General features: G+C 38.1%; 2 protein-coding genes across 10 annotated transcripts; one reads left to right on the forward strand and one right to left on the reverse strand.

The window, feature by feature from the left end:
- Nucleotides 1-322: 322 nt before the first annotated feature.
- On the forward strand, nucleotides 323-265,163 carry LOC129464103 (UDP-glucose:glycoprotein glucosyltransferase 2). Of its 8 annotated transcripts, none has more exons than XM_055245062.2 (39): nucleotides 333-667; nucleotides 22,463-22,545; nucleotides 30,350-30,480; nucleotides 30,956-31,068; nucleotides 40,747-40,921; nucleotides 54,576-54,672; nucleotides 58,390-58,462; nucleotides 71,140-71,240; nucleotides 75,155-75,254; nucleotides 77,727-77,787; nucleotides 88,625-88,716; nucleotides 91,193-91,343; nucleotides 110,603-110,722; nucleotides 111,967-112,052; nucleotides 112,868-113,003; nucleotides 120,303-120,437; nucleotides 123,311-123,475; nucleotides 130,944-131,067; nucleotides 131,154-131,252; nucleotides 132,502-132,596; nucleotides 152,321-152,527; nucleotides 154,458-154,589; nucleotides 160,049-160,173; nucleotides 160,703-160,798; nucleotides 164,395-164,497; nucleotides 167,404-167,483; nucleotides 170,691-170,880; nucleotides 177,618-177,776; nucleotides 178,111-178,196; nucleotides 194,251-194,335; nucleotides 197,936-198,021; nucleotides 200,757-200,852; nucleotides 201,989-202,073; nucleotides 205,310-205,492; nucleotides 207,269-207,429; nucleotides 208,067-208,181; nucleotides 219,350-219,466; nucleotides 223,363-223,489; nucleotides 264,930-265,163. In XM_055245062.2, the coding sequence occupies exons 1-39, from the start codon at nucleotides 510-512 to the stop codon at nucleotides 264,950-264,952; spliced, it is 4,551 nt and encodes a 1,516-aa protein (XP_055101037.1). In that variant the 5' UTR covers nucleotides 333-509; the 3' UTR covers nucleotides 264,953-265,163. The 8 variants fall into 8 exon arrangements, 7 of the variants coding, with proteins under 7 accessions (XP_055101042.1, XP_055101041.1, XP_055101037.1 ...); XM_055245063.2 differs by lacking the exon at nucleotides 333-667 and adding an exon at nucleotides 22,151-22,282; XM_055245065.1 differs by lacking the exon at nucleotides 22,463-22,545 and having other exon boundaries at nucleotides 581-667.
- Nucleotides 265,164-271,738: 6,575 nt separating this feature from the next.
- DNAJC3 (DnaJ heat shock protein family (Hsp40) member C3) lies at nucleotides 271,739-387,721 on the reverse strand. 2 transcript variants are annotated; one of them, XM_055244471.2, is made up of 12 exons: nucleotides 387,455-387,721; nucleotides 357,593-357,703; nucleotides 343,079-343,203; nucleotides 341,189-341,263; nucleotides 315,460-315,612; nucleotides 313,023-313,204; nucleotides 312,441-312,560; nucleotides 309,499-309,604; nucleotides 309,294-309,414; nucleotides 280,562-280,694; nucleotides 279,481-279,629; nucleotides 271,739-275,839 (listed from the first exon to the last, which is right to left on the reverse strand). In XM_055244471.2, the coding sequence occupies exons 1-12, from the start codon at nucleotides 387,534-387,536 to the stop codon at nucleotides 275,682-275,684; spliced, it is 1,515 nt and encodes a 504-aa protein (XP_055100446.1). In that variant the 5' UTR covers nucleotides 387,537-387,721; the 3' UTR covers nucleotides 271,739-275,681. The 2 variants fall into 2 exon arrangements, with proteins under 2 accessions (XP_055100446.1, XP_055100447.1); XM_055244472.2 differs by lacking the exon at nucleotides 387,455-387,721 and adding an exon at nucleotides 361,256-363,100.
- Between the last annotated feature and the right edge of the window lie 26,306 nt (nucleotides 387,722-414,027).

Consider the following 414,027-nt stretch of genomic DNA (forward strand, 5'->3'; position numbering starts at 1 on the left):
TCTCCCGGGTGAGTCCAACCTGTAGTAACACTTGAGAACTGCGTGGGGTGGGGACTTCAACTTTTACAGGCCTTATTTTCCTCCTATGTAAAAGGTGGACAATATGCAAGTGATCCTGACTTTGCTTTCAGATTTTGGCCACTCCAGCCAGCCCTAGTTCGGTCTGGAGAGCCAGCTTCCCGCCCCGTGTCTCAAGGCCTCTGTCGGAGAACCCAAGGTCCGGGGAATGGACCCGCGGGAGCATCTGTGACGCCGCTCAGCAATCCGGCGCCGCCCCGGCGGCTGGGACGTGGCCCAGTGTCCGGCTGGCGAGGGCTCCCGAGGCCGCACCCACTAAACCGCTCCGGAGCGGGACACGCATGCGCCGGCCTGGACCCGGCACCCAGTAACGGACTCGAGCTCCCCGCACCGGAAGTGGGCAGCCGCGCGCCTGGAAGAGCCGGCCGAAGAGTGGCGGCCACAGACTGTGGGTACCGGGTCCGAGGGACTCGCGCGTTTCTCTCCGTGCCATGGCGCCAGCGAAAGCCACGAACGTGGTGCGGCTGCTACTAGGCTCCACGGCGCTGTGGCTTTCGCAGCTCGGCGCCGGGACGGTCGCCGCGTCCAAGTCGGTGACGGCCCACTTGGCCGCGAAGTGGCCAGAGACCCCGCTGCTGCTGGAGGCAAGGTGGGTGCGGGCCGGGCCCTCGTCCGGGCGGGTGTGGGCGCGCTGCCACCCTCAGCCGCTCTTTCTTCGTGCCGGCAGCGGGTGTCTGGCTCCCACCCGGCTTCTCCAGACGCCTTCGCTCTGGCCCTGAGCATCACCACCTCCTTCCTTCCCGACCTGGGGCGGCTTCTCGGTTCCCGTGCAGCACTCACTTGCAGTTCCTTTCCCCCTCAGTCTTACTTTACCTACAGTTTTTAAAGCTTCCCTGCTCTGCTTTAATATGTTGGGATGTGTTAGCATTTACGCGTGGCACTTAACGCAAGAGCTTGCACTAGGGTAGGCAGTTCTGTTCAGACAGTGCTTAAAGTACCTAGTTTCGTAATGATGACATCATACCATCAGCTCCTAGGCTTGCTATGGGGAGGGCAGCTTCCTGCAAGGTAATATTTTTCCTGAATCTCTTCCAGCGGAATTAGTTCATGACCTATCATTTACTCTGCAGAACAAAACTTGTAGCTATTGCATTTTGCCCCTTAGTATTCTAGTTGAGTAAAATTAGAAAGTTCTTTCTCTTAGCAAAAATGAAGATTTACACCAATGACTTAATGACTGTTCACCACAGCAACAGTGTGTGTCCCTAAAAAGAGACTCCATCACTCCACATAAGTTGCATGTATTTGATGCTAAAACAGTTAATTTTTTTTCATTTCTATAGTTTATTGGGTAACAAGTGGTGTTTGGTTATGTAAGTTCTTCAGTGGTGATTTCTGAGATTTTGGTACACCCATCACCCCATCAGTATATACACTGCACCCAATTTGTAGTCTTTTTTCCCTCACTCCCTTCCCAACCTTTCCCCCGAGTCCCCAAAGTCCATTGTGTCATTCTTATGCCTTTGCATCCTCATAGCTTAGTTCCCACATATCAGTGAGAACATACTATATTTGGTTTTCCATTCCTGACTTACTTCACTTAGAATAATAGTCTCTAATCTCATCCAGGTTGCTGTGAATGCCATTAATTGATTCCTTTTTATGGCTGAATAGTATTCTATCATATATATGCCACAGTTTATCCACTTGTTGATTGATGGGTGTTTGGATTGGTTCCACAGTTTTGCACTTGTGAATTGTGCTGCTATAAACATACATGTGCAACTATCTTTTTCATATGACTTCTTTTCCTCTGGGTAGATACCTAGTAGTGGAATTGCTGGATCAAATGGTAGACCTACTCTTAGTACTTTGAGGACTCCTCACACTGTTTTCCATAGTGGTTATACTAGTTTACATTCCCACCAGCAGTGTAAAAGTGTTCCCTGTTTGCTGCATCCATGCCAACATCGATTATTTATTTTTATTTTTTTTATTATGGCCATTCTTGCAGGAGTAAGGTGGTATCGCATTGTGGTTTTGATTTGTGTTTCCCTGATCATTAGTATGTTGAGCATTTTTTCATGTTAGCCATTTATATATCTTTTGAGAATTGTTTATTCATGTTCTTAGCCCACTTTTTGATGGGACTTTTTTTTTTTCCTGCTGATTTGAGTTCCTTGTAGATTCTGGATATTAATCCTCTGTCAGATGTATAGATTGTGAAGATTTTCTCCCATTTTGTGGGTTGTCTGTTTACTCTGCTGACTATTCCTCTTGCCGTGCAAAAGCTCTTTAGTTTAATTAAGTCCCAGCTATTTTTTTTTATTATTATACTTTAAGTTCTAGGGTACATGTACACAACGTGCAGGTACATAGATATACATGTGCCATGTTGGTGTGCTGCACCCATTAACTCATCATTTACATTAGGTGTATCTCCTAATGCTATTTCCCCCACCCCCAACCCCATGACAGGCCCTGGTGTGTGATGTTCCCCATTGTGTGTCCAAGTGTTCTCATTGTTCAGTTCCCACCTATGAGTGAGAACATGCGGTGTTTGGTTTTCTGTCCTTGCGATAGTTTGTGGAGAATGATGGTTTCCAGCTTCGTCCATGTCCCAACAAAGGACATGAACTCATCCTTTTTTATGGCTGCATAGTATTCCGTGGTGTATATGTGCCACATTTCTTAATCCAGTCTATCATTGATGGACATTTGGGTTGGTTCCAAGTCTTTGCTATTGTGAATAGTGCCACAATAAACATACATGTGCATGTGTCTTTATAGCAGCATGATTTATAATCCTTTGGGTATATACCCAGTAATGGGATGGCTGGGTCAAATGGTATTTCTAGTTCTAGATCCTTGAGGATCTAGTGTCTTCCACAATGGTTGAACTAGTTTACAGTCCCACCAACAGTGTCAAAGTGTCCCTATTTCTCCAAATGCTCTCCAGCACCTGTTGTTTCCTGACTTTTTAATGATGGCCATTCTAACTGGTGTGAGATGGTATCTCATTGTGGTTTTAATTTCCATTTCTCTGATGGCCAGTGATGATGAGAATTTTTTCATGTGTCTGTTGGTTGCATAAATGTCTTCTTTTGAGAAGTGTCTGTTCATATCCTTTGCCCACTTTTTGATGGGGTTGTTTGATTTTTTCTTGTAAATTTAAGTTCTTTGTAGATTCTGGATATTAGCCCTTTGTCAGATGGGTAGATTGCAAAAATTTTCTCCCATTCTGTAGGTTGCCTGTTCACTCTGATGGTAGTTTCTTTTGCTGTGGAGAAGCTCTTTAGTTTAATTAGATGCCATTTGTCAGTTTTGGCTTTTGTTGACATTGCTTTTGGTGATTTAGACATGAAGTCCTTGCCCATGCCTATGTCCTGAATGGTATTGCCTAGGTTTTCTTCTAGGGTTTTTATGGTTTTAGGTCTAACATTTAAGTCTAATCCATCTTGAATTAATTTTTGTATAAGGTGTAAGGAAGGGATCCAGTTTCAGCTTTCTACATATGGCTAGCCAGTTTTTCCAGCACCATTTATTAAATAGGGAATCCTTTCCCCATTTCTTGTTTTTGTCAGGTTTGTCAAAGATCAGATGGTTGTAGATGTGTGGTATTATTTCTGAGAGCTCTGTTCTGTTCCATTGGTTTATATCTCTATTTTGGTACCAGTACCATGCTGGTTTGGTTACTGTAGCCTTGTAGTATAGTTTGAAGTCAGGTAGCGTGACTGATGTCTGACTTCACGCTTTGTTCTTTTGGCTTAGGATTGTCTTGGCAATGCGGGCTCTTTTTTGGTTCCATATGAACTTTAAAGTAGTTTTTTCCAATTCTGTGAAGAAAGTCCTTGGTAGCTTGATGGGGATGGCATTGAATCTATAAATTACCTTGGGCAGTATGGCCGTTTTCACAATATTGGTTCTTCCTATCCATGAGCATGGAATGTTCTTCCATTTGTATCCTCTTTTATATCGTTTAGCAGTGGTTTGTAGTTCTCTTTGAAGAGGTCCTTCACATCCCTTGTAAGTTGGATTCCTAGGTATTTTATTCTCTTTGAAGCAATTGTAAATGGGAGTTCACTCATGATTTGGCTCTCTGTTTGTCTGTTATTGGTATAGAGGAATGCTTGTGATTTTTGCACATTGATTTTGTATCCTGAGACTTTGCTGAAGTTGCTTATCAGCTTAAGGAGATTTTGGGCTGAGATGATGGGGTTTTCTAAATATACAATCATGTCATCTGTAAACAGGGACAATTTGACTTCCTCTTTTCCTAATTGAATACCCTTTATTTCTTTCTCCTGCCTGATTGCCCTGGCCAGAACTTCCAACACTATGTTGAATAGGAGTGGTGAGAGAGGGCATCCTTGTCTTGTGCCAGTTTTCAAAGGGAATGCTTCCAGATTTTCCCCATTCAGTATGATATTGGCTGTGGGTTTGTCATAAATAGCTCTTATTATTTTGAGATACATCCCATCAATACCTAATTTGAGAGTTTTTAGCATGAAGGGCTGTTGAATTTTGTCAAAGGCCTTTTCTGCATCTATTGAGATAATCATGTGGTTTTTGTCTTTGGTTCTGTTTATATGATGGATTATGTTTATTGATTTGCATATGTTGAAACAGCCTTGCATTCCAGGGATGAAGCCCACTTGATCATGGTGCATAAGCTTTTTGAGGTGCTGCTGGATTCAGTTTGCCAGTCTTTTATTGAGGTTTTTGCATTGATGTTCATCAGGGATATTGGTCTAAAATTCCCTTTTTTTGTTGTGTCTCTGCCAGGCTTTGGTATCAGGATGAAGCTGGCCTCGTAAAATGAGTTAGGGAGGATTCCCTTTTTTTGTATTGATTGGAATAATTTCAGAAGGAATGGTACCAGCTCCTCTTTGTACCTTTGGTACAATTTGGCTGTGAATCCGTCTGGTCCTGGACTTTTTTTGGTTGGTAGGCTATTATTGCCTCAATTTCAGAGCCTGTTATTGGTATATTCAGGGATTCAAGTTCTTCCTGGTTTAGTCTTGGGCGGGTGTATGTGTACAGGAATTTATCCATTTCTTCTAGATTTTCTAGTTTATTTGCATAGAGGTGTTTATAGTATTCTCTGATTGGTTTGTATTTCTGTGGGATTGGTGGTGATATCCCTTTTATCATTTTTTATTGCATCTATTTGATTCTTCTGTCTTTTTTTCTTTATTAGTCTTGCTAGCGGTCTATCAGTTTTGTTGATCTTTTCAAAAAACCAGCTCCTGAATTCATTGATTTTTTTTTGAATGGTTTTTTGTGTCTCTATCTTCTTCAGTTCTGCTCTGATCTTAGTTATTTCTTGCCTTCTGCTAGCTTTTGAATGTGGTTGCTCCTGCTTCTGTAGTTCTTTTAATTGTGATGTTAGGGTGTCAATTTTAGATCTTTCCTGCTTTCTCTTGTGGGCATTTAGTGCTATAAATTTCCCTCTACACACTGCTTTAAATGTGTCCCAGAGATTCTGGTATGTTGTGTCTTTGTTCTTATTGGTTTCAAAGAACATCTTTATTTCTGCCTTCATTTCGTTATGTACCCAGTAGTCATTCAGGAGCAGGTTGTTCAGTTTTCATGTAGTTGATTGGTTTTGAGTGAGTTTCTTAATCTTGAGTTCTAGTTTGATTGCTGTGGTCTGAGAGACAGTTTGTTGTAATTTCTGTTCTTTTACATTTGCTGAGGAGTCCTTTACTTCCAACTATGTGGTCAATTTTGGAATAGTGCAATGTGGTGCTGAGAAGAATGTATATTCTGTTGATTTGGGGTGGAGAGTTCTGTAGATGTCTGTTAGGTCCACTTGGTGCAGAGCTGAGTTCAATTCCTGGGTATCCTTGTTAACTTTCTGTCTCGTTGATCTGTCTGCTGTTGACAGTGGGGTATTAAAGTCTCCCATTATTATTGTGTGGGAGTCTAAATCTCTTTGTAGGTCTCTAAGGACTTGCTTTACGAATCTAGGTGCTCCTGAATTGGGTGCATATGTATTTATGATAGTTAGCTCTTCTTGTTGAATTGATCCCTTTACCATTATGTAATGGCCTTCTTTGTCTCTTTTGATCTTTGTTGGTTTAAAGTCTGTTTTATCAGAGTCTAGGATTGCAACCCCTGCTTTTTTTTGTTTTCCATTTGCTTGGTAGATCTTCCTCCATCCCTTTATTTTGAGCTTATGTGTGTCTCTCACACATAGCAAGGAGCTCCGTTCCTTTGGAGGAGAAGAGGCGCTCTGATTTTTAGAATTTGCAGCTTTTCTGCTCTGGTTTCTCCCCATCTTTGTGGTTTTATCTACCTTTGGTCTTTGCTGATGGTGACGTACAGATGGGGTTATAGTGTGGCTGTCCTTTGTGTTTGTTAGTTTTCCTTCTAACAGTCAGGACCCTCAGCTGCAGGTGTGTTGGAGTTTGCTGGAGGTCCACTCCAGACCCTGGTTGCCTGGGTGTCTGCAGTGGAGGCTGCAGAACAGCAAATATTGCAGAACAGCAAATGTTGCTATCTTATTGTTCCTCTGGAAGCTTCGTCTCGGAGGGGCACCCGGCTGTATGAGGTGTCAGTCGGCCGCTACTGGGAAGTGCCTCCCCGTTAGGCTACTCGGGTGTCAGGGACCCACTTGAGGAGGCAGTCTGTCTGTTCTCAGATCTCAAACTCTGTGCTGGGAGAAGCACTACTCTCTTCAAAGCTGTCAGACAGGGACGTTTAAGTCTGCCGAAGTTTCTGCTGTGTTTTGTTCAGCTATGCCCTGCGCCCCAGAGGTGGAGTCTACAGAGGCAGGCAGGCCTCCTTGAGCTGCGGGTGGGCTCTACCCAGCTCAAGCTTCCTGACTGCTTTGTTTACCTACTCAAACCTCAGCAATGGCAGGCGCCCCTCCCCCAGCCTCACTGCTGCCTTGCAGTTTGATCTGAGACTGCTGTGCTAGCAATGAGGGAGGCTCCATGGGCGTGGGACTCTTCAAGCCAGGTGTGGGATATAATCTCCTGGTGTGCCATTTCCTAAGACCGTTGGAAAAGTGCAGTATTAGGGTAGGAGTGACCCAATTTTCCAGGTGCCATCTGTCATGGCTTCCCTTGGCTAGGAAAGGGAATTCCCCGACCCCTTGCGCTTCCTGGGTGAGGCGATGCCCTTGCCCTGCTTCGGCTCACGCTCTGTGGGCTGCACCCACTGCCCTGTACCCACTGTCCCACAAGTCCCAATGAGATGAACCTGGCATCTCAGTTGGAAATGCAGAAATCACCCTTCTTCTGCGTCGCTCATGCTAGGAGCTGTTCCTATTCAGCCATCTTGGAACTTCTCTCCTATTTATCTTTGTTTTTATTGCATTTGCTTTGGGGTTCTTGGTCATGAAATCCTTGCCTAAGCCAATGTCTAAAAGGGTTTTTCTGATGTAATTTTCTAGAATTTTTATAGTTTCAGGTCTTTCCTAAGTCCTTGATCCATCTTGAGTTGATTTTTGCATAATGCGAGAGATAAGAATCCAGTTTCATTCTTCTACATGTGGATTGCCAAGTATCCCAGCACCATTTTTTTGAATAGAGTGTCCTTTCCCCACTTTGTTTTTGTTTGCTTTCTTGAAGGTCAGTTGGCTGTAAGTATTTGGGTTTATTTCTGGATTCTCTATTACGTTCCATTGGTCTATGTGCCTGTTTTTACTCCAGTACCATGCTGTTTTGGAGACTATGGTTTTGTAGTATAGTTTAAAATCAGCTAATGAGATTCCTCCAGATTTGTTCTTTTTGCTTAATCTTGCTTTGGCTGTTTGGGCTCTTTTTTGGTTCCATGTGAGTTTTAGGATTTTTTTTCTAGTTTTGTGAAGAATGATGGTGGTATTTTAATGGGAATTGCATTGAATTTGTAGATTGCTTTTGGCAGTATGGTCATTTTCACAGTATTGATTCTACCCATCCATGAGCATGGGATATGGTTCCATTTGTTTGTGTTGTCTATGATTTCTTTCAGCAGTGTTTTGTAGTTTTCCTTGTAGAGGTCTTTCACCTCCTTTGTTAGGTATATTCCTAAGCATTTTATTTTTGTTGGAGCTATTGTAAAAGGGGTTGAGTTCTTGATTAGATTCTCAGTTTGGTTGCTGTTGGTATATAAGAGAGCTACTGATTTGTGTACATTAATTTTCTATCTGGAAACTTTGCTGAATTCTTTTATCAGTTCTTGGAGCTTTTTGGAGGAGTCTTTAGGGTTTTCTAGGTATATAATCGCATCATCAGTTAACAGCGACAGTTTGACTTCCTCTTTACTGATTTGGATGCCCTTTATTTCTTTCTCTTGTCTGATTGTTCTGACTAGGACTTCCATTACTGTGTTGAATAGAAGTGGTGAGAGTGGGCATCCTTGTGTTGTTCCAGTTCTCAGAGGGAATGCTTTAAACTTTTCCCCATTTAGTATTATGTTGGCTGTGGGTTTGTCATAGATGGCTTTTATTACATTGAGGTATGTCCCTTGTATGCCGATTTTCTTGAGCGTTTTAATCATAAAGCGGTGCTGGATTTTGTCGAATGCTTTTTCTGCGTCTATTGAGATGATCATGTAATTTTTGTTTTTCTGTTTATCTGGTGTATCACATTTATTGACTTGCCTATATTAAACCATCCCTGTTATGAAACCCACTTCATAATGGTGGATTATCTTTTTGATACGTTGTTGGATTCGGTTAGCTAGTATATTGTTAAGGATTTTTGCATCTATGTTCATCAGGGATATTGATCTGTAGTTTCCTTTTTTGGTTATGTTTTTCTCCTGGTTTTGGTATTAGGGTGATACTGGCTTCATAGAATGATTTCAGGAGGATTCCCACTTTCTCTCTCTTGTGGAATAGGGTCAATAGGATTTGTAAGAATTCTTTGAATGTCTGGTAGAATTTGGCTGTGAATATGTCTGGTCCTGGACTTTTTTATGTTGATAATTTTTTATTACAATTTTAATCTCGCTGCTTGTTATTGATCTCTTCGGGGTATCTAATTCTTCCTGATTTAAGCTAGGAGGGTTGTATCTTTCCAGGAATTTATCCATCTCTCTAGGTTTTCTAGTTTTTGCACATAAAGTTGTTCATGGTAGCCTTGAATGATCTTTTGCATTTCTGTGGTGTCAGTTGTAATAGCTCCCATTTCATTTCTAATTGAGCTTATTTGGGTTTTCTCTTTTTTCTTCTTGGTTAATCTTGCTAATGGTCTATTAATGTTATTTATCTTTTCAAAGAACCAGCTTTTTGTTTCATTTATCTTTTGTATTTTTTGTTGGTTTCAATTTCATTTAGTTCTGCTCTAATCTTGATTATTTCACTTCTTCTGCTGGGATTGGGTTTGGTTTGTTCTGTTTCTTTAGTTCCTTGAGGTGTAACCTTAGATTGTCTGTACACCTTCAGACTTTCTGATGTAGGCATTTGGGGCTATGAACTTTCCTCTTAGCAGAACCTTTGCTGTATCCCAGAGGTTTTGATAGGTTGTGTCACTGTTGTTGTTCAGTTTGAAAACATTTTTAATTTCCATCTTGATGTCATTGTTGACTTATTCAGGAGAAGGTTATTTAATTTCCATGTATTTGCATGGTTTTAAAGGTTCCTTTTGGGGTTGATTTTCAGTTTTATTCCACTGTGGTCTGAGAGAGTGTTTGATATAATGTAAGTTTTCTTAAATTTATTGAGGTTTGATTTGTGGCCTATCAGTGTTCTACCTTGGAAAAAGTTTCATGCACTGATGATGATTAGAATGTATATTCTGTGGTTGTTGGGTAGAATGTTCTGTAAATATCTGTTAAGTCCATTTTTTCCAGGGTATAGTTTCAATCCATTGTTTCTTTGTTGACTGTCTGTCTTGATGACCTGTCTAGTGCTATCAGTGGAGTATTGAAGTCCCCTACTATTATTTTGTTACTGTGTATCTCATTTCTTAAGTCTAGTAGTAATTTATAAATTTGGGAGCTCCATTGTTGCATATATATTTCAGATTGTAATATTTCCCTGTTGGACAAGGCCTTTTATCATTATATAATGTCCCTCTTTGTCTTTTTTTAACTGCTGTTGCTTTAATGTTCGTTTTATCTCATATACGAATAGCTACTCTTGTTCGCTTTTGGTGTCCATTTGCATGGAATATCTTTTTCTACCCCTTTACCTTAGGTTTATGTGAGTCCTTAGGTGATAGGTAAGTCTCTTGAAGACAGCAGATAGTTGGTTGTTGAATTCTTATCCATTCTGCAATTCTGTATCTTTTAAGTGGAGCATCTAGGCCCTTTACATTCAGTGTTAGTACTGAGATGTGAGGTACCATTCTATTCATTGTGCTATTTGTTGCCTGTATACCTTGTTTTTTTTATTGTATTTTTGTTTTATAGGTCCTGTGAGATTTATGTTTTAAAGAGGTTCTGTTTTGATTTATTCCCATGATTTGTTTCAAGATTTAGAGCTCCTTTTAGCAGTTCTTGTGGTGCTGGATTGGTAGTGGCAAATTCTGTCAGCATTTTTTTGTCTGGAAAAGACTGTATGTTTCCTTCATTTATGAAGATTAGTTTTGCTAGGTACGAAATTCTTTTTTTTTTTTTTTTTTTTTTTTTTTTGAGACAGAGTCTCGCTGTCGCCCAGGCTTGAGTGCAGTGGCGCGATCTCAGCTCACTGCAGGCTCCGCCCCCTGGGGTTCACGCCATTCTCCTGCCTCAGCCTCCTGAGTAGCTGGGACTATAGTTGCCCGCCACCTCGCCCGGCTAATTTTTTGTATTTTTAGTAGAGATGGGGTTTCACTGTGTTAGCCAGGATGGTCTCGATCTCCTGACCTCGTGATCCGCCCGCCTCGGCCTCCCAAAGTGCTGGGATTACAGGCGTGAGCCACCGTGCCTGGCCACTAGGTACGAAATTCTTGACTGATAATTGTTTTGTTTAAGAGGCAGAAGATAGGGCCCCAATCCCTTCTAGCTTGTAGGGTTTCTGCTGAGAAATCTGCTGTTAATCTGATAGGTTTTCCTTTATAGATTAGTTACCTGGTGTTTTTGCCTCACAGCTTTTAAGATTCTTTCCTTTTTCTTAACTTTGGATAACCTGATGACTATGTGCCTAGGCAATGATCTTTTTGTGTTGAATTTCCCAGGTGTTCTTTGAGCTTCTTGTATTTGGATGTCTAGGTCTCTAGAAAGGGTGGGGAAGTTTTCCTCAATTATTCCCCCAAATATGTTTTCCAAACTTTTAGATTTCTCTTCTTCCTCAGGAATACTGATTATTCTTAGGTTTGGTCATTTAACATAATCCAGATTTCTTGGAGGCTTTGTTCATGTTTTCTTATTCTTTTTTTCTTTGTCTTTGTTGTATTGGGTTAATTTGAAAACCTTGTCCTCAAGCTCTGAAGTTCTTTCTTCTGCTTATTCGATTCTATTGCTGAAACTCTATAGAGCATTTTACATTTCTATAAGTGTGTCCATTGTTTCCTGAAGTTTTGATTGTTCTTATTTATGCTATTTCACTGAAGTTTTCTCCCCTCATTTCTTGTATCTTTTTTTTTATTTCCTTAAATTGGACTTTGCCTTTCTCTGGTGCCTCCTTGATTAGCTTAATAACTGACTGTCTGAATTCTTTTCAGGTAAATCAGGCCTTTCATCTTAGTTTGGATCTATTGCTGGTGAGTGAGTGTAATTTTTTTGGGGGGTGTGAAAGAACCTTGTTTTGTCATAGTACTAGAGTTGGTTTTCTGGTTCCTTCTCATTTGGATAGGCTCTGTCAGAGGGAAGGTCTAGGGCTGAAGGCTGTTGTTCAGATTCTTTTGTCCCATGGGGTGTTCCCTTGATGTCGTACTCTCCTTTTCCTACAGATGTGGCTTCCTGAGAGCCGAGCTGTAGAGATTGTTCTCTCTCTTCTGGATCTAGCCACCTACTGGGTCTAACAGGCTCCAGGCTGGTACTAGGAATTGTTTGCACAGAGTCCTATGATCTGAACTGTCTATGGGTCTCTTAGCTGTGGATACCAGCACCTGCTCTGCTGGAGGTGGCAGGGGGGTGAAATGGACTCTCTGAGGGTCCTTACTTTTTGTTGTTTAATGCACTATTTTTGTGCTGGTTGGCATTCTGCAGGGAGGTGGCCCTTTCAAGAGAGCATCAGCTGTGGTAGTATGGGGAGGATCAGGCAGTGGGTGGGCCCTAGAACTCCCAAGAGTATATGCCCTTTGTCTTCAGCTACCGTGGTGAGTAGGGAAGGACCATCATATAGGGGCATGGCTAGGGCATGTCTGGGCTCAGACTGTCCTTGGGTGGGTCTTGTTGCGACTGCTGTGGGGGATGGGGGTGGGATTCCTAGGTCAATGGAATTATATTCCCAGGAGGATTATGGCTACCTCTGCTTTGTCATGCAGGTTATCAGGGAAGTGGGGGAAGGCCTACAGTCACAGGCCTCACCCAGCTCCCATGCAACCCAAAAGGCCAGTCTCACTCCCTCTGTGCCCCACCCAACAGCACTGAGTCTGTTTCCAGGCGGTGGGCGAGCAGGGCTGAGAACTTGCCCCAAGCTACCAGCCTCCCAGCTGCAAATGCAAATAGGGCTCTCATGCTTCCCCACCTGTGGAGTTTGCACACCAGATTCATGCCCTCTCCCAAGTTCTGGCCAGGAGATTTCTTGTTCGGTTGGAATTGTTACAAGGTTCAGCTGGAGGTTTCCTTCTCCCTGTGGCCTCTTCCCAGTACCTCTGGCAGCCCTACCGGAGGACCCCTGTGAGGCAAGGCAGAAATAGCTTCCTAGGGGACCCAGAGAGCCCACAGGGCTTTTCTCACTGCTTCCTCTACCCTTGTATTTTGCTTGGCTCTCTAAATTGACTCAGCCCCAGGTAAGGTCAGAATCTTCTCCAGTGATATACACCCAGTGAGGGTGTGTTTTCAGGGGCAGACAATCCACCTTTCCCACTCTCACAGTTTGGGTACTCAGAGTATTTGGGGTATTTCCCAGGTCCTACAGGAGCAATCCACTTCCTTCAGAGGGTCTATGGGTTCTCTTGGCTTTTCTGATTTATTCCTGCAGCAGTTTTGGAGCAAAAGTTCAGAATGCAAGACTCCACCTGCTGCTCTGTCCATTTGAGTGGGAGGCTAAAACGATTTTTATTTAATACCTGATTCTAGCTTAATTTTGATCCCCTTCCTGTATCCTTTCCCCAGCATTTAACTGTTTGCTTAGATCTGATCTCACACTTAGCTCCAAATCAGTCTAAGTTTTTCCAGCCTTAGACTGCTTGTTACAGTATCTGGCTTTACATTTGCCTCAAGAGTCTTAGAGTTGGAACTGCTGTGTGATCCTCCTTAAGGTCCTTGACAGTCTAGCCCCAGTCTGATTTACAAACCTCATCACTTGTACAAATTGTCCCCAACTTATCATGGTTCAATTTAGGATTTTTTGACTTTACTATGGGTTTACCAGGGTATTAAATGCATTTTTTACTTACAGTATTTGCAACTTAATACTTAATAAACCCAACTTAATGGGTTTATTGGGAGGTAACCCCATCTAAGTCAAGGGGCATCTGTAGTAGGTTGAATGCTGGTCTTAAAAAGATATGTCCACATCCTAACTCCCAGAACCTGTGAATGTTACCTTATTTGGAAAAATGGCTTTGTTAATGTAAGTAAGGATCTTGAGATGAGATCATCTTGGATTATCTAGATGGGCCCCAAATCCAATGTCATTTTAAGAGACAGAAGCAGAGAAGACACAGGCAAAAAGGAGAAGGCCATGTGAAGTTAGAGATTGGAGTTAGGCAGCCTCAAGCCAAGGAACAGCTGAAGCCACCAGGATGGAACAGTCTCCCTTAGAGCCTTCAGAGGGAGCACAGCCCTGCCAACACCTTGATTTTGGACTTCTGGCCTCCAGAATTGTGAGAGAATAAGTTTCTGTTTTAAGTCACCAAATTTTTCATAATTTGTTAAACAGATCTACGAAACTAACACAGATTTTGGACCAAAAAGTTGGGTGCTGCTGTAACAAATACTTCAAAATGTAGAAGTAGCTGTGGAGTTGGGCAGAGGCTAGAATAATTTTGAGAAGTTTGGTATTAAAAGCCTAGACTGCCTTGAGGAGACTGCAGAAATCTGGACATTAAGGGTGATTCTGCTGAGGGCTTAGAAGAGATTAAAGGGCATAGTTGAAAAAACTTCTCTCATCATAGAGAATATTTATATCATCCTGAAGAGAATTCCAGTAGAAATATGAACATTGAAGTCTGTTCTGGCCATGGCTTGGGAGGAAATGAGAGACACTATATTGGAATCTAGAAGAAAGGTAACCCTTGTTATGTAGTGATACGATACTGGCTGACTTGTTTTCTACAGTTTGTGGAAAACATCTTGAAAGTGGTGAACTTGGATATGAGCTGAGAAGATTTCCAAGCAGTGTTTAAAGTGCTGCTTTGTTTCTCCTCGCTGCTTATATTAAAATGAGAGAAGAAAGAGATAAATTTAAAAAGGAACAGGTAAGGAAAAAGGAACCAACACTTGATGATTTTGGAGGTTCTCAGCCTATCCAGATTGTAAAGGGTGCTACAACTAGGAAACTCAGTGTTGGGAATGTGTGCTCTGGAGAGAAAGACAGGAACCTGGCAGGACAACCTTTTGCTGAACAGGTTAAGCATGTGATTCATGGGTCCCCTCAACCATCTCCCCAGAAGCTTGGTATAAAGAAGATGGGGATATCCAGGAAGGATCTGGGGAGGATCCGTGTAATGATGTGGCTCTTGGTGAAATATACAATAGTCTTACAAAGTTTTGTGGAATGTATTAGAAACACTATCAGCTTGGACCAAAAGAGACAGACAAGACAAAACGAAAGAAGGCTGTTGGACTTGCAAAATTCTGTAGGCAGGAAATGGACTAATAGAGCTACTTGGCTGTAAACACTGTGCTGCCCTTTCAAGAAAGAAAGAATAACTCTGCAGGCAGAACCATGGCAGGCAGCACAGAGGGTGAAGCATCAGGCCACAGAGAGTTATTCTCAGGCTTTGAAACATAATGGAAATTTGCCCTGCTGCATTTTGAACTTGCCTGTGACCAGTGACCCCTTTATTCCTTCTGTTTTTTTCCTTTGGGAATTAGAGTGTCCATCCTATGCCTGTCTCACCATTGCATTTTGGAAACATAACTTGTTTTCTAGTTTCACAGGTGGACAGGGGAGAATTTTACCCCAGGATGGATCATACCCAGAGTCTCACCCATACATGATTTAGATGATAATACTTGTAAATGAAGTTGATGATATTTACATGAGATTTTGGACTTAGAATTGATGCTGTAATTGGTTGAGTTTTTGGAGGTTGTTGGCAAGGGGAAATATATTTTATGTAGGGGAGGTGGATTTTGGGGGCTTTTGGGGGCTAGAGGGTGGCTTGAATGATGCCCCCAACAAAAAAAGGGCAGCTTTTAGAATCTTTTGCATTAACTCTGCTCAAACCTTGACTTCAGACTTTTGGTCTCCAGAACTATGAGAGAATAAATTTCTCTTGCTGAATAGGTTAGACCTGTGATTCATGAATCCACTCGACTATCTCAGCAGAAGCCCAGTATAAACATGGTGTTATCCAGGAAAGATGTGTAGAGGATCCTTGGGTAGTGGTGTGGTAGCCCTAGGATAGTAATATATCGTTCTGTTACAGTCTTCCTCATTGATACCTTACTTGTGGGCATACCGTATTATTCTATCTTGTCTGATACTTTCCCATGACAAAATTAATAACTTTCTATTATTCTCTCATAACATTTGGCCAGTATTTCTGTAATAATCCTTATTGTAAGGTATCATATATGCTAATCTCTGTTGTTAAAAGGTGAGCTTCAGAGACAAAACTGTTTTTTATTCATGTTTATTTTGCCAAGGCACAGTGCACAAAAGTTAGGTACTCAATAATGCTAATTCAACAAAAGGTACTTTTTATGGGGAAAGGTATACTTTAAGCCACCATCAGAATTACCTCTACAATATACCTTACTTCTGGAAACTAATTTGTCCTTGGAAAATCCAGAGAGGATGCTCAGTGTTACCTCATGTGCCTTATTGTTTTGTTGTGAACAAATCAAAATTCTAGGAGGTCCTTTATTATATAAACTAAAATCTTTCTATACCTTTTATCTACTGATCCTCTCTTTCAGAACCAAATCTGTTTCTGTGTGTGACACATTGTGTGAGAATAGCGGGCCAAAAGCCTGTAGTTTCTTCAACCACTGCACTTCAAAAAATTCATTTTATATAGTTCATTATTCTGCTTTCCTTCAATTTGTTTATGTTTCTCTTAAAGTTGTAGGAAAATCAAAGAGATTGAGAAGAGTAAGTGTGGAAGTAGAAGAATTGAAGAGCATTGAATAGGTTGAAGGGGCTGAGCAGATAGGAACTTAAGGAAAATAATGTGGGAGCAAGTAAGGGAAATTTCTAAGAATAATGCTTTAAATCCAAAAATTGAGCTTCTCAACCAAAATCTATAAATGCATACACACACACACACACACACACACAGATATTTTTTAGTTCATCCTGGAAATTTGAGTGCATAACTTGAGTATAGTCCTATGTAGGAAACAAAGATGAATAAGGTGTGTCCCCTGTATAAAGAAATTTATAATATAGTAAAATGTGCAGCCAAGCGCAGTGGCTCAGGCCTGTAATCCCAGCACTTGGGGAGGCCGAGGCGGGCAGATCATGAGGTCAGGAATTCGAGACCAGCCTAGCCAACATGGTGAAACCCTGTCTCTACTAAAAATACAAAAAATAGCTGCGTGTGGTGGCACATGCCTATAATCCTAGCTACTCAGGAGGCTGAGGCAGGAGAATTGTTTGAACCAGGGAGGTGAAGGTTGCAGGGAGTCAAGATTGTGCCACTGCACTCCAGCCTGGGCGACAGAGGAAGACTCTGGCTAGAGGTGGTTATAGGCTGAAGAGGCTAGCATTTTACAATATGCATACCTTAATTTGTACATCTGAACTGCAGTTATTCTACTTGTGTTGATCTGACTGAAAATATTTTTGAAATTCCACTTATAATTACTGTCAAACTCTTTAGTGCGTATACAAACACCCTTTGTAGAAATAACTGTTTTCTCTGGGCAGAATTTTTTGAAGAAATACACTTATTTTGAGCCATATATTTTATAAGGCAAGTGAACAATTAGAAATGCCAGTTTGTTACCTTTACAAAAACTTTGTCCAGAAGAGTGAACTGGGCATGGTGGCATGTGCCTGTAGTCTCAGCTACTTGTGCGGCTGCAGTGGGAGGATCGCCTGAGACCTCCCAGGCTCAAGTAAGCCATGTTTGCACCACTGCACTCCAGCCAGTGTGACAAAGGGAGATGCTGTCTTAAGCAAACGAACAAAAACGTTGTTCAAAGGTAATATCTTACCTTTTACCAGGTGCAGAAGTGGTTTAGATGGTCTCAAGGATGTTTGCTCCTCAGTGATTAATAATGAGTTACCAGTAAATGGCCTCTGAGATTCCAGAAGAGTTCCAAAAGTGCTTAGAGCAGTGATGTATTGGGGGAATAACTTTAAGTGAATACTTTTTTTTTTAACTTGAACTTTTAAGTTCCAGGGTACACATGCAGGATGTGCAGGTTTGTTACATAGGTAAATGTGTGCCATGGTGGTTTGCTGCACAGATCAAACTATCACCTAGGTATGAAGGCCAGCATCCATTAACTTTCTTCTTGATGCTCTCCGTCCCCTTGCACCTTTCCAACAGACTCCAGTATGTCTCGTTACCCCCTGTGTGTCCATGTGTTCTCATCATTCAGCTCCCACTTGTAAGTGAAAACATGTGGTGTTTGGTTTTCTGTCTCTGCGTTAGTTTGCTAAGGATAATGGCTTCCAGCTCCATCCATGTTTCTGCAAAGGACATGACCTTGTTCATTTTTATGGCTGCATAGTATTCTGTAGTGTATATATACCACATTTTCTTTATTCAATTTCTCATTGATGGGGATATAGGTTGATTCCATGTCTTTGCTATTGTAAATAGTGCTGCAGTGGACATATGTGTGCATGTATGTTCATAATATGATTTATATTCCTTTGGGTATACACCCAGTAATGGGATTGCTGGGTCAAATGGTATTTCTGCCTCTAGATCTTTGAGGAATTGCCACACTGTCTTCTACAATGGTTGAACTAATTTACATTCCCACCAACAGTGTAAAAGCGTTTTTTTCTCCACAACCTTGCCAGCATCTGTTGTTTCTTGACTTCTTAATAATCACCATTCTGACTGGTGTGAGATGGTATCTCATTGTGGTTTTGATTTGCATTTCTCTAATGATCAGTGATGTGGAGCTTTTTTTCATGTTTGTTGGCCGCATGAATGTTTTATTTTGATGTGTCTGTTCATTTCCTTTGCCCACTTTTTAATGGGGTCGTTTGTTTTTTTCTTGTAAATTTGTTGAAGTTCCTTATAGACTTTGCATATGAGACCTTTGTCAGGTGGATACATTGCAGAAATTTTCTCCCATTCTGTAGGCTGTCTGTTCACTCTGGTGATAGTTTTTGTTGTGCAGAAAGTCTTTAGTTTAAATAGATCCCATTTGTCAGTTTTTGCTTTTGTTGCAATTGCTCTTGGCATTTTCGTCATGAAATCGTTGCTTGTGTCTATGTCCTGAATTGTATTGCTTAGATTTTCTTATAATTTTAGGTTTTACATTTAAGTCTCTAATTCATCTTGAGTTAATTTTTGTATAAGGTGTAAGGAAGGGGTCCAGTTTCAGTTTTCTGCATATGGCTAGCCAGTTCTCCCAGAACCATTTATTAAATAGGGAATCCTTTCATTGCTTGTTTTTGTCAGGTTTGTCAAAGATCAGATGCTTGTAGGTGTGCAGTCTTATTTCTGAGTTTTCTATTCTGTTGTATTGATCTATGTGTATGTCCTTGTACAAGTAGCATGCTATATTGGTTACTGTAACCTTGTAGTATAGTTTGAAGTTAGGTAGCATGATGCCTCCAGCTTTGTTCTTTTTGCTTCGGACTGTCTTGGCTATTTGGGCTCTTTTTCGTATTTTCTAACTCTGTGAAGAATGTCAATGGTAGTTTTGTCACAGGATAAGGATCCTGTGATAAGGGTTTTGGCTTTGCCAGTCGGAAACCTGTATGGCTGGTAGCACCTTTGCCCGAGTTTTGCTGGGGCCTGCCGTGCTCATTTTGTCCACTCGGCCTGGCAGGCTATGCTCGGCTTGTGTTACTGGCCTGGATCCCACACCTGCCAAGGGCGAGCCAGGTGCAGGGTGGCGGTGAGTGTGTGGGCAAGCACAGGGTCTGGCCACGGCGCACAGCCAAGAGTGGCAGGTGCAGTGGGGTGGGCAGCTCCGGGTACTTGCACAGGCGCCAGCTTTGTACAAGACTGTGGCTCGACCAGGCATACTGCAGGTGGCTTCCACTGCAGGCGGCTTCCACCGCAGGCACTGTGGTGGAATGCAGTGGCACCTGGAAGCTTGGAGATACCAGGAACCACACAGCCCTAAAGAGAGTGTCACAGCTCTGGCTCAGGGAGCCTGTAGGTCTGGGCTCCCCAAAGGGCTGCAGCTCTTCTGTCCTTTTCATTGCCTGCAATGTGATGAGTGGGGTACGTGTTTCAGCCCTGTTTGTGTTACAGCTCTTTCAGTCCTGCCATTTGGTGAGTTCCAAGTTCTTGTTGCATGTTCAGGAAGAATGAGGCATGTAGACAACTGGAAGGTGAGCAAGGCAAAGAGGTGCTTTATTGAGAGACGGTACAGCTCTCAGGAGAACTGAAGTTGGTAGCTCCTTTCTGCTGGCAGGTCGTCCTGATGAGTGCAGCTGTCATAGAGAGGAGACCTGGAGTGGGTAGCTCCTTTTCATAGGCAGGTCATTCTGTGGAGTCTGCAGCCCTCAGCAGAGAGGAGAAATGGAGTGGCTAGCTTCCACCTGCAGTCAGGTCATCCCGATGTCTGGGAGAGGACACCTGGAATGCGTAGTTCCTATCCACAGGCAGGTCATCTCATTATCTGCCTGAGTTTGGCTGAGTCGGGTTTTTATGGGCTTCAGATGGGGGGGGGTGGGGGTTGGGGGGTGTTGCTGATTGGTCCATGGGAGGCCCTGGATAGGCTGGGACAAAAACACCGTAAGTTCTCACTGCAGTCCGTGGAAGAGGTAGCCCAGCCCCCAGGCTTCAGGTTGTCCTTAGCTTGAAGGTGGGGCTTCACCGGGGACCCATCCCTTTTTGCCCATCTGCTCCCTGCCACCATTAACCTGCCATCTACCGTGTCCATGGCACCCAGGCTGTTTGCGTCATGGGCACCTTTCAGACCTGTGCCAAGCTGCCCCCAGGCCCCTCTCGGCCTCCCTCCCATGCCCATTGGTGCCCAAAGTCTGGAGGGGGTTGAGGTGGTAGGGGGCTGGCATGTCAGCACTACCCCAAACACATGCACACCAAGCCAGGTTGTGACAGCTTCTAGGCTCAGGTGCAACTTTGCTCTGAAATTGGAGCAGGGATTGGGAGCAGGGAGAGGCCAGGAAGCAGGAGCAGGCACTTTCAAGCCTGTGGTGGGATAGGGGGCTTTGCAGGCCCCTGAGAGTTCAGGGATGCCTTGGTCCACAGCTGCAGCTGGGTGGTTGCAGCTGCACCCAGGGAGTGCAGGGCTCCCACCCCGCCAACTCAGGAGGAAGCATGGGCTCCTACCTGCCTTCAGCCCCCAAGAGCACAGGGATGTCTAGGTCCGGACAGCTGCGCCTGGGGAGTGTGGGCCCTCCACCCTGCCAACTCAGAAGTGGGTGGGGCTTCCACCTGTTCCCTGCTCCCACCAGCTCCATGGAGTACACAACCCTGACCATGTCTCCCTTGCTGCAGCTGGTGTTTTTGCAGCGGCCACTCTAGACGGGTCACTGCTGCCATCAGTTTACTAGGAATAGCATTGAATCTATAAATTACTTTGGGCAGTATGGCCATTTTCACAGAATTGATTCTTCCTATCCATGAGCATGGAATGTTTTTCCATTTGTGTCCTCTCTGATTTCCTTGAACAGCGATTTGTAGTTCTCCTTGAAAAGGTCCTTCACTTTCCTTATTAGCTGGAACACTTTCTTAAGGCGATCACTTTGAAGGATCAGACTTAGGTAGATGTACAGATTCTGGTAGTTGGAAGAAGTCTTTTACCTGTGGTTGCACAGTATGTGAGCATGTCTATAGCTGTTTGGTCAAATCAGTTAAGTCTTGCCAAGTGTTGATTTGAAGTTACTTATTACTCTAAATTCCTATGCTTGTTGTGTTTATGTTGAATTAATCAGTCTTTCTGACTTCCTTTTTCCTTTTTAGTGGCCATGTCAGACTCACAAGAATTAGTTAGTCTGTATGTGTTGTGGATGTTCTCAATACTTTCCATTTATTTTAAGCATTAGTTTAAGTTTACCAAGCCTAGAGAGAAAGGTAAGGTGGGCAATAACAAGTAATCAGCACCATCTGTTTGGTGGCTGTTTTGTTTCTAGCTTAAATAGTTAACTTTATTATTTTTTTCTTTTTTTCTTTTTTTTTTTTTTTTTTTGAGACGGGGTCTCGCTCTATTGCCCAGGCTGGAGTGCAGTGGCGCAGTCTCGGCTCACTGCAAGCTCCGCCTCCCGGGTTCACACCATTCTCCTGCCTCAGCCTCTCCGAGTAGCTGGGACTACAGGCGCCCGCCACCACGCCCGGCTAAGTTTTTGTATTTTTTAGTAGAGACGGGGTTTCACCGTGGTCTCGATCTCCTGACCTCGTGATCTGCCCGCCTCGGCCTCCCGAAGTGCTGGGATTACAAGCGTGAGCCACCACGCCCGGCCAACTTTATTTGTTTTAGCTGTCCAGTGTTTTGTTCTGTGCAGAACTAAATCTTTCATTTATTTCATTATTTCCGAAAGGCTTTAAATGGCTTTGGCCATTTTTTCTTAAATACCATGGAAATTTCATTGGGCTTTATGGCCGAAGACATAGTGCAGTACACTGATTTCCTATTTTTAAAATTAAGATCTTTTCTGTTTTAAATAGTAAAAAAGATTTTCTACACAAGTAAAGGCAATAGATAATATAACTTCTATAAAATATTTATAGAACCAATTTTTGTTTATGAAAAACAGGTGGTCTTTTTTTTCTACTTTTTACCTTTATATAATGTTCTATCTTAATTATCATTTTTGTATTTCTCAGTGGCATTTCATATGGCAAGATAGAATAAACTATCAATTTTTTAATTATTGCTAATAACAAGGAAAAGCCAAAAGTAATTTCTCCTGAAGCCATTTCCTGACGTGATTATATGTTTATAGTTGAGAATGATATCTCAGGTAAGAATAGTCAGTGTGTGTTTTTCCAGTGTTATAATAAATGGAAATTAGTAATTTGACATTAATTTTTAGGGGTTTTTGTTTTTGCCATAGATACAATTTGGTTCTTGAGTACAGTTGATAGTGTCTAAACCATTTTAAATTCCATCTGCTAACTGATTACTTTTATTTTTTTAATAGTGAATTTATGGCAGAAGAAAGTAATGAAAAATTTTGGCAGTTTTTGGAAACCGTAAAAGAATTAGCAATTTATAAGCAAACAGGTAGGTGATGTGTAAATTTTAACTTGTAAGATTTGTATTTATGTACACACATTGTAAAGTTTATTATTTTTTAATGGTAATGGTTAAGTGTGAATGCTTCACTGGGTTAGTAAATCTGAATATTAAATTTGAAAGTATGTTTTAATAGAAACCATTCTAAGCATCTGTTTCCAAAAATATAAGGTTTTAATACTTTATTATAAGATACCTCATATAATTAGTCATGTTTGGATATTGCATTCTCATCAAGAAGAAATCAAAATTGTTAGCTGGGCATGGTGGTGTGCATCTGTAGTAGCAGCTACTTGGAAGGCCCAAGGCCAGAGGATTGATTACTTGAGCCCAGGAGTCAGAAACTAGCCTGGGCAGTATAGCAAGACCCTGTTTCTAAAAAAGAGAAATAAAAAAAAAATAAAATAAATTGGCCAGGTGTGGTGGCTGACACCTGTAATCCCAGCATTTGTGAGACTGAGGCGGAGGATCACTTGAACCCAGGAGTTTGAGCTGTGTTTGTACCACTGCACTCCAGCCGGAGTGATGGAGAGAGGCCTTGTCTCCCCCGTCACCCCCCCCCAAAATTTAGTTTTCTTTTTACCTAGATTTCTTTGAAATAATAATTTTGCATCTAGTAATAGTATATTTTTTTCTTTTTTAAAAGTAGACTTAAATTTTTAGAGTAGTTATAAGTTCATAGCAAAATTGGACACAAAGTACAGAGATTTCTCATATGCCCCCCTTCCCCTACACATAAATAGCCTCCCTTGTTATCAACATCCCTCACTAGTGTGGTACATGTATATCTGTTGATGAACCTCCCTTGACAGATCCTTATTACCCAAGGTCCATAGTTTACATTAGGGTTCAATCTTGTTGTTATACATTCTGTGTGTTTGGGCTAATGTATACTGACATGTATATTGCATTTTTATTGGCAGAATACTTTGACTCTTAAACCATTAAAGAAACTTTTAATACCTCAAAAAGTCAGGTAACTAATATGCTCTCATTTCACTATCTGTAAGATAGTAATTTCTGTTTTTATATGTATATGAGAGTATATACCTATATATACATATATCTTCCTCAGAATTAAAAAGTGTTTATTAATGTGTTTATTATTTTCCTATCTCTGCAGCGACTAGAATAGATGACGTGAGCATGGAATCCCTTAAGAGTAAAATCTTCAGCCATTTAGATATAGAGACATCTTCTTACTATTGGTGATTAAAATAGCTTATTATTTTGTTCCTGAGTGTAAATGTAAGATAAACTAAGTTTCAGATGTTTTAAATGCTCATTTACTGAAGCCTGTTTGGCTCAGGCAGCTTTGAAGTTCAGTGATTTTGTGATTTCACAAAGTAGATTTTAAAAATAAAGAGATCAGACATGCTTTTAATAACATTTTCAACTGAAATATTTCCAAAAGCAAATAATTTTTCCTTTCAAAATTTTTTCCTGAAAAAGCTTTTTAGTCGTAAGAAATGCTGGAGGTACTTTAGATGATGGGAATACAAAGATGAATAAATGTGATCTACATCCTCAGGACTTCGTGATATAATGAAGGAGACAGCAAAACAGTGATGTACACTATTAGGTGATAAGAGCTTTAATTGGGGTGTGCATAACATGAAAACACATAAAAGAGGCACCTAGTCAGTGTTCCAGAGAGAGCAAGACAGGATTTTCAGTCCTGAATGCTGGAGCTGAGTTTGAATGATGAGATTTAGCCAGGTAGTAGGGAACACAAATGAGTAGAAGAGACCGGAATGGAATGTGTGGAGGAACCTTGATCACTTAGTAATGTTTACTTTCAAATCATTAGGAAATTACTGTTTGTTGTCCTCATATTTGTCCTAGTAATTTTATTAATAGTTTTGGTAATTGAGGTAAAAATAGGCTAGATTAATATGTAAGGTTTTCATGGTTAATGTCAGGTATCCAAGATAGTTTAAAAAAACCTAACACCAAATTTCGTGTCTCTCACCTAAAATCCTCAATATATCTGTCCCATATATGTTGTTCTCAGTACATGCTTTTTGGCCTTAGTCAGTGCTATTTTTTTATTGGAGACGCAATCTTAAAAATTACTCCTGTAAATTTCAAATTCATTTTAAGTTACTTAAATATATCAGCATATTTTATACCTAAATGAAATGATATACCCGGACAATCTGGTGGCAGATCATTAACAAGTTGGAATATAAGCTCAGGAGTACCTAAACTCTACATCAATCATATATGGAAGGAGGTATTTCAAGTGTTTTGAGGGTTGAACCTAAATTGTATTAAAGTAAGAATTACTAGCGGGGCACAGTGGCTCACACCTGTAATCCCAGCACTTTGGGAGGCTGAGGTGGGCAGATCACTTGAGGCCAGGAGTTTGAGACCAGCCTGGCCAACATTGTGAGACCCCGTCTCTACTGAAAATACAAAAATTAGCTGGGCGTGGTGGTGCGGGCCTATAATCCAGCTACTCGGGAGGCTGAGGCACAAGACTCACTTGAACACTGGAGGCATAGGCTGCAGTGAGCCGAGATCACACCACTGGACTGCAGTCTGGGCAACAGAGTGAGACTCTGACTCAAAAAAAAAAAAAAGACTAACACTTAAAATATAATTCTATTGTCTTTATTTATAATGGCAGAGTCTAATGCATGTGGTGATATTATTGCTGACCTTGTTAAATGTGGAAAAGAATGGTACAAATGAGAAATATATTAATGAGCAGAGGTTCTTTTTTTTTTTTTGAGACGGTGTCTCACTATGTGGCCCAGGCTGCAGTTCAGTGGCATGATCTCGGCTAACTTGCCAGCTCCGCCTCCCGGGTTCACACCATTCTCCTGCCTAAGCCTTCCGAATAGCCGGGGCTACAGGCACCCACCACCACGCCCAGCTAATTTTTTGTATTTTTTTTTATTAGAGACGGGGTTTCACTGTGTTAGCCAGGATGGTCTCGATCTCCTGACCTCGTGATCTGCCCACCTCGACCTCCCAAAGTGCTGGGATTACAGGCTTGAGCCACCGCGCCTGGCCTAATGAGCAGATTTTACTGAATTTGTTTTCAAGACATCTTAGAGGAAACATTTAATAATCCTCTGTTACTTGTAATAATTTAGGTTGTTGAATCTCCATGAGACCTTCTAAATACTCTTTACTAAAGAATAAGTCTTAGTGATCCACCTGCCTAAAAAAATTGTAGATATTGAACATTTACCTTTTTGAATTCAAGTACTAGTTTTATACAATTTAATGCAATCACTTTATATTATATGCCAGCAAATTAAGACTTTTTAAGCAATGAATTGCCTGTTTAAAAATAATTTATATGGTTCTGCCAGACTTATGTATTTATTGATGCCTCAAGATTCAAGTGGCATATCAGTTAACCTATGTAGTTTTGTGAGGTGAGAAATGTCACCCAAGATTTATCTGATTTCAAAATCCCTGTTTATTTTTACTTCTTCACATGCTGCTCAGCATATAAGAATGTCATTTTCAAAGTCCTTGAAGATTTTAGTGGTTTTTACACAAAGCTGCTTTCGTATTTTATTAATGGAAGAAATTTTCAAAAAATGTTATGACTTTCTAACATAGTTACTTTTACCCAAGAACCAGATTTGGGGGAAGAAGGTAATTGGAATTTGGATATGCCACATTTGAAATGCTTGTGAAATATCCAAATATAAATATATCGGTAAGCTGATATATGAGTTGAGAGATCTAGATAAAAAAAATTCTAGGATAAAGGGTAGGATTTCAGAGTGATCAACATGAAAAACGGTAATTTAAGTTGTAGGGAGAAGGTACAGAATGAGAATAAAATAGTGCCCAATGGCAGAACCCTGAGAACAGCAATGTTTAAGGGAATCTGATGAGAAGAACAGCACACAATGGAGACAAGGAAGAGTACCTGTAGTGGTAGCTGAAATCCTGTAAAAGTATTAGGTCATGAAAGCCAGGAGAATATTAAGTTGTAAGTGATTGATGTTATCAAATACTGTAGACAGATCAAGTAATATGAACATTATGCACCTACTACTTTTAACAACAGAAATGATTAGTGCCTTTGGTGAGAACCATTTCACTGGTATAGTAATCAAGACTTTGGTAAGTTAAGATGTGGGTATTGTATCTCTCTGTTATTTGGTTATCTAATTTCTGAGTTTCTTGTCAAATTGTCACAATCAGCAAATAACCCCGTCTCCAACCACCCCCAAAATGTCCTTTTCCAGTAGAGCTACGTGTCACTAAGTCTTTTAAGACCTTTGACTATGAAGGGAATAAGATGAGTCAGTAGCTGGCTATGGAGGCTGCCACTTATTTTTTTTTTTTAATAAGAGTGATTTTTGAATATTAGGTGCCAGTAGTCAAAAATGGAGTAAAAGCTGAGGTTGAAGATAAAGGCAGAAAATATTGAAGGGGCATTTTTAGCAGATGGTTGGTAAGCATGGATTTAGTTATCAACAAATCAGCCAAAATAGCCCAATGCATCCATTTCATAATAGAGATGATCTTGCTAGTTATATCTAAATTATAAAAGTTTACTTTCTATAAACTCCTGAATCCTACATTCATTACTACATAAGGGACAACCTTGATGGTGACCTTGACAAAATTTGATATCTGTTGTCAGGCACTACTCACATTTCTTTTGACTTTTCTCTGCTTCCATGGGTGACCAATCCTTTGACTGATGTAGTCATATTTTAGATGTTATTTCATTAATTTTTATTATTTTCTTGCTGACCTTGTAACTATAATGTATTTTAAGAATATTATTTAAAATAACATTTATTTTCTATTTTGCTTTTACTGTTGAACACGAATCTTATTTGCATTATTTTTTGATTCTTGGAGGCAAACTCACCGTATCTCCCAAGTTCTGAGAAATCATCTATAGTTTGTTAAAGAATTAAGAGTGAAAGAGCCAATGCTTATTCTCATATGTCAACTGTTTAAAGCTGCTGGATTAGGAAAATATTGTTTAGAATAAAGAAACTTATAATATTTATTAAATATTAAAGAAATTTATTGAATGCCTATTTTGTATGCCAGGAGTGAAATGTACAGTTGAAAAACTATGATAGAAAAGATCCTTTCCTTCATGGTTTGTAGCTTAATAAGAGGCACCAAATTAAACAATTATACAAATACTTTTTGATGACTTCTTCGTGAATTGATGTAGAGATGGTATAGAGCTCACAATCAGACTTTATGCTGCAATTTCTCCAATTATTTCTTGGTTATATAAAGTTTGCTCTCTGGTTGGTGCCTCATCAATAACTCTTGGAAAAATAGCTCTTGAGTTCTTCACATACTTAATTGTTCATGTGTGAATTCTAAACTTCTGATTTTTAACTTTAGAGCCCCAGAGTTGTTTTTTGTTTGTTTGTTTTTTAAACTAGAGAAGGTTGCAATGCTGATCATTCTGTGTCTTTTTTGTTTTAGGTATGTAAGTTCATTATTCTTTTTAATTCTGGAAAGTTGTCTTGGATTATAGTTTTCTTTAATTATTCTGTTCCATTCCCTTGATTTTCTGCCTTAGGGTCTGCAAGTATGCATATATTAATCTCCTTTGCCTGACTTCTGTGTTTGTCATTTACTCTCAAGTCATTTTTCCCTTCTCTCCTTTTTATTTGTTTCATTTTTATCACTTTTCCTCTGCGTATTCTATTTCTCCTACTCTGTTTTCCACGGTGTCTGTTTACTCTTGTGCTCCTTCTAATTTAATCTGTATTTTCTAGTATTATTTTCTTTCTAGTTCTTGTTTGTATTCTTTCAGACAACTTCTCATATCTCCCTCTTTTTTTGGTCATCTCATTTCTGAGCTTTTTGTCAAGAGCTGTGAAGGGGCTGGAATTTTTACCCTGCTTGCAAGCTAAAAACTTAGCTTGCCACAGTTTCAGGAATCAGATGCACAACATAAGACTCTTGGATCAGAGCTGAAAGACTTTATAACTGACCAGAGGAAATCTCCTGAGTGATTCATAGCTTCTTTATATCAGCCAGGACCTACTGAACTAAACTCTGAGACTTTTTATTGTCATCTTTGAAAGGATCTAATATTGGCAAGATGGACCATAGGAGGAATTTAGTCATAAGGTGCCACTAAGACATTGTTTGGGAGATATTTTTGAACTTATTTCCCTTGGCCTGCAACCCTTTCTTCTTCTCTTCATTAGTAGGCAGCAAAATTAAGATGACTCATTGCCTGATTGACTGTACAGTTTTGTCAGAATATCCACTATTGCTTCTCAAGCACTCTTCTCAAATCCTATTAATTGGACCATGGGACTAGGTCTTTTATTCTCCAGAAATCCACATATCTTGTCAGCATTCCATTTTGTTGTCAGATCTGTCAAGTACTGTGAAGGGTCTGAGATGTTACCCTATTTGCAAAGATAACAGATTAGTTTCATGGATGCTGACAGATGACCCGAGACCCTTGATTCAGAGACAGAAGAAGGCTTTATTACATAGAGCAAAAGCAATAACCACAATGTCCACATATTTGCACTGGTTGCCTGAGCCTCAGTTCCCACAGGACAACTTGGAGGGCCAGATAACACCTGTACCCTGAATGGGTTGTGGTAAAGAGAGGAACTGAGGGTCAAGGGCCCAGCACTTTTGGAGCAATTAGTAAACATTGTCACAGTCAGCAAACAACCCAGTCTTCCAACCAACCCCAAAATGTCTCCTTCCAGTCAGAATATCCTTTTCCTCCTCTCAGAGAGTATCTGGTGTTGCAGTCTGGTTTAACCACATTCTTCTTGTTATCCCTTTCACATCAGATATCCACGGGGAACTGCTCTTCATCTACCTCAACTCTGTTCTTTTGTATGAGAAATTTCTATCACTTGATAACCCAGTGCCAAGATGTAGAGGAGAATAAATTACCAGAGAATGTCTAGAGGCCAGCCTCTATGGATGCCTATACCAAATGGACTCCAGAGCTGCCCTGTTATTACCTTACCATCTCTGGCTGGCCCTGGAATGGCATTACAGTTTTCTGACACAATGCAGTCAATGGTTACACCCAGGGAAGAGTAGAGAAAGGAAAAGGGCACAAACAGAAAGTTCTCCCCACCCCTGCTTATCCTTGTTAGTGCCACGAGGTCTTCTTCAGCTCTAGGCTGCACTTTTCTGCCTTCTCCCATTCAAGTGATCTCCGTCTCCCCAGGGGTGTTGGAGAATTTTTAATTAAAGTCTAGAATCCCTCCTCCTTTATGTCTTTGAGTTCTTTGAATAGGATTTATAGTAGGCAACTTGCAGCTCAGGTTAGTTTGTTCAAGTTTCAGACAAGATGACATTTAGTTTTGAAGACCTGGTTCAAATTTTGTCTCCTGAAAGTATTCTGGATACACTAATTATACTTGGCTATCGGCACTAAATCTCAGTAGAATTTATTCATACAGGTACTTTAAAATTCATTAACAATCATATTATTTAACTTTTCTGCTGTTGTTAATTTCTACCTTGTAGGTAGGACTTACATCTTATCCTTGTAATATAACCCCATAACTTTGGAGTAAGTTGGTCTGAAATGTTGGTGTTTCCAAATAGATTTTAATGGCAAGATTATTTTCACCTGATCTCATGTTGATTACTTGGACATTACTGTGGAAGATCCAAAATGAAGTTGATTATAGAACTGAGATCTTGATTTTTCCATTTTTCTCTAGCATTATCCATAACCAAACTTCAGATATGATTATATGACATTAAGTTAGCCTTACGATGGAAGATGTGCCAGTGTACAGTGTATAAAATGCTAACATTATTTTCTTTTGACTTCTTTTTACAGAATCAGATTATTCTTATTACAACTTAATCCTGAAGAAAGCTGGACAGTTTCTAGACAATTTACACATCAACCTCTTAAAGTTTGCTTTCTCTATAAGGGCATACTCCCCAGCTATTCAGATGTTTCAGCAGGTGTGTAAAAATACCCAGTCTGTATTTGACAAAGAGGCACGCTAGCAATGGACATAGGGCTCTTTAATATGAACATCTTTAGTTCAAAATGATCTGAAGTTTATAGTTGGTTCCATAGCCTATCATCGATTATATTATTATTGTTGTCATTTATTATAATGTAATTGAATATATTCTGTAGTTTTTATAGTTATTTGGGATAAGGAAATTATGAGGACAAATCATTGAAATGAAGTATCATAAAATTTTAATATAATTTTTTCAATAACTATGAAGCATGTCTTTCCTGGGATAAAGTTGATTTTATTAAAATATGTGTTAGATTCTGCCTACATATAGATGTTTTTTTACTTTAATTAGAGCAATAACTTAATAGTAGTTGATGAGTTATTTTAATCAAAGTAATGTATAAGAGTTTTAAAATCATACTGTAATTATGAACTACTGTAGCTAAATATAATCTTTGAAATCTTAGATTGCAGCTGATGAGCCACCACCAGATGGTTGTAACGCATTTGTGGTTATTCATAAGAAGCACACCTGTAAAATTAATGAGATTAAAAAGCTGCTGAAGAAAGCTGCTTCAAGGTAAATTAATAATAGCCTATAATGAAAGAAGTGGTTATAGAGGGGAGAGTTCAATAGCAGAAACTTCTTACAATAAAAAAGTTTAATATTCTAAGACATTGTATATTCAAGAATGTGATTTGTATTGAAAACCTTAATATATCTGAGAATGTTTTGTCTTGATTAGCTTTTGATTTTAGCATATAAATTGTGCCAAAATAACATAAAATATATGAAATGTTTCGTATAAGCATAACTTGTTTTTTGAAATAAACATGCAAAACTATGAATTTATTTGGCCTATAGCTCTTTAAATATAAACTGAATATATAAACTGAATAACAAAGTAATCAAAACAATAGATGAGGTTGCTTCCTATATTCAAAACTATTTTTTTTTGCTTTTTTGCAAGTATTAAAAAATGGCAAATCAGAAGTAAATTATTTATTAGTGATTTTTTAGAGTAATACTACCAGTATATTTTTATTGCCTGATTATTTATACTTTAAAAAATAATAAAGTAGTTTTTTAATTTTGAAAGAGCTCTATTAAACAGTAATATATATTTATGCATATTAATACTTAACTCACTTGTTAACAAACCATTTCTAACATTTTCTTATACTTGTATTGAATTTAATATACAAAAGTCTTTTATTTTTATGTAGCCAAATTTTCCTGTGTATGTGACTTTTATATTGTTTTTATACTAACAGTTTTTCCCAAACCTGATTGGGAGATTTTACTAATTCTTTCTGTAGCTTTCTAAAAGTTTTTCCCTTTATTTTACATTAAACTTTTAATCTATCTGTAATTTATTTTCATCAAAAGGTAAGAATCCAACCAGAGTTTTTTCCTCAGGTAGCTAGTCAATTGTATTCATTATATTTATATTATGGTCTATTTCATAGCTCTTTGTTCTGCTCCATTTTCTATTTCTTATAGTAGTGCCATACTGTTTTAATATTTATTGCTTTATTATCCAGTTTCTGACAGGAGGATTTCTTCTTCATTGTTGCTCTTTTTTCCTCCAGATTGCCTTAGCTCCTTGTATTTGTTGATGCTTTTAAGTTAACATTAGAATCCTTTTCCTCCCCAAGCTCCCCTTCCCCAAAAACCTTGTTAGGGTTTAATTAGAATTATGTTAAAAGTGTTGGTTAATGTAGGAAAAATTTACATGTGTGTTGTATTGAATCCCTTATCAGATAACATGGTATGTTTCTCTGTTCACACCTGCTTTTAAAACTTAAAGGCAGAAATAATTGCTTTATCTTATCAATTATCTTTTCATCTATTGAGATGGATACAAGGTTTTTCTCATTGGACATACTAATGTATTACAAAATACTTTGAAATATTATACCTTCTTTTCAATTCTGAGGAAAACTACTGATTATTAATGGTGTGGGATTATCTTAATTTGCTTTTGAATTAAGATTGCTTTCATTTTGTTTTCATGTTTCTGAATAAATGAATAGCTGTACATTTATTGAAATTATTTGACATCTTTAATTTTTATCAGTCATTCTGCTTTCATAAAGTGAATTAGGCAGCCATATTATTCTTATTCTGGATGAGTTAATATAGGAATTATCTATTCCTTTATGGCATTATTTGACTCACTATAAAATTGTTAGCACTAGTGTATATTTTTTCCTTTCCTAGTGCATCTTTTAAAGGAAATTTTGTAATGTTTAAAATTTATTGGCATTGGTTTCTGATGTCAACTTTTATAATCGTAGAAACTAATGTATCTTGAAGATTACAAAAAAATTAACATCAAACTATTAGGAAAGTCCATCTGCCATGGGCCCTGTGAATCCTTGCATGTTCTTTCTTGGTCTGACCAGCAAAAAATGCTTTACCTGGGCCATTTCTCAGGGTTGTGTTTGGAGTGAGCAATCTTGAGGAATGAGGTAATGTTTGTTTTTGGGATTGGGGACAGGGAGCAAGCAAGTTTTATTGCTTACTATAAAACAGTGCTTCCCCAAGCCCAGTGTTCCTTAACGGAAACATATGCCAACTCTGTAGGATCCATCTAAGTCCATATTTTTTCACCCCATATGGGACTTTGGGGGCAAGCATAATAATGCTTATACTGCTTGCTCTATGTCATAACCAGTAAAGTCATTTGTCTTTGACCCAGGAGTCTTATGTCTTCTATCAGAATCCATAAAAGAATAAAAGGCTAACTTACTAGTTTGTAAGTCAGGTAAAATCACACCTTAGACTTTTACAGTTCTTGATAGTTTTGGAGACTGTCATGGGTGGGATGTTGACTGACACATAGCTTCTGGAAGAGGAAGTTCCTAAGGGCCCATGGGTCTAGAAGAAAAAAGGTCAATACTTACATTTCTTCCCACTGCCCACCTCTTTCTCCCTGTACTCTTGGTGGGTGATAGCAGTCTCCTGATTACTGTGTTGTAGTCTCACCCATGTTCCTTGATCTGGGCTCCTAAGGAAAAGGCACTCAAACTTGACTCATTTAATGGTTTATTGTTTCAGCTCTGATTATATAACTGGTATTGGTATTTTACATGCTTACACTGTGAATGCTGTCAATGTTTGTGAAGCCCAGAGGGAAACTGTCATTCAGAGACTACCACACATAGACACCCCCAGGTGGTGCAGCAGAAACAACAAAGAATCAATCCCAGGAGGAGAAAGGACAATTACAACTTTATATAGACTTCATAGCTGCTGGACTACCCCGAGAGACTGTTTCCAAGTATAATAGTGCCACCTGCCTGACTCAGCCACTTAGTACACCCCTTTTTAAAATGAGCGGTTCTTAAGCTGCTGCTAAGCTCTTGTTGAAACTGAACGCCTGACCCATGGAGGCCTTGTGACTCTACCACATGACATTTACATTTTCACGTAGTTCCACTAGGAGTCAGTGTCTGGCAAGGTAAAAAGAACCCAACAAGCCTCCCTGCTCAAATGGAAATTATATCTCCAAAAGCCCAGCTTCTGAGCCCTAGCATGGTATCAGGTATATGTGAAAAAGTGGCAGCTACTCTTTTGGGAATGAACTAAATAACCCATTTCACTACCTGAAGTAAGGTCGCTGGCTCAAAAGGGCCCTCAGTTCACAGCGGTTTCCCTAAATGTGTGGGCCAGGCTGCTGGGATGTTTAGCTAAGTTAACAGCTGGTGGGATCTTTGAGCTGCCTCTGCTACCATTCCACCAGGCATAAGCCTTGTAAAACCAAAAGCTGAAGTGGTCACTCTGCTCCGTGGGCAGAACTCAAGGCCGTCATCCTCTCTCTCAACAAAATCTGACCCCTTGGTGAAATATAATACATTTATACTGACTCTTGTGCTGTTGCCAATGGCCTACCTGTCTGGTCTGCCACTTGGAAGACTACAGATGGGCAGCTTAAAAAATACCACTCCTTGGGGCTTGCACACCGTGAAAGTAATTTGCACTTGCCCATCTGACAGTCTGGTTTACTCCTATAGATGTACATATTATAGACCCATTCCCTGATAAGTATGAATAGAGACAAAATGACTATGCCAAGACCGTGTGAGGCCCTGACTGCTCTTTACCATGGCCTTTTCTCAGGGTGTTTTCAGTGAGTGACTTTGAGGGATAAGTTAATGTTTCTTCCTGGGACAAAGGGCAGCTTACTTACTGCTTATTATTAAAAGATGGGTTTCCCACACTGAGTGTTCTTTAGATGTGATCCATACCCACTGCCTGTGTAGAATTCTTGTGGGTCCATCATACTTCTCCCTATGGAATATGGGGCCATGGGGAACCCATGTAAACATACTAATGTTCATGTTGCTTGCTGTGCCACAAGTAATCAAGCTCTTTGTTTCTGACTCAGAAGTCTCTGTCTTTTGCCAGAATCCATGAAACAATGAAAAGCTAACGTATTAGCTTGTAAGTAGGGTAAAACAATTCTGCAGCCTGACAGAAACATTCTCCCCCTCTCTGTCTGTAAAGAGCAAAGTTAATAATTTTGTTTTCCTTTTGTGAACTTTAGGCATATACTCTTGGGTTTGTGACACCTTATCAATATTGGTCAATGTTTTTTTCTTATTTAAGCATATAATTTATGTTTTTACATAGGTTATTTATAGTAATATGAATATTTTAATTTTTTCCTCTCTGTAGATATGTTTCTCCTTCCTAGATTTTCTTTAGTTTTCATTTTCTTTCAGTTTTTCCAGATTAGGTTTTTATCTTTTTTAAAGAAATGACTGACAAATTTTTTCTGCTTTTTTATTCTAATCTAATACGTTTTGCATTTATATATTTTCTTCTGTCTGTGGTTGACCTAAACACTTGGTTTGGTTTTTTTTTTCTCAATTATAACATATTTAGGTCATCAATGTTGCCTTTCTTTACTATGTGGTATTCTCATTGTCCCAATTTCTTAAAATTCTTCTTAACAGTAGTTTTATTTACATGTTGGAAAGTAGAGTGACCACTGGGAGAAAGATATACTCATTTAGGATGGTAATGATTGCTGTCACTTTCCCCCAGATATATAACTCATATTTTATTTTGTTTTATTTATTTATTTTTTTGAGATAAGGTCTCGCTCTAGTGCCCAGGCTAGAGGGCAGTGATGCAGTCTTGGCTCACTGCAACCTCTGCTTCCCAGGCTCAAGTTGCACTTCTGCCTCAGCCTGAGTAGATGGGACTACAGGTGCAAACCACCATGCTCAGCTAATTTTTGTATTTTTTGTAGAGACGGGGTCTTGCTGTGTTGCCCAGGCCAGACTCAAATTCCTGAGCTCAAGCAATCTGCCTGCCTCAGCCTCCCAGAGTGCTGGGATTACAGACATGAGCTACCACACCTGGCCTTCATTCACATTTTAATATTATGTCTATAAAGTTTTGGGGTAGTTCCAGACCATAGATTTTTGAACCAGGGAATAGGAAATAGGGAGAGATGAAGAATCAGTTTACTCTTCTTTTTTTACTGGCATGTTCTTGTTTTAAGTGGTAAGGTTGACTGTCAGTTATGATTCTAAGTTGAACAGCATAGGTTTTATAGTTAGTAGACTTTACTCCCAATTTATGATATAAAGTTATTATTAGTTTGCAACTTCATTAAGAATTTTTGTCTCTGAGTCTTTGCAAATATTTTTGGAGATACTGTAAAATTTAGTGTCAGGGACTGCTCTCCAAATGCCACTTCAAATCAATATGACCGTCTTTTTTGTGGCTTTAAACTTTTGTCCCAAATGGAAAGCTGTATGTTTAAAATTAAAAAAAAATCCTATATGGTCATTCTAAAAGAATTCAAATACTTTAGAAAAATGCAAAGTAGAAAGGGAAAATGGCCCATAATTCTGCTAACAGTTTAATATATGTTCTTTTTTAATGCATATATTCATATACAGGTATACTTAAAAAAAATTTATTGTACTATAAACGGTATCTTAGATCCTTCTCCCATAAAGTTATGTGTTCTTACATGTAAATAAATAAACTTACTGGTATGTACCAATTTTATGTGTTAGGCTGTTTTTGTGTTACTATAAAGAAATACCCGAGGCTGGATAATTTATAAGTAAAAGAGGTTTAGTTGGATTATGGTTCTGCAAGCGATACAAACATGCCATTAACATCTGCTTGGCTTCTGGTGAGAGCCTCAGGAACCTTACAGCCATGACAGAAGGCGAAGCTGGAACAGGCACGTCACATAGTGAGAGCAGGAGCAAGAGAGAAAGGGGGGCCCCTGGGAATTGCATTTCAACATGCGATTTGGAGGGGACAAATACCCAAACCATATCATTCTTTTCCTAGCCCCCAAAATCTCATGTCCTTCTCACGTTGCAAATTACAGTAATTTCTTCCCCATGTCTTAACTCATTCCAATATCAAGTCCAATGTCCTAAGTGCCATCTGAGACTCATCTGCTTCCACTTATGAGGCTGTAAAATCAAAACAAATTATTTACTTCCAAGGTACAGAGATGGTGCAGGCATTGGGTAAACATTCCCGTTACCAAAGGGAGAAATCGGCCAAAAGAAAAGAGTAACAGGCCCCATGCAAGTCTGAAACACAGTAGGCAGGCACTAAATCTTAAAGCTGTCATGTAATCCTTGACTCCATGTCCCATATCCTGATGTACATCCTGATGGGCTCCCTAGGCCTTGGGCAGCTCCAGCGCTCTAACTTTGCAGGATATAACACACGTGGCTGCTGTCATGGGCTGGGGTTGAGTACCTCTGGGTTTTCCAGGCACAAGATGCAAGCTGCTGGTGAGTCTACCATCCTTGGGTCTGAAGGGTTGCAGCCCTCCCCTCCACTATCTCCGCTAGGCAGTATCCAGGTAGGGACTCTGTGTGGGGGTTCCAACCCCACATTTCCTCTATGCACTGCCCTAGTAGAATATCTGTGGGGGCCTTGCCTGTGTGGCAGGCTCCTGCCTGGGCACCAGGCTTTTCCGTACATCCTCTGAAATCTAGATAGAGGCCTCCTTCATGCTTGTCTCCTGAGCATCTCCAGACATGAGACCATGTATAAACTGCTAGGGCTTATGGCTTGTGCCCTCTGGAGCTGTGACCTGAGCTTTACCTGTGCCCCTTTGAGCCGAGGCTGGAAGTGGAGCAGCTGGATGCAAGTTGCAGCCTGCTGGCATGGCACAGGGCAGTGAGCATTCTTTCCTTTTAGGCCTCAGAGTGTATGATGAGAGGGGCTGCCTTATATATCTCTGAAATACTTTCCAGGCCTTTTCTTCATTGTCTTGGCTGTCAGCTCCTTGGCTCCCTTTTAGTCATGCAAATCTCTCTAGCAAGTGGTTGCCCAATAGCCCACTTAGATTCTTCCCCTTGAAAATGGGCTTTTTCTTTTCTGGCTAGGGCTGCAAATTTTTCAAACTTTTACATTCTGCTCCCCTCTTAAATATGAATTCCAACTTAAAGCCATTTCTTTGCTCCCGCATCTGAACGTATGTTGTTAGAAGCAGCCAGGCCACTTCTTGAAATACTTTGCTGCTTCAAAATTTCTTCCACCAAACATCTTAAGTCATCCCTCTTAAGTTCAAACTTCCACAGATCCCTAGGGCATAAGCACAATGCAGCCAAGTTATTTGCTAAGGCATAACGAGGGTGACCTTTACTCCAGTTGCTAAAAAGTTCACCTGCCATGTAGTAGATGCTGAAAAATATTGAGTGAATGATACTATAATGAAATGAATAAATAGGTTTCATTATTCCACTCCTTGTGGTAGATATGTATGTAGTTTACAGTAAACAATATCTAATGGAACTTCCTTGTACATATATCTTTGCATAGTTACCTTGGTTATTTTCTTAAATTTCTAGAACTAAAATCTCTAGGTAAGTACATGTATATTAAAATGTATACTCCAAAATTGTCTTCAGAAAGCTGAAGTTTTACACTCTACTTCTAAAATTTTTACCAATGCTAATTTGTATTAATTCTCTATAACACCTTAGTCAGTTAAGTAAATTGCTACTTTTAAATATAATTATTGAATTTTTAAAGGTTGCCTTCCTCTTATCCAGCCATCCTCTATAGGTATAATTTTTCTACGTATGATATATCCAAGCAGTTCCTGAATTAATCATAAAAGCAAATTTTGAAAGTTATGTGTCTATAGGTACAGGAAGGAAGGTACTGTCAATTACAGACTCAGCAAATGGTAGAGAGCCCTTACCTTTGTGTGTAAAGTCTGTTCCATTTCCTCTAATTTTTCCTTTTATATTCAACCTCAATATTTATCTGCTAGGATAGTTTTATTGGCAGCCTTTCTAGTTTTCTTTTGAGACGGAGTCTCACTCTGTTGCCCAGACTGGAGTGCAGTGATGCGATCTCGGCTCACTGCAAGCTCCGCCTCCTGGGTCCACGCCATTCTCCCGCCTCAGCCTCCCGAGTAGCTGGGAGTACAGGCGCCTGCCACCATGCCTGGCTAATTTTTTGTATTTTTAGTAGAGACGGGGTTTCACCATGTTAGCCGGGATGGTCTCGATCTCCTGACCTCATGATCTGCCCGCCTTGGCCTCCGAAAGTGCTGGGATTACAGGCATGAGCCACGGCGCCCAGCTGCCTTTCTAGTTTTCAACAGTAGTAAATTCTTTGAAGGAAGAATTTCTCAGACTTACATTAAAATTTAAGATTCCTTATATAAATTACTAGATGTACTTCTATGATACTGATAAAAAATGATAATCCAGCTGCTATGTAAGTGACATTTGAGTTCCAAGATTTCAGTAAAAATTTATGAGAATAATTTTAATAGTTTCATGCAAGAATCTTTCACTTCTTTTCAAATGTGAAGTATGATTTTGTATCCTTTAGCATTTATTAATAGCATCTCACAAAGAAAAACAGCAAATTCAATGTCTCTTATTTTGCACATTCATGTCTCTTCATCTGTTATGAAGTAAAATTCTATTTGGGGCTAAGATTCTATTTATTTTATGCTTCAGCTATCCAAGCATTGACAGTAGTATTTTAAAAATCACATCATGAATACCAGTAATCAAATTAAAGTGGATAAATGTGTGATGATTTTATACTTGAATGAAAAGTTTATTTAAAAAGTGGAAGGGTATACATACTGTACATCTTCTCCTAGTGCATTTCTGTAAACTAAGGATGCTTGAATGTTATAATTTTACAGACTTTTAATAAACACATTTCTATATTGCTGTTGAGTAATGTCACAAATTCTAAGCCAAATAACTGTGGAAATCTCTCAAATTATTCTGTTAGTCAATAAGATTGAATGCTTGAATGATTTTGATTTAGAATATGTTGAGTCAGTAAGTAGTTAAGCCAGAATTGAATCCAATTCTGCGTGATTTCAAAACCCACCTTCTTTTCACGAACATGCTGTAGGAATGTTACTCATACCCGTTTTTCTTCTGTCCTTAACATTTGTTATCCAAAGGTAGTAATTGACTGAGTGATTGTAGACATCAGAATTCACTAAATAAAAGGTTATTTTTCAACATCCTTGTTACTGTGAACTTCCTTATCTCTTGGTTTGCTTTCTACCTGTATAAATTGCCAAAACATATGGGCTTTGGAATTCCATAAACATGAGTTGAAATTCTGGCTTTCCATTTGATCTTTTCCTGAATAGTTAACTTATCTGAACCTCAGAAACTTAAAAGTTTCAGTGATGGTAGCTGTCGAATTTTTCTTGTGAAATAGAATTTACTAATAAGTGTAAAGAACCTAGCACAGTGCCTGGCAAATAAGTTAGTTAAAGTCTCTTACTGATGATAGTGCTAGACCATAAGAGTCCTGGTTTCTTTGCTTATACTTGGGGATTTGATGAGTACTTGTTCATACTAAGTACTGATAATCTTTGAATAAGGTAGTACTTTTGCTTTGATCCTTAAATATTTGTACCTTGTTTTCAGGAAATACGAGCTGTAATGAAAAATTATAACCTTCTAACTGAATAAAATACAAATTTTATTTCACTGAGAATTGTGCTGCCATTATGTTATTGTTTAAAGATAATAAACCTTGTTGGGAAATAAAATATTTTTAATATTAGATTTGGGTTAACCAAATTGTTTTCTTTCTTTTCTGTCATTTAGTTCAAGTTATGTGTACAAAGTCATCACATGAAATTTAAATTCCTTTTCTGTGATTATATATATTATGAATTGTTTGATAAGCAGCAATTATACAGAATTGATACGCCGTTGACTTTCAATTTTTTCAAAACTTTGTGTTTTGCTTTTATCTTAGGACTAGACCTTATCTATTTAAAGGAGATCATAAATTTCCTACAAACAAAGAGAACTTACCAGTGGTGATTCTCTATGCTGAAATGGGTACTAGAACATTTAGTGCATTTCACAAAGTATTGTCTGAAAAAGCTCAAAATGAGGAAATTCTGTATGTTCTTCGCCATTATATTCAGGTATGTGTTCAAGGTTACTTTTGGCTGTAGAAAAAAACAATTATTATGATAATTGTCTTACTAGATTTAAATATTAATTTTCGCCAGAATAGTTATCTAACTTTTTTTAACTTAACAAATGTGAATTTCATGTGGGAAAAATATATTGGGATTCTGTCTCTTCTGGGGGTATCATGTCTATAATTCTTTGCCTTATATCTGGCACAAATTTAAAACTTGGATAAAAAACAAAAACAGACTTCAATAATGTGTATAATGCTTGCTAAGAATTCGCAATTAAGAAAGCTGATTTACTCAACATACTGATAATATATACAGTATTAGATCAAAGTGCAAAGCATGGTGTTGGAATACTGTTAATTCTTTCTTTTGAGACCTGACTACTTTTCATTCAGGTATCTGGTATGTGCTGTACTGTTCCCCGTTCCTCTAGCCTGCCATTGCTATGACACTATCACATTTTTCTGTTTTAATGATTTCATAGCACTTATTACTATATCTCCTCGTTTATTTAACACTTTCAGAGCACATACGTACACACACACAAACACACACACACGTGCATGTGAATATAATGGCCATTAGAGGAAGGACTTTGCTTTGTTACTACTGTCTTCCCAACATGGAGTGCCTTAATTTGCATTTCCCAAATTATTAAGATTATATGCTAATATTTAATATAATTAAAACCTTACAAATATATTTGTAAATTGCCTGTCCATAGCCTTTGCCTATTTTTGAATTGGATTCTTTTTTTCTCATTGGTTTATAGGTATTTTTAACATATTTTGAATACTAATCTTTTCTTCCATACTTTGCAGCATCTTCTCCTAGTGCATTTCTGGTCTTCTGATATTTTCTTAAAACTTGTTTATGACATCTTTTACAAATATTACTTGTGATATAGTCAGATTTACTCAACTTTACCTTAATGATATCCTTTATGCTCTTATAAGGACATTCTCTTGTAAGAGTTGAAGTTCTATTTTTTGTTTTGGTTTTTAATCCATCTGGAATTTATTTGAATATACTACTGGGTAGAGATATAATTCTGTTTTTTCCATATGGAAAATTATTGGTCTTCCCATACTTCGTTGAACAGTCAAGTCTTTATTCTACTCCATCATATGCTAATTTTTCATATAGACATGTATATGTTTTTAGACTTTCCATTCTGTTGCAGTGATATATATGTCTATTCTACACAAATATAACATCATTTTAATTGCTGTAGCTTTAAAATATATTTTGATATCTGGTAGTATAACTCTGCTTCTTAATTTTTGTTTTTCTAAATATCTTGGCTGTTCTTGCATGATATGTAGCCATGTTAATTTTAGAATTAGTTGGCCAGGTTCCATGAAACATGTTGGGATTTCATACGGGAATGAATTGGACCTTTCTGATGAATTTTGAAGAGACTTTTTCTTCATAGATATTGAGCTTTGCCTTCTATGAAGATAATTTTATTTCACAATCTAGTCAGATGTCTTTTTGAAAAGTATCATCTGTGATGTACAATGTTGGGTTTCAACAATCACACAGAGTCATCTGTCAGTCACCTTAGTACCATCCCATTCACATACAGATTCTTGAAGGAACATATGTTTTCAATTCACTTGGATAAATGCCTGGAAGTTCTATTGTTGAGTTGTATGGTAAGTCAATGTTTAACTTCATAATAAACTATACCAAACTGTCTCTCAAAGTGGCTGTACAATTTTTCGTTCCCCTTAGCCAGGAAAGATAATTTTGCTGCTCTAAATCCTAACCACCATTTGTTAATGTCAGTTTTTTTTATTATAGCTGTTCTAGGTACACAGTGGTATTTCACTGTGGTTTTAATTTGCATTTCTCTAATGACTAATGAAGTTGTCTGGCTTTTCGTGAGTTTCTTTTTGGTGAACTTTTTTTGTTGAGTTTTCAGAGTTCTTTTTATGTCCTAGATATAAATCATTTATGAGATACATGATTTACAAACATATTCTACCAGTTTGTGAATTATGTTGTAATTCTCTTAATGTGTTTTGCAGAGGAAGAGTTTTTAATTTTGATTAAGTCCAGTTCATCATTTGTTTATAGATTATATTTTTCATAGTATATCTAAAAACTCATCACCCATCTCAAGGTCATGCAGATTTTATTCTAGGCATTTTATAGTTTTATGTTTACACATAGGTTTATGATCCATTTAAGGTTTGTGCAACTTGTGAGATAGATATTGAGATTTATTTTTCTACATATGGATACCTAGTTGTTTTAACATTTGTTTAAAAGACTATCCTTCTCCATTGAATTTCCTTTATCCACTTGTAAAATATAAATGACTGTATTTGTATGGGTCTATTTCTGGCTTTGCTTTTCTGTGTCATTGATCTATCTGTCTATCCCAACATCAGTACTACACTGCTTGATTACTCTAGCTTTATAGCCTTGAGATCAGGTTGTGTTAGTCCTCCAGCTTTGTTATTCTTTTTCAGAATTGTTTTAGCTAATCTAATTCCTTTGTCTCTTCCTGTGAACTTTAAAATCGGCTTGTCTGTATCTACAAAAAATCTTGCTGGCATTTTGATTGAGATTACATTGAACATATAAGTTAAATTTGTGAGAGAACATCTTAAAAATATTCAGTCTTCCAATTGAAAATTATGTCTCTTGATTTATTTAGACATCCTTTGATTTCTTTCATCAGTGTTTTTCTTCTTTTTCAACCTATATGCCATTTTTTTTTAACCTTATTTTAATGATTAAGACTTCTAGTCAATGTTGAATGGGGAGTGGTGACGGAAGATATCCTTGCCTTTTTCCTGATTTGGGGAGAAAGCATTTGGTCTTCCACTATTAACTATCATATTAGAGGAAGGGTTTATTTTTAATTTTTTAAGTTCTGGTGTACATGTGCGGGATGTGCAGGTTTGTTACATAGGTAAATGCGTGCCATGGTGGTTTGCTGCACCTATCAACCTATCACCTAGGAATTAAGCCCGGCATGCACTGTGTAGTATTTTGTAGTGTACATGTACCACATTTTCTTTATCCATTTTACTATTGATGGGCATTCAGGTTGATTTCCATGTTTTTGCTTTGTGAAAAGTGTTGCAGTGAACATATGCATGCGTGTGTTTTTATGGTAGGGCAATTTATATTCTTCTGGGTATATACCCAGTTATGGAATTGCTGGGTCGAATGGTAGTTCTATTTCAGATTCTTTGAGGATTGCCACACTGCTTTAAATGAACTAGTTTACAGTACCACTGGCAGTGTATGTGCATTCACTATTTTCTGCAAACTCACCAGAATCTTGTTATTTTTTGACTTTTTAATAGTAGCCATTCTGACTGATACAGGATGGTATCTCATTGTGGTTTTGATCTGCATTTCTCTAATGATTAGTAATATTGAGCATATTTTCATATGCTTTTTGGCCATATCATAGGTCTTCTTTTGAAAAGTGTTCATGTCCTTCGCTCACTTTATTTATTTATTTTAGACAGAGTCTTGCTCTATTGCCAGGCTGGAGTGCAGTGGCGCAATCTCGGCTCACTGCAACCTCCGCCTCCTGGGTTCAAACAATTCTCCTGCCTCAACCTCCCAAGTAGCTGGGATTACAGGCATCCACCAACATGCCCAGCTAATTTTTGTATTTTTAGTGGAGACAGGGTCTCAGCATGTTGGCCAGGATGGTCTTGATCTTTTGACCTCGTGATCCACCTGCCTCGGCCTCCCAAAGTGCTGGGATTACAGGCATGAGCCACTGTGCCCATTCTTTGCTCACTTTTTAATGGGGCTGTTTATTTTTTGCTTGTAAATTTAACTTCGTTGTAGATTCTGGATATTAGACCTTTGTCAGATACATAGTTTGCAAATATTTTCTCCCATTCTGTAGGTTGCGTGTTTACTCTGTTGATAGTTTCTTTTGCTGCGCAGAAGCTCTTTAGTTTAATTAGGTCCCATTCGTCAATTTTTGTTTTTGTTGCAATTGCTTTTGGTGTCTTCATCATGAAATCTTTGCCAGGGCCCATGTCCAGAATGGTATTCCCTAGGTTATCTTCTGAGGATTTTTATTTATTTATTTATTTTGGAGAAGGAGTCTCACTCTGTCACCCAGGCTGGAGTGCAGTGGCGCGATCTCGGCTCACTGCAAGCTCCGCCTCCCAGGTTCACGCCATTCTCCTGCCTCAGCCTCTCCGAGTATCTGGGACTACAGGCGCCCGCCACCACGCCTGGCTAATTTTTTGTATTTTTAGTAGAGACGGGGTTTCACCATGGTCTCGATCTCCTGACCTCGTGATCTGCCCGCCTCGGCCTCTCAAAGTGCTGGGATTACAAGCGTGAGCCACCATGGCCGGCTGAGGATTTTGATAATTTGAGGCTTTACATAAGGCTTTAATCTATTTTGAGTTGATTTTTTTTATGGCATAATGAAGGAGTCCAGTTTCAGTCTTCTGCATATGGTTAGCCAGTTTTCCCAGCACCATTTGTTGAATAGGGAGTTCTTTCCCCATTGCTTGCTTTTGTCAGCTTTGTCAAAAATCAGATGGCTGCAGGTGTGTGACGTTATTTCTGGGCTCTCTATTCTGTTCTATTGCTCTGTATGTCTGTTTTTATGCCAGTACCATGCTGTTTTGGTTACTGTAATCTTCAGCTTTGTTCTTTTTGCTTAGGATTGCCTTGACTGTTCAGGCTCTTTTGTTCCATATGAAATTTAAAATAGCTTTCTCTAATTCTGTGAAGAATGTCATTGGTAGTTTGATAGGAATAGCCTTGAATCTGTAAATTGTTTTGGCAGTGTGGCTATTTCAACAATATTGATTCTTCCAAACCTGTGAGCCTGGAATGTTTTTCCATTTGTTTGTGTCATCTCTGATTTCCTTGAGCAGTGTTTTGTATTAATAATTCTCGTTGTAGAGATTCACCTCCCTAGTTAGTTGTGGTCATTAGTATTTTATTTTTGTGGCAATTGTAAATGGGATTACATTCCTGATTTGGCTGCCAGTTTGGATGTTGTTGCTGTATAAAAATGCTAGTGATTTTTGTACATTGATTTTGTATCCTGAAACTTTGCTGAAGTTGCTTATCAGATCAAGGAGCTTTTGTGCAGAGACTATGGGATTGTCTAGATACGGAATCATGTTGTCTGCAAACAGGTATAGTTGGCTTTCTCTTTTCCTATTTGGATGCCTTTTATTTCTCTCTTGCCTGGTTGCTCTGGCCAAGACTTTCAGGACTATGTTGAATAGGAGTGGTGATAAAGGGTATGTTTAAGTTCCTTATGTATTCTGATTATTAATCCCTTGTCAGATGGGTGTTTGTCAAATATTTTCTCCCATTCTGTGGATTGGCTCTTCACTGTGTTGATTGTTTCCTTTGCTGTGTAGAAGATTTTTAGCTTGATGTTAACTCCACTTGTCTATTTTTAATTGTGTTGCCTGTGCTTTTGAAGTCTCACACAAAAAATTTTTGCCCAGACCAATGTCCTGGAGCATTTCTTCAATATTTTCCTCTAGTCATTTCATAGTTTTGGGTCTTATTATTTAAGTCTTCAATCAATTTTGATTTGATATTTGTATATGGTGAGACATAGTGGTCTAGTTAGTTTCATTCTTCTGCATTATGGTTGTTCAGTTTTCATATTGAAAGGACTGCTCTTTCCCCAGTGTATGATCTTGGCATGTTTGTCAAAGATGAGTTGGTTCCAAATGTGTAGATTTACATCTGAGTTCTCTATTCTGTTCCATTGGTGCATTTGTCTGAATATGAATTCTAATCCATGAACATGGAATATCTTTCCATTTTTTGGTGTTCTCTTCGATTCCTTTCATCAGTGTTGTAGTTTTCTTTGTATTAATATAGGTCTTTCACTTTTTTGGTTAAATTAATTCCTAGGTATTTCATATTATTTGTAACTATTGTAACGTTTTCAGAATGTTGTTTGCTGTTTGTGTATATAAATAGTACTGAATTTTGTATATTGATTTTATATCTTGTAACTTTACTGAATTCATTTATTGGTTCAAACAGTTTTTTGGTGGAGTCTTTAGGTTTTTCTAATATAAGATCATATTGTTTGCAGACAAGGGTAATTTTACTTCTTCCTTTGCAATTTGGATGCCTTTTATTTCTCTTGCCTTATTACTCAGGCTAAGGCTTCTAGTATTACGTTGAATAAAAATAGTGAAAGGGGGCATTCTTGTCTTGTTCCAGATCTTTGAGGGATGGCTTTCAATTATTCCCTGTTTCCATATGATATTAGCTGTGGACTTGTCATATATGGCCTTAATTATTTTGAGGTGTGTTCCCTCTATACCTAGTTTGTTGTGGGGGAGGGACTTGTCAGAAAGAGATGTTGAATTTAATCAAATGCCTTTTCAGCACATATTTAGACTGCCATATGGTTTTTGTGTTCTTGGTTCTTTTAATATGGTGTGTTACATTTATTGATTTGTGTATATTGAACTATCCCGTATCCCTGGGATGAATCTCACTTGATCATGGTGCATAATCTTTTTAAGTTGTTGCTGAATTCATTTTGCTAATATGTTGTTGAGGATTTTTACATCTGTGTTTCTTAGTGATATTGGCGTATAGTTTTCTTTTTTTGTTGTGTCCTTGTCTTGTTTTGGTATCAAGGTAATGCTGGCCTCCTAGAATGAATTTGGAGGTGTTCTCTCCTCTTCAAGTTACAGAGCAGAGTTAGAATTTCCAAGACTGGGGACGGCAGTCCTGCCTTTCCTCTTTGTCTTTGTCCTGAGGCATATTTCTCCCTTTAGGCACTCATGATGTTTCCCATGTGTGGTACTATCCCACAGCTCCTGAGTGTTCTGCTCAGTTTCTTGCTGTTGTTTGCTTTTTGGATTTCTTCCTTTCTTTCTCTACTACTTTTTCTTCCCAAATTCAATTTGAATAATTTCTATTGAACTGCCTTGTAGTTAACCAATTCCTTTTTTTTTTTTTTCTTGAGGCAGAGTCTCGATCTGTCCCCCAGGCTTGAGTGCAGTGGTGCGATCTCAGCTCACTGCAGCCTCCGCCTCCTGGGTTCAAGCGATTCTCCTGCCTCAGCCCCCAAGTAGCTGGGATTACAGGCACACACCACCATGCCTGGCTAGTTTTTGTATTTTTAGCTTTCCCACCTGTATTTCAGTGTTATCTTTACTCAACCCTTGTTAGACTGGCCTTGAGGTGAAGGTGAGGGGGCAGGTAAGGAAGGGGATATTCTCTGATGTTCCAATTAAGTTTCCTTTCTAGGCAGACTGTAAATTTGGGCCTCAAGGTTTCTGATCCTCTCTCAGAATGTTGGGCCTGGCAGGTATTCCTGTCCCTCCTTCAGATTAAGGCTTTCGTCTATTCCATTTCTCCCGTCTTCAGTGGGCTTCCACCAGTACACTACATAGCTGCAATTTTGTTGCCCTTGCCTCTGAAGATTAAGGCTTTGGTTCCGTAGGGGAGATAGGTCTGAAGTGGATTTCAGCAGTGATTTTTCTTTCCTCTCTGCCTGTCAGCATTAGAGTAGAAGCTTTCTCAGGACCTTCCCCAGTCTTCCCTGTGCAAGAGGGTTTCAGCCTTGCTATGTCTGGAGCTACCAGGGGCTTCACCCTCTCACGTTAACCCATGTTTAGCCTTTAGCAAGCTTTATAGATTTCTAGCTAAATATCTTTACCAGCTTCACTAGCATTTGGTGGTATCTGTCCTAGGTATTCAAATGTTCACTTTCCCACAGGTGCCTTTTTCTTCTGTTATCATTCTCGTTCCATCTGCTTTATTTTTTCTTCAGAAAATTTTCTAATACAAAAAGCCTAAAAATAATAAACATTTTTGTATATACTACCCAGAATTGACAGCTAACATTTTATCTTTTCAAGTTTATTTTTTAAGTAATAAAACTTTAAAAATAAAGTCGAAGTTTATTTTGTTTTCCATTATCAGTCTCATTCTCTACCTCAACACCAATTGGAGTGTTCTTTTAAATAATAAAGTGCTCTCACTCCTGGAGATCTTTCATTAGATCTGGCACATTGGTTGGGAATATATAGCATATGATTCTGAGGCCCTCTGATATCTGTCCACTAAAGAAAGAGAAAGATGAGACATTCTAGTTCTGAGAGAGGAGGTCATAATTAGGTGGCTCTTTAATAAGGATGTAATGCTTATAAAATTATTTTTCCTTGTTTTGAAATATACAATAAATTATTAACCATAGTCACTCGATTGTGCTGCTGAACACTAGATGTTATTCTTCCTAACTGTATTTTTATACCCATTAACCATCCCCTCTTAATCCCCACATCCCTCACGCTTGTAATCCCAGCACTTTGGGAGGCCGAGGCGGGCGGATCACGAGGTCAGGAGATCGAGACCACGGTGAAACCCCGTCTCTACTAAAAATACAAAAAATTAGCCGGGCGTGGTGGCGGGCGCCTGTAGTCCCAGCTACTCGGAGAGGCTGAGGCAGGAGAATGGCGTGAACCCGGGAGGCGGAGCTAGCAGTGAGCCGAGATTGCGCCACTGCACTCCAGCCTGGGCGACAGAGCAAGACTCTGTCTCAAAAAAAAAAAAAAAAAAAAGAAGTTTTTCCATCTTCTGGTAACTACCATCATTCTAGTCTCTGTCTCCCTGACTTCAAAAATTGGAATGTTCCTAACACAAAGAAATGATAAAATGTTTGAGGTGATAGATATCCCAAATACCCTGATTTGATCATTACATTTTGTATGTTTGCATCAAATTATAACATATACCCTATAAATATGTGCAACTTTTCTGTATCCATAATAATTAAAAATAAAAAAATCTAAAAAACAAATGTTTTTTTTTTCCTAGAGTTACTTTGATACCATAGCTTTGCTGCTTACGTGGGGAATCCAAAATTAAGTTTCTTAGTGCTAATTGAAGCTACCTTATAACTTCTCAAAGCAGTAATATATGATTGTAGAGGATGAAAAACTCTTAAGTTACTACTATTTATGAGGAAACTAGGTATTCTTTGAATTAGAAATTTGTTAGAGGAATCTGTCATCTCTTCCTTCTTTCTTTCCTCCATGCACATTTATTAGATGCTGTGTCTGTGTCTGAACTGCTTTGTAACAAATCTTCTCAAAATTTAGTGGCTTAAGGCAATATTGACTTACTGTTTCTCTTTATTCTGTGGGTTGACAGTCGGGGCACTTTTTCTGCTAGTATTGTTCATGCAGTGGGGGTCATTCAGCACTGGATTAGAGCTTGGGGATTCGAGTTATTCTGACAGACCTGTGTGGCAATTGAGGCTGTTAGCTGGAGTTTCTTGTCTTTTCTACATGGCCTTTCATCTTCCAAGAGTTAGACTATGATTCTTCACATCATGATGGCTTAGGGTCCCAAAAAGAAAAGAGTAGAACTTGCAATACCTCTTAAGCGCTATGCCCAAGAACTCATACAGTGATACTTCTGCCACCTTGTGTTAGTCAAAGCAAGTCACAAGGCCAGCCAGGTTCAAAAGAATGGAAAAATAGACTCAATTTTCTGGTGAGAAGTAGCAAGGTCACATTGCAAAGGAGTCTGGACATGGGAAGGAGTTATTCATTTGTGACCTTTATAATAATCTTCCACAAATGCCTGTAAGTTGGGCACTGTGCTTAGTACTGGTGATAGAAGATAAGTAACTTATTTCAGTATCTTAATTTTGTTTTATATATTTGATAATTTTATGATGCAAGTTCACTGTGCACTGGTATCAATCCCGGGGAGGACTGTAAACACCTTGCCAATACTGTGTACCAGTATCAATCCACTAGCATGAGTCTGGTGAGACAGAACACTCGCACAACAAGTTTAGGGAAGCAACTTTATTACTCACAGACAGGCAGCAAGGGACAATAGACACCTAAGGATTCATGGCAAGCTCATCCCCCAAAGCTTAGGATAGCCGCCCAGGATGGATGGAGTCTCACGTGCACGTCGTTCATGTTGCACCACAGCTGAGGAACTCTGAAAGCCTGCTCTGCCCTGGGTTTTATACCTAGGAGCAGCTTGATGAGCTGTGCTAAAGCATCTCAAGACATCCTGTTCTAGGAGCGATGGGAACAGAGCTTGGCTTTACTGGCAATTCCTTCATATTTCTTGCACTTCTAGCACATCATTCTACAGTTATTCTGAGATTTACAAGTGAGAAAGCGAGGAAGAGCTGGGTTGCCAAGATCTTTTGGGGACTTGCCCTACAATAACATCATATAAAATATATTTTTTTCCCTCAGTGTTCTTCACATTCTCAATTTTAATTGTTCATTGTATAATTCTGAGTGAGTTATTGCTATTTAGTAGAAGTGGAAAATCTTATTCTTGAGTGTGTTGGCATATAGATATTTGCATAATCTACATAAAGATTATCTGTAAAGTGAGATAAAGAGAAAGTGTGGGTGTGTGTACATTTTGTAAATGATTACATATTTAAGTCATTAATTTCATAAATATTTGGATGCCTCTGTGCCAGGCATTGGTTCATGTAGCAGTGAATAAGAGAGAAACATTCCTTATTCTCAGAGAACTTCAATTTTAGTGGCAAGAGATGTAAAACAGATTTATGTTAGATGGTGATGAAAGTGTTTTCAGAAAAAATAAATATAAAAGAAGAGGACAGAGTCATGGGTCTATAGTGTGCACTCAAAACATTTTATATTGTCTCATCATCTTATGCCAATAATTCTCAATTTTTCCCAACTGAGTTTGCTAGAAGGATGGATACATTCCTATCAATAACAGTAGCACCTTAAGACTATGATTCTCTATCAGGTAAGGCAGAGCTGAGAGGCAAATGAGAATAGGAATGGGAGTGGGAGATACAAGTACAGTTTACCCCTAAGCATGTGTGAGTTAGAGATACTGACCCCTCATGTTGTTAAAAAATATAACTTTGGACTCCACTAAAACTTAAGTACTAATAACCTACTGTTGACTGGATGCCTTACTGATAGCAGAAACAGTCAATTAACACATATTTTTCATGTCACATGTATTATTATATTCTGTAATTCTTACAGTAGAGTAAGCTAGATAAGTAATGTTATTAAGAAAGTCATAAGGAAGAGAAAATACATTTTTCATTAAATAGAAGTGGATCATCATAAAGGTCTTTATCCTCACAGTCATGTTGAGTAGGCTGAGGAGGAAATGGAAGAGGAGAGGCTGCACTTGCTGTTTCAGGTGGCAAGGTGGGAGAAAATCTGTAACTATCTATAAAAGTAGATGTCTATAAAATAGCTATTTCTTATAAAAATCTATAAGAAAATCTATAAGTAAACCTGTGCAATGAACCTTGTTGTTGTTAATTGTCTGTCTTTTTTAAATGTTCTCCCAAGTGGTTCTAACATGCCCCTGGGGAGCTATGCCCATCTGTTGAGAATCGGTCTCAAGTTATTATTTAGAGTTTCATGCCCGTCTGTGTAAAGAGACCACCAAACAGGCTTTGTGTGAGCAACATGGCTGTTTATTTCACCTGGGTGCAGGTGGGCTGAGTCCGAAAAGAGAGTCAGCGAAGGGAGATAGGGGTGGGGCCGTTTTATAAGATTTGGGCAGGTAAAGGAAAATTATAGTCAAAGGGGGTTTGTTCTCTGGCGGGCAGGAATGGGGGTCGCAAGGTGCTCCGTGGGGGAGCTTTTTGAGCCAGGATGAGCCAGGAAAAGGACTTTCACAAGGTAATGTCATCACTTAAGGCAAGGACCGGCCATTTACACTTCTTTTGTGGTGGAATGTCATCAGTTAGGCAGGGCAGGGTGTTTTCATTTCTTTTGTGATTCTTCAGTTACTTCAGGCCATCTGGGCATATACGTGCAAGTCACAGGGGATGTGATGGCTTGGCTTGGGCTCGGAGGCCTGACATAGAGAATGTGACCATTAAGTGTGCTTCTGTAAAATCATATTAACTATCTGGGCATTTAGTAACATCAAATTATAGCCTTATATTTAATGAATGACATCTTTTATGTTCAAAATAAGTATAATGTAAATCTAGTTAACATGTAATTCTAATAAAAATAGACATATTTATGCTACGTTTTTAACATATGCCTTTTTGTGGGGGAAAAAAGCCTTTTTGTGGGGGAAAAAGAAATAGAAAAACAAAGATTTTTTTTTAACCTGTTGATTTGGTAGTTTGGTTTGCAAATCCAAACTTACTAAACTACAAGATTACAATTCAAATTTTATATCAACACATTTCCAAATGAGGAAAGTAAGTATGAATTTAGGAAACATTTTTATTACTGAGGAGCTAATAACTTTCCAGAACTGATAATGGAAATTGGCTATGTGAAATTGCATTTCTTTTATGAACTATAACAAGATACATGGCCTTATAGTTTCGATTCACTTAGCCACCAACTGATTGGTCTTTTGACTAGATACTCAAAATGTAGTTTTAAATTGAGCTGTTATGAAATTGAAAACTCTAAAAAATTTTCATCTTTATCAGATTACTGTAATTATAAATAACCCAGTTTCTACATGCTATCTTTCATATAATGTGGGCCTGAGAAATTAGCAAATTAAATTTTAGTGTGGGCAGCAATGTTAAGTATTTGTCTGAATATCTGAAGCTAACTTTTACATATTCTTACTTGGAAATAGAACAGGCCAAAGAACAGTCACTCTGGCCATATGCATATCAATAAGGCTTGGTAGAAAGTTTAGGGAGGAAAGAAGAGAATACAAAGAATAACACACTACTAAAGTTCTCCTTCCCTCCAATCTCTACCTTTTCCTCTATCATGCAAAACTGTCCCTATGCAAACCTGAATTAAGCAAAGACACATGGCATCTTCCAGGGAGTTTGCTGAGCTCTAGGTTAAAGTGGTTTTCTAACCCCTTGAGATATGCCAAATGCTAATGGTTGCAGTACAGCCAACAAGAACTTCAGTCTGGAAGCGGGAGCAACTTTAAAACTATTATGTGTGTTCATCCGGGTTTCTTCCTTTTGAATAAAATATGGTGACTTCTCTTGCTTGATGAGGTAATCTCTAGGAGTACATTTAATATTTGCCCTTTATAGAAAGAACAAAATTAAAGGTACTAAAATTCTGATCATAAACATTTCGGACCACTCCGTTTTAGTGAACTGTAGCTCCTTACTGCAAGAACAGATGTTAATTTGTGGCATTTGGTATATTTTAATCATTGAGAAACAAAGAAAACTTTTATCGGGTATTTCACAGCACTAACTTTTTTTGTCTCCTTTGCCACTACTTTCCAGTGTTTGCTTTTGGCAGCACTCTAGTTGTCCTACATCTAGACAACCAGCAAGTGAAGAACATTTTTGGTTTAGCAAATCTTTTGGGGATCCCCAAAAAGGAAAACAGTTTTGTTGAAACTTGTCTGTATTGGATCATCTGTTAATTAACTCATCATTGAAGAAATAACAGAAAAAGATCAGATATTTTTTATTTTAGTTGTAAAAATTAAAAAGTAATTAAAACAGTAGTCATGACAAAGCTTTTACAGAGTAGTCATTAACCAAATTCTAGTTCCTTGATAGGCTAGAGACAATGTAAACAACCCCCAAATTTTTCACAGTGATTAAAAACCTTCAATATTACTAATTTACCCTTATGTCCGAATACATCGTGGTACTGACTTTAAAACAAGATGTTTGACTGTTTTCTCTTTTTATGAAATAAATGTGTTTGCACAGAAACCAAGCTCACGGAAAATGTACTTATCTGGGTATGGTGTGGAGCTAGCAATTAAGAGTACAGAATACAAAGCACTGGATGATACCCAAGTTAAAAGTAAGTTCTCTATCTCAGCACTTGAGTAGAATGAAAAGTTGGAGGTTTTTACATACTTTAGTTTTTTTAAAAATTTAATGAGTATAATCCTACATATGTTCAGTTGAGGCTAGAGATGGGGTGGACATATTCTTCATTAAAATTTGGAATTAAATTTTAAGCTGAAAGAAATGTATTTAAGATTATTGGTTATCAAAATTTCTTTAAAAATATGAAATTGTATGTTATTTTGCTTATACCCGATGGGCTCCCAACCATTTCAGCACCATATAACAATTGATAGTATATGTAAGGTACACTGTGGCAATAGATGAGGCTGATTATTGCTAGAGGTGACTGGCATAGGCATCTGGGTCTCGCCCATGTAAGGAAGTTTTGTCTGAAATATTTATTTGTAATGAAATTAGGATGGTAGTTTTTTTTTTTTCTTTCCTGGAGCAGGATGACAGAGGCCTATGAATTGTTTAGATGAGGTAGATTCATTAGATTTGTGATCTACTAACCAATATCTATCTGTATTCTATGAACTAAATGTATACTCTAGATGAAGAGACTCTGGAGACTTAAATAAACTGAACAAGTTCTCAGAACACTTACGGAAGTCTTCTATTACCTGGTTCATGTCAAATTTATTTATGCCTGATTCTTGGTTAAGAGTTTTACATTTATTCTCTTATATGCACTCAGATGAGGCTCCTGCTTCAACTTTGTTTTTTCATATAGAGGCCCTGCTTTCATCACAGACTTCTCTCTGGCTCCTCCTACTGAATGTGCTTCAAATAAAGATCTGTATTACTGTAATTTAAATATTTTTGGTTAAAGAGTTACTGAAAAAGTATAGTAAAAATAATGCTCTGATTTTATGTATTTCTGTATAGCTTGTGTATAGCTCTACAATGCTTTATAATTTACTCTCTTGTAGTCACGATAGTAATTTAAGGCATTTTTAGCTATTCTTGCGCTTATAGAATTTTCTTTAAAAAGTCAGATGGTCACATATGTATCATCTGTATTATTATGCACTGCATTCTGTCATCAGCCTTTTTTTTTTTTTTTTTTGAGACGGAGTCTTGCTCTGTTGCCTAGGCTGGAGTGCAGTGGCGCAATCTTGTCTCACTGCAAGCTCCACCTCCCGGGTTCACGCCATTCTCCTGCCTCAGCCTCTCCAAGTAGCTGGGACTACAGGCGTCCGCCACCACGCCTAGCTAATTTTTTGTATTTTTTTTAGTAGAGACGGGGTTTCACTGTGTTAGCCAGGATGGCCTCGATCTCCTGACCTCGTGATCCGCCCGCCTCGGCCTCCCAAAGTGCTGGGATTACAAGCGTGAGCCACCGCGCCCGGCCTGTCATCAGCCTTTTACGCACACTTGGAATATGTCTTCGCCTGTCAATTCTAGTTGCCACTCCTTAGTGCAGTTCTTTTTTTCTCTCTGTATACATGTATCAGACCTTTAACTAGCCATCTCTCTGATCTTAGGTCTTCAGTGCCCTCAATCTCACCACCCCTCAAAACAGATTAATCAATCTAATCTCCACAGTACTTTCCAAATGAACTTCTGATGTTGAAAATCTGACTTTGTGATTCCACTGGTTAAATCCTTTAGTGGCTCCCTATAACCTCTCTCAAAAATTCAGAACATAGCAAACAAAGCTTTTCATAATCTGATTTCTTACTGCCTTTTTACTGTCCTTCAGCCCTCTCTAATTTGTGTCCTCTTGCCTGAAACACTAAACTACTTATTATTTAGAATAAATTTCTGTTCCCTGGATGCTTTTATGCATGGGCTCCATGGGAAGTCTTTATGACCTCTCCTACATTCATCCCTTAGCATATGCTGTTCCTTCTGCCTACCGCTGTCTTCGCTTCTTTCATTTCCTCTAAAGACTTCATATCTTTTTCTTTTTTTTCCTGAGATGGAATCATTGCTCTGTCACCCAGGCTGGAGTGCAGTAGTGCAATCTCGGCTCACTGCAACCTCCGCCTCCCGGATTGAAGCAATTCTCTTGCCTCAGCCTCCTGAGTAGCTGGGATTACATGTAGCCTGCCACCATACCTGGCTAATTTTTGTATTTTTAGTAGAGACGGGGTTTCACCATGTTGGCCAGGCTGGTCTTGAACTGACCTTGTGATTCACCCGCCTCAGCCTCCCAAAGTGCTGGGATTACAGGCTTGAGCCAGCACACCTGGCCAGACTTCATATCTTTTAAGACTCAAATATATCAGTCTGTGCCTCTTAGATGGCTGCCTATCTTGCTGCTCTGTTAGAGAATGCTCTTCTCTTTTCTATATCCCATGTCTTTCTGTGCCTTCTTTTAGAAAAGTTCATGGTCTGTATCTTTTGTGTCTCTGTTGTTCTTGGTGTCTTTCCTGTCATAGACACCTCATAGTAAGCAGTCAATAAATGTTTGCTCAATGAATGAATTAACAAACAAGAGGAAAAGGATGACTAGATCAAAGTACCCAGGGTTGTTTTTACTTATAGTCCTAGAGATTCAGAGTTTCAGAAAAGTAAGAAAGGGTAAGCATAATTGCTGACCTCTGATACACTCTGATAGCCACCCCACACACTGTAAGAGGTCACAGTCTTTATGATCCTAAAGCACCCTTCACATATTCCACCAACCAGTCTGTATAGTATAATTATTTGGTATGTAAGGGAGAAGGGAAATGACTATAAAATATTATATCTTTATTCTTTGAGACCATGAGTTTTGGTGTCTTTCTAAATATTCCTTGATTATCTTTAAAGGTGTTGGAAATATGTAGGAACTTATATTTAAACTTAGGGTTTGGACTTCCTGCCTCACTTAAAAGCTAAACCCAGCATTTGTTACAGGCCTTTGGGTTATTTCTGATTATAAAATAGAACTTGACTATTAACTAATCTATAAATCACTGTATTATAGTTGCTAAGTATTTAATCAAGCATGTTCAAAAAGACAGCTCACACTTAGGAATGTTAGCCTGTACACATGCATATATATGTATTAATCTGGTCCATGAAGGAAAAACAAGGTAAAACAAATGGAATTTCATTTCATTGTGAGTTCTAATTTTTTTTTTTTTTTTTTTTAGAGACAGTCTTACTCTGTCACCCAGGCTAGAGTGCAGTGGCCTGATCTCAGTCCACTGCAACCTCCACCTCCCAGGCTCAAGCCATTCTCCTGCCTCCCACGTAGCTGAGACTGCAGGTGCATGCCACAACGCCTGGCTAATTTTTGTATTTTTTTTTTTTTTTTTGAGACAGAGTCTCGCTCTGTCACCCAGGCTGGAGTGCAGTGGCGCAATCTCGGCTCACTGCAAGCTCTGCCTCCCGGGTTCACGCCATTCTCCTGCCTCAGCCTCTCCTAGTAGCTGGGACTACAGGCGCCTGCCACCACGCCCGGCTAATTTTTTGTATTTTTAGTAGAGACGGGGTTTCACCGTGGTCTCGATCTCCTGACCTCGTGATGTGCCCGCCTCGGCCTCCCAAAGTGCTGGGATTACAAGCGTGAGCCACCGCGCCCGGCCAATTTTTGTATTTTTAGTAGAGAAGGTTTCACCGTGTTGGTCGGGCTGGTCTTGAACTCGTGAGCTCAAGTGATTCACCCACCTCGGCCTCCCAAAGTGCTGGGATTACAGGCGTGAGCTGCCACACCTGGCCAAGTTCTTCTAATTTTTGATTACATGTTCTTTTCCCAGTCTGAAAATATTTTTGTTTTATTTCCAAAATGTAGCTGTGACTAATACTACTGTAGAGGATGAGATGGAAACAAATGAAGTTCAAGGATTTCTCTTTTGGAAACTAAAGTAAGTCTGAATAGAAATGAAATTGGTATTATTATACCCATTTGTTTTTAGGGAATTAATTTGATATACTGTTTTGCCATATGTTTCACCTTTCTTTTATGTAGAAAGTACAAACACACACACACACGATTGTTTTTATTTATTACAGAAGTACCATATGGCTAATGTCAAAAAGCTATGGAAAGCAAAAAAGCACAACCTTTAAAAATAATCACTAATTTCACAATTAAAGAGATAACTCATAATATTTTGGTGTACAGTATGTTTTTCCAGTTTTTCTGTGAATATTTTTATAGCATCAAATAAATGCATACACAGCATATTGTTTTGCACGGTAGAACCATAGTGTGTACCTGTTTTTTTCACATCTTGTGGATAGTCCATCATTTATTGAAACAGTCCCATAGAACGGGACTTTAAATTCTTTCCCTACTTTTTCATTTAATTTTTTTTGTGTGTGTGTACCAGTTTGTGTGCATTGCAGACTTTCCTTAGCACAAATTTCTGGAAAATAGTTGATAAAGTATATGTACTTCTTGAAATTTTTGATTCATACTTGTAAACTACCCTCATAAAATTGTACTAACATGGACACTCACCCCAGGATGTGAAATCTGTTCATTTCCCAGAACTTTAATAACCACTCATACTATTTTTTAAACTTTTTCAGTTTAATAAATGAAATGGTGTTTCTATTTTTTTTTTTTTTAAAAAGTGTATTTAATTCACTGGACTGAACCAATTTTATAATTTGTCTCCAAGAAAGTCAACTTTTGGCAGTTTATTACTGCACGGATTAACTTTTTTTCATGTTTATTGGCCTTAGAATTTCTTCTTGTGTAAATTGCTTGTTCCTAACTTGTGCTCATTTGTTCTTGCTGTGTTTATCTTTTTTACTAATTATAACAGCTCTTTATAAAAAATTCTGAAACCTTTGCCATATATTGAATTACTTACTATTGAAGTTTATTTTCATATTAATCATAAAGATGGAAGTGTTTTCATTAGTTAGATACAACTGTTATGTTTACATTGAGAGTGGGATTTTATTTCTGAAACTCCGGTGGTATCCCTGGGATAACTAGAAAATTTGAAATTTAAGACTTTCGATACCTATGGTTGGTCGCTGTTAAATATGCATGTATTTATTTTCTCCTTTTACCCAGAATAAATTATTTGTCCCATAAATAAAGTTCATTTGTAGAATGGCTAAACCTCAAAGACATGAAACAACAAACATAAGGCAACAAATAAATTGTTAAATATTAGCCTTGTAGCATTTTTTGATCCTGTTCTTCATTTGCACTATATGGTGCTATCACCATACAAATTATGATTTCCCATATTCAAAAGTAGTAATTTTCTTTCTTCTAACACAGCTGCCATAAAAGTCAAGTAAATAATTGGTATAGTACATACTTGTTTAGGAAGTTTCTAAATTTGGAGAGAATAAATAATATAATTTAGTAATAAAGTATTTTTAACAATTCATGGCATATAATAAGCATTAATGTTGTTTGTTAAACATGAATAAAATTAATGAAAATTATAATTATTAAGTTATTATTTGTTAAAATAGTTTCACAAAATGCTGCCAAGAAAAAATACTGCCTAAATTGAATTTCTTTTGAGGAAAAAAATTAAGTAAATCATTATTTTTTAAAATAAATATTGTAGTAATAATGTTAGCTAATATTTACTATTTTTAAACTCAGTGTTATTTTTACCGTTTTTTAATTAACTTGGCAAGCTGTGGTAAATATTCTTCTTTATTATATTGGTTTCTTTATTTTTATGGAGTTCTAATACATCTAACATTCATAAAGTATGAGATACTTAAAATCACTTTTCATATGATAAATTTGACTTAGTGTGCTTAGAGAAACAGGAGTTGATAAACTTCTGACAGAAAACTAAAAACTTTATAGAATCTAGAACTTACTGATCTAATGGGTTACAAAAATCATTGATAATATTGGATCTTTAGCTTGAACAAATGTATAGCCCAAAAGAAGAGAAAACATTTATTACTCAAATTTTCTGTACTGCAGATTACCATTTCATATACACATATAAGTAACCTTTCAAAAATTAAAGTTATATCCCCCTTTTTTTTCCTGCCACGCTGATTGAAGACAAGGAATAGGATGGTGAGTCCTCTATGAATACTCACGAGTGGGGATGGCTGTAATTTCATGTACATTTTCCCTTATTTACAAGTGAAAGTTTATGATTTCTTTATCCAGGCAAAATTAATTAAAGAAATATTTTTATTAACACCTTTAGTTCTTGTTTAGTATTACAGTCATGTATGAAGACCTCTCAGGTTGGTTCTCCTGGTGATGAGTAGATAACTATATACAGTAAGGGTAAGATTTTTGGAGACTATGCTAATTTATATGGATAACTGTGTTAAATTTTTAAAGTATGTTGGCCAGGCAGTATACTCTAGTGGCCTTAAAATGTTAATACATCTTACAAAATGGATTTATTCTAAGTAAGGTATTTATTTAGCAGCTAACAATACATTTTTATTCCATTTTCAGCTATCTCAACATCTTGGAATTTATAGTTCTTTTCTCTTTTGAATATAACTTTTTATGGGATTAAATTGCATTTTCTCCAAAAGATCACGTGAAACACTGGGCTATTTTTATTTTTATTTTATTTCAGCTTCTATTTTTTTCTTTTTTTTCTTTTTTTTAAATTTTATTATTATTATACTTTAAGTTTTAGGGTACATGTGCACAATGTGCAGGTTTGTTGCATATGTATACATGTGCCATGTTGGTGTGCTGCACCCATTAACTCGTCATTTAGCATTAGGTATATCTCCTCATGCTATCCCTCCCCCCTCCCCCCACCCCACAACAATCCCCTAGTGTGATGTTCCCCTTCCTGTGTCCACGTGTTCTCTTTGTTCAATTCCTACCTATGAGTGAGAACATGTGGTGTTTGGTTTGTTGTCCTTGCGATAGTTTACTGAGAATGATGATTTCCAGCTTCATCCATGTCCCTACAAAGGACATGAACTCATCATTTTTTTATGGCTGCATAGTATTCCATGGTGTATATGTGCCACATTTTCTTAATCCAGTCTATCGTTGTTGGACATTTGGGTTGATTCCAAGTCTTTGCTATTGTGAATAGTGCCGCAATAAACATACGTGTGCATGTGTCTTTATAGCAGCATAATTTATAGCCCTGTGGGTTTATACCCAGCAATAGGATGGCTGGGTCAAATGGTATTTCTAGTTCTAGATCCCTGAGGAATCGCCACACTGACTTCCACAATGGTTGAACTAGTTTACAGTCCCACCAACAGTGTAAAAGTGTTCCTATTTCTCCACATCCTCTCCAGCACCTGTTGTTTCCTGACTTTTTAATGATGGCCATTCTAACTGATGTGAGATGGTATCTCATTGTGGTTTTGATTTGCATTTCTCTGATGGCCAGGGATGATGACCATTTTTTCATGTGTTTTTTGGCTGTATAAATGTCTTCTTTTGAGAAGTGTCTGTTCATATCCGTCGCCCACTTTTTGATGGGGTTGTTTTTTTTCTTGTAAATTTGTTTGAGTTCATTGTAGATTCTGGATATTAGCCCTTTGTCAGATGAGTAGGTTGTGAAAATTTTCTCCCATTTTGTAGGTTGCCTGTTCACTCTGATGGTAGTTTCTTTTGCTGCGCAGAAGCTCTTTAGTTTTATTAGATCCCATTTGTCAATTTTGGCTTTTGTTGCCATTGCTTTTGGTGTTTTAGACATGAAGTCCTTGCCCACGCCTATGTCCTGAATGGTATTGCCTAGGTTTTCTTCTAGGGTTTTTATGGTTTTAGGTCTAATATGTAAGTCTTTAATCCATCTTGAATTAATTTTTGTATATAGTGTAAGGAAGGGATCCAGTTTCAGCTTTCTACATATGGCTAGCCAGTTTTCCCAGCACCATTTATTAAATAGGGAATCCTTTCCCCATTGCTTGTTTTTGTCAGGTTTGTCAAAGATCAGATAGTTGTAGATATGTGGTGTCATTTCTGAGGGCTCTGTTCTGTTCCGTTGATCTATGTCTCTGTTGTGGTACCAGTACCATGCTGTTTTGGTTACTGTAGCCTTGTAGTATAGTTTGAAGTCAGGTAGTGTGATGCCTCCAGCTTTGTTCTTTTGGCTTAAGATTGACTTGGTGATGCAGGCTCTTTTTTGGTTCCATATGAACTTTGAGGTAGTTTTTTCCAGTTCTGTGCAGAAAGTCATTGGTAGCTTGATGGGGATGGCATTGAATCTATAAATTACCTTGGGCAGTGTGGCCATTTTCACGATATTGATTCTTCCTACACATGAGCATGAAATGTTCTTCCATTTGTTTGTATCCTCTTTTATTTCATTGAGCGGTAGTTTGTAGTTCTCCTTGAAGAGGTCCTTCACGTCCCTTGTAAGTTGGATTCCTAGGTATTTTATTCTCTTTGAAGCAATTGTGAATGGGAGTTGACTCATGATTTGGCTCTCTGTCTGTTATTGGTATATAAGAATCCTTGTGATTTTTGCACATTGATTTTGTATCCTGAGACTTTGCTGAAGTTGCTTATCAGCTTAAGGAGATTTTGGGCTGAGACGATTGGGTTTTCTAGATATACAATCACGTCATCTGCAAACAGGGACAATTTGACTTCCTCTTTTCCTAATTGAATACCCTTTATTTCCTTCTCCTGCCTAATTGCCCTGGCCAGAACTTCCAACACTGTGTTGAATGGGAGTGGCAAGAGAGGGCATCCCTGTCTTGTGCCAGTTTTCAAAGGGAATGCTTCCAGTTTTTGTCCATTCAGTATGATATTGGCTGTGGGTTTGTCATAGATAGCTCTTATTATTTTGAGATACGTCCCATCAATACATAATTTATTGAGAGTTTTTAGCATGAAGGGCTGTTGAATTTTGTCAAAGGCCTTTTCTGCATCTCTTGAGATAATCATGTGGTTTTTGTCTTTGGTTCTGTTTATATGCTGGATTACATTTATTGATTTGCATATGTTGAACCAGCCTTGCATCCCAGGGATGAAGCCCACTTGATCATGGTGGATAAGCTTTTTGATGTGCTGCTGGATTCGGTTTGCCAGTATTTTATTGAGGATTTTTGCATCAATGTTCATCAAGGATATTGGTCTAAAATTCTCTTTTTTGGTTGTGTCTCTGCCAGGCTTTGGTATCAGGGTGATGCTGGCCTCATAAAATGAATTAGGGAGGATTCTCTCTTTTTCTGTTGATTGGAATAGTTTCAGAAGGAATGGTACCAGTTCCTCCTCGTTCCTCTGGTGGAATTTGGCTGTGAATCCGTGTGGTCCTGGACTGTTTTTGGTTGGTAAGCTATTGATTATTACCACAATTTCAGAGCCTGTTATTGGTCTATTCAGAGATTCAACTTCTTCCTGGTTTAGTCTTGGGAGGGTGTATGTGTCGAGGAATTTATCCATTTCTTCTAGATTTTCTAGTTTATTTGCATAGAGGTGTTTGTAGTATTCTCTGATGGTAGTTTGTATTTCTGTGGGATTGGTGGTGATATCCCCTTTATCATTTTTTATTGCATCTATTTGATTCTTCTCTCTTTTCTTCTTTATTAGTCTTGCTAGCGGTCTATCAATTTTTATCTTTTCAAAAAACCAGCTCCTGGATTCATGAATTTTTTGAAGGGTTTTTTGTGTCTCTATTTCCTTCAGTTCTGCTCTGATTTTAGTTATTTCTTGCCTTCTGCTAGCTTTTGAATGTGTTTGCTCTTGCGTTTCTAGTTCTTTTAATTGTGATGTTAGGGTGTCAATTTTGGATCTTCCCTGCTTTCTCTTGTGGGCATTTAGTGCCATAAGTTTCCCTCTACACCCTGCTTTGAATGTGTCCCAGAGATTCTGGTATGTTGTGTCTTAGTTCTCGTTGGTTTCAAAGAACATCTTTATTTCTGCATTCATTTCGTTATGTACGCAGTAGTCATTCAGGAGCAGGTGGTTCAGTTTCCATGTAGTTGAGCGGTTTTGAGTGAGTTTCTTAATCTTGAGTTCTAGTTTGATTGCACTGTGGTCTGAGAGACAGTTTGTTATAATTTCTGTTCTTTTACATTTGCTAAGGAGAGCTTTACTTCCAACTATGTGGTCAATTTTGGAATACGTGTGGTATGGTGCTGAAAAAAATGTATATTCTGTTGATTTGGGGTGGAGAGTTCTGTAGATGTCTATTAGGTCCACTTTGTGCAGAGCTAAGTTCAATTCCTGGGTATCCTTGTTAACTTTCTGTCTCGTTGATCTGTCTAATGTTGACAGTGGGGTATTAAAGTCTCCCATTATTATTGTGTGGGAGTCTAAGTCTCTTTGTAGGTCACTCAGGACTTGCTTTATGAATCTGGGTGCTCCTGTGTTGGGTGCATATATATTTAGGATAGTTAGCTCTTCTTGTTGAATTGATCCCTTTACCATTATGTAATGGCCTTCTTTGTCTCTTTTGATCTTTGTTGGTTTAAAGTCTGTTTTATCAGAGACTAGGATTGCAACCCCTGCCTTTTTTTGTTTTCCATTTGCTTCGTAGATCTTCCTCCATCCTTTTATTTTGAGTCTATGTGTGTCTCTGCACATGAGATGGGTTTGCTGAATACAGCACACTGATGGGTCTTGACTCTTTATCCAATTTGCCAGTCTGTGTCTTTTAATTTGAGCATTTAGTCCATTTACATTTAAAGTTAATATTGTTATGTGTGAATTTTATCCTGTCATTATGACGTTAGCTGGTTATTTTGCTTGTTAGTTGATGCAGTTTCTTCCTAGCCTCGATGGTCTTTACAATTTGGCATGATTTTGCAGTGACTGGTACCAGTTGTTCATTTCCATGTTTAGTGCTTCCTTCAGGAGCTCTTTTAGGGCAGGCCTGGTGGTGACAAAATCTCTCAGCATTTGCTTGACTGTAAAGTATTTTATTTCTCCTTCACTTATGAAGCTTAATTTGGCTGGATCTGAAATTCTGGGTTGAAAATTCTTTTCTTTAAGAATGTTGAATATCGGCCCCCACTCTCTTCTGGCTTGTAGAGTTTCTTCTGAGAGATCAGCTGTTAGTCTGATGGGCTTCCCTTTGTGGGTAACCTGACGTTTGTCTCTGGCTGCTCTTAACATTTTTTCCTTCATTTCAACTTTGGTGAATCTGACAATTATGTGTCTTGGAGTTGCTCTTCTCGAGGAGTTTCTTTGTGGCATTCTCTGTATTTCCTGAATCTGAATGTTGGCCTGCCTTGCTAGATTGGGGAAGTTCTCCTGGATAATATCTTGCAGAGGTTTTTCCAAATTGGTTCCATTCTCACCATCACTTTCAGGTACACCAATCAGACGTAGATTTGGTCTTTTCACATAGTCCCATATTTCTTGGAGGCTTTGTTCGTTTCTTTTTATTCTTTTTTTTCTCTAAACTTCCCTTCTCGCTTCATTTCATTCATTTCATCTTCCATCACTGATACCCTTTCTTCCAGTTGATTGCATCGGCTCCTGAGGCTTCTGCATTCTTCACGTAGTTCTCGAGCCTTGGCTTTCTGCTCCATCAGCTCCTTTAAGCACTTCTCTGTATTGGTTATTCTAGTTATACATTCGTCTAAATTTTTTTCAAAGTTTTTAACTTCTTTGCCTTTGGTTTGAATTTCCTCCTGTAGCTCGGAGTAGTCTGATCGTCTAAAGCCTTCTTCTCTCAACTCGTCAAAGTCATTCTCCATCCAGCTTTGTTCCTTTGCTGGTGAGGAGCTGCGTTCCTTTGGAGGAGGAGAGGCACTCTGCTTTTTAGAATTTCCAGTTTTTCTGCTCTGTTTTCTCCCCATCTTTGTGGTTTTATCTACTTTTGGTTTTTGATGATGGTGATGTACAGATGGATTTTTGGTGTGGATGTCCTTTCTGTTTGTTAGTTTTCCTTCTACCAGACAGGACCCTCAGCTGCAGGTCTGTTGGAGTTTGCTAGAGGTCCACTCCAGACCCTGTTTGCCTGGGTCTCAGCAGCGGAGGCTGCAGAACAGCGGATTTTCGTGAACCGCAAATGCTGCTGTCTGATTGTTCCTCTGGAAGTTTTGTCTCAGAGGAGTACCCGGCCATGTGAGGTATCAGTCTGCCCCTACTTGGGGGTGCCTCCCAGTTAGGCTGCTCAGGGGTCAGGAGTCAGGGACCCACTTAAGGAGGCAGTCTGCCCATTCTCAGATCTCCGGCTGCATGCTGGGAGAACCACTACTCTCTTCAAAGCTGTCAGACAGGGACATTTAAATCTGCAGATGTTACTGCTGTCTTTTTGTTTGTCTGTGCCCTGCCCCCAGAGATGGAGCCTGCAGAGGCAGGCAGGCCTCTTTGAGCTGTGGTGGGCTCCACCCAGTTCGAGCCTCCTGGCTGCTTCGTTTACCTAAGCAAGCCTGGGCAATGGTGGGCGCCCCTACCCCAGCCTCGCTGCCACCTTGCAGTTTGATCTCAGACTGCTGTGCTAGCCATCAGCGAGACTCCGTGGGCGTAGGACCTTCCGAGCCAGGTATGGGATATAATCTCCTGGTGTGCCGTTTTCTAAGCCAGTTGGAAAAGCACAGTATTAGGGTGAGAGTGACCTGATTTTCCAGGTGCCGTCTGTCACCCCTTTCTTTGACTAGGAAAGGGATCTCCCTGACCCCTTGCGCTTCCCGGGTGAGGCAATGCCTCGGCCTGCTTCAGCTCACGCATGGTGCGCTGCACCCACTGTCCTGCGCCCACTGTCTGGCACTCCCTAGTGAGATGAACCTGGTACCTCAGATGGAAATGCAGAAATCACCCGTCTGCATCGCTCACGCTGGGACGACGAGCTGTTCCTATTTGGCCATCTTGGCTCCCTCTGCTTTTTTTTTTTTTTCAGCTTCTATTTTAGATTCAAGGCATACACATGCAGGTTTGTTACATGGATATACTATGTGATGCTGAGGTTAGGGGTATGAATGATCCTATCACCCAGGTAGTGAGCATAGTACCCAACAGGTAGTTTTTCAGCGCTTGCCATCTCCCCACTCTAATAGACCCCAGTATCTATTATTCCCATCTTCATGTCCATGTATACCCAATACTTGGTTCTCACTTATAAGTGAGAACAGAGGGTATTTGGTTTTCTGTTCCTGTGTTAATTCACTTAGGATAATGGCCTACAGCTGCATTCATGTTGCTGCAAAGGGCAGGATTTTCCATGGTGGTATATGTATCCCATTTTCTTTTTTTTTTTTATTATTATTATACTTTAGGTTTTAGGGTACATGTGCACAATGTGCAGGTTTGTTACATATGTATCCATGTGCCATGTTGATTTCCTGCACCCATTAACTCGTCATTTAGCATTAGGTATATCTCCTAATGCTGCCCCTCCCCCCTCCCCCATTGTCTTTTTCCAATTTGCCATTGATGGCATCTGGGTTGATTGCATGTCTTTGCTATTGTGAATAAGTGCTATGATGAACATATGAGTGCATGTGTCTTTTTGTCAGAATGATTTATTTTCCTTTGGGTGAATACCCAGTAATGAGATTACTGGGTTCAGTGGTAGTTTGAAGTTCTTTGAGAAATCTCTAAACTGCTTTTTGCAGTGGCTGATCTAATTTACATTTCCACCAACAGTGTATAAGCATTCCCTTTTCTCTGCAGCCTTGCCAGCATCTGTTACTTTTTGACTTTTTGATAATAGCCATTCTGACTGATGTGAGAGGGTATCTCACTGTGGTTTTGACTTGCATTTCTCTAATGATTAGTGATGTTGAGCATTTTTTCATATGTTTCTTGGCTGCGTATGTATTTTCTTGTGAGAAGTGTCTGTTCATGTCTTTTGCCTAGGAAACCCTAAAGACTCTGCCATAAGGCTCCTAAAACTGATAAACAACTTCTGTAAGTTTCAGGATACAAAATCGGTGTACAAAAATCAGTAGCATTACTAAAAGCCAATAATATTCAAGCTGAGAGCCAAAACAAGCAGGCAATCCCATTTACAATAGCCACACACCAAAAAAAGTATGTAGGAATACATTTAACCAAGGAGGTGAACCATCTCCACAAGGAGAACTACAAAACACTGCTGAAAGAAATCATAGATGACACAAACAAATGGAAAAACATTCCATGCTCATGGATTGGGAGAATGAATGTCGTTAAAATGGCCATACTGCCAATCTACAGATTCAATGCTATTCCTGTCAAACTACCAATGTCATTTTTCACAAAATTAGAAGAATCTATTCTAAAATTCATATGGCTATTCATTTGTTTTTCTTTTTTTTTTTGAGATGGAGTCTAGCTCTAGCTCGGTCACCCAGGCTGTAGTGCAGGGGAGCCATCTCGGCTCACTGCAACCTCTGCCTCCTGGGTTCAAACAATTCTCCTGCCTCAGCCTTCTGAGTAGCTGGGATTACAGGCGTCTGCCACCACTCCTGGCTAATTTTTGTATTTTTAGTAGAGACGGGGTTTCACTGTGTTAGCCAGGGTGGTCTTCATCTCCTGACCTCGTGATCCGCCTGCCTCGGCTTCCCAAGGCTATTCATTTTTAAAAGGGAATACTCAAAATTAGTCTTCCGCAGTGACTCAGTGACTGCTCATTTCAAAGCAAAAATCCTTTGAAGTACTTTCTGAATAATACATATGTTTTCTAAATTATATAAAGAATTTTAGCAGTGGAAGTTACTAAGATGATGATTAAATATGAAAATTGAGGCCGGGCGCGGTGGCTCACGCTTGTAATCCCAGCACTTTGGGAGGCCGAGGCGGGTGGATCACGAGGTCAGGAGATCGAGACCACGGTGAAACCCCGTCTCTACTAAAAATAGAAAAAAATTAGCCGGGCGTGGTGGCGGGCACCTGTAGTCCCAGCTACTCGGAGAGGCTGAGGCAGGAGAATGGCGTGAACCCAGGAGGCGGAACTTGCAATGAGCCGAGATTGCGCCACTGCACTCCAGCCTGGGCGACAGAGCGAGACTCCGTCTCAAAAAAAAAAAAAAAAAAAAAAAAAAAAAAAAGAAAATTGGTATAGTAGCTCTTATAAACTTATAATCTGATAACTTAAAAATATTAAAAAAAGGAAATGTTTAATTCATAGTGAACTTCTTTTAGAAAGAAATGCCGTTGTACTTTTATTATCATAGCAATTTTGATTTGTTATCAAAACATGATCCCACATTTTAGTAAACCTGTTAAGATATTGACACTGTACTGTATATATTTATTCATAACTATAAGATTACCATATTTATGTATATTCTGTATTTTTTATTTCACTTTTCAAAGTCTTCTTGTCTATTGACTATTGAAAATATGTGTTTTCAATGAGACACCATCTCATGCCAGTTAGAATGACAATCATTAAAAAGTCAGGAAACAACAGATGGCTGGAGAGGATGTGGAGAAACAGGAACGCTTTTACAGTGTTGGTATTTGTGTAGATGAGTTCAACCATTGTGGAAGACAGTGTGGCAATTTCTCAAGGATCTAGAACCAGAAATACCATTTGACCCAGCAATCCCATTACTAGGTGTATACCCAAAGGATTATAAATCATTCTACTATAAAGACACAGGCACACGTATGTTGATTGTAGCACCATTCACAATAGCAAAGACTTCGAACCAGCCCAAATGCCCATCAATGATAGACTGGATAAAGAAAATGTGGCACATATACACCATAGAATACTATGCATCCATAAAAAAGGATAAGTTCATGTCCTTTGTGGGGACATGGATGAAGCTGGCAACTATCATTCTCAGTAAACTAACACAAGAACAGAAAAACAAATACCACATGTTCTCACTCAAAATGGGAGTTGAACAATGAGGACACATGGACACAGGGAGGGGAACATCACACACCATGGCTTGTTGGGGGTGGGGAGCTAGGGGAGGGATAGCATTAGGAGAAATACCTAATGTAGATGACGGGTTGATGGGTGCAGCAAACCGCCACAGCACGTTTATACCTATGTAACAAACCTGCACGTTCTACACACGTATCCCAGAACTTAAAGTATAATAAAAAGAAAATATGTATTTTGTAAGTTGTGCTGATAGTAAAGTTATTTTTTTAAATTGTATCTCTCCATTTAAATCTGAAATGGCACCATGTCTTGATTTCATGAGTGATAGAGGAAAGAAGATTACAGTTTAGATTGTGTGTATAGTAAAATACCATTCTACTACATCGTTATTTGGCTTTCTCTAAAAGATGCCTAGAGATGTTTAACAATGGGTAAAATTATCTTATTTTAGTTTTTTATAAGAATCAGAGATGGAACTTTTCAGAAATAAACTCTGATTGTATGAGGCATTTTTGTCTTTCCTTATAGTTTTTATTTTCAATTATAAAAGCAAGGCTTGCAATTTATAAAATGTTAAACAAAGAGTATGTAATATGAAAACATAAGTCTGCCCTCATCCTTGCATCGCTTACAGTTGACACTAACAATTGAGAGTATATTCCTGCAGATTTTGTTTTGTTTCATATATTTAATAAAAGAGACCTGTATATCTTCCTCATTATTTTCAAGTTCTGTGAATATAGCTGTATCACAATTTATGATTATCTTAATGATGAATGATTCATTTATGTCTAATTACATGGAATATGTAATCTCAAAAATATGCTGTTTGTATAATGGTTTGTGATAGGTGATGCTACTTAACATCGCTTAATATTTTGATGCAGAGAAATATATTCAGATCTTAGAGATAATCTGACAGCATTCCAAAAATACCTGATTGAGAGTAACAAACAAATGACGCCTTTGAAAGTCTGGGAACTACAAGGTATAGTATTTTGAGATACTTTAACACAGCATTTTGGTAACTGATCTGTTTTGTTAAATAAGCTTTTATATATCACATGATATAGATTATTTTATGGACAGTATTAATGACTAGTGAAGTGAATAATATAAATTATGATTTTTTGTGGCAATACCTATTTAACAGATCATCTCTTAAGCAAGCTATGTTTTTATGTTTGCAAGACTTAAAATTATATGAAGTGAGGTTATTCGATGTTATTTCAAAAGTATATACTGATTTATAGGTTAGTCTCAAGTATTGTATCAGATTTTTGGAGACTATAACTGATGAAAAATCCTAACTCCTAGGTAAGGAGAAAATGAAACTTAATCTTGGTTTTCTTCTCTTTGGAATTTAGATCCTGTTAAGACTATTGCATGTTTCATTGATAAATTTTTAGTGGAAACATCAAATGGAGGACATGCAGTTGTACAAAGTTAGGAATAGCTTCTGCATTGAAAACCTACAAGCAGTTATTTTGTGAACAAAATTTGATTTGGTTTGAACTTTTAAGTCCTTTTCAATTTATAATTTTTCTTCTTTATTTGTAATGATTTAGTAGGTCATGGGGACATGTCATCTTTCTGCATAATCTTTTTTCATCTTTTATCAACTTTTAAAAATATAACAGCTTAATAAGCTGTTTTGTTAAATAAGCTTTTATATCTCAGATGATATAGATTATTTTATAGACATATTAGTGATGTAAATGACATTACTATAATACTATTCATACTAATACGTTCACATACTATTCAATTTGCCCTTTTAAATTCTACCATTCAATAGTTTTTAGCATATTTTTAGAATGCCGCCACTCTTTAACACAGTTGCTTTTAGAAAATTCTCATCATCCCCCAAAAAAACTAACACCCTCATTAGCAGTCACTCCTCATTTCCCAACTCCCCAGTTGTAGGCAACCACCAATCTACTTTCTGTTTTTAAAATAAGAAAGGATATTTACAGGCCACTCTCACTGGTATAACTTACTTATAACATACAAATAATATTTGATATTTCATCTGGATTATAGTTTACAGGGTCCTTTCATATAAACTATCTTATTTAAGTGCCAGTTACCACACAGCTAATAAGTGAAGATTTTGGTCCAAGTAAATAAATTCTTTATACTGTACCATATGGTATCTAGGTAAACTTTATATACACTTAACAGAATATTGAATATTACATTTTAAAATTATAGCAGAATGTGCAAGACCCAATCTATTGTTTTATAACTTCTGCTATTCTTTACCTACCTAATACAAATGTTGTATCAACTAAGCCCTGTATCATTAGAAAATAAATATATCAATAGAAAAATCATTCAGCAGAATAAGATTCAAGGCCATTGTTACGACAGATTTACTATAACGAATCTACCTCTTTGAACTGATAGAATCTATTCTCCCTGGACCCTTCTGGTGTACAGTTTCCTATTTAATGTCTCATCTAGACCTCATGCTTAGACCTCCTTTTATTATACTGCAGCCCTTCTGACTGTTCTTTCACTTGACATCATGATAACACTAAACTGAGGTAGTGTTTATTTATCACATTCATTCTCAATAAGGTTACTGAGATAATCTTTCTAAAATGAAAATCTGATTTTGGCCTTGTGTCAAATCAGCCAGGCTTTATCACTTGTACATCCCTGATCAAATAATGGCCTTACATTGGTCCCCACAGGAAAATGTTGGCACACACAAACTAAAAAAGTTTAATAAAGGGACTTTTTACAGAGACAGGCATGATTGAGGGAAACCAGCAACGAATGGATTATTCGATTCCAGTATTAGCAACTAGAGGGAAACATTTTCTACCCCTAATCTTGGGGGAGCAAGAGGAGAGAGTGGTTACCAAAACCTGGAGAGTGTGTCGAGAGAGCTGCTTGACACAGCAGTAGTACCCTGAGGGACTGCCCTCTGTGACTCAAGGAGGGATCTGGGTAGTAACTATTCCAATCCTTACTCTTTTCTTGCTTACTGATCCCATATTAGTTACTTGGATTGGCTGAATCTCACTAGAAGTCTGAGGGCAAGGGAGCTTATTGATGCAGTTCAGACAGGCCAGCCTTTTGGGGGCCCAGAGCAGGAAAGAGTGGATGCCGGGAGGGCAAACAAAGTATGCAGTCCTCTTATCTGAGAAAGTTCTGTTTTTCCAAGGCAAATACTTCTGGAGAGACTTTGAATGTAAGAAGGGGTTGATAGGACTAGCTAGCCAAGTCATTTGCATCATTAAGGACTGATTTCATGCACATCCATTAGAAGTATTAAGTTTAAACCCCTTAGCATGGTTTGTGAAGCTCTTCTCTAAGTTCTAATAGAGCTTATATTCCTAAATCCGTAATTTCAGATAATCTCTTTCTAGTATCTTCAATTATTTTTAGATCCCTTTTTATGTCTCTATTTTAGCACTTTTTAAAAATTATAATTAGGTTTTTTTTTTTTTTGAGACGGAGTCTCGCTCTGTCCCCCAGGCTGGAGTGCAATGGCGTGATCTCGACTCACTGCAAGCTCCGCCCCCTGGGTTCACGCCATTCTCCTGCCTCAGCCTCCCGAGTATCTGAGACTACAGGCGCCTGCCACAACGCCCAGCTAATTTTTTGTATATTTAGTAGAGACGAGGTTTCACCGTGTTAACCAGGATGGTCTCAATCTCCTGACCTCGTGATCCACCCGCCTCGGCCTCCCAAAGTGCTGGGATTACAGGCTTGAGCCACCATGCCTGGCCTATAATTATGTTTTAAGCCTCCTTCAAAATGTTCTCTAAGGGGCCCTTGCATAATTTAGAAAAGTATAAGTGATGGGGTGTTTTTGAAGGCCTTTAAGCAAAGAGTATGCATAGTCAGCTTAGTTCTAGTTGACTCCCTAATGTCTGTGTAAGATGTATTTGAATGGACTAAAAGCAAGAAATCTAGTTAGACACTACTGAAATAGTGGTAGAAGGCATGTAAATATTTAGAAGGTGAAAAGGAGTCAAAGATAATTCTAGGATTTCTAGCTTGAGCCTGAGTAGAGAGAATATATAAAACATGTAAGCAGGCTTTGGGGCTGAATATGGGACTCAGAAATAATGAGACTAGTGTTGAAAGGTTGATTTAAAGTCATTGTAAGATATCCAGATGATTAGGTTCAGTGGTGGGGTGAGTATCCTGTCCTTAAGCTAAAGGAGAAACAATCTGCCTCACTATTGAGGTAGGTAATGAAAGAATTTAGTTTTAAATATTTTCTGACTCTTGACAAAGTAATAATACTAAGATGAATTCTTCTGACATGTTTGAAACTAACCACAGTTAGCAACACACATTTTTCTTTTTGTAGGACTGTCGTATCAGATAAAATAATAGTAAGTTTAGGATTTTATTTAAGCACAAAAGTGAAACAATGTTGAAAGAGAAAGTGAATGTTTCTGTTTACTGAGTTAAACACAGTGGAGCTTTCTTAAAGGTCTTTTCAGAATTGGCTCTTTAAAACTCTTTTTACTCCTCTTCATTATTCTTTTGACTTTTTGTCATATGTTTCATTTAAGTGTAGAAAAAGCTTTGTGAGAGCATTTCTCTTCATATATCTCTCTCGATATTATACTGTAATTTGTGAAAATAAGAGGTATTAAATAATCATTCATTTCTCTTCATATATCTCTCTCGAAATTATACTGTAATTTGTGAAAATAAGAGGTATTAAATAATTCGTAAAAGTATAAAGCTTATATTTGGAAATAAGTGGTAACTTTACATTTAAAACTTTTTAAAAATGCAGATATAACAGTATTAACATGTTTGTATACTAATACTTGGCAAGAAGAATTGAGTCAAGTATTTCAATTTCATGGAAATGTCTATAAAGGTCTAATACTATGCTAGATTCCTTAATAATATTTTTCCTTCCAGATCTTAGTTTTCAAGCAGCTTCTCAAATAATGTCCACTCCAGTTTATGATGCCATTAAATTAATGAAAGACATTTCACAGAACTTCCCCATAAAAGCCAGGTATGTTAAAGTATAGGTTTCATTGTAGCCAGAACTCTTTCTATTAAATGAGTTTTATGAAAATAGCTGATTTCATTTAACATGAAGGTGTCAATTAATTCTAGTATATATAGCTTTTGTGAAATCAGGGCCTTTTCATGATATATATATTTTTTTGATTAGAGCAAAATATTGGCTTGTGCATACATGTGTGTATGCACTATAAGGTAGAACTCTTGTTAGAGGCAAATAGGAAAAAAATTTCCTAAAAAATTTCCTAAAATCATGCATAGTAATCTAAGGAAAAACTTGTTTAAGCAATAACTAATGAAGGAGTGTTTCTTCTTTCCCTTATGGAGGATGATAAAAAGTATTATTCTAAGTAGGAGATCTATGCCCAAAGTACTGCCAAATCATATTCTTACCCTTTCAGAGTCCAAATGATTGGTAATGTCTTAATTGCATGAATATTGTGTGGAGTACTTTTTTGCCAAGAGGATGTCTAGTTGAACTGCTTCCATGAATACTGATGTTACATTAAACATATATTCCATTTCAGTAGGAAATACATTTGCATGGCTTAAAGAGACCGGTGCATGCAATGCAAGTTACCAGGTATTATGAGAATTTACCATATGACACAACATTGATGCAATTGTATTCTGGTTAGGAATGAGAGTATAAAATTAGCAACAAGTAAAACATGAGTTAGCTTATACTAAAGAGATAAAATATGTGACAAGTCGCAGTGCATGTGCAACAATGGTGTTTTATTGAGAGGAATTGGAGAGCAGTCTACTAGCTTAGCATACCTTCCTAAGCATAGAATGATTGCTATGCCTCTTATTGTCCTAAACACTATTTTGTACATTTATTCATCGTACAAATTACAGAATCTTCAATATATGTATTCTTTAATTTTGAAAGTAAATGAATAGTACATGGTTGGCTACAAGATACCAAGAATTTTTTGGTAGTACCTTGAAATAGAGGAGTTTGTCTCCTTATTTACAGATTAAGAATGAATATATTGATATGCCTCTTTCGGTCCACTTTAAACAGTCAGGAATTTGAGAAGTCAGCATTTATATAATAAAACATGAAATATATATGGGTGTGTATAAATGTCATATATGTTTAGCCATAATACTTTTAATTAATGGTCATTATAAAAATTATTAGATCAAATACAAATAAAGTAAAATAACTTTAGTCTTGATCAGACAGTTGATTAGCTCTATTGATGTTAAGTCAGTATAACTGTTCAGAGGTTCTGATGCAAAACTCTGCTGTTAATCTGTAATTAAGAAAAAATTATAAAATATGCTAACATTGCTTAATGGCTAAATTGTAGGCTTGAGCATATCTCTAAAACCACTTTGTAGACAATCTGTAAATGTTTGTTGAAATGAGATATTTGCTAAATAAATGAAAAATTTGCCTTATTAAATTTTTAATTGTAATTTGTCACAATGTTGCCAAACTTTAGGAAATAATACATACTTATTGTGGGCTGTTTCGAGGTACACCTTTCTACTTGCTTTTTCCTTAAAGCAGAACTTTGCATTTACAGTCTTTTAATTTTTTAATTCTATTTATAAAATTGACAGATATATAGCTAGTCATGTTTAGGAATTATCAAGTTGAATACAGTTCATTGGAACTGTATTTTGGATATTTCTGCTGTCTTTAAATTATAAGTGAATTATAAACTCTTCAAGAGTGAATAGGCTGGGTGCAATGGCTCGCATCTATAATTTCAGCACTTTGGGAGGTGTCGGTAGGAGGGTCACTTGAGGCCAGGAGTTTTAGACCAACCTGGGCAACATAGCAAGACTCCATCTCTAGAAGAAAATTGAAAAATTAGCTGAATGTGGTGGTGTGTACCTGTAGTCCTAGCTAATTGAGAGGCTGAGGCGGGAGAATCACTTGAGCCCAGGAATCTGAGGCTACAGTGAGCTGTGATCATGCCACTGCAGTCCTGCTGGGTAGAAGAGTGAGACTCTGTCTCTAAAAAAATATTTTTAATAAAAAAATAGAAAAAATTGAAAGAGTGAGTAATGTAAAGCCATGATTTCAGTTTTTTAGAACATGTTTTATTCTGGTAAGTTCCCAGGTTAACTAAAATTCTTCATGTACATATATTCATGTACATATACATTAGTAATTTCATACAAAATTTCTCTATTGGACAAAACAACACAAAACAGCTTTTTTAATGAAGTGTTTTCAAAAAATAAGTCATAGTAAATGATGACAATCCATACTGCATACAGCTAGTACACATGAAATTTTGAGAGCCTCCATTCCACTTGAACCAAATACTTTTGTCAAATGAAAGCTAAATTAGGCCGTATGGAAATGTATACTTTTCAGTCACGAAGCATTTGGAGTGTTTAGCTTCTTATCCAAAGTATTAGATTACATTGGGTTATATGGATCAGTTCTAAACGTTTAAGGAAGGATCAATTATATTAGTATTCATTTTTCCAGATCTCTAACCAGAATTGCTGTAAATCAACATATGAGAGAAGAAATAAAGGAAAACCAAAAGGTTTGTTTGAATTCTTTTTTCAAAACATTTACCCAACTAATATCACTGTTCCTGACTTTGGATCTTCAATATTCATACAAAAAAGGAAATAGTAATTTGTGCTTTTTTGATTATTAAAACAGTGTGGGTTCTTCTATTTTTATATTGTCAACTATATGAGCATTTAATCAGCCAGTCTTTCCTGACATATCTTCTACTTGTTTCACAGTATATTCCAGAATTTCTTCCAAGGTAGTATGGTTTTCTTCATAGGATAAAGAATAAAGGCTGTGAGTTAATTATTCTGTTTCTTGTAATTAGTTTTGCTTAAAAGCTTGTGAAGACTGAGTCAGTGTTAGATCACTGGAACGTTAGAATCCTATAGCAGATAGAATACAATTTATCAGTGGTTTGATAAGATTCTGCCATATGGTCTCTTAAATTATCCATAGACCCCAAATAATTCTAGTTGTGTTAATATTTGTAAAGTGCTTCACCACTGCCTGGCTTTATTACGTATGACCGGTTTGGCTTTAAGTAGTGTCATACCAGACTCACAGGGCCCTAAACACTAGGAGTTCATTTTTCTCACTTCTTATCTGTATTTAAAGCCAAAAGAGGCAGGGAGGATGGTACCAACCACATTCATCCTCACTAAAGCCTTCTTGGAACATTTTAGCAGACTGGTTTCTATCTCATTGGTGAAGATTTTGCCATGTGGCCACCTTAGGCTGCGAGGGAATCTAGAAAAGCCAGTGTTTACTTTTCTAGTAACGAAGCAAAGGAGAAGTGGCCTGGGTATGGTGCTAACTTAGCCAGCCAGCAGTGCCCATCATACTGAGACAGAATGAGCTGTCAACAAATGTCAGCTGTTTTGATGATGACAACTACAATGATGGTAATGAAGAAAAAGATGCATAGTTCATTGGAGAACAGGTGTTAGGAACCGCAACACATCATTCCTACCTGGGACATTCTTTGCCTCATTGACCACCTTACAAATTCTTGTGTATCCTTCAAAATGGATTTGTGGTATTGGTCCATTCTATGATGTTCCTAATTGCTCTTAACATTCTTCATGCAGAATAGATTGTTTTCTTATGACACACAAAGGAGTGGGTTTGGGAGCGGAGGTTTAATACGCAAAAGAAAGAGAAAGGAGAACAGCTCTCTCTCTCGTGAGAGAGAGGGGCACCTGAATGGGAATTCGGGCTGGCTACAGAGTGCACTGGATTTTACAAATAGGCTTGGGGATTGTCTGATTTATATAGGGCCCACAAATTGGTTGGACCAGGTATGATGTTTTACATAATGCACGGGGAAGGCTGACCACTCCACCCTATTATGCATATGGGCTTTCCACTTGGCTTCTGCCATGTTATCTGCTTCTTACTGTACACGTGGGCTGGAAAGAAGGGAAGATGGAGCTGCCGCTTTGAACATGCCTGGTCCCAAGTAACCTGTTGCTACTGGCACAGTGCCAGCATTTACCTATGCAAGCTTCTAGCTTTCTTGCCTATGTCTGCAGCTCGATTTTACAGGCTGTTCTTTGTTAGAAAATAAAGTGATTTGGGGGCTGCTTTTCATTAAAAGGAAAACCTTACCGAGGACTCACTATCTGCCTAAATAATTTCTTCCTAACTGCTATATCAGAACCATGCTGGCAACCTGAGTATGCCAGCTTACTCAGGGCCACTATGGCCATCACCTTTTCTACTTGTCAGCCATTTGGAATTGGCAGTGAAAGAGTTTTGAAATGAGCTTTGACTGTAGAGCAAGAAATCTTGAACTTAGTAAACTAAATAATCATGACACTGCAGACAGTCTTCTTGATCACCTACTACTTCCAGAGAACACTGATATGAGAAAGACGAGGATGACAGTGTCTTTCATGTAACTAATCTAGGGTAAATGGGCATTTGGACTAGCAGTCCATGTTACCCACTGGCTCATGGGATGTGAGAGAAGTAATTAAACAAACTGAAATTCCAACCTTGGGGAAGAGGGTGGTTGTAATGAGAAGGTAAAAAAAATCTTGGACTATTCATTGCAATTGCATTGCACATGGATTGGACACGAGAAAGCCCTGGAAGTGTGTTTCTGTTACAGCATCTCATCCATACCAACCGAAAAGTACATTTCCTGCAAAACATGTAAACAAAATGTTCACCGAAAAAAGAAGTAATAATGGTCTTTTTTTTCTTCTTCTTCTCATGCTGCAGCTTATCTACGCCAGGTCAATTGCTCTGGTGTAAATTACACTTTTTAAGGATTTACTTAAGAAATTTGAAGGATTTTCCCCTGGGTCTGGGACTAAACTAAAACAACAGTGTCTTAAGCATAATTGTTCTCACTTGGGGGTACTGCAGAGCTCCTGGCTTTGCTTAAGGAGATAAAGAGGATATGACCTTCAAGTAGAGGAGATAAGAAACACTTAGTTTAAAATAAATAATTAAAAGAAACATCCTGCCCCCCAAATATAAAAGGAAACAGGAAGAATCTTTTTGAGATGGAGTCTTGCTCTGTCACCCAGGCTGGAGTGCAGTGGCGTGATCTTGGCTCACTGCAGCCTCTGCCTCCCGGGTTCCAGCAATTCTTCTGCCTCAGCCTCCTTGGGTAGCTGGGATTACAGGTGCACGCCACCACACCCGGCTAATTTTTGTATTTTTAGTCGGGACGGGGTTTCGCCATGTTGGCCAGGCTGGCCACGAACTCCTGACCTCAGGTAATTTGCCCGCCTTGGCCTCCCAAGAATCTTGATTCCAAAGCGACATCCAGCTCTGAAGAGCACACACTATGGATGCTGGGCTGCTCCATCTTCCCACTAGAGGGCGCAAAGCCTTTCGTTAAAAACCAAGCCAAACCCAAACCATCTACTTTGATCAGTTGTTTGTTTTAATTTCAGTAGGTTTTTTGGGAACAGATGGTGTTTAGTTACATCAATAAGTTATTTAGTGGTGATTTCTGAGATTTTGGTGCACCCATCACCTGAACAGTGTACCCTGTACCCAATGTGTAGTTTTTGATCCCTTGCCACCCTCTGCCCTTTCCCCTGAGTCCCCGAAGTCGAATGTATCATTCTTATGCCTTTGCATCCTCATAGCTTAGCTCCCACATATGAGTGAGAACATATGATGTTTGGTGTTCCATTCCTGAGTTACTTCACTTAGAATAATAGTCTTCGATTCCATCCAGGTTGCGCAAATGCCATTTCATTCCTTTTTATGGCTGGGTAGTATTCCCTGGTATGTATAGGGCATTTGGTCTGATTCCATATTTTTGCAATTGCATATTGTCCTGCTATAAACATGCGTGTGCAAGTATCTTTTTCATATACTGACTTTTTTTTTTTCCTCTGGGCAGATACCTAGTAGTGGGATTGCTGGATCAAATGGTAGATTTGCTTTTAGGAATCTCCACATTGTTTTCCATAGTGATTGTACTAGTTTACATTCCCACCAACATTGTAAAAGTGTTCCCTTTTCACCATATCCGTGCCAACATCTGTTACTTTTTGATTTTTTAAATTATACCCATTCTTGTAGGAGTGAGGTGGTATTGCATTGTGGTTTTGATTTGCATTTCTCTGATAATTAGTGATGTTGAGCATTTTTCCATATGCTTGTTGCCCACTTGTATGTCTTCTTTTGAGAATTGTCTCATTCATGTCCTTAGCCCACTTTTTGATGGGATTTTTTTTTTCTTGCTGATTTGAGTTCTGTGTAGATTCTGGATATTAGTCATTGTTCGGATGTGTAGATTGTGAAGATTTTCTCCCACTCTGGGCTGTCTGCTAACTCTGCTGTCCTTTTTAATTTAAGGTCTTTAAATATATAATAACAATCTTTCCTTACTCACAATAAGAAAAATACAGATCAGAATTAAACTGAGAAAGAAAGATTTCAAAAAGTTGGCAGGGCACTCTGTGAGCAAGTCTGTCTGGTTTTTTTTTTTTTTTTTTTTTTTTTGCATAAGAGACCAGGGGAAATGAGAATATATATTTACCTATTCTAGTTTTTGCATGAAGAAATGCTAGAGGATGGAAAAGAAACTTTGGGGGAAAATTTTGCCTATAAGAGCCAGGGATGAAACGGTTGAAGGGTGCCGGGATTAGCATAATTCTTCTAGTGTAGCTTTTTATATAGTTTTTGACTTGGGACTCAAGCAAAGATTATTCAAAAACTATGACCATGCTCAAGTGGTGTAACTGAATTTGAGTTTGGTTTTATTTAGGAGACAACTGCTTTAACTCCAAAGTACAGCAGATTTCCTTAGGAAGTTCATAATTGTTATTAATTTGCTGTGAGTGGCCAGAATCTGCTTTTGGTGATTTTAAATTGTCAACCCAACATGTATCTTTGTTGTTTACTGCAAGAACTGTTAAATTATAGTTCCATGACATTTTTTATTTGCTTCAAAATAAAATGAGAATATGCTCAGGTTGTCAGGTAACTTTTTTTGATTCAGCAGAGTGGAACAAATAATTTCAATTACATAATTGCTTAATGAACCAAATGCAGATACTTGAATTAACTAAAATGCAGATATTCAAATAAAGGATTACACCTTACCCAAATAAAAGTTCATGTTGCTTCTAATTATTTCTAACTACTTTGTGTGAAAATTTTACAGAGTTCTGGAGACATTACCTAGATTAGAACATCATCTCCCAAAACTACATCTGTAAATCATACTTTTTAAGTCTTATTTTGTGTTATTCCTTATTCTGAAAATGACAGCCTTTCTATTAAGATTTATATCTGATTTGACTTCAAATTTTAATCGTGAAGAATGAAACTAGACCCCCATTTCTCACCATATACAAAAATCAAAGCAATAGGGGTTAAAGACTTAAATGTGAGACCTGAAACTGTGAAACTACTAGAAGAAAACATTGGGGAAATGCTTTAGGACATTGGTCTCTGCAAAGATTTCTTGAGTAAGAACTGAAAAGCACAGGCAACCAAAGCAATTTGGACAAATGGGATCATATCAAGATAAAAATGTTCTGTGCAGAGAAGGAAGCAGTCAACAAAGTGAAGAGAAAATCTACAGAATGGGACAGAGTATTTTCAGATTATTCAACATTCAAGGGATTAATAACCAGAATATATAAGGAGCTCAAACAACAGCAAAACAATGAATAATCTAATTTTAAAATAGGCAAAAAATTTGAATAGACATTTCTCAAAAGAAGGCATAGAGATGGCCAACAGTGATGCTCACCATCACTAATCGTCAGGGAAATGCAAATCAAAACCACAATGAGATAGTGTCTCACCTGTTAAAATGGCTTTTTTCTTTTTTGTAAGTTTGCTCTTTTTTTAATTTTAATTTTACTTTAAGTTCTGGGATACATATGCAGAACATGCGGGATTATTACATAGGTAAACGTGTGCCATGGTGGTTTGCTACCCCTATCAACCCATCATCTAGGTTTTAAGCCCTGCATGCATTAGGTATTTGTCCCAATGCTCTCTCTCCTCTTGCCCCTACCCCCTGACAGGCCACATGTGTCCATGTGTTCTCATTGTTCAGCTCCCACTTATGAGTGAGAACATGCAGTGTTTCACTTTCTGTTCCTATGTTAGTTTGCTGAGAATGATGGCTTCTAGCTTCATCCATGTCCCTGCAAAGGACATGAACTCATTCTTTTCTGTGGCTGCATAGTATTCCATGGTGTACATGTGCCACATTTTCTTTATCTAGTCTATCATTGATGAGCATTTTGGTTGGTTCCAAGTCTTTGCTGTTGTAAATAGTGCTGCAATAAACATACGTGTGTGTTTGTCTTTATAGTAAAATGATTTATAATCCTTTGAGTATATACCCACTAATGGGATTGCTGGGTCAAATGGTATTTCTCATTCTAGGTTCTTGAGGAATTGACACTGTCTTCTACAATGATTGAATTAATTTAAACTCCCATCAATAGTGTAAAAGCGTTCCTGTTTCTCCACATCCTCTCCAGCATCTGTTGTTTCCTGACTTTTTAATGATCACCATTCTAACTGGCATGAGATGGTATCTCATTGTGGTTTTGATTTGCATTTCTCTAGTGATAATGAGCTTTTTTTCTTATGTTTGTTGGCTGCATAGATGTCTTCTTTTGAGAAGTGTCTGTTCATATCCTTCGCTCACTTTCTGATGGGGTTGTTTGTTTTTTCTTGTAAATTTGTTTAAGTTCCTTGTAGATTCTGGATATTAGACTTTTGTCAGATGGGCAGATTGCAAAGACTTTCTCCTATTCTGTAGGTTGCCTGTTCACTCTGATGATAGTTTCTTTTGCTGTGCAGAAGCTCTGTAGTTTGATTAGATCCCATTTGTCAATTTTGGCTTTTGCTGGAATTGCTTTTTGGTATTGTAGTCATGAAGTCTGTGCCCATGCCTGTGTCCTGAATGATATTGCCTAGGTTTTCTTCTAGGGTTTTTATGGTTTTAGGTTTTACATTTAAGTCTTTAATCTATCTTGAGTTAATTTTTGCATAAGTTGTAAGGAAGGGGTCCAGTTTCAGTTTTCTGCATATGGCTAGCCAGTTTTCCCAGCACCATTTATTAAATAGGGAATCCTTTCCTCATTGCTTATTTTTGTCAAGTTTGTCGAAGATCAGATGGTTGTAGATGTGTGGTGTTGTTTCTGAGGCCTCTGTTCTCTTCCTTTGATCTATATATCTGTTTTGGTACCAGTACCATGCTGTTTTAGTTACTGTAGACTTGTAGTATAGTTTGAAGTCAGTGTGATGCCTCCAGCTATGTTGTTTTTGCTTTGGATTGTCTTGGCCATACGGGCTGTTTTCTGGTTCCATATGAAATTTAAAGTAGTTTTTTCTAATTCTGTGAAGAAAGTTGATGGTAGCTTGATGGGAATAGCATTGAATCCATAAATTACTTTGGACAGTATGGAAAATGGCTTTTTTCTAAAACAAAAAAAAATAACAGATTCTGGCAAGGATACAGAGAAAGGGGAACCCTTATACACTGTTGGTGGGAATGTAAATTAGTAAAGCCATAATGGAAAACATATAGAGGTTCGCAAAAAAAATGAAAAATAGAATTACCATATGATCCAGGAATCCCACTGCTGGATATATACCCAAGAGTAAGGAAATTAGTATATCAAAGAGATATCTGCATTGCCATGTTTATTAAAGCTCTATTCACAATAGCTAAAATATGGAATCAATCTAGGTGTCCATTAATGGATGGGTGGATAAAGGAAATTTGGTACATAGACACAATGGAATATTATTTAGTGATAAAAAAGAAATCCTGTCATCTTTACCACCAATAGAGGACATTATGTTAAGTGAAATAAGCCATACACAGAAAGACATATACTGCAAATTATTACTCATATGTGAGAGCTAAAAACACTGATCTCATGGACATAGAGAGTAGAACGATGGTTATTGGAGGCTGGGGAAGATAAGGAGGGGTTGGTTAATGGGTACAAAAATGCAGTCAGGAATAAGATCTATTCATTAGCATAATAGGGTGATTATAGTTAACATTAATTTATTGTATATTTTAACTGGAAGAGTTGATTTGGAATGTCCCCTACATTAAAAAATGGTAAATATTTGAGATGATGGGTATCCCAACTACCCTGATATGATCATTACACATTATATGCTTCTATCAAAATATCACAAGATCTCTATAAATATGTACAACTATTATGTACCCATGAAAATTAAAAATAAAATTTTTTAGAAAAATTTAAATTTCAGAGTGTGTATCATTTCACCTTAGGAACACACAAACATGTTTGTAAACCATTTTACCATTGTAAATCTCAACCAGTCTTCTGAGATCAAATCAACTGGAATTTCTTTAGCTTCAGGTAATAGCTCAGCTCCGTTGGTTATTAAAGAGACATATTAGAATAAATGGGTTCCCTCTTCTTTAAGAAAAAATGAGCTTATATTTCTCCATTAGGATTTGCATTTATTTCTGCTCAAGCCTAAGAGGGCTACTAGTTTAATTGCACTTTAAATACAAAAATCTAAGTTTTTTGGACCACAAATATAGTATGAAATCCAGCTCCAAACCCATATGAAAATAAGCTAGAGGCCATGAATTCATTTGGGAGACTTATTCTTCCTCCACCAAGAACCAAGGTGAGATAGACAAATTTCTATGCTGTTACTGCAGAGCATTTTGTTTTCTAATTCACCTTTTCACCATAAGTGTAGCACTTTATGTGTGCATAAGGATATCTGGATGTGTGCATAAGGATATCTGGATGCGGGTCCTGAATTTAAATTTCCTGTTCTTCTGAGATTGGCCCTTAAAAACCCAAGTCTTGGGTCATCTAGGAAGCTCTAAATTTCCTCCAGGCAAGGTCTTTAGTGTTTATTTACATCTCTATATTCATATTCCTACTTCCTCTCTGTCCTTAGGTGAATACTTTCTTCAACTCTGAGCCACATTTAGGGGACATTTTTCGTATTTATTTTTTTGAGACAGTCGCTCTATCATCCAGGATGGAGTGCAGTGGTGCGATAGCTCACTGCAACCTCCACCTCCTGGGGAGAAGCGATTCTCTTGCCTCAGCCCCCCGAGTAGCTGGGACTACAGGCATGCACCACCACACCCAGCTAATTTTTCTATTTTTGATAGAAACAGGGTTTCACCATGTTGGACAGGCTGGTCTCATACTCCTGACCTCAAGTGATCCACCGGCCTCAGCCCCCCAAAGTTCTGGGATTACAGGTGTGAGCCACCGCACCCAGTCTCATTATTAATATTTTAATCTGGCATTTTGATTCTTTTAGTAAGAGAATTTTTGGATCTTTCATTTATCATGTTGCTAGAAATTGAATTCTTACTCCTCATTTCAGAAAGGCCACCTTAAATTACATACTCAAATATACACTAGTTTTTCAGGACTTAAGGCTAATTCTCTGGGGCAGAGGAAAGAGAAGAATTTGTAAGTATGAATCTCTCATAGGTAAACCTCTTCTCTCTGACAGTGTTTCAGCAAGCAGATTTGCTGAGTTCAGTCTGTTACCTGTTTTCTGAGCATTATTGTTCAAGGCACTGGGCCTGACATAAACAGTCTTGAGGGATTTAGCAATTTAGTATGGATCTGCATGGTTGGTGTACTTTCTACTTACAATTGAGCTCCACTAAAACGAATGTATGAGGTGCTGGAGAAAGCTTCAATCAGGGTGTGTGAAGTTTCGATGCCAGATTGGGGGAAAACAGCAGGAAATATAAATTCACTAGGCATCTGTAGATTTTGAAGTTGGAACATAGATTTCTTAATTAAGTAACTTTGATAGGCACATCTAAAGTAGCTAAAGACAAATAAAAATTTTACCTCTGAACCTTTTCGTATTAGGGTTTAATCTTTTGCCAGGATTCTGTATAAAACAAGTAGAAATACTTTCTGTTAAGTTCCTCCTCTCCCTTCTCTGTGTGTAGCTTATCTGTTGAGTGATAATCATAAAGAAAAATTCACCATTGTCAAGCTTTCTCTGCATCTCTTCAAGTTAGTTGCTTCCTCTGCCTTTACAGAGTAGTTCACGCAAGTCCCTATTATGTGACTTATCATATGATGTCGTTGAAATACACTGGTTGTTTTTCTTCCCAAATCTATTTGCCTATCCTCATAATAACAGCTTTCATTTGTGAGCACTTTATAGGTGACAAGACATAGATGTATATTACATTTAAACTCTAGCAAACGTGAGATAGATATAATTATTCCCATTTTATAGATGAGGAAACTGAGGATTATGAAAGTGATTTGAACTTGCCCAAATCTTAACAGCTAGTAAGTATAAAGATCAGGATTAAACCAGGCATGATCTTCACACTGTGATCTTACTGGATACTTACACTGTGATCTTGACTACTTTGCTTTAGTGACAAGAACATCCCCTTTTTTACTTTTGTTAACTGCTCTAGTGCCTGGAGATGTTTCTAGAACATAGCAGGCACTCAGGAAGTGTTTACTGAATGAAAGGCAGTGAAAATTCAAATACAGCTTTAATGGAAGCTTTCATGAATTTAGAGTGAGCTCCAAATATTTACACATAGGCCAAAGTTTTACTTTTGGCATATCATTGCCTCAAGAAATAGGAATGTGCCAACTATCAAATTGTATATGTACACATACACACACTATATGAAATGTAGATAAGTAATTATTGTAACATTAGAACTGTAATATCATGTATTATAAAATCAGAATATTCAGGTATTGAATTTTGTCTCTATCTTAAGATTTTCCCATCACTGAGATCAGGGCTGGGCAAACTGCTACCTTTAGGCCAAATATGGTCTGCCACCTATTTTTGTAAATAAAAGCTTAATTTTTATTTTTATTTATTTTTTATTATTTATTTTTTTGAGATGGAGTTTTGCTCTTGTTGCCCAGGCTGGAGTGCAATGGCCCAATCTTGGCTCACTGCAACCTCCACCTCCTAGATTCAAGTGATTCTCCTGCCTCAGCCTCCCAAGTAGCTGGGATTACAGGCATGTGCCACCACACCCGGCTAATTTTTTGTATTTAGTAGAGATGGGGTTTCACCATCTTGATCAGGCTGGTCTTGAACGCCTGACCTCAGGTGATCCACCCACCTCGGCCTCCCAAAGTTCTGGCATTACAGGCGTAAGCCATCACGCCTGACCTAAAAGCTTAATTTTTACAATAAACATTGGCATGTCCATTTGTTTACATAGTATCTAAAGATACAAAGGCAGAGATCAATAGTTGCAACAGAGACTGTATGGCCAGCCAAACCTGAAATATTTACTTTCTGACTCTTTATAGAAATAATATGGTGACCTCTAATATAGATCCCTATTGTTCTATCACTGGTTAACTTTTGCTTTGCTCTACTTCAAGGATCTTCAAGATAGATTTAAAATTCAGCCAGGCGATGCTCGTCTATTTATAAATGGGCTTCATGTTGATATGGATGTTTATGATCCTTTTAGGTAAGTATTAAATTATTGCTATAAATGAACTGTGGTTTATATAAAAGTAAACATTGTCTTGAATTTAGTATAAGTCAAAATATGAAGATCACTTTAAAGATAAATACATGTTTTTGATTGTACAAAACAGCTTTCTTCTACCAAAATGGGCAAGCCCAAAGTGTCTTAGAATATCAGAACTGGGAGAAACAGTCAAGATATTTGTTTGGATGAGGGTTAGACCTATAATTACTTTGTTATTCTAAACTGTCTTTTATTGAAAAGTAGATTGATGATTTAGCAGAGAAGTTATTTGGAACTGGACTGAACAACCAGAGACCAGACAGGAACTGAAGTCAATGTGGGGTATTTCCCCAGAAGAGAGAAATTGACAAGAGGAATTTAAAGTGCTTGTATTTGAATGCTGGATGCTATCTGGTTTCTTGTCAAAAAAAAAAAAAAATTTTTTTCAAATTTTTTTTTTGCTCAGAATTTTGAACAGGACAGAATTAGGAAGTCCTTGCTTTAACAATGGTCACTTACCCAAAATTAAAGTTGTGGGCCAAACAGAAGAGTTACTTTTATAGAGAAACAGAAAACTACACTAAAATTAATATTTGGAACATTAGATGAACTTAGGAAGCATACTTTAATTCAGAGATTCAGTTTTAATTCAATTGAATATACTTTTGTTGAAGTGAAATTATTTGAATTATTTAAATTCTTACCAGTCCGGAAATATGTTGGAAAATATATTGGAAAGACTGAGAAGTAGTTTTACCGAACATTTTTTACAGTTTTATCTCAAATGGGGTTTTTCTCTTTAGTTACTTGAATTCTTGGACCTAGTATTGTAAAAAAATAATAACCTAAGATAGATATATATAATACACATAGAAAGAGTAGAGAAGTTTTTAAATGCTAGCCTGTAAATTTCAGGGGAACAAAAATTATATATGTGCCCAGCAGCAGTGAAAACAGGTTTAAAGGAAGTAGGGAAATGGTATGGAGATTTTAGAAAGTTTTCTAAGGTAGTTTATGAGGAAATTTTTATGGCAGGAATATTTTCACGTATAATTTAGGAAGGCCGTAGGTTATTAAAAAAATAAAACTCCCCAGCTCCTACACCTGGTCATTAGTGATTTGCAGGATGTGCACTACATTTTTATTCCTCATTGATTTGATCACTAGTTAATGCTACCATGATTCTCTTAAAAGAAGAAGAGACAAAATGTGCGAATATTTGTATCATCTGACGTTTTTGAGGATAGCATAATCAAAAAAGTTCTCAGAAAAAGATCAGAGGATGTGGAATAAAATTAATGCAAAGAGGAAGATGAATGGAAGAAAATAAGGAAATGGAAGTAAAATGTCATATTACAGAGACATTATATAGAGAGAGGTTTTATGCAACCAATACTTTGGAATTGTCCATGTGGGGAAAGAACAGGAGTAAGGATTTATTTTGTGCTCCCTTCCTGTCTCCTGTCAGTCGTTGCTTTACTGGGTTGTGGAGAACCAATAACATGCCCCATACATGGCCCAGCCCTTCTTGCTCTGATCCTGAGAGTAGTGGGAGGAGCCAGAGCCTCCATGGGTTAGGATTAGATCAGCATTGGTTCTATAAAGGCCTACATCTCACCCCCAGGGAGGCTGAGACAGTAGGAACATGTGACTTTGGGGAGAAAAGCAAGTAGGACTGATAAAGTACATAAGCAGGGTCTTATATATCTACATTAAAACATTCTATTCTAGCCCATTAAAGAGTCCCGTTTATATTTTTGCCTCTGAATAGTCGCCTCAGCCACAGACTTGAAGAGTAGTTTAAACATTTAGATTCCCCAATTTGTTGTCAATGGGGTTATTGTTGGTTGTTTACAGTAATACTTTCTATTATGTTTAAGAACTATCAAATTATATGTAATAAAAAATTTAAATTTGTATTCAAACACATGTGAACTTCATGGTTTAATGGAGCTTCCTCTGTATTAGAATTTTATACTTTATGTCTTGTTCGATCTTACATTATTTTTTAGTAGGTTTGTCAAAAGAGTGACCTAATATTTTTTTTCCTCATTTTTGGCTTTCTCAGGGCTGATCATATCCTCACTACTTTGATAAAGAATACAATAGTCTTTGTTGTTTTATCTTTTATATAATAATAAGCTTTTACTACCACTAAAAAAATTACGTAAGTTTACTCTGGATAACTAATTAGAACTATTTGCCTTATTTCTTAATGAGTTTAATATATTTTTCCTGCTATTAATGAAGATACCAAAAAATCTCATTTCTAATGCTTTAAGAAGTCATGGATACATATGTAACAAACCTGCACATTGTGCACATGTACCCTAAAACCCTAAAGTATAAAAAAAAAAAAAAAAAAAAAAAAAAAAAAAAAAAAAAAAAAAAAAAAAGAAGTCCATCAAACTTTAAAAGATTTGTTTTTAATTTGGAAAATCAAAATAAAACTTTTTTTTCTTTGAATATATAGTATTTTGGATATGCTGAAATTAGAAGGAAAAATGATGAATGGCCTTCGCAATCTTGGGATCAATGGGGAACATATGAGCAAATTTTTTAAATTAAATTCACACATTTGGGAATATACTTATGTATTAGATATTCGACATTCTTCTATAATGGTAAGTGCTTATGCTATTCCTTGTTCTAAAACCTGTAGTATACTTAAGGCTTAACATAAAACAAAGTATCGACAGGCCTGATGATAAATGTCAGCATTTTGGAAAAGTTCTCAGTGAAAAGAGAAAGTAAAACTATAGACCCATCTTCTCTCCCACTTGCAGCTTCGTTCTCCTTCTTCATAGTCTCTGTTTTGTCACAGGAATACCTACTCACTCTCATTCAGTGTCCTTTCCACCTTCAGAGGTAACAACAGAATAACCACATGAACAATAACAACAAGACACCAAATACGTAGTTAAAATCTTAGATGTATAAAAGTGCTACCTTAACATGATGAAAATCCTCCCTAAACAATTTGCAGTGGCCTCCAAAGGTTCTGGTGTGTGTATTACAGCCCAAGTGATTTTTTGAGAAGAATTTCATCTTATCATCCTTTCTTGCTTAAGCAGAGAAGTGGTCTTCAGTATGGCCTATGAGGCTGCAGACGGCTGCTCTCACCTTTCATTTCTTAGACTGTGAAACGTTCTTTTCACCACTATCCTTTATCTCATGCTTAGAAAGCACTTTTTCTTTTCTTTATCCAGTTAACTCCTATTCCTTTTTCAAACTTAGGTTGAAATAGCCCTTTCTGAGAGAAACTTTCCTTAACAATCCAGATGATTTTTTAAATCTACACATTGTGTTAGAGAATCCCCAGAGACCACCCTCTGATCCAGTGATTTGCTAGAAGGACTTGCAAGACCCAGAAGTTGTTATATTCATGGTTATGGCTTAGTAGAGCAAAATGATGTGAAAAAATCAGCAGGGGTGAAGTCCAGAGTAAACCAGGTGTAAGCTTCCAAGAGTTCCCTCGTAGTGGAGTTGTAGGCTTAATGTGATATGTGACAATATGTGCAAGGTGCTCCCTACCAGGGAAGCTCACTTACTTGAGCCTGAGTTCAAGATTGTGAGAGACGATCCATCCTGTAGACATACAGTGGCTCTCTGCACCTGCCATCAGTGGCTGAAGCTCCAGACTGAGGAAAAGCAGATGTTTATTACAACCCAGATTGTTTAAACTCTCTAGACAAACTGCTGGAACTGCTGCAGCATGGCTCAGGGTTCTAACTGTGCGAAACACTCTTTTATCAATCAGAACATTCCAAGAGCTTAATTATCAGGACCCAGTCAAGAGACAGTCACGTAAACAGACCCTTCTTGGGAATATCCAAGGTGTGAGCAACCCACGCCTGTTGAGTTAACCCTTTCATACACACATGTATATGTGTATAATGTGATTCTTCATACATGTATACATGTATGGGTGTAGCAAATGTATTAGGCCATGCTTACATTGCAATAAAGAAATACCTGAGACTGGGTAATTCATAAAGAAAAGAAGTTTAATTGACTTACAGTTCTGCAGGGTTTATAGGAAGCATGGTGCCAATATCTGTTTGGCTTCTGGGGAGGCTTCAGGAAGCTTTAATTCACAGCAGGGGGCAGAGAGGGAGCAGGTATCTCATATGGCAAGAACAGGAGTGAGAGAGTGTTGGAGGGTAGGTGCCATACATTTAAACAACCGGGTCTTGCTAGAACTCACATCACAAAGACAACACCAAGACATGAGGGATCTGCCCCCATGACCCAACACGTCCTACCAGGCCCTACCTCCGGCATTGGAGATTACAATTCAACGTGAGATTTGGGTGCGGACAATTATCCAAATTATATCAGCACATATACATACATTGTATGTCAGAACTATTAATCCCTTTGTATACTTAGCACAGTTATAGTTTTACATTTATCCTGTGATGCTTTTATATCTGTTTTTTATTAGAGTATATATAAAGTTCTTGAAGGTAGAAATTTTTTTCATTTTTTCTCTTACCATTATGTCCTTGGTTTTAGTAGGTATCGATAAATATAAATATTCCCTAAATGAATAAGTAACTATCTGAAACAACAAAAAACATCATTTTTAATGATGAAACTCTGGAAGCATTACAATTACAACATGATCAATATAATTATGATTTAATATTATTATAAAAGGAGTAACTATTAGAAATGAGAAAATAAAAATGTTGTGTGACAAGATTGTATAACTGAAACTCCTCAAAGAAAGCTATAATAAAAGGCTTTTAATAAAATGGGTTTGAAGTGACATGATAAAGATCAAAAGCTTTTCATTCAAAATATATTTGGAAGATAATGATTTATTCACAATAACATAAAAATGTAAATACCCTAATAATAACCACTATGAAATAATATCTCAGTACCTATTAAAAACTAGAATTTAACTGAGGACGTGTAAATCAGCATATCCTTTTAAAAAGTTATGCCTGGCCAAGCACAGTGTCTCATGCCTATAATCCCGGCAGTTTTGGGAGGCCAAGGCGGGTGGATCACGAGGTCAGGAGATTGAGACCATCCTGGCCAGCATGGTGAAACCCCGTTTCTACTAAAAATACAAAAATTAGCCGGGTTTGGTGGCACATGCCTGTAGTCCCAGCTACTTGGGAGGCTGAGGCAGAAAAATCGCTTGAACCTGAGAGGTGGAGGTTGCAGTGAGCCAAGATCGCTCTACTTCACTCCAGCCTGAGCAACAGAGTGAGACTCCATCTCAAAAAAAAAAAAAAAAAAAAAATTATGCCTGTGGTGCCCTTATAATGATACATAGTTTATCTAGTAATTTCACTCCTGGAAACTATCATAAAAAAATAGTGGGAAATGGAAAAAAAGCTTTATGCCCGAAGATATGATTATCACTACATATTTTGAAAACAAACAAAATAGAAACTAGTTACCTAACAGAGAAGTGTTATAAATTTTACATTCACACAATCGAGTATTATTGACATGAAAATTATGTTTATAAATATGACTTAAGATAATGATTCTGTTAAGTAAAAAATATAGAATTATGTCATGTAAAAATATGGGCAGAAGATCAGAAGGAAATATATCAAAATTTAAGGCATTAATGGGTGATGTGGTTTAATGAGTAGTTTTAATTTTTTTCATCATGTTCTGTGAATTCCAAACTTTTAACCATGGGTATGTATTATTTACATGATGATAAGAAAATAGTTTTTTGTTTTTTTAATTGATACACAATATTTTACATATTTATGAGATTCATGTGATATTTTCTTATGTATGTGAAATGTGTAATGATCAAATCAGTGTATTTGGGGTATCCGTCACTAGCAGTATTTATCCTTTCTATGTGTTGGGAACATTTCAAGTCCTTTTTTCTAGCTACTTTGAATTATGTAATATATTGCTGCTAACTATAGTCACCCTACTTTGCTATTGAATAGTAGAATTTATACCTTCTATCTAACTGTATAGATAACTTTTTTTTTGTTTGTACCTATTGACTAACCTCTCCATCAACCCCTCCCACCAGCATGCCCTTCCCAGCCTCTGGTATCTATCATTCTACTCTAACTCCATGAGGTCAACATTTTTATTTCCCACTTAAGAGTGAGAACACGGTATATTGGTCTTTCTGTGTCTGACTTATTTCACTTAACACAGTGACCTCCAGTTTCATCCATGTTGCTGCAAATGACATTCCATTCTTTTCTGTGGCCAAGTAATACCCCATTGTGAATGTATACCACATATTCTTTATCCATTCATCTGTTGATAGACACTTATGTTGATTATATATGTTTGCTATTGTGAATAGTGCTATAATAAACATGCAAGTGCAGGTATCTGTTTGAGATGTTGATTTCTTGTCCTCTCAATAAATACCTCATAATGGGATTGCTGGATTGGAGAGTAGTTCAGTTTTTAGATTTTTGAGAAATCTCCATAGTGTTTTCCGTTGTGGTTATACTAGTTTACATTCCCAGCAGCTGTCTATAAGAGTTTCCTTTTTCCACATCCTCACCAACATCTGCTATTCTTTTATCTTTTTAGTGATAGCCATTCTAACTGGGGTAAAATGATATTCCATGTCACTTTTATTTACATTTATCTAATAATTAGTGATGTTGCACATTATTTATATACTTGTTTGCCATTTGTATAATTTCTTATGAGAAATTCAGATCTTTTCCCCTTTAAAAATCAGATTGTTTATTGTTGAGTTGTTCAACTTCCTTGTATATTCTTGATATTAGTCCCTGTAGGAATCGTTTGCAAATATTTTCTCCCATCGAACAGACTTGCTCTTCACTCTGTTGATTTTTTTTCCTTTGCTGTGCAGAAGATTTTTCCCATTTGTCTATTTTTACTTCTGTTGTCTATGTTTTTGAGGTCTTAGCCATAACATCTTTACCTACTAGACCAGTGTCCAAAGGTGTTTGCCTTATGTTTTCTTCTGGTAGTTTTATACTTTGGGGTATGTTTAAGTCTTTATCCATCTTGAGTTGATTTCTGTACATGGTAAGTGACGGTGGTCTAGCTTCATTATTCTGCATATGGATATCAGATTTTCCCAGTACCATGTATTCAAGAGGGTGTCCTTTCCCAAATGTATGTTCTTGGCACCTTTATCAAAAATCACTTGGCTATAAATACATGAATGTATTTCTGGATTCTCTATTCTCTTCCACTGGTCTGTGTGTCTGTCTTTATATCAGTACCATGCTGTTTTGGTTACTGTAACTATATTTTCAGATCAGGTGGTGTGATGCATCCAGTTTTGGCTTTGGATATTCAGGTTCTTTTTTGGTTCTATATGAATTTTAGGATTTTTTTCTATCTCTGTGAAAAATGACAATATCTTAATAGAGATTGCATTGAATCTATAGATTGCCTTGGGCAGTATCATCATTTTAATATTTATCTGAACCATGAGCATGGGATGTTTTTCCATTTGTTTGTGTCTTTTTCAATTTCTTTCAATCAATGTTTTGTAGTTTTTCTTGAACAGATCTTTTACCGCCTTGGTTAAATTAATTCCTAAGTATTTTTTCCAGCTATTGTAAATGGGATTACCCTTTTGATTTCTTTTTGACTATTTCATTATTGGTGGATAGAAACACTACTGATTTTTGTGTGCTGATTTTATATCCTGCAACTTTATTGAATTTATCAGTTCTGAGAATTTTCTAGTGGAGTCCTTGGTTTTTCTAGATATACAATCATATTGTGTGCAAAGAGGGACAGTTTAACTTCCTCTTTTCCAATTTGGATATGTTTATTTGTTTCTCTTGCCCGATTGCTCTGGTTAGGACTGCCAGTACCACTCTGAATAGGAGTGGTGAAAGTGGGCATCCTTGTCTTGTTGCAGTTCTTAGAACATTTCAGCTTTTCCACAGTGCGTATGATGTTAGCTCTGTGTTTGTCATTTCTGTCATTTATATTATGCTAAGGTATATTCCTTTGGTGCCTAGTTTGTTTAGAATTTTTAATCATGAATGAATGTTGAATTTAATCAAATTCTTTTTCTGCATCTATTAAGAGGATATGTTGTTTTCCTTCTATTGATTTGTGTATGTTGAACCATCCTCACATCTCTGGGGTAAATCCCACTTGATCATGGTGTATTATCTTTTTGATATGCTTTTGGATTTGGCTTGCTAGTATTTTGCTGAGAATTTGTGCGTCTGTGTTCATCAGTGATATGGTTTGGCTGTGTCCCCATCCAAAGTTCATCTTGAATTCCCACGTGTTGTGGGAAGGACCCAGTGGGAGGTAATTGAATCATGGGGGCAGGTCTTTCCATGCTGTTCTCATGATAGTGAATAAGTCTTATGAGATCTGATGGTTCTATAAGGGAGAATTTCCCTGAGCAAGCTCTCTTTTTGCTTGCTGCCATCCATATAAGATGTGACTTGCTCTTCCATGCCTCCCACCATGATTGTGAGGCCTCCCCAGTCATGTGGAACTGTAAGTCCTTTGAACCCTTTGTCCTGTGTAAATTACCCAGTCTCGGGTATGTCTTTATCAGCAGCATGAAAACAGACTAATAGAATCAGGAATATTGGCTGTGGTTTTCCTTTATTGTTGTGTCCTCGTCTGGTTTTGGTATCAGGGTAATGCTGGTTTCATAGAATGTGAGTTAGGGAGAATTCTCTCCTCTTCATTTTTTTGGGAATAATTTGAGGAAAATTCGTGTTCTTTTTTGAAAGTTTGGTAGAATTAGGCAGTAAAGCCATCTAGTCTTGGACTCTTCTTTGTTAGGAGACTTTATTACTGATTGAATCGTATTACTCATTATTGGTTTGTTCAGGTTTTCTATTTCTTCTTAATTCAGTCTTGGTGTGTTGTATGTGTCCAGGAATTTATCCATTTCCTCCAAGGTTTCCAATTTGTTAGTGTATAGTTTTCTATAATAGTCTCTGATGATCTTTTTTGTTTATATGATATCAGTGTGCTTCTTCATTTCTGACTTCTTTGGAGGTCTTCTCTGTCATGGTTAGTCTATCAAGTGGTTTATCTTTTCATAAAACAAACTTTTCATTTTGTCGATCCTTTATATTTTTTCTTTAGTATCAATTTCATTTAGTTCTGCTCTGATCTTATTTATCTTTTCTGCTAATTTGGGGTTTGTTCTTGCTTTTCTAGTTCCTTGAGATGTATCATTAAATTGTTTATTTGAATCTTTCTCCTTTTTGATATAAGAGCTTACTGCTACAAACTTCTTTAGCACTGCTTTTGCTGTGCTAAACCCACAGGTTTTAGTATGTTGTGTTTACATTTTCATGTGTTTCAAGACATTTTTTATTTCCTCCTTCATTTCTTCCTTGACCCAGTAGTTATTCAGGAGCATGTTGTTTAATTTCAATGTGTTTGTATTGCTTCCAAAGTTTCTCTTGTTATTGATTTGTAGTTTTATTCCATTGTGGTCTGAGAAAATACTTGATATGATTTCAATTTCTAAAAATTTATTGAGACTTGTTTTTGTGTCCTAACATATGGTATATCCTGGAGAATATTCCATCTGCTGGTAAGAAGAATGTGTATTTTGTAGCTATTGGATGAAATATTGGGTAAATTTCTAAAGTCCATTTCACCAAATGTACATTTTAAATCCAGTGTTCTTTTCAGTGTTCCATCTAGGTAATGCTGAGAGTAGGGTGTTGAAGGTTCCAGCTATTATTGTATTGGAGTCTCTCTCTCTCTTTAGCTGTAATAATGTTTGCTTTGTATGTGTAGGTACTCCAGTGTTGGGTGCATATATGTTTAGCAGTGTTTTACCTTCTTGAAGAATTTATCCCTTTATCATTATATAATGACCATCTTTGTCCCTTTAACTGTTTTTGACCTAAAGTTTTATCTGATAAAAGTGTAGCTATTCCTGCTTGCTTTTGGTTTCCATTTGCATGGAATATCTTTTTCCATTCCTTTACTTTCAGTTTCTATATCTCTTTACAAGTGAGATGAGTTTCTTTTAGGCAGTGTATTGATGGGTCATGTTTTTTAATGCATTCAGCCAGTCTGTATCTTCTAAGTGTAAAGTTTAATTCATTTACATTCAAGGTTATTATTGATATGTGAGGACTTATTTCTGTCATTTTATTAGTTGATTTCTGTTTATTTTGTGTGTTCTCTCTCTCTCTCTCTCTCTCTTAACAATTGTGTCTTGTTGGTTTTCTGTATTGGTAACATTTGAATCTTTTCTCTGACTTCAGTGGTTTGTTCTACCAATGGTATTTATGTTTCACGATGGTAGATACCATTCTTTCACTTCTGGTTGTAGGACTCCCTTAAGCATTTCTTGCAGGGCTGGTCTAGTGGTGAGGAATTCCCTCAGCTTGTGCCTGTCTGGGAAAGACTTTATTTCTCCTTCATTTATGAAGGATAACTTTGCTGGGTGTAGTATCCTCAACTGGCAGGCATTTTCTTACAGGACTTTAAATATATCATGCCATTTTCTCCTGGCCTGTAAGGTTTCTGTGGAGAAATCTGCTGTTATATCTGATGGGTGTTCCCGCTAGATGCTTTTCACTTGCTGTTTATAGAAATCTCTCTTTCTTTTTAACTTTTGACAGTTTGACTGTAATTTTCCATGGGCAAAACCTTTTGGAATTGTATCTATTTGGGAATCTGTGTGCCTCCTGTGTCTGGATGTCTAAATCTCATTAGACTTGGGAAGTCTTTGTCTGTTATTTCATTAAATAGGTATTCTAATACTTTTTTTTAAATCTTCTGGGACAGCAAAATTCAAATATTTGGTCACTTTATGGTGTCTCATGTGTCACGTAGGCCTTGCTTATTCTTTTTTGTGTGTATTTTTATTTGACTGGGATATTTCAAAAGTCTTGTCTTAAAATTCTGAGATTCTTGATTCTACTTGATCTAGTCCACTGTTGAAGATTTTCAATACATTTTACATTTCATTCAATGAATTTTCTATTTGGTTCTGGCAAATTTCTCACTTATTTCCTGAATTGTTTTTCTGATATTTTTGGATTGTCTTAAAGTATTCTCTTATAGCTCACTGAGCTTAATTTCAATATTTTGAATTGTTTTTCTGGGATTTAATAAATGTCTTTTAGATTGGGATCTGTTGCTGGAGAATTATTGTATTCCTTTGGAGGTTGCTTGTTTATGTTCCTCTGTCCTTATGTTGACATCTGTGCATCTGGTGTAATGGTTACTTATTCCATTTTTTTTAATTTCCATTGTCAGGGGAAGACTTTTTCCTGACCATTTATCTATGGTGTTGGTTGCATAGGACACTTTTTGGCATTGATTCTCAATGTGTGCAGTAGGGTAATCTCTGTATGATTTCTTCATCTGTAAACAGTGTCAGTGGTGTCTCTGTTTCCTAGGTGGCTTATAGCACAGTTGCTAGTGGAGGCTTTGATGAAGTTGTGCTGAAATGTGGGCCACCAGTTGGGCCAGACTTAGGGCCCTATAGGTGGCAATGGTGGGTTGAGCCTTGGCCCCCAGGGTGGTGTACACTGGCATCAGTGTTAGCAGGTGCAGGGAGGTTGATTCTTGGGCCTCTAGAGGACTTGCTTGGGTGCTGGGAATGACAGTGGTAGGTAGGTTCTTGAGTACCTGGAGCAGTGGTTGTGGCATGGGCAATGGCAGTAGCAGTGGTGGGACAATTCTGTAGGACCTAAGGGTCCATGCCGGTGTTGGCAGTAGCTGTGATGCGCTGGGTCAGCCATTGCCCAGGCCCTGAGGTGATGGTAGTGGCAGGTTGGGTAGGCATGACACTGGGAGGTGTGCTCAGATGCCAATGGTAACGGATTGAACTAGGCTATCCCCATGTCCCTGGACAGCATGCTCAGGTACTGGGGGTGATAGAACCAGGCAAGATGGTTCTTAGGCCCCATGTTGGTACATTCAGGCTCTGGCTATGGTTGGTGGGCAGCAGGGGAGTGGGATGATCCACCAGCCACAGGTGCAATGCTCAGGTAGAGGCAGCAGCAGCTGTGCTGCTGTTCTGCTACTGGGGAGGGTGAAGTCACTTTCAATAGGAGCAGTTGGAGGCAGGTGGCTGGGGCATGCTTTGCTCATCCTATGCCCCCCCACCCGAAAACACACACACACAGTTTGCAGCAAATGGAATTTGTCCTCAGGTGCATGGAAATGTGTTATTGTCCCTCTTCTGGGGAGGCAGTGTGACTGCCAGTGGCTTCTGCCTTGGCCCTAGCAGGGAATGTCAGTGGGACCCCAGAGATATGGAGATGCAGAGGCTGTTAGGCCCCAGGGCAGGACACAGTCTGGGGGAGCTGGGCTCTCAAAATGATGCCATACTGCAGTGGCTTAGGACTCGGGTTTTTGGGAGTGGGCACGAGCTCCCTCTCTGGATCAGTGGCATTGTGCAATCTCCAGGTAGCTCCCTCAGTTAGTCTCAGAGCCCATAAGGATCAAGGGTCTTTTCCATGGTTAGGATAGTAGGAGTCCATAGTGGAAATGTGGACTGCTCAGGGTCTCTCACTTACACTTTCTTGCATTGGGGAACCTGTCTAGGCTTCCAGCCAATCCCAGCCTAGCAGTCTGCCTTATTTCCCTCTCCTTTCTTGCTTTCGGTTTTTCCTGTCACTTCTCTGGTGAATTCCAGTGTTCTCCCTTAGACGACCTATTCGAAGTGTGATTATCTACTTACTATACTGGTTCCTCTCCATGGAAGAGGCAAGTAGCAGATACATCTATTCAGCCATCTTGAAGCCCCTTCTTTAAACAAAAAAAAAAAAAACAAAAAGCTTTTAAGGGGAAAAATCCTCTCTGAAATTTTTGCTAATTGTTTTATATAAAAATGTAAGGGATTCCCTCTGAAGAATCTCAGTTATTATAGTTAATTTTGTCTTACCTGAAAAAGCTTCCTGCTCATAAACCTATCTGCATTCGGCCAGGTGCGGTGGCTCATGCCTGTAATCCCAGCACTTTGGGAGGCTGAGGCGGGTGGATCACGAGGTCAGGAGCTCGAGACCATCCTGGCTAACACGGTGAAACCTCCTCTCTACTAAAAATACAAAAAATTAGCTGGGCGTGATGGCAGGCACCTGTAGTCCCAGCTACTCAGGAGGCTGAGGCAGAAGAATGGCATGAACCCGGGAGGTGGAGCTTGCAGTGAGCCGAGATTGCACCACTGCACTCCAGCCTGGGCGACAGAGCGAGAGTCTGTCTTAAAAAAAAATAATAATAATTCGTCTGCCTTCTCAGAGCCAAAGGACTATAGCAGCCCCAAAGAAACGCCACTTTCCCTGAACATCAGAAACTTCAGATTCAGGATAAATAACAAATTACTAATTAGTTATCATTTGTGTTTTCTAGAATACAAAGTGACTTGTTATAGATGTTTGTTACTGTTTTCTACCACTCTTTAGACCGTATTCTTTCATTGGCTAGATTTTACTTTTACTTTGCCTTTAATCTCAATTGCAGATGTCTTTTCTAAAAATGTTATGTCAGAAAAACAAATGACCTTGTAAGTAATCTTAATACTTGTATCTGATATTTAAGAATTTGTGCTTTTTAGCTTTTGTAGAAAAGAATGCTGAGAGAGAGTCACACAGAAAATTAGGGCAGTAATTGTCAAGGCTATTCTAGACATAGTAAACAGACCTATAAAGAAACCTTCCAATTCTCTTTGTAAAGTAATATCCTAGCTTTCTTCTAAGGTTGGCAGTGAATGACAGTCACTCTGTGTGTGAAGGAGCAGTTGGACTTTTAAGCCCTTATGTTGCTCCCATTGTCCCCACACTCTGCAGAGCCCCATTTCCCTGAGTTGTCTCTCAGATTCTGGCAAGCTTTCAGGTATCAGTCTCAGATGGTGTACCTCCTTCTCTGCCACCCTGCTGCATTCAGCAGACTATCTCTTCATAAGCACTGATAAGACTGTTAATTAGTCAAGACTACCACAGGCCCCAAACCCCAGGAATTCCAGTCCATAAGCAGTATAGCTAGTTTTGGAACCCACCCTCCATAAAGGTTGTGGTCCCAGGAGATTGTCACAAAGTAGTTTTTATTCAGGTAAGATATACATGGCATAAAATTTGCTCTTTTAACCATTCAGTGGCATTAAGTACATTCACAGTGTTGTACAACCATCACCACTATTTATTTTCAGAACTTTTTCATTATCCCAAACGAAGCTCTGTTCACATTAAACAATAAATCCCCATACCCTTCTTCCTGAAGACTCTGGTAAGCTCTATCTACTTTCTATCTTTATTAATTTGCCTATTGATATTTCATATAAGTGGAATTATACAATATTAGTTCTTTTGTGTCTGGCTAATTTCATTTAGCATAATGTTTTCAGGGTTCAGCCATGTTGTAGCATGTATCAGAATTTTGTTCCTCTTTAAGACTGAATAATATTTCATTGAATGTATATACCACAGTTTGTTTATCCATTCATCTGTTGGACATTTACACTGCTGCTAACTTTTGGCTATTGTGAATAATGCTGTGCTATGAACTTTGATGTACAAGTACCTGTATGAATCTCTGCTTTCAGTTCTCGTGGGTATATACCTAGAAGTAGAATTGCTGAATCATATGGTATTTCTGTGTCTAACTTTTTTGACAAACTGCTAAAGTTTTTCACAGCTGTTGCATCATTCGTCATTCCCACTGTCAGTTCACAAGTGTTCCCATTTCTCCACATCCTCACCAATTCTTGTTATTTTCTGGTTTTGGCATGTTTTGCTTTGTGGTAATTGCCATCCTAATGAGTGTGAACTGGTATCTCATTGTGGTTCTCATTACATTTGCTTAATAACTAGTGATGTTGAGCATTGATTCATAATACCTGTTGGCCATTTGTATATCTTCTCTAGAGGAATATCTATTCAAGTCCTTTGCCCATTTTAAACTGGGTTCTTTGTTTTTTGTTGAGTTGTAGGAGTCCTTTATATATTCTGGATATTAATTCCTTATCAGATATATGATTTGCAAATATTTCTGCCCATTCTGTAGGTTGCCTTTTGACTCTGTTAGCAGTGTCCTTTGATGTACAACAAAATTTTAATTTTTATGAATTCCACCTTTTTTTGGGTACCTTTGCTTGGCACCTTTGTCAGATATCAATTGATCATAAATGCAGATTTATTTCTGGGCTGTCTAGTCTATTCCATTGATCTGTATGTCTGTCCTTATTCTAGTACCGCATTGTTTTGATTACTGTAGCTTTATAGTCAGTTTTGAAATCAAGAGGTATGTGTTCTCCAACTTTATACTTCTTTATTAAGATTGTTTTAGCTTGTCATTAAATTTTATTTCCTGCTCTGTTTTGTGATTGCCTTTTACTAACAACAGTAGCTTAAATTTATTGAGCACTGAGTGCCAGATACTATGTTCAGCATTTAAAATGAATTATCTCATTTTATTTGCACAGCAACCCTATTAGAAAGGTATTGATAGCATCCCCATTATACAGATGAAGAAACTGAGACACTAAAAGGTTATTTGAACTCATGCTCGTAACTGTGACATCATATTACTTAGTTACATTTACGGCATCTGTTTAAACATTTCCTAAGGTTCAAAAGAAATGTCACTTTATAGAATTTATCTTAAAATGAAGAAGTGTGCACAAAAAATGAACAATAATATGCAGCAGCCCTGTTTGAGCACTTTGAAAACTGAAAGCTTAGGGAGGCTTGACCCTCTAACCAACCCCTCTAACCAACCCCTCTACTGCCCCTGTGTACCTGGTTGAGGGAAAGAGTGTGGGGCTAAACTCTGAGCACATTTCTCCTGGCCATATCCCGTGTGTGCCCTGCCTGATAAGAGGAAGGGTTACATCCTTTTATAATTTGTCCTGCAGAGAGGGAACACCTTTATTCATTTTGTATACTCAGAAGTATTACTGTTTTGCAACTAACAGAAAAGAACCGTATGAGTAGCAACAGCCTACACCCAGGTACCACCTGATTTGCATAACGATCCTATCTAGATTCTTAAGCTTGCATTTCCCACTCTCACTAGGTTTCTGTTTTGTTTCATTTTTTACCTTTTTGGCCTATTGCAACTTTTCTGGAAACTAATCTACCTATTTACCAGGTACAAGTAACTTGTAAAAAATGATTTGCAGCTGTACCATAGCCTGGTGGACACAGACTTTAGGCCGCCTGAGATCTATTCCTGTAATTCATCCTGCTTCAAGATTCATAATTTAAAATAGGAACATAGTATTTTGACTTTTTAAAACATTTTGTTGAATCTACAAATACCAATCATGGTTATTATGATAGCAGTTTGTCCTACTTGAAGGATCAGTGCTACACTGAGTAAACAAACCAAAGTAGTTCACATTTCTTAAGTAATTCAGTGATTTGTTCTTTATGCCCTCTACTTTCTTGTAAGACATCAGGCATAGACAACTGTTACACATTGCAAGTTGAGTGTCCCTTATCCAAAATGCTTGGGACCAGAAGGATTTCAGATTTCAATTTTTTGGATTTTGGAATATTTGCATATATGTGTTGATAAAGTATCAAATTCTGTAAAATATTTGAAGAGATTCATTTGGAGCCAAATATGAGTGACCAGTGGCCTGTGACACAGCCCTTAGGAGATCTTGAGAACATTTGCCTGAGGTGGTCAAACTACAACTTGGTTTTATACATTTTAGGGAGACATAAGACATCAATTGATACATGTAAGATGTACATTGGTTTGGTACATCTGGCAAAGCAGGAAAACTGGAAGCAGTTGCCTTCCAGGTTATAGGCAGATTCAAAGATTTTCTAGTTGGCAGTTGCCTGATTTGTTATCTGGAATCAATAGAAAGGATTGTCTGTTTTCAGATAAGGGGTAGTGGAGACCAAGGTTTTATCATGCAGATGAAGCCTTCAGGTGGCAGCTTCAGAAAGAATAGATGGTAAATGTTTCTAATCAGACTTAAAGCATCTGTTCTATCAGTCTTAAGATCTGCTTTAATGTTAATGCTGGTCAGCTGTGTCTGAATTCCAAAAGGAAGGAGGGAATAATGAGGCCTATCTGACTCGCCCTTCCCATCATGGCCTGAGCTAGTTTTTCAGGTTAACTTTGGAATGCCCTTGCCAAAAGGAGGAGTCCATTCAGATTGTTGTGGGGCATAGAATTTTATTTTTGGTTTACATACATAATGAGATATCTTGGAAAAGGGACCCAAGTCTAAACATGAAAGTTATTTATGTTTCATGTATACCTTATGCACATAGCCTGAAGGTAATTTTAGACAATATTTTTTAAAATTGTGTGTATGAAACTAAGTTTGTGTACTTGAGCCATCAGAAAACAAAGGTATCAGGTGTGGAATTTTCTACTTAGAGCATCATGTGAGCACTCAAAAAGTTGCAGATTTTGGAACGTTTTGGATTTTCAGATTAGGGATGCTCAACCTGTAGTATATTTGACTTATCTCTGAGACATTTCCTTTTGAGCATCATGCTTAGGGACTCTCACAAACACTAAAAGTTCTTTTTAACTATAGTAACTATTTTCTTTTAGATGCTAAAATAATCAGCACATGGCCTCTGGCAGCCTTCCCTTCAAACTGACCTCTTTATTCTTTAAACACTACCCCCTTCTGACAAGGTGTCTCATAGATCATCTTGATTCTTTTTTCTCCAAATGTGGAACTGCCTATTCACCAAGTTTTTTTCTGTAGAAAATAGTGCTAATGACCAAAATCTGGCCATTAGATGTGCACTGCATATTGTTTCATATAAAATATTCAGAGCAGAAAAGAGTGAAGACAGAGCAAGAAAAAATGTTCTTCTTTTAAAAGGGCATATATTTATGTTGGTAGTTCTAATTAACCTCTACCTTTATTTCATCTCTTTAAACTTTACAGTTTCCTCCTTTTCCATTATATGATCTTACTCAATAATGTGTTCAAATTACAATTTTGGTCCTCCCTTCTGCACTCCTGCAAAGTTAAAAGGCTCTTCTTCTTTTGTAACTCTTGGCACTAGCGCCCTGGTATTGCATTCAAAGTATGCAGGTTCTGACTGTCCCCCTTGTCAGCATCATTTGTCCTTCAGCTGTCTGAAAAGAAAAAGACATTGCAAAATTTTTCTTACAGAATACTAAAGTATATAATGCACACATAGATTTCCATAAACTTAGACGTAGCATGAAGGGAACAAAGACAGATTCAAGGTTTTCTGGATTTAACCAAAACTCTCCTTTTGCTTTGCACTTTGATGGTAACAGTGTCATTTATCTTTTATCACAGCCAGCTTTGGTGTTGAAATTTCACATATAATGTGTTCATTCACTGTTGTAGCAGTCAACTTTGTAAAAGCCGATTTAAAATGACAGAAAATATGCCCAAAGTAATGTTAAGAATCATAATCATAATAGATCTTTAAAATTTAAAAAACTTAAAGTATAATAATTTCTTTAGGTACATTTTGTCATAACATTGTCTCATTCAGTAAGAGTCACTCTATAAAAGACATCAAAACATTTGGATCATAGCATATTTTCATTATAGTTTTGATACAGTTGTCTTACATTCTTGATCAATCTCCAGAGGTTTTCTTTTCCACGAGTATAGAGAATTTAGTTAATTTAGCTGCAAAGAGTAGACTTGGTGACAATAATACAATTTTAGGGTGAATTAAAACATGTCAGTCTCCTAATCTCATAAGCTATCATTTTTATATTATCTTCATAGAAGGAAAAAAACCCACAAACTCACTTTTTCCTTGTGACTTGGTTAAATAGGTTTCAATAAGATCATGGATGTAAAAATCATTGGCCTTCCGTATCCAAGGGTTCCACATTCCTGGATTCAACTAACCATGGAATGAAAATACTAAAAAAAAAAAAAATACAAATTTTAAAACAATATAACAACTATTTACATAGCATTTACATTGTATTAGGCATTATATGTAATCTCGGATGATTTAAGGTATATGGAAGGATGTGAGTAGGTTCTATGCAAAAACTATGCCATTTTATGTTAGAGACTTGCATATTCTTAGATTTTGGTATCCTCAGGGAGTCCTGGAACCTATCCCCCTACAGATACTAGGGGATGGGTATATCTTTTGCCAGAATCTTATCAGAATGACCACAGGTAATGCTTTCATCTTGGACCCTAGCAAAACCTGGGGCCATCATATCTTTTTTTTTTTATTTCTTTTATCTTCTTTTTTTTTCCTGTGGTTTTTCAGAGATAGCCCTCACCAAGTGCTAGAGCATTACTTCTTAAACTATCCATAGTAAGAGAATAGCATTTTTTCCCTAACCCATTGCCAATAAATATGTTGTCCTACTCCTATGACTAATATGTATCTTTTTTTTTTTTTTTTGAGACAGTCTCGCTCTATTGCCCAGGCTGGAGTGTAGTGGTGCAATCTCAGCTTACCACAACCTCTGCCTCCTGGGTTCAAGTGATTCTCCTGCCTCAGCCTCCTGAGTAGTTGGCACTACAGGTGTGTGTCACCATGCCTGGCTAATTTTTGTATTTTTGGTAGAGATGGAGTTTCACTATGTTGGCCAAGCTGGTCTCAAACTCCTGACCTCATGATCCACCCGCTTCAGGCTCCCAAAGTGCTATAATATGTATTTTGTACTACATGTGGCACACCACGGGAGTCTGATGAACCCCAAGCTGGCCTATACCATGTTCAGTGAAATGAGACTGATACATGCTCAAATGTCATGGCCATGTCAAATTACTGCAAGTCGTTGAACACTTAATCTCAATTTCTGTACTTACAGGTTATTAACAGTCTTCAGACCACAAGTTTAGTTGCACTGTAGTTGAGAGTCTCATTTTGTCTGTCTAGGCACACTTGCTTTTAGTCAGGAAAAGTGGCACTGCTTGAAGGCTCTGTATGATTCTGAGCTCCATTGGGAATGGGAGTTCTGATTGCCCTTTCCAAAGAGCTGCCAAATTCTCACCCTCAGCCGCCTTTGGGTCAAGATAAGGCCTGTTTCCCCTTTGGTGCTAGTCTCCTCTGCACCTATATCGTCCTTTCTCTTTTCTTCCTCAGACTGAGTAAGCTCATTTACTTACCTTCAAATTCATTAATTCTTTCTTCTATCTGCTCAAATATGCTGTTGAGCTCCTCTCATTAATTTTTTATTTCAATTATTATACTTTTGAATTCCAAAATTTTTATTTGGTTCTTTTTATAATTTTTATGTTTATTGATTTGTCTTTATGCCTTCCTTTATTTAGACATCGTTTCTTTTAGCTATTGGAACATATACCCTAAATTCCTCTGTTTTATTCATCCATCTGTGTTTATCTCTTAATTCTGTCACCTTTTCTCTAAAGCCACTGCCTCTGACTTAGTTCGGTCCACAATAAACTCATATCTGGATTATCTGAATTACTGTAGAAACCTAATTTCTTCAAGTATTATTTGCTTCAGTCTTTCTCTCCTTTCCTCTTGGATTTTTAGTTACCTATATGCTAGATCTTTTTCATGTACTCCTAGTCTCTCTCACACTTTGTTTGGTTTGTTTTTTCTTTTCTTTGTACTTTAGTTACTATAACAGTTGATCTGTTATCACATTTACTAATCCCTGTCTCTTCTGTGTACAGTCTGCAATTAAACCCAGCCAATAAGTTCTTAGAGTTCTTAATTATAAACATTATATTTTAAAAATCTTAAATATCTCTTTGATTCTTTTTAAATAGATTTTAGTTCTGTCAAAATTTTTCTTTTTATAAATTTTTGTGCCTTTTAAAAAATATATTGATGATGGTTATTTTAAAGTCTTTGTCTTAGTAATCTTTGGGGTTTTTTTATTGTCTTTTTTTTTTTCCTGTTGGATTTCAATATTTGGTCCTTTTCTCTTTGCATGACTTTTTTTTTTTTTTTATGAGAGCCAGAAATCGATGAAAAGCTGTAGAAGCAAAGAGCTAAGGTTTGTTGTGGTAGCCTGCGTGCCAGGTGCTCACTTGCATCTGTTGAGGCTTGTTTTCAGGCTTTATGAAGGCTCTACTATTTTTGTGTCTTACTTCTAGGATCTGGCCTTACTGGGTCTCAAAGTCTACAGTGTATACAATAGTTGAACTTTGGTCTCTGTGTTCTCAATGCTGTTTTATAGCTGTGGTTTCAACCTCTCCGTTTCTCTTTCCTTCTGGCTTTTGTAGAGGTGTTATCATATATATGTGCAGGATAGGAGTCAGCAAATGAGAGGAATTTGTATGGAGATTTTTCTGGTTTCCTGCAGTTTCCTTCTCTCCTACCCTCTCACCCTGCATCCTGCCCTCAAATCTTAGCACTTTGGCAGCCTGTAATTTGACTTCTGCTTTCCAACTCAGTATTCCTCCAGGACGCAATCTGGGGACCCAGGGATGAAGTTTAGGTGAATGTGGAGCTTGCTGCTTATGCCTCCTTCTTTCAAGGACCATAACACCTCACTTCTTGATTGGTGGTTGCTTCCCCGACCACATGCCTCTAAACAGCAGTTTATATGTTTTCTCTAGCTTGTATAGTGGATTAGAACTTGATTTCTAAGATGTTGATTTTATAATTTAATTTTTATAAGCCATTTTATTTTCCTTATATCCAAGCCTTTAAATTGAGAGGGGAGGTGGAGAGGGCTTCATTTACTGCTGATAATTAAAATACATATTCATCTCTCTTAAGTGGTTTTTGGAGAGTAATTTTCATACAATTTTATGTTGGGATATGAAAAACACAAGTGAAAGGAATTAATTGTTTTTGAGAGAAGGCTTAATGTAAAAGGCTACACAAGTATAAAATTGTTGCACATAATGTATTCTTTAATTTAGAGAATATTAAACTAGCTTCTATATTTAATCAGAAATATAGGAAATTCTATGTATATTTTTATTTGTCACTTGATGTAGTAAAAATCTGGCTTTGAAAATGATTTCAGTGTTAATATATCTTTCACAAATGTCTGCGTTCTTTTCTAGTGGATTAATGACTTGGAAAATGATGATTTGTATATTACGTGGCCTACAAGTTGCCAGAAACTTCTGAAGCCAATATTTCCTGGAAGTATACCTTCCATAAGGCGCAATTTTCATAATTTGGTGAGTTTTATATTTTGATTATACATCTATATCTTATAAAGATATCAGCATTCTTTCTGGATTATCCTTCTGTCAATGAATAGGCATCTGAGTTGTAAGGAAATAAGTATTTGCCTGAAGCAGCAAGCTTAGGTGGCATGGCTGACTGGGTATCAACAACTAGCAATGTCACTGTATTAGTATGCTCTCATGCTGCTAATAAAGACATACCCGAGAACTGGGTAATTTATAAAGGAAAGAGGTGTAATTGACTCCCCAGCATGGCTGGGGAGGCCTCAGGAAACTTACAGTCATGGCAGAAGGGGAAGCAAACGTGCTTCTTCACATAGTGGCAGGAAGGAGAAGTGTGAGCAAAAGGGGAAAGCCCCTTATAAAACCATCAGATGTCCTGAGAACTCACTATCACAAGAACAGCATAGAGGCAACTGCCTCCATGATTTAATTGCCTCCTACTGGGTCCCTCCTATGGCACATGGGGATTATGAGAACTACAATTCAAGATGAGATTTGAGTGGCACACAGCCAAACCATATTAGTCACATGTTCTGCCTCTTACTCTTTAGCCCTTATGTCATTTTATAATAACCATATTAATGTTACTTTTACATTTTTTCAAAAGAATTTATGACAGAACTTTTTCTTCTTTATTAAAAAGAACTAATGATTAAAGTGTAGTAATTTTAGGAAAAGATACATAAATACCACTTTATCATCTATGCATATAATTTTATTATCCCAATAATATCTAAACATTAATATTGGAACTTAGAAAGTTGGAGAAAATACCTATGGCTGTTTTTTCACATAGGAAATGAATAAGACATTTTTTGCAGCAGTCTTGATAAAGCAGTTATGTTAATGCTATTTTTTTTGGTCAAAATTCAACCTCTATTTCCTTTTGAAAAAATTTATCATAGAAAATCTAATGAACATTTAGAATAAGGTATTTCAATTCAGGTAAAAGAAAATATACTGGGCTTCCAAAAAGAAGATGAGTAGCCCGATGTTAAATTCCATGTATAATTATATTTGGATGTGCAGCTTTTAGAAATCCTTCATAAATTGTGAAATCCTTTATGTGTGTGTGTGCGTGTGTGTGTGTGTGTATTCCTTACAATTGCTAGAATTTCTTTAAAAATTACACATTGAATTTCATACTTTCAGTCACAAAAATTAGTCTAAAGTTGAATTTCATGAAGATTCTAAGGTGTTGATATAGTGATTATATACTATCTTTCTTTTAGGTTCTGTTTATTGATCCAGCCCAAGAATATACCTTGGATTTTATAAAACTTGCTGATCTTTTCTATTCTCACGAAGTTCCTCTTAGGTAATTATCATTTTATAGCATTAAACTGTCAACTAAAGGAAATTCAATGTTATTCATATTGTGTTACACAGAGTATTAATAGGGCATTCAAAGCGATGGTTAGCTCTAGTGCCTGACATAACACAGCTGCATGTTGTGAAGTATTATATACCTTTATGTTAGACTCTGTTGATCAAATCTGTCTTGTAATGTTGTTTACTTTATTACCTTACTGAGAGAATAATCTGATCACTCTGGAAACTTATAGAAAGGTCCAGCTTCCTATGCTTGTAATCCCAGCACTTTGGGAGGCCGAATCGGGCAGATCACGAGGTCAGGGGTTCAAGACCAGCCTGGCCAATATGATGAAACCCCGTCTCTACTAAAAATTCAAAAATGAGCCAGGCATGGTGGTGCGCGCCTGTAGTCCCAGCTACCTGGGAGGCTGAGGCAGGAGAATCACTTGAACCCAGGAGGCAGAGGTTGCGGTGAGCCTAGATTGTGCCACTGCACTCCAGCCTGGGTGACAGAGCAAGACTCTGTCTCAAAAAAAAAAAAAAAAAAGAGTATATTTACCCTTTTTGTACAAAAGAGCATGGCCATTTGATAATGTTAGCACCAGAGGGAGACAGTTTGATATTTTGCTGGAATCCAGTAGCTATGTGGATTTTGGTGAATCGGCATTACATTCAAACTTTTGAAGTGATAAAATTCTCCTTTTCTCTGTCTATTAATACATTCTCTCCATCTAGATATTGTAGTCTAATAATGTTTCTAAATAATGGTTGTGATTCAAGAGGTAATTATAACAGTCCTTATTCATCTTCTTTTTCCAGAATTGGTTTTGTGTTCATTCTTAATACAGATGATGAAGTTGATGGAGCAAATGATGCTGGAGTTGCTCTTTGGCGAGCTTTCAACTATATTGCAGAAGAATTTGATAAATCAGAAGCATTTATTTCTATAGTACATGTGAGTTTATGCACTAAATGTGATTAGAATGTAAAATTTTTGCATTACTATTATGATTTCTTTAGAATGTATAATTTTTGCATTACATTTATTATTATAACATTTCAAAGTTTATAAACTATCATGGAGATTAACACAGATGATGAATTTGTTTTCTGTAACTCCTTGCTGAAGTACATATTATCCTCACATTATAAATTGGGCAACTGAGGTTCTACCAAAATATTTGAATTTACTAAGGTTTACTCAGCCAATAAAGGAATTTACATTGTATATGTGAGTTTAGAGGAAAACATATTAATAGAAAATGATTATTTAAGAAAAAATTCTTGAACTAGGCTTTGATTAAAGAGATCATTGCAGGCTGGGCACAGGGGCTCATGCCTATAATCCCAGCATTTTAGGAGCCAAGGCAGGAAGATCGCTTGAGACCAGCAGCTTGAGACCAGCGTAGGCAACACAGTGAGACCCTATCTCTACCAAAAAAAAAAAAAAAAAAATGCAGGTGCAGTGGCACATGCCTGTAGTCATAGTTACTCAGGAGGCTGATGTGGGAGGATCATTTGGGCCCAGAAGGTTGAGGCTGCAATGAGCCAAGATCGAGCCACTGCACTCCAGCCCAGGCAATGGAGAGAGCTTGTCTCATGGAAAAACAAAAAATCATTGTAGAGTTAAATATTCTGAATGACATAGCATATAGACACTTCCTAGAGAGTTTCAAAGAAGGGGGGAGTCATTTATTGACAGCAAACTGTGTGAAAGAGGTAAGATTGATACAGAGTCTGACAGAGATGGTATAACAGATGTTAGAAATTGCTAAGAACCTGATTAAGGAAGAACAAGAGATAATAAGATTATTTCATAATTGAGGTTTTGAAATTCTGTTATGGATCATTGTGGAAATATATATGTATTAAAGAGCTATATTGTTATTAAGAAAAGTCAAGTCATAGCTTATAAAATAACTTCTATCATTTTTATATTCATTGGACTTTAGCTTGTCAATCAATATTATATCAAGGAATGACTCTTCTTCCAACAGAGAAAGGAATTTCCAAAGTAGTGCAAATTTCCTACCCTACTTCTGTAACTCCCAGGAAAATCATTAAATACCTTATTAATTCACTGAGCTAGAGTACAGAAACTACACTTCAGTGATTTGGGGGGTTTGCTCTATAATATAGTGCTATGGAATATGTGTCAATATTATGTCTCAGCTTATTTGTTTTACTAACTTACTGGTGTAAGAGCTTATAAGGGACATAGTCAATTTGAGTTAGATCTTTTATTAAGATTCAACCATTTTATTGTAAAGGATCATTATGATATTCGAAACTTAGAAACCTGAAGATATTCAGAAATTATCTTTACCTAAGTTATCTTAATTATCAATATTGAATCTCTGTTTTGTAAGTGTTTTTTATCAGACATTAATTTACACATGATGGCATTAATCTACAGTGTTCAGCACAATACTATTAATATATAATCTCTTGGAAAAACAAATTATACTTGAAACCACAGGGTTTAATACAAAGCAGCATAAAAGTAAGTATTAAATTTGTGGCACAGCCTATAAGTTGTGCTAAACAATTAGAAGGAGAGAGAGAAGGGGAAATAATTTGAACAACGCGTAGTTTTTAGGAAAATACTTGAATGATAAAATCTTTTAAAAGTGTTTGCCTGTTTTCAGTGAGCTAATTACCTTATCTCGATTAAGTAATTTGAAGCTATTTAGCACTATAAAGAGAGAACAGGAATATAAGACCAAAATAATAATAAAATATATGCAAGTTATTGAAATGTGATAAATAGCAAATAATAAAGTTAATCCAACCATATCTGTGACCATATTAAGTATGAGTAAATTAAACTTTAGCATACTAGAAGAAAAGATATAAAAAGATAGAAAATTATACACAAGGTAACTATTTCACAAATGAAATCTAAGGTAGCTGGCCGGGCACGGTGGCTCATGCCTGTAATCCCAGAACTTTGGGAGGCCGAGGCGGGTGGATCACGAGGTCAGGAAATCGAGACCATCCTGGCTAACACAGTGAAACCCTGTCTCTACTAAAAATACAAAAAATTAGCTGGGTGAGGTGGCGGGTGCCTGTAGTCCCAGCTACTCGGGAGGCTGAGGCAGGAGAATGGCGTGAACCCCTGGGAGTGGAGCCTGCAGTGAGCCGAGATCGCGCCATTGCACTCCAGTCTGGGCGACAGCGAGACTCTGTCTCAAAAAAAAAAAATAAAAAAAAAGAAATCTAAGGTAGCCATAAAATATTAGGGGAAATAAACTTTAAGAAAAAGTACTAAAGTTGTATGTAGCTTCAAAATATACAATACAAAATTTGATAGCAAGGGAGGTAAATGGACAGTTTCACTATAATAGTAGTAGGTTATTTCAAGATTTATTAATAGGTGAAGCAGATTAAAAATCAGTAAAAATATATAAGATTTTAACTACACTTAAGATTAATTTTAAAGGCAAATATAAAATCCAACAATCAGAGAATGAGATAATTTTGCATTCAAAACAGAAGAGGAAAATATGTCTTTTAGTTAGAAAAGAAGGGGTTAAAAGAACTGGTTAACCATTCAGAAATGAGTAACTGATTTTTAAGAAGTAGATGGAAAGTATTAAGAATATACATTAATGAACTAGGAAATAATACAATTATGGGATCAAGAATATAAAAGTTGATATTCTGAAAAAACAAATAAAATTGACAAACTATCATAGAGGTTAGGTTCCAGATGAGCACACCAGGTAGAAACTTCCAGCCTCTTAAGGCCTGGGCTGAGATGGGTACATCATTCCTTTCAGTTTATTCCATTGTATTCTGTTTAGTCACAGATTCAGATTCATATACCCACCTCTCAATGGAAGGAGTGAAGAATTTGGAGACCATGTTTTAAAACTAGCACAGCAAATTCTACCAAATATTCAAATGTTTGAAGAAATAATAATTTCAATCTTTAAAATATCTTTTAGAGAATAGAAAAAGAGGAAATATTACCTAAATCAGTCTATGAATCTAATATAATCTGATGTCAAAGCCTGACAAAAAGAGAAAAGGAAAAATTATAGGCTCTTCTTTGTTGAGAATATATATGCCAAAGTTCTAAATAAAATGTTAACAAAAGACATCCAGCAGGTATATAAAAAGTAAACTATCATGACAGGGTGAGATTATCTAATGAATAAAAGAAAGTATTTGCAAATTCAAAGAATCTCCAAATATAATTCACCATGTTAATATATTATTCAAGAAGATGCATAAGAAACATTTGAAAAAATTCAAAGCTTTTTTATGATTAAAAAACTCAAAGAAACAAAATGTTTAGCAAACTATTATGTAAGGGAATTTTGTTAATTGATGACAGTACATCTTAGCAGTAAACTGATAGAAAGCATTGTTTTTAAAAATGGAAAAAGATAAGGTACCCACTGTCAGCACTTCAAGTATAATCCTCAAGTTCCAGTCAGTGCAATAAGATAAGTAAAGGAAATACTCATTTAAAATATTTAAAAGAAATAAATTCTTATTTAAAATTCTAGAGTTGCCTACAGAGGAGACTCGAAAGAATCCATTGATTGTGAGATTTGACACAGGAGGTTAGTAAAGTAACTGGATATGAGATCAGTATACTAATATCAGTTGCTTTTCTCTCTTGTAACAACAAATATTTATTAATTTTTTTCATCAGTTTTATTAAGTGCCTACTACATACCACACCCTGTTTTAGATGCCTGGATAAATTAATAACATATATAGCCAACAATCCTTATCCTCATGAGAGTACGTTATATAATGACTCCTACATTTACAATGACAAGAGCAAATAAAAGACACTTAGGAAACCTGGGGGCTGGGGGGAAAGGTCAGTTTTGTGGAGAAAATTTGGAATTATAGCCATTAAAGTGTACCTAAATGAATGAAAAGCTCTACCATGTTCATCAATAGAAACATTTCACTTCATAATTATATTGTTTTCTGCAAGTGATTTATAAATTCAATGCATTTCCAACCAAAGTGGAATTCTGGGGATTTTTGTGAAATGTTGTGTTTATTTTAAAATTTATATGGAAGGATGAAGACTCAAAATGGGTGAGACTTTGAAGGATAAAGTGATGGGACTTGTCATACCAGGTAATAAGATGTATAAAGTTTGTGGTATTGGTTCAAGGGAAAGACATATCTATCAAAAGAACATGGGGATCCCAAAACTTAAGAATACAGAAGTGACATTACAGTAAATGGAAGTGGACTTACAACAACTGTGGTTCAACAGTGGCTATACCAATGCAAATAAATAAGACCTCACACCTTGTGTAAAAATCATTTCAGTTAGCTTAAAAATGTAAGTGTGGAAAACAAGACTTTAAAACTTTAGAAGTTAGGACCCCAAGGTAAGGATTTCCTAGATAAAACTTAAAAAGCTCTAAGTCTGAAGGAAAATACTGATAATTTCAGCTAAATTACAAATGAAAACCAGTGCTCATTAAAATATGTCATTGAAAAATAGGGAAAAATGTTATAAGCAGAAGTATTTACAATACATATGGCCAATAAAATATTTATATTCCATGAGATGTAAAGATTTCCTACAATTCAAAAGGAAAAATACCAATGACCCAAGAGGAGAAATGCATAAAATAATTTTTAAAATAGAGGGTGCATTAATGGTAAATAAAAATATACTGAAATTATTGGTGGTAAATATTTATTACCATTAATGGTAACTAAACAAGATAATTATCTTACAAATTTGAAAAATGTAAATAAAGACTACTACCATAAGATTATTTTATACCCTGTAATTTGTCAGGAATTAAGAAAGCTGAAGGTATCATGTGTTAATGAGAATGTAGAGCAATGGAATGCCTTTATATTGCTACCCTGCCTGTGGGAATCTAAATTGGCAGAGCCACACTGAAAAACAATCTGATAATAATTCATATTTTGAAGTTAAATTTCCACACTTCCTACAGACGACATACACACACACACACACACACACACACACACCCTCACCCTAAGAGAAGCTCTTGTACCTGCACCTTAGGAGGCTATTGTTAGCAGAATCATTCAGAATAGCAACAAACTGTAATAAAAATGAAGCAAATATACATATCAGTAGCAAAATAGATAAGTAGAATTTGGCATATTAGAATGAAATATCATATGCAAGAGCATGGATGTATTAGAAACATAATGAAGTCATAGAAGACTAACACCATACCGTATACTTCTTAAAGCTCAGAAGCAAACAAAACTAAGTATGGGAATACTTATTCGCATAAAACTCTAGAATTCAAAAAGGAAAGAGAATGATAAATGCAAATTCAAAACAATGCTTGCATCTCTTGGAGCACAAGGAAATGGTATTGGGAGAGAGGTTGTACTTCGTGGTATTGGTGATGTTCCATTTCTTATGTTACGTGGTTTATTCATAAGAATTGTTTATTTTGTTATTTATGCTTCATAATGTGTATGTCATGTGTATTCCTCTTTGCTTACCAAGTTACAAAATGATTTTTAAAATTTAAAAATGTGTAAGAGGATTGAGTTGATATGTCTGAGTAACTTATTTTATAGGAGTATCTAATATTTTCAAGTGACTAGTTAGTAAAATGACTAATCTGAATGACTTTTCTTATATCTTTTGCTTTATTCAGAGTCTCATTTTTGCGATCTCCATTTATGTTTTACAAAAGATTGAACTTTTCACTTGTTTTGAGTTATGATCACATTATATTCTACTTTGATATGAGGAGAAAAGTTGCCCCTAAATTGAAAAACTCATAAAATGAAACTCTTCAGTCTAATTACATGCATGTGCTGCTGCTTAAAGGAATAGGGTACAAAGTTTACCTCCATTTATGTTTTATAGAAGATTGAACTTTTCACTTCTTTGAGTTATGATCACATTATGTTCTACTTTGATAGGAGGAGAAAACTTGCCCCTAAATTGAAAAACTCATAAAATGAAACTCTTCAGTCTAATTACATACCTGCGCTGCTTCTTAAAGGAATAGGGTACAAAGTTTACAGTGATAAAGGGAGAGCAAAGAATATTGATTTCTTACTGTGAGGAATATAACATGGGGATCATTTTAGCCACAATATGAAGATTATGTTTGGCAATAATGATTTAAGTAAATTGGGACCAAAAGCAATATTCTTAAGTGATATATCAAATGCTGCTTAATAGTGTTTGTACTTACTACTTGTTCCTTCTGATTGTAAGTTTTTTTCCCCAGAATGTCTTAATGCTAGCTCAGTGTTCATATTTATGTCTCAGCTTAGTCGTCTACTCAAGAGATGCCATCTCTCTTGGTGCAAAACCTAAAACAGCACCTGGGTCATAGAGGATCTCTAAGTACTAATTAAAGAAAGAAATGAGAAAAGATAAAAAGAATAACAGCTTACATTCTACAACTGTGTTTTGAACATTTGAGACTGGGGAAGAGTAGAGGTGCAGAGAAGGTTTAGTCAAAATACTTACTAGTAAGGCCTGGCATGGTGGCTCATGCCTGTAGTCTTAAATCTTTGGGAGGCTGAGGCAGGTGGATTGCTTGAGCCCAGGAGTTCGAGACCAGCCTGAGCAACATGGCAAGACCCCGTCTTTACAAAAAATACAAAAAAATTTAGCCAGGTATTGTGGCAAGTTCCGTAAGCCCAGCCCTTTGGGAGGCTGAAGCAGGTGGATTGCTTGAGCCCAGGAATTCAATACCAACCTGAGCAACATGGCAAGACCCCATCTTTACAAAAAATACAAAAAAATCTAGCCAGGTGTGGTGGCAAGTTCCTGTAGTTCCAGCTACCCAGGGGGCTAGGTGAGAGGATTGCTTGAACTGGGAGATTGAAGCTGCAGTGAGCCATGATCGCACCACTGCACTCCAGCCTAGTCGATGGTGAGACCCTGTTTCCAAAAAAAAAAAAAAATTACAGAAAAGCAATAAAAAATGAAAGCATTTCTGAAATGTCATATTAGAATATATTACACATACATTAAAAAAGGTAATCATTATTTTATTAAGAATAATGGTATCTGGTTTCATCAAAATAGAGTAAAACATAAATTTGTTATGATATTTTTGAAAACTATAGAATATTTTAAAACCATCTTTATTAGAGGATGATATATGGTTAAAATTATTTGTATGTGGTATGTGTGTATATGTAGTTAGTATGTTTTGAACTTACAAAATAAAAATCTGCATGCTAAGGAAAAGAAAGAAAACTAATTGCTGTAAGAAGAAAATTAATTATAATATCTAAATTTTCACAGATGTACCAAAAAGTGAAGAAGGATCAAAATATACTCACTGTGGACAATGTGAAGAGTGTTCTCCAAAATACATTTCCTCATGCTAATATTTGGGATATTTTGGGAATTCATTCTAAATATGATGAAGAAAGAAAGGTAAGTTGGGACATTATGTTAAGTGAAGTAGGCCAGGCACAGAAAGACAAATGCCACATGATCTCTACTCATGTAGAATCTTAAAAAAAAGTCAGACTCACAGAAACAGAATAAAATGGGGGTTACCAGAGGCTGGGGATGGCAGAATTGGGGAGATATTGGTCAAAGGATACAAAATTTCAGTTAGACTAGAGAAATAAGTTCAAGAGATCTATTGTACATGGTGGTGACTGTAGTTAATGACATATTTTATACTTGAAATTACTAAGTACATTTTAAAGATTCTCACCACAAAATATGAGAAGTATATGAAGTAATGCATATGATAATTAGCTTTATTAGCTATTCCACAATGTATATGAATATCAAAATATGTTGTATATCATAAACATGTATTTTTTTACTTGTCATTTTTTAAAAGGTAAACAATTAGAGGCTCAACACAGAAGATTTGGAAAGAGCCACAAAAAAAAAAAAAGGCAACAACTCAAAGAAATTTTCAGAGAAAGAGAAATAGTACAAAGAAATTCCAAAAATTAATGTATATGAGCCTTCATTAGAAGCGACTCACCAAAATATGCAACACATTGAATGAAAGAGGAATGCTCTGGGGCATGGGGATAAGGAATACTTTTCTGAAGAAGTGATATTTAAGCAGAGTCCTGAAGCAGGAGGAAAAGTTAAACAAAAGAAAACAAGGAGGTTGTAAGAGATTAACATTCCAGTCAGAGAAAAATGTTGAGGTCTGAGATGTAAAGGAATTGAGAGAAGCTGATGTTGCTACTGTGTAGATTGAAAGCATAAGTTGTTCCTTTGTTATGGGGTACAGTCGAGGAGGTAAGGCTGGAGAGGCAAGCAAGGGGTCTGAATATACAGGGTCTTGTGAACAATATTTAATGCACTCATATCAGTAGAAGCTCTTGGCAACAGTGAAAAACCTGAAAGGCATTAAGTAGTGAAGTGACAGTGACATGCATTTTTTTTTTAAAGATCATTCTCCATTGTTGAGAATGGATTGTTGGTGGGGAGGAGTAGGTATGGTGATATGTATTAGGAAATACAAGGTGAGAGATGTGAGATGGACTAGTAGGCTTTTGGAAGAAGTGGAGGTAGAGAAAATGGACATACTTGAATTATTTAGGAAGTACCATCCAGGTGCTGCTGGATTGGATAAGGTAGAGGGGAGATGAGAAATTGTCAAGGGTAACTCTCAGGGTTCAGCTGAACAACTAACTAACTGGTAGTGTCGATGCCATTGCCAAGAAGGAAAGGAGTGGAGGAGTTTATCCTTATTAAACTATAAGTTTCTTTAGGAGAGAGTTTGCATATCATTTACATGCATTCATAAACCTAATACATAGTAGGTGCCCACTAAATGTACAGATAGTATAGTACAGTGGTTAAGAGTTCAGACTCTTGGTCAGACAGATCTGGGTGCAAATTTCACTTCCAAAACATTGTAGCTGTGTAACATAAGAAGTGATTTAATCTCTCTGTATCTGTTTTATCATCTGTAAAATTGATGTAATAGTAGTACTTGGCTTCCTAGAGTATTTGTGAGAATGCTGGCTATAATAATGATAATACTTAGTATTGGATAGCAAATGAGTTATTTAGTCAATTTTTAACTCATAAGCTAAAATTCAAATGTTGAGGACCTTCATGATCTGGCCTCTGCCTACACCCCTGTCTAACTCCATATCTGACAGCTGTCCCCCATATTTCACACCCTGTAAACACTGCTGTATTAGTCCATTTTCACGCTGCTGATAAAGACATACCTGAGACTGGGCAATTTACAAAAGAAAGTGGTTTAATGGACTCACAGTTCCATGTGGCTGGGGAAAGCTCACAATCATGGCAGAAGGTGAAAGGCATGTCTCACATGATGGCAGACAAGAGAACTTGTGCAGGGAAATTCCCCCTTATAAAACCAGGAGATCTCATGAGACATATTCACTGTCACGAGAATAGCATGGGGAAGATCTGCCCTCATGATTTCATTACCTCTCACTGGGTTCCCCCACAACATGTGGGAATTGTGGGAGCTACAATTTAAGATAAGAATTGGGTGGGGACACAGCCAAACCATATCAACTGTGAATTTACCATTGCATAAGTATACTGCACTCTCACTTCCCTTGCTATATTCTCTTAACTTGGAATGTCTTTCTCTACTTTATCTCCCTGGCAAATTTTTATTAAGCCTTTAAGATTTTTAGTATGACTCCCTAAAAGAAGACCTGTATGTTCCCTTCCTCTCCATACTCCAGCTTGATTAGGTGCTTCTCCTGGGCCCCATAGAGTCTTCTACATGCCTGTGTTTTGTCTGTATGTATGTGAACCCCTTGAGAAAAGACTTTCAGCTCTATAATCACAGTATCTAGCCTAATGCAGGTGGAGGATTGAATAAGTGTTTATTGAACATATAAATACAGGGATAAATAAGTCTCTGATGCCGATAAATGTTTGGATTTTTATTAAGTAAATGTCATACTCTATACCAAGAATCAGCAAGTCCACCCACTGCTTGTTTTTGTAAATAAAGTATTTTGGGGACACAGCCATACTTGTTTATTCATATGTCATCTATGACTGCTTTTGTGCTGTAACGAGAATGGAGTCACTGTGTCAGAAACTGAGTGGCTCACAAAGCCTAAAATATTTACTCTCTGGCCCTTTACAGAAAAAGTTTTTTGACTCCTTGTAGGTAAATTACTTTCCATTAAGCAATGTTTGGAAAGGACAGATAAAGTTAGCAAAATGGATGTTTTTTCCTACGGCATATAAAAGTGTGGCAGTGTTCCATTTTCTTATGTTTATTTTTCAAACAATCATATTTTGTTTAACACTGATATTTTTTAACTGAATAGGCTGGAGCAAGGTTTTATAAGATGACTGGCCTGGGTCCTTTGCCTCAAGCTCTTTATAATGGTGAACCCTTTAAACATGAAGAGATGAATATTAAAGAACTAAAAATGGCTGTTCTTCAAAGAATGATGGATGCATCTGTATATTTACAAAGAGAAGTTTTTTTGGTAGGTAAGCATTTATAAGAAAATACATGATGAATAATATATATAAATGATATTTTTTATTAAAAACTTATTTTAATGACAGAAGTTAATTTGGTAAAAAATTTCCATTCTGATCATTTCATAGTGATTTTTAAAATGATACTTTTAGCAGCTTAAGCCACGCCACCCTCCCTGTGCAGAGACTGTGGTGCAGTGGGACCCTTTACACTCCATGCCCAGGCAGATCTTCAGGAATCTGGAACACCCACTGTCCTCGATTAGGAGTTTAGGCTACCCCGCTCCCTCTGCAGAGAACTTGGAGCCAAGGAGGTTTCCCAGCTCCATGCCTAGGCACACCTCTAGACACCTGGTGGTTGCCCACTGTATTCTCCCTCAGTGTTGGTGCTTGTGCCTACCATTGGGGTACCTGTAGGCACGCCTGCTGAATCTGGCCCTGCCCATCTTGCCCACCATGTCTGAGCAGGGAGCCCAGAACACTGTGCACACCACAGATCAGCCCATTGCCTGAGACAACAGAGAGATTATCCCAGTAACAAGGATCAAATATGTACCCTGCCATGTTGGCCTCAGCCGGCTTTTACTCATAAGGGCTATCTACTAGCTTGTAGGTCAAACCACACAGCCCAAAGTAAAATTAGCCGATAGAAATGCATAGGACTATAGAAGCATCACTTAAGGAATTTCAAAATACAATTGAAAGCTTTATCAACAGACGGGACCAAGCAGGAGAAAGAGTTTCAGAGCCTGAAAACCAGTCTTTTGAACTAACCCAGTCAGACAAAAATAACAAAAAAGAATTTAGGCCAGGCATGGTGGTTTATACCTGTAATCCCACCTCTTTGGGAGGTCAATTCAAGAGGATCACTTGAGCTGATGAGTTTGAGACCAGCCTGGGCAACACAGTGAGACCTCCTCTCTACAAAAAAACTTAAAACTTAGCCAGGTGTGGTGATGTGTGCCTCTAGTCACAGCTGCTCGAAAGGCTGAGGCAGGAGGATCACTTGAGCCTAGGAGATGGAGGCTGCAGTGAGTCATGATCATGCCACTGCACTCTAGCCTGGATGACAGAGCAAGACCCTGTCTGAAAAGAAAATGAATTTTTAAAAATGAACTAAGTGTTCAAGAAATATGGGATTATGTTAAAGGAACCAAACCTACAAATTATTGGCATTCCTGAGAGAGAAGGAGAAAAAGTAAACAACCAGGAAAACATATTTGAGGAAATAATTCAAGAAAATTTCCCTAATCTTGCTAGTGAAGTAGACATTCAGTTACAAGAAATTCAGAGAACACTGTGAGATACTATACAAAGTCAGCATCACCAAGGCTTATAGTCACCAAACTGTCCAAGGTCAGTGCTAAAGTAAAAATCTTAAAGGCAACTAGAGAAAAAAGGCAGATCACATACAAAGGGAACCCCATCAGACTAACAACAGACTTCCCAGTGGTCTATTTTCAGCATTCTTAAAGAAAAGAAATTCCAACCAAGAATTTTGTATCCTGTCAAACTAAGGTTCATAAGTGAAGGAGAAATAAAATCTTTCCCAGACAAGCAAGCACTAAAGGAATTCATTAGCACTAAACCGGCCTTACAAGAGCTCTTTAAGGGAATGGAAGAATGGTACAAAAACACACTTAAGTACATAGCCCACAGACCCTGTAAAGCATCCACATCATAGAAACTGAAAAGCAGCCAGCTAAGAACTTCACATAGGATAAAAACTTCATGTACCAATATTAACCTTGAATATAAATGGCCTAAGTGCCTCACTTAAAAGGCATAGAGTGGTAGTTGGATAAAAAACAAGACCCATCTGTCTGCTGTCTTCAGGAAACAGCTCAAAGTAAAGGGTTGGAGAAAGATTTATCATGCAAACAAAACAAAACAAAAGCAGGGATTGCTATTCTTAGATAAAACAAACTTGAAACTAACAATAGATAATTATAAAGTGTTCAACAAGAAGACTTAACTATCCCAAATATATATGCACCAACACTGGAGCACCCAGATTCGTAAAATAAATACTTCCACACCTATGAAAAATCTTAAGACAGCCAAACAATAATAGTGGGAGACTTCAAGTCACCCACTATTATTGAACTAACCCAGTCAGACAAAAATAAAGAATTTAGGCCAGGCATGGTGGTTCATGCCTATAATCCCACCACTTTGGAAGGTCAATCCAAGAGGATCGCTTGAGCTGAGGGGTTTGAGACCAGCCTGGGCAACATAGTGAAACCTCTCTACAAAAAACTTAAAACTTAGCCAGGCATCATGGTGTGTGCCTGTAGTCCCAGCTACTCAAAAGGCTGAGGAAGGAAGAAGACAGCAGACAGATGAGTCTTGTTTTTTATCCAACTTGCCACTCTGTGCTTTTTGAGTGAGGCATGTAGGCCATTTATATTCAAGGTTATTATTGGTACATAAGGTTTTGAGCCTGTCATGAAGTTCTTAGCTGGCTCCTTGCCATTTCTATTGTGTGTTAGACACTGACAGTGTTAGACAGATTATCGAGGAAGAAAACTAACAAACTCTGGACTTAAATGGACACTGACCAGTTGGACCTAATAGACATCTACAGAACATTCCACCCATCAGCCACAGAATATTTATTCTTTTCAGCTGCACACAGAGCATACTCCAAGATCAAGCACATGCTTGGCCATAAAGTAAGTCTCAATAAATTTTTTAAAGTCAAAATCATACCAGTCATACTCATGGACCACAGTAGAATAAAAACAGAAATCAGAACTCAGAGCATCTCTCAAAACTACATAATTACATAGAAATTAAACAACTTGCTTTTGAAATCACTTTTGGGTAAACAGTGAAATTAAGGCAGCAATAATAAAAATTCGAATAAATGAAAACGAACAACATACCAAGATCTCTGGCATGCAGCAAAAGCAGTTTTAAGAGTTATAGTGCTAGCCATCTATCTCAAAAATTTAGAACTATCTCAAAATAATGACTTAACATCACACCAAGAGGAATTAGGAAAAACAAGAATGAACTGACCTCAAAGCTAGCAGAAGAAAAGAAGTAACTAAAATCAGAGCAGAACTGTACAAAATTGAGACCCAAAAATTTATACAATGAATCAATGAAACCAAAGTTAGCTCTTGGAAAGGACAAACAAGATTGATAGACCACTAGCTAGATTAACAGAAAAAGAAGAAACGATCTAAATAAGCACAATCAGAAGCAACAAAGGTGACATTACAACTGATCCCATAGAAATACAGAAGATCCTCAGAAGACCTCTATGCACACAAACTGGAAAATCTAGAGGAAATGGATAAATTCCTGGTCTCCCAAGATTGAATCAGGAAGAAATTGACACCCTGAACAGACTGATATTGAGTTCCATAATTGAATCAGTAATAAAAAACCTACCAACCAGTAAAAGTCCTGGACCAGATGGATTCATAGCTGAATTCTGCCAGATGTACAAAGAAGAACTGTTACCAATCCTACTGAAACTATTCCAGAAAACCAAGGAGGAGTGATTAATGCCTCCCTAACTCATTCTGCAAAACCTGTTATCCTGATACCAAAACCTGGCAAACATGCAATGAAAAAACTACAAGCTAGTATCACTGATGAACATAGATGGAAAAATCCTCAACAAAATACTAGCAAACTGAATCCAGCAGCATACCAAAAAATTAATTCACCGTAATCAAATAGGCTTCACTCCTGGGAAAGGTTGGTTCAACATTAGCAAATCAGTAAATGTCATTCACCACATACACAGAATTTAAAACAAAAAATGTGATCATTTTGACAGATGCTGAAAAAGTATTCAATAAAATCAAACATCCCTTCATGATAAAAACCCTCAACAAACTGCATTGAAGGAACATACCTCAAAATAATAAGAGCCATCTATGTCAGACCCACAGCCAACATCATACTGAACAGGCAAAAGCTGGAAACATTCTCCTTGAGAACTGGAACAGGAGAAGGATGCCCAGTGTCACTATTCCTATTCATCATAGTACTGGAAGTCTTAGAGCAATCAGGCAAGAGCAATAAATAAAAGGCATCCAAATAGTAAAAGAAGTTCAGTATCTCTCTTCACTGATGATATGATTCTACACCTAGAAAACCCTAAAGACTCCACCAGACAACTCCTGGAACTGATCAATTACTTCAGTAAAGTTTCAGGATTCAAAATTAATGCACAACAATCAGTAGCGTTTCTGTAGACCAATAACATTCAAGCTGAGAGCCAAATCAAGAATGCAGTCCCATTTACAATAGCCATACACACACACACACACACACACACACACACACACACACACAAATAAAATGCCTAGGAATACAGCTAACTAAGGAGGTGAAAGATCTCTACAAGGATAATTACTAAACACTGCTGAAAGTAATCATATATTATACAAACAAATGGGTGACCATTCCATGCTCACAGATTGGAAGACTAAATATTGTTAACATGGCCATACTGCCCAACACAATCTACAGATTTAATGCTATTCATATCAAACTGCCAATGTCATTATTCACAGAATTGGAAAAAACTATTCTAAAATTCATATGGAACCAGAAAAGAGCCCAAATAGCCAAGGCAATTCCAAGAAAAAGGACAAATCTGAAGGCATCATATTGAGAGGTGACAACGTGCTGGTGGCCCTTGCTCACTCTCAGTGCCTCCTCACCCTGGGCGTCTGCTCTGGCCATGCTCGAGGGGCCCTTCAGCCTGCCACTGCACTGTGGGAGCCCCTCTCTGGGCTGTCAGAGGCTGGAGCCAGCTCCCTCTGCTTGCTGGGAGGTGTGGAGGGAGAGGTGAGGGCGGGAACCAGGGCTAGGCACCACGTTCACGGGCCAGCGTGAGTTCCAGGTGGGCGTGAGCTTGGCGGGCCCTGCATTGGGAGCAGCTGGGCGGCGCTGCCAACCCGGGCAGTGAGGGGCTTAGCACCCGGGCCAGCAGCTACAGAGGGTGCGCCGGGGCGGCACTGTGCTCGAATTCTCGCGGCCTCATCTGCCTCCCCCTGGGGCAGGGCTTGGGACCTGCAGCCCGCCATGCCTGAGCTTCCACCCCACCCCCACCCCGGCGCCGTGGGCTCCTGCACAGCCGGAGCCTCGCCGACGAGCGCTGCCCCCTGCTCTGCGGCGCCCAGTCCCATCGACTGCCCAAGGGCTGAGGAGTGTGGGCTCCAAGGCACGGGACTGGTGGGCAGTACCTGCCGCCCTGGTGTTGGATCCACTAGGTGAAGCCCTTGGGCTCCTGAGTCTAGTGGGGACTTGGAGAACCTTTATGTCTAGCTAAGGGATTGTGAATACACCAATCAACACCCTGTGTCTAGCTGGAGGTTTATAAATGCACCAATCAGTACTCTGTGTGTAGCTCATCTAGTGGGGACTTGGAGAACTTTGATGGCTAGCTCAGGGATTGTAAATGCACCAATCAGCACCCTGTCAAAGTGGACCAATAAGCTCTCTGTAAAACAGACCAGCTCTCTGTAAAATGGACCAATCAGCAAGATGTGGGTTGAGTCGGATAAGGGAATAAAAGCAGGCTGCCCGAGCCAGCCGTGGGAACCCGCTTGGGTCCTTTTCCGCGCTGTGGAAGCTTTGTTATTTTGCTCTTTGCAATAAATCTTGCTGCTGCTCGTTCTTTGGGTCCGTGCTGCCCTTAAGAGCTGTAACACTCACCGTGAAGGTCTGCAGCTTTACTCCTGAAGCCAGCAAGACCACCAATCCACCAGAAGGAAAAAACTCGGAACACATCCGAACATCAGAAGGAACAAACTTTGGACACACCATCTTTAAGAACTGTAACACTCACTGCGAGGGTCCCACAGCTTTATTCTTGAAGTCAGTGTGACCAAGAACCCACCAATTCCGGGCACAATATTACCCAACTTCACACAATACTACGAGGCTGCAATAACCAGAGCAGCGTGGTACTGGTACAAAAATAGACACATAGACTAATGGAACAGAATAGAGAACCCAGAAAGAAAGCCATAGACCTACAACCATTTTAGCTTTGAAAAGTTGACGAAAATTAGTGGGGAAAGGATCCTCGATTCAATAAATGGTCCTAGGATAGTTGGCTAGCCATATGCCAAAAAACAAAACTGGACCCCTACTTCTCACCACATTCAAAACTTAACACAAGATGGATTAAACAGTTAAACGTATAAGACTTAAAACTATAGGAATTCTAGAAGAAAACCTAGGAAACACCATTCTGGACATCAGTCTTGGGAAATAATTTATGGCTAAGATCTCAAAAGCAATTGCATCAAAAACAAAAATTGACGAGTGGGACTTAAGAGCACAGCAAAAGAAACTTGCAACAGAGTAAACAGCCTACAGAATATACAGAAAAATTCACAAACTATACATCCGACAAAGTTCTAATATCCACAAGTAGCAAATAAATCAAGCAAAGAATAAATAACCCCATTAAAAAGTAGGCAAATGACATTAACAGGTACTTCTCAAAAGAAGACACACAGGTGGCCAACAAGCATATAAAGAAATGTTCAACATTACTAATCCTTAGAGAAGTGCAAATCAAAACCAAAAGGTGACACCATTTAGAATGGCTGTTATTAAAAAGTGAAACAACAGATGCTGGCCGGGCTGAGGAGGAAAGGGAACGCATATACACTGTTAGTGGGGATGTAAATTAGTTCAGCCCCTTTGGAAAGCAGTTTGTAGATGTTTCAAAGAACTTAAAACAGAACTACCATTCAACCCAGCAATCCCATTACTGAGTACATCTCCAAAGGAAAATAAATCTTTCTACCAAAAAGACACATGTATGTTCATTGTGGCACTATTCATAATAGCAAAGATGTAGAATCGGCCTAGGTGTCCATCAGTGGTGGATTGGTTAAAGAAAATGTGGCGCATATATAAACCATGGAATACTATGCAGCCATTGAAAATGAAATCATGCCCTTTGCAGCAACATGGACTCAGCTGGAGGCCAAGCAAACTAACACAGAAACAGGAAACCAAACACTGCATGTTCTCTCTTATAAGTGGGAGCTAAACATTTGGTACTCATAGACATAAAGATGGCAGCAGGAGACACTGTGGACTTCTAGAGGGGAGAGGGAAGGAAAAAGTGGGGGAAGGGTTGAAAAACTTATCTGGTACTATGCTAACTACCTGGGTAATGGGATCAGTCATAACCCCAACTTCAGCATTACATGATACACCCACGTTGTAACCAATCTGCATGTGTACCCTCGAATCTAAAAAGCTGAAATTCTTAAAAAATATATTTAATTAAATTTGTCTTAGGCATAATTGCATCTAAAATTGCTTAATTGGAAAAAGTTGTAATTTTTACAAGAAAATGTATTGTAATAATTCTAAATTGCTTATTCTTTATTTTTGATTAATCTTTATGTTATCTGCATAATTTTTGAAACATGGATATAAATTGCCTATATTATCTAAATAACATTTTTATTATTTTAGGGCACATTAAATGATCGCACGAATGCAATTGATTTTCTAATGGATAGGAATAATGTTGTACCCCGTATAAATTCTTTGATTTTGCATACTAACCAGCAGTACCTCAATTTAATATCTACATCAGGTAAAATAATCCTGTACTGTTCTGCAAATGCTTATTGAGTAGTGAATGCTTTATTTATATTTAACATTTAATTTGAAATTTTCCAGTAACTGCTGATGTTGAAGATTTCTCTACTTTCTTTTTCTTGGATTCACAAGATAAGAGTGCTGTAATTGCAAAGAACATGTATTATTTAACCCAAGACGGTAATAAGCATATTTTATTTACCTGAATTCTTAAAGTGATAGAAACTTGTAATCTTCATAAGGCAGTTGTATAATAAATTTTAACATGTTGCTATTTTTGAGCAGAGGCCTAGATTTCAATTTTAGAGTTTGTAAATTTTTTAATATTTAACGTGTGCTGAGAAAACAATGCCTTCTATTCTAACTTTATCTTGTTATTTTTGCCTTTTTTTAAATAAACTATTTTCACCTTTTTAAGAAAAGAATAAAATCTTTTCAGTACTGTGTAAACTATCTTATAATGTATAAAGAAAAGTACAATGACCAGATCAGAGAAGATAATAATTCTTCTGCATTCTGATTAAATAACATGCAGATATTTCGCTTAAGGTAGGGGTTACAACGAGAAGAGAGGAGACCAAGATAGTAACACACTTGGGAAAAAGGATTTAGCCAAACTGAGAAGTCTGCAGTGGGACCATAGATTTGTTAGGGTACAACTAACTATTCAGATAGATGAATATAATTCAAATTTGGTTGGTTTTTGTTTTGCTTTGTTTTGTTTGGCCTGCTTTGCTCTAGAAATAAAAACAAAAGCCAATGAGTAAAAGATTAAAGAAGGCTGATTTTGGTCTCAGTAGAGAAGTGGTAATTTTCTAACAGTGGGAGTTCATTAAACAGATAGAATGAACTACGTTGTAAGGGGCAAACTTTTATATAGGAGAGAGATTTAAAGCAAAGGCCACACAACCAGTTATTGTAAATGCTGTAGATTAAATCCGAGTTTCTACCCGATGGCTCCTGGATTACTGTCTAACAGATTCCATGATTTTATGTTCATAAAGGAGTCTGGCTACATATTGCTGTTTTCTATATCTACTAATAAGCTTGATTGTTAATGGTTTTACATATATGTGAGATATAATTTTTTTTTTTTTTTTAACAAATGTAGCTAGAAGGCAGATTTGCTTACCAACACTGGGAGCTTTATATAAGCTTATATAATGAACTACTCTTCTAACTGGAAGCTTTATATAAGCTTGTATAATGAATTACCCTTGTAGCATTTTTATATGTAATTTTATATGTATTTATTTATGTATATATATGTACACGCATATATACATTCACACATAAAATTTTAACAATCTTTGCTTATTTTCAGAAATATTATTTTAATATTTTTTAATGTGTTAACTGCAAATGTTTCCCTGCTTTTGTTTTATTTAAAAAAAAAAGTTAATTTGAGTAAACTGTTTGAAACTTTCAGATGACAGTGTAATTTCTGCAGTCACTCTCTGGATTATTGCAGATTTTGATAAGCCTTCTGGGAGAAAACTTCTTTTTAATGCATTAAAGCACATGGTGAGTGCCTAGATATTCTTACTAACAATTTTAATTTATTTCAATTTAAGGAAAGCAATATGAAGAACATACATTAACTATTTTCCCCTCCATGTTAATGTTTCAGTGAAGTACACTAAGGAAGGAGTTCAGATTTAGTCTTCATGTAAAACAGGTAACTCTGTTCAGGAAAAGAAAAACCTACCTGTTTTCTGTGACTCGTGACATATATTCTCTGGTAGTCCTTGTGATCAGACATACACATACCTCATATCGATTACAAATAGGGTATTAAATGAAGTAAATAACTCTAGACCCTACCACCACTTCAGTGACCCGAAATCCACTATTTACCAACAATAGCTAGTAATAGCAATTTTTGGTCACATAATTGAGCAGCATTTTCTTTCCCTGATTGTTTAAGAAAAACTAAGTAAATTTATCTCCCTGAAGAATATTTTAAGCCTTAAGTCAACATTAAATTTCTTGTCATTGATTATAAACCAGTATACTTCAAAAGGATACATTTCTGTATATAAAAGTAGTCTTTCATAACTGTCTGTATTTCTAAGTTAATATATAAGTTTATCTAGATAAAAAATACTTAAGAAACATAAACCAAAATAATTTATGAAATTGTTTTTATATTAGCTAAGTATAAATTTATTGCTATATAACAAATTACCACTTGGTGGTAAACAATGAACATTTATCTTAACAGTTTCTGAGGTTCAAGAGTTCAGGAGCAATTTACCTGAGTGGTTCTACCTTAGATTCTCTTATAAGGCTATAGTTAAGATTTTGGTTATAGTTGCAGTGATCCGAAGGCTTCACTGGAGCAGGAGGACAAGCTTCTAAGATGACTCACTTACATGCCACTGCGGGAGTCCTCAGTGTTTCACTGGCTTTTAGCAGAGTGCTTCATTCCATTGCCACATAGACCCGTTTTTGGTGTTAAGTGCCCTCACAACGTGGCAGCTTCCTTTTTCCAGAACAAGGGTAAAGAGATAAAGACTGAGCCACAATGTCGTTTATAATCTAGCCTCAAAAGTTACACACAGTATTTTCTGTTTGTTAAGCAAATAACTTCTATTCAGTATGAAAGGTGCTTTACAGGGCATGAATCCCAGAGATGGGGATCATTGGGGCCATCTTGGAGACTAGCTACCATGTTAAGAATAAATAATACTTCTTAAATTAAACATTTTTATTTCATATTAGACCATGTCAGAATGCATTTGGGCTTTACTCAGTAGCCTGCAGACCAGAAAATTTCAAAAAAAAAAAAAAAAAAAAAAAAGCTATTTGGGATTTACATCTATTGGGAGAAATTAATTAACTTTTGCGTGCTGTTTCTTCTCAAGCAGTTCTGGGTGTGTATATCCTTTGAGAGGCTCACAAACTCCCTTTGCCCAGTTGTTACAATGTATCTGGCAGATAACTTTCTCTTGATTTAGTTGCTTCTTCTATAACTTTCAGAAGTGCTATCTTTTTAATAATTGTTTATTCCTTATAGATGGGTGATTATTTTCATTGTCCCAAAGATTTTCAAAACCCAGGTATCATTAGAACCACAAACTAAAAACACTGTAATATATGAAGTGCAATAATCATGATGACAAGAAATAATTTTGGATCCCAAAATGCTATCTGTTGGAAATATAAAAATTGAAAAAAGATAGTCATTGTTTAATGAAATCATCATTCATTGTAGTTTTTCTTTCGCCCAAGTATTTTACATTTTTTCTGGTTATTTATCACATGTTCCTTATAGAAAATCAGAAGTACATAAAATCAAAGACTAACAAGGAAGAAAAAGTGATCACCCATAAAACCTATTTTAATGTTTAGGTGTATTTCCTTTCTGGGTTTTTTATATTTATTTTTACATGGTTGAAATTATCACTTACAATTTTATCAAAATTGTTTTCTTATAATGTTAAACAATGGTGTGTCAACAAGAATTCAAATGGATACATAATAAACTGTCTACATGGAAATATTTAGTAACATTGAAAATTCAGGTGGTTTTGTTTTTGCTACTGTTGATATTAATGCAGTCATAAATAATTTTGAATGTGTAGCTTATTATTACCTCTGAGAACAGTTTATTAAAAATGACTTTGTCTCCACTAAAAATACAAAACTAGCCGAGCGTGATGCCACATGCCTTTAATCCCAGCTACTGGGGAGGCTGAGGCAGGAGAATCTCTTGAACCCGGGAAGCGGAGGTTGCAGTGAGCCAAGATCGTCCCATTGCACTCCAGCCTGGTTGACAGAGTGAGACTCCATCTCAAAATAAAAGAATATGCTGAGCCAGGCATGGCGGCTCATGCCTGTAATCCCAGCTAATCACGTGGCTGAGATGGGAAGATTGCATGAGGCCAGGAGTTCAAGCCCAGTCTGGGCAACATAACAAGACTCTGTTTCTAAAAAAAATTTTTTTAAAACGATTAGACAGGTGTGGTGATGCATGCCTGTAGTCCCAGTTACTTGAGAGCTGAGGTGGGAGGATCACTTGAGCCCAGGAGTTTGAGACTGCTGTGAGCTATGATCACACCATTGCACTCTAGCCTGGGTAATAGAGTGAGACCCCATTAATTAGTCAGTGAAGAAAACGTACTGAATATAAGGGTTGTTAATATTTTTAGACTCCTGATAATTTTTAACAAATGACTTTTCAAATGGCTGTTAATTTTCATAGTTTTTGAGAGGATCTGTCACATCACAGTGTTGAAAGCCTTGATTTTTGTTATACCTGATTCTTTCTGCCAATTTAAAAAACAAAGATAGTTTCTTTTTTTAAATTATTATTTAGTTTTTTTTTTTTTTTTTTTTTTTTTCGAGACAGGGTCTCACTCTGTCATCAAGGCTGGAGTACAATGGTGTGATCTCAGCTCACCACAGCACCCAACTCCTAGGCTCAAGCAATCCTCCTACCTTAGCCTCCCAGGCAGCTTGGGACTGCAGGTGCATGCCATCACACCCAGCAAATTTTTGTATTTTTTGTAGAGACGAGGGTTTTGCCATGTCATCCGGGCTGGTGTCACACTCCTGAGTTCAAGTGATCCACTCGCCTCAGCTTCCCAAAGTGCTGAGATTACAGGCGTGAGCCCCTGTGCCTGGCCAAAGATGGCTTCTTATTTGTATTTATTTGATAAGTAGTTATAGGGAAAGTTTTTCTTTCAATATGACTTTGTTTTTAGCTTAGATTCTGGGGTACATGTGGAGATTTGTTACATGGGCATATTGTGTGATGCTGAGGCTGGAGCTTCTAATGATTCTGTTGTCCAAGTATCAAACATAGTACCTGATGGGTAGTTTTTCAACTCTCGTGGCCCCCCTTTCTCCCTCCCCATCCCTTTTTGTAGTCCCCAGTGTCTACTCACATATTTGTGTCCCTGAGTATCCATTGTTTAGCTCCCACATAAGTGAGAACATGCAGCATTTGATTTTCTGGTTTTGTGTTAATTCACTTAGAATAATGGCCTCCAGCTGAGCCCGTGTTGCTGCTCATGATCTCATTCTATCAATCAATGTGTAGATTGATTTCAATTTGCACATATTGTGTAGTATTCCATGGTGTATATGAGTCACACTTTCTTTATTCAGTCCACCATTAGTGGGCACCTAGGTTGATTCCATGTCTTTGCCATTGTGAATAGTACTGTGATAAACATGAGCGCAGGTGTCTTTTTTGGTAGAATGATTTATTTTTCTTTGGATATATACCCAGCAATGGAATTGTTGGGTCAAATGGTAGTTCTGTTTTTAGTTCTTTGAGAAATCTCCAAACTGCTTTTTACAGTGGCTGAACTAATTTTCATTCCCACTGTGTTTAGGCATTCCCTTTTTCTCTGCAACCTTGCGAGCATCTGTTATTTTTTTGACTTTTTAATAATACCAATTCTGACTGGTATGAGATGGTATCTCATTGTGGTTTTGATTTGCATCTCTCTGATGAGTAGTGATGTTGAGCATTTTTTCATGTTTGTTGGCTGCTTGTATGTCTTCTTAGAAGTGCCCATGTCCTTTGCTCACTCTGTAATGGGGTTGTTTTTGTCCTCTTGATTTGTTTATGGAAGATTTTTCTGTGTTTACTAGCCAGTTATGTTTCTTTTTTGAGTAAGTATTTTTCTGTAACTTCGTGTAGTGCTCTTGGGGAAAAAAAAATTCACAGTGTGAATCTCTACCCAGTATTCTGTCCTTCCAAATGGGAGAGGCATGCTAACACTGCTTCCTATCCACTATCTGGAAAACAGCAACAACAACAACAACAACAAAAACGCTGTCACCACCTTTTTTTTTTTTTTTTTCAACTTTTAAGTTTAAGAATATATGTGTGGGATGTGCAGGTTTGTTACACAGATAAACGTATGCTATGGTGGTTTCCTACACAGATCATCCCATTGCCTAGATACTAAGCCCCGCATCTCTTAGCTATTCTTCCTGATGCTCTCCCTCCCCACACCCCCCACCCCCAACAGACCACAGTGTGTGTTTTTTGTGCCATTTTGTCCGTGTGTTCTCATCATTCAGCTCCCACTTAAAAGTGAGAATCTGTGGTGTTTGGTTTTCTGTTCCTGTGTTAGTTTGCTGAGGATAATGGCTTCCAGTTCCTTCTGTGTCCCTGCAAAGGATGTGATTTCATTCCATTTTATGGCTGCATAGTATTCCATGGTGTATATGTACCACATTTTCGTTATCCAGTCTATCATTGATGGGCATTTAGGTTGATTCCGTGTCTTTACTATTCTGAATAGTGCTGCAATGAACATACACGTTCCTGTATCCTTATAATATTTAATGGAATGATTTATATTCCTTTGGGTATATACCAAGTAATGGGATTGCTGGGTCAAATGGTAATTTTGTTTTCAGTTCTTTGAGAAATCTCCAGACTGCTTTTCACAGTGGCTGATCTAATTTTTATTCCCACTGTGTTTAAGCATTCTCTTTTCTCTGCAACCTCGCCAGCATCTGTTCTTTTTCAGCTTTTTAGTAATGGCCATTCTGACTGGCATGAGATGCTGTCTCATTGTGGTTTTGATTTGCATTTCTCTAATAATCAGTGATGTGGAGCTTTTTTCCCTATATTTTTTGGCCACATGTATATCTTCTTTTGAGAAGAGTCTGTTTATGTATTTTGTCCACTTTGTCGTTTGTTTTTTTCTTATAAATTTAAGTTCCTTGTAGACTCTCGATATTAGACCTTTGTCAGATGGATAGATTGGAGAAATTTTTTCCCATTTCATAGATTATGTGTTCTCTCTGATGATAGTTTCTTTTGCTGTGCAGAAACTCTTTAGTTTAATTATTAATATATCCCATTTACCAATTTTTGCTTTTATTGCAATTGCTTTTGACATTTTTTGTCATGAAATCCTTGCCCGTGTCTACATCCTGAATAGTATGGCCTAGATTTTCTTCTAGAGTTTTAATAGTTTTGGGTTTTACATTTAAGTTTTTAATTTATCTTAAGTTAATATTTGTATAAGGTGTAAGGAAGGGGTCCAGTTTCAGTTTTCTGCATATGGCTAGCCAGCACTTCCAGCACCATTTATTAAATAGGGAACCCTTTCCCCATTGCTTGCTTTTGTCAGGTTTGTCAAAGATCAGATGGTTGTAGGTATGCGATCTTACTTCTGAGTTCTCTGTTCTGTTCCATTGGTCTATGTATCTGTTCTTGTACCAGTACGATGCCATTGTGGTTACTGTAGCCTTGTATATTTTGAAGTTGGGTAGCGTGATACCTCCAGCTTTGTTCTTTTTTCTTAGGATTGGCTTGACTATTCGGGCTCTTTTTTGGTTCCATATGAATTTTAAAATCACTTTTTCTAAATATGTGAAGAATGTCAATGTTAGTTTAATGGGAATAGCTTTGAATCTATAAATTACTTAGGGCAGTATGGCCATTTTCATGATGTTCATTCTTCCTATCCATGAGCATGGAATGTTTTTCCATTTGTTTGTGTCCTCTCTGATTTCCTTTGAGCAGTGGTTTGTAATTCTCCTTGAAGAGATTCTTTACTTCCTTTGTTAGCTATATTCTTAGGTATTTTATTCATTTTGTAGCAATTGTGAATGGGATGGCTCTCTGCCTACTTGTTGTTGGTGTATAGGAGTGCTAGAGATTTTTGCACATTGATTTTGTATCCTGAGACTTCGCTGAAGTTGCTTATCAGCTTAAGCTTTTGGGCTGAGATGATGGGGTTTTCTAGATATAGGATCATGTTATCTGCAAACAAAGATAATTTGACTTCCTCTCTTCCTATTTGAATACCCTTTATTTCTTTCTCTTGCCTGATTGCCCTGGCCAGAACTTTCAATACTGTGTTGAATAGGAGTGGAGAGAGGGCATCCTTGTCTTGTGCCAGTTTTCAAGGGGAAATGCTTCCAGCTTTTGCCCATTCAGTATGATATTGGCTGTGAGTTTGTCATATATGGCTTTTATTATTTTGAGGTATGTTCCTTTAATACCTGGTTTATTGAGATTTTAACATGAAGGGATGTCTCATTTTATCAAAGGCCTTTTCTTGATCGATTGAGATAATCATGTGGTTTTGTCTTTAGTTCTTTTTATGTGATGAATCACATTTATTGATTTGTGTCTGTTGAACCAACCTTGCATCCTGGGATGAAGCCAACTTGATCCTGATGGATAAGCTTTTTTATGTGCTGCTGAATTTGGTTTGCTAGTAGTTTATTGAAGATTTTTGCATTGATGTTCATCAATGATACTGACATGAAGTTTTCCTTTTTTGTTGTATTTCTGCCAGGTTTTGGCATCAGGATGATGCTGGCCTCATAGAATGAGTAAGGGAGGAATCCCTCTTTAATTTTTTGGAATAGTTTCAGTAGAAATGATACCAGCTCTTCATTGTACCTCTGGTAGAATTCAGCTGTGAATCCATCTGGTCCTAGGCTTTTTCTGGTTGGTAGGCTATTTATTACTGCCTCAGTTTCAGAACTTGTTGTTGGTTCTGATGTCCTGTATCATTGCTGATTGTGTTTATTGGATTATTCTGTCTTTTCTTCTTTATCAGTCTAGCTAGTGGTCTATTTTATTACTTTTTTCTAAAAACACGTCCTGGATTGGTTGATTTTTTTTGAGTTTTTTGTGTGTCTAAATCCTTCAGTTCAGCTCTGATCGTGGTTTCTTGTCTTCTGCTAGCTTTGCGGCTTGTTTGCTCTTGGCTCTCAAGTTCTTTTAATTGAGATGTTAGGTTGTTAACTTGAGATCTTTCTAGCGTTTTGATGTGGGCATTTAGTGCTATAAATTTTTTTATTAACACTGCTTTAGTTGCATCCAGAGATTCTAGTACATTGTCGCTTTGTTCTCATTAGTTTCGAAGAACTGCTTGATTTCTGCCTTAATTTCATTATTTACTCAAGAGTCATTCAGGAGCAGGTTGTTCAATTTTCATGTAGTTGTGTGGTTTTGAGTGAATTTCTTAATCTTCAGTTCTAATTTGATTGTGTTGTAGTCTGAAAGACTGTTATGATTTCACTTCTTTTGCATTTGCTGAGGAACGTTTTACTTCCAATTATGTGATCAATTTTAGAGTAAGTGCCATGTGGCAATGAGAAGAATGTATATTCTGTTGGGTTTTGGTGGAGATTTCTGTAAATATCTGTCAAGTCCACTTGATCGAGAGCTGAGTTCAGGTCCTGAATATCTTTGTTAATTTTCTGTCTCGGTGATCTGTCTAATACTGTTAGTGGGGTGTTAAGGTCTCTCACTATTATTATGTAGGAGTCTAAGTCTCTTTGTAGGTCTCTTAAGAATTTGCTTTATGAATCTGGGTGCTTCTGTATTGGGCGTATATATATTTAGGATAGTTAGCTTTTCTTGAATTGAACCTTTTACAATTATGTAACGTTCTTATTTGACCTTTTTTTAAAGTCAGAAACTAGGATTGCAACCCCTGCTTTTTTTCTGTTATCCATTTGCTTGTAAATTTTCCTCCATCTCTTTATTGTGAGCCTATGTGTGTCTTTCCATGTGAGATGGATCTCTTGAAGACAGCGTGTTGATGATTCTCCACTCTTTATCCAGCTTGCCATTCTTTGTCTTTTAATTGGGGCATTTAACACATTTGCATTTAAGGTTAGTATTGTTATGTGTGAATTTGATACTGTCATCATGATGCTAGCTGGTTATTTTGCAGACATGTTTATGTGGTTGATTCATAGTGTCACTGGTCTGTGTACTTCAGTGTGTATTTGTCATGGCTGCTAACAGTTTTTCCTTTCCATACTTAATGCTTCCTTCAGAAGCTCTTGCAAGGCAGGCCTGGTGGTGATGAATTCCCTCAGCATTTGCTTCTCCTTCACTTATGAAGCTTAGTTTGGCCAGATATGAAATTCTGGAAATTCTTTTCTTTGGGAATTCTTTAAGAATTCCTTTCTTTAAGAAATGAATTGGAAATTATTTTCTTTAAGAATGTTGAATATTGGCCCCAATCTCTTCTGGCTTGTAGGGTTTCAGCTGAGAGGTCTGCTGTTAGTCTGATGGGCTTCCTTTTGCGGATGACCTAGTCTTTCTGTCTGGCTGCCCCCTAACATTTCTTCTTTCATTTCAACCTTGGAGAATCTGATGATTATATGACTTGTGGTTGATCTTTTCATGGAGTATCTTACTGGGGTTCTCCTCATTTCCTGAATTTGAATATTGGCTTTTCCTGCTAGGTTGGGGAAGTTCTCCTGGATGATATCCTCAAGTATGCTTTTCAGCTTGGTTCTGTTCTCCCTGTTTCTTTCAGGTACCCCATCAGTCACAACTCCTTTTACATAATCCTATAGTTCTCAGAGGTTTTGTTTGTTCCTTTTCTTTTTTCTTTAATGTGTCTACCTGCCTTGTTTCAGCAAGATAGTTTTCAAGTTCTGAAATTTTTCCTCTGCTTGGTCTATTTGGTTATTGATACTTGTGGTTGCATTGTGAAGTTCTCATGTTGTGTTTTTCAGCTCCATCAGGTCATTTATATTCCTCTCTAAACTGATTGTTCTGGTTTACAGCTCCTGTAATGTTTTATCATAGTGCTTAGTTTCTTTGCATTGGGTGAGAACATGCTCCTTTAGCTTAGCGAAGTTCCTTATTTCCCACCTTGTGAAGCCTACTTCCATCACTTCAGCCATCTCAACCTCGGCCCAGTTCTGTCTGCTTAGGGGAGAGGTGTTGCAGTCATTTGGAGGAGAAGAGACACTCTGGCCTTTTGAATTTTCAGCATTTTTTGCTTTGATTTTTTCTCATCTTTGTGGGCTTATCTACCTTTGATTTTTGAGATTGCTGACCTTTGAATGGGGTTTTTCTGGGGTCCTTTTTGTTGACGATGATTTCGTTGCTTTCTGTTTGTTTTTAACGGTCAAGCCGCTCTTCTGTAGGTCTGCTGCAGTTTGCTGAGGGTTCACTCCAGACCCTAGTTGCTTCTGTTTTTCCTGTACCCAGAGGTATCACCAGTGAAGCTGCGAAACAATAAAGATGGCAGCCAGGTCCTTCTGGAAGCTCTGTCCTAGGCGGGTACAGACCTATTGCCAGCCCAAACACACCTACAGCAGGTGGCTGGAGACCCTTGTTGTGAGATCTTATGCAGATAGGAAGAAAGGGATCAGGGACCTGCTTAAAGAGGCAGTCTGGTTGCTTGTTGGTAGAGCAGGTGTGCTGTGTTGGGGTGGATCATTTCTCACCCAGACTGTTTGGACTCTTCAGAGCCGGCTGAGTGGAACAGCTGAGTCAACTGAACTGCAGAGATGGTAGTCGCTCCTCCCACTGGGAACTCTGTCTGAGGAAGAGATCAAAGCTCTGTCTTTATAATCCTGGCTGGTGTGGCTGAAGCCTCTGCAGGGAGGTCCTCCCCAGTGAGGAGGAATGGATTGGGGTCCTGCTTAAAGAAGCAGTCTGGCTATGATTGGGTAGAGCAGCTATGCTCTGTTGGTGGGGGAGCCTTCCTTGTCTGGACTGTTTGGACTCTCCAAAGCCGGCAGACTGGAACAGCTGAGTCGACCAATCCGCAGAGATGGTGGCCACCCTCCCCTGGAAGCCCTGTCCCAGGGAGAGATCAGAGCTCTGTCCTTATAACCCTGGTTGGAGTGGCTAAAGCTTCCACAGGGATAAGTGTATTTTTTGCATCTAAATAAGTATGTCCTTTTCATATATGATCTATTTATTATTCATTTACTGGCTAAGTATTTGAGTGACTATGTTCTCCCTTCTGGGGCTATATTAGTTTACAATATTAAGATCTTTTCTCTTGTGCAGGTTAAATTTTAGCAGGGGTAGCATGCATAGGGAGACAGACAATAAGTGATAGACATATATGTAAATTGAGTTACATGTCAAGAAGCTGAGAAATGCTATGGAAAAAGAAAAAGAACTGGGTTAGAGAAAATCAGGAGCAGAGAGTCAGGTTACAGACAGATTACAATTGTAAATAAGGTTGGCAGGATACGCCTCATTGAGAAGATGACATTTCAGCAATGACCTGAAGGAACTGAGGGAATTAACAATTCAAATACTGAGGGAAAATATATTCCACCAGAGTGTCTAGCTGATGCAGAGGTTCTAATGCAAGAACATACTTTATGTAAGAAGACAGCAAAGTGTAAGGCTAGAACACAGCAAGGAGAAGAGATGAGATAACAGAAGAATGAGGTGCCAGATAATATCAGGCTTGTAAGTGTTAGGATTTTATCACTGACCCATAGAAGCATTTTGTAGATTAATATTTTGCAAGTCACTTTACATCTTGACATCATTCAAATTAGTGTGTGATGTTCTTGACAGTTAAAAAATGTCTATATCAGAACTATCAGTCTTTTAAAATTTCTTCATAATTTTCATACTTAACAGTTTTGTGGGAGGTTTTTTGTTTTTTTGTTTTTGTTTTTTTGAAAGAGTCTCACTCAATCGCCCAGGCTGGAGTGCAGTGGTACAGTCCCGGCTCACTGCATCCTCCACCTGCTAGATTCAAGTGATTCTGCTGCCTCAGTCTCGCATGTGGTTGGGATTACAGGCGTGCACCACCACGCCCAGCTAATTTTTTTTTTTTTTTTTTTTTTTTAGTAGAGATGGAGTTTCCCCTTAATGGCCAGAGTGGTCTCGAACTCCTCACCTCAGGTGATCTACCTGCCTCAGCCTCTCAAAGTGCTGGGATTATAGGCAGGAGCCACTGTGCCCAGCCACTTAGAGTTTTAATTCTATTAATTATCCTTTCTATATATCAAACATACTAAAGTCAGAACAAAATAGTTACTTTTCACTTGTCCAAGGAAATTGACAAATCTTTAATTCTCTCCTTTTGTAGCTTGCTTTCTTCTGCCTTTGTAAATTTAAGTGGATGCCAGTAGTTTTAAGAAACTTTACAGTAGTTGTAAGGAATATTTTAACACTTTGAATGTATCACCTCATTGCCTTCTTTTTTTTATTATTATACTTTAAGTTCTAGGGTACATGTGCACAACATGCATGTTTGATACATAGGTATACATGTGCCATGATGGTTTGCTGTACCCATCAACTCATCATTTACATTAGGTATGTCTCCTAATGCTATCCCTCCCCCAGGCCCCCATCCCCCAACAGGCCCCGGTGGGTGATGTTCCCCGCCCTGTCTCCAAGTGATCTCATTGTTCAATTCCCACCTATGAGTGAGAACATGCGGTGTTTGGTTTTCTGTCCTTATGATAGTTTCCTGAGAATGATGGTTTCCAGCTTCATCCATGTCCCGGCAAAGGACATGAACTCATCCTTTTTTAAGGCTGCATAGTATTCCATGGTGTATATGTGCCACATTTTCTTAATCCAGTCTATCATTGATGGACATTTGGGTTGGTTCCAAGTCTTTGCTATTATGAATAGTGCCAGAATAAACATACATGTGCATGTGTTTTTATAGTAGCATGATTTATAATCCTTTGGGTATATAAGCAGTAATGGGATTGCTTGGTCAAATGGTAATTCTAGTTCTAGATCCTTGAGGAATCACCACACTGTCTTCCACAAAGGTTGAACTAATTTACACTCACACCAACAGTGTAAAAGCGTTCCTGTTTCTCCACATCCTCTCCAGCATCTGTTGTTTCCTGACTTTTTAATGATTGCCATTCTAACTGGTGTGAGATGGTATCTCATTGTGGTTTTGATTTGCACTTCTCTGATGACCAGTGATGATGAGCATTTTTTCCTGTGTCTGTTGGTTGTATAGATGTCTTCTTTTGAGAAGTGTCTATTCATATACTTTGCTGACTTTTTGATGGAATTGTTTGTTTTTTTCTTATAAGTTTGTGTGAGTTCTTTGTAGATTCTGGATATTAGCCCGTTGTCAGATGGTTAGATTGCAAAACTTTTCTCCCATTCTGTAAGTTGCCTGTTTACTCTGATGGTAGTTTTCTTTTGCCATGAGCTCTTTAGTTTAATTAGATCCCATTTGTCAATTTTGGCTTTTGTTGCCATTGCTTTTGGTGTTTTAGTCATGAAGTCCTTGACCATGCCTATGTCCTAAATGGTATTGCCTAGGTTTTCTTCTAGGGTTTTTGTGGTTTTAGGTCTAACATTTAGGTGTCTAATCCATCTTGAATTAATTTTTGTATAAGGTGTAAGGAAGGGATACAATTTCAGCTTTCTGCCTATTGCTAGCCAGTTTTCCCAGCACCATTTATTAAATAGGGAATCCTTTCCCCATTTCTTGTTTTTGTCAGGTTTGTCAAAGATTAGATGGTTTAGATGTGTGGTATTATTTCTGAGGGCTCTGTTCTGTTCCGTTGGTCTATATCTATTTTGGTACCAGTACCATGCTGTTTTGGTTACTGTAGCCTTGTATTACAGTTTGAAGTCAGGTAGCGTGATGCCTCCAGCTTTGTTCTTTTTGCTTAGGATTGTCTTGGCAATGCGGACTCTGTTTTGGTTCCATATGAATTTTAAAGTAGCTTTTTCCAATTCTGTGAAGAAAGTCATTGGTAGCTTGATAGGGATGGCATTGAATCTATAAATTACTTTGGGCAGTATGGCCATTTTCACGATATTGATTCTTACTGTCCATGAGGATGGAATATTCTTCCATTTGTTTATGTCCTCTTTTATTTCTTTGAGCAGTGCTTTGTAGTTCTTGTTGAAGAGGTCTTTCACATCCCTTATAAGTTGGATTCCTAGGTATTTTATTCTCTTTGTAGCAATTGTGAATGGGAGTTCACTCATGATTTGGCTCTCTCTTTGTCTGTTAATGGTGTATAAGAATGCTTGTGATTTTTGTGCATTGATTTTATATCCAGAGACTTTGCTGAAGTTGCTTAGCAAAGTCAGCTAAAGGAGATTTTGGGCTCAGACAATGGGGTTTTCTAAATATACAATCATGTCATCTGCAAACAGGGACAATTTGACTTCCTCTTTTCCTAATTGAATACCCTTTATTTCTTTCTCCTGCCTGATTGCCCTGGCCAGAACTTCCAACACTATGTTGAATAGGAGTGGTGAGAGAGGGCATCCCTGTCTTGTGCCCATTTTCAAAGGGAATGCTTCTAGTTTTTGTCCATTCAGTATGATATTGGCTGTGGGTTTGTCATAAATAGCTCTTATTATTTTGAGATATGTTCCATCAATCAACTCCTAGTTTATTGAGAGTTTTTAGCATGAAGGGCTGTTGAATCTTGTTAAAGGCCTTTTCTGCATCTATTGAGATAATCATGTGATTTTTGTTGTTGATTCTGTTTATGTGATGGATTACATTTATTGATTTGCATATGTTGAACCAGTCTTGCATTCCAGGGATGAAGCTCACTTGATCATGGTGGATAAGCTTTTTGATGTGCTGTTGGATTTGGTTTGCCAGTATTTTATTGAGGATTTTTGCATTGATATTCATCAGGGATATTGGTCTAAAATTCTCTTTTTTTGTTGTTGTCTCTGCCAGGCTTTGGTGTCAGGATGATATTGGCCTTATAAATTAAGTTGGGGAAGATTCCCTCTTTTTCTGTGGATTGGAATAGTTTCAGAAGGAATGGTACCAGCTTCTGTTTCTACCTCTTGTAGAATTCGGCTGTGGATCCATCTGGTCCTGGACTTTTTTTAGTTGGTAGGCTATTAATTATTGCCTCAATTTCAGAGTCTGTTATTTGTCTATTCAGAGGTTTAGCGTCTTCCTGGTTTAGTCTTGGGAGGGTGTATGTGTCCAGGAATTTATCCATGTCTTCTAGATTTTCTAGTTTATTTGCATAGAGGTGTTTATAGTATTCTCTGATGGTAGTTTGTATTTCTGTGGGATCAGTGGTGATATCCCCTTTATCATTTTTTATTGTGTCTATTTGATTCTTCTTTCTTCTTTATTAGTCTTGCTAGCAGTGTATCAATTTTGTTGATCTTTTAAAAAAACCAGCTCCTGGATTCATTGATTTTTTGAAGGGTTTTTTTATGTCTCTATCTCCTTCAGTTCTACTCTGATCTTAGTTATTTCTTGCATTCTGCTAGCTTTTGAATGTGTTTGCACTTACTTCTCTAGTTCTTTCAGTTGTGATGTTAGGGTGTTGATTTTTGATCTTTCCTGCTTTCTCTTGTGGGCATTTAGTACTATAAATTTCCCTGTACACACTGCTTTAAATGTGTCCCAAAGATTCTGGTACGTTGTGTCTTTGTTCTCGTTGGTTTCAAAGAACATCTTTATTTCTGCCTTCATTCGTTATTTATCCAGTAGTCATTCAGGATCAAGTTGTTCAGTTTTCATGTAGTTGAGTGGTTTTGAGTGAGTTTCTTAATCCTGAGTTCTAATTTGATTGCACTGTGATCCGAGAGACAGTTTGTGGTGATTTATGTTCTTTTACATTTGCTGAGGAGTGCTTTACTTCCAATTATATAGTCAATTTTAGAATAAGTGCAATGTGGTGCTCCGAAGAATGTATATTCTGTTGATTTGGGGTGGAGAGTTCTGTAGATGTCTGTTAGGTCTGCTTGGTGCAGAGCTGAGTTCAGGTCCTGGATATCCTTGTTAACATTTGTCTCATTGATCTGTCTAATATTGACAGTGGGGTGTTAAAGTCTCCCATTATTATTGTGTGGGAGTCTAAGTCTCTTTGTAGGTCTCTAAGGACTTGCTTTATGAATCTGGGTGCTCCTGTATTGGGTGCATATATATTTGGGATAGTTAGCTCTTCTTGTTCAATTGATCCCTTTACCATTATGTAATGGCCTTTTTTGTCTCTTTTGATCTTTGTTGGTGTAAAGTCTGTTTTATCAGAGACTAGGATTGCAACCCCTGCTCTTTTTTTCTTTCCATTTGCTTGGTAGATCTTCCTCCATTCCTTTATTTGAGCCTATGTGTGTCTCTGCACATGAGATGGGTCTCCTGAAGACAGCACACTGATGGATCTTGACTCTTCATCCAATTTCCAGTCTCTGTCTTTTAATTGGGGCATTTAGCCCATTTAAATTTAAGGTTAATATTGTTATGTGTGAATTCGATCCTGTCATTATGATGTTTGCTGGTTATTTTGCCTGTTAATTGATGCAGTTTCTTCATAGCACCAATGGTCTTTACAATTTGGCATGTTTTTGCAGTGGCTGGTACCAGTTGTTCGTTTCCATGTTTAGTGCTTCCTTCAGGAGCTCTTGTGAGGCAGGCCTGGTGGTGACAGAATCTCTCAGCATTTGCTTGACTGTAAAGGATTTTATTTCTCCTTCACTTATGAAGCTTAGTTTGGCTGGATATGAAATTCTGGGTTGAAAATTCTTTTCTTTAAGAATGTTGAATATTGGCCCCCACTCTCTTCTGGCTTCTAGGGTTTCTGCTGATAGGTCCAGTGTCAGTCTGATGGGCTTCCCTTTGTCGATAACTCGACCTTTCTCTCTGGTTGCCCTTAACACTTTTTCCTTCATTTCAGCCTTGGTGAATCTGACAATTATGTGTCTTGAGGTTGTTCTTCTTGAGGAGTATTTTTGTGATGTTCTCTGTATTTCCTGAATTTGAACATTGGCCTGCCTTGCTATGTTGGGGGAAGTTCTCCTGGATAATATCCTGAATAGTGTTTTCCAACTTGGTTCCATTCTTCCCATCACTTTCAGGCACACCAGTCAAATGTAGATTTGGTCTTTTCACATAGTTCCATATTTCTTGGAGGCTTTGTTCGTTTCTTTTTACTCTTCTCTAAACTTGTCTTCTCGCTTTTTATTTCATTAATTTGATCTTCAATCACTGATACCCTTTCTTCCACTTGATTGAATCTGCTATTGAAGCTTGTGCATGTGTCACAAAGTTCTCATGCCATGATTTTCAGCTTTATCACGTCATTTAAGGTCTTCTCTACACTGTTTATTCTAGTTAGCCATTTGTCTAATCTTTTTTCTAGGTTTTTAGCTTCCTTGAGATGGGTTCGAATATCCTTCTTTAGCTCAGAGAAGTTTGTTATTACCGACCTTCTGAAGCCTACTTCTGTCAACTCGTCAAAGTCATTCTCCATCCAGCTTTGTTCCGTTGCTGGCGAGGAGCTGCAATCCTTTGGAGAAGAAGAGGTGCTCTGATTTTTAGAATTTTCAGCTTTTCTGCTGTAGTTTCTCCCTATCTACCTTTGGTCTTTGATGTTGGTGACCTACAGATGTGGTTTTGGTGTAGATGACCTTTTTGTTGATGTTGATGCTATTCCTTTCTGTTTGTTAGTTTTCCTTCTAACAGGTCTCTCAGCTACAGGTCTGTTGGAGTTTGCTGGAGTTACGCTGCAGACCCTTTTTGCCTGGGTATCACCATCGGAGGCTGCAGAACAGCAAATATTGCTGCCTGATCTTTCCTCTGGAAGCTTTGTCCCAGAGGGGCAGATGCCTGTATGAGGTGTCTGTCGGCCCCTGTTGGGACGTGTCTCCCAGTTAGGCTACATGGGGGTCAGGGACCCACTTGAGGAGGCAGTCTGTCCATTCTCAGAGCTCAAACATTGCGCTTGGAGAACCACTGCTCTCTTCAGAGCTGTCAGACAGGGACGTTTAAGTCTGCAGAAGTTGACTGCTGCCTTTTGTTCCACTAAGCCCTGCCCACACAGGTGGAGTTTAGAGGCAGTAGGCCTTGTTGAGCTGCGGTGGGCTGCGCCTAGTTCGAGCTTCCCAGCCACTTTGTTTACCTACTCAAGCCTCAGCAATGGTGGACGCCCCTCCCCCAGCCAGGCTGCCGCCTTGCAGTTCAATCTCAGACTGCTGCACTAGCAGTGAGCAAGGCTCCATGGATGTGGGACCTGCTGAGTTAGGCATGGGAGAGAATCACCTTGTCTGCTGGTTGCTAAGACCTTGGGAATATCACAGTATTTGAGCAGAAGTGTCCCGTTTTTCCAGGCAGTCTGTCATGCCTTCCCTTGGCTAGGAAAGGGAAATTCCCTGACCCCTTGTGCTTTTCCTGTGAGGCGACGCCCTGCCTGGGCTGCACTCACTTTCCAACCAGTCCCAGTGAGATGAACCAGGTACCTGAGTTGGAAATGCAGGAATCACCCATCTTCTGCATCAGTCACACTGGGAGCTGCAGACTGGAGCTGTTCCTATTCGGCCATCTTGGAACACCCCCATCTCATTGCCTTCTGGCTTCTATTGTTTCTGATAAGAAGTTAGCCTTTAATGTTATTGAGATTCTTTTGTATACAGCAAAAAAAGCATTTCTCTTGTTCTTTTCGAGATTTTAGCTTTCGCTTTTAACATTTTGACTGGTGCGTCTGGCTGTGGATATCTTTACATTTATCCTTATTGGAGTACATTGAGCTTCTTAGATTTGTAAATTATGTTATTAATCAAAATTGGGAAACTTCAGTAGTTTTTTAAAGTATCTTCTATGTTTCTTTTTTCTTCTCTTCCTGGGTCTTCTATTATGCATATGTTGGCATGCTTAATGGTGTCCCACGTTTGTCTGAGAACCTGTTCATTTTTTTCAGTCTTTTTACATTCTTTTCTTCAGATTGTATAATATTTATTGATTTATCTTCCAGTTGCCATTCCAAATTGTTTACACAGAAAATACATACATATCCACATATAAATTATTGGAATTAATTATATAGTTTAAGGTTGTGTAATACCAGGTCAATGTCCAATAATTAATTATATTTCTAAGAGTTGCAACAAACGAGAAATGCAGTTTAAATAAAGATACCATTTACAATAGTATGAAAAATATCAAACACTGGAAATTTTTGTGGAAATTCTCAAGCAGATTCAAAAACTCATCCAGAAATTCAAAGCACCAAGAGTAGCTAAAATAATCTTAAAGCATAAAAAGTGATAATTGCTTTACTGGATATCAAGATCTTTGATAAAACTACGTAATTGAAAACAATTTGGTATTAGCACAAGGATAGAAAAATAGAGCAATGAAGAAGGATAGAGAACCCAGAAATAGAGCCATGCATGTATTAACACTTGATTTATAACAAAGTTGGCTTTATGGAACAGTAAGGGTAATCTTTGACACTTTCCCCTTTTCACGTCATACACAAAAATTGATACCAGATGGATTATAGAGCTAAACATAAAAGGCAAAACAATAAATCTTCTTAAAGATAATATAGATTTTCTTTTTGACTTTAGAGTAGAGAAAGATTTCTAAAATGAGACCCAAAACCCAGTAGCCATCAAGTATAATACCAATAAATGGAACTACTTTAAAATTAAGGACTGCTTCCCATCATAACACATCATCAGTACACTACAGAACAAGCCATAGAATGAGAGAAGCATATCTCTACACATATAACCAAAAAAAGCCCTGAAGTCTTAGAAATCAAACTCTTCCAAGTCAGGGGCCAAAAAAGATAATCCAAAAAATACTGGAAGCAGATTGAACAGGCAAGTCATAAAAGAAGGCAAAGAACATATCAAAGGATGTTTCATATCATTAATGATAAGAGAAAAGAAAATTAAAACCCTGGTGAGATATCTTTACATATGTACGAGAATGATTTAAATTAAAATCTGACAATACAAAGTGTTTCTTAGGCTGTGAGGTAATGGAACTGTTTGTTGTATGTTGCTGGTATGTATATTATTTTGAAAAACTATTTAGCATCTTCTGAAATGGAAGATATGTATATCCTATTTTTAGAGCTCTAAACTGGAAAAAACTCAGATGTCCAGCAACAGTAGAATAGATAAAAGACTATATATTCATATGATGGAATTCTGTACAGTACTAAAAATTGACTACAGCTACAGAAAACAGTATTGATAAATCTCACATGATTGAGTGGGGAAAGAACACAAAATAATACTGCATGACTCCATTTATGTGAAATTTAAAATTGATTAAATGTTTAGCAGTGCAAGTTTAGGGAATAAACTATAAAGAATAGCAAAGTTGTTATTACCATAAATGACAAGAGAGTGGTTGTCTTTAGAAAAGTGGGACGGTGTGGTAATTGACAGAGATCTGAGGAGTATTTTTGGAGTTACTGGCAGTGTCAGTGACCAGGATAGTAGGTTTATGGGTTAATTCACTGAGCTCTACATTTTGTTTTGTGTATTTTTTATTTGTGTTATTCCACATACAAAAAGCTTAAATATAATGTTACATTACAAACGAATCATTATGCAAAGATGTAAAGGAATTAGAGTTAGTAAAATGATTGCTTGTTAGGCTTTTTCAGTGGTATATCACATTTAGTACAGTAAACATGGGAGGGCTTTGATAGTGAAAGGTGGTGCATGATACAGTGAACAAACTGGATGGGAAAGAAAATATATTCACCTGTAAAATGATATGTATGATACTGGTCTTTTTAATCTATAAATATGTTTGCAGAAAACAAGTGTTCATAGTCGGTTGGGGATTATTTATAATCCTACATCAAAAATAAATGAAGAGAACACAGCTATTTCTAGAGGAATTTTGGCAGCTTTTATTACACAGAAGAACATGTTTTTGAGAAGCTTTCTTGGGCAACTGGCAAAGGAAGAAACTGCTACAGCTCTTTACTCTGGAGATAAAATTAAAACATTCCTTATTGAGGTCAGTAGCTATTTGAAATATTAAATATGTACGTATTGCATATTTTAAAAGTGTAAGTGTATTTGGAGATATTGTTACTGAAAAACATTGATAGGTTTAAACAAATGGAGATAATAAACATTCCTTTTCAAATGGGAAAAGATAAACATTAAATGATATGACTTTGCACAGAGGCATTTAATGAATCAGATTTCATATGTTTCATTAACTACTTCATGATTCTTAAAGTTGATGGCATTCTAGTTAGGATATGTACTTAAGCGAAGAATTGGAGGTTAAAGCGTTAAGTAAATCTCAGGTATTTCACTGAAGGGGTCCATTGTGGAGGGAATTTCAACGATGATCCTCTTGAAGAAACGATCATTATTCATTCAAAAAATACATATTGATTGTTTATCAGACAATGGAGATAAACTTGTGAACAAGCAGATAGAGTCCGTGTCCCTGTTCTTTGTGGGGCTTACATTGTAGGAGGAAAGACAGACAAAATATCTAGAAGTGGTTTTGATTGATTTGCTTTCAAAAGTCAGGTCATTAGCTAAGGATTAGAGTGGCAGTATATATTTTTAAAGGGTCGATGACAAAAAGAGGAAATGTCGAATATTTTACTATTATTCTGAGAGTGAGAAAGTAAATTAAATACGTTAGTGAAGGAAGATTTCTGGTCATTGCTGAGGGCCCACTTGAGATTAATGATAATAAATTTAAAGCGAGATCAGCATTGGTCATATGTTTTTCTCCAGCTGTATTTTACTGTTTTCATCCAGTTGCAGACTCAGCAGAGTTGTGTTTAACCAAGGTTGGGGTTTGGACCAGTGAATATGACTGAGGGGGAGCATTCAAGGGAGCTAAACATGGAGAAGTTTTGGTTATAGCAAAGTACCCTGAGATAGAACTTGGTTAAAAGGAAATTATGCCATGGGAAGGATAATAGACAGTGAATAAATGATAGAGTCTGTAGACTGAAAGTTTGAGTAATGGTTGATCTAGGGATGGGGATGGTCATGAGGTTGTGGTCAGAAAGGGGATGATTGAAATGGGGATTTTGGAGGTAAAGAAGATCAGGGCCTACACAGTCCAACACCACAGCCACTGGCTACATATGGTCATTTTATACTTAAAATTAAATAAGATTTAAATTCAGTTCCTCAGTCATAGTAGCTACATTTTGAATGTCACATGACCATATGAAGCCATGGCTGCCATATTGGACAATGCGGGAAAACATTTTCATCATCATGAAAGCATCTGGGACCTTGTTAGAAATTCAGAATTTAAGGCCCGGATTCTACTGAAGTAGATTCTGCATTTTAACAAGATACCAGGTGATTGGTATGTACATTAAAGTTTGAGAAGTACTGAGAGAGAGAAATGTACCTTAGTATGAAGGTGCAATGAGCATATATGTGGTTTATTTTCTGTGAATGTCCATGTATTTTTTCACTTTGACCAAGGGTTACTTTTATTACTTCCATATTTAAATATATTATTACTAAGCTGGTCTTCTGGGATTAGTATAATGGGGAGAAAGGAGTATTTCCATTTTAAACACTTTTTAAATTGAGAATACCAAATAAGAGGTACTAAGTTCAGAATTTAATAAATATTTAATTTCATTTTCTTCATATCAAATTTTATTTAAATTGATGTTCCCTAGTAATTTACTAGTCTGGTAATTTCCCTGAAATTCTCAAAGAATGAATAGCAAACTGTATCAACTTGTAACAAGATTTAAGCATGTTATAAATGACTTGTCAAAACAGAATTCTTTTTTTAAAAATGTTCTTTCAGAAGAAAATTATACTAAATAATGATTTTAAAAGTATTACTTAAAATTTTATACTAATATTAAAGTAGTTTTTTTAAACAAAATGATTTAATATATTTACTGTTCTCATATTAGTTTCATCAATCTTAACTTTTGCTTTAGGGGATGGATAAGAATGCTTTTGAGAAAAAATATAATACTGTTGGAGTGAATATTTTTCGAACTCACCAGTTGTTCTGTCAAGATGTACTTAAATTGCCTCCTGGAGAAATGGGTATTGTCAGCAATGGGAGAGTAAGTAGAAAAAGCTATTGCTCTCTTTTCTCAGTGACACTGCAATGCACTGTTCTGCCTTTTTTCTGTCACAATTCCCCTGATGTGACACATACAGAGGACGATGTTCATGAGCTGAAGACATCAGACACAACTCAGCATAAATAAAATGGGGTCATGACACACTACCCATTCCTTCATTCTTTCCCCCATTCAATGAGAATGACGATGCGGGTAAGGAACAATGTTCTTTATGTGTCTTGCTTTTATTTTATTCTAATGTAAGTATTAGAAGAAACAACTTAATGCACATCATCAAAACATTGTCATTGAGAACCACTGTTGTAGTAGGTGTAGTAAGTAGGTTATTGTATCTTTTTTCTTGTTCCTACAGTTGTTTATGTTAAATGGCATTAGATACTATTTTAAGTTTTGAAGTATCAAGTAGTATAAATTGCCATGTAGTATTTATTAATAAAATATTTACAAAGCTATAGGAAGAAAATCTCTTACTCTCCAACCACCCTAATAAAACTTAATAGCTTATTGTCTTTCCTTTCAGCCCTTTTTTCTACCATACATAGATAGCCATTTTTGGTTTTTTAGAATACATCCTTATAATCCTACTATATATAATTTTACATCATGGTTTTTCTGTTAATATAAATGTTTTTCTGATTACAGTCTTTGGAGACACATACAAAATAAGTGGATGATATCTATATACTAATATTTTTAATATGATAGTCTTTTATTTCATACAAATTGTTTAAGTAAAAAACTGAATCTGGTGCTTAGGTTTATTAAGAAATCAACAAATGCAGCATGTTTCACATATCTTTGGCTTGAATTTTCAAATTACATATCCCTAAATCATCTTCAAAGTTCTAATGCACTCTTAATGTTTTGTTTTTCACTTATTTATGAACTCTGTTCACCTGCATGTTAGATTCATGTTCATCTATGCACAGCGCTATTTTACACATGACAACAGCTGCCATTTATTGTAAAAAGTATTGGTGAATTTTGGTAGTGAGATATGTAGAGCTCTATAAATGGCATTGCTTTTTCGCTTTAAAAGTTATTTTGGGAGGAAATACGGCTTTTAAAAACAGTTCTAAAGCTTTTGGCTATCTTTGACCATGTCAAGCATTTTAAGGGATAAAGAGGGAAACAATGGCACCTGTTTTATCGAGTGCCTTGCCTTTTAGTTATATACTAGGGAAAAGCTACCCTATGTCTTGTCATTTTGATATAATTCATATAGTGTTATTGACATTAATGATAACAAATACTAGATACAGTTATGTTCAACTTATTTCTCATAAACATAAAACTATGTTTTGTCCTTTCCTTAAAATTGACAAAAATATTAAGATATTAATCTTACACCTACTGTGAACCAAACATTCTTCTAGATTCTCAAGGCACAGCAGTAAACAACTATGTTTTCATGGGGCTAATATTTTGATGGATAGAAAGAGACAACAAACAGCACCCTTACTGATAAGGCATCTATCTTAAGTATGTTTATGCTGCTATAAAAATATGCCACAGACTGGCTAATTTATAAAGAACAGAAATTTATTTCTTATACTTCGGGATGCTTGGAAATATAAGGCCAACGTGCTGCCATTGACGTCTGGAGACTCTCTGACTTCCAGGATGGCCCCTTGTTGCTCTGTTTTTACATGGTGGAAGGTAGAAGGGCAACAGAGTGCTCCCTTCAGTCTTGAACTCTTTTATTATAAGGATACAAATTCCATTCATGAGGGCAGAGCCCTCGTGGCTTAATCATCTCCCAAAGGCCACACCTCTCAATGCTATCACACTGGCCACTAAGTTTCAACACATGGGTTTTGAGGGACACATTTTGTCTTAGTCTGTTTTGTGCTGCTGTAACAAAATACCTGAGACTATATAATCTCAGAAATTTGTTAAAGAACAGAAATTTATTCTCTCATACTTCTGGAGGCTGGGAAGTCCAAGATCAAGGCACTGGCATCTGATGGGAACTTTCTTGCTGCATCCTCGTGCGGCAGAAGGCAGTGGGGCAAAAAGGGGATGAATGCTATGTTCCTACATGGCAGGAGAGAGCAAACCCACTCCTGAAAGCCTTTTATAGTGGCATTAGTCCATTTTGAGGGCACAGCCCTCGTGACCTAAACACCTCCCATTAGGCCCCAGCTCCCAACACTGTTGCATTGGGGGATTCAGTTTTAACATAAATTTTGGAGAGGACAAAGACATTCAAACCATAGCACATTCATAGCAGTGTCATTTGGGCAAAGAACCAAAGAAGGTGAAGGAGGAAGCCATTTCAAATATCTGGAAGAGGATTGTTCTAGACAGAGTACAGTGAATGCAAAGGACGTGAGGTGAGATCATGTCTGTGAATCCTGTGAATCATGTCTGCTATTCTAAGAATAGCAGGTAGGAAGAGAGCAGTCAGGAGAGAAGCTCAGAGAAGTAGCTGGGGGCCAGATCATATTGGGTTTTATAGGAAGTTTAAGGACTCCCACTTTACTCTGAATGAGTTGGGAAGTGCATAGTTCTGGGCAGGAGATTGGCATCGTCTAGCTTATGTTTTATTTGGATCACTAGAGGCTGTTACATTGGGAATATACTATAGGGGGTCAGGGAGCCAGTTGGGAGAGAATGCAATAGTCCAGATGAGAGATGATGGTGGCTTGGACCAGAATGGTTCTAGTGGTGGTAGTAAGAAGTGGATATGGGATGTATTTTATGTGAAGAATGGACAGGAATTGTCCAGGGACTTTGGCGTGAGATGTGAGAGAACTAAGTTACTGGCAGAATGGAGTTACTGTGGGTCAAGGTGAGGAAGGCTGCAGGATGAGTGGGGTTGTCAGGAGCAGTATAAGAGGAAGGAAAGAGAATTCAGTTTGGACCTCCAAAAAGACTTGTTAAGAAGGTGATTGAATATGAGTATAGTGCAGAGGAAGGACTGGGGCTGGAGATAGATATTAAGTCAAATTATGTTGACTTTTTCTGTTGGCTAATGGAAAAATGTAATTTCAATTATCCTTTTATTTGTACAACTGTGGGTTTAATAGAAAAGTATACTGGAAAATAAGTCTGTGGTTTATGAGCAATATTGTAATACTTAGCTTATCACTCTGAAAGTAATGCTATTAAGCATAATAATCACAGCAATGTGGCAGATGTTATAAAAGTTTGGAATCAGATAGTTTAATGCTTGAAATAAGTATGATATTTTAGTATAAATCTTCATTCTGAGCCTGTTCAAATGTTTCCATTAGAATTGGAACATATGAAAAGTTAAAATTGTTTATAAATGATCAACAACTAGGGTACAATGATGATCGCACAGTTTATTAAAAACTGAATAATTTAAAATTGACATATTTAATATTAATGCCACAAACAATGCCATTGTTATAATAATATTTATTTGTATTACACTACATATTCACAATTGCTGAAAGACACGGGGTAGCAGGGAGTAGGAAGAAAAAGCAGGGTCCTTTTTTTGTTTTATAGTCAGATCTGGATTCAAATTCCAGCTGCACCATTAATTATATTACACTGTGACACCTGATTTCTTCATTTGGACAATGAGAATGATAATAATCTGTCTTACAGGACTGTTGGGGTGATTAAATATGCTCCTATATTTAAAGCATACAGAAGGAACCCAAACACAGAGTAAATTTTCAGTAAATAATAACTGCTATTTTCTTGCAATATTTGAAGGGCATCATGAAAAATAGTGGGCATTTGTAGACCCTAATTTGTGTTACACTAGCTAAAAGTTAGCATAAAATCAAAACTAGTTGATCAAACTTCTGTGAGTAGAGAGACATTTTTAGCTCAGTATGTGGATGAAAATCTGACAGAGTTTTCTGCAATTTTAATGACCTGTCAAATGAAGGAATGCATGTCTGTTACGGCAATTATTCTATATAACTGAAAAATCACATTTCTCAAATATTATGAAGAAGATTTAAGCAACATAATTTTCAAGTTTATTGTTCTTTTTCCCAACTTGGACATTATGTGATTTTATGCTATTTAGTTATTTTATTCCACAAATTTTCAACTTTAAATAGAACTAAGACACAGAAACATTAGGTTTCTGCTATTTGATGCTGTGCTTAACGTAAGCAAAATACAGCCAGTTTTCTGGTAAATTTAATCAATAAATGTAGCCAACGTAGTTAACCCCTTGAGACAATACTTTTAAGATTTTATTTCCTTATTCTATGTTACAAACAAAACTGCCCCTGTCGCTAGAGGTAGTATAGATAAAATTCAACTGTTTTCCAAGACTGCTGATTTGTCGTTCAGAAATGTAACATCGAATGTGCTTTCAAAGTTGCTTTAAAAATCATATCACGTCTTAAGACAATGAAATGTTTATATGAGTACTTTTAGTATTATAGTTCCCATTTTTGTGTTTTTAAGAGCCCATGTTTTATATTTAAGGTGAAACATGATATTTATTTAGTTGGGATGCCAAAATCTCAGTTAGTCACCTTTGATATGAGAAAATGGGATAAAAAGATTCAAGAACTATGCTTCAGTAATTTTTAGAAAAGATGAACTGTAGAAGCAGGTGAAGGGGGAAGTGAGAAAATCTGGCTACAGCCATTACATTCTGGTCTTTTTACCAAGAAAAAAATAATCTGGTTGACATGTTTTCTGATTATCATTAAATATAATTGTTTTGTACATAAGATTATGTCAGTCTACAGTAGGGCTTTGTGTACGTGGTGTTAGAATGATTGTACGTACTAATTTCCTCAGAAAGTGCTCATGGTAGTAGAGTCGGTAGTGGTTGTGATGGGAGAGCCGTCCTGAGAAATTAGGTATGTGGCAATTTGGCAGCTTCTAACTTTGTAGTTACTGGTTTAAAGTTAATATAGGTGACCTTGCTAGGCTCCTAACCATTTATACAGTATCAGTTAAAAGAAGACTGGTTGGTATTATTATAGTAAGTATGTGATTTTTATGTGATTTGTTTCTTGGGTTTTGCTATTTTATGGCTTTCTTATAAAGTAATTCATGTCTGTATAGTGTAGAGTACAATTTATAGATGAATGTGAAAGAAAATTGAAATTAAAAGATTTTTAAAAATATAGGATTGCTTTCAAAATTGAATTCAGTTTGAAATGGTATTTGGAAGCATCATGATTTATGTTTAAACTCATGATTTATGATTTATGTTTCAAAGTAAAACTTTCTAATGGAAATAGTTTGCTAATTTTTTATATTGTCACTTTGATTTTGGTGTTTATACAGATGTTATTTGTAATATCAAAGTGAGAAAGTATATCTTGTTTCCTCGTGTATTTAGTAAATGGCGGGATTAATAGCTACCATATCTTTAATCTCTAATTCATTTTTGCTTAACAAGAAATATCTATTTGATGAGGAAACGTTTTTCCTAAACTGATATCTTCTAGAAGATATATGATAATATAACTTTTTATTTTAAGTTCTTAGGACCTTTAGATGAAGATTTTTATGTAGAAGATTTTTACTTGTTGGAAAAGATAACATTTAGTAATTTAGGAGAGAAAATTAAAGGCATTGTTGAAAATATGGGAATCAACGCAAATAAGTGAGTATATAAGTTCTAAGAGCAATTCATTTTGGGTTTGGTATTTTGAGTCTAATGTTTTTGTTTTAAGATTAGAAAATGTTTCAAATATATAGACAAGTAAAGGTATAATAAAAGGCATATGTAAAGAATATAAGGAAATAATAAAAGGCATCCATTTACTCACCAACACAAAACTGTAGATGTTAATGTTTTCTTTGCCTTGGCTCTGTCTTTCTCCTTGTTTCTTACCCATCCACCCCAGTCTCCTCCCTCCCCAAGAGGCAACCATTTTCCTAAAGGTTGTATGCATGGTTCCCATATTCGTGTTTATGCTTTTGCTTCATATGTAAATAGCCATTATTGGTGTTTATTGTGTTGAAGGCTGTGACTGTTTTAGAGAAATGCTATTATACGTAGGTCTCCCTTTGCAGTCTACTTTGGTAGATTTAACCATGTTCAGATATATAAAGCCTTTCTTGAAGTATTAATTGTAACATGAAATATGGAACTCTTTCCAAAAAACTCATACACTGTTTGTCTTATCTAGCATGAGTGACTTTATTATGAAAGTTGATGCCCTTATGTCCTCTGTGCCTAAGCGTACATCTCGATATGATGTCACATTTCTTAGGGAGAATCACAGGTAAGAATGTAATCGTATCTGTTTGTGGTTTTTCTGTTAATGCATGCAATTATTTCCATTTGTTTTCAAAACATGGTAAAATTTAAGGTAGAATTAAAAGTTATTTATTAGGGAATAAATGTATTTGACAGTATTAGGAAGATAAATTCCAGTTAGTTATATATTCTAGTAAATAAAGGGTAATATATATGGAGAGAGAGGGTACGAAATTTCAAGTAAGTTAAACATGATATAATTTGTCATATTTTTAATATCTTTCATGCTTAAGATCATTTGTAATTTTTGCAGTATCTCAAGATAGTCGTAAATAATATTATCTTTATATTTTCAATGTGTAAAGCGACTGAAGAGTTCTGATTAATCAACTGTAGGGTGGCCTCTGTCACAAAGCTTGTCTTGTGCACATGCATGTGCAAGAGTTCAGAGGAGTGAAGGGAGGGTCCAAGCAAAGCTGAACTGTTGTAGGCCCAGCTGCTGCCTCAGGCCAGCAAGGTGAAATCAGCAGCAAGGGTGTGAGCTGCAAAATTGCTGCTGCTGCCTCTCTGTCCTCTAGATCTCCCGAGAATCTCTCTTGTTGCCTGCCCAAGCAAGAAATGTTCTGGAAAATATGATTTAGCCTGGTCGAGTTGACACATTATAAAGCTGCTGAGTGGACCAAGGGTCCGAGGATTTACTCTGTCAGGCTCCTGTGGTAGGATGGAAATAAAAGGCTGTTTAATCACTGTCATATGTGATTTCTATGCCCATATTCTCTATGAGAGTGCCTCGTTAATTGTAAAAGTAGGTAAACTGCCTTATTGAAAAATACTACTGAAGATTCCCTGAGCTGACTCAAGTGTCTTACAGTTACCACCTTTAGTAATTTTCTCTAGAAATACCATTTTTTATCTGTCAAAGAGCATTGTTTCCTATCAAGGGAAAAATAATGTTTTATAAATACGGTTAAATTTATATGTAAATTTCTACATTTAAGTCACACTCTGTTATTGAATTTTAGAAAATGTCAGTGAGCCTTTGGAAATTGATAATTAGGATAATACAGTATGCCACAGTGATGGGCAAATACTTCAGGTCACTTTACATTTGAATTTATGAATTATCAGTATTATTTCCATAGTTATATCTGTATATTTCATGAGCATATGCATATACTTCTAAAATCACATTAAAATATTTATTCACAGATTTTTAGAGAGAGAGATGTGTGTGTATACATGTATATGTATACTTAAACACAGCATTACATCTTTGCCATTCTGCTTCTATGTCTATAGGGAGTCATTTATAATTAAATATGTTAAAACACTTGTTATAAATCCGTTATTTCTGTATTGATATGTTTGATCTTAATTCCAACTTTTAAAATTTAAATTGGCTTATAAGAAAATTTAAATTTGACAAAGTAACTTAAATTAGAAGGTTTGCAAAAGGAGAGAGAAAAGAGTAGGCGTATATTGAAATCTGGAGTAAAGTGAAAAATGAGAAAAAACAATTATATTTTTTCCCCAGCCCTGAAAGATCTCTATATTAGCCTATTCCCTTCCATTTAGACTCTGTGGATTTGACATTCTTCTAACATCTTAGACAAAGGCAAAAATAGCAATCCTAACTACTCACCCCATCATCCCAGGAACTTCCAACATTGAATGTAAGTTGTGTGAGAAACTATGAGGTCTTGAAGGAAGCCTTGCAGGCTGCGGCAATAATGACCCTCCTGTCGTGAGCATACCATGAATTTGGCTCCAAGTTTTCCAGTTTATACAGTTCCCAAGTTCATAAGAGGAAAACAAACTAGGTGTTCAGGTGAAATGTAATTATTCTTAGGAGAGGGAGGACAGAGGAATTTCTCCCAGGAGCCTTTATAAAGAGGATGCTATATAATGAACAGTGTTTTCAATATTCTTAAGGTAGATTACTTGACCTATTTTATAGATAGGTTAACAGTATCATAACAAAATTCAACTCAGAGTTTTCTATTGCAACAGCCTGTTTGAAATGTGTTCAATATATCTGTAAGAGTTGATTAACTGTGTATACCTAAGCAGTTCTTCACCCTTTTTTTTCTGACATGGGCTTTAATAATTAATTAACTGTCACTGTGCTTGACAGTATTCTTCTGGCTAATGACATGAAGTGTATCAATAGTTTTCTGGCAATTGAGTACAAATCTGTTACCTTAAATAGGTGGTAGTTAGCATCTTGTTGTTAATATTGCGTGAGAAATAGGATGTTCTGTTCTATTATTGGGTTAGTCAGTGTACTACCTACTAGTGGGCTCAGGATTCTACTCAGAAAACTGTCTTGTACATGTATAATCAGATGGTGGGGACTATGAAATTCTGCTTCATACAACTTCATAGAATTAGCAGTAGTCTGGGAGAAAAAAGCAGCAGTAAACAGATGCATACTGAAGCCATAATTACATCTCATACAGCATACATAAAATGACCAGTTTTAAGTGGTGTTACAAAGTAGGATAGTAATTTGTAAAATTTTCACCAAGGTAACTACAGGAAGCAACAATTGTCGAGAGTCACTTTAATAGCAGAACGTCTGATTTGTGGCTCTTAGGTCTAGCAATAGTTATTCATTAAGGTCTGTTGTCTGACTATGCCCCTCTTATTTTAAGATAATTAAATCGTCAACTGCGTAGAAAATAAAATGTCTTGCAGTTTTGTATTCAGATGACCCGTATTTGAAGTAAGTGTTTATATTAGCTTTTTTAAAAATTGCTGAGCAATTAATCCCCTCACTGCAGAAAGCCTTTTCCTGCCAAAGAAACTAATATTCCTGTAACTACATGTGTACCTCTTGATTTGGTAACCTTTTTCCTTTGTAATATGTAAAATGTATAATTAATTCATCCTACATCTGAGAAAAATATTTCCTACATGATTATAGTGTTAAAACAGTAATTCAGTAGAATATTCTCTGCTTTTAATCAAATATACACGATTAACTTTTAATTATATTAAATGTAGAATTGACTGTCTCCCTCTGGCCTATTCTATACTTTTAATCATTTTCTCATTTCCCTTTTAAAAACTAGTCCATCTTCTAATTTAGAACTTTTATCAGTGAAAGATAAAAACAGATAGGACAGAGGGAATGAGGTGAGGAGAGGAAGACTGGGATCAAAATAAAGTATGATTAATGAACTTGCCTGTTATAGTATATTGATTTTTTGAAATACTAAATTTAATAAAGTATGAATAGTTAATTTTATTCTCAAATCTAAAGAAATATATTCCACTAACACAAAAGCATCTTGGCTTTATTTTTTAAATTGTACAATCCATGAGAATTTTGAGGGCCTAAAATTATCAGAGTTTTTACACTAATGGGATCATTCTTTGAAAGGCTTTTTAAAAAATCACTTCATTCATAAAACCTTACTTCATTTTCTCTCATTCTTTTCAGTTTTGTAATTTGTTGAAAACAGATTTTCAAATTTGTAAGCATCGTGTGAAATAACCAGTATTTTACAATTTTAGTGAGAAAGAAAACAATTTATAAGAATTATATAGCTAAGATCATGATTAGTTATTTGTATAAACTTAACACATCATCTTTCATCTTATTTTCTGTTTTCTTAGTGTTATAAAGATGAATCCTCAAGAGAATGATATGTTCTTCAGTGTCATTGCTATTGTTGATCCATTAACAAGAGAAGCACAGAAAATGGCACAGTTATTGGTTGTAAGATAATATAAATTAGACTAAATATTTTTGTTTTTAAATTCATAATTTTTTCAAGTCTGTTTTCAAGTATAATCAGCTGTTTGTGCTCTTGATTCTTCACCGTTTTAATAGAGTGTCATATTTCAATGTAGAAAATGAAATGATGGAGCCATGCACAGAGTGTTGTTATGAACTGCATTGTATTCCCCAAAAAATTCATATTTCAACACATGAAATAGGTCTCAGTGAACTTTAAGCCCTAACCCCCAATGTGACTCTCTCTGGAGATAAGGCTTTAAGGGGATCATTAAGGTTAAATGAGGTTGTATGGGTGAGACCTTAATCCAATAGGATTGGTGGCCTTAAAAGATGAAGAGAGGGAGACTTCACAAAGAAGAGGTTATTTGAGCACACAGTGATGTGTTAGCCCCGTGCAAACTAGAAAGAGAGCTCTCCCCAGAAACCAAATCAGCTGGCATCTTGATCTTGGAATTCCCAGCCTCCAAAACTGTGAGAAAATAAATTTCTGTTGTTTAAACCACTCCATCTGTGGTGTTTTGTTATATTAGCCTGAGGAGACTAATACAGGTGTCTTTCATGTGTTGTGAAGTGTGGCTTTTGGAGAAGCTGAAGCTTAAGCTTAATTGGATAAAACTTAAAGTATAATAAATAATGTTAGCCAAAAAAGTGAAGCTGAGGAAAGGGGAAACATGGAGTTTGTATTCTATAGGTTTGGCCGCTGTAACAAAGGCCAAAATAACACTACTTTCAAGACTGAAGTTTCTTTCTTTCATCTCCCGGTCTAAGTGTAGGCTGCCTTGGGGTTGCTAAGGCAGCTACACAGTGTGAGGGACTCAGGCACTGCCTTTGTCATTGTTGAGCTGTCACGAAGCACCTAAGATCACCAGTCAGGCCGTAACATCATCTCTGCACTTCTGCCAGCAGGAAGGGGAGAATAAGAGCACAACCCCAAAGTTAAATGTATGCTGTCCTATCACTTCTCACTGACCAGAATGTCCCCAGGCTGGCTACACTGAATGACAAGGGAGGCTGGAAACTATGGCCACAAGTCCTGCATTAACCTGGAAATTCTTTCCCTATGAAAGAGGAAAATGAATGTGAAGAGACAGATATCAGTCTCCAAAAGGACTTATGTGGCTTACCATTTTACTTAGAATTTCAAACATTCAAATTAGAATGCAGCTTTCAGTAGTTAAATGTGAATAAGCTAGTCCCATTAGAAGGCTGTAGGTTTTTCTAGTGATATTGAAAATTTTACAAACTATTTGTCTTTTGATAATTGACTTCACTTTTGAAACAGGCAAAAGTAATTAGATATTGAGTCTGGTGAAAATGTAAGTGATCAAGCCATATGATTTGCTGTATATCGAAATTTCAAAATGCAATTTTTTTTAGAATTTAGTGTGCACTGCCAAATCTCATTGGAAAATGAGATTTTATGAGTGGAGACAAATAATTTTGGAAAGACTTTGTCATTCTAGCTGTTCAGTTTATGAAACGAGTAGGACAAACCATAGCTGATTTACCTATTTGTTCTTTTAGCATTGGTTATACCTTCAAGTTTCTATGTCTTGAGATATACTATTCAGATTATTCTTTAGAAAACTATCACATCTGAAAGGAGTGGAGCTAGTATGATGCTCTTTGGTATGCAAAATCCCTATTCCTATGGAGAGTCATTATTCAAAAAAAATTACTTAAATTTGTAAGTTTTTTATATAAAAGTAGAATTTAGGAGTAAGAAATATGGAATTAGCCAAAGCAGGAAGATCACTTGAGAAATTCAAGACCAGCCTGGGCAACATAGCAAGACCCCGTCTCTAAAAAAATAAATAAATAAATTAGTCAAACATGATGCTGCATACTTGTAGTCATAGTTACTACTCAGGAGGCTGAGGTGGGAGAATTGGATGAGCCCAGGAATTTGAAGTTAACAGTGACCCATGATCACACCACTGCAGTCTAGCCTCAGCAACAGAGCAGGACTATGTCTGTTAAAAAAAAAAAAAAGAAAAGAAAAGAAATAGGGAAATAGGGAATTATACAGAGATATAAAATATGGAATTGCATTCCAGTTTCCATCATTGGTAATAATAGCATACTTTATTTCTGAGTCACTTTACTTCTTACTTTATAAAAGGATACTTTATTAGAAGAAATAGTTTTTCATCTAACACTTGAGAAAAACAGTGGTTCAGTGACCTCCAGAGTAGCAGATAATGATGAGTGATAGAGTAAGAATTGAAACTCAAATCTCTTAAATCCTTAGTCTTTATGTTCTAATTTCTCATCAAGCCTGTATCCTTTCTATTACATGTATCTGTTTTGTTACTTCTCCCTTTACCTATATCATTTGTTATCTAATAGCTTTTGAATCTTCACTGACATGTTGCCTATGTGGAGATGGGGACTATCAAAATTAGTAATTCTTCCTCTACTTCTTATGATCCAGGAAAACGAAAAGAAAGTATTTATTCGTAGGTAGCCAAGAACTTCCAAATCCCAAAAGAATCAGGATACTGCCAATGTTGTTGTAAGGTCACCACTTTGTATTTGCAGATCAAGGTCCTAGTAATTATTTTCCTTGTTCTTCAATACTAAGGAAATTTAGATACTATGAAAAAAAGTCACTTTAGGCAAAGGGCAAGCAGCATAACCCTGGGACATTGAAATCAACTGTTTGGATTAAAATTTTGCCTGTGCTGTGAGTTTCTGTGTGACCTTGAGCACATTAATGTCTCTGTACCTAAACTGCAAAAGTACTATTTTAGCAGGGCGTTGTAAGGATCAAGTGAGATAATGAACATAAAGTTTTAATATAGTACCTGGTATATAGTAAATACATAATAAATATTAGCTATTAATATTATTTAATATCAAACATGGGAATTTCTTTCCAATAGGTACTTGGCAAGATTATCAACATGAAGATAAAGTTGTTCATGAACTGTAGGGGCAGGCTTTCAGAAGCCCCTTTAGACAGGTGGGTCTGAGTGAACAAAATTTCATTTTGAAAAATTTGTAAATGCTGAGAAGAAAAAAACAACCATTGTTACTGGACCTGGTTTTTTCTTTTCTTCACAAGATGCTTCACAGAAATAAGTCAGAAGGTCAGACTATTTACTTACTTTAACTGACATAAAATTGATATAAAAATTAAAATAACCTAACTCAGCAAAGTGATCTGACCTAATTACAGAATTTACATTGATTTATATTTATTCATAGGTATTTTTGGAAATGTGATTTAGGAATACCTATTTAGAAATATATCAATGGGAAATAAGGTGGAATTAAACCATTTTTGGTTTAGCAGAATTACCAAAATAATCTTTATTATATCATCACATTTACTATTTGGGGGCATTAGGATACAATTAGTTTAGAATAATAACCTGCCAGAGATATAAAAAAGTGTTGTTTATAATTATATACAAATATTCCCCATTAACACTCTTCTGTTGAAATAACATTCTCTCTCAAGAGGGGACAAAAATACACCCTTTCTCTTCTTTGTGGATCAGAATCACTGTCATTCATTATGAGCCATTCTTATTGATAGGAATATTCAGTTCTCCTTCATGCGTCATTGGGCAGAAAACAGAGTATGTACCATTGCACTAGTATAGCTTTTTAAGACTTTTTAATGTGCTCATTTCTGTATTATTTAATTATGTAATTCTAAGCAAAAAATGCATGCATACACAAGACAGAAAGGTAGCATTCTGTTCGTTCTTTGTTTACTTTTCAAATTGTATTTGTTACAACTGACATACTATAGATGTTGCCTTGAGCAGAACTTTTTTTTTTTTTTTTTTTTTTTGTGAGACAGGTTCTCCCATTGTCCAGGCTGGGGCACCATCACAGTTCACTGTAGCCTCGCCCCGACTTCTCAGGCTCAGGTGATTCTCCCACCTCAGCCTCCTGAGTAACTGGGACTACAGGTGCATGCCACCACGCACAGTTTTTTTGTTTTGTTTTGTTTTGTATTTTTGTAGAGACGGGGTCTTGCTATGTTGTCCAGGCTGGTTTTGAACTCCTGGCCTCAAGAGATACACCTGCCTTGCCCTCTCAAAGTGCTGAGGTTATAGGCATGAGCCACTGTGCCCAGCCAGAGCAGGCATTTTAAACCTAAGTATTTTTAATAGTTGGAAAGCAATAAAATGGAAAATGTGGGAAATTTAAGTGAAAGTTTAGGACTTATTCATTGTCCCTCAAGACTCTTGTCCATATATCTCATTGAGTTTTTATGCTTCTCATTTATCTTTTGTATTTTAAATTTTATCACGTGCCTTTTTACATCTGAACAAAAACTTTAAATTTTTTAGCTGCTAATTGAAAGGTTTGTTAGTTCCGTGAGTACAGGATTTTTATTCACAGGAGTAGGGATCCTCTCTGTAAAACATCACATTATATAATAAAGAATAGGATTACTGAACATATAAGCAAGCATAATCTACTGGGAGGGAAGCAATTGACTTTTCTAAATGAAATAATGTACTAGAGTATACAGTTATTTTTTTAACTGGTAGTTCAACAGAATCTTATTGACTCAGTAGCATATATCAAGCAATCTAGCATACACATTTATTCCCAGGCCTTTCCTTTTAGTAAATTTATTCTTCTCAGAGATGAGACAGGTTAAGGGCAGGAATCCCCTCAACTTATTACTCTTAACTGCTGTACTTCCTCAGCCTTCCTGTATTGCAGGGCAAGAATGAGGCATCTTTCTTCTTTTTTAGGTAAACATTCCCTCTCTGTTTTGATCTCATGCTTTCCTGTTTGTTCTGGATCCTTGCTATATCACATATTCTCTCTTTTGGATCTTTAATCTCTATACTAGCTTTTTTCTTTCAGTCTTTAAAGTTATTCAATTTTTTTAAAAGTTGCTCCCTTAACTTTCTCTCCTCTAGAGTCTTTTTTTCCCTCTTCTTCATTCCTTCTTGACTAAATTTCTTCAAAGATGGTCAGACTCTGTCATCGTATCTCATTCACTGTACCTTCCACTGCAGTTTCTCTTTAACTTTCTCTTTGCCACTGAAATTGTATTTACTAAATCACAAAGAAATTGCTCCTTACAACATTCAGAGAATACTTTTCTTTGATATTTCCACTGCAGCAAGAATTTGTTTTGAACATTTACTTCCTGACTGTATTCTCTCCTGTTTCTCCTCTTTTTATTTTCTTTGTCTATCTGCATAACATGGCTCCCAGTGATCACCAGTGCCTGGGACTCACACTCTGAAAGTTCTCCTGGAGTGAGGGCTAGACCTAGTGATTTGGCTCTCATAAAACAAAATATGGCGAAAGTGATGGAATTTCCCTTCTACAATTAGGTTATGAAAGACTGTGACTTTTGTCTTGCTGACATTCTCTCTCTGTGGCTCTTCTGTGTGCTTCTCTTTTGAAGCATGTTGGAGGTGCCTTTTCGGAAGTAACTGCGAGCAGTCTGCAGACAATTACCAGCAAGGAGCTGCTGTCCTCATTCAGACAGCCCTTGAGGAACTAGATGAACCTGGAAGTAGATCCTACCCTTGTTGAGCCTTGAAAGAACTACAGCACAGCTGACACCTTGACTGCAGTCTCAAAATAGTAAAAGCCACTAGCCTTGATAGCATAACATAATAATTCTGTGCACAGTATTGAAGGATGAGGTTAAAATACAGCAAAACTGAAGTTAAGTCTAAAAGTGCTATTAAGCAGTTGCTTTCAACTTAATCCTGTTTGTTTTTAGTTGAGCTTTTAAAAGTGGTACTAGAATTTCAGCTTGAATTTCACTTGTTTCCTACCATTTCTCTTCATATTATTAGTGGTGGTAAAAGTTAATAAAATAGCTGAAAAATAGACCATGGTCAGATTTGAAGGAGGATGCATACAAATCATAATACAATAACAGATCATAAACTCCTAGAACCTGCATAAGTCAGGTACATCTTAAAGGGATTCTAATCATGTTCATTAGGGAATAGTTAACAATGGTAGATAATATACATAGACTTAGATAGTAGTGTCAACAAAATAATGATTGTCTATTTCTTATAAGCATTAATTTTTCTGCAGTATAATGCACCTTAGTCTTTTTAATTGTAGACTTCTGGTCAGATCATTAAGCCATTTTCAATTTTAAAAATATTTTAAAAGAAAAATCTCAGTTTTGGTCACATTATGTATTTTTATGTTTTATTAACAGCTTTTACCGTTTTGTTCTGGAACCAGAACTGATGTCAGGGGCTAATGAAGTTTCTTCTCTTGGACCAGTGGCAAAATTTTTGGATATTCCTGAATCACCCCTCCTAATCCTCAACATGATTACTCCAGAAGGCTGGTTGGTTGAAACAGTACACAGCAACTGTGACCTTGATAATATTCACTTAAAGGATGTAAGTTATTGCATATAGTCATATAAAGAGAGAGAAACAGGATAAAGTCTTATCTGCTATTACAATTGTAGCGAGTGAGCGATCATACTATGAATGTTAACCAGAATATTCTTTTTTATGATTCTAGGTCCCGATCCAATCTTTCCTTTGATTTTTAAGTTTTTCTAATTTCCAAACTCAGCTTCTTGAGTCTTCCAAGTTCCTAGATGTCTTTACATTTTTTCTTTCTTTCTTTTTGCCTCAGACTACTAGCTTGCAAAGACATTTCTCTAAGATGAGCAATGTCAAAAATATGGAGAGGAACACTTGGCAACTTGGTACAACACAATTAAGTACTTATTTTGCTCTTCAAGTTTAGTTTTTAACTCAGAGAGCAAATTTCACTCAAAATTGTTTTGTTGGTGGTGGTGTTTTTTTTTTTTTGGCCTCACAGCTCATAGCCAGAGAAAGTAGTCCTAACTACATTAGGGTAGAAAGTAGGAAACAAAATTTGCGGTATACTACAGGCCAGGTATACCTGCTTCTCATCACCCCCTGTATGACCCTTGTCTAGTGAGTAGTCAGACTTCTCTTCCTCAGCTGTTGTAATTCACAGCACAGAAAGAAAGTATTAAACTGAGTCTTTTAAACATTGAATCTAGAATGAGAAAAGGAATTCAGAAACCACAAAAAAGGGAAGCATTTTGGAAGAATTTAAGATACGTGTGGTAGTCTGTTTTCACACTGCTGTAAAGAACTGTCTGAGACTGGGTAATTTAAAAACAAAAGAGGCTTAAATAACTCACAGTTTCGCATGGCTAGGGAGGTCTCCAGAAACAACCATGGCATCATGGTGGAAGGGGAAGCCAGGCACATCTCACATGACAGCAGGAGTGTGAGGGGAGTGCCACACACTTTCACACCTTCAGACCTCATGAATATTCACTACCATGAGAACAGCAAGGGGGAAATCTGCCCCCATGATCCAATCACCTCCCACCAGGGCCCTCCCCTGACACGTGGGGATTACAATTAGACATGAGATTTGGGTGGGTACACAGAGCCAAACCATATCACTTGGTATCCAGAAAATGAGGAAAAAATACTTGCTTCTCCTTATTGTCCTCCCTCTGACCTATTTCCAGCACTTTGTGTCTGATACCTCCTATAGAATATAGCCATTGCCTTGACTGAAGCATAAACATTTACCTGTAATAATTTGGTTAAGATTGTTTATAATGTTTATTTCTCATGCTTCTTATGCACCATCTTTTGCCTAAAGATTTTCCTTCTAGGAAAGTTTATTTTGATCCACCCGTGTGTGGATTCTGTGGGATCCTAAATCACTTTTCTGTAACATACTCCCCATCACTCCCAACTGGACCCACCTAAAAAAGAACCTAAAACTCAGTCATAACCATCTTCTAATATCAGTCCTTCAAATTTAGAGAAAAGGCAGCAAACTAATAGCATTAATGAGAAAAACTTAACAAATGAATCTTACAAGAAGTGAAAGAAAAAATCGCTGTTTTTTCTATGATCAGTCAGATCTCTTAATATAGTCTGGAATTCTTCATGAAGAGAGTGCAGCAATATACTCAACAAGGTAACTTTTAAACATGCTATCCAAAAGTGTGAAGTGTTTCTAGTGGGAGAAATTAGTACAGCTTAGGAAAGATTTTAAATTGAGTCTGCTGGTGAAAATTTCAGCAGCTATTCAACAGCTGATGGAGATTAAGTAAAACTTTTTTTTGTATTGAGTGTCAAATCTAATAGCGTCTTTTTAGAAGTTGTTCAGATGAACACTAGCTCTAACTCTGAAGTTAGAAGACTAGGATGAAGGAAAATTTCCTGTGTCTTCATAGTTTAGGTGAATAAACAAAAGGAGATTATAAATTCTAGCATCTGTAAAAGTTAACTACCCCTCAGGCTCATCTTTTTCATTGTGTGCTATACATACTTAAAATATTCTGCAACCATCCTGGAAAAATAACAAAGGCATTTGGTATAGTAGAAAGGATTTTTAGATAAAGGGGAAAAGTACGTACACTCTGGCAAAAATGAGACTAACAATGAGAGATTTACCACCATATACTACTAACTTGTGCAAATATTCCTGTTTACACCTAATTCCCAAACACTATACAAACACCTGGAAGAAACTTGATCTGGGAAAATTCTCCCTTGGCAGGACTTTGTTCACGTGATTGTCACTACATTGACATTATTGCACAACCAGCATTAATTTCATAATTAAAGGTGACAAAAATGATTAAGAAAGCTAGGCCGGGCACGGTGGCTCACGCCTATAATCCCAGCACTTTGGGAGGCCAAAGCGGGTGGCTCATGAGATCAGGAGTTTGAGACCAGCCTGAGCAACATGGTGAAACCCCATCTCTACTAAAAATAGAAAAATTAGCCGGGCATGGTGGCATGTGCCTGTAATACCAGCTACTCAGGAGGCTGAGGCAGGAGAATTGCTTGAATCCGGGAGGCAGAGGTTGCAGTGAGCCAAGATTGTGCCATGGCACTCCATCCTGGGTGACGGAGTGAGATTCTGTCTCAAAAAAAAAAAAAAAAAGCTAAAAGTGAGACAGTTACTTTTTCCTGGAGTTCAGATGTGTTGCTCTTCTCAGCACTTATTGTTAGAACTGCATCCAAAGACTCTCTAATTATATTTTATCACAGCATATATATATGTATATATATATGTATGAAAGATGTCAAAATACCTGGAACAGCAATGGTGGTTACCAAGGCAAGAGAAGAGGCAATAAATAAAAGATTGCTAACAGGAATAGGATATGGCTCTGTTAAAATGAATTCACAGAAAAATGCATTAATCCCTCTGAAACATAAATAATTTTGATATCAGTTTTATTGATATTTATTGATATATGCATTACAAATATAATTGTGAAAGAATTTCTGTTTGATTGCCAGAGATATGCTATAGATCCTAAATAATACTATATTATGAATTAGATGAACACTGTTCATCTTAGGCTCAGTTTATCCTCTCAGTGCATAATATATGAAATTTATATCTCAAACCATCAAACACTTACAGAATTTGGGAAAAGGTCACATTTGCAGTGAAGAGTTCTGTCCCTTCTGCAAAACTTAGAAATTTAAACAAAACCTTAACAAACTTGAAAATTTATATATCAGAAGACTTGTACTATGGAAGTCTCCCTTAATCCACAAGAGATTTGTCTAAGATACCCCCACCCACTCAGTGGATACCTGAAACCACACATAGTACCTAACATTATATACATTGTTTTGTTTTTTTGTTTGTTTGTTTTTGTTTTGTTTTGTTTTGAGATGAAATCTTGCTCTGTTGCCCAGGCTGGAGTGCAGTGGCGCGATCTTGGCTCATTGCAAGCTCCGTCTCCTGGGTTCATGCCATTCTCCTGTCCCAGCCCCCCGAGTAGCTGGGACTACAGGTGCCCACTGCCATGCCCGGCTAATTCTTTGTATTTTTAGTAGAGATGGGGTTTCACTGTCTTAGCCAGGATGGTCTTGATCTCCTGACCTTGTGATCCACCCACCTCGGCCTCCCAAAGTGCTGGGATTACAGGCATGAGCCACTGCGCCCGGCCATGTTTTGTTTTTTTATATACGTACCTACCTATGATAAGAGTTAATTCATAAATTAGGCACAGTAGAGATTAACCTTAGTAGCTAATAATAAATAGAACAATTATAAAAGTAGGTCATCATCCTCTACTCTTGTGCTTTGGGGTCACTAAGTGAAATAAGGGTTCCTTGAACACAAGCACTGTCAAGCATTGTGTGCTATACATACTTAAAATATTCTGCAACCATCCTGGAAAAATAACAAAGGCATTTGGTATAGTAGAAAGGATTTTTAGATAAAGGGGAAAAGTACGTACACTCTGGCAAAAATGAGACTAACATTACAATACTCAGAACAGTGCACAGTTTAAAACTTATGAATTGTTTATTTCTGGAATTTTCCACTTATTTTTGGACCATGGTTGACTGAGGGTAACTGAAACTGTACAAAGAGAAACCACAGATAAAGGAAGACTACCGTACCTTATATGCCTCAAACCACCAAATTATCTAAAACTAATTCCTTAAACTTTCTCTTGGATTTTTGCCGAGTCCTGAATAGTTTCTTAAAGTTCAGATTGCACTAAAGTCATTAAGTTCAGCCTTCACCTGCCTTGAGATAAGATGCAAGAAAAGATGTACTATCATTTATCCATCTCCACTATCAGATAGCTTGTCAGAGTTCAGATCACAGATCAAGATATGTGTTATAGCTTTGCTATTAATAACTTGGGAAAATGTGTCTGCAGTTACACAAAATCACGTTCAATAGCAACAAAAATACTAGATTAGCATATTTACAGACAATTGTTAACAAACCCAAATGTTAGTCTTTATAATTAAACTTAACCTTTTCTTAAAGGAAGACAGCTATTCAGCTACAGAAGAACAATACAATTAATATCGTATTAGAAAAATTAATATGTTCTATGGACACAGGGAAGGGAACATCACACACCGGGGCTGTCGTGGGGCCGGGGGGCTAGGGGAAGGGATAGCATTAGGAGAAATACCTAATGTAGATGACAGGTTGATGGGTGCAGCAAACCACCATGGCGTGTGTGTACCTATGTAACAAACCTGTGCGTTCTGCACATGTACCCCAGAATTTAAAGTATAATAAAAAAAATTAATACATTCTCAAGGTTATATTTGAAAGGTACTAAATTTATGTCTGATATCAACAACATTTAAAACAAAATAAACATGTAAAGGGAAGATGGAAACATAAGCATCAAAAAATCACTAACTTTCATATTTTTGCTAAAAATGAGCTTTGTGGCCAGGTGCAGTGGCTCACACCTATAATCTCAGCACTTTGGGAGGCCAAGATGGGCAGATCACTTGAAGTCAGGAGTTCGAGACCAGCCTGGCCCACATGGTGAAACCCCGTCTCTACTAAAAGTACAAAAAATTAGCTCGGAGTGGTGGCCTATACCTGTAATCCTAGCTACTCGGGAGACTGAGGTGGGAGAATCACTTAAGCCCGGGAGGCAAATGTTGCAGTGAGCCGAGATCGTGCCACTGTACTCCAGCCTGGGCAACAGAGTGAGACCCTGTCTCAAACAAACAAACAAATAAATAAATAAATAAATAAATGAGCTTTGAAAATAGGAACTAATTTAACTTAAATCACCTCTATGAAAACTTAAAATATTCACTAGAAAGAACTCTTTGGAAAAGGAATTGGCTATGTTTTTATGTTGTGGTTTGAATAAGTCAACAGAATTAAAGTCTGTTTTATAAATATATAGGAACAAGAGAAATTTTCACATTAATATATTATAAAATTAAGAAGATACTGTTATTCACAAACTGGGTAAGTGTATTTAGACTCTTCCCTAGTATCTAATTCATAATAAAATAATTAAGCTTTACTTTATAGTCACTTTGGTGTATAGCTTCCTTGTCTGTAAAGTGAGGGTGTTGAACTACATGATCTCTACAATCTTTTTCTAATTTTGAAAATTCTCATATTATTCTGAGACTATCCCATGGAAATCTTTCCAGTCAAGTAAATTGCTATAAAGACTCTGGAAATAGGTTAATAAATTATATAAAGTTTATCGCTAGAATAGTAAATTCAACAACTAATTCAGAATTCAACTAAAGTTGTTGAAATAAATACTGTCTTCAAAGAAGTTACTTATTTTTTGTTCTTAAAAGCAGTAAAATAACAAGAATCAAGAAAGAAATGCTGTAAACAAATATTGTAATTATTTCTGAGATAATTGCAGTCAAGGAAAACAACTATACAATACAGAATATATCCAAATAGTCTATATCCTAAACACACTAAACAATAGTGTTGAAAACCTAATATGGTGAAATAAGATTAGATATAGGTAACATTGCTGTCTTCAATCTCAACAGAATTCTGTCTCTGAAAATCACTGTTTGATTTATTTTCATGTTTAGTTATGCTGTTCATATGAAGTAGAGGAAAAGCTTCATCTTGAAAATATTTATTATAACATTTGCAATAGAGAAAAATCCAGAAACAAGTGGAATGTCCAGCCATTTAAAATGATGTTTATAGAGACAGAGACATGTTCTTAGAAAACCATGTTTAATGAAAAGGCAGGTTACTTTCTTATAAAAAAATTTATGAAGACAAGAAATGGAAATCAGTGTGTTGATGTTTATATCAGTGTTTATTCTGTTGAGGTGCGTTCTGTTTTTTCTTCTTTCCACTTTGGAAGTGGAAAATTAATTTTTATTAATTTTTTAAAATTAACTTTAAAAATATATTGATCAATTATAATTAGTTGATTATAGTCATTTATTTTTTAATTACAAGAAAGCCAATAGATAGTAAGTTAGCTTTCTTGCCAAGTCTGAAGTGGGAGCTTCAGGACAACAGCAAACTGAAGCAGATTCTTTAAGGAATTTCCCGTCTAAATCTCATGTTCACGTCTTTCCTGCTTGGTTATATTGGTGCATATATCATGAGGTTCAGATAAAGCTGATGTCGTGAAAAAGAAAAAGTTTATCATAAGCTTTTTGTCTTGAAGAAATCAATTCAACTCACGAATTCACTCATGTGTAAAACAAAAACTTAAAGTTACCCACCAAAATACATTGGCCAATATTAAAATAATCACATTCATTTATTTCAAAATTTTGTATTATGAGTTTTACATAACACCAAAAACAATGACATACTTCCTCCACAGAGTGAGAAAACTGTGACAGCAGAATATGAACTAGAATACTTACTACTGGAAGGACAATGCTTTGATAAAGTGACAGAACAGCCTCCTCGGGGTCTGCAGTTCACACTAGGCACAAAAAATAAACCTGTTGTGGTTGATACAATAGTGATGGCCAATCATGTAAGTATTATTTAATTGATGATATTTAATTTGATGTTTTGGTGAAATTCTCTGTTTTCCTAAGAGTAAAATGAAATAATCTTTATTCTGCTGTTGCTGAACAGTTTGCAGAGAACAAAATTGAATCTTTGAATAAGATAAATAAAACAAAAATGGGGAAAATCATACTTTCATAATTTTTTAACAGGTTATTGTAAAATCTCTTGGAATTGATTTATAGAATTTATTCATTCTACAGTTAGTAAATACTTTCTTGGATCATTCGTGTATTCATGAGCAATTCCGTGGTTTTTAGTGATATTACTCAATGATTATTTTTTTCTCATCTTAAAAGGGGTATTTTCAATTAAAAGCAAACCCAGGTGCTTGGATACTGAGGTTACACCAAGGAAAATCTGAAGATATTTATCAAATAGTTGGGTGAGTTATGCAGACTGCTTTTAAATTTTTACACATAAATACGTTTTTAGTGTAATACAACCAAGATAATCAAAACAACAATTAAAGTGTTAAGATTGGCCTGGCACAGTGGCTCAAGCCTGTAATCCCAACACTTTGGTAGGCCGAGGCAGGCAGATCACAAGGCCAGGAGTTCAAGACCTGCCTGGCCAACATGGCAAAACCCCGTCTGTACTAAAAATACAAAAATTTGCCAGGCATGGTGGCACACACCTGTAACTTCAGCTATTCAGGAGGCTGAGGCCCAAGAATTGCTTGAACCTTCGGGAGGCAGAGGTTGCAGTGAGCAGAGACCGCACCACTGCACTCCAACCCGGGACAGAGAGCAAGACTCTGTCTCAAAAAAAAAAAAAAAAAAAAAAGTGATGACTGGGTTAGGTCTGAACATCAGCAAGAGGGCAAAATAGGACATTCCGGTGCTCATACCCATGCAGAAACATCAATTTGAACAACTATCCACTCCACACATGAAACTACCTTAATAAAAACTAAGGAACGAGGTGAGCTGTTACAGCACTGCAGTGTAGCACAGAAATAAGAAAGACACATTGAAGAGTGTAGGATAATTTACATTACATGCATCACTCCTTCCTCCACCTGATACAGCACAGCTGGAGAGATACCCCCTTGGAGGAAGGAGAGGGAAGTGAACAGCAGACTTTGCCTTGGACCCCAAAACCATGCTCACCCCAGTAAAACCCAAAGCCAGGTAGGCCTCACAGCTCTCACTTAATGCTGGTACCAGAAGACTGAGCTGCCAGATCCTGTAGCCCCAAGCTCCAAATCTGCCTGGTAAATTCAGTTTCCAAGCCTGCCCAACCACCAGGCCTACCCCAGAAGCCCCGGGCTGTTGCCCAGCCCCAATGCCAGGCCCACCCCCACAAATTCAGGCTCTTAGACTTTTCCCTGTACCAGCATAATTGATATTTTGATCATTTAATGATAATATAGTATACGTTATATCTTACATAACAACACCATTATCCTTCGGTTATATTCAGTTTGGAATTGTTTTTTTGCACAATAATTTTCCTGTTGATCAGTGAGCCATAGTAGAAAGCAGGACTCATCACACTTTTTTGGTAAGGAGCCAAAAGTAAGTATTTTTGTTCATTTGAGAGCACATGTGGTCTTTGTCAAAATTTTTTTTAACAATTATTTTAAAGTGTAAAAATCAGTTTTAGCTTAGGGCTATTAAAAAAATACACCATAAACCTGATTTGGTTTACTGGCCATAGTTTGCCAACTCTTGATAAAGTCTTTTTTATGCCCTTAATAAATATCTCTAGATTTCATTGCTTTCAATAAATACTTACTGAGCACCTTTTATTATACCACACATTGTACTCAACAAAGATAATATAGGAGTAGGGGTTATGGTATCTTTTTTCACCACTCTTTCCCCTTTATTTTATACTGTACCTAGCTCATAGTGTCAGTTAATAAATGTGCTTAATGGCTTATGCACACAGAGACAGGGATGCTTAGTTCTGTGGTAGAGGTGGGTAGGAGGAAGTCAGTATTGACATTAGAGATGATATAGTACCTTAAGAGAGTTGAAGAATTAATAGGAAGTTACTAGTCATACCATAGATGGAACATTCCAGGAAGAGGGTAGACATGCACATCTCCCATCTAAAACTCTTAGGGCCATATGTGTTTTAGAGTTTAGAAGTTTTTCGTTTGGAAAGTTAATACAGTACACATATCGTATATTATGACGTATATCCCAGCAGGATCTGAGAAAGCCCTTTATTAAACATCATTTGTATTGCAGAATGCGTTAATATTCACACTATAAGGGTTTATGTAAATGACTGAAAAAGAGAATGAAAAGACAATCCACAGACTGGGAGAAAATCTTTGCAAAGCATATATCTGACAAAGAATTTATATACAGAATATATAAAGACTATCAGAACTCAATATGACAACAAATAACCAGATAAAAAATGTGCAAAAGTCTTGAACAGACACTCTACCAAAGAAGATATATGGATAAGTACAGAATGTATTTAACATTGTTAGTCATTAAGAAAATCTACATTAAAACCACGAGATATGCCACATATCTATTAAAATGACTAACTTTATAAAAAGAATGACAATATCAAGTGTTGGTGAGGATATGGAGTAACAGGAGCTGTTTTTCACTTCCATTGGGTATGTAGAGTGGTACAACCACTTTTGAACAATTGGACAGTTCCTAGAAACTTTAAATTTACACTTAGGCTAGGCATGGTAGTTCACACATGTAATCCTAGCACTTTGGGAGGCCAAGGTGGGAGGATTGCTTGAGCCCAGGAGTTTGAGACCAGCCTGGGCAATATAGCAAGACCTACCTCTACATAAAATCAAAAAAGTAGCCAGGCGCAGTAGCACGCGCCTGTAGTCCTACTTACTTGGGAGGCTGAGGTGGGAGGATCAGTTGAACCCACGAGGTGGCAACTGCAGTGAGCCATGATCATGCCACTGCACTCCAGGCTGGGCAACATAGTGAGACCCTGTCTCAAAATAAGGAGGAGGAGGAGGAAAAGGAAGGGGATGGAGAGGAAGGGGAGAAAAGGGGAGAAGAAGAATTTGCTTTCTGTGGTTTCAGTCGCCCATGGTTAACCATAGTCCAAAAATATTAAGTGGGAAATTCCAGAAATAAACAAATCCTACGTTTTAAATTATGCACTGCTGAGTAATGTGATGACCTCTCACACTATCCTGCTCTGTTCCACCTGGAAAATCATTCCTTTGTCAGGTGTCTGCCCATGAGTCACTTAGTAGCATTCTCAGTTATGAGATCAACTGTCATGGGATCACAGTGCTTATATTCAGGTAACCTTCATTTTACTTAATGACCACAAAAGGCAAGAGTATTGTGCCTAATTTATAAATAAACCTTATCATAGACATGTATGTATAGGAAAAACATACATTTAGGGTTCAGTACCATCCATGGTTTCATACATCCAGTGGGTGTCTTCGAACCTATACCCTGTGGGTAAGTGGGGGTTGCTGTACTACTGCATGTCTCCTTTTATAAGTTACAAAACACTAGATAATACAAACTATAGTGACAGAAATCACTTGGTGCGGTGGAATAAGCAGGCAAAAATAAGGACGAGTATTGGAGATAAGCAGTTGAACAATGCTGTTTTGAGAACCCCCAGCCAAATTGAGTTCCAGTACTGGAGTGGCTAGTGACCTTGCCCTAATGAGGAATGAAAGGCAGCTGGATGTGAATGTTTACTGTGTGCCTTTCATGGGACACTTCGTTTACCTGGTGGATGGTCTAATTCATAGTTGTCTGACCCCAGACCCAGTTTTCCTCACACAGGAAACTTGTTTATACTGACAGATGCCCGTGTGGCTCTTGTCTGACCCATGTGCAGTTTATGCTTGCCTGACCATCGCGGTGACACTGGGAACCCAACCTTGTGTTCTCCCCAGCATCCCCGAGAAAACCCGGTCTGGGATAGTCCCTGGCTCTTCCAATGGGTGGTGCAAATTTAATACACCACCACAATAAGAAATAAGTTCAAAGATTTATTACAAATCCTGGGCAGGAAGAGCTCCATCTCTAGGTCACATCAGGCAAGAAGGAAGAGGAGTCAGGCAGAGAGAAAGAGAGAGCATGCATGCAACTAGCAGTATATACAAGGGAATAGAGCATGGGTCACTTTTGGTGTGTTTGAAGGGAAGGCAGGACAACAGAAGCCCAGTTTGCTAGGCAGGAAGGGGGTACCTCTAAGTTCTTATCTTTGGCTACCAGCTGGACCCATTTGGGTAAGTTGTTCTAATGCCTATGCAGCAACCTATGCTACCTTGCTGTGTCATTCCTATTACAAATACACAGTTCCTACCCTCCCAAAACTCATTCCAGTAGAAAAGATAGTCAAGAAAATGAGTGACTATTACATGTTCTAAGTTCTATAAAAGAGTGCTATGGTAGTACAGAAAATGAGCAAAATAGACTGTAACATTTATATTGACCCTTATAAAAGCCATGGTTTCAAGATATAATTTTAAGAAGCATTCATGCTTTGTTTCTGCTTTTTAAATTTTGTGCAAACTGCATTGCCAGGAACTCAGCATTTCTGTATCTGCCACTACCGTTTCACCATTATGTTTCACAAAGGGAAAGCCCTGTTTATGAATTGTGAGTCAAATCCCTTCTGTACCACCAACTATCTGTATGATCTTGTATAAGTTTCTTTGCTATTTGTAGTCTTTATTTCGTCATTACAAAAGGGAATAATCCTACCTCCCTTGTGAGGTTTTGCTAAGGACTAAATGAGAAAATCATTGTAGAATATTGAGTAAATGTCCATTTCCTCTCCACTTATTCCTTCTTTTACAAATACAGTTATACAATAGCACATGTATTATGTAAAACTAAAACTATACATGATTTAGGTTCTGTTTTATCTTCTTTACTATTATTTTCTATCATACAGAGTTCATAAAGATGTTTTAGAGAGAAAATAGTTCTTGATATTATATTTGAAGTACCACTAACATATTGGTGCAAATTGTTTCTTCTCATTCACAGACAACTTTTGGCAGTAGAAATAACTTACAAATTTGTTTGTATTACTTATAAACAATAAAACCATATACTTAGTCATAATTTAATTCCACATATGATTAATGTCACTAGCTATCCAAAATGGAAAAAAATACATGTTACTGTGTAATAAAAAGTCTAACGAGGTCAATATAAAATATAACAAAAACTGATGTTGTTTATCCTAATTTATGTTTTAATTCTAATTGATATTACCTTTATAATTAGGAAAAATATTCCTGAAACCTGCTAAAAATCTAAGCTAAAATAATATTGATATGAGTTTCTAAGTTCAGATTTTAAAGCCATGACTAAATTATTTGATTTTTTTAAATTCGGCTTTCCACTTCTGAGGCATAATGCCCACAATGTGTACTTTCTGTGTCTGTCAGTTTTTTGTAGTCATTAACTGCAGATTATTTGTGTATACTCAGTATTGGCTGTTACTTACCTTGAATACAAAAAGTCTGAAAACTATTCTCCTTTATTTCTTTGTAGTTCTACCAAAGTTAGACAAATGCTCCTCAGATTTTCCTAATTAATTGTAGAGAATATTAGATACTTTATTTATGCACCTTCAATGCCAAATTATTGTGCTAGACTTCTCATTTGAAATCTTTACAGAAATCTTTTCTGCCAAAGTAACACTTGTAATCAATTTTAGTTCAGTACCTTTGAGACTGAACTGTTTCTCCCATGTTTTATATAGGAGGAAGGACAAAGATATCAAACAAGGCTTTCCGTTCTTTCTCCTCAGGTACTCAAGTTGGTCCACCGTAACTTTGCTGGCTCTGCAGTAGTTAAAACTCACTCTCTGTTGACTCTTAAAAGTTTTCTATTGCTGTACTTCACTCTCCTTTAGTTTCCTGGTTCTGTTGGTGTGGTCTCCTCATACCTCCTGGTTGCCATATTGGCAGGACACATGACTACCCTTTGGTAACAACAAAACCAAATCGCTCTCCTTCTTGGCTGCATCTGATCTGTGGAAATACCTAGACATCAGTTGCCCAACAAACTCTAGTTCAGACCAGTTGCAGAGGCAGTAAGCACTCTCCTGACTCCTCAATTAGAGCAATAAATCAGTCCTCAAATATCCATTCCTGCTCCATGTACACTTTTAACTTTCCCAGACATGAGTCCTCTGTGCATCCCAACTTCAGAATATGTATTGCAAAGTGTCTTCTCCTTAAAGTGTCTACCTTACTGAGTTTAGAATGAGAAGGCAATACTTTTTCCCCTTCCGTCCTCATAGAGTATAGTGGTGGAGACTCACAATCTAACAACAGCTCTCTGTAAGGAAACTCTTCTGCCTTCATCTCACACAATCCCTTTTCTGAACATTTTTATATGCTTAATCTCTCTGAGGGGCAATCTGCATATTGTGAGGGTATTGAGAATGGATGACTATGCATACTCACTTCAGTGTCTGGTAGCTATCTCTTGGGGTTTCAGTGGAAGCATTCTAGCATCCTTTTACCCCTACCCCCAATATTCTATTTAGTTCTTTACTATCATATTACCATTAGTTAAATGTAAATTTTAATGAATTCACTATTGATCACAGTTTTTTTATGTCTTTTAATTTTCACATTCATTTTTTGTTTAGATGGTGTCTTAGGCCATTTTTTGCTGCTGTAACAGAATACCTGTGACTGAGCAATTTATAATGTACAGAAATTTCTTGGTTCATAGTTCTGGAAGGTTGGAAAGATTGAGGGACAGCATCTGGCAGAAGCCTTCTTGCTGCATTGCCCTGTGGCAGAAGGCGGAAGGACAAGAGAGAGCAAGAGAGGGCCAAACTTGCCCTTTTGTGGTAGCACCAGTTCCACCCGATGAGGGTGGAGCCTCATCACCTATAATCACCTATTAAGGGTCCCACCTCTTAATACTGCCACAATGGCAGTACAATTTCATCATGAGTTTTGGAGGGGAGGGACATTCAAATCGTAGCAGATGGCTGACTTCCCATAGTATCATAGAAGTGTTTAACACAAGCAATTGGATGCTTTTACATTGTGTTGGGAAGGACTGGCGGAGCAAGCTCTCCAGGAGGGCTGGATCCTAGGAATGCTTGAGAACAAAGCCAAGGAACTGACCAACCAGAAAGAGCTGCTACTTCCCCATCATCAGAAGTGAGAGAAAGCTAGAAGCTGCTGCCAGCAACACATCAACTGGCCTTTGGTACCCAGAAAGCTAAGCAATTACACACTGGAACACTGAAGTAGAAAATCTCAATGTCTCCATGACTGTGCTTGACAAAAGAAGCTAGGCAAGCATCAGCACATTGCCCCACTCACTTCTAAGTTCCAAATAACATGCAAATGTATCTATCTGTTTAGCAGAATCTAATTATCAACCAAAACCTTAGCTGCAAAAGAGTTGAGTAACAACAACAACAAAAATGGGTGTATCTTTCTAACTACTGCAGTGTATGCTAAAGGTGGGATGTTGCCTGCCATATCATAATATACACCACCTTTCCACAAATACGTTTTTTCAGAGACATTAGTGGTGTACCCTCAAATGTTTAAAACTTTGAGGTGGTCCTCAAAGGTTTAAAAATTTCTTTTGCAATTCTGTATGAATTATAACTTTCCTAAGTATTGAATAACAGCATTATAATTTTATTCAGAATGCTTGAAACAAGGCTTCATTATTGTTTCTTACCAGTTAGTGTTTTGGATGAAAAATATGAAGCCAATCTGATTTACATTTCTTCTCTGAAAATATAAATTGTATTTTAGAATTTCAGGAGACACATGTATGAGTGCTTTTTTTATTAATCATGCTTTCTGACACAGTGAATTCTTTCATTTTGAAGTAAATGGCTTTTACTGAGATTCAGTATTCTTTTGAATCTCATTGAGAATATGAATTATTTGAATGCTTCCCTTTTTTCTGCATTAATGCCTTATCAATGAAGTCCATTTCCTCTGACTGCTTAGCTTGTTCCCTTCATTTAAGCTGCTAATTTTCCTCATGTATCCAGAGGTTTCAGGTGCTTAGCATTGTTGGTAAAGGTCTGATAGTACAGTGGTGAAGAGCCAGACTATCTAGACTCATTTTGGATCTAGGATAATAATTGTACTTTCCTCAAAGGATGGTTGTATGGATTAAGCAAGTGAGCATCTATGAAGTGCTTAAAACAGTGCCTGAGGATGTGGAGAAATAGGAACACTTTTACACTGTGGGTGGGACTGTAAACTAGTTCAACCATTGTGGAAGTCAGTGTGGCGATTCCTCAGGGATCTAGAACTAGAAATACCATTTGACCCAGTCATCCCATTACTGGGTATATACCCAAAGGATTGTAAGACATGCTGCTGTAAAGACACATGCACACGTATGTTTATAGCGGCACTATTCACAATAGCAAAGACTTGGAACCAACCCAAATGTCCAACAATGATAGACTGGATTAAGAAAATGTGGCACATATACACCATGGAATACTATGCAGCCATAAAAAATGATGAGTTCATGTCCTTTGTAGGGACATGGATGAAGCTGGAAATCATTCTCAGCAAACTATTGCAAGGATCTCAGCAAACTATCGCAAGGACAAAAAAACCAAACACCGCATGTTCTCACTCATAGGTGGAAATTGAACAATGAGAATACATGGACACAGGAAGGGGAACATCACACACCGGGGCCTGTTGTGGGGTGGGGGGAAGGGGGAGGGATAGCATTAGGAGATATACCTAATGTTAAATGAAGATTTAATGGGTGCAGCACACCAACATGGTACATGTATACATATGTAACAAACCTGCACGTTGTGCACATGTACCCTAAAACTTAAAGTATAATAAATTAAAAAAAAAACAGTGCCTGAATTAAAATGAGAGCTTGTCACCATTACTACCTCTGCTACCTGATGGAAGTGGAAAGAGATTTGTGTTAGAATTTGTCTAGGTCTAGCTGTAGTGCTGTGCTAGCTGGCTTTATTCTCTGAGTCTCAGTGGACAGGGGATTAAATGGCTAAAGTTGTCAATGCCCTTGAGTAGTGTTTGTGACCATAAGCAGCTGAAAGTTTTTAAGAAATTTGACAATGCTTCTACTATACAAGTTAGATCCTTTTTTGTTTTGTTTTGTTTTGTTTTTGCGACAGGGTCTCTCTTGCCCAGATGGAAGTGCAATAGCACAATCACGGCTCACAGCTCACTGGAGCTTCAATCTGCCAGTTTCAAGCAATCGTCCTACTTTAGCCTCCTGACTAGCTGGGACCACAGCGCTGGCCACCACATCCAGCTAATTTTTCAAAAAATTTTGCAGAGACTTGTTCTCGCTGTGTTGCCCAGGCTGGTCTTAAACTCCTGGACTCAAGTGATACTCCCACCCCAGCCTCCCAAAGTGCTGGGATTACAGGTGTAAGCCATCACACCTGGCTTCTTTCTGTTTTCTAGTGGTGATTGTTGGACAGAGTTCTGCCTGTTACTTTGGTTTAACCACCTCAGCTCAGGAATTGGGAGTAAGAGAAAGTCAAAGATGTGTCAGTTATGATACTGCTAGACTCCCCGGGTGTTCATTTTGGAAAAATGTTAAAAGTATATATTATATATAACAACTCAAAAGTAACTACTAATTTGACATCTGATTGCTTCCCCTTCAACAAAACTCAACTTTATTGTAAATATGATAGAACTTTTTAGTCCATAGTGAGAATAGTTTGAAAAAATAATTATGGAGCACAGTTGCCATATTTGTTTAAGCAATTTTGAAAATGGGCGGGAAAAAAACTGCATTATATGTAATACAAAACGGAAACATTCAAGTGATGCAGATGGACATCATAGACACATTTTCAGTCTCATTATTTTAACAATGTACTTCAAATTTTGGCATTTGAAAACGACTGGTGGATATTAAAAAGTTGAATGGTGTAGAACTCCTTTGATACATAAACAACTTTGAAGTGTAAAAAATTGTAATTATCGTGGAGCCAAGATGGCCGAATAGGAACAGCTCCGGTCTCCAGCTCCCAGCCCCAGCGACACAGAAGACGGGTGATTTCTGCATTTCTGCTTGAGGTACCGGTTTCATCTCACTACGGAGTGCCTAACAGTGGGTTCAGGACAGTCGGTGAAGCGCACTGTGCGCGAGCCGAAGCAGGGCAAGGCATTGCCTCACTCGGGAAGCGCAAGGGGTCAGGGAGTTCCCTTTCCTAGTCAAAGAAAGGGAAAACAGACGGCACCTGGAATATCGGGTCAGTCCCGTCCTAATACTGCGCTTTTCCAACGGGCCTGGAAAACGGCACACTAGGAGATTGTGTCCCGCACCTGGCTCGGAGGGTCCTATGCCCACAGAGTCTTGCTGATTGCTAGCACAGCAGTCTGAGATCACGCTGCAAGGCGGCAACGAGGCTGGGGGAGGGGCGCCCGCCATTGCCCAGGCTTGCTTAGGTAAACAAAGCAGCCAGGAAGCTCGAACTGGGTGGAGCCCACCACAGCTCAAGGAGGCCCGCCTGCCTCTGTAGGCTCCACCTCTGGGGGCAGGGCACAGACAACCAAAAACTCAGCGAGAACCTCCACAGCCTTAAATGTCCCTGTCTGACTGACAGCTTTGAAGAGAGTAGTGGTTCTCCCAGCACGCAGCTGGAGATCTGAGAACGGACAGACTGCCTCCTAAAGTGGGTCCCTCACCCCTGAGCAGCCTAACTGGGAGGCACCCCCCCAGTGGGACAGACTGACACCTCATTCAACTGGGTACTCCTCTGAGACAAAACTTTCAGAGGAACTATCAGACAGCTGAATTTGTGGTCTCACGAAAATCCGCTGTTCTGCAGCCACCGCTGCTGACACCCAGCCAAACAGGGTCTGGAGTGGACCTCTAGTAAACTCCAACAGACCTGCAGCTGAGGGTCTTGTCTGGTAGAAGGAAAATTAACAAACAGAAAGGGCATCCACACCAAAAACCCATCTGTACATCACCATCATCGAAGACAAAAAGTAGACAAAACCACAAAGATGGGGAAAAAACAGACCAAAAAAACTGGAAACTCTAAAAAACAGAGCACCTCTCCTCCTCCAAAGGAACGCAGTTCCTCACCAGCAACGGAACAAAGCTGGATGGAGGATGACTTTGATGAGTTGAGAGAAGAAGGCTTCAGACGATCAAACTACTCTGAGCTACGAGAGGAAATTCAAAACAATAGCAAAGAAGTTAAAAACTTTGAAAAAAAATTAGAAGAATGGATAACTAGAATAACCAATGGAGAGAAGGGCTTAAAGGAGATGATGGAGCTGAAAGCCAAGTTTCGAGAACTACGCGAAGAATGCAGAAGCCTCAGTAGCAGATGCGATCAACTGGAAGAAAGGGTATCGCTGATAGAAGATGAAATGAATGAAATGAAGAGAGAAGGGAAGTTTAGAGAAAAAAGAATAAAAAGAAATCAACAAAGCATCCAAGAAATTTGGGACTATGTGAAAAGACCAAACCTACGTCTGATTGGTGTACCTGAAAATGATGGGGAGAATGGAACCAAGTTGGAAAACACTCTGCAAGATATTATCCAGGAGAACTTCCCCAATCTAGCAAGGCAGGCCAGCATTCAGATTCAGGAAATACAGAGAACGCCACAAAGATACTCCTCGAGAAGGGCAACTCCAAGACACATAATTGTCAGATTCACCAAAGTGGAAATGAAGGAAAAAATGTTAAGGGCAGCCAGAGAGAAAGGTCGGGTTACCCACAAAGGGAAGCCCATCAGACTAACAGCTGATCTCTCAGCAGAAACTCTACAAGCCAGAAGAGAGTGGGGGCCGATATTCAACATTCTTAAAGAAAAGAATTTTCAACCCAGAATTTCCTATCCCGCCAAACTAAGCTTCATAAGTGAAGGAGAAATAAAATACTTTACAGACAAGCAAACGCTGAGTGATTTTGTCACCACCAGGCCTGCCCTAAAAGAGCTCCTGAAGGAAGCACTAAACATGGAAAGGAACAACCGGTACCAGCCCCTGCAAAAACATGCCAAATTGTAAAGACCATCGAGGCTAGGAAGAAACTATAGCAACTAATGAGCAAAATAACCAACTAACATCATAATGACAGGATCAGATTCACACATAACAATATTAACGTTAAATGTAAATGGGCTAAATGCTCCAATCAAAAGACACAGACTGGCAAACTGGATAAGGAGTCAGGACCCATCAGTGTGCTGTATTCAGGAAACCCATCTCACGTGCAGAGACACACATAGACTCAAAATAAAGGGATGGAGGAAGATCTATCAAGCAACTGGAAAACAAAAAAAGGCAGGGGTTGCAATCCTAGTCTCTGATAAAATAGACTTTAAACCAACAAAGATCAAAAGAGACAAAGAAGGCCATTACATAATGGTAAAGGGATCAATTCAACAAGAAGAGCTAACTATCCTAAATATATATGCACCCAACACAGGAGCACCCAGATTCATAAAGCAGGTCCTCAGTGACCTACAAAGGGACTTAAACTCCCACACAATAATAATGGGAGATTTTAACACCCCACTGTCAGCATTAGACAGATCAACGAGACAGAAAGTTAACAAGGATATCCAGGAATTGAACTCAGCTCTACATAAAGTGGACCTAATAGACATCTACAGAACTCTCCACCCCAAATCAACAGAATATACATTTTTTTCAGCACCACACCACACCTATTCCAAAATTGACCACATAGTTGGAAGTAAAGCTCTTCTCAGCAAATGTAAAAGAACAGAGATTATAACAAACTGTCTCTCAGACCACAGTGCAATCAAACTAGAACTCAGGATTAAGAAACTCAGTCAAAACCGCTCAACTACATGGAAACTGAACAACCTGCTCCTGAATGACTATTGGGTACATAATGAAATGAAGGCAGAAATAAAGATGTTCTTTGAAACCAACGAGAACAAAGACACAACATACCAGAATCTCTGGGACACGTTCAAAGCAGTGTGTAGAGGGAAATTTATAGCACTAAATGCCCACAAGAGAAAGCAGGAAAGATCCAAAATTGACACCCTAACATCACAATTAAAAGAACTAGAAAAGCAAGAGCAAACACATTCAAAAGCTAGCAGAAGGCTAGAAATAACTAAAATCAGAGCAGAACTGAAGGAAATAGAGACACAAAAAACCCTTCAAAAAATTAATGAATCTAGGAGCTGGTTTTTTGAAAAGATCAACAAAATTGATGGACCGCTAGCAAGACTAATAAAGAAGAAAAGAGAGAAGAATCAAATAGATGCAATAAAAAACGAAAAAGGGGATATCACCACCGATCCCACAGAAATACAATCTACCATCAGAGAATACTACAAACACCTCTATGCAAATAAACTAGAAAATCTAGAAGAAATGGATAAATTCCTCGACAAATACACCCTCCCAAGACTAAACCAGGAAGAAGTTGAATCTCTGAATAGACCAATAACAGGTTCTGAAATTGTGGCAATAATCAATAGCTTACCAACCAAAAAGAGTCCAGGACCTGATGGATTCACAGCTGAATTCTACCAGAGGTACAAGGAGGAACTGGTACCATTCCTTCTGAAACTATTCCAATCGATAGAAAAAGAGGGAATCCTCCCTAACACATTTTACGAAGCCAGCATCGTCCTGATACCAAAACCTGGCAGAGACATAACCAAAAAAGAGAATTTCAGACCAATATCCTTGATGAACATTGATGCAAAAATCCTCAATAAAATACTGGCAAACCGAATCCAGCAGCACATCAAAAAGCTTATCCACCATGATCAAGTGGGCTTCATCCCTGGGATGCAAGGCTGGTTCAACATACGCAAATCAATAAATGTAATCCAGCATATAAACAGAACCAAAGACAAAAACCACATGATTATCTCAATAGATGCAGAAAAGGCCTTTGACAAAATTCAACAACCCTTCATGCTAAAAACTCTCAATAAATTAGGTATTGATGGGACGTATCTCAAAATAATAAGAGCTATCTACGACAAACCCACAGCCAATATCATACTGAATGGGCAAAAACTGGAAGCATTCCCTCTGAAAACTGGCACAAGACAGGGATGCCCTCTCTCACCGCTCCTATTCAACATAGTGCTGGAAGTTCTGGCCAGAGCAATCAGGCAGGAGAAGGAAATAAAGGGTATTCAATTAGGAAAAGAAGAAGTCAAATTGTCCCTGTTTGCAGATGACATGATTGTATATCTAGAAAACCCCATTGTCTCAGCCCAAAATCTCCTTAAGCTGATTAGCAACTTCAGCAAAGTCTCAGGATACAAAATTAATGTATAAAAATCACAAGCATTCTTGTACACCAATAACAGACAAACAGAGAGCCAAATCATGAGTGAACTCCCATTCACAATTGCTTCAAAGAGAATAAAATACCTAGGAATCCAACTTACAAGGGACGTGAAGGACCTCTTCAAGGAGAACTACAAACCACTGCTCAATGAAATAAAAGAGGATACAAACAAATGGAAGAACATTCCATGCTCATGGGTTGGAAGAATCAATATCGTGAAAATGGCCATACTGCCCAAGCTAATTTATAGATTCAATGCCATCCCCATCAAGCTACCAATGACTTTCTTCACAGAATTGGAAAAAACTACTTTAAAGTTCATATGGAACCAAAAAAGAGCCCGCATCGCCAAGTCAATCCTAAGCCAAAAGAACAAAGCTGGAGGCATCACCCTACCGGACTTTAAACTATACTACAAGGCTACAGTAACCAAAACAGCATGGTACTGGTACCACAACAGAGACATAGATCAATGGAACAGAACAGAGCCCTCAGAAATGATGCCGCATAGCTACAACTATCTGATCTTTGACAAACCTGACAAAAACAAGAAATGGGGAAAGGATTCCCTATTTAATAAATGGTGCTGGGAAAACTGGCTAGCCATATGTAGAAAGCTGCAACTGGATCCCTTCCTTACACCTTATACAAAAATTAATTCAAGATGGATTAAAGACTTATATGTTAGACCTAAAACCATTAAAATCCTACAAGAAAACCTAGGCAATACCATTCAGGACATAGGCGTGGGCAAGGACTTCATGTCTAAAACACCAAAAGAAATGGCATCAAAAGCCAAAATCGACAAATGGGATCTCATTAAACTAAAGAGCTTCTGCACAGCAAAAGAAACTATCATCAGAGTGAACAGGCAACCTACACAATGGGAGAAAATTTTTGCAACCTACTCATCTGACAAAGGGCTAATATCCAGAATCTACAATGAACTCAAACAAATTTACAAGAAAAAAACAAACAACCCCATCAAAAAGTGGGCAGAGGACATGAACAGACACTTCTCAAAAGAAGACATTTATGCAGCCAAAAAACACATGAAGAAATGCTCCTCATCACTGGCCATCAGAGAAATGCAAATCAAAACCACAATGAGATACCATCTCACACCAGTTAGAATGGCCATCATTAAAAAATCAGGAAACAACAGGTGCTGGAGAGGATGTGGAGAAATAGGAACACTTTTACACTGTTGGTGGGACTGTAAACTAGTTCAACCATTGTGGAAGTCAGTGTGGCGATTCCTCAGGGATCTCGATCTAGAAATACCATTTGACCCAGCCATCCCATTACTGGGTATATACCCAAAGGACTATAAATCATGCTGCTATAAAGACACATGCACACGTATGTTTATTGCGGCACTATTCACAATAGCAAAGAGTTGGAACCAACCCAAATGTCCAACAACGATAGACTGGATTAAGAAAATGTGGCACATATACACCATGGAATACTATGCAGCCATAAAAAATGATGAGTTCATGTCCTTTGTAGGGACATGGATGAAACTGGAAAACATCATTCTCAGTAAACTATCGCAAGGACAAAAAACCAAACACCGCATGTTCTCACTCATAGGTGGGAATTGAACAATGAGAACTCATGGACACAGGAAGGGGAACATCACGCTCCAGGGACTGTTGTGGGGTGGGGGGAAGGGGGAGGGACAGCATTAGGAGATACACCTAATGCTAAATGACGAATTAATGGGTGCAGGAAATCAACATGGCACATGGATACATATGTAACAAACCTGCACATTGTGCACATGTACCCTAAAACCCTAAAGTATAATAAAATAAAAAAAAATAAAAAAAAAAAAAAATTGTAATTATCATTGCAATATATCAGGGATGTGAAAGATTTTAGTTGTGTGATAGCCTTGGTATATAACAGCAAAGATAAGTCATAATTTGAACTTTCAGAGTGATTGGGTGGTATTGAATTTAATGAGTTACTTTTTTACAATTTTAATGTGTACTGAGTTAAAATTTATTGGATAATTTTGAAAACTACAGTATATTATATCTTAATTGACTATAGAAACAGAAAAACATGATATATGCACTAGTGATATTGGACTTACGTTTATTGCAAAATGAGTTTATTTGTTATGCCATCATAATTGTATGTGTATTCTTAATTATGGGTACATTTTTCTATTTTTAGGCATAAAGGAACTGACTCTCAAGCAGACCTAGGAGATGTCATTGTTGTATTAAACAGCTTCAAAAGCAAGATACTGGAAGTAAAAGTATGTGGGGCAGAACTTTTTATAGGCTTTGTTCTTAATATTAAGAATTATCTTCTTTGTTTTTTAATTAATTGATTTATTTTACAACTGACTTTACAATTTTACAACCTAAAATGTTATATTTGAACTCCAGCAGTAAAAAAAGAAGAAAATTAAGTTCACAAAGGAAAACAGAACTTGAAGATAGAAGGATTTTTTTTTACATTATGATAACTGTAAATATATCTACTAAATCTGTCTGTAGCCAAATAACGTTACAAATTGGACTCTAGAGATGAGATCAAGAACATGCACTGAAAAATTAGCTCTAAAAAGAAAAGGTGCTGTTTTTTAAAGAGGTAGAGAAAGGGAGATTTTAATGATAGCAGATTCTTATTGGACCAACCCTCTTGCTTAAAACTAGTGAAAATATTAGATAAAATTTTTTAAAAATTTTAAAAACAATGAACTGATAATAAGGATAATAAGGAAACCCAAAACCAAAATTAAAGGGAAAATGCGAGCCTAGTGAAATAAGCAAGCACAGAAACTTCTCTTGACCCAAGGAAGCTGTTGTCCTGGGAACATTTTTCTGTCCTGTCACACTTTGCCATTTTTATTTAATTTGATGGGTTAGGGGACAAAAATTGGAACCCAGACCCCACATAAAATAATCTATTAGAAGACCCTCTCTACAATAAACTAGCTCTATTTTCAGGCTAAGGATGAAACATAAAAAATTATTCCTCATTGTCTTTTAGCCCAAATTTGTGTCAGCTAAGTAGGCCAGGGAATCCTGAACCTTGAATTGGTACTAAAATTGTTCCAGATTGATAGGATATAGAGATATCTGGAAGAGACACCCATAAATCTCTGGAATAAGATTACAATAGCCTAAGCTGCAAATCAAATTTTTCTAGTATGAAGGGCAACTCATATTCAAAGTTAACCAAATACACAAAACTAGCAGAAACAGAAAACTGATACACAAAGACTCAAGATATTAGAATTATTAGAATAGTCTCTGAAACAGCTGTGCTTTTTTTTTAAAAGAAATTAAAGATGAGTTTAAAAATAACTGCAGGGAACATGAAACTGTAAAACATATGTATCAGATTTTTTTAAAGTAGAACTTTGGAAACTGAGTAATACAATACCAAAATTAATAATTCAGTAGATAGCTTTAACATGCCTTCAGAGAAAATTAGCAAGTTGGGAGATAGGCCAGAAAAAGTATACCAAATGCAACAGAGACAGGAAAAAAAGAAAATATAGAAGAGAGCATTACACACACACACACACACACACGCTAGTGTGAAAGTCTAAGATTACCAGTAGTGGATTTAAAACTGGCTTTGCCACTTACTAGCTGTGTGACCTTGGACGGATTACATAATCTCTTTCTGTCTCATTTCCTCATCTGTAAAATGGGGTTAACAATAGAATATACCTTACATGACTGTTATGAAGATAAGATAAAGCACTTTATGAGTATTTGTTGGATAAATAAAAGTAAACTAAATGGAATTTCAAAGATAATTAAAGAATGGGGTACAAGTAACATTTGAAGAAATAATGGCTAAGAATTTTTATGAATGATGAAAGATACCAATTAGAAATATTCTGCAGCCTACCCATACCCTAGGTCTTTCAGTAGTTTGTTTTGGTTTTTGTTTTGAGACGGAGTCTCGCTCTGTTGCTCACTCTGGAGTGCAGTGGCCCAATCTTGGCTCACTGCAGCCTCCGTCTCCCAAGGTCAAGTGATCTTTCTGCCTCAGTCCCCTGAGTAACTGGGACCACAGGCATGTGGTACCATGCCTGGCTAATTTTTATGTTTGTGTGTATTTTTTGTATTTTTAGTAGAGGTGGGGTTTCACTATGTTGGTCAGGCTGGTCTTAAACTCTTGACCTCAAGTGATCCACCCGCCTTGGCCTCCCAGAGTGCTGGGATTACAGGCATGAGCCACCATGCCTGGCCGTCTTTAGTTTGTTTTCTAATAACACAGTTTTATCTCCTAACCACCTCTTTCTCAGAATTACACTAAAAATACAGAAAAACAGGGAGGAGAAACGATAAGCAACATAGAGGATCAGCCCATGAAATCCAGTAGCCTACGAAGAGGAATTCCAGAAACAACAGAGAACATGGAGGAGGGAAAGTGTCGTAAAGTTGAGAGAGAAAAATGTTCATGTCAAAAGAGTCCACAAATTACGAAGTAGGATGAATGAAAATGGCCCATATAAGATTATAATAGCTACTAAGAAGAAGTGGGTCACTGCAATAGAATGACAACACTAACATCAGAATTTCATTTTCAAAATACTTAGATGTTAAAAGACAGCAAAACAAAGCTTTCAGTATTTTGAGGAAAATTATTTTGAACCCAAGATTCTGTGTCTAGCCAAATTCTTAATCAAACGTGAAGGTAAAATGTTAGTTTCTGAAGTGTGAAGATTTAGAAAAATTATTTTTCATACCCTTTCTTGGAGACATTTGCCAGTACAATGAAGATCAAGATCAAGAAAGAAGATAGGTAGTTCAAGAAATGGTGAAACTAATCTGTAATCCAATGTAAAGAAAATCTAGAAAGAAACAGTTAATTGTTGAACTTTAAGAAAAATGTCTTAGGTAGACAAGAATTCCAGACAATTAGATAACATGAGTAATAGACTGGAAAAGATTATGTCTGTGATAAAGAAGACACATTTGTATGTCTCCCTACAAGAAAAAATAAGGACAATGAAATTCCAGGAAAAAATAGTTCTCTGCTGGTGGAATGTAAGAAAGGAGAATTCATCTGAACCAGCAAGAGTCTCCTATGAGTGGCACAGTGGCCATAGGAGGAAACTATAACTGTGCTCTACTATACTAAAACTGTAACTGTGCAGAGGAAATAGAGTTTTAGTAGCTTTTCCAACTCTTCAGTGGTTAATCTTTACATTGTCATAATGAAAACTTCTTACTGATTTTCAAGTTTTAGAATCACCGTAGCAAAATGCAACAGATACAATTATGTTTACTGAACTAAACGTAAATGTTATCAATATTTACAAATGCGAAATCAAGGTTTAATATAAGTTGGGAGGTAGAAGGAAATTGTAGAAATAGTAGTGTCCTTATAAACAGATTATACAAGAGAAACTGTTGGGATTGTGGGAATAAAAAAATAAGAGATTTAAATATTATTTAAAGTGACAAAAAATACTCAATAGAAGAACTGAAGATAAACATATTACTACCAAAATTTCCAGACAAATAGGGAAAGGGAAGCATGATGATTAGTGAGCTATTCATCTGTCATCACAAAGAGCGAATAATGTCTAAACTCTGAATTCAGAAATACTAGTAGATAATGCCTGAAGCTGATAATAAACACAAGTGTAAGCACATTATTTAGCAGTATGGAGGTAACCACTGAAGAAACTGAACAAAGAGGTTGAATTGAGAGTTGAAGATCAGATTGTTTACAACATTGTGCTAAGATATTGCCTGTCTTTGGTTACTGCAACTGTCAGTCTCAGATTTCTATGGGTAATCTTGCCCAATATGTTTCACTTTCTAACCATACAGCATAATATTTAAAGCAGCCAAATTCTAATCTTTTTTGCCATGCTATCTAGGTGAAAAAAGAAACAGACAAAATTAAGGAAGATATCCTTACCGACGAAGATGAAAAAACAAAAGGGCTGTGGGATTCCATTAAAAGGTAATTACTAATGAATATTTTAATACATCACTAGATTGATCCAGAAGTCTAGTATGTGGAAGTTCCACAGGTAGTGAAAATTTAAGTAAGGCAAAGGTCCTCTAATCTAGGAGGGATAAGATAAATACATAAATGTTACTACTGGGTACAAGATAGGAAACTAGAGCTATAAGACAGATGAAAATAAAATACTATACAAACCAATGGAGAAAAATTATATATCCACTTACAAGGAACCTCGGGAAATACTCCTTGAAGAAGTGTGTGGCAAAGATCTGTTTTAAAGGACAGACAGGATTTCAAAAGTTAAAGATTGAGTGAAGGCAGTTACATGAAGACAAAATGATTGAGTATGTTCCTCAAAGAAAAGAAAGTAGCCTAGCTAGCTGCAACTTGAAAATAATAGGGACTGTTTATGTTAGATTGATACCTATACTGTTTTATTGTTAGTTTAAAAAGGAACACAGGCCAGGCGTGGTGGCTCACACCTGTAATCCTAGCACTTTGAGAGGTGATGGCAGGAGGATTGCTTGAGCCCAGGAGTTCAAGACTAGCCTGGGCAACATAGCGAGACCCTGTATCTACAAAAAATTTTAAAATTAGCCAGTCATGGTGGCATATATCTGTAGTTCCAGTGACTCAGAAGACAGGTGGGAGGATTGCTTGAGTCTGGGAGGTCAAAGCTGCAGTAAGTCAAGACTGCAACACTGCACTCCAGCCTGGGTGACAGAGTGAGACCCTGTCTCGAAAAAGAAACATACCTAAGGAATATATTGGCTCAGATATCTAAAGAATCCAGGAGTACACCTGGTGTTGGCCACTGGGTGATGTGGTGTGGAAACAGTCTTTCTCCATCTCTTAGGTCTACTGTTTCTGTGTCTCCTCCATTTTAAGATAGACTTTTAAAAGTAAAAGTTCACTGTTGCCAGTGGAAGGAAGTTGCCTCTTTCCAAACAGTACCAATAAAAGTTCCAAGGCTGACTCATGGGTCCAACTATAGCTGTGTGTCCCAAACTGAACTGATTTTTGTGACTCTGATAACCAAGCGTGAGTCATATGCCTACTTCTAGAACTGGTGGGAAGCCCTGTCCCACCTAAACCTCATAGAATGAGATGGGAGGAGGAATGATTCTCCCCAAAATGCCAGGTTGTTACTAGAAGGGGAACAGATGTTAGGTGAGCAAAAACAAAAGCTGTCTCCTGTAGGTGCATATTGTAAAGAACTTTGAATGTCCATTTTAGAGACTGGAACCCAATATGAGCTATGATGGCAAACCATTAATCATTTTGATCAAAGATAAGAAATAGAAATGTTAGCCAAAATAGATTCAACAACTTAAATATATTTGGTTATACTAGTCAAAAGCACTTCCATCATTTTGGATTTTGCCCAGTTTAAGCCTCTTTTTCTATAGTTGACTCCTTGTTTGGTAAGAAAAATCATGTTACTGTACAGTGTGTGCTTTGAACAAGTTACTGATAGAGAAAGGATCAAGTCTACTCATTGAGATGATTTGGAGGGTAGGTATGTTTGACAGGGGATAATGGAATAGAATCTGAGCAATTTTAAGAGTATCTGTCTAACAGCTTCCATTAAAATTAGAAGATATAGATAAGAATGATTAAGGATAACTGTTCAGTTATGGTATAGCCACTTGCTATATAAAAAGGATACCAAAAACAAAATGCTTTGTTAGAAACAGAGATGGTAAGTTTTTGGGACGTTAACTGCTCCAGATACATAGTATTGTGTGTCTTATGATGCTTTGGGTTTTTTCATTTTAGTTTTAGTCCTAACTTAGAATGATTATTTTTTCTTGCCACTGAATCAACTTCTTTACTTATTTGGGAGATTACAAGATTTGAAAAATACTTCTGTTATAACAATTTATATTTTGCAAAATACCTTTGATGGTGATTTTAAGTTGTTTACCAAATTTGATTCATTCTAAATATCTGTTTATATAAAAGTATTTTAAAATAAATGTTTAGGAAGAAAAAGATGAATTTATACATTATGAATACTGTAAATAAAAGATTCAGTCATTTTTATATATGAAATGGGTCTATACAAAAATGAAATGGAGCTGGTCTAGCTCCAAAAATGTAATGAAAATGACAGCTGGGCCCAGATGATGCTACCATGATGTAAACCAGTGAGTAGACATGGCTCCCTAATGCTTTCTTTGTCATGGGAGTCATCCAGAGTACCAAGAGGGTACTCCACACCCTGCCTGGAGGAGAAAGTCTGCTTGGTCAGAGGAGCTCCAAATTGTAGATGGTTTAAAAATATTTTAGCCTGGGTGAGCCCCATCAGCAGCACTCACACACCTACCCTGTTACCACATAAATTCTTGCTGTGCCGTAGTTCCACACTTACGCATTCTGTTCCTTCCCTCATTGGCCTGTTTAAAGTTTCAGTACACTAGATATGGCCATGTCAAGCTGTAATTCATTCTTTGTTCTGAAAACAACCTTGGCAACTCACAAAAATTCAAAAATACCAGCCCATTCACCTAGAGACAATATAATTATATTCCACATTACAAATTTTAAAAACCCATAAAGCTTCAAATGACATTGTCAAATATTTTAATATTAGTTTGTAAATATTATAGTGTGTTTATAGCTTAACTATTTTGAAATACAGTTCTATATTTATTGCTTATATTTAGTATTTAGGCATACAATGTTTCCATATGTATAAGAAATGTCAATTACTTTTTTATTCAAAGTTTCGCAGTAAGCTTGCATAAAGAAGACAAAAAGGAAAAAGATGTCCTAAACATTTTTTCAGTTGCTTCTGGTTATTTATATGAACGTTTTTTAAGGTATGTATATTTTTTAACCTTATATTTTGAAAAAGAAATACTTACATGGTTCAAATTTCAAAAAAAATAAAGGAATATACACTGGGAAAAAAAACTCTACCTCTGTTTCCCTGATACTCAGTTCCTTTTCTCACAGGAAACCCATAGTATTATTTTTATACCCTGCTAAGGAGATACACACACACACACACACACACACACACACGTAAATATATATGTGTGTATATTTATTTATTTATTTCAGTTTTTTAAGTCCTTTTACCCAAATAGTAAAGAATATACTACTTTACACCTTGCTTTTTTTTTTACTTAAAATTATGAGGTAAGTATATATAAATATGAAATTTCATGAGTTTGGCTTGATTTGGAATATTGGTTTTCTTCAAGGCTAGCAAATAGACATTTTGGATAGGTAAGTATATATATGTACACACACACACACACACGATATATATATATATATTTACAGTACTTTATATATACAATATTTACTATATATATATATATATATAATTTACTATAGTAAATTATCCTTTTCCAGTGAAGAAAACCTTGTTTTATAAAAAGGAAGGGAATGAGGGGAGAAATGCATATTGCAAAGTACAAAAGGCTATTTTTAAACAGTTTATATAGAAAGGTCACAGAGAATAACTCAAAAATATTTGAATTATAGCACTGATACATTAAAATGGAACTTCAGATTCATTTGTATCCTTTCCATTTGGAGGTTTAGGTTAGCAAAAGAAATGACCCATCCAGTGAATTTGTCAATATAGATAGATCATTCAGCTCTTCAGGGTTTGTAGACTTAATCACACAGTCATAGACAGCTGCACCCAGATGAAGCTACCATGATGTATATGTATTCATCCTTACACATTACATACTTGATATACCATATTTTAGTTTATTTCTTCACATTTCATTGTGAAAACCTTCTAATTCATAGCTTCAATTATTTAAAAGCCTTTAAAATACCTATGTAACAAACCTGTATGTTCTGCACATGTATCCCAGAACTTAAAGTAAAATTTAAAAAATTAAAATTAAATTTTAAAAAACACTTCAAGGTTAAAAAATACATATGAACTCCTGTTACTGTTAATGTATATTGGGTTTAATATTCTTTTATACAGAATTATGATGCTTTCTGTTTTGCGTAACACCAAAACACCAGTGAAATTCTGGTTGCTAAAACATTATCTCTCACCGAAATTTAAAGTAAGTACATAGCTTTTATTGTAGAATGGTTAATGTTTGAATAGTAAATTATTTGTATCATTGTAAGTTTATGTGACATTTCTCTTTTCAGAATGAGCTTTTTGAAAAAATGGTATTTAGTATTTTTATGTAGCTTAAGAAAAATTCTGTGCAATTTTTATTCAGAGATGTTCAAAGAGAGGACAGTAGAAGACTATATTTTTAAGTAAAATCAAAATCAGAATGACTAGTAGTTTTTCATGATAATGAGTAATTAAATACAATTTGGCAATGGAAAATATATACAGATTTTCAATTAAAAGAAATGGCTTCTGTCATTTTTGCAAAGATAGGCAGAAACAGTAGTAGTATCAAGAAAATACAAAGACTATACCTATACCATGGAAAATAGTTTTACAGTACTGAAACGAAAAAGCTCTTTCGTCTGTGTAGTGCATTGTTTGCTGGGCACCATGATCTGAGGCATTTTATATTTAGAAGATTTCAGGTGATCAACAGCTATTACCCTTTACTCAGCCCTATACTCCTGCTACAAAGTATACTGTATTTCTTCCTATTCTCCCTACAGCATAATCAAATTCCATGAACTTTAGTGTCTCCACAGCAATTTGGTGTCTCATTCAACAGCATTTCAAATGAGTTTTTTTTTCTAGACCAAAAGCAGTGGGACAGAAGTAAAACTAGCCAAGCATGCTTTTATTCCTTAATATTTCTAGGCATGATGCCAAGTGTTTAACTGACGTTACTCAATTGTTTTTCATAACAATCCCACGTGATAAGAAAACCAAGATTCAAAAGTTACATAACCAACTTGCACAGTTGAGAGATACCTGAGACCACTTTTAGATTCAGTAACTTACTATAAGGATTTATATAACTCCAAAAAACAGCTGTGCTCACAGTTACAGTTTTTATAGCAAAAGGACACAAATAAAATCAGCAAAAGGAGGAGATGCTTAGGGTAGGGTCTAGGGAGACCAGACACAAAGTTAACAATTGTCCTCTCCCAGTAGAATCCCCTCGCAGTGGATAGCACTTATTTCTTCCAGCAACAGTGTGTGAGGGTACTCATGGAGTACTGCCAACCAGGGAAGCTCATTCAAACTTTGGGGTGCAGAGTTTTTATTGAGGGTCAGCTGTGTGGACTTGGCTAACAGCCTGCATGGCTAAGCTTAGCCTCTAAGCCCTTCAGATGTTGAACTGATGCTTTGTGGCCCAAGGTCCTCACTACAAATAACATCATTAGCATACAATATCTAGTGTGGTCCAAGATCTGCAGGTAAACGTAGACATTCTTACTAGTCAGGAAATTCCAAGGGTAGAGAATATTTCCTGGGAGATAGGGTGAAGGGCCAGGGTAGAGGATATTTCCTGGGAGATAGGGTGAAGGGCCATACCTTTCTTTGAGCAAGAATCATCCTTTATAGCATAGGCCTGAGATGAAACAGCTAATTAGAAACACAGCTGAGATTTGAACCCAGGCATTCAGACCTCAGGTGCTTAACCTTATGTAACAGCCCATTTGCCCTCCACCACCAACAGTGTCTCCTCCTATGCTCATTTGACAGTAGAAAAAAAAAAAAAAAAAAACAGAAAAAGAACCCATAAATATAGATAAGAAGTTATACTATTTTTCTACTAATTTTTAACATGTTTTCCTAGTAGTCAGACACTGAATAAGGGAGTATTTAACCCAAATAAACTGAGATAGAAAAATCTAAAGATTCTCTTAGCAGGAAAAGATATTATTCACCAGAACAACAGTGCTATGTCTGGATTAGAAAGTCTTGTTCCACTGCATGGCCAAAAGAAATACTGTATCTGAAGTAGTATTTTCCTTCTTTTTGTGATGTGTTTCTTTCTTAAAAAATTTTTCTTTTGAAAACTTCTTAGTGAAATATAACATACACTCAGAAAAGTGCACAAATCATGAAATTTAGCTTTGGATTTTTACAAACTCAAACATCTGTGTAAACCAGCAGCCAGATACAGAAGCCGCTAGCTACCAGTTTAGAAAAGTCATACCTCCTCTCTTCATTCAAATATTTGCTAAAATTATACATTAAACTTAGGCATAATTCTTTTCTGACAGCACTATGCCAACTATAATTCTCTCTCCCTTTTAATTTTTCTTCATAGCACGTTTTTCCGTAGATAACAATAGTTTATTTCTACCTACTTCCTCTAAAATATAAGCCTAATGAAGGTCATGATTTGTATTTCTTTTGTTCACTAATGTACCCTTAGATCCTAGAACAGTGCCTGTTTCAGTGAATATTTGAACACGTATTTAATGAAGAAAAAATATTCTTTTTATTTTATCTGAATGTTTTATTTTCTTTTGAAACCAAAACAATGACTCCTGGCAGCTGTTGTACCCCTAATTTCAAGATTTCACAGATAAAATTGGTGCTTCTTGCATTTAAAAAAAAGTATTTTAAATCTACATTGTTCTTACAAAGTCAGAGAAAAAAATTAAACATATAACCAGAAACTATTTTCAAGTAAGAATCAAGTGGTAAAACGCAAATTCTATATTTATTAATTCATCTTTTCCAATTCCTTTTTCATTCTTTCTCTCAATATTTGAGCTCTTGAACTAAATTTAGCCCACAGTATATTTCATTAACTGCTTCTGCTTTAAAAAGGGAATAAGCTACTTCTAATCCTGTAAGATACTGAGTCAGATATGAAATATTCAGACCATAATCACTACTTTGTATTTTTAATCCTTGAATTAAATAATGATATATCTCAAACATGAAGCTCCTGTATAGAATCTAATTTATCAGCTTAGAACTTATTTTGTGTTTTTTGTATCCTCTCTTCATCTTTACATCTCTGACCAACCAACCTGTTGACATATACATGAACTATTTGATATGTAGGTGTTCCAAGATCCAGAGGCTTTTTTTTAAGTCAGTTTTCTCAAGTCAGATGTTAACAATAAAAGTATGGGAACATTTATCTTCCATTAATAAGTTTGTTAAATAATATAGTGCACTTATTTTTAATGACATTAAATTATATAGTTTTATTTATACTTGTGTTTTCATATTTGTTAGCATTTTAATGTCTCTCATTAATAAGTATGTTATAGAAGTAGTATTTAGACATCTTGCCTATTCGTTTATAACAATTTATAGGAAACTTTACCTTTTTAATGTTATTTTTTTCTCTAAACCAAAACTACTTTCTCTTGAACATATTGGTTGATTTTGTGTGTGTGTTTTTAGGAAGTAATTCCTCACATGGCTAAAGAGTATGGATTCCGATATGAACTAGTTCAATATAGGTGGCCCCGTTGGCTTCGTCAACAGAGTGAAAGACAAAGGATTATTTGGGGTTACAAAATTCTTTTCCTTGATGTTCTTTTCCCACTAGCAGTGGACAAAATCATTTTTGTTGATGCTGACCAGGTAATAAGATTAACTACTATTTTTAGTAATACACAAACATTTTTTACACTTCTGTCAATATAGAAATTAATTCATGTTGCTCATGTTTATTATCTTCATTACAGTGCTTAAGATATGGTTGTGATATATAAGCAAAGTATCTTTAAAAACAAAAAGTCAGAATTCCAGGGGAAAATTGAAGGTATTGTAAGAAGTACCATTTATTATTTAGGACATGGAAGTTTTCTCTCCTAAGTAGTAGTTTTTTACATTTGAGAACTAAAACAGATACTTATATTAGTCATAGTAAGAGTAGTTAAATGAATTCCTGTAAATTATGAGCTGATATTTGTTTAAAATCAGGAATTTCTTCTTGGTAGAAAAGCTAGCAGTTACATACAACTCTTATTCTTCCACCTCAACAGCATTCTTTCGCATTCAACCAATAACCAAATTCTCATCACTCTTTCACTTAAGGAAAGAGCATTTTAAATTTGGCCAACTTATGCCTGTAGTCTCAGCACTTTTGGAGGCTGAGGTGGGGAGGAAAGTTTGAGCCCAGGAATTAGAGGTCACAGTGAGATATAATCATGCCACTGCACTCCAGCCTGCGTGACAGAGTGAGACCCTGTCTCTAAAAATAAAAGCAAATAAATTTGGCCAAAAAAACCCAAGGCCCTCTGCTTTCAAAATTTATATGTCCAAAAATTGTGACTTTTCCTTTTTCCCTCCTTGCATTGCTTTTGAATCATTAATGGGAAAAAAAAATTGAAAATACACAGAATTTCTAAGAAAAAAGTAATATGTAAATGAAAATATAAATTAAATGGTTAAGTTAGAATTTATGTGGAACAAAAAGTATATTTTCAAGTCCTTTTTAGAATGTACTCATATTCTAAACTATTATTATTTTTGTACTCTATTCCAAATTGATAAATATGAAACATTACAATGAAAACTAAGAAAATAGCATTTCTAAACACACTTTTTTTTTTTTTTTTAAGAGACAGGGTCTCACTCTGTCATCCAGGCTGGAGTGCAGTGGCACAGTCATAGCTTGCTGTAGCCTGAGACTCCTGCGTTCGAGCCATCCTCCCACCTCAGCATCCTAGGAGCTGGAACTCCAGATGCACACCACCACACCTGGCTAATTTTTTTTTTTTTGTACAGACAGGGTCTCACTGTGTTGCCCAGGCTGGTCTCAAACTTCTGGCCTCAAGTAGTCCTCCCATCTGAGCCCCACACATAATATCTAATATGATTCTTTCTCCTACCTTTCTTTCAATGTGTACACTAATATTGTTCTAGAAGGCTTGAGTGAATTAAAAAATAACATTGATATTATTTTATTCAAGCTATTTAGAATAATTGGGAGGTTTTTCTTTATGATTCAAACTTAACATTTGGCCATATACAATAATGGAGATTTGGCATGGAATGATTTTGTTATTTATACATTGAGAAACTAAGAGCTCCGCACTTATATAATATTTAACCCCTTCCCCAAATGTCTGATTCGTAAAATGACTTGTTTATAAAGGACATAACAAAATATTCTTGTTGATGAGTAAGACCACTGTCTTAAAGACTAGGAATATAAATTTTAGTTTACCTTTAACCTGTAAGGACAAGAGGAATAAATGTTAAATTCAGTAAATTCATATTACATGAAAGCACTGTGAGGAAAATACAGCTCTTTGGATTTCTGTAGTAGAGTAATAATGATTGGAGATTCCCATAAAAAAGGGCTTATGTTATTTTATAGTCATTATCAGACAGTCTATTTTAATTATTTAGATTGTGAGACATGATCTAAAAGAACTTCGAGATTTCGATCTGGATGGAGCTCCTTATGGGTATACTCCATTTTGTGATAGCCGCAGGGAAATGGATGGATATCGTTTCTGGAAAACAGGATACTGGGCATCACATCTTTTAAGACGGAAATACCATATCAGGTAAGAAAAGTCAGACCCTTACCATTTAGTAAATAAATAATGTATTCAATTACAAGTTTCAGTTTTCTTAAAAATTACACAGTAAAAGCAACCAATTACATAGTGTTCATTTCATGCCAGTCACTCTTGTAAGCCTTTACGTATATTAAGTCATAAAATCTTTATGACACTCTTTTGAGATACTGTTATTGTCTCCATTTTGTAGATGTGGAAACTGAGGCATACAGCATTTATGTAATTTGCCCAGGCTTACTCTGCTAGTGTATAACTGAGCTAGGAGTTAAACCCAAGTAATTTGGCTCCTAACTACTCCAGAAGATTTAAACTTGGTTTGTGAAATAAAATTAAGATTATATCTTCAAAGCTTCATGGCCTTTTGTAAGGCCATGAGTTTCATGACAACTTGGAAAAGCTTGGGGTGACCCTAAAAGATTATGGGTTCTACCAAAATTAAAACAAACTTAAAACTCCTGGGAAACAGTATTAGATATTAGGAGCAAGTTTATGAAAGGATTAATTGTTATTAGATCCTAGGATATCTGTAGTTAATACCATCACTGTAGACATTCATTGGAGGAAAGTAAAACTAAAGCTACATAAACAACATAGGCTATCAAGAAGTAATTCATTTTTGCAGTGCTTTATATGTAGTGGATCTCAAGAAGTTCAGGAGAATTGGAGCAGGTGACAGGCTCAGGAGCCAGTACCAAGCTCTCAGTCAAGATCCAAACAGTCTTTCAAACCTAGATCAGGTAAGTAAAATGTTAACAGAATAATTTTGAGTGTGTGTACATAGACTGTTCCAACTCTGTGCTCATAAACTTTAAAGTCTTATATTTTGAGCTTTTTTCTCAATTTACTGCTGTTTATGTAATTACCTATTGGATATCTCTACTTATACATAATTTTTTCACCTCAAGCTCAACATTTTCAAAACTAATAGTATTTTATCCTCACTTTTCCATTCTCAAACCTCTTCTTTCTACTTTATGCCCTGTTTTAGTTACCCTCTGTATTAGTCCATTCTCACTGCTAATAAAGATATACCCAAGACTGAGTAATTTATAAAGGAAAGAGGTTTCATTGACTCACAGTTCTGCATGGCTGGGGAGGCCTCAGAAAACTTACAATCATGGCAGAAGGGGAAGCAAACACGTCCTTCTTCACATGGTGGCAGGAGAGAGAATGGGTGCCCAGTGAAGGGGGAAGCCCCTCTTGAAACCATCAGATCTCATGAGAACCCACTCACTGTCAAGAGAACAGGATGGGGGAAACCACCCCCATGAGTCAATTATCTCTACCTGGTCCCTTCCACAACAGGTGGGGATTATGGGAATTACCATTTATGATGAGATTTAGGTGGGGACACAGCCAAACCATATCACCCTCTTTTTTCTTACTCTCTTCTGTCATGGTGTAAACATGCTCAAGTCTCTCTCTCTGATCTTTAAGACAAACTCCCTTCATCCAGTGCACCCCCACCCTGATATTGCCTTAACATTTTCTTTCACCTCACAAGCACTATTTTCCTAATATCCTATCAATTTCCTCATTATTGCATCTGAAACATTTTAGATAATTTAAGCAGAAGCAAGACTCTATAGTCTTTTAGCAGAAGCGAAAGACTCTTTTTTCTTATTTTTATCACAACCATGCATGTTTATTCATTCATTCATCTGTTGAATACCTGCTGTGTGCCAGATATTCTCCTAAGACTTCAGACACCAGAAAACAAAAACAAGACTTCTTTAGCTCATATTTTCATTCTAGTAGAAAAATAAAATTTAAAAATAATATTTAAAGATAAATGTTTTGGAGAAAAAAACATGAAAGCATGATAGAGAGTTCAGAATAGTGAATAGGGGCTGCTGGGGCTTCCAGGTATAAATTGGGTGGCCATATGTCCTTATGAAGATGACTTTTGAGTGAATTTTAGATGGAGGCATAAAAGCTGACACAGATGCAGGCCAAAGAGAATATCTGATGCAAATGTCCCAAGGTAGGAGTGGGCCTTCCATGTTTGAGGAATAGCAAGAAAGTCAGTATAGTTGGGATAAAGATGGGGGGAATAAAGTAAAAATGAAGGAAAAGAGTTAACAGAGGCTCCAGATAATGTAGAAAGCTTAGTCCCTTTGTTTATCTAGTAAGTGGGAATTATATGTGAAAATATGAATGAGTTATTCAAGACCACACTGGTAAGGAATTGATTTTTTTAATCATTCTTGAAAATTGGGAGATCTTCAAATATATATGTGTTTACATATGAAATAGGGTCTCTTCACTATTGCCAGTTAGTAGAAAACTGACTTAGGGTCCTCAATAACCCTCAATAACATGCCAGATTTCAATTATGAATATATTTTTGGTAGTTCTTAATAATTTTACCAATGTATTTATAAGGAATTCTTAGTCTTACATATGAATGAAAGTCTATGAAGTTGCCTGTTATCTGCCTATGGACAACTGAAGAAAGGATTCATTTTTCAAGCAGTTCAGGAACTGTCCAAGGTGTTCTCCCAGTACTACATTACCACATTTTGGGGATGATTGTCCTTACTCAAATGTAGTTTGGCTCCCACTCCCTCCAATCCACTTAACATTTCTCAGTAAAATCAAAATATCTTTTTTCTTAGCTAAAAATGTGTAGTGAGCACTTCTTGTTTGTTTTTATGTGCCTCTTTGCAGCATGGATGTTTTCATCCTCTCCTTTCTTAACACTCTCTTTACTCTCTATTGGCTTCCATGTCATACCTTGCTCGTTCTTCTTTGACATCCCTGGCTTTCCCACCACAATTTTATTGGTGAACTACTTTTTCTCTACTTTTCCTTTAAATGTTGCTATTCTCTACATCTCTGCCTTGACCCACTTCTCACTCCATACCATCTCTAGTGGCAGTCTTGCAGCCAATCATGGTTTCAATTTATATCTTTCTGTTAATAGTTCCCAAATGTTATCTCTGGCTCTTAGCTTTCCCTTGAATTCCCAACTCCTATATTAACTCCACTGGCATTGCCACATTAATGCCTAAAACTTATCTCAAATTAAAAAGTCAAGAACTCAAGTTCTGTTCCTCTTCCACCATTCCCTCCATCAGCAAATACCACTTAGCTGCCTGTTACAGGTTGGATTACTCAGGAAGCCACCTAATTCTAACATGGAAATTAGGAAGTTTATTAGGAAGTACTCTCAGGACCAACAACTGTGGAGGAACGAAGGAAATGGAATTGGGGAAACTTTACAAATTCAATTAAGACCTCAGCTGACTGACCCCACAGGGAGCTCTGAAGCTGAGATGGTCCTTCATAGTTTTCACAGGTTTGGGCAAGTCTTTATTCCTTCATAGCAACCAGTCGTTGGATATGGGCTGCCCCAGGTAAGGGGGTGACCTTGGGTGAGACAACTCTTTTCCTGGTCTAATACAATATTATATAGAATCCTTTGTCAGTCGATAACTATAAATCCTTGGGTAATGGTGCTAAGTTTCTGTGAGCAAGAAAGGCAAACCCATACATAGAATATGTGTATAGGTCAATCCAGAAGAATCTATATAAAGGACATCTAGTGTAGCCAAATTACCATCAAACAGCTGATTGGTCTTTGCAAAGTATAAGTGCTATATTAGAAGCTCAGTGTTTACATCTGCTGTTGGCAGCTCTAAGAGCTAGATGAGCCTGGGTAAGTAGGAGCTCATGTGGTTGGGCCTGTACATAGTCTCCATCTCTGCCAGCATGTCTACTCCATTCATGTGCCCATTGTGTCATTGGAGTAGCCTATGATCAAGGCTACCAGACTTCCACAAACCACATAATTTTGACTGCCTAGTTATTTAGTGCTGATTCTGTGTTGAATGCTTTCTGGTGGCTGTTTAACATGAAGTATCCAAAGATCCTGACAGTTTATGCCACTCCCATAGGCTCATCCAGAAGCCTCTACCCCAGAATTTCTTGCCCTTAATCTTCCTATCTTTCTATTTCTTGGCCTCTGACCAATTGGTCAAGCCATTCACCACTTCTTATGAATATACTCCAAGTATAGACTACGTTTCTTTCTACATTCATGTACCTCATTATTCAGTTTGTACAGAAAGAAAAGTAGCCTATGGTTAGAATATATTCATAAGCAGCTAAAATAGTTCTTAGAAATAAATTTATAGCACTAAGAACTTCCTTTAGAAAAGAAAAAAGGTCTCAACCTCATCTTCTACCTAGAAACTAGGGAAAAAAGAACAGTTAAAACCAAAGTAAGGTCTTGGCTAATGCAATAAGACAAGAAAAGGAAATAAAAGGTATACAAATTTGGAAGGAAGAAATAAAACTGCCTTTATTTGCAAATGCCTAGACAATCCAAAAAAATGACCAAAAAAACCCAAAAACCGGTGTACCAATAAGGGATTATAGCAAGGTCAAAGGTTAATATATAATTAATATATAAAAGTATACATTAATATATAAAAGATTAATATATAAAAGTTAGTCATTTTTACTACGTATCAGGTACTGTGCTTACTACCTGGGTGACAAAATAATTTGTACACTAAACCTCCATGACATTCAATTTACCTATATAGCAAACTTGCACATGTACCCCTGAACCAAAAATAAAAGTTTAATTAATTAACCTGGAGCAAAAGACTGATTACAAAGTCTGTGGGCTTAGATCAGGTGTCTGAAATAAAGAATAAGTATAATGAAAGTTATTTATAAAAAATTAAATGCTATTTTGCATAAGATAATTTTTTTTTTTTTTGAGACAGAGTCTCGCTCTGTCACCCAGGCTGGAGTGCAGTGGTGCTATCTCGGCTCACTGCAAGCTCTGCCTCCTGGGTTCATGCCATTCTCCTGTCTCAGCCTCCTGAGTAGCTGGGACTACAGGCGCCCACCACCACGCCCAGCTAACTTTTTGTATTTTTTAGCAGAGACTGGGTTTCACCATGTTAGCCAGGATGGTCTCGATCTCCTGAATTCGTGATCCGCCTGCCTTGGCCTCCCAAAGTGCTGGGATTATAGGCATGAGCCACCACACCTGGCCTTAAGATAAATTTTTTTAAGTATATTAATATTATTCCCTTATGTTTATAATATACATTTTTAGGGTTGTATTTTGTTTTTAATAATATCATTTGTGTAGGGATCTTTGCCTGATACAGATTTAAGAATATAATCTATATGACAAAGAAAAAGTCATTTTTCTGTATTCCAACAATAAACAAGTGGAATTTAAAATTAAAAACACAGAATCATTTAAATTAGCACCAAAATAATATTTAAGTATAAATCTAATAAATGTTTCTCTACATGAGGAAAACTGTAAAATTCTAATGAAAGAAATTCAAGAACACTGAAATACATGAAGAGGTATTCCCTGTTTATGGATAGGAGGACTAAATTGCTCAAGACTAAATTGATAAATTCTTCCCAGATCAATTTATAGATTCCACACAATTCCAATCAAAGTTCTAACAAGTTGTTTTATGATTGTCAACCTACTGATTTTAAAGTTTATATAGAAAAGGAAAAGACCTGGAATAACCAACACAATATTGAAAAAGAAGAAAGTCAGAAGACTAGCAATACCAGACTTATTTCACTGTAAAGCTATAGTAATCAAGAAAGTATGTTGGCAAAAGAATAGAAAAATAGATCAATGGAACAATAGAGAGCCCAGAAATAAACCCACATAAATATAGTCACCCAATCTTTGACAGAGGAACAAAAATAGAGCAAAGATAGTATTTTCAACAAATGCCACTGGAACAACTGAACATCTCATAAGAAAAAAATGAATCTAGACACAGATCTTACACCCTTCAGAAAAATTAACTCAAAATGGTTTATAGACTTGAATGTAAAACACAAAATGCAAAACTCCTGGAAGATAATATAGGAGAAAACCTAGATGGCCTTGGGTATGTCAATGACTTTTTAGATATAACACCAAAGTCATGATCCATGAAAGTAATAATTGATAAGCTGGACTTCACTGAAATTAAAAACTTCTGCTCTGCAAAAGACAATAACACGAGAAAGAAAAGTTTTTTTGGCAAAAATATATTTTTAAAAGATGCATCTGATAAAGGAGTGTTATCCAAAAAAATGCAAAGAACTCTAAAGACTCAACAATCAGAAAACAAACCAAATTTAGAAATGGACCAAAGACCTTAACAGACACCTCACCAAAGAACATACAGATGACATATAAGCATATGAGCGGATGCTCCACATCATATATCATAAGGGATACACAAATTAAACAACAGTAAGATACCACCACACACCTATTAGGAAGGCAAAAATCCAGAATACTGACACCACCAAAGGCTAGTGAAGATGTGGAGCAAGAGGAACTTGCGTTCATTGCTGAGAAGAGTACAAAATGATATAGTCACTTTGGAAGACAATTTGACAGTTTCTTACAAAACTAAACAAACTCTTACCATACGATTTAGCCATTGTAATTTTTGGAATTTACTCAAAGTGAAAACTTATGGCTACATAAAGACCTGCACATAGATATTTATAACACCTTTATTTATAATTGCCAAAATATGCAGCCAACCAAGATGTCTTTTAGTAGGTGAATCGGTAAAGAAACGCATACATCCAAGACCATGGAATATTATTCAGAGTTAAAAAGAAATGAGCTATTAAGCCATGAAAAGACAAGGAAGAACTTTAAATGTATAATAACTAAGTGAAAGAAGCCAATCTGAAAAGATTACATACTGTATTATTCTAACTATATGACATTCTGGAAAAAGCAAAACTATGGAGACAGTATAAAGATAAGTGGTTGTCAGAGTTTGGTGGCAGGGAGGGGGCAAGTGATGAATATGGTGGAGCACAGAGAATTTTTAGGCAGGGAAAGTATATAGTGGTAGATACATGTCATTATACAGTTGTCCAAACCCGTAGAATGTACAACACCAAGAAAGAAGCCTAATGTAAACTGTAGACTTTGAATGAGTATAATGCGTGAATGTAGGTTCATGTATTATAACAAATATATCACTTCGGTGGGGGGTGTTGATAATAGGGGAGTAGGTAATGCATGTGTGGGAACAGTGAGTATATGGGAAATCTCTGTGCCTTCCTCTTAATTTGGCTGTGAACCTAATAACTGCTCTAAAAAAATAAAATTTTTAACTTAGAAAAAATTAAATAGAAAAAAGGAATAATTAAGGTTAGAATGGAAATCAGTAAAATGAAAAAAAGAAAAGAAAGATGCATTTTTGTAGATTTTTAAAAATGAAACCAAAGCTGGTTCTTTGAGAAAATCAACAAAACCGATGAACCTCTATCTAGACTGATCAGAAAAAAAAAGGTAAAAGACACAAATTACCAATATAGAAATGTGAGACATGACAGCACACAGATTCTACAGATGCTGAAAGAATAATCAAGGGCCTATTAGAATCAACTTCCTGGTAATACATTCAACAACTTTGATGAAACGGCCAAATTATTTAAAAGACACAAACCACCAAAAGTCAGAACATGAAATAGGTAACCTGAATAACCCTGTATCAGTTGAAGAAATGTAATTTGTAATTTAAATCCCCAGGCCCAGATAGCTTCAGTAGTGAATTCTATCAGACTTCAAAGAAAGAAATAATACCAGTTTTACACAAACTCTTCCAGAAAATTGAAGAGAAGGGAATATTTTTCAACTCATTCTATGAGGCAGCATTCCCTTGACATCAAGACCAAAGATATTATAAGAAAGGAAAATTATAGACAAGCATTTCTTAAGAAAAGTTGTAAAAATTGTTAACAAAGTTTTAAGTAATCAAATTTAGTAATATATAAAAAGGATCTTATATCATGAATCATCACCACATGAACTTTATCCCAGGAATGCAAGATTGATTCAGTATTAGAAAATCAATGTAACTCACTATAGTAAAGACTAAAATACATATCCATATATATACATGATCAGCTAAATATATGCAAAAGAGCATTTGATATATTCCACTATCCATTCCTGATTTAAAACTCTCAGCACACTAGAACTGGAAGAGAACTTCCTCATCCTGATAAAGGGCATCTGTGAAAAACCTACAGCTAACATCATACTTAATAATCAAAGACTGAATGCTTTCTCCCTAAGATCAGAAACACAGCAAGGATATCCACTCTTACCTTTCCTATTCAGTATTGCACTAGACAGATACCTAGTACAGCAAGGCAAGAAAAAAAATAAAAGGCATCCAGATAGGCAAGGAATAAGTAAAACTGGCTGTCTTGGACGGGTAAGGGGGACAATCAATGTGATCATCTAGGTAGAAAACCTCATGTAATCTACCAAAAAGCTAGAACTAATAACTGCATTTCACAAAGTTGCAAAATACAAAATCACTATGAAAACCCAATTCTATTTCTATATACTAGCAATAACAATTGAAAATTGAAATTAAATATCCATTTCTGTGGCATTTTAAAAATGAAAAACTTAGTGGTCAGACTTAAGACTTACAGATTGAAACCTACAAAACTGCTGAGAGAGATTAAAAATCAGCTGAATATTTAGAGAGATATACCTTGTTCATGGTTGGAAGATTGGATATTGCTAAGATGTGGTTTCTCCCCAAATTAATCACTAGATTTAATGCAATTCCAATAAAAACATTACTCTCTCTTTTCCTATATTTATTAGGCTTTCTTGTACAAATTAATGAAGTTGATTCTAAAATTCAAATGGAATGCCGTAGACCTAAAATCGCCAAAACAGGCCAGGCGTGGTGGCTCACGCCTGTAATCCCAGCACTTTGGGAGGCCTAGGCACTTGAGGTCAGGAGTTGAAGACCAGCCTGGCCAACATGGTGAAACTCTGTCTCTACTAAAAATATAGAAAATTAGCTGGGCATGGTGGCGGGCACCTGTAATCCCAGCTACTTGGGAGGCTGAGGCAGGAGAATCACTTGAACCCAGGAGGTGGAGGTTGCAGTGAGCCGAGATCATGCCATTGCACTCCAGCCTGGGCGACAAGAACAAAACTCTGTCTCAAAAAAATAAATACATTGGTTTTAGGTTGTACATTTAAGTCTTTAAATAGAGATTTAAATGTGTTTAGAGATTTTAATATGTCTATTTAAATAGACATTTAAATGGGAAGTGTCTATTTAAATAGACATTTAAATATGAAATATGTCTATGTAAATAGACATTATATGTATTTACTAGCCATTGATACGTCTTCTGTGATACACAAATGTCCAATAAACACATGAAAAGAGCTCAGTGCCATTGTCATTAGGAATAGCAAATCAAAACCACAATGAGATACCACTTCATACTCGCTATGATAGCTACAATAAAAAAGATCGACAATAACAAGAGTGGACAAGGATATGGAGAAAATGGAACCATGATATGCTCCTATTTGGAATGTAGAATAGTGTACCAAGTTCAAAAACAGTTTGACAGGTCATCAAAATGTTAAACAGAGTTAACATATGACCCAGCAGTTCCACTCCTAGATACATACCCAAGAGAGTTGAAAACGTGTCAAAACAAAAATTTATACAAATGTTTATAGAAGCATTGTTTATAACAGCTGGAAAATGGAAACAACCCATCGGTTGACAAATGAATAAGCCAAATGTTGTAAATTTATAAAATGGAATGTTTTCGGCTGTAAAAAGGATCGAAGTACTGAAATATGTCACAGCATGGATGGACCTTGACAACATTGTGCTGACAGAAGCCAGACACAAAATCCTTATAATGTATAATTTTACTTATGTGATATGTCCGGACTAAACAAACTCATAGAGACAGAAAGTAGATTATTAGGTACATGGAGGTTAGGGGAGAATATGAGGACAGTGTGTGAAATAATCAGCTAAGGATCTGCTAAGTGACAAGAGAGTAGACCCATGTATATAATTGACAGAATTAAGGTTCCCCTAGGATTTATATTCATGAGGTTAAAATGAAAAAACGGTCAGCATGGGGGCTAGTGTGTGTGTGTGTGTGTGTGTCCTGTACTCATGGAACTCAGCCATGTTGAGTTCCATGAGAACAGGTACAGAGATTGAGATTTAATCAGGACTATGACTTTGTCAAGAAAGTACAACTAGGAGAAGAATAAGACAGTTGAGAGTATATTCAAAAGAATAACTATATAGGGGTGAATAAATCAAGGAATGAGGGACAGTGAAATCATGGTAGAATCAGTTGATTGGAGGTTCCAAGGAGTCAAAGGTTATTGATATCAGAGTACTCAGTGGAGTGAGCCAAAAATCAAGAGGTGGTCAGAGAGTGGCACCATGAAATTGAACGTATAGAAGACTTGGTCTAGTATATAACCATTTGAGTTAGTAGCTTAGATAATATGATAGGCCAGGTTATTTAAGGAAGGGATTCCAAGGAACTAAGGGTGTCAGAAGGAACAGTTACGGTTTTTCTTTCTTTGATTAACGGACTTTATTTTTTTAGAGCAGTCTTAGGTTTACAAAAAAAAATGAGCAGAAAGTATGGGTAATTTTCTATTTCTGGGCTCTTCATTGTGTTCCATTGATGTATTTGTCTCTTATTTTTCCAATACCACACTGTTTTGATTACTGTAACTTTATAGTAAGACTTCAAGTCTGGTACTGTTAGCCCTCTGACTTTATTCTTCAATATTGTGTTGGATATTCTGGATCTTTTCCTTTTTCCCTAAACTTTAGAATCAGTTGGTCAATCTCCACAAAATAACTTGCTAAGCCTTTGATTGAGATTGTGTTAAGTCTATAGATAAATCTGGGAAGAATTGGTATCTTGACTATGGAGTCTTCCTATGTGCGAACATAGAATATCTCTTCATATATTTCAGTGTTCTTTGATTTCTTTCCTCAGAATTTTGTAGTTTTCATTTTGTTGAGGAACATATTTTATTAGATTTATATTTAAGTATTTCTCTTTTTCAGTGCTAATGTAAATGGTGTGTTTTCTTAAATTTCAAATTATGTTTGTTCATTGCTGGTATATAGAAAAGCAGTTGACTTTTGTATATTAACTTTGTATCTTGTAACATTGCTAAAATTGCTTATCAGTTCCAGAAGTTTTTTCCCTTGATTCTTGGGATTTTCTGCATAAACAATCCTGTTATCACAAACAATGACAGGTTTTTTTCCCTTCCCAATCTATATACATTTTCCTTGTCTTATTGCATTTGCTAGGACTTTCAGTGTGATGTTTAATAGGGGTGTTGAGAGAAGAACCTTAAAATTGTGAATCTTGGAGCTTATGTAGGAAAACCAGCACAAGTACCCTTCATACTCTTGGAGAGAGAGGAACATGCCTTTGCTCTTGAATATAAGCAGATCTTCTCTAGAGAAAGGAAGGGAAGGACTCTACCCCTGGAATATAAACAAATATCTCTGGGGAAGATTTGTCTGATTCTCTCCAAAGGTCTCTAACTTACTAGGCTAGTTTGCCAGTCAAACATCCATTAGCCCAGATGCCAGCAATCTTTACTTAGAGAGCTCTGAGCATACAGAAATGGGAAAATATTCATGGATCATTGTTTCCAATGGGGAGATGAAAGTTCACCTCAGAATCCAGAGAGCATGGTGGTGACAGATATGAACAGTAATTGCAGGTATAATGTGAGCAATAGAGGCAGATAGAGGTAGTGAGGCTGTCCATTGTGGGGACTATTGAATGGTAGGTTTCTATGCCTCCCTCTTCATCCTTGTTCCCAGGGGTAGAGTCTAGGAGAGATGTAGGTATATTCCAGTGCATGGATTCATTCATGACCCAAGATGATTGGATCACCTTAGGTATTTTAAGCTTAAAAGTGTAGAGAAATCTCAGATTTGCATATGTTTTATGATCTGTTTACAGTCTAACTGATGTCTTACTTCATTCAGCTTCTTTCCTTCTGACTCTAAATTTCATATGATTTCTATGATTAAATCACGTTTTTCTGTAGGATCTCCCCAATAATATGATTTACCAAGTTGCCATTAAGTCTCTTCCTGAAGACTGGCTGTGGTGTGAAACCTGGTGTGATGATGAATCCAAACAAAGAGCCAAAACAATTGATCTGGTGAGTGTCTTTGTTTTCGTTTGTATGTAGGCAGATACGGAAATGTTTAAATAGAAATATTTTCTTCCTGTTTTACAAAGGGAGTGGCATACATATTAATTCACTTCTTCTGCTGTTCAGTCTATTACACATTTACTTAGGTTGGCAAGTATAGGGCTATTTTGGGGGCCCCCAAGACCACCCTGAGGTTTGATGATTCACTAAGGAGATTCATAAGATGCAAAATATAAACATATTCATGGCTGTGATTTATCACAGTGAAAGGATATAAAGCAAAGTCAGTAAAGGGAAAAGGCACATGGGGCAAAGAGAAAATCATGTTCAAGACTCCAATAGTCCTTTCTCTGTGATGTCACACGGGACAAGCTTCATTCCTCAAGCAATAAGAGATTCCACAACCAGTGTGAAGTATTACCTACTAAGGACATTTATTAGAAACCCCTGTGTCCAGGGGTTTTATTGGGGGCTGGTGACCATGTATCACTGTCTGCCTGAGACACACCTAAATTTCCGGCACTCAGAAGGAAAGCAAGTGTTTAGCATAAACACCTTTGCACAGATAATTTAGACACAGTGAGTTACTCTTATAAAGGAATGGTGGGAACCATCCTGAACCCTGTGTTCCCAGGTGCCAGCGAGGAGCCAACTTTACAAGCAGGTCTTTCTAAGAATAGCAATTTCAGGCTTTCTGTGTTAACTCTTTTCTGCAAAAGGACTTTTGAATAAAAGGCTGAGAGGGCTGGGCACAGTGGCTCACGCCTGTAATCCCTGCACTTTAGGAGGCCGAGGCAGGTGGATCACCTGAGGTCAGGAGTTCGAGACCAGCCTGGCCAACATGATGAAACCCCATCTCTACTAAAATTACAAAAAATTAGCTGGGCGTGGTGGCATACGCCTGTAGTCCCAGCTACTCGGGAGGCTGAGGCAGGAGAATCGCTTGAACCTGGGAGGCGGAGGTTGCAGAGAGCCGAGATCATCTTGACACGTCTTCAGTTTAGTTATCCTGCCAATATTTTCCCCCAAATAAAGGCAAACAAGACAATTTTGTCTACTTAAAATATATCATACGTGCTTTTTTCTTATTTTTAAGAGATTATTTTTCTTAGATTTTCATTTAAAGCAGTTTATGCTATGCAGTTTAACTCTCCTAAACATAAAATATTTCAAACTAATATATTCGTTGTCCATTTAGATCTTACATTCCACTACTACCTTGTCTTTAGTAGGTATAATAAGTTTTTTCCTACCATATTGTTTTTAATGTGCTAAGTGTAGAAAATTGTTTACAAGATCTTCACTGACGAATAAGCTATTAAAATGTTAGAATTCACACAATTTTGAACAAAAAAGGGCAGGAAAACAAAATATAGGAACTTTTTCAGACATGTATAGAAATACATATTTTAAAAGTAGCATGCCAGTATGTTAGAATATAATCATAGGTGGTAGAATATAGCAGAAACAAATAAAATGGCATTTTTAAGAGGTAAGCAAAGGAATTTCATAAAGAGAGGCCAAGAACATTATTGAACACAATTACTAATATGTTGTTAGGGTTCTGTTGTGGCTCATACAGTAGTGATATAGGTCACTTTGGGATCTTTAGTACTTAGACTAACATGAGCTACCATAACAAACCCCCAAAATTGAGTGGCTTCATACTCATTCCAGCAGCAGACCTAAGTGGGTATCTCCATCATTGAGTAGCCCTCCTGTGTGCCATGCCTCAGGGAGTACTTTTTGTCCACCTGTAACTGCTCCTTCCAGTGCAGTAGCTACTTGCCTTATGTGGCTGTTGAGCCCTTAACATGTTGCTATTCTGAATTGAAATGTGCTGTAAGGTATAAAGTACACACCAGATTTTGAATACTCAATACAATGAAAATAACATATATCTCATTACTAATTTTTGTATTGATTACATGTTGACTTAGTATTTTGGATATGTTGGGTTGAATAAAATATAGTATTAAAATTTATTTCACCTATTCGTCTTACATGTTTATACATGGCTACTAGTATTTAGTATTTTTCTAGTGAAAAAAACCCACAAATCAGGTATGTGGTTTTCATTGTATTTGTATTGGATAGTGCCAATCTGGAGGGAAGGGGAAAAAAGTGTGGAGAATATATCTTGAATCCTAAATGCATGGCTCCTTGGTGGGAGTTGGTCACATGGCCATATCTAGATGTAACAGGAGCTGAGAAATGGCATTCCTGGATGAACAGCTACTTCCTAGCAATAGCAATACCCAGGAAAAGGAGAAGAGGCACAAATTTTGGTGTTCAGCCGGTCTCCCTCACAGAAACACTGAGTAGAATGAGAGAACATGCTATTCTTCATGGAGGAGAAAAGAGAATGCAGAAAATTCCCAAGGAAATGGCCTAACAGAAGAAAAGAGCATGACTAATAATATTGAAGGTGGGAATGAAAATGTTTATGAATGTCATTATACTCTCTCAACTTTCCATCTCAACCAGAGTTTTTCAGCCTCAGTGCTATTGGCATTGAGGAGTGGAGAATTCTTTGTTAACAGGGGTTTTCCTGTGCGTTGTGGGGTATTCAGCAGCATTTCTGGCCTCTTTCCACTAGATGGCAGTAGCACCCCACCACTCCCCAGCCATCACAAATTTTCTCCAGACTGCCAAAGCTCCCCGAGGGGCATGATTACCCAGTTAAGAACCACTAATAAAGCTTATAGAGTGTATGCACGAGCACACACATACACACACACACACACACACAAACCCATTGTAGTACAAATAGCTAAAGAAAACGTAATATTTTTTTAATAGTTTGACAGAATTAAAAAAAGAATTAGTCCCATTATCTTCACTATGTAGAAGACATTGCCTATAAAGTTAATTTCTGCAAAGAAAATTGTGTTTTCCACTTACCTCAGGAATATGTGACTATGGAAAAGAAATCCATAATGAATCAACTGAAAATATTTGGTGAGGAAAGGGTTAAGACAACAGGCTCATGGCTCATGACTAATAGCTTTCCCCTTAGAAATAAGAGGAAAGCAAGCGGAGAAAATGTCACCAGAAGTGAGCTTCAAGTTGCTTCCTGCCTTAATTCTTTGTAAATAGTGAATGGGCTTCCTTTATTACTTGATGAAGTTTATACTGCTCCCATTGTCTTCTATCTCAGTAAATGGCAAATCCATTTTTTATATTGCTCAAGCCAAAGGTACTGGTGGCTTTGTCTTTCTTTGATGCCTCTCTTTACTTACAGCTCACGTCCAATATATCAGCAGATCCTTTCAGCTGTACCTTCAGATACATAGTGTGTCAGATTCTTGTCAACCTTCTATAATTTTTGCTTTTAACTTTAATTTCCCAAGAAACTCTATAGTAGTACTCAGTAGTTTAAACTGATTGTGTATTGATGGAACCTTAGAGATTTTCTTATGTTAATTTCTTCTGCAGTTGAATAAGATACACACCCTACACACACACATAATTATGTGATATATACACAACCTACTATTAGTAAATATGGAGTTGGAACCCTGAGAACCGAGATGCCATTTCCATGTTTTTCTACTGTGCCTAGAAAGCACTCTAGTCTGCTATGTTCTTCTACATAGTGGTAATGTAATTAGATCTTTTGTCAAAACATTTTACGTAATTTTTTGACGGACTTATGAGTCATCAGAATGTCTTTCAACAATTTTTATTTAAATTTCTGATTGAGGTATTTGTATTAAGCAATCATTATGTACATAAGTTGTGATATGTCATTTCACTTGATCCTGTGTGTTTTAAACTTTCAGTACTTAGTAGGACTCTGCTTTTTATAAAATGTATTTTGTTTGCCCTAGTGACACAGCATTGTCCTTATGTTTCCAGGAGCATGGTCTTTCGTTAACAAAATTTACTTAAACTTTTAGTGCAATAATCCCAAAACAAAAGAACCCAAACTAGAAGCTGCTGCCAGAATTGTCCCAGAATGGGTGGAGTATGATGCTGAGATAAGACAACTATTAGATCATCTTGAAAACAAGAAGCAAGATACAAGTAAGTCATCAACCTGTTGTGATGTCTGAAACGTGTGTTGCATTAATGAGATTAGAATAGACTACAGACTCATTTCTTAGTGAATTTATCAAATGATTAAGAATTTCTTTAAGAAAGTCTGTGGCATAATTTAAAGGTGTATTTTTGTGTAGACTAAGCTTATAAGTTTAAAACGTAGATAATCTGTTTCCCCATGGATACAGCTTCAGCTCATATCTCTATATAGATAAGTAGTGTAACATTAGTCTCCTGACACAAGATAGAGGTGAAAAATAAAAGTAAAAGGAGTGTTTGTCTTTAAGATTGGCACATGGATACATATGTAACAAACCTGCACATTGTGCACATGTACCCTAAAACTTAAAGTATAATAATAATAATAAAAAGATTGCACTGAATTTCTTAAATGTGAAAATTTGAGCAAGTCCTAAAAATTAATAAAAGCTTTACATAGCTAACTAATATCATTTCCTATCTCTGAAATTAATCTCGTATATAACACAGGTTTCCCCACATGTTTGTGGTTCTAGTATCCTTAATCATGGGCTGGAGAATGACTTGGGTTAGATTTGCTTCAATTCCTTTTATGAAAAAAACTGTGGCTACCTTGGCATTTCATTGCCCTACATAAGTGTTCAACAAATGTGCTGGATTTATTTTTTTTAAGCTGATGCAAACTTCTTGATTGTCCTGTAATTCTCTTTCCCTATCAGTGCTGCCTGTGTCTCCCTATTCTTCAATCTTTCTTAAAAAACCCCCTGAACTCCTATTGTGTTTGGGTCAGTGTGTTAGAGACTTTCACTAGATTATATTGGCTAATACTCTCAATAATTCTTCCCAGTGGTTCAGAATACAGTTCTCATTTTCCTCAGCTTTACTGTTTAGGGAAGCCAAAATGATTATGTATAAACTTTCTCATATAAACGTGAAATTGTTTCATCTTGACCTAAAAAAAAAAGTTTTCCTTTAAAAAAAAAAAAGTTTTCTTGGTGTGTTCGAAAAGCTCATTATACACACCCATGTATATATAATAATTTAGTATAGATAAAGATACTATTTCAATTCAGAAGGAAAAGAATATTCTGTAAGTGGTATGATATAATTCTTTTTAAAGGGGGAGAAATAGGATGACAAAGGGAGGAGGGAGAGAAGGAAAGAAAGCAGGAAGAAGGAAGAAAGGAAAATTACCTCAACAGAAAACATCTTTTTCCTATATAGAAGTATTTCTTTTATCAAATTGGGAAAGAGTTAACAGTTAATGAGCATTGGTGAGAATGTTGGAAAGTTAGCATTTTTATACAAGTATACATATAGTAGCTGTATAAGTTAAGGAAATTTTATATGTATAAAAACTTAAAATTTGTATACCCTTTCACCCAGCAATTCACTTCAACAAACTTAGAAAAATGATGTCTACATTGGTGTGTTTATTATAGCATTATTTTTAACAATGAAATAATCTGTCCATCAATAGACAATTGGTTACATAAACATTGATACAAACAATGAAATACAGTGTAGCCTTTCAAGACAAACAAGGCAAATGTATTTGTGCTGACAGCATATTTTTAAGTTAAATAGGTTATAGAGCAATATTTATAATATAATTGATCTCGTTTCCATTAAAGAAAAATCATAGGTCTGTATGTATATGTTTGTGTATAGATATGTATATAAGGGAGAGAAGTTTTACAAAAGAGTTTTTTTTATTATTATTATACCTTAAGTTCTAGGGTATATGTGCACAATGCAGGTATGTTATATATGTATACATGTGCCATGTTGGTGTGCTGCACCCATTAACTCGTCATTTACATTGGATATATCACCTAATGCTATCCCACCCCCTACCCGCACCCCACAACAGGCCCCAGTGTGTGGTGTTCCCGACCCTGTGTCCAAGTGTTCTCATTGTTTAATTCCCACCTATTAGTGAGGACAGGTGGTGTTTGGTTTTCTGTCCTTGTGATAGTTTGATGAGAATGATGGTTTCCAGCTTCATCTATGTCCCTACAAAGGACATGAACTCACCCTTTTTAAAGCTGCGTAGTATTCCATGGTGTATATGTGCCACATTTTCTTAAACCAGTCTATCATTGATGGACATTTGGATTGGTTCCAAGTCTTTGCTATTGTGAATAATGCCGCAGTAAACATACATGTGCATGTGTCTTTATAGCAGCATGATTTATAATCCTTTGGGTAATGGGATGTCTGGGTCAAATGGTATTTCTAGTTTTAGATCCTCAAGGAATCACCACACTGTCTTCTACAATGGTTGAACTAGTTTACACCCCCACCATACTGTAGAAGTGTTCCTATTTCTCCACATCCTCTCCAGCACCTGTTGTTTCCTGACTTTTTAATGATGGCCATTCTAACTGGTGTGAGATGGTATCTCACTGTGGTTTTGATTTGCATTTCTCTGATGACCAGTGATGATGAGCATTTTTTCATGTGTCTGTTGGCTGCATAAATGTCTTTTTTTGTGAAGTGTCTGTTCATATCCTTCGCCCACTTTTTGATGGGGTTGTTTGATTTTTTCTTGTAAATTTGTTTGAGTTCATTGTAGATTCTGGATATTAGCCCTTTGTCAGATGAGTAGATTGCAAAAATTTTTTCCCATTCTGTAGGTTGCCTGCTCACTCTGATGATAGTTTCTTTTGCTGTGCAGAAGCTCTTTAGTTTAGTTAGTTCCCATTTCTCAATTTTTGCTTTTGTTGCCATTGCTTTTGGTGTTTTAGACATGAAGTCCTTGACCATGCCTATGTCCTGAATGGTATTGCCTAGGTTTTCTTCTACAGTTTTTATGGTTTTAGGTCTGACATTTAAGTCTTTAATCCATCTTGAATTAATGTTTGTATAAGGTGTAAGGAAGGGATCCAGTTTCAGCTTTCTACATATGGCTAGCCAGTTTTCCCAGCCCCATTTACTAAATAGGGAATCCTTTCCCCATTTCTGGTTTTTGTCAGGTTTGTCAAAGATCAGATGGTTGTAGATGTGTGGTATTATTTCTGAGGGCTCTGTTCTGTTCCATTGGTCTATACCTCTGTTTTGGTACCAGTACCATGCTATTTTGGTTACTGTAGCCTTGTAGTATAGTTTGAAGTCAGGTAGCCTGATGCCTCCAGCTTTGTTCTTTTGGCTTAGGATTGTCTTGGCAATGCAGGCTCTTTTTGGTTCCATATGAACTTCAAAGTAGTTTTTTCCAATTCTGTGAAGAAAGTCCTTGGTAGCTTGATGGGGATGGCACTGAATCTATGAATTACCTTGGGCAGTGTGGCCATTTTCACGATACTGATTCTTCCTATGCATGAGCATGGAATATTCTTCCATTTGTTTGTGTCCTCTTATATTTCTTTGAGCAGTGCTTTGTAGTTCTCTTTGAAGAGGTCCTTCACATCCCTTGTAAGTTGGATTCCTGGTATTTTATTCTCTTTGTAGCAGTTGTGAATGGGACTTCACTCATGATTTGGTGCTCTGTCTGTTAATGGTGTATAGGAATGCTTGTGATTTTTGCACATTGATTTTGTATCCTGAGACTTTGCTGAAGTTGCATATCAGCTTAAGGAGATTTGGGGCTGAGATGATGGAGTTTTCTAAATATACAATCATGTCATCTGCAAACAGGGACAATTTGACTTCCTCTTTTCCTAATTGAATACCTTTTATTTCTTCCTCCTGCCTGATTGCCCTGGCCAGAACTTCTAACACTATGTTGAATAGGAGTGGGAGAGAGGGCATCCCTGTCTTGTGCCCGTTTTCAAAGGGAATGCTTCCAGTTTTTGCCCATTCAGTATGATATTGGCTGTGGGTTTGTTATAAATAGCTCTTATTATTTTTAGATACGTCCCATCAATGCTTAATTTATTGAGAGTTTTTAGCATGAAGGGCTGTTGAATTTGTCAAAGGCCTTTTCTGCATCTATTGAGATAATCATGTGGTTTTTGTCTTTGGTTCTTTTTATATGCTGGATTACGTTTATTGATTTTCGTATGTTGAACCAGCCTTGCATTCCAGGGATGAAGCCCACTTGATCATGGTGTATAACCTTTTTGATGTGCTGCTGGATTTGCTTTGCCAGTATTTTATTGAGGATTTTTGCATCAATTTTCATCAGGGATATTGGTCTAAAATTATCTTTTGTTGTTGTGACTCTGCCAGGCTTTGTTATCAGGATGATGCTGGCCTCATAAATTGAGTTAGGGAGGATTCCCTCTTTTTCTGTTGATTGGAATAGTTTCAGAAGGAATGGAACCAGCTTCTTTTTGTACCTCTGGTAGAATTCGACTGTGAATCCATCTGGTCCTGGAGTTTTTTTGGTTGGTAGGCTCTTAATTTTTGCCTCAATTTCAGAGTCTGTTCTTGGTCTATTCAAGGACTCAGCTTCTTCCTGGTTTAGTCTTGGGAGGGTGCATGTATCCAGGAATTTATCCATTTCTTCTAGATTTTCTAGTTTATTTGCATAGAGGTGTTTATAGTATTCTCTGATGGTAGTTTGTATCTCTGTGGGATCGGTGGTGATATCCCCCTTATCATTTTTTATTGCATCTATTTGATTCTTCTCTCTTTTCTTCTTTATTAGCCTTGCTAGCGGTCTATCAATTTTGTTGATCTTTTCAGAAAACCATCTCCTGGATTCATTGATTTTTTTGAAGGGTTTTTTGTGTCTCTATCTCCCTCAGTTCTGCTCTGATCTTAGTTATTTCTAGCCTTCTGCTAGCTTTTGGATGTGTTTGCTCTTGCTTATCTTGTTCTTTTTTTTTTTTTTTATTATACTTTAGGGTTTTAGGGTACATGTGCACAATGTGCAGGTTTGTTACATATGTATCCATGTGCCATGTTGATTTCCTGCACCCATTAACTCATCATTTAGCATTAGGTGTATCTCCTAATGCTGTCCCTCCCCCCTCCCCCCACCCCACAACAGTCCCCGGAGTGTGATGTTCCCCTTCCTGTGTCCATGAGTTCTCATTGTTCAATTCCCACCTATGAGTGAGAACATGCGGTGTTTGGTTTTTTGTCCTTGCGATAGTTTACTGAGAATGATGTTTTCCAGTTTCATCCATGTCCCTACAAAGGACACGAACTCATCATTTTTTATGGCTGCATAGTATTCCATGGTGTATATGTGCCACATTTTCTTAATCCAGTCTATCGTTGTTGGACATTTGGGTTGGTTCCAACTCTTTGCTATTGTGAATAGTGCCGCAATAAACATACGTGTGCATGTGTCTTTATAGCAGCATGATTTATAGACCTTTGGGTATATACCCAGTAATGGGATGGCTGGGTCAAATGGTATTTCTAGTTCGAGATCCCTGAGGAATCGCCACACTGACTTCCACAATGGTTGAACTAGTTTACAGTTCCACCAACAGTGTAAAAGTGTTCCTATTTCTCCACATCCTCTCCAGCACCTGTTGTTTCCTGATTTTTTAATGATGGCCATTCTAACTGGTGTGAGATGGTATCTCACTGTGGTTTTGATTTGCATTTCTCTGATGGCCAGTGATGATGAGCATTTCTTCATGTGTTTTTTGGCTGCATAAATGTCTTCTTTTGAGAAGTGTCTGTTCATGTCCTCTGCCCACTTTTTGATTAGCAACTTCAGCTTATCTTGTTCTTTTCATTGTGATGTTAGGGTATCAATTTTAGATGTTTCCTGCTTTCTCTTGTGGGCATTTAGTGCTATAAATTTCCCTCTACACACTGCTGTAAATGTGTCCCAGAGATTCTGGCACGTATATTGTGTCTTTGTTCTTATTGGTTTCAAAGAACATCTTTATTTCTGCCATCATTTCATCATGTACCCAGTAGTCATTCAGGAGCAGGTTTTTCAGTTTCCATGTAGTTGAGCGGTTTTGAGTGAGTTTCTTAATCCTGAGTTCTAATTTGATGGCACTGTGGTCTGAGAGACAGTTTGCTATAATTTCTGTTCTTTTACATTTGCTGAGGAGTGCTTTACTTCCAACTAGGTGGTCAGTTTTGGAATAAGTGCAATGTGTGTTGAGAAGAATGTATATTCTGTTGATTTGGGGTGGAGAGTTCTGTAGATGTCTATTAGGTCTGCTTGGTGCAGAGCTGAGTTCAATTCCTGGATATCCTTGTTAACTTTCTGTCTCATTGATCTGTCTAATGTTGACAGTGAGGTGTTAAAAGTTTCCCATTATTATTGTGTGGGAGTCTAAGTCTCTTTGTAGGTCTCTAAGGACTTGCTTTATGAATCTGGGTGCTCCTGTATTGGGAGCATATATATTTAGGATAGTTAGCTCTTATTCTTGAATTGATCCCTTTACCATTATATAATGGCCTTCTTTGTCTCTTCTGATCTTTATTGGTTTAAAGACTGTTTTATCAGAGTCTAGGATTGCAACCCCTGCCTTTTTTTGTTTTCCATTTGCTTGGTAGATCTTCCTCCATCCCTTTATTTTGAGGCTATGTGTGTCTTTGCACATGAGATGGGTCTCTTGAGTACAGCACACTGATGGGTCTTGACTCTTTATCCAATTTGCCAGTCTGTGTCTTTTAATTGGAGCATTTAGCCCATATACATTTAAGTTTAATATTGTTATGTGTGAATTTGATCCTGCCATTATGATGTTAGCTGTTTATTTTGCTCGTTAGTTGATGCAGTTTCTTCCTAGCATCGATGGTCTTTACAACTTGGCATGTTTTTGCAGTGGCTGGTACTGGTTGTTCCTTTCCATGTTTAGTGCTTCCTTCAGGAGCTCTTGTAAGGCAGGCCTGGTGGACAAAATCTCTCAGCATTTGCTTGTTTGTAAAGGATTTTATTTCTCCTTCACTTATGAAGCTTAGTTTGGCTGGATATGAAATTCTGGATTGAAAATTCTTTTCTTTAAGAATGTTGAATATTGGTCCCCACTCTCTTCTGGTTTGTAGAGTTTCTGCCAAGAGATCCGCTGTTAGTCTGTTGGGCTTCCCTTTGTGGGTAACCCGACCTTTTTCTGGCTGCTGTTAACATTGTTTCCTTCATTTCAACTTTGCTGAATCTGACAATTATGTGTCTTGGAGTTGCTCTTCTCAAGGAGTATCTTTGTGGTATTCTCTGTATTTCCTGAATGTGAATGTTGGCCTGCCTTGCTAGGTTGGGGAAGTTCTCCTGGATAATATCCTTAAGAGTGTTTTCCAATTTGGTTCCATTTTCCTCGTCACTTTCAGGTACACCAATCAGACGTAGATTTGGTCTTTTCACATAGTCCCATATTTCTTGGAGGCTTTGTTCATTTCTTTTTACTCTTTTTTCTCTAAACTTCTCTTCTCGCTTCATTTCATCTTCAATCACTGATATCCTTTCTTCCAGCTGATCAAATCGGCTGTGGAAGCTTGTGCATGCATCATGTAGTTCTTGTGCCATGGTTTTCAGCTCTGTCAGGTCATTTGAGGTCTTCTCTATGCTGTTTGTTCTAGTCAGCCATTTGTCTAATCTTTTATCAAGGTGTTTAGCTTGTTTGCGATGGGTTTGAATATCCTCCTTTAGCTCGGAGAAGTTTGTTATTACCGATCTTCTGAAGCCTTCTTCTCTCAACTCATTAAAGTCATTCTCTGTCCAGCTTTGTTCTGTTGCTGGCAAGGAGCTGTGTTCCTTTGGAGGAGAAGAGGCATTCTGATTTTTAGAATTTTCAGCTTTTCTGCTCTGGTTTCTCCCCATCTTTGGGGTTTTATCTACCTTTGGTCTTTGGTGATGGTGACGTACAGATGGGGTTATGGTGTGGCTGTCCTTTCTGTTTGTTAGTTTTCCTTCTAACAGTCAGGACCCTCAGCTGCAGGTCTGTTGGAGTTTGCTGGAGGTCCACTCCAGACCCTGGTTGCCTGGGTATCACCAGCAGAAGCTGCAGAACTGCAAATGTTGCAGAATGGCAAATGTTGCTGCCTGACCGTTCCTCTGGAAGCTTCGTCTCGGAAGGGTACCCGGCCCTATGAGGTGTCAGTCAGCCCCTACTGGGAGGTGCCTCCCAGTTAGGCTACTTGGGGGTCAGTTACTCACTTGAGGAGGTAGTCTGTCCGTTCTCAGATCTCAAACTCCATACTGGAAGAACCACTACTCTCTTCAAAGCTCTCAGACAGGGACATTTAAGTCTGCAGAAGTTTCTGCTGCCTTTTGTTCAGCTATGCCCTGCCCCCAGAGGTGGAGTCTACAGAGGCAGGCAGGCCTCCTGGAGCTGCAGTTTGCTCCATCCAGTTCAAGCTTCCCGGCTGCTTTGTTTACCTACTCAAGCCTCAGCAATGACAGGCACCCCTCCCTCAGCCTCACTGCTGTCTTGCAGTTCGATCTCAGACTGCTGTGCTAGCAGTGAGCGAGGCTTCGTAGGCATGGGACCCTCCGAGCCAGGCGCGGGATATAATCTCTTGGTGTGCCATTTGCTGAGACCGTTGGAAAAGCGCAGTATTAGGGTGGGAGTGACCCAATTTTCCAGGTGCCATCTGTCACAGCTTCCCTTGGGTAGTAAAGGGAATTCCCTGACCCCTTGTGCTTCCCGGGTGAAATGATGCCTCGCCCTGCTTCGGTTCATGGTCCGTGAGCTGCACCCACTATCCTGCACCCACTGTCCGACAAGCCCCAGTGAGATGAACCCAGTACCTCAGTTGGAAATGCAGAAATCACCCATTTTCTGCGTCGCTCACGCTGGGAGCTGTAGACTGGAGCTGTTCCTATTTGGCCGTCTTGGAACCTCCCTGAAAAAGACCGATTGTTTTTACCTTAACGTATAATTACAAATGTAGGACATGTACATTATAAACATTAGAACAACATGGAAGTATAAGAATAAAATTGGAAGTCCTCTTTTACATAAACCTAGAGAAGCAACCATTTTTGAGGATTTATAACCATAGTAGGTTCATTGCCCAATGCACACAGCATGTCAGTATGCTGAGACATTGGGTTGCAGCAGAGAAAGAGGTTTAATCATAGAGCTGCCAAATGAGGAAACAGAAAGAAAACTCAAGTCTGTGTCCCTGAGCAGTTTGTGACTAGTGATTTTTAACGGTTTTGGAGGGGGCCAGAGTATGGAGAGCGTTGATTGGTCAAAGAGTGCAAGGTGAAGTTGTGGTATAGGGAGATGAAGAAACTATATTCTCATGCTGAATTGGTTACTTTGTGGGGGTCTTCAAACTGGTTGGTGTCAGCTGTTCTGCTGGAACTCATGATCTGCTTAGGCAGTTCTTAAAAGCCTTATGATTCTGATGTCAGAAATCCCATCCACAAGAACAATGGGGATGCAAATGGTCAGTATCTAGTGCTAAGTAACTTTCAGTTACAAGGAAGTGGGTCAAAGTGCTGCCTGACTAATAGTTAACCATATTTCTGTCCAGAATTCTTGTTTAACTCTGTAAGGATGGCTTCAGATATAGTATATCTTTTATAATTTACATTTTTCTTTTTCATTATATTAGTTTGCTAGGGCTGCTGTAACACAGTTCCACAAACTGGCTGGCTTAAACCAGACATTTATTGTCTCATAGTTCTGGAAGCTGAAAGTCCAAGATGAAGGTGTCCACAGGGTTGATACCTTCTAAGGGCTGCAAGGAAAGAATTTAACACAGACCTCTCTCCTTGGTTTGTAAATGGCTTTCTTTTCCTTATGCCTCTTCACATTGTCTTCACATTCTCTGTCCTTGTTCAGTTAGGACACCAGTCATATTGGATTAGGGTCTACCCTTATGACCTTATTTTAACTTGATTACCTCTGTAAAGATCCTGCCTCCAAATAAGGATACATTTTGAGGTACCAGAAGTTAGAATTCTTGTGAATTTTGTGGGGACCAAAATTCATGTATTTTTGAAATATGAATTGAACCCATAACATGGGTGGAGTTAAGAATCTTGTCATATATTTAAAGGCCATTAGTATTTCTTCAGCTGTTCTTGTCATTTGCCCATTTTTTCTAGAGGATTATTGCCTGACACTGGAAGAAATTAATTTCTATTCCAAACATTTGTATTGCCATCTTTATCATATACTAAATTCCAATATTAGGATGTCTTGTTTGGCCCTTTTTATTCCGTTCCATTGGTCTCTGTCTATACATGTGCCAAGTACATACTATTTTAATTATTAAGGACTTATATTATGTTTTAATATCAAGTAAGGCTAGCTTTTCCTTATTGTTCTTCTTTTTTGTTGTTTTTCTGTGTATTCTTGTTTTTTTTCCATACAAGCCTTAGAATCAACTTACTTAGTTTCAGAAAATTTTCTGTGTTTTTCTTGGGGGGCTGCATGGGATGGTCAGAGAAAGGATTACATTAATTAGTTGGCTTGAGAGAATTAACATCTTCATGGAAACTACTGTGTCTCAGAACACATTGTCTTTCTATATGTTCAAGTCCAGTTTTCCTCAAGAATCATAACATTTTAATCATATAGCTTTTATATATATATATATAGTTTAAGCTTTTCTTTGCTACTATTATAAATGGAATTTTTCTGTTGAAGAATATCTTACTGGTGGTTGCTTGTACATAAAAAGACTACTTTCTATACATGGATCTTTATTTCCCATGATCATACTAAATTTTTATATTGATTGTAGTAATGGTTCAGCTTATTCTCTTGGGTTTTTCCAGGAATACCCTATGTCTTATCTCCAAATAAAGATGGTTTTCCCTTTTCCTTTCTAATCATTGTACATCACACTGGTTTTTTTTGTTTGTTTGTTTGTTTTACTTGCTTTGACTTATACATCTAATACAGTGTTAAATAATAAAGTGGTGGTAGTAGGCCTTTTTCCTTACTGTGGTTGACCAACCTTCTATGTTTCCCCATTAAGATAATAGTGTTGGACTGAAGAAGAATATTTTTATCATCTTGAGGAAATAACCATTGATTCCTATTTTAATATTTTTATCAAAGATGGGTTGAATTGGTTACATTTTATCAACTTATTCAACAGAAATAGAGGTGACACATAATTTTTCAACTTATAGATTATAAACCATAACATTATTTGTAGTTTATATATTATAAATTGTAACCTATAACTTTATATATTTTAAATTATATTAATACATTTCCTAATATTGAATCATTTTTTCTAATATTGAAGCATCCTTGTATTCCTAGAATAAACTCCACTTGGCCCCACAGGTTGGCTGGACACAGAAGAGCAATAGCAATCACTGTAGTCTGGTTCTCAGAAACTCCTACTCCTAGGGGAAGGGGAAGAGCACTACATCAAGGGAGCACCCTGTGGGACTAAAGAATTCAGACGACAGGCCTTGAGTCCCAGATCTTTCTGCTGGTGGGAGTTTCTTTCAGCAGAGACATAATTGCGGTGCTAGGCTCAGCAGGAAAAGTCTGCAGCTGTACCCCAACAGTCAGGCAGACTTGGTGCTCTTGGAGGGTCTTGGAGAAGAGGTCTTCTTTCCTACCTTGTCCACCACTGCAGACACAGCTGGGGCTTCTCCCACAGGAGCTCAGTGTGGCTGAACCTATAGACAGCCTTCCTGGAACACTTCAGGGTGACTGCATTGCTGCAGGAGAAGTATCCCCCAGGTCAGGCTTGCACAAGAGGCAGTCACAATTCCTCTCTCTTTAGAACGTCAACATGCCTACAGATAAAAATATCTGAATAGCTGGACCACTGGGATAAGAGTGAGTCTGGGAGTTGGATAGCTTTCTTGCTTGGACTGGCAAGGAAGCTGAGGTGGCTCTCACTCTACCCCTTGTTAAGACATCAGTGCATCTAACTGAGAGCTCCCTCAGCCACCTTCATCAAGGCTGGGACCTCTGTCCACCATTGGATATTACATTTACCACCTGCTTTAGCTACAACAGGTTCCTACCCAGGGATACCACTCCTATCCTGAAGCCTGAACCATCAACTCAGTAAATAAAATACTGGGGAGAAATTAAATAAAAAAGTGCACACCAAAGGGGAATGAGATAAGCTTCAAGAGACCTCTGCCATTGCAATTCCATGGGAGATAGCAAACTTGCCCACACACTGACACTGAGTACATGACTATTACAACCACATCTGAGGAAGCCATCATACAAAGACTCTCCACAACCAAGGAATTCATAGTCTTCACTCCTAAAAGCACAGATAACCAAATTAAGCTATAGTAAACATTAAACTCACATTCTTAAGGGGGAAAGAAGAAATTAAAAACGCTGTCAAATAAAAAATAAGTTAAAGAACAATTAGAAGAAATAGTATACCCAAATGAGAAGGAACCAGAAAAGTAATTCTGGTAATATGACAAAACAGGGTTCTGTAACACTCCCAAAAAAGATCACACGGTCTCTTGCAGTGGATCCAAACCAAGATGTAATCTTTGAAATACCAGATAAAGAATTTAGGAGATTATTAAGCTACTCAAGGAGATACCACAGAAAAGTGAAAACCAACATAAATTTTTTTAAATTCAGGATATGAATGAAAAATTTTCTAGAGAGATATAAAGAAAAATCAATCAGAACTTCTGGAAATGAAAGACATGCTTAGGGAACTATAAAATGCCATGGAAAGGTTCAACAGTAGACTACAACATGTAGACAAAAGAATTTTAGAGCTCAAAATTGGCTTTTGATTAATCCAGTAAGACAAAGATAAAAAGGAATCAAAAGAAATGAAGAAAGTCTTTAAGAAATATGGGATTATGTAAAACAGCCAAACCTAAGAATAATTGGTGTTCCTGAGGAAGAAGAGAAGGCTAGAGGTTTGGAAAACTTATTTGAGGAAATAATTGAGGAAAACATCCCTGGCCTTGCTAGAGATTTAGATATCCGAATACAAGAAGCTCAAAGAACTCCTCGGAAATTTCATTACAAAAAGATCGTCACCAAAGCACACAGTTGTCAGGTATCTAAAATCAACTTGAAGGAGAGAATTCTAAAGCTGTGAGACAAAAGCATCAAATAATCTGTAAGACAAAACCTACCTGACTAACAGCAGACTTCTCAGCAGAAACCTTATAAGCTAGAAGGGAAATGGGGTCCTATCTTTAGCCTCCTTAAACAGAATAACTGTTAGTCAAGAATTTTGTATCCAGCAAAATGAATAAATCCAGTAAAACTAAAACCTTTCATAGATGAAAGAGAAATGAAGTCATTTTCAGAGAAACACATGCTCAGGGAATTTGCTTCTACCAAACCAGCACTATAGAAAATGCTAAAAGAAGTTCTAAATCCTGAAACAAAAGTTCAACATGCACTAAAATAGAATTTCTTGAAAGGAAAAAATAAAAAACTCACAGAGCCTGTAAAACTAACACAATAACAACAACAACAGTTTATCTAGGTAACAACTAATATTGATGAATAGAACAGTACCCCATATCTCTATTAACGTTAAATGTAAATGGCCTAAATGCTCAATTAAAAGATATAGAATGGCAGAATGAGTTTTAAAATCACAATCCAAATATCTGCTTTCTTCTGGAGACTTAACTAACACATAAGAATTCACATAAATTCAAGGTAAAGGGATGGAAAAGATATGCTATGCAAATGAAAACCAAAGCAAGCAGGCGTAGCTATTCTTATATCAGACAAAACAGACTTTAAGGCATCAGCAGTGAAAAAAGACAAGGTCATTATATAATGATAAAAGGATCAATCCAACAAGAAGATACTATAATACTAAATTTATATGCATCTAACACTGGAGCTCTCATATTTATAAAACAGTTACTACTAGACCCAATAAATAAAATAGCAACACAATAATAGTGGTGGACTTAAGTACTCCACTGACAGCACTAAACAGATCGAGACAGAAAGCCAACAAACAGTGGACTTAAGCTATAGCCTAAAACAAATGGACTTAACAGAAATTTACAAAACATTCTGCCCAACAACTGCAGAATATACATTCTTCTTAGCACATGGAACATTCTCCAACATAGGCCGCAAAACAAGTCTCAATAAATTTAAGAAAGTCGAGATCATATCAAGTATCTTCTCAGACAACAGTGGAATAAAATTAGAAATCAGCTCCCAAAGGAACTGTAAACACTATACAAATACATGGAAATTAAATAATCTGCTCTTGAATGATTTGGGGATTAATAATTAAATCAAGATGGAAATTCAAAGATTCTTTGAAATGAATGGTAATAGTGACACAAGTTATCAAAACCTCTGGAATACAACAAAAGCAGTGCTAAGAGGAAAATCATAGCATCAAATGCCTACGTCAGAAAGTCTGAAAGAGCACAAATAGACAACGTCAAGGAACTAAAGAAACAGGAACAAACTAAACCCAAAGCCATTGAAAGAAAAGAAATAACAAAGATCAGAGCAGAACTAAATGAAATTGAAACAAACAAAAAAGAAAAATGAAACAAAAAGCTGGTTCTTTGAAAAGATAAACAAAATTGATAGATCATTAGTGGGATTAACCAAAAAGAGAGAAAATCCAAATAAGCTCAATTTGAAATGAAACCGGAGACATCACAAACAATACTGCAGAAATGCAAAAGATCGTTCGAGACCGCTATGAACACCTTTACATGTACAAACTATTAGCATAGTAGTGGAAGTCCTAGCCAGAGCAATTAGGCAAGCAAAAGAAATAAAGGACATACAAAGTGGAAAAGAGGAAGTCAAACTAGTGCTATTCACCAGTGATATGACCATCTACCTAGAAAACCCTAAAGACTAATCCAAAAAAATCCTAGTTCTGTTAAGCTAATTCAATAAAGTCTCAGGCTACAAAGTCACTGCGCACAAATCAGTAGCACTGCTATACACGAAGGATGACCAAGCTAAGAAGCAAATCAAGAAGTCAATCCCTTTTATAACAGCTGCAAAGAAAAGAAAATACCTGCGCATATACCTAACCAAGGAGGTAAAAGATCCCTACAAGGAAAACTGCTGAAAGAAATCATCATAGATGACACAAATGAAAACACATGCTATGGAAATAATATTGTGAAAATGACTATACTGCCCAATGCAACCTACAGATTCAATGCAATTACCATCCAAATACCCTATGATTTTTCACAGAGCTAGGAAAAACAACCCTAAAATTCATATGGAACCAAAAAAAGAGCCTGAATAGCTAAAGCAATCCTAAACAAAAAGAACAAATCCAGAAGCATCACATCACCAGACTTCAAATTCTACAAGGCTATAATTAGCAAAACAGAGTGATGCTGGTATAAAAATAGGCATGTAGACCAATGGAACAGAAGAGAGAACACAGAAATGAAGCCAAATACTTACAGCCAACTGTTCTTTGACAAAGCATTAAAAAACATGAACTGGGGAAAGGTCACCCTATTCAATAAATGGTGCTGGGAAAATTTGCAAGCCACATATAGAAGAATGAAACCACATCCCCATTTCTCACCTTATACAAAAATTAAGATGGTCAAAGACTTAAATCTGTAACCATAAACATTCTAGACAATAATACTGGAAAATCTCTTCTGGACATTGGCATAGGCAAAGAATTCATGACCAAGACTCCAAAAGCAAATGCAACAAAAATAAATAAATGGGACCTAATTAAAAAGCTTTTGCATAGCAAAAGAAATACTCATGAGACTAAACCTACAACCCACAGAGTGGGAGAAAGTATTTGTAAACTATGCATCTAACAAAGGACTAGTATCCAGAATCTACAAAAAACTCAAATTAGCAAGAAGAAAACAAATAATCCCATCAAAAGTGGGCAAAGGACATGAATAGAAATTTGTCAAAAGAAGATGCATAAATGGCCAACAAACATGAAAAAAATGCCCAACATTACTATTCAGCAGGGAAATACAAGTTAAAACCACAATGAGATACCACCTTACTCCTGCAAGAATGGTCATAAAGAAAAAGTCATAAATGAATAGATGTTGGCATGGATGTGGTGAAAAGGGAACACTTTTACCCTGCTGGTGGGACTGTATATTAGTGCAACCTCTATGGAAAACAGTATGGAAACTCTTTAAAGAACTAAAAGTAGATCTACCATTCAATACAGAAATCCCGCTGCTGGGTATCTCCCCACTGGAGAAGAAGTCATTGTATGAGAAAGACACATGCACACACGTTTATAGCAGCACATTTCACAGTTGCAAAGAACCAACTTAAATGCCTTAACCAATGAGTAGATAAAGAAAACATGGTATATATATCCCCTGGACTAAAAGGAATGAAAATACTAATAAGGAACAAAATAATGTATTTTATAGCAACTGGGTGGCCATTATTCTAAGTGAAGTAATTCCGGAATGGAAAATCAAATACTGTATGTTCTCACTTATAAGTGAGAGCTAAACTATGAGGACACAAATACATACAGTGATATAATGGACTTTGGGGGCTTGAGGGGGAGAGGGGGAGGGAGGGAAAAGGGAGTGAGGGATAAAAGACTACATATTAGATACAATGTAAATACACTGCTCAGGTGACGGGTACACTAAAATCTGAGAATTCACCACAATGGAATACATCCAAGTAACCGAAAACCACTTGCACGCCAAAAGCTATTGAAATAAAAATTTTAAAAAAGAATAAACTTCACTTGGTCATGACCTATTATTCTTATCTGTGCTGATAGTCTTGTCTCTAATGTCTAAATATTTTTGCATCAATATTCATAGATGAAAACTGTAGTGCTCTTTTGTGCAATTTTTTCAGGTTTTAATATTTATTTTTCTATTGTTACCACAGTTACCACCACTTCATAAAAAGAATTAGGAGCTTTGTATTCCTTTTTTGTGCTCTGGAACAGTTTACATAGCAGTGGGACATGGGGCTTTTTAGGAGAGTAGACTGCTTTCTCTGCTTCTTCTGTGGAAATTAGTCTGTTCAGGCTTTATATAGCTTCTGGAGTCAGTTTTGGCAAATTATGTTTTCCAAGAAAAAGATTTATATTGAATATATTATATAGTGTTGTAAAAAGTATTCCCTTTAAAAAAATAAAAGCCTTTGTTTCTTGCTTCTTTTCTTTTTTCTTTTTTTTTTTTTTTTTTTTTTGAGACAGTTTCACTCTGTCACACAGGCTGGAGTAAAGTGGTGCAGTTTCAGCTCAAACTCTGCCTCCCAGGTTCAAGTGATTCTTGTGCCTCAGCCTTCCGACTAGGTGAGATTATAAGTGTGTGCCACCATGCCTGGCTAATTTTTGTATTTTTAGTAGAGATGAGGTTTTGCCATGTTGGTCAAGCTGGTCTTGAACTCCTGGCTTCAAGTGATCTGCCCACCTTGGCCTCCCAAAGTTCTGGGATTACAGGCATGGGCCACCACATCCGGCCTGTTTCGTTTCTTATTTTGTACATTCATGCTTTCTCTTATTTTTCTCCTGTTTTTCTACATTGTGTTAGCTCAGTTTTAGTTGATTCTACCCTTTGACCTAAGAGTTGTATAATGAAGACTGATGTTTTCCTATTGAAAGAGCCTTATGTTTTCTGATTTTGTTATTTCTATTGTTATTGTATTGAGATCAAATAATACTGTCTGTATTATTTCTTCCTTTTACAATCTATTGTTGTTTTCTTTGTGGCCTAATATCAGTTTTTATGAATGTTTCATGAGTTCTTAAAGAGAAGATGCATTCTCTTTACCAAAGTATAGATACATACATACATATATACATATATACTATTACATACACACATACACATGTATACATGTATATGTGTGTGTGTGTATATATATAAGGTCTATTTTATTCATTATGCTTTTAGAGCTTCCATAAGCTCATTTATTTTGGTGGTGAGCAGTGACTAAATCAAAGATAGACATAAGGATAACAATGGTATATAAATAAATGTTAGTCTAATAATGCAGGAATAATACAACAACAAAAATAGAAAGGGGAGAAAAAGTAGACAGAAGAATAAACTTGCTTACTACTCTATTTGTAATAACTGGCAGTCAAGTGATGTTGAAAGTTGACAAATGTAATAAAAGCTTAAACATATTCAAGAGTATAATAAAGGGAAACACCAAGAAAGGTAATATATTATCAATATTTAAAAACTTTTTAGCTCATCTTGGAATCTTAAGTTATAATTTTCATCTACTTTGTGTGATTTTGGGGTAAGTTTTCATTAACTGTATGAATGTTAGCCTATTTTTTATTTCTCATAGTATTTTCAATGAATTTTTGAATGAAAGAGTTTCCTAGACTTGGAGCACAGGAGAATGCTAGAGAAGGTAATATATAATGGGTCATGGTTGTTTCAACTTTGTAGTTCAGTGTTTTCTCTACTGCTGCTATGGGAAAGGCCTAGAGGTAACTCTTCCATGTGTCCCCAGCTCTGGCTCCCAGGTCCTAGCCTGGTTGAGGAAGGCTTCTTCCTGCAGGTCTCTGTTTCACAGATCCCTCCTCTTGCCATCCCAGGTGATGCCACTGTAGCTGGTATTTTGTGAGCTCTTCCCCCTCTGTACCCGCAGCCTGAGCCTTGATTAGCTTTCTCTCTCTGCCTCCCCAGTAATCAGTCCTGCCTTGTTCAAGTTACGTCACACTCACAGGCATTCCCTCTCAGTAACAGGCTCTTGCTCTTCTGGAAGATGCTAGAGACTTCTGAGCACCTGTCAGACCACCTTTCGCATAACATGTTTCTCTTCCATAGTACCTTTGCAACTTCCCATCCAGTTCTGCTGTACAACTCTATTTTCGGCAGTACTTAACCACAATTTTGAGTTTGTAGGTTTTCTGTTTCTTAGTTTTGCTGAAATGTTGTTTGTGGATTTTGTTTTGTTTTCTTCTCGTTGTTATATGTTATTAACAATAAGAAAGAGGGACAATTCACAAATAAGCTGCTGCCACGTTGTTCTGGAAACAGATGTCAATGCAAAGATTTTCTTTTCTTTTTTTGAGACAGGGTCTCACACTGCCTCCCAGGCTTGCAGGTAGTGCGCAGTCATGGCTCATTGCATCCTCCATCTCCTAGGCTCAAGCAATTTTCCAGCTTCAGCCTCCTGAGTAGCTGGGACTACAGGCGTGCACCATTGCTCCCAGCTAATTTATTATTGTTGTTTTCAGTAGAGACGAGGGCTCACTGCATTGCCCAGGGCTGTTCTGGAACTCCCTGGCTCAAGCCATCCTCCCGCCTTGGCCTCCCAAAATGTTGGGATAATAGGCATGAGTGCCTGGCCAGGGTATTTTTGGTGCTATGCATTTTTCTCCCAGGTTCTAATTCTGATAAATACTAGACTTTTATTATAATTTTTATAATATAGTTTGGGTTTAATTTTTTATTTGGTTCAAAGAGAAGTTATTGTTTTCATTTTAATTTTCCTATAGTAGTGGGTTTTCTCCTAATTTTGGTATCAATTTCTAGTTTAATTTCATGATAGGCAATGAATATCATCTGTAATATTGCTCCCTCTTAGAATTTAAGTTTTTCATCATGGCTTTTTTCTTTAATGAAGCTTCTAATGTTATAATCTTTGCTTTTTTTTTAGTTGAATTTGCTATTGCATGTCTTCATTCAGCCTTTTATTTTCAACATTCGTAAGTTTTAGGTATATATTTTTTATACTTACATTGTGGTTTTTTGCTTCCAATGTTTTTATTTTGTGTTTTAGAGACAGGCTGTCATTCTGTTGCCCAAGCTGGAATGCAGTGGCAATCATAGCTCACTGCAGCCTCAAACTCCTGGGCTCAAGCAATCCTGCCACCTCAGCCTCCCAAGTATCTGGGACCACAGGCATGTGCCACCATGCCCAGCTAATTTTGTTTCTTCTGTAGGGACGGGGTCTCGCTATGTTGTCCAGGCTGGTCTCCAACTCCTGGCCTGAAGCAATCTGCCTATCTCAGCCCCGCAAAGTGCTGGGATTACAGGCCTGAGGCATTACACGTGGTCTTTCCTTTTAATCTGAGTATAAATTTTTCTAACTTTTGAGTTGTTACCCTTATACTTAACTGATTATGCCAGAATGTTTATGATCTTATGTTACACTTTGATTTTTTGTTTGTTTTTATTAATCTTTACTAAGGTATAAGATTCACCAATTTTAAGCATACAGTTTAGTGACTTTTTTTTGAGACAAAGTCTTGCTTTGTTATCCAGGCTGGAATGCAATGGTGTGATCTCAGCTCACTGCAACCTCCACCTCCCAGGTTCAAGAGATTTTTGCGTCTCAGCTTCTCAAAGTAGCTGGGATTACAAGCGTGTACCAACATGCCTGGATAATTTTTGTATTTTTAGTAGAGAGGGGGTTTCGCCATGTTGGCCAGGCTGGTCTCAAACTCCTGACCTCAAGTGATCTGCCTACTTCAGCCTCCCAAAGTGCTGGGATTACAGGCATGAGCCACTGTGCACAGCCCAGTTTAGTGACTTTTTAATAATATTACAGTCATGTAACCACCATCACAGTCAAGATGTAGAACGTTTTCCTCACCCCATGCAGCTCTGCAATTCACCTTTGTGGCAGAACCTTCCTTTCCACACCCAACACTTACAATCACTAACCTGCTTTCTGTTGTAACAGTTGTGCCTTTCCTCCAGTGCCATACGTTGAATAAGTATATATTCTTTTGTTTGAATTCACAAAATTGAAACCAAAGACTTACCATGTTGTTGAATATATCAATAGATTATTCCTTTTTATTCTTGAATGCTATTCCATTGTATAGATATACTATTCTATGCTTATCCTTTCTATTTGATGAACATTTGGGTTATTTCCAGTTTGGGGCTATTATTAGTCTTAGTCTGGACCATATGTTTTCGTTTCTCTTCTGTAAATACCTAGTAGTATGGGGGGGTGTTGGGTCATATGGAAAGCTTGTATTTAACCTAAGAGGCTGAGAAGCTGTTTTCCAAAGTGGTTGTAACATTCTAACCAACAACATATGAGAGTTCCAATTGCTGTACTTCCTCACTAACATTTGATATCATCACTCTCAATTTAATGGATGCATAGTGATATATTGTTGTAGTTTCAACTTACATTTCCCTACAGACTAATTATAACATTAGTTCGTTCTTACACTGCCATTAAGAAATACCTGAGACTGGGTAATTTATAAAGAAAAGAGGTTTAATTGGCATGTGCGGTTCCGCAGGCTCTACAAGAAGCATGGCAGCATCTGCTTCTGGGGAAGCCTCAAGGAGCTGTTATTCATGGTGAAAGGCAAAGCAGGAGCAGGTGTCTTACATGGGAGGAACAGGACCAAGAGGGAGAAAGGGAAAGTGCCACACACTTTTAAACAACCAGATCTCACACTAACTCACTCACTATCACAAGAAGAGCACCAAGGGGATGGTGCTAACCCATTCATGAGGATTCTGCCCCCGTGGTCCAGTTACCTCCTACCAGGGAATTACACCCTCCCACCTCCAACACTGGGGATGAGATTTGGTGAGGACACAGATCCAAACCATATCATTGTGCTTATTGGCCATCTGTATATTGTAAGTTTTTTTGCAAAGTGCCTATTCAAGATTTTTGCTCTTTTTTAAGTTTTAGATTTTGAATTTCTTTGGAAAAACAAAAAAGCCCTCTGAGATTTTGATTGCAACTCTTGTTAAATCAGTTTGGTGAAGATTAATGTGTTGATTATATTGAGCTTCCAGTTCATGAATATGGTATGTTTCTTGATTTATTTTGGTCTTTAATTACTCCCAGCAGAGTTTCAGTTTGCAGTGTACATATTTTACTAAGAATTTCATAACTGAATGCTAAATATAAATGGTATTTTTAAATTTCTTGTTTGTTGCTAATACATAGAAATATAATTCATTTTTGTATATTGGACTTACGTCCTGTGGCTTTGCTATACTCACTTATTAGTTCTAGTAGAGTTCTTAGGAATTTTTTCATAATGGGTCCTGTTATAGTTGTAGAGTTCACAGGATTGTCTTCACAATGGATCATATCTTCAGCAAATAAAAATAGTTTTACTTTTTCCCTTTCCAGTCTTTATAGTAATGTGTTTTATTTATTTTTCTTGTTGTGCTGGACTGGCAAGGGCCTCTGGGTTGAGAACAGATACCCTTCCATGCCTGTTTTTCATCTTAGTGAGAAGGCATTTAGTTTTAGAGCATTATGTATGATGTTAGCTCTGGGTCTTCATAGATGTCCTTTATCAGGCTGTAAAAGTTTCCTTTTATTCCTAGTTTACTGGGAGTTTTAATCATAAATTGATACTTGAGTATGTCAAATGCTTTTTCAATAGCTGTTGAGATGATCATATGGCTTTTCTCTTGTAGTTAATATATAAATTATACTGATTGACATTACAGTGTTTAATCAACCTTGTATTTCTGAGATAAAGTCTACTTGGCTATGATGGAGGATCCTTTTTATATATTGCTGGTTTCAATTTCCTGAAATTTTCTTAAAGATTTTTGCATCTGTGTTTGTGGAGGATATTGTTCTATCATTTTCTTAATGCCTTTATCTGGTGTTAATGTCAAAGTAATGCTTGTCTAATAGAATGAGTTGAAGTCAAAGGAGATTGCCTCAGATGAGACTTTGGACTTTGGAGTTTTGAGTTAATGCTGGAATGAGTTAAGACTTTAGGAGACTATTGGGAAGGCATGATTGTATTTTATAATGTGAGAAGGACATGAGATCTGAGGCAAATCCCTTCCACCTATGAGCCTGTAAAATAAAAAACAAGCTAGTTACTTCCAAGATACAAAGGAGATGTAAGCTTTGGGTAAACATTCCTCTTCCAAAAGGAAAAAATTGGCCAAAAGAAAGGGGCTACAGGCCCACACAGGTCCAAAACCCAGCAGGGCAGTCATTAAATCATAAAGCTGCAAAATAATCTCCTTTGACTCCATGTCCCACATCCAGGTACACTGATATAAGGGGTGGGCTCCCAAAGCCTTGAGCAGTTCCACCCCTGTGGCCTTGCAGTGTTCAACTCCCGAGGCTACTGTCACAGGCTAGAGTTGAGTGCCTACAGCTTTTCCACACTGAAGGTGCAAGCTGCCAGTGGATCTACTGTTTTGGGCTCTGGAGGACAGTGGCCCTCTTCTCATAGCTCTAGTAGGCAGTCCCCCGGTGGGGACTCTCTGTGGGGGGGTACAATCCCACTTTTTCACTCCATACTTCCCTAGTAGAGGTTCTCTCTAAGGCTCTACCCTTGTAGCAGGCTTCTGCCTAGATACCTAGACTTTTTAAATACATTCTCTGAAATCTAGGCAGTGGCTGCCAAGCCTCATTCACTCTTGCACTCTGCATGCCTACAGGCTTAACATCACATGACAGCCACTAAGGCTTATGGCTTGCACCCTCTGAAGTAGCAGCCTGAGATATATATGGGGCTCCTTCAGCCGATGCTGGAGCCAGAGTGGTCAGAATGAGAATAACAGTGAATTGAGGCTGTGCAGGGCAGCAGGGCCCTGGGCCTGGCCCATGAAACCATTCTTCCCTTCTAGGTCTCTGGGCCTATAATGGGAAGGGCTGCTGTAAAGGTCTCTGAAATGCCTTTGAGGACTTTTTCTCATTGTCTTGGATGTTAGCTCTTGGCTCCCTTTTGTTTATGCAAATATCTCTAGCAAGTGGTTGCTCCACAGCCTGCTTGGATTCTTCCTTTGAAAACAAGCTTTTATTTTCTACATGGCCAGGCTGCAAATTTTCCACTTTTATACCCTGCTTCCCTTTTAAAAGTTCCAACTTTAAATCATTTATTTGCTCCCACATCTGAGCATAGCTTGCTAGAAATGGCCAGGCCACATATTAAATACTTTACTGCTTAGAAATTTCTTCTACCAGATACCCTAAATCATCGCTTTGAAGTCAAACTTCCACAGATCCCTAGGGCACAAACAGAATGCAGCCAAGTTCTTTGCTAAAGCATAATATGTGTGACTTTGCTCCAGTTCCCAGTCATTTCCTCATTTCCATCTTAGACCTCACTTCACTGTCCATATCACTATGAGCATTTTGGTCACAACCATTAACCAATCTCTGAGATGTTCCAAACTTTCCTTTATCTTCCTATTTTCTTTTGAGCCCTCCAAACTCTTCCAGCCTCTGCTATTACCCAATTCCAAAGTTGTGTCCACGTTTTCAGGTATCTTCATAGCAGTGTCCCACTCCTTGGTACCAGTTTTCTGTATTAGGCCATTCTTGCACTGCCATAAAAAAATACCGAGACTGGGTGATTTATAAAGAGATTTAATTGGTTCATGGTTCTCAGGCTGTACAAGCATGGTGCCAACATCACTTGGGTTCTGGGGTGATAAATTCACATACTATACAATTCACCGATCAAAATGTATAGTTCAATCACTTTTAGTATATTCAGGGAGTTGTGCATCCATCACAGCAATCAACTTTAGAACATTTTCACTACCCCATAAATGGGGGAGGCTTCAGGGGGCTTTTACTGGTAGCGAAGGTGAAGTGGGAGCAGGCATATCACATGGTGAAAGCAGGAGCAAGATGAGAGAGAGTAAGGTGGGTATGGTGTACCACACACTTTTAAACAACCAGATCTTATGAGAACTCACTATCGCAAAGACAGCACCAAGCCATGAAGGACTGCCACCAAGACCCAAACTACCTCCCATCAAGCCCCCACCTCCAGCATTGGGAATTACAACTCAATTCAATATGAGATATAGATGGGGGCAAAAATTCAAACTGTATAATTAGCCGGTAATCTCTCATTCTGGAGACTGCATTATCTGATGTTTATATAGACCCTCAAGCTTTTGTGTTTTTAATGTTTGCATAGTGTATTTTTTATCCTTTTACTTAAAATCTATCTGTTAGTATATGAGGGTGGGTTTCTTGCAGAGAGCATATAGTTGGGTCTTTTTATCCAATCTTAAATACTGCTTGTCAGTGTAGTATTTATACAAGGGTGGGCCAATTTATACAAGGGTGCTCTGTGGGTAAATCTGCTTTTATACAGCCCCTAAGAATTTTTACATTTTTAAATGGTTGGAAAAAATCAAAAGAGTAATAACTCGTGGTACATGAAAATTATATCCAAATTTCTAGTGTTTCTAAAATTTCATTGGGACATAGATTTGCTCATTCATTCATGTATTATCTGTGGCTGTTTTGTGCTGCAGTGGCAGTTGCATAGTTTTGGTGGAGATTATACAGTCCACAATTAAAAATATTTATTATCTGTCTTTTTACAGTAAAAGTTTGCTAACCTTTCATTTAAAGCATTACATTTATTGTAATTATGGATATGATTGGATTTAAAGAAGCCATTTCCTATTTTTCTGTTTGATCTGTGCGCCTTATGCCTTTTTTCCTTCTTTTTCTGCCTTGTTTTGGGTTTTTTTCTTCAAATTCCATTTTATCTCCAGTATTATTTTATTAGCCATACTTCCTTTATTTTTTAATGAAGTTTCTCTACAGTTTAGAATATATGTCTCTAACACACTATAGTCAACCTTAAATTATATTACTTTGTTTCATATATAGTGTAGGAACCTTGCAACCTTAAACTTCTGTTTTTTCCTCTTTTCTCTTATGCTATTGTTATATTTTACTATTATATATTATTAATCCCATATTACATTGTTTCTATTTGCATTTTAAACAATTATCTACAGCTTTATTATATAATTCACATACTTTACAATTCACTAATTCAAAGTGTATAGTTCAATGGCTTTTAGTATATTCACAGAGTTGTGCATCCATCACAGCAATCAAAATTAGAACATATTCACTACCCCATAAAGAAATCCTGTCCTCTTTAGCTCACCGCCTAATTTCCCTATCTCCCTGACCCTGAACAACTGATCTATAAAGTACTACGAGTCTACTTCTGTCTCCACAGATTTGCCTAGAGATTTCACATGGGTAGGATTGTCCAATGTCATAATTTGTAAGTGGCTTATTTCACTTAGCATTATGCTGTTAAAATATATTCCTATGAATATTTATATACAAGCTTTAAGTGGATATTGTTTTCATTTTCCTTGGGTTTATACTTAGTGAAATCACTGGGTCATATGGTAACTCTATGTTTAACCACTTGAGGACCTGTCAGACTATTTTCCAAAACCACTGGCTGTATTTTGCATTTCCACCAGAGGTATATGAGGATTCTAATCTCCCTACATCCTTGTCAATACTTATTATGTCTTTTTGATTAAAAATATCATAGTGGCTGAGAAGTAGTATCTCACTGTGGTTTTGATTTGTATTTCCCTGATGGCAAATGATGTTCACCATCCTATTGTATGCTTATTGGCAGTCTGTATATCTTTTTTAGAGAAATATCTATTGAGATCCTTTGCCTATTTTTGAATTGTGTTTTCTTTTTGTTGTGTATTTGTAAGAGTTCTTTATATATTTTAGATACAAGTACCTTACCAGGTGTGATTTATAAAATGTTTTCCCATTTTTGGTTGTCTTTTCATTTTCTTGATGATGTCCTTTGCGGTACAAATGTTTATATTTTTGATACTCAGGTTTTTTTGTCTTTCCTTGCTTGTGTTTTTGGTACTATAGCTAAGAAACTACATTTGACCCTTTAGCAACACAGGTTTGAACAGCACAGGTTCACCTATCTGTAGATTTTTTTCAACAAACATATTGGAAAATTTTTTGGATATTTGCAACAATTTGAAAAAACTTGCAGAAGAACCATGTAGCCTAGAAATATTGAAAAGACTAAAAAGCTAGGTATGTCATGAATGCATAAAACATATGTAGATACTAGTCTGTTTTATTATTTACTGTATAAAATATCCACAAGTCTATTATTAAAAGTTAAAATTGATAAATGTATGCACACGAATACAGACCATACATGGCATCATAGGCAGTTGAGAAATATAAACAAACATAAAATTAACTGTAGTACATACTATGCTACTGTAATAATGTCATAGCCACCTCCTGCTGCTGTTGCAGTGAGCTCAAGTGGTGTATCTGCTTAAAACACTAACCATCTCCACATGAGCAGTTCATACTGTGTTTAGTGCAATACCATAAAATTTGAATAATACCATGGGACCCAAATGAAGTCGTGGATTATCACTGGTGATGCCAGAAGTGCTCCCAAGAAGCAGAGAAAAAAGCCATGATATTACAAAAAAAAAGTCAAATTGCTTGATATGTACAGCAGATTGAGGTCGTCACATGTGGTTATCCACTTCAAGATAAATGTATCCAGTGTAAGGACCATTGAAAAAAGAAATGAAAATTTTGTGAAGTTGTCACTGCAGCTATGTCAGCAGGCACCAAAACTTTATACTTCTTGCAAAATGCCTATTTATCTCATATTAAAAATGCAGCTTTTATGTGGGTGCAGGATTACTATAAGAAAGGCTCACCTGTAGACTAATATAATTCAAGAAAAACAAAAGTCATTATGTGACAACTTTAAGCAAAAGTAAGGTGCAGCATCTAAAACTGGAGAATTTAATGCCAGCAAAGGATGGTTTGATAATTTTAGAATGAGGTTTGGTTTTTTAAAAGTCAAGATAATAGGAGAAGCAGCTTCTGCCAACCAAGAGGCAGCAGACAAGTTCCCAGATGCCATTAAGAAAATCACCCGAGCAGCTCGGGTGATGGGAGGAGCCGCAGCAGCCAGGCAGCCCAGCTTCGCTAAGGGTCTCAGTGTGCTGCAGCCTGCAGGCACTTGGCACACACCCTCTCTGCTGCTAGGATGCCAAGAGGAAGGTCAGCTCCACCGAAGGGACAGCAAAGGAGTAGCTCAAGAGAGGAGATCTGCACACTTGTCAGCTAAACCTGCCCCTGCAAAAGTGGAAACTAAGCCAGAAAAGGCAGCAGAAAAGGATAAATCTCCAGACAGAACGTGCAGACAAAAGGGAAAGGAGGAGGAAAGGGAAAACGGGCTGAAGTGGCTAACCAAGAAAGTAAAGAAGATTTGCCTACAGAAAATGGAGAAACAAAAACCGAGGAGAGTTCAGCCTCCAGTGAAGCTAGAGAGAAAGAAGCCAAGTCTGATTAATATCCTATACCATGTCTTATCAGTGGTTCCTGTCTCCCTTCTTGTACAATTCAGAGGAATATTTTTATCAACTATTTTGTAAATGCAAGTTTTTTAGTAGCTCTAGAAACAGTTTGAAGAAGGAAGGAATCCCACCTCATCCCATTTTTTAAGTGTAAATGCTTTTTTTAAAAAGAGGTAAATCATTCACCAGTTTATTTTTTGGTATAACCAGAAAATAGTGTGAGATATTGAATTATAGGAGGCTTTGACTATCTTAGGTGTCAGGTTAACATTCCATAGATGGGGGGTTAGTTTTTATATCCTATAATACAAAGCATACTAAACAGCAATATGGAGTCACAGTCCTGTACTGAATGTCTTAAACATCTTAAATTACTTCTGTTCCCATGTTGTTTTTTAGTAGAATTGTTTCCTAAAGAAAACCACTCCATATTCATGGATTTCCCTGTCTGAATTGTATGCACTCTGTAACATATTTAGTTGTGATAGTCCTGTTTTTCCAATAACTTTGTGAATGTGCTGTGAATGAAAATTTGGGTATGTAGTGTATATGCTATTCAGTTATGAACTGGTAGGACGTATTTAACAGCTTATCAATGTGAAGATACTGGTATGTGATAGCCTCTTAAGGAAATTTTGCCTCCAGATATTAAGCTGGAAAGTCACTAGAGTAATTTTACAAAGAATTTGCAATACATGGCTTTTTAGATTTTTGGTATATATGTTAAGAATTGTGTACAAATTGAAATGTCTGTGTGCTGATCCTCGACCCAACCAATAAAATCTCAATTATGAAAGAAAAAAAAGAAAATCACTGAGGAGAAAGGATATCTGCCTCAACAGGTTTTTAATGAAGGTGAAATTTCCCTGTTCGTAGAAAAAAAAATGCCACAAAGGACATTTGTTAGTAAGGAAGAGAAATGAAAACCAGGATTTGAAGCAGGAAGAGAGGCTATCTCTGTTATTTTATACAAATGCAGTTGGTCTTAAGATCAGTAATATTCTTATCTATAAAGCTGCTAACCCCCAAGCCTTGAAGATAAAGATAAATACCAGCTGCCAGTCTTTTGGCTGTACAACAGAATGTCTGGGCAACAAGAACCCTTTCTCTGCACTGGTTCCATCAATGCTTTTGTCCCTGAGGTCAGGAAGTATGTTGCCTGTAAGGGACTGCCTTTTAAAGTTCTTTTGATATTGGGCAATGCTCTCTGGCCACCCAGAACTCCATGAGTTCAACACTGAAGTTGTCTATCGGCCTGCAAACTCAACATCTCTAATTCAGCCTGTAGATCAGGGTATCATAAGGAACTTTAAGCCTTGTTACACAAAGTACCCTTTGGAAAAGATTGTCAGTGCTGTGGAAGAGAACCCTGATAGAACATGAAAGTCTGGAATTATGATAATATTGAAAATACCATCATTGTTCTAGAAAAAGCCATGAAAGTTATCAAGCCCCAAGCAATAAATTCCTGCTGGAGAAAACTGTCCAGATGTTGTGCATGACTTCACAGGATTTACGACAAAGCTAACCAAGGAAATCATGAAGGAGATTGTGAATACGGCAAAAAAAAAAAAAAAAAAAAAAAAAAAGGTGAGGGCTCAGGGTTTCAAGATACGGATTTCCTGAAGAAATTAAAGAGCTAGAAGATACCACACCAGAAGAATTAACAGAAGATGACTTGATGGAGATGAGTGCTTCTGAACCAGTGCCAGACAATGAGGAAGAAGACATAGAAGCAGTGCCGGAAAACAAATTGACATTAGACAATTGGCAGAAGAGTTCCAATTATTAAAGACTGCTTTTGCTTTTTATGACATGGATCCCTCTATGATATGGAGACTGAAACTAAAGCAAACAGCAGAAGAAGGATTGGTACCATATAGAAACATTTTTAGAGAAATAACAAAAAAAATCAGACAGAAATTACAAGGTATTTCTGTGAAGTTACACTGAGTGTGCCTGCCTCTCCTGCCTCCCCTTCTACCTCCTCCACCTCTTCCACTTCTGCCACCTGAGACAGCAAGACCAAACGAACAACTCCTCTTCCTTAGCCTATGGAATGTGAAGACAATGAGGATGAAGACCTTTCTGATGACCCACTTCCACTTAATGAATAGTAAGGTATATTTTCTCTTATGATTTTCTTAACATTTTCTCTAGCTTCCTTTATTGTAAGAATACAGTATATAATACATACACAAAATATGTTAACTGTTTATGTTTTCTCCAAGGCTTCCAGTCAACAGTAGGCTATTAGTAAAGTTTTTATTTTTTTTATTTTTTTTATTTTTTATTATTATACTTTAGGTTTTAGGGTACATGTGCACAATGTGCAGGTTTGTTACATATGTATCCATGTGCCATGTTGTTTTGCTGCACCCATTAACTCGTCATTTAGCATTAGGTATATCTCCTAATGCTGTCCCTCCCCCCTCCCCCCACCCCACAACAGTCCCCGGAATGTGATGTTCCCCTTCCTGTGTCCATGAGTTCTCATTGTTCAATTCCCACCTATGAGTGAGAACATGCAGTGTTTGGTTTTTTGTCCTTGCGATAGTTTACTGAGAATGATGTTTTCCATTTTCATCCATGTCCCTACAAAGGACATGAACTCATCATTTTTTATGGCTGCATAGTATTCCATGGTGTATATGTGCCACATTTTCTTAATCCAGGCTATCGTTGTTGGACATTTGGGTTGGTTCCAACTCTTTGCTATTGTGAATAGTGCCGCAATAAACATATGTGTACATGTGTCTTTATAGCAGCATGATTTATAGTCCTTTGGGTATATACCCAGTAATGGGATGGCTGGGTCAAATGGCATTTCTAGTTCTAGATCCCTGAGGAATCGCCACACTGACTTCCACAATGGTTGAACTAGTTTACAGTCCCACCAACAGTGTAAAAGTGTTCCTATTTCTCCACATCCTCTCCAGCACCTGTTGTTTCCTGACTTTTTAATGATGGCCATTCTAACTGGTGTGAGATGGTATCTCATTGTGGTTTTGATTTGCATTTCTCTGATGGCCAGTGATGATGAGCATTTTTTCATGTGTTTTTTGGCTGCATAAATGTCTTCTTTTGAGAAGTGTCTGTTCATGTCCTTTCCCCACTTTTCAATGGGGTTGTTTGTTTTTTTCTTGTAAATTTGTTTGAGTTCATTGTAGATTCTGGATATTAGCCCTTTGTCAGATGAGTAGGTTGCAAAAATTTTCTCCCATTCTGTAGGTTGCCTGTTCACTCTGATGGTAGTTTCTTTTGCTGTGCAGAAGCTCTTTAGTTTAATTAGATCCCATTTGTCAATTTTGGCTTTTGTTGCCATTGCTTTTGGTGTTTTAGACATGAAGTCCTTGCCCACGCCTATGTCCTGAATGGTATTGCCTAGGTTTTCTTGTAGGATTTTAATGGTTTTAGGTCTAACATTTAAGTCTTTAATCCATCTTGAATTAATGTTTGTATAAGGTGTAAGGAAGGGATCCAGTTTCAGCTTTCTACATATGGCTAGCCAGTTTTCCCAGCACCATTTATTAAATAGGGAATCCTTTCCCCATTTATTGTTTTTGTCAGGTTTGTCAAAGATCAGATAGTTGTAGACACGCGGCATCATTTCTGAGGGCTCTGTTCTGTTCCATTGATCTATGTCTCTGTTGTGGTACCAGTACCATGCTGTTTCGGTTACTGTAGCCTTGTGGTATAGTTTGAAGTCAGGTAGCGTGATTGGATTGGATTGACTTGGCGATGCGGGCTCTTTTTTGGTTCCATATGAACTTTAAAGTAGCTTTTTTCCAATTCTGTGAAGAAAGTCATTGGTAGCTTGATGAGGATGGCTTTGAATCTATAAATTACCTTGGGCAGTATGGCCATTTTCACGATATTGATTCTTCCAACCCATGAGCATGGAATGTTCTTCCATTTGTTTGTATCCTCTTTTATTTCATTGAGCAGTGGTTTGTAGTTCTCCTTGAGGAGGTCCTTCACATCCCTTGTAAGTTGGATTCCTAGGTATTTTATTCTCTTTGAAGCAATTGTGAATGTGAGTTCACTCCTGATTTGGCTCTCTGTTTGTCTGTGATTGGTGTACAAGAATGCTTGTGATTTTTGTACATTGATTTTGTATCCTAAGACTCTGCTCAAGTTGCTAATCAGCTTAAGGAGATTTTGGGCTGAGAGAATGGGGTTTTTTAGATATACAATCATGTCATCTGCAAACAGGGACAATTTGACTTCCTCTTTTCCTAATTGAATACCCTTTATTTCCTTCTCCTGCCTGATTGCTCTGGCCAGAACTTCCAGCACTATGTTGAATAGGAGTGGTGAGAGAGGGCATCCCTGTCTTGTGCCAGTTTTCAAAGGGAATGCTTCCAGTTTTTGCCCATTCAGTATGACATTGGCCGTGGGTTTGTCATAGATAGCTCTTATTATTTTGAGATACGTCCCATCAATACCTAATTTATTGAGAGTTTTTAGCATGAAGGGTTGTTGAATTTTGTGAAAGGCCTTTTCTGCATCTCTTGAGATAATCATGTGGTTTTTGTCTTTGGTTCTGTTTATATGCTGGATTACACTTATTGATTTGCGTATGTTGAACCAGCCTTGCATCCCAGGGATGAAGCCCACTTGATCATGGTGGATAAGCTTTTTGATGTGCTGCTGGATTCGATTTGCCAGTATTTTATTGAGGATTTTTGCATCAATGTTCATCAAGGATATTGGTCTGAAATTCTCTTTTTTGGTTATGTCTCTGCCAGGCTTTGGTATCAGGACGATGCTGGCTTCATAAAATGTGTTAGGGAGGATTCCCTCTTTTCCTATTGATTGGAATAGTTTCAGAAGGAATGGTACCAGTTCCTCCTTGTACCTCTGGTAGAATTCAGCTGTGAATCCATCAGGTCCTGGACTCTTTTTGGTTGGTAAGGTATTGATTATTGCCACAATTTCAGAACCTGTTATTGGTCTATTCAGAGATTCAACTTCTTCCTGGTTTAGTCTTGGGAGGGTGTGTTTGTCGAGGAATTTATCCATTTCTTCTAGATTTTCTAGTTTATTTGCATAGAGGTGTTTGTAGTATTCTCTGATGATAGATTGTTCTGTGGGATCAGTGGTGATATCCCCTTTTTCATTTTTTATTGCATCTATTTGATTCTTCTCTCTTTTCTTCTTTATTAGTCTTGCTAGTGGTTTATCAATTTTGTTGATCTTTTCAAAAAACCAGCTCCTGGATTCATTAATTTTTTGGAGGGTTTTTTGTGTCTCTATTTCCTTCAGTTCTGCTCTGATTTTAGTTATTTCTAGCCTTCTGCTAGCTTTTGAATGTGTTTGCTCTTGCTTTTCTAGTTCTTTTAATTGTGATGTTAGGGTGTCAATTTTGGATCTTTCCTGCTTTCTCTTGTGGGCATTTAGTGCTATAAATTTCCCTCTACACACTGCTTTGAATGTGTCCCAGAGATTCCGGAATGTTGTGTGTTTGTTCTCGTTGGTTTCAAAGAACATCTTTATTTCTGCCTTCATTTCATTATGTACCCAATAGTCATTCAGGAGCAGGTTGTTCAATTTCCATGTAGTTGAGCGGTTTTGAGTGAGTTTCTTAATCCTGAGTTCTAGTTTGATTGCACTGTGGTCTGAGAGACAGTTTGGTATAATTTCTGTTCTTTTACATTTGCTGAGGAGAGCTTTACTTCCAACTATGTGGTCAATTTTGGAATAGGTGTGGTGTGGTGCTGAAAAAAATGTATATTCTGTTGATTTGGGGTGGAGAGTTCTATAAATGTCTATTAGATCCACTTTGTGCAGAGCTGAGTTCAATTCCTGGATATCCTTGTTAACTTTCTGTCTCGTTGATCTGTCTAATGTTGACAGTGGGGTATTAAAATCTCCCATTATTATTGTGTGGGAGTTTAAGTCCCTTTGTAGGTCACTCAGGACTTGCTTTAGGAATCTGGGTGCTCCTGTGTTGGTTACATATATATTTAGGATAGTTAGCTCTTCTTGTTGAATTGATCCCTTTACCATTATGTAATGGCCTTCTTTGTCTCTTTTGATCTTTGTTGGTTTAAAGTCTATTTTATCAGAGACTAGGATTGCAACCCCTGCCTTTTTTTGTTTTCCATTTGCTTGATAGATCTTCCTCCATCCCTTTATTTTGAGTCTATGTGTGTCTCTGCAGGTGAGATGGGTTTCCTGAATACAGCACACTGATGGGTCCTGACTCCTTATCCAGTTTGCCAGTCTGTGTCTTTTAATTGGAGCATTTAGCCCATTTACATTTAAAGTTAATATTGTTATGTGTGAATCTGATCCTGTCATTGTGATGTTAGTTGGTTATTTTGCTCGTTAGTTGATGCAGTTTCTTCCTAGCATCGATGGTCTTTACAATTTGGCATGTTTTTGCAGTGGCTGGTACCGGTTGTTCCTTTCCATGTTTAGTGCTTCCTTCAGGAGCTCTTTTAGGGCAGGCCTGGTGGTGACAAAATCACTCAGCGTTTGCTTGTTTGTAAAGTATTTTATTTCTCCTTCACTTATGAAGCTTTGTTTGGCTGGATATGAAATTCTGGGTTGAAAATTCTTTTCTTAAAGAATGTTGAATATTGGCCCCCACTCTCTTCTGGCTTGTAGAGTTTCTTCTGAGAGATCAGCTGTTAGTCTGATGGGCTTCCCTTTGTGGGTAACCCGACCTTTCTCTCTGGCTGCCCTTAACATTTTTTCCTTCATTTCAACTTTGGTGAATCTGACAATTATGTGTCTTGGAGTTGCACTTCTCGAGGAGTATCTTTGTGGCGTTCTCTGTATTTCCTGAATCTGAATGTTGGCCTGCCTTGCTAGATTGGGGAAGTTCTCCTGGATAATATCTTGCAGAGTGTTTTCCAACTTGGTTCCATTCTCCCCATCATTTTCAGGTACACCAATCAGGCATAGGTTTGGTCTTTTCACATAGTCCCAAATTTCATGGAGGCTTTGTTCGTTTCTTTTTATTCTTTTTTCTCTAAACTTCCCTTCTCTCTTCATTTCATTCATTTCATCTTCCATCAACGATACCCTTTCTTCCAGTTGATCGCATCTGCTACCGAGGCTTCTGCAATCTTCGCATAGTTCTCGATACTTGGCTTTCAGCTCCATCAGCTCCTTTAAGCCCTTCTCTCCATTGGTTATTCTAGTTATCCATTCGTCTAATTTTTTTTCAAAGTTTTTAACTTCTTTGCTATTGTTTTGAATTTCCTCTCGTAGCTCAGAGTAGTTTGATCGTCTGAAGCCTTCTTCTCTCAACTCGTCAAAGTCATCCTCTGTACAGCTTTGTTCCGTTGCTGGTGAGGAACTGCATTCCTTTGGAGGAGGAGAGGTGCTCTGCTTTTTAGAGTTTCCAGTTTTTCTGCTCTATTTTTTCCCTATCTTTGTGGTTTTATCTAGGTTTGGTCTTTGATGATGGTGATGTACAGATGGGTTTTTGGTGTGGATGTCCTTTCTGTTTATTAGTTTTCCTTCTACCAGACAGGACCCTCAGCTGCAGGTCTGTTGGAGTTTACTAGAGGTCCACTCCAGACCCTGTTTGGCTGGGTGTCAGCAGCGGTGGCTGCAGAACAGCGGATTTTCGTGAGACCACAAATTCAGCTGTCTGATAGTTCCTCTGGAAGTTTTGTCTCAGAGGAGTACCCGGCTGAATGAGGTGTCAGTCTGTCCCTACTGGGAGGTGCCTCCCAGTTAGGCTGCTTGGGGGTGAGGGACCCACTTTAGGAGGCAGTCTGTCCGACCTCAGGTCTCCAGCTGCGTGCTGGGAGAACCACTACTCTTTTCAAAGCTGTCAGTCAGACAGGGACATTTAAGTCTGCAGAGGTTCCTGCTGAATTTTTGTTTGTCTGTGCCCTGCCCCCAGAGGTGGAGCCTACAGAGGCAGGCAGGCCTCCTTGAGCTGTGGTGGGCTCCATGCAGTTCGAGCTTCCTGGCTGCTTTGTTTACCTAAGCAAGTCTGGGCAATGGCGGGCACCCCTCCCCCAGCCTCGCTGCCACCTTGCAGTTTGATCTCAGACTGCTGTGCTAGCAATCAGCGAGACTCCGTGGGCATAGGACCCTCCGAGCCAGGTGCGGGACACAATCTCCTGGTGTGCCATTTTCCAGGCCCATTGGAAAAGCGCAGTATTAGTGTGGGACTGACCCGATTTTCAAGGTGGGAAAGGGAACTCCCTGACCCCTTGCGCTTCCCAAGTGAGGCAGTGCCTCACCCTGCTTCGGCTCACACACAGTGCGCTTCACCGACTGTCCTGCACCCACTGTTTGGCACTCCCTAGTGAGATGAACCCGGTACCTCAAACAGAAATGCAGAAATCACCCGTCTTCTGTGTCGCTCAGGCTGGGAGCTGTAGACCAGAGCTGTTCCTATTTGGCCATCTTGGCTCCACCAACTAGTAAAGTTTTTAAAGAGTCAAAAGTTATATGTGGATTTTCAACTGTGCAAGGGTTTAGTGTCCCTAACCCCCATGTTATTCAGGGGTCAACTGTATTGCCCAATCCAATTCACAAAGATTTCCATGTATGTTTTCTTCTAAGAGCTCTGTAGTTTTAGGTCTTATACTTAGATTTTTAAATCTATCTTTAATTTTTAAATATGGTATAAAGTAGGAGTCCAACTTCATTCTTTGGCATGTGGCTATCCAGTTGTCCCAGCACAATTTGTTAGAGAGACTGTCATTTCCCCATTGAATGGTCTGAACACTCTTGTCAGAATCATTTGATCATATATGCAAGGATTTATTTCTGCGCTCTCTATTCCTTTAGTCTATATGTCTCTTTTTATTCCAGGACCGTAGTGTTTTAATTACTGTAGCTTTGTAGTAAGTTTTGAAATCAGTGAGTCCAATTTTTTTTCTTTTTAAAATTGTTTTGGCTATTAAGGTCCCTCAAGATTTCATATGAATTTTAGGTTTTTCTATTTCTGCAAGAAGTGTCATTGGGGTTTTGATAGGGATTGCATCAGATATGTAGATCACTTTGAGTAGTACTGCCGTCTGATGTTCTTTCTTCCTGACAACAAATATATAATGTTTTTCTAACACCAATTCTCCAATTCACTGGACACCAACTGGATCTCCAGTAATTCATTTCAACTCTGACATTAACTCCTGGAGTTAACCTTCAGACCCCACAGATTAAGGGCCCAGCCTGCAAGACTGCCCCATTTCAGATATCAACCATAAATCTGATGCCCGGGCTACCCATATTCCTGCCTGACCAGCTACAGTTCCTTAAGCTACAAAGTTGGGTTGCTGAATTGACATCGTTTTTCTTTTTTGATGTTAGTGTTTACAGCTATAAGTTTCCCTGATCACTTTTTTTATTGCATCCCATAAATTTGTCTGCTTGTGTGTTTAATGACTCATGTCTTTGTTTAGCCTTGGACTTTTTTTTTTCCACTGTGTTTTTGTTTTGTTTTTTTTTTGTTTTAAATAATCTATCTCTTTCCCCCTTATCTCTGTTCTGTCTGTCCAGGATTCTAACTAGTTGGATTTTTATACCTCTTGGTTCAATCCAATACCATTTTTATGTGTTTTTTCATTGTGGTTAAAAAAATCATGTAACAAGATTTACTGTTTTAAGTTCAGTAATGTTAAGTATATTCACATTGTTTTGAAATAGAGCTCCAGAAGTTTTTTGTATTGCAAATCCGAAACTCTGTACTCATTAACAGTTCCCCTTCCCCCTGTCTCCCTAGCCCCTGGCAAACATCATTCTACTCTATGTATTTGACTACTCTAGATTATATAAATGGGATAATATAGTATTTATTTTTTTTGTGACTGGCTGATTTCACTCAGCATAATATTGTCAAGATTTATTCATGTTGTAACATGTGACAGAATTTCCTTCCCTTTTAAAAGACTGAATAAAATCCCATTGTATATATATATATTGCCACATTTTGTTTACCCATTCATCCATCGATGGACATTTGGTTTGCTTTCACCTTTTGGCTACCGTGAGTAATGCAGCTGTGGACATGTGTGTGTATATCTCTTTGAGACCCGGCTTTCCATTATTTTGGATATATATATCCCGAAATAGGATTGCCAAATCATATGAATATTTAAGGAACCTCTATTTTTCATAGCAGTTGCATTATTTTACACTCCTATCAACAGTGCAAAAGAGTTCCAATTTCTCCATATCCTCACCAACGCTTCTTATTTTCTGGCTTTTTTTTTTTTTAATAGCAGTCATACTAATGGGTCTGAGGTAATAATTTCCTTGTGGTTTTGTTATGCATTTCTCTAATGATTAGTGATATTGAGCATATTTTCTTATGTTTGCTGACTATTTGTATATCATCTTTGAAGAAATGTATATTCAAGTTCTTTGCCCATTTTTTAATCAGGTTATTTGATTTTTTGTTTTTGAGTTGCAGGGTTTCTTTATATATTGTGAATATTAATGGCTTATCAGATATGTGATTTGCAGATATTTTCTGTGATTTGCTAGGTTACCTTTCCACTCTGTTGATGGTGTCATTTGATACACAAAGGTTTTTAGGTTTAATATAATCCCATCTATCTGTTTTTACTTTTGTTATATTTTTGGTGTCATACGTAAGAAGTCTCATTGCCATGTCAGTGTCATGAAGATTTTTCCCTATGTGTTCCTCAGTAGTTTTATAATTTCAGGTCTTATATTTAGGTTTTTAATCCATTTTTAGTTAATTTTCATGTGTCATGTAAGATAGGAGTCCAGCTTTATTCTTTTGTGTGTAAATATCCAGTATGCCCAACTCCATTTATGAAGGAGACTGTTATTTTCCCACTGAGTATTCTTGGCATCCTTATCAAAGATGAATTGATCATATAGACAAGAGTTTATTTCTGGGCTGTCTATTCCATTGGGCTGTTTGTCTTTATGCCAGGACCATACTGTTTTCATTACTGAAGCTTTGTAATATGTTATAAAATCAGGAAATGTGAATCTGCCAACTTCATTCTTTTTCATAATGTTTTCAGTATCCCTTGTGATTATGAATTTCAGGATGAATTTTCCTGTTTCTATAAAAAGCATCATTGGGGTTTTTATAGGGATTTTGTTGAATCTGAATCTGTAGATTGCTTTGGGTAGTATAGACATCTTAATATTAAATTTCCAGCTCATGAACATGGAATGTATTTCCATTTATTTGTGTCTTCTTTCATTTCTCTCAGCAGTTTTTGTTATTTTCAGTATACACATGTTTCACCTCCTAGATTAGGTTCATTCCTAATTATTTTGATCCTTTTGATGCTACTGTAAATAGAATTGTCTTCTTAGTCCTATAGATCTTTTGTACTTATATTTTCTTTTGTATATTTTTTCCTTTAATTTGTGTTCCGAAAAAATTCTTTGACATTATCTTCAATCTTTCTATTCATTTATTTTAGAAGGGTAATCACTTCTTAATTTCTAACAGATCTTTCTTTTCCCTGCTTGCTTCTTTTTAATTTCATTTTGTTCGTTTTATAGTTTCACTGATTTTTTCTAATATCCCCTGAAATACCAATTAGAACTGTTTTGAATATTGCTTTAGTTCTTTTCAGTTCCTTTTTGTTTAAGCTGTTTTATGTATTCATCGTGGCCCATTTTTCTTTTGTTACTGGTCTTCCTCAGAAACCTGGAGATCTTTGGCTGTTTGTATATATTTAAGAATGAAATATTAGATTGATCAATATAATAACTGGTGTGGGTTTCCTCTGCCAGGGTTTAAATGTGTTTCTCCAATAGGCTTCCACAAATGGGAGGGTTAATTACTAACTAATCCACGGTGTACAACTAGCAGGCCTCCTTCTAGGTGTATGGTCATGGAACAGATCGAAGCCCATCCTATACACCACCCCAAAAGCCCAAATGAGGGCGCTTTACTCAAGAGCAGACACTCATATAAAAATACCTCTTTTCGGCCGGGCACGGTGGCTCACACCTGTAATCCCAGCACTTTGGGAGGCCAAGGCGGGTGGATCACCTGAGGTCTGGAGTTCGAGACCAGCCTGACCAACATGGAGAAACCCCATCTCTACTAAACATACAAAATTAGCCAGGCGTGGTGGTGCATGCCTGTAATCCCAGCTACTCGGGAGGCTGAGGCAGGAGAATTGCTTGAACCCGGGAGGCAGAGGTTGCGGTGAGCCAAGATATCATGCCATTACACTCCAATCTGGGCAACAAGAGTGAAACTTCATCTCCAAAAAAAAAAAAAAAAAAAAAAAACTCTTTCCCCCTCTCTCCCACCCTTTATTTCTCCCTCTTTGTCTCTCTCAGAATTGTTCAATTTTCTTTCAAGAATAGACTTCCACTTTTTATCTTAGAATAGATACCAGGCTGTTGGCTGGGCACAGTGGCTTACGCCTGTAATCCCAGCACTTTGGGAGGCCGAGACAGGCAGATCATGAGGTCAGGAGATCGAGACCATCCTGGCTAACACGGTGAAACCCCGTCTCTCCCAAAAATACAAAAAAATTAGCTGGGCATGGTGGCGGGCGCCTGTAGTCCCAGCTACTCGGGAGGCTGAGGCAGGAGAATGGCGTGAACCTGGAAGGCGGAGCTGGCCAGCCTGGGCGACTGAGTGAGACTCCATCTCAAAAAAAAAAAAAAAAAAAAAAAAAAAGAATAGCTAATACCAGGCTGTCAGTTTCTCTTTTGGATTCAGAAGAATGAGAGTGGGGTGGGGAGCTGACAGGCATAGATTTTCCACAGACGGTCCTTTACTTAATAGCTTCACTGTGTGACTCACTATCCACTGGTGTTTGTTAGTAGCCTCTCCCAGCCTCCTCCATCAGGAAAGCCAACTCATCGTTCCACCTGTGTGTTCTGGGATGAAGTTGTTTCATGCAGTCTATCCCTGTTTCCCATTTCTTGAAATTCATTGATAACTTCGCCCCAACAAGTGTCTTGTAACCACTTCCCTCATTCTCATTATTGTTTTTCCTTTTTATATTTATTATCTTTCCAGTAGAATTTAGTGAAGAAACATAGTCTGCCATCTTGAATTGTGGAACAGTGTGCATTTAAATTGTATTTTAATTAATTTCTGCCTGAAAATATTGAGTTCTCAGTGATTTACATCAGTTGGTATGTGACAGCTCAGTGATGCAGAAGAGACCATTTTGCTCTCTCAGAATCTCATCAGAATTGTGCTTGCATTTATGTAGTACTTATGTCTATGTCAGAGTGCTGTGTGTCCTCCCATCTTAGATGACAACTATATATTAATGTGTCCTCTGCTTTCTGTTGTTCCATTACATTAAGGGTAGAATACTATATTCACAGTGAATAATCTATTAGTCTTCTTCAAGACCTCTTATCTGCCAGGCAGGATGCTAGATCCTAAAGATAACAAAGATAAGTAAGTTATGTTCCTCGTCCTCATAGACTCATGGGAGCTCACATTCTAGGTGGGTAGAAAGACCAGTAGTTATGAGACAATATAATAGACATCACAGTGTACAAAGAGCTATTCTTGTGTTGCATAATGAAGCATATAGGTACTGAACTAGCAAATAAAGGATCCTCAGTCAGTACCGGTGCTTCCTCATCATACATAAGTAATATTTAAGATAATTTTATGTTTAAGATGCCAGGAGCTAAATAAACTTTTCTCCCCTACAGTTTTGACACATGATGAACTCTAGCACTGGTTTACATGAGAAGGAAGGCGCAAGCATGACAGGAAGCCTGCCGCCTGCTGGGGAAGTGTGGAGCCCCTGCTGAGACTCAGTTGGAAGTCTCATTAAGATCAGTGACATATTCTTTAATTTTAAAAGATTGTAATTATTTAAAACAGGTATTTAATGTATTGAATGAGTTTAAGTTATATAATAAATGACCATTGAGTATTTAAAACCTGGTTGTTCCTTTTTCCTGATCACCAGTTAAAGTTTGACATTTTGCCAGAAAGCCCAGGTACCGGACTAGCTGGTGTTTATCAAACTGTAGCCTTTTGTATCTAGTTTTATGTGTATCCACATTTCCTTATTCACAAAATGCATTTAAAATTACAGAAGTGCATTTAGGCTGGGTGCAGTGGCTACACCTGTAATCCCAGCACTTTAGGAGGCCAAGACAGGTGGATCACCTGAGTTCAGGAGTTCGAGACCAGCCTGGCCAACATGGCAGAACCCCGTCTCTACGAAAAATACAAAAAATTAGCTGGGCGTGGTGGTGGGCGCCTGTAATCCCAGCTACTTGGGAGCCTGAGACAGGAGAATTGTTTGAACCCGGGAGGCAGGCGTTTCAGTGAGCCAATATTGCGCCCATTGCACTCAAGCCTGGGCGACAGAGTAAGACTGTCTCAAAAAATAATAATAAAATTACAGAAATGCATTTAAAATTACAAAAACCTATTTTGTATTTTTCCTTCTGAGACAACAATAATTAATAATTAAGCCCATTTATTCCTTAACTATTGTTTTAAAATGGAAGTAATATTGTTGCATGATAGTCATTTATCTTAAACAATGTTTTAATCTTATGCGGTATTTGGATTTTTTAATGTTTCTAATTTTATGTCATAAAAAGCATTTATGGGCATGTGGGATATATGTGTACTCTCTTTTTAAAAGGACTAAGTACTTTTATGGGAACTAAGTTGAGGATGTAACCAGTTTGTTTTTCTGATGTGTATTAATAATAGATGAATAATAGTAAATGTTTAAAAACTATCCAACTATTCTAAAATCATAGGATCATGGGACTGGAAGAGAACTCAGTGCCATTTGGACCTCATCCTGTGGAGAGTCTGATTCATTAGGTCTAAAGTAAGCTTGGTAAATCATGATTGTTTAAAAAGCTCTCCAGATGATTCTGTAATTAGACAAGCTTGAGAAGCATTTAATAGAATTGGGCCCCAGCCAGTGTGCCAGCCCTTCTTCTAAGGCCCTGCCTGTAAAGCTGAGCCTCAGGCCATCCTGGAAATTCCGGGACAACAGGGAACTCTCCACCTCTGGAGACAGGCTGGTCCGTCTTTGGACAGCTCTGTACACACAGTTCCATCGTGAGCCGAAGCTCACTCCTGTGAGCTCTTTAGAACAAGACTAATCCTTCTGTGTTTGACAGAACAGCCCAGAGTTAAAATACTACTCCTCTCATCAGCTGCATTCATTCCTAATAAGAGAGCGCCTGCCTCTGCCTCTCACAGTCATCCTACCTTTGTTACTTGTTCGTGTTTGTCTGTGTTAAAATGGAGTGCACCATTTATGGCCTGCTCTGGTGGAAATAGGTTATTCCTGTGAGTTCAGAGTATCCTATAGGGTACACTCAGAGGCTGGAGCAGTAAGTGGTCCTGGGGCGGCCAACATCATGGTGCTCTCCGGCTCACTCTTGGGAGTCAGCTGAAGCTGGGGATTGGTGAGAGGTGAGACTCTGTAAGGTTCTAGGTCAGGCCAGACGCTCCACCCAGCTACCCAGAGGTCTGCTGCGGTGGCTGGGGCACAAACCTCAACTATAAGATGGTACTTGGTTTTCCTTTGTTACCAGCCTGTCTTCACTTCTGTGAGAATCTTATAGAAAGGATGATCAGCTGGGCAGAGACACCGGATTCCTACTTTTATTACCTACAATGGCCTTCTCTAGTATTCTAGATCCCATATTTTCATGGAGTATTAAGCTAAAATTACAGAACAATGTAAACACAGTCTTGATGCCCCCCCTCCCTGTTTGTATCTTGTGATCTGAGTGGCCAATTTACGTGTTTCATTTCCAGGTGAGTGACACCTTATACCAGAAAATCCAGATTTATAAATAAGGTATTTCTTTACAATGAGATGTTTTAATTAAATGGCTTGTTTTAAAAATGCTGTTATGTCAAGAGCTCTCATGCATACAGTCTGCTGTGCCATACAAAAATGTACCCTCCTCAGGGACACATTACATAACTGAACCATAGGTCTTGCTTATTTGCTAACACTTGGAGAGAAAGCCATTCAGTTCCTTGTCCTGGAGATGCTGAACAAATATAGTCCAACGGCTTTCATGGTATATTCAGGATCCTAAATTCTAGCTCTTGGCTGCAGGCCCTATGTCAAGTTTTAACAAAAATCAAATCCTGGAAGTAGTGGCGGTCAGTGGGATGTGGGGGAACTAGTTTCTAACTATGAGAAGTGATAAATGTCTTCTCTTTCTGCCTTCTTAGAAAAAGTGTCAGAACAGTGTATCTAAACTAAGAATGAGAAGCATTTGTGTTTGACCCACAGTGATGTGTGAGCTTTATGTAGAAAGTAGACCCAGAATCTGAGCATTAAGACAATCCAAAGTTGGCATACCACCTCCAACGCTTAGGTCCAAAAGGTTGTATTTGGGAAATGCCTGTCATTTGGCTCCAGTTACCCTCAAGCTCCTAGAGAACAACATAGCTCCTAGAAGGATAGCATCAAATACTTCTAAAGGCACCTCAAGCCATGTCAGACTGGGGTTATAAAATCAGGCTTTTAATATTAAACATGTAGTCTGACACAAGTGGGACCTGCCCACAGAACTGCTTGTTGCTGTGTGCCAGGTCCTGACTCCAGCACCTGAGAAGCAACCAAACAACAAATTGCCACTGCCCAGAAGAGGCTGCAGGGACCCAACAGAATACTTACAGGGGCAGGAGGTACAGGGCAAGTCAGATGAACATGTGGATCATGTGTCTCAGATCCATAGTTAGAGATGAAGTAAAAGGTGCTGATGGGCCCATGCTCAAACCAACAAGCAGAAGACCCAGCCATTGTCTTGCCCACTTCTGTTACTTCACAGACTGAAGGGGCTCCACTCACTTCCAAAGAACCAGTTGATTGGTTAAAATCTCACCTTTGGTGGCAAAGTGAGGAAGAAGAAACATGATGGTCCAGGGCTTTGATGGCCAAAATTACAGCTAACTTTGTAAGTTAGAGGGGCTCGGTCAGGTGTGTAAGCCCATCCTAGAACCACTCTTTTTTAAAAGTCTTCAAGTGTTATGGTAATGTGACAGCTGTTCCCCATTTTCTATTTGTTAACCCCATTTACCAAATACAAACTTCTATCTTCTGAGAAATTCCAAGGTGAAGCCTCTTGACTTAGAACTAGTAACACCTCTGTTGTAAAGATCTCTGATTTGGAAAATAATCTTCTCCTCTACAGTTAATAATTACTTGAAGTGAAGAAGTTTACTTCAATCATGTGGATCTGCTCAACTATGTAAGTTTGTATCCTACCTGATGTGATTTTACTTTAAAAATGAAAGGTTTTTATTAGAATTGAAGAAAAATTATTCAGATTTTAAAGATGGGCTTCAAACCATTATTTGAATGACAGGGGTTCCAGATCAACCTTATGTTTAATTTAAAATTTTCGGGAAAAGGAGAGGAGGAATAATTATGGTACTACCTTTAGTGGGTAAAATGAATGTTGAAATAAATAGAACTAATCCTGTAGTAGTGTCTAGTCTAGAGCATCAGATTGAAACTACTTTCCATACAGATGTCCTGCTACAGACCTCTGCCGTGTTTGTCTTCCTCACGCTAGTACGTAGCTTTTCCTTTGTTTCCCCACGGTCTGCTTCCACCAGAAACGATTTCTAAAAAGTTTCATCTAAATACGGCCAGTAATATAGTAGGTCTCTCTGCCCTGAACAGATTGAACAAATATTTCAATAATTTAACAAATAATTTAAGTACCTACTGTGTGCCAAGCTGGTTACTAGACAGTATAAATGACAGACATTAATATCCAAATGAAAATGTTGTGAAGGGCAAGTCAAGACAGACCTAACAAGTAACGTTTTAGGATGAAACCTGAAGTAAAGGTTAGTGCTAGCCAGGCAAGAAAGAATAGTATGGAAGGAGTTTTGTTCGTTTGAGGACTGAAAGAAGGCCCATGAGGTTGGAGCCTGGGTGACAGGGCAAGTGAGTTTATGAACCACGTGAAGAGCTTTTGTGATTTGATCCTCAAGTGCAGTGAAGGGCTAACATGCATTCATATAAATCCTAAACTGCTCGGTGAATATTTTTATGCCTGCATTGTTTCCTAATACTTATTCATAACAGCAGTACCAACTTTTTGGACAAAAGCTCTAGATTTGCTAATGCTGCTTTTTTTCATTGTACAGTGTCTACGATGAATTTCCTCTGATCTGAGGCCCTGTCCTACAAGGAGAGCCCTCCCCTCATTCCACAATTGCTTAATGTTTATGCATTCAGTAGGAGGAATAGATGCTATTTTGTTTGCACAAACATTAACCATAGAATGAAGTCTTTCCACTGTAACTTGAGATAACAAAGCCACAAACATTGCAGGAAACAAAATAGTGCAACGGGTGGTATATATGAAGTGACAGGGTATTTAAAATCTCCTAAGAAAACTTGACACAGTGAAATGTATATAATTGGTTAAAAGAATTATCCTTTTTTTTCTTTTTGAGATGGAGTCTCACTGTTGCCCAGGCTGGAGTGCAGTGGCACAATCTTGGCTCACTGCAACCTCCACCTCCCAGGTTCAAGCGATTCTCCTGCCTCAGCCTCCCAAGTAGCTGAGACTACAGGCGCCTGCCACCACGTCCGGCTAATTTTTTGTATTTTTAGTAGAGACAGGGTTTCACCATGTTGGCCAGGCTGGTCTTGAACCCCTGACCTCAGGTGATCTGCCCAACTTGGCCTCCCAAAGTTCTGGGATCACAGGTGTGAGCCACCATGCCCGGCCCAAGATTCATCCTTTTAACAGATACTTAAGAGAGAATTTTTCCTTCTTATACTGGTTTCCCTAAGTAGTTACTTGTTGTAATTTTGCTCCTAAGCATGAAGATGCTTTATCTCTAAAGTATCCTTTTAACAGATACTTTAGAGATAAAGCATCTTCATACTTAGGAGCAAAACTACATGTAGTTCGGAAAAACAGTGTAAGAAGGAAAAATTCTTTTTTTCCTACCATACCTACAAATGGCACACTGTACTCAAAGATATACCTATACAAATCTCCTGTAATAACAAGGAAGTATATAAATACCAAGATTACTTAGAGCAGTTGAAATCCACTCAGAAATGCTGCAAGCAGTGGTTACTCCCTTATGCTTTTTAAATGTGTTCAATTCTGGTTTCCTCAGACCTTGGCACTAATGTTCCCAGTGGCCCTTCCAAGCCACAGTGGCCCAGTCCCTGGGAGTTCTGTCAGAGGGATGCTTTTCCCAGTGGACTGAGTTGATCAGGAAAAACAGACCTGAGTGAAGGCTGGAAATGTGTTCAAAATAGACATGCAAGCTGAGTTGTCTCCTGTATGCTTCATGAGAAACAGAATCCTAGTATAAGGCAATAAATTAATATGCATATTAAGCTCCTGTTTATCATAGAAGCATTCCCAAAGGATCTGCTCAGCATAAAAGGGTTTGCAGAGTTCAGGGTCTCTGAGGTGTGAACTGTAAGCTGGCATTAAGATTAAAATATTTTTTTAAAGATCATGAAGCACTGATTTGGGCCTGGGGATAGGGAGGGAGCGGGTTTGGTGCCTGCTCAGTGAGAGCTCCTGAGGCTCTGGGAAGAGGACCTGGACCTCCCTTCTTCTTGCAGTTTCCCTACAGCCCTCATGCCTGCTCCACGTGTTCATGCTGTTTATCTTCAGACTCAGGCTGGCTGCTCATATACTGCCACAATGTCATGAGGATTAAGAATTTGGAAGCTTTGGCCGGGTGCAGTGGCTCACGCCTGTAATCCCAGCACTTTGGGAGGTCGAGGCAGGTGGATCACGAGGTCAGGAATTCAAGACCAGCCTGGCCAAGGTGGTGAAACACCATCTCTACTAAAAATACAAAAAAATTAGCCAGGCGTGGTGGTGGGCACCTATAATCCCAGCTACTCAGGAGGCTGTGGCAGAGAATTGTTTGAACCAGGGAGACAGAGGTTGCAGTGAGCTGAGATCATGCCACTGCACTCCAGCCTGGACAACAGAGCAAGACTCTGTCTCAAAAAAAAAAAAAAATTTGGAAGCTTTGAGCTTTCTGGAAAAGTTCTATATACATTTACATATTGTAGCTGTCCTTGGATCTTAAGATATGCAGAATATATTAACTGAGAAGACAGTTCCTTCTGTTTGTAGCTGGAAATTTGAGATGGGCTATAGTGTCTTCCATCCAAACTTAGGACCTTAACAGAAATGTACAAATGGGGTATAAAAGAGAAAATCTTCAGACAAAGCCAATTTAAGTGTTACATTTTAATAGTACTGAGATGGAAGACTTGTCCACTTTTTAAGTAAGTCCTTAGTTGTCCTAGGACTTTTGAGGGTTAAGAGATTTTAGCCCTTTCTGCTTTGTGTGTTCTGACCTTCCCTGTCAACTTGTGTAAAGGAAGAGCCCTTTTGTCACCTCACCTCAGTCACTGGTTTTGCGTGAAGCAAAGTTGGAAATAGACTTTTCCTAAGATGGACTTTCTTAGAATTTTATATTCAAGGACAAAAATGAATCAAAAGCAAGGAAATACTGATATGACCATAAATATTTTTATTAAATGTGAAAATACACGGGCATAAAAATAGTACCCATATTTGTAGACATGTCTGAGACCCATTTCAAATATTAGCTTCCTTTTTTTATTAAAACACTACATTGAGATGGATTAAGTTACTTTACTTAGTCTTTTCTCATTCAAAACAAACTAAAACCGCACGGTAAGAGTAATATTTTCACAAACATCTCCAATGTTTACCTTCTCCTTGCTCAGCTTTCCACTGCAGGGTAAGTGTTTCAGCCACAGACAAGCGCAACAAAACCGGTTACTATACACAAAGCCACGCGGTGGCTAATTTTACTCTTAAATCATTCAGCAAATGAGATCATCTGTAAACAAAAAAAAACCCCAAATAATCCCACCTCTTAACGTCATTTGAAATTACAGGATAAACTGCCACTAACAAAAAAGGAATGATCTGATTTAGAAAAAGGATATTAGTTGTTGACAAATTAACGTTTGCCTTCTTCCTTCCTTTATAAATTTGGAAAAGTCAACTACATTCAACAAAGTTGCATGAACTTTTCTAGGTGATACCATTGCTGTGTGCTCAGTGAAAACTTTGCAATGCCCATCACCAGGGCCCTGTGTCTGTAACCTCACCAGGGAGCCATTTTATGTAGTTTTTTCATGGTAAATGTCAAAGACAACTTCTGACCCATTTAAAGGTGAAATTTTTCATCATCCATTGTGAGTAGAAAATCGTTATCAATTTCAAATTGTGGTTTTATTGGCTACCTTTTTTACCCAGTTATGTTTTCTCTTAAACTGTGGGTAGTTTTAAAATTCCATTATCAGGGCAACAAAAATTTGTTTTCATACCAATACTTTAAAAAAGATTTTTAATACTGACTAAAGAGAAAGGCATTGTAGAAGTAGTAGTATGTTACATCCGATTCACATTAGTAAACTGTCAAGATTTTTTTCAAGTTTTCATCTATTCATGGTAAGAAAGCACAAACTTTCAGAACTGAGGAAGGAATTAAATTTCGTCTCCCGTTTTGGAACCTTTTCACAATGCCTCTAGACTGATGTGTCTAATACTTCCTGCTGGGCAAAATATCCACAAAGTACAGACCACTGATAACTCCACCCATGGAGCTCACCAAAAAGCAAAGAAGAGCAGAATACAACAGAGCTATGGCTAGGGTACCCCTCTCTGATTTCACTTTTCCTGAAAGAGCCATAAAGGTTACCTGATGGCCAGGCGCGGTCGCTTATGCCTATAATCCCAGCACTCTGGAAGGCCAAGGCGGGCAGATCACAAGGTCAGGAGATCAAGACTATCCTGGGTAACACAGTGAAACCCCATTTCTACTAAAAACACAAAAATTATCCAGGCATGGTGGTGTGCACCTATAGTCCCAGCTACTTGGAGGCTGAGGCAGGAGAATCACTTGAACCCAGGAGGTGTCCCTGCACTCCAGCCTGGGCAACAGAGCAAGACTGTATCTCAAAAAAAAAAAAAAAAAAAAAGGTTACCTGGCACCTGCAGTCCCCAAGGGAAAATGAAAGTTGTATGGTTTTACAGTGGATAATGCTACCCTACAGTGAGACAGGCAGGGGGAATGACTATCTCTTTACACATCCAGGCTGCTTCTCAGTCACACGTTAGGGAAAGCAGGGAGTGACTGTCTTTCCGTTTGGGTGGACACCAGAAAACTGCCGACAGCCATCAAGGCTGAAACTATGAATCAGCGAAACAACAGATTGCAGAGAATTCATTTCCCTCCATGGCACTGGCATGTGGCACCAGAGCTGCTTTTCTCTCTTCACTGAAAACAGGCAAGTAACTCTGCACATCAGTTAAGATGACTAAGTTAAATCCATGATAAGAATTTAGGAACTGAAACTATGGTTGTTACAAGCGGAGAAAAAATGAAAATGCAAATGAGCTTCTGGGCAGCAGGTGGGAGGTGGCCAGGCCCCGGACACATCTCCGGTGTGGCCCTTGACTCCTTGCTGTTGGCAACTGTCGTGCTCTCCAAGTGGAAGGGCAAGTGATTTGATACTTCCTTTTTTTCTGATTCTATGTGAAATTATTTTCAAAGTAGGTAAAAGCCATCACTAGGCTTTTTCAAGGAGGTCACAGTGACATCATATACAAAAGGAACCAGATTGAAAAAGATATTGCTGACACAGCCCGTAGTGAGATTACTAAAGAATAAACAGAAATGCCTTGGAAATTATTTTTACACTGGCTTGAATTGAAACATTAAAGCAAAATGAAAGCTGCAAGGTGTTCACTAGTTTTTCAAATGCGTTGTCAAGTTTATTGGTAAGAAGTAGACTCCTAAATAGCTGCAGAAAGCACCTAAGTGTTCTGCTCAATTCAACTATGTGATTTTTATCTCTCAGTTAAAAATTTGTCCACATATGTTTCAGGATATGACTACAGACAAAAACAATTTGTGCTTTGCTGTTATGGATGTCCGTGGTCAGGATGCCTCCCACAGTGAATTAAAATGCTTGATTTCAGTAAGAAAAAAAAAATTAGACCCTTTAATGGTTAAAACACTTCAAAATGCTTTGAGGCAGAAACCAAACCTTTCTAGAATAAAGGTAGCAATTCCTATCTAAAGTAATTCCTTCAGCTTTCAAATGCAGCATCAAGAGTTCCATAAATATTCAGTATTCTTGATTAACATTTTTTAGGGAAAAAGCATTCAGTATACAAAGACTGAATGTTCACTTCTTAAATGGTATCTTCTTAAAAGGTAAGAAGAACATATCTCAAGAGGGGATGCCATCTTATTAAATGAAACAACAGTGGAAATACAGCCAGACCTGACTAAACTTGCCTGTATTTTCTTGTAGGCAGGAGAACATTAGAGGCATCAAGATCTGGCAGAAGGGCAGGTCTGCTGTTTAACACATACCAGCAGACAGGTCCCACGTGGGAGGCACCACAGACCTTTAAGATAGGGTGAAGCCTTGATTGATAGAAGGAGAAACAGAAGCTGCCCACTGTCTTTACTTAAAAGTGGGAAACATGGCATTCTGTATTTATTTATGGTGACTGCGCAACTTTATGTTTCTTAAGCCAAGACTTGTTACATGAAATTCCCTATAAAAACTCAGAACTTCAGTTGTTTAAAAAGTATTTCAGTCTGCACTTCAGCAATATTATTTTAAATACCACCACTATTTTATCTGAACCTATTTTACCTATAACTTTTAATTTGTTGTGTTTAATATTAAAAGGGTCCATAGGAATTTATAGATTCAAGTTTCAGTATTCTTCAGGTACTGAACCAAAAAAATGTACATTTAACATTTATCCAAAGTCTAAGCCTGGGTATATTATTATTTGGTGGCAGGGTTCCTAAAAGATGGTCTCTTGCTCCTCCTTCAGTGACAGCCATGTTGACAGACCACAGAGGTGTAAACACATGCACACTAAAGATTTCACAGCTACTCACAAGTGACAAGACTGACCACATCGAAGCACAGTTGTCCCTAAGAACATACAGCTCAAAAATGTTCATGTTCTCTTTAAGAATACAGAAGCATAACCATTCTCATGAAGATTACAGCTCCTTCTTACACTTGTAGGCACTGACTTACTCTGCAAGGCTGTGAAGAGAAGAATCTCAGCTCCAGTGTAGAAAAATACAGAATACGTGAGCACGTCCACAGGTGAGCCTGCCTCAGACCACTTCCCTCCAGACAGCATAAAGCAGATGCAGGCTGCTCTGTCAGAAATAGAACCATTCCTTGCCTCCCTGCCGTTGCAAACCCATTAACCATAAATCTAACAGGGATAAGAACAGATTTTTTCCTATTAAAGCAACTCTTTGGTCATGGACAAACTGAAAGATTTGAAACTTTTTTTCATTAGGGTCCTGGAACAAAATTTCTTTGTTTTTAATCTTTAAAAAAATTAAGGAAGAAGAGCAGAAAAACAGTTGGTTTAATTAAAGTGGAATTTAAATCTAAATGGTCCGCCTGAGCTGAAGGGATTGAACCCTTGCCATGAGTTCCAGCTTCTGTGGAAAGGGTTGCCGCCGCCTCCTTGCTGGCTCTCTGCATCCAAGGGATCTTCTCCGTCATCAAACTTCTTTCTCATTTCTAGAAAGAAATCAGAAAATTAAGAACCAGATAATATCTAAGGTATAGGGGGCAGGGGGAATGTTTTCTTTGGGCAGAGGAGGGTGGGTGGGCTTGAGGAGCTACTTACTTTTCAGTTATCAAGAGTTGTGCCTGACATTCAAATCCAGGCTCTCCCATTCCCACCCTGAAGAAACAGACTAGAGAAATTTGCCACAAGGAGGGTGAGGTTCAGGGTTGAAAATAGGTATTTATTGAGATTCAGGCCCCTAAATCTTACTCCAGAAGAAGCTACCCAAGCTTGATAACTACCCAATGAAATTATTTGGAAAAAAATAATTCAAGAGAAAGAAACTTCCAAAAGTCTACAATTCTAATGAAACAGCCAGCTCACCACCCTAATCCCCAAAATAAAGTCTGTAAGGCAATGACCTCATCAAGCATCTAATGAGCATTCTAGCACTAAGGCTCCTCAGACATGAGGGGAGAGGGGCCTCCATAACATACAACTCCAGAAGGCTCACCTCTCCCTCCCATGTAATTGGTGCCCCCACAGCGGGGCCTCTGAGCCCTGAACAGAGAGAGACCAATGCAGAGACATGGGAGAAGGCAATAGAGAGGAATATTGCAGGGATAGGAAGAAAGAGCTCATGTCCTCAGAGCCATTAGAAAAACCCTGGAAGACAACCTAAGCAAATACTATTCAGGACATAGGTATGAGCAAAGATTGCTTTTGGTGTTTCCATCATGAAATTGCAACAAAAGCAAAAATTGACAAGTGAGATCTAATTAAACTAAAGAGCTTCTGCACAGCAAAAGAAACTATCAACAGAGTAAACAGACAACCTACAGACTGGGAGAAAATTTTTGCAAACTATGCAACTGACAAAGGTCTACAAGGAACTTAAATGTACAAGAAAACAACGCCATTAAAAAGTGGGCAAAGGACATGAACAGACACTTCTCAAAAGAAGACATTTATGCAGCCAACAATCATATGAAAAAAAGTTCAACATCACTGATCACTAGAGCAAATAATTAGATCATTATTGCAAATAAAAAATGGCTATTAAAAAGTAAAAAAAAATAGATGCTTCCAAGGTTGTGGTGAAAAAGGAACACTTACACACTATTGGTGGGAATGTAAATTCATTCAGCCATTGTGGAAGACAGTGTGGCAATTCCTTAAAGACAGAAATACCATTCAACTCAGCAATCTCATTACTGGGTATACACCCAAAAGAATACAAATTGTTCCATTATAAAGACACATGCACGTATCTGTTTATTGCAGCTCTACTCACAATAGAAAAGACATGGAATCAACCTAATGCCCATCAATGATAGACTGGATAAAGAAAATGTAGTACATATACACCATGGAATACTATGCAGCCATAAAAAAGAATGAGATCATGTCCTTTGCAGGGGCATGGATGGAGCTGGAGGCCACTATCCTTAGCAAACTAATGCAGGAACAGAAAACCAAATACCACATATTCTCACAAGTGGGAGCTAAATGATGAGAACTCATGGATGCATAAAGGGGAACAACAGACACTGGGGCCTATTGGAGGGTGAAGGGTGGGAGGAGGGAGAGGATCAGGAATAATAACTAATGGGTTCTAGACTTAATACCTGGGTGATGAAATAATCTGTACAACAAACCCCCATAACACACATTTACCTATGTAACAAACCTGCACATGTACCCCTGAACTTACAAAAAAAAAAAAAAGACAACATATAGCTAGGTTTTTTAATAAATGGAAAATAGAGAATGCAGAAAAATTGCAAATATAAAAATAATCCCAAGTCTCACTTTGCTCTCTCACAGTAACTTGTCCTTTAGGGGTTCAAAGATACTTAGAGAAAAGCCAGTTTACTTCATTCTGAGAGGTTAATCTGAAGCCACATATTTAGGAGGAGGAAACCCACCAGTAAAATGGAGGGTTCTTATGCTGAGTGTTAATAACTAAGCGGGTATTGCAGGTGATCTGAAACTCAGCTTTGTTTTATAAAAGCTAATGCAGTTAGACTCAGGCCCCATATCTTTGATATCTCACAGGCAAAATTAATCTAGGGTGTTAGCACTTAGAACAGTAGTGAACTCTGCATCGGTGTGGGGGTGATAATGGCCCCAGAGAAAGGATGCTGTGAATGGAAGGGGAAGTGAATTCAGCTATATCCACATCGTGTAATTACTTAAAAATTCAGTGGAGTGGTCTGCATACATCTCAAAGAATGAGGTAACCATTTTTCAATGAGAAAAAACTATAGCCAAGATTTATTTCAAGTGAAAATTAAGTTTCAGATTGCATACATCATGTGATTCTACTAAACACATTCATAAATATGATACATGTGTTTTGATATATACATAGTAAAAAACTTTAAAGTCTTTAAAAGAAAAGATAGTTCATCCTGAACATAACAATAGGAGGTAAGAAAAAGGACCTGCAGCTCTTTCTTCAGTGCATGCCTCTGTGCAGGGACACCCATCCCTTTGGTTGGCTCCCTGCTACCTTAAAACTTAGCACAAAGTCCCCCTGCCATAAGAAGACACTGACTCCCAGTCTGATACACTATCACACCTGTGCACTGCACAAACTAAGAGGATTGAACTGCTTAAGGCAGGTTGTAGCCACTCAATATTTGCTAAGTAACAGGACAGTATGTATCCAACACTACTTGATAAGGGAAGTACATTTCTGTCTCCTTTACTAGATTATAAGTTACTTGAAAACAAAGGATCATTTACTTTCAATTCCACTGCATAAGTAGGTACTCAAAAAAGATTTGACAAACATAAAACTCTCCTCTCTTTTTGTTTAATTTGTTTAGCTCAGATCACAGCTTCTGTTCCCACTGACATGGAAGGCCACAAAAAAGCAGTATAAGCTTAACATGAAATTATCTGGCAACAGCAAAGCATTGTTCAATATTACCTCAATGCTTAGCCTGTCTCCCTCTTATGAAATTTCCAGGCCATATTACTGTACAGCAAAAGAACACACGTGGCCAGGTGCAGAGGCTCACACCTGTAATCTCAGAACTTTGGGAACATCACTTTAGCCCGGGAGTTAAAGACCAGCCTGGGCAACACAGTGAGATCCCATTTCTACAAAAAATAAAAATTTAAAAAAAGAACACATATAAGCCTGTGAATCTAATGATCCTATGATTCAGGGCAAGATTCCTGGTGAACACATATGGGGCAAAGCAGGCCCTAGGCCAGACATCTGTTCTTCTCCCACTCCATGTAATCCAGCCTGGCAAGCTGGTTTCCTCATCAAGCTCCTGTAAGCTTGATGGAGAAAATTCATCATTGACCTTTGAGGTTAGAGGGAACCTGAGAGATCTTCTTACGCTCAGTGTTGAAAAAACTGAGACCAAAAAGTTCTGATAACTTGAGTAGAAAAAAAAGATTCAAATTCAGGCCCTCTGATTCCACATTTGATAGTCTTTCCACTGTACCCTGCAACAGGAGGGTGCCCAGCATAAGAGGACTGAATGAGGGCAGGCATAAAACTGGACCTCTGGAACTGGGCTCAGGACCCATCACTGCCTATACAGCCCCACATGGAGAACCCACCACATGTTCCACCCTCGCTTCTAACACCACCTCTAGGATGAGTCAAAGGAATAAAAGCTAACAATACCTGGATCAGAGAGGACTTCTTTAGCAGCTGCTATGTCAATGAACTTTTTCTCAGCTTTTTTCTTTTCTTCTTCATTCTGGAAGTTATCTGGGTGCCACTGCAGTGCTAATTTTCGGTATGCTTTAATGATTTCTTGCTTTTTGGCATTTCTGAGGGGTGGTAAAATAAATAATTAGTGCAGAAGTGTCTAACATACTATCATAAAAATCAGAAGAGCTGATTAAGATCCTACCGGCAATTAACAAACTGGTTTTATAAAATAGTTCCAATGGTATCACAGGCCAAAGATCTGCATACACAGTTCTGGATGATCATTAAAGCTGACATCAGGCTTCCTTGGATACTCGCTCACTAAGATTACTGAGAATAAAGCACTCCTGATCTTTAGAACTTTCCCTTTTTTAAAAAAGGTACATCAATGAATTTTTTAACTTTCTGAATTCCAAGTTACCGTAATTCAATTCTTGGTATTAAAAAGATATTTGACTCTGAATGCCACTTTCAATTATGCTTCTGCATTAGCTTACTTAATAGTAAGCACAAAGATTCCAAATTTTGAAAGATTGATGGTTTACTCAGCGAACCACTGGGAGGTATATCATTTACTTAATTTCAGAATTCAGTCACAGGCACTGGGAGGTGTATCATTTACTTAGTATATACTTTTATATAAGGTAGATCTTAATTTCAGACTTCATTCTGAAAGTACTACTTTATTTTTAGGCCTAGAGAAGGCTTTTTCTTTACCCATTCCGTCTCCTCCTCCATCCCCACCAAAAGAAATCTCACTCCTACCCCTTAACCCTTCTTAAAAAATCTAGGCCTAGGACCCATTCATACTACGGTGTCATCTTTGTTGCCAACTACTAATTCTCTGTTGTTGCATTATTGGTCTCTATCAAAGAAACTTGCCTATAAAATACTCAAAGTAGCTTTCTAATGTTAAAGATTGTTAAGGTTTAATCCATATGACTGAAATTACATAAGTAAAGAAAATTCATCAGAGAAGAAAAAGAGCAATGATTAGCTTTGAAACAGAGTTGATTAAAAATAGAAGAATAATTTTAAATTAATAATTCACCTTTTTACTCCCAAGATTTTATAATAATCTCGTTTCTGCGACTGTTTCAATAATCTTTGTGCTTTCTCTAGACCTTCTCGAATCTGCTGATCGTTTTCATTGTGTTCCTGAGCAGTTTCATAATCCTGAATAGCTGTCAAAATACGGTTAAGATAATACTGTTAAGGCAAATTATAATTTGTTGCCTTTTCTTATCCTGTAAAATTGATGCTAAAGTCATCATCCCCCAACCCCTTCACTCTTTGGCCATTATTGCCAAAAACCTTAAGTGATACCCCGTTAGTAACTTTGATCAAGAATATTTAAGAGGCCGGGCACGGGGGCTCATGCCTGTGATCCCATCACTTTGGGAGGCTGAGGTGGGCAGATCATGAGGGTCAGGAGTTCAAAACCAGCCTGCCTAACACAGTGAAACCCCGTCTCTACTAAAAAAAAAAAAAAAAAAAAAAAAAATTAGCCGGGCATGGTGGCGCATGCCTGTAGTCCCAGCTCCTCGGGAGGCTGAGGCAGGAAAACCGCTTGAACCTGGGAGGCGGAGGTTTGCAGTGGCCAACATCGCCCCACTGCACTCCAACCTGGGTGACAGAGCGAGATTTCGTCTCAAAAAAAAAAAAAAAAAAAAAGGTTTAAAAGGCATAATAATGACAACTGAGTTTAGGTAGTTTATTATTCTCATTCAACAAAATGTACTGCTGTTTACTTGCCCACCCTCCCCCGTTATCTCCCCATACCCTCTGAGTACATATGTTAATATCAGCACTTTATCCACAGCAATCTTACCACCATTAAGACTAAGTGGTTGTTACACAGGAAAGAAAGACAGTGATAAAGAAAATCTGCCTGGTCAGCTATGGATTGACAACAGTGCAGAAGAATTAGATGTTTAGAAAGGGATCAGGAGGTGGGTTTGGCCAATGGGAAGCTAGAAAAAAAAAACTGATAGAAAAAAAGGGAACAGAAGGAACTGTCCACAATCCGAATGACTCAGTAACCCACAGGCTTTGACACTATTACAAACCTGTGTCAATCAAAATACAAAACACATACATACAGTCCCAGTATAGGGAGTCTGGTGACTATCCACATTACATCTTTTATCTTATTACACAGTATTTTTAAAAAAATTTTTAAGAGACAGGGTCTCTGTCACTTTGCTGACTGCAGCCTCGACCTCCCAGGCACAAGCCATCCTCCTGCCTCAGGCCCATGAAGTAGCTGGGACTACAGGCACGCACCACCACGCCCAGCAGTACTTTAAATACTTAGAAAATACAAGGCATCTGGGTATCTAATATGCAGAAGAGAGTCAACACAGCAGTCCTGAGACAACTATCCTTAGAAAAGTTTGCTGACAAGGTTGGCTTACTGCTGATGTTTGGGAAGCCAGATTTCACTAGTGTTCCCAACATTCCATGGTAAGAATGACTCATGCCTGAACTGTTTGTATGAAAAATACAGTTTATGCTAAACATCTTTCCTTCTAGCAGTCTGGGATTTTGGTGCAGTCCAGACAGAAGGTGTCAGTGACTAGTCCCCAACAAAAACTCTGGGTGCAGTGTCTATAACGAGCTTCCCTGGTAGACAACATTTCACACATTGTAGAATTTCTCATTACTGGAAAAATTAAGCTTGTCCTTTATGACATCACAGGGAGAGAAGTCCTGGAATCTTCTGCCTGGTTTCCTCCAGATTTTCCCCCTTGCACCTTTTCCCTGTGCTGAGTCCTGTGTGGCTTCTTACCAGATCACCAAATCTGGGGATGGTCTAGGGAAGCCCCCACTCAATTTTTCTCAATATTCTCCCTGCATAGATAATTCCAATAATAGATTGCTGGGTTCAAATTCTTGTTTTTATGAAAATGCATTTCACTAGGATAAAAGACATGTGAACACTCATCTTCACAATAGCTAAACATGGAGGGAATGTAAGGAACCTTGGACAGATTAAAATGAGAAAGATACTGGCGTAAGACTGAGACAGCCAAATGCAAAGGGGTTCCTGGAAAAATGCCAGCTGGCCTGCACACTGGGAGGAGTGCGCACTGGGGTGGAGCCTCGGGAAGTTCCCGCCATTTGCAACGGGGAGGAGCCTGGCCCCTCCCTCCTCTTCCTGGATGGAACCTGGGATTCAATCTGCAAGGTGGGAAGCACACTAGCTGGGACTCTGGCCTTGTAGACAGTCCCTGTTTCCCTCTTTTCACCCAATAACTCCTGCCCTCTTCAAATTGTCTGTGAGCCTCATTTTTCGTGGCCGTGTGACAAGGACCCCCCGTCTTTAGCTGAACTAAGGAAAGAGTCCTACAACAAGACTAACAAATTTTGACAGGCTACACACCACATAGAAAAATGAACCACAACCACCTTTGGCCCTGTGGCACTGGGAAAGGGGACTCTTCAATCTTTTATCCTAAAGTGAATTCTCACATCAGTGCATCATTAAATTAAATGTTACTATAGCCCAACCCACAGGGACATAAAAAACTTCTCCCAATTTAGTATAAAAACAAAACCATCATAAACAGTAGTAAGGTTTAACTTTACAATTGACAACCATAGCATAACACGTAGCTTAGTAAGGAAACAGACCTTGAAGGAATACAATAGGAAGATGTTTCAATATACACAATTTTGCTACTTGTACAGACTCTACATTTAAAACATTTTCATTCTTACATGTTCAGGGTTATCTCCCCAAAACAGTCTTTTGTATCGTATTTGTATTAAAATTTAAAGTGAACACATTTTTCCCAACATAAGACAAAAATGTAAAATTATAGGTTATTTCCTATATTCACATAATTGCAGACAACTAATTAGGAACCTAAGTATGGATGATGTAAGACTTCCCACAGATATAACTAGACAGACCATATTAAATTATACTTTCTCAGACTCCACACTCTAAGAGAGCATCTAAAAACAAAACAAAACAAAACACCCAATAGACAAAAAACAAGCAATGGTGAAAGGATTCCCTGTTTAATAAATGGTGTTGGAAAACTGGCTAGCCATATGCAGAAAACTGAAACTGGACCCCTTCCTTACACCTTATACAAAAATTAACTCGAGGTGGATTAAAGACTTAAACATAAGACATAAAACCATAAACACCCTAGAAGAATACCATTCAGGACATAGGCATGGACAATGACTTCAGGACTAAAACATCAAAAGCAATGGCAACAAAAGCCAAAATTGACAAATGAGATCTCATTAAACTAAAGAGCTTCTCCACAGCAAAAGAAACTATCATCAGTGTGAACAGGCAACCTACATGGGATAATTTTTTTGCCATGAATGGGAGAAAATTTTTGCAATCTATCCATCTGACAAAGGGCTAACATCCAGAATCTAAGGGAACTTAAAAGAATTTACAAGAAAACAACCCTATCAAAAAGTGGGCAAAGGATATGAACAGACACTTCTCAAAAGAAGACATTTATGCGGCCAACAGACATATGAAAAAAAGCTCATCATCACTGGTCATTAGAGAAATGCAAATCAAAACCACAATGAGGTACTATCTCACACCAGTTAGAATGGCGATCATTAAAAAGTCAGGAAACAACAGATGCTGGAGAGGATGTGGAGAAATAGGAAGGCTTTTACACTGTTGGTGGGAGAGTTAATTAGTTCAACCATTGTGGAAGACACTGTGGCGATTCCTCAAGGATCTACAACCAGAAATACCATTTGACCCAGCAATCCCATTACTGGGTACATACCCAAAGGATTATAAATCATTCTACTATAAAGACACATGCACAGGTATGTTTATTGCAGCACTGTTCACAATAGCAAAGACTTGGAACCAACCCAAATGTCCATCAATGATAGACTAGATAAAGAAAATGTGGCACATATACACCATGGAATACTATGCAGCCATAAAAAAGGTGAGTTCATGTCCTTCACAGGGACATGGATGAAGCTGGAAACTATTGTTCTCAGCAAACTAACACAGGAACAGAAAACCAAACACTGCATGTTCTCACTCATAAGTGGGAGCTGAACAATGAGAACATGTGGACACAGGGAGGGGGAATATCACACACCGGGGCCTGTGGGGAGGTGGGGGGCTGGGGGAGGGATAGCATTAGGAGAAATACCTAATGTAGATGATGGGTTGATGGGTGCAGCAAATCACCATGGCATGTGTATACCTATGTAACAAACCTGTATATTCTGCACATGTATCCCAGAACTTAAAGTATAAAAAACACACACACACACACATCTAATGTTTATCCCACCATTACTGAACAGCTATGAAAAGTAGAATAAGCCAGACATATGTTAGCCCTAGATAAAGAATACCATGTTGCATATTAGCCAATTTATTTTCTAACTTCTGAATCTAAAAAATCTTATCTATCCCAAATTACTTTTCTTCTATATTCCCTGCACGTTCCTAAGGAGCAATGCAAATCACTAGCTTAGGATGGGAGACGTAAGCACACACGTTTGCCTACCCTCCTTGCCACCGAAGTGACGAAAAGTAATATAACCATAGTAGCACTGAAGACAACAGCAGACCAGCAACTTTGATAAATTTCTGGAAGATAGGAAGTGGGAGCACATTAGTAATAAACCTAAGTAGAGAGAACCACAGTGCAAGCACACACTATAAGAGGCCATAGCAGATCTGGAAGCCACTATCTTTGGCCGAGGACCCTCAGTTTGGCAAGCAGAAGTAGCTATAAGGCAACTGTCAGGATAGTCCGTGAAATGACTACGGGATGGCTGGGCAGGCTCTGGCCCCTGTATATGGAGACACTGGCTGCAGCATTAACCCCTACTATAAGCAGAGTGAAAGATGTGCCTGTGGAGGGCCCCTGTAGGGCATGCAAACCTCTACAACAAACCTGGAACAAACAAAAAGCGGTCCCACCCAGACCAAAGTTAAAAAGATCATTTTACTGACCCCCGATCAGTAAAATGAGTGAAGCAGGGCTCACTGGGGCAGCTGGGCAAGTGCCACTGGGGATGTTCTCCAGTGAACAGGTCCTATTTACTTACAGCCTGCCCTGAGCTCCCCAGCACAGACCAGCATTTGAAATACAGGTGCACACAGCTACAAGCGACTCCCTCTCTCACGCTACCAATCCATTAGCAAGTTCCAAATCAGCTTTCCTTCACAATATAGCCACAGTTTAACCACTTCTCAGCATTTCCATAGTTATGTGACACGGGCCACCATTCACCTGAATCATTAAAACAGTTTCCTAACAGGTGTTCCCAGCTTCTACCCTATTTCCCTAAAAGTCTACTTTCAATGCAAAGAAATCCTTTGAAAGAATATAGTATATCAGACCTCCAATATAAACATGCCCCATGGAACACCAACATTCTCCTGCTGCCTATCACACAAAAGGAACATATCACACAAAAGAAACAAGGTAAACAGACAGAGTGCAGCTCCAAATTCCATTTTCAGCAAAACAATACAAAGAAACTGTACAAGAGCTGCTAAAAGGTGCTAATATCAGCCATGAACCTAAGACAAGGGGGGAAGCAAATAGTGAGAAAGCCAAATGGTAAACGATCACAGAAAATGCTGACAAAATACACCTTCTATGAGTATGAGCCTACCCTGAAGTGACAACTTGTATCCCTTGCATATTACAAGAACCAGGAAATCTAGAGCACACATAGTGGAGATAAAGCAGAGGCCTTACCGGGGCAAGACAGAGGTAAAGAAGAGAATACAGTGACAGGGAACAGCGAAACAGCCTGTGCGGCGGATCCCAGAGAACAGCAACTCTATGCTCCCTGAAGGTGAGGGGCTCATCCTGAAGTGCAAAACACACACCCCTTTGGTGTAGCAAAGGAATGGGGTACAGGGGCAAGTGGGGCTGGTGGCAGATGACCTCCTGGCCATGGTTTGGTGCAGAGAGGTAGAGAGGGCAGGGCTATACAGCAAAATCATTTTAGCAGGAAGCAGAATGTCTGTGGAAACAGTGAAGCAGAGAGTACTGTGACTTAACTACAGAAGGCTGCCCTGGCCCCAGCACGCCTTACATGCAGAAAACAAAAGAACAAAACTGACATCCAGAGGACTAGCCCCACAAATAGCTAGGGCAGTGAATTCCAATTCATTTTATGATGAGTAATAATTTGTTTTTAACTGGCACAGTATCACCTCAAAGATATTTAAAAATTAAATCAGGAAAAGAACATGTAAAACTTATCTAATGAACGTGCATCAGAAAAACACAGCCAAAGAATACTATTTTCTGCATAGCCATCAGAAAAACAAAACCAGAGAAAATTCTGGGCAAGCATCATAGACAAATTATGTAACTTAATCCAATCACTTCCATTAAGGGTAATCACAAAGCAGAATCAGAACTCAGGAAAGAGACCAGGAGATGACGAGGAGGTAAAAATGTGAGCAATCAGGACTCAAGAAAAGAGCAAATCAAAACTATCATAGACATGAAGACAAAACGAGAAAGAGGACAAGGGAGAAGACAAAAATGAAGGATCTAACAAAAGGAAATGGAAATAGGGAGTTTTAAAAGCCTGAGATTCATGTGTATTGCATATTACTTTTACAAAAATAAAAATGTTCTAGAGCTAGGTGCTAACAATGTCAATATTCTTAACTATATAATTGAAAATATTAGGCCGGGTGCAGTGGCTCATGCCTGTAATCCCAGCACTTTGGGAGGCCACAGCGGGCAGATCACAAGGTCAGGAGATCGAGACCATCCTGGCTAACACGGTGAAACCCTGTCTCTACTAAAAAATAGAAAAAATTAGCCAGGTGTGGTGGCAGGTGCCTGTAGTCCCAGCTACTCGGGAGGCTAAGGCAGGAGAATGGGTGAACCCAGGAGGCGGAGCTTGCAGTGAGCTGAGATCATGCCACTGCACTCTAGCCCTGGATGACAGAGTGAGACTCTATCAAAAAAAAAAAAGAAAGAAAAAAAGAAAGAAAATATTAAAGATTATAAATTTTGTTATGTATTTTTTACAATTAAAAAACCACCATTGACCACCAAGTCTTAATGTTTACAGAGTCGAATATTGGCATACAAAATTATAATGCATAAATAAAAACTAAAAACACAATGTGACATAACCTACCATAAAACATGAGACACAGGAATATAAATTGGCAGAAATTTCACAAAAAAATACTGAATAAACATAGTGTATTACTAAAAAATAATTCTAAATAGCTACAATTCTCAACTGCACATTCATAAAGGGCACACATTTTGGTGTTTTTCAATTCAACGTTTTTACTGTACAAACACCATTCTATTTTCTCTTTTTAAGGGTGTTAACTACTTTAGATATTCCAGGTAAGTAGATTCATACAGTATTTTTCTGTGTGTGGCTGGGTTATTAAATTTAGCATAATGTCTTCAAAATTTGTCTTTATGGTAGATATTAGAAAACTTCCTGCTTTGTAAAAGCTGAGTAATATTCCATTTTTTTTGTATTCCAAGTTATATGTATCCATTCATTTGGTAAGGGAAATTTAAATTGCTTTCACCTATTGGCTTTTGTGGATAATGCTTCAATAAAAGGTGTGCAAATAACTCACCTGAGCATGTATGCCAGAGTTGCTATCTATGCTGCATTCTGCTCCACTGCTCTGGTGTTCTGCCTTTACACCAGTACCAAAGGGCTTTGGTTACCATAGCTTTGTTTGGTGTTCGGACATTATTAAGTGTAATGTCTCCAATATTTTTCTTCTTTTAAGATTGTCAGACTTTTCATGGTCCCTTGAGGTTTCATGTAATCTTGTGGGATTTTTTCTATTTTCAGAAAAGTGAAATTGGGAATTGAAAGGTGTGCTGCATGTGTGGCTCACTCTGGGCAGCATGGCCATCTTCACAATATTATATCTTCCGACCCCTGAACAAGAGCATGCCCAAGAGTGTGTTTAATTTTCATATTTTGTGAATTTTTAAATTTTCCTTCTGTGACTGATTTCTAAGTTTTATTCCACTTGGGCCATAAATCATAATCTGTAAAATTTCAATTTTAAAAAATTTGTTAAGACTTGTGGTGTCACATGTGGTCTATCTAGGAAAATGTTTCATGAGCTACTGAAAAGAATGTGTACTCTGCTGTCTGAATACATTTGTTAGGTGTAATTGTTTTATAGTGCATTCAAGTTTTTTGTTCCCATATTAATATTCTGTCTTGTTTTATTATTCATTACTGAAAGGGGGATACTGAAGTATCCTACCATTATTATATTGCTGTCTATTTTTTGCTTCAATTCTGTCAATATTTGCTTTATGTGTTTGGGAAAACTGATGTCAGATATATTCATAGATTCTCAATGAATGAACCCTTTTATTATAATTTAATGTCCTACTTTATCTCTTGTGAATTTTGACTTCAGTAAATTATATAAAATACTTTTTTAAAAGGCTGAGAAAAAATCATAGCTAATGATGACAGGCAAAGGAAATACAATTCATGTATAACCTGTATGCAGAAAACAAAGCCAAAAAAGAAACAAATAGAAGAGACCAAAACAGATTAAGAAAATTTTCCTGAAGTGAAAGATGGATCTAGACTGAAAAGGTGCACTGGGTGCCAGGGCAGCCTGGCTGAGAATGGGCAACAAGAAGACATATCCTAGCATAATTCAGACTTGAAGATAAGGGCTCTTTGGATGGCCAGGCCAAAAACAAAAAATCTGGCCCCAGGTTTTCCATAGCAATAATCCCAGAAGAGAACAGAACAATAACTACAAGATACATGGCACAGGGGTGAGGGAAGGACTTTATTATGAAGGACTTTATTATCCAGCCACGCCATCCTTCAGATATAAAAGGTACAAGTACAATCTGTATTGAACATAGAAGAAAGCAGGGAAAATTCTCAGGACCTCCCTGAGGAAACTACTATAAGATGAACTCATCAAGAGATGGCTGAAGAAACCGTGGCCAAAGGAGAACCAGTACACACTGAATTTCACGTAGAACCAAGACTAACACAAAGTAGGGGACTAACAGTGACAGAGCAGAGCACGTGCCTTGATGGCGCAGAAGAGATACAGCTGACGAAACATGGGAAAAGAAAGGGGAAGGATGATGAGGGAGTAAGTTCGTTCATTCCCACCTACGTCAGCTGAAGCAATCAGAAAACATCAGCCACTGATAAGTTGAGTAATATTACAAAGGCAAATCCTAGAGAATTTCCTCAACAAATTATTAAGTGGTGGAAGAACAGTGAGGAAGAGGAGGAAGTACACTAAATTGTTCCTCACAGTAGGAAACTAATGGATGTTGCCAAAAGAAAGAGGGTTAATAAAACTATTTTTAAAAGTACAAATATACAAACTTTCCTAAATATCAGGAGCATATACAAAATACAGGCCAAATCGCAAAAAGATTTCAGCAAAACAGAATGACAGAATGTTGACCAAACATCTGTCATATCGATAAATGCAAATGTGCTTAACTAACCTATTTAAAAGAATTTCATTGGCTCAAAAAGCAAAGTCCACACAAAACATTTTCACAGAGAAAGCTGTCACTAAGCCACCTCCCAGTAAAGCAGCAGTCTTTCCAGAGATTGTTCCAAACTTTTACACCACGGGTGATTCCAGTGTCTCCAGAACACTGAAAAAAGAAAACTTCTAAACAATTGCACTGAATCCTTACCCTAATTAATAGTTTACTATACATAAAAGTCTGCGTTAAAAATCATTTTTCCTCTGAATTTCTGAGAAGCTGCAATACTCCCTTCTGGCATCAGATGCATTCATATCACTTTTTGAGGATGCACTTTAAGCAAAATAAAAAAAGAATCCAAGAAAGATGAAGACATGATTAAATTTTTAAAAAGAAGACAGAAAAACCCAGAAAGGCAGTGAAAGGAGTTCTGGGGCAAAAGACGTGTGGCAGGCCAGGCACAGCCAGGAGTCATAGGGCTAAAGAATATCTTCAGAGTGAAAAGAAAAAAAAAAGTAACAACAACAAAAAAAGAGTATCTTCACAGAGAGCAGATCTCATTCATACAAACTGTGTCATTAAAAATCTCAAGATGTTCTTAGTAAGACAGAGGCATAGGTTTCTTCTGGCAGAGAGACAGTAACTCTAACTCGGGGTGAAGCTTACCAAAAAATCCTGCTCCAAATGAGAAGCATACTAAAAGTGTGGCCACCTGTGAACAAGAGACTCCATGTGTCCAACCCTGGTTGGTGAAATGATTACATCTCCTTCTCTAAGGATTCAAACACATGACTTGATCCTGCAGCTATACATTAGTCTACTAAATGGCTTTCATTTCCTTACTATACACAATTATAGTTAGAGGAAATAATCTAAATACTCCAAACATTATAAAAGTATACTAATACATACTTAAAATGTAGCTGAAAGATAAGATGGAAATATACTAATTTCCTTATTATCAGTAGTATACAATCAAGATGCTATCTAAAGGTGACAAAGCAAGAAAGAAACTTGGGTATATTAATACTTATTTATATTACATTAAAGCTGTAAATATAACCAAAAGATCAAATATTCAACTAAAATTGGAGGTGAGAACAGAAGGAACTAGTGAGGTCTACTCAGTTCTTCCTCTTCTGTAGCAGGCACACAAGGGATACTGCCTGAAATTGATAAATCAAGAGCTAGAGGAAGACATTTTAATTTCAATTATAGTGGTAACTAATAATTAGAAACTATTAAACTAATATTAGAAATTTATTTAAAAGTGGTTACAGTCAAGTGCAGGACATGCACCTATAGTCCCAGCTACTTGGGAGGCCGAGGCAGGAGGACTGCTTGACGCCAGGATTTTAAGACTACAATGCAATATAATCATGCCTGTGAGTAACCACTGCACTCCAGAGGGGATACTAGAAATATTCAAATAATCCAAATGACAACAGAAAGATATGAACAAAAAATTCAAAAACAAAAAAGAAAACAATAGTAAAATGGCAGACCTACATACAACCATATTAATAATCACATTAATACTGATCAAGTAAACACTTCAAAGGAGATTGTAATTATCAAAATTGATAGAAACAAAGCAAGTTCCAACTACACGATGTCTATAAGAGACATACTTATAAAAGCAAAAGACACTGAAAGTAAATGGATGAAGACAGATACACCATGCAAGCAATAAGATCAAGAAGGCAGAGGTGAGTCTATTAATATCATATAAAACTTCAAGAAGAAGAGTATTGCCAGTGATAAACAGGAACACTGAGTAAGAATAAAAGTAAAAGTCCATCAGGAGAACACTTGACAGTCATAAATATGTAGGCTGCTAATAGCAGAGCTTCAAAATGCTTTAAGGAAATATTGACAATATTAAAGAGAGAGACAGGAAAGTTCACAATTTCTACAACAGATAATCAAAGATCTTAACAACTCTCACCTCATACCTGATGGAAAAACTAACAAATATTACATCCAATAATTGCAGAATACACCTTATTTTCAAGTGTACATAGAATATTCATCAAGGTAGGTACCATGCTGGACCACAAAACAAGCCTAAATAAATTTAAAAGGAAGGAAATCACACCTAGTATGTTCTCTCACCATAATGGAATTAAATTCAAAATAAATAATAAAGTACCTAAGAAACCATCAAGCATTTGAAAATTAGAACACCTATACATAATCCATGCATCACAGAAGTCAGAAGGGAAATTAGAATACACTTCAGTCCAAGTTATAATGAAAGTAAAACAAAATGTGAAAGGTGCAACTTTAAATGCTTATATTTAAAAAGAAAGAAAGGCCTAAAATCAATGAACGTTCTAGCAAAAGCACAAAGTACAGCCAAAGTAAGTCTAAGGAACTAAAGAGCAGAAATCAATAAAGTAATAAAGAAAAACCATAGAAACCATTAACAAATCCCGAAGTTGGTTCCTTAAAAAAACCAACAAGGCCGGGCGCAGTGGCTCACACCTGTAATCCCAGCCCTTTGGGAGGCCGAGGCGGGTGGATCACGAGGTCAGGAGAACGTGACCATCCTGGCCAATATGGTGAAACCCCGTCTCTACTAAAATACAAAAAATTAGCTGGGCATGGTGGTGCACGCCTGTAGTCCCAGCTACTCGGGAGGCTGAGGCAGTGGAATCGCTTGAACCCAGGAGGCAGAGGTTGCAGTGAGCCAAGATCGCGCCACTGCACTCCAGCCTGGCGACAGAGCAAGATTCTGTCTCAAAAAAAAAAAAAAAAAAGAAGACCAAAAAAATTGACCAAACTCTGTCTACAATGATCAACAGCAAAAAAAGAAAAATACAAATTATTAATATTAGAAACAAGGCAGGAATCATCTTACAGACCTTATAGACATTAAATAATAAGATAATATTATGAACTTCATGCCAACAAATTCAGCAATGTCAAGAAATGGAAACATTCCTTAAAAGATGTAACTTATAAAAACTAACACAGATGAAACAGAAAATATTAATAGCCTTATACTGAATAAAACTAAATAAGGCCAGGTGCAGTGACTAACACCTGTAGTCCCAGCACTTTGGGAGGCCAAGGTGGGCAGATCACTTGATCCCAGGAGTTTGAGACTAGCCTGGGCAGCATGGCAAAACATCATCTCTACAAAAAATACAAAAACTAGCCAGGTGTGGTGGCATGCATCTGTAGTCCCAGCTACTTGGGAGGCTGAGGTAGGAGGATCAGTTGAGCCTAGGAGGTTGAGGCTGCAGTGAGTTATAATTGTGCCACTACAATCCAGCCTGGATGACACAGCAAGACCTTGTCTCAAAAAAAAGCAAAAACAAAATAAAAAAAAAAGAAACTAAATTTGTCAAAAACCATCCTACCAAAAAAAAAAATCAAAAACCAACTTCCAAGACCAAAATGGTTTTACTGGTGAACTCTCTCAAACTTTAAAGAAGAGATGACACCAATCTTATATGACTCTTTCAGAAAATAGAGAAGGAAGGAACAATTTTGAACTGTTTGAGTCCAGTACATCCTCAACACTAAACTCTGACAAAGACATTACCAAAAAAATTACAGAGCGATTATCCCTCATGAACATAGGTGCACACTTCTTAAAACGTTAGCAAATCAAATCCAGCAATATCTAAATCCCTGTCCAAGAAGAGTTTATCCCAATAATTAAAGGTTGATTTAACTTTAGAAATGTCAGTTTAATTTACCACATTAATGGAATAAAGGGGAAAACATAAATATATAAATAAGTTCAACTCTGTAACAAAAAGAAACAAATATTTTTAAGCGGGTAAGCATGTGGAGAATGCTTACTTCACAAAGTAAGATATTTAAACACAGAAACACATGAAAAGTATTCAACCTCAGTCATCAAGGAAACACACATTAAAACCACAACAGATACTAACACACACCAAAATGGATAAAACTAAAAAGAATGACAATACAAAATGTTTGCAAGGATGTAGAGCACCTAGAACTCTCGTACTTTATTGTAGGAGTATAAATTATAAACTACCTTAGAAAGAGTCTGGCAGTTTCTTTTAAAACTGAGGAAGCACCGTACACTATGACAGCAATTCTGCTTGCAGATAAACAAAAACATATGTCTAAAAAAACCCGTTAGAATAATGTTCATAGCAGCTCTTTTTAATAACTAAAAAAGTCAGCTGAAGTGTCTGGTAATATGACAGTAGATAAAGTGTGATATACGCATGAAATAAAATATCCTTCATCAAGGATAGGATTATTGGCGAAATACTGAATGCTTTTCTGCTTTATAGTGGAAAAGTGGTAACAGTGCTACCAGCCCACCACCTGTTTTTCAAAATAAAGTTTTATTGGAACACAGCCATGCCTATTCATTTGCGTATTATTTTTTTTTTTTTTTTTTTTTTTTTTTGAGACAGAGTCTCGCTCTGTCGCCCGGGCTGGAGTGCAGTGGCGCAATCTCGGCTCACTGCAAGCTCCGCCTCCCGGGTTCACGCCATTCTCCCGCCTCAGCCTCCGAGTAGCTGGGACTACAGGCGCCCGCCACCGCGCCCGGCTAATTTTTTGTATTTTTTAGTAGAGACGGGGTTTCACCGTGGTCTCGATCTCCTGACCTCGTGATCCGCCCGCCTCGGCCTCCCAAAGTGCTGGGATTACAAGCGTGAGCCACCGCGCCCGGCCATTTGCGTATTATCTATGGTCACATTTGCACTGCAATGGCAGAGCTGAGTAGTTGCAACAGAGACCACATGGTGTGCAGGGTCTCTATTTACTATTTGGTTCTTTATAGGAAAAGTCTGCCAACTTCTCTTCATCAATAAAAAGGAATAAACTGCCAAAGCATGTAATAACATAAATAAATCTCAAAAACATGCTGAAGGAATGAAGCTTTATACAAGAGAGGACATACTATACATGGCTGTATTTATATGAAGATCTAGAATTGGCCAAGCTAATCTATGATGGCGAAAATCAGAACAGAGTTTCCTGTGGGGGGTGGGTGGGGACTGATTGGTAAGAGACAAGAAGGTAATATAATGTTCTATATCTTGACAGGAGTTGAGTTAAACAAAGATTGTCTCCTTTGACCAGAAATTTGGTCAGCTCCTCTGAGTCTTCTTTCTGACTAGATCCAGACCCTAGGCTTCCCTCTCTGTTCCTGTGGAATCCAGCTTGAGCAAGAATCCTGCTAAATCAGTTTAGGGAAACCCCTCCCCACCAATATCTGTCACACTCCTTACCCTCCACTCTCCATATGACCCTGGCCTGCCTTCAACACATAGTCTGTTGACCTTAACTAGCAAGAATCCCACCTGCTGACCCCCAACTCTGCTCCTTGGTTATCAATCCCCATTTGTCCTTGCTGGAGTCAGAGTCAAACCCAATCTCTCTCCCCAGTACAAGACCCCACTGCAGTGGCCCCTCTACCTGTCACCATAGTCCCCCTTGAATAAAGTCTGACTTACTGTCTTTAACAAGAGTCATTAATTATTTCTTGCTTTAACATGTCACATGGGTATCAGACCTTAGGAATGGTATCTCTAAGACTTGTACATTTTACCGTATCTAAAATTATCCCTAAAGAAAGAAAATGTAAGACAGTAAACAAATTCAAGTTAATGATATACAAGTTGAAGTATCTGGGGGAAAAGTAAACCAAATACCTTTTTTTAAATGCATCATAAAAAGATGAACTGATGGATAAATGGAGTGCTAGAGACAGATAAATGTGATAAGGCATAGTAAACTGTTAACTTCAGTATCTGTATGGTGAGGACATGGGTGTTCATTGTGAAATTCTTTCAACTTTTCTCTCTATTTGAAATTTCTCATAATAAAATGTTGGGGGGAGTGTTTACCTGCTGTGAGACTGTCATAATATAAACAATGAAAATAAAAAATTTCCTACCACTATGTTTTACGCATATTCATCCTTAAGACAAAGGGAAAGATCTTATATCTAAGAACACTTAGGATACAGCCTCATTATGAGCCCAGAAGTGTACGAGAGCTGTGAGCTCAGTAAAGAGGGCTGAACAATTTAAAGTCAGCTTCTCCCACTGAGGTAACTACTTCCTACACTAGATCACATTCTAACATCAAATCTGAGGGCAAGTCTAGCCATTATATTTTAGGCCGATTTAAACAATGAAGAGAGATAGTATGTTAATTCTATATACAGGGGACGTAATTTGTCCTGCACACTAACTGAATCTGATACACTAACGTGCTCTATACATCTGTTTTGTTGACTTTATTTTTAGCATCTATTACATATGAGGCACTGTTAACATTTTTATAGGGGAAAAGAGATAAAAGTGCTAACAGTAAAATACAAAGAAAATAATTGCAGTTCTGTTGAATTATGAGATTTTAAATATTGTGCTGTACTTTATCAACAGTTAAGAAATATCACCAACTCTATTCAAAGCACTGGAGTAGGCAGATACAAATATAGGCCTTCATTCATATACTTAGTCTGTTTCTATTTAAGATGATGAAAAATCTTGGTTTTTTTTTTTCCTTTCTTAAAGAAGCCTCTTCATTACTTGAGATCACACTCATTAGTCATAGGAAATTACAGTCTTGTCAATTAACAAAAAGCCAAAATGAAGACGTATCTATGACCGTCTTTCTCTATCCAAACCTACCCTCTGCACTAAATCAAATGTGTCTTGTCACTGTTGGGAGAGGCAAAGGACCCCTCCACAGCTCTCTAAGCAACTGTCCCAGCTATGCACCTGCAGTGACCTTCTTGATCCTTTTTCCTTAGCACTTTTTACTTCCAACACTTTAACCTTTTCATAATTTGGAAATCCGTCTTATATCTTTTTCTGAATAATATTGCTTGACTATTGTAACTGCTTCCTACTTCCTCACCTACATATTACGCTCATGGGTTCACAGAGTTGGCACCAGAGGGAGTACAATGTTTTACCCAGCTGATATGGTCAGCAAATGTGCTAACCCCAAACCAGCAGGTAGCTATGTAGTTTTCCTTGTAACCATACACTTTTCAAAAGAAATGAGAAGTCTGCAGCTGTGGCTAAGAGACCCGAGTGTGAATAAAAACTGCAAGCATGACTTTACAGTTCAAGAAATGTACAGCCAAAGAACTTCATCAATCTACATGCCATATCCCACTAACTGTCTTTGCAAAGGACTAGCCATTTATTCTAATCACCTGCTTCCAACTAATTAGCTGAACTAAGGTAGATGCACTTATTTCAAGAGGTGGAAGTTTCAGAAGCATCTGCTTTATAGATTCTGATTACATGTGTCCATGGTTATTACGATGTTGTATAAAGAATGGCAATATGTAAGCAGCCTCCAACTTATAAAGTCACATTTAGTTAGGATCTTAAATACAATCAGCATCTTCCAACAAAGACCAATCTCTACCCCTTGTCCTCCACATAAACAGAAGCCAGGAACCCCTGGTTAACAACCTTGAAAAAAAGCATCAGCCATGAGAAATCTGATCTGCTAGAGGGAATGGTCTCCTTCATGCCCAGGAGGCAGGCCTGTTGCCCCAGTACCTCCCTCATAGGCTGCCTGACCTGATGGCACAAGCACTTGCCTGAAGTTCCACTATTTAGACTCCTTTGGGTTAAAAATGTTTATCTCATAAGGAATAGAAACCAATCAGTGTTTTCAACAAATATCTTAAATTTGACCACTCTTACTAAAACGCAGCTGTGTTGGGGGCTGAGACTGCTGATGCAGAGGTGGAATGAATATATATATATATAATATATATATAATATATATATAAATATATATAATATATATAAAATATATATAAATATATATTATATATGAATATATTATATATAAATATATAATATATAAATATATATAAATATATAAATATATATAAATATATATTTTTATATATATAATTTTTTTTTTTTGAGACTGAGTTTTGCTCACATTGCCCAGGCTGGAATGCAATGGCGTGATCTCAGCTCACTGCAACTTCCGCTTCCTGGGTTCAAGTGATTCTCCTGCCTCAGCCTCCCGAGTAGCTGGGATTACAAGTGCACACCACCAAGCCAGGCTAATTTTTGCATTTTTAGTAGAGACAGGGTTTCACCATGTTGACCAGGCTGGTCTCGAACTCCTGACCTCAGGTGATCCACCCGCCTCGGCCTCCCAAAGTGCTGGGATTACAGGCATGAGCCACCGTGCCTGGCCAGTATAAATTTTGAACACAGAATACTTCTGCGGGATAGGGTGAGCCTAGGTAGTATAACAGGGTGGAGTCCCAGGATAAGCAAGAGGGCACAAGAATCTGCCAATAGGACAACACCCTAGGGAATCAAAAGATAAACCTTACCTCTTTCACAATTTTGCCCAGGCCAGCCTTCATCCAGAGAAAGCACTCTACTTGGCCCTATTCACAGAATTATTGATATTACTGTAACACTACAATAACAGCTGTGTCAAATGGAGTTCATGAAGCAGTCACAGGTTAGTCCAAGAAGCTAGCTAGATAACCCACACAATATTGTTTATACAGAAAAGTCAATGCAAGTTCCAAACAACCTGAAAATGAGTACAGTGGAAACCACGGATTTAGATGTTGCTGAGCATTTTCTGAGCATCATCTTATTTAATAGACACCACAATTCTAGGAGATAAGTACTATTCTTATTCCTATTTTACAGATAAGTAGAGTAAAAAGTAACAAATTAAATGACTTGATTGCAATCATATAGCAAAAATAAATGGCATACTCCAAAGAAAATATACGAATGGCATATGAAAAGATGCTCAACATCACTAATCATTAGGGAAATACAAATCAAAACCAAAACCAGGTACCACCTCAAGCCCATTAAGATGGCTACTATCAAAAAAACAGAAAATCTAAAATGTTGACCAGCTGAGCACTGTAGCTCACGCCTGTAATCCCATCACTTTGGGAGGCTGAAGCGGGTGGATCGCATGAGGTCAGCAGTTCAAGACCAGCCTGGCCAACATGGTAAAACTCTATCTCTACTAAAAATACAAAAAAAAAAAAAGCCAGGTGTGGTGGCGCACACTTGTAATCCCAGCTACTAAGGAGGCTGAGGCAGGAGAATCAGCTGAACCCAGGAGGCGGAGGTTGCAGTGAGCCCATGTTGCATCACTGCACTCCAGCCTGGACGACAGAGCAAGACTCTGTCTCAAAAAAAAAAAAAAAAAAAAAAAACTGTTGACGAGGACATAGAAGAATCAGAATCTTTAATACACTGCTGGTAAAATTGTAAAATGGTGTAACCATGATAGAAACCAGTGTGGAGGTTCCTCACAAAATTAAAAAAGAACTAGCATATGATTTTACAATCCCACTTCTAGGTAGATATCCAAAAGAATTGAAAGCAGGATCTCAGAGATATTTGCACACCCATATCCATAGCTACACCACTCCAATAGCCAAAAGGCAGAAACAACACAAATGTGCATCAGTGGATGAATTAATAAAATGTGGGATATCCATACAATGGAATACTATTCAGCCTTAAAAGAAAAAGAAATCCTGTCACATGCTACAACATGGATGAACCTGGAGGATACTATGCTAAGTGAAACATGCCAGGCACAGTAAGACAAACAGTATATGATTCCAATTATATGAGGATCTAGCATAGTCAAATTCATAGTGACAGAAAGTAGAATGGTGGTTCCCAGGGGCTGAGGGAGAGGTAAAAAGGAGTGGCTGTTTAATGGGTACAGAGATCAGATTTGCAAGATGAAAAAGTTCTGAAGATCTTTTCAGCAATGTGAGCATATTTAACTTTACTAAATTATACATGTAAAAATGGTTAAGATGGTAAATTTTATACTGTATTTTTTACAATCAAAAATAAAAAATAGAATAACTGGCCAGGCACGGTGGCTCATGTCTGTAATACCAGCACTTTAGGAGGCCGAGGCAGGCAGATCACGAGGTCAGGAGTTCAAGACCAGCCTGGCCAACATGGTGAAACCCTGTCTCTATTAAAAATACAAAAATTAGCTGGGCATGGTGGCACAGTTCCTGTAATCCCAGCTACTCAGGAGGCTGAGGCAGGATAATTGCTTGAACTGGTACCCGGAAGGCAGAAGTTGCAGTGAGCTGAGATCATGCCACTGCACTCAGCCTGGGCTACAGAGTGAGACTCCATCTCAAAAAAAAAAAAAAAAATAGAATAACTGCACAAAACCAGACTCAAAGGCAGGACTAATTCTAAATTCCATACTCTCCACTACGACTTTTGTATAATAAATAAATTACCTTCATTCATTCTGCAAAGATGAGTGCCACACAAGCACCAGGAATGCATCAGTTAATATAACAGCCACAGGTCTCTGCCCTCACACAGCTTAAGTTCTAGCAAATATAACTGATCATTTCATAAGGACACCTGAGTTACCCCTATATTCAAAGAAACTTTGCCAATATTTTAGTACTGCTTCAATGTCAGTTTTTTCCTCTCAAAAGCTATTAAAACGGAGACATGTAGTGATCTGAAGAGTTTCCCTTGACTTTTCAAGATCTCAGAGGCATCCTCACATAACAGTCTTACTTTACTTGGTTTCTATTGAGTGCAATCCCATTTCCTGATAATTCTATCATAAGCCCCAAATTAATAAATGTCCATGTTCCATTATTCACTAACCTAAGCCTATTCATTCTTTATTATGTACCTGCCATAATTTTAAATTGCTTATTTAAGAAAGGTAAAACCAGCAACCAGAAGAATATGGAAAGCATATTTCTAACTCAAGATTTCAACTGAAGACATACTGTTATTTAGCTTAGTTAAGTAAGATTATTATTTATTTACATCATTTACTAAACCTCCGATTCCAATCCAAACAAGTCAGTTTCAGTTATATAGGCTCTTTTCCTTTCTTTCTTTCTTTTGCAAATTTAGACAGCTGGCAACCATTCTCTCTCTCTCTTTAATAAATTCCTATAGAAAAGAATGTTTTCAAGGAAACAACAGACTTCAAAGACAGATCAATTGGGCAGGGCCAATTGATTCTAGCACTTTGGGAGGCCAAGGCAGGCAGATCACCTGAGGTCAGGAGTTCGGGACCAGCCTGGCCAACATGGTGAAACCCCATCACTACTAAAAGTACAAAAATGAGCCAGGCGTGGTGGTGCACACCTGTAATCCCAGCTACTCAGGAGGCTGAGGCAGAAGAATTGGTTGCAATTGGGAGGCGGAGGTTGCAGTGAGCCAAGATCGGCCACTGCACTCCAGCCTGGGTAACAGGCCAAGACTCCATTTCCAAAAAAAAACAAAAAAGACCAGATCAATTATATTAAATTAGCACTAAGCATCTTTTTCTTCCAGAATTAAGCCATCAGGTTTCCCCAAAAAGCAAATCAGTTTAACATTCAAGTTCCAAAAGCATCTTTCAAATTATACTTAGCATTCTACAAGATTTAGCCTTTTTTTTTTTTTTTAAACAGCTAAGCTCTTTATATTCTTCTGTAGCTTCTCTAATTTCACAGTGAGAGCTAAGGGTTTACATACAGATGACAAAAGTATCTTTGATAAAGAGTTCCGGGGGGGTGGAGCCAAGATGGCCGAATAGGAACAGCTCCGGTCTCCAGCTCCCAGCTCCAGCGACACAGAAGACGGGTGATTTCTGCATTTCTGCTTGAGGTACCTGTTTCATCTCACTAGGGAGTGCCTAACAGTGGGTGCAGGACAGTCGGTGAAGGGCACTGTGCGCGAGCCGAAGCAGGGCGAGGCATTGCCTCACTCGGGAAGCGCAAGGGGTCAGGGAGTTCCCTTTTCTAGCCAAAGAAAGGGGAAACAGACGGCACCTGGAATATCGGGTCAGTCCCATCCTAATACTGCGCTTTTCCAACGGGCCTGGAAAACGGCACACTAGGAGATTGTGTCCCGCACCTGGCTCGGAGGGTCCTATGCCCACGGAGTCTCGCTGATTGCTAGCACAGCGGTCTGAGATAAAGCTGCAAGGTGGCAGCGAGGCTGGGGGAGGGGCGCCCGCCATTGCCCAGGCTTGCTTAGGTAAACAAAGCAGCCAAGAAGCTCGAACTGGGTGGAGCCCACCACAGCTCAAGGAGGCCTGCCTGCCTCTGTAGGCTCCACCTCTGGGGGCAGGGCATAGACAAACAAAAACTCAGCAAGAACCTCCACAGACTTAAATGTCCCTGTCTGACTGACAGCTTTGAAGAGAGTAGTGGTTCTCCCAGCACGCAGCTGGAGATCTGAGAACGGACAGACTGCCTCCTAAAGTGGGTCCCTCACCCTGAGCAGCCTAACTGGGAGGCACCCCCCAGTAGGGACAGACTGACACCTCATTCAGCCGGGTACTCCTCTGAGACAAAACTTTCAGAGGAACTATCAGACAGCTGAATTTGTGGTCTCACGAAAATCCGCTGTTCTGCAGCCACCACTGCTGACACCCAGCCAAACAGGGTCTGGAGTGGACCTCTAGTAAACTCCAACAGACCTGCAGCTGAGGGTCCTGTCTGGTAGAAGGAAAACTAACAAACAGAAAGGACATCCACACCAAAAACGCATCTGTACATCACCACCATCAAAGACAAAAAGTAGATAAAACCACAAAGATGGGGAAAAAACAGAGCAAAAAAACTGGAAACTCTAAAAAACAGAGCACCTCTCCTCCTCCAAAGGAACACAGTTCCTCACCAGCAACGGAACAAAGCTGGATGGAGGATGACTTTGACGAGTTGAGAGAAGAAGGCTTCAGACGATCAAACTACTCTGAGCTACGAGAGGAAATTCAAAACAATAGCAAAGAAGTTAAAAACTTTGAAAAAAAATTAGAAGAATGGATAACTAGAATAACCAATGGAGAGAAGGGCTTAAAGGAGCTGATGGAGCTGAAAGCCAAGTTTCGAGAACTACGCGAAGATTGCAGAAGCCTCAGTAGCAGATGCGATCAACTGGAAGAAAGGGTATCGCTGATGGAAGATGAAATGAATGAAATGAAGAGAGAAGGGAAGTTTAGAGAAAAAAGAATAAAAAGAAATGAACAAAGCCTCCAAGAAATTTGGGACTATGTGAAAAGACCAAACCTACGTCTGACTGGTGTACCTGAAAATGATGGGGAGAATGGAACCAAGTTGGAAAACACTCTGCAAGATATTATCCAGGAGAACTTCCCCAATCTAGCAAGGCAGGCCAGCATTCAGATTCAGGAAATACAGAGAACGCCACAAAGATACTCCTCGAGAAGGGCAACTCCAAGACACATAATTGTCAGATTCACCAAAGTTGAAATGAAGAAAAAATGTTAAGGGCAGCCAGAGAGAAAGGTCGGGTTACCCACAAAGGGAAGCCCATCAGACTAACAGCTGATCTCTCAGCAGAAACTCTACAAGCCAGAAGAGAGTGGGGGCCGATATTCAACATTCTCAAAGAAAAGAATTTTCTTTTTTTTTTTTTTTTTTTTTTTTTTTTTTTTTTTTTTTTTTTTTGAGACGGAGTCTTGCTCTTTCGCCCAGGCTGGAGTGCAGTGGCGCAATCTCGGCTCACTGCAAGCTCCGCGTCCCGGGTTCACGCCATTCTCCTGCCTCAGCCTCTCCGAGTAGCTGGGACTACAGGCGCCCGCCACCACGCCCGGCTAATTTTTTGTATTTTTTTTAGTAGAGACGGGGTTTCACAGTGGTCTCGATCTCCTGACCTTGTGATCCGCCCGCCTCGGCCTCCCAAAGTGCTGGGATTACAAGCGTGAGCCACCGCGCCCGGCCCAAGAAAAGAATTTTCAACCCAGAATTTCCTCTCCCGCCAAACTAAGCTTCATAAGTGAAGGAGAAATAAAATACTTTACAAACAAGCAAACGCTGAGTGATTTTGTCACCACCAGGCCTGCCCTAAAAGAGCTCCTGAAGGAAGCACTAAACATGGAAAGGAACAACCGGTACCAGCCACTGCAAAAACACGCCAAATTGTAAAGACCATCGAGGCTAGGAAGAAACTGCATCAACTAACGAGCAAAATAACCAACTAACATCATAATGACAGGATTAGATTCACACGTAACAATATTAACGTTAAATGTAAATGGGCTAAATGCTCCAATTAAAAGACACAGACTGGCAAACTGGATAAGGAGTCAGGACCCATCAGTGTGCTGTATTCAGGAAACCCATCTCATGTGCAGAGACACACATAGACTCAAAATAAAGGGATGGAGGAAGATCTATCGAGCAAATGGAAAACAAAAAAAGGCAGGGGTTGCAATCCTAGTCTCTGATAAAATAGACTTTAAACCAACAAAGATCAAAAGAGACAAAGAAGGCCATTACATAATGGTAAAGGGATTAATTCAACAAGAAGAGCTAACTATCCTAAATATATATGCACCCAACAGAGGAGCACCCAGATTCATAAAGCAAGTCCTGAGTGACCTACAAAGAGACTTAAACTCCCACACAATAATAATGGGAGATTTTAACACCCCACTGTCAACATTAGACAGATCAACGAGAAAGAAAGTTAACAAGGATATCCAGGAATTGAACTCAGCTCTACATAAAGTGGACCTAATAGACATCTACAGAACTCTCCACCCCAAGTCAACAGAATATACATTTTTTTCAGCACCACACCACACCTATTCCAAAATTGACCACATAGTTGGAAGTAAAGCTCTCCTCAGCAAATGTAAAAGAACAGAAATTATAACAAACTGTCTCTCAGACCACAGTGCAATCAAACTAGAACTCAGGATTAAGAAACTCACTCAAAACCGCTCAACTACATGGAAACTGAACAACCTGCTCCTGAATGACTACTGGGTACATAATGAAATGAAGGCAGAAATAAAGATGTTCTTTGAAACCAACGAGAACAAAGACACAACATACCAGAATCTCTGGGACACATTCAAAGCAGTGTGTAGAGGGAAATTTATAGCACTAAATGCCCACAAGAGAAAGCAGGAAAGATCCAAAATCGACACCCTAACATCACAATTAAAAGAACTAGAAAAGCAAGAGCAAACACATTCAAAAGCTAGCAGAAGGCTAGAAATAACTAAAATCAGAGCAGAACTGAAGGAAATAGAGACACAAAAAACCCTTCAAAAAATTAATGAATCCAGGAGCTGGTTTTTTGAAAAGATCAACAAAATTGATAGACCGCTAGCAAGACTAATAAAGAAGAAAAGAGAGAAGAATCAAATAGATGCAATAAAAAACGAAAAAGGGGATATCACCACCGATACCACAGAAATACAATCTACCATCAGAGAATACTACAAACACCTCTATGCAAATAAACTAGAAATTCTAGAAGAAATGGATAAATTCCTCGACAAATACACCCTCCCAAGACTAAACTAAAACTAAGAAGTTGAATCTCTGAATAGACCAATAACAGGTTCTGAAATTCTGGCAATAATCAATAGCTTACCAACCAAAAAGAGTCCAGGACCTGATGGATTCACAGCTGAATTCTACCAGAGGTACAAGGAGGAACTGGTACCATTCCTTCTGAAACTATTCCAATCGATAGAAGAAGAGGGAATCCTCCCTAACACATTTTACAAAGCCAGCATCGTCCTGATACCAAAGCCTGGCAGAGACATAACCAAAAAAGAGAATTTCAGACCAATATCCTTGATGAACATTGATGCAAAAATCCTCAATAAAATACTGGCAAACTGAATCCAGCAGCACATCCAAAAGCTTATCCACCATAATCAAGTGGGCTTCATCCCTGGGATGCAAGGCTGGTTCAACATACGCAAATCAATAAATGTAATCCAGCATATAAACAGAACCAAACACAAAAACCACATGATTATCTCAATAGATGCAGAAAAGGCCTTTGACAAAATTCAACAACCCTTCATGCTAAAAACTCTCAATAAATTAGGTATTGATGGGACATATCTCAAAATAATAAGAGCTATCTACGACAAACCCACAGCCAATATCATACTGAATGGGCAAAAACTGGAAGCATTCCCTCTGAAAACTGGCACAAGACAGGGATGCCCTCTCTCACCGCTCCTATTCAACATAGTGCTGGAAGTTCTGGCCAGAGCACTCAGGCAGGAGAAGGAAATAAAGGGTATTCAATTAGGAAAAGAGGAAGTCAAATTGTCCCTGTTTGCAGATGACATGATTGTATATCTAGAAAACCCCATGGTCTCAGCCCAAAATCTCCTTAAGCTGATTTAGCAACTTCAGCAAAGTCTCAGGATACAAAATCAATGTACAAAAATCACAAGCATTCTTGTACACCAATCACAGACAAACAGAGAGCCAAATCAGGAGTGAACTCCCATTCACAATTGCTTCAAAGAGAATAAAATACCTAGGAATCCAACTTACAAGGGATGTAAAGGACCTCTTCAAGGAGAACTACAAACCACTGCTCAATGAAATAAAAGAGGATACAAACAAATGGAAGAACATTCCATGCTCATGGGTAGGAAGAATCAATATCGTGAAAATGGCCATACTGCCCAAGGTAATTTATAGATTCAATGCTATCCCCATCAAGCTACCAATGACTTTCTTCACAGAATTGGAAAAAACTACTTTAAAGTTCATATGGAAACAAAAAAGAGCCTGCATCGCCAAGTCAATCCTAAGCCAAAAGAACAAAGCTGGAGGCATCACCCTACCGGACTTCAAACTATACTACAAGGCTACAGTAACCAAAACAGCATGGTACTGGTACCACAACAGAGACATAGATCAATGGAACAGAACAGAGCCCTCAGAAATGATGCCGCATATCTACAACTATCTGATCTTTGACAAACCTGACAAAAACAAGAAATGGGGAAAGGATTCCCTATTTAATAAATGGTGCTGGGAAAACTGGCTAGCCATATGTAGAAAGCTGAAACTGGATCCCTTCCTTACACCTTATACAAAAATTAATTCAAGATGGATTAAAGACTTATATGTTAGACCTAAAACCATTAAAATCCTACAAGAAAACCTAGGCAATACCATTCAGGACATAGGCGTGGGCAAGGACTTCATGTCTAAAACACCAAAAGCAATGGCAACAAAAGCCAAAATTGACAAATGGGATCTCATTAAACTAAACAGCTTCTGCACAGCAAAAGAAACTACCATCAGAGTGAACAGGCAACCTACAGAATGGGAGAAAATTTTTGCAACCTACTCATCTGACAAAGGGCTAATATCCAGATTCTACAATGAACTCAAACAAATTTACAAGAAAAAAACAAACAACCCCATCAAAAAGTGGGCAAAGGACATGAACAGACACTTCTCAAAAGAAGACATTTATGCAGCCAAAAAACACATGAAGAAATGCTCATCATCACTGGCCATCAGAGAAATGCAAATCAAAACCACAATGAGATACCATCTCACACCAGTTAGAATGGCCATCATTAAAAAATCAGGAAACAACAGGTGCTGGAGAGGATGTGGAGAAATAGGAACACTTTTACACTGTTGGTGGGACTGTAAACTAGTTCAACCATTGTGGAAGTCAGTGTGGCGATTCCTCAGGGATCTCGAACTAGAAATACCATTTGACCCAGCCATCCCATTACTGGCTATATACCCAAAAGACTATAAATCATGCTGCTATAAAGACACATGCACACGTATGTTTATTGTGGCACTATTCACAATAGCAAAGAGTTGGAACCAACCCAAATGTCCAACAACAATAGACTGGATTAAGAAAATGTGGCACATATACACCATGGAATACTATGCAGCCATAAAAAATGATGAGTTCGTGTCCTTTGTAGGGACATGGATGAAACTGGAAAACATCATTCTCAGTAAACTATCGCAAGGACAAAAAACCAAACACCGCATGTTCTCACTCATAGGTGGGAATTGAACAATGAGAACTCATGGACACAGGAAGGGGAACATCACACTCCGGGGACTGTTGTGGGGTGGGGGGAGGGGGGAGGGACAGCATTAGGAGATACACCTAATGCTAAATGACGAGTTAATGGGTGCAGGAAATCAACATGGCACATGGATACATATGTAACAAACCTGCACATTGTGCACATGTACCCTAAAACCCTAAAGTATAATAAAAAAAAAAAAAAAAAAAAAAAGAAAGAGTTCCAAAAACTAACCGGAATGCAAATCCTAGAGTAAAACCATCTCATCGAGTAGACATGGTAGCTCAAAAGGAAAGAGATCGAGTATGCTAAAGGGATTTTCTATGTGGACTACATGCCTTATTGAAGCATGCTTATAAATATTAAAATATCATTTTTACTGCATTCATTTCAAGCCTCATTCAGAGACTTCAAGGTCTGAATCCCCCACAAGATGTCCCACAAATAGTAGTGACCAGGTTGTCATCATTCCCTGGAAACTGGGAACTTGCTTAGGAGCAAGATTCTTTTCTAACTGAGGACAGCAGAGAAAAAGAGATTGACCAGTTTTGCCTTAAAAAGAGTATCACGAACCAAATTTTACCATTCGAACCCTTCATTTAACTGTAAGAGAAAATTACTGTTTTTGATTTAAAATGCTTTACCTGAATTTGAAACAAAATATTTGCAATAAAGGCTTATAAGGCTCATTTATTTTTTTAAAAACCTGTCTCATTTAAATGTTCATAACTTAGTGTCACATGAAAAAAGGTACAAAACTATATATATATCCATATATATATGGATTCTATTTTTCAAAAACTGTAATTACTGTATATGCCGTAGTTACCTTCCAAAAAAAGGACACTGCTTTTATCCAAGGTCCTCACAACATCTGGCAGGAATCTCTCATTATTTCATTGGGCTTGAACAAATTATGGTAGCAGCTGTCCTACGTTACTAAACAGCTTGCGGTCACACAGGATCATTTTATATTAGGGATATATGACATGTATGGATGCTTTCTGTATTTATGTTTTATACACACCGAGTATATATACATAATATATACATATAGACAGAGAGAGAGAGAGAGAATACGTATATGTGCATAAAACATAGAGTAATGTATGTGCATAGATAAAAGCTGGAAAAGATAAATGCAAAATGAACAGTGATTACTTCTGGATAGCATGAGAGCTACAATTTAAATTTTCTATTTTGTTATTTTTTTCCTAACTTTCTACAAAAAAAGCTAAAATATATATTTTTCCATCGTACTGAACTGATTTCAACGGCAGAACTCTTTCCTCACATGGTTTACCTTTCAGGTTCCACTATAGAAGAGTAATTTTCAAGTTCTCTGCCATTTTTCTAAAATTGTCAACATTTCCAGGTACTCTGGTAAACTTGTTTTAAGGAAAAGGAAGCTTAAAATGTGATAAGTTCATAATCAACACTTCGGTACTGCAAATCAAATCCTTAAAGATTTACCTTCATCGTACATTTCCTCTATCAAATAGGCCTCTGCTCGATCTTTCAGGGCATTCACATTGTCGGGTTCCATCTGTAAAACTTCAGAACAAACCCTAATAGCTTCAACGGGCTTCTCGTCCTAAAATGAAATGTGACAAAATGATTTATGGTTGGTATTCCACATGTTGAGTTTTCACATTTCTGGGAACAAGTCAACTGTTACCTTAGAAAAGCAGTGGCAAATCCTCTCCTTTGAACGAATTGTATATTCAGCAATGCTTGGCTCTGTTTTCATGACAGACTCATATTTGCTGGTAGCATCTGTGTATCTAAGAAATGGGCAAATCGTGATAAGAAACGATGACATTCGATTTCCAGAACTGTAGAAAGGCTCCTCCCCTCTTCACCATGTGTTGCTTAATCAATCCAATTGGATGAGCCCACGGCTTCAGATTCGGCTTTTCCCTTATTAATCTAGAGTCCCATAGAAGGTACACTCCATAATTAAGAGTTAGGAAATAAAATCATATGACCATAGGAGATGCAGATGGACAGAACAAAGCATACCTGTGAGTACCAATCAAACCAGAAGAATTTCCTTACAGAAACAAGCTCAGAATTCCGAACCTGAGTAAAACACCCTGTTGAAGTCTGACTTACACTGAGCACCTTGAACAATACAGAGATCAAGTTTTATTTCTTGGTCAGTAAACACTTCCATGAAAATAACAGAACCCATTACGTGCCATTTTATATAATTAATGTCAGTATTCACAACAAAGTACAATGTAGTTCACACAGAAGGTACCCGATTAAATTCCCAACTGTGTAAGCTTTCTAAGAATAAAAGCTATTTCAGCATTTTCTTTAAACCAGTAAAAAGTACTAATCCTGTTATATACTCAGTTATTTTCCTCAACAATAGTAAACTAAAAAATATGTTTCTATGCCATGGTGGCACATTATTCCCAAAGTGCTACAATCTTCATATGTAAATATGCCGATGTATTAAAACACAGGCTTAACTAAAACATTTAAAGTAAAAGCCAGCTTCTCTATCATCCTCAGCAAACTAACACAGGAACAGAAAACCAAGCACTGCATATTCTCACTCATAAGTGGGAGCTGAACAATGAGAATACATGGACACAGGAAGGGGAACATCACACACGGGGGCCTGTGCAGGGCAGGCAGCAAGGGGAGGGAGAGCATCAGGACAAATAGCTAATGCATGTGGGGCTTAATACCTAAGTAATGGGTTGATAGGTGCCGCAAACCACCATGGCACATGTTTACCTATGTAACAAACCTCCAGGTTCTGCACATACATCCTGGAACTTAAAGAAGAAAACAAAAAAGCCAGCTTCTGGGAAAGTGAAATAGATGTATTTATCCCAATTCCTCCAGCTAAGCACAACTAAAAACCCTAGAAATTATATGTATATTTTTTAAAATAGAAAACTTTCAAAGGAAGAGAGAAGACAAGACTAGCTAGTGACTCAGGACCTGAGGGAAAACATGGTAAGAAGTTGTCTGGGTTCCTTTTTTTGTTTCATATATCCCAGACTTGGAGGTGAAGATTGCAGCAATGCAGAAATGCCAACAGGTACAGAACGACAATAACAAAAACCTGCAGAAGTCTGTTCTGTCTAGCCAGAGGACCTGAAAAGGGCAGATTTGCAAACAGAAAACTTTTTTTTTTTAGAGACGGAGTTTCGCTCTTGTTGCCCAGGCTGGAGTGTAACAGCACAATCTCGGTTCACCGCAACCTCCACTTCCCGGGTTCAAGCGATTCTCCCGCCTCAGCCTCCACAGTAGCTGGGATTACAGGCATGCGCCACCACGCCCGGCTAATTTTGTATTTTTAGTAGAGACAGGGTTTCTCCGTGTTGGTCAGGCTGGTCTCGAACTCCCAACCTCAGGTCCTTCAACGGATAAATGGTTAAACAAACTGCAGTAAATCCATACCATGGAAACTACTCAACAGTAAACAAGGAGGAATTATTGATACAATATGGATAAATCTCCAGAGAATTCGAATGGGGGGAAAAAAGCCCATCCTGCCAGCTGTGGTAGCATGCATCTGAAGTCCCAGCTACTCAGGAGGCTGAGGCAGAAGGATCACTTGAGGGTACTATGACTGTACCTGTGAACAGGTGGGCAACATAGTGAGACTGTCTCAAAAAAAAAAAGCCAATCCCAAAAGTTTATACATTGTATGACTCTATTTATGTAACATTCTTAAAATGACAAAATTCTAGAAGTAAATAGATTAGTGGTTGCCACAAGCTAAGGACGGGATAGGAACAAGAGGGAAGTAGGTGTGGCTATAAGGGCAACATGAGGTGTCCTTGTTGGGATGGAATTATGCTGTATCTTGACCGCACCCACATCAATATCCTGATTGTGACAATGTACTATAGTTTTGCAAGGCGTTATAGTCTGCAAGATGTTGGGGGAAACCGAGTAAAGCATTCTCATGATGGCAACTTACAAAGCTACTAAAAGTAGAGGAATTGGAGCCAATTTTCTATTAGGCAGTTTTGTCTGCAGTGCCCTCTACTCTTTTCAGTCCTCCTGCCCAGCCTATAAACCCTCTACAAACAACACTCACACAGACACAGCCTCTTACTTCTGCCCACTCTTACTTACTCTTTAGGATTAGGATTTAAATACCTATCATCTTCTCTAAAGAAAAGCTTCTCTTTTACTCCTTGCCTTTACCATTCTGGTTTGGAGTAAATACTCCTCTTTGGTACTCCAATTATCCTATGTACATTCTATCACTTTGGTATCATATTGTCTTTTAATAATCAATTCATATATTTGTCTCCCATGCAATGTTATAAACTTCTTAAGAACGAAAACTATTGTCAAATTCAAGTCTGCACCCTCAGTACATAGCTCAGAGCCTGATATAGGAGATAATAAATATTTGGTGTAATATAAGTAAGTCTGCTGGTAAGGATACTACACAGTTACTATTATTTATATTCTTCCCTATTCCAAAAATGTCCAATTCTGGTAGTTTTGCTAAGGCCCAGGGCTATCTAGAATACCCCACCCTCAATGGCTGAGAAGTAAAAGAGCAGTTCTGTAGTTGACTTGTGCCCACAGCCCAACACATAAGGAATGGCTGGACAGTTGGAACAACCATATTCTCACCTGCCATCTCTGATGAGCTCTTCAGCTGACTCAATCAGCTTATTAAGTTTCTTTACTTGTTTATAGTGTGCAAAACACCTTTTATGATCCTGGTCAAGTTTAAGACATTCCCGAACTTCACTGTTCATGTATTTAAAAAAGGAAAATACTCCATGTCAAAACAATCAATGAGTAGTTTTCCACAGAAATCAAAATAAAAGTATTTTTTGTTTGCAACGATTAAACAAAAACCATACTGAGACTTATAATTTACTATATACATTTATATATGGCATTGTACCATGCATACATTTGTTAATTCAAATTAAAATGACTTACTAGCATTATATAGTAAACACTCCATTTTGTTTCTATAAATATAAGAGACTTCCTGTTTATTTTAATAAGCAGCTTCATGAAAACAAACTATGTGGAATTAAAGTAACTTGGGAATAACACAAAATATATAAATGGATATACAACATAAAAACAGCCTTAACCACCATCATCTTATTAATTGAATATTAAAATGTTAAAACAAGATGAGGTAATCTTACTGCCAACAATTAAAAAAGATCAGAGATGTGTGTCACTAGAACTGACCTGAGGGACAGTTCGTGGTCTCCTAGTTGGTAGTACAGTGTGCTTATTTTATAGAATGCCTCAGTATTATCATTCTTCAACTTTGATGCAGCTTTTAAGTCACTTATAGCTTTCCTAGGTTCTCCTTCTTTTATAAAACATTCAGCTCGAAGTTCCCGTAGTTCTGCATCCCAAACACAAACCTTGAGGAACAAAAGAACTATACTTTAAGAAAGAATAAATTATGCACATTCATTGTTGCATTCCACGTATTTTTTATCTACGTATTTATCAACATAAAACATTCTCAATTAATGTGATGACTTATATAGTGCAAATATTATTTTAAAATCTGATACAATTTAAATGTGACAAAACTAATGTGACAAAATCGTTTCTCCAAAAATGTTGTAAATGAATTCTAATGGGGGAAGGGATATATATAATAACAAGGCCCTTTTCTTACCTCCTTCGATTATATAATTCTAAGACACTGAAAATAAGAAAACATAGCATTTACTATTGGAGGGTTGTTCCTAGTGAAGCATATTTGAAGAGAATATTCTGTTATCAGATTTTTATACTTAATCAACAATTCTAATTTGTAGTCAAAAAATAAAACCTAGGTTCTACATTGGCAAAATACTTTTTTCTGCTAATAACCACATTACGTTCTTGGCTGGGCACAGTGGCTCATGCCTGTAATTCCAGACCAGCTTAGACAGCAAAGCAAGATCTCATCTCTATAAAGTTTAAAATTATTAACTGGGTGTGGTGGAATACACCAGTGGTCCCAGCTACTCAGGAGGCTGAGATGGGAGGATCACTTGAGCCCAGGAGTTCGAGGTTACAGTGAGCTATAATCACACCACTGCACTCCAGTCTAGGTAACAGAGAGAGACCCAGTCTCTAAACAAAAAATTTTTAAGAAATTATCTTCTGCAAAATGTCACCTCCTTAAAAGTAAATCCTCACATCAAGAAAAAAAAAAAAAAAGAAAGAAAGAAAAAACACCGTGAGAGGGCAGGAGGTTGAGGCTTCACCATTCCTATTTTATCAAAAAGTCCATAAGGGTTTAGTAAACACAATAGTATTCTTCAAATCATAAACCCAAGAGCTCATCAATAAGGCTGGTGGAAGTATCTTTGCATATTTCTTAGAGCTGCTCTAAAGTCATATCGACTTTTCACATATATAAAAATATCCAAATCAACATTATACATAAATAGCATGGACAATGAGCTAAGTCAAAATGGATAGCCTATGGGAAGGTAAAAATGTAAACTATATTTCCTTAAAAAAGCATAAACAAAATAACCCAGTAAAACATGAATTCTACTGGACCATATCACAATATATTCTGTAAAATTATCAACAAAATGCCCATTCTACATACATCATAAGTTTAGAGCCAAAATTAAACTGTATATCAAAGTACTGTGAAAATCATAAATAAATGTGAATTACAACTGCTTCCATTTGAATATTTCAGTAGACTTCCTTTGGAAATCAGTTGTCATTAAATCCTTCAGAGGCAAGGAAACCTAGACTTAGGTTTCCCTAGCTAGAACTCTCTGGATCCTATCAACCATTATTATTATTTATTTATTTTTTTTTTTTTTTTTTTGAGACGGAGTCTCACTCTGTGGCCCAGGCTAAAGTGCAGTGGCACAATCTCGGCTCACTGCAACCTCTCCTTCTCAGGTTCGAGCGCCTCAGCCTCCCAAGTAGCTGGGATCACAAGCATGCACACCACACCCAGCTATTTTTTTTTTTTTTTTTTTTTAGACACAGGGTTTTGCCATGTTGGCCAGGCTGGTCTCAAACTCCTGGCCTCAAGTGATCCACCCACCTCGACCTTCCAAAGTGCTGGGATTACAGGCATAAGCCACCACACTCAGCCAATTATTAATATGTTTAGAGGCAGGGTCCCATTCTGTCGCCCAGACTGGGGTGCAGTGGAGCGATCACAGGTCACTGCAGCCACAAATTCCTGGGCTCAAGTGATCCTCCAGCCTCAGCTCCCAAGTAACTAGGACTACAGGCACATACTATCAACTCTTTATCTGCCTTATTCTCTAGAAATTTTTCTCTAAACATTCCTCTTTCCTCCCGAACATCATTTTTCCTTTTACTCCAACCATCTCTTTCATCTTTTATCCCACTGTCTAACCGCTAGTTTTCTTCCCCAAAAAACACAAAATCAACTAAAATAGCAAAGCAAGCAATGTATAAACATATTTAACTCTCATGCCACAGCACATTCAGTACATTTACTGAAAACTTCAGTCCAAATTTTGTTCTCTAGGAACACTATTTTATACTTAAGAGGCAAAAGCCCAAGGACCAACCTGATTTTCTCCTGTCTAGGTCTTTGTGGTATGTGACATGTCAAAGCATATAAATGTGCCTTACAATAAGTGTTAGGCTAGTCAACTGCAGTATCTAAGAAACTTACCTCTAAAATCTTATCAAGGAAGGCTATAGCAGCAGTATAATCTCCACTTCCAAAAGCATCAAGTGCTTGTGAACGCAAACGCTGCATTTCATCAGATTTTATAAGTTGAGACTGCGCTTCCTTTTCTTCATTTTCACTTGGATTAGATTTGAGCTATAAGGAAAATAAAAAACTAAGCAGAGTTTTTAATCTCTTAAATCTGATACCTGTAATATACACAAGGGTAAACCATTCCAAATACTTAAGTTCATTGGGTAAAAAGGGTAAAGAGATACTGGAAAAACTGGCTTGTCTGATGACTGGATGCAGCAGGGAAGGCCCCTGATTTCTATTGATATGGTCCATGAGCAGGAACAACAGATCTAGACTCAGAAGACCTGGGTCCCGCAAACTTACCTGGAAGCAAATACACGTAGGCATGTGAAAGGACAGAAAAGAATGGAGGAAGGAAAGCACGTTTTTCACTTTCTTACATATAGCTCTGCGGAGCTATATGTAAGTTAATAAATTAACTTGAGTTTTATTTATTTTGCCTTCTAGCTATAGTTCCTAAGTATTTTTTTAAGTATAAAATAACCAAAATAATGAAACACATAGGGAAAGTGAAAGAAAGGACCAGCTTTTTTAAGAGGTTGTAAGATTTAAAAAAAGATCTGATACCAAAAGGGTTAAAGTACAAGAAAGAATTTAGAAGGAAACAAGAGTAATACCTTACTAAAAGGTGCATGACGTGGCTTTAAGAGATCTGCACACTGCCTCTTTTTAAAATAACTTTATAAAGACATAATGTATATAACATAAAATTGCTCATTTCAAATGTACAATTCTATGATTTTTTAAAAATAAATTTACCAAGTTGTGCAGCCATTACCACAGTTTTAGACCATTTCCATCACCCCGGTAAGATCCCTTGTTTTTACTTACAGTTCATCCCCACTCCCAACCCCAGCCCTGTGCACACGGACTCTTAACAATTTCTTCCTCCAGACAAAAAATAATTATCTCAGAAAACCAGGTAGCTACATTTTTTTAAGCCTGAGGGAGGGGAGGTTAAGATTGTAGTTTATATTTAATAATTTTTGAAATCTTACTATTCTTACTAAGATGGAAACTATAACCGAAGGGTTCCAGTTTTGGGTTAGGTACAGACAAGGGAAAGTTAATTCTAGAAATCTCCCTCCTCAATGAGTCAATCATACTCCTCCTCCTTTCAGTGGATTAATTTTTAAAATATATTCCCACTACCAACCTGGTGGGAGAGAACACTCCAAATGAGAAATTTTATCAATATTATTTCTTGGTAAGGGTTTTATACTTGTCCATTTTGTGTTTTAGGATATTTTAGCTATATTTTGTCTGTTTTAACCCTTGACTTCTGAAGAACAGGACTTGAAGTATTCATAGGTAACTAGGAATTGGTAACGTCCGCTCACTCTGGGGGAGGGTTTCTCTGAATGACTGCATCATCCAGTTTAAGGGTGTTGTTTGGAGTCAGACATGCTTGTCTCCGTCTGTTTTATCATCCTTAGGGTGGTCTTGAATACTTCAGATAAACCCCATCAGAGAGAGTATGAATGTGTGTGCACTGTCACTTCGCTCTGGGTAAAAGTTTATTGATAACTTGTTTCCTATGAGTACACTACTGACCCTCTTAGATAGAATGTATCAAAGACTGACTGCCTCTTCAGGATTGAATTTGCACCTTCTTTTTCTCTCAAACATTGGAGTCTAATTTCTTCCACACAATTTTTCTTGTTGGAAGGTGAGAGGAGAAGCCTTAAATCTCGGGACAGAGGCTGGAGGGCTCAGGTAATGGGAACAGGAAAGAGGGAGTGAGCTCAGGTCATCTAGGCCTCTGTGAGGCCAGAAGAGAGGTGGGGAAGAGGGAGAGAGGATTCTTCCAAGGAAGTAAGAAAGGAGTTGGAGAAACAAAGTGCTTCCCCTTAGAAGCCTGAGAGTTTCAAAGAGAGTCAAGTGAGATGAAGTTTGGGTTTTGGGGGATTTTTTTTAATTCTTTTTTTTTTTTTTTTTTGAGATGGAGTCTCGCTCTGTCACCCAGGCTGGAGTGCAGTGGGGCAATCTCGGGTCACTGCAACCTCCATCTCCTGGGTTCAGGCGATTCTCCCGCCTCAGCCTCCTGAGTAGCTGGGACTATAGGCACCCGCCACCATACCGAGCTAATTTTTGTATTTTTACTAGAGATGGCGTTTCACCATATTGGCCAGGGTGGTCTCGAACTCCTGACCTTGTGATCCGCCCGCCTCGGCCTCCCAAAGTGCTGGGATTACATGTGTGAGCCACCGAGCCAGGCCGATTTTTTTATTCTTTAAAGAGACAGGGGACAGGGTCTTGCCCTGTCTCCCAGGCTGGAGTGTAGTGGCATGTTCTTAGCTCACTGCCATCTCCAGCTCCTCAGTTCAAGCAATCCTCCAGCCTCAGCCTCCCAAGTAGCTGCAACTACAGGTGCACACCACTACAGCCAGCTAATTTTTTATTATTTTTTGTAGAGACAGGGTCGTCTCACTATGTTGCCTAGGCTGCTCTCCAACTCCTGGCCTCAGGTGATCCTCCTGTCTCAGCCTTCCAAAGCATTGGGATTACACATGTGAGCCACTGTGCCCGTCTGAGATGAAGATTTTTATTATTACCAGGAGGCTGTTGACTCCTCTCAATCACCCCCTCGTTTTCTCTACACCTGCATGTAGAGAATGGCCCTTGCTGACAATTCCCTCATTCTTCCCTTTTTCATGTTTCTTGACATCCTTTCTCTTCCTTAGGGCTTTCACATTCTTTCAGCCAAATCCCTTCCTGTAACAATGTTTTCTATTTTTTACTTCTCACTATGTATCCTGGTCACTGAGCTTCTGGAAAAATAACCCGTAATAGCTATGGGATGAGGGCTTGTTCAAAGAGATGATCTGCCTTCTGTATGACTGCACCTCTACTTCTGGCACCCCAAATAAAAACACCGGGTTGGCAGTTGTGGTAAGCAGCCTTCTAAGATGGCCCCCAGTGATCCTGGCCTCCTGGTATTCATGCCTTTCTGGAGCATGAGGTGAACCTGGTAACTCCTTTTAACAAACAGAATAACCCGGCTAATTTTTTCTGTTTTCAGTAGAGACAGGTTCTCACTATGTTGTCCTCCTGGACTCATGTGATCCTCCCACTTTGGCCTCCCAATGTGTTGGGATTACAGGCATGAGCCACTGCACTCAGCCACAGCTTTTCTTTTTTTTTTTTAATTTTAGATGGAATCTCACTCTGTTGAACTCCTGACCTCAGGTGATCCACCTGCCTCGGCCTCCCGAAGTGCTGGGATTACAGGCGTGAGCCACTGCACCCAGCCCATGCCTGACCTTTTTTTTTTACATTTAAATCTTTGATGCATTTTGAATTTATCCTAGTATAAGGTAAGAGAGGTATGAACCTAGGCCTATTTTTTTCAGTATAAAAGTTTGTTTAAAAACAGAGTATGACCAAAGTGATAAGCTGTCACGTCCTTGATTAGGTCACAAAAAACTGACTTCCATGGTGCTAGCACTCCCTCTCACCTTCTCACTTGCTGGCTCTGATAAAACAAGCTGCCATGTTGTGACACGTGAGAGGCCCGTGTGAGAAGCAACCAAGGGAAGACCTTGGCCAACAGTCTAACACCTCAAGAGGAACTAAACACTGCCAACTGAGTAAGTTTAGGGGCAGGTCCTTTACTGGCCAAGCCCTCAACTACTACTACTGCAGTCCTATCTCACATCTTGACTGTAGGCCATGACCCTGCAGTAACTAGCAGATCCTGCTATACCATGGCCAGATTCCTAACCCCATATACTGTGAAATCATATAAATGTGTGTTACTTAAGCTGCTAACGTTGGATAATTTGTTATCTAGCAGCAGATAGCCAACACAGTAGTAACACAGTGTGGAAGTTTTACCATTTCTCAGTGACCGGGCTGTGAGTATTTCCAAACAGATATTGCTTTAAAATAAAGTCTAGATGAATGAATTAATTAAACCCCATTCCTGGCAATCAGTAATTATCTATGTCTTTTCTGCATTTTCTTTACCAATAAAAGAGGGATAATAATACCAATATCCTGTAGGGCAGTCACTGAGAGATTAAGAAGATACTCTATGTAACACATAGCAAGTACTCCAAAAAGTGCTAATACACACTTTAAAAAGATGCTCAATTTATTTTCCATTGCATTAGATATTAGCCCACTTAAACTGGGTCCCTTGTATTAAAGTTACAGTGATTAAGGTCCTAGAATAATAGAACCAGAGAAGTCAAAATAAAATTAGACTTTGGCATAAAATATATTCAATGAATTGCTAATTCCTCAAGAAATTAATATTTCTAATTCTATTTAATTAATGTTTGGGATAAGTAGCAAAAATTTAAATTTTCATTTGATATTATTTGATAACATATAGAAAAATATGTAACACTTGAGGTATATGCAGCATTACATTCTGCAGTGACTTCTAGAATTTGCCTTCACATATTCTTTCTACAGTCTTTGTTAAAAGAACTATACAAAAATAACACTAATTTGAATGTCCAAAAAAAGAAAAAAGAAAAAGAAAAAAACATAAAGAACTGTTTTTGGAAACAACAGTACACAAGTCAGGGGGTGAGTAACTGAATTAAAACATTCTAAAATCCTTGTGTTTTGATTATCTTGTTAACCATGCATATTAAAATTCCTAAGGTAATGACTATGAGAAAAAGACAAAGCATGTACAACCATACGGAAAGAACAGACTAAGGAAGAAGCAGCTAAATCCATTGGGGTGGGGAAAGAGCAGGAGGGAAGAAGAAGGAAGGTGGACGGATGGAAAAGAAATAGTTGGATAACTAGAACCCAACAGAAATATACACAAGAGACCTCAAAGGGCCTTTCTCACACTAACAGGTTAGCAAAATTCACACTATCTGTTCACATGAAGTGTTGAAGAGGTGGCATACCCAGAACTCCCCTATGCTGCTGGTGGGAATATAAATTCACATAACCACTTAACAGGACAGGCCACATTTCTCCGCCACGCTAAAAATATCCATAACCTTAAAGTAGTAACCACCCTCTGAGGCAGGTAACACTGTAGCAGTGATTCTCAAAGTGTGACCTAGGAGCCCCTGGGATTCCTTAGTGCCCTTTCAGGGGTCTGTAAGTACAAAAGCATGTATGGATAAAAGATAAAGAACCCATTCAAAGGGCAAGATAAACCAATGCATTTTATTATAACAGAGAGTGCTGTAAGTTCATTAACAAGGATTCAGAGTCCATATGCAACTAAGCTATATAATCGTGAGTGGAGTTTTGTGGAACATCAAAGAATACTCGTAATTATCTAAAAAGAATACAAAAATATTCTTCCTTTTCTAACTGCATATCTGTGAGGCCACAGTATCTTCAATATACTTCAACCAAGGCATAAATCACAACAGATTGAATATAGAAGCAGATATGAGAATTGCTATCTTCAATTAAGATAGATATTAACAAAATTTGCAAATATGTGAAACAAATACTACTCTTAATACTAAACTTTGGTTTTTGAAAACAGCTATTTTTACACAAAAAATACATTAACATGTAGTAACTTTTCATCATTTTAATTTCTCAAATTTATTTCTAATATAGTAAATACCGATAAACAAAGCTCTTTGGTGACCTCAGTATTTAACACTATAATGAGATCCTGAGGCCAATCCCAAGAACCACTGTCCTAGACACACCCTGCACAAGGAAAACGGACACAGAGGATGAGCTCAAATAGTTGTTTAATTCATAACTAATGAAGCAGGAAAATGTAAGGATATAGCTCACTGATGTGGTTTGGCTGTGTCCCCACCCAAATCTCATCTTGAATTGTAGCTCCCATAATTCTCATGTGTCATGGGAGGTAATTGAATCACGGGAGTGGGTCTCTCCCATGCTGTTCTCATGATAGTAAATAAGTTTCATGATCTGGATCTGATGGTTTTATAAAGGCAGTTCACCTGCACATGCTCTCTTGATTGCTGCCATTTAAGAAGTCCCTTTGCTCTTCCTTCACCTTCCACCATGATTGTGAGGCCTCCTCAGCCATGTGAAACTGTGAGTCCATTAAACCTCTTTCCTTTATAAATTACCCAGTGTTTGGGTATGTCTTTATTAGCAGCATGAGAACAAACTAATACAGCTAATGTCTCCTAATTGTAACACACAAAACAGATAGCTTCAAAAATTCCAAAAGACTCTTGTGCCATCTTGTAGTTTTTAATCAAACCACTGTTTTCTCAAGTCCCATCTCCTCCAAGCTTTCTGGAGTAACTGCCTTTCCTCTAAATATTTATATCATCTTAAGAAACCCTTCAAAACGGAGGTATCCTAAAAAATCATCTTGCCCAATTAACTCTCACATTATAAGTGAAAATCTTGAGTCTCACAGACAGTAAACAACTTGCCCAGCATCACAGTTAGTCAAGAGAAAACCTGAAGTGGGTCTTCTATGTGGTTCTCAATCTTATCTTGTTACCTAGACAACTCATATGCCAACTTCTCACAAGTTTTTCTGTATTGTTAATCTTGCACATACATGTTTCGGACTTATTTCCTGCAACTAAAGTATAAACTGCTAAAGAGCAGAATATATGTCGTTTTCATTCTTTTAAATTAGAGACAGGGTCTCCCTCTGTCACTCTGGCTGGAGTGCAGTAGCATGATCAGAGCTCATTATAACCTCTGAGCCCTGGGTTCAAGTGATCCTCCTGCCTCCACCGCCCAAGTAGCTAGGACTACAGGTATGTGTCACCATACCCAGTTAATTATTTTACTTTCTGTAGAGACATGGCCTCACTATGTTGCCTAGGTTGGTCTCAAGCTGCAGTCCTCCCGCCTTGGCCTTCCAAAGTGCTGGGATTACAGGTGTGAGCCTCCTCATCTGGCCCTAGAATATATGTCTTAAGTCTATTTTGTATACTTACTACAGATAACTTCCCACTAGAGATGCTTCCTTGCTTTTCTTTTTCATCTAGTACTAAGAATACTACCCATGAGCTCGGTTTTACTATTTCCAGTTTACAGACAAAATGAATAATTGGGCCAGGTGTGGGGGCTCATGCCTGTAATCCCAGCACTTTGGGAGGCCGAGGTGGGTGGATCACTGGAGGCCAGGAGTTTGAGACCAGCCTGGCCAACATGGAGAAACACCATTTCTACTAAAAAATACAAAAATTAGCTGGGAGTGGTGGCGCAGGCCTGTAATCCCAGCTACTCAGGAGGCTGAGGCATGAGAATTGCTTGAACCTGGGAGGTAGAGGTTGCAGTAAGCAGAGATCACACCACTGCACTCCAGCCTGGGCAACAGACCAAAACTCCATCTCAAAAAAAAAAAAAAAAAAAAGAAATTGAATAATTATATAACTTGCTGTAATTCTTGCTTAAATTCAAACTAAGGTCTCTATCTCTAAAGCCCATGCTATAGATGATGATGGAGATCAATCATGATAGCAGAAAACACTTATTGAGAGCTTCCTATGCTCCAGGCACTATTCTAAGCTAAACCTAAAACCTTAAAGGGCAGATCGGATTATCTCTCTTCTATACAGGAGGAAACTGTGGGGGTTTTTTGTTTCCTGGTTTTTTTTTTTTTTTTTGAGACAGGGTCTTGCACTGTTGCCAGGCTGGAGTGCAGCCATTTATTGAAGACATTGATGGGGGAGGGGTAGCAATGGGCCGAAGATGGGAAATGGAATTCCACATTGTCCCTGTTACTGAGATGCCATTTAGGTGTTCGATTGGAGACATCTAAATGTCAAGTAGGCAGCTGCCTGCCTGATACTGGATGTGTACATAAGAGGGCTCTGGAAACAGCTATCTGAGTCACAGCATAAAGTGCTATCTTTAAAACACTAAAGGCTCACTACAACCTCCGCCTCCCGGGTTCAAGTGATTCTTCTGCCTCAGCCTCCCAAGTAGCTGGGACTACAGGTGTGTGCCACCATACCCGGCTAATATTTTTGTATTTTTAGTATAGACAGGGTTTCATCTTGTTGGCCAGGATGGTGTCAATCTCCTGACCTGATGATCCGCCTGCCTCGGCCTTCCAAAGTGCTAGGATTATAGGCGTGAGCCACCGCACCGAGCTGAAACTGTGGGTTTTAAAGATAGCACTTTATGCTGTGACTCAGATAGCTGTTTGCAGAACCCTCTTATGTACACATCCAATATCAGGCAGGCAGCTACCTACTTGACATTTAGATGTCTCCAATTCATCACCCAAATGGCATCTCAGTAACAGGGACAAAGTGGAATTCCGTTTCCCATCTTCAACCCATTGCTACCCCTCCCCATCAATCTCTTCGATCAATGGCTCTACTTTATCATTTAAGCCATGAATCCTAACAGTCAGTAGATCCCTCTTTTCCTGCTGTAATAAAGTCTTACTCCATTTTACTGCTGGCATCTTTTAGGCCTCACCCCTTCCTCTTTCCCATTGGCCCATATCTCAGCAAGCTGATAAGAAAACATTTGAATCTCTCTCAAAGAGGGATGAATCTGAAAATTGATGGAGGCTTACCAACAGACAGTCAGCATGATCATACATACACAAGAACAGTCTAGCACACTTCATTTGTGTTATGGGCATTTTTGGTACTTACTACACATACTGAGTTTAAATTCCACTTAAAATCTTCAAGAAATTAATGTATGCAGGAAGGCAATGAATAGAGCAGTATGATGTAACAAAAATGCATATCTAAGTCTCAAACAGTTCTTTCCATAAGCATAAATTTAAAATATTAAGTTATAAGATGGCATTATTTAATTGGCAGCATTTATTCTTCTAGTAGTACATAAAATAATTTGTCTTACAATTGATGGCTCTTTACAGTTGGTGAATTACAGTATGTGATCCAGTATTAAATCTGAACCAATAAAAACCAGAACAGTTATCTGAGTCATAGCATAAAGTGCTATCTTTAAATTATAACCAAATTGACTTTATGACTTTAAAGTACTATTCTCCTTTCTTCTCAGTTCAGAATACTTTGAGTATTCTTTTAAAACTTTGTTTTTTTTTTGTTTTGTTTTGTTTTGTTTTTTCTGAGACGGAGTCTGGCTCTGTCACCCAGGCTGGAGTATAGTGGCACAATCTCGGCTCACTGCAACCTCTGCCTCCCAGGTTCAAGCAATTCTCCTGCCTCAGCTTAGTGAATAGCTGGGATTACAGGCGTGTGCCAACATGCCCAGCTAATTTTTGTGTTTTTAGTGGAGACGGGGTTTCGCCATGTTGGCCAGGCTGGTCTCAAACTCCTGACCTCAGGTGACCTTGACCTCCCAAAGTGCTGGGATTACAAGTGTGAGCCACCTCACCCAGCCGAAACTTTGGTTATTTCTGAGTTAGTTATCCTGAAACAATATAATGATCCTTTCTGCATTAACGAATTAAAGATGGAAAAAAAAGACAGTTATTTTGATGTATAATAGATATAATTATGTTAGTTTGAATTGTTTACAACTGATACAGATCCACAGACTACCAAAGGGGAGTTTATCAAATGTCTTACCAAAGGTTTATACTTGATTTAAAAATTAAATTGCAATTGGCACCATTATTTACCTAATATATGGTTTCTCACAATCAAAATGCAAGTTTCTGCTTTGTCAAAGTAAAAAATACAGTTATATGAAATGACTATTTAAATTGAATTAAACATAATTGATCCAATTATATTTGGATCTCATGAAACACTGCTTAAATTTAAATATTATCCACGTAAGCCCAAAGCATGAATAGCAAAGATATAGTAAATAATGAAGACCAAGAATAGATGAGTTTAAACTGCATTTAGGAAAGTATGTTGGATTTGAGATCAAAGGGAAGAATTCACAGATTACAAATTATTACATAAAACAAGTGAGAATCAGGAAGTTTTTATAGAAATAAGACAGTCATATTTTCTCTACCTGCCTCACTGCCCTAAATGATTTTTCTCTGGGCTATCTCAGGGAATAGCATGGACAATTTGAACAATCCGGAAAACTGGATATCATAATTCCTTTTTTCCTGTCACCCCAACCAATGCATCTCTCTAGAGCCGACCTCCTAAGCGTCTACCCCACCTACGTTAGCCTACTCTTTGACCACTGTAAGGTTACACTTGGATTACTTATTTACTGCAACAGTCTCATTTAGCAGACTCTCTGCTTCTCCCCTTGTCTTATTCCAATCCATTCTTCAGAGCAACCAGTTGATCATGCTAAGCAAAAATTGTTCATAATACTTCCAACATAAACCTTCAATGGCCATAAAGAGCCAATTCCTGGCACTATATAACGTCCTCCTTATAATCACGACCCCCCACTTGCTGTCAAGATTCTCATACTCCAGCTTACTGGACATTTCCTAAATGACAGGCACATGCTTGCCTCTGATTCTTACACAGGCTCTCACCTTTGCCCTGGATGGTCCTCCTACCCACCTTGCTTACACGGATGCACCCTTTCAAAATTCAGATTTCAAGCAAGTAACCTCCTTTAGGAACGCCCTTCTTGAATCCAGACCCTTCCTCCCCCAATCACAGTTAAGTTAGATGACCTTTCCATATGTTCCCAGAGGACTCAATCACACACTTATCATATATCATATTTGCCTGATTAATTCTTACTCTAGTATCATTTCTTGGAAGGCAGAGACTAGCTTCCTCACAAAGAACATGCACTCAAATGCTCACTGAACTAACAAATGATTGTATGCACTGATTAAGAGTAACTGACAGCTCAAAGACAAATTAAATGATCTAAGTTATATGAAATGACTATTTAAATTGGTCATTGCTTTTTTATATTTGGATCTCATGGAAAACTGCCTAAATTTAAATATTATCCACGTAAGCCCAAAGCATGAATAGCAAATATATAGTAAACAATGAAGACCAATAATACACTAAGACTAAGTCAAATCCAATTTAAGACTAAGACAGCAATTATGAACCTGAGGAGATACTTTTATGCAGGCAAACCTCACCCCAGCTGAGTAATCAGTATACAATACATAATAAAGAATGAGATTCTCACTGGAGCCCAGAAAGAGATTACACCTATTCAAACTTTTGTTCTATTATATAAAATGTAGCTAAACATATCCATCTGGCTGTATCCAGCACTACATTAGTAAGATGAAATGCTTAGTACATTTTATAGCCTGGTAAATGATCATTACACAAAAAACTCATTTAACCAAGAACATATAAAACAATCAAACTTTTATATATCATTTATATTCACAAATCTTCAAAAATTAAAGCATAAGAATTCTGTAATTGGTAAATATAAAATAGTCATAACATAAATTTGATCTTTTCAAACTAGACTCAGAAATCATCCATTATATAGTATCAACAATAAAGATAGGAACATGTCATCTATTCAACTTCCACACTTCACAATGAGGAAAATAAGGTCCTTAGAAGGCAAGAACTTTCAAGGCCACTTACATAAAATGTATAAAGTCTACACTTTACACTTTTTTTGAGAAGGTCATAAGGTCACATGGTGTAATTTTCCTCCAGAAGGTAATCAGTATTATCAGTTTCTTGCATATCTTTCCAGGGGTATTTTATCCACATTCAAGCAAATATGTATGTTCTTACATTCATGCAGACAGTAGCAACTTCCTATTCTACACTTCGTAAAACTGTCCATACAGTTGAGACCTGTGCCCATATTCCACAGAAGTCATCTTCAAAGGATGCATATGGACAATTACTAATTATAACAGAGGGCAGAACAGCACAGTGCTTCAGAGTGCAGGCCCTGGAATCTAAAACCTACTTGCCAACTACTGGTGTAACCTTGAGCAAGTTACTAAACTGCTCTAAGTCTCAATTTCCTCTGCTGTAAACTGAGACTATGAATATAGCAGTCCTCTGCCCCTAGAGGTGGAATAATCCATGCAAACCACTCAGCAACACACCCAGTATATCGTGAGTGCTGCACAAACCATGGCTGAAGTACAAAGTCAAATCTAAAACTCAAGTTTCCTACCTCTTGTTCCAAAGCTTTTCTTTTTTCTTCAAAGTGTATTGAATACAACTTTACAAAAGAGTGTCAACCTAAATAACAAGCATTCTCCAAAGAGTTTATTGAATTGAGTTTATTCTGGAGTGTGCAGGGGATTTGCAAATCCAGCGTATGAGGACTATAGGGACCACAGGCATATCCAAACAGGTTGAAGCCAGGTGAAGCTTTTAAAGGCAAAAGCGAAAAGCATAGGGAATTTGTTTGGAAACAAAGAGAACGTTGGATACAGGGGAGACTGTGTCAGTCAAATGTTCTTGTGCATCCAGCTAGCTATCCTCGTGACTCATGTAGCAAGCTGCAGTTTGAGCTGTAGTGGCCGTTGCAGGTGGGGAATGTCAATGGGGCTCCATGGATGTAGAGATGCAGGGACTGCTGGCAAAAGTTCTTATTATAGGCATATGTGCAGAAGAGCCCTTCAGAGATGCTTTGTAGCAGTTCTTACAATAGACATGTATGTGAGAGCTCCCTTCTTAACCTCCTGACTCTATTTTTTTGTTAGAGTTTAATACAAGTGACTTCATTTTGATTCTGACAACTCTCATAAGGGAAAAGAGCTAGAAACTTTAAATAACTGTCATTTATATCATATCAATTTAACAGACATAAAAATTTTATGTAGTTATCAACATTTACAATTTTTATATTGCCACTTAATTGACATTATTATGTATGCCCAAGTTTATAAACCAAACCTTAAATAATTCTTATTAATGAATATTATCTTATTATATAGATACAACATTCTCTAATAGTTTCCAGTGCAAACAGAGCCCCAATAAGTGTCTCTGGGCAAAATGTTTTTCTTTTGTAATACTTAATGCCAGACTGTACCACAAAAGCTCTGCTTATGTTTGCAGTGTCAATGTATTATATGACTGAAAACATTTCCTTTAAGACCTATCAATATTAGGCTGTAAAATACGTCTTGATTTTTGCTCAACTTAATGGCCAGTGGTCTCTGAATAGTTTTAATATTCATTTCTTCATTTGGAAGACTGGGCACTGTATGCACTGACTTTGAATTTGTATTTTCTTGTGTTACCTGCCTGATAATATTCTTTTATCATCTGTCCTGTGGAATCAAGGTTCCGAATGCTTAAAATTTAATCAATTTTTTAATATGCTAAATAAATTTTTCTCAGCATTCCAATTCCATGACCCTGTGTCTCCCTCTCTACCATCCTTGAACAGGGCTATACATATTGATCAAAGTACACACATATGAATTTGCCAATTATTAACCTGAATTTTAAGTCCTACAATGAGTTTGGACAAACTATTCCAGGTAACCTAAATTTACTTCAAACAAAGCTCAACATAAAACGATTCTGAAATATATGAATCCTGTGCTTGTATTTTTCTCTAAACCAAATCCAATCTAATTATAATTATTCTTACATGCATACAAAATTGTTTTAATATAACTTTTAAAATGACTTGTAGTTTTGAGATTTAACTTGGTCTCCCATCTTGATGCCCATTAAGATTTCTCTCATAGAATTAAGTACAAGGTGAGTACTTTCATATGAAATAATCACAAAAATATTATTCCATGCAAAAGTTGGAATTTATAACATACCATGTACAATCACACTAAAAATATAAAATTTTTAGGTATACACTTTTTAAAAAAATGTAAAAAACACATACGGTATCTGTATATTAAATTAAAAATTGCTGATGAAAAGTATCAAAGGAGACCTCAATCAATGGAGACATCCCTACTACGTTCATGCACTGGACTCAACATAAAGTGTCAATAAAGGTGTCAATTCTCCTCAAATTAATCTGTAAGTTTATTACAACTCCTATCCAAATATCTTAAGGCTTTTTACAAACACAGACAAGTTGATTATAAAATGCACATGGAAAGACACCAACCGTAAAATATCTAAAACAATTTTGACAAAGAACAAAAGGAGAGAAGAACCACTTTGCCCAATATTAAGGATAACTACTATTAAATAAGCAGGAGGCAGCCAGGCGAGGTGGCTCACGCCCATAATCCCAGCACTTTGGGAGGCCAAGGTGGGTGGATCATTTGAGGTCAGGAGTTCAACACCAGCCTGGCCAACATGACAAAACCCCATTTCCACTAAAAACACAAAAAATTAGCTGGGCGTGGTAGGGGGCGCCTATGATGCCAGCCACTAGGGAGACTGAGACAGGAGAAGTGCTTGAACCCAGGAGGCAGAGGTTGCAGTGAGCCGAGATCACACCACTGCACTCCAGCCTAGGTGAGAGGGCAAGACTCTGTCTCAATCAGTCAATCAATCAACAAGCTGGAGGCCACTGGCCTGAGGCTGTCTCCATACTTTCAGTTCCCACTTAATGAACTACAACCTAACTTAAACTGAAAACCTAACTTAAGAAGGTAATAACAGTGGTGTCTCGGCCAATCATAAGCAGCCAAGCTGCCACTAATCACAGACAGGTAACTGACCAGACCATATCCAAATAAGGCAAAGGCCTAGCTGTAACCAATCAAACGATTTCTGTACCTCACTTCCATTTTCTGTCTATAAGTACTCACTGCCCACATTGCAGAGCCCAGCTCTCTGAACCTTTTCTGGTTGTGAGGAGTGACGACTTCATTAATCATTCTTTGCTCAAATAAACTCTGCTAAGTTTAAATTCTCAAAAGTTTTTCTTTTAATACTATCTAGCTATAGTAATCAACAGAGTACAGGAATGACAAAGGGACAGACACATAGATCAAAGGAAAGGAATAAAGAACCTAGAAATAGTCCCATAAAAGTACAGCCAACTGATTTTTGAATACGGTGCAAAAGCAATTCAATGAAACAAAGAAAGCCTTTTCAAAACACGGTGCTGAAGCAATCTGATATCTAAAGGCAAAACAAATGAACTTCGACCTAAACCTCATACCATCATACAAAAATTAACTTAAATAGACTATGGGCTTAAAAGTAAAACATAAAACCGTAAAACTTTTAGAAGATATGAGAAAAGTTTTAGATCCTACGGCTTAGTGAATACTTCTTAGACATGACACCAAAAGCACAGTCCACAGAAGTAAAAAGAAAATGAACAAATTGAACTTCATCAAATTTAAAGACTGAGGAAGGCATTCAAAGATGGCTGACAAGAGGCATCTGAAAGTCACCTTCTTCATAAGGAAGAACAAAAATAGCAAGTATAGATCATCTAGGAGAGAACACTGGAGACCCAACAGAGAAGTAACAGGAAACACCTAAGAAGAGGAGGAAGAGAGAAGTGAGGCAGCCTGCCTGGCTGGGATAAGAGCCCAAAGAGGCTCCGAATGTGGGGAAAGAGTAAGTGACCCCCAACAGTCCACATTCCCACTGCGGACTCCTCCAATCCTAGCTGGAGAGCCTCTTAATCCTTGTGGGCCCTGAAAGTAACCAGCTGCGTGGAGACTGCATGATGGCATTGCTTCAAAGGAGATCACACTGGATCCTACACACCTTCCAAGTCCTATGCACCTACCACATGGTGCCTCTGTGAGAATACAGCCCTTCCCAGGCAGCATCCTGCCCTGGGGCCCACCCAACAGTTTCTGCATCTCCACGTCCATTGTGCCCCATTGACATCCCCCACCTGCAGATGCCACTGCAGCTGGCTGCTGCCACCAAAGCCAAGTACAAGGCACTAGCAGCAAGACCCCCACCCAAGGAGAAGGATTGCTACACATTTTAAAATGTACTGAGCACAGGCTCTCTTGTCAGCAGCTGCCACCTAGGGACAAAGTGTGTGCTCCCCAGCCACCTGCCTACAGCTGCTGACACTGAAAAAATCCCCACCTTACCCAATAGCAGGACTGCAGCACAGCTACTGCTGCCCCCACCGAAGCACTTCACTGAAAGTCTGGGGATCACCCCTCCCTTACCCACCACAACCAGCACATCACCGGGGGGGCCTCAGGATAGTTCTGCCTGGCATGGCTCACTACTCCTGCCTCTGCTCAAGTGCCCAAGCACACTGTCCTGGGGCCTGGGGATTTCTCTGCCCAGTCTATATCCATTGGCGCCTGAGCACTCCTTCCTGGGGCTTGAGGGTGAGCCCACCCAGCCTGCCATACCACCACAGTGGCATACACCAGGGCACACCATCTTTGGCCTGGGACTGCCCCACTCAGCACAGTGTAGCCATCGCCAAGACCACCTCAGACCAGCTGGGATCCAAAGGGTTGTCCCACCAATGCTACTGTCATTGCCCAGGCCACAACTGCTGCCCAGGAACCCAAGGACCCACCCACCTGTCCAATCCACTGCTGCCATTCCCATACCAAAGTAGGCCACCTGGAGGCCCAAGAATTGGTCCACCTGGACCCACTAACATAAATGCCAGCATACGCCACCTTGAAGTCCTAAGTTAGGCATGTTTGGCCTATCACTGCCCCCACTGGGGTCCAAGAACTGGCCTATCTGGCATCCCCATCCCCAGCAAAACTACAAAACAGCTTCCAATAACAACTGCACCCTAAGCCACTGAAGAAATCACAGACACCACTGACACTGATTACAGCCAGACAAATTATATGGAGACTATACTACTACACACACCAAGAATCGAAGCCTAAGTGCTTTACCTAACCAAAACCATAAATACATCTTAAGGAAAAAGTCCTCTCCTACAAAAGCAAATCCAAAAAATTCGAAGAAATGACAGTTACATTATTAACAGATGCACAAATATCAACATGAGAACTTAAACACGAAAAAGCAATGAAATATGACACCTCCAAAAGAAAACAATAACTCTCCAGCAACAGATTTCAATGAAAAAGAAATTTGTGAAATGCCAGAAAAATGATTCAATATAATGACACTAAAAAAGCTCAGTGAGATATAAGAGAACACAGATAGACAATACAAAGAAATTAGAAAAACAATCCAGGATATGAATGAAAAATGTATAAAAGAGATACGTATCATTTTTAAAAAGAATCAAACAGAAATACTGGAACTAAAGAATTCACTGAATGAAATTCTAAAATACATTTAAGACCTTCAACAATAGACTAGAGCAAACAGAACAATTTCAGAACTTGAAGACAGGTCCTTTGAAATAAGCCAATCAGAAAAAAAGAATGAAAAGGAATAAACAAGTTTACGTGACATACAGAACACCATAAAGTAACCAAATATTTGAATTTTTGTTGTCACAGGTGAAGAGAAAACCACAGTGATAAAAAACTTACTTAACAAAATAATAGCTGAAAACATCCCAAGTCTAGCAAAAGATTTAGACATCGATAGAAAGCTCAGATAACCCAAAATAGATATAGTTCCAAAAGGACTTCTCCAGGGCACATAATAGTCAAACTGTCAAAAGTCAAAAACAAGGAGAAAGTTCTGAAAACAGAAGATAAAAACGTCTAGTCACTTATAAGGGAAACCCCATTGGACTAACAGGATTATTTATCAGCAGAAACCTTACTGGCCTGCAAGGAATGGAATGATATACTCAAAGTGCTAAGAGAAAACTGTCAACTAAGAATACCATACCCAGCAAAGTTATCCTTCATAAATGAAGGAGAAAAATAAAGTCTTTCCCAGACAGGTTCATCACCACTAGGCCAATTCTACAAGAAATGCTTAAGGGAGTCCTAAACCTAGATGCAAAAGGACAATATCTACCATCATGAAAACACACTGTATAAAACTCACTGAGTTTTATAGTAGAGCAAACACACAAATGAGAAAGGAATCAAACGTTACCACTACAGAAAACCACCAAACCAAAAAGATAAACAATAAGAGAAAAAGAAAGGAATAAAGGATATACAAAACATCCAGAAAACAATAAACAATATGACCAGAATGAAATCTCACATATCAATAATAACTTTTCAAGGTTATTTAAACAGATTAAATTTTCCCCTTAAAAGACTCACTGAATGGATTTTTAAAAAATGGATCTAACTATATGGTGCTTAAAAGAAACTCACTTCACCTATAAAGACACATGAAGACTGAAAGAAAAGGGACAGAAGACATTCCACGCAAATGGAAACCTAAAGCAAACAGGAATAGCTATATTTAAATAAAACGTATTTATCAGTTTAAGACAGAACCGTTAAAAAAGAAAAAGACAGGTCAGGCATGGTGGCTCACACATGTAATCCCAGCACTTTGTGAGGCCGGGGCAGGCGGATCACCTAAGGTCAGGAGTTCAAGACCAGCCTGGCCAAAATGGCAAAACCCCGTTTCTACTAAAAACACGAAAATTAGCTGGATGTGGTGGTGTGCGCCTGTAGTCCCAGCTACTTGGGAGGCTGGAGCAGGAGAATTGCTTGAACCCAGAAGGTGGAGGTTGCAGTGAGCTGAGATTGCACCACTGCACTCCAGCCTGAGTGACAGAGCAAGACTCTGTCTCGCAAAAAAACAAAAAGACAAAAGTCATTATATAATAATAAACGGATCAGTTCAGCAAGAGGATATAACAATTCTAAATATATATGTACCCAACACTGGAGCACCCACATAAGTTAAGGCAAATATTACTAGATATAAAAGGAAAGACAGTCTCCAAGATAATAGTGGGGGACTTTAATACCCCACTCTCAGCATTACATAGATCATATAGACAGAAAAATCAACAAAAAAAGTTGGCTATAACTGAACTTTAGACCAAACAGACTTAACAGACATTCACAGAACATTTTACCCTAAAACAGTAGAATATACATTCTGCTCATCAGCATATGCAACATTCTCAAGGACAGACATATATTAGGACATAAAACAAGTATCAACAAATTTTTAAATATCAAAATCATGTAAGTACTTTCTCAGACCACACTGGAATAAAACTAGAAATCAATACCAAGAGGAACTTTGGAAACTATACAAATACATGAAAACTGGGTCAAGAAATTAAGATGGAAATAAAAAAAGTGTTTTGAAACAAATGAAAATGGAAACACAACATACCAAAACCTATGGAATACAGCAAAAGCAGTGCTAAGAGGAAACTTTGTAGCAATAAACACATATATCCAAAAAAAAAAGGACTTCACATAAACAATCTAACATGCATCCTAAGAAACCAGAAAAGGAAGAACAAACCCAAAATTAGTAGAAGGAAAAAAACAATAAAGATCACAGCAGAACTAAATGAAATTGGACTAAAAAAACAATGCAAGGGATCACAAAACAAAAAGTTGGTTTTATGAAAAGATAAATTGATAAACCACAAGCTAGATTAACCAAGAAAAAACAAGAAAAGGCCCAAATAATCAAAATCAGAAACAAAAAGGAAATATTGTAACTCATACCCAAGAAATATAAAAAATCCCCCCAAGACTATTATTAACAGCTATCTAATAACAAACTGGAAAATCTAGAGGAAATGGATAAATTCCTGGAAACCTACAACCTACAAAGGCTGAACCAGGAAGAAACAGAAAACCTGAATAGACCAGTAACAAGATTAAATCAGTAATTAAACAGTCTCCCAACAAAGAAAAGCCCAGGACTGGATAGATTCGTTGCCAAATTCTCCCAAACATATAAAGGAGAAATAATACCAACTCTCCTCAAATTATTACAAAAACTGAAGTGGTGGGAATTCTCCCTAACTCATTCTATGAAGCCAGAATTACCTTGAAGTCTAAACCAGACAAGGACACAAAAAAGAAAGAAAACTACAGGCCAATGTCTTTGATGAACACAAATGCAAACATCCTCAATGAAATACTAGCAAACTGAATCCAATAGCATGACAAAAAGGTAAGACACCGGCTGGGCGCAGTGGCTGATGCCTGTAATCTCAGCACTTTGGGAGGCCAAGGTGGAAGGATCTCTTAAGCCCAGGAGTTTGAGACCACCCTGTGCAAACAAAGTGCGACCCAGTCTCAAAAAAAAAAAAAAAAAAAAAATTAGCCAGGCATGGTGGTGCACACCTGCAGTCCCAGCTACTCAGGAGGCTCAGGCCAGAGGATCACTTGAGCCCAGTAGATTGAGGCTGCAGTGAGTCATGTCCACACCACTGCACTCCAGCCTGGGCAACACAGGAAGACCCTATCTCAAACAAAAACAAAACCAGAAAACATAAGACACCATGATCAAGTGGGATTTATACCAGAGACGCAGGAATGGTTCAACATTTAGAAATCAATTTGTGATATGTTACATGGACAAAACAAAGGGCAAAAACCATACAATCATCTCAAAAGATACAGTAAAAGCATTTGATAAAATTCAAAGCCCCTTCAGGACAAAAACTCTTAACAAACTAGGCATAGAAGGAACATACCTCAACAAAATAAAGACTATTATGACAAATCCACAGTTAACATCATAGTGAATGGGGAAAAATTGAAAGCCTTTCCTCTAAGAACTGAAACAAGACAAAGATGCTCACCTTCACCACTCCTACTCAGTGTAGTACTGGGATTCCTAGGCAGACCAGTCAGGCAAGAGGGAGAAATAAAAGGCATCCAAATTGAAAAACATGAAGTCAAATTGTCCCTCTTTGCAGATGACATGATCTTATATTTAGAAAAACCAAAAGGTTCCAAAATAAACTCTCAGAACTATTTTTTTTAATTCAGTAAAGTTGCAGGATACAAAATCAACATGCAAAAATCAATAGCATCTCTATACACCAATAATGAAATCACTTAAATTAAGAAGGCAATCCCATTTACAATAGCAATAATAAAAATAAAATACCCAGGAAAAAATTTAACCAAGGAATTGGAAGACTTCTGCAAAGAAAACTACAAAATACTGATGAAAGAAATTTAAAAAGACAAAAACAAATGGTAAAACATCCTATGCTCACAAATCAAAATTAACATTGTTAAAATGACCATACTACCCAAAGCAATCTATAGATTCAAGGATATCTGTATCAAAATACCAATGTCATTTTTCACAGAAATAGAAAAAATCATACAATTCATATGAAACCAAAACATAGCCTGAATAGCCAAAGCAATCCTGAGCAAAAAGAATAAGAAGGCATCAGGCTACCTGACTTCAAAGTATATTACAAGGCTATAGTGGCCAAAACAGCATGGTATTGGTATAAAACCAGACACATACATCAGTGGAACAGATTAGAAATAAATCCATGTACTTACAGCAACTGATTTTTAACAAAGGGGCCGAGAACATACATTGGGGAGAGGACAGACACCCTCTTCAATAAATAGTGCTGTGAAAACTGGGTATCTATATGCAACAGACTGAAACTGGATCCCTGTCTCTCACTATGTACAAAAATCAACACAAACGCCTTAAAGACTTAAACATAAGACCTAAAACTATAAAGCTACTAGAAGAAAACATGGGGAAAACGCTTTAAGACATTGGTCTAGGCAAAGTTTTTATGGCCAAGATCTCAAAAGCACAAGCAAGAGAAACAAAAATAAACAAATGGTATTATATTAAACTAAAAAGCTTCTGGGCTGGGAATGGTGGCTTATACCTGTAAACCTACCACTTTGGGAGGCCAAAGCGGGAGGATCACTTGAGGCCAGGAGTTTAAGACTAGCCTGGGCAATATAGCAAGATCCCATCTCTACAAAAAATGTTTTAAAATTAGCCAGGCCTAGTGATACACACATGAAGTCTCAGTTACTTGGGGGCGCTGAGGCAGGGGGATCACTTGAGCCCAGGAATTTGAGGCTGCAGTAAGCCACGATCATACACACATGAAGTCTCAGTTACTTGGGGGGGCTGAGGCAGGGGGATCACTTGAACCCAGGAATTTGAGGCTGCAGTAAGCCACGATCATACACACATGAAGTCTCAGTTACTTGGGGGGGCTGAGGCAGGGGGATCACTTGAGCCCAGGAATTTGAGGCTGCAGTAAGCCACGATCATGCCACTGTACTCCAGCATAGGTGACAGAGACCCCAACTCAAAAATGTAATAATAATAAGCCTCTGCACAGCAAAAGACATAATCAACACAGTGGACAGACAAGCTGTTGACTACAGAAAATATATGCAAACTATTCATCCAACAAGTGACTAATATACGGAATATACGAGGAACTGAAAGAAGTCAACAGTAAGAAAACAAATAATCTCATTTAAAAATGGGCAAAGGACATAAACAGACATTTCTCAAAAGGCATACAAATAGCCAACAGGTATATGAAAAAATGTTCAACATCACTAATCATCAGGGAAATGCAAATCAAAACAATAATGAGAACACCTCACCCACTTAGAATGGCTACTATAAAAAGACAAACAATAATGGATGCTGGCAAGAATGCGGAGAAAAGGGAACTCTTATACACTGTTGGCAGGAATATAAATTAGTACAGCCACTATGTAAAACAGTATGGAGATTTCTCAGAAAACTAAAAATAGAGCTACTATACAATCAAAATCAGTATATCAAAGGGATACCTGTACCCTCATGTTTACTGCAGCACTATTCACAATAGTAAAGATATGGAATCTTACCAAATGTGCCCATCTACAGATGAATTAATAAAGTAAGTATGGGGTATGTGTATGTGTGTGGAGGGAGGGAGAGGGAGAAGGATGGGGAGAGGGAGAAGGATGGGGAGAGCGAGAGGGAGGGGGGGGGGAGAGGAAGACGAGACAGAGAGGAAGGGGGGAGAGGAGAGGGGAGGGGAGGGGGGGGAGAGACAGAGAGAGAGAATGAGTGAACGAGAATGGGATACTATTTGGCCATAAAAAAGAATTAAAATCATGTTCATATGCAGCCACATGGATGGAACTGGAGATTATCCGTGAAATATAAGCCAGGCACAGAAAGACAAACATTGCATGTTCTCACATATATGTGGGAGCAAAAAAAAAAGTTAATCTCACAGAATTAGAGAGTAGGATGACAGACATGATAGACATTAGAGACTGGAAAGGGTGTGTCAGTGGGCGGCAGGGATAAAGAGAGGTTAGTGAGTACAAACGCACAGCAAAGAGGAATAAGAGGTAATGTTTAATAGCAAAGTAGGGTAGTTAACAATATATTGTCTATTTCAAAATAGCTGGAAGAGAGAACGTGAAATGTTCCCAACACACAGAAATGATAAATATTCAGTGATGGATATTCTGAATGCCCTGACTTGATCATCACACAGTCTATGTATATAACAAAGCATCACATTTTCCTCAGAAATACATAAATATGCACAAATATTATGTATTAATTTAAACATTAGACATTTTGTTCTATAAAACATCCTGTGAAGAGGATGAAAGGAAAAGCTACAGACTGAGGTAAAATATTTGCAAACCACATATCCAACAAAGTATCTAAAATATATAAAGGACATTTAAAACACAACAATAAAAGAGCAAATAAGCCAATTAGAACATGGGCAGAAAACAGGAACAGAAGTTTCATTGAAAAGGATTTACAGATGGCAAATAAGCACAGGAAACGATGTTCAACATCATTAGTAATCAGGGAAATCCAAATTAAAACCACAATATAGTAACACATCTATCAGAATGGCCAAAATAAAAAATAATGACAATACCAAATGCCGGCAAGGATGCAGAGGAATGTAAAATAGTACAGTCACTCTGGAAAGCAATTTGTTGCTTTCTTGCAAAATAAACATGCAATAACCATACAACCCAGTAACTGCACTCCTGGACACTTATCCCAGGGATAACAAAAATTCACGTTCACACAAACATCTGTACAAGAATGTTCACGGCAGCTTTATTCTCAATAGCCAAGAAATGGAAACAACCCAAATGTCCATCAGCATCCAAAAGGAACAAACTAAGTGGGATATGTAAAAATCTAGATAAATTGCCAGAAAATTACGCTGTGTAAAAAGAGTCAATTCTAAAAGGTTGTATAACATTCGATTCCAGTTATGTAAAATTTTTGAAATGTCAAAATTTAAGAAATGAATATCAAATTAGTGGATGCCAGAAAGTACGACTAAGGGGCCAGAGCAGGGTGGGATGGAAGTTGGTATGTTATAAAGGGTAACAGGAGGGATCCCGGAGTAACAGAACACCAAGTCAGTGTCTTGACTATGGTGGTAGATACATGAACCAACACATGTGATAAAGTATATGGAATACATGCAACAAAGAATTGAATACTACTAAAATTGAGGAAATCTGAATAGATTGATAGACTGCATCAGTGTCAATATCCTGGTTGTGATATAGTGCTATAGTTTTACACTACAGATAAATTCATAAATACAAAAACAACGTTGTTATTGGAGGAAACTGGGTAAATGGTACCTGTAATCTCTTCGTATTATTTCTTACCACTGCATGAAAATCTGTAATTATCTCAATAAAAATTTCAATTAAAACTAAAGGATTATTAAATACAGATATGCATTCTCATGGAAGAATCCCTGTAACAATAGTAAGAGCTAAAAAAAATTGTTTTAAGAACACACTAGAAATATGACTGCCAAAGGGCAATCTAAAAAGTAGGAAGTCTGTGAGAGTCCACCTCCTTGTTTCTGAGAAGTTTTAATATTGATCACAGAAAAGACATTAACCCAAGGCATATCCAAGGTACCAAGATCTCAGTTACCCAGAAGAATACATCCAATGCCCAATAAGGATTAATTTGTGCTAAAACTATATATCCTAAATTATTTCTAAAAGACTACTCTAAAGTTTAATTGGAAAAAAAAATCTAAGTAACAGATTTAAGCATCTGCTAGAAGCAGAAACACATTCTCATGTTTTATAATTCATTCATCCATTTGACAAATGTTTATGCAACACCTTCTTTGAACAAAGGCCTAGGCTATGGCAAGGTTACTCCGGCACTATCACCTCCCCACCACCCAGTCTGCGGCCTGCTCTCAAGCATCTTCCCAAGTAGAAGGGGAGATGAGACAAAAAGAAAATGACAGCCAATTTTATTGAGACCACAAGGCAGTTTCTGATCCAATACAATTAAATCTAATGTTTTTGGATTTATCCACAAATGACAGAGTATTGTGACAAGGGTTATGACAATGTTAGAAATTTTAGTTTTATTTTCATAGTGGTTATCATCATAGTAACTAAGCATTTCCAAAAACTATAAAAAATGCAAATCATAAACAGTGGCTTATATATCCTTTCTAGACCATTCCAGAAGCAAACCCATGTAAAACAAAAATGCTGGTCTTTAAAACAAGCCAAATGAGGGCATAAAAGGACCAGCTAAGTGTCTCTAACCAAGTCATTTTTTAGTATATACCCCCTTCAATGACACAAAATATGTAACATTCCCTAACAAATCCAAAGCACTTTACACTTTGTAAAGCAGCTATAATGGATGACTGTAAAATTCCCTTTTAAGAATCTGTTTCATTACTCCTCTCAAATCAAATGAAGGGTCTCCAAAAGGATATATCCAAAGCCCAATAAGGATTAACAAGGGCTTTAAAAGTAGTTCAGCTGACATCTTTAGATTCTCATGGTGGACAAAGCAGAACAAGCAAGCTGTATAAACTGAGTTAAGATTATATATCTATTGGGTACGCTTTACCTTCCAACTGTTAACAGGATTCTTTGATGTCTGCCATCAAATAGGAATTCAGGATTTGTGATTCTTAAATACATAAATCCGGCTATTCTCTATTTACTGTCTAAGACTATTGACTCTTAGCTAGAAAATTACTATTAACTGTCATAATATAAAAAAGGTCAAATATGTTCTCTCAAAATAACATCTTCCTAGAATCAAATACAAATTGAACTTACCACTTTTTTAAAATCATCTTCTGCTTCATCAAGTTTTCCTTGTTTGAGTAATAAGTGACCTCTCTGTAATCTTGCCTAGAAAAAAGGGGGGTGGGGGATTATCTTGAATATTGTAGATTTCTAAATCTTTTTTAAACATGAAGAATAAAACTAAATAAACAAATTAATAAATATTTATTTTTCCAATGCACATCTGACTTGACACCAAGAATAATTCCTGGAACCAATGAATGTGTATAATTTTTCTTAAAGTATGCTTCCTTAAAAATATTTTTGTTCTACCCAAGAAAACTGAAAACATGTCTACACAAAAACTTGTACATGTATGTTCACAAAGATAGCCAAAAAGTGGAAATAACCCAATTCCCATCAACTAAATCAATATACAAATAAAATATATCCATACAATATTAGTCAGCCATAAAAAGGAATGACATATTGATATGTGCTACATGAAAGAACCTTGAAAACACTATGCTAAGTGAAAGAAGTCAGACACAAAAGGCCAAACACTATACGATGTTACATTATATGAAACAAATCTATGATAAGTGGTTGCCAGGAGCTAGGGGAGCAATAGGGAGTGACCACTAATAGGCATAGGGGGCTTCCTTGGGGGTTAATAAAAGTGTCCTAGAAGTAGCTAGTGGTGACCACTGCACAACTTGTGAATATATTAAAAACCACTGAATACTTTTAAAGGGTAAGTCTGATGGCATATAAATTATATCTCAATTTTTAAAAATACTTTTTGCCCTACAATAAAAGTTGCGTAAGTTGGGACTTTACCAATCAATGCCTCTTCCCTTTTAACATGCACCAGTTTCTCCCCCTTCATCTGATATTCCTCTTCTTCTAAGGTGTATAATCCCATTTCTTTCAAGAATACCAACTCTGGATGACCAATGAAGCCACATCAATATTCCACTTAACCCTATATACATTACTTTTACAGTACATAAAATTTTCCTAACCCTGTTAAATTCATCAATATAATAAAAAGCAAGATTAAACTATCATAAAAAAGCCACTCCAACTATCATAATACTAAGAAAATGGGCCATTTAACCTTTGTGAAAGGTTGTGCTTGCTTAGCTGTGTTAAGATGAATTTGAAAAATATTTGAGATTTGGGAATTCCATCTTAAAATATTAGTAATATTTCAAATCAAACATTCACCCCATATCTAATCAGTTATCTCAAATCCTTCTCAAAATACAGTAGGAAATAAATAATAAATGGCTATCAAATTAATTCTGAAACCATCTAATTGGTCAGTGGTTGTCAATTCCACCTCTGAAAGCCCCACCTGAGTTCTACCTCATGAGTCCCTCCCTGTTCACACATGTGTCACAACCTTTATGGTGACCTGCCAATCATCAGGATTTCCTACTAGGCTACACGTTTCTCCACCTCTGAAGCTTGTGGATTGGTTCCAGGGGATGTCTCTGCTAATTTAGCATTTTATTGTCACCACAAATCATAGCACAATTAAGTAATCCCCACTTTATTCTTCCTGGTACAGCCTTAAATGCAACTGCTGTCAGTCACCTGATAGCCTCTTAATTCAGCCTCTTCATCTACTCGTGTCTCAGCCTCACATCTTGCCTCACACTCCATCCTCCACACAGATTTGTCTTTCTAAACCACAAAGCTGACATCACTGCCAGACTTCTGAAAAGAAAAACATCTAATGTACCCGCTGTTCTCTTTCACACAGATCTTTGATTCTGGGGACTCTGAATTTCTCTTGTTCCTCAGTCCACTACATCACTGTAGCTTTGATCTCTTCTAGCTATGTCTAGCATGCCAGTCCTCACCTTATGAAACAAATTATCTCTCCCCAAGTTCTGTTAAGTTCCCCTTTAAAGAAAGTTGAGATATACTTACTGCAGTGAAGTCCATCTTCAATTGAATCACTTTAGTTAAATCAGGAAGTGCAGCTTTTGATTTGCCCATAGCTAAAAAGACAGTAGCCCTCCGATAATAAGCAATATAGTTATCGGGGTCACCATCTGAAAATTAAAATAATATTACCTCTTAGTCATTTATTCAAAAATTGAAAAAAAAAAATCACCTGGACAGTATCAGCATTTGCAACTCTACTAAGATGGACATTAAGAAAAGAATCTCATCATCAAAAAAGAGTCATGTTGCCTAGCAAGATCAGTGCAAATAGACCTAGAATACGGGTCAGCAAACCACAGCCTGAGCCACATCCAACCCACAGACTTCAGTTAAGAATGTTTTTACATTTCTTAAAAGTTGCCCAAAAAAAGAAAGAACAAAAGAAAAATATAAGACTGTGGCCGCAAAGCCGAAAATACTTGTCTAGCCCTTTAGAAAAAAAGTTTGCAAACCCCTGGTCTAGAATATTAACTATATTCAACTTATAACCTTTTTGGGGGGGGGGGTGGGAGGTGGGAACAAGGTGTCTGTCACCCAGGCTGGAGCGCAGTGGCATGATCATGGCCCTCTGTAGCCTTGACCTCCCATGCTCAAGCAATCCTGCCACCTCAGCCTTCTGAAAAGCTGGGACAACAGGTGTATTCCACCACGGTCAGCTATTTTTTTTTTTTTTTTAATTTTTTTAGAGAGTCTCACCATGTTACCCAAGCTGGTCTTGAACTCCTGGGCTCCAGCAATCCTCCTACCTCAGCTTCCCAAAGTGCTGGGATTACAGGCATGAGCCACTGCACCCAGCCTCAACTCATAACTTTTATAAATACGCAATTCAGTTAGTCTCTGTGGAGATTTTCCTAAGTGAAATCCTAAGAATGTGTACTATGCACATTAGTGTACAGGGTTTTAGAAACGTATAAACCTGACTAAATTGATATATTGAATGTATAATCTCTGCTCCCTCACAAACTCCAACTAGAATGGAGGTGAAGAAATAAAGGTACAAGGACAAAGGAGGAGAACAGAAATGAGAGTGAGACTAGAGAAAGGGACTAGAGAAGTTAACACTTGTAAGGAAAGCAGACAGATGAATTAGGTTTCTGAGCTAATTTCACTCTGCTTACTAGCACCTACAAAGTACAGAAAAGAGTGGATTCAATCAGAAGCAAATCTGCTGCAGAACAATCCTTCTAAAAAGCAATTTGGAAATATAAGTATATAAAGAATTCTAAAAGTTACCTTGACAAAAGCCAGCCATCAATCTTTTAAAAATAAAAGATTTATCTACTCAGGTGTTCATCATCATAAGATATACAATTAAACTCCCTAAAAGTTCTACTCCTAAAGTTCTTGTCATTTGGAAAACATTACAATAGAAGAATCAATATGGCAGGACAGTCCATAATCATTCAAAGTTATGGTTGTGAACAGTTGTTAATGGCATTGAAAATGCCAGGGGAAGGTGGGTCAGAAAAAGAGATTAAGCTATATAACCAAACATGAAAGAAGACATATAAATGGCCAATGAGCACATGAAAAGATGCTCACCCTCACAAGTCTTTAGGAAAATGCAAATCAAAACCACACTGATCTGCATGGGGGAACAAAAATACTAATAAAAACTAAAAAAGCAAAACCAAAAAAAAAAAAAAACCACATTGAGATACTAATTCACTCCCATTAGGATGGCTATTACGAAAAATAAAAAGATAAAATAACAAATGTTCGCAAGGTGTGGAGAAACTGGAGCACTTGTGAGCTGTTGGTGGAATGTAAGATGGTATAGCACTGTGGAAAACAGTAAGATGATTTCTAAAAAAATTAAATGTAAAATTACAATGTGGGCCAGCAATTCTACTCCTGTGTATATACCCCAAAGAAATAAAAGCAAGGGTCAAATATGCATTCAAACACACATGTTCATAGCAGTATTATTCACAATAGTCCAAAGGCAGAAACAACCCCAAAGTCTGTCAGTGGATGACTGGATAAACAAAAGGTGGGATATACCATACATACAACAGGTTATTCATTCAGCCTTACAGAGAAATGAAACTCCTAGGCATGCTACAACATGGATGAACCTTAAAAACATTATGCTAAGTGAAACAAGCCAAGACACAAAAGGAAAATACTGTATGATTCCACTAATATGTACCTAACATACTCAAATAATAGAGACAGAAGGTAGAATAGTGGTTGCCAGGGGCTGGTGTAGAGGGTTAGGAATAGGGCCCTATTGTTTAATGGACGCAGAGTTTCAGTTTGGGATAATGAAAAAGTTCTGGAAATGGATAGTGATGACTGCACAACAATGTGAACACACTTAATGCCACTGAATTGTACACTTACAAATGGTTAAAATGGTAAATTTTCATACATTTTACCACAATAAAAAAGTAAAAATATGAACCAGTCAGAAAAAAAAATGTATTTTTTTAAAAAGGAATTGGGTATTTTAACAATAAAAAAAAAATCTTTTTTTTTTTTTTTTTTTTTGAGACGGAGTCTCACTCTGTCGCCCAGGCTGGAGTGCAGTGGCGCGATCTCGGCTCACTGCAAGCTCCGCCTCCCGGGTTCACGCCATTCTCCTGCCTCAGCCTCTCCGAGTAGCTGGGACTACAGACGCCCGCCACCACGCCCGGCTAATTTTTTGTATTTTTTAGTAGAGACGGGGTTTCACCGTGGTCTCGATCTCCTGACCTCGTGATCCGCCCGCCTCGGCCTCCCAAAGTGCTGGGATTACAAGCGTGAGCCACCGCGCCCGGCCCTTTTTTTTTAAATCTAAAAACAAAAATATATGCTCCCAGCTAAGCGTCACTAACATTTCTTTACTAAACAACTTCCCTTAGGAGGCAAGGACAGGAGAGCAAAATCAGTAGCCTGAATATAGGATATTTCTTACAAAATACTGTAATTAATTGAGGACAGAGTAGGAAACAGAGTAACTACATTTAGAACATGCTTGATATACAGTATTTTTCAGTTCAGTTTATATTTTATTTGTAAGGTGCAATAAATTAAAATTTTATGGGTTTGGTCTGTGAACTGGCCGTAGAATGATTTCTTACCTAAGAATTACTAACATTTAAGTGACGCACCAGACAGCAGAAGGCAGTTCACTGCGTGTCAACAGTGGCTATCCAGGCAAAGAGATGGGGTTTCTTCCTTCTGCAGTCCATGTATTCCAAAATGTTTCTCAATGCATATGGATTACTTTTATATTCATTAATTCTTAAAAAAACTTAAGTTATCCATGGCTTATTCACACTAAGCAGAGAATAATACTGGAAATAACATGATTTAAGGCCTAAAGTATACAACCCCATCAATTTCATATGTCCAAATCCTACTCAATCTTTGAGGCACAGCTCAAATGACTTATTTGACTATACATGGAAAAATAAACCTTTCCTTCTCTCAAATTCCATAACATTCTATAATACATATCCCTTACTGCACCTAACACTAAGCACTGATTATTAATTATTTATACACATTGGGCCCTCTGTATCCCTGGGTTCCGCATCTGTGGATTCAACCACCCTCAGACTGAAAATACTTAGGAAAAAAAAAAAACTGTGTCTGTATTGAACATGTACAGACTTTTTTCATTATTCCCTAAAAAGTACAGTAAAACAACTATTTACACAGCATTTACATGGTATATGGTAAACTGCATTAGATTTCTATTTGGAAAAACCTGACCATTCCAATCCATGAAGAAAAAATCTCCACAGAGGACTGTGTATGACTTAACTTTCGTATTAAAGATCCCATCATACACAAAAAATTGTCCACATACATTATTTCTGGAGTGTTCACTTCCACTAATTTTACTGTTCAGTTTTTAGGCGTTTTAAGATAGGAAATGGAACTGGAACCCCAATTTATAACACCAAACCTACAGAAATAAGGAATCTGTTGTACTATAAGATATATATTTGGTCTTCTTCCAGCTTCCTGACATATAGCTCCTACAACCTGTGGGATCTCTGGAGTGATTACTTTTTTGGATACTAATGAAATGGCTGGTAGCTGGGCACCCCTAGATAGTTTCAAGATGGGAGCTGATTGCCAGGGGAACCTACAAGGTGAAAAGGTTGGAACTTTGAGTACTCTCTACCCTCCTAGGGTTGTTGAAGGTTGAGTTGGTTAACAATAGCCAATGATATAATAAATCATGCCTAAGTGATAAAGCCTCTGCAAAAACCTAAAAGGACAGGGTTTGGATGAACTTCCATGCAGCCAAAAACATGGAGGCTCCTGGAGGGTGGTAAACCCAGAGAGGGCAAAAAAGTGCCATACCCCTTCCCATATGCCTGGCCCTATACATCTCTTCCATCTATTTGGTTGTTCATCTGTATCCTTTGTAATATCCCATAATAAAACAGTAAATGTAAGTGTTTCCCTGAGTTCTGTGAGCTGCTCTAGCAAATTAACTGAACCCAAGGAAAGGGTCATGGGAATCCTCATTTACAGCCAGTCAGTCAGAAGCAAAGGTAAAACAACCAGGGCCTTACGAATGGCTTCTGAAGTCAGGAGCAGTCTTGTGGCACTGAGCTCTCAATCTGTGGGATCTTAGCCTACCTCCAAGTAGACAGTGTCAGAACTGAACAGGATTACAGGACATCCAGCTGCTGTCTGCTGAAGAATCTGTAGGATTACTTGGTGGAGAGAAATTCCCACACATTTTGGTGACCAGAGGTCACAGAAGTATTCTGCACTGTGAGAATATAATAGGAGAAACTGAATTTCTTTGTCCACCGAGAATCAAATGACAATAGTTTAACACATGAATCAAGAATCAATTTTCTAGCTAGGCACAGTGGCTCATGCCTGTAATACCAGCATTTTGGAAGGCTGAGGCAGGTGGATCACTTGAGGCCAGGAGTTCGAGACCAGCCTGGCCAACATGGTGAAATGCCGTCTCTACAAAAAATACAAAAATTAGCCAGGCATGGTGGTGCACACCTATAATCCCAGCTACTCCAGAGGCTGAGGGAGAAGAATCACTTGAACCCAAAAGGTAGAGGTTGCAGTGAGCTGAGATCACACCACCACTGCACTCCAGCCTGGGTGACACTGCAAGACTCCGTTTCGATTTTCTTAGAGGCATGGGGTCACTTGCATGATAAATCAAAATAGCCTTCCCTGGTTCTTCATCTTAAAATACCAACGGTTCCTGGAACTAGAGTCCATTCCTACATCACTGTGCATGAAGCAGCAACTGAAACAAGAATCGGTTTAGAAATGCATGCTTAGATTTTACCAGTACAAGATTTGATAATCTTGAAAATAAGTACTTTTCCTATTATCCATCCATTATATAATATTGTTCATTATGTAAATTATTTGCAAGCCTACATGTGGAAATACTATATTTCATTTTAAACCACGTAATTCAAATCCTTATACTAGCTCATTAGAAACTTGAACATGGGAAATGGATTTAACCTCTACCCAGAATCCTAAAACTATCAAACAATTCAAATATGGGAAAATTAGCCAGAATAAAACAATACAACTACTATCTGGAGAAAACACATCAGAAAGCCAATTACAAATAATGCTGTAAATGGTGGTAGTGAGAGGCATAGGAAAAACACGCTGGACTGGTGTATTAGTCCATTTTCATGCTGCTGATAAAGAGATACCCAAGACTGGGTTTTTTTGTTTTTTTTTTTTTAAAAAGAGGTTTAATGGACTCACAGTTCCATATGGCTGGGGAGGCCTCACAATCATGGCAGAAGGCGAAACGCACATCTTACATGGCAGCAAACAAGAGAATGAGAGCCAAGCAAATTTATGAAATCTTCAGATCTCGTGAGACTTATTCACTACTGTGAGAACAGTATGGGGGGAACCACCCCCATGATTCAATTATCTCCCACCAGGTCCCTCCGACAACACGTGGGAATTATGGGAGCTACAATTCAAGATGAGATTTTGGTGGGGACACAGCCAAACCATATCATCTAGATATGGAAAATGTTTTATTCTTGCTCTCAGCTCACCCAACTAAACTTCATTCAACAATTTACTGAACTTACCAGACATTAAAATAGTAGCATAGCTCAGAATCTTTTGAACTGGAATATCACCTTCAGAAAGTTGCTAGAGCACTTTTTGTTTCCTTTTGTCTAAATGTAAACAGTAATGTTTGTCCTCATTTCAGAATTGAGGCTGAAATGTGATGAGAAAGCACCATAACAAGTTTAAGTGATATAAAAATCTAGAAATGGATTTTGTTCTGGGATTCAGCAAAACTATGTAAGCATTGTGCTAGTTTTCTTACCAAGCAAAGGAAGAAATCGATCATTTCACACTACCCGCCCATTTAATCTACCACTTAAGACATTTGTTCATGCCAGATATACCTAAGACCCTCTATAAAGTCTGTTAAATTTAGGGTTTCAGATCCCAGAATTCATTATCCCCATAGTTCTTTTCTGATAAATGCACATCTGTAAGAGTTTCAAAAGGCCACAACACCACATCACCATCTACTGCATAACCCTATTGATATGGGAGGGGGGCAGGGAAGTGCTGGGTAGAGAAGGGTGGTGTCTCTGGTAGGGTTGCACCCTTGGGCCTGTGCCCACGGACCTAAGTGAGAACAGGCACTCCTGTTTTCATGCCCAAATGTTGCATTTTCCAAGATCACTCTGGCCAGCCACGCACTCCATACTGTGCCCATATAAATCCGAGACCTTAAACAGACACAGACACAAATGGCTGGATGTCTAGAGGAGAAGAAGAGCATACCAGCAGACGCTGGCAGAGCAGCAACGGCAGCACGACGTGGATGCCGAGGGGAGTTCAGCCACGAGTGGCCATAGAACAGTCTGGCCGCTGGGCAGCCCGACTCCAGAGGAAGACCACCTTACCACTCCATCCCTCATTTCCGGCTCCCTATGCATCTCGCTGAGAGCCACCTCCACTACTCAATAAACTTTGCACTCAACCTTCCAGCCCACATATGATCTGATTCTTCCAGTACATTGAGCAAGAACTCAGGCTGTCACATTGGCCCCGTCTTTGCAATAAGGCAGAGGGTCTATTGAGCTAACACAAGCTGTCTGCAGATGGCGTAGCTGAAAGAGCACACTGTAACACACACCCACTTGGGCTTCAGGAATCCTAGACATTGCCATGGGGCCGGAGCCCAAAAGCACTCCCCACGGCCTCTGCACCTGCCCATCTGCATGCTCCCAGTAAGGGTTTGAGCAGCAGGGCCCTGAAGATGGAAGCCACAACCCTGTCGCACGCCCTGCAAGGGAAATATGAAAACTCTCCCATTTCACTATCATAGAAAACTTAAACTTTATTTCCTGGGGATTTTTTGTTTTTGTTTTTGTTTGTTTGAGGCGCAGTCTCGCTCTCGCCCAGGTTGGAGTACAATGGCATGATCTCAACTCACTGCAACCTCCAACTCCCAGGTTCAAGCAATTCTCGTGCCTTAGCTTCCCAAGTAGCTGGGATTACAGGCACCTGCCACCACGCCCGGTTAACTTTTTGTATTTTTAGTAGAGACGCGGTTTCACCATGTTGGCCAGGCGGGTCTCGAACTCCTGACCTCAGGTGATCTGCCCACCTTAGCCTCCCAAAGTGCTGATATTACAGGCGTGAGCCACCACGCCCAGCCTTAAACTTTATTTTCTATAGTTTGTTATGAACAATGTGTTCTACACGAACTAAAATGATAAATGGTCTTCCTAGAAATCATGATGTGTGGCCGGGAGCAGTGGCTCACGCCCGTAATCCCAACACTTTGGTAGGCCAAGGAGGGGGCAGATCACCACGTCAAGAGATCGAGACCATCCTGGCCAACATGGTGAAACCCCGTCTCTACTAAAAATACAAAAATTAGCTGGGCATGGTAGCACACGCCTATACTCCTAGCTGCTCGGGCTGCTCGGGAGGCCAAGGCAGAATCACTTGAACCTGGGAGGCAGAGGTTGCAGTGAGCCGAGATCATGCCACCGCACTCCAGCCTGGTGACAGAGCGAGACTCCGTCACAAAAAAAAAAAAAGAAAAAGAAATTATGATGTGTATCCCATTTGAGAGTCAACTGCTATTTGCCAGATCACATTGAACAAAATGACACTTTATTTTGGAGACAGGGTTTCACTCTGTTGTCCAGGCCAGAGCACACTGGCACCATCAGCTCATTGCCTCCTCAAACTCCTGGGCTCAGGCAATCCTTCCACCTTAGCCTCCCAAGTAGCTAGGACTACAGGTAGGCACTGCCGTGCCTGGCTAACTTTTTTTTATTTTACTTTTGTAGAGACGAGCTCTTGCTATGTTGCCCAGGTTGGTCTCAAACTCCTGGCCTCAAACAATCCTCCTGCCTCAGCCTTTGAAAGTGCTCAAGTGCTAGAATTACAGTTGTAAGCCACCACACTGGCCTGTTATTCAGATTCAGAATGCACTAGCAATGATTTACATTCTCCCTTTACTAAATCACACCAATAAATTGCCATGTTTCAGCATCACTGATTTACACCTCTTGGTGAACACAGTAACATTTTACTGGGAATTTTGGGAAAGAGCTGTCTTAAAAAGTCTTGTATTGCACTGATAAAGCTAAAAAAAAAAAAAAAAAAAAAAAAGAGCAGTCATTTAAAATGACTTTAATTATATGCCATAGCCCTTGATGTTTCTAATAAATGTGAGACTAAGAAAACAAACAATAAAGTATAAAATAGGTAGAAGGTATATACATTTCTTCAAACATTCTAATGGTAGTAGGTAAGAATAAATACTTTAAGACACACTTTTTCTAAGACAGTAACTGAAAAAAATTTAAATTGCCATGCTGAAGCACTGAAGACAGTTTGAATCACCAGAAAAATAGTGGACTTAATAACGATGTGGTCACACAGTAAACAGCCCTTAGTGAAAAATCTTGTGCAAATTATTGTGCAAAGTAATCACTATTTCTTAAAGGTGAGTTAGTCATTGAAATGCAAACTTCCTAACAGAAATGTCACATAGTTAAGAAACCCCTGTTACTATAGCAAACCTGTTTTTAGAAAAGCCTTAATTTTCAGAGACACAAAAATCATATTTCTACATTCTTTACATATCCTACTGCACCCTTTTTTTTTTTTTAAAAAAAAGAAAAAAAGCAAGACAGAGAAGGAGAGAGACAGAGTCTCACTCCATCGCCCAGGCTGGAGTGTGGTGGCACAATCACAGCTCACTGCAATCTCCAACTCCTGAGCTCAAGCAGTCCTCCCGCCTCAGCCTCCTGAGTGATTATACACTATTTTCAAAGAAATATTTATATTCATTATTACCATCTGATCTTCACAAAAATTCCCATGGGTGACACGGTGAAAACTGCTGGGAACTTGCAGGTAACTTTTTAAGTGTGCGTTTTTTTACATAACTGGACAAATATCACAGGATTACCCAGTGGCAAGGCCAACATTAAAATCTGTTTCCCTTTTCAAGGTAATCCACAAAGCCATATTTTCTAATACCTTCATAGAGTACACACGATAGAAGTTCTCTGTATATTTATACAGCAGGCTACTGCAATGCAACTATTTATGTTTCACCTGACATCCCAACAGGTGCCAGCTACCCTTACATTCCAAGGTGAGATTTCTAGGGCCACTTGGAAAAGTTTATAAGTGTCCTCTTTGCAGGACAGAGTAGACTGACTGGTGTATCTGACTCATCCCTGAAAACTCTAAGTGGCAAGAGATGAGCAGGCTCTCTGCTCTCATAAGAAGGAAGAAGGGGTTGCTATTTGGACTGTCCTCTGTCTACAGACATGGTCAAGGCAAAGAATACATGTATGCTTCTCACAGACCAAAGAGAGCTGGCTTGGGTTGTCTTAAATCTCGTCCACAAGGCAACTCATGAAGAAGTCCTTTGCATTTCCATAAGACATTTTAGAATCAGCTAGTCAATTTCAATGAAATAAAGTGCTAGAATTTGATTAGATTTCATTGAATCTGTAGACCAATCTGGGGCCACTTGACATCTTTACAATATTGAATCTTCCTATTCATGAACATGGTATATCTCTTCATTTAAGTCTTTCTTATAACTATTTTTATGGTTTTCAGCAAAGTGTTCTTACACATCTTTCATTAGATTTATTCTCAGGTGTTTTTTATATTTGTTTATTGCTAATATAGAGAGACTCTGTTGCTACAAAAGTATGTTGAATTTGTTATCTAGTGAGTGGCCTTGCTAAATTCATTTCAGTTATAATAGTTTGCAGATTATTTGCGTATCATCAAGTCCTCTGTGAATGACAGTTTTATTTCTTCCTTTCTCAATCTTTATGCCCTATTTCTTGCCAAATTACAGTGGCTGGGCAATTGTATTAGTTCATTCTCACACTGCTAATAAAGACATACCTGAGACTGGGTAAATTATAAAGGAAAGAGGCTTAACTGACTCACAGTTCAGCATGAGTGGGGAGGCCTCATGAAATTTACAATCATGGCAGAAGGGGCAGCAAACACATCCTCTTCACATGATGGCAGGAAGGGGAAGTGCTGATCAAAAGGGGGAAAAGTCCCTTATAAAACCATCAGATCCTGTGAGAACTCATTCACTTTCATAAGAACAGCATGAGGGTAACCGCCCCCCCATGATTAAATTAACTCCCACTGGGTCCCTCCCATGACAAAAATAAGTAAAATTATATTTTCCCCCATGATTAAATTACTTCCCACTGGGTCCCTCCCATGACAAAATAAGTAAAACTATAATTTCCCAATAACATAATCTTGTATATGGAAAATCCTAAAGAATCAACACAAACAAAAATTTTTAGAGCTAATAAACATGTTCAGCAAGGTTGCAAGATAGAAAATTGGTATACAAATTGCACTGGCTAGGCCACGTACGGTGGCTCATGTCTGTAATCCCAGCTCTTTGGGAGGCGAGTGGATGACCTGAGGTCAGGAAGTTCAAGACTAGCCTGGCAAACACGGTGAAACCCCATCTCTACTAAAAATACAAAAATTAGCTGGACGTGGTGGTGCATGACTGTAACCCCCACTACTTGGGAGGCTGAAGCAGGAGAATCGCCTAAACCTGGGAGATGGAGGTTGCAGTGAGCCGAGATTGCACTACTACACTCTAGCTTCCTGGGTGACAGAGCGAGACTCTGCCTCAAAAACAAACAAACAAACAAAAAAAAACAAACAAACAAACAAACAAACAAAAAAAACTGCATTGGCTAGGACCTCTAGCAGAATGTTGATTACAAGTAGTAATAGTGGGTATCCTTGTCTCGTTCTCAATCTTAGCGGTGGTGAGGTGTGGGGAGAGCTATCAATATTCACCATAAAGTATGATGGTAGCTATAGGATTTTTGGTGTACTCATCAATACAGATTCCCAAACTGTTTAAAAGATGCTTTTTCTTTCAAAAATGGTGTTAAATATTTATCAAATACTTCTTCTGCACCTTTGAAATAATATTTTTCTCCTGCAGTCTTTTAATGTGATGACTAATACTGACTTTTGAATGCCAAACCGAATTTACATCCTTGTAATAGAAACCAGTGGTGTGTGTATGTGTTTGGGTGTACAAACATAATATGTGGACTTCTTTAAACTTTAGATTTATTTGCTATTACGTTTTTCAGAATTTTTATAGTTATGTTCATGAGACTTTCCTATAATATTTTTACTGTAATGTTCTTACACTGGGAAGAATGTGTATTCTGTAGCTGTGTGCAGGTTTTATGTGTATTTCAATTGGGTCAAGTTAACATCTTTACTGTTATTTTTGTTTGTTTTCCTATATATTATTGAAAGAGGCTAAAGCCTTCCACTGTAACTATGAATTTATTATTTATCCTTTTAGTTCTGCCAATTTTCATTTTATGTATTTAGAGGCTATGTTATTAGGCTTATACCCATTTAAAATTGATATTTTTTCTGGTAGAGTGAATCCTTTATTTGTGTGGAATGGCTTTCTCTACTACTCACAAAGGTATCTTTTTTTCACTTTTCCCCTCATTTTTCAACTTTTCTATGTACTTATAATTATGCCATGTCTCTTGAGCAGAGTTTTGGTTGTTTTTTTTAATTTTGAGATGGAGTCTCACTCTGCCGCCCAGGCTAGAGTGCAGTGGTGCGATCTTGGCTCACTGCAACCTCCACCCCTGGGGTCTAAGCAATTCTCCAGTCTTGGCTTCCCAAGTAGCTAGGATTATAGGTCCACCACCATGCCTAGCTAATTTTTATATTTTTAGTAGAGACAAGTTTCACCATGTTGTCCAGGCTGGTCCCAAACTCCTGACCTCAAGTGATCCGCCCACCTCAGCCTCTCAAAGTTCTGGGATTACAGGCGTGGGCCACCATGCCCAGCCTTGAATAGAGTTTTTTAATCAAAAAAATATGTTTCCTATGAGTTCAAAGAGCTAATAACATCTGTAATAAAAATCTGAGTTTAAGAAAAAGCATAAAGAAAAGTATGACAAACCAAAACCTAACTACATTGAGTTTATATAGTAAATTACAATAGGATGATAGTTTTTCTGGGAGCACAGCTGTATCTTATTTAAAAACACACCAGCGGCCAGGTGCGGTAGCTCACGCTTGTAATCCCAGCACTTTGGGAGGCCGAGGTGGGCGGATCATTAGGTCAGGAGATTGAGACCACGGTGAAACCCCGTCTCTACTAAAAATACAAAAAAAAAAAAAATTAGCCGGGCGTGGTGGCGGGTGCCTGTAGTCCCAGCTGCTCAGGAGGCTGAGGCAGGAGAATGGCGTGAACCCAGGAGGCAGAGCTTGCAGTGAGCCGAGATCGCGCCACTGTACTCCAGCCTGGGCAACAGAGTGAGACTCCGTCTCAAAAAAAAAAAAAAAAAAAAAAAAACACCAGCTGGGCACAGTAGCTCATACCTATAATCCCAGCACTTTGGGAGGCTGAGGCAGGCACATGGCTTGAGAACAAGAGTTTGAGATAGGCTGGGCAAAATGTCGAAACCCAGTTTCTATTAAAAAAAAAAAATACAAAAACTAGCTGGGCATGGTGGCACGCACCTGTAGTCCTAGCTACTCAGGAGGCTGAGGTGGGAGGATCACCTGAGCCCTGGAGGCAGAGGTTGCAGTGAGCCAAGATCACGTGACTGCACTCCAGCCTGGATGACAGAGCAAGATCCTGTCTCAAAAAACACCACCCTCCTTATCTGTCAGGTTGTTAACCATGTTAACCATGTTGTCTCAACCATTCAAATCAAGGTAAAAATATATAAGTAAAGGACTCTGAGGAAAGTTAATGTCAAAAAGTCCCAGTACAAAACTTTAGCAGTGACTCATAAGGAAATCCAGGCCAGGTGTGGTGGCTCATGCATACAACCTCAACACTCTAGGAGGCCAAGGCAGGAGGGCTGCTTGAGCCCATGAGTTTGAGACCAGCCTGGACAACATAGTGAGACTTCATCTCTACAAAAATATAAAAAATAAAAGTTGTAAAAAATAGTTGGATATAGCGGCACACACCTATAATCCCAGCTATTCAGGAGGCTGAGGCTGCAGTAAGCCATAATCACACCAATGCACTCCAGCCTGGGTGACAGAGCAAGACCCTGTCTCAAAAAAACAAAAAAACAAAAAAAAAAAAGAAAGAAAAGAAAAGGAGAGAAAACCCATTAAGCCTTCACTAAGAACCTATTTATTCTGGTCATCTCACTTCTTACAGTCCTAACAGATGAACAGCTGCATGACAGTTGATTCTACAGACAGACACGAGTAAGAAATAAGAAGCAACAGTATAAATGAAGAGCAGCTGGGGTCTGACCAATACTGAAGAGGCAATGAACTGCAGCATCTCCCAAGGATATCAAGCAAACATATTGAAAACCCAAGTCATCAAGAAAATTAAACTGCATTCAGTAAAATCTGTTCAAAAAGTCAGAAGCTGGCCAGGCGCGGTGGCTCACACCTGTAATTGCAGCACTTTGGGAGGCCAAGGCGGGCAGATCATGAGGTCAGAAGATCGAGACCATCCTGGCTAACACAGTGAAACCCCGTCTCGACTAAAAATACAAAAAATTAGCCGGGAGTGGTGGCGGGCACCTGTAGTCCCAGCTACTCAGGAGGCTGAGGCAGGAGAATGGTATGAACCCGGGAGGCAGAGCTTGCAGTGAGCCAGTATCACGCCACTGCACTCCATCCTGGGCGACAGCGACAGAGCGAGACTCCGTCTCAAAAAAAAAAAAAAAAAGTCAGAAGCCAAATAATACACTGAGAAAAGCTGTTTGTCAGAATTATCTTGAATTATCCTTGGTAGTAGCAGGCCTCACTAACCTTCAAACTTCTTTCATGTTAGATGCACATACATTTAAGTGTTATATATTTATTTTATCAATCTATTTCGCTCAGAATCCCACAAATATATTTAAATGTTTTATTTAAACATGAAATAATGTGTATTTTAAATGTTATTTAAAAAAAAGAGCTATTACTAGAATTCACTAAGACAGACACTGAGTGATTTGGTTCCATGATACAAACCTATGGCAGCATGAAACTGAGATAAGGCATCAGCCAGCTGTCCAGCTGCAAGTAATTTCTTGCCCAATTCAAGATGTTTCTCCACATCTGCATTTACTCCACATTCAGCACCTAAAAATGAAATTAAAAACAATCAGTTAACTTTCCATGAACTAAGATTTAATTCTAAAAAATATAATATTAAAAATAGTTATCTGTCTCAGTTATCTGCTCAGATGAGAAAAGTCACAGAAGCTGAAAAATGATGTAAAGAACGTAACATAAAATACAAACCCTATTTCATTATATGGAGCAAAGACAAAAAATGTACCCATCTTGACCTAATCAGTGAAAAGAATGTAACCAGTCTAGAAAATAAAGGGAAGTTGTGTAATGCAGAAGTAGTAAAAATATTTTCAATAATAAAATGAAAATTGTTTGAAGTTAGAATCTCACCTTTAATGAATATCATAGAGACTGTTACAATATTTAAGTATTTATTAAGCACCTATAATGCACTAGGCACTATTTTAGGTATCTGCAATAAGTGAGCAACATTCAAAAACTCCTGCCCCTCATACCCTCCTGGCGCCTGATGTTATCGTGGGAGGAGGCAGACATGATAAATAAGTAAATTACATAGTATGTTAGGTGAAAATTACTGTGGAAAAAGTCAAGCCATGTGAAGAGGTAAGGAGTTCAGGGGACTTCGAGCAGTAAATAAGGGGGTAAAGGGCAGGCCTTCTTGAGAAGCTGACATCTGAGCAAAACTTGAAAAAAGTGAGGAACTCACCATGCAGACAGCTAGGAAAATAGCTTCCAGGAAGAGGGACAACCAAGGGTCCTAAGTCGGGAGCATGCAGATATGTTCCAGAAACAGCAGAAAGGCATGGATGGCTGCAGCAGAGCCAAGAGGAAGATAGTAGTATGAGGTCAAGGAAGCAGAGGACCTGACTACGGCTTTGAATATTTACTTGTCTTAAAATAGGGAACTACTGCAGAATCAGTAACATGAGCTGATGGACTAGGCCAATTATCAATATGTTGCCTCTTGGCTCTGAATTCATCCTTTGGTACCTGCACTGCAATAAAGGCCTGGAGTTTGCAGGCATTTCCTCTTTACAGTGAGTATAATGTTATGCTTTGTCAGTACAGGGCACTGAAGCAACACCGCAGAAAGGACACTTCCTAGTTCTGCTTGCTGCATTTTACTGTCTTCTGGCTCCTGCTGCATGGTCCGTCATGGGGTGGACTTCCTGCTGCATGGTATGGATAAGGAGGACATCCAGGGGTACTTAGCCATAGCTATATGCCCAGGGGTCCAGTTCCTCAGTGATCTGGCAACCTCAGCCCACACACTCCAGACTTCACACCCACAGAAGCACATGGACTCCCTTCATAGACAGGCTGACCAGTCTTGGCTCACCTATACACGAATGGATTGTTTTCTACTTGCCCAGTTACTATGGAGCAGCCACACAGCAATCTTCTCTGCCAGCAAACCTGGGCTACAGCTATACCTTCTCCAATAAGATCTAAACCCCAGCCTGGTAGAGGGGACCCCTCTTGCAAGTTGGTCCTTCCTTGAGGCTGTTAGTCCTAGAATATCTGTTAGAGTTCTCTGTACATCTTTAGTTACTCTCCTATCATAACTTAACAGTTCTTAGATTAAACTTCCCCTTTCTAAGTAACTACATGATTTCTGTCTTTCCTCAACGGACCGTGAGTGACACACAATTGGTATTGGGAGCAGTCCTAGGAGACAGGCCCACAGAGATGCAATTCGAGGACTGGTGTGGTCATGGCCTTGGGCTTCGGTGCAGTGCTAAGTTCCTCGCCAATGGGAGATGAAATGCTAGTAATCCACAGTAGGTATTGGAGTCACAATTAACTAAGCTACCACTTTGGTTGACTGCAATGAAGTACTGAGGCACATGTCTTAGAAGCCCAAGTGGCTGCTGCAACTGACCATAATGGCAGAAATTATGAAAATAAGGACTGTGATGTGGGGTGGGTTCTTTTGAGAGCACTAGAGCAGGGTCCCCAAGCCCCCAGCCATGGACCAGTACCAGTCCATGGCCTGTTAGGAACTGGGCCACACAGCAGGAAGTCATCGGCAAGCCAGCGAGCATTACCACCTGAGCTCCGCTTCTTGTCAGATCAGTGGAGGCATTAGATCCTCACGGGAGCACAAACCCTATCGTCAATTGTGCATGCAAGGGGTCTAGGTTGTGCATTCCTTATGAGAATCTAACTAATGCCTGATGATCTGATGTGGAACAGATTCATCCCAAAACTATCCTCCCCCTACCCAACCCGGTCCATGGAAAAACTGTCTTCCACAAAACCAATCCCTGGTGCCAAAAAGGTTGAGGACTGCTGCACTGGGGCACCTACAGGGAGAAAATAACCAGCTCAGATCCAATTTCAGATTAAGTCATGGTCTTAGAGCTGATTTAGCTAAAAATCAAATATAAAATTTAATTTAATTATGAGGGTTGCTGAATTAAAACAATAGCTGAATTCATGGTCTCACCAAGTTTCTCCTGTGAAAGTTAGGGTACAGATTAGTAAAGAATGGAATCCTTAAATTTGGAATGGGAATATTTATTTGGACCCAAATGAAACTGACCAACTTGAACCCCCAAGTCCTTCTGAGTCTCCCTTACCAGAAGTAGTTTTCCCCCCTTGTCTGAGGAGATGACTCTTCCACTGCTTAAAAACCTGAGGACAGCTTTACCCACGGTGGATGCCTTAAAAGAGGATGTTCATCCTCCTCAAGACACACCCTAACCACTGCCATTGTCACTAACCCATGTAAAATTCTGGCAGGCTCCAGAAGAACAGGTATATACTATGACCCAAAGGAAGTAGCTGAACACACCAAAAGATATGCTGATAAACGAGCAGAATCCCACAGAACATGTATGGCATTGGATTCTAAAGGTGCTAGACCAGGAGGGTGAAATATAACACTATATTGGCTCTAATTCATTTATATGTGCACACTTATAAAGCAGAAGTCAACAAATCATTTTTTGTAAATAAAGTTTGACTAGAACGGGGCCATGCCCATCAATGGATGGGCCATATTGTCTATGGCTGCTTTCACACTATAGCAGCAGAACAGAGTTGTTGTGACAAAACCCATATGGCCTCTAAAACCTAAAATATTTACTATCTGACCCTTTACAGAAAAGGTTTGACTACTTCTATACTAGAGATCCCACATTTAATGTGTTAACTCACAAAACTGGAAGTGGCTTTAACAGCTTACTTGATTGGCTGACTGAAACTTGAAGTTTAATTTAATTAGTTAAACATTAATTATATTAATTTAACATTTAATAAGGCTGAGGTTCCAAAGTTTCCCTAGCATAATAAGAGAGAGGGATCCAAAGGTTTAGAGAGATAGGAAGGTTGGACTGGATTTAACATGTGTTACCTACACACCAAACTGCCATTTATGTCCATGAGAGGGCCTAGAAAACACTCCTTTTACTAAGACATTGAGAAACCCATTATTGGCCAGGCGCAGTAGCTCACGTCTGTAATCCCAACATTTTGTGAGGCCAAGGCAAGAGAACTGCTTGAGGCCAGGAGTTCAAGAGCAGCCTCGGCAACATAATGAGACCTCATCTCTACAAAAATATAAAACAATTAGCCAGGCATGGTGGCACACACCTGTAGTCGCAGCTATTTAATACTTGGGGGGCTGAGGCAGGAAGATGGATCCTTTGAGCCCAGGAGTTCAAGTTTGCAGTGAGCTATGATCGTGCCACTATACTCCAGTCTAGGAGACAGAGCAAACCTTGTCTCTGAAACAAAATTTAAAAAAAAAAAAAAAAAAAAAAAAGAGAGAGAGGGAGAAATGTATTAGTGAGGGACCACCTGCAAAGTTTTCAAAATTCTTGTCACTCCCCTTTGTAGGACAGGTATGACTACAGGAGGAAGTCAATATTGAGATAAGTTGAATTCAGTAGGGATGATGGGATTTTAGAGTTGCACAGAAACTTAAGCAGCAGCACTGAACCATCAGAGACTAGGTGGGCACATCAATGCAGAGGCTCTTAATAATCAGGTAGATAAAATGGCATACTCTATGGATGGCACTCAACCTTCTTCTCCATCATATCTAAGCTTGTGCAATGGACCCATGAACAAAGTGGTCATGGTGGCAGGGATGGAGATTATGAATGGGTTCAAAAACACAGATTAGGCCAGGTGCGGTGGCTCATGCCTGTAATCCCAAGCACTTTGGGAGGCCGAGGCAGGCAGATTACCTGAGGTCAGGAATTCGAGACTAGCCTGGCCAACGTGGCAAAACCCTGTCTCTACTAAAAATACAGAGATTAGCTGGGTGTGGTGGTGCATGCCTGTAATCCCAGCTACTGGGGAGGCTGAGGCAGGAGAATCGCTTGAACCTGCGAGGTTGGAGGTTGCGGTGAGCCGAGATCATGCCACTGCACTCCAGCCTGGGTGACACCACGAGACTCTGTCTCAAAAAACAAAACAAAACAAAACAAAAACCACAGATTAGTCCTTTCCAAAACTGAAAAAACTGATCTGGCTAAAGCTACTGTAGAGCATCTGATCTGCCAATGCTGGAGACCAACAGTGAATTCCCAGTATGGCACCATGGGTGGGAAAGAGACAGCTGGCCACCTAGTGGCAGACTGACTTTACTTGGTTCTCTTCCATAATGGATCTGTTTCTCATATTCCACATATGAATTTGCCTGCAATGCTTCTGCCAACTCCATCATTCATAGACTCACAGAATGCATTACCTATCATCACAGCATTCTATACAGCACTGTATCTCCTTAAGGAATTCACTTCATAGCAAAAGAGGTGGACAACGTGCTCATGACACTAAGATTAACTGGTTTTACCATTACTCCATCAGCTAGAACGGCTTACTGAAGACTTAAGTAGCAGCACTAGTTAGGAGACAAAAACCTGAAAGGATGGGGCTCTGTTTTACAAGCTTCAGTTTATTATTTCAATCATGGACCATTCATTATATGATGCTATCTTGCCCACAGCCAGAATATGTCAGGTCCAGGAATCAAGAAGTAGAAGCAGGCATGGCTCCTCTCATTGTTATACCCACATAAGCCACTTGCAAAATTTCTGTTTCTAGTCCTGGCAACTTTGAGCTCGATGGTTTGGAGATCTTAGTCCTTAAAGGAGAAATGCTTCCAAAGGGGACACAACAATGTTTCCGATTAATTGGAAGAGGAGACTGCCATATGGCCATTTTGTACTCCTTATGTCACTGAAACCAACAAGCCAAAAACATTGGCTAATCTACTAGTTGGAAAAATGAATCCGAATTACCAAGGGCAAACAAGTGTGCTATTTTGCAAAGGAGGCAAAGTAGGATAAGTGGAACCGAGAAGATTGTCTAGGGCATGTCATACTACTTCCATGCCCAATACGAGGTTAATGAAACGTTACAGCAACCAAAAAACAGAGCAAATAAGACACAGTCCCTTCAAGAAAGAAAGTTTATGAGTCACTCAATCAGGTTAAAAAAAAAAAAAAAAAAAAAGCCAGAGTGGCTGAAATTCTGGCAGAAGGCAAGAGAGGTATAGAACAGGGAATAGATGAAGGAAGCCACATATATCAGCTACCACCTCAGACCAGTTACAGACACAAGCTATGCAGTAGCTTTGCATATTTTCTCTTTGATTATATACATGTTTATTTGTATATACAGTCAATCTTCGTAATTTAGATTCTGTATTTGTGAATTTGCCTATGCATTAAAATTCATTCATAATCCCCAAACTCATATTCACAGCATTTTCACAGTCATTCGAGAACACATGCATGTTCAGGGCAGCAAAATACTGAAATCACTCCAAGCATACGTTCCAGCTGAGGCTGAACAAGGTAACACTCCATCTTCCTGTGTCAGCTTTCATATTATAAACAATTGTCCTTTCCACTGTACATTTGGTGCCACTTTTTTGTGTATGCTTCCTGTCACTGATTTCACCACTTTGAGTGACTCCCAAGCATAGTACTGAAGTACTGTTGGGTGTTCCTATGCTCAGGAAAGCTGGGCTGTGCCTTACTGAAAAAATCGTGTGTTAGTTAAGCTTTCTTCAAATACGAAAGACAGTGCCATTAGCTGTAAGTTCAATGTTAATAGATCAACAATATAGAGTAAGGTGTCTTTAAATAGGAACATACAGAAAACAAGGTTATGTTCTTGATCTGTTGACATAAGCTTTGATTTGAGGCTTGCAGAAACTTAACCCTGTATTTCCCCTAAGAGAAATGGTTCAATATTTGCTAATGCAGTGTTCACGATGACTTTACAGAACATAACCACCATGAATAACAAGAATTGACTGTACTAACCACATTTTTCTCCCTAGTTCCCAATTTTAATTTATACACAAATTACTGAAGTTAACCTTACAATTTAGTCTTTATATAACTGAATATTGAGTGGGACGGTGATGGAGTAAGAGTAGGAATGTATGTAGCCAGTGATGGATACGTGACTGATGGAACCAGGAGTCTTCTCCATTAGGGTATGGGTAAGAAATTCTTCACTGCAAGGATAGCTGTATCTTCTTAGAAAATTGTCTCAGTTCTTCTATTCGGGCTGCTATAACAAAAATATCATAAACCAGATGGCTTATAAACAACATTTACTTCTCAGTTCTAGAGGCTAGCAAGTCCAAGATCAAGGTGCCAGCAGATTCAGTGTCTGATGAGGGCCTCATAGACTGCAACCTTCTTGTTGAGTCCCTATGTGGTGAAAGGGGAAAACAAGCTCCTTCAGGCCTCTTTTATAGGGCCACTAACCCCAGTCATGAGGGCATAATCTAATCACCTTCTCCTTAAGGCCCTGCCTCTTAATACTGTCACATCAGATTAGGTTTCAACATATGAACTGGGGGCATGAGGGGAACACAAATATTCAGACCATAGCAAAAATACAGTTGCTTTGTTGTACTGGTATTCAAATATGTGTAGAAAGGCACGTACGGAAACTAAGTAGCCAAAGCATTTCTCCTTTACGGTGAGCATGATGTTAAGCTTTTTCGGGTGCTGAAGGACATTACAGGAAGAAAATCAAAATAATGGTTGCTTGGGAGGGTAAGAGAAAAGACAGACTGGGAAGAGGCAGGAGGGAACTGCTGGTAATGTTCTCATCTTGCTTAGAGGTGTGGGTTACACAGTTACATGCGATTATCAAAACTCTGCAAATATACACTTAAAATATGGACATTTCATTGTACATTAATTTTACATTCAAACAAAAGTTGGTTATATGCCTGTTAAAGTATTTAGGGCCATGTATACTGGTATTATTTTGAAATGTATTTTTTTAAAGGATTAATGGTTGGATAGAGACATGTCCAGATGCGTTATGTGTTAAAACAAATATATTAAAATATTAGGGATAGAACCTAGATGATGGGTATAGGGATGAACACTGTAAAATTCTTTCAACTTTGCGATATGTTTAATAATAAACTGTTGGGAATATAAACACTATGGTGTTATAATGGGGGAATGTATACAGGGCACTGTGAGGGCACAAGTTAAAGCACCTAACACAGTTAAAGTTAAATAAAATTTAAACTTGTTTCACAATCACACTAGTAACAGTTTAAGTGCTCAATAACTAGGGGCTGGTATAGAAGAGAAAAAATAATTTTCTATCTTCATAAACTGGGACTCCCTGTAACAAAAGACAGATTAACGAGTTGTTTCATATGTATACCTCAAACATACATGGGAGAAAACTCAAGAGAACCGAGTAAATCTCCAGAGTAGATTTCAAAGAAAGAGTTTAAACTTCAGCGGAATACCATCATTTGCTAAAATAAAGGAAGTGGAGGGTGATGGGGAAAACTGTCACAGGGGGATGGCCAGGAAAAACACTGAAAACAAGAGTAAGATTTGTTGTGCAGTTTTTAAGTCAATGCCTTTTCCATTTAGTGGCCCCTTCTCCTCCTACTGCAGAGCAGGGAAAAAGATTTCCCTTATAGATGTAAATTTCTCTGACAAAAGGGCAACTTTTCAGAGCTATTCTTGTGTCTACAGTTTCTCAAAATAACCAACTCTAAATAACCAACATGACAAAGAGACATATTTTGCAGTAGCATATTGTGGGCTCCTGAAGTCATATTTTGGGGTAGTGTGACCTGAGCTCCAACACCACTGCATGGGACAATGCAAATGATACCAAATATCTCCCATCATCACGGAAAGTTCCACTGGACAGCCCTGGGGGGATTCCCTTGAAGGCTCACCTGAAACCTGAAGGAAAAGTAGGAAGGATGCTACCTTTGTCGAAAAGGCTGGAATAGGGAAACCAACCATCCAAAAACAAAGGACATGACATTTAAATGCCTAGACGTCACATGATTAATGAGGATTTCAAAAAAAAAACGTCCAGTATTTCGGCTAGCTCTCCTTGCCATCATGACATAGTTATTCTGGAGCAGAACACTTTAAGTGCTAGGTGACTCTAATAAACATCCAGAGAGGAAGAAGGAAACCAATTCAGTATCTACATGATAATCCAGGAAACATGATGATGGCATGACCATGGAGTAGTGGCAGTGAACACAGAAAAAATAAGTGAAAGAAGACACACATGACTTATATCAACAGGCTAGATATGGAGGTCAAGTACAGAAAAAGCGGGAGTCCAGGATACCCAAAGCAACTTACTGAGCAACTACCTGCCATTTTAGTCACCAAAAGCACTGAACTCCTTATTTCATCGAATACGGCAAAAAGCTGATTGAAATTCACTTTACCTTGCTCTTTCTCCTTCTAAACACAGTAGCTTTCTCAGCTTTTTATATGTCTACTCTGCAGTTTCTCCATAGTGTCTTATTAGGTTGGCACAAAAGTAATTGAATCCCTTGGTTGCCTGCTGGACCCCTTGGTATGAGGAAGGGAAAGAAAGGAAGAGACATTTTGGGGCTCAGAACATACCCTCCCAAAAAATGACTGCAAGAGACCAGAATATGCCATCCCAAAACATACTTTTTTGGCATATTATTTGAAGCTGGTTATTTTGAGAAACTACAGACATTAAAAACAGTTCTGAAAACTTCTTTTGTGAAAATAACTTATAAATAAAGAAAATTTTCGTAAGTAAAGGTGCCTGGTAGGTGAGCTCAGTGATGCAGACCTGTAATCCCAGCTATTCAGGTGGCTGAAGTGGGAGGATTGCTTGAGCCCAGGAGTTCGAGACTGGCCCGGACAATACAGTGAGACCCCATATCTTATATAAACAATAAAAGGCCAGTTGCAATGGCTCACATCTATTATCCCAGCACTTTGGGAGGCCAACACAGGAAGATCACTTGAGGCCAGGAGTTCAAGACCAGTCTGAACAAGAAAAATACCATCTCTACAAAAATTTTTAACAATGAACCTGGTGTGGTGGCACACACCTGTAGTCCCAACTACTCAGGAGGCTGAAGCAGGAGAATCACTTGATGCCAGGTGCTACAATCATGCCACTGCACTCCAGCCTGGGCAACACAGCATGATCCTATCTCAAAAGAAATTTTTTTAAAAAGAAACTTTATGAGGAGAAATATAATACAAACAGAATTAAGAATCTACTATGTGCTGGAAACTTCTGTATCTTTATTTCACTAAATCATCAAAACCCCAGGAAGTAAACGTCTTTCATAGTTTTATAACTGAGGCTCAAGGAAGTTAACCATTCTGCCCAAGGACTCACAACAACTATCGAAACAAGATCCATTTCCAAAGACCAGTTTTCTTTTCAGCACAGTGAACAATCCTTTCCCCCATGTAAACCAGGCTAAGCTTTCCACAGTTACTAGGCTTTTCATGCTTGACTCACTCAACCCATCGTTTAACATAACATCTTAGCTACAATCATTTCCAACCTCACAGGATGAACCTGAAATCTAAAGGGAAGCCAAGAACACATATGCAAAATTATTTGAACTGTTATGTCAAGCCATGTCATACTCTTATCCCAGAGGGTGAGTTACTCTTCAAACTAAATTTCTCTTGCCTTCTAGGATAAAAAGAGTATCCAGCATTTCTTCTTTCCAGAATAAAAGTGAGATCTTTATTACATTACAATTTTACCCAACATAATTTCCATTTAATTATATGATAATATCACTTCCTCTACAAAATCTCCATGGCACACTCTAATCATCCAGAGAGAAGTAATTATTATTCTTTTGGTGTGCTTTGCTCACATTTCCATAACAGAACTTGCCACAGTCTAAGAGCTGGTGGTGCAGACCCTTCTTTCCCCATAAGAGGCATTGTGCCTCCTCACTGAGATGTTCCCAGCTCTCATCTTACCTTCTTTCAAATCCAGCCCCTATGCTGCTGCCAGGGCAATCCTTCAAAATGCACTTATACTAAAAATTCTGCAGAGTTTCCACATCATTGGCTAGATTAAAACTAAATCCCTTCAGATATAAAGGCAAACAACACCTTTCAGCGTCAGCTCTCATGCTGTGGGTCTATCATCCATCATTCCTCTACCTCTTACTTTATAGTCCTATAAAAAACTAAACTTGTTATACTTCTCTGAATATACCGTGTTCTCATGCTTCATCCCTTTGCATTTGCTATTACATAAAATGGTCTTCCACACTTGCCCACCAGAGAAATTCCTACTCGTCCATCAGGACTCTGCCCTCATGTCCTGCAACCAATCCCATGGAGAACTGCATGACGCATTTACTGTGACTCTCAGCTACACTGTGGCCTGGAGACAGATAACACTGTGCATCTGCACCGAGAGTCACAAGCCCCAGAACAAGGGTGTAACAGGGAACACAGAACATTCCTGCCTGACCAGGACATGAAGCCAGTGCAGCTCCCTAACATGCAGCAGAGACCTCAACCACCCCTATCAGGACTAGTGCCTATGCTCATCACTGGAGTATTCATGGGCAAGCTAGGTGGTCCAGCTCTACCCAGCTATCTCGCCCTGACCCACCGCTAAACAGAAGCTCAGGGGATGGGGGAATTTCCACTGTCTAGCCCATCACCTGAAACAACACAGTGAATCTCACAATAAACAAAGATCAGGTACACATCCGTCTGCTTTTGCTGCGGCTGGCTCAAACCAGTAAGTACCACCTACAGGCCTGCGGGTTGAATTGCACAACAAACATAAAACCTGCCAGCAAAAGTACACAAGGCTATAAAAGCAAAGCAAAAGATTCTACCCTAGATCATACTCTATAGGCACAAGGCAGGTTAGGGGAGAGAAAAAAAATCCATTTAAATGAAGTAAATTCAAACAACAACAAGTGTCAGTTTCTCTAGATGAGAAAGAACCAGCATTAAGAATTCAGGCACCATGAAAAATCTGAATGTTGTGACACCACCAAAAAGATTGCACTGGCTTTCTGGCAATGGACTATAACCAAAATGAAAATTCAGAAATGAGAGAAAGAATTCAAAGTGGGAATTTTAAAGAAGCTCAATGAGATCCAAGAGAAGGTTGAAAACCAACACAAAAATAACCAGAAAAGCAATCTAGGAAATGAAGGAAGAGACAGATGTCTTTAAAAAAAAAAAAAGAAAAAACTTCTTGAAGGCTGGTCTTTTAAATTACCCAGTCAGACAAAAAAAAAAAAAAAAATTTGTTTTAAAATTTTTAAAGAATTTTTAAAATCAAACAAAGCCTTTGAAAAATATGGGATTATGTAAAACAACCAAAACTACAACTTACAGGCATTGTGAAGGAGAAGAAGAAAAAGTAAGAAATTTAAAAAAACATATTTGAGGAAATAAAACAGGAAAAATCCCCTGATCTTGCTAGATATGTAGACATCCAGATATAAGAAATTCACAGGGCACCTGGAAGATACTATACAAGACAAACATAACCAAGGAATGTAGTCATCAGACTATCAGCAAATCTTAAAAGCAGTTAGACAGAAGTGTCAAATCATTGACAAAGGGAATCCCATCAGATTAAGAGTGAAATTCTCAGCAGAAACCTTACATGCCAAAAGAGTTTGGGGCCTCTTTTTAGACTCCAAAAACAAACAAAAAAAACTATAACCAAGAATTTTATACCCTGCCAAACTAAGCTTCATAAACGAAAGAGAAACAAAGTCTTTTACAGACAAGCAAACACTAAAGGAATTCATCACCACTAGACTAGACCTATAAGAAAAGCGCAAAAGAGTTCTAAATGTGGAAACAAAAGGATATTTGCCATGATAAATGTACATGTAAATACAAAGCCCACAGATCCTATAAAGCTATTACACAATTGTGACTCCAAGGCAACTAGCTAACAACACTATGACAGTAACAAACTTTCACCTATCAATATTAACCTTGAAGGTAAATGGCCTAAATGCTCCACCTAACAGATACAATGGCAACTAGATAAAAAAACAAGACACAACCATCTGCAGCCTACAAGAGCCTCACCTAATGGCTAAAGACACCTATAGACTCAAAGTAAATGGGTAACAAAAGATGTATCATGCAACTGGGAAAAAAAGCAAGCTGGAGTAAACATTCTTATATCAGATAAAACAGACTTTAAACCAACAACAATTAAAAATTTTTTTTAAAAAAGGCAAAGAAGGCCTTCCACAATGGTGAGTGATAGCATCCCCAAAAGTTAAAAATACCAAATGCATGACAGTGCTCCCATGACTGGTTAATAGGGTGGTAATCACTAGTCCATCAAGATGTCTTATTCAAGTGAAATGTGTGGGCAATCTTAGTTTCATGGCCCTGAGGTAAGAACCAGATGCCAGGTATAGTTTCAGTATAGTCACTCCCAAGTGTTATGGGCCCAGAGCGAGGACAGTAACACGCCCGAGAGGAATGATGATTTCTTGGAGGTTGGCAGATTAAGAGACCAAAGCTTGGTAGGGGATATCCATGTTGGCGAGGTTAATCTTGACTGAAATACGCTATGTCAGTGAATGAATGTATGCACTATGTAATATCAAGGGTTTCCAGTACTGGTCGATATTCATGTGGATCGAGTTTTGTCATGTGAGTGTAATGTCTCAATGAGTGATAGTTGATTAAGGGATTGTTAGTACATGCTTATATGCATGTGGAATAGATCTTTAGTGTAAGGTTATATGTGTATGTACTATGTACAATCAAGCATTTATAGCACATATATTATTCATGGGGATTAACAGTAATGCACAAAGTACATAGGAGTACTAACATATTAGTGTTGGCGGTCAATACTGACATATTAGTTCAAATGTGTGCCAAAAAGAATACAGAGAATAGTTTAATCACAACTTCAGCTTTGGGTGTTGATGGTGAAGCAGTGTTGATGGTGAAGCGGGAATGCTTTTTCTCCGAGTTGTCCTGGGGAGAGACTCTCCATTTCCGGTTTAGAAGACCAGAGCATTGAGTTATACTACAAGGGCAGTTTCATTTAAGTAACTTATTTTCAATTAGGGCAGTGAGTGGTATAAGGGCAAGGAAAACGGAGAATTACATGATAGATGCTATCTGTCCGATGGTAACAAAAAGATGTTCAACTGGCTATCCTCTGATTCATGTGACTGTAAGCAAGTCTGCCACTAAAATTCAGAACAGGCATTGACTTCATGGGCAGAATATTATGCTTTGTTGTTTGAACGTATGTAGTACAAGAATAACTGCTAGAATAGAATAGAGAATAGAAGGGCCAGTACACCTTCTAGTTTATTAGGGATGGATCGTAAGATTGTGTATGCAAACAAAAAGTATCACAGTGGCTTAATGTGGGGTAGGATACTAAGGGGGTTGGCTAAAGTGTAATTGTCTGGATTGCTCGGGAGGTCAGGTCAAAATAATACTACAGTTATTAGAAGGAGGAGGAGAAATGTTAGACCTAGGGTATCTTTGCTTGTGTAGTAAGGGGGGAAGGTGATTTTGTTGGAATCTGATGAAATTCCTGAAGGGTTACTGGATCCTGTTTCATGCAAGAATAGAAGGTGGAGAATTGCTATGGCTATAATGATGAAGGGTAGGATAAAATGGAAGGTGAAAAGTCATGCAAGAGTGGCTTTATCAACTGAGAATCCACCTCAGATTCATTGAACAAGATCCGTTCCAATATATGGAATGGCTGATAATAGATTTGTAATTACTGTAGCGCCTCAGAATGATATTTGGCCTCATGGGAGTATGTAGCCTATAAATGCTGTTGCTATAGTTGTGAGTAGGAGGATAATACCAGTATTTCAGGTTTCCAGGAACATAAATGACCCGTAATATAAACCTCAGCCAACGTGCAGGAAGAGGCAGATGAAGAATACCGAAGCACCGTTTGCGTGAAAATAGTGGACTATTCTGCCATAGTTTACATCTCGGTTGATATGGGCAACTGAAGAGAAAGCAGTTAAGGTGTCCGGTGTGTAGTGTATGGCCAGAAATAATCCTGTGATGGTCTGGAGAATTAAGCAGGCGCCTAGAAGTGAGCCGAAATTTCATCATGTAGAGATGCTGGATGGTGTGGGGAGATCAATAAATGAATAATTTATAATTTTAATTAGTGGGTGTATTTTATGTACATTAATCATTAGTGTTCTTATAGTTGAAGTATAATCATTATTTTTCCTATCATTAGTCATGGTTACAAGCTATGTGGGAATAATGACATATGCTTTATTCTTATTAAGTATTATTTTGGTTATAGGATTTATAGGTTTGTCTTCAAAACTTTCTCCTATGTATGGAGGGTTAGGGTTATTAGTGGTGCTGTGGATTGTGGTATTGTGCTGAATTATGGTGGGGCTTTTATAGGGTTAATAAGTCTTTTTGATTTATTTGGGTGGGATGATGGTTGTTTTTGGTTACACTGCAGTGATAGCTATTGAGGAATACCCTGAGACATAAGGATCAAGTATTGATATTTGAGGAACTTTATTATTAGGGTTATTAATAGAATTGGTGTTGATTTGATGAATGGTTGAATATGATGGGGTGGTGATTACAATTAATTTTAGTAGTGAAGGAAGTTGAATAATTTTTGAGGGTGAGGGTCCGGGGTTGATTCATGAGGCTTCTGTGGGTGCAGGTGCTTTATATAATTATGGGTGTTGATTGGTGGTGGCTGCTGGTTGAACATTGTTGCTGATTATGTTGTTAATTGAAATTACTTGGGGTAATAGAGTAGATAATTAAGAGTAGAGTTAGAAAGGAGGGGATAAAAAAGGAATGGAAATAAAAGTTAATTAGGCCTTTCTGAGTGGATATGGTAATGGAGGCTGTAATGTGGGTCTGTGAAATTGTCTTTGGTAAGGACTTTTCTAATCAAACTAGGTCTAGTAGACGTGAAGCCAGATTTTGGCTTGTAAGTAGGCTTGAGCAAGAGGTTGTACAATGGATTGTGGTTGAGTAAAATTCCAGTATATCGGAGAAGTTGAATGTCTGTAATGGATATTTTAGCTTAAGATTATTAGTTGTAAGACTGAGCTCCATTGCTAGCAAAATCCCTAGGTTACACTAAGGGCTGTAAGTTTTAGATGAGGTGGTACTGTTGTTTGTGGGGAAGAGGTGGGGATAATACTATTGCTGATGAGAAATCCAGCGAAGATACTGCCTATTATTAGGTGTTTAACTGAATTAGGAAGGGATTATTTTCATTAATAATTAGAGTTGTGAAGTGGGGTTGTCCTATTAGAACGAAGACAATAATTCTAGTACTACAAACAGCTATTAAGGAGGTGGCAATAAGACCATTAGAAAGGGCTCAGGTGTTGGTATATGACATGTTTGTGGTTTCGATAATAAGGTATTTAGAGTAAAAGCCTATTAGAAAAGGCATACCTGTAAGTGCTAAGCTGCCAATAATAAAGGAGGAAGAAGTAAGGGGTAAAGTCTTAAATAGTCCTCCTATTTTTACAATATCTTGTTCATCGTTGAGGTTGTGGATGATGGATCCCGAACACATAAATAATATAGCTTTAAAAAAAGGCATGGGGGCCGGGCGCGGTGGCTCACGCTTGTAATCCCAGCACTTTGGGAGGCCGAGGCAGGCGGATCATGAGGTCAGGAAATCGAGACCACGGTGAAACCCCGTCTCTACTAAAAATACAAAAAAAAAAAAAAAAAAAAAAATTAGCCAGGCGTGGTGGCGGGCGCCTATAGTCCCAGCTACTCGGAGAGGCTGAGGCAGGAGAATGGCGTGAACCCGGGAGGCGGAGCTTGCAGTGAGCCGAGATTGCGCCACTGCACTCCAGCCTGGGAGACAGAGCGAGACTCCGTCTCAAAAAAAAAAAAAAAAAAAAAAAAAAAGGTGCGGTGGGGCGCAGTGGCTCACGCCTGTAATCCCAGCACTTTGGGAGGCCGAGGCGGGCAGATCACGAGGTCAGGAGATCGAGACCATCCTGGCTAACACGGTGAAACCCCATCTCTACTAAAAATACAAAAACTTAGCTGGGCCCAGTGGCAGGCGCCTGTAGTCCCAGCTACTTGGGAGGCTGAGGCAGGAGAATGGCGTGTACCCGGGAGGCGGAGCTTGCAGTGAGCCGAGATAGCGCCACTGCAGTCCAGCCTGGGCAGAAGAGTGAGACTCCGTCTCAAAAAAAAAAAAAGGCATGGGTGCAGATGTGTAGGAATGCTAGGTGTAGTTGATTAATGCCAATTGTGAGTATTACAAGGTCTAGTTGACTCGAAGTGGAGAGTGCTACCAATTTTTTGGTGTCATTTTGTGTTAGAGCACAGATTGCTCTAAATAAAGTGGTAATAGCACCTAAACAGTGTAAAGGTTTGGATTAATACACTATTTTCTACTGGGGGTAGAAGCAGATGAGCAGAAAAACTCCTGCTACAACTATAGTGCTAGAGTGGAGTAGGGCTGAGATTGGGGTTGGGCCCTGGGGTTATTATTATTTATATAATAATAAAAGGTTCAATACAACAAGAAGATTTAACTATGCTAAACATATACACACTCAACACTGGAGCACCAAGATTCATAAAACTGCTACTACTAGACCTAAGAAAACAGATCAATAGCCACACAATAATGAAGGGACACCAATCCCCCCACTGACAACACAAGACCGATCATCAAGGCAGAAAGTGAACAATGAAACTCGACTTAGACTAAACTCTAAACCAAATGGACCTAGTAGACATTTACAGAACATTCTATCCAACAACCACAAAATAAACATTTTTCTCATCTGTGTGTGGAACATTCTTAAAATAAACCATATGCTTGGCCATGAGAAGTTTCAATAAACCCAAAAAAAGTCAAAATCATATCAAGTATTTCTTGAACCACAATGGAATAAAATTAGAAGTCAATACCAAAAGGAACTCTGAAAACAACACAAGTACATGAAAAGTAAACAACCGGAATTACTTTTGGGCCAGCAATGAAATTAAAGCAGAAATCAAAATAATTTTTGATACAAATGAAAACAGAAACATAGCATACCAAAACCTCTAGGATACAACAAAAGCTGTGCTAAGAAGCACATTTACAGCATTAAATGCCTACATCAAAAAGACAGAAAGATCGCAAATGAACAACCACACACCACACCTCAAGGAACTAGAAAATAAGAATAAAACAAACCCAAAACTAGCTGGGAGAAAAGAAATAAAAAGATCAGAAATGAACTAAATGAGACTGTGACCAAAAAGAAAAAAGATCTACAAAACAAAAATTTCTTTGAAAGGATAAACAAAATTGATAAGACCACTAGCTAGACTAACCAAGAATAAAAGAGAGAAGATTCAAATTAGCACAACCAGAAATGAGAAAGGTGACAACTCATACCAGAGAAATATAAAACATCATCAGAGACTACTATGAACTTCTTTATGCAAACTAGAAAACTCACAGGAAATGGATAAATTCCCAGAAACATACAATCTCCCAAGATTTAACCAAGAAGAAACAAATCCTGAATAGACCAATAATGAGCAATAAAATCAAATTAGTCCTAGCAAAATCTTCCAGGAAAAAAAAAAAGCCCAGGACAGATTTTTTACAGCCAAATTTTACCAGACATACAAAGAAGAGCTGGTTACCAATCTTACTGAAAGTATTCCCCCTCCAAAAAAAAAAAAAAAAATCAAGGAGGAAGGATTCCTCCCTAACTCATTCTATGAAACCAGTATCAACCTGATACCAAAATGAGGCAAGACAACCAAAAAAAGGAAACCACAGGCCAACATCCCTGATGAAAATAGATGTAAACATATGCAACAAAATACTAGCAAACTAAATCCAACAGCACACACACACACACACACACACACACAATCAAGTGGGCTTTGTCTCTGGGATGCAAGGATGGTCCAACACATGCAAACATATGTGGTCTACCACACAAACAGAATTAAAAACAAAACCCGTATGATCATCTTAATAGATACAGAAAGGCTGAGCACAGTGGCTCACACCTGTAATCCCAGCATTTTGGGAGGCTGAGGCGGGAGGATCACTTGAGGCCACGAGTTCAAGACCAGCCCGGCCAACATGGCAAAACCCCATCTCTGCAAAAAATTAGCTAGGCATGGTGGTGCATGCCTGTAACCCCAGCCCCAGGAGGCTGAGGCACAAGAATCACTTGAAGTGGGAGGCGTAGGTTGCAGTGAGCCAAGATAGAGCCACTGCACTCCAGCCTGGGGGACAGTGTAACACCCTGTTTCAAAAAAAAAAAAAAACTGTAGAAAAAGCAGTCTATGAAATCCAACACCCCTGTATGATAAAAATCCCTCAAGAAACTAGACATCGAAGAAGCATACCTGAAAATAATAAAAGCCATCTATAACAAACTCACAGCCAACACCATACTAAACAGGCAGCAGCTGAAAGCATTTCCCTCAAAAACCAGAACAAGACAAGGATGCCCATTCTCACCACTCCTATTTGCCACAGTACTGGAAGTCTTAACCAGAGCAATCAGGCAAGAGAAAGAAATAAAAGGCATCCAAATAGGAAAAGAAGTCAAATACCTCTCTTCAGTGATTATATGATTCTATGCCTAAAAAAACCCTAAAGACTCCACCAAAAGGCTCCTGGAACTGATAAGCAACTTCACTAAAGTTTCAGGATACAAAATTAAGGTACAAGCGGCAGTAATATTTATATACACTGACAACATTCAAGCTGAGAGCCAAATCAATAACACAATCCCATTTTTAATTGCCACACACAAAAAGTAAAATACCTAGGAATACAGCTAACCAAGGAGGTGAAACATTGCTAAAGGGAGAACTATTAAACACTTTCAGAGTAGTCATACATGACACAAGCAAATGGAAAAACATTCCATGCTCATGGGTTGGAAGAATCAATATCATTAAAACGGCCATACTGCCCAAAGCAGTCTATAGATTCAACACGATTCCTACCAAATTACCAATGTCATTTCTCACAGAATTAAAAATATATATATTCTAAAATTAATATAAAACCAAAAAAGAACCTGAATAGCCAAAGCAATCCTTAGCAAAAAGAACTAAGCTGGAAGCATCACATTACCCAACTTCACACTATACTATAAGGCTACAGTAACCAAGACAGTATGCTTTGGGTGGTATGTGGATTGCTTTAGGTAGTTGTTGTCTTTTTAACGATATTATATTCTCCAAATCCATGAGCAACATTGATAAACTGCTACCTAGATTAACTAGGCATAGAGGAAACATACCTCAACGTAATAAAGGCCACATATGACAAACCCACAGCCAATATACTGAATGGGGAAAAGCTGAAAGCATTCACCCTAAGAATTGGAACAGGACAATGATGTTCACTCTGACTATTCCAATTCAACATAGTACTGGAAGTCCTGGCTAAAGTTATCAGGCAAGAAAAAGAAATAAAAGATATCCAAACGGGAGAAGAGGAGGTCAAATTATGTCTCTTCACAAATATGATTTTTTTAACTAGAAAACCCTAAAGATTCTACTAAAAAACTCCAAGATCCGATAAACAACTTGAGTAAAGTCTCAGTATACAAAACCATCGTATAAAAATCTGTAGCATTTCTATACACCAACAATATTCAAGCCAAAAACCAAATCAAGAATTCAATCCCATTTACAAAAGCCATACGCAAAAAAAATAAAATACCTAGGAAAACACTGACCAAGGAGGTGAAAGATCTCCATGAGAACTACAAAACACTTATGAAACGAATCATATATGTCATAAATAAACAGAAAAACATCCCAGGCTCATGGATTTGGAGACTATCATTAAAATAACCATACTGCCCATAGTAATCTATAGATTCAACACAATTCCTATCAAATCACCAATGTCATTTTTCAGAGAACTAGGAAAAACAATTCTAAAGTTCATACAGCACCAAAAAAGGGCATGAATAGCCAAAGTAATCTTAACCAAAAAGAACAAATCCAGAGGCATAACTTGACTTCAAATTATACTACAAGGCTATAGTAACTAAAATGGCATGGTACTGGTACAAAAATAGGCACACAGATCAATAGACTACAATAGAGAACCCAGAAATAAAATCACATACTTATATCCAACTGATTGATCTTTGACAAAGCTGATAAATATAAACAACAGGGAAAGGACACCCTAATTCAATAAATGGTGCTGGGAAAATTGGCTAGCCATATGCAGAAGAAACTGCATCTCTATCTCCCAGCATATACAAAAACTACCTCAAGATAGATTACACATTTTGGACATTGGCCTAGGCAACCAATTTATGATGAAGACCCCAAACACAAATGCAACAAAACCAAAAATAAACAAATGGGACTTAACTAAAAAGCTTCTGCACATCAAAAGATAATCAACAGGGCAAAGAGACAAACCACAGAATGAGAGAAAACATTTGCAAATTATGCCTCTGACAAAGGACTAATATCCAGAATCTACAAGACAACTCAACAAGAAGAAAACAAAGAACCCCATTAAAACGTGGGCAAAGGGCAAGGCGCGGTGGCTCACGCCTGTAATCCCAGCACTTTGGGAGGCCAAGGTGGGTGGCTCACAAGGTTGGGAGATCGAGACCACCCTGGCTAGCACAGTGAAACCCTGTCTCTACTAAAAATACAAAAAATTAGCCAGGCATGGTGGCAGGCGCCTGTAGTCCCAGCTGCTCGGGAGGCTGAGGCAGGAGAATGGCGTGAACCTGGGAGGTGGAGCTTGCAGTGAGCCGAGATCGCGCCACTGCACTCCAGCCTGGGCGACAGAGACTCTGTCTCAAAAAAAAAAAAAAAAAAAAAAAGTGGGCAAAGGACATTAAGAGACATTTCTCAAAACAAGACACACAAGCAGCCAACAAACATGAAAAAATGTTCAACATCACTAATCATCAGAGAAATGCAAATTAAAACCGCAATGAAATATCAATCATCTTACACAAGTCTGAGTGGCTATTACTAAAAAGTTTAAAAAAAAAAGGATGTTAGCATGGAGGTGAAGAAATTGTAACACATATATGGGTGGCAGCAATGTAAATTAGTTCAACCACTATGGAAAACAATATGGAGATTTCTAAAAAAAAAAAAAAAAAAAGCAGAACTACCATTTGACCCAACAATCTCACTACTGGATATCTACCCAAAGGAAACCAAATCCTTATATTATATTTAAAAAAGGTACCTGCACTCATATGCTTATTGCAGCACTATTCGCAATGGCAAAGTCATGGAATCAACCTAACTGTCCATCGATGGTTGACTGGATAAAGAAAATGTGGCATATGGACAACATGGAATACTATGTAACCATAAAAAAGAAAATGATGTCCTTTGCAGCAACGTGGATAGAACTGGAGGCCATTAGTCTAAGTGAAATAACTCAGAAACAGAAAATTAAATACCATATGATCACACTTACAAGTGGGAACTAAACAATGGGTACACATGGACATAAAGATGTAAATAATAGATACTGGGGATTCCAAAAGAGGAGAAGATGGAAGGGAGTGTGGGTTAAAAAATTACCCACTGGGTACAATGTTCATTATTAGGGTAATGGGTACACTAGAAGCCCACACCCCATGTAGTCCATTCTCGCATTGCTATAAATACCTGAAACTGAGTAATTTATAAAGGAAAGAGGTTTAATTGGCTCACAGTTCTGCAGGCTGTACATGAACCATGGTTGGGGAGGCCTCAGGACACTCATAATCATAGAGGAAGAAGAAGCAGGTACCTCTTCACATGCCAGAGCAGGAGGAAGAGAGACAGAGGGAAGGTGCTACACACTTTTAAACAACCAGATATCATGAGAACTCTATCATGAGAAGAGCAATAGGGAGATAGTGCTAAACCATTAGAAACTACCACCATGATCCAAATAGCTACCACCAGGCCCCACCTCCAACATTAGGGATTACAATTCAACATAAGATTTGGGTGGGGCACAGATCCAAACCATATCATTCCGCCCCAGCTCCTCCAAAATCTCATGTTCTCACATTACAAAATACAATCATCCCTTCTCAACAGTCCCCAAAGTCTTAACTCATTCCAGCATTAACTCAAAAGTCCAAAGTCTCATCTGGGACAAGCCAAGTCCCTTCCACCTATAAGCCTATAAAATAAAAAACAAGTTAATTACTTCCAAGATACAATGGGATTATAGGCATTGGGTAAATAGTCCCATTCCAAAAGGGTAAAACTGGCCAAAAGAAAAAGGCTACAGGCCCCATGCATGTGCTAAAACCCAGTAGGGCAGTTACTAAATCTTAAAGCTCCAAAATAATCTCCTTTGACTCCATGTCTCACATCCAGGGCATACTGCAGCAAGGGGTGAGCTCTCAAGGCCTCGGGCAGTGCCACTCCTGTGACTTTGCAGGGCTCAGCCCACGCGGCTGCTGTCAAGGGCTGGCGTTGAGTGGCTGCAGCTTTTCCAGGTGCATGGTGCAAGCTGTCAGTGGATCTACCATTCTGGGGTCTGAAAGATGGTGGTCTTTCTCACAGCTCCACTAGGCAGTGCCCCAGTGGGGACTCTGTGTGGGGGCTCCAACCCCACGTTTCCCCTCTGCACTGCCCTAGTAATTTTTCCATGAGGGCTCTGCCCCTGCAGCAGCCTTCTGCCTGAACATCCAGGCTTCTCCATATATCTGAAATCTAGGCTGAGGCTCCCAAGCCTCAACTCTTAGCTTTCAGCACCTGCAGGCTTAACAGCATGTAGAATCTGCCAAGGGTTTGGGCTGGCACCGTCTGAAGGCCTGAGCTATATCTGGGCCCCTTTCAGCCATGGCTGGAGCTGGAGTAGCTAGGATGCAGGCAGCAGTGTCCTGAGGCTGCACAGGGTGGCAGGGCCCTGAGAATCGCCCAGGAAACCGTTCTTCCCTCCTAGGTCTCTGGGCCTATGATGGAAGGAGCTGCCTTAAAGGTTGCTGAGATGCCTTGGAGCCCTTTTCCCCATTGTCTTGGCTATCAGCACTTGACTCCTCTTTACTTATGCAAATTTATGCAGTCTGCTTGAATTACTCTCCTGAAAATGGGTTTTTCTTTTCTACCACATGGTCAAACTGAAAATTTTCCAACTCTTCTGTTCTGTTTCCCTTTTAAATGTAAGTTCCAATTTTACATCATTTCTTTGCTCATGAATATAAGCACTGGCTGCTAGAGGCCAGGTCACATCTTGAACACTTTGCTGCTTAGAAATTTCTTCCACCAGATACCCTAAATCATCTCTCTCAAGTTCAAAGTTCCACAGATCCATAGACCAAGGGTACAATGCCACCAGTCTCTTTACTAAAGCACATAGCAAGAATGGCCTTTACTCCAGTTCCCAATAAGTTCCTCATCTGCGGTCACTCTGAGCCCTCCTCAGCCTGAACTTCACGTCTATACCACTATCAGCATTTTGGTCACAACCATTCAACAAGTCTCTAGGAGGTTTCAAACTTTCCCTCCTCTTCCTGTCTTCCTCTGAGTCCTCCAAACTGTCCCAACCTCTGCCCATTACCCCATTCCAAAGTTGCTTCCTTCTACAATTTCAGGTATCTTTATAGCAATGCCCCACTCCCAGTACCAATTTTCTGTATTAGTCCCTTCTCACATTGCTATAAAGAAATACCCGGAACTGGGTAATTTTTTTTTTTTTTTTTGAGATGGAGTTTTGCTCTGTCACCCAGGCTGGAGTGCGGTGGTGCAATCTCAGTTCACTTCATCCTCTGCCTCCCAGGTTTAAGCAATTCTCTGCCTCAGCCTCCCGAGTAGCTGGGATTTCAGGCGCCCACCATCACACCTGGCTAAGTTATTTTTTGTATTTTTAGTAGAGATGGGGTTTCACCATCTTGGCCAGGCTGATCTTGAACTCCTGACCTCGTGATCCACCCGCCCCTCAGCCTCCCAAAGTGCTGGGATTACAGGCGTGAGCCACAGTGCCCAGCCGGAACTGGGTAATTTATAAAGAAAAGAGGTTTAGTTGGCTGACAGTTCTGTAGGTTGTACATGAAGCATGGCTGGGGAGGCCTCAGGAAATTTACAATCATGGCAAAAGGTAAAGGAGAAGCAGGCATATCTTCACGTGGCCAGAGCTGGAGGAAGACAGAGAGTGGGGAGATACTACACACTTTTAAACAACCAGATCTTGTGAGAATTCTATCACAATAACAGCTCTGGGGGATGGTGCTAAACCATTAGAAACCACCCCCATGATCCAATCACTTCCCACCAGGCCCCAGATCCAACACTGGGGATTACAACTGAACATGAGATTTGGGTGGGGCACAGATCTAAATCATATCACCCCACCATTACACAATATACCCATGTAACCTGCACATGTATATCTTGAATCTAAAATAAAATAAAGTTAAACAAAAAAAAAAGATTCTGCCCTCAAATGCTGGCTCCTTTGTGAAATCTTCCCTCACACTGTATTGTTTTGAGAGAGGGAAAAAAAGCTCCTTCAATCTTCCTATTATATTTTGCATTTCCACACTCACAAGTACGTGACTTCACTTTGCAATATTACTCTCTCTATACATTGCTTTTCACAATTTGCCTGCTTCTCAAAGTCCCAACTCCACAAAACTTATCAAAAGCAAGTTTGAGAGGAGGAGCTGTCTTTTCTTCTTTGTATCACCTAATTCAGTATCCCACACATAGTGGGTATGCAATATTTCTTGAATGAATTTAACTATTTGCCTTTTTACTTAAACGTATTATAATTCATCAGAATAAAATCTAAAATACATAACAATTATCAAGTCAAACATATGATCAATGATTCATAAAGACACATCTGAAAAATAAAATTATTTGCAAATTATTGGCTGTTTTTGCAATCCACTCTCTTTTGAGCCACAGGTAATTTTTATTCCTTTGCCACATGGTCTGTAAACATTTTCAGAGAGGTAAGACAACCAAACATCATGCCATTTCCTAGTCAGCATTAGACAATAGGTTTCTCCTTAGACAAGCAGTGATCATAAGTCAGCAAAATAAGCAGCAAGGGCAGGGAAAAAGGTAGAGTAACCAACTATGTCTTTCACTGAAATTAATATTAGAATATCTTATATTTTGGAGAGCAGAAAATAAGGATTTTTTTAAACTTAAAGGTGGGGGGTTAAAGGTATGATGTGAGTTACAATCAAGACTGGAAGAATCAGACTAAAGGAGGCAAGAACTCATAGTCAAAGATACTAAAGTTCAAGCAAAGGCGGTGGCAGACCCAGACCAGAGAGCAATCCCAGAGAGAGAGATGGTTATTCAGGTTGGAGCACTTAGAATGTGAGGAATGAGGAAAGCCCTAAGTTTCTTCTCTAAAAAAGAACAAAAGGCTAAGCCAAGACTCTAGCAAGGTGGGGTAGAGTCTAAAAGAAGTCTTGTAGCAGAAACACAGAAGACAGTGGAATCTAGCCAAAGAAAGATAGTACAGGAAGTTCAGCATCTACTATTGTCTGAATGTTCCCTCCAAAATTCAGGCTGAAATTTTTTTATAAATTACTCACTCTGTGGTATTTTGTTACAGCAGCACAAAGATACAACTCTAGGAGCAACATTTTCAGAAGGTGAGAGGAAATGGAATCCAGAGTGTAAGTACACAGATTAGATTTATCTGGGAATAGAGATATTTAATGTATTTCAATATGAGGAAAAAGTAGCAGAATAGGTACAAATGTAGATAAGCTAGTGAATTTTGAGGTAGAAAGAAGAACTTGCCTTGTGATGGCTTTCATTTTCTCAATAAAGACAAGGTCTAAAAGAATGAGGTAGGGGAGAGAGGAAAGGAGAGTTTAAATTAGAGGCTTACGGAGGGAGGAAAATGTTTGAAATACTGATTTTCAAGAATAGACATAGTAAAGAATTGTGGGAGTGTTAGCAGTATTTAATGTGCATTTGCGACTGAGATTGTTTCTTTAAAATGAGACTAATCAGGGCCAGGCGCATTGGCTTGCGCCTGTAATCTCAACGCTTTGGGAGGCCAAGGGATGAGGATTGCTTGAGCCCAGGAGTTCAAGACCAGCCTGGGCAACATAGAAGACCCTGTCCCTACAAAAAATTTTAAAAACTTAGTAGGGGATGCGGTGGTGCACACCTGTGGTCCCAGCTATTCAGGAGGCTGAGGTGGGAGGACTGCTTGAGCCCAGGAGGTCAAGCCTACATTGAGCTAGGATCATGCCACTGCACTCCAGCCTGGGTGACAGGGCAAGACCTTGTCTCGAAAAAAAATTGAAAATAAAAATAAAGATAAATGAGCCTAATCAGCAAAGATGTCTCCATTTTCCTCCATCCGTGTTTACCTATAAGGTATAAAAAGAGTTGGCCAAGTTGAATTTAACCAGTGTTGGGTTTTGGTAGGTGAGTAAAACAGAAGATTACAGGGGCCAGAAAATAAATGGGCATTTGCAGTGCACTAACTACAATAATGGACCACTCAGTCTAAAGTGAGAAAGGAGAAAAAGAGGACATGAATGCTTTGCAAATGCATGTCTTAAACCTAATCAGCTCAATGAAATAAAGAAAAATTGGGTCCAGATAGCATGTTAAGGAAGAAAAAGAGATAAAACTATGATAACAGAAAAAAGGTTTGGTTCCCAGGCTGTGTTGCTACTCAAGCCACCAACAGGACAAACCATTAGCAAAGAAATGAAATAACTTCCTTATCTATAACATGAGAATACTAAAGCAGATACTACTAAAGTTTTATTTCTATTCCAAAAATTCGATCTCATCTAGTGCTTTAAGACTTCACTCTTTAAAAGGCCTTTGAGAAGGGAGGGTGCCCAAAAGACTCAAACTTTCAATTCATGATATATACTTTCTGTCTCTGGATGACAATTAACAGAAAAATCTAGAAGAAAACAAAGGCAAATATTTCAAAATCAGAAAAAGACTAGGTCATCTCTTCTCCATCCTGTGCCACTCTTAGTTCCACATTCACTTCTCTCATAACCATTCTCCTTCATTTCTTTTTTAAAAGCGAATTGTATTGTATATAGTTGATGTTTACAACATAGTATCATGAGATATACACAGATAAAATGGTTACAATAGTGAAGCAGATTAACAAAAGTGAAGCAGATTAATATATCTATCATCTCACATAATTACTTTGTGTGTGACAAGAGCAGCTAAAATCTACCTATTTAACAAAAATCCTTAATACAACACAATTTTATTAAGCCTCAGGCCTAGCAGTCCTTTCATTTGCCTTTCAGAGAACTATGAGATAGTGAATCCAGACACAATTTATTTGGGAAAACAGGGGCTAACAGTTTGCTAATTCAAGTCAGAGTTCTTACCTTTATATATCCATCACCAAATCCAGTGTCAAATACATAGCAGACACCTAATTTAACTCCTCTATATAATTTATTACACCAGTGGTTCTCAAGTGTGGTCATCCGGGGTTTTTCTAGAAACGCAAAATTTCAGGTCCCATCAAGACCTAATAAATCAAACTCTGTAAGTGGGGTACAGCACTCTGTTTTAAAAAGCCCTCCATGTGCGATTCTGATGCACACTCAAGTTTGAGAACCACTGTATTAAACCTCCCAGGAAATAACCTTCTTGTTAATTACAAAAAAAAAAAAAAAAAAAAGTGCTTTTTTTTTCTCAGCTGCCATCACTTAAAAATGCTTGGACTCACATGATGTTGTCAACTACTTAACTTCTGTCTCCAGCGTGCACACAAAATGAACTTTAGTAAAACATTTGGAGCCTCAGTTCCCTGGTCTGTAAAGTAGGAATGAATACCACACGCTTTCGTGAATAAGATATGGCTTACAGAAAGGCTCCTTTCTTTCCTTTCTCTGTTACCTGTACTAAGTCCCTGCTACTTTACACAGACAATGGTCCTAAAGAAAACACTCTGGCACTCCTCTGAGAAATGTCACCAGTGCCTCCTACACAGAAAAGCTCTCAAATGCGGCTTATGGAAAATACCACAGTAGGGAAATGAAGAGTTGAGTCCTTACAGACTCATATACAGAACGGCAATTCTAAAAAGGTGGTTCACAAAGTAGTGGGAAAAGCAGTCATTCAAAATTGTGCATCTCTGTAACTTAAAAAAAAAAAAAATCACCATTAAACAGAACATAGGCAACTTTCTCTTAAGTGTCCAAAATAAATTATTAATGATAACTGGAGATAAATACTACAGATGAGGGATGGTGGGGTGTGGGGGCAGGAGGAATGAAGCTTTTGAAAATGCAAAAGAACTAGAATATATGACCCATATTAAAGTGGTACAGGCCTTCAAATTCCAATCCCCTCGATTTTTCTGGGGGCAGCCTCATTGTCAAATTCTTTGTCTCAATGTTGCCACACTATGTGTTCTGATTTGGGGTTCAAAAAATATGGTTACCAGGGGAAGCAAAAGCAAAAGCCCATTGCTATGGGTGACACCTAAAAACTGGGAGTTCTACTTTAAAAAAAAAAAAGTTGAGAACTTTCAGAGGAATTCACTATAAACAATTCCCAATTTTCAGTTCCTCGCTCCCTTTGAATGGAATACTCAAAGGTTTAATTTGACCTCCTTGACAACTAGCCCTTTTTATGGGGATGAAAATAGATCAGTGCATGTGATGTGTCATTACACTCGAATATTTCGCACAGTAACCGCGCCACAAGCATTCGTTAAATTGGCATTATCAGCTTTAATTCTTACTCCTCCCCGCTGCCATCTAAGATAGGACAGCCCTCTATTTTCGCTATTCTGCAGTAGCCAACATTCCAGTCTGCAGGACTGAAGAGAAATTTAATCGCTCGTATCTTTTTAAGGGAACCTTTTTACAGCGAACTTGGAAAAGTAATGCCAGCCATACGTTGAATGACACCACGCTGGGAGTTGTAAAACCACAAACTCAGTGTCCGGCCGTCCGGGATATGGAATTCCAACAGCGGCTCCTCATTGCACCAAACTAACAATTTATCCACACGACAGTGCATCTTAATTGGGATGGTTACTCACTTTTTAAATAGTCAACACTGTCCCCTCCAACTCCCAGCTGGACATGACACTCCTTCTCCACCCAAGAACTCCAGAGCGAAGAAGTCTTTTGGCCACCTTAGTGCCTCCTCCCAGCCAGCACCAATGACTGACAGTGTCCCCAGGCGCCCAGCGAGGGTCCCAAGCGAGGCCAGGACCCAAAGGCTGCCCAAGTCTCCGCTTCCCAGGACGTCCTGAAGTCGCAGCCCGGTGCCCCCGCTCCCCGCCACGGGGCGCACCCCGCTTCCTCCGACTCCTGCGGCCCCGTTCCTTAGTCCAAACCCGCTGTCCCGGCTCCGCGGCCCGCCAGTCCCCTCGACTCTCCCCCAGGCAAACCCGGAACCAGGCGCGGGCTCAGGCCCAAGCCAGGCCGCGGGCTCCCCCAGCGCTCGCCCCACCTCCCGAGCCGCTCCGGGACAGGCGCCCGGGCGCAGACGGGAAAGCGCGGGGGGCCTGGTCCGGGAGCCCACTTCCCGGCCGGGGAAGGGCAGGACTCACCTTCGTACTGCAGATCCACCAGGACTAGCAGGAAGGGGAACACCGAGCCCAGCCGGCTGGTCACGGAGCCGGGGGCCACCATGTCCGAAGGCTCGCGAGTGAAGAGGAGGAAAGGTGTGTGGCCCACCAGCACGCGCCGGCGCTCTGGCAGCAGCTGCCCCCGCCCGCCGTCGGCTCTCGCTCAGGCCTCAGCGGCTCTGGAGCCCAGCAGAGGAAGGCAGCGGTGGGCGGGGCCCGCGCGACGCTACGCCCCAGAGCGCCGCCGCCGTCCAATCGCCTTCTTTCTGGCGGCTTCCCTCCCGGGCTCGCCGGGGTCGTGGTTCGCACTGATAGGCTGCGGAGGCCGCCGCCCCGCCCCGTCTCTGATAGGATAACGTGGAAGCACGAGACGAGGCTGCGCTAGCCGGTCGCAGAGCTGTCAGCAAGCTCCAAACCGCCTCTGCCGCCCGGAGGGAAGCAGACGGGGAGTCGGTGGCGGCCGCCGATTCCGCATGCGCAGGCTGCAAAGGCCCTTTTGGGCCGGTCCCGCCGCGCTAGGTTGGCGAGGGGGACTATTTGATCCTTCCCAGCTTCGCCAGCGTGGTGTTAGGAGAGGAAAGCGCAGCCGCAGCGTACGAATGGGAAGGCCAAGCACGATCCCGGGGAGTCTGAGGGGAGCTGCAGGGCGCCTGGAATTGAGGTCTCGAGTGAGCCGGTAAACACCGCCTCCCGCTGAGCGTCCCGGAACAAATACTGTCTGAACTGAGCCCTAAGCAAGAAACGGTCAAAAGAAGCTGGGGCGATCTGATGAATAGAACATTTCAGGGCCTACCAGAGAGAAGTGCGTAATTGCTCTAAGGCAGGTAGGTAATTGGCCTGGAAACTTGGGAACGCCCCGCCCCGCCACCCCGACTTGCAGCAAACCAGCGTGCCCAGAAAAAAGAGCGATTGTGGAAGACCCTGTGAAGAAGAGACCAGGAAGGCACTGTGGCTTAAGAGAGCAAGGCGTTCCTGAATGCAGCCAGTGTTAACTGGTAAGCAAAAAACTGTGAGAACGGATCCTGCATCTTGCGCTTACCAGGGGAAATTCAGGAGAGATATGAACCTGAGCAAGATGAGGTTGAAGTTATTCAATGCGGCATTAAGCCTTTTCACGGCCACTTCCTCTGGCGTCACCAACACATACACTGTACACCAGCAGTATTTTTACACGGGGTATGTGTGTTAAGTACTATCAAGTGCATACTTATTACTTCACCTGTATTTGCTGCCTTGATACCATTAGAGAAACTCATGAATTATAAATAGCATAGTGAATTTGTGATTCCCTGAAGATATACTAAGGTGGACTTTTAAAAAGGCTTCTATTCCAAAGGGAACTAGTATGGAGAAAATGGTTTCGACAAAGAAAAAAGAAAAAACGGAGTCCTTGATTAGTTGTGGGGAAGGCAGCAACATAATGTAATGTGAAGAGTAAAGGAGTCAGATCCAGGAAACCCCATAACTATTATGTAAGTTGTCTTCATCTGTAAAGTGGTTAGGATCCTGATAGTCTCAAAGGTTTGTTTTGAGGTTTCATGAAGCAGATAAATGTTCTTGTAAATTGTAGAATGTTATACCAGTGTTACTCATTATTCTAACGAGAGCGGAATAGTGAAGAGAGGCTCCTTCAGAAATTCCTTGGGATTTTTTTTTTGGCTTGTGTTTTTTTATATCACAAGTAGTGTCTCTGAAAAATGGTAGATGATTTCAATGTCCACCAATATGCAGGTGAAGACATTCAATTGAGGTACTGTACCCAAAGGTTCAGCAAAATGCTGAACATAGAAAATAACTTTGTAAACAAAATGCAATATTTCTAGACTGTGAGTTATCACCAGTGTACTGCCTATAACCCTGGTCTTAAGGAAAAAGTAGCAGAGCTGAAGAAGTTCTAAGGATGGAAATTAAAAATTTTTAAGGAGATAATAGACTTCGTGTTATAGGAAATAAAAATAGCAAGAGTCTTCAATGGTGAGTGATTTTGAGACTACAAAAGTATGAATTCTGTAATATTAGAACTAAGCTTTACAAAGCATTCCTTGAAAAAAGATAATTTTACAACAAAGGAAGTAACATTAGACAGAAAAAAATGTACAAAACTAAAATTATGTGATTAATGCTTGGGAATGTTTCCTCCAATGTTCATCTAGTCATGGTTTTCACGAATCACTCTTGCCAATAAAACCAAAAACCAAAGTAATCCAGTGATTGTAAGAAAAGTTACTGTAAATATGTTTACATTCGTCAGAATCTATGGAGTCTTTTTTAAATTAAGCAAATCTCTACTGTAATTCATACTATCTGTTAATTATAGTAGAAAAGACTTAAAAAACAATGGTAGTATATTTATGATATATCCAAAATTAAGAGTATTACGCAATTTTTATTAGGTTGATCTGTGTTTATTGACTAGGAAGAACAGTGTTGGTGGAGAGGAGTGAACAGATCTAGAACGTATTTTAGAGGTAAAGGGAATAAGATTTGCTTAGGAATTAACTATGAGGAGAAATAAATGTTCAGAAACAAGTAGAGCACTTATAAACACCTTTTTGTGCCAAATTAAAAACAAAAAAGTTATCATTAAGTTAATGCCACCATATACATCCTTCCACATTTATTTTTACAAACTTGTGCTTTTGTTTCTAAGAAACATTTCTAGGCTGGGCGCGGTGGCTCACACCTGTAATCCTAGCGCTTTGGGAAGCCAAGATGGGAGGATTATTTGAGGCCAGGAGTTTGCCACCAGCCTGAGCAACATAGCAGGATCCTGTCTCTGCAAAAAAATGTAAAACTAGCCAGGTGTGGTGGCTCCTGCCTGTTGCCCTAGCTACTCAGGGAGACTGAGGCAGAGGATTGCTTCATCCCAGGAGTTTGAGGTTGCAGTGAGCTAAGATCATGTCACTGCACTCCAGACTGAGCAACAGAGTGAGACTTTATCAAAAAAAAAAAGCTACATTTTTAAAATTGAAATTGCTTAGTCAAAGAATGCGTTTAAACTTTTAAGATGCATTGTCAGATTATCTTTCCTAAAGGAGTAATTTATATTCCTATCAGCTGTTTATATTCCTGCCTATTCACCATCACTAACTATAATCGATTTTCAGTTTTTGCCAATCTGAGGAATAAAAAATGAACCTTATATGTCAATTTTATGGTTTATTTTCAAGGATTTTGGGATTCTGATCAAATTTTGGTACCTTCATATAAAATTTGGCTTTTAAATCACATCTTGTATTCTCTGCTTTCCACCCTCTTTTATGTTGTTTCTTGGCTTCTGGCCACATGACTACAGTCTCCACTTTTGTATTCACATCACCTTCTGTCATTTTTTACCTTCTTGCCTCCGTCTTGTAAGGATCCTTGTAATTAATTATATTGGGCCTGCTGAGATAATCCAAGATATTCTTCCTACTCAAGTTCCTCAATTTAATCACATCTGCAAAAACTGCCTTTTGCTATAGAACAATGACAGGAGATTAGAATGTAGATATAAAGCTTAACACAGTACGTCCCCCTTCACCAGGTGGAGCACATTTTCCCTCTTTCCTTGAGTGTGGGCTGGACTTACTGACTAACTTCCAAAGAACAGAGTATGGAAAGGGAGGAGGAGAGTAACTTCATAGTACAGAAACCTGGAAACACTATCTTGGCCAAGTGGTCAAAGTTAATATCAAGTCATGTTGACAGCATATACTCCCAATATACTGTGATGAGAAGGGCAGTTCACCTCTGAGGTATTCTCAAAACCTATAACCCAATCTAGTCTAAACATGAAAAAAAAAAAGTCCAACTAACATTGAAGGACATTCTATAAAACACCTGATCAGTATTCTCAAAACTATCAATGTCTTGGGGAACAAGGAAGGATTGAAATACTGTAACAGACCAGAGGAAACTGAGGAAACTTAATTGATGACTGAATGCAGTGTGCTGTATTAAACTGGATCCTGGAATAGAAAATAGACATTGGTGGAAAAACTACTGAAATATGAATAGTCTCAAGTTTAATAGTAATGTACCATTATTACTTTCTTAGTTTTGACAAATGTACCATGGTTATGCAAGATGCTAACAATAGGGAAAAATAAGTAAGGGGTATTTGGGACCTCCCTGTATTATCCTTATGCCCTTACTTGAAAGTTGTTTCAGCAATAGAAGTTTATTTAAAATATTGTGAAGGGGCTGAGTATTTTTAAATCAACTGCGGTTACTCGTTTTTGTGTATTTGTGTCCAAATGAGTTTTTCTGCATCAAATTTTATCTCCTCTCCTTGCAGAAGAAAGAGAATTAGCCCTTTACAGAGATAACAGTTGCCTAAGCCAGCTCTTTTCTCCTCTTTTTGATGTTCTTCTCTCTTTCTGTCAGTTTGGAGATTGTAGATTATTTGTTTTTTAAAATATCTGTTGTTACATACACATTCCAGTTGTAGTCCAAAAAATCTAGTAAAATATCTAAAAGAAAAATGCTCTTCACTGTATTTTTTATTTTTAAAATGTGAGTGAGTGCATTTAAGTAATAGGTTATGTTATTATAATTATGAGCTAAAAGTTTTGAAGTGTGATTTAAAGAGTCTTTAACATTACAATTCTGGACTACAAAGTGTAAAAATTGTATTTTAAAAGGTTCATGTACTGTTTCCGATAAGTAGATGAATCTTTGATCACTGGAATGTGTTAATACTAATTTAAAGGCAGCTATGTATCTTCTGATTTTATAGGAAATTAACCAAGTACAATATTATATTTTATATACAATGGGTAAACTCTTCAAAATTTAAGCTTTCTTAATTTCTAAATTAAGTGACATAATGACATGTCTTTAAATATGTTTGACCTTATAAAATTTTTGTAACAACAAATATAAGGACTTATTATTTTCCATATTCTCACATCTAAATCCAAACATATAAACACAATTGCATTAAATATAAATGTTATAAACACAATAATTAAATGACAGATAATCAAAATGGATTTTGAAAATAACATGAGGAAGACAGAGCAAGATAGCCAAATAGAAGCCTCCACCAATCATCATCCCCACATGAACACCAACTTTGACAACTATTTACACAAAAAAAGCACCTTCATAAGAACCAAAAATCAGGCGAACAATCACAGTACCTGGTTTTAACTGCATATTGCTGACAGGCGTTGAAGAGAGTAGGAAAGGCAGTCTTGAATTGCCAACATCACCCCTCCCCTATCCCCTGGCAGTGACTGTGTGGCACTGAGAGAGAATTCGTACATTTGTGGAAGGGGAAAGGACAGTAATTATGGGCCTTTGCCTTGGAACTTAGTGCTGCCAACACCCATGGAGGGAGCATTTAGATCAGCTTTAGCCAGAGGGGAATCGTCCGTTCCAGCAGTCAGAACTTCAGTTTTGGCAAGCCTTACCACCGTGGGCTAAAGAGCTCTAAGGTTTAAAATAAACTTGAAAGGTAACCTAGGCCACAAGCACTGCAACTCCTAGGCAAGTCCTCCTGCTGTGCTGGGCTTAGAGCCAATGGACCTGGGGGCAATGTGACCTAGTGAGACACTAGGCAGGGTGGCCAATGCAGTGTGCTTGTATCACCCCTCCCCCAACTTCAGGCAGTACAGCTAGCAGCTCCAAAAGAGACACCACCACCCCCACCTTCCACTTGAGGAAAGGAGAGGGAAGAGTAAAGACTTGTTTTGCAACTTGGATACCAGCTCAGCCACAGTAGGACAGGGCACCGGGCAGGGTCGTGCGGTCCCCATTGCAGGCCCTACCTCCCAGACAACATATCTAGACATACCCTGGGCCAGAGGGGAACCCACTATCTTGAAAGGAAGTACCCAGTCCTGGCAAGATTCATCACCTGCTTATTAAAGGGCCCTTGGGTCCTGAATAATCAGCAGTAGTAACCAGGTAATACATGCTGTGGGCCTTGGGTGAGACTCTGAGGTATACTGGCTGCAGGTGTGACCCAGCATATTCACAGCTATGGGTGGCAATGAGGAAAGACTCCATCTGTTTGAGAAAAGGAGAGGGAAGAATAAAGGAGACTTTGTCTTATAGCTGAGGTGCCAGCTCAGCTACAGTGGAGAAGTGAACCAAGTGGGCTCTTGGGGTCCCTGATTCCAGAGTTGGCTCTTGGATGGTATTTCTGGCCCTGGGCCAGAGGGGAGCCCACTGCCCTGGAAGGTGAATTCCAGGCATGGCAGCATTGACCACAAGCTCACTACAAAACCCTTAGGTCTTAAGTGAATATCAGCAGAATCATGGCAATACTCCAGTGTCTTGTGATGTTGATGGACATGGGGAGAGACTCCTCTGCCTGGTGAAGGGGGAGGGAAGACAAGAAAGGACTTCATCTTATGGTTTCAGTGCTAGCTTACCCTCAGTAGAATAGAGCACCAGGTAGATTTCTAAGGTTTCTGACTCCAGGTTCTGGAGTTACTGCTGCTGACTCCCAAACAGCATCTCTGAACCCACTCGGGGCTCTGAGGAACTTGCCATCCTGAAGAGAAAGACAGAAAGCTATCTGGCTTCACTGCCTGCTAATTGTAGAGCCCTAGGACCTTCAGCTAACATAGGTAGTAGCAGGTAGTGGTTACAGTGGGCCTTCGGCATAACCCATAGCTGTGCTGGCTTCAGGTCTGACCATCCACAGTCCCAGTGACGGTGACCACAGAGGTACTTGTGTCACCCTCCCTCAGCTACAGGTAGTGTTGCAGGAAGTCAGGAACCCTGAATGGAGGGGCCAGCTGGAGCTGTGGCAGAGGAACATAAATTGTGAAGAGTTCATGGACATTTATCAGTTCCCAAATAATACTTTTATAATTTCTTATGCCTGTCTTTAATCTCTTAATCCTGTTATCTTCATAAACTGAGGATGTATGTCACCTCAGGACTATTGTGATAATTGTGTTAACTGTACAAATTGATTGTAAAATGTGTGTTTGAACAATGTGAAATCAGTGCACCTTGAAAAAGAACAGAATGACAGCGATTTTTAGGGAACAAGGGAAGACAACAGTAAGGTCTGACTGCCTGCGGGGTCGGGCAAAAAGAGCCATATTTTTCTTCTTGCAGAGAGCCTATAAATGGACATGCAAGTAGGAGAGATATCACTAAATTCTTTTCCTAGCAAAGAATATTAATATCAATACCCTGGGAAAGGAATGCATTCCTGGGGGAAGGTCTATAAACGGCCGCTCTGGCAATGTCTGTCCTATGCAGTTAAGATGAGGACTGAGAGACGCCCTGGTTTCCTGCAGTACCCTGAGGCTTACTAGGATGGGGAAAAACCCAGCCCTGGTAAGACTGGTTCCCTGCTCTCGAACCCTGTTTTCTGTTATTTAAGATGTTTATCAAGACAGTACATGCACCGCTGAACATAGACCCTTATCAGTAGTGCTCTTTTTTGCCCTTTGAAGCATGTGATCTATGACCTGTTCTTACACCCCCTCCCCTTTTAAAACCCTTAGTAAAAAACTTGCTGGTTTGAGGCTCAGCGGGGCATCACGGTCCTACCGATATGTGATGTCACCCACGGCAGCCAAGCTGTAAAATTCCTCTCTTTGTAATCTTTCTCTATTTCTCGGCTGGCCGACACTTAGGGAAAATAGAAAGAACCTACATTGAAATACTGGGGGCGATTCCCCTGATAAGGTAGCTCAACAGAGAGAGATAGAGAGAGAGACAGACTGATTCTGTTTGGGCAAAAACAAGGAAAAAGAACAAGAGTCTCTGCCCAGTAATCCAGAGAATTCTTTCAGGTATTATCCAAGACCACCAAAGCAGTACCTCTATGTGTGTGCAAGAACTACAATATTACTGCATTTAGGGGCCCACTAATGCAGATATGGCTGCAGTGACCAAAAACTTAGATCACAACATCCAAGTCCATTTGAATACCTGGAATGCCTTCCCAAGAAGGATGACTACAAACAAGCCCTACTGTGAAGACTACAATAAATACCTAACTCTTCAGTGCCCAGTCACCAACAAACATCCACAAGCACCAAGTCATCCAGGAAAACATGACCTGAGCAAACAAACTAAACAAGATACCAGGGGCAAATCCCAGAGAGACAGAGATATGTTACCTTTCAGACAGAGAATTCAAAATAGCTGTTTGGAGGAAACTCAAATACAAGATAGTGGAGAGAAGGAACTTAGAATCCTATCACATAAATTTAACAACGAAATTGAAATAAGTAAAAAGCAGAAATTCTGGAGTTGAAAAATGCAATCAACATACTGAAGGCATCAGAGTCTCTTAATAGCAGAATTTATCAAGCAGAAGAAAATAATAGCTTGAAGACAGGCTGTTTGAAAATACACACTCAGAAGAGACAAAAGAAACAAAGAATAAAAAAGAATGAAGCATACCTACAGGATCTAGATAATAGTTTCAAGGGGGAAAATCTAAGAGTTATTGGCCCTAAAGAGATGGTGGCAGGGGGCAGGTCGAAAGTTTGTTCAAAGGGATAAAAACAGAGAACTTCCCAAAACCTTCCAAACCTAGACAAAAATATCAATACTTAAGTACAAAAAGATTATAGATTACCAAGCAGATTTAACCCAAAGAAGACTACCTCAAGGCACTTAACAGTCAAACTCCCAGTGGTCAAGGATAAACAAAGGATCCTAAAAACAGCAAGGGAAAAGAAATAACATATAATGGAGCTTTAATATGTCTGGCAGCAGACTTCTCCGTGGAAACCTTACAGGCAAGGAGAGAGTGGCATGACACATTTAAAGTGCTAAAGGAAAAAAAAAAATGACCTTAGAATAATATATCCAGTGAAAATATCCTTCAACCATGAGGAGAAATAAAGACTTTCCTAGGCAAGCAAAATCCAAGGGATTTCATGAACACCATACCAGTCCTACAAGAAATGCTAAAGGGGGTACTTTAATCAGAAAGAAAAGGATGTTGATGAGCAAAAGAAATCATCTGAAGGTACAAAACTCACTGGTAATAGTACACAGAAAAACACAGACTATTATAATACTGTAACTGGCATGTGTAAACTACTCTTAAGTAGAAAGACTAAATGATGAACCAATAAAAATAATGACTACAACAACTTTTCAAGACATAGTACAGTAAGATATAAATAGAAACAACAAAAAGTTAAAAAGCTGGGGGGTGAAGTTAAGGTGTAGAGTTTTTATTAGTTTTTGCCTAAATGTTTGTTTATGTAAACAGTGTTATTATCAGCTTAAAATAATGGGTTATAAGATAGTAGTTACAAGCCTCATAGTAACCTCAAATCAAAAAACATATAACAGATATACAAAAAATAAAAAGCAAGAAATTAAATCCTGCCACCAGAGGAAATTACCTTCACTGAAAGAAAGACAGGAAGGAAAGAAAGGAGGAAGAAAAGACCACAAAACAACCAAGAAACAAATAAAATGGCAGGAGTAAGTTCTTGCATATCAATAATAGCACTGAATATGAATGGACTATACTCTTTAATCAAAAGATATTGAGTGGCTGAATGGATTAAAAAAAACAAGACACAATGATCTATTGCCTACAAGAAAAACACTTCACCTATAAAGCCACACATAGACTGAAAATAAAGGGATGGAAAAAGATATTTCGTGCAAATGAAAACCAAAAAAGAGCAGGAATTGCATTACTTATATCAGACAAAATAGATCTGAAGACAAAAGCCATAAGAGACAAAGAAGGTCACTATATAATGATAAAGGAGTCAATTCGGGAAGAAGATATAACACTCGTAAATATACATGCATCTAACACTGGAGGACCCAGATATATAAAGCAAGTATTATTGGAGCTAAGGAGAGAGAGAGACCCCCATACAATAATAGCTGGAGACTTCAGCACCTCACTTTCAGCACTGGACAGATCTTCCAGACAGAAAATCAACAAAGATACATCAGACTTAATCTGCATCATAGACCAAATAAATGGTCCTAATAGATATTTACAGAACACTTCATCCAGTGGCTGCAGAATACACATTCTATTCCTCAGCACATGGATCATTCTCAAGGATAGACCATAAGTTAGGTATAAAACAAGTCTTAAAACATTCAAAAAATTGAAATAATATCAAGCATTTTCTCTGACCACAATGGAATAAAATTAGAAATCAATAACAAGAAGAATTTTGGAAACTATACAAACACATGGAAATTAAACAATATGCTCCTGAATGACCAGTGGGTCAATGAAGAGATTAAAAAGAACACTGAAAATTTTCTTGAAACAAACAATAATGAAAACACAACATATTAAAACCTAATGGGGTACAGTGATACTAAGAAGGAAGTGTATAGCTATAAGAGCCTATATCAAAAAAGAAGAAAAACTTCAAATAAACCAACCTAATAATGCATCTTCAAGAACTGGAGCAGTAAGAGCAAACTGAACCCAAAGTTAGTAGAAGAAATAATAAATATTAGAGCAGAAATAAATTGAAATGAAGAAAGCAACACAAAATATCAACAAAATGAAAAGTTAGTTTTTTTGAAAAGATAAAATTGACAAACCTTTAGCCAGACTAGGAAAAAAAGGAGCAAAGACCCAAATAAAACCAGAGATGAAAAAGGAGATGTTATAACCAATACTGGGGAAATTCAAAGGATCATTAGAGGGTACCATGAGCAACTATGTGCCAATAAATTAGAAAACCTAAAAGAAATGAAGAAATTTCTACACGCATACAACCTACCAAGATTGAATCATGAAGAAAGCTAAAACCTGAACAGACCAATAATAAGTTACAAGATCAAAGCCACAATAAAAAGCCTCCCAGCAAAGAAAAGCCTGGGGCCTGATGACTTGACTGCTGAATTTTATCAAACATGAGAAGAAGAACTAATACCAATCCTAGTCAAACTGTTCCAAAAAATAGAAGAGGAAGGAATATTTTCAAACTCGTTCTGCAAGGCTAGTATTACCCTGATACCAAAGCCAGACAACAACACATTAAAAAAAGAAAACTACAGGCCAATATCTCTGATTAGTTTCAATGCAAAAATCCTCCACAAAATACTGGCAAACTGAATTCAACAATACATTATAAAGATCATTCATCATGACCAAGTGGGATTTATCCCAGGGATGCAAAGATGGTTCAACATATGCAAATCAATGAGTGTGATACAGCATATCAACAGAATAAAGGACAAAAACCGTATGATCATTTCAATGGATGCTGAAAAAGCATTTTATAAAGTTCGACATCCCTTCATGATAAAAGCCCTCAAAATACTAAGTATAGAAGGAACATAGCTCAAAATAATAAAAGCCATATATGACAGACCCAAACTAGTATCATACTGAATGTGGAAATACCGAAAGCCTTTCCTCTAAGATCTGGAACACAAGGATGCCCACCGTTATTCAACATACTACTGAAAGTTCTAGCTATAGTAATCAGACAACAGAAAGAAAGAAAGGGCATCCAAATTGGAAAAGAAGTGAAATTATCCTCGTTTTCAGATGATATCCTATATTTTAAAAAACCTAAGGACTCCACCAAAAAACTATTAGATTTGATAAATTCAGTAAAGCAGCAGAATATAAAATCAACATACAAAAATAAGTAGCATTTCTAAATGCCAATAGCAAACAATCTGAAAAAGAAATTTTAAAAAATCTCATTTACAATAGCCACAAATAAAATTAAATACCTAGGAATTCAAAGTCAAAGATCTCTACAATAAAAACTATGAAACACTGATGAAATAAATTGAAGAGGAGACACAAAAAATGAAAAGATATGTTCATGGATTGGAAAAATCAATATTGTAAAAATGTCCATACTACCCAAAGCAATCTGCAGATTCAATGCAATCTGTATCAAAATACCAATGACATCCTTCACAGAAATAGAAAAAAAATCTAAGGTTTATATGGAATCACAAAAGACGAGAATAGCCAAAGCTATCCTAAGCAAAAACAATGACACTGGAGGAATCACATTACCTGACTTCAAATTATACTACAGAACTGTAGGAACCAAAAGAGCAGGGCATTGGCATAAAAACAGACACCTAGACCAATGGAACAGAATAGAGAGGCCAGAAATAAATCCACGCATGTATAGTGAACTCGTTTTTGACAAAAGTGCCGAGAACATAAACTGGGGAAAAGACAATCTCTTCAATAAATGATGCTGAGAAAACTGGATATCCTTTGCAGAAGAATGAAACTTGACTATTATCTCTTGCCTTATACAAAAATCAAATCAAAATGGATTAAATGCTTAAATGTAAGACCTTAAACTATTAAACTACTACAAGAAAACACAGGGGAAACGCTTCAGGACACCGATTTGGGCAAAAATTTATTGAGTAATTCCCCACAAGCACAGGCAACCAAAGCAACAATAGACAAATTGGATCATATCAAGTTAAAAAAGCCTGTGCACAGCAGAGGAAACAATCAACAAAGTGAAGATACAACCACAGAATGGGAGAAAATATTTACAAACTATTCATCTGACAAGGAATTAAAAACCAGAATATACAAGGAGCTCAAACTACTCAATAGGGAAAAATCTAATAATCCAATTTAAAAATGGGCAAAAGATTTGAATAGACATTTCTCAAAAGAAGACATACAAATGGCAAACAGGCATATGAAAATGTGCTCAACAGCACTGAATATCAGAGAAATGCAAATCAAAACTACAATGAGATATCATCTCATCCCAGTTAAAATGGCTTTTACCCAAAAGTCAGGCAATAATAAATGCTGGCAAGGATGTAAAGAAAAGAGAACCCTCGTACACTGTTGGTGGGAATGTAAATTGGTACAACCACTACGAGAACTGTGCATACGATGGATCTAGGTTGTACACTCCTTATGAAAATCTAATTAATGCCTGATGATCTGAGGTGGAACGGTTTCATCCCCAAACCATGCCCTCCCCTTGGAAAAATTGTCTTCCACGAAACTGATTCCTGGTGCCAAAAAGGTTGGAGACCTAAATCACAAATGCAAAATCTTTGAAATAGAACAAACTTAAGTGTGTTTTAGGAATAGAGTATTACAATGTAATCTGGGGACAGTTGTGTAACATGATGTCAGGAGGTAGGCAGCAACCAGATCGTGTAGTGCCTTTAAAGCTGTTTAAAGGGGGTTTTAATCTTACTCTATTGAAAACGGGAAGCCACCAGAGAGTTTTAAGCAAAGGGCTAACAGATTTAGATTGTTTTTTTTTTCCTTTTTTTCCTTACAAAGAAAACTGCAGGCCTTTCTTTCCTTCTTTCTCTTTCTTTCTTCTTTTTTTTTTTTAATGGAGTTGAGTCTCGCTCTGTCGCCCAGGCTGGAGTGCAGGGGCACAATCTCAGCTCACTGCAACCTCTGCCAGGGTTCCAGCAATTCTCCTACCTCAGCCTCCTGAGTAGCTGGGATTACAGGTGCACACCACCATGCCTGGCTAATTTTTTGTATTTTAGTAGAGGCGGGGTTTCATTATGCTGCGCAGGCTGGTCTCAAACTCCTGAGTTCAGGCAACCCACTCACCTCGGCCTCCCAAAGTGCTAGGATTACAGGCGTGAGACACCACACCCGGCTGACAACTGGATTTTTGAGTGTGGAGTTCAGAGAACAGAATGGGCTGGAACTATGAAGTTGGGAGTCATGTGATTGGATGAGATTGCTGGAAGAGAATGTGTGAAGAATGCCCAGGACAGAGCCCTGAGACATCACGCATTTGAAAGTATACTGAAGGAGGAGGAGACTGCAGAGTTGGCCAAAATGTAGCAGGGAAACCAGGAGAGTGCAGCACCATAGAATATAAGAAGAAAGCAGTTCAAGAAGGAGGAGTGAATGAGTGTGTTAGTCCGTTCTTGCATAGCTATAAAGAAATGCCTTAGACTGGCTAATTTATGTACAAATTGAAACAAGTTTAATTGACTTATGGTGTATTAGTCCATTTTCACGCTGCTGATAAAGACATACTTGAGACTGGGCAATTTACAAAAGAAGGCTTAACAATTTCACGTGGCTGGGGAGGCCTCACAATCATGGCAGTAGGTGAAAGGCAGGGAGGAGCAAGTCACATCTTATGTGGGTGGCAGCAGGCAAGAAGAGAGCTTGTGCTGAGAAACTTCCATTTTTAAAACCATCAGATCTTGTGAGACCCATTCACTATCACAAGAACGGCACCGAAAAGACCTGCCTCCATGATTCAGTCATCTCCCACTGGGTCCCTCCCATAACATGTGGGAATTATGGGAGCTATAAGATGAGATTTGGTTGGGACACAGAGCCAAACCATATCACATGGCTTCACAGGCTGTATGGGAAGCATGATGCTGGCATCTTCTCGGTTTCTGGGGAGGTCTCAGGAAACTCGCCACCATGGTGGAAGGCAAAGGGGGAGCCAGCACTTCACATGGTCAGAGCAGGAGGAATAGGGAGGGAGGGAAGTGCTACACACTTTTAAACAACCAGATCTTGTGAGAACTCTATCATGAGTACAGCGCTAGGAGGATGGTGCTAAACTACTTCCTATGGGAGAAACCCACTCCCATGATCCAATCACCTCCCACCAGAGCCTGCTTCCAACACTGGGGATTACAATTTGACACGAGATTTGGGTGGGGACACAGATCCAAACCATATCACTGAGTAAGATGATAATTAAGCATTGACCTCTGGGTCGGTGACCTCGATAGAGCAGTTTTAGGGGAGGACTGAGAAGAAAAGTCAAATAAGAGTTGATAGAAGACTAAATGAGAGGTGATAAAGTGCACACAGCAAATACAGACAACTCAAGAAGTATTTTTAACAACTGTACATTCAAAATTGGTTAAGATAGTAAATTTTTTGTATTTTTACCATAAAATTTTAAAAATTGTAGTAGAAAATAGCAAAATAGTGATAACTGTGTGTTGGAAAATTTTCATAATAAAGTAATAAAGTTGTATTGTTGTTGTTGTTTGTTGTTTAAAAGAGTATTGCCTGAAAGGCAGCAAGGCAGTGGGGCTCTACTCAGGGAAGGGTGAGGGTCAAGAAAAGGTTTTTTTTTTTTTATTTTTTAATGGTAAGAGATTAGACAGTATATTTGACAATGGCAATGATCTAATAGGGAACCTTAGTGTTGCAGTATGAAGACAATAACTTTGAGACGTGGAGATGTAATATAATCCAGAGAATATTGGAGCTCACTTTTAAAGGTTATCCATCTAGTCCCAGCCAGAGCAATGACTCCGGACCTCTTGTTCAAGCTATTTCTACAGCTACAGCACACAAGTAAAAAAAAAAAAAAATGAACATGGAAAACGCAAAATGCATATCTATAACCACCAGGGGTCACTGAAGGCCAATTCTGCTTTTGGATTAGGAGAAACCTAAACAGATAGTTTTAAAAATAGGAATGTCACAGTTAATTTCATGAAATTACTGAATCATGTAATTCAAATGCTATAGATTTTGCTTCCTTGTTCAAATGCTATAGATTTTGCTTCCTTGTTCTTAATAATACCACAATGAAATGCATAGTTTTGAGAACATAGAAAATATACAAAAAATAAATTTTAATAGAAAAAACCACTTTGTTGTAAATTGCTAAACAGCTAGAAGCTAATCTAGAAATCAGCAAACAAAATTTATTTCACTACCATACCACTTAACCTAACTTTAGCACGTAAGTTTTCTCTTAAATTGGTGACTCCATTTCTTCATGTTTTACGTATAACAAACCATACTGAAAACAGATACAAAAACTAGAGGAAAATATAATTAAAGTTTTATAGTCTGTTATGGAAAAAAAGAAATAAAGGATACTGATAAATCAGATTTCTCCAGGGATTATGCTGCTTTTCCTAGTGGAATAAATAATGCTTTATTTTATCAGATTATCTTCATTCAGATAATTATAAAAGTATAGCCTAAAATATTTTTGACAGCTATTTAGGCTCTGAAAAGATCAACTGGCAAGAGGGCACAAAAGATTCGCTTGTTGGACCTCTATTACAAATTCATAGCAATATGTAAACCAAAATGAGAAAACAAACAGAAGGACCTAGCTAGAGTCTAAGCCAAGATAAATATTTCTATAGACTAGAAACAGAAACAAACAACAACAACAACAAAACACACTAGTCTCGTGCAAGCAGAAGCCACAGCAAAGCTGGCCTATGACTTAGATCTAGAAAGGCACCAAAAGTAATCATGTTCTCCTTTCTGCTTGACACCATCACCAGCACAGCCGTATTATGGCTACTTGTTTACATGGAATTGTAGAAACCTAGGAAGGGGGAATCAACCTGCTCTTGACTGGTTCTGCAGTATCAGCCTGGAAGCACCATTATAAGATAGGAGAGAGTGAGTATAGAGAGAAAGAAAAGTGGGAAAAGAAAAATGAAAATAAACAAAAACATAACTTTCAACTCAAAATGATACTGCAAAATAACACTTCAAAACATATCAAGAACGCTAATGCTGAGAAAGGCAGCAAACCAGTTGAACCTGAACTCACTAAGATGAAATTAATTGTATAGACTAAGGATGCTGACAGACATAGATAAAGAAGTAACATCTGTAAATACAAGAAAGAAGTATGGAACAAAGCCTGTATAAACACACTAAGAACAGGTAGATGTAAAAAATAATTAACATCCTAGGGCTGCCATAGTAAATTACCACAAACAGAGTTTAGATAAATTTATTATCTCATAGTTCTGGAAACTAGAAGTCCAAAATCAAGATACTGATAGGCTCTGGAAAAAAAAAAAACCCTTCATTGTCTCTTCCTAGTTTCAGGTGGTTCCTGACAATCCTTGGTGTTCTTTATCTTGTAGCTGCATCACTCTAATCTCTTTTTCCATCTTTGCATGATGTTCTTCCTAATGTGTCTGTCTGTGTGTCCTCTCTTTTTCTGATAAGAATACCAGTCACTAGATTTAGGGCCTACCTAATGCAGTATGATCTCCTCACAGTCCTTAACTAAGTACACCTACAAAGGCCCTATTTCCAAATAAAGCCACATACTGTTCTAGGTGGACAGGAATGAGAGAAGGGGAAAATACTATTCTACCCACTGCAATAATTAGTAAATAATCTTGGAAATTTAAAAAGTTAGTCCCTAAAATTCAGAAAAATTATTTAAAAGAACCTAATAGTTGGGATAAATGCTAAAATACAAAGTGAGCGAAGTAATAATTGGAAGACATTTGTTTTTAACATATCACTATTAAAAACTCTTTAGACCAAGTTCATACAAAAATTTTAGTAAGAATTAGAATAGCCTTAGAGAGTCCTAGAAAATTTGAACCCAAATTTAATAAGCTTTCTCTAATACTTTATCTAACAGTTATATGTGTAGATAAGGAAAGAGAGATGACAATCATCTGCCTAGGAAATAGGAAACATTTTTTTTTCCAGGACTTATGGAACACTTACAAAATCTACCAAATACTAGTTCACAGAGGATTTTTACAAAATTCTAAGAATGGTTATCATATGTTCTATCTTCTTTGACCATAATGCATAAATTGGAAGTCAACAATAATCAAATTCTTCCAAGACAAAGTATGGAAAGTAAAAACGTATTTCTGGCCAGGTGTGGCGGCTCAAGCCTGTAATCCCAGCACTTTGGGAGGCCGAGGCGGGTGGATCACCTGAGGTCAGGAGTTTGAGACCAGCCTGGCCAAGATGACGAAATCCTGTCTCTACTAAAAATATAAAAATTAGCTGGGCATGGTGGCACATGCCTGTAATTCCAGCTACTCGGGAGACTGAGGCAGGAGAATCGCTTGAACCCAGGAGGCAGAGGTTGTGGTGAGCCGGTATCATGCCACTGCACTCCAGCCTGGGTGACAGACTGAGACTGTCTCAAATAAATAATGTATTTCTAAATTACTCATAACAAAGACATAATCCACCCAAAAATCCCAAATTATGCAAAACTAGATGATAATGAAGATGCTCCATTATCATAATTTGTAGAATGCATCCAAAGCAGTACTTAGAGGAAAACTCAGAGCCTTAAATGCTTTCATTTAAAAACCAAAATAAGGAAGAAGGAGGAAAACAAACAAATTATGAATTCATCTCAAGATGCTAGAAACACTACAGAGCAAGAGTGAAAAAGCAGACGGGAATAAATAATAAAAAATGAGCGGAAATTACTGATTGGGGGTAGGAAGATATGAAGCATCTAAACCATGAAAGCTAGACATGAAGCAACTAAACCAAAAAGCTAGTTACTGACAGAAATTATAAAATAGACAAAAATGGCTGGGTGCAGTGACTCACGCCTGTAATCCCAGCACTTTGGGAGGCTGAAGTGGGTAGATCACCTGAGGCCAAGAGTTCGAGACCAGCCTGGCCAGCATGGTGAGACCCTGTCTTTACTAAAAATAGAAAAAATTAGCAGGGCTTGGTGGCACATGCCTGTAGTCCCAGCTACTCGGGAGGCTGAGGCAGGAGAATCCCTTGAACCCTGGAGGCAGAGGTTGCAGTGAGCCGAGATATTGCCACTGCACTCCAGCCTGGACGACAGAACGAGACTCTGTCTCAAAAAATAAACTAAAATAGACAAAAATGTAGCAAGCTTAAAAAAGAGAAAAGGCATATATTAGAATTTAAAAGGGATATACAGCTACAAATATGGTAGAGATGTTTTAATTTATAAGACATTAAATGTCTTTATGCCGATAAATTTTAAAATGGAGAGGAAAAGAAAAGTAGAGTGCCTGGATAAGCCAATAGCTATTTTTAAAAAAATGAGTAATTATACATATTCTTTGAAAAACCACTTGGCCCAGACGGATTTATAAGCCCTATCTTATATAATGTATTTCAGAGAATTTTAAAAAAGAAGAAAATCTCTCCAACTCATGTTATAAAGTTTGATGCTACAACTGAAAGAAAAGAAAAATTTTCACCAAATTATGTGTGAAAATAAATAAAGTAATCTTAAATAGAATATTTCCAAATCAAACTCAGCAGTGAAAAAAAAGGACGAAGATAACCAAGAAGATGTTATCCAGGAATACAAGGATAGATTGATATCAAAACACCTTTTAATGAAACGTATCAAATTAACAAGTAGATGAAAAAATAATCATTCCAACAGATTCAATACAGCCTTAGATCAAATACAGCACTCATTCATGTTTAAAAGAAAGAAATCTCAGCAAAAGATGGAAGGAAACTACTTTAACTTGGTAAATTGTATTTATCCAAATTTCTATTTTGAGGATGGCGGTGTCAAGTTGTCACTGACCACAGGTTCATAAACTGTCATTTAATAGAAACTAGCATGAGGCTGAGAAAGTTTCCCTGGCAAGGCTTTATTGGGGCTTATGCTCCAGCACAAGAGATACAGTACAGGAAGAAGAAATTCTCCGAGGGGCTCCCCGAGGGCAGGTCTTTTTGGTGACGTGAATAAGCATGAGGTATGTGAATGTTATTGCATGTGCAGGGTTAAGCATGCAGGGTGTGCAGGTGCAGTGAGAAATCATGTTAGTACCTACATTGCATGATCAAAAAAATGGTGGATAAGCCCCTCCTTGGGCAGAAATTTTAGTATTATAATGAGGATCAGTCATTTTTCTGGTCTTGTGTCCATGCCATGGATAGGGTTAAGTGTCTTGAGTAAGATTTATGGTGGAATGCTGCTTATCTTAGTTTCTTCAAGATCTCCCAGTCAGAGGATATAATGCCAGTGGAGGTGGTGGTGCAAAGTCTGGTAGTTGGCAGATATGGAAAAAATATGTGTTAGTGGGGACGTGTGCTGAGCCTCATCCTATTCTGTCTCAAAGTCAGCATTTCTCACTTTCTTTCTTGGAAATTACCCAAAGCAACAATATAATGAAAAGGGGGAAAGCAAATTACAAAATATAGGAAACTGTTGAAACTCAAATCCCAAAGTAAGTGGGAGGGATGACAAATAGTAGAGGAATCAGAAGAGAATGCCTGCTAGTGCACACCTCAAAAAAGTGTGGCAAGATACTCCTCCAAGATTAGAGACATATCCTGTGGTGCAAAACCCAAATACTGTGTTTGCAACAAGAACAATGATATGTGCTGATTGGTGACAGAAGCTACTCAGACACTTTGGTTCCAAGAGGCAAAAGATATGGGCCTGTGATAAAGTTTGGCTATGTCCCCACCCAAATCTCTTCGCGAATTGTAATCCTCATAATCCAGGGAGGGACCTGGTGAGAGGTGATTGGATCATGGGTCCAGTTCCCCCGTGCTGTTCTCATGATAGTGAATGAATGAATTCTCAAGAGATCTAGCTGTTAGATGAGTGTTGGGCTCTTCCCCCTTCTTGCACTTCTTCTCTCTCCTGCCACCTTGTGAAAAAGGTGCTTGCTTCCTCTTTGCCTTCCACCATGATTGTAAGTTTCCTGAGGCCTCCCCAGCCATATGGAACTGTGAGTCAATTAAACCTCTTTCCTTTGTAAATTACCCAGCCTCATGGAAGTTCTTAATAACAGTGTGAGAACGGACTAATACAGCCTGAAAGGCAATATGTTTATTATTTCCAGCAAGCAATTTATCCCTTTGGCAGAGGGAAGAGAAACTTTACATGGGGAACGGCTACTTGTCTCCTTTTGTACAGAAGAAATAAAAACAAAAGAATTCATTAAAAAATATGGGCCGTAAGAAAAGTTATAGCTAATGTGGAACACAGGAACACAGCCCCAGTATCTTCCACTATACTGTTAAAGTCATTAATTGGGGCCGGGCTTGGTGGCCCACGCCTGTAATCCCAGGACTTTGGGAGGCCAAGGCAGGTGGATTATTTGAGGTCAGGAGTTCGAGGCCAGCTTGGCCAACATGGTGAGACCCTGTCTCTACTAAAAATACGAAAATTAGCTGGGCATCGTGGTGCGCACCTGTAATCCCAGCTACTTGAAAGGCTGAGGTAGGAGAATTGCTTGAACCTAGGAGGCAGGAGGCGGAGGTTGCAGTTAGCCAAGATTGTGCCACTGAACACCCGTCTCGGTGACAGAGCAAGACTGTCTCAAAAAAAAAAAAAAAAAATCATTGATTGGAAGGCCATTAGAAGGAGGAGGCTCCAGCACTACCTACAGAAACTGAAGCCCAACTCAGTGGAAGCAGTAAAATGAAATAAGTTTAACCAATCAGAAACCACGAATTAACCTCTAATTTGGGACTTCCCACTGGAATGATCCAAATAAGGCTACTACTCCCCTTAAACCAACCGAATATTTTTCTTTGCCTTGCTTCTACTTTCCCCTTATAACATCCTTCTCCACCTACCCTTCTTTGGAGCACCCCCAAACTACTTGCCTCTGGAGCTCCCCAATTCATGAATCACTATCTATTCAAATAAACACTTTAAAATTATAATTTGCCTATGTTTATCTTTAAACAATGCAAAGTTCCTCCAAAAGCAGTTTTAAGAAAAATGCACTCATTCAAATATAAGTAATCATAAAGGAATGGGTTGAATGGGCAATAAGCAGATGAAAATGTGCTCAATATGATTCGTCATCGGGGAATGTGAATTAACCCATAGAGATACCATTACCTACCCACCAGGATGTCTTATAATGAAAAAAATGGACGACATCAGGTGTCGTAAGTGTGTGAAGCAAATGGAATTCTAATACATTGCTGGTGAGAGTATAAAATGGTGCAACCACTTTGAAAATCTGGTAATATATTAAAACGTTAAACACATATCTACTCTATGACCTAGTTACTCCACTCCTAGGTATTATTAATCTTGGAGAAATAAAATCAAATGTCCACAAAAAGCCTTATACAGTAATGTTCATAGCAGCCTTAATAGCTACGAACTGAAAACACCTCATGTGTCCATCAACAGAGTGGATTAAAAAAAAGAAAAATCTGTGATGTATTCATTTATATGATTACTAAAAGGCAAACACAAAAGACTGGGTACTGTATAATTCCATTTATATGAAGTTCAAGAATAAGCAAGACAAATCTGTAGTGAATAGCAGTTACCTCTATAAGGGGATAAGGGAGAATAAGGGAAATTTCATATTTGAAATGTTACATATATGACATTATATATATATGTGTGTGTGTATATATAAATATTTTTTTGAGATAGAGTCTCACTTTGTCACCCAGGCTGGGGTGCAGTGGCGCAATCTTGGCTTCACTGCAACCTCCTTCTCCTGGGTTCAAGCAATTCTTGTGCCTTAGCCTCCCAAGTAGCTGGGATCATAGGCGGGCCACCACTGCCAGGTTTTTTTTTCTTTGTAGAGACGGGGAGTTTCACCATGTTAGCTAGGCTGGTCTCAAATTCCCAACCTCAGGTGATCCACCTGCCTCGGCCTCCCGAAGTGCTGGGATTACAGATGTGAGCCACTGCACCTGGTCTTTCTAAGTCTTTCTGATGAAAAAGTTGGAGAACTAATCGGAAGACAGTGGATCCTGACAGAAGTGGAAATGGCAACATCTAAGAGAATCAGGAAGACTTAGTGCAGTGAGTCTTCAAGTGTGATCCCCAGAACAATGGCATAGCATTTCCTGGGAATTTGTTAGAAATGCAGATTTTCTGACCTCATCCCAAACCTACTAAATCAGAGAGTTTACAGGTGAGAACATCTTTCTGTGTTTTAACAAGTCTTAAGTTTTATAACAACTGACATAGAGGATCTGAAGTCCTCAAACTATCCTCAAGTTTATCCTCCACCTTCTTTGGTTAAGGAAGCTTTGCCACTTTGCACGTGAGAACTAATATTTTCTCTTTGAAGAGCCAAGCCACACTGTCACTACAGCAACCAGAATGCAAAATTAGCATGGCATGGTGAGGTTTGGCGGGGTGATGTTAAATATTGCTACAGAAGAGTTAGAAATCTAGAAGTTCTGGGAACTTCCTAATTTATATCCTCGAACCTTGAGAGAATATTTGTGGGAATCGATTTTAAGGCTATTAGGTCAAGGAACATGGTCCATATTTTGAATCAGGTCAAATGTACAGATATGGGCACTTCCCAGAGATTAGGTATTCAGGGTGCTAACAAGTTGAGGAAAGACTATTCAATGCAAATATACACTGAACTTTGTCCCACAAAGTCAGAAATCCCCCAAATCGGAAATCCCTTAACAAGTATAAAGGAAGTAATGTTAAAATTTCAGGAAAAGGGAATAAAAGATTGGATAGATTATACTCATCCAGTCTAGATACCTCCTCACCACATCTTTGATAGAAACTTTTATCTTAGTTATAAAAAATATAGGTTGGTAAGGCGTATCAGTATGGTTTTAGTGTAGGAAATGGAAACCCCTCTGGGTATTGTAAGCAGCAAGGAACCTGCATAGAATTAGATGCTTGCACAGTCATCTAAAGGCCTAGAGAAGCTGGAACGTCGGGTGGGGAGGGCAGCATTGGAAGTGTTACATTCAGGAGTTCTACCCTCCGATAAAAAAAGTCAGTGCAGCCACTTATGTCTCAGCAGCCACTTGACACCCTTGAAAGTTGTGACCAGACACGCTGAGTTCAGCTGCTGCCTTTGCCGATGATACTCATCCTTGTAACCCAGCAGACCAGCCAACCCAGCAGGAAAATAGCCTCTTTCTCACTTCTGCCTTTCAAATCATTCAAGAGTAGATCTAATTGGCAGAAACCAATTTGTTTCCAGAATATGAGCTGGAAAGGAGTCCAGAGCATGGTTTTTTGCTTTCTAACCTCTGCAGAGCAGGAAGGCATATCAGAGGAAAGGAGCATGGAAGCGTAGTGAAGTAATTCTGTATCTACCCCAGAGGGAGCAGACAGCTCTTTACAAAAAGCCTCCTCTGGACTTTAAATGCTGGCTGCAGGAGCTGCCACTAAAACGGGCTCCCAGACCTCAAAGGGATGGGAGGAGTTCAGAGTGCCTGCACCCATTTGGAAGTTATTAACCATCAAAGATAAACTGATCTTGGTTATGCTAACAGATAGGAACATGGCCATGGTAATCAGATTCCAAAACCTAGTCTGACTTTCATGAATATCTGGCTGTGACAAATTAATCACAGGACTCCAAAATGTGATATTTCATCAAACTGTAGGTTATCTAATATTTGACCCTCCCATCCCACCCCACCACAAATGCCAGGACTGAGCCAACTTCCTTGAAAGGTAAGTTTGGTTGTGGTTGTTTTTTTAACCTATTTTCCAGTCCTGAGCCAGTTCAAGGGAAGACATTAATGATTCAATTGGACTGGAAGTTGAGACTGCCACCTGGCCATTTTTGCCAGTTTCCCTCTAAGCACTGCTTATGTTGCATTGCACAAATTTTGATAAGTTGTATTTTCATTTGTTTCAAAATATTTGCAAATTCTTCTTGAGATTTCTTCTTTGATCTGTGTATTATATAGAAGCATATTGTTTAATTTCCAGATATCTGGGGATTTACCAGTTATTTTTCTGCTATTGATTTCTAGTTTAATTCCATTGTAGTCTGACAACATACTTTGTATGATTTCTTTTCTTTTACCTTTGTTAAGGTGTGTTCAATGGCCCATAATGTCTATCATGGTGAACATTCCATGTGAATTTGCAAAGAATATGTGATCTGCTGTTATTAGATGGAATATCCTATAAACATCAATTAGATCAAGTTGGTCGATAGTGCCTTTCAGGTCAATTATGACATTACTGATTTTCTTCCTGCTTGATTTATCAGTTGTTAAAAGGGAGGTGTTGAAGTCGCCAACTATAACAGTGATTTTATCTATTTCTCTTGCAATTCTAACCATCCTCAGCTATCTGACATTCTGTTCTCATGTACATAGATGTTAAGATTGTTATGTGTTTTGCAAACATTGATCCGCTTATTATGCTGTGGTACCCCTCTTTATCCTTGATAATTTTCCTTGTTCCAAAGTCTGCTTTCTCTGAAATTAATGTATCCACTCCAGATTTCTTTTGATTAGTGTTAGCACAGTATATCTGTTTCCATCCCTTAGCTTTTAATCTATCTGAGTCTTCATATATAAAGTGGATTTCTTATACATCACATTTTGTTGGATCTTGTATTTAAATCCACTCTTAAAATCTGTCTTTTAATTGGTTTATTTAGGTACTGGACCATTCATATTTAAAATGATTATTGATATAGCTGTGTTAATATTTTCCATGTTTGTAACTGTTTCTTGTTCCTCAAATTGGATTAAACAATAAAGTAGTTTATTATCTCACTTAACTGGAAGTCCAAATGTAGGACAGACTTCAGGCACAATATGATCTTCTGCTCAATAATGTCATTAATCACCTAGGTTCTTTCCATTTTTCTTCTCTGTCATTGTTGTTAGTTTCATAATTTAACATATGTCAATGATGAATGCCATCCTCTTAGATGTGGTGATTTTATGCAATACATTATCTGAATATATGCAGGACCCTCTTCTATGGCCATCTGAATTACTGCAACTACCTTGGTTTCTTAATGGGGCCACAAAATGTAAAAAATGTTTTTTTCCAGCTTTTCCTTTTTCCTTTTCTGTTGCTTATAGGGTGTGTTAATGTGGCTACATTTACCACCGAGGCTATAGATTTAAGAAACAAGACGTAATTAAAAAGGAACTAGAGGTAAAAATAGACGTAATCCAGAAATTGCCATTTCACAAGTCTTCCTGGCATTGTGTCATGATAGTGGGAGGTGCTGTTGGGTAACCTCTCAGTGTAGCATAGGGCAAGTCTGCATAAGGTATTTACTTTTTATTAACAGGATATTTTTTGAATTGTTTGTTACATGATTTGAATATGCCACCTCCAAAATTCCGGTGTTACCAATGTAATAGTATTAAGAGATGGGGCCTGTAAGAGGTGAATTGGCCATAAGGACTCCTCCTTTTATGAATGGGATTAAGGCTCTTATAAAGAGGCTTCACAAAGCATTTGGTTCTCTTGTCCTTCCAGTTTTTCTACCATGGGAAGATGCAGTGTTTTTCCCCTAAAGGATTCAGCATCAAGGCTTCACCTTGGAAGCAGAGATTGGACCTTCACCAGAAAATGGAACATGCCAGCACCTTGATCTTGAACTTCCCATCCTCCAGAACTGACAGAAAATAAATCTGATATCATAGCAGCACAAATAAAGACAGGCTTCTTCAGCAGCTTCACAGAACCTTGGATGCCTCCTGGCCCAGGAGCTGGGGGAACACCTGGCCATTCCTGGGAGGTGGAGAAAGGATGCGTGGAGGAAAAGAGGCAGCCACCTGGCTCAGAGAACACTAAGAAGCAAAATATTGAAAGAGTTGTAGTGCTTCTCTTAACCACTTCTGTTAAAATGCAAGAGGAGAGAAATGATTTAAAGATAAAATTTGTAATTAAAAGAGAAGCAGAATGTAAAGATTTGGAAAATTCACAGCCTGAGCATATAAAGATTTAAAAAGTGTGTAGGGGAGAAAACCAAGAGAGTGGCCAAGTGACTGTTGATATGGAGATTAGGATGGATACAAGGAAGCCAGGTGCTATTCAGCAAGACAATGGGAGAGTGACCCCAAAGGCAATTCAGAGATCTTTGAGGCTGCCATGTCCATCTCAGGCCCAGAGTGCCAGGGCCTTGAGAGAAGAACAGTTTTGCAGGGCTCAGGGGTCCATGGAACCTTGGGGCTCACTGCCCAGGGCTGCCTTGGG

Source organism: Symphalangus syndactylus, chromosome 15 (genome assembly GCF_028878055.3).
Source record: "Symphalangus syndactylus isolate Jambi chromosome 15, NHGRI_mSymSyn1-v2.1_pri, whole genome shotgun sequence".
In the NCBI taxonomy this organism is placed as follows: Eukaryota; Metazoa; Chordata; class Mammalia; order Primates; family Hylobatidae; genus Symphalangus; species Symphalangus syndactylus.

Bases quoted from the DNA above. Each gene is read 5' to 3' on its own strand.
- LOC129464103 (XM_055245062.2), top strand. From the start codon at position 510: ATGGCGCCAGCGAAAGCCACGAACGTGGTGCGGCTGCTACTAGGCTCC. The intron at 668-22,462 runs GTGGGTGCGGGC...TTTTTTTAATAG, and splicing joins CCGCTGCTGCTGGAGGCAAG to TGAATTTATGGCAGAAGAAA. The intron at 40,922-54,575 runs GTATGTGTTCAA...GTGTTTGCACAG, and splicing joins TTCTTCGCCATTATATTCAG to AAACCAAGCTCACGGAAAAT.
- DNAJC3 (XM_055244471.2), bottom strand. From the start codon at position 387,536: ATGGTGGCCCCCGGCTCCGTGACCAGCCGGCTGGGCTCGGTGTTCCCC. The intron at 313,205-315,459 runs GTAAGTTTCTTA...TTGTTCCTCAAG, and splicing joins TCCTTGATAAGATTTTAGAG to GTTTGTGTTTGGGATGCAGA. The intron at 309,415-309,498 runs GTAACAGTTGAC...ATTTCATTTTAG, and splicing joins TTTGCCACTGCTTTTCTAAG to GACGAGAAGCCCGTTGAAGC.